This window comes from Ictidomys tridecemlineatus, chromosome 15 (assembly GCF_052094955.1).
Source record: "Ictidomys tridecemlineatus isolate mIctTri1 chromosome 15, mIctTri1.hap1, whole genome shotgun sequence".
NCBI lineage: Eukaryota > Metazoa > Chordata > Mammalia > Rodentia > Sciuridae > Ictidomys > Ictidomys tridecemlineatus.
The window spans coordinates 44,614,259-45,190,713 of record NC_135491.1 but is presented as its reverse complement, the minus strand read 5'-3'; the positions used below and the strand labels follow the sequence as shown (position 1 = coordinate 45,190,713).

The window sequence follows — 576,455 nt, the reverse complement described above, 5'->3', positions numbered from 1 at the left end:
TGTCCTCAGTGAGAGGCAGGGAATTTTGTCTCCTTTATCCACTGCTATAGCCCGGGTGCATAGAATAGTCTGGTGTAGAAAAGATATTCAAATATGTATTGAGTGAGTGAAACCAACAAGATTATAACTGTTCAGCATCCAGTGGGTGCTAGGTGCATGGGAGAAGCAAAATCAGTGTTGATCCCTGACCCACCACTCACAGCTCACGTCACAGTCAGCCAATAGAAGGCAAAGTGTTTTACAAAGAGTCATACAGATCACACACATCATAAAAAGCAAATTGCTGCCATTTTCTGATTACTCACTGAATACCAGACTCTGTGCTAAGTACTTTCATGTAGTTTTTTTTGTGTGTGTGGCACTGAGCATTGAACCCAGGGCCTTGTGCATGCGAGGCAAGAACTCTACCAACTGAGCTATATATATATCCCCAACCTCATGCATGATCTTATTCTAATCTTCATAATTCTACAGAGTAATTCATATGATTCCTACTTAACAATGAGAAGATTGAGGTTAAGTCCCCTGCCCAAGGCCACATAGCCAGGGCAGAGACAGAGCCCCATTCCAACTCAGTTCTGCCTCACCCCAAAACTCATTGCCTGACTTAACGGCCAACCTGCTGCTAAGATTTCCTAGAAAAATGAATTTGGGGAACAGGTCCACAATCCCTGATCCTTTTTCTAAGACTGTCTCAAAATAAACATATTTGCCTTTGGTCCAAGGTTAAATTCTGGGCTCTCCAAGAAACATTTAGATAGAACTTTTCTTCCCATTTTTGGTAGTAAAATTCTAAAAGCTTCACTCCCACAAAGCACACTTATGAAGATATGTCCTGACACAAGTGGGTGTTTTCCAGTCTTCCAGGAAGTGGCCTTAAAATGGGTGAGTCCCTCTTTCCTGCCACTCCTCACCCAGGGCTCTGCACAAATGATTCTACATTCTTCCTTCTTTGAATCTATTCCTCCACTTCCTGGGGCCCTCCTTTCTGCCCCATGACATCACCGGCCAGCTCTTCCCATTCATTACTCCTGAATTACTCTTTTTAAAGGTGCTGAGGCAGCCAATCTGCACTGAGAAACTGAGATCCACGTGCCTTCCCTTTCCCTGAATCTTGGGCGGAGCAATGCTGCCTTCAGCGCTCAGTGCTGGTGCATCTTTGCCAAGGCCTGAGCTGTCAGTTTGCAGAGACCAAGCATCTATGTATATGTGTATGTTGAGGACAAGGAATCGATTAATCAATAAGCACTCACAAAGCCCTGGATCTCAGTGATTGGCTAAAGCCTAGAGACCCTTGACAACTTTAGGGTCAGAAAGCACCTTGAAATAATAATTACAACAACAAAATAACAATAATCTGCCCTCAGAACTATTTTTCATCCTTCCCTTGAAAGTCAGGATGGCCCCCTTGAAAGATGACTTCCTGCTGGGCTCTGCCAATGGGAGGCATTACTGGGAGGCTGGAGGACAGGACAAAGGAAAAGCCAGGTGTGCTTCTCCTCCTCCAGGAGTGTCTTGGCAGTGGCTGCAGCCCCAGTTCCTGCCATGATCCTTTTCAGCCAGGTGACCCCAAACTCTGGGCTCCAGTCATGACTGTACTTTTCCCTGTCTTCTTCCTACTAAGGGGTAGATGACTTCATGCCATCTAATCTCTGAGTAGCATCACTGTCCTGTTTGGCTTCTCAACCCCTCCATTGCCTCTAAATGAAATTCTTTCTGGTTTAAATACTCATAGTCATTTTCATCTTCCTGATTGGACCATGATAGATAGAGAAAACTTACCCAGTACCTACTGTGTGCCGACACTATTCTAAGTTCACTGTGTAAATTCACTTCTTTAATTCTGCCAACAAAGAAATGATATTTTATAGATGATAAAACTGAGATAGAGTTTGATATAGCTTAGTAGGTCCTAAATTTGGATGCATATCAAAAATTGCCCCATGCTATAGCTTGGATCAGGAATGTCCTCCAAAGGTCTGTGTGTTATGGAGGCTTTGTCCCTAGCTTGGCATTTCTGGGAGGTGGTGGAACCTTTAAGAGGTGGAGCCTAGTGGGAGGTCTTCAGGTCATTGGGGGTGTGTTTTGGAAAGGGATTGTGGGACCCCAGCCCCTTCCTTCTTTCTTTTGCTTTCTGGTCATGAGAGGGGTGGAATATATTTGGCTGCATGTTTCCTGCCATTAGAAACAGGGTCAACCTCCCATGGACTGAAGTCCTCCAAAAATATGAGCCAAAATAAAACTTTCCTCTGTATAAGTTTCCTATCTCAGGTTATTTTTTACAGTAATGGAAAGCTAACTAATGCACCCAGGAAACTTATTAAAAATTAGAAGTGACAGATGACATCCAGCTCTGCTGAATTAAGCTCTCCAGTCTATGGGGCCTGGGAGTGTAGAGATTTAATAAGCTCCTCAGGTAATTTTGACCCAGCCAACCCAGCACCCTTAAATGAACTGACATTCGGGAAACCCTTACTTGATTTTGGTGATGAGATTGAGGTTCAGATTAGGAGTGTGACCAACCCATAGCGATTTAGCAAGCTCAGTGGCAGATTTAAAAAATCAATGGATAGCCAGGCATGGTGGCACATGCCTATAATCCCTGCTGCTCAAGAGGCTGAGACAAGAGGATTGTGAGTTCAAAGCCAATCTCAGCAAAGGCGCTAAGCAACTCACTGAGACCCTGTCTCTAAATAAAATACAAAATAGGGCTGGGGATGTAGCTCAGTGGTTGAGTGACCTTGAGTTCAAACCCTGGCACACCCCCTGCAAAAAAAAAAAAAAAAAAAGATCAAAGGACAGAACTTTCTACCCAGACTTGCTTTCATGTTGAAGGTCAAATGGCTAATTCTGATGTGTTGACTTGTTCTTTTTTTTTTAAGAAAGAGTGAGGGAGGAGGAGAGAGAGAATTTTTTAATATTTATTTTTTAGTATTTGGCAGACACAACATCCTTGTCTATATGTGGTGCTGAGGATCAAACCTGGGCCGCACGCATGCCAGGCGAGCATGCTACCCCTTGAGCCACATCCCCAGCCCTGTTGACTTGTTCTTCCTGAGAGCCATCTGAAGCCACTTCTTATTAGATAACTTTTTTTTTTTTAAAGAATATAAACAGACATGTGTTCAGTATTGCTGAATGGGTTAATCAGTGTTTGGGAAAAGGAAAAAGGAAGAATTTAACCAACTAATCAACTTAATCTCTTCTTTTCCAATCTTTCTGAATAACCTCATAGAGCTCTCGCATTCTGTCCTCCCCTTACTGACTCAGTAAAACTGGTCAGGCCAAGAATCTATACTTTTTTCTAACAGGGCTCCAAAATGATCTGACAATTTGAGAAAACGTAACCAAAATCTAAAAATCCCAGGATTCAATTGGACTTCAGTAATAATGTCGACTCTGTTAGGTTGGCATTTCTGTTTACTGTATCCCCCACATCACCGTAGCACCTGGCACACAATAGGCACTTAATAGGCCTAGACAGTACAGTGTTAGAGTGCTTTCCTAGCAGATGCAAGGTCAATCCACAGCTGGGTTCAATCCACAGCACCTCAAAAAAAATTTTTTTAATTTGAATAAAATAATAGTTCTCTCTTTTTTTTTTTGCATTTTGAAAATACTTGCTAAACAATTATTCACTGATCCTCACAGGCTAGATATCAGAGTCCTCATTTTACACAAAATGAAACTGAGTTCAACAAGATCAGGTGACTCACCATGTCACATAGCTAATGAGAATTGCCACAAACTCCCTCCAAGAAATTCCCCTCACCCAGCGGATAGAATGAATGTAATAAGGAGGATCATGGGCAGAAGAATGCAGATCTGAACACACACACACACACACACACACAAAAAAAAAAAAAAACTACGAGAATGAACACCAGAAAAAAATAAATCAAGGGTGAGGATAAGAAATTCTAGTATTTATCAATGGAGGAGGAGATTGGAGGCTCAAAAAGATTCTAGTGAATACACAAATCCCTCTAGCTCTTGGGCTCCTAACGTTAGGTAATAATTCAGGCAGCTCCTACTTGCCTGCTAATAATAGCTCCTTGTTCCATATCGTTCAGTGCCAAGGGCTTTGTGCATGCTACTCACTTAATTTTACCATCTTTCTCTTGGATCACTGCCATAACTTTCCTTAGTGTTGTTCCCCTCCAATTGGTTTTCCCCATCAGTGGCAGACTGATCTTTTATAATTGCCAAATCTGATCTCTCTGTGTCTCTGATTAAAATCTCCCAATGCACACAGCACAGGGGTACACATCTGTAATCAGTTACTGAGGAGGCTGAGTCAGGAGGAGAATGAGTTTGAGGCCAGCCTTAACATCAAAAAAAAAAAAAAAAAAAAAAAAAAAGAAAAGAAAAGAAAAAGAAAAAAAAAAAAAGAAAAGAAAATTCCTAAATGCTTCCTTACTGTGCTGTATCCAGCACGGTTTATAAGATTCTTTCTAGTCTAGATCCCACCTACTGCTCCATGATATTCAGTATACATTTACTGACAGCCTACTATATGTGTTATTTTCAGCACTGGAGACACAATGATAGACCAAAGAGACAAGGTCCTTGCTTTCATGGGGTTTGTGACAATAAACAAGTAGAGAAATAACAAGTGAGATAATTACAGACTATTGGAAGTGCTAAGAAAAACAAGTAAAGAAATGAGATAGTCATTGGGAAGCCCATTTTTGATAGAATGAGTCAGGGCAGATGCTCTAAGGAGGCCACGCTGAAGCTAAGACATGAAGATTGAGAAGAAGCCAGTCAGGGAAAAAGCTAGGAAAATAAGTAATTCAGGCAGAGGGAACAGCATGTGCAAAGGTCCTAAGGCAAGAAACTTCTAGAAACCAGAAACAGAGAAGTCAGATTCTATGGGACTCTAGAGCCATAATACATGGTCTGACATTTATTCTAGCATAAGAGGGAGCTACTGAAGAATTTTAAATGAAGGAATAACAGATGACCTGACTTATATTGTTTAACCATCTCCCTGGCTGGTATGGGAAAACATTGAGCGGAGGCAGGAGAAATGGGAGTAAGGGAGGAGAGAGGAAGTTGGTGCCGTGTCTAGGCAAGAGGTAATGGACTTGGGTTGGCCCTGGTGGTTACAGAGGAGATGCAGAAAAATGATCAGATTCTAGAGCTGTGGGTGAAATTGACAACTGGAATATTCTGTTTAGGACTCAAAATAGAGCAAATCTCGAGCTGAGCACAGTGGTGCATGCCTGTAATCCCAGCAGCTTGGAGGCTGAGACAGGAGGATTGTGAGTTCAAAGCCAGCCTCAGCAATGGTGAGGCACTAAGCAACTCAGTGAGACCCTGTTTCTAAATAAAATACAGAATAGGGCTGAGGGTGTGACTCAGTGTTCAAGAGCCCCTGAGTTTAATCCCTAGTACTACCCCCACCCCCGCCAAATAAAAGAGCAAATCTTTCAAGAATTACATAAATGGTGCATTCAATGATAAAGTTGGAAGCAATCCCTTCACATGCTATTGTAGAAAAATATTTATTTTTATGAAAAGATATATTCAGTGTGTTGTTGAATACAAAGAGAAACATATTAATGGTTGGCTACAATAATGGCTGGCTGGACAAAAATGTGATAAAGCAAATATATCAAAATGTCAACAAGAGAATCTAGGTGGTGGTGTATGGATGCTCACAGTACAATTCTTTCATGTGTTTAAAATTTTTTTAATACTACCAATTTTAAGAAGTGGGGAAAAGGGTTGGGGTTGTGGCTCAGTGGTAGAGTGCTCACCTAGCATGCATGAGGCCCTGGGTTTGAGCCTCAGCACCACATAAAAATAAAATAAAAATATTGTGTCCACCTAAGACTAAAAAATAAATTTAGAAAAAAAAGAAAATTAATAGGGCTGGGAGTGTAACACAGTGGTAGTGCGCTTGCCTAGTATGTGCAGGACCCTAGGTTTGATCCCCAGCACCCTCCACCCACACAGACATACACAATTATAATAAATGTTTGGACTTTTAACTTTTTTTTTTTTTTTTTTGGTACCAGGGATTGAACCCAGGGGTACTTAACCACTGAGCCACATCCTCAGCCATTTTAATATTTTATTTTAAGACAGGGTCTCACTGAGTTGCTAAGTGCCTTGTTAATCTGCTGAGGCTGGCTTTGAACTCTCAATCCTCCTGCCTTAGCCTCACAAATTGCTGGGATTACAGGCGTGCACCACCGCTCCCAGCTGACTTTTAACATTTTTAAGTTAAAAGTTATAAATAAAAATGATCCCATTTGTATTTTTAAAAAGAAGCATGCAGGAAAATATAGTGAAGAATAGACTTTTTCAAAGCCAGGCATGGTGGTGCATGCACACCTGTAATCCCAGCAACTTGATCACAAATTCAAGGCAAACCTGGGCAGGTTAGTGAGATACTTTCTCAAAATGAAAAAGGATTGGGGATGTAGCTCAGTGGTCTACTACTTCCCTAGTAAGCTTGGGGTTCTGCATGCAGTCCCCACCCTACCTCCCTGAAAGAAATAATAGATTGTTTCAAAAGAAAATCTGATAATTAAAACCCTTTAATGGTTTTCCATTAGCCCAAATAAAAATTCCTTAACAAGTTTTCTAAGGACTGCCTCATGGGGCTTGTCTAGCTTCTCATCTGTCTCCTCTGCTGTGTGTGGTGCTCAGTCTCTCCATATCCCCAAACTGTCATGATCTCTTCTGTCACAGGGCTTTTGCACATGCTGTTTCCTCTCCCTGTGGTTCTTCTCTTCTTCTTTTTCCACTTAATTTCTCGTTTAATCGTAGCTCAATTTCCACTTCCTGGGAAAAAACCTGTCCTGACTTCTCTAACTAGATCAGGATCCAATGTTTTATCCTCTTATAGGACCAAATATACCAGTCCTCGTCACTATTTAAATTAGCATTTCTTTGTATGCTTATTTGGTTAATTTCTAGCTCCCGCTTAGTCTGGGAACCATGTGAAGGCAGAATCTTAATATTTAGCCCATTATTAGAACCCCAGCATTCAAGTTAGCAAACAGTAGGTGCTCAATAAGTACTCACTGAAAGAACAAGAAGAGAGTAGACACAAACACCACACTTCTAAGTGGTGAAATTATGAGGGATTTTGTTCTCTTTATTTTTGGAATACCTATGTTCTTTTTTGTATTAGTTTTCAAAAACAAAGCAAAACAAAAACATGTCATTTGTGAGTTAAAAAGCCAGTCTTATCTGAGCTCTAGTTTTCCAGATTGTTGAATCCAGAACCTATCAATCAAACCAGAAAGAATAGCAGGCAAGGTGGCACATGCCTGTAATCCCGGTGGCTTTGGAGGCTAAGACAGGAGGATGGCAAGTTCAAGGCCAGCTTCAGCAACTTAGTGAGACCCAAAGCAACTTTGTGAGACCCTGTCTCAAAATAAACAATAGAAAGGGTTGTAGATGTGGCTCAGTCGTTAAGCATCCCTGGGTCCAATCCCTCACATTAAATCAAACAAACTAAAAATGAGAAAGAACAAACAGAAAAAATGCAGGTAATTCTTTTGAGGTGCTACCTCTTCTCAGTACTCACAGCCCCCACTCCTCTCTCATCTGCATTTATAGGTGCCTTCCTTTCACACTCTGTACACAATAGGTAACGACACCAAAGCTGATTTGTCTGTCTTCCTCAGTGAAATTAGTGACAGCAAGACAAAAGCATCACTCACAAAAGTCTTTAAAAATTTAAACAGCTTGATAAAGCCTTCCACTCCACACCTGCCACGGAAGGAAATCGCCTCTGGTGTCTCTGCTGCTCCCACCCAACACCTGCACACCTCTCCTGTCGCCCTCTGCTGCTAGGTGGGGGGGCCTCAGGGCCCCACCCACTACCTGGGGCATTGCAGCCTGGGGAAGCCCCTTATATTCCTGTGAGGGAAACTCAGGATCCTCAAGCATTTGGAGGATCAAAGCCTGAGATCTAAGGCACTGGCAGGAACACAGTCGCCTGTAGGCATGGGTGGGCCCGGACCTACAGGCTGGGGATCACGCAGCTCTAAGCCCAGCTCTGAGCCAGGTGCATGCATCCACCTGGCTGGGCCTGCCTGCTGAAGGACAGGTGTGGGGGCCAGCCCAAGGTCACATCCCCAAGCTGATCCCGCAGGAAAGGAAGGAGTTGGCACCACTGTAATTAAATGAAGGCAGGAATTTGGAGAGGGGGAATGAATTCACCAATGTTCGAACTGTAGCCTGTTTGCTCCCAGTCTTCTTCCTAGGTATAACTTTTTAAGATATTTTGCAACTAGAGTCCTTTCTGTAAAATAATAAAAAAGGACATTGTGAATAAAGTAAGAGGCTTCCTCAATTTCTGCTGAGAAATCCATTCTCATCTTTGCCTTCAGGGTCTACATCCTTCCTGCACTCTCAAAGTACTTTTACGGAAATATTACAGTTATACAATTTGCTTTTCTCCACACAATAAGATATTTTTGAGAGGTATCCTAGTTGATATATGTGACATTTACTCCTGTGTTCCCTGTAGGGAACTCCAACACATACGTGAGCCATTTGTTGATGTTCATATAACATAAATAGCCAACATGTAATGACATTCCTCTCTACCAGAGGACACCCTAAGTTCTCTTGATATACTATTAATTTGTTGATTTGTGTGTGTGTGTGTGTGTGTGTGTGTGTGTGTGTGTGTGCGCTAAGGATTGAATCCAGGGCCCTTGTGTATGCTTGCATGCTACCACTGAGTTACCTCCCCCCCATACACATACCATGTCAAATTCCTTGGATTCTTATAAGGACATGGGAGAACATAACATTAAAGTTAGATAAACCAGACCTGTTGGCACAACCCTATAATCCCAGCTACTTGGGTGGTTGAGGCAGGAGGACTGTAAATTGGAGGCCAAGTTTACCACTTTAGAGAGACCCTATCTCAAAAAATAAAAAGGGGTGGGGATGTGGCTCAGGGATAGAGCACCCCGGAGCTCAGTTCCCAGTACTGGAAAAATAAAAGGTCAATAAATTCCTCTTTATCACACAATTATTAAGTGGCACAGAGGGAGAGGGCTGTAAGGCCCAATTGTGGGGCCAAAGTCCAGGTTCTTACCTACTCTACCATCCAACCAACACTTGGGCTGTTTTCCATTTGTTAATGCGATCGTAGTGTCAGTGCTGTGTCAATTAGCTATTGCTGAATAACAAAACACCCCTAAAACTTAGTGGCTTAAAAGTATGGTTTATTTATCAAGACTCTATGTACTGACAAGGTGCTTCTTCTAGTCTTACATGAATTTAGTGGCTGCAGTCAGCTGGCAGCTTGGCTGGGTGGCCTGCAATAGCCTCACTGATGTGTCTGGAGTCTCAGCTGGGAGGTCTGGGCCTCTCTCTCCAGCTGGACTTCTTTTTTAAAAATATTTTTAGTTTTAGGTGGACACAATATCTTTATTTTTAATTTTTATGGGATGCTAAGGACCGAATCCAGTGCCTCATGCATGCTAGGCGAGCACTCTACCACTGAGCCACAACCCCAGCCCCCAGTTGGACTTCTTTACAGAATGAAAGAAGTGTTCCAAGAGAGTGTGAGCAGATGCTGCAAAGTCTGAGGCCTAGGCTTAAATCTAGGCAGTAAACACTTGTGTTAAATTCCATGGGTTAAAGCAAGTCACAAGACCAGCTCAGATGCAAAGGGTGGGAAACAGACTCTGCCTCTTGATGTGTGTGTGAGTGGGGGAGTAAAATGAGCTTATGGCCATCTCTTTTTTATTAGCAAGTATTTATTATCTTCTGCGTATGCAGAAAATACTCTAATAGATCATATCTAATAAGTTATTCCGGATCAAATAAATTAAACAGGATGTGGGCTTCTTGAGTTTGTCTGAATTTTATAGATCTTGTACTAATACCAAGAGGCTGATTTCACATTCTAAGTTCCCTCTAGTCAAGAGAAAAAGTAGAACCTACACAGACCAACAATTAGTCTCAGGAAAAGAAATGCACAAGAGTCCTCTCACTTGGTGAACCTGGTTGGTGGGCCACTTGCAGTGAAGATGTTCCCCTTCTTTCCAGCTAGTCCTTTATCTGCTGCTCCTTGCAGGGGAGAAAGCTTCTCACCTACACAGATAGAAGGTGCTCTTCAACTCCAACCTTGTGTTCTGCTTAGAAATACCTGGGAACTGAGGATTAGCACCGACAGAGAAGTGATCTTCAGTCTCACTCTATTAAGATGTAGATCTACAACCGCAGTCCGTGAGCCAAAACGATTTAGATGGATGAGTGGGAATCAAACATAACATGCATCCAAGTTAATCTGACACTAATTTAATGGTATGTATAACTGTCACTATGTCACCTATGGTCATTTTTATCCTATTGAAGTGCTGTCCTGGATCATGGGAGGTCTATGTGTCTTAGAGTATGTATCAAGAAGTAGAGAGGGTTGGGGCTAGGGCTCAGTGGCAGAGTGCTTGTCTAGCACGTTTGAGGCACTGGGTTCAATCCTTAGCAGCACATACAAAAAATAGACAAATAAAAAATAAAGGCATTGCTGTTCATCTACTATCTATCTATCTAGCCACACACACACACATATATATATGCATACATATGAAGACTGATACTTATGTTTTCTTCTAGGAGTTTTATAGTCATAGCTTTTAGCTCTTTGACTCATTTTAAATTCACATTTGCATATGGTAAGAGATGAGTCCAGCTTCCTTCTTTTGCATGAGAATATCCAGTTGTTCAAGCACCATTTGTTGAAAAGACTATTCTTTCCCCATTGGATGGTGTTGATACCCTGGTGGACATTCAATTGCTTGCCATTATCATCCTTGTCTCTTTCCTGGTTGGGGAATAGTTTCTTGCTTTACCATTAAGTGTGCTTTTGATATGGGTTAAAATATATGTAATACGTTAAATATGCAATAATGTGAACAGGAACAGGAATTTCCCTTCAATTCTGCTCATTAATGTTTAATCTCAAATGAGCACTAAATTTTGTCAGTTCCTACTCTTTCCTACAGGTATTGAGGTGATTCTGTTTTTCTCCTTAACCAGGCAACGAAATGTGGGACATGAATGGATTTCCTGCTGTGGAAATGCTCTTGCATTCCTGGGAAAACCAATTGCAATTATTTTCTACCGTGAGTTCCATTTCTAGCTCTGTCTTGGTTCATGCCTTGGAGGGGCAATGTCATTTCCTGTCTTGGCTCCTTGTCAAAAACCCCAGTTTCTTAGTTGGAAATGTTCTAGAAGCCTCCGGAAGCTTGGATTTACTCATTAATGATGTGGTGGGAGGGGTCAAGAGGCTGCTGGGGAGAGCCTGGTGCTTTGTTGGTATTTGCTACAGAGGGACAAGTTGAAAGCCAAGTTGGGGGGCGTGCAAATAGCAATCTTCTAAAGTTACCTAATTTTTTTCTTCAGCAACATAATTCAAATTCTTTGCCCTTGTCTGTAAATTTGATTCTGTCTCTTATACATTTTGCCTGTGAAAAGTGTAACAGTTATCATCTTATTACACCTCCCGTGTGCCAGACTTGGAGTTCAGTGCTTTGTGTGCCTTATTATCAATGATGTTGGCTACCATTGATCCATTCCCAGTTCTGGGCTCTGGTTCAAATGTTCTACATAGAGTATCTCATTTATTCCCTTCATCACCCCAAGGGGTAGGTATTATTATCTCTGTTCTACATGTGAGGAAACTATAGCAGAGAGAGGTGAACTTGCCAAGTGGTCATAAGGCAGAGCTGAGGTTCAAAGCCAGGTTTGTCCCACTGCAGAGCCTGAGCTCATAACCACTGCTTTCCGTGCTCTGGGTAAGTAGCTCTGTCTGCCCAAGCGTGGCATTTATAAAATGGCCTATAAACTCCTATGATCACTATTAAGTACTGGCAGCAGCGTGTGACCAGTGCATGATTGAGCATTGCCAAACGCGATTAGTTGAAGTAATTTGTGGTTTGACTGGTCTCAGTGTCAGTTGTGACACATGCTCACAAATTGTGGTATGTGTTTTTTTTGGGTTTTTTTTCTAGTTTTTTTTTTTAAAAATAACAGCCTTATTTAAGATGTAATCCATCTGCCACACAACTCCCTAATTTTAAATATGCAATGAAATGATTTTTGTATATTCACAGACTTGTGCAGCCATCACTATAACCAATTTCAGAACACTTTCATCACCCCCTAAAAGAAGCCCCATACTCATAAACCCTCCTTGTTTTCTTCCAAACTCCCCAGAGCAATGCAACCAATTTGTTTTCTGTTTCTGTAGATTTGTCTATTCCTGATATTTATATAAATGGAATAAAACAATAGGTTTCTTGCACTATGAATGATGTCTTCTGGGTATATCCATGATTTAGCACACACTTCACTTTTTTAACATCAAGTAATATTTCATCGTATGGACATACCATATTCTGTTTATCTATCATCAATTGATAGATTTTCAGGTTTGCTTCTGCATTTATTACAAATAATGCTTTCAGGGTTTTTTTTTTTTTTTGGTTGTTGTTTATTTATTTTTTAGTTGTTGATGGACCTTTATTTTATCCATTTATCTATATGTGATGCCGAGAAACTAACACAGTGCCTCACGCATGCAAGGCAAGCACTTGACCATTGAGCCACAACCCCAGCCCTGCTTTCAGGTTTTGCATAAATATTCACATACAAGTTTTTGTGTGGACATACGGTTTCAATCCTCACAATTTGGTTTTTACACAAAACATTAGCATTATTTGTTCATCCCTCTCCCTTTATACTGGCTTCCTAGGCAAGCACTCTACCACTGAGACAGTCTCACTCACTAAATTGCCCAACCTGGCCTCCAACTTTTGATCTTCCTGTCTCAGCCTCCCAAGGAGCTGGAATTACAGGTGTGTCCCAGCAGGTATGGAAAACAGGATTTATTCTAAAATAATCTTGGCCTAAATCGTATTTAACCTTCCATAGCTGAAAAGACTCAAGAGCCTCCCCTTTAAGAAACAACTGGGGGAAAAAAAAAAAAAAACATGCTCATGAAGGCAGCAGTGGGTTCACTCACCAACTGCAACTATGTGAACGAGGGGGAAATGGATTGCCCAGCAAGGACCACCCACTCTGCCTTCAAGGAATGTTTATTGCATCCTGGATTGAGTCAGACCTTAGCAGAGCTGAGGTCCAGTTCCCTTTAAGGTGGAACCTCCTCTGGCCCTCGTAGGTCCTCCTAGTGACTCCAGAGTTGGCCCTCATCAGTCCCCAAAGCGGACTTCCCAGCTCAGTGATGGTCAATCAGTTCAGCGGCTTAGGCCACAAACCTGGAGGTGACACTCTCTTTTCTTTCTCTCGTATTCCAATCCAATAAGTCCTGTTGGCTCCATCTTTGAGTTGAATCTAGGATCTGACCCCTGGTCCAAGCCTCTGTCATCTTCTCCTGCATTAGACAACAGTCTCTTTGCTGGTCTCCCCGCCTTGTCCCCATCATCTGTTCTCCCATCAATAGCCAAAGCACATCACGGCTCTGCCCCGACCCTCCTATGTCTTCCAATCTCAGCATCAGAACCGAGTCCTCTCATGTGAGCTCTGAGCCGCTCAGTCTCAGGTCTCACCTCCTACTTCTGCCTCACTTCCACCTTTTCAGCCCTTTGAGACTGCTCCCATCCAGGGTCTGGCCCTACTGGCCACTCTCCTCCCCCAGATAGCCACAGGGCTCCCTGCCTGGGTCCTTTAACCTTGGCTTAAAGGGCACGCTCCCCTAGAGGCCCTCCCTGACCCCCAGTGGAGAGCTGCACTCCTCGCCCGTCACACACCACGTCCCCGCGCTCTCCCCCAGTCCTGTTTTTCACCTTGGCACTTCTCACCTTCTCAAGTAGTAAAAAATTTACTTTTTATTATGTTTATTGTTCTGCTCTCCTCCCACTCCCACCCACACCTCCTGTCAACACAGGGAAGGGCACAAATTTTCCTGTGGTTTGTTCCAGAGTCTGACCACAGTCCCTGGCAGACAGTAGGGAGGTTCAGTAGCTATTTGTGGAATGAATCTATGGTCAGGTGCCTCCCCCTCCAACCAGCCCATCCCAAGCCTTCCCCCTCCTCTAGACATGAAGGAGTTGGGATTGCTCCTAGCCCCCCACCCTCACCCTAACTAATGTGCCACCTGGAGGTGGGGCCTCTGAAACCTCCCAAATTCCACATGAGAAGTCTCATATTTGTGTCCATCTGCCTGCCCTCTGGGCATGCCCAGTTGTGTTGGGGGGTGGACAATGTTACCCCCACAGCCTCCTTTGAGGTAGAGGCCCTGAGGTTCTTCCTGCCTTAGGTTTCTGTGGATCAAAATTTGTGTTCAGGGCTGAGTTTGTAGCTCAGTGATGCAGCACTTGTCCAGCATGTGTGAGGACTTTTGTTTGATTTCTCAGAACCACATAAATAAATAAAATAACGGTATTGTGTCTATATACAATTAATTTTTTTAATTTTAAAAAGCTTGTGTTCATTTGTTCACTGGCAGATCCAGGTTTCATGGGATTGAACAATATACAGTTTGGGGAAGACAAAAAACATGAACTCACAAGTGTCAAGTTAGACATCTAAGTCTCTAGAACTACAAACTAAAAATTTTTAAAAATTGACAAATCCATAAACATCACAAAATGCAGAAAATATTACTTTTATTAGTTAATGGTTTTGACATTTTAACACTTTTTAAATGCATTTTTGACTATAAACTCTTCAGTCATCTCTTCATATGGCAATGATTTTAAAATATTCTCTATAAAACTAGAGAAAAATAATTTGTCTCTTTTCCAGAATAGTTGAAAAAGTGTTATCATTAACAGTTTTTAAAAGTTTCTCATTATTAATGAGTAAATTTCCCATTAAATTTTTTTATATTTGTAGATGGACATAATACCTTTATTTTGTTTATTTATTTTTATGTGGTGCTGAGAATCGAACCCAGTGCCCACACATGTAAGACAAGCGCTCTACCACTGAACCACAACACCAGCCCCAAATTTTCCATTTTTTAGGTATATTAAAAACAAAAAAAATATATTAAAAATAGGAAAATGTTTAGATCATCAAATTCAGGAAAATTTCCACATTTTTTTTTTCATATATACCAAATTCATTTCAGGACATTTCATATTTTCTTGTGCAGAGATAATCAACAACACTTGTTAGGCATATTGTAAGTTCTTTCTTTTTTTTTATATTGAGGATTGAACCCAGGGACACTTTACCACTGACCTACATCCCCAGCCCTATTTATTTATTTATTTATTTGTTTATTTTAAAATTTTGAGACGGGTTCTTGCTAAGTTGCTGAGGCTGGTCTAAAACTTGGAATCCTGCCTCAGCCTCCAGATTCACTGGGATTACAGGCATGTGCCACCATACCCAGCTCAAAAAATACTTCTCAAAAGAGCCATTTCATTTACTTGTGATCTTTGGTCAGCATTTAGATTGAAGTCAGCTAGATGATTCTCCTGTTGGTTCACCTTGGATCTCTCATGAAGCCGTCTTGTGGCAGGACTAGGATTGGATGCCCTGCACTGCCCTCATTCACAAGTCTGGTGGTTGGTGCAGGCTCTATTTCCTGGGCCCCTCTCTCCATGGGGTCTCCAGAAGGGTGGCTTGGGCTGCTGCTTCTTTTTTGCAGTGCTGGGGTTGAGCCCAGGGCCTCCTGCATGCTAGGCAAGCACTCTACCACCGAGCCACACCCCCAGCTCTAGGCTTCTGCATATAGCAACAGAGGAGCTTCAAAAGGGCAAGGGCAGAGCCAGGTGTGGTGGTGCAATTTGTAATCCCAGCAGTTTGGGAGGCTGAGACAGGAGGATCAGGAGTTGGAAACCAGCCTCAGCAAAAGTGAGGCGCTAAGCAACTCAGTGTAACCTTGTCTCTAAATAAAATACAAAATAGGGTTGGGGATGTGGCTCAGTGGTTGGAGCTCCCTTGAGTTCAATTCCCAGTTATCGACCCATCCCCACCTCTGCTGCCAAAAAAGGGTAAGGGTGGAAACTGAAAGGTCTCTTGGGATTTTGGTATGTGTTGGTAAGTTTGTGTGTCTGCATAACTGTATTAAAGGATGCTCAGATAGCTGGAAACATTATTTCTGGGTGTCGCTAAGGGTGTTTCTGGGAGATATTAACATTTGCAAAGAAAATCATCCTCTCCAATATGTGTGGGCATCATCTAATCTACTGAGGAACCCAAATTAAAAAAAAAAAAAAAGTGTGGAGGGCGAGAATTCTTCTCTTCCTGAGCTGGGACAGGTATTTTCTTCTGTTCTTGGCATTGAAGCTCCTGGTTCTGGGGCCTTCATCTTCAGGGACTTGGGACTCATACCGGTGTCCACCCAGTTACCCACCTCTCACCCCTGTCCAGTTCTCAGGCCTTTAGTGTTAAACCGAACCGTATCATTGACTTTTCTAGTTCTGCGGCTTGCAGACAGCATATCGAAGGGCTTCTGAGACTCCATAAACCTGTGAGATGGCTTCCATAATAAATCTCTTCATATTTATCCTATAGGTCCTGTTTCTCTCGAGAACTCTGGCTAATACAAGACTTGAAACTCCCATGTAAATTCTGCCACATAAAAGCATATCACAAGACCAGCCCAGATTCCAGAGATATGGAAATATACTCAATCATGATGGGAAGAGCACCAGTGTCACACTGCAAAAAGGTATTTATACAGGGATTGGAAGAATTTTTTAGGCAATCTTTTCAAATGAGCCGGGTGCAGTAGCACATGCCTGTAATCCCAGCAGCTCTAGAGGCTGAGACAGGAGGATTGTGAGTTCAAAGCCAGCCTCAGCAATTTAACGAGGCCCTAAGCAACACAGTGAGACCCTGTCTCTAAATAAAATACAAAATAGGGCTGGAGATGTGGCTCTGTGGTTGAATGCCCCTGACTTCAATCCCAGGTACCATGAAAAACAATTTTTCGCAAATTATCTCCAGAAGAGGGTCCCAAAACTAGAGGTGATGGTAGATGCCTATAATCTCAGTAATTTGGTAGGCTGTGCCAGGAGCAAATTCAAGGCCAGCCTCAGCAATTTAATGAGACCCTATCTTAAAATAAAAAATAAAACGGATTGAGGATGCAGTTCAGAGGAGTGGTACAATCTTCATTACCACACAAAAAAATTTTATGCCAGATACAGTGGCACATGCCTATAATCACAGTCACTTAGAGCTGAGGTGGGAAAATCACAGGTTTTGAAGCCAGTCTCAACAATTTAGTGAGACTGTAAGCAACCAAGTGAGACCTTGTCTCAAAAAAAAAAAAAAAAAAAAGGGCTGGAGGTGTGGCTCAGTGGTTAAGCACCCCAGAGTTCAATCCCTGGTGCGTCCCCTCCAAAAAAAAATCATCATGTGTCAGGAGAGGCACAGAGGTTTATTTAGGAAAGCAAGGAATACACTCTCAAGGGAGAATGCAGGAAGCTATCTCTATCTCGTCTCTCTGCAGAGTGAGAGATGTGTTTTCAGGTTTTGCTTTTAAAGAAAACTTGCTGAGGGGTGGGTATGGGAAGGTATATAAGAATGACATCAGCCCGGTGACCTCAAGAGGGGTTCTGGTAGTCTGGTCATTCTCAGGATCTTCAGGCTGTCACGGTCTCCATTATCTGATCAATAGATAATGCTGGAAAGTTCCCCCAAATTATAGGTTTCCTAAAATGTCATATCTTTCTTTACTTAATCTATTTATTAACTGCCCAAGGTAGGTGGACAGATTTCCCAGAAATCTGGGAATGACAGGCCTGGGAGAGAAATTGGCTTGGAGAGGGACAGGCCTAGAAAAGCAAGTGGAACTTTTATATTTCCTATTGTTCCTTTATGTCTCTATCTGTTTTCTATTCCTTCTACCCTACTTCAAGAGGAAGGCTCTGTCCACGAAGCTTCTAGTGGGAGAAAATGAATGATAAACCGTGATGGGTCCGATGGTGTCGAGCGCTATGGAGAGTTCGGCAGCAGGGTACAGAGACAAGGGATGAACGGAGCTGGGATGTGGCAGGGCTGGGGCATGGTGCTTTCAATGATCAGAGGAGGTCCATCTCATAAAGTGACATCTGAACAGACATCTGGAGAGGTCACATAGGTGTCTAGGTCACATAGATGTCATAGGGGAAGAGTACTTTATACAAAGGGAAGGACATAGGAGGGCACCCTGTGTGGTTCAAGGAAAGAAAAAGGCTGTGGAGGCTGAAACAGCTGGACAAAGGGAAAGAAGCAAAAGGCAAGATTAGAGACAAATCATGCAGGGTCTTACAAGACCTAATAATGTAGGTCATTATTAGAACCCTAACCTCTACTTGGAGTGAAGTGTCGAGTTCCTGCAGCATTTTGACCAGAAGAATGATTCGATTTGACTTAAACTTTGAAAGGATCATTTGCCTGCTGGGTGGAGAGGTAGAGGAGAAGAGCAAGGAGGGAAACAGAGAGCCAGGGAGGAGACTCCTGCAATACTCCAGGCAAGAGAAGATGGTGGCTTGGACCAGGCCGACAGCAGTGGAGGTGGTAAGTATGGATATCTGAATTTGTTTTGCTCATTTGTTTGCAATATGAGGATTGGGGATTGAACTCATGGCCTGGCACATGCTAGGCAGGTGCTCTACCACTGAGCTGCATCCCCAGACTCTTTATTTTATTTTGAGACAGGGTCACAATAAATTGCCAAGCCTGGCCTCAAGTTAGTGATCCTCTAACCTCATCCTCCCCAATGGCTGGGATTACAGGTGTGCACCGCCACTCCCCGCTGGGTATGATTTAAAGGTAATGATATATCATTTGCTGACACACTAGATATAAATATAAGAAGAAGAGTCAAGGATGAGTCCAGGATTTTTGGCCTAAGCAATTGGAAGAATGGAGATAACATTTATCAATTTATGGGAGGAGTTTGGCATGGGTGCATGCCAGTAATCCCAGCAACTCCAGAGGCTAAGGCAGGAAAATTGCAAATTGGAAGGCAGCCTCCGAAACTTAGAAAGACCCTACCTCAAAAAAAAAAAAAAAGAAGGACTGGAGATGTAACTCAGTGATGAAGTGCTATTGGGTTCAATCCCAAGTATTGGAGATGGGGGTTTGGGGGAGGAGCAGGTAATCGAGAAGGTCACTGGGTCACACTTTTCACTTCTCTATTGCAGGAAAATACTGCAAATATACTGGCTGGAAATGATTTATTATTTCTCTCAGTTATGCAGTTAGTAATATGGTGATCTGGGGATTTTCTGCTGACCTCTGGTGGGATAGATTGTGCCACAGAGGTTATCTGATAGCTCCACTGGGCTGGAGGCCCACATTGCTGGCAGCTGCTGGGTCCCCTATCTCCTCCTCTACATGGGCTATCAGCCTTAATGATCTGGCCTGGGATTCTTCCTGGTGGTGGTATCAAGGTTCCAAAAGTGGGAGAAGGAAATTCATGAAGTCTTTAAAGTCCCAGGCTCTGGAATTTACACTCTACTATCTTCTATTGGTCAAAGCAAGACGCAAGGCCAGTCCAGACTCAAATGGGGTAGGGGACTGTTTTAATCATCTTCTTCTTCTTCTTTTTTTTTTTTTTTTTTTTTTGCCACTGTGACCAAAAAGACTTGACAAGAACTTTAGAGGAGAAAAATTTATCTGGCAGTCATGGTTTCAGTGGTCTTGTTCGGTAGACTGCTGACTCCACTGCTCTGGGCCCAAGGTGGGCAGAACATCGTGGAAAAGTGTGGTGGAGGAAAGCAGCTCAGAAATGGCAACCAGGAAGCAGAGAGAGCTCTGCTCACTAGGGACAAAATATATACCCCAAAGGCACGCCCCCAGCGACCCAACCACTCCAGTCTTACCCTATCTGACTACAGTCACCACCCTGTTAATCCATTCAAGTGAATCAACACACTGATTGGGTTAAGGCTCTCGTAACCCAATCATTTCACCTCTAAACTTTCTTGCATTGTCTCCCATGTGAGCTTTTGGGGAACACCTCACATCTAAACTGTAATAGGAACTGAAGCTCACATTGTAAAGGAGTATAGACAAGAGGACCCGTGATTCATTGGGACTAACCAGAAATTGGCTCCTGGGCATGTTGGGGTTGAGTTGTCTTTTATCTACCCATGGGGATATGTTGAGGTAGGTAGTTGGAACAAGGTCTAGGCTAGAGATTAAAATTGGGGGATAATCCCATAGTAATTAAATCTATAAAACTGCATAAAATAACCAAGGGAGATAAAGAAAATGATTAAGAATTGATCCCTTACGCATTTAAACTTTAAGAGATTGGGAGGGCAAAGAGACACAAAATAAACTAAGGAGGAGTGGCCTGTGAGGAAGGGACACAGAGGAGAGAGTGTCATCCTGGAATTAAGTGAAGAAAGTCTCATAAGGAACAAGACGTGATCAACTGAGTCAATAGGTGATGGGTTGAACAAGACTAGACTGAAGAACAAACACTGGATTTCCTAAAGTGGAAAGCACTGGTGAGCTTTTTTTTTTTTTTTTTTTTTTAGAGAGAGAGAGAGAGAGAGAGAGAATTTTTTTAATATTTATTTTTTAATTTTTGGCAGACACAACATCTTTGTATGTGGTGTTGAGGATCGAACCCAGGCCGCATGCATGCCAGGCGAGCGCGCTACCACTTGAGCCACATCCCCAGCCCAGCACTGGTGAGCTTTATGAGACATTTTGGTGAACTGTTGGGATAAAATCTGGATTGGAGTCAGTGTGAGAATAAATGAGAAAAGAGGAATAAATGAGTTCAGCCAAGACGTTTAGGAGTTTTTTCTGCAAAGGAGAGCAGAGATGAAGTAACAGCAAGAGGGAAACATGAGGTCAAGAGAGAATTTACCCTGCAATATCTTACTTTGAAAATTTAAAAAACATATCCAAAAATTGCAAGAATTTTACAGTAAACATATATAGACCTATACAGAATCTATGATTCTGCCAGGCATGGTGACACATGCCTGTAATCCCAGCAGCTCAGGAGGCTGAGACAGAAGGATCTTGAATTCAAAGTCAGGCTCAGCAATTTAATCAGGCCCTAAGCAACTCTGTGAGACCCTGAATCTAAATAAAATACAAAAGAGGGCTAGGGATGTGGCTCTGTGGTTGAGTGCCCCTGAGTTCAAACCCCAGTACCAAAAAAATAAATAAATTAAAAAATCTATGTTTCCTATTTTACTTGACTTTGTTGTTGTTGAACCTAGAGGCATTTAACCACTGAGCCACATCCCCAGCCCTTTTACATATTTTATTTAGTTGCTTAGGTGTTGAGAGCCACAGCCAAAGGGGCCCCAGCAAACTTCTAGCTGCCAGCAAACTTCCAGCTGCCGGCTGATGATTGGCTCACAGTGGCCCCAGCAACATCTAGCTGATTGGCTCCTCCACGGAGCTGCTCATTGGGGGACTTCTTTGGCTCTGCCCATGCAACCCAGCCAATCGGCCTCAAGAGCAGGAGGATTGTGGGAGGTTGAGAGGCTGGTGTGGGGGTGAGAGGCTTGTGGAAGCCAGTGGTGGCAGTTGGGCTCTGAGGGTTTTTTCCCTGAGGAGCTGTTTTGTTTGGCGTTTGTAGTTCTAAAAATAAAGTTAGTTTCTTTTGACTAGTGGCTCCTGAATTGTGCCCAGCCAGACTGCGGCACTTAGGGTCTCATTAAGTTTAGTTAAGTTGCTTAGGGTCTCACTAAGTTGCTGAGGCTGGCTTTCGAACTTGCAATCCTCCTGCCTCAGCCTCTCTAGTCACTGGGATTAAAGGCAGGAGCCACTGCCCCCAGTTTATACGTGACTTTTTACATTTATGCCCATCTGTCCATCCCAACATAGTTTTTTTCAAAATTTTCTGATTTTTCATATCAGGGATTGAATTTGGGTAGCTTAACCACTGAGCCACATCTCTATCCCTTTTTATATTTTATTTTTTGGTTTTTTAACATTTTTTTAACATTGATAAATTACAGGACTCTGAAGTTGGTGGAAAGAAATGCATGCCTGGAGGAGACTGATAATGCAGGAGAAAGCAGGAAGGGATTATTGAAGTAATGGACTGAGTGGAAAGGAGAGGCTGGGATCTAGTGCTATGTGAGGGGTTGGTCTTAACAAAGAAGCAGTCCTAGGAAGCGAGGTGGGGTGTGGGGATGATGCGAGGAGGTAGGTGCAGGCGGATGTGGGAGCTTGTCGAAGTTCTCCTCTGATGAAATCATCAGTTGAGAGTGAGCACAGGGGAGGATGAGTGTACATCGGAAGAGTCAGAAGAAGGGGTGAAATAATCTTCTGGGAGAGTGAATGGCCTAAGAAAGGCAGTGAGATTGCCAAGCTACCCTGGGGGTCCGCCTGATGTGACTGGGCAGGCATTTAAAACCAAACAATGTGGTTGTGCATTTCCCCCAGGCCTGTTCAGCGCAGGAGTGCTGGTGCAGAGTAGCAGAGTTGGATTTGAAGATGTTTTGGTCTGGGTGAGTGTAGCAGAGGGGCCAGGAAGCTGAGCATGCATATAGAGGAGTGACCGTAATGATCTTTAATGATGTAACATAGAATTTAAGGCACCCAAAAGAGGGAAGTGAGGGAATAAGTGTAAGAGACAAGGAAGGGTGATAGGATCCATGGGCTGCTGGTCTCAAGGGAGTCAAAGAATTGCTGGGAGTATGGAGATTCCTTAGAAACTTGGAATGGAACCACCATTTCACCCAGCTGTCCCACTCCTCAGTTTATACCCAAAGAACTTAAAAACAGCAGACTACAGTGACACAGCCACGTCATTTATAGCAGCACAATTCACATTAGCTAATTGTGGAACCAACCTAGATGTCCTTTAATAGATGAATGGATAAAGAAAATGTGGTATATATATATATATATATATATATATATATATATATATATATATATACACAGTGGAATATTAATCAGCATTGAAATCATGGCATATGCAGGTAAATGGATGGAGCTGGAGAATATTAGGCTAAGTGAAGTAAGCCAATCCCCCAAACCAAAGGCCGAATATTTTCTCTGATAAGTGGATGCTGATTCATATTGGGGGTTGGAGGGAGCATGGGAGGAATGGAGGAACTTTGAACAGGGCAAAGGGGAGGGTGGGGAAGGGAGGAGTCATGAGGGTAGGAAAGATGGTGGAATGAGATGGACATGATTACTCTAGGTAAATGTATGAAGACACAAATGGTGAGACTCTACTTTGTGTACAGCCAGAGAAGTGAAAAATTGTGCTCCATTTGTGTACCATCATCTGAAATACATTCTGCTGTCATGTATAACAAATTAGAACAAATTAATTAATTGATTAATTTAAAAAAGAAGAATTGCTGGGGTTGGAGTGGGTTGGATGTAGAGGTGGTGACTGTGGATTTTACCAACAATCTGAACTTTGACAATCCAATATGTGAAAAAGAGCACCTTACTGATTTAATTGGTATTTATTTTATTATGAAAGGACCAGCAGCTTGTCTCATAGGCCATCAAAATGTACATCTCTGAGAATAAAATACAGTATGAGTGCTGTCCTCTGGAGTTGTACAGCACGGTGCTCCTGTAAAATGGGCAAATGCCAGTCACTAGTTCCATCTGTGAATTCTTTATGACCCATGTCCTCCTATGGCCTGCCTTCCTCCCCCTCTCTTTCTCTCTCTCTTCCCATGATACCGAAAATATACATGGGAACTTAGAACATAGCATCTTTGGCACCATAGTTTCCCAAACCTAGACATTACCTAGTGAACAACAACTATCTTTCCTTTGGGCCATTTTCCCCCAGGGGATGGTCCTAGTGAGGGCTACATAGGGGCAGACTCTAAATGAACTGTCACAGCATGTCAAGTTTGGGAGCTCTAGAATTTTGAAATTAAATTGCATTCAAAGCACTTTCCCCATGCCAGTTTGCACAAAATCCTTGTTTGCCTCTTGCCTGCTGCAGGTTTAATTATGGATCCTCCTGGATGGAGGGATGAAGACGCAGTGTGCTGAGTGAGCTGGGTGGTCAGCCCTGCCTGCTGGGCTTGTGCTCTTGTGGTTTATAATGTCTTCTCGGGTGAATAATAATATCCTGTTCATGCCAGGCCTTTTGGTCTTTGTTGATGACCTATGGGGACTGGAAGCCTGAGATCTTAAATTCAAGAACATACCTTTTAAGCCTGGTCAATCAATCAGGCCACACAGTCACAGCCACAGAAAGCACAAGCTGCTGATGCAGAGAGACCCAAGCACTCAGAGCAGCACGCCACCTGCCAGGAAGCATAGGGTCGACTTTTGGGGATGGGGTACATTCTGCACCTGATCTCATGTGATGGGTTGCAGTTAAAAGGCAGGGGTACTAAAAATGCTGCATAAAATATTGGTGCCTAAGGGTCTGTGCATAAGGCGTATATGAAACAAATTAATTTTGTGTTTTGACTTGGGTCCTATCCCCAAGATACCTCATTATGTGTATCTAAATATTCCAAAATCCGAAAGAATACAAAATATTTCTGGCCCCAGGCATTTATCATAATGGATACTCACCCTGTACCTACTTTATAAAGTTGTTATGGGGATTTAATAAAAATGCTCAGCAAATATAGCAAGCATCAAATAGACTTACTTTATATTTTTTTGCCATTCCAGGGATCTAACCCAGGACCTCATCAGCTAGGCAAGCTGTCTACCACTGAGCCACACCCCTAGTCCTAAATAGAGATTGACCAATGTTCTTTCCTCCTATCAGAGGGGACTTGCCAACAACCTTTCATCTAGTCTCTTCTATAAAGGGCAGTGTCATTAACTATTGCTATAAAATTAGCCATCCCTCAAGACCAGTGGCTGAAGACAATTACTCTTTGAGTCTTTGGGTCTGCAGATCCGAGCACGGCTGGCTAAGCTTGCTTTGGCTCCTGTATCAACAGTCAAGCAGGCAGGTCGAGGATGGCCACACTCAGGCCAGGCTAATCAGCCCTAGATGTGGCACGCCGTCACTTCTGCTGCATTCTATTGGCTAAAGTGGGTACAGCCAAGATTAAAGGGCTGGGGAGACAGACTCCTCCTTTTAGGTAGGGGGAGATCATATTGTGAAAGGTAAGGAGATAGGGAGGGTGAGGGTGGCCAGTTTTGATATCAAATGACCCTAGAGCCTGGGTGCCTGGGTGTGGGGAGTTCAGAGTATACCTGTCAGTTGAGGAAGCAGGATTGTCTCCCAGCACTGAGGCCAGATCCAGGTGGATTCAAATCACAGCTCCACCACTTACCTGGGAGGCCCTCCGGAGACTTACTCTACCTCCCCGGCTTCGGTTTCCTCACGGGGTCACGGTGAGGACCAAGAAGGTATTATATAGAAGGAGCTGAGCACAAGCAGCCAAGCCTGGCACACGCTGAGGGAGTAGTCAACAAATAGAGATTAGATCATTCTTAAATCTCGTGGCACATCCTAGGCTATACCCAACACTGCCTCAGCTTCCCAAGGTTGAAGAGAAGGGAGACAAGCCAGGAGGAGCTGATTTCAGACGCCGAACCGTGAAATGGCCATGACAGAGTAAGAGCTTAATTATAGTTATTTGGGGATAGAAGTGAGGAATGTGATCTGGTGAGCAGAGGGGAGGGGTTTGGGGGAGGGAAGGAGGGAGGAAGAGAAAAGAGACAGAGGGAGGGGAAAGCAGAGCCCTGGAGACATCTCCCTGAATCCCCCCACAAAGTGCTACTGACAGTTTTATTTCATGTTTTGGTTGTTTTGTTTTTTTTTTTTTTGTGTCCATATACAAGAATATTCTGTGTTCACTTCATGGAGTTTGAAAAACAGAGTGTTTTCCCCACAATCTTACCAACCAGATATGCTACTGGCTGATATTTACATGAGTCTCAGTGTGTGCCAACATTGTCACAAGTGTTTATCACTGCTGTCCCTTGGGAAGACCCTAAAAGCAGGCATTGCTAGTCTCATTCATTGCACAGGAGAGATAGGAAACAGGCACAGAGGACATAAGTAACTGTCCAATACGTCATATCCTGTCAATAGCAGATTCTACATTCACATCCAAACTACTTAGTGCCAGAGGTCAACACCAATGGGTCACAGTGCCACCTGGGGACAGGTGATGCTTGGTATATTTCCTTCCATATAAAAGTGTACCACTGGCTGGGGATGTGGCTCAAGCAGTAGCGCGCTCGCCTGGCATGCATGCGGCCCAGATTCGATCCTCAGCACCACATAAAAACAAAGATGTTGTGTCCGTCGAGAACTGAAAAATAAATAATAAAAAAAATATTCTCTCTCTCTCTCTCTCTCTTTCTCTCTCTTTAAAAAAAATAAAAAATAAAAGTGTACCACTATAAGGGTGTGATAGCACATGCCTGTAATCCTAGTGGCTTGGGAGGCTGAGGCAGGAGGATCATGAGTTCAAAGCCAGCCTCAGCAAAAGCAAGGTGCTAAGCAACCTTAATTCTGTCCTTAAATAAAATACAAAATAGGGCTGGGGATGTGGCTCAGTGGTTGAGGGCCCCTGAGTTCAATCCCTGGTACAAAAAAAAAAAAAAAGGTAGAAAAGAAAAGAAAAAGAAAGTGTACCACTGTTGTATTACCTTTTTTTGGTGGTGGTAGTGGTGAGGTGCTGGGGATTAAACCCAGAGCTTCGTACAAGTGCTTTTCCACTGAGCTATGCCCTGGCCCTTTTTTTTGTTTTGTTTTGTTTTGTGTTTTGGTACTGGAGATTGAACCCAGGGGTGCTCTCCCATGAACTACAATCCCAGCTCTTTTTACTTTTTATTTTATTTATAAAAATTTGGGGGGGCTGGGGTTGTGGCTCAGCGGTAGAGCACTCACCTCGCATGTGCAAGACCCTGGGTTCGATCCTCAGCACCACATAAAAATAAATAAATGAAATAAAGGAATTGTGTCCAACTACAACTAAAATATAAACATTTAAAAAAAGAGCAATTACAAAAACCATAAATAATAAAAAAATTTAAAAAGTTTCATCTTCAATTAAAAAATACTTTTTAGTTATACATGACACAATATCTTTATTTTGTTTATTCATTTTTATGTGATGCTGAGGATCCAACCTAGTGCCTCACACATGCGAGGCAAGCTCTCTGCCACTGAGCCACAACCCCAGCCCCTTTTTACTTTTTATTTTGAGACAGGGTCTCTGTTTTGTTCAGCTTTGCATTGCTGTGACCAAAATACCTCACAAGAACAATTTAAAGGAGGAAAAGTTCATTTCCACTCATAGTTTCAGAGATAGGCCAACTCTGAAACTCTGGGCCTGACGTGAGGCAGAACATCATGGCAGAGGGTGTGGCAACCAGGAAGCAGAGAAAGCTCCACTCACCAGGGACAAAATATAAACCATAAAGGCATGCTCCCAGTGACCTACTTCCTCCAGTCACACCTTACCTGCCTACAGTTACAATCCAGTTAATCTGTATCAGTGAATTAATCCACTAATTTAAGTAATAGTTATCATAATCTCATAATTTCAGCTGTGAACATTCTTGCATTGTCTCATACATGAGCTTTTGGGGGACATCTCATAACTAAACCATAACAGTCTCATTAAGTTGCTGAGGCTGGCCTTGAATTTGTAATACTCCTGCCTCAGCCTCCCAAACTGGGAGGGATTACAGGTGACTGCTACCACATCTGGCTTCCCTTATTACTTTTCAAAAGGCTATTTGGAAAATTAGTACTTATCTTTCTCCAATTTTAGTTTAGTACTACTTCTAAAAAAGTAGAGGTTTGTGTGTCTGTCTTCCCCTCTTCGCTTTGGGCAATTTGTAATTTTGATATAATTTTAAACTGATAGAAAAGTTCCAAGGATAATACAAGAAATTCCCAGCGAGAGGGAGAAATGACTAGAAATTTTTTATCCACAAGAATCAGTTCAATTCACTATTTGCTTTATAAGTTTTTTCTTTGCATATAAATATTTAAATATTTGTATACTATATATAAATGATTTTCTGACCTTTTTGAGATTGTATTGGACACATCATGCCCTTTAAACCCTAAACATATCAGTGTTTATTTCCTGAAGAACAAAGACATTTCCATACCTGACCACAATATGACCACAATACAATTAGCAAACTCAGGACATTTAACATTGTAATAGTATTTCTAATCTATAATCCATATTTCAATCAATCAGCTGTGCTTACATATTTTTCCCAGTCCAGGATCTAATCCAGGATTCTGCATGGCTCTTAGTCATCACAATTCTTTAGCCTTCTTTAAACTGGAAGAGTTTCTCAGTCTTTCTTGATCTTGACATTGCTTATGATATAGACCAGCTATTTGTAATTGTCCTTCGATGCATGTTTCCTCCATTCTTTCTTCTCTCTGCAAATGTATACATACATATTTTATAAATTAAGATCATAGTAGCAATATATTTTTAAACTATTCATTGAACTCTAACACAAACACAGAAAAGTGAGCAGATCATAAATGATCAGATCAGCAATATTGAACCCATGTGTTACTAGGACCCAGAATAAGGGACAACACAGTCTGCCCCAATAAGCCTCCCTGTGCTACCTGCCAGTCATAAACCCCCCACCCATGGGTAACCATTATCTTGACCTTTAAAACAGATATTAGTTTTGCCTAATTTTGTGCTCTATAAATGGATTAATAACACAAGCAATACTATTTTTGAACCTGGCTTTTTCACCTGAAATGTTGTGAATACTTTTTTTGTGTCATTGGAGAATCCTTTCTAGCATAATATTTAATGGCTTCAGAATAATTTGTTCAAAAGGCACACCATAATTTATTTATCTGGGCTGTGCCCTGAGGTTGGGCATGTAGCTTTCTTTCAATTTTTTCTTATATTATCAACCACACTGCAGTAGACACACTTCAAAGCAAGCACTGCCAAGTGACCAAAGCAAGGTCTCAAAGCTGCTCTGCCGGGATCTGAGTCCTGGATCTCACAATTTCTAGTCAGTGACCTAATGCAAACCCCATAGAGGAGCCGTGACTTCCTTGCCTTGGTGATAATAGCACTCATGTCATCTGTTGTTGTTAGGGTCTAATTGTGTTAATAAAATATAGAGTTTAAAATAACACTTGGCACAAAGAAAATGCTCAATAAATATTAACTCCTGTTATTTGTCACTGAGAACATTTTCTATAAGTAAAAAAAAATATATGTTAAAGTGATCCTAAAGGTGATCCTTTTGTTATTGTTGGAGTTGTTGTTAGTTATTTCCTTGCTCTTTGTTTTGTTTTGTTTGGGGTATGGCATTTGTTGATAAAGTCACTGATGAGGATTTACGAACATGAGAAAGCCCTAGATTGGAGGGATAAAAATCAGAGCCGCCACTTTAACTTGGTCCAGAAGCTTCTGTGTGATCTTTGAAAAGCCTCCTGAGGTCTCTGAGCCCTGATTTCTTCATACTGTGATAACTACTGGATACTGTACAGTACAAGATCTATGACACTGGCTTTGGGGGTCACATAAAACTAGGTCTCAATTCTGACCCTGCTGCTCCCCTTCCTAAGACTTGGGCAAATTATTTAAGCTCTCTGAGGCAAAGCAGAGACAAGCAATCCCACTCAGAAGGTTGCTGTGATGGCATGAAGGAGATGGCGCCAGGAACCCCCTGCAGAGGCCCACTGCAGGGATACTCATGATGCTGTTATTGATGTTATCAATCCTTGCTCTGAATCAAAGTATGAAGAAATGACAAACTCTCAAGGGCTGTGTGTAATTACTGAAGCTAAGAGTATGGGCCTCTAAATAGGGGATCTTCTGCAAAGGGAGGCCAGTCAGCATGAAACAGCAAACAATAAGAGGCCTTAGGGGGAAGGACATAAAAAAGAGGCCAAATGACTTCAAGTTGGAGCAGCCCTGCTTCTCAAATTCGCCTGATTACAGTACTCACCTGGAGAGTTTTTAAAAATATCTGCTCCCCGGGGTGACTGGAAGGGTCAGATGTGGAAATAATATCATCATGTACTGAGCATCTAGGTGGCAAGCCACAAGCTCAGCATACTGCCACAATATTTATTTAATTGTCACGGCAATCCTATGAGACAGGGATTATTGTACCAATTCTACAGATGATTAAACTGAAGCTCAAAGAGTTTAATGATTTGCCCACGGTCATACATAGCAAGAGCTCTAGGTGTCTCTGATGTCAAAAGTCTTAAGCTTGATCCTAAACTCACCGACCAGAACATTCAGCTCGGTCATTATGAATATGATCATCCATCATGCATATGATATCATTGTACTCAGCAATTGAAACTTCAGAATTTTTTCTTCTTTTTTGTTGGTGCTGGGGATCAAACAAAGGGCTTCATGCATGTTAGGCAAGCACTCTGCTACCTAGCTACACCCCTAGTCCCAAAGCACTTTTAAAAAAAGAGCTTTAGAGGCTGAGGCAGGAGAATCACAAGTTCAAGGCCAACTTCCCAACTTAAGGAGACCCTGTCTCAAAATAAAGAAATATAAAAGAGTTGGAGAGTAGCTCAGCAGTAGACTGCCCCTGGGTTCAATGCTCAATACTGCAATAAAAAATAAAATAACAACACCTTTAATGAGGTATGATTTACACATCATAAACTTTACCTACTTAAGCATGCAATTCAATGTTTTGGTGGTACTGGGAATTGAACCTAGGGCTTTGTGCATGGTAGGCAAGCACTCTACCAACTGAGTTATGTCCTCAGTTCTTCAATGGTTTCTTTTTGCTTTTTGATACCAGGGATTGAACTCAGGGATGCTTCACAATTGAGCCACATCCCCAGCCCGTTTTTATTTTTTATTTTGAGACAGGGGTCTCACCAAGTTGCTTAGGGCCTTGCTAAGTTACTGAGGTTCAACCTATTATCTGTCTCCAACGATTTGTTTAATCTAGACATTTCGTGTAAACAGATTCCTACAATATGTGGCCTTTTCTGTCTGGCTTCTTTCACTTAGTGTAATGTTTACAAGATTCATCCACATTGTCCATGTATCGGTACTTCATTCCTTTTTATAGTCAAACACTATTCCACTGAACATCTACATGCATTTTACTCTTCCATTCACTGGCTGTTGTTTATATTGTTGTGAACATTCGTGTACAAGTTTTTGTGAGGATGTTTTCATTGCTCTTGGGTATGTGCCCAGGAGTGAAATTGCAGGATCATATGGCATCTCTGCGTTTAACCATTTGGGGGAAATGTCAGGCTGTGTTTCTAAAAGCTGCTGAGCCATTTTACATCCCCCAAAGCTACATATGAGGGTTCCTTTGAGAGTCTTTTTGTAAAAACTCACAGCAATAATCCTCACAACAACCCAGAAACAGACATCATTATTTATCCTTCCAGACAAGCACAAATGAGGGCAGAGGGAGGACGTGACTTCTCAGAGGATACCAGCTTCCAGGGCTGGGGCTCCAACCCTGAGACTGCCCTCTTTCCTGCAGAAAGCTAGAATTTGTAGCTAAAATAGTAGGGTTTAGGTCTTTAGGAGGTGATGGGGCAATGGGTGGGGAGGAGAAATCTGCTGATCAGAGTCTTGACGTGGAGATGGAATCTTCTAGTTTTAGGGGTGAGAGATCAAAGCCATTTCTGTTTTTGTATTATTGGGTGACAGCCGAAGCCAGGTTTTTACTAATTAATGATGACCAGAGTGCTCTGACAAGATGGAGTGCTCGGCAAACGCCAGCCATGAATTATTCACAGCCAGGCCTTCTCGAAACTGGATGGGAGGAAGCTGCCCAGGAAGAGAGGAAAGCTATGCCCTCGTTCCCTTCTCCCCCAGTCTGCAGGAACCTGAGCAGACTCCACAGGACTCAGTTTCTCAGTCCAGAAAATGGGGCCAGGTGTGAGTTCTCATTCCTATAGACCACTAGGCAAGGACATGGCCAACAGGGGCTGGTGACCTGGCTCCGATTACCATCTGCCCTGTAGTCAGCACATACCCAAGCTGCCCCTACCAGCCCAACAATAATAACAAATCACTAAATTAACACCAACACATAGTGACCAGAGAGCAGAATTTTAGGCATTGCAGGCATATAGTTAACAATGCTCAGTGTTGTCACTATAATACAAAAGAATCCATACACAATATATAAAGGAATGAAAGTAGCTGCCACAGAACTCTGTGTAGACTGAATTTGAATTCTATGTAATTTTTATGTGTTACAATACATTATTCTTCTACTTTTTTTTCTAGCCACTTAAAAATGCAGAAACCATTTTTAGCTCCTGGAATGTATAAAAACAGATATTGCCTCAAAATGTTAAACATAATTACTATCTGACCCAGCAACTCCATTCCTAAGTATATACCTAAAAGAAATGAAAATACGCGTCTAAGCAAAAATTGGTACATGAAAGTTTATAACAGCACTCTTCAGGATAGCCAAAAAGTAGAAGAAAAACACAAATGTTCATTAACTGATGAATGGACAAACCAAATGGTGTATATCCATACAATGGACTATTATTCAACTATAAAAAGGAATAAAATTTTTATATATGCTACAAAGTGAATGAGCCTTGAAAACCTTACACTAATGAAAGAAGCCAGTCAAGAGGCAATATATAGTAAGCTTTCATTTGTGAAGAATGTCCAGAATAAGAAAGTCTGTAGAGACATGAAGTAGATGAGGGGCTGAAGGGGCTGAGGAGTTGGGGGGGGGGATCACTAAGGAATAGGTTTCTTTGGAATGTGAAAATGTCCTGAAATTGCTTGTGGTGACAGTCGTCCAACTCTGAGAGTATACTAACACCTGCTGAGTTGCACACTTCAGGTGGATGAATCGTGTGCTATGAGAACAATACTATTAAAACAGTACTATTAAAAAGTAACCATAGGGGCTGGAGTTGTGGCTCAGTGGTAGAGTGCTTGCCTAGCACATGTGAAGCACTGGGTTCGATTCTTAGCACCACATAAAAATAAATAAACAAAATAATGGTCCATTGACAACTAAAAAATATTTTTAAAAAAAGTAACAATAGCAGGCGTGCTGTGGTTTACTGATCCCCTCAGTCATCTGTGTGCCTTTGGGCACCTCTGTCCTCGGTTTCTTCACCTGAGAAATGGTCACAACAGTACTGGCTCATGAAGTTGTGTGAGAACTGAGTGGCTTTAAATCACTAAAAAATAGTGTATAAGAGTTAGGCACCCAAAAGATATCCAAGCTGGCCGTAATGGTGCATGCCTGTAATCCCAGCAGCTTGAGAGGCTGAGGCAGGTGGATTGCAAATTTGAGGTCAGTCTCAGCAATGTAGAGAGGTCCTGTCTCAAAAAAAAAAAGGTCTGTGGCTCACTGGGTTCAATCCCTGATAATAAAAAAAGAAAAAAAAAAACCGTCAAAAACAATATCCAGATTCATTAGTTACTAAGGAAACGCAAACAGGAAGACATCCATTCACAAGATTGACAAAAATTAGGAAGTTGGGTAACACCAAGTGTTGGTAGGGTGTGAGGAAAGAGGAGCTCCCATGCCACATTGGGGAGGGCAGTGCCATACCATGAGACCTAGCAATCTCCACTCCGGGGCACATATGCCAGGAACCTTCCCACACAGCCAACAGTGTTCACTGAAGCTATTGTCTATGGTAGCGGAGGGCGGCAGATAACTGGATGCCCCTCACAGGAGAATAGCTATGCAAATACGGCAAAAGCACTTTATGGAATGATTATGTAGCTGCTCACAACAATGAGATATGTCAGCGGTCAACTAACTAAAGCCTGTGGGCTAAATTTGACCCACCCCCTGTCTTTTCACAACTTGGCTCGTGATCTGAGGATGATTTTTACATTTTTAAATGGTCAGGGGTGGGGAATCCTAAAATTATTTTGTGACACATGAAAATTATATGAAATTCAAATTTCAACGCCCACAAAATTTTATTGGAACACTAACATGTTCCTTCCCTTTATTGTCTGCGGCTGCTTTTATGCTCTGTTGTTGCAACAGAGACCATGTGGCCTGCAAAGTCTAAAATATGTACTATCCGGCTCTTTACAGTAGACCTCTGCTGATTCCTGAATTACACAAACATGCAGAGACTGGGATAGGTCTACAAGCTGTACAGCTGAATGAAAAAATAAATGTGTCTATTATTTGTTGCCCTGTAACACATTATCCCCAAATACAATGACTTAAAATAAAAACAAACATTTCTCATCTAGTTTCTATGAGTCAGGAAATCGGGAGTGGCTTGACTGGATGGTTCTAGCCTGGCATCTATCCTGAGGTTGTAGTTAAAATGTCTCAGGCTGGAGAATTCACCTACGTGGCTGCCAAGTGCTTGCTGGTGGTGGGAGGCCTCACTTTCTCTTAGACCTCTCCAGAGGGCTGCCAGAGTGTCCTTGTGATAGGGCAGCTGTTTTTCCCCTAATGTGGCTGATCTAAGAGAGAACAAGGAGATTGCGATGTCTTTTACTACCTAGACCTGGAAAAATCACATTCTACTATCCCTGCAATAGCCCACTGGTTGATTAGGATCAGCTGTGTTCACTATGGAAGGCTGTCTTAGCCTGCTTGGGCTGCCATAACAAAATCTCATAGACAGGGTGTTTTGGAGACTCACTGTTTTGGAGACTGGGAAGTTCAAAATCAGTGAGGTAGGTTTCATTCTCAGGCCTCTTGGCCTGTAGGAGGCCACCATCTCACTGTGTGCTCGCACAGCCTCTCCCTGGTGCATGCATGGGGAAGTGAGTCCTTGAATCTCTTCCTTTAAAGGCACTAATTGCATCATTGGATCCTATCCCCATGACCTCTTCTAAACCTAATCACTTCCCAAAGGCTGCGCTTCCAAACACCATCACACTGGGGATTAGGGCTCTGAATTTTGTGGGACATAAATATTCAACCCATCACAGAAGAGACTACTCAAATATTTGACTACCAGGAGATCTACCCAGGTTGTGGGGGGCATCTGGGAGACTGGCTACCGCAGTAAGAGACAGAATCTGATCTATAGCAAGATGCCTCTTAATTAAAAAAGTAAAATCAGCTGGGTGCAGTGCACATGCCTGTAATCTCAGTGGTTTGGGAGACTAAGGCAGGAGGATTACAAATTCAAAGCCAGCCTCAGCAACCTAGTGAGGCCTTAAGCAACTCAGCAAGACCCTGACTCTAAAAAAAATAAATAAATAAAGGGCTGGGGATGTGGCTCAGTGGTTTAGTGCCTCTTAGTTCAATCCCTGGTACCAAAAAAAAAGACTCACATTTATACATTTATACAAAACAATATGATACTTCATGCACTGGGGTTGTGGCTCAGCAATAAAGCACCCGCCTAGCATGTTCGAGGCGTTAGGTTCGATTCTCAGCACCGAATAAAAGTAAATAAAAATAAAGGTATTGTGTACAACTACAACTAAAAAAATTTTTTTTAAACCCAATAATTCCCATTTGACAAAACTGCATACAAACTAGGTCTTCATTAAAAAGAGTGGAGGAGGAGGGAAATGGGAAGGAGAGATAAGGATAAAAAGAAAAGAATGAATGAGTGAACATATGAAGCCAGGGAGGAGCCTGGCACAAACTAATTATAAGAGTGGACTGTGAACACGGTGAGGTGGCACATGCCTGTCATTCCAGCTACTTAGAGGCCGAGGCAGGAGATCACAATTTCCAGGCCAGCTTGGGCAATAGAGAGACCCTGTCTCAAAATAAAAAAATAAAAAGGGGTGGGGATGGAGCTCAGTGTAGAGTGTAGAATATCCCTGGGTTCAATCCCCAGTATTATAAAAAGTAACAACCAAAAAACAAAGGCTGTGAACTACACCCAAGTTATTTCCAGTCCCCAACATACACACACACACACACACACACACACACACAGAGAAGCACGCGCGCGCGCACACAGATCTTTTTGTCCAAGATCACAAAAAAGCCCAGTCTCCCTAGCTGAGCTGGCTTTCTCTGTCTGGCATATTCTCATTAAATTCATGGTTGACCTGCAGAATCAGGTCCAGAGGAGGTTTTTGCCTGTGGGAAGGGGCGTGGGGACCAGCAGAACCAGTCTGGGAAGAAAATGGTCAGTTATTACCCAAACAGTGCTGGTGGGTTGCCCACCCTCCTGCCAGCCTTCTTCCCTCTCTGGAGACAAAGGGCTCTTAGAATGCAGAGCCCTGCAAATGCCCCCAGGTCTAGCCTGCTGATGGTGAGAGAGTCAAAACTCTCATTTCTTTAAAAACACATCATATTACTTTAGGCCTGGTGACTTGTTGATCTTTTAATTCTCATAAGCTCTTCCGGGTAAGGATTGTTATTTCAATACATCCAGAGAAGTGAGTTGAATTGTTTGTAACTGTGTTGTCTCCCTGTGCAGCCATTCATTCATTTAGCTAATACTCCTTGGACACTTACTGTGCGCTAGTACAGTAGTGGGGATATAGCTGTGAACAGAACTGTTAAAAGCCCTTGTCTTCAAAAGGGATAGGAGGAGTGGGAATAGACACCAGGAGAAGTGAAAACAGATATCAGATGGTGAACATCGGAAAGTCACTGTGTTTATCAGTGGGGGTCAGGGAAGACTTGCATTTGAACTGAGACCTGAAGGTTGTGGTGGCAGCCCAGTGGAGAGGAAGGAGCAGGTGAAAAAGATAGGCTTGGCATGTTTAAGATTAGGGAATGAGGTGGAACCCGGATCCGGTAGGTCTTTGTATCTATTTATGAAAGGAGTTTGGAATTTATTCTATCAGATGGAAGTGGCTCTATCATTATCAGCTATATGATCTCAAGTACATTATTTCACTCCTCTGAGTCTTGTAAAGTGGGGTTAATAATAATAATTCATTCATAATAATAATTCATTCACTGATAGGCACCTTCTGAAATGGCCCCAATAATCATGTGCTCTGTTATTCACATTCTAGAAATGTGGGCTGGACTTGGTGACTCCCTCCTCACTAACATGAGATCACAAAGGTGATAGTGTATTCATTTCCTATTGCTACTGTAACAAATTACCACAATCTTAGTGGTTTAAGGCAACACAAATGTAATATTTTGCTGTTCTGGGGACCAGACATCTAAATGGGTCCTACTGAGCAGAAATTAAGGTGCCAGCAGGGTTGTGTTCCTTCAGGAGGCTCCTGGGGAAAATCTTGGCTGTTCAGGCTTCCAGTGGCTGCCTGCATTCCTTGTCACGTGGTCTCTTCCTCCGACTTCAAAGTGCGTCACTCCAACCTCCATTCCCATCTCTACAGCTTCCTTTTATCTGCTGGCTCTCTGACTGTCCTGGGCTGACTCTCTGACACTCACCCAGCTAAGCAACCTCCAGATTATCTGACTGTCCTGGGCTCTTCCTTTTCCCCACTTATAAGAATGCTTGTGATTACTGGGCCACCTGGGCAATTCATGACACTGTTCCCATCTCAAAGTCCTGAGTCACACCTGCAAGTACTTTTGTGTAGAGTAGCATATTCACAGGTTCTGGGGAGTAGGACATGGACATCTTGGGGGTCATTATTCTGTAACAACATACACATCATTTTTGTGATTAGGTAATAAAAGGACTGAGGCTTATGTCTTGGGTGTTCTCTCTTTTTCCTCTCACATATCACTTCAGGGAAAACCAGCTGTCGTGACAGGAGGCAGCTTTGTGGGGAATCCCTTGTGACAGCCAACAGCCAGTGAGGAGCTGAGGTCTGTCAACAAAATGTGAGTGAACTTGGAAGTGGGTTTTGCAGCTCCAGAGAGCCTAGAGACAGCTACAGCTCTGGTCAACAGTTGGATCACAGCCTCATGGAGTAAACGGCCTGAATCACCCAGCTAAGCAACCTCCAGATCCATGAGCCCCAAGAAAGAGAGTAAATGTTTGTAGTAATTTGTAATGCAATAATAGATGATAAATGCATTCATTCAATAAATATGTATTAAGTGCCAATATAATGTGTCATGTTTTCTTTGACATGTTAGACATGCAGCAGTGGATAAAAGCAGAGAAAAATCCCTGTTCTCACAGAGTTTACATAATCACCAGAAAGAGACAAACAGTAAACACAATGACACGTTACAAGGTGACAATTTCTATGGGAGAAAAGTTGAGCAAGGGAAGAAGAGTAGTCAATGAGGGTTTTGCTGAAAAGTGGATGCTTGAGCAGACATAAAAATGAGGGAAGAAACTTTCCATGCATTTTAAGGGAAAGAATATTCCAGGAGGCAAGTTCAAGAATGATAAGAATGTCGTTTTTATTTGTGATCCAGCGTCTGATCAATAACCTGTGGTAAGAATATGCCCAGTTTTTTTTTTTTTTTAAAGCATCAGGGAGGCCAATGTGATCATGAATTTGTTGGAAAAACTGGACTAACTTTCCCACATCCTGAACAGAAGTGATTGCTTCTTGGGATGTGAAATTAAATTTTTTTTTCATGAATAGGGCGAGACAGGAGGGCAGGAAACTGTCACAGATAACCCTGTGATCAAATATAATGTCACAAATATGGAACAAACCTATACAATAGGCCTCCTGATATTATGAACTAAGAAACAGACAACATGTCCTATAATATTTTTCTCAAAAGTGTCTTCCTGAATATATTCATGAAGAATAAGAGAGTAGTCAGGTGGTACATGCCTGTAATCCCAGCTGCTCGGGAAGCTGAAGCAGGAGATTCACAAATTCAATGCCAGCCTGGACAACTTAGCGAGATATTATCAAAAGAAAAAAGAAAAAGGGCTGGGCATGTAGCTCAGTGGTAAAGTGTCCCTGGGTTCAATCCCTGGTACCAAGAAATAAGACAAAACAAATTCAGATTATGGAATCCTCTACTAGACAACTTGCCTTCAAAAATGCTATAAAAATGTGATGTGATTATTGATCAGATGCTGGATCACAAATAAAACAAAACCACAACTATACAGGATGTAATTGGGACAACTGGGGAAATGTGGATATGTCACTGTGAGATAGTAGCGTTATATCAATGTTGAGTTTCTTAGGTGCCATAATAGCATTATGACTGCATAAGAGAAGTGTCAGGGTGTAACGCTCAAATGGTTTAGCCAAAGTAATGCAAATAAAACGAGTGTGTAAATATTCTGGTAAAACACATTGGCAACAGGTGAATCCAGATGAAAAAGTACAAAGGTGCCTGTTGATTGTACAAGTTTAAAACGTCAAATTTTTTTCAAAATAAAAAGTTGTGAGAAAGAACAAATGCTTTGCCTGTGGCGCTGCTGGACGGCTCCACATTGGGGGCGCCACGGATTTGAAAGGCTCCTTATTTATTTATTATTTTTAACTTTTTGTTCATACATATTTCGTGCGGGGGGGTCTCTTTATTTCTGCCTCTGACCCCCATCCTCGCTATTGCCAAGTGCCCCAAATCGCTTCCTCTCTGGTGCAAGATCCATGCATGGAGGCCGCTGAGAGCAGGTGAAAAGGAAGGAGGTGACATTCCAGAATTCCAGAATGAAAGGCGGGAAGGGAGAAAAGAAAGAAAAAAGGAGAGGAAGCCCAACAAGCTCGCCTAAGCGGGAGGATCCGGAGCTCCGGAGTTGCGGGCGCTCTCTGCGGCGCGCCACCGCCCCCTCGTGGCCACGGGACACGCACGCGGCGCCGCAGCCGGCAGGTGGATCTGGCTCTGCAACCCGAGCTCTTGACTGACGGTGTCCAGAAGAGCTCCCAGTAGGCCAGGGCACCTCGCGATCATGCCCTGCTCACTTTAGATACACATATTTTTTTTTAATTTTTAATATTCTTTGTTGGTACGTGGTGCTGAGGATCGAACCTGGGAGGCACGCATGCCAGACGAGCGCGCTACCGCCTGAGCCACATTCCCAGCCCAAGATACACATATTTTTAAAAGTACCTACTATAAGCCGCGCACCGTGCCGAGTACTTTATAGATATTAACTCAATCCTTACAACAGGTCACTTAGAGAGCAAGGAGTATTGAGAGCAAGGACTTGGAAAACATTGAGGAACCTTGAAATTGTTCATTTATTTTGTTTGTAAATGTTTACTGAGCACTTAGGAGGTGCTGGACCCTGAACCCAGGCATGCGACCCAGTGTGTGAGGGCCTGAGGATGCAGCGAGAGGGAAAAATGACAGGACACGATGTTCAATTGAAAAACAAAAGAAAGGGGGAAAGATAACCTGCAAAGAGCAGACCTAGTGTATTCACAAAACTATGTTCCTGAAAATTAGATATTTTACAAGAAGAACGGATTGGCTTAAGATCAGTCAAAAATAAAAAGCAAACACAAAAAATGAACACTTCTGGGGGAGGGGAGGAGACGCAGCTTAGTGAATTTTCACTGCACTGCATTTTCATTGCAAACCCTTAGCAGATGTATAACACAGTGGTAAGTGAAAGAAAAATGACCACAACACTCAGAGCAACCAAGAGATCTTTATTACAGCAGTGCAACAGAGGAGAAAAGAGAGAAAGAGAAGAGAAGAGAAGAGAAGAGAGAGAGAGAGAGAGAGAGAGAGAGAGAGAGAGAGAGAGAGAGAGAGAGAGAGAGAGAGCAAGAGAGAGGGGCCCGGCAGGAGGGAATTTTTATAGCCCAAATCTAATGAGGTCTCTGGGTCTGCAAGCTGCCTTGTTGGCACAAGGGGGGTTACGTGTTCGGCCTTGAGCAGGGGGTTGAGTGTTCAGCCTTGAGCACGGGCTAGGGCATTTGGGCTTCAAGCAAATAGTTGATAAAGAACCAGACAAAGAGTTTGAGTGGCCAGGTCATCCTGCAGCTAACTTTGTTTGGCATGCCCTGCAGACAGTTTACTCAGCCTGTCCTGCACCTAACAGTAAGTCCTGATTTAAGGCTTGGCTGAATATATATATTTTGAAGAAAAATGAGGGCTGCTATTCTCTTGAGAAACTTGAAAAGGAATAACTTTATAGACATGTAGTAAAATTCCTACACCTAAGAAAATAAATCTCATAATTGTATCTGACTTTTAAGGAAATGCCATTTAACTGCCACCTACAACCAACTCTGCTGCTCCAAGCCTCTAGGTTTGTGTGGTGGTGGTGGGGCTTCCCAGGTTGTGGCAGCACAGGGTGCTCAGTTCCCTTCACCCTGCTAGGTTCCAGCTACTGTTCTCTGGCCAGGCCATTCCTTCCCTTTTATCCCTTGGTCCTCTGCAGCTGCATCTGGTTTCTTTGGAAGGCCTCATACTCAGGCCTTCTAGACCAGTGTCAGAGACTCAATCCTTCCTTACCTGGGAGAATCGCCAGGGAGAAGCACCTGCCCAGGAGGCCCCATCTAGAGACAACTGTGAGCACGCTTGTGCTGTGCTAAGGTGACTGCACTTATCCCCAGCTCTGGGCACTCAGTACCAGCACCAGTGGGGCTCCATCCTACCTTCCTCTCCCTACCACCCCAACACATATTTTTATTTCTTTTCAGCTTACATAGTTGTGCTAACTTTCTGTTACTGTGACAAAATACTTGAGATAGTCATCTTAGAGGGAAGAGAAGTTATTTTGGCTCATTGTTTCAGCATGGTTGCTGAGTCCTTGGCTAGCACACTATATTATGGAAGGAGTATGGCAAAGGAGGCCTGTTCACTTCATTGAAACTAGGAAGCAAAGAGAAAGGGACTAGGGTCCCAGTGCTCCCTTCAAAGGCATACTACAGTGATCTGACTTCCTTCCAGTGGGTTCTACATCCTAAATGTTGTGCCACGGGCTAAGACTGAGGCTTTAATATATGGGCCTTTGAGGGACATTTAAAATACAGACTATAGCATTAGTCAAATAAAATACATGCACACAAAAAATTTTAAAAAAAACAACACTAGGTTTTATCATTTCTATATTATCCTTGATAGTACTTTCATCTATATTCTCTATGAAATATTGTCTAGACATGTTTGAAGAAAGGATATAGATAGAAAAATTGGTTGAGAGTTTGAGCAAATAAGTTGCCCAGACTGGCCTGGAACTTGCAATCCTCCTGCCTCAGCCTTCTGAATAGCTGTGATTATGAGTGCTCGCCACAGTGCCCAGCTAAGTAGTTGGATTTTTGACAACCAGCAGGATCAGTATCATGTGGGAACTTTTTTTTTATATATTTATTTTTTAGTTGGACACAATATCTTTATTTTATTTTTATGTGGTGCTGAGAATCAAACCCAGGGCCTCACGCATGCTAGGCGAGCACGCTACCACTTGAGCCACATCCCCAGCCCCATGTGGGAACTTTTTAAAACTACAAAAGCTCAGGACCCATTCCAAATCTGATGAATCAGAAGACAGCAGGATGAGGCCTAGTGATCTGCATTTTAACCAATTCTCCAAGTGATTCCGATGCATGCTTTAATTTGGGAACCACAGTGCTAGACAACGACCAAATGTCTGACGAATTCAGGGATATTTAAAAAATAAATTTATGTTTCTCTAACCATAACATTGAGTTGTGTCTGAGAAATGACAGAAAGAATTTTTTATTTTTAAATTATTTTATTTCATTTTTTTAGCACACTGCTAGGGATCTAACTCAGGCGTAGGGTTTGGTAGGTGAGGGCTCTCCCACTGAGCTATAGCCCCAGCCCAAGGATTCTGTTTTAATGAGTGAGGTGAATGCCTGATATGAGGATGGAATTTTCCACCCAACATCTCTCCTTATCAAGTCAGAGAAAAAAAGATGATAGGTAGTGTTCAGATGGGTTGGGCAATGTTGGGGTTGGTCTCTTGATCTTCTCAAAGGGGTTTGTGGGTGAAATTAAAAAATGAATAGAGAGAGGGAAAGGACCAAAAATGTCCCTCTTAACAGCTGATTTGGCCTGGCTGGGGGTATGAAGGGGTAAGCATGGAGGAAATGGTTCCTGTAATTTGTACAGGACCCCCCTAAACGTACTACCCTCTGAGTTCCCAGGAGGGATTCCCTGGGGCAGTTTTTTACACTTCTACTCATCACCTCTGTGCCTTCTCCTCCTATCACTATCCCTTCCCATTCTTCTCTGGGTTCCCTATCCTCCATCTTTTTTCCCACACCTCTGGCAATTTATTTCCTATCCCTCTTTTTCTGTACTCCTGGGTCTCCAACTTTTGATGGTAAAACTTGTGACACAAAGGCCTATACCTGGTTCCCTACTGACCCCTGAGGACCTCAACGGTGGAGTATGGTGCTAGGAATCACTTCCCCAAGACAAAATAAAACAAAAACCCCAGTGCCATGGCCTGAGGAGGAAGGGGCTGTGGCTTATTAGACTATCTTGTCCCACACAAAGGCCCAGGGCTGCACGATCTTCTTGGCAGGCTCATCATTGTTGTCCTGTTGAGTTGCTGGGTCCTTGAGTCAGTGAGGTCAGCCCCGCTAGAATCAGGTCCCCAGGCTCCCCTCCCCTTCCTAAGGTTGTTGTTGCTCACTCTCATTCTTGCTGCTGATTATTTTGTGACTCTTCTGAACTTATTCTGCAAAGTTTGTTTTCTTTGTCATATGGCCAATAAAATATCTGCTCAGTTAGCTACTCTGGTGGTCAGACAATGATTAGACAGAGTTCCTTAAATGCCTAGAACCACTGTGTCTTATATTTTTTTGCCAAAGGGCAAGGGACTCTTCTGTATGTTGTGGGCACATCTTAAACACTCAACCAGACAATTTACAACTCGCTTTAGCTTCACTCCTGCTTGCCTAGATCTCCAAGCTCAGTCAGAAGTGAGAGCTGGGGCCTTTCTGAGTCTTCCCTGAGCATTTACACAGGCTTAGGGATACCACACAGCCCTACATATGCACAAGTATAGCCTTCTTTTTTTTTTAAAAAAATATATTTTTCAGTTGTTGATGGACTTTATTTTATTTATTTTCATGTGGTGCTGAGAATTGAACCCAGTACCTCATACATGCTAGGCCCATATATAGCCTTCTTGATGCCCAGGAATATGGTGGAGCTTTGCAAAGTTCCCCATGGCCATCTCATTCCCAGCTTTTCTTGTTAAACTTTTTGGTTAGCCTTTGTTTGTAATGACTGTTTCCTACTGTCTCAGGTAGCCACAACATTAAGCCACTGACATGATAATTTTCAACAGACACCCTGGGGTTGGGGGAGGATATTTGCACAAGCAAGCTCCAAGTCAGGTCAAAGAAAGGCAGGTTTTGTGAGTGAAGCCTTGCCAGAAACCACCATGCAGTTTAAATAATGACAATTTTCTGGGAATAGTGTTTTGAAGACACTCCAACCTTGTTCTCCCCATTCTAGTATTTGTCAGGCTGTTGGTTTTCAAGGGCACCAAGGATCTGGGGAGATGGAAATGGTAATAGGGCATGTTAAATGGTCACAAAATTACTGTTTCTACTGCAAAGCAGCTATTTTACTTAAATAAACGCTCCCTAGACTGCTACAAGACTTTTAATTTCTAGAGTTCTGAAAAAGCTGATTCTGACAGTTTTTGCCAGTGTTGTCATTGCTTTTGTGCTGCAGAGAACATCTGGAGATTGTTATTCTTGCTGACCTCACTCAGGTTTCCCTTTGTCTTCTGGTTCCTAGGTTGAAGTCACAGTGTCCTTGTTGATAGACCAGCATGTTTATCAGAAATGTTCCCAGGCTGAGCAGGGGAATGTGTTCAGAACTTTAATTTTTGTTTCCCCAGCCCTTAAGAGTACTGAAAGCTCTTCTTGCCTTTGCTTTTTATCTGTTGACCTCTTGTCAACTCTTTCAACTAATGGCCAGAACCATCAACTTACCTGCTCTAGAACAGGAAGTACTCAGAATGTCAGGCAGACCTTAGTGAGTTTCCCTTTCCCTCTGACATCTTGGCTTCTTAATTCCTAACTACTCTGGCAACCTCCAGTGCACTCATACATGTATTTTGTAGTTTATCCAGCTCTTCTTGGAAGTAGTGCTTAGTGCTTAGTAAAGCTACTCTTTCACATCCAGAAGTGAAAGTATCATTGTCTTGGATTTTAACTCTAAATATGTTGAGAGACTTATAAATAACATTGTTGCTTTGTACAGTTAACATTTACATTTATCCATATTTTACTATTTCAGTTTTGTTTTTTCTTGTGTCTTTGACCATTCATCTGGGATCATTTGCCTATAAGAAATAAAGCCTTGTGGAGTTTCCTTTCATTAGGTTCTGCTCATGGTGAAATTCCTGTTTTCAGTTATATTAAAAGGACTCATTGTGTTCCCAACCCTGATTTTTGCAATGCATGAAATTCAAGATTTGCAGATACTTTCAAGTACAATTATTTCATCTTCATTCACATGTCTTCCATGATTGCTGCAGGGAAGTTAGCTGTTTTTACATTTGTTTTGATATGGGGATTGAATCCAGGGGCACTTTTTAAAAATATATTTTATTAGTTGTTGATGGACCTTTATTTACTTATATGTGGTGCTGAGAATTGAACCTAGTGCCTCACACGTGCTAGGCAAGCGCTGTGCCACTGAACCACAACCCCAGCGCCCCCACCCCCAGGGGCACTTTAACCTGAGCTATATACCTGGTCCTTTCATTCCATTTCATTTTATTTATTTATTTTTCTTTAAAGAGAGAGGAGAGAGAGAGAGAGAGAGAGAGAGAGAGAGAGAGAGAGAGAGAGAGAGAGAGAGAGAGAGAGAGAGAGAATTTTTAATATTTATTTTTAGTTCTCAGCGGACACAACATCTTTTGTTGGTATGTGGTGCTGAAGATCGAACCGGGCCCCACGCATGCCAGGCGAGCGCGCTACCGCTTGAGCCACATCCCCAGCCCCTTTATTTTATTTTCTGAGATAGATCTTCATTAAGTTGCTGAGGCTGGCCTCAAATCTGCGATTGTCCTGTCTCAACCTCCCTAGGTGAGCTGTTATTTCTTTAAAAAGTTAATTGATCTTTTATATTCATTTATATATATTTTTTGTACTGGGGATTAAACTCAGGGGCACTCACCACTGAGCCACATCCCAGCCCTATTTTGTATTTTATTTAGAGACAGAGTCACACTGAGTTGCTTAGCACCTTTGCTGAGGCTGGCTTTGAACTCGTGATCCTCCTGCCTCAGCCTCCCTAGCCATTGGGATTACAGATGTGCAGAACCACACCGGCTTATGTGTTTTAAGATTTTATTTGCCTTTGATTTTCTTCTTTCTCTTTCTTTCTCCCTCCGCCCTTTCACAGGATCTCGTTAACTTACTGAGGCTGGCTTCGAACTTGCTGTGATCCTTCTGCCTCAGCTTTACATTTAAGATGGTATTACCGTGGTGCACCACCACGCCTGGGGGTGTCTGTTCTTTATGACGCTGTTAAGATTTCCACAGGGAAAGCCACGCTGACCTAGAGTTCATCCGTTTACCTAGACAACTCCACGGGGCTCAATTTATTCGGCCATATTAAGGCATCGCGCAAAGAGCGTGGGGGAGCTGGATAGGGGCCCGACCTAGCGCGTCCCGGAGATGGGACACAGGTGGCTTGCAGCAGCCACAGAAGGGTGACCTGGCTCAAGACAGAACAGGTGGAAGGTCACCGGGCTACACTGGAGCTGGCTCTCCACCGCGGAGCTGGACAACCTCCCACCCGCCGGCAGACCACCGCTGAGCGCGACCCGGACTGCGTGAGACCCGGAAGCGGAAGCGCGCCCGGGCCAACGCTTTCCGCTCAATGCGAGCCAGGTGTGGGCTGCTCCCCTGGGACGCGTCCGCGGCGCACCTGGTGGAAGAGGACTTCTCACCACAGCTCGTGAAAGCTTCCTTTGGACCCCTCTTTAAAGGGTACAGCGGGTTTTCCTGTAGTTAATCTTAAATAGGTGTCGAAAACTTTCTAACCTGTGTGTCATCGTTAAATGGACTTCTCATGCTACGCTGTTAAAATCCCAGTTTAGAACCCTTAACCTGTGCAAAAACAATTTCGTGCTTGCTTCCGGTTATTAAAACAGCCCGAAACCCGAGCGATGGCTCACGTCTGTAATCACGTCTGTAATGAGGCTAGAGGATGGCAAGTTCAAGGCCAGACTTAGTGAGACCTTGTGTCAAAATGTAGGGGGCTGGGGATGTGGCTCAAGCGGTAGCGCGCTCGCCTGGCATGCGTGCGACCCGGGTTCGATCCTCAGCACCACATACCAACAAAGATGTTGTGTCCGCCGAGAACTAAAAAATAAATATTTAAAAAAAAAAAAATGTAGCTCAGTGGAAGAGTGTCCCTGGATTTAATTCCCAGCACGGAGGAAACATACAAACCCTCAGTCCAGCCATTTTAAAACGCCATTGTCTCTTTAGTCTTAGATCCCTACATGCTGGCCTGTGTCCACTCTCCACCCTGCACTCCTCCCAGACAGTGTGCTGGGCAAGGGAAATCTAAGAGGAAAGGCAGGGCAGAACCTTGTACCTCTATTTGGCTATGATACTCCTGTTCTGCCTGAGGCCCCTGGCTTGCCCTGACGCCACTCCTGCCTCATGTGTTCATTCACAGCAAGATGGCCTTTGTCGCCAAAAAATTCTTGCCTCTAATCCCTCTCCAGGTGAGTTATACCCTATTTTGACTAAGCAGTCACTGGGACCTAACCCTATTGCTGCTGCCTGCTTGCCCTCCTTCCTCCTTTTGGGGAGTTCCAGGCACAGGGTGACTACCATGTTTTGGCGTTTCAAGAACAGTTTGAGATTTCCCTCTGGTTTGTTCCCCCTGGTTAGGAGTGCAGCACAGGTGTGAGAATTATAGGATCTTGGTTCCGACAGTCAATTATATGGCCAATCCAGAAACCACTGAAATTCTATCTTGTGATCTCTGACAGCAAAGAATGCTGATGGAATGGATCTATCCGTTCTTCTCAGGTACAATTCAAATGTGGTCCCTCAGAGGACTTTACACTCTGCTGCCAGCAGTAACCCCCTCCCTTCTGAAATCTCCACATGCTTTTGGGCACCAGTCTGTTTATTCTCTTGCAACCTGTCCCCCATATACACTGCAGGGGATCCAAGTAAAGCTCTCAGAACTCCAGATGGCATTCCTGAAATGGGCCCGAGGTTTTGCTGGGGATGGAGATACTCCCAATATCTACAGTCATTCTGGGTGCTCTAGTTTCTCAGCCCCAAGAGAGAGGGGACGGATCCTCATTTCAGGAGCAGGAGGCCCTCTCCTCTGGATCAAACCCTTGTTATATGGTTCCATATATAAAGGGGCCCAGAATCAAGAGGTTGTGAGAATCTTAACATATTTCATCAAGTCCTGTGGGATAGTGTTCCCAGTCCCTGTGGGACCCTTTAGAATACAGGGGAACTGTTACAGAACAAGTTCCACCCCTGGAGCCAAAGAGACTGGGGATTCTGTGACCACGAGTTCTTGCAATCAAACCTGAAGCATTTTAAGCTAGTCATACATAGTACCAGGCATGAGTTTATTAGAAGGGATAGGAAAAGGGGACACTGTCAAGGAAGAAAGGAAGAGAGTGAGTCTTATCAGAGAGGTGTGCCTCTCCTACCCTCCAGTTTTAATGGAGGTCCCTGGGAAGTTTCCAGAGAGTCCCACCCAGATCCATCTTTTGATTTTTTTTTTTAAACTAGGGATTGAACCCAGGTGCACTTAACTACTGAGCAACATCCCCAGCCTTCTTTAATTTTTAAAAATTGCTTTGGTCATACATGGACACAATTAGAACAAATAAAAGGAAAAAACTGCAATTAGCTGAATTTTAATGTCCAGGTTCAAAATAAATAATTGTTATAGGACTTTGGTGAGAATTTTTCTCTTAGCTTGGAGTTGCTAATAAAGCCCATGTTTTAGTTAACTTTTTCATTGCTGTGATCAAAACATGCAACAAGAATAACTTGAAGGAGAAGTTTATATGGGTCTCACAGTTTCAGAGGTTTCAGTCCATAGAAGGCTGACTCCATTGCAGTGGGCCCAGGATGAGGCAGCACATGGTGTTTGAAAGACTCAACAGAGGAAAGCTGCTCCCTTCATGGCAGCAAAAAGAGAGAGGGGTGGGGGAAGGACATGACAGTAGAATGCATTTTGACACATCACATATGAGTGGACTATTACTTATTCTTCTGGTTGTACTGATTTAGAATCACACCAGTTGTGTAGTCATATATGTACATAGGGTAATAATGTCCAATTCATTCTCCTATCCTTCCCGTATACTCCCTAGCCTCACTTTACTCCCCTCTGCCTAATCCAAAGTACCTCTATTTTTCCCCTCCCCTTATTGTGAAATAGCATCTGCATATCAGTGAAAACATTTGGACTTTGGTAGTCAAGGAAGGGCTCTTTGCTGATAAAATACTTGAGCAAAGGGCTGGGGATGTGGCTCAAGCTGTAGCACGCTCACCTGGCATGCATGGGGCGCTTGGTTCGATCCTCAACACCACATAAAAATAAAAGATGTTGTGTCCACCGAAAACTAAAAAATAAATATTAAAAAATTCTCTGTCTCTAAAAAAAAAAATACTTAAGCAAAGATCTAAAGGGGAGGAGAAAGAGCCAATGTGAAAGTTCTGAAGTAGAAGTTGGCTGGGCCTGTGTAGGTTAGTTTAGGGAGCTAGTGGGCCTGGGGCAGTGCTACCAAGAAGGGAGTGATGAGAAGACAGAGACAGATGACATCAGGCAGCAGGTAGTGTTGAGTGAGGCTTTCATTTAGATTTATTGAGTGAAATGGGGAGCTATTAGAGGTCTCTGAGCAGATCTTTTTACAATATGGTTCTGGCTGCTAAACTGTGAACACAAAGAGGTAGGGATGAAATCACAAACAAATTTGAGGGCTGTTGCAAAAATCTGGGCCAGAGATGTTGATGATTACTTGGACTATGGTGGTATCAGTAGAGAAAGAGAAATGGCCATTTTTTAAAATCCAGAAAATTAGCAGTCAGGCATTACTATTGCTTGGCTGTGGGGTGTGAACAAAAATCAATCAACAGTGGTTACCTGGTTTAGGGCCTGAGGAACTCGAGAGATGGGAGTTGCCTTTTCTCATTTGGAAAGACTGAGTGAAGAACATACTTATAGAGGAGAAGGGGGAGATTGAGTTTATCTTTAGACATATCAAATTTGAGGCATGTCAGGGCTGGGGATGTGGCTCAAGCGGTAGCACGCTTGCCTGGCATGTTTGTGGCCCAGGTTCGATCCTCAGCACCACATACAAAGATGTTGTGTCTGCCGAGAACTAAAAAATAAATATTAAGATTCTCTCTCAGGCTGGGGATGTGGCTCAAGCAGTAGCGCGCTCGCCTGCCATTCGTGCGGCCCGGGTTCGATCCTCAGCACCACATACCAACAATGATGTTGTGTCCGCCGAGAACTAAAAAATAAATATTTTTTTTTTAAAAAAGATTCTCTCTCTGTCCTCTCTCTCTTTAAAATAAATAAATAAATATTAAAAATTCTCTCTCAAAAAAACTATATTTAAAAAAATTTGAGGCAGGTTAAGACATTTAAGTGGAAATACAAAGTAAGCAGTTGGTTATTGTGAATATAGAATCATAGGATGGAGACATAAAATTTGAAGTTGTCATAAAGTAGATTTTTATGCTATGAGACAGGCTCAGAGTCCCAAGGTGGTGACTGTAGAAAAAGAAAACAGATCCAAAGACTAAGCCCTAAAGGAATTCCCACATCTAGAGCAAGGAAAGATAACTTGTGAGAGGTAATTGCCAATAAATTATAAGGAAATCTAGGTAAGTATCACCTGGAAGCCAAGTGAAAACATATATCAAAAATGAGGCAAATTATGTTGAAAAGTCAAGCAGACCAAAAAAATACTACCACATTTTGCCATGTGGGGGTCACTGTGACCTTTAACAAGAGGAGAAACAAAGAACTGATGGTAGTGGATGCAAGAAAGATTGGAAGAATTGGAAACAATGAGCATTCCACATCTCTATTGAGGAAAACTGCTATTAAGTGAAGGAAGAAATGGAGTAGTGGGTAAGTGGAAGGAGATGGAGAGTATACCATGTATATCTGAGGAAAAAAATACACATTATTATGCTGATGGACAACACTTAGTAGAAAAGAAGCTTTTAAGATGCAGGAAAAAGAGCAGTTGTAGGAATTATGTTGTCATTTAAGGATGGGTCTAATACACTAGAAGAAGAGTTGGTCTCAATAAAAGAATGAAGTCCACTAGAGGATAAGGAAGGAAGAACACAAGGACAAGATGCACATACAAGTTCTCTTTTTTCACATTTTTTTAGAGCATTATATTACACATAGTATGTGTGTTTATTTGGACAAAATCATACATGTATGGAATTTGATTTATTCCATCTCAGTCCCCATCCCCTCCACTTTTCCTTCACTTCTTCCTTTTACTCATTTTTATTTTTCATTTATTTATTTTTGATCAGTTCTTGCCAAACTCAGAAAATCAAGGAGTTCTCTTTTGATTGCTTTTTTTCCTCAGTTAACTAGGAAAAGGGTCATCAGCTGAGGGAGGAGTGGGGCTAAGTGTTAAGAGGTTTGAGTAAAGAGAAGGTATAAAATGGCACATGAGGGCTGGGGAAATAGCTCAGTTGGTTGAATGTTACCTTGCATACACAAAGCCCTGGGTTCAATTCCCACCTCCCCCACCCCACAAAATGGCACCTGAGAGGGGGATGATGATTAGACTAGGGAAACAAATGCTGGAGATTGGCAGACAAGAAATTTAAGTGGGACTAACATCATGGTTTTGTTTTTCTCCATTTGGCTGCATGGGTACAAGAGTGGAATAGGCAGAACTAGATTTTTAACTTTTTGCCAGATGTTTTGGTTCCTTCATTTAAATACTGTCTTGAATAATAAGGATATACCACACATGAATCTATTGATATGGTTCCAAATGTAAGTGCCCACATTTTTACTGTTTCAAACATTGCTGCTGTGAATACCCTTATGAATGTTTCTTTGTGCTAACAGGAGAATTTCTAGCATAGGTATGTACCTACAAGTGGAATTCTTGGGTCATGAAGTATGCCTAGCTTCAATCTTAATAGATATTCCCAAATTACTCCCCAAAATGATTAGACCAGATTACCTTCCCTCTCAACAAAGATTAATAAGAGTTCTCAATTTTCCCCTGCTAGATTCCTAAATTTTTGCCAGCCTAACTGCTATGAAATAGTGTCACATTTTTACCTTTCAACCTTCTGATTTCAAGGTTGGGCATCTTTTTATTTATGAGCAAATCTGCTTTGTCTTTCCCTACTCAAGTGCTCACTTTACAAGACTATATTAAGTACCAACTATATGACTGGCGTTGTGATAAGCAGAACAAAAAGAGCCTCCCTATTGGGACTCACAATCTAGTATGAGAAAAAAACCAAGTAATTACAAACATAAATTGTGGTAACATAAAGGACATTTACAGTAAGCTATGAAAATTTAATGAAGGGAGATTAATTTAGTTGATGTAGGATGTAGTTAGCAAAAACTTTCCTGAAGTGACATTTGCATTTTTACAGAGAGTAATTAACCAATTTTCTAAAAGCCCATTGTTACTGTAAAGAACTGAGCATCACTATCTGATAAATTCAAAAGTATTTTTTTACCTTTTGTAAGGTGTGTTAGATACTCTGGCAGATATAGTGCTTGCCTTGGGCCCTTCCACAAACACACAGGAGTGGAGATTGGTTTTCTCCTGGCTCTCTTGCAATTTTGAGACTATTCATCCTGCACTGAATACTGTTGCATGCAGCTTATTCTTGTCTGAATCGAATAACAACTGGCATACTACTCTGTGCATGCTGACTCTGTAATACCATTCTGTAGATTTTATTTGATCTCATTGTGGATATTGTAAGAAAAAAAATAGGGTGCTTTAAAACATAAAAATGTTCCATGTCATTATTTTAAAAACCAATACCAAAGTCAACCCAAATAAGGGACTTAAAAAGATCAAGACACTGCATCAACATGAAAGACATTTATGAAAAACTTTTTAAAAGCATAATACAAGATTTTATCTATCATATAGGCAAATGTAAATAACTGATATATTAAGAATGTAGTTAGGACATTTAATTTATTGAATAGTCAAGAAAAATATTCCAGAGTCCTTTGCCACTTTGTCTTTGCTCAGCTTCCAACCTAACCTGTCATCATATTCCTTCATCCATTCATCCCCAAATGAATTACATGTACTTCCTGAATGTAACATGGTTCTGGAGACATCAGAGTTTGGGGATAAGAGCTATACTGGTGGAGTCAGAAAATCCTGGATTTATAGTCTGAATCTGTCTTGGGCAGTACAACTGTAGGTAAGTTATTTATTTAACAAGGCTATAATACATGTATTCAGGTTATTTAATGCAAGCAACAGAAACACAAAAAATTAGGAAAAAAGGAAGAACTGTTGGACTGATAGTGGGGAGCTCATGGAATTCCAGAGAGCTTCAGGAATTGAACTAGGTCCAAGGGACCTCAGGGAATAGAAACAAGAATACTTGGATGTCAGCTTCATCTTCTGCTACTACAGGAGACCTCCCATCACTAATAACAAAAATCAGACTCTAGGAAGCTCTAGGCCTTCACCTTTACAGCCTAGATATTCAAAAACAGTTTCCTTGAGCCAGGCATAGTGACACATGCCTGCCTCAGGAGGCTGAGGCAAGAGGATTCCAAGTTTGAGGCCAGCTTCAGCAATTCAGTAGGGCCCTCAGCAACTTAGCAAAACCCTGACTCAAAAAATAAAAAGGGGAGGGAATGTAGATCAGTAGTAAAGCACCCCTGGGTTCAATTCCCAGCACACCCCCCACCACCACTAAAAGAAAAAAAAAAGTTGCCTTGAAAGCTTAACTTTGAAAAAATTCTAGCAAAGGATTCTGATTGATTTGCCCCTAAAAATCAGGACTAAATACCCTCATGCATATTTATCCCCGATTTAGGTCACATGCCTGACCCTAGAAATATCACTGAGCTCTGGGGACACACTGACTTGTGTTCCTGTGGTCATTGAGGAGGGATTGTTACAAGAGAAGAAAAGAAAACACTGGGCAAAGACAAGGGCTGCCACAGCATCTCTAACCAGGAGTTGTGAGGATGAAATGAAATGATGGAAGTGAAGCACTAAGCACAATGTCTTTCACACACTAAACATAAATAAATGATAGCTACTATTAACTTACCTGGCTGTGAAGAGTTTAGCAGTTAATCCCTTCTTCTTGATGTGGCATCCTTTATCTTAGCCATGTTCTGAAAATTGAAAAAGACAAACTGACTCCCATTCAACTCAGAAGGCAATTTATTGAAAGAATACAATCATGTTACAGGATGCATTTCACATAGCCCTAAAAGGCTGGATATTCATAAGTGTACTGTGCATGACTGCTTGTATTCGGAAAGCCCTCTGCTCAATTAGTCACTCATCTGTCCTTGGCTTTCTCCCTAGGGAGTCAACGAAGATGTGCTGAGAATCAATGGAGAATCAACTTTAGATTTAGACTTGTTCCACACATAAACTAGTGGTCTCCCTCTGGGTCTTCTGGAACTGAGTTTTTATAAACTTCAGTAACAGTGAAGCAGCACTCAATTGGTTACATTTCATGGGATTCCCTCCAAGCAGTCCAATATAGGGTCCCCTTATCCCTCAGCACAAGTTTCTGACAGGCATCCTAACTACATGGTCAGAGAGGACCTGACTGAATTACCCATCATCAAACTATGTGTCATCACAAGCATGGCTTTGACATTGTGTGTGCTAAGCAACAAGTGTCACAGAAAAAGGTTTCTTTGAAGGGCTAACATCTAGAAAAGGCAGATTCACTATGGTGACACACTCATTGGGCTTCACATACCACATTTCAACACTCATGCTTATTTGTCCCTGAAAAAAAAATGATGAAGACTGTTTAAGAGCTACCTCATTGAGGATTAGAGAAGGGTGTTGACTCCTGTCGTCTGGCACACAAAGAATAAAGTATGAAGCGTTCACCATCATCACCACTCATTTCACCCCTCCCTGAGAATCATAATCAGGGCTGGGAAACTTGCTTGTCTTGCAGGGGAATGACTCTTGCGTGAAGGGATCAATGTCCACAGTTGCTTTCAAATTTGTCTGCACTACTGATGTTAACCAATGAAGGTTCTGGAAATTCTTTTCAGATAACTTATGGGAGGCACTTGGGGCCATTAAGGGTCAGAGTGGGAGATTAATATTTAGCTCAAGCTTTTCAGATGGAGAAACACCATGCAGCTAAAACAAGCCGATTTTTTTTTTTTTTTTGGTAATGGCAAAATATTCTTTTGCACACACAATGAGCCAAAGCATGCTGTTTCTCTGAGTCAAAAGACAGAATTTATGGCAACGGGTAACTGGTTAACTGAACTTCTGCAGTGTAAAATTAATTTGGAAAAAAAATCTGCAAGTTTGGTGTTGTTTTCCTATTGATCTGCTACAGGAAACTCGGGGCAGGATTTTTTTCATGGGAGTGCAATGAAAAGTACAATAAAAGGACTTGCTAGTTCCATAAAACTGGCATGTTAGCTGAAAGTATAATATAACCAGGAAAAGGAAAAGTTACCCATAATTCAACTATCTAGTTTCTGTTAACATTTTGGCTTGTAAGCTTGCAATGTTTGTAAGTTTGAGACAAATTTGCATACTTTGCTGTCTCTTTTGATTTTAGAAATTTCAAAGTGCCCAACCAACCCATGGGTATCTATTTTAAAATTTATTTTAAAGCCTTCTGAATTCCAGAATACCCTTTCATAGTAGCAATGCTATGGAGCCAAAGACTCAGGAAACCTCCATTCTCCAGTCAGCTTTCTCATTATAGGATGTACCATCCTATAATGCACAAACCACCTCAAATCTTTGGCTTTCAGTCCTCTTCATCTGTACAATGAAGTGGTTGGGCTAATTACCTAATTCTTTAATTGGTAAATTCTTGGAGGTGGAACTGGTTTCCACAGAGAATTTCATGTAAAAATTGCAGTTGAGAGCAACTATCAAGCAATGTTTAAAATAAGTTTTTGTCATTAGTGTAGCAGTTTTTGTGGGTGTTTGTTTTTTTAAAGGCTGTAAACAGTGGAAGTTACATGTCAAGCTGTCAAAGTTGGTGATCTGAATACTCATATTAAAAGCTTTATAAAGTCCAATGTGTAGGAATATAATTTCCAAATGGCTATATATGTTGTTTGTAATTTTTACAAACACCTCTAATCACATATGAGAATGTAGCTTTTAATTTATTGTATAAAATTCTGTCTAGTGCTAAATTTTCTCCACACACAACACACACACACACACACACACACACACACACACAATTACATTCTTGAACTTTCTCTCCAATAAAAATCCTTGAATACTGAATTGGAACAGTATTTTAGCTAAAGCTTTCTATATATTCCTAAGTGTAGGGTTCCTACAGTTTATTTCGTGTATGAATTCTCTGGTGCTTTGTAAGAGCAGAGCTTCGACTGAAGTTTTTCCCACATTCCTTACAAGCATATGGTTTTTCTCCAGTATGAATTCTCTGATGATCATGCAGATTGGTTTTCTTTCGGAAGGCCCGCCCACATTCATTACATTCATATGGTTTCTCTCCAGTATGAGTTCTCTCATGCTGAATAAGAGATGAACTCTGACTGAAGGCTTTTCCACAGTCAATACATTCATAGGGTTTCTCTCCAGTGTGGGTTCTCTCATGTTGGGTAAGTGATGAGCGTCGACTGAAGGCTTCTCCACATTCATTACATTCATAAGGCTTCTCTCCAGTATGAATTCTGTGATGCTCTATGAAACTTGTACTTCTTTTAAAAGCTTTCCCACACACATTACACTGATAAGGTTTCTCTCCAGGATGGGAAACAGATTGTTGACTAAAGGCCTGCTCACAATCATAGGGATTCTCAGCAGTATGGATCCTCTGATGGTCAGTAAAGTCTGTAATGTGACTGAAGTCTTCTCCACAGTCATTACAATGGTAGGATTTCACTTCAGCCAGTAGATTTTCATCTTGAGTAAGAGATAAGTTGTGCTTGAAATCTACATTATAGTTATTGCTTTGGTAAGGTTTGCCTCTCTTATGAATCCTCATATGCTTATAAAGGGATGGGCTCTGACCAAAAGCCCTCCCACATATACTACATTCAAAAGGTTTCTCTCCAGTATGAGTCCTCTCATGCTGGACAAGGGAAGAACATCGACTAAAGGCTTTCCCACATTCCTTACACTGGAAAGGTTTCTCCCCACTATGAGTGACCTCATGTTGAGTGAGGGATGTACCATGCCTAAAGGACCTCCCACAGAGATTACAGCGATAAGGCTTTTCTCCAGTGTGAATTCTCTGGTGTTGAACAAGGGAGGAACTGCGCTGGAAGGCCTTCCCACAGAGACTACACTGATAGGGTTTCTCTCCAGTATGAGCATTCTCATGTTGACCTAGGGATGAACTATGCCTGAAGGCCTTTCCACACACATTGCACTCAAAGGGTTTTTCCCCAGTGTGAATTCTATGATGCTCAATAAGCTGTGTCTTCCAGAGGAAAGTTTTCCCACAGTCAGTGCATTCATGGTGTTTCTTTCCAGGATAAATTCCCTGACCTGTACCATTGGGGAAATTATCTTCTCCTTTATGAGTTTTCTCATGTTTAGTAAGTGATGATCTGTGAATAAAGGCTTTTCTACATTTATTACATTTATAGGGTTTCTTTTTTGCAAGGACACTGTTCTGATTAAGCAACTCTCCATTATGTCCCAGATTGCTTCCAAGTGTTTCACATTCACTAGGCCTTATGCTTGAAGGACTGTTCAGTTGTGGAACCGGGTCTGTGTTCAATCTAGAGTCTTCACCAGATTTATTTTGTGCAAAACTTCCCTCTGGTGGGATTTTCTTCTGGGTAGATGCTTCTGGCCCTGGATGTCTCCTCCAGTTTTCCTGATGCCCCTCTAACTGGCTACTAATATCCCAGGGGTCTTCTATTGTGGCATGTGAGAAATCATCTGTGCTGTGGAATACTTCAGATATACCCTGCTGCAGATTTGATGATTTGGCTTCAGGCCTGGTCTTCCAGTCTGAAAGAAATGCAAAGTGGAAAAGTTCCCCTAATTCTTCCTGTTAAAACTAACCACTGTATTAGAAATGAGGAAATGAATGAGATAAATTATACATGATTGTGTTTTGAAAACAGTCTTATACTCTGAGAAGACCCAAAATGAGGAAGGGAAGAGTTAGGAGAGGTGATAGTGAAGACTATAGATGTAGAATGTGTGGTAAGACTGTAGTGAATTAGGAAAGCCCATATAGGTGGGCTTGTTAATGAACAAAGGAAAAAGTGAGTATGAGTGTAGGCATAGATATAAATGTAATAGGATCATATTCCATCTTGTAGGATCCTGTATGCTTTATATGTTTCCTGTCCATTTTACAAACAACCACAAAATCCACCTTCCTACTACATTCATTTCATAGTTCTTTTCAAGTCACCTCTGAAGATCTGGGTCTCCAAGTAGTGCAGAGAAAAATATTCAGTTAATGAATATCTGACACACTTGAAGATCAAGAATTATAATCTACAAACTGAGAAAAAGTAGAATTTCAAGAGGCAATTTTTTTTTTTTTGGTACCAGAGAATGGGCCCAGGGGCCTTAACCACTGAGCAATATCCCCAGCCCTTTTTTATATTTTATTTAGAGACAGGGCCTCCCTGAGTTTATTAGGACCTTGCTAAGTTGCTGAGGCTGGCTTAAAACTCACAAAACTCCTGCCTCAGCTTCTTGAGCTGCTGGGATTACAGGCATGCACCACTGCACAGCAGCAAATCATCTTTGTCCTTACCACTGGGACTATAGTTTTAGTGAAGAGCTCTGATTCTATATTAATCACCTCTCTTGACCAAAAAGGATTTTTTTTTTGGTTGGCTATATAAATGAATCTCTAATTCTGTTTTTACTTCAGAATATCAATAACAGAGAATTAATTAATTTCTAGGTTCTAAAGAAAGCAAGCTTTTAAAACTAAGGAAAAGAAGCTTTCTGCCCTTACAAATGGAAATTTGGTGAATACATCTGTCAAAACCATGTGGATGGTACATAAAAGAGGTAAACATTTCATTGTTTGTAACATTTTCTTAAAAAAAAACTCTAGTTAATGATATGCATGCTGAAGTATATAGTGATGAATTGTACTCATGCCTGTAACTTCCTTGGAAGTGCATCAAAAAGTGGACTGATAGATGAACAGATATGTGAAAAAGATTTCGTTGTCCTTTAGAATAAAAAATTGCAAAGGACAACGAATGTGATAATTCTGGTAGTAGGTATATTGTGTTCACTGTACTTTTTTTTTCAATTTTTCAATATATTTTACACTTTTCATAATGAAATGTTGAGAAGGGAAAAAACAACAACTAAGAGCTGCTAAACCTCAAATTCCTTACCCTTCAAGAATCAATTCTAAATTCTTAAGGCCTGAGAATGCTTTGTATTTTTTTAGAATCCTTATCAGTGGGGCATTCAAGAAAGTTTATTGAAATTAAGGAAAGAGAAAGTTTTCTCCTTAGCCAGATTCTATAATAGTCAATCAAACAGACAGTATATACAGAAATATAAATAAATCTGAGTTTGTATAGTGGAGAGGACAGAACTTATATTTGTGACCAGGGAAGAAATAAATACATTAATGTATATCAGGTTTTATTTGAATCTGAACTCAAAGAATAGATGGCTTTGGGGAGGTAGAACATACTCCCTAATGAGGGAAAGCATATACTATTTATAAGGGGAATTGCTACTTTGCCCATTATTCATTTCAAACTAAGGGGAGTTTGTTTTAGTAGGAACAGAAAGGTAATTCTAGAAGATATTATAGGGAACTTTTAAATTAAGAGAACTTTGGGAACCTTTGGTATATATACACAATGGAACATTACTCAGCATTAAAAGAGAATTAAATCATGGCATTTGCAGGTAAATGGATGGAGTTGGAGAATATAATGCTAAGTGAAGTAACCCAATCCCCCAAAACAAAAGGCTGAATGTTTTCTTCAATATGAGGATGCCGAATCATAATGGTGATGGGGGGGGGGATCATGGGAGGAATGGAGAAACTTTAGATAGGGCATGGGGGTAGGAAAGACGATGTGATGGAGACAGACATATATGAGAACGTGTGAGGACTCAAATGGTGTGAAAATACTTTGTTTACAATCAGTGTCTTGAAAAATTGTGCTCTATATGTGTATAAGAGATGAATTACATTCTGCCATCATGTATAACAAATTAGAATAAAAAATAATTTAATAAAAAATTAAAGGAACTTCTGTTTCCTCATAATGAGTACAGTAAATAAAAGGAAAGTTTTGTCAGAGGTGAAAGATTTATGAAGATAATATATGAAAAATCAATATGGTCGATGAACTGATGAACAGTTAAACAAAATGTGGCATATTCATACAATGAAATAACTCAGCATAAAAAGAAATGAAGTATTTATATGGGCTGCAGCATGCATCAACCTTGAAAACATTGTACCAAGTTAAAGAAGCCAGTCATATATTATATAAATCTATTTATACAAAATGTCCAGCATATACAGAAAGCAGATCAATGGCTTCCAGGTGCTGGGAGGAGTGGAGAGTGGGCTGTGAGTTGCTAATGGGTTTCTGGAGTGATGAATTTTTTGAGGGTGATGAGCACATTCTAACTTTTTGCATAATATAGTGTACACAGTAGTGGTATTTACACAGCTTTCTGAAACACACACACACAAAAAAAAAACACTGACTTATATGCTTTGAAAAGGTGACTTTTACAGTATGGGAATTATATCTTGATAAAGCCATTGTTTTAACAATTCAGCATGGATTATAAAAAGAAAAGACAGTGAGAAATTCTACCTGTGAATTATAGTATACTATCTTAGCCCAAGGCATAATTTAGGATGCCACCAGTGGAAGTTAAGAGACAGGAAAATCGAAGATGCTTCACAAAAGAGGAAAATAACCTGGGTTGAAAGAAAAAAAAAACCAAAAACTGATTATTGTGTCTGGCCTAAGGGCTCAGAAAACCCAGTGGTTTCTAAGAGGCAAAGGCAGAAATGAATAATGGGCAAAGTAGCAAAATGTGCTGACCGGAGATGAAAGACAAAAGATAATATGAGCTCCATGAGACTTCCAACTGAAGGTCCTGTGAGAAGGAGAAAAATGACCAGGGTACAAGTAAGGAGGAGTTATGGGTCCACAGCATAGAATAAAGAGCTGCAACTACCACAAAGGCAGGCAACTTTTTAGAAAGGTCACAGAGAAAGAAAGCAGAGAAGGCTGAAGATTCCTAAGTGGCTTCACTTGGGGCAAAAACAAAAGACCCTGTTACATTATGGATGTTATGTGTCCTCCAAAGGCCCATGTATTAAAGGCTTGGTCCCCAGGGTAGAGCTATTAGGAGGTGATAGAATCTTTATGAGATGGGACCCAATGGGAATTCTTTAGGTCACTGGGTAAAGGCCCTTGAAGAGGATCATGGGATCTTTTTTCTCTTTTGCTTCCTGGCTGATGAAGTGAGAGATTCCACTTGGCCAAACATTCCTGTCATGATGTGATGCCTTGCCACAAACCCAAAGCAACAGGGCTAATTGATCATGAATGGAACCTCTAAACCTGTGAGCCAAAATAAACCTTTTCTCTTAAGTCAGTCACCCCAGGCATTTCATTACAGTAACAGAAAGCTGACTACCACAGACTTAAAACCCAGAACCCCACCCCACATACAAGCCAGGAGATTGGGAAAGGACGTACTAGAGGGATATAGAGGGAGGCAATGAATCCAACCAGCATACATACAGGATGGAAGCAAGATAGTGTTGCTCCTAAAACAGGTGTTTCAGGAATGTGGCCAGTGAAAGGTGTCTAGAAGCAGGTTATAAAGAAAAAAATCAAGGCTGAAGTATTTCCTACAAGTCCACAGCATCCAACAGTGAAAGCAACAAGACAAAATAAGGAGGAGATATGGAAGTTCAATTCATGTCTGAAAGAGTAAGAAAAAGGATTACTACATAATGAAGGTAGTCTGAGAATACTCAAGGAAAATATAATCTAGCAGGCATATTCAGGATAGGCAGAGATAGTATTTCTGAGCTAGGGTAAAAGGCTACTTTAAGAAAAAGGGGTACCATTTTCTCTTAAGATCTACTTTCAGGAGAGGTATCATTGGAGAAGCAGACATGCATAGATGTCACTCAGAAGATGGCTTCAGCTTCCTCTGCAGGTCTAAGAGGTTCCTAAGCTTGCTGATGGTGCCCCCTCCCTAAGCTTGTGCTTAGGGAGGGGGCACGTAGAATTCTCACTCATTTACCTGAACAGAAAGGCCTTTGGATTTCTCCCTCTGATATCCATGGCTCTTCTCCTTGCTCCAATTTGAAGATCACTTCTGGCTTGGAAACTTGATACCCTGCTCATGGGTAAATACACAAGATTTGGGTGTTTGTGCAAGGACAAAGAACCTTCCTATAATCAGTACTAGTCCTTGATCCTCAGGAACTCTGAAGGGAAAAAAAGGTGCAACTTAAGGAGTCATGCAATCAAAGTGCCTATTTCATTTCTGCAAATAAAGACTTTTCACCTAAAGAGAAGGCTCAAAATCTTAGAAAGGTGAGTCCTAAAGACATGAATAAGCTCTAATCCCTGGACACCCTGCTCATAGTTACCTAGACTATGAGCACCACACCCTTAGCAACTGAGAAAGGAAAGACCCGCCAAAGGAGGGACACCAAGGGAAGTGATTCTTACCAAGAGAAACCAGGTGGCTGTAGTTCTCCAGCATCACATCCCTATATAAGTTCCTCTGAGCAGGGTCCACATGATGCCATTCTTCACGGGTGAAGTCCACAGCCACATCTTTGAATGTCACTGATTCCTACAAGATCACATTCCTGCTCAACTAGGGATCAACCCTACAAATGTTCCCATGGCAATACTGGGAACATATGGTGGGATTTATTAGAAGCAGTAATCATGTGTTTGCAATGTTGGGTTATATATGCTAGTCAATTATATAACTCTACAAAGAATCTAGTATATCTGTCAAGAAAGTCATGAGGGGCAATTTGTCTTGTAACCCTATATCCCTACTTAGCTATCTTCCTGTTTTCCTTCCAAACTAAGGCTGTTTATAGAATCACTGATTCCTTGTGGCCCAATTATTTCTGCTGTTACAAAAATTCAAATATAGTGGCAAGTGAAAAATGACAGCCCTCTTTCACCCCCACAACTAATCCATCCCATTTTGCTTTCCAGAAGCAATGACTCTTAACAGTTTGGTGTATACATTTATAAGTCTCTTGTCCATATTTTACACATACATAAGTTATGTTTTATGACTTTCATGTTATTCTACAACCTGCCTTTTACATTTGACTATGTATCTTGAAGATCTTTTCATACTAGTGTATATAATTTCACCTTATTACTTTGAACCATTTCAGCACTCTGTAGTATAGCTGTTTCATTGTCTAAAATCACAATACATTTATTATATTTATTTATTTTTATGTGGTGCTGGGGATCAAACCCAGTGACTCATGCATGCTAGGCAAGTGTTCTATCACTGAGTCACAACCCCTGGCCCTTCACTGCCTAAAATCAATAGTATCCACTATATTAAAAATAAAATATAAGCTCTGCTATCATGCACTAGGCTGTAGTTATCCTGATCTTGCTGTCCTTAACTACATCAAGCTTATTTGTTGAGTGTAAAATACATAAAAGATTTCAAAGATTTAGTACCAAAAAAGTAAAATACCTCCTTAGTAATTTTAAAATATTAATAACAGAAATTATAATATTCTGGATATATTGGGTTAAATAATACGTATTACTAAAATTAATTTTATCTGCTATTTTTCACATTTTGAAAACTAGTAAATTAAAATAACTAACAGATATAGCTCCTATTTCTTTAGGACAATGTTGTTCTAGATTATTCTAGATCTCTGCTTTAATTCACCCTTTTCCAGACTACTGATTCATCTTTCTCAGACTTTGCCCTTCTGCCATAACACCTCATATTTTCTACCACATGAACTCTGCCCTAATAATATATTCTCTTTTGTACATCCTATTCTGATCACAGTGTACTTTCTTCCCTCAGCTATATGGCAAAAATTCCCAGACATCATTCTAGAACAAGTTCAATTTTCCCTTCCTGTGTGGAGCTTTTCCAGAACTTCCAACCTCCATGTCTTCCTCCAGCCTTTAGTCCACTTCTCCACTTCAGAATTACCGCCATCTACTCAAATTTTTCTCCCTCAAGAATTTCTCAGACTTCATTTCAGAATCACCACCACAAGCATTTTGAGAGTGAATAGAATTACCTGGGAAACTTTTATCTAAATTGCCCGAGGCCTTGACAAGCATTTTTGAAAGTTCCTTAGGTGGCTGGGTAATGTGGTGCATGCCTGTAATCCCAGTGTCTTGGTAGGCTGAGGCAGGAGGATAGCAAGTTCAAGGCCAGTCTGAGCAATTTAGCAAGGCTCAGCAAATCAGTGAGACCCTGTCTAAAAATAAAAAAAATATAAAGGGCTGGAAATGCAGCTCAGTGATAAAGTGCCCCTGGGTTAAACTGCCAATACCAAAAAAAAAAAAAAAAAAAAAAAAAAAAAAAGCTATCAGAATGTTTCTACAAATTAAGGTTAAGTTAAGCATGACTCTAAAATCTGGCAGAGATCTCTTTCTCTGAGAGCTATTTCACTAAAGAATACAGATGAAAAATTTTCCAATGGTATTTTGAAAGAATTATCTACTATAATCAAATGGGATTATCCGGTATTATTTATAATAGTAAAAAAAAATGGAGAAACAATTTAAATGTCTTAAAAGAAATGTCTAGGGCTGGGGTTGTGGCTCAGTGGCAGAACACTGGGTTCTATCTTCAGCACCACATTAAAAAATAAATAACAAAATAAAGATACTGTGTCCATGTATAACTAAAAAATATTGTGTTCATGTATAACTAAAAATATTTTTTAAAAAAAGAAATGGCTATGTAAGTTTTAGTACATTCATGCAAAACAATATAATACTGCTATTACCACTGATAGAAAAAGATAAATCCTCATAAAAATGATATAAATTTTTATTTTATTCTTTTTCGGTAGCAGGAATTGAACCCAGGGGCACTCACTACACCACATTCCCAGCCTTCCTCCACACCATTTTTTTTTTTTTTTGGTACTACGGATTGAACTCAGGGGCACTCAACCACTGAGTCACATCCCCAGCCCTTTTTTGTATTTTATTTAGAGACAGGGTCTCACTGAGTTGCTCAGTGCCTCACCATGCTGAGACTGGCTTTGAACTCCCGATCATCCTGCCTCAGCATCCCCTCCGGCTGGGATTACAGGCATGTACCACCATGCCTGGCTCCCCACACACCTTTTTTTTTTTTTTTTTGAGACAGGCTCTCATTAAATTGCATAGAGCCTCACTAAGTTGCTGAGAATTTATAATCCTCCTGTCTCAGCTTCCCTAGCTTCTAGAAATACAGGCATGAGCCACTGCGTCTGGCTGGAATAAAAATTTAAATGTAATAATTGAAATGTTTAAAAGAAAAAACATGAATAGAGAGAAAAGAAGGAAATTCATCAAATCACTAATACAGAGGCACTAAAGAAGAGGGATCACAAATGCCTCTTTTTCTATTAAGACACCATTGTATTGAAATTAATATCCAGAATATACAGAGAACACCTAACACTCAACAAAAAAAACCAAACAATCCAACTGAAAAAAAAAATGAGCAAAGGAGAGCTGCAATCCCAGCTATTTGAGAGGCTGAAGTAGAAGAATCACATTTGAAGCCAGCCTGGGCAACTTTATGGAGATGCTGACTCAAAAAGGACTGATGATGTAGCTCACAACTAAAGCACTTGCTCACCATGTGCCAAGTCCTGGGTTCAATCCCCAGCACTACACACACACACACACACACACACACACACATACACACACACAGGAAAAAAGCTTGAATAAGCATTTTTTCCAAAGAAGGTATGCAAATGGCCAATGAGTATATGAAAAGATGCTCACCTTCATTAATCATTAGAAAGTTGCAAATCAAAACTACAATGCAGAAAGTATAAAACTGCCACTTGGGGGTTAGTTGTTCTGAATGTTCACTCATTATACCCACCTACCTCAAGATTACTCTGAAGTAAGCAATAGAAAGGAGGAGTCAGATGGCCCTGCCCTTCAAGGGCTCAAAGCCTGAAACTGATGGGGGAAACACACCAGTATATTATGTAAGAACAGTAACATCATAGGCATGCATAGCTAGTTCTTCTAGGAATGCACAGAGGGAAGAGAAGGTGTATTTGACCTAAGGCTTAAAGACCAGCTCCACTTCTTAGCTCAGAAGGAAGCTGGGAAAGGAATAGAAGGAGCTCTAACATTCTTGACCAGAAATCATCCTAGCCTGATTAAGAAGTGGCTTGGCTTCCCCTGATGGCCCTGAAGCATCTTGTCTTGAATTTGGGTGACATAGACCACGTTTTCCTGGGTCTGGTCAACTAGATGATCTAACCACAGAGCTGTTAGAATCTTGAGTCAGCAGAGACCAGTCTTTGATCCCTCCCCATTAAGTTAGAACTCTCAATAATTTCTTACTGTTTTGGTGAATGGAAAACACCTTTTTATTTTCCCTAACTGAAAATGTAGTACATATATAAAGAAGGAGAACACAGATGCAGAGTGTTTACACTGATAAAGCTACTCACAATCCTAGAGGCTACTAATTAATTCTAAGAGCATCCCACTGCTTCCTTCTCTGCTCCCATTCCCTCCTACTTCAGGTGGAGACATTCTGGCTATATGTCAACTACACCTACCAAAACACAGAGCTCCAACTTTCAAACTTTCTCCTATGACTCATCAGTCATGGCAATATTTAAAGTTATACTAGCTCCCTGCCTAAAATCAGTTCCAGCTATACTGGTCTCCTAGCTGCTCCTTGAATAAACCAGACACATCCTGCATTAGGCTGTTCCCTCTAACCACTGCACTCTTCCCCCAAATGTCTGCATCCTTAATTCCCTCACCTCCTTTAAATCTGCTCAGTTGTCCTTTCAGGAAGGATAAGGTTTACCTTAGCCTTGCTATTTAAAATTGTATCCCTAGGGCTGGGGATATGGCTCAAGCGGTAGCGCGCTCGCCTGGCATGCGTGCGGCCTGGGTTCGATCCTCAGCACCACATACAAAAAAAGATGTTGTGTCCGCTGAAAACTAAAAAATAAATATTAAAAATTCTCTCTCTCTCTCTCTCTCTCTCTCTCTCTCTCTCTCTACCCCTCTCGCTCTTTCTTTAAAAAATAAAATAAATTTGTATCCCTACTGGGCATGATAGTGCTTGCCTGTAATCCTACCACTTGGGAGGTGGAGGCAGGAAGATCACAAGTTCAAGGCCAGCCTTAGCAATTTAGCAAGACCCTCAGCACCTCTGCAAGAGCCTGTGTCAAAATAAGAAATAAAAGGGCTGGAGATATAGCTCAGTGGTAAACCACACAAGTTCAATCCCCAGTACCCACCCACCCCAAAATCTGTATCCCTATCATAAGTCCCCTACCTTCCCTCTTATCTTTCTCTTTTTTCTATGAAACTATTCTAGAATACTATAAAATGTACTTAGTTACTGAATTCTTCCAACTCTCTTCTCTTTCTAGAATATGAGGTCCATAAGAACAAAGTCCTTTATAATTGTGTTCACTGAAGTATCCCAACTGCCTAGACAAGTGCCCAGACATATAAGAGGGGCTCAATGACTTATCTGTTGAATGAACAAATAAATGAGTGAATGGGTTATAAGAGCAAAATAAAAAAAGTACAAGTGTCTACTTGCTGCCTGCAGCCCACATCTGTTGTCACAGGTCTTACCTCTCAACTCCCCTAACACACAAAGTCAGTCAGCTCTACTCTTACCCCCCTTATTTTCACCTGCTTAGACTCCATTTCTATTCATTGGTGGCATCTCCACTGATTCCTTTCCACAGGCAGAATTTCTTATCTCCTCCCTGAATTCACAGCAGTCTCTGGACCTCTGCAACAACAGAGGACTCCACCTCTCTGTGCTATTCTTCTGTGTGAGACTCTACCCCCACTCATCTTTGCATTCCCCTGAGGATCATGCTCAAAGAAGGAAAACCACTGATAAAGGAAAGTTCTGCCTAAAAAGCCCCACTTAGGGCCAGTGTTCTGTTCTTTCCTGTCCCTCATCTCCAGTCATCACCTGCAGACTGAGTTTAGATAACTCAAGAGACCATCAAAAATTGCAGGAAAATGTCACTAGTCAGAGTGCTTGGGAAGTATAGCTCTAAAAGTAAAGTTAAAGAGGGCTTAAAATTCACTGCTTAGAACACATAGCCACTGTCACCATTAAAAAGCCCTCCTACAATATTGATAATTTGTCACTTGTAGGTTGAGTAGTGTCTGAAAATAAGAAAGAGAATCTGTAATTGGAAGATAATTTGCTATTCCTAAAATATATCATTTATATTAACAATGCTTAATAGACACCCATTCCAATTTAACAACCACTTGTTTTCTTAAAGATGAAAATGCTCTTTGGCAGGAATAACTGTTACTATGAAATTAGTTCTTCCTTAATTGTTGTTACTCTCTTTTAAATTAGTAGTTGGCTTATTTATTTCATGACAATCTATTATTTCATGGTGTATTTGATTAAGACTGTCATATTAAAAGCCTTGAGTGTAGTCTCTATCCTTAATGTTCCAACTTCCCTTCTTAGTACATGCAATAAACATTTAGGTTTCTAAAAAAAAGGGGAAAAAAAAGCAATGCTCCTTCAGAAAGAGCCATCCCCCAGATGAAATATTAAGCCATCCTAATTCTCAGCCTACAGAGGAAACACTGAAAAGGTGATAACAATGATTACTCAAACTAAATAACTATTTCTAGTACTGACACCTGTTTTACTCCATAAGGCTCAAAAAACAAAATTATAACAAGCAGTAAAAGAACACAAGTGTATTTAAGCATACTTTGTGTGCTTAATTTACAGTAAGCTTTTCTAACTTTTTTCTTTTTTTGTAAATGGACATTAGTAGTTGGTACTTTTGTCTGGATTGATCTTGATTGTATCATACACCAATAATAATTTTCAATTTTTCCTTAATTCTAAAGAGTGTGGACTAAAAGATCCAGATAAAATCTGGATATATTTTTCACCAATATACTCTATGTAAATTAATGGATACTCTTGAGTTGTGATGTTTCTAGAAAATGCACTCTCTGTCACAAGAACAAATGGGTTCACAAATCAGCCTCATATTAATTAAAGCAAAGGCTTTGACATCTGGAGATGCGTGTGTGCACTATCAGACCTTTGTTAAAGCAGAAAAGGCCACAAAAAATCTCGGGGCTGGTTAATTCTGGTGGTTTTTGTTTTCTTTTGTTGTTTTTGGTCTTGCCCAAGAAAGCCCCATCACCAACCTCTTCCTAGGCATATTTTGATCAGGTTTCTTTGGCCCCTGATGGGCTTCTGGATCAGAAGGGGTTCTTCTCTTTTCACTCACTGTCACTTCCTCTTCTACAATTTCCTATCTTGTCACCCCACCCTCTCCATTCCTCATTGACAGAGTTCAAAGAACTAGCACAGTACTCGGGACTTCCCAACACAATTAACCTTAACTCCTCTCACAGGATTGCACCACCGTGGTCTCCTCTAACCCACAGTGCCGCCAGACTTTTGGGAATCCCTCCCCACGGGCTCTGGACATCCTGGGACTTTGCGTGCCTGGGGCTCGGAGCCGCAATCGAGCCAGGAATCGGAGTCTCTAGAACAATGACTGTTCCAAAAGCGCCCCAGAGCACCGCTGGATGGGATGCCCCGGGAGGTTCGGAACCAGCGGCTCACCTGGGGCGCGGCCATCGGAGGCCTGGGGGCCATTTCTGCCTCTGCGGGGCGGGCTCCCGGACAGCGGCTGCGGAGAGAGGACAGCGCGCACTCACCAGGCTGCAACCAGGGTCCCCACCCTGCCCGCCCCGCCTCCGCCCGCGCTCCCAGCCACTTCTGCCCGGAGGGTGGGGAGGAGGGCGGATCCCGTCAGGGCCAGCCGCCCCTCCTCCCCCAAACTGGGGCTTGGCGGCTTCTCGGACAACCCCCTCCAGCCACGCCCAGTCACACCCGCAGGATGGTGGGCGAGGCCCAATTGACACCCCTCAAACCCGTGAGAAGTGTTGCGCCGACCCGCGCACTCCGAATCAGCGCCTCCAGGGGGCTCAGGACTTGTGACCTCAGGCCTACCCAGGGCCTCAGATCGGCCCTCGACCACCGCCGCAGGCTCTGTTCTCTCCAGGTCTTTTCTGCAGAAGGGTTAGCTGCCCAAAGCAGCCTCCACCGCAACTGGGCTGGACAATGGCCGCAGCGGCGGGGTAGAGCCAGAAGTGCGCCTGCGCACACGGAGCCTCGCTCCCACACCCCCAGAGCCGTGGCAGGCACGTGAACTACACTTCCCAGAGGGCCTCGCGCGCGGGCCCCTCAGAGGCCGCCCCTAAGACTCCGCGCCCCCTGGTGGGGACCGCAGTGAGGGCGAGCGGGCCGGGCAGTGTGGCTTGAATGTTGGTGTGTCTGAACCTATCTAGTGGCGGGATACAACTCTGGCGCCTGCGGTTGAGGCAGACAATAAAAACGAAAAACACAAGATAGTTTCGGGAGAAAGTGAGGCCAAATTAGAGCCTGGGGAACGTTGATGCCATCTTCACCCATGGGTCACTACCAAAGTTTGGACATCCTGACCCCCCAGACTACATCTATAACTAAGATACTATTTAATGATATTAAAGGAGAGGAAAAGGAAATTTCAGATAAATCCACGACCTCCTGATCGATGGCATAAGCAAACTGCTACTACCGTGTTACTTCATTATTTGATCTCCTATTACTCAGGATTTTCTGCTTGGGATAAGCCTTAAATAGTGTAAAATTTTAACACAAAGATAGGTAGACTTTTAGATGCAGCCAATGGGTTTATATAATTACTTCATATATCATAAAAGTCAGTCTCAATTTCCTAGACCTAAACTTGAATTCTTTGGAGCATCACATACAAAGTAGAAAATGATTATACCTACGTGTTCCTGATGTTATATTACTTTATCGAGAGTATGTGCATTAAAAAATTATGCTTTCTTCCATTACTCCCTGAATATATGCTCTGGAATTGCAGTATAATGTTATGAATTAGTAATTCAGAAATATGAATTAGAATGGTCTGGGGTGACCTAAATCAATAATTTAGTAACTTGGATTTAAGGAGGCAATTACAGAGAAAAAAGAATACCAGTCCGAAGGGACCCCGGGTGCAAAAGTCCTCAGGTGGAAAAAAGTTTGATTTGTTTTAGAAACAGTTGCCTAAAGCAGCTGTAACAAAGTGAGGGATGGGAGAGTGGGTGGAGAAGTTAGGAAAGCAGGTAGGCTGGGGCTCCATCAAGTTTTGGGGGTCATGATAAAAAAAGAGTGTGGATTTAACCTTGAGTGATGGGAACCACTGGATTAGCAAAACAGTGGAGTTGCTTATTACTGTGAGGGGATAAGAAGACCTTTTCCTATTGTCTCAGAATTGGTAACCAGGACCCAGTGTGGAAGATTAAGTTCTTTGTATTCTAAAGAGATACATTTGGGGCATCTTTCTAAAGAGATACATTTGGGGCTAGATGCATCAAGTCTTACATAGGAGACAGAGTGCTGATTTGCCTTGTGGCTATTAACCATTGCCCCCAATGCCACCCTTCTTTCCCCACTATTGAAGAAGATTAGGATGGGAAAGAAAAGGAAGAATTCCTCCAAACAGCAAGTCCTCCTCCTAGTATGGAATGTGGTGTTCCATTCCCAACCACAAGATGAACTTGAGAAAGAGAAGCACTCAAATACTGACACTTACCCAGGAGAGGAGGTTTTTATAAATTACAAGGGAAAGGGAATTAGAGAGCAATGCTGAGTGTAAGGCAGGCAGCCTGAATTTCCATTGATTGGGTAGTAAGTGGATGCTAGAAAAAAAATTGGACTTGGGCCCACAGGGCTTTGAGTAGTTCAGCCCACAAACTGTAGGAGCCTGTGGAATTAACTGGGTATGAGAAAGAACTGGGAAGATTGGAAGAGATTGAAGTGCAGCCAGAATCCACAGCCAGAATTCCCAAGACAGGTGGTATCCAAGGGTTTCCTTAGGAACAAATGTACTTCCATTTCTATCAGTGTGGCTCAGCAACTCAGTAAATGGGATTCACTGTTGACCTTCTTTCTCTGGGACCCATTGTTACCCAGAGATTCACTATTTACTTTTCTCTTCCAGGATTCATTGGCAATGGGAAAGGGTGAAAGTCTAGCATCCAGCATTTTAGAATCTGCCTCCTCCCTTCAGGACCCATTGTTGTTGGGTCCATTTACCCATCGTTGCTGGGCCTTCCCAACATGGTTGCTTTTGGTGGAGATCCTGGGAATGAACCCAGGAAGGGATGAACCCGGGAAAGAATGAAAGTTTGCTTTTTTCCTCCCAGAGCCCATTGCTACTGGGAGAGGATTTACTAGGAGAGGATTAATGATTGCCTTCCTCCTCCTTCTTCCTCCAGGTCCGACAGTTTGTTGGGGTTGTCATTTCCCTGTCCTGGGGGTTATCACTGTCGAAATCTTTCATCTATCAATACTTCACTCCTTTTATTGCTGAATAGTATTTGATCGTATGAATATACCACATTCGTTCATCAGTTGGTGGGCATTTGGGATGTTTACACTTTTGTTTTTTTAACGTATTCATAATTGCAATGCTATTGTGAATATTTGTGTACACATTTTGTGGAGGCATATGTTTTCATTGCTCTTGGGAGGTACCAAGAAGTGGAATTGCTCAATATTTGGCAATTCTATGTTTAGCATTTTAAAGAACTGCAAATCTGTTTTCCAACGCGTGGCTGCACCATTTTACATTTTCACCAGCAGGGTATGAAACTTCCACTTTCTTCACATCCCCACCCACATTTGTTACTGTCTTTTTTATTATAAATTTTCTAATGTGCGTATGTTAAATTTTACATTATGTGGATTTCACCTCAAGGGGAAAACAAAGCATAAACAAACAACCCCCCCAAAAATGCAAATATTTTTCACAATGAAAGGCAATGAACAACAATAGCAAGCAAACACACACAATGCAGAAGATGTTCAGTAAAGCCTCGCTGATTCCTAAAATAATTTTCACTAGAAGTAAATACACATTTTAGAGAATGGCCAAAATCTGCTCTGAACAATTTAGAAGGTAACATCATTTCAGACCCATTTTTTCAACCTCTTGGCAGATACCTCTTGGATGCCCTTCTCAGGCATTCCTTCCCAAATCTGTTCCACCTCTTTTGTGCTTTATTTTGAAACTCGGAAACTCTATTATGCACCCACACATTGCAAGTATAATTACATCTATATATGCATCAGCACCCAGAGCAGCATCATGCCCACTGCCTCCAGCACTGGGCTTCTTACTCCATAAATTCTCTAACTCAGGCTGTCTGGTCTCATTGGATCCTGCAGTGGGCAGGATAATGCTCCCCCACTCCCACAGTCTATGTCCAAATTCCCAGAACCTGTGAATATGTTTCCTAACATGGCAAAAGGGACTTTTCAGATGCAATTAAATTTATAATCTTGAAATGGAAAAAGTATTCTGGATTATCCAGATGGATCAATCTAATCACATAGATCCTTAAAGTTGGAGAACTTCTTTTTTGGCTGTGGTCAGAGGGAGATGTGACTATGGAAAAATGATCAAAGAGATATAATGTTGTTGACTTTGAGGATGGAGGAAGAAGGTGGGAGGCCAAGAAGTTGAAAAAAGAAACAGACTTCCTTGTAGTACCTCCAGAAATATAGCCCTATCAATATTAAGGCTTAGGGGTGGGAGGAGAAGGGAGGGGGCATGGGGTTAGAAATGATGGTGGAATGTGATGGACATCATTATCCAAAGTACATATATGAAGACACAAATGGTGTGAACATACTTTAAATACAGCTAGAGGTATGAAAAACTGTGTTCTATATGTGTAATATGAATTGTAATGCATTTTTCTGTCATTTTTTAAAAAAATATTAGGGCTTGACATCAGCCCAACATCTTATGACTCTGGGTTTATCATGACAATTTATGAATTTTTGCTTAAATTATGGTCATTATGACCCAAAATATGATATAGAATCAATGCAATCTGAGCTTAATTTTTTGAAGGGGTACTAGGAATTGAACCCAGGGGTGCTTTACTACTGAGCTACATCCTCAACTACCCCTTTTCTGAGGTCCTGGGAATTGAACTCAAGGTCTCATACTTGCTAAGCAAGCACTCTACCACTGAGCTACATCCCCAGCCCACACCCAGTCCTCTTTACTCTTTGAGACAGGATCTCACTAAGCTGCCAAGACTGGCCTCAAACTTGTGAGCCTCCTTTCTTAGCCTCTCTTATCACTGGAATTACATGTGCTACCATGCCTTATGCAATCTGAATTTAAGGACTGTATTTGGGTATTTAAAGACATCAATTGATACTAGTAATAAGTAAGTTGTGATGTGTTCAAACACCAAATATAATGAAAGGAAGGCAGAAAATGAATGAACTAGAGCTCCATTCTAAGCATGATGAATCTCAAAAACATAGTATTGAATGAAGGAAATGCAAGAAGTTAAAATAGAATGATTTTGTGTACATGAAGTTAAAAAAAACAGGCAACATTTACATATTAAGTTATGAGATGCATACTCTTTAGAAAATTTAATAAAGAAAACCAAGGAAATGTTTATCATAAAAGGCAAACCAGGTTTCCTCTGGGGAGAGGGAAAAGAGTCTAAACAAGAAGCAGCTCATGGGGAATTCAGGGGTTTGGGCAACGTTCCATTTCTTCACTTACTGTGGGCTGCAGGGAGGGTAAAAAGATGCATAACCTCAGTTTTGCAGCCAGTTGCATGAGGAGGATAATTGTGCCACTTACTGAGATGGGAAAAACTAAGGGAGAACAGGTTTATTTGGGGTAAGGCATATGTGGAATTAAGAGCTGTGTTTTGGCCATGTTGGATTCTAAGTGGATAAATTCCACTGGGGGTTCAAATTGACCGTTTCAATATATAAGCCTGGAGTTCAGAGAAGATGAAAATTTGGGAATTGACAGAATACAGATGACAAAGCTAAGGGACTGGATGAGGGGAAGAAAAATTGGCTCGCGGGGTGGGGGGGGGATTCCATAATCCAAACCCTAGAGCACTCCATAGTCTAGAAGCTGAGATGCAGTGGCCAGGAAGGTAAGAGGGCATTGGGAGTATGGAGCACTGGAAGTCAATTAAAGACAGTGGAAAGGGTCCATGTTGTTTGCAGACTCCATAATCCAAAACCATCCTCAACCAAACCTGGGGCACCCAATGTCTTTCAAGTACTGTCTTCTCTTCATCTTTTCTGACCCTGATCCTATCTAACTTTATGTTTGCGCTGAGCTTCAGGGCTAATTGCTACACCAAGGACACAGATTCCCTGATGGTTTGTGGCTGCTAAATGCTACTTTTACCTTTCTCTTCTTAGGAAGTAGAGGTAGGGACTGTACTAACATGGGGCACTCTAGGATCTACCTTATGGGGCCACATCCTTCCATCAGTTGGCTCTCAGTTACATCCTGGTACAGAACAACATGACCCTGTGCAGAGTCCTCTCTCCAGACTCTGCCTCATTCTTACTGGGCTGGAAGATGCAGGGCAAAGCCACTGCCTCTTTCTGGACTCCAAGGACCAAAGCTCTCTCCCTGGGCACTGGCAGGACCACAGCCCTCATTTAAGGCCACCTCTGGGAGCCAGAGCACTTCCCCAGGGGCGTTAACATAAAGTCAGGGTTCAGAAAGAACCTGGAACCTGAGGGTGACCTGAGGGATTGGAGCTGAGTGTGCACAAGCTTTTAGCACTCAGTAGCAACAAAAGAGTAAAATGATGTGAAAGATTCTTTTTATTCGTTTTTTAAAAAATATAAAATCGAAAAAACCCCCACAAAACCTTCAAATTGACCGTTTCAAAGAATATTTTTAAAACCCGAGGTCTTAGTGGGAGATGGACCAACGGGAAGTTTTAGAGGCTGAGGTCCCTCATTCTTAGTGCTCTGGTGGTTGGCTTGGCTTTCTGCACCGATGAACACACATATGGTCGCACATCCTTAGGGGGATTCACAGGCTTCTCCTCCCAGTTCCGAAATGGCACCCTAAACCACAACTACACGCTCCCCAAGCCGCCACCCCTCGCCCTGGAAGCCAGACCATCACACTCAGCCCCCGGCACCAGAAGTGGGGGTGTGAGTCGGGGGTGTGGTTCACAGATGGCTGTTCTGGCGCTAGGCCCCTGCGGGATCTGGGCCCTGAACAAGAGCCAAGCTTGAGGAAAGAGAGGACAGCCCGCCGTGAGTCCTGTTCCAGGCAGGCCCTCCGCTCCGCTGGCTGTCCAGGCTCTGATGGGCAGGAGAGGGCGGTTGGGGGAAGCGCGGCCCTGCGGCTGGCGGGTAGGGGTAGAAACCAGCCAGAAGTCGTTTGGACGGTTTTCTCAAGCGCAGGGCTCTGCATGCGCCCCCAGCCCAGCGCCTGGTTTCCTCCCGGGGGATCAACCTTACCAGCCCAACTCCACGGGGCGGGTGTGGGCGGGGCGCTAAATGAGCTCGCAGCCAATCAAAAGCCACACACTTAGCTGCGCCGTCTCTATGACAACGGCTTCGGGCGTCCTGCCGAATGCTGTGATCCACACAGCGAATGCCAGAGCCAGGCCAATCTTTTTACGTACATTTTTTTCATCCGAATTTAACAATCTATGAAACGATCCTCTTCCCCGAACAGTTCAGGCTAGACGGGCTGGGGAACCGCCAGGGTCGTGGGCGGAGACCTCCAGGTCCCCATAGTGGTGCTCTGAAAAGCTTCTTCACCACCCCCCACCCCAGCCCTGGTGGACAGGAGGCCACACTTCTCCTGGGGTAAGAAGGACATAAGAGTCAGTGGAACCTGTCCAATTCCTTCCTTATCGCGCGCGCGCGCTCTCTCTCAGATATATATATATATATATCTCGATGGACCTTTCTTTTGTTTATTAATTTATTTATATGTGGTGCTGAGAATCGAACCCAGTGCCTCACACATGCCAGGCAAGGGCTCTACCACTGGGCCACAACCAAAGCGCCATCCATCCCTCCCATTCCCGCCCCCCCCCCTCTATCTTTAACACCCACGAAAATTGGACCTTCAATTCCAAGTTTTGCCTGCAATGTGCAGTGGGCCCTGCCTTCTGGCTGAGGCCTCCTCCATAACATAAGAACATCCAAGTTACAGTCACTTAAAACGTTCATAAAAACGTCCCATCATGAAAACCCATGAGAGGAGATGCAATGGCGAACGTAACCCGCTCAAATCTGATCCTGTTAACACCAGAGAAAATGCATTTCCTGGAGCTACAGGGAACCCGGGTCCAGAAAGGCACCAGTAGGCCGTTGACTGGGAGCCGCATAGCTTTGGCTCTCCTTCGCCTGCTCTGAAGCCGAACTGCGAGTCCACCCCACGTGGACCCCGGGGAGCTAGTCTCAGCCCTTCCATACTCTACCTCTAGCATCTATTTTGACCAACCTCTCCAGAGCGGCGGTCTCCAGACCGCTGGGCTCGAGTGTCCCCTGCTGGCCACTGAGATTCATTACCACTCTAAAATCTTTCGCATAACAACAATGAGAATTTGGCAGTTTCTGTCCGCCAGGGATAGACCTGGCATTTTGTGTACATCATCTCAACCGAATTTAACAACCTATGAGAGGTTCTCATCCCCATTTTATAGTGAGGAAACGGGTTCAGAGGATTTAAGAATCATGCCAAGGTCACTCAACTATCAATTGTCAGATCTAGGATCCAAGTGGCTTCTCTCTGCTGTATTATGCGCTCTTTCCTGTCACAGATGAGTCCCTAATGGCCCCTCCTTGAGAGCCGTTCTGGGCTGCCTCTGACCCTGTAGGCTCAGCACAGTTCTTCATGGCTCTCATGACCTCTGTGGACCACCTACCAGTCTTCACTTAAGAGCCTAGCTGGCCCTGAGACCAATCTGATGACTGTGACACCGGGTGTGGGGGCCACCATGATGAAATCTTAAATTATACTAGTGAATTATTCATCCATTCCAAATAGATTCCAGGATCAGGTTTCATTAATTAACATATATATTTACCTATTTTATATGTTATAATGGCCATCTTTTTTCCCCTGCCTCTGCTCAACATCCCATTCCTCATTTGTATAACAGCAATCTCTCCTTTGGAGGAAGGTATTTTCCCTTCTTCTGTGAAGTTCTGGTGAAATGACAATCATAGCCTCCCATGTGACTCAAAGTAGGCCAATTAGATTTTTTTTTCTGGAATGTTTTATATAAATAATAGGAAAGAAAGGCATTTTCTCCTGGGTTGTAACAGATTTGTGAGAATTGAGGGCAACACATAAACAGGAGCCCAGCCTCCAGGCCCTTTTATAGTGATACCTTCCCTGCCTCCTTCTCTGATCCATGACAACCATTGATCTATTTATCTGTACATTTTTGTCATTTTTCAAATGTTAAATAAATGAAATCATACAATATGTGAACTTTGGAGATTGAAGTTTTTTTTCCACTCAAAACAATGCCCTTGAAATCATCCAAGTCATTGTGTGTCTCAATAGTTGATTCCTTTTTTATTGATGAGTACTATTCTATTTCATCGAATGCAATTGTGTTGTTTGAAAACAGTACCACAGTTTGTCATTAGTTTAGCCTAATGAAAGCCCCTTAGTTGGATATATGAATGGGGTAGATACTGGGGAAAAACTGAACATTCAGACTCCCAGACCCACTGAGTAGCAAGCTTCTGACCTTGTCACAGACCTCCAAAATTGCATTGGAGAAAGTTTGCTCTTTGTCAGTTTCCTGACCACTATAACCCTGCCATCCACCCTTGAATTCAACTGTATTTCTCCAAAAGCTCCTAAAGTCCCAGAAAATATTTTTCAGTTCAACAAAATTTATATCTAATTAGCTTAAGCTTTCTGGATCCCTGCTGCCCCAGATAGCCTCACAACAAAACTTTTCTCATGTTTTTCTGCCCTGGGCCAAGCTGAAGGGCTCTGAACACCCTTGCTCCATCCCAGCTGTAGTAACTCAGGTCCAGCCAAGTGGGTCACCTCAGGGTCAGTGCAGTCCCTGCAGATAACAAGGGCCAGAGATCAGAAGCTCACTTTGGGTTCTAACTGAGCCACTTGTCTCTCCCAGGGAGACCTTCCTGAGTCAGTCACTTACTTGCCCCTTGGTTTATCAGATCTCTTTGTATGTCAGTTGATAGGATGGGCCTCAGGAGCACCCTATTATTCCATCTTTGTCTTGACCCTGTGGCCTGGTCTGCTTTATCTCAGGTTCTCCAAGTGGGTTTGGAGTCATGAACAATATTTATCCAAGGAAGGCTTTCTCTATATACCTCTGGAACCCCCAAGACACGTATTTTCAATGACCCTGAATGTGGTTGGTTGTGTGTGGAAATTGATCCCACCGGGCCCTCTAACATGCAAATGACATCTCAGTTGCAGCCAAGCAAAGGACTCTGGTTGGGGACAAAAAAGAAAAGCAGAGAAAGAATGAGAGACTAGAAATTCAACAAGATTATTTTCATGTTATAATTATTAACTGGGATTTTGTTTATTTTTTATTTTTGAGACAGGGTCTAAGTATGTTGCCCAGGTTAGTCTTTTTTAAAAATATTTATTTTTTTAGTTATAGTTGGATACAATACCTTTTTTTAAATTGACTTATTTTTAAGTGGTGCTGAGGATTGAACCCTGGGCCTTGCACATATGAGGCAAGTGCTCTACCGCTGAGCCACAGTCCCAACCCCAGGTTAGTCTTGCTTGAACTTGTGGGCTCAAGTGATTCTTCCACCTTAGTCTCCAAAGTATGTGCCACTGCCTGCTTAATGTATCCGAGTTTTAAAATAAACTTTCAAATGAATGAATTTGTGAGTATTCTAATTTAGGTAGTTTTTGGTTGTGGATAATGTTATCCTATATTACAACCAGATCTATGAACCCAAGGGACCCAGGAGAACTTGTCCTGAGGCTGAGGCTGCCAGGACCCCAGTACAGAAACAAGCAGGCTCCAATTCCAAAAGGATTTTACCCACTAGTGTGCCCTGTAAATGTGGGCTGTGTTTATGAAATGAAGGCTTTCCTTTATTATAGAGAGTAATGAATTTTGAGAGCAGTTAGGCCCACACCTTCGTTTTATAGAGGAAATAAGAGCACAGATAGGTAAAGTCACTAGTTGGGGGAGGAAGAAGGATATGGTACAGGAAGAGAGATTAAGGTTAACAGCAAAGGAGCTTCTTATATTATAGCATCATGTTATAAACTCTTATTAAGTGAAAGCTGACACTTAAATCAATTTAAATTCAAAAACAGGGGCTGGGGTTGTAGCTCAGTAGTAGAGTGCTTGCCTCGCATGTGTAAGGCACTGGGTACAATTCTCAGCACCACATATAAAAAAATAAAGTTCCATCGACAATTAAAAATTTTTTTAAAAAATCTAAAAGCTGTCTTTAGAAACAAAACATATTGCTAGACTGGGTTTAGATTTTTTTTTTTTACAAATACATAACAATTCTTTATCACAGAAACATAAAACAAATAAGCATTCATATACACATTATATATTATGGTTGAGCATTCCTTCAAAATGAGCTTTGATCATTTACAAGGCTTATTTCCTTTCTTTTCTTGCTGCTGTATGGTTTCAACGCGTGTCTTTCCCTTTCTGAGTTTCCATTTCATCTGCATAATGAAGGAGTTGATTTAGCTGATTCAAAATCTCATTTTATTTTTCTTCCACAACTGCTGGGCCTCGCTCAGTTGGTGAAGGTGTGACCTCTAAGGAGGTGAGGAAACACGAAGGAGAAGGTCATTTGGGTCCTTTGCCTCTGCCTGGGTCTTGTTCTGGAACTTGCCTGTAACTGACAGCCACAGTCCTTTCAGCGAGCCTGGGGCCTTCTCCTCACCTTTGCGCCTTTGTCCAGCTCTAAGGCAGCATCAGTTCCGCTGTTTCCATGGCGACCCTCCAGCTGATGTAGCCTAGGTTTCCCTCTAGCGGACATCCGAGGAACCCGCCGCTCTGTCCTTTCCCCTGGAGTGTTACACTCACAGCTCTATGCAAAGAGGTGGCTGACCTACCGGGTCTCTGTTCCATTTGCCACTGCCCTGAGCCTTAGCTTCGGGCTCTCCCGTCTCACCTCTCAGCTATTCTGGTTTCTCTACCCCGGTCTAGGTTTCTCTGGCTTTGTCACCCAGGCCCAGTAACCCTAAGTATCCACCCCTTCCATCCAGGGTCCTGGAGACTTAAGAAGGGCTGTCACCCAAGTCACTTCCAGAGTCCCTCTATAAAGCACAAAAATCCGATGTCTTATGGAATAAAACACCCTTCCTAGCAACCCCTGATCCAGATCTTAGCTTCCAGAGCCACTTCTCTGGATGGACCTTATTCATCCTCGGGGTGGTATTCCCTAAGATACCATAGGACACAGTGGCCAAAATCCAGGGGTCTATTTGTGTGTGGGCGGGGGATCATCATTAGAGCTGGGTGTCATAGTGTCTTGGGGAGTCGCTCCAGAAAGCACTCTAAGTCCAAATTTCGAATCAAAAGAGAGCTTTATTTACCTGGACTGTCACCCACCACAGAGACTCAAGCTCTGTGGGAGGACAGCAGCTTCCTGGTCCATCCAAAGAGAATATAAGAAATATAAGAACAAAAACCACCACTCAGTGACTTGCTTATTGTCATGTAAGCTAGCCAATTATAGAAATTAAAACATTAATAAGTGGGACCTGTGGGCTCTAGGCAAGACTGGAATTTTCCAGTCAGCAAGCAAGCAATAAACAGAAGCTAAAAAAGCCTTAGCTTTGCAGTTCAGTTGACCACAGTCCTGGGTTCAAGCAGGTGCTAGACAGTCCCATCCTGAATTTGGGCAGGGGTCAGGGGGGTGAGAATCTACTTCAAAGTCATGTAGACCCAGAAGGGCACTCAAACCCAGGATGTAGCTCTCCACGACCACCACTGCATCCTGAGTAGGGCACAATTTGTGGGGTACAAAGTACAGAAAAACATTTTTTATAAGAAAACAGTTTTCATTTCAGTTTCTCAGAAACAGCTCTTGTAACAGTTTTTTATAGGAGGCAGCAAAATGGAGTCTTCGGCCTCTCTATGACAGTTTTGGCTTTATAATTGTCTTATCTCCCTTATCAAATTCTTATATCTATAATCTATATTTTTTACTAATCTATAAATTATATACACTCTTATTGATTGTATTTATCAATTCACATCACAACAATAGCTGCAGTTGGGAGATGGGCAGGTATGCAGACCAGCCAATCTAATATATCGCTGTAGGTAGACTGGGACCACCACACAGAGGGAGGGGGACCCACTAGCCTGAGTCAGGAAGCAAATCTTTCTGGAAGAAGTGGTGCCAGACTTGAGGCTTGAAAGATAAATAGGCCTTTGGGCTGATGATGGGTATTAGATGGAGTCTCTTTAGGGTCTGCCTTCTTGGGGGTGTTTTTCCTCAACAGAGCTCCACCAATCTGCTCTTTGCCTCCTCTCTTCTTTCCCTGGCCTATCTTCCCCAGCCCCCATGATTATAACAAGCATCCCCTTGTTACTGGTGTTTCCTTCTATCTTGTCACTTAGAGTCCCTTCTCTCTGGACTGCTCTTGACTTACTTGTCTAACTGTTGAAATTTTCATCCTTCAAGACCTTGTTCCTTTCTGGTGCCTTCCCAGAACTACATTTTTAATGGTGTGTCCATTCTATAAACCATCAAGTGTTAGGCCTGGTGTAGCCCTACATTATAACTTTTTGCTCCCTTGTCTGTCTCCCCAGCCAGCCAGGATCTCTTGCAGTCTGGCTAAGGATAATCTGTGTCTTTTCTTAATCTTTGGGCTTTTAACATTCATTTCTTGAATGGATGGATGAATGGATAGACACATGGATATAGGCACAGATGCTCCCTGCAAAACAACAAAAAAGAAACACTCCAGTTAACAGGGACGGTACTCTCTGACTTCTAGATCTGTCTCCTGACACTGTCCCAAAGGTATTTGGTCATATGTTATTAAATTAAAGTGAACAAGAATTTGCTTGGAATAACCACAGACTCCCCTGTTCTCCTGAGCCTGCAATGACCAGATTACATCTCCTCCAGGCACAGAAGTTTGACATTTTGTTGCAAAGTCATTTTCTTCTCATTTCCTTATGTTGCTAAAATATTCTACTTCTCTTCACTTCCCCTTTGTGTCCCCATTACTCACGTTTAGTTAAATTTATCTGCTGCCATTTAATCATCAGAGAGAGGCTTGCCAGTGTGGACTTTCCTAGGGCACTGATTTCCCTGCTCATACCATCTGTCTCCTCCTGGGCCATTCTGAGAACAGAACCCAGACTTCTCCCCAAGAGGACAGGAATTCTGGGCTACCTTTGGACCCCAGGTTTCTCCCCCAGGCAGCTCTGATTGATTTCCTTTACATTCCCATCACCTCACTCTCTCCAGCCCCCTCACCCTCTGCTTTCAGAAGCAGTTTTCATTTTGCCTTCAGACCTGGCACTTCTGGGACCCTTTTAAGTCTCACTGACAAAAGGACCTCATAATTCTTCTGTCATGAGGTTTGATTGTCGGGAGCTGCCCTGGATGTAGGAGCCTTTAAGTCCTGATGCACGAGGCTCTGAACAATTATTGCATTCAGTCTGACCAGGTAGCGCCAAGTCGCAGTAACTTGGGCATTACCCCAGCTCAGATAACAGGGCGTGGCTCCAGCAGTAGGCGTCAGCTGCTGGGGCTGAGTTACACTCACCTGTTCCTTTGTAATCCTACCCCTTTGCTCTTTGGGGGATAGAATGTTACATGGAAACTCTCCTTGTGTGTCCCCTATGTAAGAATAAAGAATTCCAGTGGCTCTCTCTCTTTCCACGAACCCTTAAGGTCAGAGGGCCATCTTGGAGTTTGAAAAGGTACTTCTGTGTGTGTGCGTGCTTTCTTTGTCATTTTCTTAAGTTATTGGAATAGTCAGATTTTGTGTACCCAACATTAGATCGCACATGGAGAACTTTATTCTTCCTGGAGGCTATTGGAAAAGACCAGAAAAGCATAATTTTCCATGAGCAGTCTCTCATTAGCTATGTCATGTGGAGACTTGGGACTGACTTAGGGACTATTTGGGACAGGGGGAGTCAAGGTCCAGCAGTCACAGTTTATCTCTGCCTGGGCCCCAGGAGGACCAAAAGCCTGGCGTGGCTGTATTTACTGGGCATGTGCAGCGCATTGGGCTCTGTGGGCATATTTGAAGAGTTGGCTGTGTATCCCCCCCCCCCCCCCCGTGAAGGTGAGGACAGCTTGCCTCCCACCTCAAGCTTAGGGAAAGAGGATTTTGTGGGACCACTTGGGAAGGTCAACCTATGTTGACCTATGTCCTTTGGGGCTTCAGGAACACAGTGCACCAGGGTGACTCGGGCCAGAGGATCTCAATGGCAGGGGACAGGGGATTCTGTGGTACAGCAAGGAGGGTAGCAACTTTGGTATCTGCCTCCATGCCAAGATCATGAGGGCAAAGGATGAGTTTGTCTCAGGTGGACAAGAGGTGGCCATGGACATGAGATTGCCAGCATGGAGTCACCTCAGAACCTAATCAAGAAACTTCCTGCAGAGCAAAAAGTGCTAGAGATTGCTGCCTGCAGGGGGTGGGGAGGGTGAAGAGGGATCTTAAGGGGGGGATTGGTTTAAATTGCATCAAGAAACAAGGGGGAAAGTAGCTCTGTGGGGTGAGTTTAAAGGACAAAGAGAGACAAAGATAAATTGCTTTATGGCTATATTTTATGAGTCATATTTATGGAGTTACGCATACATGATCTCCTTTAATTTTTTCTTTAATGCAATGCACTCTATTCTTGTGTCAACTCAAAACATATTCATCTTTCTAGCAGAAGATCATATCTTTGGCCTACACTCATCTAGATTTTCTATGATCTCCAATTGCATGTAGGTCAGAGGATTTATTATTCTTATTTCCCCAAGTAGTTTATGTTCTCGAATACTTACCTCATTCAATTTTCACAACAACCCTGGGAGGGAAGGGCTGATGTTCTCCCTATGACACATGTAAAGATTAGAAATTAAGAAAGAGACCCAAGGGTACATAGGGGTAAGTGGCAAAGTCAAGGTTACGGGAAAAGTCAGGCCTGGAGTAGAATGGGGGATAGGCAGTGAGGGTGCCAGTGAGGTTGATGGACTTAGCAGTTCTCCCCCAGATCTCCATCACCATTCCTCATTATCTCCCTTTGTCCTTGATATTTCTCATTTTTTTCCTCTTCTTTCTTTTTTCTTTTTGATACCATGGATTGAACTCAGGGGTGCTTAACCACTGAGCCACAACCCCAACTCTTTTCATTTTTATTTTGAGACAGGGTCTCACTAAGTTGCTGAGGGCCTCGCTAAGTTGCTTTGAATTTTTGATCCTCCTGCCTCAGCCTCCCAAGTGCTGTGATTACAGGTGTGTGCCACCACTCCCGGCTTTAATTTTCTTAATGCCACTTACTTATGGGTACTCCAAGAATACAAGGTGGCTCCAAGAAGCCCACAGGCCCTGGTTTGTGCCCCTAGCCTCCTTCTTGTTATTTTGCTTCCTTGTGCTATGATATTAAGATATGGGACCAGGTGGGGCCTTTAAGAGATGATTAGGGCTCTGTCTTATCAATGGACTAATCCATTCATGGATTAGTAGGATTGATGAGTTAATAAGTTATTTCAGGAGTGGGCCCACTGTAAAAGTTAGTTTGGCTCTGACCTTTGTATGTGTCAGGTGGACAAGAGATGGTCACTGACAAGACAGCCAGCATGGAGTCATCTTAGAACCTAATCTACAAACCTTTGCTATGTGATGCCCTATGCTGCCTTGGGACTCTGCAGAGTCCCCACAAGCAAGGCCTTCACCAGATGTAGTCCCTCAACCTTGGACAGCCAAGCCTCCAGAACCATGAGTTGAATAAACCTTTATTCTTTACAAATACACAGTCTCAGGTATTCTGTTATACCAACAGAAAACAAACTTAGTCTGCTTAGTCTGAAGCAGATGGAGAAAAATGGGGAGTCTGGCCTAAAAGTCTGACCCTGGGACAGATACATGGCTGCTCTTTGCTGTAGGGAGAGAATGAACTCTCAGGGATTTTTGTCAACTCAGCCATATCTATCGGATAGTTAGGGGAGACAACTGGTAGGAATCAGATGCAGCCGATGGTGAACTGGTACTGAAGCAGGGATCTTGCATTTTATCTTTTACTATAACTCTGGAGTCGGGCATGGTGGCACCCACCTGTAACCCCAGAAATTCAGGAGGCTGAAGCAGGAGGATTTCTAGTTCCAGGCCAACTTCAGCAACTCGGTGAGACCCTGACTCCAAATAAACATAAAAAGGGCTGGAGATATAGCTCAGGGGTAGAGCACTCCTGGGTTCAAAACTAATTTGTTTGTAGTTATTTGTTTAATAACAAATAACTCTGGCAGAGGCCACATGGGGTGGTGTCCAGTGGGTGTTATTTTGAACCAGAAGCTTGGTTTTCATTGTTTCCAGTAAAGGAGTTTCAGCAGGTAAAAGATTGGAGACAGAGGGTGAACTGCCATAAGGCAGTGTGTGTCTGGCATCTAATTTGATTTGACTTGTTTTCCTGTCCATGAGAAGGCAGAACCAGGAATAAAAAGCATGGAGCCAGAGGTGACAGCTCCCTGCCTGGTACCCTGGCTCTCTCCACCCCCAGGGTTCACTCTCAGCCACAGAGAGATGGGAGGGGAGCATATCCAAGAACTCACAGCAGGCACACACAGCATAGGAGATATGTTTTGATTATATTTGCAAAACCTCAGTTAAGCCTCCACCCCAAACTTACCAGAACAGGCATTTATTAAGTCTGAGTTGGACTGGGCCAGCTCTCCTGGTCGGCTAAAATTGGCCTCAAAAATAAAGTAATTTGTGGTTGTCAGATCCTAAATTAAATGATTCAAATACTACTGCGGCTGATTAAAGGACTTTATTCAATTTCCTCTTGACCACACGCTCTTCTGTGAGGGCAGGAGAGATACTGTTTCTGGAAGAAATGCCATATTCAGAGATCGTTGATCTAATCTAATGGATGGTGTTTATTAAATATGGTTCCCCTTTTTTTCCTTAATGAAAGGTGAGACTAAGGAGGGAGGAGGAAATGACTTATTCTTTGTTTAACTGTGACTGACCCTCTCCTGCCAGGCTTCTGAGTGGGCACCTCCACCAGGCACAAGGCTTGGTGCCTGAGAAAGATTTAAGAATCCTAAAAGACCTTTAGGCAACAATAACAAAGGCCAACAAATAAAACTCAGGCATGAGTCAACAGTGGGGGAAAAAAGAAACTAGGAGGTGCCTGAATCACCTACTGAAGGGTCGGCTTTATGCCAACCATGTTAGTGCCCTCCCTTCTTGGCTGCAGGGCACCAGGACCCAAGGCAACCAGGTCAGAGATAGATGATGTCTCTGGCAAAACTGAGATGAGCTGGCTTGGAAGCAGGAATGAAGGACTCCAGCCATAGGCTGATAGCAGCTGGTGTAGGAAACAGCAAGGTCAGGAGATATTCCCATCAACAGTGTGTTGGGGACAAGAAAGCAGAAACCAAGAAGAGACAGGAGCAGGGAGAAAGATACTCAGAGGAGAGGGGCGGGGCTGGGGTGGGGAGGGGTTGTTGATTGGGAGAGAGAGATCTTGTGACTTTGGAAGAGCAATGGAGTGACCCAATGGCCCCAGACTGCCCTCATTCTCAGTTTCCTCCTGTTCCAGGTCCTGCCCAGTTTGGGCTGATCTTGAAAAGGAGGTTGCCCTTGCTTCAAGTGACCTAAGCAGGACTCAAAGGAGTCAAGCTGGACCGAGAATTCACAGGAACCTGTTGGCTCTAAGCAACAGAGTATTTCACCACCATCACAAACATAAGCCATTTTTAGAGTGATCTATCTAGTCTCAAAAGGGTGTATTGAGGCCTAAGCAGAGGAATGACCTTTCGCCATAGCAAGAAGAAAGCAGGTAGCAGGGAAGAATCAGGTTTACCTCTCTGGGGTGTCTTCCTTCTGACCTTGTCCTGCTTCTGCCTCTGGGGGAAAGGAGGCCATGCAGATTCCAGCCAGGGCCTGGCCCATCTGCCCCAGGCCAGCAGATGGGGGACTCACAGAAGGGAAGCTTGCTTCAAAGTCAGGTACCTTCAGCAAGCTCCAGACCTGGAAAGGGAACAAATGCAAGGACACCTGGGGTCCTGCTTGGCCCATGAGCAGAATGTACTCAACCTGGATTCCCAGGTGTGTTGAATGGATTATTTTAATTTAATTCCCCCCCCTCTCTTTTCATATGATAAGAATTAGTCCCATATAGTAAGTAAGGCCAAACCTAGGAGACTAGCTGCTAGGTGAGATACTGGCTCTGCTACTTCCTGTGTGCCCTGGAGAAAGTCACTTAGCCTCTCTGTTTCTCCCTTTATTTATCTGTAGGATGGAACAATATGCCCCTCCCTAGTAGCATTGTTTTGAGATTTAAAGGAGCTGATGCATCTGGTCCTTGCCCATTTTTTAAGGGTATTTTTCTTAAAGCGAGCGCCTTCCTGGGTCTATGCTGTGCGTCTGCAACCCGCACAGCCTCCAGGGGGCGCCCGGGGCCCGCGCTGCCCGGACCAGACTGCCTGAACCTGGCGGCAAGCCTCTGGGATAAGGGATCTGCAGGTCCGCCTGGTCCACCTGGGTTTGTTGCCTTGCTCCCAGATCCTCTCCTTGTACCCTACCGAAGAACAGTGAGCGGGAGAGGAGTCTGGCGCGGGTGGCAGACGCGTCGTGTGGGGAGTACGATGGGTCCCTGCTTGGTTCCACCTTTGAGACAAGCTTCCAAACCAATGTTGGATCGTTTGTCCCTGGAAACTTTCACCTCCGGCTACACTCACCCCAAACCTGCTCTCCTGAGGGTCTAGGAGGACGCGCCAAGCCAGTGCCATCCACTGTGGGAAAGAAAGTTCTGATTCTGTGCATTAATTAATCTTCACCCGAGTTTCACTGTGACATTAGCAACGGGAGGTCAAGGTTTGGGGCGGGGGTCTCGGACTGCGGGCCAGGATTCTCACTGGGCTAGCCAGTTGGACAGGGACAGCAGCTCCTGCCAGGCCGTGGCCTTAGATGGCAATGCTATTGGGGGAAGGACAGATGGGGTTCAAGGATCCTAGAGGGAGGCAGAGGGTTGGCCACAGGATCGCAGCTGAAAATTAGGGAACAGCAGCAACAACAACAAATCCTCGGGGTTGTGGCCAGAGGCCTCTGTGGGAGAACCGGGTGTGAAACACAGCTTCCAAGCAGATGGAAGGATAGGCTGAGAGTGTGCCTACCGCAGATGGGATCTGTTTTCCAAAGCTGGAGTAAGGCAAAAGGGGGGAGTGCGTGAGGAAGATATGTTATGACAGATTGGGGTGACCAAGGATGGGAGACTGGACAGGCCTCAGAGCATCACATGGGCCACCAGGCAGAGCCAGGACGGCAGAACCCAGCGTCTGGCCTCTGCTTAGTTGGAAGGTCCTGTTTTCTATTAAGAATCCCCTGCACCACGACAGGTGCTTAGAGCCAGTCATGACTCGCAGTGCATGCCAAGGAACCCCACACGTGAGAACGCTTCCTTCCGGAAGCTTTGAGTGCTGTAAAAACTCACTGCTTGCCATATCGACCCCATTAGAGGGAACATTTTATCACAATGGAATCATGAGTAGGTTGCTTGGTGGTAATTGCTTTCCTAACCCGTAGAGAAAATGCATCACAAACCTACCACAATGAACTAAAGTGGTCACATTCCTCCTTTTTGATTTAAAGCTATTTAAGAAATATTAGCAACGGACTTTGGCTTTCAGGTTGTTGTTGTTTCCTCAACTGAAACTTTTTTTTTTTTCTTTTGAATCCCATGAAGAATTCTAAGTGCACCAGGAGGGAAGAATGAAAAGATGTTTGTGTTTCCAGCTCTGCAGCCAACCATTGCTCAAATAATACCCTCAATGCGTAACCTGGGAGCTTAATATCCTCAAATATTTATAATTATGCAGAAATAGCCCTAAGAAATGTTCAGATTACTCTCAGCTGGATAATTATCTGCATCCAATGTTCACAACCTCAAAGCTGCTTCTCAGAGTTCGGAGCGTCCCTCTGCCACTGAGAGCACGCAGGGCACGCTGGATCTGTGGGCAGCCCCCTAAGGGGGTAAAAAGATGGGATGTAGAGTTCCCAGCTCTCTGTGTGGCTCATTACAGCCCCCTCCCCTGCTACATGTAAGTTCGCTTCCTTTCCCCAGAGCATAAATGGTCCAGGCATGAAAAGACAGTAGCACCCAGCCCCACTGGTCATGGGTAGGAAGAGTGGGCATGCCATACAAACTCACACACACACACACACACACACACACACACACACACACACACGAGAGGGACTCTCAACCATTGCCAATAAGTCCTTTAGTTAATGCAGGGATGAAGTCCCACATTAAAGATTTCCTCCAGGCGTATCCTGTGGAGTCCCAGAAGCTCCCAGAAAAGGATGCCATCCATGGTCAGATAAATAGGAAAAGCACTGCACCCTGTACCCCTGTGCGCCTCTGGGAGGCACCATCTCTGCTAATACATTCTCCCTTCCCACCGTCCCTCCTGCTGCTTTCTCTGCTCCACACGTATTTCCAGAAGAATATCATCAAGAAAATGATTTTTCCTGCATAATTACCCGCCTCCACCCCACCCACCTACACATATCTTTCCTGCTTCAAAGTGGCAGCTGCTCTGATTTCTTTAAGTGGACGGCACTCTGCACTCCCCAGGCAGGTGGAGTTAAATTAAGGGGACCCCCAGACAAGGCTGGGAGTGAGGACCCTGGGCACCACCCCTCTCCTCACCAGACCTGCTGTCCTCTGTCTGCCTTGAGGACATTCACTTGGAGTCCCCTCCCAGGGATTCAGGATTGGAAGTTCAAGGCTGTTGGTGCCTGGGTGGGCCATCAGACTGCTGCCTTGTCCTCCTTCCCCTGGACCCAGGCTGCCTCAATCCTGATCCTATAATTTGAAAAGCTCCTCTTTACTGAGTTCATACTGCACACTCTCTGCTGCAGCTCACAGAACACCCAACTCGAACAAGCACAAACAACAGAGAGTGGGTTGGTTCATATCATTGAAGAGTCCAGTGGGGGCTGAAGGTCCAGCCAAGGTTCAGGTAAGGCACTGTGTCCACTGCTCTGGAAGTTCCTCTCCTGCCTGCCCCTGGCTGTGGTCTTCTTCAGCCTGGTCATCTCAACACCGCAAAAGTGCTCCAAGCCCTGGTCAAACTCTGATCATCCAGAAGACTCAGAAGGTCTTTTTCTAGGTGGCTTCTTTAGATGATCTAGAAAACCCCTTTCCAGGGGTTCATCAAAAGTCCCTTCTGTTAATAGGGATGAGAGGGGGGAGGGAAAGGGAGAGAGAAGGGAAATTGCATGGAAAGGGATGGTGATCCTCAGGGTTATACAAAATTACATACAAGAGGAAGTGAGGGGTAAGGAAAGAATAATACAAGTGGAAGAAGTGTTTTACAGTAGAGGGGGTTGAGAGAGAAGAGGGGAGGGGAGGGGAGGGGAGGGGGGATAGTAGAGAATAGGATAGAGAGCAGAATTCATCAGACACCAGAATGGCAATATGTAAATCAATGGAAATGTAATTGATGTAACTGATGTGATTCAGCAATCTGTATACGGGGTAAAAATGGGAGTTCATAACCCTTTTGAATCAAACTGTGAAATATATCAAATTAGATGTAATGTTTTGAACGACCAACAATAAAAAATAAATAAATTAATTAATTAATTAAAAAAAAAAAAAGTCCCTTCTGGTCTGATTGACCCTGATTGAATCTGGTCCACTCCTTAGCTAATCACTGAGGCCAGATGGATGAGACCTGCTGATGGGCATTGATGTGTCAAGGTCCATCTTCACAGCTGGGAAGGAGTGGAAAGTCCCTGCCTGGCATGGAGGATGGGTGCATCCCCTAATAAAATGCAGAAGACCACAATGAGGGAAGTGGGAATGGCCCATGTGCCCCAGTATGAGTGGAAGGATGGAGTCAAAGGGAGGGAAGCAGGAGAGCCAGTTTGGATGCAGGTGGCTGTGGGTCTCTGCATGAGTCAACAGACCGCGACAGCCTTGGAATCAATGAAGCTGGCTAGACGATAGGGTCCAGGGACTAGAGTGACACATGCTGTCTCCCACAGGCCTCACTTTCTGGGGTCACCAGCGGGGGAGGGAGAGCTTTCACAAGTAGAACCGAGGATGCCTGTGACCTAAGTGTTTCATTGCACAGGCTGCGGCGGATCAATTCAATGAAATTCTGGAAGCATTAATGGGACATCTACTGATGCCAGGCCCCTGAATGGGCATTGCAGAGCCCACAGCAAGTGGACCAGGTCCAGCTAGTCCCTGTCCTTTAGAGGCACACCTGGTGGATTCAAGTCACAACAAATCTAGGATGAAAGCAATAGAACCCTGTCCTAGCAGCCCCTCGCCACCCTCTCAGCGACCAGAGTGAGCCCTTAGGTGCCCCCCAGAGTTGAGAGGTGCACTAAACACTTTTCTTTCATAAACAAATACTTTGTGACAAATCAATCTAAACCTGCATGTTTCCACCTTAGATGTTAAAGCTTGAAGAGAAGAATCCCTCCCACGTCTTCCTTAAGAAGAAGTTGGACACAATGTTCTCCCCTGAAAACACCTTTTAGTAAGAGGAATACACTTTTTTCTTCACTAAAAAAAAATCCTGTTGCTCTAAATTTTTGAAAACTGGCATAATATCTAGTTTTCATGTTTCTGTGCCTGATTCCAGAGGCATGAACTTCTGCCAGCATCAGGCTGGAGTCAGCACTCTGTCCAAGTGAACTGTCCAGAAATATCTGAGACTTTCTCAGGGCCTTGCCTATGTGCCACATACATCTACCAACTTTGGCCAAGAGGCTGTCTCTGCTGCGGTGACCCTGAGATCAGCCAAGTTCTGGTGGCTCCCCTAACCACCCGGCTTCCAGAAGGGATTCTCTCTTCTTGGAGCCAAGAGATCACTCCTAACAAAGCTCTTTGACAGATGTCAGGGCTTCTAAAAGTCACCGTCTAAGAAACGGCTTTCCCTTAGGTACTGCCTGGGCTCCGCTGTGAGTACTCCCACCAGGCTCTTCCAACCAACAGCAGATTCCTGATGGGGCCTCTGTTATGATTCCCAGCTCCTTCCTGTCTCAATATGAGCACTTTGACTCCCAACCTGTAACATCTCCATTAAGGGCAACCAACGGTTCTGCTATGCCTGGTTCTGAGGATCAGTGTGAAAACCCAGGCAGTTGATAACCCTTTCTCCACGTGTTAGAAAGGGTTATCAACTCGAACATCCCCAGAAAGAAAAAAGTCTCTCTCTCTCCCAGTGTATGGGCTATCCTAATCTTTCACCCCAAGGTTAACTAGTTCTGGAACACTTAAATATTGAGGGTAACTGTCTCTCAGGGTAATCTGAGATAATATCTGACATCACAAATAGAGGGGCTATGTCCCCAACCTCCTCCCTGGGCATGCTTCACGAGACCTAGGTAAAGCAGTCCTCTTTGTTAATGGAACCTGCTGCAGGCAACTATGCAGGGGCCAGTGAAGAGCCTGGGAGTGACAGATCATCACTGAGCATCTTGTGCATATCTTGCCACGCTTGGCCTGGCCAACTCTGCCTGGCCAGGTACTAGGCCCCTAAATACATCTCACAGGCTCTGAGGCACATGGGCAAGGGGATTTGGATGGCAGGATTCATGTCCTCAAGAACTTACAGACCCCAAATCTTTGGGAAGGTCCTAGTTATTTCCTACTGATGCCTAGCTTGAATGGAAATCTGAATGTTTGGGTGGGTCCTATAAAAAAGGACTAAAACCTAGATTCACCTGTTCCACCAGGAGAAGTGGCTCTTTGTATTTGCAGCAATTCCAGGGAAAGTTTTCCTGGGAATGACCTCCATTTCTCCCTGGCATGTTCATTACCAGAGCTGAATTGTCATCTCATAAAGATACAAGGACATTGCCGGGCATGGCCTGTAATCCCAGTGATTCAGGAAGCTGAGGCAGGAGGGTTGCGAATTTGAGACCAGCCTTAAAAAACTTTGTGAGGACCTAAGAACTTAGCAAGACCCTGTTTCAAAATAAAAAAACATAAGAAATGCAAGGGTGGAGCACTGGGGATGTGGCTCAGTGGTTAAGTGCCCCTGAGTTCAATCTCCTGTACAAAAAAAAAAAAAAAAGATAAAAAAAGATAAGAGGACATCAATTATCTTGTGACCACCCTCTTACCCCCAATTTAAGATTTCCTATGTGCCAAATAAGTCCCAGCTGTGGATATTAGATGCCAGCAAGGTACAAATGAAGTTTCCAACTCTCCTGGGAACCCAGGCTCTGTTACTGGAACAATCGTGCCCAGCAGGAGAGTGGACAGGTGGTGCCATCTACCTTCAACTCTGCCTGGCCAGGTACTAGGTCCCTGAATACATCTCATAGGCTCTAGTGGGAAGAATCCCCAGCAACTTTCAAGTTCATTTCTTTTGTTTAGTGAGTGAACAAGCAGAGGCCTGGAGGGGCTGAAGGATTTCCCAGGAAGCTGTGAAAGCAGATGGGGACACAGTGTGATCTCCAGGCATCGTTGCTCTCAGACAGAACTGGGGAAAAGACCCATAGTATTAGCCAACAGTGATGGACCATGTATGGACCACCTGCACTGGGTGACATTAAATGCAGGTGACTGTGTCATTTACTAGGTGACAAACTATCTTAGTTTGTCCTGGACTGAGGAATTTCCTCAGATACAGAATTTGCAGTGAAAAAAAAGGCAGGGGTAGGGGAGGGGGAGCAGGAGCAAGTGATTTCCCTATATTAAACTCTTTCAAAATCTTATGTAAGAGACACTGTTTCTGCTCCTCAACCCGCCACCTGGAATTGAACCCAGGGATTCTCTACCTCTGAGCTACATCCCCAGCCCTTTTTATTTTTTATTTTGAGGCAGGATCTTGGCTAAGTTGCCCAGGCTGGCCTTGAACTTGCAGATCCTCCTGCCTCAGCCTCCCAAGTCACTGGGATTACAGGGGTGAGCCACCACAGCCATCTTTGCTTCCATTTTTAAGATTGGAAAACTGAGGTTTTAAAGATATTCCACGACTTGTTTAAGGTCTCAGAACCAGTAAACCATAGCAGCAGCAGTGGGACTCAGGGAATTGAACTCTAGAGCCTGCCAGATTATCCACCAAGTTCTATCAGGAACCTTTCCTAAAAGACAGGGGATCTTGCAAGTTTGACTTGTGGGGATTGTATTTATTTGGGAAAGCCTCCCAATGCCTGGGAGGAGGGTCTGGAGCACTCATCAGATTTTCAAAAGGGACCATGACCCCATACAGGGTGATAAGATCTGAGGGTGGCATACCAAAGGTCCCCACGTGGGTTTTACTTCTCTTTTTCTCTGAAGATAGAAAGTGCTCAGCTGTGAGATCAAGACTGGGCATGACCCCAGGAAAACCCATGGAGGAGGGGGCTGTGCAGAGCTGGTGCAGACCCTTCAGAGTTGTGAAATCACCTTCCTGGAAGTGTTTGCAAAGGGTGGATCCCCGGTTCAGCTGCCATGACTCCAGCTTGACCTTGGTGAAGCTCTTGGAATGTGACCCCTTGAGGACCCTGACTTGGGGAGGCAGAAAGCAGCTCCAAGCTTTATCAGCTCAGTGAGGCCACTTCCTCCTCTGTTGGCTTTGGTCAGCAACTAGCAGAGGGCTTTGGGATTCCACTGGGAAGGACTTCCCTAAAATCTACCATATAAGCCAACATCCCCGGATGCTTACAATCTGAAGCTCTGTGCTAAGTGCTTCCTGTGGAAGGATCTGATCATTTCTCATGACAGCCCTAGGAGGTAGATACTGTTAGCAAACACATTTGGCAGGATAAACTGAGGCTTCCAGATACCAATGGACTGGTCAAAGTTCTCAGCTGATAAGAAGGGACCCTGGGATTTGAGTGCAGGCAGTCTGATGCCAGTCACCCCTCTAACACTTGGCTGCATGCCATTGCAGTCTCTGTGGCCTGGTTGGCTCCTCCCAAATGGCACTCTGAATGTTCCTCCTCCCACTGATGCTTACCCTGTCTGGGGTGTCCCTCTGGGGACACCGCACCATCAGCGTGGTGGCAGAGATCATCATCCCTGCATTAAGGACAGAGAGTGAGAAGAAAAAGAAAGAATGAGGCCTCCTCACTCCCCATCTTGGTGCATCCGCACCTCAGAAGACAAGATTAGGGGGCCTGTAGCTACTCAGCCCTCTAGGAAAGCAGGGAGCTTCATCTGCAGGAAGAGAAGGAAATCTTGGCTTGGTCTATGGATTCAGTTTGACATGACTGCAGCCATCTTGAGTTGTAACCATTATGATTACCCCAGAGTAATCTTAGTGGTTTTTTTTCTGCATAGTTTTCCAGCAAACTATAAATAGACAAAACATTGGAAAGATATGTGGAGCTTTACAACTGGACCCCGGCTCCAGGAATATTCCTGACCTTGATAGTAGCTTAAGTTTGACAAGGTACATTCCAGCTAGAATGAGGCCACTTTTGTCCTAATCCATGTATCCATATATCCATCCCTCTTTCTGATCCAAACTGTAAGAGCTTGTCTTGCTGCTTCTCAGGACTATGCTGTAAGTAAGTCTCTGTCAGTAAGCAATCCCCACACCATAAATTGCATTCTGTACAATTCTGGATCTATTTGCTTCTTTCTTCAGTCTTTGGGTACCTTAGGACTCGTCCCCATATACTAGGACTGAGTTGTTCTGGAACACCTGGAAAGGAAGGGTTCTCAGCCCACCTAGGCACACCTTGGTCCTTCCAACCCACTTTGGCTAATGGGGTCACCATGCTGCACAACATCCAAACAAGTATCCTATAGTGACTGACTATTCTCCAGTCCTGAATGTGCCCTTGAGCTCCAGATCAGCACATTTACATGCATAGCTGTATAGTTTGCTCATTGCACAAGGGCGAATAGCCAAGGGAACTACCAGGGATGAGGTCTGGCTATGCTGTGGGCCCTGATGGGAAGCTACATTCACCAAAATGAAGGGACCTTTTCTCATTTGCACAGTCTGGGCCAGTGGAAGCCTTGAGTTTATATCTAAGCCTCCAGGACAGCTCCACCTGGCTTCTGACAAGCATCTCAATGTTTGCATGACCAAGACTGAACCCTAGATTTATTACCCCACAACCCAATTCCCCTTCTCACTGATTGACACCTCTGTTCACCCAGCTACTGCAGCCAAAATACCAGACACATTTCATTGCTCCTCACCTCCAATCCAGCATCAAGTCTGTCAACCTGGTCAGCTTCTTTGTCCTCCAAGACCCCATCTAAAGAAAAACAACCAATGTCTTTTGCCTGGGCTGAAGCAGTAGCCATCTATCATCTATCACTCTCTTCCTTTGAACCTTCCAGGGGTTCCCCATGTTCTTAGAAGGAGAATGTCTGTATTAGGAAGTTTTCTGTTACTATGTCAAAATACCTGAAATGAAAAACTTGTTAGGGAGAAAGGTTACTTTGGTTCATACTTTCAGAAGTTTATGTCCATGATTGCATGGCCCTGTTACCTTTGGGCCTGTGGCAGCATAGCACCTCATAGCAGGAGCACACGGTTAAAGAAACTGCTCACCTCTTGGCAAGCAGGAAGCAAAAGGGAGAAAAAGGGAATGGTTGGGGTCTCATACCCTCTTCAAGGGCACACCTCCAATAATCTAAATTCTTTCCACTAGGTCTCACCTCTTTTTTTTTTTTTTTTTTTTTTTGGTAAGGGGGATTGAGCCCCAGGGTGCTTTATCACTGAGCTACAACCACAGTCTTTTTTGAGACAGAGTTTGACCAAATTGCTAAGGTTATTATTAAGTTGCTGAGATTGGCCTTGAGTTTGTAATCTTCCTGTCTCAGCCTCCCAAGTATCTTGGATTAGAAGTTCACCACCCCATCCAGGTAGGCCACACCTCTGAAAGGTTCCCCCTCCCAATTGCAGCACGGGCTGCAGATCAAGCCTTCAATGCATGGGTCTTTGGGGGGCATTCAAGATCCAAACTATAACAATGTCCAAACTTCTCAAATTACAGATGCTTGCAGAGTGTGGGCTGTGTCTTTGCTCCCCGCCCTCAGCAGTAGAAAGCCAGACTGGAGTCATCATGAAGACATTTTTGCCCAAGAGCATCTCCTTTCTGGTAAGGTGACAGTGACAGAAAGAGGCTGAGATGGCTTGCAAGCAGTTGCTAGGGAGGTGAAGCCCATGCTACAGAAGTGCATTGGAAGGTTCCCACTGGGTAGCCGGACAAGGGACATCTTCAAGGAGCCCATGAAACTGCCCAGCTGAGAAAGATCCAGAAATTGTACATCTACCATGGAGAAATCCAGATGTCAGACTCCAGCTCCAGTACTCAGCCCCTTCCTTCCCTGCCCACCTCTCTGCCGGCCCTCATTTATCCCTGAAGAGGTGATCACTAGCTGGCAAATGGGGGATGAGCTGGATCAGGCAGAAAGAGGCCACCACCACCTTCTGTCCCCATGTCATCTTCTGGTGTTGAGGTAGGAAGAGGATAAAAATAGGAGAGATGTTTTATTATGCTAATTGTGGCTGGCAAATCTGGAGCCTGCCTGAGAGTTTTTCCAATAGATGGAAGTGGGAGTTAGAGGGAGAGGGGATTTGCAGAGACCAAGCCCAGCTGTTCCATACCTGGGGCCCAGGAAAGTATGGAGGTAGAAAGCTGGAAGCCATGTCTAAGGGACAAGTCGTATTCCTCTTAATGGAATATGCTTGGAAAGGTTAGGGAGTGATGATGAGCATCTGGCAGGAACAGGTCAGATTGGCTTTTCAGGCCAGGTCCAAGAATCTGGACCTTTCCCTGAGGGCAGTGGAGAGCCACAGATAGTTGTAGGCAGGAAGGGGGAGCCATGATCCAATTCCTGAGCTATGGAGTTTGTTATAGGGATGTGGTTCAGTGGTAGCATGCTTGTCTAGCATACATGAGGCCTTGGGTTTAATCCCAGCACCACAAAAAATAAATAAATAAAGCTCATTATAGTTCTAAGTGTGGAGAATGGACTGGAGAGTCCAGGTCAGAGGTCTGGAGAGGGCTGAACAGGGCAGAGGTGGTGGAGTTGACAGTGAGGGGGTGGACTGGCGTGAAATTAAGGAAGTGAAACCAGAGGGTGCCGCTATATTGGTCCCAAGGCCCCTTGGCCCCAATGAGTCACTGAGGCCTATGGGAGGAGCTGAGCACCTACTGTGCACTGGGACCCTTGCTGGGTCCCTGCAATCATTCCCCCATGATCCTCAAATGACCTTTTGGGTAGGAATCATCATCTTTATCTGGCCAGTGATTATGCTGGCTCAGAGAAGCCCAGTTACTTGTCCAAGGTAAGCCATCTGGGCTGCAAAGCTGCCAGGACTAGAATCCAAGTTTGTCCTTGGGTAACGGCACTGGGCTGCACAGTCCCTGGTGTGCAGACGGACACATCTGTCCTGGGCAGTGTTTCCTGTGCAGGGCACTGGACGTGGCTCCATGGGTGACAGGTACAGCCACAGCAGGAGCATTGAAAGGAAAATCCAAAGTAACAGAGGGCAGCTGAGGGTCCTACCCAGTATGGCAGGGCACCAGACGGGATGTAATGACAAGAACCTGAGGGTAAGCGTGGTGGGGGAAGCTGGGAACATGGCTGAGCCCCCTCCTGAGCAGAGGAAAGTGGACAGAGAAGTAGGTCCTCCAATCCCACATGTGCCCCTGCAGGCAGGCTGACCGCCTAACCAGGCAGAGCCACAGAGCGGGCGGCCTGCCTTGACCTCACTGCCATTCTCCAGTGCAGAGACTCTTCTTTCCCCGCCCTTTAAGGTGGGGGTCATGGGTAATCCCCATTCATCTTCTACCCAAAGAGGGACAGAGCAAGGCCAGGGCAGGGCAGGGCCACAAGGGGCTGCGAAGTACCAGGCAGGTTCTGTTTCACCCTCAGCTCATTGAACCCTCTCAACTTGGTACATGTTACTGCCACTGTCCCCATTTTACACATTAAGCAGAGGAGCGGGGCCAAGCTGGGCTTTGATCGAGGTGGTCTGGCCCCTGTGCTGTCACTGGGCTATACCACCTTCTGCTCCATCCCAGTCCCCACTCCACGGCCCATCTGCACCCCCTTTCTACTTTTTCCATTTCAAAATATGCTTCCACTCCCTGCCTGAGGACCTGGTACTGACCAGAGCTGGGTGGCCTTGATCTAGCCATGTCTTCCAGGCAGTGTAACCCCTAGCATCTGCTTTGCCCTGCTTACCTAGACTGAGGGGAGTCAAGCCAGATCTTTGGGGTGGAGAATGGCACCCCTGCAGGCAGGCTGACCGACAGAGGTCAGCAGAAGGCCAAGAGCCAGGCCCACCAGGGTCCCACCCACCACAGCCTCGTCACGTGCACAAACCACAGGCTGCAGGAACACGGAGCCTGTATTTTACCCAGTTTAAAATAAGTTTGGCCTTGATCTGCAGTGAGACACGCCAGGCCACCTTCTTAAAATGGACTCGTGTACAAGAAGGTCCTTGGATGCAACTTGGTGACCCACTGTGTCCACATTAACCCCTGCTCGTCCATAGGAGAGCCTGTTGCAGATATGGCTGCTTTGCTCCTCTTGTCCTGGACACTGTGGGCCCTGCCTCCCAGGCCAGCGGTCCCTGTGGAATAGAAAGTGGGGGTGGGCGGAAGTTCCCAGGGCCCTAAGAGATGAGAGACATGGGTCCTGGGCACTAGGGCAGGCCAGAACTGGGCCTTAGACTCTCCTACTCTTGTTTTAAGCTGTCCTTTGTCCTTCCCAAGGGGACTGTGCATCCTGGCCCACCAGGATGCTGAGCCCATCAGTGATTTCCATCAGGGCTGGTGAAGCCTGGGGAGGTAAGACCTGCCCCTGGCGCCCAGAGAGCTAATGGCAAAGACAGGATTCAAGCTCCAAGCTGTCCCTGTGCTGCGGTGCTTGCCCCACGAGCACCCTGTAACCACACCCATTTCTTGTTCTGATGTCCCAGGACACCCCAGGCATGCCCTCGAGGTGGCCATCCCCCTGGTAATTTTCCCTGACCACAAACACCCATGATTTTCCTTTTCACTTGTTTTTCCAGTGATCCACATGAAGAGAACATAAAGAAAACACAAGACTTCCCAAATTAGAGAAGAGCCCTATGGCAGAGAAGTGTGACTATAAATAGAAGCTGGCCTCCCCCGGGCTGCCCAGGATGGTCTGCTTAGGGAGAGGCCGCACCCCTCACTAGGTGGCCACATAGCCTTGCCTCAGGCAGTTGGGTGGGAGGTAGGGCTTTTGGTCACTTGCTGAGCATGTCACATAAACTTTTGGGGACAGAGTTTCAGCATCCACCTATTGCAGACAGCATTTCCTCTGCTGGAGTAGGGGGTCAGGGATAGGCTGTGGACAGGCGTCACCTGGGCATCAGCAAGACGCCTGGCCACCCTCATGGGACACATTCTTAGACACGGAGGCTGGATGTTGGAGGAGATTCCAGAGCAGTACAAGTGTCCACTGACCTTCCTCAGGTTATACTGCATGCCAGGCCCACACAAGCACTTTCCACACGCGAACTCATTTGATCCTCACATCAACATTGGGAAGTGTTATGATCGCCCTTATTCTACAACTGATATACAGAGAGGTTAAGCAACCTGCCCAGGTAAGAAGGGTTGAACCCAGGAACCTGTGCCTCACGCCTGTGGGTCCAATCACAGCACTATACTGCTCCCCTGCAAGGACTAGAGAAAGACCTCTGTCAGCCCTAAGGGAGATCTCTGGCAGGTGGCAATCAAGTTCTTGTCTGTCTCATCTAGCTTGACAGGACCTGGATAAGGAAAGAGATAACAATTAGCTGGCTATGTTTGAGGTTGACAGGAGTGAGGGAGGGAGGGACTGCTGGGTGGAGAGTGAAGTTCATGATCCTCAAAGCTGCCTGTCAGGAGTGACAAGTTACATCCATTTGGATGCTATATACCTAAGAGAATTGGGGAAACCTGGGATTAGGATCCAATGTGAAGAAGACTGTGCTGTGTCTTATCAGCAAAGCATGCACCTGGTACTCATTGAAGGGACTGGATAGAAAAGATCACATACAAGAAGCTGACTGCTGCAGTGGGATTTCTGTTGCTATAACAAAATGCCTGAGGCTGAATGATTTCTAAATAAAAAAGATTTATTTTGACTCACAGTTCCAGAGTCCAAGAGCATGGTCCTGCATCTGCTCAGCTCTTGTGACAGCCTCACAGAGGAAGATAAATACCTGTGTGGGAGAGTGAAGGGAGGTGCCAGTCTCCCTTTGTAGCTCACTCTCCTGAAGAGTAATCCATTCCCATCATAACTAATCCAGACTCTTGAGAAAGACATTAATCCATTCATGAGGACAGTGTCCACATCACCTTGCAACACTGTTACATCAGAGACCAAATTTCATCATGAGTTTTGGTGGGAAAAAACTATGTTCATAACCATAGTGGTGGCCCAGGGTCACAGGCTCCCCAATGCCTGGTGACACTGGGGACAATGGGTCTCCTGGACTGAGTACACCTAGGGTCATAGGCCCTCAAATTCATGGGCCTCCAGAGTCCCTAAATTGAAGCATCACCATTCCAGAGCTAAGGGTTCCGAGAGCTGCAGATCCTGCCTCGGGCTTGCACTCCCTGGCCGCAGAATTATAACAGGGGTTATAAATGGTTTGTGGCCATAGCATCAGAGGGCAGCAAGTCTCTGTTAGGGTTGGAGGGCTCCTCATGGTATCCAGATGTCTCAGAATAAGTAGGGGCCCCTGAGGCCAGTGTAAGGTGCTCACTTTTGAATGGATGGCCCAAAGGATGATGTAGTCTGAAGTGCCACCCCTGGGAGAGCAGTGTCAGAATGAGGGAGAGAGGCCACACCCTCAGCCTTGGGAGAACCCAGCATTCCTCTGGGGGAGGGTGCTAGCCTCCAGTAGGAAGGAGCCAACAGGCAGGAAGGGCCAGGGCTCAAAGGAGCTGGCTCCACACCCCCAGCATACACTGGGCAGGGACAGAGCTGGTCCCCCATGCACGGGCCCACAGAATCTGGCTGGGCTTAACTCAAGGAGGCACATCTAACACGAAAGGGATCAGCCACCATCACTTGCAGTCCTTCTTTAAGCTAGGAGGGACTGTCACCCAAATTGCTGTAGCAGGTCTGCCTGATTATGCTCCTCAGTAAACTAAAGTACAGGGCTCCTGTTGCCAACAACCAGGGGCCTGGCTGTAACTGGCACTCATGATGACTACCCTGGGGCTCGACTGGTCTAGACCACTTAGACCCTGGGAATGGCCTGCAGAGCAGGACAGGGGAGCAGAGAGGCAGCTCCTGCCTGGCCTGGCCTCTCTGGTCCTACCCCTACAGGGAGCTGAGCAGGCTGGCTTGTTTCTCCTGTGTGACAGGCTGGTGCTAACGAGACCAGTGCTGTGCACATTTACAGAACCTGGGATTTCACAATCATCTAGGGCCTGGCAGGTATTAATTAAGGCTCAAACCCCTGGAGCCTGGAGCCGATTCTCATTAACCTCATTCTGCAACGGCTCTGACTCTGCTTTCCTCCAGAGCCCTCAAGATGCAGCAGTGGCTCCAGCCTGGGCTCCCCGCTGGCAGAATCTTCTCCTCAGGTCTTGGGGTGGCAGGAGTCAGGGAGGCTTTGGGGCTTCTGATCACTCATGTCAGAGTCTGGTTGGATCAGACTGACCACAGGCTCCTATTCCAGTGGCTATCACAGGAAGGACTTCCCCCTATAGCTTTTTATCTTTTTTAAAAATGGCTTTATCAAGGTACAAGTCACATGCCATACATTTCACCTATTGAAAGTGTTCAGCTCAATGGCTTTTAGTGTAGTCACAGAGCCATGCATCCATCACCACAATCAATTTCAGAACATTTTCATTACCCCAGAAAGAAACCCTATCCCCCTTGGCCATGTTCCTGGCATCCTCCCCAGCCCTAGGCGGCCATTAATCTACTTTCTGTCTCTATAGATTTGTGTATCCTGGGTAGTTTTTATTTATTTTTCTTGTAGAAAAACATACAGAACACAAAACTTACCATTTTAACCATTCAGTGGCCTTATATTATTCACCTTGTGCAGCTATCACCACCATCCATCCCCAGAACTTTGTCATGGTCCCCAGCTGAAACTCTGTCCCCATGAAACACTATCTCTCATCCCCCATCCTCAGTCTCTGGTAACCCCCATCCTATTTTCTGTCCAAGAGTGGAATTATCCAATATTTGTCCTTTTGTTTCTGACTTATTTCACTGAACATAGTGTTCTCAAGGTTCAGATTGGTTTGCTTTTAAATTTTTGAAATATTTTGACCCAAAGTACAGAAAACAATGTGAAACATTTTAGATTTAACAACTGTCAGGTTTGCTATATATATACACATATTTATTTATATTTTTGGTGTATCCTCCCAGAGCCAATCCAGCTGAAGTTATGCATTTTTCTTGTTTATGTTTTTAAATTTTTTTAATATTCATAATAAGTTTTTATATATTACAACACCATAGCAGACACATAAGTTTGTATCCCTAACAACATAGAGTACTATTTTGTGTTTTTAAAACATACTTACCTGGAAAAAAAAAAAACCCACATACTTACATGGTATCAGATATGTCCATCCTGTCACTTGTTCTTGTATTTTTGAATTGGGTTCATGTTGACACATGCAGCTGTGGTGTGTTCGTTTTCCCCGTGCTTGTGTACCCTACCCTGGGTTTATCCTGGGACTTCACACTTTTGAATTTTCTCACCAGGGAAGCCAAGGCCACTCTTGTCTGATCTGGGCAGAAACAGACGCTCTCCCAAGCAGAGGAAGGGCCACGTAGCAAGAAAAACTAATACATAGTCCAGAGGCTGTGAACAGAACCGTGAGCATCATGGTCTGGCCACCAGACATGTACCCTGCCATCTGGTGTGGGGACAGCACCTTACAGAGGGAGCAAACCCCTCCCAGTTCATTTGTCTTGCTGCTCCTCCTTGGCCACCCTCTCTGGATGGTGGACTCCCCAAGGAGGCTGACAAAGGCTGAAATTCATCCCTCCACGGAGATGAACCTACAGGGAACCTTCAAGTTCATCCTTAGGCCCCCAGGATTGAGTGCTGGCCACTGCTCCAGCTGACTCTGGGAAGTGCACAGCCTGAAGGTGTAGGGAAGGGAAAAGAGACATGGTGCCTCTGGCCAGCACTCTGCAAAAGCTTGCTGCTGAGCAAAGGACCGGGTGAATGGATGAGAAGAAAACACTCTGAGCCCTTGGTGCAGTGCCTGGCACACAGTCAGTTCTCAGAAAGAGCAGCTGTGTTTTTAAGCCTTTGTTGAAGTTTTATGTATGTACTGTAGAGACCACCTTGTGTGGCATATAGTTCTGTGAATTTTGATAAACAAATATAGTTATGTAATCTCTGGCATAACCAAGATAGAAAATGTTCCCATCTTTCCAGAAACTTCCCTCAAACTCCTTTGGAGTCAGTCTCCTCACTACCACCACCCATCAGCCCCACGGATATGTTTTCTGTACCTATTGTTTTTCTTCTTTCAAAATGTAAATGGGAATCACAAGTGTGGAGCCTTTTGAATCTGGCTGCTTTAACTTAGCTCAACATATTTGAAATCCACCCCTGTGGTTGCTCATGTATCTAGACCATTCCTTCTTCTTGCCAAGTAGTGTTCCTCTGTGAGCACGTACCAGTTTTATCATCCATTCACCAGCTGAAGGACTTTTGTGTCATTTCAAGTTAGGGCTATTATGAATAAAACTGCTCTTATAAGCAGTTACATGCAATTTGTTTTTGTACAATGCATTTTTTTTTGTACAAACCTAAATTTTCATTTCTCTTGGGGAAATATCTAGGAATGAGATTGTTGGGAGATTCCTAACTGTAAGAAGATGCTGAAATGTTTCCCAAGGTGACTGTGCCATTTTGCATTTCTTCCAGTTGTGTCTGAGAGTTCCTGTTGCCTCACATCCTAATCAACACTTGTATTATCTATTTCTTTTAACCTTTCTAATAGGAGGATGGTGGATCTCCTTGTGGTTTTCATTTGCATTTCCCCTGTGGCTAGCAATGCTGAATTTCAGTGTCTTTTCAATATGCAATTCCTTGGCATGTGGTGCATGGCTGGCCTGGTCTCCAGGTCCAGACACAGGTCTCCTGGGGTGCTAGGAGCATGCAGGCCCCCCAGAGGCCTCCAAGGGCTCAGGCTTATTCCAGGAGCCCCATTTTCCTCAAAATGAATGGTGTCTGCTATCCACAGGGATGGAAATAAAGGATAGGGTGGAGTTACCCATTCCAAATGCCTATATCAAAGGTCCCACAGTTGCACCTCAGGAACTGCCCTCTGTTGGGAAAGAGGTGCTGCCTTTTTAATGTATGCGGCTCCCCAAATGGGAGATATCTGCCTCTGTACCTAAAATGGCCTCTCCAGTGACTCCCCATCAGATTCTGTGAAACTGGCTTCTGCTGTCAAGAGTCCCAAGGAAAGCTGCATACAGTCGGACCTCAGCTTTCATGCCACCATCCATAGAGACCCTAGACCCACATCTTTGGCCCTTTCCACTTTTTAGTCTCTACCATTCACCACAACCTTAACTAGCACCTCAATGAAGTCCTGGCCTGATCCAGGTTTGACTCTGGAATTGCTCCATGACCTTCAAGAAGGCCAGGGTCAGTGGCTCATTTAACCTGCTCATTTTCCCACACCCTTCTGTGTGGCAGGGTGGGGGGACCTAGGGGACTGGGGGCCCATCTCACTGGTGACCTGCTCCTTCTGTTGCTTATTTGGCAAGTAGCCAGAGGCATCTCTACTCTATATAAGACCCAGACTAGGCATGAAGGACATAAATCCCGGAGGAACTTCATGGGGGTGACTTGTGTCTTCGGGTGGGATGCCACCCTGATGGGCATCCCACATCTACAGCTCTAGAGGGCCAGCAAGCCTGGGGGAGCATTTTCTGGATAAATACAGCACCAAGATCACAGCCTCCCTCCCTGGGGCACACCCTCCCTGGTTCTTCCGCATTCCTCTCCTCTATCCTGAGATAGGGTGGCCACCACCCTAAGGGGACCCCCTGGCAGAGCTCCAGGAGATTTAAGAGTCATCCCTCTGGCTCCGCCTTGGTCATTAGCAGAAGTCATATCCTAGGTCCAGGGATGTTCAGCCTTGATCACCTGGCCTCTGCCCAGACACCTCCTTGCTAGGCCTCCCTCCAGTCTTTACTATCAAAGCCCCAGGGGAGTGCCCTGACAGAATGACAGCTGCATGCTCTGTGCCAGGATCTGCCTGGCTCCTCATAAGCCTTATCTCCTGCACTGGCTCAGAGTCCAGGCCTCACCCCATCCCCATCCCCCGGCCTTGAACTCTTTACCTCCACTGCCTGGGCCGGGACCCTGGCACCTGAGCAGCTCCCCGCAACCCTGTAGCTGATAGCCTGACACTCACAGGCTCTCTCCTCAGCAATTCAGTGGTCAGACAGGGGGCCCTGCTGGTGGTGCCATAGAGAACAGGCCAAGGCAGTGACAGTGACCAGGCCAGTGGACCTTGGGAATCTCTGAGAAGTGTACCCCGAAGGCCAAACATGGAGGTCCTTGGGAGCTCCCAGAGCCCAGGTGGACAAGCTTGGTCATTTCTGGCCAGGGCCTTGGTGGTTCGTCTTCTCTCTTCAGGTCTAAGTTTCATGTTATAACACACAATGAGTCAGGGGACACTTCAGGTGTCCTCCCAGCTCTGAACACCGACACTGAAACCCCAAGTAGTTCCAAAGATTCCTGAGCCGCTCACGAGTCAAGTCAGTGACCAAATGATCACATTGTTCACGACCAAACCAAATTCTCATCGAGATCTGGTCTAGACCTCAGGTCAGGGGCTTTGACTCTAGATCTCAGGTTGAGATTCACTCTCTGTAAACACTTGGCGTCGGTGGGCTGACAAGTGGCCACCTGAGCCAGAGAAGCAGGAGAGAACATCCATCTTTTCAACTCTGATGCAGAAGGTCTACACTGGGGTCTCTACTCTCACAGGGTCCGGACTGGAGAGGAGGGGTCCAGTCACAGATTGGCAGGCTCCTGGGCTCATGGTCCAGTCAGGGAGGTCAAATGACTCCCTCTCATGGTCACTTAGTCCAAGAGACACGGTGCTTTGAACCCAGGCCTCTGGGCCTTTCCCTGTGCGTCCCAATGTTCTTCTCTCCCCACCAGCAAACCCAGCAGCCGTGCTGGTCCTCCCATTTCTGCCCCTGCCCACCACCCCCCACGTTATTTTGAAGGCAAATTTTGGGAACCGTGAATATCATTCTGAGGTCATCTGCGGGTGAGCCTTCAGGGAGTGAATCTAAACGACAGAAACATGCCTGGCCAGGGCTCTACTCCTTGTGTGCAACCAGAAAAAAGTCACATGATGCAAAGGCCCAGTGATCCCAGCTGCGACCCAGTTCCTCTTCATCATGGAGCAGGCTGAGGCCTTTAACCTCCCCTCCCCCCCTACCCTTGAGGATGGGGTCTCCAAAGGAAACAGAGGCCTCTCATTGCTAGAAGTTCAAAACTATGAGTCCTTCACTGCCCAATGAATTTGGGGCAAAAAGGAATTGAAGTCCCCTTGTTTCACAAATGACTGAGCTTCTGGGGGCCAATCCAGGCTGAGGGCTGTCAGACATGAGTCAGCAGCTTACTGCTGGACCCAGGAGGGCACCTGTGGTCCTTCCCCTCCCCTTGGTGAAGCATAGCTGCTCAGGCAGCAAGTGATGGACAGGTGGGGAGTGAGGCACGTACTTTGGCTCAACTGTCATCTCCAGTAGATCATTTCAGGCTCTGCTTCTGAGACCAAACAGCCATCCCTATATCCCTCCAACCGTGCCCCACCCATTTACCATTTATGCAATCAGTGTTTGGTGGGAACCAGCCACAGCTGTGTGTTACTAGAGCCAGGAGTGGAAAGTGCTGGCAACCCTGGGCTGGTGCTGGCCCCTCTCCCCACTCACTCTGCAGTGTTCCTTCTGAGCTCCCCGCCCCCCACTGCTCTGCTCAGATCCTCCTTCACCTCTTCCTCATGACCTCCCTGCCCAGCTGTCGGTGCACACTCTAATCCATCATGGCTCCAGCCCAAGGCCGGTCTAATCACACCCTGTGAGGAAGCTGTCAGTGTCCCTCCTGTTGAGTACTGCCTAAGTCCTTCGGCAGGGCCTGGAGGGCTGCACCATTAGATCCCAACCTGCCTGAGTCATCTCTGGTTCTGCTGAGGCACTGATGAAGGTGAATGAATGAATGAACGAATGAGCAAATGAATGAACAGCATATCCCAAACGGTGGTGGGGCTCGTACCCTACAGAGTGTATCAGCTCCTAACATCAGGGATTCTGAACTACAAATAGCAGCAGCCAGAAAAGCAAGGCCCAGGAGTGATTGTAGAAACACAGACATTGACATTGTCCCCTGGTCTTGGATACTGTTCCATGGCTCCTTCCTGCAGGGAATGGTCCTAGATGAGTATCCTTCCACTTGGGAACATCCTCACAGCTCTGGACTCCTTGGTCCTGTGATTAAGGCCCCCTCAGGTCGATTCTGAAGCTCCCCCTGCAATTTGTAACCAGTCAAGAAAGAGCAGGTGGGAACCTCATATGCAGCTAACAGAAGGCGAAATGGAACAACTACTTTGGAAAACAGTTCAGCAGTTTCTTAAGATAAATATATATGTATCATATGACCCAGGCACTCCACTTCTACATATTTACCCAAGAGAAATAAAAGCTTATATTCACAGATATCTGGGCATGAACATTCATAGCAATCATATTTGTAACAGCCCCAAACCGGAAACAACCCAACATTCACCACAGGTGACAAGATAAACAAGTTGCTATATAGTCCACATAATGGAATAGTATTTAGCAATGAAAATAAATTAACTATTAATATACACTAGAGCACGGATGAATCTCAAAATAATTCTGCTGAATGAAAGAATAACAAACAAAATCAGCACATACTGGATGATCCCATTTATTTAATGCAAATGAAAATGCAAACTCATCTATAATGACAGAGAAGCAGATGGGTGGTTGCTAGAGAAAGTAGGGAGAAGGAGAGATCAGAAAGGGACAGAAGGAAACTTTTTTAAAATCTATTTTTAGTTGCCAATGTCCTTTATTTTATTTATTTATATGTGATGCTGGGAATCGAACCCAATGCCTCACACATGCCAGGCAAGTGTGCTACCACTGAGTCCCAGTCCTAGCCCCAGCCCCAGGAGGAAACTTGGTGGGGATGGATGTGTTCACTGTGTTGTTGGTGGTGGTTTCAAGGGTATACACATCAAAAATTCATCAGATTGTACATGTTAAGCGTGACTAATATATATTGTAGTATATGTATTTTATGTAACTTACTAAAGGTATTTTGAAGAGGAAGAAAGCCTGGCATGGTGGTGCATGCCTGTCAGTAATCCTAGCACTCAGGAGGCTGAGGCAGGAGGACTCAACTTCAGGAGACAAGCCTTAGCAAATCAGGGTCGCCCTAAGGACTTAGCAAGACCTCGGCTCAAAATAAAAACAAAAAAAAAGAGCTGGAGATGTGGCTCAGTGGTTAAGTGACCTTGGATTCAATTCCAGGTTTAAAAAGAAGAAGAGAAAGAGGAGGAGAGGGCAGAGAAGGAGGAGGAGGAAGGGTCTCCTTGCACGGCCTTCAGAATACAGGTGCTGCTTGACGGTCTTCAGGGTTTTTAAGCCACCTGGCCCCCCTCTCTGGCTTGTTCTCTCCTGGTAATCCATACGTTAGTTGTGGCTCCCTGAATGTGCCCCAATAGCTGGGCTCCATCCATCCAGAGAACTCCTCTCCTCTTCGGGGCCCTGCTCAGTTGTTCCCTCTCCAGGGAAGCCTTCGTGACCCTGGCAGGTCCCTGTCCTTGGTTTCTTATTCTCTCCTCCACAGTCCTGGTGTGCAATTGGCTGTTTGTCTGTCCCAGTAGACTGTGGGCTCCTCAAGGCCAGGGACAGCCTGTGTTCACCCTTGCCTTGAGCGAGCCAGGCCTATGGGCATCCACAAGACTACACAGTGGATTCCATGTCCAAGAACGTGGGATGGGTCCTCATGGGCTGGGGAAGAAGAGATTCCGAGGAATGGGAGGTAAGCATGGGAAGCTCTAGGAGGGCAGTAGGCCCAGCCTCCAGGGAGAGACAAGCTGCTTTCCTGAGAAGAGAGAGGACTGATCACTGGTGAGGGTTCAGCCACTGCTGAGGGGGATGGGGGCTGTATGGGGTGGGCCCCCTTCCTCCCCATATAGGGGAACACACAGGGGAACTCTATCCTTGGCAGGGGAGAAGGGCTGGGTGTGGCTCCTTCCAGAGAGGGGCGAGGCCCTGCCCCAGGGCCCGTCAGAAGGTTCTGAGATTGATTGGGTCATCTGCATTCCTCAGGTCTGGCAAAAACAGCACCAGAGACGGCAGCTAGCAGTTTGGAGGGCTGGAATGGGAGGCAGGCTCTGCAGAGAGTCCCCAACATGCAGAGAGAAACACCAAGAAGGGGCCATTTGAGCTCCTGATGCCTTTAGTGACTGCCTGGTGGATCCTGGCCTCCTTCTCCCCAGGGTTTAGGGGTCTGAGCAGGTCTCTGGCCTAAGCACTGTTCAGGAGTAATCCTTTCCCACCCAGCCCATGCCTCGCCTTCCCATTAAGCTCCAGCCTTAGGCAGGCTGGTCTTCTGTCAGGAGCCAGGCCCTGCAGGGGTTAAGAACCCCCACTGTGCCTAGATCAGCCAGGAAACAGTGAAGAAGCCATATATGAGGGAACTAATCTGAGGATCAAAATGCATAGAAATCATGCTCCACAACTTCTATGTTGGTGCCTAGAGAAAGTCAGGTGTACCAGGGCCCAAGGTCCCTACACCATAGCTACACATTTCGAGGAGAAGCAGCCATAACCAGAGGCACTGCGGGGAGCAGGGGCAAGGCAGAAACCCTGTCCCACAGTGGTCTGACTCTTTCCTAACACCACAGGCAGGTGATCACTTATGCAAATCTCCTTGCAAATCCAGACGTGGGGCTTGCTCACCTTGTTCTCCCTTGAGCAGAATCAGCCAGTAAGCTGGGTTGTTCTTGAATCCCACCGGAGCTGGTTGAGTAACTGGTTCCCCCTGAAAAGGTTCCTTCAAGGCCAGACTCCCTTAGAAGGTACTCCTTTTGCACCTTGCCTGGGAAAGGGCCCTCTCAGGTCATGTTCTTTAAAATCTCTCAAGGTTTTGCCCCAGAGTGAAGTTGTAGAAAGTCATTCTTGAGTCCACAGACTTTGGCTCAAGAAAGTCACTAAGACTCAGCCTGTCCGCACCTTCCTTGCTGAAGTTCAGAACTTTCTTCCGTCCCACAGGTATACTTAGGGTACCTGCTGCTTGGGCTCTGTCATAGCTGCCCACCAGACACTTGATGACTGCCACACCCACAGGGCCAGGCTCAGCCAGGGACCCTGGGGACATGGGAAGTGAGGGTATCAGGTCTGCTCTCAAGGGACCCAGAACCTTTAGGATGCCTGAGAGACACAGTTCAGAGTGCTCTTGTGAACTTATGGAAGAATGTTCTAGAACAAGTATACTAGAGGAAGGCAGGAATAGAGCCAGTTTTATCTCCTTGTCATTCACATCTAACTCTCAGGTTTTGAAGAGCTGGTCTTTCTGTTGAGAGCATCAAGGGTCAGGGAAGGCTTTGTTGGGAGGGACCACCTGCGTAATCAACAGCGGTCTGCCTGGCACAGAGAGGGAGGAAGGGCAGGTCAGGCCAAAGAAACAACTGAGCAAATCTCAGCAAACATTTTGTGATGTAAGATAAGAAGTGCTTCCAATGAAGGCCAAGTTTTGCTCTGGGAGCTCAAAGAATTCCAGAGAAATTCCAGATTTTAGAACATGATGCCGTAATGTTTGCCTCTTAAATCCCAAAATGTGTGCCTGAGCCTAATGCTCGCCTAATTCTCCTCCCTTGGCCTCTGCAGGGAATTTCTTTAAGATGGCTCATGCTAAAAGCCCTTCACAGTGTTTTCCTGTGAAGACTCCCCACAGGATAATTAGAATGCAGGGCAATGCCCTCAGGGTGGAGACTTTCTCTAAGGGCTTTCACCTCAGCAGCCCAGAAACTCGGGCTCTTTAATTGATACATCTGGTACACATTTGTATTTATTTCCTCCTTTGTAAGGGCAAGCACCTTCTCCTTTCTTTAACCTGGATGACCTTGTTTAAAAAGCTACTTTAGGGGGGCTGCAGCTATAGCTCAGTAGCAGAGCACTTGCCTACTCTGTGTGGGGCACTGGGTTTGATCCTCAGCACCACATAAAAATAAATAAGTAAAGTAAAGGTATTGTGCCCATCTACAACTAGATAAATAAATAAATAAAAAGCTGCTTTAACCATGAGGTAAAACAGTAGAAGTGCTATGTTCAATTAGAAAGTGGCTTCGCTCTGTACTGATTTAGCATTCTTCCAGCCCCGGGCTGCTCAACAGCTCATGCAATGGTTGCCCACCTGATCCCTGTACCCCATCCACACAAATGAAATCTGGAAGGGTCTGTCTGGGCTGGGACCCTACCAAGCACACTGAGTGGACCCGTCTAACCTGTCCAATCAGATCTCACCTTCCAGGGAACTAGTGTAAAAGCCATGGGGACAAAAACAAGTGAGATTAGGCTCAGGCAAGGACAGGAGGCTCTATAATTAACACCAATGGGGCTGAGAGGATAGGAGACAGCTGTGTCATCTGACCCTGAGTTTGGGGACCTCTCACTGGGAAGAGAACAGCATCCCCAAGAGAGCAGTATTTATGAGGGTGGAAATTCATTAGAACCCTCTGGTGTCAGGGGACTGTAATAGAGGAGGATGGGGAAGGGCTCAGAATTGACTGGGAAAATTCTGCACTGCTCAAGGGGCTCCCTCCTTCTGTCCAGCTCTTCACATTTCAAAGGGACACTCGGTCCCTTGGCCTAGGAAGCATCTGCGTCAAACCACCCTCAGGGGCCCGATGGGCTCTACTTGGGATGCTGTTGAACTCATGGGTCCAGAATCCCCCAGGGCCATGCTCCTATCACTAGACCCATAGGTAGGAGCCTCCTCTGCTCTGGCCCAGCTTGGTTGGGTTACCAGACTTCCATTTCTGGGGTCAAAATTTTAGCTGGTACCTCAGCTGTTGAAGGACATGAACTCTGGTCATTGGCCCCCATTCCCCAAATGTTGCCATAAATTGGATCTTGGGCCTCAGATGAAGGGGCACCTGATTTGTCCCAAGTACCCGGCTCCACCAGGTCACAAGAGGGAAGAGAACTAATGTGCTGAGCACTGTGTTACTTCCTTTACCTTTATTTTCTCATTTAATCCTCTCAACCACCCTATAAGGTAAGTATGAGGCTGAGGAGCAGAAAGGTAAAGTAACTTATTCAAGGTGAGATCTGCCAAGTTCTGTTTTAGGGAATATAGTTGCTGGATGAAACATTAAAAAAAAAAACTCTCTTCTTAAAAGTATTGAAGAACTGGCAAGAAAGAAAGGAAAAATGTCAAAATCCAAGGGGAGGGGCTGAATTGTGGCTCAGCGGCAGAGCGCTTGCCTAGCATGTGTGAGGCACTGGGTTCGATTCTAAGCACCACATATAAATAAATAAAGTCCATTGACAACTAAAAAATATTTTAAATAATCCAAGGAGGGGCAAGCACCTAGGTAAGTAAGGAACACTGGAATCATTTGGGTCCAGTGAATGTTTGATGATACAGGTAAATAAGAAATTTAGTTTTAATGATCATGTGGAACTATATAAATAAATGTCAAAACTCAGGGTCTGTCCTAGATGGGGAATCTATCAGGAGACCCTCCAAGATTGAGTGGGCACCTTAAAGGCCTCCTCACCATGAGAACGAAAAAATTGGGTGGAAGAGACTTCACTGAGAATTCATAACCACAAACCAGACTCTGCACAGATCAGTAGCCCGGCTTCACATCATTTGGGTGGTTGGGAAACTTCTAGTCCTGAATGTAAAGTATTCTTGAATCACTAATATCCCCAGGCACTGGCAGAAAGATAACATATATTTCCTCTGGGGGGAGGCTTCTTCATCTGATCCTTAACAAATGACCACCAATAAGTTTTCAAATTTAGGCATGAGCAGTACACATGCCTAAAAGAACCAAGCACGGAAGAAACAGTGCACATGCACCCTCAGGGACAGAAGATGGCAGATAACCAAACTGCAACAACCTCAGGTTGCAGTGTTTTGGAGCACTGAATGTAGAAACAACCACTTACTATGTGTAGTGAAATAAAAGACAGGTTTGAAAATATTTGCAGAGAATAGGAAACTACAAAGAATGACCTAGCAGATTTGAGAAAAGATGCAAACAGAACTCCAGAAATAAAAAAATACCAGAACTGAAATTTTTAAACGTGGTAAAAGATTAGATTTAGTGTAAGAGAATTTGTGAGCTGACAGATGAATTTTTTTTTTAAAAAAAAGCAATGGAAAACTGCCCAGAGAGACAGAAAGTCAGAAAATATGGCAGAAAAATTAAGAGACATGCAAAGAGCAGACTCTGACTAGTAGGTGTTCTAGAAGGAAAGGAAAGGGAACGGAGAGAGGCAGCACAAGAAGAGATATTGGCTAAAAATCTTCCAGAGTCTATAAGGGAGGCTATTCATGGTGTAAAGAATGTCAAGGAATTTTAAGCATTATTTAAAAAGAAAGAAATACATGCTTAAACATACATGATAAAGTGCGGAATACACAGAGAGAGAGAGAGAGACAGACAGACAGAAATACAGACAGACAGAACCAGAGGCAAAAGTCAGTGTACCTTAGACTAACAACTGATTTGTCAACCTCACAACAGGAGGGGGATGCCCTGACTACCCAGAATTCTTTATCCAGTGACGGTATCTTCTGTGAGTGAATTCCATACACATTTTCAGAGCAACAAACAGTAAGAGAACAGAGAACCAGGGAACTCTCGTTGCAGGATATTCTAAATGACACACGTTAGGCAGAAGAAAAGTGATTCCAGAGAGAAGACCTGAGATTCGGGAACACAGGAAGAGCTGAGAGAGTGGTAAGTATCCGAGAAAGGCTGTACATACACTGACTGTATCATAGTAATTCTAAGGTCTTGTGGATTACAAAACAAGATAGAATTAAAGTACATAAATAACATAAGCATAAAAGACAGGAGAGGGTCAACAGAGCTTAAATGTTTTAAGGTTTTATATTATCAAAGAGAAAGATAAAGTGATTAACTTTTTTTGGTTTTGGTTTGGTTTTGGTACCAGGGATTAAACCCAGAGGCACTTCACCACTGAGCCACATCCCCAGTCCTTTTTATTTTTATTTTGAGACAGGGTCCCACAAAGTTGCTTGCTAAGTTCCTGAGGCTGGCTTTGAGCTTGTGATCCTCCTGCCTCAGCCTCCCAAGCCACTGGCATTTCAGGTATGTGCCACCGTGCCCAGCAATTAAGTTAAATTTTAACCTTGATAAATAGTCGTTTCTGGGGTAAATGTTAAAGGGAAAAAGAAAAAGAAAAGGTGCATAAGTGCCAGTTAGTGGAGGGGGGAAGCACAATAATAAAAAATTAATATAAAAGAAAAAGATCACAGAAATAGCACAAATTAGGATAGATTCAGAATCACACTGTGTGTGAGAGATGGAACCTGGCCTAGTTTCCTGCTCCATATGGCATTAGAAAATTGTCCCCTAGTCCTGCCCACCTAGCTGTCTCCTGACACAGCCCCCAGCATTACCTGTCTACCGCTCCCCTCTGAGCATCACCCTCTTCCCCTGGCCCCCTCAAAGCTGGGCTCCCTGAGGCTCAGCATGTGGCAGAACTTGTTCTTGGGATCGGTTGAGATCAGTGTGTGGCCTTCTTAGGGGTCCCTACTCTGCCACTGTCACTTCCCCTGACTCAAGGCTTGCTGGCCTTGAGAAAGCAGAGTTGAGTGCTTTCCTCTTTATCCCAGTTCAGCCAGTGCCCAAGCCCAGAATCACCCTGGGCCTCTGTGACAGCCTCCACTAATTCTTCCTGATGCTACCCAACCCTGCCAGTTCATCCTCTGAGGTGCCAAGGCAGCTGCTACTTGGCTCAGACCCTGCCCATCACTTCAGGAAGTCTGCAGAGTCAGAATGGCTAACATGAGCAATAAGCATCAGCTGAGTGCTTACTGGGTACAGGCACGGGCAGTGAGCATCACAAGCAATATGTCCATTCCCTCCTCCCAGCTGCCCCGTGAGTTGTTTTTTTCATAGCAGTTTCACAATGAGGAAACTGAGGCTTTGAGAAATGAACTAACTTGCCCACATTTCCCCAGCTGTGAAGCAGCAAATCCAGGTCTATTCATCTGACTCAGAGGTCATGTCCATAAAGCATTAAGCTGTCTTTCAAAGATGTTTATAAATTGGTCCCAACTTTCTGGTGCAGCCTCATATTCCCTGATTTACTCACACCCAGGCCGTTCTGGCTGCTGCTCACTGTCGCCTGAGCACATCCTATTGTGGGTCCTAACTCCCTGCCTTTGCACACCCATTCCTCTTCCAGACCCTCACTTTTCCAATCCCTACCCTTCCTGAAGCCTCATTCTAAATGTCCCCTCCCCAGGAAAGATCTCTTTCCCATTTAGTGACTGTCGGAGATTTGCATCTTGCTGGAGCATGTTCATATGCCTGGTGGGCAGCAAGTTTCCTGAGACTCGAGACCGTGCCTGGCCTGTTCTTCAGCCTGGTAGAAGTGCCCTGTATGGTACGAGGTGTGTAGGTTTCAGAATTCTTAAATCTTGTTCAAGCAGATGGGCAGAAGCTTCCAGAGCAGATCCTTCCTGAGCAGGACAGCTTGGAGGATAGGGTGCGTTCCCCCAGAGCTTGGCACGTGGGGCATGTGAGCATGTGCTGTGTCATTTTACCAGTCGTGGGCCCTCCCTGTGTGGGAAGCAGTGGAGAAGTTCCCATAGGCAGAGGTGCTTTGGGGTGGTGCAAGGACTGGCTCTGAGCCCACAGCCTCTCTTCCCTTACGTCTCTGGCCTTCAGAGTTGAGTGCCAACTCTAATCTGTCCCAAGTCTTTAGCCCCAAACCTGTGTGCCACCATTGCTGGTTTCCTTCCTAGAACTCAGAGGAAAACTATAAACCGCAGCTGGAAAAACCTCCCACTTTCCTGCCAAAACTTGAACTTGGGAAAATCAGCTGGAAGCAATCCATGAGGATTTGGGCTGCGTCGATGATGTCTAGGCTGAGGAGACATGATGGAATGAGGAAGGGTCAGAGCCGGCTGTGCCTGGGAGGAACCTTCAGTCTAGGAGGGGGATAAGACACACAGGAAAGCTATGTGGAGGAAAATGGGATGAGGCCTAATTACCAGTTTCAGGCCTCAGGGAAATAGGTTCTGCAAGACTGAGACTTGAAGACAGGCTTGGCACGGATGAGGGTAGCTAGCCTAGGGAGCTGGGGCAGGAAGTGGACATGTCCGGCCGATACAAGATGGAACCCAAGCTGGTTCTTGTTCCCCCAGGAGGAGGGACACTGGTACATGTAAAGCTGAGGGACAGGGATGGAGCGGAAGGCATAAAGTGTATGTATGTCCCTGAGTGACCAGCCTGGCTGGGTGGACAGAGGCCCGAGGAAAGGGCCAAGGAAAAGACTGAAAAACTTGGTGTTGATGGGGACAGAGAGGCATTGTGGAGGGCCTGCTGCACGCAGGACTGGGGGAAGGTCAGGACAGCCCTGGCCTCCCCTCCTTCCTGCCACAGCCTCCATGCTGTGAACTGCCACCTGATCCCTTCAGGAGCACTTCCTTTCTAGGCCCAACAAAGGGAAGAAAGAGAAGGAAGGAAAGAAAGAAAGAAAGAGAATCCATTTGAACAGGAGAGACCAGCCTCCTCCCGATCTGGCTTTTTGATTTATACCCAAGACTTTAAATAGACTCTTGAAAATCCCTTGTCCATTAAAGCTGCTTTTCTTTGAAACCATGAAAGAATGTGGAGTTGAGACTTGTCTTGGGAGCAGGAAAATTCTACATGCAACTTGTAGCATTTTCAGGATGAAAACTGCTGGCCAGGGAGTAGGAGGTCTGAGCCAGGTCCTTTTGAGATGGTAACAGCCAGGGACCAGGTAGTGTGGATCTGGGGTTAAGGAAGCAGGCACTCTGTGATAAGCCAGTTGTCTGACCTGAAGCAGATCACCAAGTCTCATGAAACCACTTTTCTCACTCCCAAATGAAGATGACAATAACTGCCCTCCCTCTGGGAGGCTGATTCCTTTCCTTGAGCATGGGTTTCCTATGCAAGGTCAATGGGCTAGTGGATATCTGGCTGGCTTTCTCTCACATTGGGGATTTCCAGACCAGTCACTTCAGTAGCCAAAAGAAGGGCAATTGTCACCAGAAATAAACAGCCATCAAGAGTAGAATGGCCTCCGAGAAATGCTGTCTGGTCTTTGCACCATGATCAATGCTAGATGGTGCTCCAAGGCATCTGGGAAGGGGTGAGGAGGGGTCTTTGTCTCCATCAAGTTGCTTTGAGCTTATGAGCTCAAAGAGACTGATGAGCTTAGGAGATGCCAGAGACTGGAACAGGTGGTGGCTTTATGAAGAGTTGAGAATAGAGTTGTAGTGTGGGGAGAAGACCAAATATCCACCCAGAGCACCAGGAATCTTCAGAGAAAGTGGCTGAACTAGACCCTTCCCTCACACGGTATACAAAATTAACTCAAAATGGATCATGGAACTAAATGTAAGAACTGAAACCATAAAATGGCTAGAGAAAAACATAGAAGAAATTCTTTATGGCCTTGGATTTGGCAAAGATTTCCTAAATAGTACACAAAAGTACAGACTAAAATGATAGGCATTAATACATCAATTGATTTGAAAATCTTCAAGATTTAAAACTTTTATGTTCATTTACAAAACTGAAAATGTAAGTTAGAGCCTGGAGGAAAGTCTTTGCAAATTATATAGGCAAAGATGCTTCTATTTCAAGTATTTTATATATATAAAAATAAATATGTGTGTGTGTATGTGTGTGTGTATGTATAATTTATATTTTATATAATGATATGCTCAAAATATAAGCTTTTTGCTGGATATGTAGTTTGCAAATATAGATAGGTGCGCAACTCAACCATAGAAGACAAATAGTCCAACTTATTGCAAGAAAAATATTTAAAGAGACACTTCAACCAAGGATGATATGGAACAATAAACAACTGCAACTCTCATAAACAGCTGGTAGAAGCCAGGCTCAGTGGCTCATGCCTGTGATCCCAGCAACTCAGGAAGCTGAGTCAGGAGAATCTCAAGTTCAATACTAGCCTCAGTGACTTAGTGTGACCGGGTCACACCACATAAAAGGTGAAAAATTAAAAGGGCTGGGGATGTAGCTCAGTGGTAGAGTATCCCTGGGTTCAATCCCTGGCACAAGGAAATAAGCAAACATCTGGTGGGGAATAAAAATGATTCAGCCACCTTGGAAAACAGTTTGGCAATCTCCTTAAAAGTTAAACATACGCCTGCCATATAAGTCAGCCATTTTATTCCTAGGTACTTACCAAAGAAATAAACATATTCACACCAACACTTGTACATGAATATTCTTAGCAGTTCTATTTGCAATAGTCCCTAAACTAGAAACAACCCAAATATCTATTTTTTATTTATTCTTTTTAGTTATACATGACGGTAGAATTTATTTGGACATATCATACATACATGGAGTATAACCTCTCATTCTTGTGGTTGTACATGATGTGGAGTTACAGTGGTCATGTGTTCATATATGAACATAAAAAAGTTATGTCTGACTCATTCTTTTGTATTTCCTATTCCCATCCCCCCTCCTTTCCCTCCAGTTCCTTTTGTCTAATTCAATGAACTTCTATTCTTCCCTCTCCACTTTATTGTGTGTTAGCATTCACATATTAGCGAGAACAATTGGCCTTTGGTTTTGAGATATTGGCTTATTTCACATGGCATGATAGTCTCTGGTTTCATCCATTTACTGGCAAATGCCATAATTTTATTCTTCTTTATGTGTGTGTGTATCACATCTTGTTTATCCATTCATCTATTGAAGAGCACCTAGGTTGGTTCCATAGCTTGGCTATTATGAATTGAGCTGTTATAAACATTGGTGTGGCTGCGTCACTTTGGTATGCTGATGTTAAGTCTTTGAGTATATACTAAGGAGGGAGATAACTGGGTCAAATGGTATTTCCATTCCAAGTTTTCTGAGGAAGCAACCTAAATATCTATTAACAAATGAATAGATAAACAAATTGTGGCATTTGTAGGTAAAGGGATGGAGTTGAGAATATCATGCTAAATATTACTTAGCAAATAAAAAAGAATAGAATGTTTACACAAACATTGGCCTGAATGACCCTTAAAATAATGTGAAATGAAAAAAGACAGACCAAAAATAGTGCACAAACCATGTAATTCCATGTACATACAATTCTAGAACATGTAAGCTATTCACTAATCCCAGCCAACAGTTGGCTGGGAGCAGAGCAGGTGGGGCAGGAGGGATGCAGGAGGATGAAGTTATGGTTATTGTCTTGACTGTGGTGATGGTTTTACAGGGGTAGACATAGGTCAAAACATCAGATTGTAGACTTTAAATAAATGCAATTTATTGTACATCAGTTATGCCTAAATAAAGCTTTTCAAATGAAGAAGTGGAAGTGAGGAAAATAGTCTTGTCCCTTGGTGAAGATCAGCCAATGCTCAGCTCTCCTGGTTGGGGGTGTGTATAGGATCTGACAGCTCAATCTCAGTCTCCCCCATCATGTGACTCAGATGCACCTCTCCGACGTATTCCAGGTTCCTGGGAGGCAAGGGCCGTGCTTTCTGCATCATCTATTCTGTTGAGGATCGTGACAATGATGAAGCAGCTTCTACAAGGAGCAGTGGAAGGACTAGTTTATCACTCAGCCCAGTTGTGATCACATCAGAATCAGGGAGTGCACCCAACCATGGGGCAATATCTCCACTGTCATTCCTTCCTTGTTTGTGGAATGTGTGGTGACTCACGATGGGAAGACTCCCAATATGCTGGGGAACTGGACAAGGCAGGGTACTGTGACATCTTGGAGGCAGGAAGTCCATGCAGGAAGCCTCTCTATGTCTGATGAAGTCAGACTCTAACCTTTATCACACTGACCTGATTAAAGTCTCCATAGTCCTGTGGTCAGACTGTCATTCTGGCTAAGGCATCCAGAGGTTGATCTCATTGCTAAGCCAAACCTGGAGCTCAGGCCAGAAGTTGTGGAGGTAATTTCTGTTGCTCAAGCACCATGAGGACCTTTCATGGTGATGGTTCCCACAGATTTATGTAAACTGAAGTGTGAACAAGGCCAACACTGCTGCTCCTGGATGATCTGCCCTCATCCCCTGTGTATTATTCTTGATAGCATTAGACTTAGATAGGAAAGCTTAACTCAAAAATTCAGCTGCAACAATGGAATATTACTCAGCTTTAAATAATAATGAAATTGTGGCATTTGTAGGTAAATGGATGGAGTTGGAGAATATCATGCTAAGCGAAGTAAACCAATCCCCCAAAATCAAAGGCCAGGGCTGGAATTGTGGCTCAGTGGTAGAGAGCCTGCCTGACATGTGTGAGGCACTGGGTTTGATTCTCAGCACCACATATAAATAAATAAATAAAATAAAGGTCTATCAACAACTAAAAAAAATATTTCAAAAAAATCGAAGGCCAAAAGTTTTCTCTGATAAATGGATACTGATCCATAATTGGGGGCGGGTGGGCCAAGGGAAGAATGGAGGAACTTTGGATTGGGCAGATGGGAGTAAGTGTAGGGGAGGGAGTATGGGGGGAAATGATGGTGGGATGAGACAGACATTATTACCCTGTGTATGTGTATGATTGCACGAATGGTGTGACCCTGCGTTGTGTACAACCAGAGAAATGAAGTTATGTTCCATTTGTGTACAATGAATCAAAATGCATTCTGCTGTCGTGTATAGCTAATTAGAGCAAATAAAAAAATTCATCTGCAAAATGAACATAGCTGTTGGGTTTATTACTTATATGACAAAGGAAGTCACCTGATAGACAAGTGTCCTCAATATTCCTTGAAGTCACACTCTCTTGTAGACATCCACAAAATAATCGGGTTTGCAGAAATCACCTGTAAGTGAATTTTAGATTGTTCTCAAGAAGCAAGAAGACTCTTCCAGTGACAGCCACCCTCTTCTCTGGAACTTACTTGAGTCCATTTTCTCAGCAAGCTCACCCTGACTTTGAGAAGGGTTACACTGCAGTATGGGGCTGGAGGGTGTTCATGACAGACTCTCTGCTTTTCCTTTCTAGGTCAGTATTGAACCCTGCTGACCTTTGTGGACACCACAGACCTTGTTCTGCTGTCCAGATTGGTCTGGTGTCTCTGAAGACCCAGAGTTTGGGAGCATATCCCACCCACATTCCTAGGTATTTCTGACTGAACTGAGTCCCCATGTGGTGGGAAAGTCTCTTTCTAGATATTTCACCAAGAAGGTACCAGGTGCCAAGTCATCGCTTGGCTGGGTTACCAGGGAAATTCTCTTAATGAATTTTTAATTGAAACCAGGTGCCCAGAATGACCACCTTGCAGCTCAACTGAGTGACCACTCCCCAAATGAAGAACCTGCACAAGGTGTGGCATGTTGTCATGACAATTGTTTCCCCAATTCGATGCACTTGTGGTTTAGCAGAACATGATTAGCAGAATGGTCTTCCCAGGAGAGCTCTCTTGGCCACTGGGATATAAACAAGGATAGGAACAAGAAGGACACAAAAGGAACCTGGGGAGTCAGATGGAGAAGAATGCAGGGTTCTGATATCTCAGATCTATCCTTGGTGCCCTGAGACACACCTGGCATTGAATGGGATCCTGGCACTCCACACAAGGGTGCATCGGATCAGTATGGGGTGAAGAGGGATCAAGGCCCTGACACTGAGACCATCCACCTCCTTAAGGGGAGCCAAGGCCCCTGTTGAGCTGTTTATTGGGCACCTATTACATGCTGATAATGAGGCTAGAATGATAAACAAGATGGTCGAGGTTCTACTCTCATGGTCCTCAGGATTTTATCTCTGCAGCTTTAGTCCTGAGAGGCCATGAAGAAAGAATAGGGATGGCCAGGTTGATGGCAAAAAATCCTAGGAAGAACTTGAAAATTACATCCCTGAGGGCAGAGCAGAGCAGAGCAGGGTTAGATGTAGTGCCGAGGGAACTGAGACGGTGACCATAACCAAATAGGGACTTGAGTGTGTGAGTCCCAGCCAGGTTCAGAGAATGGCCAAAGCTGGCTAAGCTCCAAGAGGGTTTTTAACAAAGTCACGGGTCACACTGGGGCCTCTACTAGAGTCTGGAGGACCTGCTTTTGGGTCTTAGCAGGGCAGCTCCTACCCCAGCCTGGGGACAGATAATACATCTGAGACAGACCTGGCAACCTGTGCTTGGCACTCCTGGGGGCAAAGTCTGGGCATGTGGGGAAATAGCTAGCAGGACACAGAAAGCAGACAGGTTCAGCAGGGGGCTGGGTGGGAGAAGGAGAGGAGCATAAAGGTGTGGTAGTGCTCAGGGTGCACGGTCATCACAGTCCAAAGGATGGGCCCTGAGGCTGCTCCTCCCCCATGTGCCCATCTGAAATGCTTGAGAGCCACATCTTCTCAGTTGTCCAGCTGGCCTTCAGTTTCTGCTTGTCATTCACCACTTCCTTTCATGTCACTCTCCCAAACTTTGGCCTTCTTGATGGTGTCCCCCATATACAGGATGTAGGTAAGCACACCAGGGTTGGACTTCGTTGGCTGGACTCCTGCGGAACCCCATGACCACCTGCCCAAGTGTCAGGTTTGCAGGTCGTCAACTGCAAGACTTTTCCTGACCCCACTTGAGCTAACAGGAAGGAGTGTGTGGCTCTAGGGAAGAGAATAAGGTGCAGGGACCCAACGGTGAGAAAGCAAGGGCCACTCAGGTGCTGGATGGGGAGGGACCACTGAGAATGTATGAGCTGGAGGCAGGTTCTACTCCAAACTCAAGACAAGGTTGTGGGGAAGACAAGGCTGAGGCTGGGAAACCCCTTGGGGACCCCAGAAACTGAGCTGAAAGGCATTGAGAGCTGCTGAGCTGGGCCTGAGTCCAGGCATCCGGGAGACTACAAGGGAACTCAGATTTGGCCGTCTCTCACCTGGCCTCACAGTGTTTTTGTCTCAAAGTGGTTGCTGGCCCCGAAAGTTCAGGGAAAAACAAGTCAGACAGATGGATGAGAGTGGCCTTCAAGGGGAAGAGCCACAGTGATAAAGACAACTAGAGTCAGGGGACTGTGTTGGTGCTCTGAGGAGTGTACATCTTGCAACCCGCACTGGATCCTCCCTAGGCACGGCACTCCTTGGGTATGGCACTGCAGGAAGTTTTCTTAGCTTCTGCAGCAGATAAAGATGGAGTTAGTAAGCCTTGCTCTAAGGAACTTTCGGTTAACTGTTTCCACTTCTCTGTCCTGCAGCATCCATAGCAAAGTTGGCGTGAGACATGAGGCTTCTTCTATTCAAGATCTCAAACTTCAAAGAGTTAATTCAGTTTTGGAAACATAATCAACTCCCAAGAAGAATGTGGCTCCAAGGCTCCTAATAAATGAGGATGATGCTGAGATGCCAACACCCACCAGTCCCCTGAATGTCATCTCTAGCCATCTGCGACTGCATGGCACGTGCTGATTGGTGCAAAGGTGGCGAGAAGCCCAGTGCTGGAGCTGGACTCCACCGTAATTCGCTGTGGGATCCTGGGTAGATCACTTCTCCCTAGCCTCAGGGTCTGTCAGCAAAACCCTCGCTGCTCACGTCAAACTGTGTGGGGAAGCTTTGCCTGCTTGTGCTTTCGGGACCATTCATCTTCCCTATCAGAAAAACTGAACTTCCCCTAAAGTTCTGGGGCTGGCAGAAGGCTCTCCACACAGCTGCTGATTCTCTCCACACAGCCTTGAGTGATTAAGGACGGCTGAAAGGAGAACAGAGAAAGGAGAACCAGTTAGAAGCACACTGTGCTCAGAGAACACTTAGCTTCCTCCCCCACCAAGGGCTCAGCACCACAAATTCCCTGCTGTTCCTCTCCAGAGGGGCAGCATGGTAAGAGGGACCTGTGGCTTTCCACTCTGTGGCCTTGGCCAAGTGCCCACCCTTCTCTGAACCTCAGTTTCCCTATCTGTCAAGTGGCACGGTTACAAGATTAAAATAAGAATGTGTGTTAGACAAGAATCGCACAACATGCGCCCCAGCAATGTAACTTCCCCTCCTGGCTTGCCTCCTGCCACCCTACCTCCAAGCAGACTCAGCCACTGCTGTGTTGGTTTCCTGTAAGACAAAGTAGGAATGTGACTCTCTGGGCTATTGGGTGAAATGGTTAATGACTTGACTGTAAAAACACAGAGCTGCCCTTTGAATAAACAGAAATGTGGGTGTTCCAGGTTGTTTCTTTTACAATCTTTTTTTTTTTTCCTAGCAAATTCCGCTACTACTAATTGTGCAGAACCCAGTACAGTATTCAAAATACTTGGAACCAGAAACATTTCAGATTTCAATTTCTTTCTTTCTTTTTATTTTTTAAATTTTTATTTATTTATTTATTTTTGTATTTTGGAATGAGATAACTTGGGAATGTGATCCAAGTTTAAACAAGGAATTCAATTATGTTTCACATATATCTTATACCATAGCCTGAAGGTAATTCATAACGTTTTTAATAATTTCATGCAGGAAACAAAGTTTCATGGTGTGGAATTTTCCATTTGTGCTGGCACTGGAAAAGTTTTAAATTTCAGAGCATTTTGGATTTTTGGATTTTTGGATTGGGGGTGCTCCACCTATATTTTGGTGAGTTTCAGTGGAGAGGAATAGAACATAAAACAAAAGAAAAGAGTTGGGTTAGCTCCAATAAATATAAAAAAAGAAAAAAAAAAGAAAAACAAAACAAGGCTGAAACTAAATTTATTCTTAGAGAGGGCTTTTTTTGGCAAGTATTTATTTTAAAACAGCAAGAACTTTTACACACAAACAAACGAGATCTCTTCTACAAAGTCTTTAGCTACTTAACCTCAGGAAATTCTATAATTTTTTTTCAAATTTTCTATCCTGACTCAAATCCAATTTCAGTTCACTTTAAGAAGAGTTTGCCTTGGGCTGAGGTTGTAGCTCAGTGGTAGAGCGCTTGCCTTGCCCTCGTGGGGCCCTGGGTTTTATCCTTAGCACCACATAAAAATAAATAAATAAAAATAAAGATATTGTGTCCATCTACTATATATATATATATTTTTTTTAAAGAAAAATTTGCCCTCACTCCTATTGAGCAGAATACAAAATTAATTTTCCTATTATCAATAATAATCAATGAGAAAACAGCTTTACAGTGTTTAAAACAAAATTGTTCAAAAGCATTTCAAAAGTAGCTTCTACACTGACTATTGGTGGCAGAATAATTTTGTTAGTCAAAATCTCCTGACTTGTTTTTTTCAGTACCTAGGAGATCTTTACTACTGAGCTACATCCCTGATCCTTTTTACTGTTGTTGTTTTTGAGATAGGGTCTGGCTAAGTTGCTGAGGTGGCCTGGGACTTGTATTTATCCTACCTGAGCCCCCCAAAGTAGGCATTCACCCCACGTTTGGGTGAAATTACCTGACCTTAGTGATTATCATGTTGTATTTCACTAGATTTGACACAGAGCCACCCATTGGATTAGCCAGTTTGACTTGCTTACTCTTTAGTAGCAGTTTCTGTACTTTTCCATTGAATAATTTTATTATTATCACTAATATTTCTTATGCCGGGGGATAGAGCCCAGTGCCTCATGCCTGCTAGGCAAGGTGCTCTACCACTGAGCTACAGCCCTAGCCCTCCACAAAATAGTTTTAAACGTTATTTTTGTACCTGAAGCCTTAGTGTCGTACTGTAATTGTAGGGAACAGAAATACTGATATAACACTTAACAAAAAATGAAGAGGAACAGGAGAAGAATTAGGTTAAGTGGTTAAGGCCATTGAAGGACAAAAGGACAAGTAGGAACTCCAAATAGACACACACTTAACAGTTTAGGGATCTTTCTGCAGAAACCAATGCACCTGCGCCACTAAGACTCAACACATTGACTCGTGGTCCTCTGGCAAACCCAGGATAGGGAAGGCAAGGGACCCTCGGCATCAGTTTTGAGGGGTGTAATAGGCAGAGCCAGCATCTGGTGAAGCTGCAGGGCCCTGAGTTGGAAAACTCAGAACACTGTGCAGTAGTCATCTTGAAACCTTTAATGACTTTATCTTTGAGTTGGTGTATAAGGTGAAATCTGATGGGGCAACAGAGAATGTTCAGGGACTTGGAGCCTCCATTCACTAGTCCTGCCTCCTCCTGCCATCTCTGCACCTCCCTCTTCTGCCCACAGCTACCACCCAGTGACTGTACCCACCCCAGCAGGGTTGGGCATGTGAGCCACGTGATGGGGCAGGCCTCACACAGAGGGTCTGCACTCAAGCTATGCATAACCCTGTGCCTGAGGAAGCGTAAAATTAAAAACCAAATTTAAGAACCCATTACAGGTGGAGAAAGAGACTGGAAAACAGGTCTTTTTTTTTTTTTTCTGCTTTGGGAACTATGGACCCCATGCTTTTACTGGCATTGGGTCTCCCGAATTATATAGCTCGCCCTGGTAGGAGGTACACCTCAGGGAGAGAGTTCCAGTCCTGGAAAGGTTGGAAAGAGCCACATTGTGGAGCATGGGAACATTTCCCAGCAGGGCTCCAGCAGGAAGACTTATAGCACCGAGCTCAGGCAAGGCTGGAACCAGGCACTGGAGTCTGCATGGTTTCCAATATCTATGTGGGGTATTCGGGCAGCAAGAAGTGACCTGGGAGCAAAGTAAACAAAATGGGAGGCTGGATGGAAGCAGGTGAGACTTGTGCCTTTTCCTTTTGTTTATGGTATTGTAGACTATGATGCTCACTAGTTGGAACACACACTGGTATAACTTTTGGAAAGCAAACTTGGTATTAACTAGTAAACAAGATAGACACAGACTTAGAGAAATTCCTGCATGAGTGCACAGGAGGCAGGCATGAGAGTGGTGTAGCAGCACTGTGGGACATATTCCTAAACTGGGAACAATCTTCATGTTCATCAGAAAGAGAACAGACACGGTAATGTATCCATGCAAAGGGATACCATAGAGCACTGTAGACAAATGAATCAGATAGGTGGAGACATGGAAGACTCTGGAATATAACATGGAACAATCCCGTGAACATAGCCTCTACAAGCCTCAGTTTTAGGCCTTTCAAGTTGAATGAATCTTGGAACAGGGAAGAGGCTGGCTTCATATAGGAAAACGTGAGACCTATGAGACCCACTTGCATTCAGTTTACACAGGCCCAATGCCTGAATTTCCACTGTTAGAAATAAATTCCTCTGCCAGGCATGGTGGCACGTGCCTATAATCCCAGAGGCTCTGAAGCCTGAAGCAGAAGGATCAAAGATCAAATCCAGCTTCAGCAACTTAGCAAGGCCCTAAGCAATTTGGCAAGACCCTGTCTCAAAAATAAAAAATAAAAAGTGTTGGGGATGTGCTCAGTGGTTGAGTGTCCCTGGCTTCATCCCTGGTACCAAAGAAAGAAAGAAAGAAAGAATTATATTGCTTTGGGTCAACACTTTGATTTTCTCTTGAAAATCAAAGAGACCCAGTGGTTTCTGACTGCAAAGCTCCATTGGACAGTCACTGGCCACAGTCCAAACATTTTACATAAATGCTTTTCGGAGAGAGTTGATGGGCAGGAAGGCTAAGCAGCACAGTCAAAGAAAAACTCAGGGGCATACCAATACTTAAGTATTGATCAGATAATTTAAGGTCCTGATGCTGAAAAGCCCCAGGAGACAAGAAAAGCCAATGAAATCACAACAGTTTTAAGGAGGCATTATAGAAATTGGTCAAATACTGGGACGTAGGTTCATTCAAGTGAAGATTTAAAAGGTGTCATTTAATAATTTGACACTTAGGAACTTAGGAAGTCATTGGTTGGAGTGGGGGTGTAGTTCAGTGGTGAAGTGCATGGCTCTGGGTCTAATCCTCAGCGCAAAGGAGAAAGAAGGAGGAGGAGGAGGAAGGGAAGAAGGAGAAGACAGTGTAGTTGGAGATCTTCCAGAGGCAGTCAGTTTGGGTAGGATCCAGCCTTGGTGGAAAATAAAAGAAGATGAGGAAAAGGAAGCAAAATGTGGTTTCTTTACTAGAAGTTTGTCAAGGACAATGTGGGAGTTTCAAGAGGAGACAAGAAAAAGATAAGATTTTCCAGAATGGGAAAGAATTATGCATATAGGGTGAAGGAAAGGAAGAGGACACAAGGGATGGATTGGTGGATCAGAGAATCAGAGGAGGAGGAGTGATTTATTGAACTGGATCTTGGAAGAGGCAAGTGAGAGTGAGCAGGAGAGTCCAGGAGGAGGGTTAGTCTTGGAAATGCCTTGTGGATCCTGCTAGAGGCAAAGGAGAGAATGGCTTCAGCTGATTTGATTCACTCTGGGGAGTAGGGGGAGGGGGGGGAAATTAAGGTTACTGGAGACAGAGACAGTTAAGATCATTGGACACAGGTAGGCTGGACAATTTGGGGAGAGCTGGACAAGCAGGAAACAGCCAACATAGGGAATAGAATCAGAGTCCAGTCAGGTGTGAATAAAAGGTCTGGCAAAGATTCTGGCTGCTTTGGAAACCTTCTCTCTGCAGTGGCGCTAATTCTCTTTTGTCCCAGTAGAGACTGACAGCCCCAAAGCCCCATGGACAAGTGTGGAAGGAGGGATTATTCCAAGTTGGGGTAGGCAGAGAAGGGTATAGGGTGTAGATCTGGTTGGACTGCAGCTCTGAGAACAGCAGGGGTTAGCAGGTAAAAGAGACTTTTTCAGTTTTATTTTTAAAGATCATAATCTATGGGAACTTAAAAGATAGTAAATAGAAAAGCCATTTGAATGGCTGGAGTTGATGCTTTCAACATTGAAGTAGAAACCCCACCTTGCTCTGAGTCAGAGTCAAGTGCTTCTGTGAGCACAGGACCTTGCAGTTCTCGGCCTTGGGTCTGCCCCACAAAGGTAACAAGGGTGTGAGATTCTTGTCTTTAGTTCCCACCCCACTGCACAAAGGTGACTGGTGCTGCCAGAGCTTAGGAAGAAAAGCTTAAAAGTTTCTACAATGGGCTGTTTTGGTCAAGTTAATAACTTATTGGAAAGTTGACTGGATTGGAAACCATTATTTCCAGTCACTTCCTTTTTTACTAGGAATCGTGCTGCTGAATACTGCAGCAGTTTTATAATTACCTTAAAAAATCTCCGAGCAATTTTTTTTTTTTTTAGAATTTAGGGACGAGATCTGCTCGTGTGTGTGTATTATATAATTTTAAGTCATTTTCAGCTAATAATTCCTGCTTTGCACAATTTAGACTCAAAAAAAGTTCGGAATTACTTAAATATCAAATGATAGGATTTGTTCATAGTTCTCCTTTTTTATATTAGGAGAGTAAAGTGTGTTCATGGCAGAAGAATTTAAAGGCAGATAAGCAAAAGGAGAACCCAAGAATGTGTATATTCCATCCCAAAGCTGGCCTCTGTTGGTTAACACCCAGGAACATACCTTCAGCTCCTTCTCTAAGTCTGTATACAGTGAGCTCACACTATATTTACTTCCTGCAATCTCTTATAATTGCCTTGCAGAATCCAGCTCTTCAGGGCTCAGGTCCCATGCCCCCTCAACACACACCTCCTTGCTCTGTGCCCCAGAGAAGGGGTGTGGGAAGCAAGAGTTGAAGACGCTGTGTGGCTAACCTGAGGAGGAGGGGATGGGCTTTATGGGCTCCCTCTGGAAGATCAAGTGTCCCCTTTTGGGACTGCAATGCCCTCATTGAATTATCATGTCAACCACCACTCCCAGACATCTGGGAATCATCTTGAGCCTTGTAATTTGTGTTTTAGGAGAGTTCCACAAAGCCATGGTGGGGGTTCCTTACCCAAGGACCCTCAACTCATGGTTGCGTGAAACCAGGGAAATTTGAACTTGAGCCACAAACAGAACTAAGAACAAAGATTGAAAGATCAAAGAAGCTAAATATGCCAACCACTATCCCAAGTGGTTTTTATGCGGCAATAACACGGAAAGGGTGTCTCTTCCTCAGGGACATCCCAGCATGCCTCAGCAGTAACAGTGTGGGTGGCCAATTGCCCTGAAATGTGTGGGGCAAGAGCAGGGCAAAGCTCAGTGAAGACCATCGGAGTCAGGTGCTGCTCAGTTCCCAAAGCTGACCCATGAGTGGGGAGTGTGAGGTGCCCAGGGTGGGCATAGTTGTGGCATTGCAAACAGATATCCCATAGGCTTATCCCAAGTCTAGTGTATCTGAGGGCCCTGCAACCTGGAGAATGCAGTTTTGGTACAAAAAAAACAAAACAAAACAAACAAGTCACATGTCCCTTATACAATGAGCAGGAAGGGTCCAGTTTGGCTTGGAAGGAACTGCATTACTCCTCATGACCCACATTCTTAGCTGCAAGAAAGGACTGTTGGAAAGTCTCCAGGAGTCAATTGGAGTGTGAGGTCAAGACAAAGGCCATGGCTAGAGGGGGCATGCAGACTTCAGGCTGCAGAACCACATACTGCACCTTCATCAAGGGCCTAGGGGACAGGACAGTTCTAATTGTTGAGGACAAATATCTTAAGAAGTTTTTATGAGTTGTGGATCCTCCGAGCGAATCTATCCACAAATGGGCAAAAAAGATGAGTCTGGATAGGCAGGAATGAGGACTGAGCAGCCTCTACCTCTAACCACCTCTTATTCTGGGGGACTAAGAAACCCATGGCACAAAAGATCCAGGGACAATGGGGCCCAATGAGCACCAGGAAGAGGCAGAGGGTGGCAGCAGGAGGAGGAGAGGCTCTAGCTTCACCAGACTTTGCATGGGGTAGGCTCTTTTATAGTGGAGCAAGGAGTTACTGCACCTTCCTAACACCTTTCAAAGCTTTGGTTCTATGGGTGGAGCTGGGCTCTGTACCCGTGTTTTTCTGGTTCAAGCTAGTGGAGGTCTGCATGTCCTAGGAGCTCCAGATGCACAGCTGGGGTAGAGCTGTGCTGACTCCATCATCCAGGCAGGGCTGGAGGCCAAGGTTCCAAGGGCCATGCTGCTTTCCTGCCTTGCAACGCTGAGGACAAGAAGAATGTCTCAGTCCTCATCCCAGCTCCAAATAGGACAGAGACTCCTGCCTTGGGCCCTGGACTGTGCAGACAGCCTCATGCCTGAGGTAGAGATGGGGCTCCCCCTTCTCTCTCCCACTCTTATCCACCATAGTTCATTCTTTTCCCCCTGTTTGGCCCACTCAGGAATGAGGGGGTGTGTTTGATCGAGACTCCCAGAGGTGCTGCCTTCCTCTGCCCACAGGCAGGTCCTGTGATCCCTCCAGCCTTCAATGGAGGAAGATGGAGGTAGAAAGATTTTGTTGTTGTTGTTGTTGTTGTTTGTTTTTTCATGCCTCCAGGAGGCCACATTTCTCATGCAGTATCCAAGAAAATTCTGGGTAAACTGTCCTCAGGGGCCACATGGTATATGGAGAGAGAAGGGCAGTAGACACCAGCGATGTTGTCCTTTTTTTTTTTTTTTTTCCTACTCCAGACTTTGAGAATTCTACCTACTTTCTCTGACTTTTTAATTTCTTGCTTATAAAATAAATAAATATATAATTCCTTGCAGAATTATGAGGATTAAACTGAGGCCCTATAGGTAAAACACCTGGCACTGTAATGCCAGATTCGTGGGACCCCAATAGACCTCCAGGAGCCAAATCCGATGCAATCACACAAGTGTCTTTTTTTTTTTTTTTAAGAGAGTGAGAGAGGAGAGAGAGAGAGAGAATTTTTAATATTTATTTTTTAGTTCTCGGCGGACACAACATCTTTGTTGGTATGTGGTGCTGAGGATCGAACCCGGGCCGCTCGCATGCCAGGCGAGCGCGCTACCGCTTGAGCCACATCCCCAGCCCCACACAAGAGTCTTTATTGCAAGCTGGAGCCTGGACTCACAACCGTTCCGGACGCAGCTGTCCCAGGGAGTGAGTCCCCGTCCTTTGTTCAGTGACATTTTATAGATTTGGGGGGATACTCTGCGTCACAACATCACACCGCAAATCATTCTATACCGTGGGAAAATCAAACAACAACTCTTAACATTGATTAGCACATTCACTGGCGGGAACAAGTTGGGTAGGGGTAAGTGGTTAGTACAAGAGGGGAAATTCCTTTGAACTGATTGGTTTAGGCCATAAGGGGTGTACATGCTAAACTACATGGTTTCCCAACATGTTATCAACCACTATAAACTACTGGGGGGGTCATCTGGCATCCCAGTTATTTTCCTTGTCTCATGCTGATTGGTGGTTGCTAGGGGGTTGCTATGGGTCCTCTCCTAGCCTAACTGAGTCAGGGACACCTGGCACCACAGATCTCTCCTGTTATTTGCAGACTAACAACTCAGCAGGGTGGGTATGTGCTTAGGAGTGCTCTGTGGGTTTTTCCCTGGACAAGGGTCATGCCCCCTTCCTTAGGACAGGCCTTGAGGTAGAAGCTGGTTTCTCAAAAATGGAGTCACATCAGTTTCTCAGCACCTTACCTGGATTATAGGTAGTGTCTAATGAAAATTAATTTCTTTACCTCCCAGTCCAGTGAATCCAGTGTACTAGTGCTTTGGTCCCTTGCCATGGGACCAAAGCAAGAGTATCCTGAAAGTGTGGGTGAGTATATTTATCTAACTAATGTTTCCACAAAGTGCCTATGTGCTGAGCACCCTAGAACACCAATTTCACTTAAAGCTTTTTTTCGGGGGGGGGGAATCTTTGATATTAAAACAGATATTATGGAGAAGAAGGAAAACCTTATATTAACTTTAAAGAAAAACAGGAGCCATTTGGTCCATGTCCCCCAATTTCTCAGGGATCCCATACAAGGCAGCTTGAAGATAACGACATCCAAGTGCATGGTCTCTGGTTCATTGCACACAGATCCCACCTTTTCCTGCTGTGAATCTTGACCAAAAGTAACATGGTGCCACCCTCAGAAATCAAGGGGGAGAAAAGTGGCCTACAGGACAAAGTAGAAGACACAATGCTCCTAGTGTTCACCATGCTCACTGTCCCCAGAGCTTGGCTTGACTCCTGATTTGTGAGTCATCTTGGGGCAGAATCTTCCAAGATTACCTCGTCTTTAATTCTCAGGAAAAGGCACTCCCATTTCTAGGAAAATTTCATGAAATTTGCTTTGTGTCAAATCTGGGATATTCAGCCAGGTCAGAGCTGTTTTCCTCATTCACACCCATTCAGGCCTCCTGCCACTGCTAAGGTCACCCTCTGAAGTCAGATTCTGAGCTATGAACTGAAGGTGATCCCATCTCTACTACCTGTGCACTGCTGGGCTCAAACCTGTGGCCCCCTCTTAGTTCACATAGACCTGGCCTGAGAATTGGATATTCCATATTTACTTTCTCATCAGAAAAATATACCAAGGATGTGCACAAATCAATCACCAGATTACCTACTTCAATATTTTATATAAACAGAAAAATGTTAGCAGTGACTGTCTGGGTGGTGGGAATATAAGCAATTTTTATTTTTATGATTTTGCTTACCTATATTTTCTCAATAAAACAACAAATTAAACATATTATTTGCATAGAAGTGATAAAAAAAATGTAAGGAGTAAATACCTCTCCCTTCACTATTTCCTAATAATTTTGCATCCTAAATTTAAGCTTAAAATTTAAAGCAGAAAGTCACAGAATGATTTTCCATAGGACAGACTATTAGAAATAGAACCGCCTCTGCAGATGGCCCCTTATCAGGCTCAACCAAATCATGCTGAGTGTTACATGATCAAGTGGAATTGCTTTTGAGACAGGGTTATTTATTTTATGTATTGTTATGGTCATATTCTTATTCATTCTTATATTGGCTACATCACGATCTTTGACCACAATAAAAAATTAGAACTGGTGAGGTAAGGGAAAATGAAATTTAAAGCCAGAGACTTGGGAGGTCACATTCTTCCCCAGAAAATTTGGTAACCTGTGGAAATAGCACCAGATTCAGAACTGTGCCATTAATTCAATAAGATTGAAATACTTACAATGTTCCAGATACCATTCTAGGTGCTGGGGATATAGCAGTGAAGAAAATTAGCAAAAATTCCTTCCCTCAGGAAGGCTGATACATTCTAGTCAGGAGAGAGAAAATTCCCATGTAACAATATAATCATCAGCTTAGTCTTAATGACTGTGTTCATGCCATTTTTCTTAGGGAAGGAGAAATTTCTACCAAACCCCTTCTAAAGTTGGTTGACAGGTCTACGATTTCTTGCCATGCTCTTGCCAAGAGTAGGACAGAGAGGACACCAGTCCCTTTGGAGTCAAAGTACCTAGAGTACTGGAGAGCTACCTTCCATGATTCTTCTAAGGACTTTGCTGATACAAAATGGTTCAGGTGGGCTGGAGATGTGGCTCAAGCGGTAATGTGCTCGCCTGGCATGTGCGGGGGCGCTGGGTTCGATCCTCAGCACCACATAAAATAAAGATGTTATGTCCACCGAAAACTGAAAAATAAATGTTAAAAAATATTTTTTAAAAATGGTTCAGATATTTCCAGAAGAAGAAGCTGAAATGTCCCCAGACAGGAATGAAGTTCAGAACTGAACCAGAAGACTGTGAGACCAGGAGCTGCCACACTGGACTGACTACAGGGAGCAGCAGAAACAGGGACTGACTTAGGGTGAAGATCATTTTGTTCTATGTGAGGGAAAACATTTCAACAGCTAGAGCTGCCCACAGTGGAAGGGTTATAGGAAGGGCAGTTTTCTAAGCTCCCTGGATGGAGGACCAGCATATGACCTTAGGCTACTCCTAAGCTTTTCTGGGCCCTAGTTTCCTTGTGTGTAAAACGGAAATTATAATGGTACTGAGTTCATACAGCCATGGTGTAGATTAAGTAAAGAGAATCATAGATAGTGCTAAGGCACCGCTTGACTCAGAGACACTGAAAGTCTGTCTAGCTCAGCTGAGGCTTCAGAACTTATAGTTTATATTATTTTTATAATGAGTCTTATTTTAGTGTGCAACAAAACAATATTATATATAAACATATTTGTCAAGAAAATTAAAATTTGCAGTTACAATCTCTTTTTTTCCCCCAGAGGTTACTGGGAAGTGACCCTGGGGATGCTTTGCCAGTTCACTATATCCCCAACCCTTTTTTCGTTTTTATTTTGAAACAGGGTCTCACTAAGTTACTGAGGCTGTCCTCTAACTTGTGATCCTCCTGCCTCAGCCTACAAAGTCTCTGGGATTACAGGCATGTGCTAAAGCACCCTGCTGTAGTTGCAATCTTAACTTCACACACACATACATACACACACACACACACACACACACACACACACACACACACAAAGTAGTTAAATCCCCCCCCCAAAAAAAACAAAGGCAGAATGTTCTTTCTGATATGTGGATGCTGACTCATAATAGGTGGTTGGGAGGTGGGGAATGAAGGTTCACCAAAATGGACAGGAGGGAATGAGGGGAAAGGAAGGTACATGTGAATGGGAAAGACAGTAGAATTAATCAGACATAACTTTGCTATGTTCATATATGAATACATGACTAGTGTAACTCCACATCATATACAACCACAAGAATGGGAAGTTATACTCCATGTATGTATGATATGTCAAAATATACTCTACTGTCATGTATAACTAAAAAGAATGAGAAAAAATTTTTTAAAGAGTGGCTACAACAAGGACAAAACCTATAGTTCCTTATAAGAATCCCTCTGGATGATGCTACATGGTTCTGACATGACTGTGGTCTTACCCCAGTATGTAACCCCAGCTGAATTTGGATACATCAAGATCTTTGGCCTCTGAAGGAGCACCAAGGTACTAGGCAAGGTAAGAGTGAGGCCAGTACCAGTGCTCCATGTTCACTGGATCAGGATATGCCATAAGACAGGAGTACTCACCATCTTGCCATCACCCACAAATACATCCCAGCAGGGTTGATTTGGGGTGATCTGGGTTTCAAGATAGGAAGACCTCAGAAAGGCTATGCTCACACTCATAGGCTTCCAGGGTCCATTACTCTCCCAGCCAGAGCAGTAAAGCCAGTCCTGCTTGGGTTAATGGATCCAAACGGCAGCCTGCAGGCAAGACTCTGGAGGTACAACTAAACTAGACAGGAGAGGTGAGTGAGCCTGAGGGCAGCACAGGATGGATTCCAGAGTTGGGAGGTATATCCAGGTAGGTTTCCTCTTCCACCCCAGTGAGAACACCTAGGGACAGCTGCAAATCACCAGGCAACTTGATTTATAATAAAACTCAGCACCACGTCCTCACCCTGACTGTTGGTAATGGTCCAAGGGTAGGAGAGGGCAAGCAGCCAATCTGCTTACGTGTGCCCAGCAGGCCCTCTGGGCCCTGCCATTCCCACACTAAGCTGGTGGGACTCTGCTCACACTGCCTTAGAGCCAGTGGTCAACTTTAACTGTCAGTTAGACTTTGCAAAATGCCCAAATCCCAACTCAGTGCTGGTCTAAGATATCATTACAATCACTGAAACTGGCATACTGTCCCCACCATCTATACCACAGATGGGGGCCATGCTGGATGCTACCCGTGAAACTGCTGTCACTGGCAATCCAGATTGTACTCATCCAGTCCCAAAGCAGGTCCCTCTCTTTTGTGGTCATTTGCTTCCAATTCAAAATCATTGAAGAGGGTGGGGGATGTTTTCTGCCTGGAGAAGCCTGAGTCTTAGGCTGGCACCCACACCCTATTACAAAGTAAGGTGGCCTCATCTCGTTATACATAGAATTCCTCAAACACAGGAAGACGAGTTAGATGCGAGACAGCCAAAAAGAGTGACCAATATTTCCCCTGTATCTCATTCCATCATCACACCAACACCTGTTGTCAGAATGACTCATCATCCCCCTTAGGGTCAGGAGAAATAGGATCAGAGCAACTTCTCTAAGAGGTTAAAATGATGGAAGAAAAGCAAAGTCTTGCTTTCAGGTTTAAAAAGATCAACTGCAGAAGTGTCTGTGGGGTGTATAAAGAAGAGCTTAGGGCTGAGGTTGTAGTTCAATGGTAAAGCATTTACCTATCATGTGGGTTTGATTCTCAGCCCCATAAACAAACAAACAAACAAACAAACAAATAAATAAATAAATAAATAAATGTCCATCAACAACTAAAAAAAAAAAGAGCTTAGATTCTCAGTTGCCTGTAAGCTGCATGTTAACCAGTAGAAGAGGTTTCTGACTTGATCACTATAGTGAGAATGGGTAGGACAGTGTCCTGGCCTCTGAGCCTGCTAGCCTGCTAGACTTCTCCAGGGGTTGAATATTCTAGTTTGGCTACATGTGTGCCAAGATGAGTAATTAATATGGGGAGATTCTATAATATCTGGAGTGGGACCTACTGCTTCAGAGGGCAGAGCAGGGGCCATATGAAATTCACAGGGGGCAAATATCAAACCTGCAGAGCTCTGCAAAAATTGTACATTCTGTCCCATGAGTGGTGAGGTCCCCACTGGCATGGGCATGCAAACAGAGGCTGGAAAATCATATGTTAGAAATATTCATTGAAAATGCAGTCTCTTCCAACTCTAAAATGCTTATGTTAAGCCTTCACTATGTGCTAAACACGGAGCACAATCTACAAGGTAAGACAGTGGTCCTCAACGAACCACCTGAGGACCTACTGCACTAACTAATGATACCAAAAATACAAATAAAAATGTGCACTATTACTGAGACATCAGTTAAATTCAAAGATAATGGAGGGACCATTTTATCCTCTTCATAACTAAATGTAATAATATCCAATGTTGGGGAGGCTGGGATAAAGCTAGAACATTCATGCTGCTGATTAGATAAAAGAGGTACCACCCTTTCTGAAAGTAAAGTGGCAGATGGTATCAAATCAAAACCATCTTTAATCTTCTAATTTAATAACCATAAGTATATCTGCTTGGGTAATTGCTACAAAATTGAAGATATTCATTACATAAGTATTAATTAGACAAGAAGTCTTGAATAAGGGAGAGGTTGAGAATAGTATGGCAAACAACGGAATATTAGGCCATCATTACAAATGGTATTTACCAAGAGTCTCTGTTCCCTAAAGGTAAGTCTTATATCTATTCACCATTGTAGCCTCAGAATTATCCAGAAAACAAGAACATCTATCTTATCAAGTACTTGTTGAATGAATGACTGAATGAGGAAACTGATCAAATGAATACAAACAAGGAAAAAATGCTTATTGCATGTTACATAAAAAACAGAACAATTAAATCTAAGCTATAATTTTCAGAATATGAAAGGTTGTTTTACATGTGTCCTAGATGTGAACAGTAATGTGGAAATTAGGGTCACATATTGGAATGATGTTCTGTTATTCTTATTCATTCAACATGTTTATCTGAATACCTATTATGTACCAGGTACTGTTCTACATGCTGAGTATAGCAGTAAACAAAATTAAGACCCTACCCTAATGAAGAGCTTATTCTAGTGGGTCACTGGAGGAGTGAAAGTTAGGGACAGACGTTAAAAAAATCAGAATGCATATGTTATTTGTTGACAAGTGTTAATGAAAAAAATCAAGCAGAAAATGGAAACAGAGAGCACCAGGAGAGGAAAGGGTATCATTTTATGAGGGATGGCCATGATATATCTAGGGAAAGCAATACAGTGGGGAGAACAGCCAGTTTAAAGGTCGTGAGGCCAGAGGACACTTGGTGCAATCAAAGAACAACATGGTCAATGTCCTGGAGCACAGGAGGCCTAGAATATAAGCAGAGAGGCAAAGGGAGTCAGAACATATGGCCCTCAGTCATCATTAGGACTTATTTATTCTCAAGGACACAGAGAAGTAACTAAAGAAATTTGAGCAGAAGTATGAGAAGATCTGACATAGGTTTAAAAGAATCATTTTATATTTTATAAAAGTTTACCATGATATTTTAAACTATGAACATGTCATCATAACATTCACAAATTGATTCACAAAATATTTCCTTAGTACCCCTTTCAAGGTGCTGGAAGAGAAGGCCTATTTCAAGATTACAAAGACATATCAACCATAAAAAAAATCTTAAAATAACCGAAATTTTAAAAGACAGAGATTGCTCAATTGGTTAACTGGTTTTGTCCTTTTTTCTTTAGACATTGTAGAGATCATTTTTTTTCAATTTAAACTACATGTCTGTTTCATATTCTATATGAAGTCCCATAATTACAAACTGAGCTGCTGTTTGGGAAACCTAAAGTTGGCTGTACATTTGACTTGTCTTAAACATTCCGCATACAGCACGTCTGTGGCACCACTTACAATCTAGCAGTACTGATAGGAGACCCTTGTGGGAAGTCTGAATGTGCTGGCAAGATTATTTGAAAAACTAATAAAATCCTCATAATCCCTTTCAAGGATGCAGAGAGTAAAATGGCTGCATTTCAAATTCATGGCATTTCAAAGGCATGAATTAAGCTCTAAGCTCTACATTTGGAAAAAAAATCAACACAAGTTCTCTAATTTATGTTCTAAACTGAGAAAACAAATTGTTGCTAAGAAATGAAATTTGCAAAAAAAAATATTCAAATTTGTTTCTTAAACACATTTTTCTATTGATACGCACATACTTAAAACTACAAACTATACCAAAATATAAATTATAGGAATCACTACAATTGAACTTGGTTGATACAACTTCACCATGAAATCTGGAGTTGCTTTTTGGTTTGGTTAATTTTATTCTTAGACATTCTACCTTTTAGATGTGTGTAAAACTGAGCATGTGTAGATGATGTTGACACAATAGTTCTGTGAAAGTGTCTGAGAAAGCTTACTGCTTCTCTTCCTCCTTACCCCCTCAAACCTCAGGCTAGAGGGCTTCCTCTTAGTGTCCCAATATCTTGGTTTCTGTGACACTCATGTCAGAGGGCTCTATAGCCCAACCATTGTCCTTACCATCATCTAAATTTCCATTCATTGGAAATGGAGATCCCAGGGTTCTTCTCTAAGTCAAAGCAGCCATCTTTGTGGGAGCCTTGCCAGTAACCCATTTAACAAACTTACCTTTCAATCCCTAAACCTATTTGGTCTACTCCAGCCACCCTTTCCCTGTCCCTGCCCAGAGCTTCTCCTCCTCTGACCAGCAATGCTTGCCTTCTCTGGTCTTCCCTGCCACTCAACGCATCAGTCCCTTTACTCCACCAAGAAACTCACTGCCTCCATCTGTCCACTCCATCCTGGTTTCACCTTCATCTTGGTGGACCACTACCTCTATTTCTCTGATTATCAGCATCTCCAAATCCCTTATTTCCTTGTCTCCTTTGTCCAGCAAACCCAGCCTTGAATCATCCTCACCAATAGCCTTCTCTTTACCTATCTCAGGGCTGATGAGATGGACAAAGCTCACATCCACACAGAATGATGCGCTACAAGCCCATGGTCCCCAACCTCTGCAGGCCCTCACCACTTCCCTGAAGCCTCTGTGAGTCACTATTAGCTTTCCCCTTCTCTTTTCTGCAGTAACCATCTTGAATCTTTTCTTCTTTATCAAAATTTCCCATCCTATTCGATCTCCTCCCATTGAGCACATAATTCTTGCTTTCAGTATCAGAGGAGAATGGTCATAAGGTATGAACTTCAATTTCCTGACTCCTCCTTCCCTCATTTCCTTCCATCTTAGAGGAAAAATGAGTTCTCCTCCTGCCTGAGGCTCACTCTAAATCCTACCACCTTCACCCTCTCATAGACTTCACTCCCTCCTTCAATCCCTCCTTGTTTATCCTTCACTGTCACTCTTCTGACTTCTCCCCATCAACCTTTAATGACTTAATCTCTCCCAACCCAAACAAATGTGTTCCTTTTTGTTTTTTTTACCTGTCCTTCTCTTCAAAATTAATCCACTTCCAAGGGTTGTCCTCAAGTCCTCTCGTTCACTCAGATTTCCACCTCTGCTAGACCATTGAACCTCATCTCTCCAAGGCCACCAGTGACCTTTTTTGTTGCTTCATTTAGTTTGTTTGTTTCAAATCTTGGCTTATCTGACCTTGCTGCACCATGTCACCCTACTTCCTCTCTTTGGCCTCATTGGTACCCTATTCTCTTCCTGTTTCTCTGATGTTCTTTCCACCTGTCTTTCTGGGCTCCTCTTCCTCCACTTATTCATTAAATGTTGATATTTCCCCAGGAATTGGGGTCTTCTCTTCAACCATCTCTACTAAAGGAGTTAACTCATATCTATAATTATGATCCATAGGCTGATATTCGTTAATTTATGTCTCTACCTCCAGATCAGGTCTCATAAGTTCGAAACCAACTGCTGGGACATCTCACCTCGTATACCATATGCAATTCAAATTCACCTCTTCCACTTTCTGCCTAAACTTCTCCTTCACTATTTCACATCTCAGGGGAAGAGCACCACCCTCCATCCATCTAGTTACCCAAGGCAGAAACCTGGGTCTCAGCTATGGCCACTCTCCTCCCTACTCTCAGCTCATCACTCACAAAGTCCCCTGAGTATTCACCTTAGGATAGCTCAGATCTACTTTTCCACACCCTGCTGGATGACTGCCACAGCTTTCCAGTCTACATCCCAGTCTTTTCTTCTCTGGCCATTCTCCACACAGTCCTAGACCTTTAGAAATGCACCTGACCTTTAAAATGTTCAAATTAAGTTTATGTCATCATCTTAGTATACTAAACTCTTTAGGACACAGCACTGATAAATTGTTCCAAACCCTCAGTATCTGAGATTCAGTATCAATTGCTGAGACCCTTTTACCCCTCTAAGAAGGTATAAAACTGGTACAATGTTCCCTTGGAATCCTCTGCAATGTTAGCTTTAAGCATCTAGAATTTTATTCCTTTACAGTTCTGTGGTCTAAAACTACCCCTAAAAATGACAAAACAGACACACGGAGCATTTTCTCATAGTCAGTCACCTTATTTCATCTAATTCTCCACAACTCTGAGGTACACATTATTTCCATTTCTCAAAAATGAAAATGTAGACATACAGGATTAAAGATTAAATAACTTGACCAAAGTCACACAAGTATTAAGAGAGGGAATAGGGAGTCCAACCCAGATTACCTAGGAGATCATCTTCTACAGTCCATTCATAGTCAAATTAATATCAACTCATCCAAGATGGAAAATGTGGAAACAGACAGACATTAGTCTTAATATTTACGAAGTACTTCACATAGGGTGTCTCATTTATCCCTTACAACATTTTCAAATAAGCAAACTGCAGATCCAAGAAGGTCGTTTGTGCAAGGTCACACAGCTAGTAAATGCATTTGAATTTCCTCACCTCTACCCTTATTAGCTTCTCCCTAACCCCAATTAACTGCATTTACAATGGAAGAAACAGATCCAAGCCAGGGTCACATATCTAATCAGAGGTAAAATCAGTATTAGAACCCAGGCCTCCTGACTCTTTTTGATTGAGAAGATGCTATTTTAGTCCCTGTGTTCAGGGAGAATCAAGAGACCTTGATCTTTTCCAACTTGTAACAATTTCCTGAAAACTTGCACTACTTTTTTTTTTTTTTAGAATATTGAGGATTGAACCCAAGTACTCATGCCTGCTAGGCAAGTGCTCTACCACTGAGCTACACCTCAACCCTAGCAGTACTTCTGAATCTCCAGAGGGCTTAGGCTCTGGCTCCAGGTGGGCTTCTTCCGTAGCATTTTGCAGATTCTCTGCCAATGTCCACCTTGTGGCATTGTCTTCCCACTATCCACTTTTCTAACAGCCTCTGCTCGTATTGCATTCACAAAATTGGACACCAAGCTTCAGCACACACCCCATTTCCCCTGCTCCTTGCAGTGTTCTCATTTTCAGTAATGAGGTCCCATCTGTTCACCCAGCTCCAATTGCCTTCCTTGATGGTTTAGCTAGGATCAAAGCCCTCTTCCATGCCTCTTAGAAGCCCTATCAGTTCTTCCCTAAATGCCATCCATTTTACTCATTTCCCCATTCAGCCTTCCCTTCCTGGCTGTCACCAATTCAAGGATAACAAGATTGTTTTCTCTTAGGCTCTGCATCTTTGGTTTGAATTATTTTCAGGGTAAAAGTTTCCCTGGTTACTTCCTTTTTGGCCATGAATTAATTATACTCATATATTAAGGCATTCTTCCCAGAAGGCCTCAGTTGATATACACCCAAAACTTCTGGAGGGATGACAAATGAAGCATGTGCAGACTAAATTGGACTATCTAGCCAACATCAGAACCGTTAGTGGGGATTCAGGAAAGATGATACCTAGCAAGGTGGGATATCTTACTGGTGCCCTATGATGCTGAGCAGAAGGTTGAAAGAAGGGCAGAGATCTCAGGCTGTGTCTACTTCATAACTCCCAGGGGCAGAAGATTTCCCACAGAGCCAGATGTGATGGCACATGCCTGTAATTCCAGCTACTTGGGAGACTTAGACAGAAGGATCACAAGTTTGAGTACAGCCCAGTCAACTTAGTTAGACTGTCTCAAATAAAATTTTAAACAGGATTGGGATGTAGCTCAGTGGTAGTAGCCTAGGAGAAGGAGAAGATCTTCCCCAGAAGGGGAGTGGGAGGTAGGGCACTTAGGCACAGAAAGGAGTAGGGCCAACAGCTAGAAATAGAGGAACATGAAGAACTGATGACATTTAGGGAAGAACTGACAGGAATAACAGGCATGGATCTATAATCCCTAGCATCATAGGATTAGAAGGGCCCCAGAGCATTCAGAAAAAATCCAAACTCACTATATGGGTGACATAAATATTTCTTCAAGGTGTGGCATCCTTTATGTTGAACATCTCCAGCAATGGGAAATGCACAACCTTAGGAAATCAAGATTTTGGAGGTGTATGTGAGTGAAGTTCAGTTAAATTTCTACTCATTTTCAACTCAACAAGTATCCATGTATAGATTTAATTTGAATACCTACTAAGTGCCAGATGCTATAGGCACTGGACTGTAAAAAATGAATAATAGAGAAATGGCTCTGTGGAATCTCACAATCTAATGAGGAAGATGGGTATTGTAAACATGCAAACAGAATAGGGGAAATAGAGGGTGCTGCTCAAACACAGGGTGGGGCACCTAATGCACAGTCCAACTGGCAGTATCTAGGCTGGGGCCTGAAGGGTGTTGAGGAGTTAGCTGAGGACATGGTGGAGGGGCCCAAGGGAGCGACAGAAAATGGGTGTTTAAGGCTTCCCAGTTTCCAAAGAAGTCGGTATTGCAAGAAGGTGGAGTCCAGATCTTGAAGGACTTTTCCAGTCACTCTGGGGAATGTGATCTTAATTCAGGAGACATTGGGAGGCCTGTGAAGAGTTTTAAGCCAAAGTAGCGCCCTCTGTCAGGTTGCAGTGGAGGAGATGCTGCGATATCCCGGGATGGGAAGGAGACAAGATGAGAGGCCTTGGTGGGCCGGCAATGGATGTGAACAAAAGTAAAGCGCTCCTTTATGACAGAATAGGGAAAGTTTAGAGAACGATGGAAATGACTCCTCCTTCCTTCGCCGTTGCTGTCAGGGACCAAAGCGGTTCGTCCTCGATTTGCCCCGGGACCGCTAAGTGTGGGCGATGAACATCTCCTCGCCCCTCTTCCCAGATAGGAAAACTGAGGTCCAGGGTCCTAAGGTAAGAATTTTTTTTTAAGATAATAAAACAGCCTAAAAAGCTGTCCGAGGTCACACACGATTTTTTGAGGGTCGCGGGGCCGACCCCATTTCTTCGCCAGGCATCCCCCCACTGGCCATTTTTGCTATGGAAACAGTCCTCCCGCCCTCCTCCGCGTCACGGTTTCTTCGATGCAGTCTGGGAAATGCAGTCCATCTCCGTTTGCCTGCCCGCGGTATAAGCCCATTCCGCGTCATTAGGGTACTACAAGTTCCAGAAGGCCATGCGAAAACTCCGGCGGTCTCTGGGGAATGTGGTCTTGACCAAGGGACCCAGGCACCTACGGGCGGGGCCAGAGGAACCGGGGGACAGTGACCCCCCCAATGGGCAGCCTCCTAGGCGGGGCCTTTGCCGCCATTGGCTACGGCGACGCGGGGAAGGCGGGGTCAGAGGAATGAGGCGCGGAGCTGTTCGCCGCTCCAGGTGCTGAGTCCGAGGGAGGCTCCGGACGCCAGAGCCGCGGTCTCTGCCACCGCAGCTGCCGCAGCCGCCGCGAGATCCGCGGCCGGGAAACCGGAGCGGTGAGGAGCCGGTGGGCTCCGGGTACGCTTCCGCGCGCTAATCGCTCTCCTGCCTGCTGCCCGAGGTTTGTGCTGCAAGATGCGCTTTTGTTTTATTGGAGGGGTGATGCACTGATGCGTGAGGGGGGCCTTGGGAGTTGATGGGATGTGTAGCGCCGCTCTTAAGATCCTCCGTCCCGGATAGCAGCTGACTGACCCCGTGGCAGGGCGCCTAAGGTCGCAGCAGCTTGGGTTAGTTTTTGTTTCATGGTGGAGGGGTTTCTTAAGTGTGAGGAGCGAGGGCTTGGGGACCCTCCCCCCATCTCTCCTGGGAGAGCGTGGAAGGCTTGGAGTCTCCCTCCCTCTGTGCCTGAAGTCGAGGCTGCTTGGATTATTGAGGCTGGGTGGGAGTGCTCTGGGATGAGAGGTTCAGAGGCAGGGGGATCCTTCCCCACAGCAACCCAGCAGCTCGAGGTTACAAAGGGGTTGGTTGTGATGAATGAGACCGCGGGACTCCTCCCCTCAGTTCAGACCCTCCTGGGGTGCAAGCTGTAAGGGAGACCCTTCCCACGCCCTCCCCCTACAGCCTAGGGTTTTGTGAAGAGGGAGATTGAGGATGTGGATAGACCAAAGACTCTTCCCCCCTACCATTTCTACTCTCCTAGGGTTTTTTTCTTTTGATGGGGGAGGCAGGGAGGTTGTTGAGATGTGAGGGGGGAAATGCCCAGAGACCCCTCCCCACCTTTGCTCCAAGTAGCCCTTAAAGGAGAGCATTGACAGATGCTCTGGGTCTTGCGTGCCCAGCCGCTCCTAAGGTCTGACAGAGTGGCCTGGGTGTGAGAGGTGGGTAGGGAGAAGTAAGAGGATTTGAGGAACCCCTCCCTACCTGGCTCTTCCCTCCCAGGCCCTCTCCACCTGGATCCAGGTCCCGGGCTCAGTGAATCAAGACGACCCTCCCTACTCCGCCACGCCCCGGGGACCTCAGGCGGGTAGCCAACCCCAGATGGGCATGTGTGGGGCAGGACGGGGCGGGTCCCCTCTCAGGCAACCTGGAGCTTCAGGCGGATGTCCCCCGCGCCGGAGGATTCTCTAGAGCTGCTCCATTCCGCGTGGGGCGCGCCCCAGATCCGGCGGAGGGTATCTGCTTCCCGGGCGCCCAGCGGCCACTCCTGAGTGCCTGGCTTTCGCGCACTGCCCAGGCATCCATGGGAGGACAAAGCCGCCGTGGCCGCACTGGCAGGCGTGCACGGCTGGTTGGGCGAGGGGCGCGGCTGAGTGCGGGGAGGGGGAGGGCTCGGGCGCGGCGCGGGTTGCTTCCGCGGAAACGTGCCAGGAGCCAGGAGAGAGACAAAGCGCGCTCGTTCTTCGGGAACCCGCGCGAGCAGGGATGGAAAATCCCGAGGGAGGAGGCGGCTGCTCCGGGACAAGGCACTTGCCTTACACGCTTCCCTTTCCCACCCCTGCGACCCCCTGCCGGCCGGGTCCCCAGGATACTGTATGCACAAGGCCAGGACTTGTGAGCACGAGGACAGGGACATGTAGGGGCTCCACCTTGCAGAGAGACATGGGGTGCAGGGGACACGAGTGGGTCAGAGTCTGACTGTCTCCACCATAGCCATATTAGGCCAAATCTGGTTCTGGGGGAGAGAGAGAAGGAGGGGGAATTAGTTTGCATTGGTGATAATGTGGGTCAGAGCTGTGTTCATGTGTTTGTCATGGTGAGACTGAACCTGGCAGAGAAGAAAGAGAGGAGAGAGGAATAGAGAGGGGTGGAGGGTGAGGTGGGGGAGAGAGAAGAGCCACTTACTGTTAGGCTTGGATGTCAAAGTGCAGGTTTAGTCAACCTCTGAACTCTCAAGTAATGACCTGGTGTCTGAGGGTATGCCTTCAGGGTGGAGGCAGCTTCAGGCTTCCTTGGAACTATCTTGCAAACCTGGGTATGGTCCAGTAAGTGGGACTTCACAAGAATGTGAAATTTTCTCTAGCCTTTTTAGAGCCCCAGGGCTGACCCTTACATCCTCACCAGTACCCTGCCGTTCCCATCCCTCAGAGATTTTATCCTGCTATGATGGGCTGCCCTGAGGACCAGAGTTCTGCTCCACTACTCCCCAGGGCTGCCAAGTAAAGTTTTGTTTTGTTTTTGCAGGGGGTTGCTCATCAACAGAGTCCCTTATGAGGTGGGTGCAAGATGTGTGGCAAGGCAAATTTTTTCACTTTGGCCTTCATGTCTGGAAGGAATACAGGGCTAGGGTTGCTGGTCAGTTATGGGTGAAGTGTCAGAAGTGCCAGGTACATTGACAGAGAGGACACCAGGGCTTCCATTACAGAGATTCCATTACAAGGTAATACCCTTAGAAGATAACACAACCTTCCCATTCCTGCCCATCCCTAGCAATTGACTCCAATTTCATGGTACTTTTATGGCAAAAATGTTTTGTGTCTTTGAGAAGTTTTCTTCCCATAGAATGAAAAGCTAGACTGTGACCACTGGAAGAGCAGGTACTCAGCAGGGGAATACGAGCCTGTGGGGTCTAGTCCCCACAAATGTCCACTGCTAGTATCCACAGCGACCTCTGCTGGGAGAAAGTCAAACCAAGGAAAATTTGACAACCAATTCTCTGCCTTATGTAGAATCACAGAATAGGGGTGGGCATTGTTAAGTCAAACCACGAACCTTTCTACTTGGGGGCTCCCTGTCTACCTTTGGAGTCCTGAGTTGATGTTCTTGTCTGCAGTTCCTTCAAGAGAGTTCAAGCAGTGGAACTGCTGATGTCTTCACTCCTTTGGAAATGTTTAAAGAGGACCTGAAGGCCTTTGTGTTTCTGTTCAGTTGAGGATCGGCATCAAATTCATTCATGAAGACAATGCATGGAAAACATTTATCAAGTTCAGGAAGATTTAGACATCTTCCTGGTCTCTCTTATATCTTTACTGTTCCCTTCCTATCTTTTCCTGTTTCTCTTTTATCCTCTTCTCTTCCTCATTAAGTTATTCAATAACATATTTTTCAAAGACAAGTATTCTTTTCTTCAATATGATATGGCCTAGAATATGCAGACATTTGGAAGCTATTACTAAATGCAGAAAGCTTGCAAACACTGCCTTTTCCAGAGATAATGATAGGAGTGGGGGGTGGTGGATAAAACATGCTTAATCCTAAATGCCCACCTGGTGACAAGTGTCTCTTCTCCTAGAGTCATTCTGAAGGGATTTCATGCTGTCACAAAATCGTTAGAGCTCCTCAAAGAAAAGGATGTATTTAAATACCTGGCATTGTTCTTACTTTGGCATCCATGTGATTTGCATTGAACTACGTGACTCAGTATCATAAAGTAAAAATAGGACTTAATTTCTTCCTCGCCTGTTTGGAAGGTGACTGCATATAGTGTGTTGTGTTCTGCATTGGAGAATGAAAAGCTAAATTACCTCATAAATTGAACCACCTGCTTATCCTGATTAGAGAATGGTGCTTAACATCACCTACAGGCAGTAACATTATTTTATGTTTCTTTTAATTCATCCCTGAATCTTTGTCTTGTAAAACATTTCCTCATGCTCATACATTATTACTTTCATTTGAGGTTAATCAAGAATGTTTAATCCTTGTACTGAAGCCAAACAAATTAAATATCAGCAGATACAGGAAGATGTGGGTGGTGTTTCTGTTCTTTTTGGGCTCAAAAAATTCTTGAAGTTCACAGGAAAGGAAAAAAGGACTCTATAGTTCAGTAAATCTTATGGTGGAATTATGGCTTTCTGAGAAGAGGCCCCATAGAAATTTCCAGGAGGGCTGGTCATGTTGAAGAATCTGAACATGCATGCCAGTGTCCGCATGCATCTAAATGTCAGCATGCATGCTGGGAGTGAGACTGCAGCCCCTGGGATTCCTAAATTATGGCATTAAAGCCTCCTTTCTGGGGAAGTTCCCCAGGTTTTTCCTGCTCCCGCTCCTCTCCCACAGGCAGATCACAGAATTGCTAAGAAGTGGAGCTGTCCAAGGTTCTGGAGCACTGGCCTCAGTCAGCCCAGCGGGAAGAAGGGATTATAGGGCATGGAACTGAAGCAAGAGCTGGGGCAATGGCCTTTGGGAGGATTTCCCTATAGTTGATCACAGAACTGAATAGGAGGAAACAGCTGTAGAGGCTTTTACCGCATCACTTTGAATTAACCCATCGGCAATCTCTATTTAAAGAATTACAAGCTAATAATAAGAGGAAACATTTTCTGAGTCAGGCTCTTCACATGCAAGAATGTATTTAATCCTCACAGTTCTATGAGGTAGGTGGTGGTGTTATTCCCACTTTCAAGATGAGGAAACAAAACTTTTGGAGAAAAAGGGCCCACCCAAGGTCACACAGAAGGGCAGAGTTTAGGTTCCATCCCGAATCTCTTAAACTCTGGAATCCCTTCCTTACCACATTTACTCCCTGCTGCTATTAAGGAAGAAAAATTGAAATATTGGACTGTCTTATATAAGGTTCTAACCAAATTTTAGAGAAATGGAATTAGAAACCAACTAGGATTCAGACATAAATCACAGAGTCCTTTCAAGTTCAGCAAGGATATTGCCATTCTTTACGTCTTATCCTCATAAAAAGGTTTGTTACCTGAACGTTGTTACCAAAGAAGAGAAAAAGGACAATGTTATGACCCTCATGACCAGTAACACAGCATTTTCTTTCTAGAGTGGAAAAATTTCACAGTAAGCCAAACCCAGATGGCAACAAAATGGTTTTGGTCTTCCTTCCTTCCTTCCTTTTTCCTTTCTGTCTTTATTTTTTCCTTTTTAAGAAAGTAAGGAGGGAAAAAAAAAGAAAGTAAGGAGAAAAAAATTCCATGAGGAGGCTGTTATTTTTGTCAAAGAGTGCATGTAGAACCAAAGAAATAGGTCTTATCTTTATTTTATAGCATCCTGTTCCAAAGCTAAGGACACCTGGATTTTGTTAGAAGACTCCTTCCACCTATTTCCAATCTCAGATTTTCACAGCAAAGCTTCTGACACCCAAATGAAGTTTTCACTTCTGTGGGCCCAGCAAAACTCACGGAAAGATCACATTCCTGTCGTCATGTTATCACAGCCAATGTTCTACCTTCATACATGGCTGCAAGACTCCTGAAGGTGGGCAGGTTGGGGCTTGGTGAACTTCATGCCATGTGTCCTCTGGTCCTCCTAGGATGGCAATTCCAACTGCTCCAGTCTTGCCACATACACAAGGATTTGTGCTTGAGAATTCCCCATTTAGTAACTATAGGTTTGGGTATCCAATGGGGGTAAGAGGAATAAAATAGTGTTCTTTCTCTTCTCCCTGGACTTTGGTCTGTACAATACTCAGATAGGCAGCCTGGCCTCTTAAGAAAATGCCTCACATCAAACTGGGTCTTCACTTCATTTTGAGTGATTTCCTTTTCCTTCCAGGCTGGGACTTTGCAGAGCTCTGACGCAAGGCTCAAAGACAGCTATTGCATTTCCCTAGGGCACTTGGAGGCCAAGGACCCAGCTCCCCATCTGGGTCTGCTCTGACTCATATGACCAGAGACAGATTTGATTGTTTTCTTATTTAGAGTCATTAATTAACTCTCCTCAGCATCAGAACAGCATGTAATAAGAGGGAGGCCATTTGTGAGGGTCTCTAGGCAGCCATGCCTAGGGCTGAGCACCTCTTCTTTGCTAACAGGAGCAGAAAAAATTTTTAATCCTGGATATAACCCTTCATAAAACTTAGATTATCAATACTTCATCCAATATAAGTAAGGAAGCAGAAATGCATGCAGTTGCTAAGGCTGCTGTAGTTATTCTGACAATAACTGGGAAGATCAGGGGTCCCTTATAAGAGGACTGGAATTACATTAATTCAACAGTTATCCCTGTGCCTTAGATGTGCCAGGCACAGAGGTGGGCTCAGAAAATATAATCCCAACTTGGCATAGGCCCTATCATATAGAAATATTGAGCAGATCGAGAAGGGAAAAGATGCAGACCCTTGGAAACTATACTCTGCTATAAGCAGAGTTTTTAAAAAAGAATCTTAAGAATCATAAACCGTGCTGGGGATATGGCTCAAGAGGTAGCGCACTTGCCTGGCATGCGTGCGGCCAGGGTTCAATCCTCAGCATCACATACAAACAAAGATGTTGTGTCTGCCGAAAACTAAAAAATAAATATTATTTAAAAAAAGAATCATAAACCATCATCTCTTATATTGTAATGAAGGAGGCTGAAGGAATTGAGTTGCTCTCCCACAACCCTAGTTAGTTGCAAAGATGGCTCTTAAAACCAAAGTTTTATAATATCTAACGTATGTTCTTTCTACCATTCTAAACTGCTGGTCTGTTCATCAAATTATCCAAAGGGCACATTTCCATTAACATAGCCTTTTTTTAATCCAATTCTAATGCAACAGCCAGATTTAAAGTTGAAAGAGAAACAAATGATAAAATAGGAAAAGTAGAAAGCCCATCTTTATCCGTTGTCTAATATGGTAGCTGCTAGTTGACTATTGAGCACTTGAAATGTGACCAGGATGAATAATAATATTTTGTATATATTGAGTTAAATAAAATTCATTTTTAAAATTAATTCCACATGTTTTTTTTAACTTCTTTAATGTGGTTTCAAGTTTATATGAGGTTTGGGTGCAGCTCAGTAGTAGAGTACTTGCCTAGCATAGCTATTGGTTCAATCCCCAACACCACCACACACACACACACACACACACACACACATACATACATATACATAGAGTCATATACACATATGAATATAATTGTATATGTGGCTTGCTTTTATAGCCACATCTCATACTTCTACTGGACAGTGCTATCCTAAATTTTTCCATTTTGGAGGAAATTTTGCTTAAAAAAAACTGATGCATTTAGCAAAGTTGATTCTATAATCCATTGGTCTGAGATTGAATCCTGGCTCTACCATTTGGGCTGTGTGACCTTAAACTTTCATTTCCTCATCTATAAAATGAGGATGATAACAGCCTACCTAGGTCCTAGGCTATGAGTTAAATTACTTAGAACAGTAACTGACCCACAGTTAACATTTACATAATATTAACTATTGTTAATAAAATAAGTTTATAGAATCTTAAAAGACAGGGCAATTGGAAGGAGAACAAGCAGGCAATTTTCAAATAAATTAAACAAAAAATTTACTGCTAGTTAAAACATGATTGAAAACACTTGCTAAGTGTAAGTCATGAGTTATTGTGATGTGGCCTCTATTTTCTGGCAGATATTGATGCTGAGGAAAACTTTCAAGCCATTCAATAAGCATACAATGAATAAACAAATTAGCTAACTGCATTATGCATAGGTCTTGCCTTCTGCTAATGGGTTGAGGAAGAGGATGATTAGAGGGTATTTGTACTAGATGACTCAAGAGCTTAAGTCTCTTGGACTCCAGGGTTCCTCAGAGGAATGATACAGTTATCCTCTGGGGACAGGAGTCAGACATACCGAAGGTCAAGCTGTTCTGCCATTCCCATTAGCTTTGGTCAAAACACTGGTTCTCAGTTTCCTCTTCTATATATGATGGAAATCACACCAGCTCTCTTAAAAACTGCAGTAAGGAGGAAACTAGATAATGCAAACAAAATACCTGATACATAGTAGGCATTCAACAAATGGTAGCTATTACTAAGTGGCACTTTGGGTGCTCCTAATAAAGAACTCTCTGTTCTATAGTAGAGAATTTTCTGTTCAGAATCTCCAGAGCCTTTTCTATAATTCTGCTGCTTTATTCCCCATCCGCACTTGATCCCTGAGGGGCTGAAAGGCGTTTCACCCAACTAAGAGTGTCTACAGCAAAATGTAGGGTTTCTGCAGCTTTGAGCACACATTACACATTTTTTTTAATGTTCTTCTCTATCCAGTTTACACGTGTGGGGTTCTTTTTCTGGAATGATGAGGCAAACAGCAAAATGGGTACTATTCTCCATCTCATTTCTCCTGAAGTTCTGACACTGACCTTGGTGTTTAGAGCATTTTACATACAGCTTTATTTTTTAAACAAAGGACAAACATGGAGAGTGGAGCTCTAGAATCATGTTCTTTTGCCTCCCAGGGCAGCCATGAGTCCATTCACTGCTCATTGTTTCTCTCCTTCCAAAACTTTGACTTTGGGACCAAAGAAATACAAGTTAAACTCAGTGAAGATTTATGCTAACAGAGCATGTTAAATTACAGAGAAAATACTCAGTTCCATAGGAAGTGTGAGAAGTGCTTTAGCAGGACACCAATACATCAGATTTCTTGAATCAACATATGATGGGTGGGAGGTGGAGAGGACCCTGGAGGTGGGCTCACTCCAGTTCTGTTGAGAGGCCCTGGTTTCCAGGGACCAAGTGCCAGTGCTAAGTTTTGGGGAGATAGTCCAGTCTTGACATGCATACTTTCCTAATCTTTTTTGTTCACTCAACAAATGCTGAAGAATATGTGCAGAATGGGCCAAAGAGCAAAAGCTGGATTAACCAAAGGAAGCTTGGTTTAAAGTGGGTTGGCCATGGCAGTAGGAAAGCTATGGAGCCTAGTCAGTCCTGAATCTGAATCTCATTTTTACCACCAAATACGTGGCTTCAGGGAAGTACTTTAAGCTTTCTGAGCCTCTTGGGGCAACAAAACTAACTTCTCTGGGTTGTCAATGTATAAGCAAATGTTTGGGATAATACCATTTATTGAGTAGTTACAGTGGGTCAAGCATTGTGCTTGGCACTTTATATGTATAAAAAATAACCATTATTATCCCTGTTTTATAGCCAAGGAAAGTAATGGCTTTGAGAAACTTGCTCAAGGTCCCAGTAACACTGGGACCCCACCAGAATCTGACTGCAGAGATTACTTTTAGCTACTGTCATCACTGCCTCTGTGGTTGAAGGTCAGCAAGAACCCAGGAACTATTTGAAGGAGAAAGAGATAATTGTGGTTAGTTGCTGAGGCTGGCTTTAAACTCGTGAGCCTCTTGCCTCAGCCTCCTCAGGATTACAGGTGTAAGCCACCGCACCTGGCCCTCTGCTTAGTCTTTGGGGTGGATACAATATGGAAAAGCTCTCAGGGGTGAACAGAGTGGGAAGAGAAGGTAGGGAAAAGCCATGAGGAAATGAGCAGGGGCAGGAGTGCCGATGGTGTGTTCTGGAGGCAATGAAATGGAGAGGAGTTTCCGCAGGAAATAGATGTTTGGAAAGCCTTGAATGTCAGACTAACAAGTGTTAGAGAACCAAACATGTTCATTGGCAAAGAAAGGGATGTGAAACCTGAAATCACCAGTGTGGGGCATCTCACTGCAGGTGGGCATTTTATTGCAGTGTCGAGCATGCTCACTAAGCTGGAGCTTGTGCAGGGCATGGCCAGAGGGTGCCACAGTCCAGCATCCCTACCAGGGCTCTTCACTTTTCAAAGAATTTGCATGGCATTTTCTTTCATTTGGTCTTCACAAAGCTGCAGGCAGGAGAAGGATGGGCAGCCTGCTGCAAGGACTGCTGCCTGTGTCAAGTGGCAGGTTGCAGAGGCTGCCAGGAAGCACAGATGCCAAGAACAGCTGCGGTGCCCAAATCCAAGCACAAAGCTTAGAAGAGGCCTTCTCTGCAAGGGAGAAGGCAAAAGATTTGCTTCCTGGCCTCTGGCCCTTTCCCTGTGCTCTAGAAGACAGGTAGTTTTGTCATGGGTTTGTGATACCCCAGTGACACCCCCAAGTGGCTGCCACCCAGAGTGGCTGCTGTGAGAACTTGAGTCCAGGTTATTACAAATCCCATGCCCTTTCTAGATGCACCACCCCCGAGTCAGTGGCCCCTCCCATGCAGAGAGCTTGTTTTACAAAATATTTTTCTGGTCTTGCCATCTTAAATTCATTCTGTTTATTTCTCAATAGGCAGCAGGGGCTGGAAACCAAACCCCATCCTCCATAAGCTGGTTTGAAGGAAAATCTATCTTTTCTAAAGACTGCAGTCACAATCTGCACCAGATTTCTCTCCATGGCTACGCTTCTAATAACAATGGAAAACAAAGGCAGGAAGGGAAAAGGGTGAGATCGGCAGTTCTTCCAAGAGGCACCTGCAGTTCTGTGGAGGATGCGAGGCAGTGGGGAGGTAACTTTCACAGCTATAAGAGAGTCCCTTGATGAGTAAAAGAGGAGTTTTGATGTGCAAGATGATAGAAGATGAAAGAGATCATGGTGCCTCATTGTGTTCTCTTTGAAAAGTCATGCTAGGATTCCAGGCACCCTCCACAGTTCTAGAATAAATACAGGGTGGGCAAGGAAACAAAGATTTTGCCAAGTTATCCAGGGCTAAGTTCCTATGTCTAGAAACATGTCACTAATAAGAAATGGCAAACCCTGGGTACTAGAATGATAAAGGCTCATTCGACCTTTGACCCTAGTAACAATTAACATGTGTCTACACAGGCTAAATGTGACAGGGCCAAATAGTCACTTCTGAAGAACAAAACCAAGCTGGGAAATCAGAAAAATAATTAAAGGCCAGATGTTTTCAATGGCTGAGTGTCAGAAAATAGGGCTGTGTGGTAATTTCAGAGTGACTTCATCAGCCAGGCCCCCTTTGCCTGACTGTTCTGACCCCAATGTTCTGACATGCCAATTCTTAAAGGTTCCTGTACAGGAAACAGCCTCCAGGGATCAGCCTCCAGCACAGGGCCTGGTACACAGTAGGTGCTCGGCAAGTGTTCATATCTGTGGACAAACCTGGCTCCTAGTCTGTGATATGCCCTATGCCATGCATTTGAGACATGGAAGTGAAGAGATAAATCCCTGTCCTCATGGAGTTAATTCTAAAACAGAACGAGGAGTACAATATAGGAAATGTGCAAATGAACACAGCCATCTCATGATGATGCCTTCTAAGTGCTTCCTTATACCTCTGGAATAATATAGCTCAACAGGTGAGACAAATTGGAAACTTTAAAATACTACATATCTTATCTCACATCAGATCTGAGCAGACACAGCTGTGGAGCCTGGGGTAGCAGCTTAAAGGCAAAGGAGGCAAGAGATGGGCTCTTGAGACACTTTGCCTGCAATTAGAACATGCTGCCACCAGGGGCACCATGAAGAGTGTGACCTAAACAGCCAGGCTTCCTCCCAAAGTATGGTATGCTGAAAAGAATACAGTGTTTCCATTCTTAACCTTTAGAAGGACAAAATTTTAAATTGACTTTTAAAAATTTACTTATTTGGGGCTGGGGTTGTGGCTGAGTGGTAGAGTGCTTGCCTAGTATGTGTGAGACACTGGATTTGATTCTCAGCACCACATATAAATAAGTAAATAAAATAAAGGTTCATCAACAACTAATAAAAATATTTTTTAAAAATTTACTTATTTTTATTTATTTTAATTGACTTAAATATTTACATATTTATGGAGTACAGTATGATCATTTAATACATGTTTATAATTTGTAATGATCAAATCAGAGTAACCAGCATTTCCATCATAAAAGAACTATAGTACATAGTTGCCTATATATAGTGAGTGGAGAGTTGTGAATTCATCAACATTCATTTAACAAAATCCATTGTGTACCTACCGTGTACAAAGCACAGAATTGCGTTTCTGCCTGCAGATACTCAGCCCTGAAAGGAGGACAGACAGAGACAGATAATTACTGTGCAAGAAGATAAGTAGTCTAATGGAGGGATGGGCAGAGAGCATTGGGAGCACAGAGGAGTGACTAATTCTGCTGATGGGAATTCAACACACACACACACACACACACACACACACTTATGTGTATTGGGTCCAGGTGTTAACACCTACTTTAGAGAGTTATATCAACATACATATAAACTGTATGTGTATAGGGGAAACACATTGGCACTTGCTGCAAGAAATTTGGATTGTTCTGTTGAGTGGGCATATCGCCTACATCTCTGGACCTGTTTCCTAATCTAGTCCTCCGAGGGCTTGGCAGTGGTCATCTTGATCATGTGGGCTGGAGCAGCACAGAAGTTAGAATGATGACTTTGATCTCCAGGGACAAGACCTGGCTTTGTCCAAGCCCTAAGGCTTCCTTGGCACCTGCTTGTCTAGACCCTGGTGATGCTACCTCTTAATTCTGGCTGAAATATTTCAAAGGATCCCAGCCAAGGTTCTGGTCCCAGAGGAATTTGTGAGGTATCAGCCTCTGGTGTCTGGTGGAAATGGCTAGCTCTCCTGAAGTGAAATTTGGCTTCACTGCCCGCCAGAAGCCAGGCTGGCCCTACCATAGCACTAACTACTGCATGTACTATCCTACCCACTTCTCACCAGAAAGTCTTCTGATCTCTTACTTGTCTCTGAGGCCACTCTTAGGAAAACCCTGGAGGATTGCTATGGCAAGAAAGTCCCATCCCTGTTTCCCAGACCCCTAGAAGACAAGGGCCTTCACTCTGGAGCAGGCTATCCCCCATAGCCAGCCCACACCCCGCCTTTGTCAGCCCCAACACCCTCACCCCATCTGTGGGCACCGAAGTGCCACCTCTGTGTTAGGGGAATCAGAGGAACAACCATCTTATTTAAAAATACATATACATATATGTGTACATATCTATCCATATGCACACATACACCAGAGTGTTTAAACAAACCATTTAAAGCTGCTAATTGCACTGTAAAGAGTTTTAATATACAATATATTAGAGCCGTACCCTTAGTAGACAAAAGAAGGTACTGAAAAAAGCCCTCACTGAAAGCCCATTTACAAGTCTTTAAAAGGATCTTTTAAGATACCTGGAAATTGCACACCTGAGATGATATACCTTGAACCACCTGTCTGGACCGGAGCCCTCTCAGGCTCCCTACATCTTCACTGTGGTCCTTCAGCCCTTGGACCCTGTCTCTGCAAAGGGCTCATCTCTGCCAGCTAGGAGCAGATATGCTCAAGCTACCTTTCATAATGAAGGACCAGCAGAGACGTTTCCATACATAGGTGGTGATGAGGACACCTCCTGCCTTGACAAACACATTCACCCTCTGGTTAGGGCCTAGATGGTCCCTTCACTCTCAGGAAGCACTGAGGCAGCCCCCAGGAGTGACCTACCACTCTCCTGCTCCAGGCACACAGGATTCCCTTCCGGGAATTAGCAAACAAAGAAAAATCAACAGAAGGCCTTTAAACCATTCTGCCAGGATGTTGAGGATGTCGCCTCCACCAAAGGAGATGAGAAGGGCGGGCTGAGATAAGCAGAACTGCTTAGAAACCGAACACAGAGACAAATTAAAACATTCATTGGAGGCAAGAGAAAGCAGATCAGTGGAGTGAGAAACAAGATGTCTCCCTTCCAGATCACTGCAGAAGAGAAAAGAAGAAATCATCAGAGATGGCTCAAAAGTCAGAAAAGAAAGGAGATGCAGAAAACATAAAACATGATGGCAGGAGGCCACCCAGAATAGTTATGACAATAAGTGTAAGCATTTAACATTCCCTTGATAGAAGACAAAAAGATTCCCAGATTGAATTAATACAAGAGACTTACCTAAAATAAAACGGCTCCAGGCTAGGCAAAGCTTTACCAGGTAACCACAATCAAAAGCAAAAGTGTGAGTGGCTATATCAGACAAAGCACAATTTAAGGCAATAAGCAGCGTTGAACAGGATAAAAAGGGTAATTTTATATTCATAGGAGCAATTGTGAAGGCATAACTGTTCTGAACATTTGTACACTCAGTACTTTAGCATCAAAATACATGAGGCAAAATCTGTTACAAGAAATACAAGAAGCTAGCCAAATGACAGTTGTGGGCATACATTTACATACTACTCTCAGAACCTGACATCAAGTAGCCAAAACATATAAAAATAGAAAGAAGTCATTTAATAAAGATTGAATTAAAAAATGGGTACTGAGCGTGGTTTCCATCTGAATGATGTTTGCCATGTTTTAAAAGACTGCCCTAGATGATGCCTGTGATACAAATGTTAAATTTAGTACAAATTTATATATACATTATAATTATAATTGCAATTTTTAAAACCCTAAACCACTGAAAGAAAATATACCAGATTTTCACATCTGGTGTGTTTAGAAAGGTTGAAATTTAGATATTTAAAATTTTTTGTTTCCACGTTTTCTTCCAATGTTCTTCAGTGATCATATAATATTCTGACTAAAAATAAACTTTAAAAAAGGATAGAATAAGATTCATCCTCATAGAACAGGGTTTTCTAATTTCCAAAAATTTGAGACAATATATTCATGGGGAATGGATAAAATATAACAAACAAGGGCAGCAGAAAGGAATCCCTGAGGGTCCCAGACAGTGCACAGCCTGGCTGGCCCTCTTGGTGCCTCCTCAGTTACTCCCTGCATGAAACCCTCTGTTTCTTTGCTCCAGGGTACTGCATTCTCTCCACTCGGCTTCCCAGCCTCCACTGGGCCTTTTCCATCCACACATCCTCCACTGGTAGCTCAAATGTGATTGTTCCAAGATAAGACATATTGGGATCCCCCATTTTCCCTCTCTACCTGTGCCCCTGATGATCTCATCCATTCTTCTACAGGGACAGAGCTCCTCTCTATATGTGAAGGACTCCCAAATTCATCTCTAGCCCCAAACTCATCGTAGAACTTCAGGGGTATACCTCGGCTTGTAGACTGGACATCACCCCATGGAGTGTGGGACAGGAATGGTGGGCATGCCTGCGCTCATAGCCCTCGGAGTACCTGAGAGTGCTGCATAGAGTTGAGTGTGAGGCAGGGATGCCCCCAGGGGTGGTAATGAGAGCACTTAGGCATCCCCAGTCAGATGCAGAAGAAGGTTCCCACGAATGAATCAGAATAAATCATCGCCCACTCTATGCCATCCAAAAATAAAACCAATGTCTCTTTCTGACTTATGGGAATATGAACTAAGGTTATTGCAGTAATCAAGAAAAGCAACAAAGGCAAATTTTCAGAGCTGGGACCAAAATCTCCTGCCACTTGGAATGTTCACCCTGAACTCAAGTTTTCTTCTGCCCAACGCACACATCCAGCTGCAAATTCAAGGGACAGACTCCACCCTGCTTCTGAGATGTGCGGGTCAGTGGTTTCTGGGCTGGCCTCCTGACTTCTCAGGGCAGAACAGAAAGACTGTAAATACCCTAAAGTTTTTAATTTACCAGTAAAATGAGGATGAGATAGGTTTTTAGCCCACTGATGTGGTATGTTAATTTAAAGGCTTTTATAACACAAAGTACAGTCTCTTTTGAAAAGAGCAAAAATAAACTTAAAGTACTAATTCGAAACATATATTCTTATCAATTTCAGCTCTAAGTACATATTCTCATTGGAAAGTAAATTACTTTGAGAGCTTTCTAAAATTATTACATATAATTTCTCTTACTTTCCAAGGTCTGGGTTGCTATCCAGTTACCATTTTATTTTAAGAGTCAAATGTGCATGAGACCATTCGTTGCAAAAGGTTTCATGAAATCCTATGCAGGTATCTAGCTTCGGAAAAGAGATGTTGCTAAGTAACCTTTAGCAAGTCACTTAACTTTTCTAATTCACAACCTCCTCTTAAAATGAAAACATTACCTCCATAAAAGACTGTTGAAACAAAAATCGTGTTTCTTAAGTAAAGTGCCTGGTACAGTGACTGTCTTGCAGCAGGAGCTCTGTAAACAGCAGTTATTCTTCTCACATCAGACAGTGGTTTTCAATCTCCCTATTCCTGTTCCATGCAGGAGCATGATTGAGAATACAGGTGGGAAAAATCTCCAGGTTTTTTGTATAATTCACAGCAAGACAGCTCCAACTTCACATCCCTTCCCCTCTCACTCAAGAAACATCAGAAGGCAATGATTTTTTTTTAAACTGTGATTGATGTGATTATAGGAACAGTTCCTGGCATCTTTGCTTATTCATTTTTAAAGTAACTTAGCCACAAACTTTATTATTTTATCATCAGTAACAAATAAATGGGAATGAACTAATGTCTAAAAAATAAGTCCCAATTACCTGAGAACTTATTTTCATAAAACCAGGCCTATTATAAACTTCCCTGGGAGTCAGCAACCCTGACAGCTCCTCCTTGCCTCAGTCAGACTCTCAAGCAATTGGGTACCTAGGGCCACATTCTCTTACTCCCTCAAACCCCATCCTCTCACTGGTTTGATGTCTTGCCTTTAGCTGACAGTTAATAAATGTTTCATGAATAAATGCATCTGCTTTCTGCCCCCACTTTAGTACCTCCCTGCACCGGGACTGGCAAATGTGCGTTATGAGCCAAAATCAGGTCAGATGACCTGGCTTCCAGCAATAATGTGCACAGAAGGCAAATGATTAAATAATGCATGTCTATCCACTTGACACGACATTCTGCAGCCACTGGAAATGATGCTCTCGAAGACTCAAAGGCCACATGGAGATGCATCTAACATTAATTGAATAAACAGACCATAAGGACAGTGTACTGGTCCTGCCATTACACATATGGGCCCAGATTGAAGGGGAAGACCATACAGAATTGTTGCTATGAGAGGAGCATGATTCTGCATGATGTGCTTCCAAATTGTCTTCTATATTGTTTTTATAGTGAACAGTAAGGCCATGGGGGCAAAAAGCCCCTGTGATTGGAAATTAGCCCAGGGCTTCTCGTAGGCACGTGGCCAAACAGTGTGCTGAAATCAGAATGAAAGCTGAGGAGCTGGACTGGGGAAGGATGGGTAAGCCAGAGTCCATTCAGGAATGAAATGTGGACTTGACCCAAAATAGCTGTCATGCTCAGCCTCAGAGTCTGAATTAATCCTCCTCTTAGTTTATTGACGTCTATGAAATTGATTCTCACCACAGAATCACAATCCATGGCCCTGGCATTGCAGTCGATAAAAAGCATGACTGGGGAGGCAGCAGAAAACATCTGCACCAAATACTCACAGAGGGGCACCGTGGCACGCTTTGCTAAGACCTGTTGTTACTGGAAAATATTCCTATGCATTACTGGAGAGAAAGAGAGACTGAGATTGAGTGGGGAGCAGCAGGGAGAGGTAGGTAGATATCTAGGTCCCTTTTCTGTTGCTATAACTAAATAGCACAGGCTGAGTAATTAATGAAAAATAAAGGTTTATTTGGCTCATGGTTCTGAAGGCTGGGAAGTTCAAGATCCCATGGCCACATCTGGTAAGGTCCTTCTTGCTGGTGGGACTTTCTGCCGAGTCCCATGGCAGCTCAGGACATTTCATGACAAGACAGATCATCTAGCTTAGCTGTCTCCTCCTCTTCTTATATAAAGTCACAGTCCTATTGAATTAGGGCCCCATCATTATGACCTCTTAACCTTAATTATACCTCCCAAAGGTCCTACCTCCAAACACCATGGACAGATTAATTTTCTACCCTCTTAATACTTCCCAATGGGGATCAAATTTCCATATGAGTTTTGATGGAGACATTCAACCATTAGCAGAGTATATATGTTGGTGGCAGGGGCTGGAGGGAAGAGACGGCAGCTCCTGCTGCTGTCAGGTCAAAGCTAACCTTGGGTACCACCTCCTCTACACTCATGCTGGAAGCCTGGCCTCAACTTTATGTCTCTTCTCACTTCGGACCTGGATTTACTCCTCTGTCCTAAGACAGTTTCCTGCCTTGGTCCTAAATTCCTTCAATTAGAAAAGAATAGGGAAGGGTAGAGCCCAAAGATTTTGCAGAGATTCATTGCTGACAAGGATAAGGAAGGCCAGTGCCATCCATGGGCCATGCAGCCATGTTCCTTCCAAGCTGGGCTATACCTGATCATGCCACACCTCAGGCCAGCAAGGAAAGACTATGGTGCCCATCACTTGTACCCCAAGCACTTGCCAAGAGCAAAAACAACAGTTCTCCTGTAATCAGTGCAGGAACATCAAGGCCCAGTGCCCCTGAACCTACCCAGATTCTTGTTAGTAAATGCAACCCAGCACAAAAGTTTCCAAGGCAGTTAGAGTTCACCAGTCACTGGGCACAGAGGTGCACTAAGTTTTTCAGAACAATCTTGCTCAAGCACAGAGTGCTAAGCAGCCCTCATGCAGCTCTGACTGGTATCAGCTCTGGTAGCCCCAATTACCCTGAACTTTGCAGGGTCTAGCAGGTGGTTTGCCTGGACTGGAACCCACTGAATCCAGCAAGAACACTGACAGCCTTGGCTGAAGCTGAAGCCCTGACCACCAGCAGTGCAGTTCTGGGATTTCCATGCTCCCCATTGCAGGGTACCTGGTGGGCAAGGAATAACTCTAGATCCATAATCCTTCAGTGCAGTAGACCCTCACCTGTCTATGGCAAGTGGTGTGCAGCCATCAGAGAGCTATCATCTCCCCACAGGCAGCCAACTTTGGTTACATCACTGAGATGTTCCCCTGGTTTGCCCAGGCTACCCTCTCTGGCCATAGTCTTTGACAGGTGGAATTGTCTTTGGGGGGTTTTGTGATGTTGTTGTTGTTGTTGTTTTGTACTAGGATTAAACTCAAGCACTTTACTACAGAGCTATATGCCCTGTCCCTTTTCACTTTTCATATTGAGTTAAGGTCTCACTAAGTTACTTAGGGCCTTGCTAAATTGCTGAGACTGGCCTCAAACTTAAGTTTCTCCTGCCTCAGCCTCCTGAGTCGTTGGGATTACAGGCATGTACCACCAAGTCTACTGACTGATGGAATTTTTGATGTGACTATAGTTGCCAGACTCAAGAACCAGATGAGTCATATCCCCTTCACACACCACTGTGGTGTGACCATTGTTATCCAGGTCTGCCTGTCTCCTCTAGGCCAGAAACCAAGTGACCCTCTCCAGCCCCTAGTCCAGACCAAAGTACAGATGAAGGGTTATATGATGTGGGGACCTCAGGCATTGCCCTTGAAAACCTCCCAAACTTACCCTTTCTTTTCCTTCCATAATCAGACACAGAAAAGAAGCAATTAGATGTCCACTTCCCAGCTTGACTTCCTGGGAAGCCCTTTTCTCCTTGTGACCAGTTCTGTTATCCACCTCTTGGCCTCCAGATAGATTCAAAGAAGTCTAAAGACAAAAAGATAACCCCTTTGCCCCTTTCCTTTGAAAGACCAAGGCAAGAAATTCCCTCTGGAGCAAGCCATCCAAGCCCCTTCTATTGCTGCACCTGCTCCCCACAAACCTTCAGGGTGGGTGAGAACAAGAGGAGGGGGGGATGCATTCAATTTGCAAACCAGAGGCCAAGTAACTATTTGAGGCAGCCTGCATGGCTCCTCTGTTCTATGTGTTGCTTCCAACATATCTGGACAGGCTTCATCCTAGTCTTTCTGATCATAAACAGTTTATTGCACTCTGCTTCCTAATATCTTTGTTTCCACAGCCGAATCTTCTCGGGTGATGCTCACAGAAGCAAAAGGGCCTTCAAGTTGGAAAATCTTGGGCCATTAGCCGCTATAAGTGGAGTCAAGTGAGTTTGTCTCCACGGTGATGTTTATTTCCCTGCTCCCAGGATGAGACATGAGACGTAGGCTGCTCAGATGCTCCAAAGCAAACAAAGAAATGGATGTGGTAAAAGGTGGATACAAGCTTACAGGAAGTTGAAGGCTCCTTCCAGAAGGACCCGAAGGTGCTTCCCTTTGGGGCAGAAGAGATTAACATGTTTTTGAGCCCTTCCCTCTCTGAAGGCTTTGCCTTTCCTTTGCATTTCTGGGTCTTCAGCCTAGGGAACAAAGGACTGGATCCTCAGGTGAACCCATCTTGTACCTGCCCCCGCTTTCCAAGCCCCTCCTCTCACTTCTGTCCTGCCCACTCCCTCCCTCCTTCCTTTCTGATTTAATGTCTCAGCTCCCACATTTGGAGGTGACTGCTCACAGTGCATCAGCACCCCCCAATCATTTTCAATTCCCCATCCTACTCCTGTGACCCAAATGAAAGAAAGATGTTACATAGCCCTGGACCCAGATCAGCCTGTTGATCTCTGCCCATAGCGCTGGGGCTATGCTGTCCAGTATGGTACCACTAGCAACATGCAGATATTTGACTGTAATTAAAAATTCAGTTTCTTAGCCACATTTGAAATATCTAATAATCATATGTGGCTAGTGGCTACCATATTGGACAGTGAAGTTACAGAATATCATTAGAGAAAGTTCTATTGGACATGCTATATCCCAAGTAGTAATCCCAACTACTCAGAGGTTGAGACAGGAGGATCATAAATCCAAGGCTAGACTGGGCAACTTAGCAAGACCCTATCTCAAAATTTAAAAATTAAAAGGGTTTGGGATATAATTCAGTAATAGAGGACCCTTGGGTTCAATCCCAAGTGCTGAAAAAAAATAAATTATTTAAAAATATTCTTTTACTTAATGCATTCATTATCCCCAATGCCAATCTATCCTTTTCTGCCATCCACACTGGGAATCAGACAGACCTGAACTTAAATCTCTGATTTAAAATTTGGTTGCCAAGCAAACCTGGAATGGCTGAGCCTCCTCATCTGTAAAATGGGAAGAATCATATCAACAGAGGTGGGTTGGATGGGAGGATTAAACAAGGAAATATAAAGTGAGAAGTAATCCCTAACTGGAATTATTATTGTTCTTATTATTGATAAACTATCAAACCTCCCAGGGCCGAGGCTGAGTGTTTATGAGTGATTCAAATGTGTGTACATGGCTGGGGCTGGAAAATGAGAACAGTGACAAAAAACAGCAACTAGGAATGTTGATCTGTCTCCTGGCCTCTTGGGGATATTTCTATTTTTGGGTGCTATTTCCTCACCATATTGATTTTAAATCAATTGTCAAGAGCTTTTCATTGTTTCACAGTCTTTTGAAGCATCTCTCTTTCTGTCTCTCTCTCAAATAGTCCTTAGTTACCACTGGCGACTTCCATCAAAGAGCCAAGCAGTAGGGGTGAGTGGCTAGCCCAGCGGGAGTCAGCTTCAGCCTGCCGTGGGAGATCCACGGAAGCTTCTTGGCATGGTCAGGAACTGGTTGTCATTGCAACCTGGGTCAGCCAGCTCACCACTCTGCGTGCTCTTCTTGTCCAATCCCCATAATGACATAATGAATGGTTTGTCAAAGATCAAATGAGGTTATCAAATCAATACTCATTCCCCTGGGGGTGCCCTCCTGCCTGACATCATGTGACCTGGTTCTGTATCAAACCTTAGTTTATGTTCAGCAAAGTGTTGACCACATGCCTGATCATGTAAAGATCCTATTTAGAAAAATATAAATAAAATAACAAAAAAAGAGAATTGTTACTCAGAACTATGCTATGCACTTAGCAAAAACAGAATAGGATTATTAACACTGCAACAGATAAGATGGTATAAATTAGAGCTTCTATTATATTTTCACCCTTGTTTGATCTGAAGTCTGAAGTTTATTTTCTTTGGGGAAAATATGGCCCATGGTTGGCACCAGAGATCCGTGTTCCTTTCTGGCCAAACCCACTCACTCAGCACTCCCTTAGCACCCTTCACATGACAAGCTGTATGGTGGGCGCCCAGCGTACATAATCAACCTTGGAAACACACATGTGGTGACTTATGTACCACAGAATGCTGGAAAACCGAGGTGCTGCCCCTTCTGGGCAGTGTACCTCTCTCTCTCTTTCAGTGGCACTGCTTATTCTCCATATCCCTTCCTCTTGTCTTCTCGTCATCCAATGGAGTTGCTTCCAGAAGCTCCCACATCCCAGGAGCCAAGAATTCCCTTCAGTAGATGAAGAATCTGGGTCACTTCCCCCACTCCTGTGCTAAACACAGCCACTGATGCTTCATGTGGAACCTTAGAACCAGGAGGCTGGAGGAGAACCACTTGGCAGGCAGGGCTCTGCCCACACCACCCCACCCTCAGCAGCCTTTCAAATAGGGGAGTCTTCCCTCACCAGTTCCAGCCTTGGCTGCAGGGCACTTCAGAGAGTTCAATTCATATTTCTCATGTGCTGAGAATTAATAACCAAGGGTCTGAAGCTAGAGGTTCTGAGTCTGGCCCTCATAAGCATGCTGTCTGAGAAGCGGTGGTAGGAGCCATGAACACTTTCCCACAAACACCATCCCATCAGCTGAGGCCCAGGCCTTTCCTCCACACCGTCTTGGGAGGCAGCTTCTACACCTTTTATTAGAGACCATTTCCTTAAGAACGTGCTTCTTGTTTACTATAGTAGAGTCACCAGGGCAACAGATTTTGGAACATCACAGTCTCTATTGAGCATTCTGGCAGCTGGGCAGAGCTAAAACATTCTATATGGGTTTTTCCTTGTTGTCCCTCAACCATGTTATGATGTGGCTTCTGTGATAATCTCTGTTTTGTGGATGAATGAGTTGGGGTTCATAAATGAAGTTACTTTACCTGGTCACAGCAGAGTCAAGCTCAGCTTGACTTTTTGGCTTGACTGTTAACCATAATGCCATATGCCTCCAGCACATAGAACCAAAGCTCTTCAGACTGTTCCCAGGAATCACACAGGTCTCTGGAGATGCTAATTCCAGAACCATTATGGAGGGGCAATTGAAGCAGGCAGAAGGGAAGGCTTCATGCCCTAGCGGGAGGGTTCAGGATTCAAAGCCCCAAGAGAACATCTTTAGGATGATTGCAATCTGTTGTGTATGTACAGGGTGTAAGGGCATGGCAGTACTCTTGGAATCAGGAGAGAACTAGGAGAGACTGACTTCCCAACAGTCAATGGCCAGGACCAGGAGGGCTAGTCAGCCCTGGCCTTCAATCTGCCATGCTTCTGAATGTGCTGACCCATCATCCCCCACAGCCAGACCCTGGAGGACTCGGAATGAGAGCCCTGCTGCTGTTCTCCTTGATGAAGCAGAAAGAAAGAAGGGACCTTAATAGAGAAAAGACCAAGTCCCAGAAAATGAAAAACCAGATCCTCTGGCATGTGCAAGGAGGGACAGGAAGCTACCCATACATAGTCCTTGGTGTTGTGACTCACAGCAAGTCACATTGGGCTATGTCCACTTCAGTGTGGACTGCCCACCAGCTAGGGAGGCCTTTAGTCTTTTCCTCTCCCCTGGGAACAGCATCCCAGCTTCTCCTTGTTGTTTATCTCATCCACTGCGGGCTCCAGAGCCATCATGTCAGCCTCCATGAATAGCTTCACCTGTGCCAGTCTTTCCTCCATGCTCAGAGCACAGTGCCAAGCTTAGGAAACACCTGTTAGTGGGCAAGCCATGGGGCAGCCCAAAGACCCCTGTCTAAACCTAAAGCAGAGTTCTAGTGAGCAGGAGACAGGAAGAAAGGCTCAACCCAGTTTGCTGGTAACTCCTTACAGAATCCCAAGAAAAGTCTTCAGCCTCCTTGAACCAGGACATAGAATAGGGATGAATTGGCTCTGATACTAACTTGAACTTCACATCTCTGAACCCCTGTTCCCTTAGCTGTAAATTGAGGCAATACCAGTACCTGCTCAGAGGTTGTGAAGATCAATGAGTTAATAACTTTGAAAATGACTGCACAGCCTCTCTGAGGACTAAGTGAATGTTAATGATTCTAACTAAAATCCTATAAACCAGGACTGGGCCATAAAAATGCACAATGGTTAAGAAAATTAGTTCTAGCCAGGTGTAGCAGCTATTACCTGTTATTCCAGTGGCTGGGGAGGCTGAGACAGGAGGATTGTCAGTTCAAAGCCAGAGTCAGCAACTTAGCAAGACCCTATCTAAAAAAAAAAAAAAAAAAAAAAAAACTTTTTAAAACATCTGGGGCTGGGGCTCCATTGCTAAGCACCCCTGGGTTCAATCTCCAGTTCAAAAAAATAAAAATAAAAAAATAAAAATTAATCCTTTCTAGGAATACTCTGACTTTTTAAGCTGAAAGGGACCTCAGAGATTTCACTTCAACCCTCTCTCTAATGCGGGGACTGCCCAGCCAGTGCTGCCCAGCCAGTCTCTCTGACAGCCCCCTCAGCCCCCTCAGCCTCCTCCTGTGTAGCAGATGTACTCTCAGAAGGCAGAAATGCCCCACTCTTCCCTGGAGGTTAAAATAAGGAGACTACATAGGAAGCAATTTGCAGCTATCTCAAATCCATGGTCAAGGGGAAAAATTCCCTCCCTTTCCTCCCCAAATCCTCAGTAGCATCAAACTCCAACAGACCCCTGAGTAGGATAAGGACTTCCTTGCCACCAGTTCTCTCCTGACCAGGGACCTCAATCAGCAGCAGCAACAAATGTCATTTCTCTCCTCTGAGCCCTCTCGTGGCCTCGGCTTCCACACACTTTCCATCCCCTTGTCTTTCCCAATCCCCTGATCCAGCCCATGACGGCTCAAACAAGGACCAGACACAACATCTTTGACTTCCCCAGTTCTGGGCAAGGGGAGATGATTCTGATTCTGTGAGAGCCTCTGCAAAATCAGAATAAACCCCTTCTCTCACCCAAAATAAATTCCACACCTATTGAGGATTTCTGCCACAGTTTAATGATACTGAGGAATTTGTTATCTTAGCATTTTTGGAGGTCGGAAATCTAAAATCAGTTTCATTGACCTAAAATCAAAGTGTCAGTAAGCTTGGTGTTCCTTCTGGAATTTCTAAGGGAGAATCCATTTCTTAGCCTTTTTCTAATTTCTAGAAGCTTCTTTTTTTTTTTTTTTGAGAGAGTGAGAGAGAGAGAGGGAGACAGAGAGAGAAAGAGAATTTTAACACTTATTTATTTTTTCTTAGTTCTCGGCGGACACAACATCTTCGTTTGTATGTGGTGCTGAGGATCGAACCCGGGCCACACGCATGCTAGGCGAGCGCGCTACCGCTTGAGCCACATCCCCAGCCCTCTAGAAGCTTCTTGTATTTCTTGGCTCATGGCTGCTTCTTCCATCTTCAAAGTACATTGCTTCAGCTTTGGCTTCTCTCATCTCCCCTTATCCATCTTTGGCGTTCTTGATTCCTCTTGTAAGAACATTTATGATTACTCTGGACCCACCTAGAAAATCCAGTCTCATCTGATGATCCTTAACTTAATCATATCTGCAATGTTCCTTTTGCCGCATAAAGTAACATATTCATAGGTTCTGGGGGTTGGGGTGTGGACATCTTTTGGGGGCCAATATTTAGCCTAACATAGAGGCAGGCCCTTCCCCCCACAACTGTAGTTTCATCAATCAAGTGTGGAAGAAAACAAATGCCCGCCCCCTCAGACTCTGTGCCGGTCAATTCAGTAGTGCCCTGGAATGTCAGTGGCCCAGGAATGGAGACTGAGGTATGAGTGTCAGGCTCTAGTCCCTGACCAAGCCAGAAAGGATGTGCCCAGGAGGTGATGGAGTTGAGGAAGTAGGGTTTGGACTTGGTTGTTTACTAGCCATGGCTTCCCAGGAGAGCAGGGAGAGTACTGGTGCACAAACATTACGAAGTTGGTCATGAGTTTACTAAGCCCAGTGCCTGACACAGGGAGCAGAAATGCCTAGCAGAGTGGGCCAGGAGGTAGTGAGCTCTGTTCAGGGCTCCTCCCTCTCCCTCATCCTACCTCCATGTAGTCACTGAGTCCTGTCAGTCTCCCTCCTAAACATTACTCAAACCCTCCCTGCACTCCCCTCCATTGCCACAGCTGAACTAGAAGCACCTCTCTCCTCCCCGGCTCATTGCCATGCCTCTTCCTGGCCCCATTGCCTCTGGTCTCCCCATCCCTCACCCCACACTCATACCATCCTGTACTGTCATGCCAAAGCACACCTGTGATCAAATCTGTCCCTTTTGTGGCTACCCCCATCTTTGGGTGGAGGCCCAAGCTCTTTACCTGACTTATTAGTCTCTGCCCACCTCCCTATAAGCTCCAGGCAGTCAGAGCTACAGCAAGTAGGTGGCAGATGGGCAAGGGCAGAGCTGGTGATGTGGGGTGATGTGGATGAAGGAAGGATGGGGGTGAGATATAGATGTGTTGCAGGGGTGGACCTGACTCCAGAGGTCCCTGTGGGCAGATGCTGGTGGGCACAGGTCAGAAGCTACATCTGCCTCCAGTTAGGCACAGGTAGGGTTCAGGCACTAGGCTGTTGGCATTGTCCTGACTCAAATGTGAAATGGCTCTGAGCTTTGGTTATAAGTCTAGAAGGGCAAGAGACGAGTCTTTCCTCTGAAAAGTGATTTTGGCCAAATTCTTTCAGGGATGGGGAAAACCTACCAAGACTGGCTGGGCTGAAGGATGTGACTTGATAAGGGAGTGATTATATGAAGATATATAAAGTGGGCTCAGGGTCCCCGCTAGCTGAGTCACTGCCATGAAGCTTAATTAATGTTTGCAAAGCATTCTAAGGCCTTGGCTGAGAGGCCTCATGTGAGGACCGAATATCCTTATTAATCACTGTGACAGCACCAAGTGGGGTGGCCCACAGGGCAGTTGCTTCTATGTACATAACAATGGATGGTTAAATTGTGATTTTGAAGAGTGGTTCTGATCAGCTGGCTCAAAAACAGCTTAGCTGAAGAAGACAGAGCCACCTAGGAGCCACTTAACCCACTTGGCCCTATTGCCCCATGCATTAAAGAGAGGCGGTAGAATCTCCCTCCCTGCTGCGCAGGGACAATGGAAGCACTGTCCGGTACTGGAGAAGAATCCCTTTAATCCTGGGTCACCTAGGTGTTTGGTCTTACTAAGGCATGCTAATGCTCTGCATCAGGCTGGGGGTCTTTGGGCCAAGTCCCTCTACCTCTCTTAGCTGTAGTTTCCTCGTCTGCAAAGTGGAATAATAGTAATTATGCCTTTTCCCTTATAGGATTGTGACAGAGTGATACATGTACAGGAAAAGGTGTTGGTGCCTACAGTCATGATATCCATATTAAGAACAGTAATAACAATAATGATATCAGTAGTAGAAATAACAACAATAGTAATGATATCAGTAATAAGAATAGCAATAGCAGGACAGGACACTAACCCATGCCAGGTACTCTGCATGGTAGCTACTTTGATCTCTTGTTTGACAGATGAGGGTTCCTGGGAACAAAGTTCCCAATTTCCCACAGTTAGTGAGAGGTGGGGCTCCAAATGCTACATGGGCCCAGACAGTCTACTCCGAAGTCTTCCTCCCCCACCACCCACCCCTGCCCCACTCTCCAATGCTACCTTTATCATTATTGTCATTATACTCATTTGAAGAATCAGGCTTCATTATGATTGTTATCTCATTATCATCATTACATGGAGAAAATGGAAGCTGGGCCCTGGGGCATCTGTGTTCTGTTGGGTGGGGGAGGGACCATGGCTATCTTTGATCCTCCATAGAAAAGAAGAAAGTTATTGTTTTCAAGATGGAAGTGAAATATGTAGGTTTTCTCACTCATCAAAACTCTAGATGTGGGCTGGGGATGTGGCTCAAGTGGTAGCACTCTCGCCTGGCATGCGTGCGGCCCGGGTTCAATCCTCAGCACCACATACAAAGATGTTGTGTCCGCTGAAAACTAAAAAATAAATATTAAAAAAATTAAAAAAAAAACTCTAGATGTGCAAGGAAATGTGTAACAGATTTTTAGGAAAAAACTGTCAATAGATGCTGAAAGAGACTGAAAGTATGGCCTCACTCTGCCCTCTCCTTCAGGCTATGGATTGAGGAGGACATTGGACCCACATCTGCCTGTGGGTGATGGAGCAGAAGATCCCTCGACCAGTATATATGGTCCTCTTGCTCTGGCTGATCCCCCAAAGGAAGGTTTAATATGCTTAGTCTGTGCTCTAGAACTTTGGCCAGTCTGTGGCAGGATCCCAGCTCAAGGGCCATCAACCTTGAGCCTCTTCCTGTTTCATAATGACCCATAGCAGCTCTGGAGAGCTTCCTCCAGACCCACCTCAGACCTCTTCTAAACTATTCCCAGAGAGGTGGGACCCAGCATCCCTCATCTTTTCAAAACTAAATGGCCGAAGCCAGGCATAGTGATGCACACCTGTAATCCCACAGGCTCCAGAGGCTGAGGCAGGAGGATTCACATGTTCAAAGCTAGCCCCAGCAACTTTGGGAGGCCTTAAGCAACTTAGCAAGACCCTGTCTCAAAAAAAAAAAAAATCAGGCTGGGTATATAGCTCAGCAGCTAAGAACCCCTGGGCTCCATCCCTGGTATGAAAAATATATATATACTAAAAGACCAAGCCAGCAAGCCAGATACTTGCTCTGTCCTTTAGCTATACCCCATTTCTTTGCTCTTCTCACTCCTCCTGAGGCCACTTCTACAGGCAGATCATGCTGGGGCCTGTTCTGGATCCATTTTTTACCTTATGCCACCCTCCCTCCATCCTTCCTTAATACTCCTTCTTCCTACCCTTAACCCCCCCCGCCCCATCAACATCCTGTCCTCATACTGTCCCTCTTTCCTCCCCAAAAGGATGCACCCAGCAGGATCATTCTAGACCCAGAATAGGGATGGTGTCCTTGCTCTCTGGACTCTTTGTCGTCCTTAAAAACAAGGAAATCCAGTTTCAGATCTATCTATGGACAATCTCAAGACCATGGTTCACACCCCTCTGACATGTATGAGAGGGCAGAGCAAGGGGCAGAATGACCTTTCCAAGCCACCTCCTTTTGAAATGGGCTTCTCTGCTCTGCTATGGGTTCTGAACTGGTTTTCAAGGTAACATGTGACATACAGGCTGCTGGTGTAGACCACAGAATGCACTGGATCCTCCTAAGCTGCCTGCAGGGGAACATGATGCTAACATGGCTGTTGTTCTTTGCCTTCCCTACTTACATTTCAGGGAACATGTCCCTATCAGGAAAGTGAGTCTCTCACCCATAGAAAGATCTCAGCTCTAAAAAATTTCATGCAATTCTTTTTATAACAGAGGGTTATATTTAAAGTATTCAAAGGCATAGATTTGCATCATCTTAAGTGAAATAACTCATCACCCATCTCTCATCCACAGCCCTTTTCTCATCTTATGAAGGCTCAGTTTACATAAAGAGTTTATGTCTCCTCCAGCCAAGTAAGTGCTCATTTCTCTCATTGGTATTTGATTGCATATCCACCTGCCTAGATCAACTCTCAGCAAAAATTCCCAGTGCCCTTTCTGTTGCCCCATAAGCCTGTGGCAGGCTATAGACCCCTGCGTGGGCATCTTTCTGTCACAATACAGGGAAACTCAGCAGGTCACAAAGTTATCTTGACTGATAGCCAAAACACAACAGGAAGGAAGAAGGGACAAATCCGATCACATGGTAAGGCAGTTTCTTGAGAGAAACATGATTTTATAGACAATTGTTATGAATGTCTGCCATATTTTGAGCATTTAGTACTTAAGGGGCACTAAGCATATGCTTATTATATTTATCTTCAAAGTAATCCTGTGGTGCATGCATCAGGCCCACTCCTTGGCTGAATAAACTATGGCTTAGAGAAGTTATGTCTTGGCAAATGTCCAGAGCTGGTTATGGGTGGACAGGCCTGCGTGACACCACACCTCCACAGCTGCATGTGTGTTTACTCATTCATACCCAACCTCATTCCACACAGGGGTTGAGAAGCTCAGAGCAACTGTGTGATAAAGTGAAAAAAAGCCAGAAACCACAGCAAGGAAGGCAGCTCAGCAAACTCAGAAGGTGCCAGGGTCTTTGTCCAGCACCATACAGTCCTCCAAGGCCTAGGCTCCAAGCTTCTGAGCAGCAAAAGCAAAGAAAGACTGATCTCTTCCCCAGTTGTTGGTGTTTGTAGCATAAAACAAATCGAAACCAAAACAAACCAAAGCCTAAAACCGTAGTTTTTCCTAAGTCCAAAAACAAACAAATGCCTCCCAGGCAGCCTCTTAGGGAAGCTTGAATGTAACAAAAGAGTAGACTAGAACAATTGAGTTGGTCCCACCTGGTCAGAGGAGCTGGAAACACCTGAGCAGCCCCAGCACAGCTTTGCCAGATTGGCTCTGGAAGGGGAAAGGGTGGGTCAGCCCAGCCTTGGTCAGCTGAGCCCTGGCGGCTGGCCACAGACTAGGATTCTTGAGTGTGTGCAGGTTTGTTGGTGAATGCAAGGAAGGGAAAAAGGAGGGGTTGGGGAAAGGAAGAAAGAGACCCAGCTCAGAGCCAAGACAGCCCCTCAGAGTTTCCCTAAGTGGAAGTCAAGCGACCTGGCCTCACTATTCTCTCCCCATTTGCCAGGCATTGGCCACAGACCAACCACAGGAGGGGGCTTAACCTGAGTGAACATAGCTGTGAAATATTCCAAAGAGCCTTTGGGTACAGCATGCATGACTGAGCGCCCAGCACCTTCCAGCCACACAGCTCAGAGGGAACTGGCGTCCTGCAATGACAGGCCTCCCACTTGGGCTTGGACAAAGCCCTAGGACCAGTCAAGTTGCCCCTAGAATATACGGCACATTGCCTGTGCTCGGTACACCGCAGACAGAGCCCGAAGCCCCAGTACTATTCCTTTTAGTATGATCAAGCCTGAAAACTGTTGAACACCAACCTGAGGCACACCTACCTACATACACAACTTCAGAAATAAAAGCCCCATAAACCGCCTGGCTTTTGCAGTATTATCACTTCCTGGTGAGTCTGCCAAGATAAACTGTTTGCTAAGCATACAAGGCCGAGGCAGAATTAGGGGACGAATTGGGTGGTGCTATTAATAGGAAACCTGCCAAGGTGAGGAGCAGATGATAATGGCCTTAGACTTGGACTTTGTAAAGTTTGCTTGTGTCGACTGGATGAGAGGCTCAGGAAGGATTAGGGACAACCCCTCCTTGGGGCAGCTGCAATGGCCTGAGGAGGGAAGCAAGGTGGGTGCAATGTGGGCCTGGGTCAGCTCAGAGTCTGAGGCCCCAGGGATGGGGAGATGAGAGGGACTGGCTGAGGACAAGGGAGAATTCAGGGGGCCTAGGAGGCACAGAGCAGGAAAAAGGGTCTGGTTCTGAGCTATGCCCTGTGACAATGTTTGTTCCTTGCAAAGAGCTCTCCCTGACCTGTCCAGCAGGAAGTGGCTGGCACATGCATGGTCACCAGGCACAGTGGCCACAGCAGCTTGTTACTTTCCTTAATAGAGTCTGGTCCGAGTCCCCCAGGAGGCAGAATCCATAGCTCCATTCAGATTCCTTGTGGTTTTGCCAGGTCTCACCTCGCTGCCTTGCAGGGAAGATGTTATCAGTTTGTATCTGATGCAATGAACTCTTTAAACAGCTACCCTAATGGATAATCAATCATTTCAGAGATTTAATACTAAATCAGGCTGTTGGACACATTTGGGGGCTAGAGTCATTTGTATCTAAGCCAAAAACTGCCCTTTCTCTTTTACGTTGTGAAGCTGAGCATGTTACATTAAATATTTAATGGTCTAGACAGGCCTCAGTGACCACCCCACCCCACAGTGTTGAAGAAAACAAGTTTGAAGGTAAGCGATCCAAAACTCTACAAATTATATGTGAAGTTACATATCTTTTCATTTGAAGAGCATAAGGGATAGTAAGATAAATCTCATGTTGATAAAATAAGCATCCACTATATTTTTTGATTAAAATAATACAAACACAGCAGTCATGATTACCCTTTCCAGGTTACTGAGGTCCCGACAGGGAGAAAATTTAAGACATAGGATAAAGTTCCCGACAGATCTTCTGGAAACTCCCTGGAAGCCCTCTCTGAACCTTCTGTCCAAGAAAACAGACCATCTGCAAAGTTGCAGAATTGGCTCAAACCTCTGCTAGGGCCTTGAACTGATCAGGCAGGATCACATTTGACCCACTGCAGGTTAACTCAGTGACCAGTCAACCTCAAAGACCTCCCTGCTGCCTGACCTCTCAGGCTCCTGTCTCAGGACCTCTATTTCTTGCTCTCCTAACAACCTGGCTGCCCACTCCTTGGGCTGTCGACAGGGTTCATTGTCAGGAATTTCAGGAGCTTCTTCCTGGCCCTCTTTAGGTCTCTGCACTCTTCCTGTGGGATTTCATCCACCCTCTAGATTTCAGTTACTGGCCACTTTTTCTTTTCTTTTCTTTTCTCTTTTGTACTGAGAATTGAACCCAGGGGCACTCAACCACTGAGCCACAATCCCAACTCCTTTTATATTTTATTTTGAGACAGGGTCTTGCTAAGTTGTTTAGGACCTCACTAAGTCGCTGAGGCTGGCCTCAAACTTGTACTCCTCCTGCCTCAGCTTCCTGACTCTGGATTACAGGCGTGTGCCACTGCGCCTAGCTGCTGGCCACTTTTCAATCTCTGGCTTGACCCTCTCCCTAACTCTGTATGTTAGGAGGTCCCCTGCTCTCATGGCCTGGCCCCACCTGAATGTCTCTCAGGTACCTTAACAGCTATCTGCCCACCTCTGACACCCAAACGCACACCACCTTCCACCTCAGAGTGAGGCCGCCCCATCCACCCAACTACTCAGACCAGAGGCCTGAGACCTCCCGGTAGGCCTGTCCTCTCTGGCCTTCAAAATCACACCAGTAATTAGTCCATCACTCCTCCAAATGTGTTATCTACATGCTGCCACTCCATCCCTGGGTGACCAAAGCAACTTTCTACCTGGACCTGCTGACTCTGAGCCTTCCTCTTGATACCCATGTGACCTTTACAGATCACAAATCAGACACGTCACTTGATTTGATGTCTGCAGGATCTGCTACCAGCTTCCCTCATATTATGCCACATACCTCCCCTGGTGGCCAGGCCCAAAGCCAGTGCTTTACTCTACAGGTCTTTATACATGCCATTCCTTCTGTTCCTACCTGTGCACAAATTAGAAAACAAAGTCCAGCTCCCCTCTGTGGGGCTTGAAGGACCCCCAGGCCAAGAGATTCCCCTGCCAGAAAACCAGGCTGCCAGACCCAGCATCAGGTCTGACTTGATCTCCCAAACCCCCTCCTCTACCCACCAGTGGGTGGCTCATGTTGGAGAGACCAGGCTGGCCCACACCACAGGTGTCTGCACACACCTGAGCATGTGCGAAGCCTGGATTTGCTGAAGTAGAGGGGACAGCCACTCCTTATCTTCCCAAAGACACTCTGAAAGATTTTATCCAAGTTCTTAAGCATTTTCAAAATACTCTCTTGTCCTCCCATCACTCGCTCAGCTTCACAAAAGCAGTTAAATTACCAAGTGCCCTTTTAAAATGTCCTTGTGATGGGGATCTCACAGTGACTTGTTTATCTCCCAGCAGCAAGGACTTCACAGGTCACCCAAGTCCATGCACAGCAGAGCCCTATCAGAGTCTGGGAATGTAGTCAGGTGGTCAAGGTGCGGAAGCGGGCCAGAGCAGGGACTCCAGGGTGGAGCTGCTAGTGCCCTCCTGGCAGGCCACGCCAGACTTCATCTGTCTACCTCTGAGGTGGAAAGTCAAGGGTGGGAAGGTGGGGAAAGTTCAGAGTCCACCTGCCTGGACCTTGCCAGGTGGCACACTAGGCCCTTCAGAAGAGCTCTGAGATGGGGAGTGTGCCCAATTTTCAAATGAGGAAAAGGCGGCTCAGGAGGTGAGGATACTGAGGATTCTCGCTCAGAGTTTTACACTTGGTGTGTCGCAGCTGGTGAGGATTCTGAGCCAGGGCTCCAGTCTGTACAGATGGTGCTCTACCCATTAAAAGTCACTTGCTTTGGGTCCTTGAACCCAAAAACAAGAATTTAACACACATAGGGGTAAGTACAGAGGGGATTATTATGAGCTATTTCCAAAGGAGGATTAAAGCCTTTTTCGGATCCATCCTAATGCACGGCCATGTTCTGCGACCAGCCTGGAGTTTTCTGAGTCCACTTATCTTTTTATAGTTTGACCTTTACACAGGAAAAACCTCAATGATTTTCCACTGTTTTGAATAAACTGAAATGAATGTGTTTTTCTGAGTGATTAAAGAATGAAAAACAGCCTGTTACCATCAAGTCCCCCCAGGAGTCATTTCCCCTGGAGGATGCTGGGACAAAACTGCTTTCCAGGTCAGCCCACGCCTTCCTCATGATAGGGAATCTTGCAGGACTAGTCCCTGCACCCCTCAGAATGTCCAAAGCTGTGGAGGCCAGGGAAGGAACAGCGGGCCCCACAGTTAGCTGATGGGACAGTGACCACCATCCCCACTACTCCAGAGAGCATCACACAAACTCAGGCCCTGTGGATCCAGCAAGGTCTTGTTTACCTGTTATAAAAAAGCAGGTATTCTGCCAGGTAGAGTGCCACTTATACGTGTAAATCAGCTGCTCAGGAAGCTGAGGTTGGAGGGTCACTTGGGGCCAGCCTGGGCAAATGGTAGGATCCTGCCTCAAAATAAGCAAATAATAAAAAGAGCAGGTATTTCTCACAGGCACCAGGGACTAGCGGAAGTCGAGGGTGAAATGAGAAAAGCATTAGCAATGTAAGCTGATGCTGGGCACGGTGGCGCATGCCTGTGATCCCAGCAACTTGGGAGACTGAGGCAGGAGAATCACCAGTTCAAAGCCAGCCTCAGCAATTTAGCAAGGCCCTAAGCAACTTAGCGAGAGCCTGTCTCTAGATAAAATATAAAAAAGGACTGGGGATGTGGTTCAATGGTTAAGCACCCCTGCGTTCAATTTCTGGACCAAAAAAAAAAAAGCAATATAAGCTGAGATACCCTCCTTCAATTCTCTGCAAATCTGTCTCCTTTCCTGTGAACTGTAAAGGTGATGGTTCTTGTAGGATTGTTAGAAGGTTAATAAGTTTAAGATGGTATGTATGTAATAGGTGCTCAATAGATGTGCATCCATCTCCTCTTCAAAAGCCGAACTTTTAAAAGCATGACTTCTTGACATAAAACTCAGAGCTTACATGGTTCTGCCTTCTAAAGCAGCAGAGATGGGATATTATTTTACAGTGTCTGGATGACTCAGGGATCCTCCTTACAAAAATATGGGAATCATGGAATGTCAGTTTGAGTGGGAGCTGGGAGCCTGGCCAGGCCAATTCCTTACTCGGATGATTTTGCATATTTGAGACTGACAGAGCCCCTTACCTTGTGGTTTTTATCTTGGTTTTGATTTAAAAAAAAAATCAAACAATGACTCTGAGTTAAATAAAGCAGGCAGGCGGTGAGTGAGGCCTCTCCTTTCAAAGCGAGCGTCTTGGCTAGAGTCGGGGGTGCTGTGGCAGCCATCTTGACTCTTCAGAGCTGCCTTCTGCTTTCTCCTAGACTCAGATATTTTGGGAGGTGGATGTGGCTGGAGAAATCCTGACCTTTTCTATGTTTGGTGTTAGGTGGTTGGGTCACTTATGGGTCTCAGGGATTGTCATGCTGGCCTGTGAGCTTCCTCGCAGGAACTGGCCATGTATGTTGGCCCTGGTCATTGGGCCAGGGTATGCTCAGGGCTCCTAATGGGCTGCTAGGGGTGTACCTCAACAGTTCTCTCCAGCCACTCATTCCCTATTGTCTGCACATCATGCCCTCCCCTCCTAGTCTTTTCCCAGGAAGTGTCCCAGGCTCATCTGACTGGGCACAGCTCGGCCCGGCAACGGCCTCTGTCTCTCTGGCCTCATACACTGCACATTCCTCCTCCTCCTTCAATCTCTAGATGGTTCTAGATTCAGGCCCTCCGCTTTGGCACCATCTCTGGCTAGTTTTTCTTCTCAGAAAATGCCTTTGGCCACTCAGACTTCCTAATGCACCGACCCTCTTGCCTCTGTGGCTGTCCTGGTCCAGTCCCACATTTCTGGCTGCCTGCTGCCTTTTCAAACTCTTCAGATCACAGAGTGCATCTGCTTCCCCCATGTTCTTCTTTCTAGTCCTCTCAGCCACCCTGTCTCAAAACACCCCATCCCAGCCTCTCCCCTCTGGCTCGAGGGATGGCCGATTCTTGATGGTCCAAACTTCTGAATTCCTCGTGTGTATCATTTCTGGGGCCTCCTCCTAGCTCTCAGCACTTTGTGGTGGCCCTACCCATTGTCCTGGGATCCCCAGAGTATCATACCACTTTCCCTCAGTGCCACCAGGGCAAGACAGGAAGGGCATCAGGAGTTCCATTTGAAAGAATAAAACACCAAGGTAAAGCATGGGGCTTGCTTTATCCACCTGGCTTGCTGATCTAGGCCTCCCTTTGACTCTTTCATCATTATCCTCAATCACCTTCCCCTGCCTGGCCTCCAGTCCTGTGGGCAGACCAGCTGGTCCAGCTCAAGCCCAGTTCTCCCCCAGCCCCCTTTCCCTTCCAACCCTTACTCCTCCCTGTTACCCATGCCTGCAGGAATCCCACGCTTAAAGCCTGCTGGGAGATAGGCCAGCATTGTCACTGACGGTCCTCCCCACTGCTTCACCAAAGCCTGGCCACCACCCACCAGGGTCCCAACCCAGCCACCTAAGCAGAGCCCAGAACACATCAGAAGGGCCACCATAGGTCACAATCATACCCACTGACCCAACACTTCATACCCACTGATCCAACACTTCATACCCACCTGGCTCTACTGAGCAGGTCCACTGAGGTGCTCGCCATGGTAAAAAGGCTGGTAGATTTTATTGTGGTCATCAAGAGCTTTTAAAATGCCCCCACTCACTTGTAAATGATGTTTGTTATTTTGTGGATATTTTTCCTGATCTTAGTTCGTGAGCTCTTATCATCCAACACTAACTGAGGTGTGACCAGGACTAGGCAGATACCCACTTCCTGGAGTTCTCAACCTAGGAGAGACAGAGCCATGGTCGAGTTCTTCAGGTGCAAAATGTCACAGCCATTGCCTGGGAAGACCAGAGAAATAGAGCACAGCCGGTGCCTGAGGGCAGGCTAGACACAGACAACTGCCTAGGTCTAGGTCAGGCGGTGACTAGCTCCCACAGCAATAATCCATTCCTTCAGCCATAAACCCATGAGCAGCGGCCATCCAGCTTCACCCAGATCCTGGTGGGCATGTCTCTCCTCATTGCCCAGGCTTTTCCTCTTGTCAAAAATTCCAAAATTGATCTTTTCTAAATATTTTTAAAATCTCCCCCATTTCCCCTATAGCTGCCCTACCTCTCTTTATGAATTCGCAAATAATTAAATAACAATGAATTGGCATACTTTGTCCATCTTAGTAGTTGGAGTTATGTAATTGGTTATGTTTCCCCTTTTACCTTGGATTCCAGGAAAGCTCAAAGATAAATTTGGAGCGTGGTCATGGACATGAGATTGTCCATTGAGGTTAGAAAACTTATATTCTCTTTTCTGAATGGGTTCCAATTTCCCATTTCTATTTTAATAATTTCACTGTCATACCTATTGTTATAAGCTTCCACTAAGCCTTTATTGATAAAAGGAGGAGAGTCAGTGAAGTCGCTTTCAAAAAAGAAATACTCTCAGACTTTCAAGAGAGGTTATTGATTATTTAAATTATCCCTTTCCAAAGAAAATAGCTTTAATTTATGCTCATGAGCAGGGTTGTCTGCCCTCCATGATGCTTCCTCAGACATGAATTTTGTAAATTGATGGGGACAGTTCTTATTGCATGTGTTTGGTTTTCCCTAAATACCCTTAGCTACCTACATGTAAATCAATGCATCTTGCCAAGCTACACTTATGGTTAAGCAATAATTATAATGTGCCTGGACAGAGACCTCAAATGTTCATTTCAAGAGATGCGAATCCCTTTTAATATTCTCCTGGTCATACTTCTGCCCCATTTCTGGACCCCACCCGGCCCCCATCTTACTGAGTAGTAATCTGAAGACCACATTCCTGAGCGAGCAGCCTGGAATTTTAGAAGATTCCCCCGGGCAAGCATTAAGTGCTCGGCCTCCACCACCGGGCACCCCCCTGCCCCGATGTGATGCTAAGAGCGACTCTTATTCCATCCAGCTGATTGTGTTCAGCAAATGTTTGTAAATGTCGGTGGCTGTGTCTCCGCTACGCTACGGTGAGCTTCCACCCCCCTGAAACTGTGTTTTCTGAATCTTTTGTGTCTCCTAATGGGGCCTGGAACATTTTGCACATGATAAGGAACTCAAATAAAATGAACAATAAACGTCCCCAACCAGCTAGGGCTTTTTACGAGGCTCTGAATGAAAACCCTGAACCGCATCCACGTCTGATAAAGGCGAACATCTGGAGATGCCAATGGCAGATGCCCAATTATGCTGAGCCTGATGAATGGCCGGGGAGTTATTTGGAGCTCAGCGGCATCACTCAGCTTTGTCGCCTGCTACTGCAGACAACAGGTTTCCCCTTCTCAGGGCACAGCCCTGGCCTAGAGAGGGCTAGGAATGATTGCGCATCCCCCCACCAGCTCCATCCATCCCAACTGGCCACCACCAAGGGCCCGCCCCATGGATGAGGACCTGGATTGAGTTTATTTTCTCATTCACTTTTCCATTTCACAGAAATCTACTTTCTCCAAGAAAGTGTTAATTATACCATAGACACCATCAAATGGTGTCTAGAGATTACTAAATGTTCAGGAGGTTGACATGTATATTGTCTCAAGTAGTTCCATGATTTATTATCTAATTTAGATAAATGGCAAATAGTGATATCATAATAGCCCCCTTTTATTCTGGTTTATGCCTCGTTGTCTCTGGGTGTAGAATAAGAAATGAATCATCCAACAGGCCCCAGGAGAAGACAGGCAGACTGGGGGAGAGCATCTGCTCTTAGCATCAGGCCCCGGGGGTTCAAATCCCAGCGTGCTGCTGACGGAGGACAAAAGCAGTGAATGCTAAGGGCTCCTACCACAGGGGCAGGGTTGAGGATTAAGTGAGCTAAACCGCTTGGCCCTCTGTCCAGCAGGAAGAAGGGGCTCCACTGGTGTTAGTTGTCACTAAGTCTTGGGTCGAGGACACGCACTGACTCTGAATGTTCACTCCTGGGGAAGCCCAGCTGAGTTAGGGACATGCGGCCACATCAGCCTCCAACCTGTCCCCAGTGAGGAGGGTCATGAAGCAAGGGTTCCCTGTGCATGGGCAGCACCTGTGATGTGCCATCCTGGGCTAAGCTGGCATTCCCACAGCCTCTGCCATGACAGCTCACATTGCTGAAGAGGAGAAGGGCTTTCAGGCTACAAATTTTACCCCAAGAAGTCACCATTCTCACCTGGGTACAGGCAGGCTCATGATGGCCAGCCAGCCAAAATTGTCCTGTGCATCTCTCTTAATGAAACCCGGCAAGGAAGCCACCAGAGTTCCGTGAACAGGGTAATCCAGGCCAGCAGATCATGACTGCAGCCATGAGACCCAAGGCTGTGAGCCCTTACCCTCACCAAAACACCTTTCTGGGTGAAGAAACTCTGCTGTCTCCACCCAGGAGTAGGTCTCCACCCGCAATCCCCCAAACCTATAGGTCCCAGAGGGCAAATTCCACCAGTGACAAATCCCAAAGTTAAAAATCCAACCAGCAGAAGAGGAAAATCCCATTCTCTGAGAGTTACCAAATAACTGGGTAATAGCCAATTTCTACCCCAGCAGGATCCTCGGGCCGGCAAGTCTGGACACATGTGACTGGGTTGCCAAGAACAAGGTCCCCACATGGCATTAAAAGTCACTGGAGTAGGTCTTTCAGGCACCAGTACCTTTTTATTTTTATTCTGGATCAAAGCTTCTTTCCCACGGCAGCATTTTAGACTATGGCTGTACCCCCAGGTACCGTACTGGGCTGGGCTGCAAAGGTGACAGCCTCTGGGACTAGTGCCTCCAGGTGTGTGTGGGGGGGGGGGGGCAGGGGCACAGAAGGACCTTGACATGTCCTTTCCCTCCTGCTTATCAAAGTTACTTTCCAGAACCTCCCTGTGTCCCAGCCCCTGCCGACCCACCCTCACAGTTTCTACTGAAGCCAGAAACATGGCTGTAGTCCTGTCCAGCACCCCAGCCATGCTGCAGCCTGGCATTCCCTGCCAGATAAAGTGCATGGGCACTGTGAGCTCCTCTCCTCCAGGGCCTTGGCCCTGTGGCTCCTGTGTTTGTGGTCACCCCTTAGTCACAGGCCCTGAGGACAGTGGGGATCTGCTCCCCTCTGGTTCAGGGAGACCCATCCGAGTCTTCTTTGGGGCCTGGACTGGGAAGTGAACTGGGTAAAACCATGTACAAGCAGCCAAACCTCAGCAAATCCATTCTAATTCACTTCATTTAAAACTTTTGTTTTCCATGAAGGATTAGGCAAGGAAAGAATTTAATCACAGTAAATCCACTTCCAAAATAGTTACAGATCCCATGATCAGGAGTAATGATTAGAAGAAAAAACTAAAAAAGCCCTGGATGTGGAGGTCTCATGTTGGGTACTTAATTGATCAAACCAGGCTTCCTGACACCAAGAAGCAGCCTGCTTGCTGGGCTGGGCCACCGTCTTCAGTACCCCCAGGCTGAGTGAAGACAGGGAGAGCAGACAGGTTGCTGCTCTTTACACAGAGGTCAGTTCTGACCTCCAGTGGATTCGCACTGGTCTCTGCTCTGAGCCAGGCACTGTTCTGGGTGCCATGCATCAACAGTGAAGGAAACAGACGGAACCCCTATCTCCATGATGTTCCAATGGAAGAAGAAAGACAATAGAGAGATGCATAATGTACTAAGTGGGTTTGGGGAATAAAAAAATGGATCAGGGATGGATATAGAGAGCAACAGAGAGGGAATTATTTGTATAGGGTGTTCAGGAAAGGGTATTCCAAGGAGGAGACTTTTGATCAGGGACCTGAATAAAGGAGTGAGCCACATGGACAACTGAGAACAGAGCATTACAGTAGGAGCAAAGGCACTGGGGTCTGGGAGCATGGTGCTTTGTGTGCTGTGCCCTGACGCAGCCTCTACAAATCCACTTTATAGACTCCAGAGCTCTGATGACTAGCTCATCATCATTACAGGAACAAAATCTCTCCAGCAAGCCAGCAGAGCCCAGCCCACAAGCCCTTCTCGCCCTTCTCAGCATCTTCCCAGAAGCCTCCTAGCTCAGCACACACTGGTTTCCCAGGGGAATGTCACTCCAGTTGGGAGTGACATTCCCAACTCTGATGCCAGCATCCAGTCAGGAAAGGCTCTGACCAGCCGACGCCACAACCCTTAGTCAAAATACCCGCCTGGGGATACAACCAGTCACCACCACTCAGACCACCAGAGGACACCCTGCTCCTTCCACCACTGGCGCGAAGGTGTCCCCTGCTCCAGTGAGGCCTGTTCCACAGGACTCCTCCAGCTGGTGCCAGCATGAAAAGCCTGGCTGCATCATGACTCTGGCCTAGAACGTGTCCTCCCGCTATTACCCAGGTACATGTCACAGAGCCCATCTCAGGCCGGTGATGCTTCTGGGACTATATATCTCACACCATCCCCATTATTGGGGAAGGCAGAACCACTACAGCATGCTGAACCAGGAACTCATTCTAGAAAGTAGACTTATCAGTTATAAGAGGAGCTGGAGGAACAAGAAGCCAAAGGGTGGGCTTGGTGGACAGCCCTGGGGAGTGCAGGAGAGCTTGCTGGGAGGCCTGGAGGGCAGTATGTCCCTGGAGGGAGGCTGGGTGGAGTCTGGGGAAGCTGTTGCCTCTCTGTGGCTCCCACCTCTGTGAGTCTGCAGGGAAGTGTCTGGTGTAGGCCTGGCTCACTGCCGGTCAGCCAGACTGGCAGTCAGGAAGGAGAGCTGTACATAAAGCCAGGAGAGTGAGGACAGACTGGAAACTCTCAGCAGCTCTGGTACGCTGGCTTTGCTGGAATTCCAAAGGTTCTTAGGAAACTGTTTATACAATCCTGAAGACCTTCTAGAACTCCTGGCTTGGCAGCCTGTCTCACAGCCGTGCCATCTCCCTGCCCTGGCCAGCACACTGCCTTAACACCTCGCCTGCGGTATGAGGACTGTGGTTCCTGGCATCTCCTACTGGGTGGGGATCCCAGACAATGGCCTTTCAGGCAAGGGCTAAATTCAGGGGCAGATAGATGAAGCTGGCCTTTGGAAGAGTGGAGCCCGGAGTCCTGGAGGCTGCTTGACCATTCTGCACAGGTGTACCCTCATATCCTCTCAACCTGCCCGCCCCCCAGCTTCCCTGTCCCCAGGGCGTGTCCCTAGCCCCCTCCCTGTAGCATCTCACTTACCCCAAGGCCTCCGATGCCTCCTACACCCTGATCACTTCCAACTCCACTTCAGTCCCAATCACCCAAACTCGGGCCTTGTGTAACCCCTCTCTGCTGAGCATTCCACCCCGTGTTCATCACAGACCCACCTCAGGTATTGGCTAGGAAAACCCCCAGTGGCGACTGACTGCTGGGAACATCCAGTCCGTGAGTGACGAGTCAGCTACATGCTGAAATGCCTCTGCTCATCATCAGGAGTAACCCCTCACCCCCAGCCACCATGTCACCTAGGTGAACCACGCTGTAAAAGATACCCAGGCTTTGGAGCGTGACAAATCATAGTCCCAGTCCCAATTCTGACACCCATTGGCCCAGGTGGTTCTCAAGGCTCTGAGCTTCTGTGTCACTGTCTGTGAAATGACCAGGAGTTTTGCAAGGGTTACCACTCCTGATGTTCTGCACCCAGCACTGCCAATAACATAGAGCAAGAATGTAGCAGTTAGGGAGAGAGCAGAGGCCAGGGACAGAGAGCCGGGGTCAGGCCTCTCCAACCCAACTCTGCTCTGCAAACCACACCTCTCCCAGAACCTCCTCCCCCTTCACCCTCAACACCACATCCCAGTAGTTTTCGTAGATCCAAAGACTCCACTCCTCCTCCTCTTGTCTTCTTTCTGGTACAGCAGCCACCTGGTGATGGCAGCCCAGGACTGAACTGAGCTTTCAAGGTCTCAGCTCTGAGTCCCAGCACCTCACAGAGTGGTACCTGTTGGAACTCTGAAGACAGGGACCGGGAGACACAAAAGTTCAGTTCAGAGCAACCACAATTACCCAGTAATCTCGTTGTTATTTGGCCTCTGTGACCCCCCCAGTCATCAGGTAGAAGATAAATCCCCTCCACTCAAAGCTGGCCAGAAGTTCGCCAAGTACATGTACCCAGTTAACAACCCTCAGGCACAGAAGGGGCTGGGATGATCAGCCCACACACTGCTGATCTCCTAGGTTTGGTTTTGACCCAAGCAGTGTTCCAGATATCTAGGCATCTTTCTCAGGTTTTGGGGGGCTTGGCCATGGCAGAATAAGGTTTCAGGTGTACATTTGGACAGTCAGCAAGTGCATATGGTCTATCTGCAAATGTGCATATGCCCCCATCTGGGTCTGGGACATTTGAGTCTGTGTTCCTGTATCATGTGTTACTGAAAAAGTTCGTCTCTTCCACCTAACTTTCAGAAGGCTGTCAGAGAGTGCAAGTTGAGTCTTCTTGTCTGAGTCTAAAGCTGCCATCACTGTTGTCTGACCCACAGATTAGCTTCAGTACCTTGATAAATGTGACTTAGAGTCACCATATTGAATTAAGAGCTGATTATATCTGATTTACCCCATAACCAGGTTAATTCCATTTCCTGGGATAAAACAGAAGGGTCTGATGTTCACCAAACTAATCCATAATTATCTTTAAACATTATAATCCAAATGAATCATGCTGACAAGGTCCTCCCAACTAAGGGGGATAACCCAACAGAGTTGCACAAGACTTGACAAGAAGCACCATGGCTGCTGTCATCTCCTCAGAGTAGGGCTGGGGATCTAGCTCAGTTGGTAGGGTGCTTGCTTTGCATGCACAAGGCCCTGGGTTCAATCCCCAGCAACACACACACACCTCCTCAGAGCCTTCCATCCTTACCAGAACCATGTTTTCTCCCTTGACGCATGTATTTGAGGTGGCTCCTTCTAGAGGACATTTGCCAAAAGCAGGAAGTAGAGCCAAAAGGCTCTGTGGCAGGGTGGATTGAAAAGAACACTAGTGTTGGAGTTAAGATCTCAGCTCCTCCAAAGTCATCCTGGGCTGCAGGCTTGACCACTCTGGACTTCAGATCCCTCATCTGTGTGAGGGTAACTCTATCGGGAGCTGCCCTGCTGTGTTATAGAGTGGGGAGGGGAGGTGTGGTGACACTCACACTGGCAACTGAGGAGTAGGAGGCTAAGGGGAGCAGGATCTGGGGTCTATCCATATGGTACTGAGGCTCTTCATGGGTAACCAGTCGCTCCTCTCTGGGTGTGGTTACTAGAAGACAATACTTGGCCATTGGGCAGATCTGCCAATTGATGAGGAGAGGACAACCTGGCAGTCCAGGTAGGATGTAGCTGATTGGCCTCTGAGTCATCCACAGAAAATGGTCAGTTGGGGATGCTGACCACCTTTAGTTGCATCTCCTCTTGTGTGTCTAGGGGGATCTGAAGGTCCTTCTATGCAGGTGGGTGTCCACCAGATGGGATGGATGGCACTGTTTCCTGGAACATGGGCCTAGAAGGGCCCCTCCAGTCCCTATTCCTTCCATCCCAAGTAGCAGTCGATATTGGGGGTGGGGCAGCCATGTTATTCTGTTTAGATACAAGGGTTATGGGGACAGGGCCTGGTTCATAAATGAAACAAAGAGGTGACCAGATGTGCCTGAGGCATCAGGCAGGGGTGTAGTGGGAGTTAGATGGCAGCTCTTCCTGTCCCCACCTCTGTCCACTACCTGGAACCTAGAGCAGAAGCCTGGTAGTAGAAGAGGCCAGAAGTCTCCATCTGGGGAAAGTGTCCTGGCCAGGCCTGATTTTGCATCCTGAAATGACCTCCTCCTCCCCCTCCCCCAGAGGGACAGTTCTTTGGCTTCAGCATTTAAATTGGAGTCCGAGAACCCAGAGGCACAGGAGAAGCTCCCTGAGGAGGCCTGAGAGATTTGCTCTTTGTTCAGAGCCAACAGCTACAGGCCCTATATTTTCAAACATTTGAATCAACAGAGGGACTGTTTATCAATATTTAAAAAAAGAAATGTAATTAGAGGCTGGCGAACCCCCAGAGCTCCTGGCCACAGATGTCAAAGGCTTCCTTGATCTAGAGGGGGACAGAATGAAGAGCAACCACAGACACCCTTGGCCACGGTGTGCACTGCCACAAATCCCACTTGACAGGCACTCGCCACTGAGGCGCATAAAAGATTCTGTGGCTAATGGGATGGCAATTCATGTACGGCCACATATTTTTCATTCCTAGGTGGTTTTTCTTTCTAAACTTGGAAATATGGAGATTCTATTTTAAGGACATTAATTAGTGTTCAATTTTAATGTAACTACTGTGAACAAAGACCCAACTTTGAACCGAAGAAAGGAAACAAAAGCCATTTGCCTGAGAACATTTGTCTGATGCATTTATTTCTGGTCAAGAGAAGTGAATAGCCAGTTTTTGGGTGGTTTCTGGAGAAGGAGGCAAGGGCTGGCCACATGTGCCTTGGAGACGCCAGCTCAGGCCACCTCGGGCCAGGATCCCTTGTCAGGGCTCAAAGAGGTAGTGTCGTGAGGGTAAAAATAGAGCCAGGGATTCAGCCACAGCCTTGACACATGGCTTTCTCATCCCAGGGACTGCCGTGCAGGGCCCTCCTTTTCTAGCTATTCTAAGTGAAAAAGAAAAAAAGTTAGATTATCTGAGAACTAAATAAAAACAGTGCTAAATTTTAGCCACCTTCCTGCGATCTTCCCCCTTCCCTGGCACTCTTTTTGGCTCTTCTTTCCTCACCAAGCCAAAAATGGATGAGCCCCTAGGTTCTGTCCTTGACCCCCTTTTCCCTCCCCGTGCCTGCCGTGGGAACAGGCATCCTTCAGCAGGGGCCTGCATGGCCACAGCCCTGGCATGTTTCAGCACCCCTGCCCCAGGCCAGTCCCCTCACCCATGAGGGCCCAGCGTCCCAGCACCAGCTTGAACACTTCCCTTGGGAGGGGCACATTTGGGGCATATTCTTCCCTGTGGTCATTGCCCCCATAGCTTTGCCTGTCTACAGGTGACGAGGACTGCTTGACCTGGGATGCAGGTCCCAGGCCTTCCAGAGCCCACCTCTGCGTGGGGCTGGGCACAATGGGCACTCATTGCAGGAGGCCCTGATGCTAAACTGGGGAGATCAGGAAGGCTTCTCCGGGAAGGAGACTTGCGGCTGACAAGTGCTGTGTGGAGGAGCTGACCAGACGAGGCAGGGCGTTCCAGACTAAGGAAAGGCTCTTCTGGGGGAGCAGGGATCATGGAGGATGTGGAAGGACTCAGAGGTGCCAGCAGGTAAGGACAGGGTGGTAAAGAGTAGAACAGGAGAGGAGAGGGGACTCAGGGCATGTGTCTTCTGGGAGCAAAGAACAGGCTCTAGCTGGGAGGCCATTCAGGCTTACAGAGTGGATGTAAGGACAGGCTGAGGGACCTGGTGAGAGACCCAGGGCTTGGCCAGGGTGTCCCTTCCCACCCCTTCATCCATAGCAATGGCACTACCAGGTTCTTGAAGGGTTTATACCTTCTGACACCAACTCTGTGTGTGTGTGTGTGTTTGTGTGTGCGTGCGCATGCGCGCACCTGCATACACACACACACACACACACACACACACACCAGCTCTTTGATCAGATAGATGGTTCAAGACAGCAGCCGATGAATTCGTTCACACTCATAGGTTAAGGACAAACGATGGCATTCACCTCAAATCCCTCTGGGACAGATCAGGGTGGTAGGAAGGAGGGGAGGCTGGTGGCTAACAAGCCTTCCACCCCTGTGGAGTTCCTCCCTCGCCTGCAACAGCTTCTTACACATGAGGCAGCCGATAGGCTCAGGATCCTAACCAGGAAGGAGCTGTGGATAAGTTTACCCAGAGTCCAGGCCAAATCATTCTATCACTGCAGATTCTAGACAAACCACTTAAGCCCCACACTCCACCCTGAGCCTCAGTTTTCTTCTCTGAGAATGGAGACAATACTATCCAACCTTCCAGGCTTTAAACAAGAAAATGTGTGTGCTATGCTTTTAGCACATGCATGGCACAGAGTGGGTACCCCCAAATTATTGCTGCTGCTGCTGATCTCAGCAAGCTGTAGGTGCCGAAAGTACTCACATGTGAGTTCACAGGAGTCTTTTAACTTTCAAGGCTCCATTTTTGCATATCTTCCTTTATGACAAGGTAATCTAATTGATGCACTAGTTCAAACCGTTAGAAGCAGTTTCTCACGGCTCCTGCTGTGCCCGTGGTGTGTACAAAGGGAATTGAGCCTTTTGGTGATTGACATGCCAGCTCAGATAGAAGCCATTTTTATTAACTCAACCACAGTTTCCCAAGTGCTCCTGGGGGCCTGGGCCCTGTGCTTGGTGCTCAGGGCTCTGGGCTGCCAGTACAAAGCCTGAGGGTAGGCCACTGAGAAGGGGGTTGACAGCTTTAGAACCGAGCTTTGGAGGATAGGTGCCATGTGGACCTCCCAGGGAAGGTGCTGCAGACACAGGGGACAATATGTGCAAAGGCATGGAGGTGTGAAGAGCATGGTATGTTCTAGCAAAATCAAAAGCTAGAGGCCGGAGCCACAGAACAAATCAGTGGGAGGGAAGTAGGAAGGGAGTCACAGAAAGGAGTCTGGAGAGGGCAAGGCCTGATCACTAAGGCCTCAAGCCAGGCCTTGAGGTGGAGGGCATTAGCCTGCAGGTGGAGGGAGACAGGAGCCACTGAACAACCAAAGAACTCAAAACTGATCGTGGTGGGTGTCATGAATGAAGAAACCAAGTGTGATGGCAGGGGCCAAACACAGGCATGAGGGTCACACACCACTCAAGCACGAAGTAAGGGAGCTGGGGAGGTGATGCCTAGGGGAGAGTGGGCAGAGGGACTAGGAGTAATCGGGCCTTGACTCTAAATAGGACAGATTGAGGGTGAGGGAGCGGCCAAGGTCAGGGTCAATGCTGAGGAAGTTAGGCAGCCAGCCCATGCCAGACACCAAACCCAGGAATGGTGTGGGACAAGACTCCACTCCCTGCCTTCCCTTAGCAGCTTCCAATTTCTCATTTCTCTTCTATAACCGCCGCAATAGGAAACCAAATACTTTTTAAAAAATTTTTTTTGTTTGCGATACCGGGGAATAAACCCAGGGACTTATGTATGCTAACTCTACCCCTGAGTTACATCTTCAACCCCAGGAAGCCATATGCTTTTTAATTGTTTAATATATTTCCTTGTTCTTAATGTAAAATATGAGTAAGTGGGATGTTTTCTATTTCCTCCTCAAATAGAGAAAACAAAGTTACCTAGACATGGTTTCTTGCGCACAAATCTCTAGGGTATTAAGAAGGATGAAGACAGTTTGGGCACCAGGATGAGGTTTGGAGATGTCCATTGGTGCCCAGCTGCCCCCTCAGCTCCCCTCCTTGAGGGAGCCCAGGCTGGGGCAGCAGGGGACCGAGCTCACCTGCCTGACCTGCTCATCACTCAAGGGCTCAGCCCGGACTGACATGACAGCTCTTTACCTGTGGGACTGAGATCTTCCCTCAGAGCTGGAGGACGCGTTGTAAACCCCGAGACAATGACATTTTGATAAGTTTTTTTTTTTTTTTAATGATTTAACTTTGCAAGACAAACAGCTAATAAAATAGATTCTTTTTTGGTAACCACCCATACAGCAATCAATCTGTCACTCGAGAAACTGGCTCCCAAGAAGTGTGAAATGAGGCCACTCTGGAGTTCTGTGGGAACAGAGAGCCCCAAGAAGCCCTCCTCCCAACCACATCACACTTGCCCCTGAAACAGGGAGGAGCTCTGATTCAGAGCTCAGGAAACACACAGATTAGTTGCTCAATCAATATGAACTTTGGGAGGACCGGGCTGGGGGAGAATGTTGCACTGTTTACGTGCAGTCAGCCCTCGCCATCACCTGTATGTCTCACCTCTGTTCCTATCAATTCCACCCCCATGGGAAAAAGAAATAAGCACTTCCCACTGAGAGTGCTGGAGAGCAAGTCATGCCCCTGTACGCCATTTAAGCAGACCGTAAAACAATGAGTCATTTCAACACCAACAAAAATCAATAGGACAAGCCTCAGTCATAAGACATCCCCTCTGTGGCCACCTGTGGCCACCATCAGAATAAAGAGGCCCTCACTTCGATCTCTTGGTATCTCCAGCTCTGCCTGGCTGCCTCTGTTTTTTTTTTTTTTTCCTATCTTTATTTTCCCTTAGCAATAACTCTCTCACTGCTTATGAAAAAAAGGTCCATATTGTACATAGAATATAGTTTAATTATTTTTTGGAACATGATAGTGTCAATGAATTAATCAGAAACTGCCCTAAAGAAGCTGAATTATTTTGCACCAAACTTAGAAATTTGAAAGCAGGTAACCATAATTACTAATGAGCAGCAGTATCTGCATACAGTAGGCACTCTACAAACATCTTTAATTTGGCTTTTAAATGATATAATCTGAAAAGTTTAAGGAACAATTAGGACGAACTGGATAATAACTAACTACCTTGAAAAATGACAAAAAAAAAATTACTAACAGGAATAGATCCAAACCAAAAGTGGGTATAATTTCCTGGTGCAAATCATAAAAGAATCGGGAAACACCTAGAGGGAGTAATTGGCATAACTGAAATAACAGAACACAGGAATCAGTGATATTAAAGATAAAATAAGACATCAGAAGGGCTGGGGATGTGGCTCTAGCGGTAGCGCGCTCAACTGACATGCGTGCGGCCCAGGTTCGATCCTCAGCACCACATACAAACAAAGATGTTGTTTCCACCGAGAACTAAAAAATAAATATTAAAAAATTCTCTCTCTCTCTCTCTCTCTCTCTCTCTCTCTCTCTCTCTCTCTCTCTCCCTCTCTCTCTCTCTCTCTCTCTCCCTCTCTCTCTTTAAAAAAAATAAAAGACATCAGAGAGCAAATAACTGATTTGGAAAAATGGGAAATGGAGTCACAGCCCTAAAATAAGCATAGGAGAGAGAGGTGAATGGGAAGAGGCATACCACAAGGGACATATTGGGAAAAGAAATAATAGAAGACAAGTTTCTAAAGATGGAAAAACACCTCAGCCTAGAACTAAAGAGCACACATGAGAGTCAGGTGTGGTGGCACATACCTGTCATCCCAGCGGCTCAGGAGGCTGAGACTGGAGGATCGAGAGTTCAAAGCCAGCCTCACCAAATGTGAGGCACTAAGCAACTCAGTGAGACCCTATCTTTAAATAAAATGCAAAATAGGGCTGGGGATGTGGTTCAGTGGTCGAGTGTCTCTGAGTTCAATACCCAATACCAAACAAACAAAAAGAGCACACATGAGGCCTTTGAAGTTCAACTTTGAGAAAATTCAGAAATGAACATGTGCTGGTTAAAAATTTGAGTTGTAAATCATCCAACAGGTTGAAGTGAAGGGAGAAAATTTCTTCTGAAATTGTATAAGAATAAGAGAGCTGACGTCACAAATACTGACCACAAAATAAGCCTCAGGGGGGAAAAAATGTGCAGTTCTAACTGCGTAAGTGGAGTCCCACCTCAGTTGTGCTCCTAAACAAGACATGGTCGGTACAAGCAGGAAAAACAGAGTGATATACAAATTGGAAGCTAATTGTACACAATTATACTTTTTAAAAGCAAAGGAGAATGTCTGACTTTTTACAAAACTATAAAGACAAAAGCTGTCTTATATAACTAGAAATTAGAATTAGAATGGACCCGTTGAAGAAGAAAGAATGAAATGATCTGACAAAATGTTGTCACTCCCAAAACATTTTAATAATCTACATTTTAATAATCATCTGCATTTAATAATTCATCTACATTTTAATAATCCCCAAATTGTGCTCCAGCCCAGACCTCAGCTCTGAGTTCCTCCCACTGTCACCTGGACATATGCATGCAAATGTCAATGAACACCCACCCTAACCCTGGCCAGAGAGCACCTCCATCATCCACATAGTTGTTGGAACTGGGAGATCTCTGAATTCATTCCTAGTGTTCTTTCATACTATTCAACTACTCCTTGGTCCCACCCATTGGTATTAGTCTGCTCTAGCTGCCATAACAAAGTAACAGATTTGGTAGCTTAAATGACTTAAAATTTATTTTCTCACAGTCCTGGAGGCTAGAAATTTGAGATCAAGATTCTGGATGATTCTGTACCTGGTGAGGGCTGTCTTTGTGGTAGACACGGGCTTTCTCAATAAGTCCTCATGTGGCCTTTCTTGGGTACATATAAGAATTCTCTGATTTTCTTTCTTAGGGACACTAATCTTATCAGATCAGGGCCCTACCCTTATGACCTTTTTAATTACTTCCTTAGAAGCCCTATCTCCAAATACAGTCACACTAAAAAAGGGGGAATGTACACACACACACACACACACACACACAGAGAGAGAGAGAGAGAGAGAGAGAGAGAGAGAGAGAGAGAGCGCTATGCTGGGGTTTAGGGCTTCAACATAGGAATTTAGTGGGGAGGAGCACAAATATTCAATTCATAACACCATTTTACCTTCTTAGATATCCATGAGATATGTGACCCCTTATTTCTTATTTTCACTACTTTTTTTTGGGGGGGGTACCAGGGTTTAAATACAGGGGCACTTACCTACTAAGCCATATCCCCAGCCCATTTTATTTTTTATTTTGAGACAGGGTCTCACTAAGTTGCTTATGGCCTCACTAAATTGCTGAGGCTGGCTTTTGAACTTGTGATCCTTCTGCCTCAGCCTCCCAAATTGCTGAGATTACAGATCTCTGCCACCATGCTTGGGGATTATTTTCACTATTTGGCCCTGCTGTCTCCCTGTTTCAGCTACTATCCTGGCCTTCCTCCTGCTCACCCATGCTCCCTATAGAATTATCCTTCCAAAATGGACAACTATCACTGAACATCTACTAAGGGTTTTCACCAACACCATCTCTTTTTGTTCTCTCAAGAGCCCTGCAAGGTTGCAAAACCCCAAGGAAGGATCGGAGAGGATAAAGCAAGGCCCAGTATTACTCAGAACTGGATTTGAACCCAGATTGGGCTTTGAAGTACATGCTCTTTCTTGTGCATCTTTTTCCCATTTCTAATCCTTGATTTCATTGTAGTCCAAACACCTGAAATGGTGCCAAGCTCATCAATGATTGGCAGATGACCAGGGTTTACTTGTAACCATAACATCGGCTTCTCCTTTATCAGTACTTATGGCAAAGTTGATTTCCCTCTGATTCCAATTCTAGAGATCCTGGTCCTCTGTTTGGCTGCCTTTTGGGGAGGAAATGAGGAGTTAACATTTTGTTAATCAAACTAAACATGCATACTTTTCCTGTTAAAAGACAGATTCTTGCATATAACTCGAATTATTTATTAGATTTACATGCACGTTTTTTTTCCCTACCAAAGAATGATTCCAGGGATGCTTATCCACTGATTCACATCCCTAGCACTGCACCCCTCCTTTTTTATTTTATTTTGAGATAGGGTCTCACCAACTTGCTGAAGCTGGCCTTGAACTTGCAATCCTCCTGCCTAAGCCTCCCAAATCACTCGGATTACAGGCATGTGTCACCACACCTGGATTTACATGTACTTCTAAGGGTAGAAATTTTATAAGCATGAACCAACAGTTAACCACTGCTTTGTCTTAATTCCCCACTGGCTGATGTTCTAACCTGGGATGGCTGAGATGCAGGTACTATCCAACTCCACTGGAAGATCAAGTTAAACCAACCAAGTGAGGCACTCACCTTCCCACAACCTTCCTTGGAGAACTTTGAGGTTTAAGGCGGCAGCTCCTCTCACCGGTCATCCCCAGCAGTTACTCTGCACACTCCCCACTATAGGTCTCAACCAAAAGCACAGGCTGCATGAGCGCACCTGTCCAGCCGGGCCTCTCTTTTGCCTTGGTTTTGGGGGCTTAGGGATGATTTCTCCTCCAAGGCCAGAAGCTGCTCCCCACTCTCACCCCAAGCTTCAACTGTAGCATGAGGCTGAAAAGTCTCAGCTCTGCATGAAGTCTCATCCTGACACTCCTCTGAAGGCCTGGTTACCAAACCTCTCTGTTTAAATCTCAAAGATACTTTGCTCCAGTATCACCAGGTGAATAATTAAATCAGCTTTAATGTTTGTAAAGGTTCCAGGTCCCTTTACAAACATTATTTCTGAACCTATGAAAGTCAATGTTATCCTCATTTCAAGGAAGTAGAAACTGGGACTTGGAGAGGTACCTGAGGCCCCTGCTGATTCTGGATTCTGGGGAGAAAGCAAGTCCGTTAACTCCATAGCGAGTTCTTTTACCCAGAAAAGGTAGAGGCATCCAGGAACCTAAGCACTGTGTACACAGGGATGTGGTCTCATTTGGAGCTGCACATACATCAGGAGTCACCCCAGGTGTTGGCCTGTGGTCTAGGGGCCTGTGGGTTTGGGGCCTCTGGGTGGATAGACAGGCAGGCAGGCACATGCTTCGCAGACACTGCTCTGCTGTGCTGGGTAAATGGCCCACTTTCCATGCCCTCCCCAGGGCCCGCCCTCCCCTGCTCCCACTGCCTATTTAAGCCAAAGGCCCCAACTCAGCCCAGGCATAGCCAGCTTCCGGACACAGGAGAGCAGCACTGCAGGCTGGGCTCACCAAGGGATGAAAGGTCCTTCTGTTTCACCTTTTCCTACCGGTGCGTTCTGAATGATGCTGAGCAGGGTTGTGGCAGAGTTGATTCTCTTCGGCTGGGAGTATACTGAGATGTGTAGCTGGCAGAGGAAAGCTCTGATTGGATTTTTCCCATTTCTAATCCTTGACTTGATGTGATCTTATTTTAAAAGAGGGAGAAAGGCTGTAGTTTGTTGAAAGGACGGAGACAGCAAATTTCAAAACAAGGTCTGGCTCAGAATATCAATGATCTGACATAGTTTTCTTTTTCTTTCTTTTCTTTCTTTCTGCCTTTTCTTCCCCCTCCCCCAGGAAAGGAAAGGGCCTATAACGTCAAGGTTGTGGAGATTCCATTTCCCTTCAGGAACCCCTCCCTAAGTAGTCAGTTCCTGTCATTTAATACAGGAAAATTTTCAGGAGAATTTGGCAGAAGGGTGGGAGTTGTGTAGCTAGTTGGGGACAGTTAGAAAATTGTCAGAGGCTCAAGATTCTGCCTGACAAATTTCTTATTGAGAGATGAGGAGTGAGCCTCTCCACACTTGGAAAGAGGGTAGTGGAGGCAGACCGCCCCCGGGGGCTCAGAGGGGACTGCCTCCTTTATATCCACTCCAAAGACTTGCTGCCCTGTAATCTAGAGTCAGATCAGCCCAGCAAGAGAGTGAGGGACAGAAATGCATGCGGGTCATCTGTCTACAGAGGCTGAGGAGCCAGGCATCTCAGGGGCAGGAAATGGGGCCGCCTGTGGAAGTCAAGACAGCGAAACACCGAGTGACTCTAGGCAGACTGGACTCTCTGGGCTATGGGGTGGGCGAGGAGTGACTGTCTTGTATTTAACTCAGAGAGCAAAAGCCAGATATCCACATGGAAATTAGGGCCCCTGGGGAAATTCAGGTCACTTTGAGTAGCTATGGAACTATAGACTCTGGCTGCCTTCTTCCCATTCTGATCTGGGAACACCAAATCTCAATTTCAGTTGATGCTTGGTGGCCATGGTCATCCAAGATTCTGTATTAGTCCCCACTGTTCCACGGGAGGGGATACTGGAGACTCAGAGGTTTAGCCACTTGCCCAGGACCTTCAGCTACTATTCTGGAACCAGGTCTCACTGAAACGCAAACCTTTTCTTTGAGGATTCCTAATCAGAAGGGAGCCAACTATGTGGTGAAGGAGACACTCCTGCCACTGCTTCTGCAATATCTTTGATTAGGAAACACAGAATGGATTGGGATACAGATTTTGGATTCTTTTAAAACACCTCATTTGGGTGACTTACAAAATAATTTTGCATGAAGGACCCAGTATGATCTGGAAGGGCCCTGAGAAGTGCGGTAGCCTTTCTGGGATGAGTGGGCGGTAAGAGGGCTTTGGGCAGAGCAGTGGAACTGGCTTGAGAAGTGGAGGGCACAAGGAGAGAGGCACCGGTAGCGCTAGGACAGAGCTGAATAGAGCTGAACTTGAAACTGAGCCCAGAGGCCGGACCCGAGCCAAAGATTTGACCAGCGAGTCGGGGGCGGGGTCTGGAGTTGGAAGGCGGGACTACAGGGCCCAGGCAGCCCCTGAGGCTAGGGAGCGGGGTCGCAAAACCGCACTGGCCGGAGATGGGGGGCGGGACCAGCACCTGAAGCCGAAGGCGGAGCTGAGGGCGGGGGCGGGGCCTGCAGGGACTGGGGCCCACGTGTCGAGGGCAAGGTCCGTGCGGCGTAATGCCAGGATCCCGGTGTTGGGTCAGCGGAAGGGATTCGGGGACCTTGTGGCATCGTGTCCAAAGGCCTCTGCTCACACGAGTGCCCTTCCAACCGTCACCTCCGAAGACCCCGCTGAGTTCACAAAGTGTCCCTGCTGAAACTTCCCTCAGCTGGCCTGTCTGTCCTTCCCCTTATCTGGTTCTTGCTCCAGACGCCAGCTCCTCCCCCAACCCACCCCCGTCCCGGTGGCCACCGTCCTTCCCCGGCCTGGGTTCAGTCCCCCCCCGCCCTCCGCCCGCCCCGGTATCTTTGAGAGGCAGAGATTGATTACACAAAGCTCCTGGGGAGCGCTCTGATTGTTCCGGCTTCACCTATCAGATCAAAACCCAGAGTCTGCCTCTTCCCCACGCCCCCCTCCACCTGCCCTCTGCTGGTCCACGTGGAGGGCCCTTCCATCCTGACAGCCCCCTACTCCCCGCCTATCACAAAAACCTCCGCCCCAACCCCCTCCGGCTGCACTTGGTCTGCAGGGACAGCCGGCCCACACCCTCACCCTGGCGACAGTGAGGGTGTGGCTGAGCCTCCAGCGCAGGTGGAGCTCCACGGTCTTTGTACCTGGCTCACCTGTTCGGGGCTGCTCGGTGGCTGTTGGTTGAGTTCCGGAGATTGTTCCGGTCACCTCTCTGAACTGTTCATCTCCTTTCAGGTCCTGACTGCCAAGACGTCCTCTCTTCAGAAGGAAAGACGACAACGTCCAAGTGGCCCCTCCTCAGGTAAGACTGAGGGCTTCTGGAACCTCCCAGGGCCGGCCAGGTCAATCTAGGCCTCCCCTCATGATCTCCTTGTTAATGTTTTGATATAAAGAGGTGCTATGTGAAATCGTTTAAGAAAAGATGTGCAGCTTGGTCAAAATTTTGAAATCCACAGCTCTGTAGCCATGTGGGTCAAGCCTGCCCACCTGTGAAGTGTGGTGTCTGCAAGAAGGGGGTGTGTCTGCACTCCCACATCTGCAAAGACAATGCCAATTCCCTCAGTTCCTAAGATTAGGACTGAGTGAAGAGATTTGGATTATGTATCCTGGAAGTTGTAACCAGACATCATTGCCCGATAAACTATCAGAAAGAGATAACAGAAATTTTTGATGCTAGAGTTGGGAAGAGTATTGTGAAATAGCTATTCTTAAACAATCAGTAATATAGCACAACCTTGGTAGAAAGCAGTTTGGCAATATGTATCAGAAGTTTTAAAGTTTACTAATTCTCTTGAATCCTTCCCCCCCCAAAAAAATTCAAAACTACTGGGCATTCTCCAGAAACAAGAGTAGATACTTCCCACCGGCGATGGTACACACATATAATCCCAGCAACTCAGAAGGCTGAGGCAGGGTGATTGCAAGTTCAAGGTCAGCCTCTCAATTTAGACCCTGTCTCAAAATTAAAAATAAATGGGGATTTAGTTCAGTGGCAAAACACCTCTGGTTTCAATCTCACAGAAAGAGTGGAGGATAGGTTAGGAGACTATGTTACCTTTTCCCAAAACTTGTCCTGGAAATGGGGGAGGGATGCTGGAAGGTGCTCATTTATATATTTTGAATGTGTTTACATATCATTTATGTCTAGTCTTGGTGGGAAAGGTAGAGAAACAGGGGAAATTGGAGACAGATGATCTGGTTGTATCTCTTAGGAATTTATGTCTCTGAGAATCAGGTTTTTATGTGTATAGTGGTGCCAACCATATCCATCTGGGGTGGCTTTGCAGTGTCAATACACCCCAGTGTGAAGAGCACATTCTTTGAAGTGTGTGTTGTATATCTATTCAGATGGCTCCTAGAGGTGGATCCATCATTTCTGCCTTTCTAATGTTTGTTTCCAATCTATCACGTCTTTACCAAGGACTAGTCCTTACTCTGTCCTACCTGAGCAGGGAAAAAGAAAGGAAGGGAGGGAGAAAATGAGTGTGAGGTCCCGAGTGGCTGCAGGTAGCCTCAGATGAGCGGGCTTGCTGAAGCCATTCTGGCTGCGAAGTCAACAGGGCACAGGTCTACCACTTGTCAGTCAGGTGGCAGGGTTCCTCTTACCTGAATATTGAGGGCCTGTGGGAGGTAGTTATTCCTTGTCTGGCCTCAGAGTTAGAAAAACAGACCTCTCACTTTCTGGCAGAAATGGAGGTTGGGGTAGGTGGATGAGCACCTCCTTCCACCCCCAGGATGCCATGTAGTCAGGTCCCTGGTCCCGCAGAGACAAGCCACAGGGAAACACGCAAGTCCCTGCTCCTTTTGCTTGGAGGGATAGATTGTCAACAGGACTTGAGCCTCCTGTCTCTGTCCTATTTCTAGCTTGATAGATCTGAAGGTGTCAGATGTAGGTAACAGAGGCTGGCCACCTTTCTGATGTACATACTGCAAACTTGTGCAATGGCCTTCACAGAAACAACTAGTGCCCAAGACAGAAATGGTCTGTTTGCGGCAGGCCAAAGGGGCTACAGTTTTCCCCCGGGCCCTTGGTGAGGGCTAGCTGGCGTTTGATGAAGACATCATTGCTGTGGCCCCTAAACCCTGTGAGCTGTCCACATAGGCCATCCTGAAGTTAAACAAACCTACTGTGAATGAGTGAGTTTGGTCCTCCTCTCAGGCCCCTGTTCCACAGCTATTCCTCCCCTGTGCCTCCTCGCCTGCAGGCAGGGATCTGGTGGTCACTCTTGTCGTTGAGGGTGTGGTTCTGGCAGGTAGGACTTCCTGAGTCTTGCCTGGTGCCCACTCTGCTCCCTCTCTGTCCTTCCACATGACCTGCCTCTCCTTTGCTTGCCTTACCCAACACCCATCGCCTTCCTGTGACCATACCCTCTGGAGGATACTTGCACCCTCAATATACACACCAAGAAGGCAGAGTTTCTGTTGCCAGAAACTCTTCAGCCCTAGCAGTAAACCCCCTGAAGTCACATCTGACTTGCTAGGAGACCCCAGCCTCCCTTTTTAACATCTGCCGCCCTAGCCCTGCCCCTCACCAGCCCTGAGTGCTCCCATCAGCCAGTGGGGCTGGTGTTGTCTGACCATGCCCCACCTCTTTTTTCCAACATAGAGCACAGGCTGTTGGCTTCATCTCAGTGTCCTCAGAGGACATCCTGCCCATCTCCTGTAGGCCCTGCTCAGCCCCTGTGACCAACTCCACACTTAGGGAAATTTTTCCAATGGGTTTGCTTCTCTATTTCTGTGGGTTTGCCTTCTATATGTCACCTAAGTAGCTGTCTCTCTTTGAGCAAAAGCAGTTTCCACTAAATTAAAAGATTAAGGTCCAATGGCCCTAATGCCTCATGGTCCCCAGACACAAAACAGGAATGAACATTTTTGTCCTCACACTGAGGAGGTGAGCCCCCTGCCTGACCTGAATTCAGGGAGGAGGAGCATCATTATTGTCATCAAAATGAAGATGGAGAAAGTGGGGTCTGGAGGGTAGATCTGGTTGTATTCCTGAAGACGGAAGGTTGTCAGTCAAAAGACTTGTTTTTGGCATCAAGTCTTGGGCTGATTATACAGCAAACCAGAAGCCTCCCTTCATTGGTCAGGACAGGATGAGTTATGCTGTGGTTATAAGCAAAGATCTTCCTCTTGCTTCCACTACATGAGAGTTAGCAGGGGCCTGACTCCATGTCTTCTCACCCTAGGCCTCTGCTGATGTAGCAGCCCCCATCTTAAATACAGGCTGGGCGCAGTGGTGCATGCCTGTAATCCCAGCAACTAGGGAGGCTGAGAGAGGAAAACTGCAAGTTTGAGGCCAGCCTATCTCAAAATAAAACACAAAAAGGACAGGGAATGTGTCTCAGTGGTGGAGTGCACCTAGATTCCATCCCCAGTACCAAAAACAAACAAAAAACACTGCAGGTCAACATGGCAGAGGGAGAGACCTCCAGAAGGTCTCATATCTGCTATTAAGTACTCTGTCCCTACAAGCTGTCTAGAAAGTACAATCCTACTTTGTGCTTGCTGTATCCAGCTGTCACAGGGGCCAGAAGAATCCAGGCAAAAGCCCTGGCCTAGATTAGAGGGAGAGGTGGACAAAGAGGAAAGTCTACTCAGGCTTTACCCAGGCAAAGCATGCTTATCTATCTTTTTAAGCAGTTGCTCCTGAGTGGAGATGTGCCACTGTCTGCACTAGCAGTCTGGATGCACACAGCTGCCACAAGCAGAGCCAAGTGGGAATCTTCCCTCTCAGAAGTGCAAGATTTGAGAGCCAAGAGCAGTTGGAGACAGGGTTGCCCCCTCCAGGGACAGGAATGAGTTGGAATCCAGAGCCCCAGAAGACCCCTGGTGTTGAGGGAGACTAGTTTAGTGGCAGTACTTAAAAGGAACTTGAGGGGCTCCAAACCCTCATAATCTCCTCATTGGTATTTGACAAATGACCAATTCACAGTCTTAATCAGATAAAGCTGTAAGTCCCACCTCCCTGGGCAACAGACTCCAACAGCTCTCAAATCCCTCCCAGTTTATATTCTGGATGCACTGGACAGTGGAACAAGCTAGTCAGAGCACTCCCAAGCCAGCAGCCTTTCTCTAGCCAGACCAGAGCATCCTCTGTCAGTGAAACAGGGTTCAGTTGGAACCTACCGCTCCCATTGTGCTATGTGCAGAGGGAGGCCCTGAGTACAGCTTGGGGTTAGGAGCCTCCAAAAGTGCTCAGTCTAGGGCTTCAACCCACAGTGAGGAGTGAGACCCAGCCTCAGTCCAGGAAGCCAGGCCTTCAGGCCCAGCTTCTCAGGGTTGTCGAGAGAGTTGGTGACACATTGGTGCCTGGTTTTATTTACTCATTCTCACTCATTTGCTTTTTAATCTCTGCACAAATTCTCCTCTAGGATTCAGTTTGTTAAATGTTCTTTGAATAGAAAACTTCAGGCTGAATGTGAAATGATTCCCTTCAGAAGAATTTTTGTAAATATCTTCTGTTTGGGAAAGGTTTGTTGTCTCCTCTGTGTTCTCCTTGAAATACCTCCCCGCTGCCCAGGCAGCTGATCCATTCCAGCAGGAAGCTGTGTGCTTGAAATGCATCTGAACATGGATCCTAGCATTTGCAAGGATCTGTGTTTAAGATTCTCCTCCCATAGAAAGCATGTTGTCATTCCTTCTAAAGTATGTTCTGAGCCTTGTTCATCTCATGAACCATTGACATCAGCAACTGAGTCAGGGAAGCAGGGACTTCACTGAGACAGGAGCCCCAACTGCAGGGCCTGAAAGAAGTGAGTCTCCTCTGTTCTCCATCCCTGCAGTGGAGATGGCACTGACCAGCTAGGTGCATGCTGGGAGCCAGCTGACTGGACAACCACTCTCACACAGAGGACCCTACAGAGCTCCCTTGAGGCCATTGATGTGACTTGCTAGTGGATTCTAGGATGCTCTGGCATGTGGCCATTGGTGATGTCCAGCTCAGGCACGGACCCCAGCACCCAGGCAGGATAGGACACTTGAGCTCAGAGGCCCAGGCCCAGATAGATGCTCAGCTGTTATCTGCATCGAGCCTGCTCCAGCTCTGCCCATCCGTGCCCCATGTGGAGAAGGGTGGAGATCCAAGACCTCATCTTCATCATGGAGGAAGCCTTCATCCCAGCCTCCTCTACTGTCCCGGCTCAACCTCTATGAGGACACAGGACTCGCAGGAGCCCTGTGATTTCCAGCAGACAGATCTGCAACAGAAAGGTCCAGGAGAATAAAGGAAGGTGTGGCTTGGGCTGACTTGAGCATAGATTTAGATGTCAGCTGCCCCCCAACGTTCTCCTTAGTGGTGTCCTTTGTGGTCACCAATAGATGGATCTGAGGTGGTAGAAGAGAGTAGGGCAGGCTGATCTTCAATACACACTGTGATGGAGCTCCTGTGTTCAGGGCAATGTCTGTCCCACTGCAGCAGGAGGGCCTGGCCCTGGGGTCCTGCCGTTTTAAACATCAGATTGGCTTGGGTACCCTTGCTCATGCTCCACCAACCCGGCTTGATATTTGCTTTACCATCATGCATGATCAGCCTCATCTGGGCTCTCTGAGTTCTTACATGGAAATGAAGAGGTTGGCTGGTGGAAGGAGCATCCCAGAGCTGCTCTCAGCCTGTTCCTATTCTCAGAAACCACATGATGCATTAATAGCTCCCGTGGAAAGTTTCTTTTTGAAAATTTTATGGCCCCTTTGCCTACATCTGGCTTCTGCAGAGGCCTGTAACTTGGGCTCACACAGGCAGCCCACAACAGACAGCTCTGATCAGGTCCTGCCAGGAGACAGGCCCTGACGCCTCCCACACTGTCTTGGCCTTCACCTGGGAGAGGAGAGTGCTTCTTTATTAGACTGAACAGACATATGAGAAAACTTTGAAGGCTCTAGCTATATCACAAAGATTTTGTGGTTTGGTTTGGTTGGTTTGGGTTTTTTTTTTCTTTTTGGTGTGTGTGTGTTCTGAGGGTTGAGCCCAGGACTTTGTGAATGCTAAGCCACTGAGCAACACCTCCAGCCCTCCTGAGTGCCTTTGCAGCAAGGGAATCCCCCGCGGTAGCAGTAATAGCAATCATGATAGAGACAAGACAGGTATTCCCCTGCACCGAGTGTCTGCCTCTGTTACCAGAGTTCTAGGCCAGAAGCCTGACTCTGGGGATCCAACAAATAGGGTCCAGCTGCTTGCCCCAGAAACTAAACAAAAAAGGAAATGATGAAAAGCATGAAAGGAACTTTAATCTGTGTAGCTACACTGGGAAGACAAGAAGATCCACATCCTTAGTCCTGTCTTCAAGGGACTAACAATGACTTTGAGGTTTTATGGGAAGGGGAATGAGGGCAAAGGTTGGGGTTTGCAAATCTGGGGGTTTTCCCCAGTGGCCAAGCAGGGGAATCTTGATCAGGTTTTATCTGTCCATCTTTATGTCAGGATTGGTTAGGTGGGGTCTTGTCCCCCATAAGAAAGTTGCTGTTGACGAGGGGGTGGCTTCAGTGATGATCAGACCTTGTTCCTGGAATCCAAGGTGACTCAAAGCAAAAGAGAAGGATGCAAATGGAGGCAGAGATGCCAAGTCTTTGATCCTGTTTTTAGCTACCCATACGACATTTGTAAGCAAAAGCAAAGAGTCTAAGTCTTTGTTCCACCTCCTTGCACGAGCTTGTCTCCACCTAGCCTGAGAAGTTATATCCATGCTTAACACATGAGGATATTGCCCAATATCCAGCAGGAAGACCTGACCATGCATACCTGATGCTATGAGGGACACAGGTCCTGCAGGGCCTCAGGGCTCAGGAGGGTGGCTCCATGGGCAGCCCAGAGGAGACAGGAGGTGCACAGGGGAGGGGCTGAAAAGGATTATTTTAGAATACATATGAAACAAGATCCCTTTGGTGGCAACTGACAGAAACCCAACTCAAAGTGACAAAAAAGAAAGCAAAGAAAGGGAAATTTGCTGACTCATTAATTAGAATGTCTGCAGGTTGTATGGCTTCAGGCACAGAGAGATTTGAGCTCAAATATGTCAACAGAACTTGGCTTCTCTCCTCTTAGCCCTAAGGTCTGTTTTCCTCTGAATTGGACTCACTTTCAAGGAAGGCCCCAGAGCCTCACGCTCTCAGCTTAGTACTTTCATCTCAGAGAAAACACAAGCTTCTTTCCAGAGGGTCTGGCTAGAATTCCAGGAAGATCTTAGAGGGTCCTGCTTGGCTGTGTGACTGTCCAGCTTGGGGTCAGAGGGCTGTGGTGCTGTTTGGCCGGGCCTGGCTCACTAACCCCCAACCCTCACCAAAGTGTGGCAGAGCAGTGCATCTGCCACAGTCAGAGAAGTAGAGAAAAGCAGGGAAGCATAAGCCGAGCGGTGGGGGCTTTTGATCTAGAAAAATGAATAGGCATTTACCTGGTGCACCTGAGTCTGTGGGAGTCACTGCTACAGCCCATGTATTTATGCTGGACACCAGACTATTCTATCTGGGGTTTGGCTTTCAGTGATTAGTCTGGATTTGTCCACCCCCCTCCCCATTTGGAAAGGCATCCATCTCTCTTCAGTCTTTCTGTCCTCAGAGTGACAAGCTGACTCCAAGTTTCAGCAGCTCAGAGCTCACGTTGCCATGCCAACTCCTCCACGGCAGGCATCTAGGCAGAATGGGCTGGCTCCATCTCAGTGCTGCTGGCGGATGCAGGCACATTCGGGTAATTGGATTGGAGCAGCCACTGGGCCTTTCCTGCAAAAACCTGGGGCTTGGCTCAGCCCCTCTTTAGACATGAGCCTATGGACACAAAGAGGACTCAGAGGAGATCCCTTTGCTCGAGGACTCATGGCCCTGCTGCTGGGAAGAGAGGTCCAGCAGGCAGGGGGCCAAAGGAAAGGGAGGTGAAGGAGGGACAAGTCCTAGCCTAGCCCTCAAATCAACTTTCCAGAAGTTTCCTGAACTCAGGAATACCTCAAAGGTGGCATGAGCCTCCACAGAGGGACCCCAGGGCTTGCCTTGACCAGTAGAACTGGTCTGGCTTGCTCACTTTCCCATTGCAAAAGAAATTCAAGTTTAAATTCAACTTCTACCCAGGAACCTTAGAGCTGCTATGCAGACAGGGCCTGTGTCACCAGAATGCCTCCCAGGTCTGCCTCTCAGGGATCTGAGGAGCGAGATGGCAGTCCTGGGTCCTGAGTAATCTGATATCCAATAGCAGGAGTCTTGCTCACCATGGCCTGCTCAGGCAGCTGGCTCTTTGTCCTCACACTGGTGTCTAGGGTGAGGGGTCTTGGCTTAGGTCAGGCCTCTGAAGAGCCAGCCTGCCCCTCCCCAGGTCATAGGTTAACAATCAGATGTGTCAGTGTTGACAGACTAACTGACAGGAGCAGCCACATCTTGGAGTTGCTTGCTCTCAGTGCCCTATGCCAACCCAGAAATAATGAAAAAAAATAAATAACAGGCTGTGACCTCCTGGATTTGACCCTTCTTCCTCTCCCAGATGGACTTAGGATTGTCTGGGCTCCAATATCCCTAGGAAAGTTCCCATCATACCTGGATCAACCTGTGAATCATGGAGCCTGTCCTGGCTCCACAGCCTAGTCCAGTCCTCCTTGCAGAGAGAAGGCAAATTAGTGAAGCCTTTGGCTTTGGCCCAAATAATGTAGATGGCATCTCTGAGGCCTGAAGGCATTTGGGGTCAGTGTCCTAAAGGTCCCATGAGTGGACTGGGCATGGTGGAACACTCCTGTGATCCCAGAGATTTGAAAGGCTGAGATAGGAGGATCACAAGTTCAAAGCCAGCCTCAGCAATTTAGCAAGGCCCTAGGCAACTTTAGTGAGACCCTGTCTCAAAATAAAAAATAAAAAAGGCGGGGATGTAGCTCAGTATTTAAGTGCTCCTGGTTCAATCTCCAACACCAAAAAAATAAAAGTCCCATGGTTGGGTTCAAGCTAGTTCCCAGAACAGTGCAGAGGGAGAAAACTGAGCACATGAGGACTATCCTCAGGAGGAGAGGGGTAAGGGAAGGAAGCAGGGCTGACCACAGCACCAATTGACTTCTAGTCCTCATGGTGGCCCTGAGAGGTAGGTGCTGCAGCCCCATGTCATGACCAGTGCTAGGATTTCATTCAGGTCAGCCACTCCTGAGCACTGAACAGCAAAGCCCAGGGAGAGGAGTGAATTAGTCTCCATTTCTAGAACAGAGAAGTCAACGTCCATGAGTCCTGCCCACACCCTGCTCCCAGGCCCAAGAGTAACCATGGAGCCTGCCAGCATCCCTTTGGATGTGAAGGTATTCAGGACTCCAGCTTGGCTCTGGAGACCATGGTGGTGGAGCAGGGTGTGTGGTTTCTGGTAACCCTAGAAGCCACACACCAGGATTTGCAATGGGGACGAATCCAGGGATGACTGTTGGATTTGTCAAAAGGAACCCTAAAAGAGCAATCGGGTCTGAGAGGTTGAACTGCAGAAGCTCAGCACATGTGGACTTCGAGGGGTCTCCAGCACCATTAGAGCCCATGGTGACTTCTCTGGGTGAAACTGCCAGCCCTAGGACCAGGAAGAGAGAATTGGGTCATGGAGGAAAGGAAGGAGCACCTCACCCAGAGACAGAGCCTCGGCCTGGCCCACCCACCACAGCCCAGCGCTGCAAAGCAGCAGGCAAGAGAAAGGAGACACGTGGATGCAGTTAGGACCTGCCTGTGTCCCGCACCAGCCAGGGGAAGCCGCATCCTGCCATGGCCACTCCTCTGAGGACTCGAGTTTTCTCTAAGAAGTTGCGCCTCTCGTGTTTAACTGTAGCATGCCTCTTTCGTGAGGAAAGTATAGATCAGACTAATTAATGTGTGTTGTTTGTTTACCCTCCTTTCATTTCCCCAAGACGAAATAATTAACCACAGAGCTTTAGAAGCCAGCTCATCCGTGGCAGTCCCCTCTGCCTCTCCTGCAGTAGCAGCTTCTGGGTGTAGATTCAGGGCCCTGCACAGGGCAGGGCCGGTAGGCAGCATCTAGGTGGGCTCCTCCTGTCCAGGGCACCACAGGAGGGAGGCCAGTTAGGGGGCCTTTGTGGTGCCCTCTGGGTAGCTGTGAATGGCAGCAGGGAGGGTCAGGAGATTCAAGGTGGCCATCCTCTTAAAGGATGGGCCCCCCCGGCCCACCCACACCTAAATGGGGACCATAAACATGCCCATGACCAATCCAGGAGAGGCAGGAAGATCAGGTCTGGCCACCCCCTGCCTATGCGGGCAGGGCTGGGGGAACTTGCCCAGAAGGGTGTCTGGGGTCACAGCAGGAATGAGAGGGACACAGAGCAGCTGAGAGGGAGTCTCTCCCCTCACCCCCAGTAGCCTTGTCCCAGCAAATAGCAGACCCCAGCCCCATCAGCCAGTACTGGGGACAAGCCACATGACAAGATGGAAGGTTTGAGAAATTCCCCTCAGGAACCCTTTGATGAAGTGAAGCTGCATCCACCTCTGACCATAACAGAGCTCTGGCCGCCATGTGGGACACAGGCCTGTGCTGCTTTGAGGGCAGACTCCTTCCTCCCGGATCCTTTCTACAAAAGTGTCATCAGAGCCAGGGCTCAGCCTGCCCCGCGGCCCATGCTGCTGCTTATGGGTGAAGCCTGACCCTGGTGCAGGGTGACTGAGCCCCCAGGAGGGCAGCCCTACCTACCACACCTGCCCCTTGAGCAGGGTGCACTCATCCCTCCATCAGTCATTTCTGCAACTGTTCTTTCCCTCCCTGAACATGGAGGCTACTGCCAGGGCCCAGCCACAGACATGGGTCCTGATGGAGCTCACAGCACAGAAAAAAATCCCATGTAGTAAATAGTTCTGGCTCCTGGCAGAATGGCAGCAGTGTGGGGAGTGGTTGGGGGTTACAGGCATCCTTGGATGGGGTCAAGGAAGACCCCCCTGAGGAGGAGGCACATCAGCTGAGCCCAAAGAGTACAGAGGAGGACAGGAGAGGGACAGGGAGTTTCAGGCAGGAGCACAGCCCTGGTCACTCCTGTTGGTGTGCAGAAGTGGGCAGGAAGGAGGAGGGAGGCCAGTGAGGGGGCCTGTGTGGTGGACTCAGGGTGGCTGTGAAGGACCTGGGATGGCAGCAGGGAGGGTCAGGTGGGTGCAGGGGCACAGGGGGCCTCAGACAGAGATTGGAAGATTGGACTTTATTCCTCAAGACAATGGGGCCACCAAAGGGAGAGAGAGAATATGATTCGGCACACTGGGACAGGAGGATAGTGCCCAGGTGAGCCAGGAGCTCAGGTGAGGATGGTGTAGACTGGTGACTTCAAGCCAGAAATAAGGAGAGAAAGCTGGGCATGGCGGTGCATGCCTATAGTCTCAATGGCTCAGGAGGCTGATGCAGGAGGATTGCAAGTTCAAAGCCAGCCTCAGCAACTTAGGGAGGCCTGGAGCAAGTTAATGAAAGCTTGTCTCAAAATAAAAAGGGCTGGGGATGTGGCTCAGGGGTTAAGAGCCCCTGGGTTCAATCTCTGGTACAAAAGAAGAAAGAAAGAAAGAAAGAAAGAAAGAAAGAAAGAAAGAAAGAAAGAAAGAAAGAAAGAAAGAAAGAAAGAAAGAAAGAAAGAAAGAAAGAAAGAAAGAAAGGAAAGAAAGAAAGAAAGAAAGAAAGAAAGAAAGAAAGAAAGAAAGAAAGAAAGAAAGAAAGAAAGAAAGAAAGAAAGAAAGAAAGAAAGAAAGAAAGAAAGGAAAAGGAAAAACAGAAGGTGACTAGGGAGTGGGTGTACCCCTAGACTTTGGTGTGATGCCTAGGTGGCTCCAAGAGTATGGCCTGGGCCCTCCCCTAGGATCTTGGTGGCAGATGCAGGGATCACTGGTATCTGAAGAGCCTTAGGAGGTCCCATCCCACCCGCTGTTGCTCCCATAGGAACAGAACCCACAGGTTCTGCTTCTGGCTCCATGGATGCAGCAGAGACAGAGGTCCAGATCAGCCGCTCCATGTCTTCTTCCACGGTTCCCACTCTGGCCAGGGCTGCTGATTGCCTGAGCCTACCCCTCTCACAGCCATAAATTACTAGGACATTAAAGAATGAATGAGTCGTACTGGAGTTTCCCAAGCCAGATGGCAGGTGTGGGAAGATTCTGGACACCCACCAGCCCTTCTGAGCACTGAACCCCAAGCTCAGGTCCCAGATTTTACTGAGGCCCTGTGCAGAGCTGGCTCTGCACTGTGGTCTGCCTGGACTCACCCGCACTGTGAACTTCCAGCATTCCCTTCACACTGATTTTCCCTGAAGAATGCAAAACTCTTGTGAAATGTGTTCTTCAGAACCAGACAGAGCCACCAGCTTAGGTTCATCTTTAGATATCTGCACTGCACCATCAGCCCTGGGGTTGGTGGCCTTGTGGGTATGCTTGGGCCACTGACATGCCACACAGACAACCCCCTCATACCATGGGGCTGTCAGGAAAATGACTGCCTCCCCTCTGGCCAGAAGCATTGAGAATCAACCCCCACTCACTCACCTCATCTCTGGAGCACCTGCCTGTGCCAGCCTGGGGCTCTTGGGCCCTTGTCAGCCCCTTCTTTCCAGAAACTTCTGGTCTGCTGGGGAGGTGGACATGTCCCAAAGCATTTGTGACACAGAACTGCAGAGACTGAACCACTCTTGAAGGGAATAGGAGCCCCCAGCGGCGGTACCTAAGTCACCTGGGCAAGATGACTTAGGGAAGGTGATTTCTAAGCTGAGAGGGTAATTGAGGAAAAGGGCAGAGGGAGGGAGATGCAAGCTTGACCAGAGGGGCACCAGGGTCATAGAGATGGGCAGGCCTGGAGATGGCTGGGGAGATGTCCCTCCAGCCGTTGTGTGGGGGTTATAGGCTGATGAAGCCAGAGAAGTGTGACACAGTCCTGGATCCATGCAGGGATTCCAGAAGGGACAGATGGGACATGGGAACTGAGATAGAGTGGAGTCCAGATGATATTCAGGTCCCTGACATTGGTGACCAAGGATTCAGGAGGAGGAGAGGGTGAACTGTGGACTCAGACCCACCAGAGTACTGGGGCAGAAGCTGGGTGGGGACAGTGGGCACTATCACCTGGCTGATCTGGATCACGCTCACACAAGTTCCCCTCAGAAGGAACACCCTGGGCCCACAGAGGCTTCTTAATCATGCAGACTCCTGTCTTTATTGATGCAGACTCTGCACCACAAACATACCTGTCACCTCTCCTGGGTGGAGTCTTGGGCCTGCTCTGAGACCCACCGTGGCTCCTGTACGGTCTGGGACCTGGACCCAGGGTGGACATATTCAGGTGGCTGAGGCCTTTTCTGGGGTTGCATCTTGAAGAATCAGCCAGAGAACAACTAAAGCTTGGGCCAGACCCACACATCCTAGGGAGCTTCTCCAGAAGTCCCAGGGACAGCAGGGTCCCTGTAACTGGGTAACTGTCATTCTGGCAGTTGATAAGGCATAGGCTATACCAGGATCCGTGCTGGTGGGGGCTGAGGGGTTCCTTCGGGAGTCCAGAGGGAGTGGGGCCTATGGCTGGGTCCCCAGGCAGGGCCACAGCCAGAGTGGGGTTGTTTGTGGTGGGCCACTGTCCTCTCAGGCCCTGCCAGCCACATTGCCCTGTGTCCTAACCTAATTGAATTCAGTGACATGTCATGTTTGCAGCTTCTCTAACCCAGGGTCACCTCCCACCCATTTAAAAATGCCTCTGGCTTCGGAAGGACTTATGCTGCTCCTGCCAGTGTCATCCAGGCATCCTCTAGGATCTCCAGCATATCCCCTTGGCACCAACAAAACTGTGCCATCTGAAAACTGGGGCCATTTTTCAAGCAATTAGGTCATAAGATCCAGACAGTTAGGGACAGTCAGGCCCAAGCTGTTTACTCCAGGAGGACAAAACACAGGTAGACAAACTGAGTGAGTTGGGTCTCCTGACCCCCAAATGCCCCTAGGAGCCTGCTGGCTCCAGCCTGGTCCTCCCGCCAGAACAGTCCTGCTCCTTAAAGTTCAATAAAAGCCTCCTCACTTTCTGTCTCTGCAGGTTCTCCGTAGGCCCCGATGACCCAGCATGGCCCACGGAGGTGATCCATGACCTGCCGGACAGCACTCGCCATTAGCCTTCTAGAGTCGAATCTCTCAAGGAGGTGACCCCTCCTCCAGCTGCCCCCAACGTGCCCACCCCTGCCCAGGAAAGTGCCACAGCTGCCACGGACACCATGTAGTTGGGCCGGCCACAGTGCCCAGTGAGCTGCGATGGTTTTGTACACGACCCCCTTTCCCAATAGCTGTCTGTCCGCCCTGCACGCTGTGTCCTGGGCCCTCATCTTCCCATGTTACTGGCTGGTGGACCGGCTGGCGGCCTCCTTCATACCCACCACCTACGAGAAGCGCCAGCGGGCAGACGACCCGTGTTGCCTGCAGCTGCTCTGCACCGCCCTCTTCACGCCTGTCTACCTGGCCCTCCTGGTGGCCGCTCTGCCCTTCGCCTTTCTCGGGTTTCTCTTCTGGTCCCCCCTGCAGTCTGCCCGCCGGCCCTACATCTACTCACGGCTGGAAGACAAGAGCCCGGCTGGCGGGGCAGCCCTGCTTGGTGAATGGAAGGGCACGGGGGCTGGCAAAAGCTTCTGCTTCGCCACCGCCAACCTCTGCCTCCTCCCCGACTCGCTGGCCAGGCTCAACAACCTTTTCAACACCCAAGCGCGGGCCAAAGAGATCGGGCAGAGAATCCGCAATGGGGCGGCCCGGCCCCAGATCAAAATCTACATTGATTCCCCCACCAACACCTCCATCAGTGCGGCCAGCTTCAGCAGCCTTGTGTCACCACAGGGCGGCGATGGCGGGGCCCGGGCTGTTCCTGGGAGCATTAAAAGGACAGCCTCTGTGGAATACAAGGGCGATGGCGGGCGTCACCCGGGTGACGAGGCTGCCAATGGCCCAGCCCCTGGGGACCCAGCTGATGGCAACCTGGAGGACGCCTGCATTGTGCGCATTGGTGGCGAGGAGGGGGGCCGGCCACCTGAAGGCGATGACCCTGCCACTGGGAGCCAAGCCAGGAATGGGGCTGGTGGAGGCCCAAGGGGCCAGACGCCCAACCACAATCAGCGGGATGGGGATTCGGGGAGCCTGGGCAGCCCCTCGGCCTCCAGGGAGTCCCTGGTGAAGGCTCGGGCTGGGCCGGATGGCGGTGGCGCCGGGGAGCCTGGTGCCAACAGCAAGCTCCTGTACAAGGCCTCGGTGGTGAAGAAAGCCGCCCGCAGGAGGCGGCACCCCGACGAGGCCTTTGACCATGAGGTCTCGGCCTTCTTCCCCGCCAACCTGGACTTCCTGTGCCTGCAGGAGGTGTTTGACAAGCGGGCAGCCGCCAAGTTGAAAGAGCAGCTGCATGGCTACTTTGAGTACATCCTATATGACGTGGGGGTCTACGGCTGCCGCGGCTGCTGCAGCTTCAAGTGTCTCAACAGCGGCCTCCTCTTTGCCAGCCGCTACCCAGTCATGGACGTGGCCTATCACTGTTACCCCAACGGGCGCAGCTTCGATGCCCTGGCCTCTAAGGGAGCTCTGTTTCTCAAGGTAGGAGGCCTTGGCCAACCTGAGGGCCACATGCCAGCCATGCCCGAGCCACGTGGGGAGGTGGGCTGCAGCTGGGCATCCTCCCTCCATCTCTTCTGGGGGATGAATGGGAGGCAGACGAGATCTTTCATAGGACTGAACCTTGTCACCAGTGCAGTGACAAGAGAAATACAAACATAGGGACAAAATCCAGGCAAAACTCTCTGGGTGATCTGAATCAATTCATCAGATCTCTGAGCCACCATTTCCCTGTCTGTATAATGGGGGCAGCCTGGGAGTGAGCCATCGAGATGAGGCCTGGGAGGGATTCAGAGCCGCTCTGTAGATCATGTGATGACGGCCATGGTGATGATGGCAGCGATGGGGGAGGAAGAGGAGAAAACAGGCCCCAGCTCCATTCACAAGAGGCGGAGACCAGTGCAAATGAAGGGTACAGCTCACCAAGACCACCAGCCTCACTGGCTTGAATAGCCCTCCCTCCTGGTTGTCAGCAGCTGCCAGGCCAGGCTCTCTGCCCACCAGCCCATGGCTTTGCTTCCATAGTCACTAATTAAAGTGAATCATAATTATTTCTGCTAATTTGGATGCAGTCGGAGTTTTCAGACCATGGTAATTTGGTCATTAAACATTATCTTCCACTGAGCCTGAGATGCAAAGAATTTTGACTTTTTGTTCTTTATCCAAAAGTCACTCTTGATGCTTCCAGAGTTTTCTGAAGCATCACTTGGCCAGCTGATGTAGAACAGGGCTTTTTGCCCCCAACAGAGGCAGCAGCTGCTGTGGGTGTTGGTTCTCTCCTTTAAGGTGAGAAATCGACGCTCAGCAGGAAGGAGCACGGCTCAGAGGCCCAGAGCAGGTGGGGTCCCCTTACTTCTTAGTTCCCATCTCAATACCATCGCACTCAGCCTGTCCAGGAAAATGCTGGTGTGTGAACTGTCCCCTGCAGGAGTGAGGGCGGATGTCTCCACAGAGTCTGATGGGGCCAGGCGGGCACCTTAGAGCCCTGGCTCCCCTCCAGGTGCTCCATGTCTCTTGTGCGGCTCCACCAGGACAGAGTCGGGGCTCTGGCTCTTCATTCACAGTCAAAGATGCTGAAAACTCCTCTGGCAAGTAGATCCAGCTTTCCCATCCTGGCATATGGTTCGTTGGTGTTCTGTTCTGTGGGTATATTTTTGTCTCAGAAACTAGAGTGACTTTCTGGGGAAGAAGGGTATATATTGTCAGACTCGGGGTAAGAGGGTGTGCCCTCACACTCTGCCCTATTACTGACGGTTCTGAGGCCAGAGACACTTCTCCACCACCATCCACTTCTGCGCAGGCCAACCCACATGTCCCCTCACTTCCCTCCTTGTCTGGTACCCAGACCACTGTTCCCACCAAGGTCAACAATGGTCTCCTTGGGAGAGCCCCTCCTTTGTGGCTCTGTGCTGAATGTTCTTTTTGTCTCTCTCTACCTCCTGGCTCTCAAACTGGTCTACAAATATGTTTAATTTGGTCCATGTCATTAAAGCTTTTTTTTTAAATTGACAAATATTTAAAAATCAAGATATTTTACATAAAACCCAGGTGGCAGCTTCTCTTGACACCACGGCAGATCTGGCAGCATGAGCCTGCCACATTTTGCACAGCTACTGACAGCCCAGGTTGTGGGCCGGGACAACCACAGCCAAACCTGTACCTTCCCTAGGGAATGCGACTCCATGGCTTCCATTTCTGCCCTTGCTGATGACCCTCAGCTTTGTCTCAGCCCAGATGTTCCTCTGGAGACCCAGCCCTGCATCTGACTGCCTCCAGGACACATCCCATTCATCCCTGAACCCAACTCAGCATCTGCCCCGAGCTGCCCTCTCCTAGTTCCACTATCCAAAAGCCATTTGGGCCACTCCTTGGGCCCACCCTGTCTGTTCCAGGCTCTTCGTTTTACTTTCCAACATCCCTGGCACCACCCTATGTCTCCAACCCTACCACCTTGGCCCGGGCTCCATTCCTGTGTTGGCCCAGTGTGGCTGTAGCTGTCTGGCCTAGTTCCTGGAGCTGGGCCCCCTCCTCCCCCTTGCCAGAGCTGACTCCCCTTGCCATGTTCCACTGCCTCGGGAAGGTCCACCTTTTCGCTGGGTTTCTCCTCGAAGCCTGGGCTCTGTCCACTCCCCCAGGGGCCTCTACGCCTGGCACAAGCAGGCTCTTCCCTTCATGTGCTCTTCAGCTCTATGCCCAGCTGTATTGTGGCCTTGAGGGCTCAGACATTGTCCTAGAGAGTGGAGCTTGTGCCTGGCACATGCAAGGGCTAGGAAAAAGGGGTAGGGACACAGGAAGGGTGCTGACCACGTTCCCTTCCTCTGTCACTTCCCTCCTCCAGGCCTGCACACACAGTTTACTCTGGAACTTCAGATCTTTTAGGAAAATGCAGCTTCCTGTGAAGGAAGGGACGGGAATTCCTCTTGTCTCAGTATGACAGAGCCCAATTCTGGGCACCTTTTCTGTTGACAGTCTTTGCCCACCAGGACTAAAAGGCACAGACTCTCGGTGTGATTGTTTGTTTTTGCAAGAGAAACACAAGACTCTGTGGCTCCTGAGGACACGAGCCAGGAATCAATAAGTCCCAGCAAATAATAAAGTGGGTCCTGGCAAGATCACACTCCGGTTAAGAGGAAGAGGCAGGGTGTATGACAGGCGGTTGTGGCCCTGCTGTTGCGCTGGTGTCTTCCCTCTGGGCAGGTTCAGGGCAACAGGACAGAGTCAGATGCCTTTCTGCCCATATGTCCTGTCCCTACATAGGACTCAGCACAGGGCAAGTGTCACTAAGTGCTGAGCAAGGGAGAGGCTGGCACATTAAGACAAACAATAGGTGGCTGGAAAGAAGCGGGCAGAGGTACCAGAGGCTCAGAAAGCAGTGAAGAGCAGTGTGTGGGCCACCACCCACCTTCCCATCTGAGCCTCCTGACCCATGGCTTAATTTCTCTGGGCCTCAGTGTGTCCATCTATAAGAAGAGCAGACATTCAGTGTCAACCTTGCAGCTGGGGTGAGAAGTGCTAAGTGCTCACGGAGTGTTCCCCGAGGAATGTGGGGGTGACAGTGCCATCCTGTGCCCTGTTGGAGCACTGTGGTTTAACAACACACTGTGCTTTTGCAAGAGGAGGCATCAAGGACACGTGACTTCACAGAGTCATTCTCGGGGCAGGGGATGCTGTGGGGTTTGGATCTGGTGTATGGGCAAGAAGTGAAGGGCAAGCACGTAAGTTTAGAAACAGCCACGTTTTACGCAGCTGTCGAGCCCATTTTCAAATAGCCAGACACTCATCCTATGGGTGCCAGAGAAGGGAAGATGGGCAGCAGGCTGGGAGATGGGTGAGGAGCTGGAGAAAGGTAGGGCGGTTTGCTGATGAGAAAGTCTAGATGGGGGAGAAGATACCAACCCAGCTTCAGCGGTGAAAGGAGAGACAGATGCCAACTGGGCCCCTGGAGCAGGTGGCTGGAAAGACGAGGATCAAAAGAGGCCTCCAGGGACAGGTACCCACACCAGTCCTTGGGGAATATCTGCGCGAAGGACTCTTCCCTAGTGACCTCCATCAGGTGTAGCATGTTCAGAGAGTCTTGAAGAGCCTTCAGACTTGGGGCGGGAAGCATCTCTCTGTGGCCCTCCCATGCTGGCCCCAACCACAGGGACCCATCTTATGCTGAAGGTTACCACCTGGGGTGGGACCATTTTGAGTCATCTTTATGATGTACAGTTTTATTAAGCTAACACTTGGAGACAGCCTGCCAGGGTCATGTGTAGATTGGGCAGGGGTGGACAGAATGGCCTCCTCTGCCCCAGCCCATTTAGACTTGCTGTGTCCTTGATAAAGGAGGTGAGCAAGGAGGCCAGGACAGAGGTCCAAGTGGAGTGGAATGTGAAGGCATGAAGAGGCCACTGTGCAGGAAGGAGCAGCCCAGGATCTTGGGCCCAGAGCCCAGGAACACAGGCCAGAACTGACTCAGAGCCATGGACACACAGGCCAGAGCTCTCATCCAAGACCGAGGGACCTCAGGGAACCATGGCCTATAAAGCAGATGAAGCATCTTGCCACGCAGCCACAGGGGTAGAGAGTGAGGACTGTGGGAGGGTGGCAGGGTCTCTAGCCCCTCAGAGTGGAGGGTGGGGCAGGCTTTGAGGCTGGGTCTGCCTGGAGGGGTGTCTGGCCTGAGGTTCAGAGGGAAGAAGCACAAAGATGGGATCAGGTCTGGCATGTGGCTGAGGGAGGGAGGCAGAGCCACCACATGTATGTAGTGGACAGGAACTGAGGGTCATGTCGGTGGGTGCTCAGGAGATGGCAGGGACTGGGGAGAAACCTGTCTGTGTATTCTGTATTTGCCCCTATAAAGCCTTACATAGATCCTCATGGGCACCCGACACCACGGGTGGATGTTTTCTTTATGCATCTTTCTCCCACACCTGGCCTTAAGCTCCTAGAAGCAGGACATGTCATGTCCTTACCCAGACCCCAGAGTACCAGGAGCCTGGCACAAAACAGGGCTCCAGAGGGTTTGACCTAGAGGGTTCCTTTGTACCCTAAGCAATGATAACTGGTGGGTGTGCACTGACACCTTGCCCCCCCACCTCCCTCCCCTGGCCCCCAGGTGCAGGTGGGAAGCACACCTCAGGACCAAAGAATCGTCGGGTACATCGCCTGCACACACCTGCATGCCCCACCAGGTAGGTTGCAGGCCATGGTTTTCTGGGGGTGGGATCGGTGCCTGGGGCCTAGCTGGGGCCCCCCGCAAAAGCTTCATCATCCGATGTCTGTCTGACCTGCAGAGGACAGTGCCATCCGGTGTGAGCAGCTGGATCTGCTTCAGGACTGGCTGGCTGATTTCCGAAAATCTACCTCCTCGTCCAGCGCAGCCAACCCCGAGGAGCTGGTGGCGTTTGACGTCATCTGCGGAGATTTGAACTTTGACAACTGTTCCTCTGGTGAGGTCCCCTCCGCAGTTGGGTCTGCTGCTCTGGGCAGTGCAGGGTGTGGGCTTCAGTCACAGCTAGAAAGACTTGAGTTAGGCAGCTCAGAGAACTTCCTGCTCCTCCTGAGAGCGTGGGCAGGAAATTTAGCAAGACTATGATGTCTCTGCCCCCAAGAAATCCTAGAACAGGAAACTCACGCTCTACCTCGAAAGCTCAGAGGCTGCTGGCAGGAGAAAAAGCAATGCCCTAAAAACAAACCTGTGACAAGGGAGGCTCAAGGCCTCTGAAACTCGGACTCAGGGAGAGTTAGTGAATAATATGAGAGCATACATTCAGCACTTACTTTGAACCAGGTGGGATTCTAATTTCTATTTCTCACCTCTCCCCTCACCCGCATCACTCCCTCTCTTTTTCTCTGTTGGATGGAGCCCAGGGGCACTATACCACTGAGCTACATCCCCAGTCCTTTTTATTTTTTATTTTGAAACAGGATCTCTCTAAATTGCTTAGGATCTCACTAAGTTTCTTAGTAAGTTGCCGAAGCTGGCCTTGAACTTAGGATCCTTGAACTTAGGATCCTCCTGCTTCAGCCTCCTGAGTCACTGGGATTACAGGCATGAGCCACCAGGCTCAGCTCTAACTGCCATTTCATTTAAGGTTCTTAACAACCCTAAGAGGAAGGTGCTTTATTTCTCCACCTGGTGTAGAAAAGGAAGTTGGGACTCAGAGAAGTTAAATAATTAGCTCAAGGTCACATAGCCAGTAAGTGGTTGAGCTGGAATTTGAATAGTGGGCATCATGCATTAAACTTTTAAACTAAAAGATTCCAAGTTCATCAACTGTGAAATTCTAAATAATTGATTTAAACAAAAAATTGATCTTGCCAGCCATGGTAGCACATGCCTATAATCCCAGCAACCTGGGATCCTGAGGTAGGATGGAAAGTTCAAGGCCAGCCTCAGCAACTTAGCAAGACCTTCAGCAACTTAGAACTATCTCAAAATAAAAAAATTTTAAAAACAGGCTGTGGTTCAGTGGTAGAGTGCTCCTGGATTCAATCCCCAGTACAACCAAAAAAAAATATGTAGATATATATTTTTTTAATTTTATAAGGACCAACAAGAGATTTGAGCAGCTCTAAGCCTCCCTCGGCCTGGAACCCTTACTGACTGTCACCCCTGTACCAGCCACAGCTCCCAAAGCAAATTGAGGATGGGTGTAATTACATGCGGTCTGAGCTCCAGCCTCATCCTCAGCGAGGCAGGAAACCCAAAGGTCTCACTGAGAGCACAGGGTGGTGCCCTCAGTTGGGGACAGCAGATGGTAGCTGTTTAAATCTCTTTTGGCCAAGGAGCCAGCTCCTGACGACAGTGGGAGCTCCAGGTTGAGCAGGGAGAGTGGGGTCCCACCATAAAACACGTAATCGCCAGCTTGCTGAAAGGAACCATCTTCCACGGGTGCTTTGTGGGGCAGTGGGGCTGTCATCCCCAGTACAGCAGCTCCTGCCCCAGCACCCAGTCCCTGTGGTCCCCTGTCTTAGTCACATGCTTGTAGCCAACTCCAAACTGGAGTGCTCCTGAGATCTTCCTGAGTCACAGTGGAGACCCAGCACACAAAAGAAGAGGCTTTCAAGCTGGGTGCAGTGGCACATGCCTGTAAGGAGGCTGAGACAGGAGGATCATGAGTTCAAAGCCAGCCTCAGCAACTTAGCAAGGTCCTAAAAACTCAGTGAGACCCTGTCTCTAAATAAAGTATATGACTTTTTAGGTGACAAACACCACAATGGATCAGGTCTCTAAAACCAAATTATGTACTACCTTAACAATTCTGGGGACATTGGTGGAGCTGCTCTGTGTATCTGGCCTTTCACTGAGCCAGAACTGGGTGGCAGCAGACCAGGGTGCAGATGTTGCCTACCTGGAGGCGGTCTTGCCTGTTATAGCTCTATTTGACGCTTTTCTTTTGCCTTAGACCTAATGGTTTAGAGGTTGCTAGTTTCATTGCCTGGCATCTAGGTTTTCTTGGGAAGTGATACCCAAAGTGTAACCCAAAGGCCACAACACTGTGACTATTTGACTGTCCTAAAGTGGTATACACGCTCTTCAACTTAGGATAGTTTGTACCTGGATAAACCCATTGTAAGTTGAAAATAATGTAAATAAAATGCATTTAATACACCTAACCTACTGAAAAAAAATAAAGTATAAAAAAATGGTTGGGGATGTGGTTCAGTGCCCCCCTGAGTTCAATCCCCACTACCAAAAAGCTCACGCCTGCAATCCCAGCAAGGCAGAAGGATAACAAGTTCAGCAACTTAGTGAGAACTTGTCTCAAAATAAAAAATAAAAAGGGCTCTGTAGATGTAGCTCAGTGGTGTCTCTGAGTTCAATCCCTAACAACAACAGGCCTTCTTGGAGGAGTGAATCCCACCTAGCCAGACCCCACTCAGGGTCTTCCCTCCCAGGTGTCGCTGAAAGGCCTTTCTGACTCTATGAGTTGGCAGGACAAATGGGAACCCCAGGCAAGTCCCTCCCTTTCTGAACCTGTGGAGTCCACTCCTCCCTCAGGGCCAGGCACTCAATCTGTGAAGAGGCCAGGAGTCCCGGCAGGGGCAGCATTAGCCAGCCCCCCACAAGAGTTGGCAGTAGGATCTGGGAAGGTCTTGAGGTCACTGTCTCCTGGAGCCCAAGAGGGACAATGACCTCTGACCTCAGATAGGGAACTTGAAGTCTAAGGTGAGTGTTATGGGGTGGGGGATGGGGTAGTTCTCAAGGACACAGAAAACCAGTGACAAAAGGTGGCCTAAAGGTGACCTAAAGGACAGCGACCTGGCAACATCTGGTAGGAATCAGTGACAGGAACCAAGAAGAGCAGGCCCCCCAGAACAGCTGATAACCCCACAGCATTTCCTCCCTGTTCCTCTCCACACAGATGACAAGCTGGAGCAGCAGCACTCCCTGTTTACACGCTACAAGGACCCATGCCGCCTGGGGCCTGGGGAGGAGAAGCCGTGGGCCATTGGTGAGTGGGGCTTGGGGTCAGAGCTGGCTGGGTGCTGGGGTCCCAGGTTTCCTAAGGAATGATCACTAGGACCCCGCCACAAGGCCCCCCTGCTGGGGACAGGCCCCCGTCTTGGTGCACCCTGTTTACCGCAACCCACAGAGGCCAGCCCATTAGGCCTGACTGAACCCTGCCTGCACTGACCAGTGACTACACTTGACATTGTCTCCAGGTACCTTGCTGGACACAAATGGCCTCTACGATGAGGATGTGTGCACCCCTGACAATCTGCAAAAGTAAGTATCCACGCTGCTGCTGGTGGGACCCCATCCCGACCACCTCCCAGGTCTATGAGACCCTGAGGTCCCGACCTAGGTGGTAGGGAGATGAGGCTGGCAGGAGCCTGGAGAGCCGCCTTGGCTCAGGCCAGTGAGGGGTTTCCTTCTGTGAGAATCTGCCCCTACTGTTGACAGCCTCAGGGTCTCAGCTAGAAGCTGGAAGCCTATTGCTGCCCTCAGGCCCTGACACTCCAGGACTAGCCTTGTTGAGAAGCTCAGAGCTGGGTGAAGACTCTGGGGTCTCTAGGGGATGTTTCCTAAACCGGCAGCCAGAGTCTGGCCTCCTGTTTTAAGGACTCATTCTGCCCCAGGCCCAGCCTGCCGTGGGGCCCTGCTGGTATGGGAAAAGGAACCAGCACTTTCCAGGGCCTGGCCATAGGCCCACCCCTATAGCAGAGCAGCTAGGTAAGGTGTCTGAAGAAGGGAACTAGCAGTTTGTAGCATGAATTAGGCAAATGAAAACATGAGCAGAGAACACAAGTCAGTTACCCTCCAAGTAGACACAGTCACATCCCAGCCAAGCTTCGTTTTTGAACCCAGTGAAGCTTCCATAAAGGAGACGTCGGAGAGGCCAACAGCAGAACTGATTTATAATTCACAGCCCGAGCCTGCACAGAGCCATGGCGGTGGCTCCTAGCAGCTAATTTGAGCCAATTAATTAGATTATAGACTAAATTTGAAACATCATCCTATGCTGAGAAAATTATCTTTTTATGAGATGATGATTAAAAAATGACTATCAGTAACTCTCAGATCATTGATGCTGGAATTAATTATCAAAGGCAAAGGACAGTAATGGATTGTATCTCTGAGACGAAACAATGTTCTGAATGTCATTAGCGTATTTATCTTAAGGCTGATAAAAACCTGGTAGAAACCCATTAGCTGGCCCAACATTTCCAGGCACCCTTTCAGTGTGTCCAGGCATTAACCATCTGGCAGCCTGAGCAGTGTCTCCTACTCCGGCCCCTGGCCTGAGCCTGCCTTCTGCAACAGGAAGTCCCAGAGTGATACTAAGTGATACTAAGTGATACTAAGCCACCTGTTCAGGCTCCAGGGGAAAGGCTGCAAGGAAGGAGCCAGGCACCCTGCTCTCTAGGGCAAAGATGCCAGGAAGGGATCAGAAGACCCAGAACCAAGTGGGTCCCACCCCACTTGCCTGTCCTCCCTTAAGCACGCAGTGAGCTTCCCCAAGCATCTCGGATTCACGGCAACCATTCTTGCTTCACAGAGGAGGAAATTGAGGCTCATGGGTCTGGGGACATAATCTGGATAGCACTGTTGCTTAGAGACAGATCCATATAAGTTGAGTCTTCTGATGGGGCCTGGTACTCTCCTGTCTCCCTCAGCTTCCTGCCACCTGAAATAGTCATGGGGTGGGAGGAACAGAGGCTTCCAGGAAAGACAGGTCCCTGAAGCTTGTGGCAAAGACCACGTTCCCCAAAAGGGTCTGTATTGACTTGGAGCAGAAGACCCTTCTGGAGAGCAAGTAGGGGCCCAACCTGACTACAGCCAGGAGAGTACCGAGATCAACATCAGAGTTCAGATGGGACAGCAAGACTGGCCAGCTCGAGATGGGCACAGGACAGCCTGTGACAGATCCCAGAGGGCCCCACTCAGCCAGAAACTCAACAGGCTCTGTCTTGGCTTCCCTGCAGCCTGTGTCTTTTGTGGAGCGACAGAGAAGACAGAACTTGAGCCAGAAGTTTGGTCTGACCTACTCCTCTCTCACTTTAGAAAGAGAACACCGGGCCTGCAAGTTCCTGATGGTGTCTGCAGGGGAGGAGGAGGTGTGGGAACCTCACCTTGATTCCTGTCCATCAACAGGGTCCTGGAGAGCGAGGAAGGCCGCAGGGAGTACCTGGCTTTTCCCACTAGCAAGAGTCCCGGGTCTGGTCAGAAGGGGCGGAAGGACCTGCTAAAGGGCAATGGACGTCGCATCGACTACATGCTGCATGCCGAGGAGGGGCTGTGCCCCGACTGGAAGGCCGTGAGTTGGGGACAGGCCCCGCAGCCCTCAACAGCACTGAGGCTCTCTTCGGACCCCACCCCCAGTCCATGCTCTTTTAAAATGAGAGCTGTGATTCCCTCAGACCGTTAGGCCCCATTTGCACAACCCCAGCCTGGAGGCCACATTCAGGGACCCTGAGGTTGCCATCTTCTGCCCCCAGGCCCCTCATTTTCAGGATGTCCTTTGGGACTAATCAGAATGCTTCCTCTCTTCCTCCCCCCAACTCAGGAAGTGGAAGAATTCAGTTTTATCACTCAACTGTCTGGCCTGACGGACCACCTTCCGGTGGCCATGCGGCTGATGGTGTCTGCAGGGGAGGAGGAGGCGTAGACCAGCTAACTTGCCGGCATCTGGAGCAGCAGGGCCTCTGTCAGCCCTTTGAGCCGTAGCCCATCCCTGGGCCATGTCCCCTCCATTGAGTGCCCAGTGCTGGGGGGAGGAGGGTAGGGGACAGGGAAGGAGCCCCTGTCAGTCCCTGGGGAGCCTGGAAGCAGCGCTGCTCTGTGCCTCTGGGCCCCTCCAAGGACAGAGGACTTAGGCCAGCCCAGGAGCCCCTGGCTGCCTAACCAGTGCCATTCTTTCCAAACATGATTTTCTACAGATCTACAGCACAACCTAGTTTGTGAGCCGAGGGTTAGTAGGAGGACTGGGTTATGTACTCTCTGTATCTCTTCTCAAGCTTCGTCCAGGGTTCATTACTTTTGTCTGCTGCCCATGTTGTCTCGCATGCCTGCACCCTCGCATGCACGCTGCCCGCATGCCACATGCCACACTGTAGCCACCCAGACCCCCTGCTCAGGCCTCACCCAAGGCCAAACTCCAAACACAATCAGAACCAGCCAAAGAAGCACTTCCTGGGCACGGCCACCAGCCTTCCACCACCAGCCGACTGTGCTGCGGGACGTGAGGGCTGTGTCCTTACTAGCCAGCCCAGGGCTTTTCCCAGGGTCTTGCATTCAAGGGCGATTACATTTTAAAAAGAAAACATAAAGAGTTAAAACAAAATCACCCTTCACTTTAAAGGGTCTGCACGTTGCTAGGTAGAACTTTGCTCTTCCCAATACAGGGTCCCTTCCCCAGCCCAGACACACCAGGGTCCAGCTGGCTCCGGCCAACAGGTGCCTCCTCCAGGAGTCTCCAATCTGTGTTATGGAGCCATAAGTAGAAATCCAAGAGGGCATCACTTTTTTTTTTTTTTTTTTTTAACAGAAAGGGGACTCAACAGCATACAGGGGTGGGGGCCTGCTTTTGAAAATGACAAGATTTGTAGCTTCTTCTCTTCTATCAAAGCCAACATGTCCTCTTCTTTCTTCTGCAGCCCCTTGCTTCCCTCCAGACACCTCTCTGGTTCGGGACCAATCCTTCCCTGGGGACTTTCCCTATCCACATGCGGCTGAGCTCAGGAAAAGCCTGCCTGCCCCCCAGGGGGGTTGCATCTCTGACCTCCCAGGCCCAGGCCCATCCACTACAGTGCCCCCAGCCAATGTCATGGCTCTGGGGCACCCTGGATCGAGGGGCAGGAGGCCAAGGTGTGGAGAGCAACCTGTTCCTCACTGGTGTGCAGGCTAGGGTGGTCAGGCCACTGCTGGCTTGGGGAAGGGAGTTGTACTGGCTGGCATCCAGGCATACACAAGCCACTCTGCCATTGTGCAACCAGGGTCAACCCCAGGCTTGGTACAGCAGAGCTGGCCAGCAGCCCACTGTCCCCTATCTGCCTTGGGCCTGGGGAGGAGGCCTGCAGCTGCTCAGGCCCCACAGAAGCACTGCCTCTTGCCACCTGCCTTTAGACAGCAGGGGCCATTCCCCAGTCACACAGGAAGGCTTCTGTTTCAAGGTGCCAGGCTCCAACCTGAGGGACTGTTTTTGAAAATTCCCACTGGTCTTGAAGTTCCCTGATCTTGTAGCCAGCTTTGCCTGGCAAGGCTGGAGGCAGCACCAGGACCCTGCTGTCTGGACTTCCTGGTGCTGGTGCACTGAAGCTGTGCCTTGTCACCCTCTGAGCAGCAAGAGAGGCCTAGAAGGGGCAAACAGCCAGCCAGATGCCAGGCCCTCTGCTGGGGAGGAAGATTCCTGCAGAGCCTGGGCAGCTTGGCGCTGGGACATCCATCCACAGTGACACTCGATCTGGTTGACCACCTGGTCTGGGAAGAACTTCCCCTACCCAGGCCTCCTGTCCCATCCCTGCAAGCCCAGAGCCAGGAAGCAACTGCTCATGCAAGGGCAGTCCTGCCTGGGCTCTCTGCCCTGCCCCTACCCTGCAAGGGCCTGGCCTCCCAGGGCCTTGCTGAGGTTTTATGGAGTAGAAAGTCCTCCACTCTTGGGAGCAACCAAATACACATGCAAGGTTTGCCTGGGCAGGGCCAACCCCAGGACCTAAGCTGCGTGCACACAGGGAGAGCAGCCCAGCCAAGGCTAGGCCCCTAAACCAGACTCTAGCAGTTTATGTCCCTGAGGGTGAGGGCAGTGTGGAGTCAGGGCCACATGCTTTTCTCCCTCCCAACTCCCAGGGCGGCCTTAGGCAAGTCACACAGCCCTGTGCCTCAGTCATTTTCTGTCATCCCAAGGTGGCCTCTGTCTGCTTAGGTCCTGACATCCAGAGGAGGGACATCCTGCCTCCCTGATCCCCTCACACCTCCCTCAGTGCTGAAGCTCAGACCACCTGCCAGCCATTTCATGGCAGAGTGCCTGTGGCTCTCAGGGCTTGTGACAGCCAGGCTTTTCCACTTTGATTTTTTTAAAAAAGAAACAAAACATTGCCAAGATCTTAGATTCTGTGGCATCTAAGGCCTGGGAGGAGGTGGTCACAGGGATCACCCAGATCTCAAGGGAAGCTATGAGGCAGGTGGGAACAGCTTAGGAAGGAAATGTTCATTTTCATTTGTCCAAAAACCACCTTGAGTTTTAGGTATGAATATTAACCTTGATGCTTTTTAACTATTGTATTAACTTGCTGAGATTTAGAAATACTGTTTTAAAAAGAAGAAAAAAAACTTTTTTAATTTCTGTATTTTTTTCTGTATTGTATCCTCATGGGACATTAGGGGTTTTATATGGTAAGACACCTAAGGTTTTGGTAAAAACATTATCAACTATATATCCAGACGATTCTTCCCTAGAAGAAAAACAATCTTTACACCTGATAAAATATTTTGAAAAGAGAGGTGGTTTTTTTCCTTTATGGTGCTGAAAGGAAGGATGGAGAATGAGGAGAAAATAAAACTGTGAGGCTCAAGGCTGGTGTTCTGTACTTATTTGAGTGACAAGCCGAAGCAGACCCTGCAGGCTCCAGACCTGGGGATTGGGCAGCCTGGGGCAAGGAGAGATGACTATGGGGACACAACTCAAGTCTGCTTCCAAATGCCAGGTCCCCAGGTCATCTGGGTTCTCTTGGATGTCTCCCACTTTCTTTGAGAACTAAAGGTCAAGAGCGAAAGGGCATGCGGAGTGTGTGGGGAAAGCCTCTGCAGGCACTGCTGGCTGTCCCTGCTGAAGCAGAGCTGGGGTGATCTGTACCACACACACTCCATCTGCTCCACTTTTGAGGGGGTGGCAGAAGCATTCCAATAGATACAAAGGGGCACATGGGAAAGGGCTGCACTTCCTGGCTCTCCTTCCTGATGGCTGATTTCCCAGGGCTGCCCTTCAGGAACTGCTCTGAGACAGTCTCTTCTCTGATATGGGTCTTGGGGATTGGCAGGCCATCTGCCGATATGTACTGAAGCCAGATGCCCAGGTACCTATGGATATAACTTTATGCAACTACCCAGTGCAGAAAGGGCCAGAACCCAGTCCTCTCAACCTTGATTCCACTAGGATCTTCAAGCCCCAGGAGCCCAGCCACAGCTCAGCTCAGCATCTCCACTCCCTTGAAGGCTCTCCTAGTGAAGCCAGATGGGCAGGGACCTGGAAACCCCAGAAAGCAGATAGGCTAGGCAGGCTGCTCTAGGAGCAGTGCCTGGCTAAGAGGGCCCTGTGCCTCTATGCCATTGTAGGCAGGGCAGGAGACATCACTGCGCCAGAACCTTCTGAGTGCTCAGGACCACAAACAGGGTAGCTTCTCTGGCCTTTCCATGGCTTCAAATACTGGCCCATACTGCTTGTCATGCCTGGAGCTGGAAGCCAGCAGCGCAAAGCTGCAAAAACAGACAATGTCCCCTCTGTGCCAAGGACAAGCAGGTCCCTTGAAGTAGACAAGCACCTTCAACCTCCCTTCCACGCAAAAGCCACAACCCATTCAGAGCCCACAGCCTTAAGACCACTTTATTTCAACGAGTAGGGGTCAATCTGGTATGTCTGTAAGTTTGAACTCCATGGTGATATCTCCGGTGTTGGGGTGAAACTCCACAGTATAGGTGACTGCCCGAGGGCTGCCCAGCAGCGGCACTCTAGGATCCAGTGTGGGGCTGAGAAAGTACACGGCCTGCTTGCAGTGGGGGTTCCAGCAACAGTTCCCCTGTAGGAAGAGCATCAAGAGATGGAGAAGGTCCCTGGCACCAGAACCACCTTCCTGGTCAGCCTCCAGCCCAGAAGCTTGCAGTGGGGGAAAAAAACAAAACTGCTTAGGGGGCCAGATGACCACTGAGTAGCTATCTGGCTTTAAGAACACAGAACAGGAATACCCAGAGCACAAGGGGGGGTCGGCACACTCTGAGTTTGGTGCATACGGCACTACCTTGTCGTCGACAGGCTCCAGAAGGCCAGTGCTAACAGTGCTGTCTGGTGTCAGGTGGTATTCCATCCATAGGACAATCCCATGACTTCTCCCAGGCCTGTAGTGATGGGTCAAACAGAGAGTCACATAGAAATTGGGGAGTACAAGCCAGGCTCCCCTCTGCTTTCCTGAAATGCCTGGTCTTTACCATTCCCATCCCATCCAGTTCGGAGCTCCTAACTCTCCACACCCCACCTAAATAAAGGCCACACATAAAAAGCATAGCAAGAGCAGCCGCAGCTCAGATTCCCCTTCATTCCTTGCACCTAGCCAAGCACTCAGAATCACAGCAGGGCAGAGCTGTGTGCTGCAGGTCAGCCCCTACAGGCAGAGGACCAGTGGTATAGAGCCAGGCTCCTCCCAGGTACACTGGAAGACAGCCAGGCATCAGTCCTGCCTGCCTGTGCTGTCACCTGGTGCACAGAGCCCTGGGAGCTCTGGCCTCAGGGCTTCCGCAAGTATTAGGAGGCACTCTTCTACATGAAGGAAGCTGGAGCTGGGTAGGGTCTCTCAGGCTCACAGAAAGCAGCTCTCACCAATCCTAACCTGCTTTAATCCCAGGAGAGTTCAGGAAAATAGTCCAGTGGGTAACCATAGCAACCAAGCTCTCATTTCTCTGTAGTTGATCCCACAGGGGAGCTCAGATAGGGGTATGAGGAAGGCCCACTTGGAGTCCTCCTCCCTGAGGCTGTGGGACCCACCATACATGCAAGAAGGGCAAGGATGAGATGAGGACATGCCACAGGCCAGAAGTGTCTCCCAGGCAAGCTGTACTTTGCTATATGGGCAGTAACTGCTAGAGGGAAAGCAGCCCCTACTTCCTCCACCCCAATACCCTCCCAAAGTCTCCACTCACCTCCTCAGCTCCATGGAGCCCTCAGCACACACAGGCTGCTGGGGAACCGGCTGCCGAAAATCAAAGGTCAGGAGCCTCTGGGGTTCTGAGAGGCTGCGGCAAGGGTATTCCCACAGCGGGTGGGGCTCTGCCTCTTTGCTCTCTCGGAAATCCAGGGCAGACTGAGAGAAGGAAATGGGGAAGGGCAGGTAGAGCCGAGCTTAGAGCCAGAGGGACTCTCCAGGATTCATGCCAGGGGCCCTCTCAACTCTATAGCCCAGTCCCTGAGGAAAACTGCAGCCACATGGAGCAGCATGTTCTCACAGAACATCACCAGGCACCTGGTCAGTTGGCTTCTCGCTCTCCCTTCCCTGCCCACTCACTGGCTGGCTCACTTCACTTCTCTAAGCCTCAGTTTCTACCCTTTTACCTGTGAGGACAATGCCTACTCTTGAGCTATTCTGTGGACCAAATGTCTATGTTGGTGAAACATCTGGTGCTTAGACACTTACCTGTTCACTGATACTGACCACTAAAACTGTGAGATCACTGACAGGAGGCTCAGAGGCTGGGATGGGGAGAAATGAACATGTAAGCAAGCAGGCCCAGTGCCTGAGAAAGCATTGGCATCTGGGTGGGAGTGGTGCTGGGGTGGACAGAAGTGGGACAGGGAAACTGTCTGGAGGAGATAACTCAAATAGGAGCATGGTCAGGAGAGGGGATGGCTGAACAAGAACCAAGCAGGGAAAGGAGGCAGGAGCAGCCCCAGGTTACTTTGGAGGGCTTGGGGACAGGCCTTTCCCAGAGAGGGAACATGGCCAGCTTCAGGATCTACATGGGCTCCAGGTAGAGGAAGCTGTAGCCCAAAGGGGCCCTGACAGAATCTACAGCAGTATGGCGAAAAAAATGGATTGGAGGCTCCCTAGGAATCAAACAAACAACTGCAAGTTGGGAAGGAAGATGTCCCTGAAGAGATGCCAGGTCTTAGGTAGGAGCACTGGAAGGCGCTGGGCTGAGGGCAGAAGGGCAGATGCACTGGGGCTGGGGCAGTACAAGTCTAATGGAGATGTCTGCCACTCTCAGCTATCTGGTCTGCATGCAAGAGAGAGACACAGACACTAGGCTGGAGTTGCAGCTCAGTGGTAGAGCACTTGCTTAGCATAGGTGAGGCACTGGGTTTGATCCTTAGCCCCACATAAAAAACAAATAAATAAAAAATAAAGGTTAAATTCCAATCAGAGAAGGTGGGGAGGGAGGCAGATACTGACCAGACACCAGAGTGGCAGAGCCTTATCAGCTACAAAGGGGACAGGGGACAGCACAGGTAGGCAGAATCAGGAGCAGGGACCAAAGCAAGACACAGAATATGTGACACTTCAGATGACAGGCAGGGTGGTGGGTGCTTAGGAAGGAATCTCAGGAGTAACCAGAGACAGCAGAGGGATCCAGAGATTATGCATGCAGTTTCTTGGCACAAAGGAGATTTATTAAAAATGAAATTTCTAGAAGCATGGATAATCAGTAGACTTCTAGGGAAGGGAAGGTGAGATATAAATGGAAAATACCCACAGGATTTATTTGCTTAAAATATGTTTATACAGCAATCCATGTTCACATACAAAAATGTTAACTGAAAGATAAGCACAAGGGGGGAAGGTCTCCACTCTCTGATTGCACAGCTAACACAGCAGTGCCCACTATTTCACCTTCTTCTCTCTGTACGTAAATGTGAATTTTTTAATCATAAAAATAGGACCATGACATCCTTGTGTGGATGTGTAAACATGTCACAACTCTTCAGATCAAACTTCACAGAGACACATACCAGTGTGGTTGTCATGACAGACCCTGGTGGTCACCCACCACTGTTGGACATTCAGGGTGTTGCCAACATCTACTATACACTGCACTGGGAAAGTACAAAAGTACAATATACACACCACAGGGCTACACTTCACAACACTGCAGGATGGACCTCCTTGCACACGCTCCCCATGCTCAAGCGCTCTCCCCTAGAAAGTAACCCCCAAATGAAAATGCCACAAGTTACCCAACTGCCTTGCAGGAAGGCTGCCCCAACAGAAACAAGCTGTTGACATTAGTAGGAACAGTTTCAATGGTGTGGTGATGTACATATAGACCCTGGCCCAAGATTTTGAATCAGAGGTTGTAGCACAGGGCCAAGAACAGGCAGCACATGTGACTTCTGCCCGAAAGAGAAAAGCTCTCTGCACACTCCTCTGCCACCCAAGCCAGGACTGGGGCCATGTGGAAAGGATGAGTTGGACAGTGCCATACTTACCTTAATCATGTCATCCATGATGTGCACATCAAAGCCTTCACAGTCACCACAGGGGCTCCGGATCCGCCACAGGTCCTGTGAGCAAAGTATAGACCTGTCTATAGCTAACCAGAGCCACAGAGAAATGTGATGACAAGTACAGAAGGGTCAAGAGGCCAGCAAAAACAGAGGCAAATCTTACTGTTCCTGCTGCATACTTGGGACAGATTTCCCAAGCCTGAAGGGACAAAGAGACCAAAGAGCCAGGGCAGTTTCAGTTAAGACTTGACTGGGAATCTGTAAACTTCTATGATACTACATTCTTTCCTCTATGGAACAACCAGTCAGAGCTACCGGGCTACAGTTTGGCACTTCCTGTCCAGACCATCCTGGCATTTTTTTTTTTTTTAACTCTCCAAGTAAAGCATTTCTCCAAGGCTCAGTGTCGTAAGCAAAACACAAGAATGATGGCAAGGAAAAGGTCCACTCTGATATTCCATCTCTGTCCTCTGCTTCCTGGTACATATAACCTAGGGATATGCATCCTTCTCTATAGCTCTTCTTTGGCCATGAGAACCAGAATTCACCTGAAAATTTTATCAGGTAAAAAATACAGAAGAAATGTCCAGAAATTAAGTGATGGACCACAAAGCTACCAACAGACAGAGCTATTCTTATAAAAGAAATATCAAATGCTATTCATTCTACTATTCAGGTTAAAAGCATTTCAAAATCCTTTTAATAAAAAATGCCTTTCCCAAAATGACTGTGACTGTGGTTCTGCTTTGATGAGAAAATTAAAATGAAGCTTTTCAATTTCTTCTTGCATAAAGAAGCTGACTCCCCATCTCAGAATGCTTTAACAACCGAGCCTCCGCTCTTAATGAGAGCAGAGCAAGCAGCACAGCTTGTCTTCTGAAACACTTAATTTATATTTTTTAATTATTCTGATAAGCCACAATTGTGAAATGACAACACACAGCCATTTCCATTTCATATGTCAAATTACTGCTTTCTAAAATGGCAAGCTTCTCCTATTCAGCCCTGTGGTGCACTGATACGAAAAGAAAAGCCCAAGTCATCAAGGCCTAAGTTGTTCCATCTGCACCCAAGGTCTCTGCAAAAAATCAGATTCGCCACCCTTCTCCTGCTTTTGTTTTTTTGCAAAGCTCTCTGGGTTGCCTACCCTGAACTCCACGACCATAGCGTGCAGTGAGGCAGCCTGGGGCATCACCACAGCACCAGGCTTTAGGTGCTGGTCCACAGCGGTCCGGACATACCAGAAGTACAGGTTGTGCCACGGCAGCAGGCTGGTGGTGAAGAAGGGCTCACCCAGAAGTAGGGAGACCTGGGAAACAGAGCAGAAGCAGGTCCCTGGTATCAAAAGTGCAGACAAGTAAAGGGCAGGTCACCAGTTTCACAGAAACTTAGAAGTAATGGGCTGTTCATTCATTCACTCAGTCAATGAATAGCTACACCAGGTCTGTTACCTGCCCTGAAGACACAAATGAGAAAGATATGAGTCCTGCTCTCAGGAGCCCAGAGTAGAGAGTGATGGAGACAAGGTGGATACTGTCTGCATCTGACAAAAGCAAGGAAGGGGTAGGTGCATACAGGGGCTTCAGAGGTAACAGCACCAGAAAGAGCTTCCAGAATGGCATCCTGCCAATCCTCACTCAAAGCTGTACCACAGTTGATCAGTGCTGCTTGAACTCTGCTGCCCCCACTAGGTTCAAGTATCACATGAGATCCACAGCACGAGGCCTGGCAGGAGCAGATGTTCAGTAAACATTTGCTGAGTAAACAAACAAATGCATGACCAGGAATCAGAAAATCAAGGAAGGGGAGAGAGATTCCAGGCAAAGGGAGAGGCAGAGGCCAAGCAAGACCCCAAGTGGTAACAAGGCCTTCAAGGAGCTCCTCAGGACAAGATAGATGGCAGGATGGTAAGGGGGGGCCCGAGACATGGACAGAAGACAGATCACCCAGAGGCAATTGATGACCAGTTAAGGGGGCCCAGAACTTGTCCTAGAGGCATGAGGGATCACCAAAAGTTTTAACCAGGAATTTGAAATAAGGACTGTATTTTAAAAGATCCTCTGAGGAGCATAAAGTATTGTGGGGAGAGGTCTATAGGTGGAGCTGAGGACAGGAGGTGACTTGGGTGGGTGTTGCAATATCCAGGTCAGGAGGCAGGTGTGCAGAAAGGGAGAAGCAGCATGTGCAGAGGCCAATGAGACTCTCCAGGTTGGGGGCCCTCTGAACAGGCATCAGGTTACACTCAGCAGCAAACACTGATACCAGAACAGGGTTGGCCCTGGGTACCTGACTGCCTCTTTCCTCTGCACCCAACAGCAGGAAAAAAGGCATAAATGCCTGCTCTCATCACTTTGATTCAGTAAGGACATCCAATCTGGCTAGTGTGTCACACAAATGGTTTACATATTTAATTATCTTCTAAACCCTCATCTACAGGGGAAGAAAGGGCAATTTGTATCTGAATGTTCATAGCAGCACTAGTCACAACAGCCAAAAAGTACAAACAGCATTAATGTCTATTAACTGATAAATGGATAAATAAAATGTGGTATATTCATATAATAGTAGCTTACTCAGCAACAAAAAGATGAGATTCATATTTAGATACAACATGGATGATCTTTTTTATTTTATTTTATTTTTGTGTGCCTGAGAATGTTGTTATAGATGGACAGAATGCCTTTGTTTATTTTTATGTGGTACTAAAGCTTGAACCCAGTCCCTCACACGTTATGCAAGTGCTCTGCCACTGAGCTACAGCCCCTGCCAGAACATGGATGATCTTTTATACTGTATGATTCCATTTACATAAAATGTATAAGTGGCACATTCACAGGGAAAGTAGTTGCCTAGTGCTGGGAAGATTGGGGGCAAATGAGGAACGACCAATAATGGGAACAGAGTCTTTTAGGGTACAAAAATATTTTAAAGTTGATGTGGTGATAGTTCCACAACCTTAAGAATATACTGAAATCAATGAATTGCACACTGTGAACTAACTATATAGCAAGTGAATTATATCTCAATAAAACTATTATTTTTAAAAAGGCATGATGATCACTTTTTAGCCTTTCAGCTAAGATCAAGTGTAGTATCTATTCTTATAGGACAATACATTAAATGGATTTTTGGAGCAGGGAGATGGAATAGGATCTTGCTCTGTCTACACCACACATCAACCTGGTATTGCAGCACCTCCACAAACAGTGCATCCCCTTCAGGGATATTAAAAAATATGAAACAAGAAATAAAAAGGCATGATAGTAAAATGGGCAAAAAACATGAACAGACATTTCACCAAATATATAAACAGCTAATAAACACATGAAAAGATAAATTAAAATTGCACTGTCACTGCACACCCATTAAAATGATTATACTAAAAAAGAAATAATACCAAGTATTGGTGAAGACACTAAGGGGAACACATGGTGTAGCCACTTTAGACAACAGCTTTATCAGTTTCTTAAAAAAATTGAACATAATTTTTAGCTAGGTGTGGTGGCGTACACCTGTAATCCCAACAGGATCCAGAGGATCTGGGGAGAAATGTTCTAAAACGGGATTGGGTGACAGCTGTATAAACTCTCCACATTTACTAAAAACCATTAAATTGTATACTTCAAAATGGGTTAGTTTTATAGTATGTCAATTACATCTCAATAAAGCTGTTATCAAAAAGAAAGATTAGCAGAAAAGACAAAGGATGATAGGTTATGCTTTGGATGAATTCAGCTTACGGGATATTCAAGGAAAGCTTGTGGGTTGGCAGTCAAAACATAAGAGATTTGAATCCAAAAAAGATAAAGAGCCTACCTACAGTGAAGACTGACTTTCAGGATTACTGGGTTCACATATGGGAAAGGAAGTCAATACCTGGAGAAGAGATGCAGCAGAGGGGGCAAGAAGGGATAAAGGGACAGACTGAGTATGGAAAAGAGCATGAAGTGAGGATCAAAGTGAAGAGAGTAACTATGAAGGAGACTAAGAATGAGCAGCCAGAAGGTAAGAGCAAAGAAAAACTGGGACAAGTGGTCTCTTAAAAGTAAAGAGGAGGTCCACCAGGTAACATGGGCCCAAGGGCCACAGCCTAAAGACAGACCATATTTAGTAACCCTGAGACTGCTGGTGGTAGCAGCTCCAGGAGCTAGAAGAACTACAGTGGGAGGACAGGAGCAAGAAGAAGGGAAGAAGAGAGTGCTATCAAAGAAAGAGAGAGGGAACACTCTGCTCCTTTAACCCCTGCAGGCTGCACTGTCCTCACCTGAGGAGTGCAGTTGTGTACTTGTGGGGCCTCTGTACAAATACCCACCATGCCCTTCACAGTGGCCAGGTCTCAGCTGGTAAGCTACATGGGGGACACCATGAGGCCTACAGGACAGGGTAGAGCTGAGCTACCTCAGTGTTGTGCTATCCAACCTTACAGGGCCCCAGTGTGACCGCAGTTCCTGTTCCTCACCTTCTTACCCTCCAAGTCTGCAGTCGTTAGTAACTCAGGTCGTTTCTCAATGATATTAATTTTATTTTCCAAGTGGTTAGCCTTGAAGATCTTAGAAAGAAAACAAATATAATTAGAAAGAAAACAAATATAAATACTATTTTGGTCCAGGAAAAGAAAAAAGAAAACGACGACAACAATAACAAAAAAACTCAGTCTGGGGTGTAGCTCAGTGGTAGAGCACTTGCCTGGTGTGAGGCCCTGGGTTCAATCCCCAACATGGCAAAAATTAAAAACAAAAAAACACTTCTTCAAGTTGTCTTCTCTGCTTTGAGTTTTCTGGCCAAATGTCTCTGGAGGACAACTCTTTTATCTATTTTGTGAGGCCCTCTCAAGAGGCCTCCTACAGACCAAGAATGAAGTTATGAGCAAATTCTGTGCTAGAAACAGACATTTTTCTTACAGGCACATGGCAGGATCCAGCAACAGGCTTGCAGTTCTGGTGGAGGCAGGTTATCCTTTGGAAAGGAAATCAATCACTGCCAGGGAGAGAAATGGCATCTCTAGTCAAGGTGAAGGCAGTTACTGAGCACAAATCACTCAGTTGTAGAGCTGAAGGGATTTTAGTTTTCTTAGTTTTATGTGAAGTGAGGAAAAAAGCCTAAACTTCTTCATCCACAAACCCCAAAGCAGAGTCCAAATGTTTGCTTCTACTTTGATGCTAATCTCAGAAAATGTTCAGGCCAGCTCTCTGGCCACACACAAAAAAAGGCTCTCAATGCAGCAACTACTTTTCTCTCATCTCTTTGGTACCAATGTTGCTGTAAAGACCCATCCAATACTCAGGAAAGAAAACCCCAAAGGTCCCCTTGTTAATTCAGTAACAACAATCATAACTTACTTTTTTCATCAGTTTATGGGAAGCTGCTGAACTCTCAATTGTAAATACCTAGAGAGAACAGCTATGAGTTACCAGAGATGCACTAGCAGAGGAGGAAATCCAGGATGAAAAAATGACAAAACTATTCCAGGGAAGAAGACCTCACTCAAATAACTCTGTATTGACCACCTACCTGGGACAGCACCTACTTTGGGCACTGACCCTGGCAAGCTGGCCAACTCAGAACTCTGAGCAGCATTTTCATGGCAGTTGTTACAGCCTGACTTGCAGGAAAATCCCTCAGCTCCTAAACCAACCACACTCTACACACCTGCACTTGCAAAGAGCTTTGATTACAGAATTGTGTACATGAATCACACAATGCCCTAACTCAATGAACTTTTAATAATGAAAAACAGCAAAACAAAAAAGAAAAGTAAATAAAAATAAATGAAATTAAAAAGGAGAAAGAGGAAAGATTCAACCTTAGGAAGCCAAGAGAAAGACACATGTCCAGTACCTGCTCTGCCCCGAGGAAATAGGCCAGCATGGAGAGCAGACTGCCATCACTGACACACAGGCAAACGCTGTCTGGGGTCAGCACCTGCAGGAAAAGAACACTGAGAACAAAGTTTTCTTAGTTTTTTAGGAGATTCCTACTGGCAACATAAGAGAAAGGCTTCCCTTTTCCCAATCCCATGTACAAGGTCTGATAATAAAAATTGATTTCATTGAATTTTCCCCACTGCTAAGTTGGATCCTCTTGGGTCCCCATGCTGTCATGTCTGTCTCCAGGGTCTATGCAATAACCAGCCCCCACCTTTGCTTACATCTCCCCATTTGTGCCCACTGCCTGGAAAGATGCTCCTCAACCCACCTAGCAGACCTGACTGAGGGCCTGTCCCACTTGCAGGAAGTCACCTCCAGTCTTCAATGATAACTTTCTTCTCAATCTGACCCATGTATTCTCAAGTGACTCCCCAAAGGCAGAGGTACCTCTATAGATCAGATTCCTTGCTGAGGAATTCAGGACAGCTTGGATCCTTTCTTTCACTGAAAAAGGCATGCATGTGTACCCATGCACATGGATTTCTGTATATAACTTCAAGGGGTCCAAGAGGTCCCCTTTAAACTCCATCTGGGGTCCCCAGTCTAAGTGCCCTCTATAGGCAGCAGCAACATAGGTTTTCAGTACAGGAAGTTCCATGGTCAAATTCACATTTTAGAAGATTTTAGAAAGTAGCAACAGATGAAAAGATAGGTGGCTAATGTCACTGGGTTCACCCACACTGATGGCTGGTGGCCACAAAAGCAAAGGTGTTCAGCAGGAAAGATATAGGCTGGGGATAACTTGTTGTTGTTCTCAGAGGAACTCTCACAGGAACAGACAGCAAGTCCTTTGGAAGTCCAGAGTAAGTTCTCTGGCTTTCTAGTACCCACCCCAGATGGAGCCAGCAGAAGCCACTTACAGATGAGGGAACACAGAAAACAAGATTAGTAAATCATAAGCAGAATGCTGGAGTCTATGGGACCCAAAGGGTCAGACACTCACAGTCCTCAATGCCTGGGCATACTGATCAGTTCTATCCTGATCATTGATCTCTCCAAATCGAGGTCGATTCCAGAGCAGGTGAGCTTGGCAGTCACAGACAGGGCGCAATTGGTGGACTCTCCCATTTTCTTCAGGGCTAAACGAGAAAATGAACAGAGACAGGTGATGAACATAACCTGCTAGATGCCAGAGAGCGAGTAGGCACGGCATAGGAACCTGCCCAGAGGAATTTGACCTGGGCCCTAAGGGTCTCTCTATAGGGTATGAGTCTGAACAATGGCTCTTGAGTAGGCACTGGAGGTTACAGGGCCCTCTGATTGCAGACTTTTTATATAAAATAGGATTAAATGGAGTCTAGCAAACCATGAAAGACTCTTCTGAGTATACCCAAATGGTCTCTGACACAGCCACAAACCTTTGTTCTTATTCTGTTTAGAAACAAAGCTGCACACTCACATCTCTATAGGGTATCTTCATGAGGAATTTATATCAATATGCAGTCTACAAGCCCAGTCCTCTACCTCCACAACCTGTAGGCCTACCTGGTCTTCTGAAGGCTGTACCATACACAGTAGTCATCATGGTGGGCTACCAGGCAGTGGGTTGTGCCCTGTACAATAGGTTCCTCTTGTGGCAGGAAGTACACACACTGCATCCAATGATCCCGCCACTGAAATGAGGAACAGAGCCAGCTGTCACCAAGCTGCAACAAAAGCAGCTTCTAATCCAGAGGCTAAAAGCCAGGCCAAATATCAGTTTGCAGGGAGACATGGTACAGACTATAGCTGGCTACTGTGGCCAAAGAGATAAAGAAAAAAATTCTCAAATCAGAGAATCCAGTGGCACAAAAGCTTGTTGCAACCCTGCTGGTTTTAGGAAGATACAATGCGGCCATGGGTAGTAGTCTCCAGAGTGGCTCAGGAGAAAAGAAAAGTACAGATTTCAGTCCCTACCCACAGAGTAGTGTCAGTGTTCTCTTTAATCTGCTGGGCTATGTCATATTTTATTTGAGGGAAAAATTTCCTGACTCCCAAACAAGGTTTTACCTATTGGTATGTAACAGACCCTGCCCTGAAAAGTCCCATGGCATTTCTATTCTACAGGGTTTAACATACTCACAATTTCCTTTGTCTTCTAAGTGACTTCAAAACCCAAAAAAGGTCAAATGTATTACATAAAACCTAACTGGATCCTGGATTGGGAAAAAACAAAAACTACTGAAGACATTTGGTGACAAGGAAAATTTATTTTGAATCATATATATTAGAAGTTATCAAGGAATTACTATTAGTTTTCTTTTCTGGGTGGTACTGGGGTTTGAACTCACGGGCTCTCAACCACTGAGCCATATCCCCAGCCCTATTTTGTATTTTATTTAGAGGCAGGTCTCACTGAGCTGCTTAGTGCTTCCCTTTTGTTGAGGCTGGCTTTGAACTCGTTATCCTACTGTTTCAGCCGCCCAAGCTGCTGGGATTATAGGTGTGCATCATTGTTCCTGGCTACTATTAGTTTTCTTAAGAGCAATAATGGTATTTTGCTTCTGTTGAAGATTTTATTCTTAGGAGATGCATGTTGAGGTATTTAACAGTAAAATGTTAGATTCTGCAACTTACTCGTGCTAAGCAGGTGCTCTGCTACTGCCTGAGACTTTTTAATTTTAAAACAGGTTTTTACTGAGTTGCCTCGGTCTCCTGAGTCACTGGGATTACAGATGTGTCAATGTACATGGCTATAACACAGATAGGTTAAGCATCAACAAATATCCACATTTGGAAAGAGATCAAAAAAGGTAATTATTTTGGGACCACAAGTGGACTTTTATTTTATAAAATCAGATTTATAATCTCTTTTCAAAAACGAATGCAATAGTGTTGTTTAAAAAAACAAAACAAACAAACAAACAAAAAGAATTCCCTAAAAACTGGATGCTTGGCTCCACCATGATGATGCCTGTCCATTCTGTCATTCTTAGGAACTAGGAAAAATTTCATGCTGTGAGACTCCTAGGACATGGCTTAATCATCAGCAAATGAAGCCTGAGGCTTGTCCCACTTCTCAGGGACATATCCCACCCCATCTAGACTTGAATTTAACAAATTTAACAAACTTAACAAAAATTTAACAAATTTAACAAAATCTAAGATCTCTGTTGAACATAAAGGCTGGAAAATGAAAATCCAACCAGGTATGTTCTGGAAAAACTACAATAACAACAAGGAGAAAAAAATAAAACAAGTTCTTAAACCTGTCATTCATTCCTTATGACAGGAGAAGCATTCCTTACCTCTTGTGGCTCTTAGGGTGCTCCCTATCACCTGTCCTTCCTACATTCTCCACACAGGGAGTCCCCCAGATCCTAATGCTAAAAAGCTGGTAGCAAAACCTCTGTTCCAAAGTACAACAGGCTAAATGGGATTAAAGCAGTCTCATGAATTCATGAGGGAAATTCATTAGCAGCTTTCAAATTCCAGACAATTGAAAAGTTACCACTCTTAAGAGAAAGGACACAAGATTCATAGTCTGAAGAACTAAGGACTAGAATCACATCACTGCTTCCTGGACACAAGGAACTAAGCCTGTTCCTGAACTTTCAGAGTCTATGTATTGCTGTGGTTACTTAGCATGTCTTATATGTAGATTAAAAGAGAAAATACACAATAACAATCCTAAGGATATGCAAATAAAGTTTTAACATTCTAAGATTGAATTCTGACCAGCCCAGCCTACACAGATGTGCGCATGTGTGGGCACTTAGCCAACAGAGGACTAAGGCTACTGAGGAAAGTTGGAACAAAAGTCAGTAGTAGAGGCTGGGGATGTGGCTCAAGTGGTAGTACGCTTGCCTGGCATGCGTGTGGCCCAGGTTCGATCCTCAGCACCACATACAAACAAAGATGTTGTGTCCGCCAAAACCTAAAAAAATAAATATTAAAATTCTCTCTCTCTCCCCCCCCCACCTTTAAAAAAAAAAAAAAGTCAGTAGTAACACCAAAAAGATGGTGCCTGAGATGCTCAAAGGTAGAGAGAAGGTTTTATATCTTGGCCCTAAAACACCTTTCACTGTTTATTTTCTGTTGAGTGTGTGGGCAGGGTAGACATTTCATGCACATGAGACAATTCAAATGATACAAGGATATATGATAAAAAAATGTTTCTTTTCCTCACCTAACCTCCAGGAGCCACCACTCAGGAACAACAACTGTTACCAATTTCTGTGAATTCTTCCAAAGATATCCTTATGTTCACCACATGTACACTCATATCCAATGCTGGCATACCATAAATCATTCTACTTTTTTTTTTTTTTTTGCAGTACTAGGGATTAAATTTAGGGGCACTCTACCACTGAGCTACTGCCTAGCCCTTTATAAAAATTTTTATTTTGAGAAAGGGTCTCACTAAGTTGCCCAGGCTGGCCTTGAACTTGGAATCCTCCTAAATTGCTGGGATTACAGATATGCACCAACATGCCTGGCTCAACATTTTTATTTTTGTTTCACTCAAAAATACATCCTGGGGGCTGGGGATGTGGCTCAAGCGGTAGCGCGCTCGCCTGGCATGCGTGCGGCCTGGGTTCGATCCTCAGCACCACATACCAACAAAGATGTTGTGTCCGCCGAGAACTAAAAAATAAATATTAAAAAAATTCTCTCTCTCTCTCTCTTTAAAAAAAAAAAAAAAAAAACATCCTGGATGCTGACTCATAATGGCAATGGGGTAGAGGGGGCATGGGAGGAATGGAGGATCTGAAGATATGGCAAAGGGGAGGAAGGGGAAAGGAGAAGGTAGAGGATAGGAATGATGGTGGAATGAGTTAGATATCATTTCCCTAAGTACATGTATGAAGACACGAATGGTGTGAAAATACTTTGCGTATAATTTTAGTGACTTGAAAATTTGTGCTCTATATGTGTAATATGAAATGAACTGCATTCTGCCATCATGTATAACAAATCAGAATTAAAAAAACAAAATAAAAAATGCGGATGAGATTAGTCAAGAATTCCCTGAGACCTCTTCTTTTAAGCTTTCAATGGAATTACTTAAAGCACTTGAAAAAATAAAGACTATTGTTTGATTTAAAAAAAAAAAAACCATCCTGGAGGTTGTTCCACATCAGTGCCTAGAGAGCTACCCCATTCACTGAAAGGATATAGGATAATGACCCAAGGAGTTCTTACAGGCAGTCTTTATGTTGTTCTTTTTCTACTAAGTTAGGGCTTTGGTGAGCATTCGGCATGTACATTTTTCTGCAAATATGCAAATCTACCAGAGCCCAAATATCTACAAGTGGCATCACTTTTCACCAGGACTAAGCCACACTGTGCTCAATGGGTGTTCTGATGGTTCACTTTCCTGCTTTTTCCCTAAGCTTCATCATCAAGTGTGCCACCAAATTTATCCACTAATAGGTAAACATGGCATCTCACAGTACTTTATTTAGTTTTTATTTTCATTGCTGTTTAAAGCTGTAGTTTCTTACTATGAGTGAGGGGAAACAACTTATCACATGTTGATAAGTAATCTGTCTCCTTTTTGTAGTTCACATTCTTCACCCACTTTCCATTGAGCTATAGAAGATGGGAGTTTAAAGACACAGAAAGTGAGTCTGCGGTTCTCTATTACATTCTGAGCCCTTGCCTCCTGGAATTATTTGGGGTAGAGGGAAAGTATCCCAAGAAAATAGTTTTGCGGGGCTGGGGATGTTGCTCAAGCGGTAGCGCGCTCGCCTGGCGTGCGTGCGGCCCGGGTTCGATCCTCAGCACCACATACAAATAAAGATGTTGTGTCCGCGGAGAACTAAGAAAAAATAAATAAATATTAAAATTCTCTCTCTCTCTCTCTGTCCCCCTCTCTTTAAAAAAAAAAAGAAAATAGTTTTGCCAGGATGAAGGACAGCAGCAAAGCTAACTAAGACTTCTGTGCTGCAAACCATGACTATTGGTGATGATCATGAACTCATCCCAAGACGTCTATCTTACCATAGCTAGTCTGTGCTTTAATTTTTTATTCATTTATTTTTTGAAGCATTAGGGCTAGAATCCAGGGCCACAAGTCAAGCTAGGCACCCACTCTACCAGAACTCCATCCTCAGTCCCCTGTGCTTCTTTTCTATTTTTTTTCTGTGCTTTTTTTTTTAAAGAAAAAACTCTTAACGCTGACCATTCCTTCTGTCTCTAAATTCTTACCATCTAAGGCTCAATGGGTTACTTTCCCATGAACAAAAGTATACAAGTTTCCTGAGTTACATGCAAATGTGTTCAGCTAGTGCCTCTTACCTGGAGCCCCTTTGGGTCTGAATGAGCCCAAAAGGGGGCCATTGTGCACTTGATCTTCCCTTCAGGGTCCATTTCAATGTCCCACCAGGAGAGAACCACTTGAGCTTGGCCAGATGCCAGAGGTTCAAACTGCCTGCTATAGAAGGCTGCTGAACTACTGACTTGTTTGCTGAAGTCCACACTGTGAAAGGATATTCAGGAATTGAAACATAATTTAATCTCAACACTGCATTGTTAAGCTTCTATGGTGAACTCATCAAAAAGGATACTTGGTTGCAGCTAGGTTTTCTTCCCAAGCAAAAATAACTTCCAAAGACCCAAATTTCATCAGCTGTCTCAAAGCCCTGTTCACTCAGGGAGGCTCCTTGGTACCTGAACATAGGCAGCACATCGCTGAGGACAGTGAAGTCAGTAGGTGACACCTGGTTCAGCTGTATGTCATAGACAGAAGGTGCACCAGGGCATCTCTCCAGTTCTGAGGGAGGAATGATGACCTGCTCTCCAAGACTGGTCTGAACACGGACAGGAAACAGCTTGTTCCAGGACCACATCCTTCTGGACTCTACCAGCTGCGCATACACAGTTGCTCTGTGGGGCACAGCTTCACAATTTTCCTAAGTTTATGTAAATATAAAACAAAAGAACAACAATAAATCAGGCATCTGACCCACAGTAATTTTGATCACTATTGTTCATTAGGCTAATTCAGTAATATCTAATCCCTTCCCACTATCAGGATAGTGCATTGTTTTTAGTCTTATGCCCTCAGGGGGGAAAAAAAAAAAAGAAACTACATTTCAAAAAGAATACAAATTACACCTAAAATGATTTAAATCAGTTAAGTTCCTTGCTATCTGGTACTATTAAATACTTCAAAAATAAACCTTAATTGTCACCATGTTGATGAACTCCTATGACTTACTTGGAAGACAGAATTTAAGTCTTACTGCCAAGCAGTGATTCTAGCCCAGGACTCAAAAGCATCCTTTCAGCACACTCTTCCCCAGGCACCAGGACCAGAACCTCCTTACTTCAAAGTCTAATGGACAACCATCCACCCTCAACTGACCTGACCTGCTGGATGTAGCTCTAGCCTTCTCTCTAGCTGTTCTACTTCAACCATCCAACTACACATAAGGCACTAGAGATCAGGCAATGAAGAGGATACTCATTTGTAATTACATAGAATCTCTCTCTCTTTTTTCCTTCCAGTACTGGGGATTGAACCCAGGGGCACTCTAGCACTATGCTGGGATCCCCAATTCTCCCTTTTTAAATTTGTCTTTATTTATTTAGCAGTGCTGGAGATTGAGTTCAACTCAGGGACTCATGCAGGTCAGGCAAATGCTCTACCTTTGAGCCACATCCCTGGCCCCAACCCTTTTTAATTTTTACTTTGAGACAAGATCTCCCCAAATTGCCCAGTGGGGCCTCAAACTTATGACCCTCCTGCTTCAATCTCCCAAGTCATTGGGATTATAGGTGTGCAACACTGGCCCAGCTACACAGGGTCTCTCTGCCTCAGCACTACTATGCCTCCCAAGAATTAACAGGTGCCTCAGGGTGTATGAAGAGCTACTAAGAACTGTGTTAAACAAGATGCAGTAGTGCGCACTGTGTGCACAGTGGCTAAAATCAAAACAACACTCCCAAGGAAGGCCCTGACCCCACTACCTGTACAAGATGCCTATGTGCATGCTCATAGGAGGGTAGTGCTCCCTCTCCAATCAGTTCTGTGTCAAACAGCTCTGTGACCAGGATATTGGCTCGGCATGGCATGTCACCATCTGAAAAACAAAAGGGAATGGTGTCAGAGAACCCAATGGTTCAGTACATACACACACACACACAAAAATATATATATGGAAAAATGGCAACCTCACAAATCCAGGTTCAAGGAAAATGGGTGCTTTCTGCATTGTTCTTTCAACTTTTCTGTATGTTTAAGAATGGGGGAGAGTCTTGAAAAAAATAATAATAATATAAATAAAAACCCAAAAAGAAAATCTGATAAAAATACAATTAGAGAAGGCTGGAGCTATAGCTGAAGAGGTAGAGCACTTGCCCAATATATTTGAGACCCTGATTTTGATCCCTCAAACCACAAACAAAAAGACGGGGAAAAAAGCGGGGGTGGGGAAAGTTCCAAATTGTCCAAACTGAAAATAAATCAGTCAACTATGTGGAATTTTTTCTATCTTACTAGCAAAATTATTTGGAAAGAAAAAACTGAATACAAGTACTTCAAATACTTCTAGACTGTTGAAAAAGGGCAAGAAAACCAAAGCAAGAGAGGTTGTCTGATGACTTATTCACTGGGAGTCTGACTACAACCACCAAAATTGTAATTCATGATTTAGAATCCCCAGATTCCTTCCATTAAATCCTCTTAATTAAGTTGGTTTCTTGCCACCCAACAATCTCCTAAATAACTGCTGTTTTAGAACAGGGTGTTTTTTGTTGTTGTTAACTCTTGTTTTCTAAACCTCTATAATGAAATGCTACTTCTACAAAATTATAAATTTTAATGAGCCAAGAGACAAAATAGACTTTAGAAGGGGCCATTGATCATGGAGAAATAACTGTAAACACTTAAAATGACTCATGAATTACAATTTGACAAAGCCCACTCATCTTCCCTACACAGAGGACAAGTCACACAGATGATGCTAGAAAAGAGAAACATAAAATGGTTCAGCAGGTTGTAGTAGAGAAAGCTTATGCCTGAAGTCCTGCAGGCCTGGACTGGATCTTGCTTTCTAGTCCTGAATCCTCAATTCTGACCATCAGTTGCCTCATTCATAAAACAAAGAGAATGAGCTCTGATTCACACGGTATTGGTTAGCACATCAAAGATAAAAAAATCATCCCCTTCCTCTGAAGTACACTTGTTTGCTTAATGGCAGTATTTAGTAAAAGAGGTAAAGAAAAAACTTATTTTTCCTGGCACAAAGACCATTCACTCAAGTGGCCTTGCCCATCTTTTTGTGATGCCAAAATCCAACTGGAATACACTATCCCAAACTGACCCCACCCTACTGCCACATATCTGCTCCTCTTTGATGTGTTTCTGCCCAATCACATTGCCCAAAAAATGGCATAATTTACCAGCTCCCAAAGAGCAGGAACCCTGCCTTACCCATTCACTACTGTATCCTGGTGCCTAGGACAACACAGCATCCACTAATAGTCAACTAGTGAACACTAGCTGAATTCTTTATTCCTCTCTGTCAGGCTAGGGATATAGCTCAGTGGGTAGAGTGCTTGCCTTGCATACACAAGGCCCTAGGTTTAATACACACACACACACACACACACACACACACACAAAACTTTGTCATTCCACAGCCAATCAATCACCAAGCTCTTCCAAAATAATTTTTAAGCCAATTATAAAACTTAAAATGATGTATCGTCCCAATTTGCTTCATTAAAATAAATACAAAACTTTATGACCTGGTAAATTTTAATAAATATTTCTTGAGAACCTGGTATTTAGTGTGAGGGGGAGGTACAGAGAGGCGTAAAGTGGGGCAGTTACTCCAGTCACTTCCTAAATCTTTGCCAAGTGAACAGAATGGATGGGTAAGCAACTGCTACTACCCATGATTGCTACGTAATCCATCTCTGGGGAACAAACCACAAACTTATATGCCATTTGTAAAAAGGGCACAAACAGAACCTTGGAGAACACATATTTGAGAACAGAAAGAACATAACAAAAAAGAACCAAGACTAAGAAATGTCCCTGGGACCCAGGAAGAGAGATTTTGAAAGGAATGAATGGGAGAAACACCTATCCTGCAATGATTAGAGAAGGGAAACAGGAAGATACCAAACTTGTCAAAGATGAAGCAACTTGTTGAGATGGGGTTAAATACAAATCCCATGGGTTAAATCCCTGGTACCAAAAAAAAGTCCATTTACAAGAAGTTACATACCAAGCAAGGTTAACAATCTACTCACTAAACAAATTATCTCTGAATCCCTTAATGTGCCAGGCCATGTGCAGATAGGGAATGGAATTATTAGTAAGATCTACCTGGACCATGACCGAATATGCAGCTGTGAAGGGATACAGAAATTAAGTGGACAACTACTTAATTATTTAGCTATTGCAGTAATAAGTGCCCAAAGGAAAAGTATGAAGAAAGCACACAAGGGACCTGGCCTAATCCAGAGTATGTGTGAACAAAGCCTGGACAAGGGCATGGAGCAGAGTCACAGGAACAGCATTCCATGCAAGGCCTCCTTTATAGGCTAGTCTCCATGCTGTCAAGACAAATTTTCAAAAGTGAAAGACCTCCCACTTTGGGCCACTATGGAGTATGAGGAATCAGACTTATTTGTCCACCATCATCAACCAAAAAACTGGGCAAGTGTTTTAGACAGTGAAAAAGAGGCAACACAATTTGTTCCCCAAGAGAGAAACAAATCAGTGAATGTTCCTACTGCCTGGCTTTTGGCACTTTCCAGATATTAGTCCAAGGTCCAAGAAGTAAAGCAGAGTACAGTAGTCCTGCTGAGCTACACATACATAAACTAGAGTTCAAGAAAGTAGAGGCAGCTAGAACTGACCAGGGGAGGGAGCCAGAGAAAAAGTTACACAGAACAAGGGCTTGTGAACCACAGAGTTCTCCTTAAATCTTAAACACAGGGTAAGATTCTGCAAAGCCAGGCAAAGCTGAACAATTTCCATAACCCTCAGAGGACTAGGAACACTCAAGTTTTGATCACCCCAGACTACAGAATCCTTGAAGAGGCCCTACTCATACCATAACAGTCTGGTCAAAGTAGTGGTTCTTTTTTTTTTTTTTTTTTTTTTTTAAGAGAGAGAGAGAATTTTAATATTTATTTTTTAGTTTTCGGCGGACACAACATCTTTGTTTGTATGTGGTGCTGAGGATTGAACCCGGGCTGCACGCATTCCAGGCGAGCGCGCTACCGCTTGAGCCACATCCACAGCCCAGCAGTGGTTCTTGACAGGTAGAACTTTTGCCCTGCCTTAGATACTGGGACATTTATAAATGTCTGAAACATTTTTAGTTGGCCCAAATGATGGGTATGAGGGGAGTGTTCCGGGCATCTACTGGGTAGAGTCAAATGACCCAACTCATGCCAACTTTTTTTTTTTTTTTTTTAAGGAGAGAGTGAGAGGGGAGAGAGAGAGAGAGAGAGAAATTTTAATATTTATTTCTTAGTTCTCGGCGGACACAACATCTTTGTTGGTATGTGGTGCTGGGGATCGAACCCGGGCCGCACGCATGCCAGACGAGCGCGCTACCGCTTGAGCCACATCCCCAGCCCTCATGCCAACATTTTTAAAGAAGACAATGGCTAGGCACGGTGATGTACACTGTCTCAGTGGTAAAGTACCTCTGGGCTCAAACCCCAGTACCAAAAAAAAAAAAAAAAAAAAAAAAATTACTAAATATATGAAGAAGGAAAAAATGTGACCCAGAGCCAGAATAAAAATGAATCAATTATATTTTTTTCTTAGAAAAGAAAGAGACGGCAGAAATAAAACAATGTTAAAACTACAACGATAAACTAAAAAAGCAGAAACAAAAGAATACACACTGACAACACTGCTAAAATTCCATTTCCTTGAAATTCTAGAAAGGATAGACCTATCCTAAAGAAAGTGCATCAATGGGTGTAATAGAGCGAAGGCTATTTGGGAACTAAGGATAGGGTCATGAGGAATCTTTTGGGCATGGTGTCAATATCCTATTATCTTGATTGGTGATGGTTACAAATGTGTTTCTATTTGACAAAACTCACTAAACAATACTCTTAAAATAAGTTCATTCTTTTATGTGAATCATACCCTGATAATGTTGATTAAAATTTGGATAATGGGAGTCTAATACTCCCATGCCTTAGGCTTATAATAAATTTTGTGTGTTCTTTTCCCGTATGTTTGTTATGTTTTAAAATAAAAGACAAAATTGTTCTTTTATATATTTCAGATTCTTCATATAAGAACAATAGTTTCAGTTATCATCATTATTATTGTTACTTTTAGTTGCAGTGCTGGCAACTAAACCCAAAGTCTTGTGCATGCTAGGCAAGTGCTCTACCACTGAACTACATCCTCAGCCCTTTTTTTTTGGGGGGGGGGGGAGTACCAGGGGTGGAACCTAGGGGCATTTAACCACTGAGCCATATCCCCATCCCTTTTTATTTTACATTTTGAGACAGGGTCTAAGTTGCTTAGGGCCTCATTAAGTTGCTGAGGCTGGCTTTGAACTTAAAATCCTCCTGCCTCAGCCCGTCAAGTTGCTGGGATTACAGGCATATGCCATTGCGCCTGGCCCAATATTCTTTTAAATGAAGAAACATACTGACTTTAGATAGATGCTTCACTCCTAAAATATTGCATTTTTAAAAAAATTAGTGATACCCATAACATACCACAGAAAATTTTTATTTGTGTGTGCAAATGTTTCAATTGTGCTCTCTAATCGCGGCATGTGAAATTTTAGAAGTCCGAATCAAATTCCTAGACTATTAAAAATACACTGGATACCTCAAGAGCATGTGCCACACAGGAAAATGTCACATGCTACATGCTGAGACATAATATCAGAACTATAAGCTTCTTCCTGCTATCTTAGTTTCACTTCTGTCTGACCAAACTTTAGAGAGTTGGCCATATATGAATTCCAATTTGCTTAAAACAAAAGCAGTTTTCAGGGCTTGAGATATAGCTCAGTGGTAGAACATGTGTGAGGCCCTGAGTTCAATCCCCAGTACTGAAGAAAAAAAAAAAAAGAAGGAAAGAAAGGAAAAAGAAGCTTTTGTTTGTATGACTGCTATTACACTTGATTAGCTCTGGTGTTTTCATAGCTGATTTGTTTTAACTAGAAGACTGATAAACATCAAAAGAAGCAAAGTGCATAAAGTCAGAACCACTACACAGAGGACCTGGATTTATTCCAGGTAGTTGGAAAAAATGTTTTCCTCTCTCATACAAGAACAAATAAAACTTTCAACACAGGCGATGTAGATCTCACCTGGCCCTACAGTCACCTCAGTGGAATGCTTGTTGATAACCTTAATTTTATCACTGAAGCCATTTTTCTTCACAATTTTCACAGCAGCATCAGCCATAGGCTTGAAAACCTGGAAATCAGAGCCAAAACCCAAGGAAAAGTGAGCAATAAATACATCCTATCGTCCAGGGTTAGCAAGATATTCTGGCCGTCCAGGGTTAGCAAGATATTCTGGTCTTAAGATTTCTAACTTAAAGATTTCATTCTTTCCAAATCCTTAAATGCTTTATTCTACAAATATATGTCATGCAAGTAAACATAAAAGGATAAGATTCAGAATTAACATGCATTTAGGAGCTTCCACTGCATACCCTGCAAATCGGGAATAGAGAGGATCCTGCACTACTTACAAAGGGCGATAGGTGTCACTGCCATGCTATAGAGATGAAAGGACTTTGCCTCAAAAACCTGGTAAGTGTGCCACACTTTCCAGAGGAAACTGAGGCTGTTATTATGTTAGATTAAGTGTGGACAAATTACAGTCATGCTCAGAACTGTCCCAGATGCCTACTGCTGGCAGAATACATCCTACATTTCCTTACAGTACTCAAAGTCATCTAAATGCAGGCCACCTAACCTTCACAGCCATCCCCCAGCTCCCATACAATTCTTCCCCTGAACAATGCTTAGTTAGCCACACAGATCTCCCCACTGTCCACAGGCCAGCCTAAGGCTTCCCTATCCTGACCCCCTCCTGCCAAATCAAACCCATCTTCACAAGGCAGCACAAATCCTTCCCTCTCCAGAAGTCTTCCCTGAACTCAGCAAGTCTCCCTAAACATAAACCTCTCCAACTCTTAATTTCCAACCTGCCTAGTCTAGAGTCACAGCTTCAACCACTTTAGTACATAAAACATACTAAGCCATATGTGGCCATACACAGAGTGGAAATACAACAAATGAAAAAAAATCTCTGGGCACAATGACAAGATTTTCATTCTTTCCAAATCCTTTTCTGTATTTTCACATTTTCAACCACGAACACATATTTTTTACTATAATCAAGGGGGAAATTCTATATTTGGGGGAGAGGGAGTTTACTAGAGTTAAACCCACGGTGTTTTACAACTGAACTTTATTCCCAGACCTTTTGTGTGTGTGTGTGTGTGTGTGTGTGTGTGTGTGTGATGCTGGGGCCCAGACCTTTTTTGTATTTTATTTTGAGGAAGAATCTCACTAAATTGCTGAGGCTGGCCTCAAATTTGCATTCCTTCTGTCTCAGCTTCCCAAGTCCCTGGGATTATAGGTGTGTACCACTGCACCTGGCTAGAAATTATATATTCTTTTGTAAAGAATATATACATTGCGGGGGTGGAGGGAGTGTTGGGGTTGTGGCTCAGAGGTAGAGCGCTTGCCTAGCATACGTGAGGCACTGGGTTCAATCCTCAGCACCACATACAAATGAAGATATTGTATCTACCTATAACTAAAAAATAAATATTTAAAAAATATATATATATATATGTTGGGAGAAAAAAAGAATATATACGTTGGAGCAGGGCGTGGTGGCAGTCTATTAATGTACCAGGTCCTGCCATAGGACTGGCATCTCTCAGACTCAACACATCCAATATAAATGGATTAACTTGAGCTGGGAATGTGGCTCAAGCAGTAGCGTGTTCACCTGGCATGCGCGGGGCGCTGGGTTTGATCCTCAGCACCACATTAAAAAAAAAAAAAAAAAAAAAAAAAAAAGATGCTGTGTCCACCAGAAATTAAAACATAAATATCAAAAAAATTCTTTAAAAATTAATAAATAGATAGATAAATGTATTACTTTCCCACCAATTAAGCATATTCCTCTGGGTTCCTCTAACCAGTCAATGGTACCTCTGCCTCCTACATACCTGCACCAGGAAAACAACACACAAATTTGTGCATATACACAAGCACACACACTCCCTCCCATCAAAGCTACCACTATGAAGTGAATTACATAATTAGGAACAGAGCCCTTGGTTTCAGGTCTAGCTTTCCTGCTTATTAATTGCAGGACTTAAGTCCTTAACCTCTCTTAGTCTTAGTTTCTTCATTTGCAAATTAAAGATAATAAAATCTACTTTGGGATTTTTGTGGTAGGGTGCTTGATTAGCATGTGCAAGGCGCTGGGTTCAATCCCCACCCCCCCAACCCCCCCCCCCCACACACAAAGCCCAAAACAATAAAATCTACTTTAAAGCTATCAAGTCAACCATCCTAAAAAATTGATTTTTTTTGTATCTGCTCAAATACCCTTGTGAGTCCCTTAAAGTACAGAAAAGGTTTTTTTTAAAATATATATATATATATTTATTTATTTGCTTTTAATTACAGGTGGACACAATACCTTTATTTTATTTTTAGGTGGTGTTGAGGATTGAACCCAGTGCTTCACGCATGCTAGACGAGCACTTAACCTCTGAGCCACAACCCCAGCCTGAGCCACGACCCCAGCCCCCAGAAGAGGTTTTTACTCCTTTCTATGAAATTCCATGACAAGTGCATAGTTTCTCACACATGCACATATAACTCTCAGGACTTGATCTCATGGAGACCTCAAGTCCATTTTCCTTATCTCAGGATAAATACACCTAACTCAAGAGGCTGAGGATGTAGTTCCTTGGTACAGTGCTTGCCTAACTTGTGCAAGACCCTGGGTTCAATTCTCAGCACTACCAGGCCAAGTATGGTGGTGTATACCTGTAACTCCAGCAGCTCAGGAGGCTGAGGCAGGAGGACTGTGAGATTAAAGCCAGTCTCAGCAACTTAGGAAGGCCCAAAGCCACTTAGCAAGATCCTGATCTAAATAAAATGTTAAAAAAAAAAAAAAAAAAAAAAAAGGCTGGGGATGTGGCTTAGTGATTAAGAGCCCCTGAGTTTAATTCCTGATACCGAAAAAACAATTTTCTTTAATAACTCAAAATTTTATTTAAAACTCTTTACTGTGGCATGTAGGTCCTAGACAAACTGGTTGCACTCTACCTTCCTGATCTATCATGTCCTTTACCAAGACACTGAATAACACAGTTCTCCAAACAATATTTCCTTAGCCTAAAATAGCCACCTTTCTATAACATGAGTATCAGAGGTCACAGTGTAGGGATGACAGGGCAGGGAGCTGGAAAAACCCTGGATAGAACATGCTGGACTGTTAACCACCAGACTTTACATGAAATAGCAAAAAAAAAAAAAAAAAAACAAAAAAACCTATTTTAAGTCACTATTATTTTTGATCTTTATTATTTCCATCTCAATAACTGAATCCAATTTTGTAGAGAAAAATATTTAAGTTTACACCCCCTGTACACCCCAAATTTTAACAATGGTTAACTGTGGGTTAATAAACTACTTGTATTTATCAAATTTCCTACATTATTTACATTTCAGAAAATTATGTTTAATGTTCTAAGAAATAGCTGATTGGTAAACATATGATAGATTGCTCCATAGGAATATTTAACTTTGCTGCATATTCCAATTTCCCAACACCAGCCCACAACCCAGAAAAATTAAATCAAAACCTGTTGTGGGGGTGGGAGCTGGGGTTGTGGCTCCGTGGTACAGCACATGCCTAGCATGTATGAGGCACTGGGTTTGAATCTCAGAACTGCATATAAATAAATGAATAAAATAAAGGTCCATCAATATCTAAAAAAAATTTTTTTTAAAAAAACCTGTTGGTATGGGGGAAGACTGGCAAAAGGTTTGTCTTGAGAAGGGAGTCTCACTATGTTGCCCAGGCTGGTCTCAAAATACTGGGTTAAAGTGATCCTCCCACCTCAGCCTCCCAAGTATCTGGGACAACAGATGCATGCCACCACATATACATGTCATCAGTATCTTTGAAGTGCCTCAGTAAATCTGATGTGCAGCCAAAGACTGAGAGCCACTGTTTTCAGAGCAGAAAATGAGGTCATGGAATCACATTTGACTCATCTCTAAGTGCTAAGAACCTGGCTCTGCACAAGGAATGGAACACGCCCTCTATAAATGTTTATGAACAGACAGAGAAAGTGCAAAGGCATAAGGCACTTTCTATTTAAGACACACGCTCAAAACAGTGTAACTCACCTCAATAGCATAGCAGAAGTCAGCACCTGCTGTGACAGCCATCATTGACAAGAGTCCTGTGCCAGTACCAATGTCGAGAACTATAGCTTTCTGTCCTCTGTTCTTTACCCTGCTCACAGCAGCCCGGATACCCTGGTAATATTTTATATTCTATGAGAGAAATAAAAGAGCTGTTACTTCACACCAATTATTATAAATAAGTAAAAAGGTGCTTTGCAGAGTTGGAGAGTCATGGTTTGCAGCAACAATGTTAATCAGGACCCACTGACCTTTGCAGCCCCTGGAGGAACAACAGTGGCCAGCTGAGTTGGGTGGGCCTTCTAAGACTTCAAAAGCAGTGCATCAGCTTCCAGCTCATTATTAAGTGATTACATTCCTTCCTCATTCACTCTTCTATACTCTGCTTAGTGATGCTGGGACAAGAGCTTTTATTTTTCTCCCCTAGGTGTTAGATATAGCCAATGGGGAAATAAGAGGGTGACGAGATGGTAGGAGCAGGGAGAATCTTGCTCCTTCCTACAGGGATGCTGCTCTGGTCAGGGTCCTCTCATGAGAAGCAGTTGGTTTCAGACCCAATTTCTCCCAGAACCTCCATAATAAGCCTCCTCAGAACCCTCTCAGAGAAGCAGCAGCCCTCAAGTTGTGATCCCTTTCAGAGGTGAGAGCATCAGACCCCCAAGCCTGTACAGCCAGCTTCTGCAAACCTTAAATTTCTCCTTTTTCTCAGCCCTAGGTGAGGCAAGGGCTCTCTGCAAGCATTACCGAAGCAAGCTTTTTGTGTCCTTGCTGCCTTTTTTGGGAACCCAGGGGTGCTTAACCACAGAGTCACATTCCCCAGCAATTTTTTAAATTTCTGAGACAGGATCTCACTATGTTACTTTAGAGTCTCACTAAGTTGCTGAGACTGGCCTTGTACTTGCTACCCTCCTTTCTCTTTATATGCCTCTTATATCTCTTATTTCTTTGCTACCCTCCTGCTTCAGCCTCTCGAGTTGCTGGGATTACAGACATGCATCACCCCATCAAGCTCTTTAGTTATATACATAAATTTATATGCATATGTATGTACACTTATGTATGTATCATACACACACACACACACACACACACACACACACACACACACACACATGAAATTCAGGGGTGCTTTACCACTGAGACATATCCTTCAGCCACTTCCATTTTTTTTAGACAAGTTGCATAGGGTCTCACTAAGTTGCTAGGGCTAACTTTGAATTTACAATCCTCTTGCCTCAGCCTTCTGAGCTGTTGGATTACAGGTGTGTGCCACTCTGCCCAGCTACTTTAGCTACATTCTTATGGACTTTTTTCCCTGGCTTTACTAGAGATCAAACCAAGGGCCTCACAGGCACCAGGCAAGTGCTATAGTACAGAACTACATTCCTTTTAGTATCTTTTAAGTTATATTCTTGTATTGAGATCTCTGAATTGATTGTACTATGGTCAAAGAGTGTTGCCCTGTGGATACCAGTCTTGTACTAGTTACTTACTGCTGCATAAAAACTTATCCCCAAATCTAATGGTCTCTTAATATTCCTTATTAACTTTATCAATTTAAAAAGACATACAGCTATTTTTTTCCATCATTTTTTGTTATTTTCAACAGAAAGATAGGGTACCTATTCAGCCAAACCAATACAGATGTAAAATATGATGTCTCTACTTAACTGAGCCATCAAGATAGAAGGAAGTTATGTCCTCCCAGGTGCAGTGGTACATGCCTGTAATCTCAATGGCTCAGGAGGCTGAGGCAGGAGGATCACAAATTCAAAGCCAAACTCAGCGACTTAGTGAGACTCTGTCTCAAAATAAAAAAATAAAAATTTTTTAAAAAGTTGGGATGGAATGCCTTTTGGCCAAATCTCCTGGAAGCCACAGCAAAAAGGACCCTCTCTGCAGGGCAGACTATGTAATCCCACCGTTCAGCTTTGAAAAAGAAGGAAATCTTATCATCTGTGACAACATGAATGACAGGGGGCATGGGGCCAGGGTTTGAGGGTGGGCGTTAAGTTGAAAGCCAGGCAGAGAAAGACAAATACTCATGATCTGACTTATATGTCAAATATAAAGAAGTTGGAACTTAGAATCAAAGAATGGTATAGTTAAAGGGTATATAGTTTCAGTTATACAGGTTGAGTAAGTTCTAGAAATCTATTATACAACATGGTGACTACAATTAATACTAATGAATGGTACACTTGGAAACTACTAACAGAGTAGATTTTAAATATTCTTACCACCAAAAGAAGCATGTAGGTAAAGATATATTAAAATCTTGATATGAACATACCTTGATATGAACATTTATACACACACACACACACACACACACACACACACACACATCAAAACGCCATATAGTACAACACAAATATATCCAACTTTTATCTTTTTTTTTTTAATTTATTTTTAGTTTTTGGTGGACACAACATCTTTATTTTTATGTGGTGCTGAGGATTGAACCCAGTGCCCCGCGCATGCCATGCTACCGCTTGAGCCACATCCCCAGGCCCCCAACTTTTATCTTAATAAAGTTAAAGAGTGCAAAAAAAAAAAAAAAAAGAAAGAAAGAAAAAAAAACAGAGCCAGGGGTAGGATCCAGCCTTCTGACTAATTGCCTGACCATTACACAATACTGCCTCTTAGTATTATTATCACATCATGATTCCTAGGGGAGTTTTGTTTCTTTTGTGGTACTGGGGACTAAACCCAGGGCCTTGTGTGTACTGAGCAGGCACTCCCCAACTGAACTATATATACTCCCAGCTCCTTTTTACATTTTGAGCCAGTCTCACCAAGTTGAACTTGTGATCCACTTGCCACAGCCTCTCAAGCAGCTGGGATTTTAGGCATGCATCACTGCATCCATCTCCAGAAGTTTTTAACATTCTCATATTCCAAGATTTCATACACCATATCAAAATAATGATTTCCCTTTACACTTACTCTGTCTTTGTCATGTAGCATATCTGCATAGGATGACCTAAAAGACAAAAAAAGACAGGTCAGAAACCTTTGCTCATAATGACACACATCAATGCATGAAGAGCATTCACAAATATAAATGCATTCCTCAATCAGATGAAACAAACAAATCATCCATTTTAAGTTATTATAATAGAATTAAAAGCTGTGATTCTCTGGTACTGCAGAAAAAAAATCTCAGAAACAGATGTTCCTTCTTAGACCCCAAAATGCTATGGTAATTAGCCCTGTCCTAATAATCTCATAGCCACTAGCATCCTGATCATGTTATACGTTATACAATTTCCTCCTTTGGAAGAATTCTAAATTCAATATCCCTAATCCTTGACCTAAGCTTGCATACATGTGCACCTTGGCAGGTGATGCTAGAAGGAGGAAGTGGGAAAGGAAAATCACACATTTGCTATGTAAGTGAAGGTCATCATCCATCATGTCTAGCATCTTCACTTCTCTTTATTTATTTTTTATTTTTTTTGTGGGGGTGGTGGTAACCAGGGATTGAACTCACAGGCACTCAGCCACATCCCCAGCCCTATTTTGTATTTTATTTAGAGACAGGGTCTTAGTTGCTTAGCACCTTGTTGTTGCTGAGGCTGGCTTTGAATTTGCAATTCTCCTGTCTCAGCCTCCCAAGCTGACAAATTAAAAAAAAAAAAAAAAAAAAAAAGGTACATCAACAACTAAAAAAGAAAAAAAAGTTCAACAACTACAAAGTATTAAAGGGAGGAGAATCATTTATCCATATCTTCTGCCATAGAAATTTATAAATCTATGGTCTGCAATTAGTTCTGCACTTCATTTTCTCCCATAGTACTACATGGTGTGGTTTCCAGTCTTTTGCTATGCTAACAAAGAATAAATTCAACCTAGTTGAGAGTAAAGAAAATTATATTGGGGCTGGGGATGTGGCTCAAGCGGTAGCGCGCTCGCCTGGCATGCGTGCGACCCGGGTTCGATCCCCAGCACCACATACCAACAAAGATGTTGTGTCCGCCGAGAACTAAAAAATAAATATTAAAAATTCTCTCTCTCTCTCTCCTCTCTCCCTCTCTCTTAAAAAAAAAAAAAAAAAAGAAAATTATATTTACTTGGCGTTAATTAGAATTGCAACCTAGGAAAACACAGATTCAAACAATCTTGAAAATGGGTTCCCTGCCCACTTTTTAAGGCATATTCACTCATCATCTTTCTTGCCTCATCAGCTACTCACTTCCCCACCACTCCACTGACATCACTTTCCCTCACCACCACCAGCTCACAGCTGTCACTAACATTAAATATCAATCATCAAGGACTTCTCAGCATCCTTGTTGGGCATGTCATCTTTCCTAAAACTCTCTCCCTCTTTACACTCTGGCCAATCCCTCCTGCTTCTGCTTCTGCCTCTTGAGCTACTGCAGGATTTCTTCTTCAGCCTTTCATGTTCCACATCCTCTCAGAGACTATAACCTCTCCCTGTTTTAACTCCACTAATTTCAGAAGATCCTCTGTCTCCAGACCCACATGTCTATCTACCTACCCACTGGCATATCCATCTATATGTCCAAACCCAAACACATCATCTCCACCACCTTCCCTTCTTCAACACTGCCCATTCCTCCTGTATCCCCTCTACCTTAGGGGATAGCTAAAGTAGCTCCATCCCCTAGTCACTTCTATCAGAAATCTTGGTGCTTCTTCAACTTTCTCTCTCCTTCCATCACTGCTTCCAAACTCAAAACTCTGAGTTACCAAACTCAAGCTCCCTCAAAGGTGCCTCTTCCTCTCTCCATCTCTATTGCCTAAGCTTTGGGACTGCAATATTCACCCAAATGAATTCCTCTTTCCATCCCATTCCCCATACTGCTCTCAGCAAGTGTTCCAAAATACAACCTGATCTTCTTTCTCCCACTTAACATTTTAATTACTCAGGAAATAATGTCCAAAGTTTTAGAAGTAAGGTAACAGTGTTGAGCTCTTATTCTGCAGCAGACACATATTTCATGCAATCTCAAGCAGCCCTAAGATAAAGGTATTATATGGTGACATGAATATTATTTAACAAGGCATGTGGTATTATACTACAGGTTGGTGAAGTAAAATAGCATGGCCAAGTTAAGAAGTGGTGAAGCCCATACTTAAGCCCATGTTCCTCTTCCTGTGTTTTATTCCAACTCTTTACAATGTGATTTCCACTGACCTTTCAGCACCTTCTCTCACCACCTACTTTGATGATACTGGGAATTAAATTCAGAGATACTCTACCAGTGAACTACAACCCAGGCTTTTTATTTTTTTTAAGACATGGTCTTGCCAAGTTGCCCAGTATAGTCTTGAACTTGCTATCTTTCTGGATTAGCCTCCTGAGTAGCTGGGATTTCAGATATGTACCACCATGCCTGGCTATGCTATAATCTTTTATACCTGTCTCTTCCATAAAACTGCATTCCTTAAGGATGGAAAACCAATTTTCTCCATCTTGGTTTCCACAGTCCTAGCACAGTGTTGGCAAGTTGAAATCGCTTAATGATTGCTCAGTAACTACAACCACATACTTTCAAACATTCCTTCAAAGGGGGAAAAAAAAGCATTTTTCTTTTTCTTTTTTACTCAAGAGAATCTGCCTATGTAAGTGGGTCACCATTTCAGTGATACAAAAATTTCATCAACTCCACTAGTACTGAATCTTGGGTCTTCTTTACAATACTAGGTAGATATTCTGAGACTGGTAAGGCAGCTACAAATGTCTGGCACTCCAATGGGTGTTAGAGTCTGTAAACAAGTCAAGATGGCGCCTGGCATTTTGCCAGAGGGAGTGGTTTAAGAAGTAACGTCAGTGAGGCATTAAGTGTGGAGATTCCTTATTGGTTGACTGCTGTATCTAGTTTATGTTAAATAAGATAAGCTATGTATTCAGTAATGTATATATACCCCTCCTGTCCTACAATAAACGGCTCCCACTCCTCCTGTATCAATCTATACAAGTTGTTCGTTACCCACCGGTTATTTTGCGACAGCCGGACTGTGGCAAATGGGCATGACTGTACCTAACTCTACAGATACCTTCCTGGTTAAACAGACCTGCTCATGAATAACACCAGCTATGATCATTAAGCACTGAGTGACAGTCTACTGGAGCCATCCCAGCATGGATTACAGGCATCTGCTTTGAGATGAGTACACAATCCAGCTGTAGTCCCAACTATGAACCTGCCCTTGTTACCTGGCAATTTCCTGGTGGTAGTCATAGTGTTCATCCTCTTCCAGCCACTCAACAGATCCTGTAGTGGGATTGGCTCGCCCACAGAAGACCTTCATGGTGCCACAAGCTCCCCAGTGTCTGGATAGAAAAGCAGCCTTGCCAGTTTGCTTCTTAAGAACAGATCTGATGGTCAGAAATCTATTCAATCATGGTACCCCAAAATGAGGCGAGAACAATAAAACAAAAGGTGAGGAAAAAGAATTAAGAAATTGACAAAAATATCAAAGTCACTGAAGTATTTGTTAATCACTATTTTCATCTTTCCATCAAGATTTAACTGATCTTGCCAAGCAGGAAGGTGCACACCTGTAATTCCAGCAATTGGGGAGACTAAAGCAGGAAGATTGCAAGTTCAAAGTCAGCTCAGCAATTCAACAAGGCCCCAAGAACTCAGCAAAACCCTGTTTTATTTTAAAAAAAAGGATTGGGAATTAGAAAACATTTGCAGGGGTTCATGTGGGAAACAATCCCAATACCCTTATCCTGTGGTCCATGTACAACCACTTCTGAAGTCATTTAAAATTCAAGATCGAGGGCTGGGGATGTGGCTCAAGCGGTAGCGCGCTCACCTGGTGTGCAGTGCGGCCCGGGTTCGATCCTCAGCACCACATACCAACAAAGATGTTGTGTCTGCCGAGAACTAAAAAAAAATAAATATTAAAAATTCTCTCTCTCTCTCTCTCTCTCTCTCTCCCCCCCTCACTCTCTCTTTAAAAAAAAAAATAAATAAATAAATAAATAAATAAATAAAATTCAAGATCGACCGGGTTCGATCCTCAGCACCACATACCAACAAAGAAGTTGTGTCCGCCGAGAACTAAAAAATAAATATTAAAAATTCTCTCTCTCTCTCTCTCCTTAAATAAATAAATAAATAAAATTCAAGATCGTAGTATAGAACTTTGTTCAATGGAATTCCTTTTCTGCCTGTGATATTGCTGTGGATAAAACCAGGAGTACAATATCCTTTCAGAACTGTAGTCACTGGCTTTATAATTCTGTATAATTAATTCCTTGCAGTGTTGGGGATTGAACCAAGGACATCACATGGTAGGCAAGTGCTCCACCACTGAGCTACACCCCTAGTCTCAAATAAATGTTGTTAGATGGGAACCATGCCCTGTGTTAACAGTTTTATGAATGACTGAACTTCTGGGTAAACACTTCCATGGATAAATCCCTCATATATTAGTATGACTTGTCCTCTTTCAGAAGGAGCACTCACTTCAGATTCAGAAGACATTCTCTGACCCTTTCCACATCCTCCAGAAGCTATGAACTCACATTTAGAGGGAATGAATGGAAATCATCAAGCCAAACCCTAATTGTATTACTAGTCAGATTTCAGTTACTCATTCAAAACTTCTCTATAGCAGGCACTGTGTTAGGGACTGGGATAAATAGGACCACCATAATAAGACAGAGGAGGTCCTTGACCCCTTAGAGAATAGACTCTATGTGAGTGCAAGAAAGAAAGTGTACGGGGCACATTAAAAAAGAATAGTTACAGAAGGACTCTGAAGAAGACAACATTCAAGTTGCGAGCCTGCACCGCAAGCCAGGCTAAAAGTTAGGAACATAGTTTTTATATGCCAGGAATGCTTACCCCAACTTTTCCAAGGGCCATAAACTAAAGTAGAAAGAACAAGATGCATAAAGAAAATGTGATAAAAGCCTGAATGAATGAAGCACTTACACACAAGAAATAATAGGAGATTAAAAGTGAGCTAATACAAAATTCACGTGGCCTTTCGGTTTCCGAAAGGATTGTATTCTAAGTGCAACAGGAGTCACCCAAGGGTTTTAAGCAGACGCATGTCTACATCAGGTGCCCACTTTTGCAAGGCCGCTCCTGGTTACGGCGTTGGGTATATGAAATGGTGTTCAACGACACTGACTAGAAAAGGCGAGTCATCAGAGCTTTTGAATCAAGAAACAGTGGCCCAGTTCGTGGTGCGAGGCACCAAATAAGAGTGCTGTCTGTAACACAGGCCTCGTCCTGTGCTCAGCCACTGGCCCACCGAAGGCATTGGTATCCGGACTGAAAAGCCAGGGTTGGCCTGGAAACACACTCTCCGGCCGGCCAGGGCGCTCCGAGCAGCCACATGCGTACTCAGGAAAGGTCCGGAACAGGGGCACACCGCGGCATCCGAGTACGCCCACGCCAGACACCTCCACCCAAGCATGAGGCAGAGGACACTACGCTAGTTGTCGCCGGGACTCCAACTACGACCCCACCTTCCCAGCACGCCCAGCTTCTCACCCGGCGCAGGAATCACTCGGCTTACTACCGCCGCCGCCGCTACCGCCATCTTGCCGTGGTCAGCGTGCGGGGCGGGGCCTTCGGGCGTCCACGGGGCGGGACCTGGAGCACAACTGGAGGGTTCGCCCGACGCATTCTTCGCCTTCCCATAGTGCTTCGCGACAGCCGGTATGGAGGCCGGCAGGACCGCAGTGCTGCGGGTGAAGCGGAAGCGCACCGCGGAGCCAGCCGAGGCTCTTGTGCTTGCTTGTAAGCGCCTTCGGAGCGGCGATGTCGATGTCCAGTCGGCTACTCAGAAGACACCGGAGGGTCTGGAGAGAGCGGCGGAGAATAATGTCTTCCAGTTGGTGGCCACCGTGCACTCTCAGGTATTGGGCCGTGATGGAATTTGTGTGGAGGGGATCTTGGGTCGCGGCCAGGATGGAACCGGATCTCCAACCCCCTTGCTGACGCTACCCTATCTTCCCCTGCTGCTCTCCAGGAGGAGCCAGTCCAGCAGCTCGTGCGGGCTGCCTTGCGCCCTTCACGGGGCAGCCAGCAGCGTATCCGCCGCGATCTCCGCGCCTCAGCTCGCGATGTGCGGAAAGAAGGCCGCTACCGGGTGGTCTCCAGCCGCCGATCCTCAGGGAACTCCGGCAGCCTGGAGTCCGAGTACGCGCCAGGAACCCCAAAAGCTGCTGGGGACGCAGACTTTCAGCTATTGGACCTGGTACATGAGGAGGAAGACCCAGAGGCTGACACCACGGCCTCCTTCAAAGTGAGTATGCACCGGGAAGTGGGTGCTGGACGTCTTTGGTGGTAATACCAGAGTCTGCGCAGAGGGCAGCACTTAGTTAAGTGGCCGCACATAGCTTAACCTTAGGAACAGATTTTACCGATTTGATTTTTGACTCTACAGGTATTTACTCAGTGCCTATGTGCCAGGTATTGTTCGTAAATTGTATGCATATAACAGTGAGGACAGAGAAGAAAACATTCAAAGCAGAGGAGAAAAAACGATAGTGAGTAAATTGTCAGAAGGGGACAAAGGCGAGAAAGCGTGGTGCCAATTTTGTGAAAAAAGCCTTTCAAGTAAAGACTTGAAAGTGAATGGCAAGGCTAGGCGCGGTGGCACACCCCTATAATCCCAGCAGCTCAGGAGGCAGAGGCCGATCTTAGGAAGATCCTGTCTCTAAATATAATATTTAAAAAGGGCTGAGGACGTGGATCAGTAGTTAAGAGCCCCTAGGTTCAATCCATAATACTAAAAATTTGAAAAAAAAAAAAAAAGGAAGGAAGGAAGGAAAGTTATGATGATGGGCATTGGTTGGGGGGCGAGGGCTTTCAAGGCAGAGGACCTGCAAGGGCAAAGGCCCTAAAGCTGAATTTGTGTGGTGTTCAGTGGACCGACAGGTTGGGACCTGTGTGTTAGAGCCAAATCTTTCCCCATAAAGAGCTTTGCTCAAGAGCCTGCACAAAAACTTGCATCTGTAGTTTCATTGACTTTGATGGGAGAATCCTCTGAACCTGTAAATGACAACCTCAGTCTCCCTGTGTGCTTTAACCATGGGACACTCTCCACTTTCTCGTGTGGTATCTGGTTTGAGCTATGCAGCTTCCTGTGATGAATCTGTTGAGGGGCATTCCACAGCACATCCCCCTAGTTTCCATATCTACTTGTGCTACAGGACCCTGGATAAGACATCTTATAGGCACTGGACCACATCTTACCTGGACTAGACCTATATTCTGGGACATTTCATTCAAGCTATTCTTTTGAGCAGAAAAGATAAGTGAATCAATTTGTGATTTAAAAAGAGGTCAGTACCTGCCATGGTAGTGCACATCTATAATCCCAGTGACTCAGGAGAGGAGGCAGAGATGAGAGGATTGCAAGGGACAGGCCAGCCTCACCAATTTTGCAAAATCCCATCTCAAAATAAAAATAAGGGCTGGGAATGTAGCTCAGTGGTAAAGTGCCCTAGGTTCAATCCCTAATACCATTTAAAAAAAAAAAAAATGATGTCAATGGGGCAAGCCAAAAAATGAGCAATGGTAGTGGTCCCCAGAAGTTGCCTGTAGGCCTCTAAAGATGGCCTCACAAAATGCCAGCCCATTTTATGGTCAGCAATAGAGGTGCTGTTTGGATATGTGGATCCCTTATGGGAAAATATCATGCCAAAGGAACTCAGAGAAGATCTAGATCTATAGAAGCAGGTTTGACTCAGAGCTTGGTAACAAGCTGGCCAATTTATCTAACTCCCTTTGCCTCTTTTTAGGCCAGTGTTTAAGTTGTAAATGGACACAAATCTTTATTTTAATATTAATTTATTTTTATGTGGTGCTGAGGATTGAACCCATGTGTGCCTTGACCATGGGACACTCTCCACTTTCTCATGTAGTATCTGGTTTGAGCTATGCAGCTTCCTCACATATGTGAGGCAAGTGCTCTGCCACTGAGCTACAACCCCAGCCCCCATATGTTTTTTTGTGTCAGCCAAGATCAAAAGAGCAGGAGGAATTCTTAATAGGTTTTTATTCAAAAAGGACTACCCGTTAGTTTTACAGACATTCTGGATTTCTTTAATTTTGTAGCTAATTAAGAGGAGATTAGTAGTCTATGAGAATCTTTTTTTTTTTTTAATATTGTTTAGTTGTAGATGGACACAGTATCTTTATTTATTTGTTTTCATGTGGTGCTGATGATCAAACACAGGACCTTACATGTGCAAGGCAGGCAGTTTACCACTGAGCTACAGCCCCAGCCCTAGAATAAGAATCTTAAATATTAACAGAACTGTAACAGGCCTTCTTTCACACAACTCTTTGGTTCCTCATGGAAAACGTTTTGAGTCATGCCTGTATTATGTTTTCACAGACATCTGACCCAGATGTGATCCTCTGCAATTCTGTAGAGATGATCCGCGAGCGGTTGACTGTATCTGAGGATGGACCAGGAGTCGGGCACCAAGAGGAACAAAAGCACGATGACTATGTATATGACATTTACTACTTGGAGATGGCCACTCCAGGGTGGATTGAGAATATCCTCTCTGTGCAGCCCTACAGCCAGGAATGGGACCTGGTAAGGAGGTCGATGAAGGGAGGAGGGCATGTGGCTACCTGAACTTTTTCTTTGGTTAGGGTGCTTTGCCTCTCCGGGCTTCACTTCTCATCATTTCTCTTGTTCTTACTTAAAAGGAAAAACTTATTCTACATTGGTTTTGTTATTGTAATACTGGGGATTGAACCCAGGACCTGGCACACACTAAGCAAGCTCTCAACCACTGTGGTACATCCCCAACTTTTTAATTTGGTACAGGGTCTATTTAAGTTGATTATGCTGGCCTTGAACTGGGATACACCTGCATCAGCCTCCAGAGTAGCTTGGATTACAGGCATATGCCCCTGTGCCCATCAGGAAATAAATTTTTCACATGGCAGTAAAAATTTACTCTAAATGTCTTTTATAAACCTGAGCTTAGTGTAGGAAATTTTAGGAAATACCCCCAAATTTTCTTTCTCTATCATTGAACAGTATTTCCAAGGGGACTGCTGTGGGTTGATATTTTTTAGAAGCAGTGATAATTTTTGCTCATAATCTTTTACAAGGTTTACAAAATTATCTTTATTGTTTATGGCTACCTGTTTATAGCTATCCACTTCAGAGGGTAAATATGTATAAGGGCTTAAATAAAATCAAAGTAAAAACAGATTTTTTTTTTCTTCTTTCTTTTTTTTTTTTTTTTGGTAGTGGGAATTGAATCCAAGGAGACTTCACTACTGAGCAACATCCCTAGTCCCTTTTCTTTTTCTTTTGAGACAGGATCTCACTAAGTTACCCAGGATGGCCTTGAACTTGTAATCCTCTTGCCTCTACCTCCCAAGTTACCAGGATTGGTGTGCACCACTACATCTGGCAAAATCAGACATTCTTAACATGAATGAGAACAAAAGCATTTATTTATTTATTTGGGGTGCTGAGGAATTAACCCAGGGGCACTTAACCACTAAGCCACATTCCAGCCCTTTTTAAATTTTTATTAATTTATTTAGGCACTGAGGATTGAACCCAGGTATGCTGGGCAAGGACTCTACCGCTGAGCCACACCCTTTTTTTATTTTTTTATTTTGAGACAGGGTCTCTCTAAGTTGCTGAGACTGGCTTCAACTTGTGATCCTCTTGCCTCAGCCTCATGAGTAGCTGGGATTACCGGTGTGCATAAAAGTTTTTATTTTAATTGTATTAAAAGAGGAGAAAACTTTGGATGATGAAAGCTAACATCCTAACACCATATTCTTAAATTTTAATATGATTAATGAGAAAGATGTAGTTGGCACCTGATATACTCAAATTGTAAAAGTTAAGTACCTTCTCTTGCACCTGCACTGTACCCATAGTTTTGCTGTCAGGCCTCTACCATGGACCACTACATAGTTCCTACTCCTGCCTTTGTGCACCTCCTCATATTGTGTTTTAATTCTGACCTTTGGCATCACCCACAATCCATAAAATTCCTCTCCCATCTGGTGGCCCTCCAAGAGTTTGAAGATTGAAGTCATTACCTGCTCAGAGCTGTGGCCTGCTCAGAGCTGTGGCTCCTCTGCATTCCATTGTGGTGGAGCTGAATCATCTCCTCTTAGCCTGAGATTATTATCATAGTCCCTTGTATAGCAGTTAAACTAACTCCTAATAGCTTCCTCCAAAGAGCATACCCTAAAGATCATTTGACTTAGACTTATGTTTGTGTTGAGATGTGCAGGTAAATGATGATCAACAACCAGATGATATTTATGAAGACGAAGATGATGAGAACAGTGAGAATAATTGGCGCAACGAGTACCCAGAGGAGGAGAGCAGTGATGGTGATGATTCCAGAGGTAGGTGAAAGATTGAATAGGGAGGGACTGATAAGATCCAAGTCTGAGGTGAAGGCAATTGACAGGTACATCTCAACTGATTTTGGCTTGGCACAAATCAGGAGCCACTTGTCAAAAAGAAACTAACTTTATTTTTAGAACTACAAACGCCAAACAAAACAGCTCCAGGGAAAAACCCTCAGAGCCCAACTGCCACCACCGGCTTCCACAAGCCTCTCTCCCCCACACCAGCCTTTTCCTCCCACAATCCTCCTCCTCTTGAGGCCGATTGGCTGGGTTGCGTGGGCAGAGCCAAAGAAGTCACCCAATGAGCAGCTCCGTGGAGGAGCCAATCAGCTAGATGTTGCTGGGGCAGCTGTGAGCCAATCATCAGCTGGCAGTCTGAAGGGCAGGGAAACAGCCCAATGAACATCACCACAGAGGAGCCAATCAGCTAGATGTTGCTGGGGCAGTCTGAAGCTTGCTGGCAGCTGGAAGTTTGCTGGGGCCCCTTTGGCTGTGGCTCTCAACATCTCCCCCTCTCTGTTTAAACAACAAGCATGTGGCTTATGGACCGTGCCTGCCTTAGGTTGTCCAATACATATGGTCCTTACCCGTCTTCGGATGAGCTGACCTCAGGGCGTCAGCCTCCTGTCTTAGGTTGGTACCATTGTAATTGGATCTTACCCGTCATTGACTACCGGTCCAGTACAGCCACACCTGTGGAGAGGTCTCAGCGGGGGGGGGGGGGGGGGGTGAGGTTCTTTGCCTCACCTCTGTTGACCCCCAAATTTTAGCTGAATGATCATGACAAGCAGAAGGGAGGAAGATATACCAAGTCAATTGACGGTTCTGTAAGCAGTTCAGTGTAAGTTCTGTAAGCAGTTCAGTGATGGCTATTGCAGAAACTGTAGATTAGTTTTATCTTTGTCTTCACCGGCACAGGGATGAAGATAGGAATTCTGGCAATAATGACTAAAGAAAAAATTAGGTAACATTCCAGAAGACACTAAAAGAAAACAATTTTCTTAACAATTTATATTATCTTCATCGGCACTGGGATGAAGATAGAAATTCTGGCAATAATGGCTAAAGAAAAAATTAGGTAACATTCCAGAAGGCACTAAAAGAAAACAATTTTCTTAAAAGAAAACAATTTTCTTAACAATTTATATTATCTTCATCGGCACTGGGATGAAGATAGAAATTCTGGCAATAATGGCTAAAGAAAAAATTAGGTAACATTCCAGAAGACACTAAAAGAAAACAATTTTCTTAACAATTTACATTATAGTGAAGAGAATTACTAAATATAATGAAAACTAAAGGTGAGAGTAAACAAACAGATCTGTTAACCTCCTTTTTTGTTTACATATTAAAACAATTCTTAACAGTTATTTACCCAATTTAAATTAAACCATTTAAATCACGTGAATAAAAAAAAAAAAATATTTGGATCCATCTTTTCATGAGCGCTCATCATATATGATATATAGAAATATGTACATTGGACATACGTACATTCAAACATATAACACAAAACACAAGTGTGCACACATAATATAATACATACAACACATAACACAATAGTAAAGGCCTTATAACTTTTTACAGGTAAAATCTCTATTGCAATGTTTAAAAACTCTATAGTCAAAAAAAAAAAAAATAGAACTGATCAGCAAAACATTAACCTAGGTCTGTATGAGCTCAAAAAAATAAAATAGAACTTCATGATATGGGAAAGGGCAATAATAAAATAGATATTGAAAAAAGCATCCTGGTTCTGTCGCAGATGTAAGGATAGCCAAATTGGAGTTTTGGATATCAGCTATTATGGATTTGAGCTAAATCATCTTCTTTTTGGTCTGTAGAAATCGCTTTAGTTAATCTCTCTGGAATCCAAATCGGCTGCTGTTCTCTCTGTGGAAACACAAAAACAGACCCCCGACTCCAGACAATCACTGGGTCAGGATTTTAGTTAATCTCTCCGGAATCCAAATCAGCTGCTGTTCTCCCTGTGGAAACACACAAACAGGCCCCCGACTCCAGACAATCACTGGGTCAGAACCTTGGTTAATCTCTCTGAAATCCAAATCGGCTGCTGTTCTGGGTCAGAACCTTGGTTAATCTCTCTGGAATCCAAATCGGCTGCTGTTCTTCCTGTGGAAACACACAAACAGACCCCCGATTCCAGACAATTACTGGGTCAGGACCTTTCCATTGTCCTGTTAGAATATCTTTCCAAAGTACCTTGGGCTTATGTACATTTTTTGGACACATATGCCTTTCTGCAGCACTAAGTCCTGATGAATCCAAATTTAAAAAGTTTAGAGTAAAAAGCGTTATTTTAAGTTTATCTTTGGGGAATATATACCCCTTCCCAATTCCATCTTTTTGCTTTAATAAGTACATTTTAATAGTTTGATGAGCTCTTTCAACTATGCCTTGACCCTGTGGATTGTATGGGATTCCTGTTATATGAGTAATGCCAAATGATGAGCAAAATTGTTTAAAAGAAGTAGACGTATAACCAGGGGCATTATCTGTTTTTAACTGTTTTGGAATGCCCACAGTGGCAAAATTTTGTAAGCAATGAGCTATAACATCTTTAGTTTTTTCGCCGGCATGAAGGGAGCCCATCAAAAATCCAGAAGAAGTATCAACTGTAACATGCAAATATTTTAATTTTCCAAATTCTGGCAAGTGTGTGACGTCCATCTGCCAAATATGGTTAGGCATCAATCCTCTAGGATTGACTCCAAGATTAACTTGTGGTAAAAAGGTCACACAATTTTGACATTGTTTTATTATTTGTCTAGCTTGTTCCTTAGTTATTTTAAAACGCTTTTGTAAAGTATTAGCATTGACATGGAATCTTTCATGAAAATTTATAGCTTCTTCTAGTATAGAGAAAATATGTATGTCACGTGTAGTTTTATCTGCTAAATCATTGCCCAAACTAAGGGCTCCAGGCAATCCTGTATGTGCCCTGATATGTCCTATAAAGAATGGATCTTTTCTGTCCCAGATTAAACTTTGTATAGTGGAAAACAAAGAGAAAACAGTAGAAGAAGGGGAAATTCTACCAGCATCTTCAAGGGATACTATAGCATTAACTATATACTGGCTATCAGAAAATAAATTAAATACAGAATCTTTAAACATCACAAAAGTTTGTAATACTGCATTAAGCTCTACCTTTTGAGCTGATTGTTTGGGTACTAAAAATGTAAAAGTTTGATCAGGTGTAACTATTGCTGCTGTACCATTATTTGACCCATCAGTGAATATATTTGGAGCATTCATGATAGGTGTTTTTCTTGTCATTTTTGGAAAAATTACAGGATGCAATGACCAAAAAGACAATAAAGGATTAGATGGTAAGTGGTTATCAAATGAAACATTAGATTTGCACATTATTATTGCCCAAGTATTTAACTCATTAGCTAATTCATCAATTTGATTCATAGTATATGGAGTAATAATTTTATGGGGAGAAATTCCAAACACTGCCTTTGCTGTTTTTATTCCTTTGAGTATTAATTGTCCTACAGCCTCAGGATACCTAGTAAGAATAGTGTTAGGAGAATAAGATAAATGTATCCATAATAATGGACCTTCTTGCCAAAATACTCCTGTAGGAATATATTTTGTTGGTAGTACAATAAATAATAAAGGCAAACTTATATCAATTCTATCCAAATGCATATTTTCCATATATGTTTCAATGATTTTTAATGCCTTTCTTGCTTCAGGCGTTAACATTCGGGGTGAATTTGGATCTGATGGACCTTTTAGGATATCAAATAAAGGTCCCAATTCTCCTGTTGGAATACCTAGATAAGGCCTTATCCAATTTATGTCTCCTAATAACTTTTGAAAGTCATTAAGTGATTTGAGTTGATCTACTCGTATTTGAATTTTTGGTGGACGGACCATGGTTGAGGATAATAGAACTCCTAAATAATTAATTGGAAAATTTAATTGCACTTTATCTATTGCTATCTCTAGATTATAATTTTTTAATAAGTTTGTAAGTGTGGCATAACATTCTAGCAATGTGTTTTTAGCTTTGTGTGCCAATAACACATCATCCATATAGTGAAATATTTGTAGTTCAGGATTTTGATTTCTAAGTGGCTGGATTACTTTGTTAACATAAATTTGACACATAGTTGGGCTGTTAGCCATCCCTTGAGGGAGTACTTTCCATTCATATCTCTGATCAGGACCTTCATGATTTAGTGCAGGGATAGTAAATGCAAAACGTGGACTATCCTCAGGATGAATTGGAATTGAAAAAAAAAACAATCTTTAATATCTATAACTAAAACATACCAGGTTTTTGGCAAAGCAGACAATTGAGGAATCCCCGATTGAGCAGGTCCCATAATGACCATTTCATTGTTAATGGCTCTTAAATCTTGCAGTAATCTCCATTTACCAGATTTCTTTTTGATGACAAAAATGGGAGTATTATGGGGAGATACAGAAGGTTGTATATGTCCTTCCGCTAATTGTTGTTTGACCAGATCATGGGCTACTTGTGTCTTTTCTTTAGTCAAGGGCCACTGAGGAACCCATACTGGTCTTTCTGATTTCCATGTAATTTTTATTGTCTCAGTGGCCCTTTGTGAAAATCCAACCCATGTCTGTCTGTTCCTTGATCTATTTGTATTGGTGCTGCTATACATTGTTCTTGTCTTTCTAATCTTTTTCCTTTCCTAAAACCTTGTCTAGCCATAATAGTGGGTGCATTTTGATTGATATTATTTGTTAATGTCAAACCTAATTGATCTAAGACATCTCGTCCCCATAAATTTACGGGAAGATGATCCAATACATATGGCTGTATAGTTCCTTCACATCCTTCAGGATCCTTCCAATCTAATAGCATTGCACTTCTATCGGGATTAGTCGCCACTCCTAGGCCTCGAAGCGATTGAGTGGCTTGTTGTAATGGCCAATGTTTTGGCCATTCTTGACGAGAGATGATGCTAAGATCTGCACCTGTATCCAGTAGCCCATTAAATTCATGTCCTTGAATATTTAGTTTTAGCATGGGGCGAGAATCTAAATTTAAAGAAAGCATAGCCCAATCTACACCTGTGGAGCCTAATCCCTTGGAACCTCTTTCTACAACATGACTGGAAAATTTATCATGTAGGCTTGGTATTATTAGTAACTGTGCTATTCTATCTCCTGGTGAAATTACTGATATACCCTTTGGAGAACTGGCTATAATTTTTATTTCACCTTCATAATTGGAATCAATTACCCCAGGACTTATCAAAAGTCCTTTTAGAGTAGAAGAGCTGCGTCCCAATAATAAGCCTACTGTTCCTTTGGGAAGAGGTCCTTTTACCCCTGTGGGAATGATTTGAACTCCCATCTCTGGAGTTAGTACTGATTTGGTGGAGGCGCAGATGTCCAACCCTGCGCTCCCTCTGGTTTGTCTGATGAGGGATCTGATGTGCTGGGCACTACCCTGATGGGGTTGCTGGGGTTGCTGGGTTCCTCCAGTGCTCCGTATATTTGTGGTTTGGGGCCCCGGAGCATTGGGGCCCCCTGTCCATTTTTTGGCAACGGAGCCCGATGCCTTTGTCCACGATATTGTGGATAAACACCTTGTCCTTGTTCGTTTTTTGATAATGGAGTACCCTCTATGGTGGTTTGAGGACGGTATTCATTAGCCCAATATAATGGAGTACCCTCTATGGTGGTTTGAGAACGGCATTCATTAGCCCAATGTCTCCCTCTACGGCATCGTGGGCAAATACCCGGTATTCTACTTGTTTGATACCTAGTTTTGTTAAACCCTCCTCCTATGGGGCAATTCCTTTTAAAATGTCCTGTTTGTTGACAATTGTAGCATGTTCTTGGCCTGGCATCTAAAGCCTGTTTTACTGCAGCTGCCACAATTTGCCCTTGTTCATTAATGTCTCTGGCATCTAAAACCTGTTTTACTGCAGCTGCCACAATTTGCCCTTGTTCATTAATGTCTCTGGCATCTAAAGCCTGTTTTACTGCAGCTGCCACAATTTGCCCTTGTTCATTAATGTCTCTGGCATCTAAAGCTTGTTTTACTGCAGCTGCCACAATTTGCCCTTGTTCATTAATGTCTCTACATAATTTAATATATGTGTTTAAATCTTCATGTTTCCATGGTCTAATGATATCTCTACACCAACGATTCGCTTGGTCATAAGCCAGTTGTTTTATAAATGGCATTGCTTGTTCTGTATTCCCAAAAACTCTGGTAGCTGTTTGAATAAGCCTATCTACAAATTCAGCGTAAGGTTCATTAGCTCCTTGTATTATCTTAGATAATTGACCTTGTAAACCTCCAGGTTCTTGTAAAGACTTCCATGCCCTAACTGCATCTACAGCAATTTGTAAATATACACCAGGATCATATGCAAGTTGTTGCTGCCGATCCTCATAAGGTCCCTTTCCTAACAACATATCTAGATTTCTCTGAGGATAACCAGCTGCTGCATTTCGACTAGCCGTCTCCTTGCAAAATTCCTCATTGGCAACCTTCCATAACAGGTATTGTCCTCCATTTAGCACAGCTTTACACAAACTAGCCCAATCTGCTGGCGTCATGCTTAAGTTGGTAATGGATTCGACCAAGCTTACAGTGAAGGGTGCTTGAGTACCATAGGTTGCTACAGCCTCTTTTAGCTCCTTCACTGATTTGAAATTTAAACCCTGGTAAGTTCGCTGCCCTCCTACCTCAAATACAGGGCATACTTGAGATCCTGTCTCAGGATCCAAACTATCAACTGCGGGGGTTGGGAGTCTCTTAGCATATGGAGGTGGTGCTGTTGATTGGACACTTATGCCCTCTGGTGATAGAGTGCTATTAGTAGCAGTCTCCTGTAGAGGTGGCGCTGTTGGTTGAACACTTACGCCCTCTGGTGATAGAATGCTATTAGTAGCAGTCTCCTGTAGAGGCGGTGCTGTTGGTTGGACACTTACGCTCTCTAACAAAAGGGTCTTATTAGCAGTCACCTGTTTTAACTTTTCCCCTGATAGATTTTTCTGCTCTAAACTTCCTTCCTCTGTCTCACTATCTCGAAAGACCTTCTCTTTTACTTGAATCTTTTCCTCTTTCTGACTAGCTCGAGCTTTTACTTGAATCTTTTCCTCTGTCTGACTAACTTGAGAGACTTCCTCTTCTACTTGAATCAATATGTCTTCTTCTTCCTCTACCTCTGTCTGAACTGAAGGCTTTGGACTAAGCAAACTAGATACCAACGTCCACAATGACAATGTGCCAACTGGCAGAGTCCCTGGGTTGTTCTTTTCTATTCTTTTTAAATCTTCACCATGATGGTTCCATTGTGATATATCTAACAACCCCTCCTTAAAAAGCCATGGGCTATATTCTTGTATTACATCAACGTATGCCCTGACTGCTCTTGGTTTTACTGGGAAGCTTCCTTCCTCTAACAATTTACTTAACACTCTTTCGGTTTGTTTTTTACTAATTGCTGATCCCGTATTTCTACTATAATACAACCCAACAAGATGACGCCAAACAAAACCGAGACAGAATCCAATAAAAAGGGAACCACACAAAATCATTATAACAGCCTTTCTATCCTCCTGACATATGCATCCGTCCTTTCTCCCTATCTGTTCCTCAAACGCAAATAGTTTTTCCCCAGATGTGAGTGGTTTTTCTTCCCTCTCACTCATCTCCAGGGACAGGCAAGTTAAAACAAAAATGAAGCAAAACAAAAGAGGAATCTTAGAATGGCTCCCCATCCTCTCGCCCTGCCCTCAGGGGCGAGCAGTTTACTTACCCTCAGTTGCTCCCCGTGCGAGCCACCAAATGCCGAAGTCTGGCTTGGCACAAATCAGGAGCCACTTGTCAAAAAGAAACTAACTTTATTTTTAGAACTACAAACGCCAAACAAAACAGCTCCAGGGAAAAACCCTCAGAGCCCAACTGCCACCACCGGCTTCCACAAGCCTCTCTCCCCCACACCAGCCTTTTCCTCCCACAATCCTCCTCCTCTTGAGGCCGATTGGCTGGGTTGCGTGGGCAGAGCCAAAGAAGTCACCCAATGAGCAGCTCCGTGGAGGAGCCAATCAGCTAGATGTTGCTGGGGCAGCTGTGAGCCAATCATCAGCTGGCAGTCTGAAGGGCAGGGAAACAGCCCAATGAACATCACCACAGAGGAGCCAATCAGCTAGATGTTGCTGGGGCAGTCTGAAGCTTGCTGGCAGCTGGAAGTTTGCTGGGGCCCCTTTGGCTGTGGCTCTCAACAGGAGGAGAGCAGTGATGGTGATGATTCCAGAGGTAGGTGAAAGATTGAATAGGGAGGGACTGATAAGATCCAAGTCTGAGGTGAAGGCAATTGACAGGTACATCTCAACTGATTTCCTTCTCTGCCATTGAACTGTATTTCCAGGAGGACTGCTGGGAGCATAATGTCAGTCAGGCCTGGGTTCAGATCCTTAGTTCTGTCATTGCCTTCTTATGACTCTTATGCAAGTTACTCCAGTGAGCCTCATTTCTCCTTCAAAAAATGAGACAATACTGCACCAACTTCAGTGGTTGGGATTTAGTAAAACATCTAGCCCGATGCCCCTCTCCCTGCTCCTATCTAGGAATAATGAAGAAAGAGGGTTGCCAGTAGGGATAGGCCCAGGATTTTCACAAGTCTGTCAAATAATTTCAAAAAATTTCTACATTTCCAATTCTTTAGAGAATGATATAACATAGATGTACTATTTAGGGGAAGAAGGAGGAAGGATATCCTGGCAACTCAGTTTCTTTGGTGATTACATTCTTCCGAGTACAGCCAATAAAAATAATTTTTTGATGTCTCATAATAAAGAAAGAATTTTACCAAAGGGGAAAGTAAGTGACAAAATACTCCCATTATTAGGGACTTGGTTAGATGTTGGGAATGAATACTTTAAAAATGTTCTACATTCTAGATATTATTTACTGAAAATGTATTTTATAATGGGGAAGGGAAGGAGTTCTTGCCATACCCTATAAAATCATAATAGAGTAAGAATCCATTCCTGGTGTCTCCATCTAGACTCTGATGAATATAACAGCCTCAGTGAGGAGGAAAGAGGCAGCAGCAGGCGACTGGTATGGAGCAAGTACCCTCTGGATGTACAGAAGGAGTTTGGCTATGACAACCTCCACGACCTGGATTCAGATTGATGGTCTTGTGATATCCAGGAGGTTCTACCACAGGCCTTTGAGGGCTCTGTGACTGGTATCAACTGGCCTAGCAACATGCTCTTAGGATTCCTAGGTGAACATGTGGAAGGAAAAAGCAGACCCAATAGTACCACCCCAGCAGTGAAAACTTAAGGGAGTACATCTTTTCTACTCACAGTAGGCTTCTTGACCTCTATCAAAAGAGACCCTACCATCTAGGGGGGAAAAAAAAAATGGAAGTTCCTTTCACTTCCTGGCCCAGGCATTTTTCCTAATATTCCAGTTCTCTCATGCTTAAGCCAGAAGGGAAGGAGAGACACCTGTTTCATTAGCAGTAATATTCTGCTTCTCCCCACCCCACCCCAGGCTGCCTACCTGCAGTAAAAGCCTGCTCTCTTCGATAGAGGGGATCTAGAAGGGCTACAGTGGGTCCCTTGCAGGGCACAACCCAGTTATAACAACTATTAGGGCAGAACGTGGAATCTGAGCTGGGAGGTTTTAGTCAATAGGTCTTTGTCCTCCCTGCTTCAGACTTCAATAATGGTTGTAAAGATTGCTGTTGTTCTTTGGTAATGGGGCCAAGGCACAATGCATATGAATGATACTATTAAATAAAGATTAACTTTTAATATGGAAGCAAGCAATTTTTCAAAAACTTTTCCCCCTTTTTTTGCAGTTCTGGGAACTGAACCCAGGAGTACTCTACCACTAAGCAACACCTCCAGCCCTTTTTATTTTTTTGAGACAGGGTCTCACTAGCCTCAAACTTATCATCCTCCTTCCTTTAGCCTAGTAAGTAGCTGGGATTACAGATAAGCACTAACACATCCAACTCTTCAAAACCATTTAAATCTGAATATCTTAGGTGTTTTTCCATTGACTTTCCCCCACAAAAAAAATGGGGGGTTAATGAGGTAGAAGTTACAGAATTAACCTTAGACATAAAGGTCTCACAACAAGGGAGGATGAAGTAAGCATAATCTGAACTTGGCTTTCTATCGAGAAGTGTTTCTTACCAAAACAGTAATTGTCCTTCAGTATCTGTGGGTGACTGATTCAAAAACCTCCTGTGGATACCAAAATCCACAGATGCTCAAGTCCCTTGTATAAAATGACATAATATTTGCATATAACCTACACACATCCTTCAAATACTTTGTCATCTCCAGATTATTTATAAAATCTAATGCAGGCAAGCACTGTGGCACACCCCTGTAATCCCAACAGCTCACAAGGCTCAGGCAGGAGGACCACAAGTTCAAAGCCAGCCTCAGCAACCTAGCAAGGCCCTAAGTGGCTCAGTGGTTGAGTGCCCCTGGGTTCAAACCCCAGTACCAAAACAACCAAAAAAAAGAGTGCAATATACATAGCTGATATACTGTATTTGGGGAATAATGACAAAAACTATGTTTAGTATAGGTAGTTTTTTTTTTCTACCAAAAAATATTTTTAAGCTACAGTTGAATCCATGAGTGCAAAATTTATAACTATATATGAACAGAACAAATTTTGGTGCCCAAACTTTAAATCTCTTGTAAGCAATTTCTATCCCTACTCTTCAAAATCCCAGCTACCTTAACTGTTTGGCATTGATTCTGGTCAAATAGAGTGATAAATGTTCTATATCTATATTCTCTAATAGTAGCCACTAGCCATATGTGGCCATTGAGCATTTGCAATCTGATTAGTGCAACTGAGAAACTGATTTTTTTTTCTTTTTTTCTACTGAACCCAGGGCCTTACGCACATTAGGCAAGTGCTGTGCCACTGAGCCCTTTTTAATTTTTTTTAAATTTCGAGAAAGGGTCTCGCTAAGAGCTGGCCTCAGATTTGGACTCCTCTTGCCTGTTTGCTGAATAGCTGAGATTACCATACCTGGCCATGAATTTTTTTACTTTGTTTTAACTAGCTACATTAGCACAGGTCTAGGGAAACACACAAAACTTTCCATTTGAGGTAGCCATCTTACCCTGTTTCTCTATCACATAGGAAAGTGAAATATACAGGGAAGTCTTCTTCTCATCTCTTTCAAGATTTTATAGGTTTCTCTACTTTTCCCTTCCTACTTCTACCCATTCTTTTTACTTTATGTCCATTTTATAAGCACTTACCTACATTTGTTCCTATCTACATGGAATTGTTAAATCTGCTAGAATTATTAGGCTTTGTACTCGGGCTATTACTGCAGCTAATTAAACCTAAAAGCAGGCTTAATACTAGTCATCTTAGTCTCCTTCTGTAGACATAGAAATGAAGGATTAAAAACCACTTTGCCGTTTTAATGTACTCACTGCTGTTTATGTGTTCATTAAGTTTCCTCAACATCAAAGGGCTGACAGCTTCACAAACTACCTACTGAAAAGGGTACAAACTGTACCATTGCAAAAGGGATTAGCACACCAGGAGAAGGATTTAGTAAGATTTAACGAAGACCTGGTGGGAACTAATTCCACTATGAAACTTGAATCTATAGGGTGTCTGGCTACCCTCCCACAGAAGGGTTTCTAAGAGAAGTTTGTATCCAACACCAAGGAAGAATGTTGTCATCCTTCAGTAAAGAGAGGAGGATGACATGGCTCACTAAGCAAGCTCTTAGCACCTGAAGTGTGGTGTCCCTTCTTCTGAGAAGCCACTGGGGGGCGGCACATTCCTGGGGGGAAGCTGGTTATTGGGTGGAAAACACTAAAGCCAGAGTCAGGGATCCTCAGATAAGCACAATGCTTAAAGGATTAGCTCCAGAGGAGCCCTGGGATGGTGCCAGCTAAGCTCAGACAGAAATCATATTTATATAGTTTAGGCAAGTCAGCCTTTGCACAAGACTCCTTGTCATCAGATAGGAATTTGGTATATAAATCCCCAACCCATGACAGTAGGAATGTCCCCCCATATTCTCACAGATGCATGCCCTGAACCAAAGGCAACTTCTCATGCTCCCCTAAAACTTTATTAAGCAAGTATATGTCCAAGGTAATTACCTTGTCTGCAACTGGGATCAGTTTGGTGAAGAATGATCAGAAGGAAAGATTGCCCCACAGTTCTTGTCTTCACTGTCGACCAATTCCAAAATCTAAGGACAACATGTCCATGGGATGTGCCAGATCAACAAGTTCTTCTGGGTCTAAGATGACAGTATCTGGGGGCATCCCAGAACAGTTGTATAATCCAATGCAGCCATGAAGGAAGATCCCATTAGGCCAAACCTGCTGCTCTGGACTGACCTGGTGGCCCAGCTTAAGCACCAAAGTTAGTTGCTTTCCATTCTTGAAAGTTAGCTGAGGTGCCAGATTGAGGTTGAAGCAGCTTTTCCCCTAGAATCTTCACTGATCTCCACAGGAAAAAAAATAGAAGTCCCACAAGTACCAAGTGCTTCCTGATACTGCAGGCCTGCAAGGCCTCAGGGGCAAGGGAAGGTAGGCAGGAAAGGAGTGCACTATCCCTGTGACCCACCCTGAGGCAGCTTGGAGTGTAAACAAAGCCTGGTGCCAATAACAGAACCCAGGATGCAGCCTGGTGTGAGGTTTTCAGAAAAAGAAAATGACTCTTTCAGCACCAGAGTGGGCTTGCTTGGGTCTGCACAGCAGTCCCTCACACTGGCCCTTTCAGAAAGGAACAAGTTATTTGATGACTTGGGTCCATAAGATGTTCCCCCAAATTACTGATAGTGGATAGAATTCAGGTGACCCTCCTGAATTCCAGAACATTTCAGCCCTCTTAAACTTCATACCAGAAACCCAGAGATTAACTGTATCAACTAGAACAATGACCTAAGGTTTCAATAAAATAAAGATTATCCTCAAAAATACTAGTATTACCAGATTTCTGACTCATAAATTTGTTCATATCTACTTGTCAGACCTGAGCCAGTTGCTAGTAACACAAGACCTATCTATAAACTAAAGTATATGTCCATGATTTTAAAAATCCTTAAAGTTCACTTTTGCAGGTAAGACTCAACTGAAGATTGTGTGAAAGTGAACATAAAATCTATTATTAGAATCTGATTTACCACCACATTGAGACATCTCAGGGCAGAGAGACTCAGTTTGGGGTATTTTGAATTTTTAAACACAGACTATTATTTCCTATACATGGATGAACATTCTTTTGCTAGAATTGGTGTTCCAGGTTAAATATCAATTAGTAAAGGAATACTGGAATTTGAATTTGGTGGTAGCAGTGGCAGTGTCCAGTTAGCCACAGAGCTACTCCCCGTTAGCTGGAACAGGGAGGTCTTCCCCAGCCCTTGTTTTGGGACTGCAGCCTCTGCCAAAGCATCATGGTTCCAGCTAGGAAGGTACAGGTAGGCAGGTGGCCAAAATCAACTCAATTCAGAGCCAGAAGCTTGCCTCTTTTCTTAAGGATTTTGACCATAAGTGCAAATGTGTTCCAGGGAAATTCAGTCAGACAGGCAGGACCTCCTTCAAAAGAAGGCTAATCTGTATACAGCAAAATCCTGTGGCTCCCCAAGCACATGGACACAAATGAGAAGTCAACCTTGACAATATGGAACTTCAGTGGCCACTGTTGAGACCATGAACAGCCTTCCTCCTGTCAAGCTTATTGTTTGAGTGTGAAGTTCCATTACACAGAATGGTATTTCTCTTGTGGAATTCAGGAAAGGGGAGACACATTCCCACATCAGTTAAATAAAGCTTGCTGTTTGTGCCTCCCCCCAAACAAACAAGGAATATAACCCTCTCCCCAGGGAAGAATTCTGAGCCAGAGGAAGAAATAGTAGCATTTTGAGCCTCTAACATCAGGAGGTTGCACCTGGTCAGAGGAAAGCTCCCATAAAGTATCCTCACTTTAGAGACTTTTGGTTCAAACTTCACATGCTGTGAACCACAATCAGAGCCATCAATCTAGCACTTCCTCTCCTCTGCAGCAACTTACCCAGTATGTCAGGGGTGCACCTACTCACCCTGGAAAACTAAACAACCATTCCCCTGTTCCCCAACCCCCCCCCCTCTACCCTGAGGTCCCCACCTTCAGGTACCCCAACCCTGAGTCTCCTCCCATAGCTTACCAATGAGTGAGCACTGGCCCTGAGTCCCCTTACAGAATGTGGCTCAATAGGCTCCTTTAATTCAGGAGGGCTAGGCCCACATAGTCTTGTTATCTGGACTTTGGTGGTTATGGCCACAGGTGGCCAGCTTTCCAGGCCTCAGGGAATGTCACCTCTAGCCTCTAGTCAGTTTTCCTCTCAACCTTTTTCTCTTCAGTTACATCTAGCTCAGTCAGGACGCAAAAGCAAAGTTGCTGGGTGATTCTGGTGATGGTAGCTAAATGAAAACAAAGAATCATAGGTTTTAGCAAACACATTTAGCTGCAGCCCCAACCTGAACAAACTGGAGGCTAAAAGCACATTTGTGGCTCCTTTCCCACCTGTCCCTTGGGTACCCTGGGCCAGGCTTCACCCCTCCCCACTATCCAGCCTCCTTGTCCTCATTCCATACCCAGCCAGTCTGAGGCATGACCACTTGTTTTCCTTGTACTGTCAAGAGATAATGCTTTAACCCCCAAATAGGACTCTAAAATCAGAACTAAAGAGATCATGTCAAGATCAAAAGAAAAGTCTTGTGAGCAGCCAGGTCTCATCCTCCAAAAAAATCACCAGAGTGGCAAGGGGAGTAGTTAGCCCCTGTGGGAACCTGTGCACATGTGTATATAGCCAATAAGTGATGAGACAAAGAAACTCACCCAGAACATTCCGAAGAAAGAGAGGCCTCCGGGATTCTGGAAGGTAAACACCCACGAAGTAGACAGGGACCCCGGAGAGGGCAATCCCAATGCCAATGAGAGAATTGATGGTGTCACTGAAGAGAGGCACAATCACCAGAAACAAGGAGCATATGCAGAACACGATGGGAAAAAATAGGCTCAGCTGAAATGGAGGGGGGTGAGATATTAAATGAGATAAGGGAATAGGGCATGGGTAAAAAGGCATACTAGGGAGAGGGCCCCCACTTCCTTGTCTGCACAGAACTGCTGACCTTGAGTGGCCGGGGCCGATCGGGCTCCTTCCAGCGAAGGTAGAGCTGTCCAACAACAGACAGACCCACAAAGAACCAGTAGCTGAAGCTGAAGTAATTGATGAGCAGGAAAACATCCTCCACGGTGAGGTAGATGAGTGTCATGGTACACTGGGGAAAGCAGCAAGGGAGAGGAGGGGAATATTATCACCAAAAGTCCACCCCAGGAGAGTCCACCTTCCAGCAATCATCAGATCTGATGTAGCTTCACCAGATTATCTCTAGTTTTCAGTGACCTCTTGGTATTATATACACCTGTTCTTCACATTAATCTTCAAGGCAGTGCCTCACCTTCTTCTGTTAGGCCCTTCCTACAATCAGTGCCTCCTTTCTTGTTGCAAGCACTTCAATAGCAAGGCAAGTTCTCTCGTCTTCTGATGGCAGAAAGGGATACTCTCAATGCACCAATCTCAACATGAATCACACTCTTCCCTAGGAAGATGCTTAAACTTGGATTGTTTGGCTTCAGAAATGCAGATTAGCACCAGGTGTGGTGGCACAGGCTTGTAAATCATAGCTACTAGGGAGACTGAGGCAGAAGTATCTCAAGTTTCAGGCCTGTCTGTGCTATCTAGCTATCTATTTTTACGGTACTGGGATTGAACCCAGGGGCTTTTAAAGATTTGTATTTTGAGGGCTGGGGATGTGGCTCAAGTGGTAACGCGCTTGCCTAGCATGCATGCGGCCCAGGTTCAATCCTCAGCACCACATACAAACAAAGATATTGTGTCCAACGAAAACTAAAAAAATAAATATTAAAAAAAAAATTCTCTCTCTTTCTCTCTTTTTATAAAAAAAAAAAAAAAAGATTTGTATTTTGAGACAGGATCTCACTAAATTGCTGAAGCTGGTCTCAAATTTATGATCCTCCTGCCTCAGCCTCCTGAGTAGCTGGGATTTCAGGCATGCACCAGTACACCCAGCTCCACCTGGGCAATTTAACAAGACCCTGTCTCAAAAATAAAATTTAAAAGAAAAGGGCTTAGAGATAGAATGCTCCTGGATTCAATCCCCAGTATGAAAAAAGCAGATTAGCAAAATGGATCCATACCTCCAAGAGAGGTGGGGTGAGGGGTGGGTATGACAGAACTTGCCCTCTAGAACAAAGAATCCTGGAGGAGGACAAACCCGCATAAATACAGTTATCTCATACTAGACAAAGGAGCCAAAAACATACATTGGAGAAAAGACTCTTCAACAGATGGTGCTGAGAAAACTAGAAATCCATATGTAGCAAAATAAAACTTAAACCCATGTCTCTCACCATGCACAAAATTCAACTCAAAGTGGATCAAGGACCTAGGAATTAGACCAAAGACCCTGTGCCTAATAGAAGAAAAAGTAGGCCAAAATCTTCATCATGTCAGATTAGGCCCTGACTTCCTTAATAAGACTACTAAAGCACAAGAAATAATCTCAAGAATCAATAAATGGGATGGATTCAAACTAAAAAGCTTCTTCTCAGCAAAAGAAACAATCGATGAGGTGAAGAAAGAGCCTACATTCTGGAAGCTAATTTTTGCCACCTGCATGTCTATAAATAGAGCACTAATCCCCAGGATATATAAATAACTCAAAAAAAAAAAAAAAACAAACCAAAATGGGCTAAGGAGCTGTGCTATCTTTTCCAGAAGAATATATACAATCAATACAAATATATGACAAAATGTTCTACGTCTCTAGTAATTAGAGAAATGCAAATCAAAACTAAGATTTCATCTCACGCCAGTCAGAATGGTATCAAGAATACCAACAATAAGTGTTGGCAAGGATGTGGGGGAAAGGCACACTCATACATTGCTGGTGGAACTGCAAATTGGTGTGCCACTCTGGAAAGCAATATGGAGATTCCTTAGAAAACTTGGAATGGAACCACCATTTGACCCAGCTATCCCACTCCTCAGTCTCTACCCAATGGACTTAAAATCAGCACACTATAATAAGGCAGCCACATCGATGTTTATCGCAGCTCAATTCACAATAGCTAAACTGTGGAGCCAACCTAGATGCCCTTCAATAGATGAATGGATAAAGAAACTGGTATATATAAACAATGGAATATTACTCAGCATTAAAAGAGAATAAAATCATGACATTTGCAGGTAAATGGATGGAGTTGGAGAATATCATGCTAAGAGAAACAAACCAACCCCAAAAACCAAAGGCCTAATGTTCTCTCTGATGGTAAGTGGATGATGATCCATAATGGGGGGGGAACAGGGAAAAATGGAGGAACTTTGATTGGGCAAAGGGGAGGGACAAGAGGAGAGAGTATAGGGGTAGTAAAGATGATGGAATGTGATGGGCATTATTACCCTAGGTACATGTATGACTGCACATATGGTGCGAGGCTACATCACGTATAATCAGAGAAATCAAAAGTTGTGCTGCAGTTGTGTACAATGAATCAAAATGCATTCAGTTGTCATATATACCTATTTAAAATAAATAAATAAATTTTATTTAAAAAAAAAGAATCCTGGGGGACAAAAGTCAGGGACTACAGTCCTGAGACAGTTTGGATTTGCTTAAATTCAATATGAAGAATTCTCCCTACCTAAAATTACCCCAAATTATCAACAAAAGATTTAAAAATTTTAAAAGTCCATTCTAAAGAGATAAGGGAGGACCTTGTATTAAGGGATGTAACTCAGTAGTAGGATGTGCTAGCATGCAAAAGGCTTTGGGTTTCATCCCCACAATGCAAAATATATGATGAACTGCTTTTCAAATTTCAGAGTAAGCCTTTCTCTGGGTCCCTGTTTGTTTGGATATGAGGTGCTCCCCGAAAAGCTCTTGTGTTAATGCAGGAATGTTCAGAGGTAAAGTGATTGAATTCTAAGAGCTGTAACCTAATCTGTCCATCGTAGTATGAATGGGCTGGGTGGTAACTGTAGGCAGGTGGGGTGTGGCTGGAGGAGGTGGTCACTTGGCTAGGTGTTCTGGAAGGGTGCATTTTCCCTGCAGTCTCTTCACTCTCTTTCTCTGAGCTTCCTTGCTGCCATGAAGGAAGCTCTTCTGCTGGACTCTTCCCCTATGACGTGCTGCCTCACCTTAGGCCCAAATTAATGAAATTGGCCATCTGTGGACTGAGATCTCTGAAACTGTGAGCCCCAAATAAAATTTTCCTCCTTTAAGTTGTTCTTTTTGGGTATTTTGGTTTCAAGGGGGGAAAAAAACAAGGGACTAAAACACTCTTCCATATAAAACACCTTAGTTAGAATTAGGAGCCCTGCACAGACATGCCCAAGCCCATACTGCCCCCAACAAAGCTTACATTGAACAACAAAGCTGGGATGGGTGTAAAACGCTCAATGTGAATCATAGACAGAAGATCTGGGAGGTGGCCCTCACGTGAGCCCACGAAGAACAACCTGGAGGGATAAGAAATGTGAAAACATGTTTCTTTTAGTGAGCCATACTCCTCACTTGGACAAAAAAAGGCCTAGAGCCCCAGAAAAAGGGGACAGTCTCCCAGGCTCTATGCATGCCCAACTCATTAGTCATAATACCTACAGATGCCTCCACCCTCAGCCCTAAGCCCCTCGCTAATACCCTGGAACCACCCCCCAATCATTATCCACTGACCACCCCCGGCCATCAGCAATAGAATTTGCTATCCCCCACAGATATCCACCGCTTCTCTCAACCAGATATCTCACCAGCATCCCACAGATGCCACACCCTGCCATTGCTTCCTAGCAGAACAATCCATTTCCCAGGGGTACCCCCACTCTGCCATATTACAAATTCATAGCCAACCCAATGGCTTTTAAAGAAGAGCTGCCAGATTTCTATTTGTGCTCAGAGTATATCTTCCCCAAGTACCTGATATATGATAGGCCAAGGTGAGTATAGGGATCAAAGAGAGAACCCAGGCCTCCTCTCTATACCTAATGAGCTTTACCAACTGAAAAACAGACCAGCATGAAAATGAAGTGGTACCCAGGGTAGCCAGCAGCATCAGAGTGCATAGCACTCATTCACTAGGCTTGAGGGTTGGCTGAGGGAGCAAAAAGCTTTGCAAAGATGACCACATCTGGACTAGAAGAATAGAGTTTGCCAGGAGTGGGTAGGTGGGGAACCAACATGTCCGAAGGTAAAAGAGCTTGGAGGCATGAAAGAGCACTGCTTCTTTGAATGCTGATGCTACAATTCAAAGACCCAGGATGAAGTATACAAGGAGGGAGTGCCTGGAATTACCTGTATAAAAGGCCCAGCTGGGAGCCAGCTGTGACTTTGAAATAAAGACCTGTTAGGACTTACTGCCCTCTGGTGACCCCTGGTGGCATCATGGTGGCCACACTAAAGCAGAAAGATGCTAGGGTATGAAAGAAAGGCCAGACAAGGTCATCCATCACAATTGTTCCATAAGATCAGAGCCCTAAAGGTGGGTACCCAGGTTGAAGAATGAATAAGACAGATAGCATAACCTCAAGCATTGTAATGTGACTGTATGTGTATGTATGTTTATGTGCAAGTTTGAGCTTGGGGAAACAGGGTGGCACCAAGGGAAAAATCAAGATACCAAGTAGCCAAGTAAGAAAAAACATGGGGCACAACTGGAGAGAAATCATATGTGGGGTTCACAGTAAGTCTGAGATACTTGGGGGCCATCTCACAGAGCCCTAGGGTCAATGACATCACCTGGAAAGACATTATAGGGCAAGATATTAGAATTTGTTCATGAGGCTAATAATTTGTACTAGATAGAGGAGAAATATGACAAAGGGCATGCTGGAAGAGGAGAGGAGGCAAAGATGTACGAAGCCTCAAATAGCTGACAAAGCAAAGAAGACAGAGCAAAAAAGATAACACAGGCAGCAACTTTGACATCACTCTCCAAGTGTCCTCCACCCCCTTACTGCCAATGCCACAAGATGCCTGAGAGAGGTTGAGAAACCACCCACTATCTGGGACAACTGGCAGAGCCCAGTGAGATGTCTTGGAGCATCAGTAAGCATGAGGCTATGGGGAGTACCATGATGGGTGGGGCACCTTGTGAAGAGCCACACCAGGCTAAGTTGAGGGAGAATGACACTATATTTTCCGGGGGGGGGGGGGGAATTGAACTTGGGGCACTCAGTCAATGAACCACATCCCCAGTACTATTTTTTATTTTATTTAGAGACAGGGTCTCACTGAGTTGCTTAGCCCTCACCGTTGCTGAGCCTGGCTTGGAATTCACAATCCTCCTGCCTTAGCCTTCTGAGCTGCTGGGATTACTGGTGTGCACCACCATGCTGGATACACTATATTCTTTACTAAGGCCTTGAACACTCTATTACTCTGGTTGCCCCAAAGATGCCACAAATACATATATTGGTGTGTAAAAACTAGTAAAAAGAATGAATGGGACAAAGCTTTTACTGATTCATCCTTCTGTGTGTTCATGTGGCAAATTTATATTAAATGCTACACTCCCGGCCCTGGGGACAAAACCATTTATAGGATAAATGGATGAATAATTAGAAAAGAAGCCTTCTTCTCAGTTATCAGATGTCACAGAAGCCATGCAAATAGTTTCAGAAAGAGAAAGTGGTCAGCATCACTTGCTTCAGAGGTCCAGTAGAATGAGGACTGAAGACAGGCTAAAAGGAAGGAATTCTTAATAAGAATATTTGTCAAGGGCTAGGGTTGTGGCTCAGTAGTAGAGTGCTCACCTAGTATGTGTGGGGCACTGGGTTCGATCCTCAGCACCACATAAAAAAATAAATAAAATAAAGATATTGTGTTCATCTACAACTAAAACAGAAATTCTTAAAAAAAAAAAAAAGAATATCTGTCAAGTAACAGAAGCCAAACTATAAGTGGAAAATGAAATGTTGACTACTGTTCTCAAGTACATACCAGGGATAAGGGTGGAGTATGTATTTAATATATGTAGGGATCTAGTTCAATCCCAAGCATACACCCACACACAGTGTTTCATGTAAGGGGAACAGGAGAGATGGAAAAAGCTGTGACTTCTCTAAGTAGAAATAAGAGAAAGTCATGGAGAGCTGGCTCCAAGTGAACATCCACCAAAGAGAGGAGATAAGTGATGAAGCAAATGCTTAAAAAAAGGGGAAGTGCTAACCCCTGAGGCCAGCTAATGGAAGGAGACATAATTCTTTATCTGCATCAATAGGAAGACAGTTCTGTGCACTGAGAGAAGAGCAGGAGCCTACTTAACAGCCTCAGTGTTCTCTGTGAAGTGAGGGGCAGAGTCATCCTGTTCACAGCACTATTACCTGGTGTATACCAAATGCTCAGTTATTAATTTATTGAAAGTACAAATCCTGGGACTTTAGTATAACCTACAAGGAGCCTAAAACTTGATACCTGCCACGGTCACTACTATAAGCTATTTCCTTCCTCCCCTATACCCTTACCATCCATCCTAACGTCAGACAGAAACATGAGGTACCAGTATACAAATGTTTGCACAAAAACAAACACACGCTCCCACACAGAGAGTTTCTGCCTATAAGAGGGACAGAAAAACGACAAGCTCTTATACCTACAGCTCCAGAAAATTAAATGTTGTAGAGTATTATTGGTAAAGTGAGATACATACCTTGATGAAGCAAAGATAGATGCATTGAGGCCCCCAAAGCAGGACAGGGCAACAGCAATAGGGATGGTCCAGCTGAACATGTCAAATGTCTGGTCAGCAAATGTCTGGTGGCAGAGCACAGAAGGGGCACTCAACACAGGACAGGGTTTCAAATCCTGTGCATTGACAATCTCAGGACAAAAGTAGTCACTGCTGAACAGCCCACCATCTGGCCTAGACCCATCCCACCATCTTTCAGAGCTGGAGTAGCTGCAGAGGAGAGAGACTAGGCCATTTAAAGGGGCTGAGGATCATGAGATGAGAAGAAAATGAGGTTTCCAAGAGACTCACCACAGCCACTGCATCACTGTTAAGGACATCCGAAATGTTCAGCACTGTGTAATAGGCCACGTTGGTCAGGATGTAGATAAACGTCACAATTGGCATAGAAATCCCAATGGCCAAGGGCAAATTTCTGTCAGGACAAGTGAGATAGAACCTAGAACCCTACCTAGAACCCACCTCTCCTAGAGATCAAAGTTCATCAAGTCTCTACGGAAATTTTCCTAAGTGTTTGAGGCAGTCTTTCCCCATGTGGTCTAGAGTGGGTATACATCCAGTGCCCCTGGGCTCTTTCTATTGAGAAATAGAGAGAGAAAATCCTTGCCACTGAAGGTCCAATGAGTCCCACAGGATTCATAATCCTTCAGTATTTATCATCTCAGGACAAATCCAAGGAGCGATTTGGTCCTATGGAGACCAGAAGCCAGACTAGGGAACCAGCTGGCCAGAAGCAGCTCAGGTTTCACAGACTGCAGTCTCAGCAGCAGAGTGTAAGGTCTTGACACCTCAGACCCAGCTGGGTCTGCTGCTGCCCACTGAAGACCTCTCCTCTAGGAAGGTCCCTGGGGACCCTCCAGTGCAAACATGAGGGTGAGAACCAAGGGCTTTCCCACCATCACTCACTCCCATCCTAACCTCCAACCCCTCCTAACTGGAGAAGGGTAATAGAGAGAAGAGGGAATGAGAGGCAGAGGGAAGACTGTGGGAAGAGGGCAATGTACCCATTATCAGCAGGAGTTCCAGCTAAGCTGGGGAGTTGAGAGTGTGATCTCGCTTTTACCTTTCTGGGTTTTTGATTTCTTCTGTTACAAAATTAAGGGTGTCCCAACCTGAGTAAGAGAAGAGGGCAGAGTAGAGGGCAAGAGAGAGGTTTCCCATGTCCCAGGAGGAACCCTGAAAGGCATCCTGAAAGTGCTCAGAGCGTCCTGTGGGGACAAAAGCAGGTGGGAATTCAGAAAGAAGAAAAAAGTTCAAGGAGAATAGGGAAAGGGGGATGGAAGGAATATGGAGAAGAGGAAAAATGGGGAAGATAATAAGAAAGAAGAAAGGAAAATGAAAAAAAGCAAAAAAGGGGAGGGAAAAAAAAGGAGGGATAAGAAAAGACAGGGAAAATATAGGACAAGGGAAAGAAAAAAAAAAATATCATTTAGCACCAAAAGAACAACAACCACCAGTTCCCTGTACTCTACCACCCAACCCACATCCTCAGAAAAGCTCATATTCCTTCCGTAAAACTAGACAATCTCAGAAAAACAAAGGCATTTCCTCAGATGTGCCAATATTTTTTCTAAAACCCTAAGGAATTTCCATTTCTACAAATGACTCACAGCAGGCCACAACTCTTCTTCTATTTTTTATAACACCACAAGGCTTTCACATAAAGAGGTCATTTTCCACTACTCATTAGAACTTCCTGTGAGGATCTTGGCCCACATCACTGCACATTTGGTCATGTGGGTTTATCAGTCTTGCAGAAAGGATCTGCCACTCCACTTGCAGTGGGTGTGGTTGCACGGGGCAGGAAATCACAGGCTATACAGGAAATGAGATTTTCTTGTCTCTCAGGGAGCCAACCCAGGCACCTGTCATTCTCTTTAGAAACCTCTGGAGACTACAAATCTGAAATCCCAGGGGGCAACACCCTGCCACACAGATCAGAGACCTTCTGGACACACTGAGGTTTTTTAATAGAACTCAGACTTCTAAGGAAGCTTGTAATAACCTGCTGCAGAAAGCCTAGATGCAGTTTACAATATGAAAGAAAGGGCTAGGTGTGCAGCAAGAGCAGTGAAAATAGATATCCATCCTCCAGGGATGTCAGTCATTGCACACAGTGGTTCCCTGAAGCACAGATTTTAGGAGGAGAATTACTCAACAATCACTGACACCAAGATGTTCTTGAGACTCCAAGGACACCCAGATGGCTGGCTGCACTTAGCATGAGTGCACAAAGGTCCTGGACTGATCACACAGGATACTTATTAAAAGCACAGCTTTTTAGACTTAAAACCAGCCAAAGCCAGGTGTAGTGTCACATGCCTGTTATTCCAGTAACCTGGGAGGCTAAGGCAGGAGGATTGCAAGCAAGGTTAGCCTCAGCCACATAGTGAGACCCTCTCTCAAAATAAAAACTAAAAAGAACTGGGGCTGTAGCTCAGTGGTAAAGCACCCCTCCCCACCCTTGTTTCAAACTCCAATACCAAAACAAAACAAAAAACAACCAATCAAAGTATGATTCAATAGGTCTGATATGAGGGTCTCAGATCCCCAAGGGGTGTAAAACAGACACATTTAGGGATGGATGATCTAGAAAATGAGATCGTTAAGTGAGGGAGAAATCCTTGGCTAAAGACCTCTCAGGACTTCTCTAAGGCCCCAGGAGATCTTAGGAGGCCTGTTATCCTCACTGCCAATCTGCTCTGATATAGAAATGAAAAGCTTTTAAAAGCCTATGTAAGGAAAGACAGTGTCAGTTTCCTAATATTCTAGTATTTTCTTAAGAGCTGACTTTGGGACAGAATGCTAAATGCAAATTCAGATGAAAAGTAAAGGCTACAAAATAACCACTCATTTCTACACCCACACACACCCTGACACTCCCTTCCAGGAAGGTCAAATTTTCCTATCCACTGCCTGGCAGTCACAGACCCAAACCCAGGAGCCCACTCTGTCTTCCCCCTGGTTACCTTTGTGACCCAATTATGACCGAAGTTTCAAAACTTTCTAGGCCCTCAACTGGCTTCTTACAATGGTCCCAGTCTCCACAAAATGAAAGCAGCCCTGAGGGAGGGCCTGACATATCTAGCCTGGCCTACAAGGGCAAGAAGAGATTCAAGGCCATCTCTTGAACTCATGGAAACACTAACATGTACACAGAAAGAACTGAGTAGTAAAGCTAGTAAAGTCCCCATATCTTCCTCAGGGAACCAGAGGAGCTCCTGGACATCCACCCTTCTTCCCACCTCAGGCCCCTCTTACCCTGGCACAGTTTAACAATGCCCATGACAATGATGGCAATGAGGGCTAGGACCTTGGCGTAAGTGAACGTGTCCTGTACTCGTGTGCCCCACTTGACATAGGCACAGTTCACAAATGTCAGCAGACCTAGGAGGAAAACCATAAAGTCACTGCCAGGCTTAAGCTGATGGCATATAGGCCCACCCTCTTTACAGAGAGCATCACTTCTGCCCTTCTTGCCTAAATTAGAGGGAACAATGGACGATGAGAACCAAAACAGGCAAATAGACAGAAAACTTGAACCTGCCCCACCTGACAGCACCTATGAATGTCCCAATACTGTGGATATTCAGAGATAAAAAAGGTAGCCAGGCACATGGTGCATACCAGTAATCACAGCTACTCAGGAGGCTCACATAGGAGGATCACAACTTTGAAGCCAGCCTCAGCATCTTATTGAGACTCTGTCTCAAAATAAAACAAAAAGGGCTGGGTCTAATTCAGTCCCCATTCCCTCTAAAAACCATCCCCCCAAATACCAGCTATCCCCTCCCTGTCTACTCTCTCCCCTGAACCCTATGGCATTCCCACTTCATAGCTAGAGTCTGATGCTAGGTTCCTATGGACATCTGTCTTAAAACAGGTCTTTTAGGTGTTTATGTGCTTCCCCAAGATCACAAATTTTCAGATGGCAACAAAAGCAAAGCATGTTTTTAAGCTCACTGCTAAGCAAAGGAGAACTAAGGAACCTTTGCTGGAATCAAAGTAGTGATGGCTTTCACTTGACAGCCAATTCACTGGGATAAGGCAATTGTCAGAAAGGTATCAAAAGGAGAAGAACACCCAGGGCCAGCTGTGGAAGTAAACACAGGAGGCAGAAGAGTCTCTATGGTGCTTTAAGAGCTTCACTCAATACACTGGCAAATTACACAGGTGTTCACTAGTCAATCATGGGGGGGACTGGAGGCACCAATGGACACAAAGAAAAAACCCAAAGGAGTGTGTGCTGCTGGAAAGTCTTCCCAGGGACCTACCTGATTATCAAAATTGTATGTATGGACTAAGCCTAATCAGCTAACATACATAGTTAATAGCCACCAGTAATCCACAGACCTCTGTAGATTACCCCTGTGATATAATACAGTAAGCATATTTTTAGGTACTTACCCAGTCCCTTCTTGAGAATTGCTTCCCCTCTTCATCATAGCTAACTAAGCCAGACATTGGACCCATGCTGGCTTTTTAGATTGTCTCCCCCAGGAATATGGAATTTGAATACCAAGAGACCAAATCTAATAGTAGCAGGGTACTCTAACATGAGTTGGGAACCACAACAAGTCAAACACACAAGCCCTTGGTAACAGAGGACCAGAAACCACAAGTAAGCAGAGGAAGGAAGCAGGACTACAAAAACAAACAGAAGTGAGAGAATAAGAAATACACAGAACTGGACATAAGGTGCACACCTGTAATCCCAGCAACTAGGGAAGCTGAGGAGGGAGGATTGCAAGTTTGTGGCCAGCCTCAGCAATGTAGCAAGACCCTAAGCAACTTAGCAAGACCTTATCTCAGAATTAAAAAAAGGGCTGGGGATGTAGCTCAGTGGTAAAGCACCCTTGGGTTCAATCCCTAGTACAAAAAAAAAAAAAAAAAAAAGAAAGAAATACACAAAGTAAACAGCAGAGATAGATATAAGGGAAAGACAATGAAATAGAGACACAGGGAAGGAAACAAAAAGAAAAACAACAAAAAAAAAAGATAACATGGGTAAAAAAGGATCCACATTGGAAAAGAAACTGACAATATCCTGGAAGTGCTCACTGAGCTTGTATGTAGAACCAAAATGGGGAAGGGACTGATAACAATCTTCATTCCACAATGCCAGGCATAGCACCTTCTCCTTCCCTCAGTCCTGTTGCTAATTTCCTGCAGGGCTAGTCCTCTCTACACACAAGTAAATAGAGCACACTGTGGAAATTCAATGACTGTGAGCTAAACTAATGAATGAAGTCCATTCCCCAAGGAAGTCCCTGCAGGGTCAGTTCCAAAAGACCTGCTGCAAGGATATAAAAGCACCTGGTCAGTAACACTACCTCCTGAGAAGAAAACTAAAGATCTGGAGAGGGAGGGGGCCTTTTTCTACACCATTTTATACTTTGACACATTCACTATGCACATATACTTCTTTCTCAATGAACATAGTTAAAATGCCACAATGTACAGCCAGAGAACAGGGCCAGGGGTAGGATCAAAAGTCAGATATCCAGGGCACAAAATGTAAAAAAAAAACCATCCACTTTCAGGGAACCATGTGCAGGAACCTGAGAGTGAGTGTATCCTTACTTCCTGGCTCCAGGCTCCTAGCTTGCCTCATTCTACTCTCAGCCCTGCCAGAGAACATTCTACCAAGCAGAAGCCAAGTCCCTTGACTGCTTTCCTGATTCTAATTAAGAAACACAATTTCACCATCTAAATCACACCCCTTGATGCCTCCCAGAACTCCAAGCCCATGGGGCTGGGGTTGAGGCTCAGTTGTAGAGTGCTTGCCTAGCAAGTGTGAGGCACTGGGTTCAATTCTCAGCACCACATATAAATAAATTAAATAATAAAGGTCTATTGACAACTAAAAAAGTATGTTAAAAAAGTAAAATAAAATAAAGAACTCTCATCTAGCTAGCTCACTAGACTGTATCAGAGCTCAAAGACAAGGTTGAGCTTTGTGGCCAGGTGCTCAGATTCCACTGCCTCCACTTGAACTTCTAAGCTTTCTCTCTCTGTGGCATTTCCTTGTTGGATAAGCTGACACCAATAAGCAGGGACCCATATGAGGCTCTCCCAGAGAAATCAGTACTTAAAGAGATCCAGACCCAACCATGACACAGAAACAAATTCCCAAAGTCTTTCTGTGGTAGAGATTGCTAGTCATCTTCTCCAAACTCCTTAACAGAAACTTGAGCTAGTCTTGGCCACTCCAAAACAGACATTCCTAGTTTCCCCTGCAACTACTTAAGGCTAGGAAACTAGATTTTCTCCCAGATATGTGAGCAGATAAGACCTCTAAAGGGAAGAGTATACCTTTGTCCTTCTGGTCACCTACAATGCCCAACATGACCTGTGGAGCTTGAGTAGTCATGCTGGACCACAGTTAGACGTCACAGGCTGAGGATGGCAGAGCATTAAGATAGAAGAAAGAAACCTGGCTCTCTGAAGCATTTTAAAAGTTGTCTTACCAACCCAACCTGCCTATTTTTTTTTTTAATTTTTAATATTTATTTTTTTAGTTATTGGCGGACACAACATCTTTGTTTGTATGTGGTGCTGAGGATCAAACCTGGGCTGCACGCATGCCAGGCGAGCACGCTACCACTTGAGCCACATCCCCAGCCCCAACCTGCCTATTTTTAATAGGTGAGAGAAATAAACTTCAACATTGGAGTCATGCTTCTTTGGGTTTTCTGTTGTATGAAACCCAAACTAATCCTAAGTAACACATGCTCCTCCTGACAGAGCTGTACCTCTAACACTCTCCCTGACAGCAAGTGGCTGGGTGGCCTGAAGCTGTAGTCCCAGCTATGCTGAGAGTCACAGTTTCCTTTTGGAGGGGAGAGGAGGGAAACCTTCCAAGTCTTCTCACAAACAGGCTGGGTGTTACCAAGGGCATCCAAGGACAAAGGAGTACAGTCCTACAAGGCAATGACAAAGGTGGTGGGAAAAAAGAGGGGGGCAAATTTTTATTTTTTTTGTGCTGATGAGGATTGAACCCATGGCCTTGTGCATAAGAGGCAAGCACTCTACCAACTGAGCTATATCCCCAGCCCAAGGGGGCCAATTTTAAGTCTTTTCGGAGTGAAATGCTCTACAACAGTCCATTTCCTTCCAAATGGAAATCCAGAATCAGTAGCTACCTCCTAGAATGTATAGGAATATGTAATTTGTGTGCCTTTTAAGGAGTATTCCTAAAGCAGGGCCCAATGGCATGCCCCTACAGTCCCAGCTACTCAGGAAGCTGAGGCAGGAGGGTTACTTAAGCTTGGATCAAGGCCAGCCTGATCAACACAGCAAGACCAATCATAAAAATAAATAAATAAATAAGCCAGGTGCAGTGGCATATGCCTGTAATCCTAGCAACTCAGGAGACTGAGACAGGAGGGTCACAAGTTTGAGGTTAGCCTTGGCAACTTAGCAAGAACCTCAGCAATTTGGCAAGCCTCTGCCTTAAAATGAAAAATAAAAAGGATGGGGATGTAGCTCAGTGGTAAAGTGGTTCAGGTTTGATCCCCAGTTCTGCAAAGAAAACAAAAAAAAAGAAACAGCAAAGAAAAAAATTAGATCCTAATTTCTGAAAATAGCAGAACTGCCAACCCTGATAACGCACAACTGTGATACCAGCAATTCAGGAAGCTGAGACTGGAGGATCACAAACTTGAGGCTTGAGACCTTTCTCAAAAAAAGGACTGGGAATATAGCTCATATCAATCCCTTTTTATTTTGAGAGAAGGGTAAGGTTCAATCCCAGTAACAACAGATAGGCAGATAACTGAATAGATAGATAGATAGATAAATAAAACTATGGGGGGGTACATATAGCTTAGTATTAGAATGTGGGGGGGGGGCAAGGGTTCAATTCCTAACACCAAAAAAAAAAAAGAAAGAAAGAAAGAAAAGAATCCTTGTCTTTAATTATACAAATATATCTAGTCTTATTATCCGAACACTTGAACTACATATAGGGTTAGAGTCTTTGAGCAAGATCAAGACTCCTTAGCCTTGTGTCACTTAGAAATATGAAAGATGGCTGGGTGCAGTGATACAAGCCTGTAATCCCAGCAATTGGGGAGGCTGAGGAAAGAGGATTGCAATTTGATTGCTAAATGGCCAACCTCAGCCATTTAGTGAGGCCCTAAACACCTCAAAATAAAAAATAAGAAGGGCTGGGGATGTAACTCTGATAAAGTGCTCCCCAGTATGAGAGAGAGAGAGAGAGAGAGACCCATCTATCCATAGTAACTACTGATCAAAATAGGGGGAGAATATCCCCCCCCACACCTTTTTTGGTACTGGGAATTGAACCCAGGGGCACTTTACCACTGAGATGCATATCAAGCCCTTTTTATCTTGAGAGAAGTTCTCACTATGTTGCTTAAGGCCTTGCTAAATTGCTGAGGCTGGTCTCATATTTGTACTCCTCCCAAGTCACCCAGCAAGAATATTCCTTTTATTCAAAAGTTTGATCAGGCCTAAGTCCAAGGCAGCAAGAAACAACAGAAAGATATTCAAGACTCATTAGGTGTTTCTTCACTCTAGTCTCATCTATATCAGTCTTCTTTCCCTACTTCTCCTCCTCCTCATTGTCAGCCTTACCAAATAAACTCAGGGGAAACAGAGTCTTAGCTGTGAGGCTCTGGGCTGTGATGTCACTGTCATTACTGAACTGGTTCCATCTTGATTCCTTCAAGGCAAGCATTCTCCAGTGATATATATGAGTCCACATAACAGGCAGGATCCATAAGTCAAATCCCACAAAATAAATGGACTAAGAACACCTAAGCCAGAAGTGTTACTCTTCTGCTGTCAAATCAAATATTCTTACAATACTGGGTATCCATGTTACCAAATGTACTGGTCCTACCCAAAAAGAAGACCCTATGTTCCTCAAGAACCATCTTTTCCCCGCTATGGTCCCATAAGTAAGCTTACCAAGTATAGTCTACAGTCTAAGGCTCCACCCACCATAGAAAATTCCAAGATTCCTGAATACATTTGAACAAAGTATACCTTTAGGACACAGTTTCTTAACTATAGAACTATGGACATTTTGGACCAGGTAAGTCTTTACTGTGCAGGTTTGTCTTGTATATGGCAGATGTTCAGCATCATCTCTGGCCCCAACCTTCTAGATGCCAGCAGCACCAATACCCACTAATCATGTCAACCAAAACACCTCCAGACATTGCCAAACATCTCATGGAAGACAAACTCACTTCAGGTCGAAAACCACTACTCTAAGATAATAAGTAACTAAGACAGCCCAACATCTCAAAAAAGCTGCTTAAATCCCCTGTTAGTGTAACCTAGGAATATGGTGGGGTGCAGCTATATAGAGAGCCAGAGTCTAAAGCAGCAATGGCTTCAGGCACAAAAAAAAGTGATAAAATAAGGAAAAGAAAGAAAGTCTGGGTATAAAAGGAGAGGAAGCAGGACTGTAGTAGACTATAAAGTATATACTCCATTTAAAGGAAAGGACAGATACTCAAAATCTAGCTGATTGAATCAGGCAGGAATTTTAAGTTTAGTGTTGCCAGATTTTTTCAGAGAAAGAACAAGTACTGATTTTTCAAATGTTGGCAACTATTTCAATATTATTTAAAACACTGTGCAGGCCTAACAAATCCATCTATGGTCCAAGTCTGGAGACTTGCTAGGCCCTCTAGTCTTAAGAATGGAACTTTAATTATCTAGCCTGGCATGGCTATAACTTCTTTGTGCATTCTTCTAAACAACAAGCTAGCCCCTCTTATGTCTCTATTTCAAGACTAACTTCATTCTCCTATCCTACCCAAGCCTCACCCTGGATTCAATGGATCTTTGGTTTCCTCCCCACTAATAATGACCTAGTCAGTTTCTTCCAATTTATGTCTCTTGAGATCAGGCTGTTCCCACTGCCATTCCTACCCAAATCGACTCCCTCCCATACCTCAGCTCTATTTAAAGCCTAATCCTATGACCTAAAAGTTCCAAGAAGGGAAATAAGTTGAACCCTAAAATCAAGTCAGGTAGGACTATGGAGCATAGTTTTATGACTTGGCTGATTTCTGATAAGTTCCTGCCCTCAGGCCTGGATTCTAGAAAAGCCTTGGCTTCTGGGATAAGGGGCTTGCAGCAATTCCAATCTTGAGAAATCTGGGTAAAAGTACATGTTGAATGAAAGAGACCAGGAAATACCAATACTTTGCATATCTAAAAAGTAAGGCTACTCCTCCAATCCCAAGATCAGTGCCTAGTATGAGGATAGGCTTCTTAAGTAAAAAAACATGGGGAATATAATAAAGGGAAGAAAATAAAATTTAACAAACAAAAATTAAGATAAAAATCTTCTGGGTATCAAAAATTATATATAACATGCCCTTTGACTTGATTGTTCTTTGAATTTACTCTAAAACTATCACCCACCAATGCACAGGCAATTTCAGATGCCCAATCAATTGAGGAACTCATACAACACTCAAAAAAGAATCCTGCAACAGTTTATTTCCTTAGACACAATGATTTCCCTTGTTTAATTTAATCCTAAGAAAATATTCAGGAACTCTAAAATGATTTATGTACAAAGACATAGTTATTTACAGCATTATTTACAATAATATAGAGCTCTACTATATGTCAGGAAGAGAAAAGCATTTACAGAGGTATTTGTCTTTTATTCTTCACAACAATCTTTTCAGCTAGACACTATTAATAATCTCATTTTCTGGGCTGGGGATGTGGCTCAAGCGGTAGCGCGCTCGCCTGGCATGCGTGCGGCCCGGGTTTGATCCTCAGGACCACATACAAACAAAGATGTGTCTGCCGAGAACTGAAAAATAAATATTAAAAAAAATTCTCTCTCTCTCTCTCCCTCTCCTCTTTCTTTAAATAATAATAATAATAATAATAATAATCTCATTTTCCAAATGAGAAAACTGAGGCAGCAGATAATTAATTCCCTAAATCAATGGTAAAGCTAGAAATCAAACCCAATCCAGCATTGGACCCTCTGAGTTTAATCATTATACTACACCGCCTGGAAATCACACCTATGTCCCCAAATCATGTTTTCTAAGAATATTTGATAAAAGAGATTAGATGCTAAAATTTAAAAACCAGTATAAGAACCGCTAAAGTTCAGGAAATAATGCCAAGAGTTAATAAATGGGACAGAATCAAATTAAAAATCTTTTCTGCTTAACAAAAGAAACAGGACTATGAAGAAGGAACCTATAGAATTGGAGAAAATCTATGTTACCTACTCTTCAGACAGTATTAATGTCTAGAACATATAAAGAACTCAAAAAACTTTACACCAAAAAAAGTCAAATAATCCAATTAATATGGACAAATGAATTAAACAGAGTATTCAAAAGAAGAAATACAAATGGCCATCAAATACATGAAAAAATGTTCAGGATCATTAGCAATTAGGGAAATGCAAATCAAAACTACAATGAGATTTCATCTCACTCCAACTAGAATGGCAGTCACCAAGAATACAAATAATAAATGCTGGAGAGGATGTGGAGAAAAAAGAACACCTTTACACTATTGGTGGGACTACAAGTTAGTACAACCACTATGGAAATCAATGTGGAGGTTCCTCAAAAGACTAGGCATGGAACCACCATCTGACCAAGTTATACCACTTCTCAGTATTTATCCGAAAGAATTATAGTCAATATAATACAGCAGTACAAGCATAGCATACCCATGTTTATAACAGCACAATACCATAGCCAAACTGAAGACAGATTTAAAGTTAGGTAGTCAGTGTAGTTAGGTAAACCGGGTCTAATACCGAGTGAAATCTAAAATGGAGGCCATGCTGAGAATGACTCAGGGAAAACACAGGACAACTCATGGAATGTTAATGAAGTCCTGAAGAGGCCCTAGGCCAAAGTCCATCCCAAAGAAGTGTTAATGAAGTCCTTCCTGCTCAGACCACTCCTTTGGTCCACCTGTGTCCCACCCCTCGGGCCTTCTCACCTACATTCCATCACCAAAACTATAAAAAGGGGAGACAACCTCTACGGATTCCACCTCTTGGGAGAAGTCTGTTCTGCTGTCCTTTAATAAACTTCTAATTTCTACTCTGACCTTGCCTCAGCGTGCTTCTTTGGTGTTATTCTTCAACATCAGGGAAGCAAGGACTCCTCACCGGTCAACAGCGGTAACAAAACTATGGTACCAGCCTAGGTGTCCATTGGTGGATGAATGGATAAAGAAAATGTGGCCACATACCCAATGGACTTTTATTCAGCTAAAAAGAAAAATGATACGTCATTTGAGAAAAGTGGATAACTAGAGACCATCCCATTAAGCAAAATAAGTCAAACTCAGGTGGTATGCCTTCTCTCATATGAGGAAGCTAGAGAGAAAAAAGGAAAACAAAGGTGGGGGTGGATCTTCTAAAAATCAAAGTGAGGGCTATAGCTGTGGCTCATCAGTAGAGCTACAGCACTCATCTAGCAGTAGCACATGCAAGGTGCTGGTTCAATCCTTAGCACCACATAAAAATAAATAAATAAAATAAAGGTATTGTATCCAACTACAATTTAAAAACATATATATTTTTTAAAAAATCAAGGTTTGGGTTGTGGCTCAGGTAGAGTGCTCACCTAGCACAGTAAGGCACTGGGATTCAATTCTCAGCACCACAGGAAAATAAATAAATAAAAATAAAGGCATTGTGTCCACCTATAACTAAAAAAAATATTTAAAAAAAAACAAAATCAGTAGAGGAAAGGGACTAAGGGGTGGGAAGTAGGACAGGGAAATGCTGGGGAGTGATATTGGCCCAATTATATTGTTATATGGTGTGCATGTATGAATATGTAACAATAAATCCCCTCAATATGTACAACTATAATGTACTAATAAAAAAGTATGTGGGGGGAAAAACAGTATATAAGACATAAAAGTATGATTTTTTATTTTGATTTTTTAAGTTATTTTTTGGGGATTGAACCAGAGGTGCTTTATCACCGAGCCACATCCCCAATCTTTTTATTTTTTGGGGTTTTTTTATTTTTATTTTTTTGGTACGGGGAAATGAACTCAGGGATACTCAACCACCGAGCCACACCCCAGCCCTATTTTGTATTTTATTTAGAGATAGAGTCTCACTGAGTTGCTTAATGCCTCACCACTGCTGAGGCTGGCCTTGATTCTTCTGTCTCAGCCTCCCCAGCCCCTGGGATTTAAGGCATGCGCCACCATGCCCAGCCTTTTTATTTTTTAATTTTGAGACAGGGTCTCACTAAGTTGTTTAGGGTCTCAATTTATGATTCTGCTGCCTCAGTGTCCTGAGTAGCTGGGATTATAGGTGTGTACCACCATGCTCAGCAGGATCATTTTAAAAATGATAAATTTTATGTAAGATGGGGCTGGGGTTGTGGCTCAGTGGTTGAGCACTTGCCCAGCATGTGTGAGGCACTGGTTTCGATTCTCAGCACCACATATAAATAAATGAATAAAATAAAGGTCCATCAACGTCTAAAAAATTAAAAAAATATATATAGAGAAAAAATATATGGAAGGTATTAGAGAAAAAATATATGGAAGGTATTTCACTCATAATAACAATAGATTTCTGGGAGTAAAATCATGAATGATTTTAATTTTTTTATACTATTCTTTATCTGTCTATAAAGTCCATTTATTATCTTTTAATTAAAAAAAAAAACACTACTTTAAAAAATGTTGCTTTTGGGCTGAGGTTGTAACTCAGGGGTAAAGCGTTTGCCTTGCATGCATGAGGCACTGGATTTGATACTCAGCACCACATATAAATAAATAAAATAAAGATATTTACATCTACATCTAAAAAAATATTTTTTTAAATTAATTAATTTATTTTTTAGGTGTAGATGGACACAACACAATGCCCTTTTATTTTTATGTGGTGCTGAGGATCGAACCCGGGTCCTGCCCATGTTAGGCGAGCGCTCCACCGCTGAGCCACCATCCCAGCCCTAAAAAAATATATTTTTAAAAAATGTTGTTTTGGGGGCTGGGGCTGGGGCTTAGCAGTAGAGCACTCGCTTAGCACGCACGCACGCACGCACGCACGAGGCACTGGGTTTGATCCTCAGCACCACATAAAAACAAATAAATAATCTAAACATTAAAAAAAACTTATGAATCAACAAAGAAACCATAATTTTAAAAAAATTTTTTAATGTTGTTTTTATGAAATAAAGGGAAAATTATATACTAAGCTTAAAAACCAGAATATAGCCAGGTGCAGTGGCATGCATACACCACTAATTCCAGTGAAATTCCATGACTCACAGGAGGGTTGAGGCCAGCTTGGGCAACTCAGCAAGAACCTCTCTCAAAAAAAAAAAAAAAAAAATTGCAGGCTTGGGGAGTAGGGAGAGCTGTAGTTCAGGGGTAAAATGCAATTAATTAATTTATAAACCAGAATATAAATTCATACACAGAGTCTGATCCCAAGTCTATAAAAAGATGAAGACAATATTAAATTATTAAAAGTACTCATCTCTTAGTGAGAGATGAGAGATTATAGGTAATTTGAGGATAATTTAATTCTCTCCTTAATGACCATGTTTAGAATCATACACTTACTCCCTTTTTTTATAGATGAGTCATGCCAGAATCTTCAGGACCAAAGTCTATTAAACACATAGGTGAATACTAATCATCCTTTCTCCTCCAGGAGTATGTTTTCTCCTCACTGTCTCAAGAGGTATGGAGGGAATTCCCTCTATTGTTTGCTTTAACAAAGTCCTTAAAGTCAGGAGGCATGGTGTACTATACAATCCATATTGCTAGTTCCAAGGTACTCTCAGTCTATTTTTAATATTGTAGACAAACTATATATAGCCAAAGCTTTTATAAACAGAGATAAGGAAAGAACAGGGTATAATTAAGAACGTTTGGCAGCACAGTGCTATGGAACACAGAGAATTCTGGGCTAACTCAAGCTCTAGCTCTGCAAGGTTGCATAACCATCTTCTCTCCTTTCAAGGGCTTCACACAGAATCCCTCTTTACATAAGAATCCCTCTCACATAAGAGAGAAAAGAAAATGCAAAAAATAAAAAAGGATGCATGGGGATCTCATCCTTAATGTAGGGTAGAAGCTACTTTTTTCTCATGAGCTGCAGGCAAAGCTTATTTACAAAGTCAGTATACAGAAAAATGAAACACCAATAAGAAAAAGCCATTTTGGTGTGGTACTTGCTGCTTGGAATGGACCTCAAAGAGTGGCAGTAGCAGGAAGAAGGGGGTCCTATGGGCTTAGGAATAAGGCCTTGGGACCCTGCAGTCTATAGAAGCCTATTTCCTCACTGATGCCTTTAAACTAGTTTAAGATGAAAAGCTGAGAAGTAAAATAACACTTTTTTCTTTTTGAGCAGCACAATATAGGACTCAACACTGACTTTTTAATTGTTTTCTGTGTTAAGTTTCAACTAGTTGATGTTGAAACCTATCTCTTGAAACTGACCAAAAAAAAAAAAAAAAAGAGCACCAGACAAGATAAATATAAGACATGTAATAACCTGTCACAGAGAGTAGACGAAAGACCTCAGGAACAGCCAAGAAGAATGTGAGGCTCTAATATCTCTCAGGATCAATCGACTCTGATGAAATTACTCCTTCCAAAGGTAAGGTATCTCCCTTTTCCCCAAAAGGCAAACCGCTTTTTTTCCCCACATCTTTCCCTGCATTACTAGGGATTGAACCCAAGGGCACTCTAACACTGAGCTATATCCCAGCCTTTTTTATTTTTTATTTTGAGACAGGGTCTCACTAAATTACCCTGGCCTTGAACTTGTGACCCCCCTGCCTCAGCCTCCTGGAATTACAGTTTTACACCACTATACCCAGCAAATTATGCTATTTAAATATAAGGCACCCATACCATTATTACAGCACCCCCACACACACACCCATGCCCCCACATATCCTCTCACATTCAGCCCCCATACTTACATATGCAAGCAGCAGCAAGAAGACGGCAGGCCAGGTACGGGGGATCACAGGTGGGGAAGGAGGGCTGGATGATGTAGTTGGCGAAGGTGATGGCGATGATGGCCTGACTGGTGGGCTCAATGATTAGCAGTGAGGCCCATAGGCGAATGAAGGCAATAAAGCCCCCAAAGGCCTCTAGAATATAAGCATAGCTGGCCCCTGACTTGGTGATAGTGGTCCCCAGTTCTGCATAGCAAAGGGCGCCCACAACAGAGAAGAGCCCACCAATGGCCCACACGACCAGTGACAACCCATAGGAGGCAGTGTATACCAGCACCCCCTTGGGTGAGACGAAGATCCCTGAGCCAATCATGTTGCCCACCACCAGGCTGACCCCATTCAGCAGAGAGATCTCCTTCTTCAGCTGCATGGCTTCTGAGGGAACTTGAGGTGGCAAGCTGACATCTTCTTCCACCCTGGGCTGGCTGGCCTCAGGGATGAGATGGTAGCTGGGTACGGGGTTCACAATCTCTCTGGCTTCCATGACAAATGGTTCCCGCACAACTGTGTTTACACTAGCCTGGTAAAGAAAACAAGTATGTCAAATCTTTGGCAGGAGTTGGTGAGGTTCTGGTTTAGACCTGCGAGTCAGGCAAATTTCCCTGCCCACTTCCTGCTTAGGGACAGACAGTATGCTACACACAAAATACAATATATTTCTCAGTTCCCACAATAGGACACAGGAAAATGGAGATAGGCAGACTTCTAATGCTTCTGAGAAAGATACCCATGAGAAAGAATACAGGCATGATTTGATGGTGGTTTCTAACAAGAGACCTGTGGGTAGGAACTGGGTTTGTCCACTGGATTCATTCTCCCTGAGTGTTGGTTTTGCTCTTTTCTTACCAGCTTAAAACACACAAACCTACCATGCAGAGAAGACCAAAGATCCTGCAGCATGTACATAGCCTTCTCAAGCCTGAAAGGCCTCTCATTGTATACACCAAGTATACAAGCTGCCTACCAAGCTGCCTACCCAGCTCTCATATAAAGGACAAGAATAATTATCACAGTGTCCAGCCTCACACAGAGAGATCTATAGCTACTCTCAGGATAGCAAAGAACATGAGCAGTACAGAGAAGGATTAAAAAGATCCTTAGACAAGAGTATATCACTTTTGCAGGGACTGGATCAAGAAGAGAACATGTGTGGAAATACATACCCGTGTTCACTCACCTTAATCCCCACATTGCTGCTTGCCCATTCAATACCTTTCTTTTTCCAAAGTACCCAAAAGAAAGTGATTATACAACAAGACAAAAATGGAGGAAGGATCTCCAAGGAGCACCATAAACTGGGGTTAAACATTTGTCTACTTGCTTTCCTCAATACACCCCTCACTTTTACCTGGGGCTGAAATTCTAAGATTTTTCCAGAACATTATCCTGGAGTCTTGACATCCAACAAAAGCTATAGGCTTCTCTTAGTGACAGATTTGGCATTGGAAAGCATCCCATAGAGAGATGGTACATACAGTACCACTTTTGGATTAGAGTTGGGCTAATCCAGAAACCTTAGGGAAGTTGGATTCACATTATACTACCTACAAAGGACCCAGAATCTGTCAGAGAAAGACAACTACCTTCCTTATCCTGTGCTTGGTGTAGACTTCGTCCTCCCTAAATTTCTGTGTGGGCCATGCTTCAAATCCCCTGAAATTACCTCACTTTTTAGGAAAAGGAATCCGGTGGGCTATTTGATTCCCATCCAGGAGTCAGTCTATAGAGGTCAAAGGGATAACTTCCAGGGATAAGAAGGCAATCAGCACATCATTTTTCCAGAAGCCTCCACACCACTCAACAAAGATGTATATGACATATCCTGGCTTCACTAAGCTCAGAGCAAGGGAATCACAGTCACTCAAGAGTGAGGAAAGGCACAATAGCACACACCTGTAATCCCAGCTACTCAGGAGGCTAAAGCAGGAGGATCACAAGGCCAGCCTCAGCAACTTGGTGAGAATCTGTCTGGGGGGCAGGGGGGGGAAGGGGAGCGTGTACACACACACACACACACACACACACACCTGTCGGGGAAAATTTTGATCTCCACAGATCCCACCCGATGTTCCTGCCTTACCTGTCCCAATTCTGTTACAGAGTCTGGACATGAGCCTGAGTGAAAAAGTTTCTCTGGGGCACCAGAAGCCTTCCCCCGTCCCAGAGATGAGCCAGCCTATCTCTGCTTAGATAGGACAGGGCTTTCAGGCAGCACCACTTTTATTTTTCACCTCTGACACCAAGCCATGCAGGTTTCCCTATGCAGGCATGTGGGAACAGATTTGTTTTCACATGTCTGTCAGGTGAGTCCAGGCATTCATGGGAACAAATCCAATAAACAGCTGAGAACCCATATTCTCATGTGAGAGTCAGGTGCCCAGAGACCTAGGTTACCTTTTCTACCGTATTCAGCACAGAAATGAAGAGCAAAGATGCCTGGTGCCAGTGACTGTTTCAACTTCTTCTATTCCATCAGATCCCAGTTGGAGGTAGGAAGCTCAGGCTACCAGATCTTCCTTTTGTACTTGTACAGTATGACAATGGTGCATCTGATGTGACTATTTTACTTTTTTATTCAGCAAGGGACTGTACCCAGGGATGTTCTACCACCCAGCCCCTTCTGTTCTTTATTTTGAGATAGGGTCTCACTGAGTTGTGCAGGCTGACCTCAAACTTCTGATCCTCCTACTTCAGCCTCCTGAGTACCTAGGATTATAGACAAGTACCACTGTACCCAGCTCTGACGTGCTCTGACATGCCAGTGAAACTATCCAGTAGTTTATTTAAAAGTGAGAGTACAGTCACAGCTCCACAAGCTGTTTCCTAGCATCTCAGTCCCAGCAACTGAATAAGGGACAAGATTTCTGCTAGAATTTAAAAAGAACTCCTCCTTCAGCCAAGAAGAGTTACCCTCACAGACAACTGAGAGTAGTTGAGGTTTCTTTCTCTTCTTTCAATAACAAAATGTGACTGACTCTAAGCACATGTCCTTGGACAAAAGTAATTAAAGTTCCTTCTCTTTGTAAACACCCAAGAGCAGACTTGTGATGTAACTCCAGCAAGCTCCCCAAGAACAGATGGCTAAATCCCAGGATGGCTTGGCCACACAACTCCAAGGCCATCCCTCCCCTGCCTTCTCTGTCTAGATCTCACTTCACATGCCTCCACAAAAATCTAAGCACATGGGATATAGGTGGGATGTAGATGAGTTATAGAGAGCTTGCCTAGCATGTATGAGGTCCTGGGTTCTAGCCCCAGTACTGTAAAAAATAAAATAAGTGCCTATAATATGAAAAAGATCGTTAGGGACCATGCCCTCAACACAAAATCAGGCAGTATGGTAGTATGGAAGTGAGAAGGTCCTGTAGTCAGAGACCACAGCTTACCAGATGTATCTCACCCTTCTCTTTTCCAGCTCTTCTTCCCTAACAGCCTCACTGACCTTTTGTAAGCATCAAGTTAGGCAATATGAAATTCTTCAGCATGAAGCTTTCTTAGCCGAGTTAATATTGCTGAAAGATAACTTCTAGAAGCAAGGAAAAGAGGGAAGAAGTGACATAAGGTTATTTCACTGGAAGAAAAAAAATCTAGCATAAAATAGGAAGTTCTTGACTATTAACTTCCTCTTAGAAACAAAGTATTATTCCCACTTCAGTGACAAGAAAAATCCAGATAATCTATAAAACCATAATTTCCTTGAAACCATAAGAAAGCTGAGGTTACAGGGCAACTAACTAGAGTAAAACTGAAGGAAAGACAACCACTTCCAACAAGAGAGAAATATAAGCTCCATTTAGTGGGAAAATGATGGGACCACCATATAAGTGGGCAAGAATAATTCAAGAACTTTTTCAATGAGTTACTAAAGGTCAAATATGGGTTATCAAGAGCCACCCATTCAGAGGTTTTTCTCTTCAGGCCCCAGTATGTGCTCACATGAAATATTGGGCAGGACTTCAACAGATGAATGGATAAAGAAACTGGAATATATACACAATGGAATATTACTCAGACTTAAAGAAGAATGAAATTATGGCATTTTCCAGTAAATGGGTGGAACTGGAGAATATTATGCTAAGTGAAATAAGCCAATCCCAAAGAACCAAAGGCTGAATGTTTTCTCTGATATGTGCATGCTAATTCACAATGGGTTGGGGGAAAATAGAGGTTTTTTTAATATTTATTTTTTAGTTGTAGTTGGACACAATACCTTTATTTTATTTATTTATTTTTATGTGGTGCTGAGTATAGAATCCAGAACCTCGCATGTGCTAGTGAGCGCTCTACTGCTGCCACAACCCCAGCCCAAAGAGATATTTTGGACTAGACAGAAATAGTGAGAGAAGAGAGGGGAGATGGCATGAGGGTAGCAATGATAGTAAAATGAATCGGACTTTATTACTCTATGTGCATATATGATTACTTGTCCTGTGTAACTCTACATCGTGTACAATCAGATGAATGAGAAGTTATGTATGATATGTCAAAATGCATTCTACTGTTATGTATAACTAATTAGAACAAGTATAAAAATATATTTTAAAAAAAAGAAAGAAAGAAATACTGGGCTGGGGATATAGCTCAGTTGGTAAAGTGCTTGCCTCGCATGCACAAGGCCATAGGTTCAATCCCCAGCACCACCAGAAAAAGAAACACTGGGCAGAGTGTCTCTCTCTCTCTCTCTCTCTCTCTCTCTCTCTCTCTCTCTCTCTCTCTCTCTCTCTCTCTCTCTCTCTCTCTCTCAGTAGTACTGGCCTGGAAAAGGAACAATATAAAGCCAATTTGACCCCACAGAGAAAGGACAGCAAACTCTGTCACTCCCAAGGTAACTGGGGCAGGGTACCAAGAGAACCCTCTATGACTGGGAGAGGAGCAGGAAATTCTGACCAAGACCATTATAAGTGACCTACTTCTTGGGGGGGAGGGCAGGATCGCCCAGAAAGATCTATCCCCAAGATTCAAGGAAATACCCCCTGAGACTGAGGCTGAACCAAGAAAACAGAAAACTTCCCACCACCAGGTTAGAAAACATCCAGGAACAAGAAACAGTCAGGTATAACTCAGAGTGTGGTAGAGATGGGTCCTGAGAAAAGCTAAGGCAGGAGTCAAGCAAAACACTGAGAAAAACCTGCCCTTTGAGCCCTGAATGCAAGGAAATTCCAGAGGAATTTGAAGATAAAGTTACCTAAGGTAACCATAGCAACAACAAATCCCAAACAGCTCTTCTCCTAATTGACTCAAACTTCCACACCAACAACCTAGCAAAAGAAGAGGTAATACCCATTTCCCAGAATAATTCTCACCCCCAACTCCCTCCACTACTAGGGATTGAACCCAGGGGCACTTTGCTACTGAGCCACATCCCAGTCCCTCCCCACCACACACCAGGAACTCATCAGGGGCACTCAACCAACCACTAAGCCATATCCCTAGCCTAATTTTGTATGTTATTTAGAGACAGGGTCTCACTGAATTGCTTAGTGTCCATTGCTGAGGCTGGCTTTGAATTTGCTATTCTCCTGCCTCAGCCTCACGAGCTGCAGAGATTTTGGGTGCACGCACCAGCGCGTCTGGCCCCAGTCCTTTTTCTTTTTCTTTTTTTTTTTAATATTTTCTTTTTTTTTTAATATTTATTTTTTAGTTTTTAGGTGGACACAATATCTTTATTTTACTTTTATGTGGTGCTGGGGATCGAACCCAGTGCCTTGCGCATGCCAGGCAAGCATGCTACCTACCATTTGGGCCACATCCCCAGCCCTTTATTTTACTTTTTATTTTGAGAGAGGGTCTTGCTAAGTTGCAGAGACAAGCCTTGAATTTGTAATCCTCCTGCTTCAGCCTCCCCAGTGGCTAGATTGCAGATGTGTGCCACTGAACCCAGACAGAATAAATATTATATACCTCAGCTTCTACTATTTTACACACCATGCCTGGAAATCAATAACAAATTACAAATAACCCAAAAAAGCAAGAAAAACAACTCACTATAAAGAAGCAAAGTAATCAATAGGACCAGACCTAGAAATGACCCAGAAATGACCCAGATATTGGACATATCAAACTAACAATTTAAAATAATTACAGTGTGCAGCCTGGGTTCGATCCTCAGCATCACATACAAATAAAGATGTTGTGTCTGCTGAAAACTAAAAAATAAATATTAAAAATGGGCTGGGGATGTGGCTCAAGTGGTAGCACACTTGCCTGGCATGTGTGCCGCCCGGGTTCGATCCTCAGCACCACATACAAAGATGTTGTGTTCGCCGAAAACTAAAAAAATAAATATTAAAATTCTCTCTCTCTCTCTCTCTTTAAAAAATAAATAAATAAAAAATAAAATAAAATAGAATAATTACAGTGGAATTGGGGGTATAGCTCAGTAGTAGAGTATGTGCCTAGCAGGTATAAGGCCTAGATTTGATCCTCAGAATCTCCAAAAAATAAAAATTAAATAATTATGATTAATACATTGAAGTCTCTAGTTAAAGTTAGGGAGCAAGTGGGAACAAATATGGAATTTTATTTTGTTACAAGTGATTGAGCCCAGAAGCACTTAACCACTAATCCACATCAGCAGCCCTTTTTATATTTTATTTAAACATGGGGTCTCTCTGAATTGCTTAGTGTGTCAATAAATTGCTAAGGCTGGCTTGGAACTCGTGTTCATACTGACTTAGCCTCCCGAGCTGCTGGGATTACAGGCATGCACCGTGACGCCCAGCTAAATATAGAATTTTAGTAGAAAAACAAAAACATGAGTCAAAATGGGAGAAAGTAAAACATACCAGAGCATCTAAGAGCTATGGGACAATATACAATAGTTAAGGTAAATATTAAAAAGAAAACATTGTTGATTATTTTCAGTTGCTTAGAATATAACTGATGCCTACAGCAAAAAACAGTAGCAATGTGTAACATACTTAAAAGTAAAATGTCTGACAACAATAACACAAAAAATAAGTGGGAAGAATTGGGAGCATACTGTTTCTTTCATGTGAAGCAATTCAATAATATTTCAAGGTAGACTGAGCCAAGTGCAGTGGCATGCGCTTGTAATCCAAGCTAATGGGGAGGCTGAGACAAGAGGATCACAGTTTCAAGGCTAGCCTCAGCAATTTAGTGAGGTCCTAGGCAACTTAGCAAGACCTTGTCTCAAAATCAAAAATAAATAAATAAATAAGAGGCTAGGAATGTGGCTCAGTGGTAGAATGCCTCTGGAATTAATCCCCAGCACCACACACACACACACACACACACACACACACACATACACACACACACACACCACACTCACTCACTCACACAAAAGAAGGAAGAAGAAAGAAAGAAAAAATAAAACAGGTTTCATTAAATTATTCAATGTACCTGATAAGGTCCAATCTTGAAATAACAGTGTTAAGCCCAGATAAAATGCATTTAGGTATGTTGGCACATGCCTGTAATTCCAGTCACTTGGGAGGCTGAGGCAGAAGGACTGCAAGTTCAAAGCCAGCCTCAGCAATTTAGCAATAGCCTGTCTCAAAATAAAAAATAAAAAAACGGGGATATGACTCAATGGTATAGCACACCTGAGTTCAATCTAAAAAAAAAAAAAAAAAAAAAGACATGCAGGAGTCCCTGGGTTGGATCCCCAGTGCTGAAAAAAGGGGAAGACAAAACAGTTTTTCTAACAGATTTCATCCCATTTTAAAGAATTCTGCAGCTAATTCAGTAATTTACCAGACCACTAAAATTTCCTGATGAAAACAACCATGAAACTATCATGTGCAATTTCTGAAGAAAAAACAGACATCAAAGTTTTGATTACAAAGAAAGTTTTTATTATAACTTCCAATCAAAAGACAAAAATCATATGGCCCTTATGTTTGCCTTTGTACTTAGAATATCAGAAAACTCAGGATCAAATTTAGCTCCCAATCATAGTAGATAAGATGCCTGTATTTCAACAGTGTTTGCTACCTAGTCTTTCCCATGGCTTTAGTTTGCTCTATTTCTCTTTTTTTATTTTATTTTTTTAGTTGTAGATAGACACAATACCTTTATTTTGTTTATTTTTATATGGTGCTAAGGATCGAACCAGTGACAGCCCCAGTTTTCTCTATTTCTTTTTTAACAACCTCATTAAAAGTATCTTTAATTATAAACCACCATAATTACTTTTTAGAAAGATATAAATATGTAACTTACTTGTATAATAAATTAGTGTTACATAACATGTAATATTAAAGAGTTGTTGGTGATGTATAAACCATTCTCTTTATTAGTAATACATTCATATTTTATGCAAATAACTAAAACTTTTATAAATCATAAAGATCAAAGAAAGTCAATATAGAACAGAGCAACATTATTTACCTGTCACAAAAATCACACTTTTATAAACTGATTCATCAGGTAAACTACTGAGAAGAAAATGAAGTCTCTACAGCAAGTGCAAATTCCATTTATCTGTTGTGGCCAGTCTATCTCTGCAACAAAGAATATGAGGCAATTTATCAAAAAATGAACCTAGGGGCTGGGGCTGTAGCTCAGTGGCAGAGCACTTGCCTAGCATGTGTGAGGCACTGAGTTCAAGCCTTAGCACCGCATAAAAATAAATAAATAAAATAAATGCATGCTACTCATCTATAACTAACAACGACAAAAAAATTTTTAAATGAACCTAGTAAACAAGAGAATACTTCCCTTTGTAAAATCTAGATTTCACATACCAAGCCAGGCATGGTGGCACATGCCAATAATCCTAATAGTTTAGGAGGCTGAGGCAGAAGGATTGCAAGTTCAAAGCAGCCTCAGCAAGTTAGCAAGGCCCTAAGCAACTTAGTGAGATCTTGTCTCAAAAAACGGGAAAAAAAAGGGCTTCAGATGGGCTGGGTTTGTGGGAGAGCACTTGCCTAGCATGTGTGAAGCACTGGGTTCAATTCTCAGCACCAAGTATCAATAAATAAAATAAAGCTTAAAAAGAAAAAGGGCTGTGGATGTGGTTCAATGGTTAAATACCCCTGTGTCCAATCCCCCCTCCAAAAAAAAAAAAAAAATAGACTTTACATGCCAGTTAGAGGCAGCCCTCCTTTTCTGAGTTCCATCATACCCACAGCAGGGATGTAACTGAAGCAATCAGCCCAAACTTCAAAAAAGGAGCCTGGTTATCTGAAATCATGCATGTCTAGGCAGCTGCTGCTCCAGAGTCCCAGGTCCCATGAAAACTGTTCGCATAACTTTTGTAGAAACATCTCCATATCCTAAAGACTGCAGCAGGAAACACAGAGGTCAGGAAATTTCCTCTCTCAAGAAGTTCCATTTGATCCTCAACATGGCAAAAAAAAATTTTAAATACAGGGAAGATGAATCACATATCTGGTATTACACTTTTGGTGTTCAATAAAAATATGCTCACAGCCAGATAAAGGGAGGAGGTAGAAATGAACAAGATAAGGGGAAAAAAAATCAGGCTTGCGGTTTTCCACATATTTGCCAGGTAAAGAAAATCAAATATAACAACACAAATAACAACCCTGAGACCAAAGTCAGGAAGCAAAAGCCATCAGTGTACAACCACAATGGGACCTGAAAAATGTAGGCAGCATGGGCAGTTTCCTGAAGAGCCCCACCAGGTAAAAAGAGGCAAAATGACTCCAGGAAGCAGTCAGCCTGCTCTCCTAGATCTTAAATCGGGGAATAAGGCACCAGATGGCTTAGCATATTCTGCTACCTTGCTGCTACATTAGCTAGCCAAGTGGGCCATTTTTTTCTCCATCAAGGGCAGAGACTGAGTTCTTTTTAATTTGTGTCACCACGTACATAGACCAGTGCCCATGAGAGGTTCTCCAAGACATCTGTTAAATTAGATGTTGACTCCTATTTATACTGACCATTACACAACATGATGACCAGGCTGTTGGCTTAGCGCTCAGTGGAGAATTTTCAAAATGTTTCACAAATATCTCCTGACAGTTATGACACGAGCTGGTCAAATGAGATGACAGGATATAGAGACACTCAGAGGAACCATTAATAACGGGAGCATCCTGTTCCCGAGCTCCGATATCACAGCGCTCCAAGCCCTGACCCCCAGGCAAGGGTTGAGGCAACCCCAGAAGCGTGGTTCCCGCCTCCGCACACTTCCGTCCTTGCACCCTCGGACCTTTACTCGCTCACCGTGTCTCACAGCACAGGTTGTTTCTCACAATCGGCGTCTCTCTCTCTCTCTCGGAACAACTTATTCCTAGTCTCTCACCCTCACGATCTCTCCCTCACACACCCACGAAGGCTCTCTCACACCCGTGGTTTTTCTCACTTAAAAGACCCTACCTCAGGGTCTCGCACACTCACAAAGCCAACACCAGACCCTAGGGGTCTCTCTCTCTCTCTCTCTCTCTCTCTCTCTCTCTCACACACACACACACACACACACACACAGAGTCTTTCTCACACACTCAGTCGTACACTCAGGGTCTCCCGAACTCCTGGCGTCACCCTCAAGCTGCAGGTCCCTCTTACACTCACAGCGTCACCCTCACGCGGCTGCGGCCCGCCCCGCGCAGTTTCCGGCCGGCATCCGGCACGCGGCGGCGGCGGCGGCAGCAAGGAGGGTTCAACCCCGCGGGAGGCGGTCCTTGCCCCTCCCCGCCCTACGCCCCGCGTCCTCGCGTCCCCGCGCTTCAGCTCCCCGGCCCGCAGCCCGGCCCGTTACCTCTCGGTGGCCAGGCGCCGCCAGGATGCTCGGTCGCCCAGCCGCACGGCCTCACGGGCCGCTCAGGCCCCGCCCCCGCTCCCGCACGTCACCCGCCACCGGATCGCGACAGCGCGCGCTACGTCGGGACAGGGCTCTTTGCCGCAGCCTCTGGCGGCGTCGCTTCGGGCCCCAGACAATGCCGCGGCATCCACGATCCTGGGCCCGGCCACTACGTGCAGATTCCTGGGCTGCCCCCAGCCTACCGCGTCGAGACTGGTGTGGACCTTGAGTTGGGCCCAGCCACCCTTGTCTTGGATGGTCACTTCCAGACCCTGCACGCACTCATAGGAAGCCTGGGGGCGGGGGGCCTCCACATGGATGCTACACAATTCAGAGCTGTAGAGGGCCCTCATACCTTGTTCCCATCTGGTCCTTAGCTGGGGGACCCCACATCCAAAGAGACTCAAACAGTTCACTTAAAGAGCTCCCGACAGGCACACACCCAGGACTTATCCTTGCACACTTTGCTCAGACTCAAATCACTGAGGCCCTGGCAGACACAGTCACTGCCGCCTCCCTTAGCAAAATCTGCCCCCCCCCACCATGGCTCTGTCCTCTTTCTGCCCGACCCTGGTGGTGCCCCTCTTTGAGGAGTTGCATCCTTCTGTCCTCTCCCTCTCCCTCCTGACCTCATGGGCTCCTGGACCCTCCCCCTTGGTTTCCTGTCTACCTCAGGCAGTGAATCTACTGGGTCATTCATTCATTTCTCCCAGTTGTATGTTGACAACTGCACATCCTCTAGCTCCAGACTACACTCAGATGCTTGCTCCCCTCCACCTAGTGGTCCAGCAGCACCTGATCTCTTCATCCTCTCTGTCCCCAAGGCTACAAGCATTGCTTTTCTCCTGGGCTACAATAGCTTCCCAATCCCTATCCTGCTCTAACCCATCTCTGCAGGATAAGAAATGATCCTAAAATACAGATTGTAATAACTTTGAGCCTCCCCTAAAAACTTTTCCATTTCCTCTGAACAGCCGCAGGTGGGAGGCTGAGACAGCAGGAGCACAAATTCAAAGCCAGCCTCAGCAACATCAAGGTATTAAGCAACTGATTGAGGTCCTGTCTCTAAATAAAATACAAAATAGGGGTGGGGATGTGACTCTGTGGTTGAGTACCTGTGAGTTCAATCCCCAGTACCGCCCCCTCCCCCCAAAAAAACCTTTTCCATTCCCTGTCCTACCCACCCATAGGCCTGGGATGACAGTCTGAGGAGCCTTGATAATGCTAACTTCTTTTGTCCTCTGCTTAGAACAACTTCCATAAGTATAAAGGACTATATATACATATTTGGGTTAGTACATCTGACCCTTTACCTCCAGGAAGAGCTCCTCCAGCCTCTCTGGCCAGGCAGAGGGACAGTTCTGGACACTTTTGAAACTTGGTAGCAGCCAGTCCACTTGTCCTTGCAACAATTGCATACGTAAACCTGCTGGCTTCCAAACCTCTGGCTTTGCTGTGTCTCAAGCAACCCATCAACTGAAAGCCCACGGCACCAGGGACTCAATCAGATATTCTCCAACACTATCAGTGCTTTACAGCACCACCCTGCAGGATATATTTATTTAGCCCAGGAAACAGACTGAGGAGGGCCACGAGGCTGCCCAGGCTACCTAACGGGAACTTGTAGAGCTGGGATTTGTCATCCTTTTACAGAGGGCAGTTCTGCAGCTGGTCTCTGTATTCCCAGGTATCTTCATCCCCTCTCTGGGTCACCCCTTTTATCCAAGTCCTACTAACACGGTACTATAGTTAGTCCTGAGAGGGCGTGAGCGCCTTCTAGTGGCCAACACTGTATCAAAGTCTGGAGTGTAGGCTGAGGGGTTCTGTGAGAGACAGGAACTGGGGCTCCTATCAACTTTATTGGCCCCAGGCTTTCCACTATCAGGTTCAGTCTGGGACCCCATCCCTATGTATGTGCCCTCTCTACCATTTGTTTGGTCCCATCTCTCTTCGCCTATACCAGTCTCAGCCTAGCCTCTCTGCTTCCCTCAGTCTCTGTCCCAAAGTTAAGGTCCAGTACCTGATAACCTGCCTCTCTAGTTGTCCACACACTTCCATAACCTCCCTCTTCTCATGCTCAGAGTAGTCCAGGACACTTTACAGCATTCAGAATATTTTTATTGCCAGTATCTAGATACAGCCTGCTCAGAGCCCCATACAGGGATCACCACCCAGGAATAAAGGAAGAGACAGATGCTGGACATGTGTACAACATGGAAAATCTAGAATTGTGAAATCTGGTGGTACAACAATGCAGACCAGCCTGAAGGTGGCTTTGGACCTTGATCTCAGCCTATAGCCACATGCCCATTTGGCACCCACTGCCATTAGGCAGGTCCAGATTCTCCATCCCAGCTATCACAGGAGACCATATAGCATCCCTGGGGCAGACAGAAAACCCCTAGATGGGCCCTAGGCTCCTGGCTCTCAAGAATCTGGGCTAGACCCTGGAAACTAAATACCATTCAGCTTCCTGGGAGGAGGTGCTGGGCAGTGGGTCAGAAACCCACTACCTCTCAGCCCTGTGCCAGCCCAGCTAGGTTCTAAGAGACCCTAGCAGGATGGTAATGTGGTGGTAGGGTTTGCAAGAGGGCACCTCAGGGCAGCTCTGAGCAGCCATGGTTGCTTCCTTCAGTTCCCTAAAAGGTCATGGCACTGGGCACAGCTCTCCTTGAACCACAGTCCCAGAGCCAAGGGAGCCAGCTTCAATACTAGGACTGACAAAGCACAACCAAGGGGATCAGGGCTTCTGGGACATAGCCCCCAAAACTGAGGGAGCATCTGCTGCCTGATCCAGAGTAGGCTGCTCCTGGAGGTGAGAGGTAGGAGTGGAGTATATGCCCCTGGATCTGGGAACCATGGAAAACAAAACAAATTGCCCCTGCCTGCAGGGGGTACCAGGCTACCCCATGAAGTCTACCTCATGGCCTGAAGTCAGGCCACTGTGTCTACCAGTGAGGCCACAGGGAAGCCAGCAGCTCCAGCCACCCATGGCCAACAGCAGGCCTACTTGAGGCCAGCATGTGAAAAGGGTCACCCTGGGACCTGTGGGGGCAGGGACCATCGCTAAGTAACATCTCTCACAGGAAGTCCAAGGGCCAGTGGGCAAGTTTGGGAAGGCCATAGGGGTAGAAGGAATGTATGACCCCCAAGTTGGAGATTGGGGCCAGGTACCAACCAATCCACCCCACAGAGCCCATTTCTGAGGTCACAACAAATCCAACAGCAGCAGCATTCTTTCTATAAAGTGTCCCTTGAGTCCATGCTTATTTTCTCCTTCTTCACTACCATAGAGGAAGGATAAGAAACAGTACTTTCTCAAGGCAGATAATCCAAAGCCCAAGACCCAGGAGCTTGATGACAGTCCCAGAGACTGGGGGAAACCCCATGGCCGAGCCATTCAGCAGCCCTGCCTGGCACAGAAATCAGGGCCCAAGGAGCACACGTTTCAGATAGGCCAGGGTAGTGGCATTGGCCAGCATCTCAATGTGCTCACTGCCTGGTAGCTCCTGCAATGACACTTGGTGCTCCTGGAGGTTGTGCCAGGCCTGGCACTGCAGGACACTCTCCAAGTTCACAGTGCCATCGCCATCACCAAAGCAGATTTTAGGGTCGCGATCAGGGAAGTTCTCATAGTAGAAGGAGTCTGGTGTGGGGACACCAGTGCCATAAAGGCAGTGCAGCTGCACACCAGGTGGCACCATGGTTTCAACCAGCCCCTCTGTGTCCTGCCGCATGAGCCAGCCATCTTCAAAACCAATGTCCTGGAAGAACCGTTGATAATCTCGCAGTGTGTAGTTGGTTGTAGGTGTGTGTACAAACACCTTCTCAGGTGACCAGGTATAATTGTAGGGCAGTAGCCAGCTGGTGGAGACTGCAGACCGCTGCTGCTCCCGGATCTTCAGAGGCCCAATGACAGGGATGCGGTTGTTGTCTCCTGCAGGGAGAGGACTTCAATCAGTTCTGTGCTGATGAACACAAATAGGATGGGCAGCAGGTTCAGGACCATGTCCTCTGTTGGATCCCAGGCAATAGACACAACACAATGCCTTTATTTTTATGTGGTGCTGAGGATCAAACCCGGGTCTTGCGCGTGCTAGGCCAGTGCTCTACCACTGAGCCACAATCCTAACCTTTAAACTTTTGATTCTCCTGCCTCAGCCTCCCAAGTAGCTAAGATATTATTTCCCTTTATTTTTGCTACATTTATTTAGGAAGCGAATCCAAGCTTTGTGGGTTTTTTGTTTTGTTTGTTTTTGTTGTTGTTTGTTTTGTTTCTTTTGCATTTCCTCACAAGGGATTTAGGCAATACACCATCTCCCCTTCTTCCTAGTGATTTATTATATTTCCTCACCTGTAACTGGTACCCTCCTCCAAACATGTTATCACCACACCTGTGGGCACTGGCTTTGTCTAAGGTGAAGCAATAGGTCCTCTCTATCACATTGAACTATATACATGTTGTTTTCTTCCTAAGCTCAGAACAGAATTCAGCCAGCCTGATCTCATCCCACCTACCTGCCTGTGTACTGATCTGGTGGCCATGATTATTGAAGACAGGGCAGGAGGGGAAGCTACAGACAGAGTCAGACCTTCACCTACTGGAATGTAACACCACAAACACACCCATCAGCCAGTGAGACCTCTAGGGGTGATCTGAACTTGGAGACAGGGGCCACAATATCTGAAAACAGAAACCATATGACCTTAGCTCTGCCTGCTGTGGACTTCTATAAGATTCTGAGGAAAGGGATGCCCCTAGGGGTTCACCTTCCTACATCTCACCCCCTACTCCTGGACTGCCAGTGCTGACGACAATTTTCTAGCATCTGAGGAAAAGGAAGAAACTCTGAAATGGGCTGGGGCCTGATCTCCATCATGGCACCCAGTCCTGAATGTCTGAGTCATGACCTCATTATCCAGACAACTCAGGTCGCTGAGACAGGCGCTGGGCCTGACCCAATCATAATGAATAGTTGACCAGGCAGTCAGACAGTGCTAATGACTGGAGGAAGCCTGGCATGGTCCTGGCTCAGTCCCCAAAGTGAAGGTCCTCAGGGCTCCCACACAGTCCTGGCAAAGGGAGAGAAACTTCTTCCTAAAGCAAGAACTAGAAGTTCTGACAGTCATAAAAAGGTAAGTGGATTACGGAGGAACCAACAAGGTGGTGACTTTCCCAACTGCCAAGACAAGCAGGCACAGCCAGATCTGCACCTGCTTCCTCCCTGCATTACCCACAGAGGCTCCCCCCTGCCCACAGATGGAGGTACAACTCATAAACAGGAAATGGTGGTCCAGTCTTCCTCCTCAGGAACACAGGTGAAGATGAAGAAGTGAGGATGCAGGCGAGGGAGAATGAGAAGACATTTGAGACAAAAAAAGTTCAGCAGCCAGACCTAGCAATGTGTGTGCACGTATATGTTTGTGGTGTATATGTACATGCAAGTGGCTGTGAGGCCAGCAGTTGTGCCTCTCCAAATACAAGGTGTGAGAAACACAGATTATAAGGGCTATCAATTAAAGATGTGAAATTAGTAGTAGTATTAGATCCTCTTTTAGAAAAAAAAAAAAAAAAGATATTTGAAAAGGAATGTTGCTCTGGAGAAAGAAATTCACTGAACCAAGGAAGTGACATGAAGGGTGTTGGCCTAGCAGGAAGGAGAGAAAGGAGGCATTCCTGGGACTAGCCACCCACACTGGGCCAGGTAGGTCTTACCTGAGGCCAGGACGCGCAGGGTCTTGGCCACGCCCCCCCAGGGAGCTCCCAGTGACACAAAAGCACGGATATACTTGTCCTTCCAGGCCTGTGGTTGCCGCTGCAGAAAGTAGAGTGTGTACATGTTGCCCATACTGTGGGCAACCAGTACCACAGGGCCCCCATACAGCTGGTACATCTCCTCGATCATCTCTCGGAGGGCCAGGAAGTAGGGCCCGTTTTCATCTGCAGGCCAGAGCCAAGCAGGGGTCAGGCAGGAAGGGTCCTGGGGCTTGCACCACTGACCATTCTTCAGGCCAGACCCAGGACTAGAGGGTGGGGAGAGTGCTAAAACCCAAATGGAAGCAGTCTGGTTCCCCGCCAGCTTCTATAAAGGGAGGACAAAGGGGCCCCTTTTCCCGTCAGTCTTATCTATCAACCCTCCCCAGGGTTCAGAGGCCCAGAGGTCCTGGGATAAGGGATGGGGAAGAATAGGACAAGATTGACCAGGGGTATTGGTATGACCACAGGGGCCCAGAGATAGGGGAGAGCCCAGGGCTGAGAGCTCAAGACCTATGGCAGCTATGATTGCCTTCTGCCCACCTCCCAGAACCTTAAGGAAGGAATGAGGGTGACTTCTTACTTGGGGCTCGGCGCCAGTCATAGGGGGCCCCTCGGACATCTTCACCCTGTGTGTAGCCCCAGCCTACAAGGCTCTCCACCATGGTGTGGAAATAGGAACCTATAGACAAAAATATGCAAGATTAGAGAAGGTACAGCTAGCACCAGACACCCACACCACTACTGACACAAAAACTGTGATGTCTCCCAAATGGATCTCTGGAGGAGGAGTATAGAGCTCTGTGCCCACACTGATCAGAGATAGCTCACAGGTTACCCCTTCAAACCAGTGGGGTTCCTCCAACTTGAAGAGTCCAGCAAAGGCTCTAGCCCCAGCCCCAGGAGCTACATACCCACACTGCTTTTGCTGGGGTCCAGGAACTCCAATGAGAAGGTCTTCCCAAAACCAGGGACACGCACGTCCACACCATCAGGAAACTGGGTGGCCCGGGATGTTCTGTTGTAAATCAGCCTGTTGGGAGAGAATAGTGATCTGGTGATCCAGAGATAACATTAAGCTTGGTGTGTCCCAATACTGCCCTGTGGGGCAGAAGATATGGCTCAATGGCAGAGCTAAATCTCCAACTACCATAAGAAAGCCTGGCTTGCTTAGCACACACAAGGCCCTGTGTTTTTTTTTTTTTTTTTTAGTTCTCGGCGGACACAACATCTTTGTTGGTATGTGGTGCTGAGGATCGAACCCGGGCCGCACGCATGCTAGGCGAGCGCGCTACCGCTTGAGCCACATTCCCAGCCCAGGGCCCTGTGTTTGAACCTTAGCACCAAAAAACAAAATGAGGAAACTGATACGGGGACCTGAGTCATACTCCCTTCTCATCCCCAGGGTTTAGTTAGATGTAAAAAAAAAAGAGACCAAAAAGTAACAAAGCATGTTTATAAAGCATGGATCAGAATAACCACATCCAGGGGGCTGAGGTTGTGGCAGGGGGGATAGAGTGCTTGTCTAGCATGCATAAGACACTAGATTCGAACCTCAGCACCACATTAAAAAAAAAAATGAAATAAAGATATTGTGTCCTCCTACAACTAAAAAATAAATATTAAAAAAAATAACCACATCCAAACAAGAATCCCTCACTGAGGCTTACACCAAAGACTGACCACAGGACTCATGTCAAAGCAAAATTCCCTTCCCTCTAATGTCATTCACCCTAGAATGAGGTCCTGGACCAGCCAGAAGGAAGTGCCAGTCCTAGCTCTGATGTGAACTTCACACCTGACTCCAGAAGGCAGCCCATCTTGCAAGCTCCCATCACTCCCTCCCTGTAGATCTAGCTCTTGCCACCCAACAATGCATCACAGGGCAAAAGAGATGGTGAGTATAGCACATAACGGAATCAGACAGGGACCCCACCTCAGGGCCTTATGACTGTAGCTGCTAGGAGGGTGGGAGTATAAGAAGGTAGACAAAAACCCAGAGGAATGTCATGGCCAGATAAAGAGACAGAAGAAAAGCCTTGTACAGACTCATGTGGGTATAGCTGGGTCCCTCTTGCTTTAGGCATTAGACCCAGTAGCCAGCCTCATCCCAATCATACCATCAACAGAAGACAAGAATGAACTATGTTCAAATGACTTGCTTAGTATCCCAAGGATATAGATGGATGGAGATATACAGATGGGTAGATATAGATATTGCATATATCTATATTTCACCTGCCAGTGACTATAACACACAGGATTTGGCCAACAATCTCCTAAAACCATGACATATATGCCAGTCGCTTGATATCCCTAACACCCCTTTTGTTAATTTTCTATTGATATAGATAAATAGATAATTTCTATAGCTATAGTACAATATAGAACCAGACACGAGGGACCCCCCCCCCACTTCAGGACTGAATACATGGCTGCTCTACCCTCTGCTTCAGGTAGGGAGCTGGGATGGCTTAGAGGAATGATGGGAACGTGGGGTTGGGGGCAAGATAGAAGAAAACTCTTGTGCCAGGCTAGGACTCCTACTGTGGCCTTGATGCCCAAGAAAATGTGAAGTTATCACCCACCCCCTTAAAGATCAGCCACAGAGGCTTTCTGGAACTTACCACAGGCTGTATTCTTATACCGACTGTATACAAAGTGGAAGAAGAGTAAACCTGTCCTCTATATACCTCAGCCCAGGCCTTGTACCTGGCCTATATTATAAATGGGGGGATGTTGGGGGACAGGGATCACAAAAAGCTGACAAGATCCCCAGCACTGACCCAAATAATAGGTCCTAGGGGCCCATTCTCCTCATTCTATAGATTATCCCAAAGCCATCCAACAAAGTGCAGAAAATTGTTCTAGAAAATCAAAGCAGGGGCTGGGGTTGTAGCTCAGTGGTAAAGCATTTGCCTAGCATGTGTGAGGCACTGGGTTTGATTCTCAGCAATATATATAAATAAATAATAAAATAAAGGTCCATCAACAACTAAAAAAAAAAATTAAAGAAACAAGAAAATCAGCCAGGAGTGGTGAACACGCCTATAATCCCAGTGGTTCAGCAGGCTGAGACAGGAGGATCATGAGTTCAAAGCCAGCCTCAGCAAAAGCAAGGTGCTAAGCAACTTGGTGAGACCCTGTATCTAAATAAAATACAAAAAAGGGCTGGGGATGTGGCTCAGTAGTTGAGTGCCCCTGAGTTCAATCCCTGGCATCCAAAGGCGAAAAAAAAAAATAAAAAAGAAACCAAAGCAGTTTTGTTTAAAAATCTAAACAGGTCAGAGGCTCAACAAAGGCAGACAAGCCCCTCTCAGTAACCGCCCACACCTCCAGTTGGCAGTACCTAAGGCCATGTCTTCAGTACAAAAATAGAAATGAAGATCAACAGCCCAGAAATAACCCTGATCACACACAAATCAGACACTGAGGAAAAAATAGTGAACAAAGCAGGCAACATAAACAGGGAAAACAGGATACCTGGAGAAGTAGCCAGTAGGTATCTGGGGAAAACTTTAAATTCGTGAAAGTTTATTGAGCATGAGTGTTCTTGCTTCTACTGCTATAAAGACAGTTATAATCCCTGCCCTCAGGGAAGTCAGTGTGGGAGGGAACATTAACCTGGAGTCACACAATTTCTGAGTTTGAATTCTGATTTTGCCACTTATTAGCTGAGGGAGTAGTCAATTTTGTAACTTTTTTGAGTTTCCAGATTTCCTTAGTCCAGAACTAAGAAAATCTTAGTCTTGTTTTAAGGTGTTGAGGATGGAACCCAGGACCTTGTACAGGTCAGGGAAACACTAGCCAAACCTCCAGTCCCTGGAAAGTAAGTTTAAAAACAGCACTCGTTGCTTAGTGTGGTGGTACTCACCTGCAAACCAGTGACTTGAGAGGCTGAGGCAGGAGAATCAATGCCCAGTACCAAAACATTCTGAGAAATGGGTCATTTGGCAATTTCATTGTGTGATCTGTTATGATTATATATGAGTTATCCCTAGAAAGCTCACATATGAGGCAATGCAACAAATTTCAGAGGTGAACTGATTAGGTCATAAGCATATTAAATTTTTTAGTTGTAGATGGACACATATCTTTATTTCTTTATGTAATGCTGAGAATTGAACCTAGTGTCTCATACGTGCTAGGCAAGTGCTCTATCACTGAGCTAGAATCCCAGCCCCCAGGTATATATTTTGTCCCTTCTGAGTAGAGCACTTTTCTCTCTCTCTCTTTTTTTATATTTATTTTTTTTTTAGTTTTCGGCGGACACAACATCTTTGTTTGTGTGTGGTGCTGAGGATCGAATCTGGGCCACACGCATGCCAGGTGAGCTCCTACCACTTGAGCCACATCCCCAGCCCTAGAGCACTCTATCTCTCTGCTTCCTGGTGCCATACTCCCCGCTACTTTCTTCCACCACACACTTCCACCTCAGGCCAAGAGCAATGGAGTCAGCTATCTATGAGCTGAGACCTCTGAAACTGTGAGCGCCAAAATAAACTTTTCCTCCTCTAATTGTTCTTTCCAGGTCTTTTGGTTACAGCAACAAAAAAGCTAACTAAAGCAACATCATAGAGTGTATCAACATGGCATAGTATTTGGCAGTAATCCCCCCTTTCTTTTAATAAGTATGAGTACACTCTAAAATAACAAAATATTGTGTAAGTAAATACATAGATCAGTAATATAGTGGTTTACTATTATTTTTTTTCATATTTTTAAATTTTTAGTTGTAGGTGGAAACAATACATTTATTTTTTTTCACGTGGTGCTGAGGATTAAACCCAGTGCTTTACGCATGCTAGACAAGCGCTCTTCCTGAGCCACAACCCCAGCTCCTGGTTTACTATTATTATCAAGTATTATGCGACTCTGGAAGCTGAGGCAGGAGGACCACAAGTTCAAGCCAGCCTCAGCAAAAACAAGGTGAGACTCTGTCTCTAAATGAGATACAAAATAGGGCTGGGACTCAGTGGTCCAGTGCCCCTGAGTTCAATCCCCAGTACCCCCGCCTCCCCCCAAAGTATTATGTACTAGGTTATTTACACCAGCACCACCATAAAAGATGCATAATACATTTCATTATTAGGTTAAATGGTTACATCACTAAGTGATAGTATTTTTTTAGCTCCATTATAATCTTATGAAACCACCATTACATATGCAGTCTGGGATTGAATGTGGCATAAGACTGTATACAAAATGTACAGTGCCTATATTTAATTTTGGGGAATCATCCTTTTAACATAGTTTGGCACTTGATGGTTAAAGGAAGCATTCATGCGGCCTGGGGAAGGATTGGCAGGAGAGACTTCATAAAGGAACTACGGTCAGGTTTTCAAGGGTAAATGGGAGAGAATTTATCAGATGAAAGTGTACAAGTAAATTCCATGTGGAAAAAACAGCATGTACAAAGACATGGAGACACAGCACATCCTAGGAAGAACAAGCAGCTACAGAGGCAGTTGTGACCAAGACCCAGACAAAGGGAACAGTAGAGCCATAGATAGGGGCTGGACGAGGCATAGAAACTCTATGTGTAAGGTCTGAAGGGTAAGGGCTAAACTGGAGAGAGGAAGGACAAGAGCAACAGAAAGAGGAAGAGAGTTCTTCTTAGCAGAGTGCAGAGGTGGCTGACTGACCAGATCAGAACAGATTGAGGGCCTGGGGAGGGAGAGGTCACTGACCTCAAGGTCTCTTGAGATAGAGATGAGAAGGAAATGGACTCTGAAGGCCTTCCTGGGCCCCACGGGTGAGTGGTACCTGTCCGTGTGCCCCAGCCCCCACCTGATATTGTCAATCCAGCAGTCAATGATGACAGGCAGCAGCAGTTCGAGGTTCAGCCAGAGAGTGAAGTAGCTGTCGGTCCTCTTGGAACAAAGGTAGTGCACTACGGAAGGCTTGTCCAGCTTTGCTTCCAATTGGTTACCCAAATCACCAGGCACTGTGGGGGTACAAAGGACATCTGTGAACTCTGGCAAGCTGGAGACCCCCAAGAACCTTCAAGTCTACAGCAGGACTGCCTCCTCTCTGCAGAGCCATGGACATAATGACAGACCTCTGCAGTTCCACTCTGCAGGAAAGTCAGAAAGCAGGGACCTTGACATAGAAGCCAGGGTATCATCTTCATGCAGATCAGCTATTACTGTTGTAGGGCACATACAGTAGCACAAAACAAAGCCTATGGGTACATACTCTGTGGAGGACGTGGGAGAGGCCTGACATGTTTGTGGGGAAGCCCCTAACATTCTCCCAAACTCCAGAAAAAATAAATCTTCACTGGAACTTCCTCCTAGGCCATTCAGATTATTGGAAGGGGCTTTAGGGCAAAGTCACTTCCCCCTGCTAAGCTTCAGTTTCCTTATCTGACAAATAAGATCTTAACCTGAACCATCCCCCACAAGCACATACCGAGTTTCTTTTCTTTTTTTTCTAGTTTCTATAGTTAATGGATCCAAATAAGAGCTCTGACTAGAAAGAGCTTGGAGACTCCTCTGATTTTTCTCAAATCCCTAAAATTTGGGCTGGGATTGTGGCTCAGTGGTACAGTGCTCACCTAGCATGCATGAGGCACTGGGTTCAATCCTCAGCACAACGTAACTGTAAAATAAAAATATTGTGTCCATCTAAAACTAATTTTTTTAAAAAAAATTTTGGCCAAGACTACATCCCTGTCATTAGATAGAAATCCTTAAGGCCTAAACTTCTATTTAAGTCATCCCAGGCTACAAAACACACACACACACACACACACACACACAGACGGCCTTGTTCTCCCTGAGAGAGAAGTGGGAAACAGGATAGCACAGGGGCAACTGAACTGAATCCAGACAAGGCAGTCTAAGGTAGGGTTGTCAGAGGGAAGCCATCAACAGAAACAGTTGAGCCCTGGACCCTTTATGACACCTAAGCCTATCACCATTGCTTTACTGCCCAGTGTTCAATGCCCTTTATAGTCTATTTGCTCCTATTGACCTTTTCAGGCCACACCTGCCCCCACATGCCATGCTCTCAACACTTCCCAAACACAGCTCCATTTAGGCCTTGACCACTGATGAACAGCCAGCATTCAGTGCCCCAGACATTCACTGCTTACTGACTGAACCCAGCCCAGCACAGGGTGTGTCTTCCCTGTGCACCATTCCAGTGTTTTCAGGGTAGAAGATAGTTCCTTTAATGATGTGGGTGCTAAAGGCAAGGAGTCTCCAGTATGAAGAAAATATGCCTGTGGACTAGGCAGGTTACTGCCTCCAACAAAGGGGGAAATGGCTGAAAGAGGAAGTCACCAGATCTGCTTTTCCCAGATACCCTTTGCCCTGGTCAGACTATTAGGCCTCTAAAAATAGCAATGGCCACTTCCTAAGACCCCCAGGGCCTAGAACTAGGATAAGAGTAGTACAAGGGGTTATCTTTATCCCCACCTAACAGATAAGGAAACAGAAAGGTGGGAATGGCTTGCCTAAAAAGTTTCTTCCCACTTCTCTGGCTTCTGCTATCTCTTCCACCAATTCGGCATCCACCCCTAGAGGATTCATCCTCAAGGTCAACTCCACCACTGCCTGCCAAGGGGTCTGAGTTAACACTATCACCCCAATTCCCTGAGAAAATGGGCAGGTGAATATTCTATCTGCTCAGGCTCCTTTGCTGATTTAAGCAAGGACTGGACAAATTAGAGTACAGTTAGTACCAATTCAGGCAAAAAGTCTGTGTGCTAACCACATACTTCCCAATGCCACACCCCTCATGCTCAGAACTCCCTAGCCCACACATGGCTTCTTGTGACCCCCAGGATAAAGTCCCTATGACCCAACAGGTCATGAGCCCTACCCAGTTCACTTCCCCATCACACAATCCAGCCAGCCAGGCCAGAGTTTGCCTATCTCCTGATTTGTAGTTCCTTCTTCCTGGAAGGAATCTCCCTGTTTGATCTCCATCATACTCCAGGAAGCCTTCTCTAACACCTACTCATCCAGGTTGGCTTGCCCAGCAGACTCCATCTCTGAGGGTCACTGTTAGTCCCACTCTGGAAAGTTGGGGAGAAAGGGTCAAGACAGCACGAATTCCAAGGTATATCTGGGCCCAGAATACCCCTGGGGAATTGGACTCAGGGAGACTCGATCACTGAGCCACATCCCCAGCCCTTATATGTATTTTATTTAGAGACAAGGTCTCACTGAGTTGCTTAGCACCTCGATTTTCCTGAAGCTGGCTTTGAACTTGCAATCCTCCTGCCTCAGCCTCCCAAGCTGCTGTGATTACAAGCTTGCTCCACCACACCTGAATGAGCATTTCTTGACCTGGAACTTCTACTGGGGCCTCCTGAAACCATGCTGCCTATCAACTCTACTCTTCCATGGTCTGCATCATTCCCACTAAAATATCCCCAGTAGAAAAGCATGGGTGGGGGGCTGGGGATGTGGCTCAAGTGGTAGCGCGCTCGCCTGGCATGCGTGCGGCCCGGGTTCCATCCTCAGTACCACATACAAAGATGTTATGTCCACCGAAAACTAAAAAAAATGAATTAAAAGAAAAGAAAAGCGTGGGTGGGCAAACGAGGGGTGGCTGCAGCAGACTCAGTATGTAAGGTATGCCTCAGTGTGCCTCTCCTCCCTGGAGTCCTGGGCAGGCCACTGACACACTATCTCTAAATGGGAAATATGGACTGAAGGAGACACCTAAGGCTCTCCAGTGAGAGGTTTAATCCTGGCCCACCAACACAAGGAAACACTGGTTTCTGTGTAGTTGCCAGGCCTCAAACCAAGGAGGGAGTGATCAAGGAAGTCACCCAGTCCCAACAGCCTGGTCTAACTGTACATGCATGAAGGGGTGAATGTACATGCATGTTCCCTGACACCTGTCCATGACTATTGTCCCAACCCTTTCCCCTGTCTTCAGTAATCCTGTTTCCCTGAGGCCTTCCTCCCTTAGGCTCATTGCCATCCATTTGATAAGTTGAGGGTGAGGGAAAATGAGCTTGGTGACCAGCTAGAATAGCAATCTTTTCCCCAAATACCTTGCTTCCAGTAGTGCCCTTTGAAACATGGAACGTACCAGACTGCTTGAGGGGTTAAAAGTAACAGCTAGTTCAGACCAAGGCCAATGAGAGGCCAACTCTGAGGCAACCCTGCCCACCCCCACCAGCTCCAGGAGTGGAGCCCAACGGCCTCTTTCCAGCTACAAAATAGGGATAGGGCGAAGCAAAACTTGGCACTGCTGTGGGACTGCTGATAGAGTGCACAACCGGGTGGTATCACTCCCACTCACTCCCATTTTTTTTTTTTTTTAACCAGGGGCAGATGGTAAGAGGCTGACCACACCCTTGCCCAGAATGGCGGGTGGTGGACTGGCAGACCCAGGTGACAAGACGGATACCAAGACGATCCCCCATTTCACTATTAGATGCAGACCGGAGAGAGGCCCCGTTTCTCCCAGTCCAGTTGGACCGACCCACCACCAGACGCACGCCTCACCCAGCACCACTGGGGGGTGACGTTGGGCCTGGAGCGCCGGGTCCGAGAGCAGCAGCAGCAGCAGCAGCAGTTCAAACAGGAGGCCACTCGGGAGCAGGGCCTTGCGGCAGGGACAGAGGCGTAGGTCCATGGCGTGCGGCGGCGGACTGCAGGTCCGAGGTGCGGGTTCAGTGTTCCGAGCTCGTGCCTAGGCCGGGGCGGTGGCTAAGAGCTTAACCCCGCCGCCCGCGGCACCTCCTGCAAACAGCCTGCCAATAGCGACTCTCCATCAGACGCGTCCCTCCCTCCCTAGCTCGCGGCCCCGCCCTTGTCCACCCAGGGGTTGGCTCTCTCCACCGCGCTGCGTGCCGAGAGCATCGATCAGCCCCTCTAGGCGCCGCTGGGCTCCCGGCTCTCAATCTTCCTGGCCGACCCAACTCACCCGGTGCGTACCCATCGGAGGTCCACGCTGGGCAGCCCCCATTCCAGATCCTGGAGCCTCCCAAACCTCGAGGATAGGAAACCCACCTGGCCGCTAAAGGGATACCGGGTCCCGAGCTCATAGTGGCTTAACTACCCCTGGCAAAGCAAGAAGAGGGGAAGTGAGTCAAGGGGCAGTTCTTGGGCCTTAGGTTACCAGCAGTTAACCTGGACCTTTGCCCAACCCCCACACCAGCTCTTCCCAACTTGCCCTGAGGGTAAGTTTAGTCACCGGGCTCAAAGACCCGCTACCTATGTCCTGACCTTGTGGTTATGGATACTAGTCAGGTTGTGGCTCAGCGTAAGCGTTTTGGGAAGTGGAGCCTGGGGTACCCAACCAGATGAGGCAGTTCCGATGGGAATGGGCTTGAGCCTGGACCCTGAAGAGTGGAAGGGGCATTAGGAGCTTGTGTTGCCTCCTACTCCACTCCAAGCAAACCTGGGGATCCAGAGAGGACACAGACTCCCTACGCCAAGAATCTAGGACAAACAATGTGGATGAAAACTGGACAGCAGCTTGGATATCAACACCCATGCCTCATTCTGGGATAAAGAGACCAGTATGTTTGGGGAATGGAAGTCATGATCTTCCACACATCCCTTCCTTGGGGCCAGCTACACCCTGTTCATCCCTGTCTGGTCCTAGGACCTCTGTCTAACCACTTCCCTCTTCTTGGTAAGCAGCTGACCCTGTGTTAAAGCTGATCTCTATCTTGGCCTGCCCCTGGGTTCATATGCTGAAACTGAAACTTAGTCCTTAGGGTAACCTCCTCTCCTGATGTCCAAATATTCCCTACCTCAAGCCCTGCCTCCCCTTCCTTCACCTCTGGCACCAACAGAAGATCACTGAAGACTGCTCTTGAAGGCCTACTCTGGGAGACCATAGAGACCCTTCTGCCAGGATTAGGGAAAGTCAGAAGCCCAGAGCCAAGAATTACATGATAGAGAGAAGGGATCAAAGGACCTGGGTAGACTTGGACTCTGGCCACACTAAACTTCCTAACAGGCCAGCAGCCTCAGGTGACCCTGGGCCCCTGGAAAGGTTGCCCTGTCCTCAGGAGTTCACTGATAGCCCACTCCCACAAGCAATTCAGATATTAGGAACCGTGACTATTGGATGAGGGATGGCAATGCCTGGTCAGCAATGACCCTTGCTGGCACTGTGGAGAAGGGTCAAAAGGTGAGGGTCCCCACTTTTACTCAGTGAGCCTGCCATCTACCCATTCCCCCTGTCTACAGACCTAGGGTCATCCTGGACTCTGGATGCCACCCTGCTTCTCATCCCACAAACTGGATGATCACTAAGTCTTGCCAACTCTACCCATCCCAATGCTAAACTGCCTTCATCCCCACAGTAGCCTCCTCACTGGTGTCCCAATTTATGCCCTTATTCCTGTGGGCTGCTTTCTACATGCCAGACTGACATCATTAAACATTAAATCATTGCAAAGGCACAGTGACAAATGCCTGTAATCCTGGCTACTCAGAAGGCTGGGACAGGAGGATGCAAAATTCAAAGCCACCTGGCTGAAGTTGTGGCTCAGTGGTAGAGCACTCGCCTTGCATGTGTGAAGCCCTGGGTTCAAGCCTAAGCACCACACACAAATAAATAAATAAAGGCATCATGTCTGTCTACAACTAAAACAATATTTAAAAAAAAAATTCAAAGCCACCCTTAGTAACTTAAGGAGGCCCTAAGCAACTTAGTGAGACTTGTCTCAAAATTTTACAAAGCGGGGGCTGGGGTAGTAGCTCAGCAGTAGAGCGCTTGCCTTGCACGTATGAGGCACTGGGTTTGATTCTCAGCACCACATAAAAATAAATAAAATAAAATAAAGATTATGGGCTGGGGTTGTGGCTCAGCGTTAGAGCACTTACCTAGCACATGCAAGGCTCTGGGTTCAATCCTCAGCACCACATTAAAATAAAGGTATTGTGTCCAACTACAACAAATAAATAAATATGATTGTGTCCATCTACAACTAAAAAAATATTTTTACAAAATTTTAAAAAGGGTTGGGGTGGGGGCTGGGGCTGTAGCTCAGTGGCAGAGCACTTGCCTAGCACATGTGAGGCACTGGGTTCAATCCTCAGCACCATATAAAAATAAACAAATAAAATAAAAGCATGCTGCCCATCTACAACTACAAAAAAAATTTAAAAAAGGGCTGAGAATGAAACTCAGTGGTAAAATGCCTCTAGGTTCAATCTCCAGTACTCCCCCCGCCCAAAAAAAAAAAAAAATTATGTCAAGTCCCTTCACTCTCCTCCTAAGCCCACCCACAGAACTCCCACGGTATGCTTTTCACTCACAGTGAATGAGGTCTGGCTGTTTCCACAACTTGCACTTTCCCTTTTCTCCAGTTGGCTTGTTTTTAGCCTTAATGGCTTTATTGCTGCCTAGAACAGGACAACCTCTGCCTAGAACAGGATATAAAATCCTGTTCCTCAGGATTTCTGCACTTGCTAGAGTGAGACTACCCTGCATTCCCCAGTTTGGGGGAGTCTACATTCAGGCCTCAGCTCATAAATGACCACTGGAATTGAAGCATCCCTCGCTCGCCTGGCTCCTATTATACTACAATGGCTGCAAGAGCAAGCTCTTCACCTTTTTTTTTTTTTTTTTGGTTTGTTTGTTTTTTTAGTCGTCAATGGTTCTTTATTTAGTTGTATGCGGTGCTGAGAATCAGATCCTGTGCCTTACATACACCAGGCAAGTGCTCTACCACTGAGCCACGACTCCCTCACCTGTCTTTTTTCTATCATATCCTTGGTTACTAGTTACTACCTGGCACAGTTTCTGGTACACAGCAGATGATTAATACATGTTGAAGGAATGTATTCATCCTTCTCCACAACATCCTTCTTCCATGACAGGACCCTGGTGCTTGTCAGACCTGGAGGTGGAGATAAAGGACTGAATGGTCAGCAGTGCTGGATGCGAATTCTGGAAAAGATTGGGAAAGAAGGAGGGTGTGTTTGAAGAGGGGAATACATTGAGTAAAGACCAGTAGTGGGAATAAACTCAGAGACTGAAGAGCCAGGCCAATTGTAATCTGTGAGAATACAGCCTCTGCTGCTACTGTTACTGGACCTTGCATTTCCTCTCACTATCCCATGTTCCATTCGAGGGGAGCATGGAACCATAGACCAGGTGGGTGCTGAGCTTGGGTCAACCAAACCCCAACCAAGGCCTCTAAACTGATTTGGTGATCACAGCTGAGCCCATTGGAGGCCAAGTGATTCTCCCTCAGCAGACCCCTATTCCTTCCTGCCAGAGCCTCCCTGAAGTAGAGGCCAAACTGATCAAATCAGTAATTCAACACAGAATCCTGGAGACAAGAGGCCCAGACCAGATCATCTAACTTGGTCTAGGCATCAAGGAAGGTTGTCCAGAGTAAGAATCATTAGAGATGGGTCTTGAAAGATAAGTAATTTCCCAGATCAATAAAGGGATATGTAGGTAGGTGACTGCTTCAGCAGCCCATGGATCCAAAGAATCACAATGTGTCTGGGGTACAGACTAGGGCAGAGTGAAATAAAGATTGAGGACCCTGAAAAACAAGCTTTAAGACTTGGCCAATGTGCAAGGATCCAGGAACTACTAGAAGATTCTAAGCCAGACAGAAGCGGCCTAGAAAGCGGAGTCCAGGGCATCTGCATTTTAACCTCATTCCTACAGGAGCACGTTCCTGCCCTCTGATCTTCACCATTGGGTTTTGACTACAGGGTCAGCGCGCCCTCTGGTGGGAACTCAGACGCAATTCTGCAAAGATGCTGGGATGGGAACCGCGGAGGAGCCCAGAGCTCTAGCTACTCTGTTGGCCTTGGAGATCAGAACCCTTAGCAGTGGGGTTAGCTGGGAGCCATTGGTTCACTGAGGGCCACGACAGGTATGAGCCAACTCCTTGCGGTGGTCTCCAGCGTCGAATCTTGTTCACAGAGGGACCTTTTCTGGTTAAGAAGGGAAAGTCCTGAGAGGATGCTTTTTCACTACTTAAGAGAACGCTGTCACTCTCTCCTTGCAAGAGCCTCACCCTGTATCTGCCCAGGCCTTCATTAACCCGCGATTGGCGCTCCCGCTGCCTTTAGGACTCCCGGCTAAGAGATTTCCAAGGGCAGCTTAGGAAAGACCTCTGGCCTTAGTTGAGCTGGGCCGTTGGGGCCTTTCTTAGCCCTCTGTCAGTACCCATTTCCCATTCATCCATTCATTCATGATTCATGAATCCTAGAAGCAGAAAGCAAGGAACAGTTTGGGGTAGGAGAATATTTCAAATTGTAGAATGGACCCCAGCTATGAAGGGAGCTACCTTAGGGGCAGAAATGAGGAGGAAAAGCAGGAGTGGTCTGGGAAGGAGGGTAAAGACATATAGAATGTCCTACTGCAAAGGCCTTGTGGTCCTAGAAGTTTACCATTGCTGGAATATTCCAAGACAAAAGAAACAATCTCCAGGACAATTCATTCAGTCAGTGCCGGCCTCAGATGTATGTGAGGAAAAAGCCTGTGTCCTCGAGGATAGGATGTTGGGTAGGGTGGTGGGGAGACAATAAATGATTAATAAATCATATTACAAGTTGGTTATGTGAGGGGGAAACACAAATTGCTTAATAAAAAGGGGGTGATCTAGGAGGAAGCACATGCAGATAAGGGAGCTCAGCAAAACAAGGACCCCATGTTATTTGGACGAATTTGGTTTTTCAAGAAGAGTCCAAGTGTCACGAATAGTCTTGGGGTGTAAACAGCTGGGTGGGCGGGTGGGGGTTTGGAGGAGCCTCCCTGTACTGCCAACTTGGGACTTGGGGTTCGCTACCCGCGGAGACCCTGGTAGTGAACATGAGCGCCTCTCTAGTGGGAATGGGTTCAGGATCACCAAGGATGCCACAACGAACTGGTCACCTCGACAGGGAGACTTTCGGAGGAGTTGGGCACGTAATTTAGAGGTTAAACGAATGGGGCTGAAGGCAACCCCATCCAGGCAACAGTGACAAGCGGCTCTGGGAAAGCCCTGCAGGGACGCCGGGACTGTTCAGTAGGAACCGGTGCCAGATAGGAGGCGGGGAAGGCCAGATGCAAACGCCAAGGTAGTTTTGGAGACGGATCCGGAAAGGTAGGGTTGCACAGGTAAAGGGGAGGTGGCTGGAAGGGCACAGCCCAGAGGGCGGGACTCCTGACAAAGGCGTGCTCCAGAATGGGGGAAAGGAGGGGCCTATCTCGCAGTTCCGTCCAGCCCCACAAATAAATATTTGAAATTCCAAACTTGGGGGTGGGGCCTGAGAAGCTACATTCTCCCCTCTCTCAGTGCACGATTCTCTATAAGTTTTTTCCCGGGGTAGGGACACGCGGGCAGTCGCTTGGATGGGGGGTCTGGAGAAGGGTTGCTATGCACCACTGCAATCCTTGGGGAACGTTCTAGTTGTCCCAGGTCCACCTACCACTCCGTCCCGGTAGCTGGGTTCCGGCGCGAGTCACATCCGGCCCAGAAGCCTCAGTCTCTTCATTTGCCAAGTGGGGACAAGTTGTAGTGTGGCATGGCCTGGAAGGCATCCCCGCCAACCTCGTCTCCCCTCTCTTCTTGGGCTGCGTCCCTTGCCTGGGCATGAGCTGGGGATGTGCCTGGGTCTTGCGCTCTCTTTTTCACTGTCCCAGACGCAGGGACCCACTTTTCTGACAGCACGAGGAGCGGCTCCAGCTTTGGACGCGGGTTGGGTTTGGCAATTTCACTTCTCTGCTCCTTCCAGGCTGGAGCCCTACGCGCCGGAATACAAATTTCTCAGTCACCTAACGGGAGGAAAGTACAGGGCGGTCTGAAAACGCGCCGTCAAGTTTCACCGAGCCGCGAGGGGGCGAAAGGGACTATTTAGAATAGGATTGTTGGCCCCCAATGGATAAGGGATGGAGTCAGAGGTTCGCTTGCGCACGTACACATCACCGCTAGCTCCTACCGCCAGCACACTCATATCTCCAAGCAATCAGACAGTCGCCCAACGAAGATGAAAACAGGCAGGCGCCCCTATGAGGTAGCACTGAAGCCCCAGGTCTGGACCATTCGGCTCAGCCTCGTCTAAGGTGCAGCTCTCGGGGTCTGGGGGGAAAGGGATTCCTCATACCCCAGTGTTAAGGCCGGCCCTCGCACCTATGTGGACAGATCCTTTGCTGTGATCTGGGTTGACAGCCCATAGCTCTAAGGACTCCTGATCTCTGCCGCCCTCGCCATCTCCATTCTCTAGTGATCTCTCCCGGAAGCCTCCAAGAGATACGTGGTTATTCTCACCGCCCCCTCTGACCCTTGGTGATTTCTTCCATAAACCCCGGCCAGCCGTCGTGACCCCCACAGCCCCTGGACTGTTGGTGACTTCCACAAGTCCGGCGTGACCGTCATGGACCGGAAGAGGCCTCAGGTCTTGCACGTTCTTTTGCGAAGGTCTTAAGGTCCGGGCGAAAAGGAGAAAAACTGGGTTCACCACAGTTGGGCAGACCGGACCGGGAAGTAGAAGTCCGGATCCTGAGCGCGTCCCCTTGTAGGGAGTATGAGTTCCTGCGTTCTGGGCTGAGTTCTGGCCCTCCCCCAAGACTTCAGGGGCCGCCCCGGGTCACGTGGTCCGCCAGGCCGGCAGGTAACACAGGGGGAGGGCGGAGGCCGGTAGCCGCCCCGCCCTGCGGGGCGCCGCGGGCGGATCTCGGCGCGCCCACCGAGCCAGAGGTGCCGCAGGTGCCGCCCCCAACACAAGGTGTCCCGCCCAAGCTCAACCGCGTCGGCCTTCCGACGGTGCGTGCGTGCGCCTCGTTGGTCCGCGTGTGTGTGGCCGGGCGCCCCCTTGCTTTGCGGCCATGACTCCGCCGCCGCCGCCACCGCCGCCGCCGCCGCCGCCACCCCCGCCCCTGTCGCCTGGCCCAGACCCCGCAGTAGACTCCGCAGAAGACCCCAGTTCCGGATCTGGATCACTGGTCGTGCTGTTTGGGGCCACTGCGGGTGCACTGGGGCCGGACTTGGGCTCTGATGAGACCGACTTAATCCTTATAGTATGGCAAGTGGTGGAGCCGCGGAGCCGTCAGGTAGGGTGGAAAGGAGGTGGCGAGGGGCGCCAGGAAACTTCAGGGCCCACGGAGCGCGACGGGTGATTGGACTACCCCGCCTGTCGCAGGTTGGGACGCTGCACAAGTCTTTAATTCGAGCCGAGGCAACTGCACTGAGTCCACAGTGCCGCGAGGCGAGCGGGCTGAGCGCGGACAGCCTGGCGCGGGCCGAGTCACTGGACAAGGTGCTGCAGCAGGTGAGCGCTGGAGCCGGCAAGGATGACTATACACCCGGGCCGTGGGGATGTGCGAGAGATCGTCAGGAGGCAAGGCCTGGTGCGCCGCGACCAATTGGCCCGGTGGTAGGAGAGGATATTGTTCTTTGAAACTTTGAGCTACTCCCACGTGTACGTGTGTATGTGTTGCTGGCCATTCCCGGTGGCCTGGCCTTGCTTTTCAACCTTTTCGGGCATCCACTCCTGTTTTAGGGCGGGGGCAGGGGATGGCGGCTGCCATCGACCAGCAGGGGAGGAGGCTGAGACGTCTCTAAACCTGCCGGGTCAGGTCTTCCAGAGCAGCAGCTAGAATCGAAAGAGTCGAGGGGCCCTGATTTGGCCACAGGTCGCCCGGCTCTACGGCTCTCGTCCTCTGCCCGCCCCCCGGGTGGCTGCTGGAGCGGGGGCGTAGGGGCGGTGTCTGCCTCTGGGGCAGACGCCGCCAGGTGTAAGGTGCTCGTCCAGGCCTGTCCTGGTCGGCTGGCCAGGCGTGGGCGCTGTCCTTACCCTGTCTGGGGGCAGCCTGCCTGCTGAGTGCCTCCTGAGCCTGGCTAAAGAGGGAGGTGTTGCTGTTCTCTTTACTGCTATGCCATCCTGTGACTGACTCTTGAGTATAGAGTGTAAGTACCTTTACACGCACACTCTTTCATCTTTTTGATGAGGAAGCACAAAGATTCTGAGTCTGTTCCAAAAAAATTCCTGGCCTATCCCTCACCTGAGGGAGGTGCCAGGGAAAAGCTGGGTTCTTTGCTCTGCTAGCCTCAGGTTGTAAGGTGTCACAGAATTGGCAGGGGCAGGGATGGGGGTGGGATGGGGGTTTGTGAATTGGTGATTAGTGCTTATACCAGTTCTCTAGCAGGGATGGAGCCTGGGGGAGGGGCTGGGCAGCCTCCTGAGTGCACCTCCTCTGTGAGCAAACACTTGGTGCCAGCTGGTCAATAGGGTGTGGGTCAAAGCTCACGCTGCCCCTGGTGTTCAAGTGTGGAGCTCTGTCCTTGGAGTTTCTCTGTTCCTCTGGTTGGTTAGATCTGGAGGCGGGGCTGCCATTGACCATGAGCTTTCTGGCCTTCAGGCAGGCCTGGGCCTTCCCCCACCTGCCTGAGGGTGGTGCCTATTCAGAGACAGGTTTAACCTGCTTTGCTCCTCCCCTTCCCACTGCTTGTTCCAATCTACCAAGTGTTTGCTCTGGCCCCTCTCCAGACTTCTGGAGTGTGTGTGATGGGGGCTTGGGTTATGTGACTGCCCTTATTTGGCCTGGAGGAGGTGACAGTGGACTGGGACAGGGACAGGGTTTTGGAGAGGGGGCTGGGACACAGAGACAGGCCTCGCAGGTGTGGCCTCCTCCTCCCTGGGCAGGGTAGGGCTGAACATCTGGCTGAACCAGCTTTGCAACCTGTGCCTTCCCTCCTCCTAGCCCTAATTCCTGCCTACTGAGCTGTGTCTGTGTATGTGTCTTAACTGAATCTCTCCTCACTCCCTTTCCCCAGTTCTTACAGCTGGTGAACAGGGATGTGGCTCTCCTGGGTGGGGGCCCTTATGTGCTCTGCACTGATGGGCAGCAGCTGTTGCGACAGGTTCTGCACCCTGAGGCCTCAAGGAAGGTATGCCACTTAAGGCACAATATATGGTAGGGTTCCCAAGACCCTTGTTGTCATGGGGGTGGGCAACACAACTGTTTCCTCATTCATCCCCTCTCCCATGTGCCCCCAGAACTTGGTGCTCCCCGACACTTTCTTCTCCTTCTACGACCTCCGCAGAGAGTTCCACTTGCAGCACCCAACTGCCTGCTCTGCCAGGGACCTCACAGTGGCCACCATGGCACAGGGTATCTGTGACCCAACAGGGTTAAGGTGGAGGGACATCTACAGGCTTTTTTATGTTTCTGAGCATGTGCATGCTGCTGGTGGGTACTGTGAACATAGGCAAGTCTGCATTATCTGGAGTCCTTGAGGGTACCTATTTCTTTGTCTATGTTGGTAGACATTTGGGATATGGGCACATCTACCTGCATCTGGGCTGGGGACACATGAACTGGGTCAAACCAATGTGTTTTGAGATTTTGCATGTATCTGGAGGGCACTTGGGCCTAGGTGTGAACATGATTAGTGTTGAGTGCCCCATGGCCTCTTGTGCTGGAATTTCTTTATTGTCACTTCCCTATCCATAGATTTGGGACTAGAGACAGATGCCACAGAGGACGACTTTGGGGTCTGGGAAGTAAAGACAATGGTGGCCATCATCCTCCACCTGCTTGAAAGGCCCAGTGGTAAGGTTCCCTCATCCTGTTACTTGCTGTCAAGGTTGGTAAATGCCTATTCCTCAAAGTCCTCTTGCTCACTTGTGACCTCCTCTGAGAGAATACAAGCCCCATTGTCAGTTCCTCAGCCAGCCCCCTCAACTGTCCTCTTTTTATAGAGCTTTGTGGGGAGACCCCCTCCACCATACTCTGCTGACCCCCATGTCATCTCTTCTCAGGTCAATTGTTTTCAAAGCCCCAGGTGGTAAAGCAGAAGTATGAGACGGGACCTTGGTGAGTATGGGAGTAGGGGTGGAGTGACAACAACTGGACACCCCTGACTTTGTGCCTTGCCCCCATAGCAGCAAGGCTGATGTGGTAGACAGTGAGACTGTGGTACGTGCCCGTGGATTGCCCTGGCAGTCATCAGACCAGGATGTGGCTCGATTCTTCAAAGGGCTCAACATTGCCAGGTAGGTGTGGCAGGATGGGAGGGCCCAGAGGGCAGGCCTACCCAGGAGGCACTAACAGTGCTGGCTCCACAGGGGTGGTGTAGCACTCTGCCTCAACGCCCAGGGCCGCAGAAATGGTGAGGCCCTCATCCGTTTTGTGGACAGCGAGCAGCGGGACCTAGCACTGCAGAGACACAAGCACCACATGGGCATCCGTTATATTGAGGTGGGGCTTTGGGCTGGGAGTGAAGCAGGGTAAAGCTGAATCAGGCTGGAGACCCATGGGCTGTTCCCTTTGTATCCACAGGTATATAAAGCAACAGGGGAGGAGTTTGTGAAGATTGCAGGGGGTAAGTGTACCCTCCCCAGGGCCTAGCTCCCCTGCTTCTTGACCTTATCCCACGTACCACCACCTCTTACCTCTCTGCTCCCCTGAATGGTTGGATGTTTGGAAGTACAAGAATGAAGATAGGCGACAAACAAGCTGACTCCTCTGCCCCCACACAGGAACATCATTAGAGGTGGCTCGTTTCCTTTCACGGGAAGACCAAGTGATTCTGAGGCTTCGAGGACTGCCCTTCTCAGCTGGGCCAACAGATGTACTAGGTTTCCTGGGGCCAGAGTGCCCAGTGACTGGGGGAGCTGATGGATTGCTCTTTGTACGCCATCCTGATGGGAGACCAACTGGTGATGCTTTTGCCCTCTTCGCCTGTGAGGAGCTGGCACAGGCTGCACTGCGCAGGCACAAGGGCATGCTTGGTAAGCGATATATTGAACTCTTCAGGAGCACTGCAGCTGAAGTGCAGCAGGTGAGTACTCAGGGGTCCTCACCCCACAATGTGCTCCTTCCCGGGAATGCACCTTTACTCCTCTGTGCCCCTGCCCTACTTGGTTGATAAGCCTGTTGTCTTCCTACTAGGTTCTGAACCGCTATGCATCTAGCCCACTCCTTCCCACATTGACTGCTCCACTGCTACCCATCCCATTCCCACTGGCAGCTGGGCCTGGGAGGGATTGTGTACGCCTTCGAGGCCTACCCTACACGGCCACCATTGAAGATATTCTGAACTTTCTGGGGGAGGCAGCAGCTGACATTCGGCCCCATGGTGTACACATGGTACTCAACCAGCAGGTGAGACTGCTGCTGGGAGGGGGGACACTTGTGTTTATAGGTAGGAAGAGTTTTAGGGGTAAGGCACTCTTGCACAAGACAGACTGCTTATAAGATGGTGTGTACAGGGCCGGCCATCTGGTGATGCCTTCATTCAGATGATGTCAGCAGAGCGGGCCCTAGCTGCTGCTCAGCGTTGCCACAAGAAGGTGATGAAGGAACGCTATGTAGAGGTGGTCCCCTGCTCCACAGAGGAGATGAGCCGTGTCCTGATGGGTGGCACCTTGGGCCGCAGTGGCATGTCCCCTCCACCCTGCAAACTGCCCTGTGAGTGTTCCCTGGGGCTGGAGAAAGAGGCATGTGGGGACCAGGCTGTTCTACATCCCAATTTCTATAGTTGTCCCACCCAGAGCAGTACTGGACTCCATGCAGATGTATTCTCTACTTGCCTCTAGGCCTCTCACCACCCACCTACGCCACCTTCCAGACGACCCCAACCCTTATTCCCACGGAGACAGCAGCTCTGTATCCCTCTTCAGCATTGCTCCCAGCTGCTAGGGTGCCTGCTGCCCCTACCCCTGTTGCCTACTACCCAGGGCCAGCCACTCAACTCTACATGAACTACACAGCCTACTATCCCAGGTATGCTGCTGCCAGAATCCCACAGACCATCTACTTGTCCTGGTTTGGGGAAGGATTGTGATCCCTTTCTGGCCCAGATAACCCAAGGTCTGTTGAAGACTGGACTTTATTCTGAGATGACAAAGGAGTAAAAGGTATGGGCTGGCTGATGCCATCTGTAAAATAGATGGGAGATGATACTGTAGAGCCAATGGTTTTATTTTTGTATTACCAGGGATTGAACCCAGGGGTGCTTTACCATTGGGCTACATGCCCCAGCCCTTTTTATTTTGAGACATCTTGCTAAATTGCAATCTCCCTGCCTCAGTCTCCCAAATTGCTGGGATTACAGGCATGTGACACCTAAAGCCCCTGAAGAAGGAAGAACTGAACTAAGTACAAAGCACAAACACCTGTCTATCCCACCCTAGCCCTCCAGTCTCTCCAACCACTGTGGGCTACCTCGCCACACCCCCTGCTGCCCTGGCTTCTACTTCCACCTCAGTATTGTCCCAGCCAGGAGCCCTGGTGCGCATGCAGGGTATCCCATACACAACTGGTATGAAGGATCTGCTCAGTGTCTTCCAGGCCTACCAGGTGAGGTTGTATGGCTTGAGGAATTTGGGGCCTGGCTGAGTCTGGAGGTCCCTACCCTAAACCTGTGTTCTTTCTTCAGCTAGCCCCTGATGACTACGCCACTCTGATGCCTGTTGGTGATCCACCTCGCCCTGTATTACAACCCAAGGAGTGGGTGTGCTTGTAGATGAGAAAGCCAGGAAATAAGCTGATATCTACTCTCAGCTAACATGCCTCTCCTGTGCCAAGAGCACTCTCAATCCACTGGCTTCTTTCTGGCTTGTCAAAGCTCTCAGAAGGCACACAGAGAAGACCAAGTCCAGTTCCACCCTTACTTCTCTGCCTGTTCACCCCAAAGATGATGGCTATCTTGCAACCAGGGCTTGGGGTATGGAGACCTGGAGGGATGATGAGCATCTTGAATGGCACCTGGAGATCGGAGAGCATTTGGTCTATTCTGCCTTGGACTATGTCCTCAGATATCATGGGGCTCATAGGCACACTGCAGGCTTGCTTTTCTTTTTAAAATGTAAACCCTGGTTCCCTCAATGTGTGACTCCTGGGAGAATCAAAGGGTCCATCCATCTGAGCCTTTAAATAGAGGTCCCAGTGCTCTACAATCCCTGTTATTCCTGTGGCAGGTAGAGAGGTGCAGAGAAATAGCTCCTGTCCTCAGGACACTTAAACCTCAGAGACAACATTGTGCCAGGGGTGTCTCCACACAAGGTTAATAGCCAGCTGGGCACAAATATCAGATGGCAAAACCACAAACTCTTATGTGCTGCAGCATCCCTTGAAAACACTAGGGGGCAGAGGGCCCCCACACAAAAACTCAGGCTTAAATTTTAAAGGGGACTCTGAACTTTCCCATACCCAGCAAACACCATGGAATGTCCTTTGCACCCATTAAAGGGTGCAGAACTGAAGCCTCAAAAGAAATTTAGAATTATCTTTGTAAAAATCAGCGAAAGTTGCTAACCAAGTGGACTTTCTAAAAGTCACAGTGCCCTTAATTTTGGCCTCAGTGAAGAGTTCCAACCAGCCTCAAGCGGAGAAAAACTCAAGACAGATTTTCAAAGAGACTTTTGATCTGTCACCATTTATTATTTTAGCACTACAACTAAGGAGAAGCCTGAAATGTTGGCTTTTCTTCCCTTTGTATTTGTGTTAAGGAGCACTGCACTCCTATAAAACGTTTTAAAATATAAACTGTACAAGAAAACACGATCTCAAGTGCTGTAAACATAACTGAGAACAAGTTTCTTTACTGAACATCCATTTTATGAAATACAGGGTTCCAATCTGAGCCCATCTGGGCCTTAAAGATGACCAAGATCTTTTCTGAATGTCACACACAGGGCTTCACTGCCAGGCCAAATAAAGGTCTGGTGACAGTAGCTGGCCCTGGTGGAGTTGGACCTGGGGCGGCAGCAGCACCACATGTGAACCTAAAGACACTTGTTCTTTTTAAAGCTGTTTTCAGCCATGTTTCTCTGTGCATCTCTAGTAAGCAGAAGGCTGCTTGTTTCATTCTTCAATCCAAGATCTAGCACAAGTTTAAGAGGGAAGGGGAACATACTATCACATGTCCAGTTGCTTAGTGCTGCCATTAGAAGTTAGTTTGCATAGTCCAATGGATGTGTGCTTTAACACCACTATGTTGCACAAAAATTTGTCTTTATCTACAGCGCCAAAAAATATTGTTGACTCTTACATGACAGCTCTTACAAAGCTAATATAAAACTGCTTACATAGTATACAAAGCTCTATTTTAAAATTTAACTTTTATTTTAAATAGGAAAGCATTTCTAATGCTACAGGCATCAAGGTATTTAAAAGGCATCAAAAATTTGGTGCATAGCAATTCTGGATCATAGAGGCTTTTCTTCTTGAGTGCAGCAAAGCAACCCGCAAAAGGGTCTTGCAAGGACCCCACATGAGGCAGCTACCCTGGGGCAAGAGGGTACAGCAAGTCTGGCCATGTCTCTGAAATTTCACCTGAGCGGCCAACCCCCTTTCCCTCCAAAGGAAGTGAAGAGCTTCCAACCACAGGCCCTAAAGCAAATCTCACTATACCCATGCTGACACAAAATTTACTTTCAAATAAAATTTGAAAACACCCAGCTCCCAGAGAGGCTACAGTGATTTGCTAAAGGATTAGATGCTGTTTCTCTAACTAGTTTTAAGGGAGAAACCCATGATGTTTAAACAACAACAAAAGACCATACTTTCTCATTTTAGGTCAGTAGCTCCTACCCTGCAGGTGGCAGGCAACAAGCCAGCCCCTTGCTCAGGTCTGACTTAGCCTCAGAAGAGTCCTGGCATCTATGACCTACAATCCACTGGAATAACAACATCAATAATAACTTCAATCTGCCCAGTACACTGTCTTACATGTAGGCACTCAAAAAATTTGCTTCCTGAATAAATGAAAGTACATTATTTAATTTAAAAACATAATGAAAATTTCAAGGGCTCTGAAATAGGCCCAGAAACAATTAGTGAATCCCACTGGAGGGAGGGATATGAAGTGGGGTTTAAAAAAAGTACCCACCTTGGGTACCTCCTTTGGTAGACAGCAGGCTGGAGTTTGTGCTAGCCCCTGCTTTGGATGCCAGTCTCACCAGCAACAGCACCAGGGCGTCTTTGGTTTGGAGGGTCAGTTCTATGATGCCATCTCATTTTTTGGATGTACCTCAAAGCCTTTTAGAAAAAAAGGCTGGGTTTTAGGTTTTAGGTCACCCACACAGGACAGGTTAGGCTAAAGTCATTTTAGGCTGTAAACAGAACGGAGGACAAACCTATGCTAGTGAGAATCTTAAAGCCTTTCCATATAGAGTCCTGCATTTTCTTTGTTCATCCTGATGCATAGGTCAGTTATGCTCAGCTCCTGACATAGCTTGCCTAGGCTCTAGAAAAGAAAACTGCAAAGCCGTCTGAACCATCAGGAGGAGACTTGCTTCAATGGTGACAAGAACAAACTAAAAGCAGAAGCTCCCACTTGGAAAAGGTTTTGGGGCCAGGAAACACAAATGGGAAGAGCACTTTTACTGACTGCTAGTTTTTAGAATGTCAGGAACTGAAAATTACCTAGCTAATACTTCACCTTTCAGAGTCACCTGTAAGTAGCCATCTTACCCATGGTCCTGAGGGGAAAAAGCAGTTTCAACATGGAGTCAGCATGGAGAGACTGCAGGAAGATTACCTATAAAGTTACAAAAAGGCTATGCTCTGGAATGTCTTTATATTCCAACACTTCAATGATGGAATGGTCTCATTTTTCTAATAGTTTACTTTTATAAAGAGTATGAGCTACATTTGGCTTTATTTCCTATGAATCTATGAAAGGCTTCAGGACACATGCCAAATTTCTGAGGCATTGGTATGGGCTTAGGATAATTTTTGTTGTTGTTGCTATTTGCCTCTGGAAGGTTTTATCAAAAGTTCCTATTTTAAAAATATCATCAAAACTAAGGGGCCCTTCAAATGACCAGGAAAACAGTACAAATTACCAATCCTAGTTACACAACAAGATCACCTGCAAAAGCAGCATCTCTGAAATGGAGAGCCTGCTGCATTCACACTCAAAGCACCCATCATATAAAAAGTATCCTATTTAAATATAAAAAATGCAAAGCTCTCTTCCCCACAGTTCAAATATAACCTATACTGCTCCTGTTCTTTTACAAAATCTATCCAAGGCCTGAGGTGGAGGAATGCTGCTTTTCCCCACAGTGGTGAATCCAACTCCTGGCACCAGTCCTGAAGGCCAAAAAGTTGGAAACCCAAGGTCCAAGAGAGCAACGTGCTGAGAAGTTGGTGGATACCAGGCTGCAGTGAGAACTGTTAGAGCCCATCAGATCTTCCTAAATCCAGGGACTCAGGATCGAGGATGGGAGTGACTCTGCTCGCCTCTGAGCCTTGGGAAACAGAAATCTGGGACATGTCTCTCCCAATTATCTCGTTTACTGAAAAAGAAGAAAAGAAAAAGTGATGAGTGACCTCCAAGTGACGCCACAGGCTTTACACTAAGTTCTCCCTCAACTATTTCATTTCTAAGGCTTTCAGTAAAGGTTAAAGGAAATGCTTGAAAGCCTGCTCCTGAACTGAGTGAATGAAAGACCAAAAAATAATTTCCCAAGTGGCTTTAGATTCCTTTCTCTCCCTCTCAGTTCTGTTTGGACTGGGAAAGGGAATGGCTAAGAAAATCTTTTTATCAAATCTCCAAAGTCTCGTGCTCTACAGGAAAGGCTATGTTATAAAAAAATATTAGTGTTCACCTTAATCTAACCTTTTTCTAACTTGAATTCCTTTGGGAAAAGTTTTCCTTTTCTGATTCCCACAGTTCCAATCTATGAAGTGAATGAAAACGAATGATTTGGCCAAAGTAAAACCACAAAGATGTGGGGGTTATTTTTGTTATCCTATCTAATACAAATACCTTTTATTATGTGGGACATCCGTACTTGTTTGTGGTCCTTTCTGATTGTAGGCTTTTGTTTTCTTTTTATGGTACTGGGGGATTGAACCCAGGGGCACTTAACAACTGAGCCATATCCTCAATCAACCCTTTTTAAATTTTGAGACAAGGTCTTACTAAGTTACTTAGAGCCTCACTAAGTTGCTGTGGTTGGCTTTGACCTTGCAATCCTCCTGTCTCAGCCTTTCAAGCCACTGGAATTATAGGCATGGGCCATTGCCATGCAGACTCTTGTTTTCCATCAGTTTTTTTGATGTGCCAAGTACCTCAGGGAGCACAGTGCTCCATGAGGCCCGATGCAAAGAATTTACATCTTAACCAATAAAAAAGGGAAAGAAAATCCCAAATCCCCTAAACAAGCCAGGTATATGGTGGTACATGCCTATAATCTCAGCAACCGGTGAGGCCAAGACAGGAGGATCTCAAGTTTAAGACCAGCCTCAACAATTTAGCAAAACCCTCAGAAAATTAGAGAGACCTTATCTCAAAATAAAAAATGACAAAGGACTTGGTATATACTCAGTGATAAAGTATTCCTGGGTTCAATGCCTAGTTCTAAAATAAAAAAAAAAAAAACTAAATCTCCTAATAAATTTTAGTTCTCTGTCTTATTTCATGCTATTCAACTAAAAATTCTATACTAATTCCATTCCTAGGCATATACTCAAGAGAACTAAAATTAGATATCTACATAATCTTCACAGCAACCCTTTAAGTGAACTACTATTCCCCTTTATTGATGAATTAAATAAGGCTATAACAGTTCACATAATTTGTCTTAAGGTTACATGCTTAGTGAATAGTGTAATTTATCTTAAAAAAAAAAGAAAAAGAAAAACCTAACATGCTCTTGGAAGTCAAAAGCATAGTAAGGCAGGAAAATGATTTAAATTAAAAAAAAAATGATCTGGGCAAATATGGTTACACTAGAGAGCAAGTATGATAGTTAAGAAGAAATCCATGGGCAAAGGGCTATAATGTACTGTCAAAGCAAGCAGAAACTTAGACACAGTCATATCAGACCTCAAAATGTGGGAGAAGTTTTGCACTAAAAAATTTTATTCCACTGAAAAGCAGAAGGCTGAAAATAATAAGTCAGAGTAGATTTGTGCTCTAATAAGAAAATACCTGGGAAAGCAAATGTGGATGCTGATGAGCAGTCTAGAAATTAGGTTTGGTTTGAATTTAGCCTTTGCCACCAATTTCAGGCATGTTCTTTGACAAGTTACTTCACATATCTAAGACTCTATTTGCTTATCTATACAATGTTGGTACTGGACTAGCGAAATCTCATGTCATGGGATGAGATGATATATGCCTGTAATCAGAGCTACTTGGGAGGCTGAAGTGGGAAGAGCACAGATTCAAGGCCAGCTTGCAAAATTTAGCAAAATCCAGTCTCAAAAAAAATTTTTTTAAGTTGTAGATGGACACAATAGCTTTATTTATTTATTTATTTTATTTTATTTTATTTTTATTGTTGGTCGTTCAAAACATTACACAGTTCTTAATACATCATCTTTCACAGTTTGATTCAAGTGGGTTATGAACTCCCAACTTTACCCCGTATACAAATTGCTGTATCACATCCGTTACCCTTCCATTGATTGACATATTGCCTTTCTAGTGTCTGATGTATTCTGCTGTCTGTCCTATTCTCTACTATCCCCCCTCCCCTCCCCTCCCCTCCCCTTTTCTCATCCCTGTTTAATGTAAATCTTCTTCTCAAGCTCTTCGTCCTTGCCCTGTCCTTGTTTACTCCCCTTATATCAAAGGGGTCATTTGGTATTTGTTTTTTAACGATTGACTAGCTTCACTTAGCATAATCTGCTCTAATGCCATCCATTTCCCTCCAAATTCTATGATTTTGTCGTTCCTTAATGCAGAGTAATACTCCATTGTGTATAAATGCCACATTTTTTTTATCCATTCATCTATTGAAGGGCATCTAGGCTGATTCCATAATCTTGCTATAGTGAATTGTGCTGCTATGAACATCGTTGTAGCAGTGTCTCTGTAACATGCTCTTATTAGGTCTTTAGGGAATAGACCGAGAAGGGGAATAGCTGGGTCAAATGGTGGTTCCATTCCCAGCTTTCCAAGAAATCTCCATACTGCTTTCCAAATTGGCCACAATAGCTTTATGTATGTATGCATCTATGTATGTATATGTGTGGGTGGGGTATTGAGGATCAAACCCAGTGCCTCACACAAGGCAAGCACTTTACCACTGAGCCACAACCCCAGCCCTCAAAATAAAATTTTAAAAATGGACTAAAGATGCAGCTCAGAGAGTGCTTGCCTAGCATATACTCTCTAGGGAGGGGGAGCATCTTTCTGGGTTTTTTTTTTTTTTTTTTTTTTTTGGTACCTGGGATTGAACTCAGGGGCACTTGACCACTGAGTCACATCCCAAGCCCATTTTTGTATCTTATTTAGAGATAGGGTCTCACTGAGTTGCTTAGTACCTCACCATTGCTGAGGCTGGCTTTGAACTCACGATCCTCCTGAGCCGCTGGGATTATAGGCACACGCTTGGCTAAGTACGAGTTTTCATGTCAGCAACTTCCAAGTGATAACACTCAGATGGTATAAAGAGAAATAAAGATTTGATTGCCAGACATAGTGTTTCATACCTTATTCCAGCTACTCCAGAGTCTGAGATCAGAGTTTCACAAGTGTAAGGTCAGCCTGGGGCAACTTAGTGAAACCCTGTCTCAAAACTAAAATTTAAAAGGGTAGGGTGTGGTGGGGGTGGCTGGCTAAGAATGTTTATCCAGCATATGCAAGGCCCTGCATGAATCAACCCCAGTACCCACAAAAAAAGAGAGAAGAAAAAGAGAGAAAAGGAAAAAAAAAAAAAAAAAGGCTTAACAGATTAACACTGAATGTATATTGAAAGAATTAGGGATTAGAAGCCAAAGGGATTTAATTACAAAACAGTTACAAAATTATTCAATGATTATTCCATAGTCAAGAATTGACAATTTTTGAAAGTAACTGGTACAGATTTATAAAGGTCATAATCAGATGGTTTTAAAATAAATTTGCCAGGCTAGAATCTACTGATCATTCATTGATAGCTGTTTGCAAAGAATAACAGAATATATCTTCAGCTTACTCCCGACTTGAGAAGCTTTGTGTAAGAATATATTTTTGTCTCCAGTTTCTTCCTCAATATATTAGAAAGGATGAAAACCTCTTACATAGTACATAAAGTAGAAACATTAAGGTGGCTGAAATAGATACCTGTAGCCTCTGTTATTCCAAGCAACACAAAATTCAAAGAACAGTATTTTCAGCATGGATTCTGGGGGTTCTATGGGCTACTCTGGTGCTAAGACAGAGCACACACTGGCCCACAATCTCGGCATGACCTTTAACCTTCCCCATCATATTAAATTATCAGCAGACACAATCACTTTCTGACAAACAGGTTGTGATCTCTTGAAAGGCAAGGGTCTTACTACTGAGGAAATAACATGGATGCTAATTTAATACAATCACTCAGAAGCTATGTGGAACTAATACAGTAAAACATTGGGTAGGAAGGGGATCAGAGACTATTGTTAACAACTTTCTGGTACTGGGAATCAAACCCAGGGGCACTCTAGCTCAGTTCTTTTTAAATTTTTATTTTAAGATAGGGTCTTGCTAAGTTGCCCAGGATGCCCTCAAACTTGGGATCCTCCTGTATCAAGCCTCCCAAGTCAGTGGGATTACAGGCATCCAGCCAGAGAATGTTATTAATATTAAAACATGACATCTGATTTTAACAGTGTCTATTTTAGGTTAGTTATATAGCAGTGGCAAAAAGTCCAAAATATAAGCAAGCACCCAGCAGTTCACATACAAGTCATCTTTGGCTATCACTTATTGCCTTTTCATGATTAGTCATTTCAGAGATGTTCCAGACTACCATAAAACATATCTTTTTCAATTCTTATTTCATTGTTCAGATTTTAAAATATCCAAGCTGATTTAATATGGTACTTTACACACATTTTCACCTGAGATGGAATAAGGTGCTACTCTACACCTTCTTATCTCAGTTCTCACAGAGATGAGTGAGTGCAAGGCAGAGCTGATGAGTAAGTGCAAGGCAGAGCTGGGTGGGTGGGCGGTATAGTGATGCAGGGTAGTACAAAAGAAGCCTTGGTGCTGGGGCCAGCTGGGTGATATGAATCTCAATTCTAAAACCAGTTGGTGAGGTGGCCTCACCCAAGTCACTCAGACACTTCTCAATCTCATTTTCTCTTTTGTTTAAAAAAAAATATATTAAAAAAAAAAGTGAGCACTTCAAACCATAAGATATTTTATTTTCTGGGTCTTTTTTTTTGGGGGGGGGTAAGGTTTACTAGGGATTGAACTCGGAGGCACTCAACCACTGAGTCACATCCCCAGCCCTATTATGTATTTTATTTAGAGACAGAGTCTCACTGAGTTGCTTAGCACCTGGCTTTTGCTTTGAACTTGCGATCCTCCTGTCCCAGCCTCCCAAGCCACTGAGGGTCCATATCTAGCACTATTCATCTACTTACCAAGAATACTTAGGTAAGGATGAAAACATAATTTTTCTGAAATGGGCAAGGAATACCATTTATTTAGGTACCAGGGATTGAACCCAAGAGCACTTAATCACTGAGTCACATCCCAGCCCTTTTTTATATTCGAGACAGAAGTCTTGTTAAATTGCTCAGGGCTTCACTAAATTGCTGAGACTAGCCTTGAACTTGTGATCCTTCTGCTTCAGCCTCCCAAACTGCTGGGATTACAGGCATGTGCCACCATGCCCAGCAGGGAGTAATATTTATAATAAAAGTCTGATTAAGCTGGGTATAGTGGCACATGCTTGTAATCCCAGCAACTTGGGAGGTTGAAGTAGGAGGATCTCAAGTTTGAGACCAACCTCAGAAAATGAGCTAGATCCTGTCTCAAAATAAAAACTAAAAATGACTGTGGATGAGGGCTGGGGCTGTAGCTCAGTGGCAGAGCAGTTGCCTGGCATGTATGAGGTACTAGGTTCGATCCTCAGCACCACATAAAAATAAAAAAGCAAATAAAGGCATTCTGTCCATCTACAACTACAAAAAATTAAAATAAAAAAATGACTGTGGATGAAGCTGAATGGTAACATGCCCTAGGGTTTAATCCTCAGTACTATAAAAAATAAATAAATAAATAAATAAATACATAAATTGAAAGTCTGTTCAATGTCATGGTATTTCCATTTTCCTTTATCTGAATCTGCAGTACAATTTGGGAATATGAAAGAATGAAAACAAAAATCTTAGAGCAATAAATCAGAACTGCAACTGAGTATTTTCAGTCTTTTAACAATAAATTGAGAGCCAGGCACAGTGGCACATTCCTGTAATACCAGAGACTTGGGGGGCTGAAGCAGGAGGATCACAAGTTCAAGGCTAGTCTCAGCAACTTAATGAAACCCTTTCTCAAAATAAAAAATAAAAAGGGCTGGGCGTGTGACTCAGTGGTGAAGCATCCCTGATTCAATCCCCAGTACCAAAAACAATAAATGGAGCACAGCTTATCAATTAGTCAAGCCCTCTGCTTTCCTTACTTTTCCTCATTCTGGGAGCTCTAAATTCAGGCTCCAACCTCTGGGTTTCTGAGGTATGACTTCCTGCTGGGACTGGCCAAAACTCAGGTGTCAATTGAACCAAATAAAAATATTTCTGGCAAGAAAAAAATATATATATTTCTGGCAGGGCTGGGGTTGTAGCTCAGTGGTAGAGTACTTTGCCTAGAACGTGTAAAGGCACTGGGTTCAATCCTCAGCACCACATAAAAATAAATAAATAAAATATAAGTATTGCGTTCATCAACTGAAGAATTAAAAAAAATATATATATACCTTAAAAGAGCATGCTACAGGGATACTGCCACATCGATGTTCATAGCAGCACAATTCACAATAGCTAGACTGTGGAACCAACCCAGATGCCCTTCAATAGATGAATGGATAAAAAAAAAAACGTGGCATTTATACACCATGGAATATTACGCAGCATTTAAAAATGACAAAATCATGGAATTTGCAGGGAAATGGATGGCACTAGAGCAGATTATGCTTAGTGAAGCTAGCCAATATCCCTAAAAAACAAATACCAAATGTCTTCTTTGATATAATGAGAACAACTATGAACAGAGCAAGGAGGAAGAGCAGGAAGAAAAGATTAACATTAAACAGAGACATGAGATGGGAGGGAAAGGGAGAGAAAAGGGAAATTGCATGGAAATGAAGGGAGACCCTCATTGCTATACAAAATTACATATAAGAGGTTGTGAGGGGAATGGGAAAATAAACAAGGAGAGAAATGAATTACAGTAGATGGGGTAGAGAGAGAACATGTGAGGGAAGGGGAGGGGGGACAGTAGGGGATAGGAAAGGTAGCAGAATACAACAATTACTAATAGGGCATTATGTAAAATTGTGGATGTGTATCCGATGTGATTCTGCAATCTGCATTTGGGGTAAAATTGGGAGTTCATAACCCACTTCAATCTAATGTATGAAATATGATATGTCAAGAGCTTTGTAATGTTGTGAACAGCCAATAAAAAAAAAGTGAAAAAAAATATATATATTTCTGGCAAACAAATCTATTATGTAGAGTTGTATACATAAATTATTAGCAGTTTTGATAAACACAAAATTTTGGGGTTTTTTATTAACCTTTTTTTTTTGCTGTAGATGGACAATGCCTTTATTTATTTTTATGTGGTGTTGAGGATCAAATCCAGTGCCTCACACATGCTAGGCAAGCACTCCACCACTCAGCCCCAGCCCAAGCCCCGTTATTTCTTATAAATACTAATCTTGAGCCAGGTGTGGTAGTGCATGCCTGCAATCCCTGAAACTAAGGAGGTGAGGCCAGAGAGTCACAAGTTTGAGGCCAGCCTCAGCAACTTAGCAAATCCCTAAGCAACTTAGACCCTGTCTCAAAAAAGGGGTGGGGGGGAGGAGTGCAGGGGGAGAGGCTAAGGATGTGGCTCATTGGTTACACACCCCTGGGTTCAAATGCTGGGACCAAAATACAAAACAAAATAAATTAATGCTTGCAATTTCATTTCTCACTTCAACTTTAATGTATATACGCATGAATTTACTGATTTATGTAAACCCAAGTCCACTAAGTAGATGCCAACTTAAGAACTGATAGAAGAGTAAAGAATTTTTTATGCCTCTAATACCCTTTAAAAAGTAAGATGGGGCTGAGCATGGTAGCAAATGCCTGTAATCCCAGCAGCTCAGGAGGCCAAGATGGGAGGATCATGAGTTCAAAGCCAGCCTTAGCAATGGGCAAGATGCTCAGTGAGACCCTATCTCTAAATAAAGTAGAAAATAGGGCTGAGATGTGGCTTAGTGGTTGAGTGCCCCTAAATTCAATCCCCAGTACCTTAAAAAAAAAAAAAGTAAGGTAAGTTAAAAGTCTAAAATAAAGAGTCAACGGCCCTTAACACCAGGGCTAACAGGTTATGTAGGTCATAGCATCTGGCCCACTTTTGGCAGCCACCATCCTCAACTCCCTCTACTCCAACACCTGGGTTTGCCTGTGCTACCATAACAGAAGTAGAATCAGAGCTATCAACAATATCTGCTGTTAAAAACAAAACTTTTACCTCCAAGCAATGTTCAAATTAGCAGTCCACTGGAATGCTATTTCTACATATAACAATGAGGTGCTTGCAAAGTTAGAGCTGACAAAAACAGTATGGTATGAAATCTCACAACCCAATAAGAAAAGTCAAGGTAATCCAGGGCACTCCCACTTTGTCACATTGCTACATACACAAAACTCCAAAAGCACTTTCTAATGAGCATTTTAGTAAAGGATTTTGAGTACTATTAGACTCAATGTTATTTCCTTTGGTGGGGAAGGGTGGGAAGTGATACTGGGGACTGAACCCATGTAAGGAGGCAAGGGCTCTAACCACTGAACAACACTCCAAGACCTTTATAAAGGTTTATTTTGAGACACTATCTTATCCTAAATTGCTCATGCTGGCCATGAACTTGTATTCCTTCCATTGGCCCCAGCCTCCTGAAAAGCTGGGATTTATAGGCAAGCACTACCATGCTCAAAATATTATTTTCCCTTAAGACTACATTGAACATTCACTAGAATTTTGTCAAGTTCATTTTTTTTTTTTTGAGAGAGAGAGAGAGAGAATTTTTTAAAATTATTTATTTTTTAGTTTTCGGCGGACACAACATCTTTGTTTGTTATGTGGTGCTGAGGATCGAACCTGGGCCGCAGGCACTACAGCTCGAGCCACATCCCCAGTCCTCAAGTTCATCTTTTTAAAAAAATATTTTTTAGTTGTTGATGGATATTTATTTATTTATTTATTGTACTGAGAATTGAACCCAGTGCCTCACACATGCTAGGCAAATGCTCTATCACTGAGCTACCACCCAAGACCTCAAGTTCATCTTTTATTCCTTTTCTAAAACCCCAATATTAAAGGTGTAATTTAGTCTCTGAGTATTAATTTAAGGAGATGGTCACAACTTTGAGATCAGCCTCTTGACAAGACCCTTAGCAACTTAGCAAGACCCTGTCTCAACATAAAAAATAAAAAGGAATGGTGATGTATTTCAGTCAGTTGTAAAATGCCTGTGCACTCAATGCCCAGTGCCAAAAGAAAAATTCAGATGATATCTATGGTAGCCTGCTGTCTCAATTTATTCTTTTTTAATAACTGAGATTTAACTAGCCACAATGGCTGCTCAGCTACAGACTAGATTTCCTTGCTTTCCCCATGTAGCTAAAGTATGGCCATTGAAATTTCTCTAAGGTTGACAGGTATGGTGGCGCACACATGTAATCCCAGAGACTTGGGAAGGTGAGGCAGGAAGATCGCAAGTTCAAAGTCAGCCAGACTTAGGGAGATCCTGTCTCAAAAAAAAAAATAATAAAAAGCCTGGGAATATGGTTCATCGGTTAAACATCCACAGTTTCAATCCCTGGTACAAAACCGAAATCCAACTCCAATGTATGATAAGCAAAACACTAATGTTTACATCTTTCTCATCACTCGCTTGGCTTTCTCTTTCTCCTTCCCTCCCTTCCCCCTCACCTTGCTTCAGGTTAAGATTCAGCCCTGCAAGTGATGACTGTTTTTGACAAAACTTAGAGGAGAAAGAAACAATAACTCAAAAGGAATTCTGATCTGAGTTACCATAAGGTTTGAGAGAAACTTCTAATATGATTAAAGCATTATACTTTAGGATCTTCATTACATTAGCTTAGCTTATACTAATGAAAATAAAACTCAACACCATAATGGGAACCCAGAAAGGATATTTATGTATTTTAAGCAAGATACCAACTCAAGGTTTCTCAGACCAGGTTTTTAACTGACATGTTATTGTTACTATTATTATTCCTTTTTTCCACCCAGGGCTGAGGATAGAATTCCAGGGCCTTACTCCAGGCTTTACCAGCTAGGCAAGCATTCTGCCTCTGAGCTAAACTTCTAACCTCCTATTATTATTGTGAGATGAGATATTGCTAAGTTGCCCAGGTTACCCTCATATTGCTGGGCTCAAGCAATCTTCCTACCTCAGCCTCTTGAGTAGCTGGGACTGTAGGCCTATGCCATTGCACTCAGCTTTTTAACTAATTTGTTTTATTTTTTTTCCTGCGTTGGCAATCAAACCAGGGGTGCTCTGCCTGAGCTACATCTCCAACCTCAAATTTGCAATCCTCCTGCCTCAGCCTCCTTAGCTTCTGGGTTACAGGCATGCACCAACCACGGCCAGCTAGACTCCTTTCTTTTTAAATGTGTGTGATGTCAGATCTTTTTTTTTAAAATTATCTGTAACAAAACACTTTACAACATTAAAGCTCCAGCTGAGGAAAACAGTACACAGGTAATTGAAAGAATATTCAAATATTGGTGTGTACTTTTTTATCAGCAAAAACTGAAACATGAAAAAATAGGCTGTTCTTTTCAATTTGGTTCAATGTGAGTCTGAGAGAGTACCTGGCACCCTGCCATCCACTGCCCACCTGCCATGCTGGGAACTGAAATATGGGCTTAATGCATGCTAAGCACATGCTCTACCACTGAGCTACATCCTCAGTCCCTCAAAAATATTTTAGAATTATCAGAAGATCCCTTTATTTTCTCTAAAAAGTCCTGTCAACTGTTGACTTCCAAATCTATTACCTCAAGGGGGCACAATGCTGGGTTTCAGAGCTATAAATCCATAGAATTCATTCCGTGACATGTGCTCTAGGGTCCTTTCATGACCTGCTCCATCAATTTTCTTCATTCTCTATATCTTTTATCAGTCTCAATCTATCCATCTTCCCCTTCTTGATGTTTCTCATCATAGGTAAGTCTCTCCATCTCAAAAAAACAAGCAAGCAAACAAACACTAGACCTCCACATTTCCCCCCTATATCTAATTCTTTCTTTCAAGGCTTTAACATTTTCGTTTTCTAGTACCAGGGACTGACCTCAGGGATGCTTAACCAATGAGCCACCCCTCAGCCCTTTTTAATATTTTGTTTATACAGGGTCTTATTGAATTGCTAAGGGCTTCAATAAGTTGCTGAGGTTGGCCTTGAACTTAGGATCTGTTAGGTGCAGGACAGGCTGAGTAAGCTGTCTGCAGGGCTTGCCAAACAAAGTTAGCTGCAGGCTGACCTGGCCACTCAAACCCTCTGTCTGGTTCTTTTTTTTTTTTTTTTTTTTTAAAGAGAGAGTGAGAGAGGAGGGGGGGTGGGGGGGAGAGGGAGGGAGAGAGAGAGAGAGAGAGACAGAGACAGAGACAGAGAGAGAGAGAGAGAGAGAGAGAGAGAGAGACAGAATTTTTAATATTTATTTTTTAGTTCTCGGCGGACACAACATCTTTGTTGGTATGTGGTGCTGGGGATCGAACCCGGGCTGCAAGCATGCCAGGCGAGTGCGCTACCGCTTGAGCCACATCCCCAGCCCTCTGTCTGGTTCTTTATCACCAGTTTGCTTCAAGCCCAAATGCCCAAGCCGCTCCCCCCCTTGCTCAAGGCCGAACACGTAACCCCCCTTGTGCCAACAAGGCAGCTTGCAGACCCAGAGACCTCATTAGATTTGGGCTATAAAAACTCCTGGGGGGGGGGCTCTCTCTTGCTATCTCTCTCTCCTCTGTTGCACTGCTGTAATAAAGATCTCTTGGTTGCTCTGGGTGTTGTGGTCACTTTTCTTTCAGGATCCTTCTTGCCTCAGACTCTAGAACCTTTGGGATTACAAGTGTGGGCCACCGCATCTGGGGGCTTTAACATCTTAAAAGGATGTTTTTACACTACTATTTCTATGCTCTCACAGCAACACTTCTTTCTTACCAAGATTACTAGTGACCAATGTTTTCACACATGGGAAAAGCACTGAAACAAAAACTGAAACACTGAAAGAAATAAGGTTTAGTCTTGGTTTGGCTATGATGTGACTAGGGTGATTTATCTACTAATTTTTCTGGAAGCTTTTCTTACATGTGAGACCAGGGTAGGTCCAGCTTCTGGAAGAAGTCAGGGTTTTGGTGCTTTCTCTGATGAATAATACAGAAGATTCAAAATCCTTAAAATTTGCATGTAGACATACTAAGGCCCCTTCTAAAACTAAATTCATATTTAAATGAAATTCAAATGGCATTTAGAGAATTACAATGAATTTGTTTACAATTTCCAGCACAGACTTTAAGTGTCTTTGAGAGTACTTGAAGAACTTGGTATTTGCATGCAAATACCAAGACTAGGGCTCAATGATAGGGAGGGTTGTGTTCCTGGACAGCTATTGAGGTCCAGAGCCCTGGTAGCCTCCTCCATCACAGACTGACTCCCCAGTATGCTGGCTTCCCTCCAAGTGAAGTCCCAGATGAACTAACAGTACAAACATGGGACTCAGTATAGGCCAAGGATAAACACTTTGGATTGCCTCTGAAAAGTGGATACAACTTCCTGCTTTATTTCCATTCCATACTACCTCACATCAAAACTTAACCAGAATGAGTACTTGACCAGCAATAAACAGGCTAACACACTTGATTAACAACCAAATTTACTGAGCATCCAAACTACAGAAATCATACATACGGAGCCTCTCTCTGCTTCTTAATAAGTCTAATTAAACACTTGCCTTTCATTCAAATCCAGACTAAAATTATAAGCACAAGTATAAGAGCCTAAATATGGTTAATTTGAAAAACAGAGTCTGGGTGAAAGTATAGCTTCAAAGGTAACAAGTGGTTCTACCAAGAAGGTGCCTGTGCATACCCCCTCCTGTGTAGCACATGCAAATTGAGCCAATGCATGCAAATACAAAGACTAGGGCACAAAAACAATGACACATTTCAATCAACACTCACCCTCTAGATTCTCCAGAAAGGAGCTGGACATGAGAGCTCACTGTGGTTAGGCCATTTCTCTGCTGAACCTGATGGCTGGTGTTCCAAGTCAGACATAAACTGCTCTGTGTCAAAGAAGACAAGATCACTACTGAATGGAACAAACCAGAGGGTGAACTTAATCCACTACAGTGCCCAGCCTGTTTTCTTCTATAATCAAGAGGAATTTACTTATCAACCAAAACTACATAAAATGGCTCCCCATACTTTATTAGATAATATAAATACTGGAGTCCAAATAGTTTAAGTAATGGATGATTTCTAATTAAAAAGGTAATAATTTAGTCAGGCATTGGGGCATATGCCTGTAATCTCAGCAGCTCAGGAGGCTCAGGAGAATCCTGAATTCAAGGTCTCATCAACTTAGGAAGGCCCTATCACAAAATATAAAAAGGGCTGGGGATGTGGCTCAGTGGTTAAGTACCCCTGGGTTATATCCCCAGTACAAAAAAAAAAAAAAAAAGGCAATAATTTAAAAGAGCTAAAATATTGCTTTTAGTGATCTTGAGGTATAAATTCAGTTTTAAATATAATAGTTTTTATAAAAGTATCAGCAATTCCTCAAACCTTCTGCTTTGGCCTATGAGGAATTACTTTTGGCCATTGTTGTATAACTTCAAACAAAAGAAACAAACTTTGGAAGAGAAAAATCTCTGTAAACACTAATTAGTACCCTCATCTTAAGCAGACAAAAGAAAAACAAAGGAGTTAATCTATGTAAAACTCATCAAATAAACAAAAAAAACCCAGAAATCCTTTGCTTAGGCAACATTTTTCTGTCTCAAGTTTTTTTATTATTAAATTTGAGAAATCACATAGTTTTCAGGGTTAATTTAAAGATTCCAGTAAGTGCAAAGTATTTTAGAGACTGAAAATATATATATTTATTCCCCCTCCCCCCAAAAGTATCCTCTCTAAGTGTGCCCATTCTCTACAATGGAATCCTCCAAAACAGACTTCAAAGTGTAAGACGTGATTCCACATAAATTATATGAAGGAAATGCAGGAACAAACTAATAGTCCAAAAGACACTAGTGGCTTTGGTGAACTGGCTAACTCAGTGGTAATTTCAGACGGTACTTTACGGAAATATGCAGTCTTTCAGACATCTTTATACTTCCTTGAAGCAGCAGTGACAGATCCAAAATATATCTCACTCACCTCTCCTGATCACAAAAACTTTGTCTAAACATTTATAGAAGAATTAACACCAATTCTTCAGAAACTTCCAAGAGATTAAAGAGGAGGAAACATTTCCTAACTCATCCCAAGGCCAGTATTACCCTGATGTCAAAACCAGACAAAGACATTACAAGAGATTCTGGAGTGTAGTTCAGTAGTAGAGTATTGTGCAAGGTCCTGGATTCAATTCCCAGCATTGCAAGGGTCAAGGGAAGAAAAAAAAAATCTTTTAAAAATACAGATGCAAAATTCCTTAACAAAAACTAGTCAAACTGAATTTAGCACCACTTTAAAAGAGTTATTCATCATGACCGAATGGGTCTTACTTTCAGAATGCAAGGATAATTTGACATATGAAAATCAATGTAATACATCACATTAATAGGATGAAAGAGAAAAAAACACAAGACGATCTCAACTGATGCAGAAAAGCATCTATCAAAATTCAATTCTCTTTAAGATAAAAACAACAAACTAGGCATAAAAAAAAATTTCCTCAACATGATAAAGGCTATGTAAGAAAAACCTTCAAGCTAACATATTCAACTGTGAAAGCCTGAAAGCTTTTCCCTCAACAAAGCAAGGATGCTCACTTTTGCCACTTCTATTCAACCTATACATGTAAAACTCTAAAGGATCCCCCTCACACAAAAATGTTAATAAGTTAACAAAGTTGCAGGATAAAAAAATCAACATAATTTCAATGAATAATCCAAATAATGGAATCAATTCCATTTATGATAGCAACAAAAGAAACACAATACTAAACAATTAACCAAGGAGGCAGGAGATTTCTAAAATGAAAACTACACAGATTAAAGAAACTAAAGAATGAAAAAAAAAAGGAAAATATCCCATGTTCATGGGTTGGAAGACTAATATTGTTACGATGACAGTACCATTCAAAGTGAGGTATAAATTCAATGCAATTCCTATCAAAGTCTATGACACATAGAAAAATCCACCCTGAAATTCACAGGGAATCTCAAAAAGCCAAAATGATACTGACAAAAATGAGCAAATTTGGAGGAGTCACAATTCCTGATTTTTAAAAAAAATTTACCTGTACTGGGAACCCAGGGTGCTCTACCCCTGAACTACATCCCCAGCAGTTTCTATTTTTTTATTTTGAAACAGGATCTCACTAAATTGCCCAGGCTAGCCTCAAACTTGCTACCTGCCTGCCTAAAATCCCAGCTACTCAAGAAGCTGGGCAGGAGGATTGGAAGGCCATCCTGGGCAACGTAGGGAGACCCTGTCTCAAAAATAAAAAATGCTGGGGAATGTAGCTCAGTGATAGACTACCTGTGGGTTCATATTTTATGGAATATTCTACTAACAAAACCTTCCAGAATAGTGTTGTATCTCAATGATAGAACATATGCATAGCATGTGAGAGACACTGGGTTCAAAATTCCAGAAACCTCGCCCCTGAAAATCATCCAAGGACTCTTTCATGTTACAGGAGAGCAATATATTCTATTGAATATACAAGATTCAATATTATATAGAAAAAGTAAAGTACAGAATAATATATAATATCCCAGTAGAAATGTGGAAAAATATAATCAACTTTATAAATACATAAAATAACTCTGGAGTGATAGCCAAAAAATTGGTTGTTTAATTCCAACTGTCCATATAGAGGACAACTGAGTACCTAGCAGAGAGATTTTTCACTATGTACCATACTATTTTAGCATCTGGAATCATATAAATGTATTAGTTATTAAAAATAATGATTATATCAATAACAGATAAAAATCTTACATTTCCCATTCCAGACAGGCATAGTGGCATATGCCTAAAATACCAGTGACTTAGGAGGCAGTGGCAAGAGAATCACAAGGTCCAAGCCACCCTGGATAACACATCAAGACCCTATCTCAAAAATTAAAAAGGGCTGGGGGTGAGGCTGGGGTTTTGACTCAGTGGTAGAGGACTTACCCTGTACACATGAGGCAATGGGTTTGATCCTCAGCACAGCACCACATAAAAATAAATAAATAAAATAAAGATATTGTGTCCATCTACAATATTAAAAATAAAAAGGGCTGCGGAAGCAACTAACTGGTAAAGCACCCCTGGGTTCAATCCCTAATACCAAAACAAATAACAACAAATCAATTTCAAAAGTATTTATAGATACTTTTAAATATACAATATGGTCTTCAGGGAATCTATCTGTTCCATATTCTCATAGAAGCTAAAATGCCTGCAACTATAACCATCAATCCTATCTTATTTTCCATCAGAAATTAAAGTTTCATGCTTTTCCTCTTGCCCAGATAAAAGGGATAATTCTACATTTGAGAAATGTTTTAAGGAAAAAAAAAAGAGTCAACTATCTTCAAACAGAGAAGAGCTGGTCTGGATATGTTTATCTAAGTCTATCAAAAGCTAAGATCCCTGGCAAGAGGTGCCAAGTCTGAGAACTGCCACAAATCACAGTTTAACTGATGAGCCTAAAATTAAATTATGATTCATTTGAAATATTTTTGTCCCTATGAATAATCTATCTTCAAAGAAACTTAAAAAGAGGACATGAATTTTAAAATAGAATAAGACACTGGCTTTAACCATCTAACATATGACAGGCTTTACAAAGTTACTAGGTTGTTGTGTTTACAGAGGCAAGATTATATAAAGTCATCAATCACAGCTCTTTTAGAAATCACTTAACATTTGAGACAATTTAAATTTCAGATAGACCTGGATTCAAATGTAAGTTTCAGTATTTGTGGTGTTTTAACAATATGCTAGTACTTAAGCTCCCTGAGCCAAGTCTATGAAAATAAAGCTAATAATTCACATTTCAAGAATTATTAGGAAGAATGTGCCTCTAGCAAAGTGCCTACCACATTACTCAATAAAATGGGAGTTTTATTATCAATAAATAGTAATTATAATTGATAATTTTTGTTTTGGTTTGTTTGGTACTAGGGAGTGAATGTAGGGGCACTTAACCACTGAGCCACATCCTAACTCTTTTTTCTTTTTTTTTTTTTTAAGTTTTGTTATTAGTTGTTCAAAACATTACATAGTTCTTGACATATCATATTTCATACATTTGATTCAAGTGGGTTATGAACTCCCATTTTTACCCCGTATACAGATTGCAGAATCACATCATTTACATATCCACTTTTTTACATACTGCCATACTAGGGTCTGTTGTGTTCTGTTGCCTTTCCTATCCTCTACTATCCCCCCTCCCCTCCCCTCCCATCTTCTCTCTTTACCCCATCTACTGTAATTCATTTCTCCCCCTTGTTTTTTTTTCCCCTTTCCCCTCACTTCCTCTTATATTTAATTTTGTTTAACAATGAGGGTCTCCTTCCATTTCCATGCAATTTCCCTTCTCTCTCCCTTTCCCTCCCACCTCTCGTCCCTGTTTAATGTTAATCATCTTCTCATGCTCTTCCTCCCTGCTCTGTTCTTACTTGTTCTCCTTATATCAAAGAAGACATTTGGCATTTGTTTTTTAGGGACTGGCTAGCTTCACTTAGCATAATCTGCTCTAACGCCATCCATTTCCCTGCAAATTCCATGATTTTGTCATTTTTTAGTGCAGAGTAATACTCCATTGTGTATAAATGACACATTTTTTTTTTTTATCCATTCATCTATTGAAGGGCATCTAGGTTGGTTCCACAGTCTAGCTATTTTGAATTGTGCTGCTATGAACATCTTTTAATGTCTTTAGGGAATAGTCCGAGAAGGGGAATAGCTGGGTCAAATGGTGGCTCCATTCCCAGCTTTCCAAGGAATTTCCATACTGCTTTCCAAATTGGCCGCACCAATTTGCAGTCCCACCAGCAATGTACAAATGTACCCTTTTTCCAACATCCTCACCAGCACTTGTTGTTGTTTGACTTCATAATGGCTGCCAATCTTACTGGAGTGAGATGGTATCTTAGGGTGGTTTTGATTTGCATTTCTCTGCTAGAGATGGTGAACATTTTTTCATGTACTTGTTGATTGATTGTATGTCTTCCTCTGAGAAGTGTCTGTTCAGGTCCTTGGCCCATTTGTTGATTGGGTTATTTGTTTTCTTATTGTTTAATTTTTTGAGTTCTTTGTATACTCTGGATATTAGGGCTCTATCTTAAGTGTGAGGAGAAAAAATTTGTTCCCAGGATGTAGGCTCCCTATTTTCCTCTCTTATTGTTTCTCTTGCTGAGAAATAGTAATTATAATTGATAATTTTTGTTTTGATTTGTTTGGTACTAGGGAGTGAATCTAGGGGCACTTAACCACTGAGCCATATCCCTAACTCTTTTTTCTATTTTATTTTTTAGACAGAGGGTCTCACTGACTTGCTTAGGGCCTCGCTAAATTGCCAAGGATAGTTTTGAACAAGATCCTCCTGCCTCAGCCTCCTGGGCAGCCAGGATTACAGGCATGCATCACCAGCAATAATTTTTAAATAAATATTTTGCAGACTTGTTATATGTCTGTCCACCCCCTCCACATACAAACTAGGGATTGAACCCAAGGCGTCAAGTATGCTAAGTAAGTAGAAATTGAACCCAGGGCTTTAATATTCTAAGCAAGCCTTCAAGCATTGGGCTACATCCCCATTCTTTCTTACTTTACACTAAGCCAGAGTCTCACTACTACATTGCCCAGAATGGCCTCAGTTTTGTGATCCTCTTTGCTTAGCCTCCCAAGCAGCTGGGATTATAGGTGTGTGCCACCACACCTGGTTCATGTGCTATTTATTTAACAGTGGCCTTTCTTGGATTTTTTCCTAGCTTTCGTATAAATTTTAATATAAAGTTAATTAAAAGAAAAATTTGTTGCTCATATTGTAAAACATTTATTTTTAAAGGTGTAGAATGATTGTGTCTATAAAGATACAAAGACACGCTTGATATAAAATACCTTTTTTCTTCATTGGATCTGAAAATTAATGTTTCTTATTGTATATACCAGGATAGTAGTGTCTAAGGTCTTGAATACTCTGCATAAGCCAGAATCCAGACCTACATGACATTACTTATGGGACTTTTCAGTTTCTGGAATTATTCATCATAAATATGTCTAAGGCTGGATGGTACATTTATGTTCCTGAAAGAGGAGCCAGTGTCACACTTAAAGGAGACAGTTCAGTTATTAACTATCTTTTCCCCTCTTCTCCAGTACCCAGAAGTAGATTAACTATAATAATCTCATTCATGATACTCTCTCCCTATTAGCTGTGCATGGCATGTTTTATTAAATATAATTATTTATATAAATATGTAAACACTAGTGAAACTACTATCTAACAGGTACACCAAAATGCTGACATAATTACCTCTCTGTTCCTCCCTCACACAAGCTTCCTGCTTCCCCCATTAAGTAACCATTTAGATCATGGGTTTATCATTTCCTTGCTTTTAAAAAAAATTATCTACTTAAAAGCAGGCTTTTCTGTTTGTCACTTACACACAGAACTGAAACAGCTAAGGTCATATCTAGAGACCCCGTTTACTGTCAAATTTGCAGTTGCCCTACATGTCAGGATCAGCATGTTGCTACACAGAACCCGCAAGTGGCAGTGTCAGTTTTCACCACAGCCAGCAGGTCAGGCTATATTTAACATGCAACCTCTTCTCTGATAAAAAGCTGCAGCTGCAGCTCTGTTAGTCTGTGAACAAAGGAGGACAAATGGGATTCGAGAAAGGACTCTAATGGAAAGTTGTAACAGGATTCAGTTAGCTCAATCACAAATTAAATGGGACTACATTTAATGGTCTAAGACAGTCTAGTTTTACAATAATGTAATCTTTAAAACATAACTGTGACAATTTATGTTTTAATGTTTAAAACATAACCATAACAATTTCTACATTTATTATAAAATAAGTGGTTAAATCTTTGGTCCCAAAAGTGGGGTAAATACATCATAATGCAGAGAAGTTTATAAAAAAATTACAGTTCTAAGCATACCAATTATAGCATGAATAGAAACTCATTGATAATCTGATGCTTTAGAACACACTTTTCAAGGTCAGACAATGATATATGAAGGGAGCTAAGGAAAAAAAAATAAAGGCAAGTATCAAAATTAGTCTTGAATAATTCCTTGAATGAGTATAGACTACAGCCTTCCAAGGGGACTGACTTTTGAAAGAGAACTGCTGGGTTAAAGTCCAGCTGTTATTACCCCTAAGGTATGCTCCCTGAAGCAGGAACCATACATCTATTAAACACAAATGCTTCTGGAACTCTTTTAAGTTTGGAAAGTTGTTTTGAGGGGGTTCAAAACCACCTCAATGAAACTGAATGAGAATAACTGTAAAGTTTAGTCTTTGATACAAACAAAGGGGGATGAGTTTGAAAATAATTATAACTCACAATTTAAATTAACAGCACAATGAAGCTAAGAAAATCCCATGATCTCAAGACATAATGATAGTCTTCTAAAGAAGTAAGGTGATGATCCTAACCTATACTGAACTGACTAGAGTATGTTCCCTCTGGATATCACACTGTGAAAATAAACTTAAACATCAGTGAAGAGAAGGATTCAATTAATTCTGCATGATTCCAGAGGTATCAGAGTCCACATAAAACAAAAAGAAGAGCTAGAACTTCAGAGGCTTTCAGATGTTCCAAAGGAACCCAAAGAAATATAATATCACAAAGAACACTAAAGTGCTCCTCTGGTAAAAGAGGATGAAATAGAGAACATTTAAAACTTCATCTAATACTGAGAATTACATTAAGATGGTCCTAGCCCCTCTCATAAAACAAGCATCTATGGAGAAAATGACATTTATGTTTTTTGTTTGTTCATTTGCTTTGTGATTCTAGTGATCAAATCCAGGGTCTTTTGCATGCTATGGCAAGTGCTCCACCACTGAGCTTCACTCACCAGTATGAAAATGGCATTTTCTTTCACTTATTCTGTATGTTCTACTCTAACACCTCAACCCATAGGCTAATTATAAACATGATTGCTGAACTCCTAGAATCAGGAGACCTGGGTGTTAGTTAAATCTTTACTCTCTGCCATTAACTGAAGTATATAACACTGTGTACTTTAGGCTCTGTGTAAGACTCATTCTTGATCATCTATCAAGTGTTATTAGAATATTTCCAGATGCACTCATATCTTCTCTTCTAAATGTCACTGATTTTATAATAAAATCAGGATGCTGGCCAAATCAGTAGGCTGAGGCAGGAGGATCAAAATTTTGAAGCCTGCCCTGGCAACTTAGCAAGGGGCTGGGAACATAGCTCAGTGGTAGGGTACTAGGCTAGCATATGTAAGACCATGGTTTCAATTCCCAACACTGGAAAAAAAAAAAAAGTGTGTGTATGCACATGCACACACACAAACATAGACATATAGCAAATAATCCAAGGTGCACAGAATACATTTAGTTTTTTCTAATTAGTGCTTGACATGACTGAGTTTGTATCAAATCCTCTGACGGGTGGCAATGAGAGAATTCAATAGCCAGTCCCTGTCCTCTGTGAGGCTACAATCTGAAAATTTTCTTGATCATGTCCCCTATATAATGAATGAAGCAAAAATAAAATTGCTTTTATATAATGCCTTCAGACCCCATCTCTCCAGATGTTCTATTTTTGCAATACATCTTCATATATTCAAAAGGTGAAATCAATTTTCATAAAACCTTTTCTAGAAATTTTAATTTGTTGTGCCCTTCTTTTCATATCACTCAATCTGTAGTAAATAGGTTCTAGGCTTTGGTCTCTTTTTAGAAGGAAAAGTATCTTCGTTTGTTTTATTGAAAAAAAAAAAAGAGCTGAAATACCATTAGAAACCTGCTCAATAAATCTCATATCTTCAGTTACAACATAAATGAGTGATGAGGATAAGATCTTACCCAAGGTTTCAGGGTGAAAAGCACTATGAAAAATAAGTTTAAAACTGCCTAAAGAAAGTATAGATAACATTTAAAAAGCCTGTGTATATATGGAAAAGCCTTTATTTCAAATTTGTTTAGCATAAAAGTGGTAGTATCTTCTGTGTATATCTCCAGGCTTCATAAATAAGCAGTGACATTTACGCCAGTTGTGCAGAGACAGCACAGCAAGATGTTTAATACCAGATCCTGCAAGTGTGACATATCAGATGCAGCTGTCAACATGTGTTCATGCAGTGAAATTTTGCACACATATTCCTAAGAATGTCCCTAACTATCCAGATATTTTTTAAAAATTCAGAAACCTGCTTTAGCACCACAAAAGAGACAAAAAAAAAAAAAAAAAAAAACCAAAAACAAAACAAAACAAAAAACCCAAACAAACAACTTGAATCAAAGTCTCAGCTCTGATGCTTACTAGTGGTGTGACCTTTGGAATTTCACTATTTACCTCAGAAGTAGAGGAATAGTAAGGTCTGGGTTAGATAATGAATAGGAAATTGCTATGCTAGTTTTTGGTGTGGTTCTCTTGTCTAGGGATGTTCCAACCTTCATGCCTTGAAAACCATTCTCTATTGTACCATTCATTCCCTAGTCACAGAATCATGCTTTCCCAGACATACTTCCATTTCTAAGGTAGCTTTAACTGAATATATATACAAAGTTTCATTTTTGTGCAAATAACAAAGCCAAGAATAAGCTATAAAATTATGACCTGAAAATTCTATCTTTGGGAAACTCTGATTATTGAAATGATTAATTATCCTATAGTTCTCTAACTGAATGATTTCACAAAATCAGAAATTTGTATACCAAATACATTAATAAAAATAAAATTTAGAAGGGCAGCTTGGCGGGCATTGGGGGCGGAACCCATTAAAGACACTACTCCTAAAAAAAAAAAAAAAAGAAAAAGAAAAAGAAAAAAATTTTATTTCTGTGCCAACAGTCGGTAGTAGCAACAGCAAACCAAACATCACCATTAACTGACTCAGCAAGCTATCAATTCCACAGGGGAGCATGAAGGACACTTGTATAAGTCTCTGCAAGGACAGGAATTCTACCTGAATATATTCCTAGTATTCTCTGAATCTAGCTCCATTTCTTGCAATAGATGGTATTATTCAGCAATGTTCACTGAATTAATGCTCCTGAATTCCATTCTCTAGATACTGTGATTTTATTATATGTTCAAAGGATGCCCTAATTCAGCAATAAATACTAGTGGTATATCAATTTAAAGTATAGATTTTCCTACTGATGGTCAAAGTTATATATTAATATGTATTTCTAGTAATAGCGATTTACTTATTTATGCCAATAAGTAATTCACAGTAACTATTTCATGACTCTTGGAGAAGTTTCTGAATTTTCATTCCTTTAAGAACACACAGATGAGGACTGAGGATATAGCTCAGTGGTGGAATTGCCTGCCTAGCATGTGTGAAATCCTGGGTTCAATCTCCAGTAACTCCACCTCACCCCACATTCACACATATACATACACACACACACACACACGTGAGCACACAAACACATTAAAAAAAAAAATCCCACATAGATGGACTTACCATCATCTAAAGTGATGTCTTGTAGACCAATGGTTGAAAAGTTAGGTTCCTGATCTTCAGGTTCATGCTTAATGCTCACAGTTGTCCCATCAGGTGGAAATGATGCTGGATCGCACAAACTGTGACATATTATAGATGAAGGTGCAGAAAGACCTCCCTGACCTGTACTTTGTGCTTGAGTTGAGTGCTGTCCAGAATGTATTCTGGTGGCTGGAGATGGTGATGAGGCAGTTCCTGAGCTAGGAGATTGATAAGGCATAGACTGAAGCTGAGGGGACGGTGGCCCAGAAAGTGGTGAACTAGCCAAGGAACAAGAGGCTGCTGGGGAAGCTGTTGTAGCAGACCCTGAATGTGAAGGACCATATGTTATATGCTGCAACTGAGGGGAAGGCTGACTAATAACTTGGTCAGCCACCGGAGAAGAAACAGGTCTTTGTCCTATATTTGAACAATGGTATCCCATTGATTGCAGATGAGGCGAGGTTTGCACAGAATGAGGTGTATGTGCTAAGAGATGCCCTGTTGAGCCTGCATTTGAAGAATGAAATGGTATGGATGATAACGGTTGACAGCCAAGATTTACTAAATTAGGAAGAGCTGCATCCTGCTGATACAAAACTGGATCAAATTCTTGACTAGAGGCAGCATTAACAGGAAGACAAGTTGGTCCATTATACACAACATTAGTTTGCATAGACTGATAGGAAGACCCCACAGGAGATGTTGGTGTAACTTGAAAAGGCTGGTGCACAACTGAAGAAGGTAGCATATGCTGCTCTTTACCTGCTCCCTCCTCTCTACAATGCAACTGTGGTAGATGGGATGAGGTTACCATAGAGGCATATGCTTGCTGAATGGGACAAACCAAGCCTCTCGGTGCTGACAGTAAAAAGTCACGTGGGTTCCCTGGATCTGAGGAAGGCCTCTGGGTCTGGCCAGGATGAGGCACAGGCAAAGGTGGAACTGAAGACAAATCAATCTCTTCTCTGTGTTCTTGCTTCATCAAAACTGAAAAGAAAATGATCAGAACTATGTTATTATGCAATACATAAAATAATTATGGCAGACCTTCATTTTAAGTTATACAAATGTAATATGTATCCAAGCTGGGAATGGCAAACTCAAATACCTTCAGAGAAGGGCATTTTATGTAAAACACTGAGTGTATATATACATATACAAATGTTTGTATATGTATGGATATCTCTAAGAAGATGCACAAGAAACCATTAAGTGTTATATTCACTACTGGGAAAGTACAGAAAGACAGAAGCGGGAAGGAGATTTACTTTTTACCATATACTTTTTATGCCTTTTAATGTTTTTCACTTTGTATATACTACCTATCCAAAAATAAATGAAGAAAAAATTAAACTCTATGGGTTAATAAAGCATTGAATTTGGAATCCTTGATCTGAAACCTATCACTATATCTGAAAAGGGCTCAATATCCAGAATATATGCAGAACCCCAAAACGCAACAGAATTAGACTTAGAGATTTATTTTGTTCTTTTTTTCTCGGGGCATGCGGGGGGGGGGGGGGGGCAATCCCAGGGGTTGTTCAGTTTTAACCACTGAGCCACATCCCCAGCCCTACTCATACTTTATTTAGAGCTGTAGTGGAGAAAAAAAAAAAAAAAACAACACTGAGTTTCTTATTGCCTAGCTTTTGCTGAGGCTGTTTTGAACTAGCGATCCTCCTGCCTCAGCCTCCCAAGCCACTGGGATTACAGGCATGCACCACTGTACCTGGCTAGATCTGAATATGATCATCTAAATTGAGACATATAGGTATATGTGTTATGTGTATGTGTGTGCATGCACACACTTGCACACGCCAGCTCTTTAATCTAGGATTGCTAATTAACAAGATCAAACCTAGAAATGCCATCTGGTGAGAGCTTTCCAGAGAATGAGCCAACAGGAGAGGAAAAAAAGCAGTGTTAAAACAAAGAGAAAGCCTGAGCCTGAGACAACACTGTTTCAGCTGAACCATGCTTAAAAAGCTAGTCTTCTGGTTAACCTAATTAAATGAGCCAGTAAGTTCTCTTTAAGAGAGTCTAAATTGGATTTCTATCCCGTGCAACTGAAAGATGCTAACTTACTTCAAGACAACCTTTATGAGATTATTTCCTTACCTTATAGGATGAGTATAATGAAAAGGAGATTAAAAGGAGATTTTAAATACAGCAGTTAAGCAGCATTAAAAATATCTGAACCAGGTTTTTCTGCCTCCAAAGTCCATACCTTTTATGTAGTACACTGTATTATAAAGATTTCGATTTGCCATTCCATCAAGCAAGCAGAGGCTATGAATACCAACCATTATTATTTATCACATCAAGCAGTATATTCATGATTTAGGATGAATCTTCCTGATGAAAAGATCTCTCATAGTAGGAATTAATGAATTTATTTTGTTTAATGAGCATATAAAATCAGCTTCCAAATTAACTACCAGTAGACCGATTTTAATATTTCCCTTAACAAGTACTGTTTATCTAGTTTTCTAAAAATTACCCGCTTCAAGTCTCCTATTGAAGAGACATGAAAAGCTACTTAGTGACACTCTGTTTTAAATAATAAAAAGGGCTGAGGGCGTAGCTCAGTGATACTAAACCCCTGGATATGATCAACAGTACCACCAAAATAATAATGATATATTTTTTTTTAAAAGAGAGAGTGAGAGAGGAGAGTTAGAGAGGAGAGAGAGAGAGAATTTTTAATATTTATTTTTTAGTTCTTGGTGGACACAACATCTTTGTTGGTATGTGGTGCTGAGGATCGAACCCGGGCCGCACGGATGCCAGGCGAGCGCGCTACCGCTTGAGCCACATCCCCAGCCAATAATGATATTTTTAAAAAATAAAAATAATTATTATTTTCATTGCTCTTTTCGGGTTATAATTCCAGCTAACATAATTAAAATTTTCACAATCATCACAAAATAAAAGAACTTCATTTAATGTCAGAAGAGGACAAGAGACCTAAATCAAGATCAAACCTCATGTGACTATCTATAAAACTCCTGCCCAATACAAGTCTCTTCACACAATCATGGTCTCAATCTGAGAATTGAAAAGTTTGTTTCTTTTCAAAGTCATTTAGTTAGTTCAGGAATTTGATGTTCAATTTAGAGTCTTTTGTTTAGGCTAAAAATTGGTTACTTGATAGTACATTCTCACAGAAAAAGAGAGAAATGAATGCTTATTTAGAGGAGTATTTGAATTCTGCATTTTATGCTGACATCCTAACAAGAACATAATGGGCTCATGATCAACCTGCAGTAAGCTCTAAATCTGGCAAAGCTAACCCCATCACTAACAATGAGACAAGAACACCAAGGACAGAGAGAAATGTTATGAGCAATCTTGTTGCTTCTGAGCACCACTGTTCAGGCCTCTATCCTGTTTCTGATTCTTGCTCAGGAGTTACAAGTTCACCATATCTACTGGTTCCTGGCTTTTCTTAAGTTCTCACCTACTGACTTTTATTCTGTCCTTGGCAGAATTAGAATTGTGTCCCTAAACCAGTAGAACTTTTTGTTGTTGTTGTGGTTTCCCCCACTACAGCTCCTACTGTGGTCTCAGAAAAGTTACAATGAATCCTATAACCAGAATTATATTTCTACTTAAGGAGAGAGACTATTAAGAAAGCCTACTCTTATCCCTTAATTCTGAGGGCAGAAGTACATCCCTTGGTTACATGAATGGTTGCTTACCGTGACTACAAAGCAGACAAAGCAGGGTGCAGTGGTGCACACCTGTAATCCCATAGGCTCAGGAGGCTGAGGCAGGAAGATCACTAATTTACAGTCAACCTCAGCAACAGTGACGCACTAATCAACTTAGTAAGACCCTATCTCTAATAAATGAAATACAAAATAGAGCTGGGGATATGGCTCAGTGGTCGAGTGCCCCTGAGTTCAATCCCCAGTACGGGGTGGCATCGGGGCCAGACAAAGGGACTGAAAACTACAGTGTAACATCTATTTTTTTTTTCCCTACATGATTCAAACCTTATTCTTATTGCTTTTAACCAACATCTGTATACTTAAATTGAGAGATTTGCTCTGCTAAATTGAATGTTAGTTCTGCTCTGCCAAATCAATTATTATTCTTTTTGTCTATAAGGGGCTGACACTCCAACCTGACCAAACCATGGAAGTCCTCACCACTGGCCCATCCATGGTCATTTATTCTTGTTTGGATAAAAGATAGTTAAAGGTAATGCTGTTTTGGATTTGGAATATTTCCCAAAAGCTCAAATGTTGAAGGCCTGGTCTCCCCAATACAGCACTGTTCAGAGTGGGGGCTTTTGGGAAGTGACTGGATTATGGGATCTCACAATGATCTTGAAGGTTAATGATCTTGAAGGCATTATTAGAATCTAATCGAAAGAATGGGTCCCCAGAGGTGTGCCCTTGAGGATTATATCTTGTCCTAACCCCCTCCCCCCAATACCTTGAGCTTTTCTTTACCACACACATACACCATGATGTTATTTTACCTTGCTTCAAGGCCAAAGCAATGGAGCCAAACAGTGGGAAGCATCTGAAACCATGAGTCAAAATACAGTTTTCTTCCTTTAAGTTGTTTATGCAGATATTTTTGTCACAGCAACAAAAAACTAACACAGGAAGCTTAACAATATTTAGAATGAATTGAATTTTGGAAACAAATTATCTCTATCTTTTGTATTATATATATACTCTCATGCAGGCATTCAAGAAAAACATTAACTGGTCTAGTGGTTTTCAAACCACTGGCAGCCTAACACTTCCCTTCAAGTAGTAGATATGGCAGTGAATGCAACATTCAGATACCAGAAGCTTTACATTTTGTCTTTCATTGCAAAGAGTGCAGTTTAGTAAGCTTTTATTCTTTTTAATAATATTGGGTTTTACATAAAGCTTTATATGAGAAATGGAGCAACTTAAACAATTAAAAACCATTTGAAATTAATTTACTTACATTCAGTGAGTACTATCTGGGGTGGAGCTAATACCTGATCTCCTCACTCTACAGCATGCTTTCTCTTGCAATCAGAACCACCACAATCCAAAAGACAGGCTATCCAATCAACTGCTTAGAATACAGAATATACTTTCCCAGAGACAACGTTACACATGAGAGTTGGACTCCAATGCTACCCTGCAAGGCCCCATTTTTCCAAAACTAGAGCTCAGATCATACCTCTACTGCAAGTAACTTCTATTGGGCTCAGGGGAAGGTATGTTGCTTCAATAGCTTCCTGGAAATCAAAGTGGAATGGGGACTCCCACATAGGAAGCTTCAAAGCTGAGCAGAATTCAAATTAGCTAGTATTTATTTATCTACCTACCTACCAAGTCCTATTTGTCCCACTAGACATAAGTCCTATGCAAAAAAGGACTGACAGGTTTTTGCCACCTAGCAGGTTTTACCACCCAAATACTTACTCAATTAGTGAATGAACAAAATCTTTAGCTTTCAAAGATTTGTATTCAATCTTTCAATTATCTGAAATATTATTATTATTTTTTAATAATATTTATTTTTTAGTTTTCGGCAGACACAACATCTTTATTTGTATGTGGTGCTGAGGATCGAACCCAGCGCCGTGCGCATGCCAGGCAAGCGTGCTACCACTTGAGCCACATCCCCAGCCCTATCTGAAATATTATATTCAAGTAATATATTAACATTATCAAATAATAATGATTTTGGATTTGGGAATATAAGTAGCCCTTATAGACAATAAATGAAATATAACCAGGCCATTAAAAACATGCATGATAAATGAAAAACCATTAATAACAACTAGCACCTTCTCAAATATAACTGTTTTTCTCACTTACTATAAACTAAAAGTTTCTCCAAGAATAAGTTATGGATAATTTACCATGATTTCTTTGTTTGTTTTCTGTTGTTACTGTTCACTTTTTGATACAGTCTACTATCCATTTTATCACCACAATTTTTTAAATTATCATATGCCCTGGTGACTAGCACAGTTCCTAGTATAGAAAAGACCAATAAATATTTATTCTCCAAGTATGCAACCATCAGCATGTATTACTGCATATATTTTTGTGTCATAATAAAAAACTGGAAAGTTACAACACTTGAACTGCTACAAAAAGAGGTATCAACATCTCTTTGTTAGTGTGTGAAATCAAAAAACCTGGTATCAACATTACAGCCCCCAAAGCCCATAGTATGACACAGCTGATGTTTGTCAAATGAAAATCCAAGAGATTTTTCTTTTTCTTTTTCTGTGCATGGCAGACAAGTACTCTACCTCTGATCAACATCCCCAGCCCTGAAATTTTCCATTATGATTAAAATAAAATCATCATCTGATATGCATATTCTAACACACAATAAGGGGGGGAAGAATGGAAGTACTTTGGATTAGACAAAGGAGAATGAAGAAAGATAGGGGAATGGGAATAGGAAAAACAGTAGAATGAATTGGACATTATTTTCCTATGTTCATATATGAATAAATGACCAGTGTAACTCCACATCATTTATAACCATAAGAACGGGAAGTTACACTCCATTTATGTATAATATGTCAAAATACATTCTACTCTTAATATATAACTAAAAAGAACAAATAAAACAATTTAAAAAAATAAAAAGATGAAGGCATTATGAAATGGGCACACTGTCTTTCTGTGTGCTATGGCTATAAAGGGAATTCATGACCCAACAGCATACACATACTCACACACACTTGCCCCTCCTTCCCCAGCCTTTTTATTTTGAGACAAAGTTCCACTAAGTTATCTAGGCTGGCCTCAAGTTTGTGATTGCCCTGCCTCAGTCTCCCAAGACAAAGGTATTTAGGGTTGGTGACTTTTTTGGGGGGATGAGGTGTGTGGGGTAACCAGGGACTGAATCCAGGGGCGCTTAACCACTAAGCCACATCACCAGTCTTTTTTTTTTTTAATTTTGAGACAGAACCTCATTAAGTTGCTGAGACTGGCTTTGAGCTTGTGATCCTCCTGCCTCAGGCTCTAAAGCTGCCACACCCAGCTAGGGTTGATGATTTTTGACAACTTCTAAAAAAACTTGCTAGGATTGTGGCTCAGTGGTAGAGCGCTCAAGCACTCCCCTAGCATGGGTGAGACCAGGTTCGATCCTCAGCATCACATAAAAATAAAGGCATTGAGTTGTGTCTATCTACACTAAATAAATAAACTTCAAACTTACATTTCATCTTCTGATTTTTTTTTTAATAATAAATCACTACAAGTTAACTATCAGCACATCTCATATTTAAAGTCAAAGAAGAGCTGGGGTTGTGGCTCAGGGGTAGAGTGCTTGCCTAGCACATGTGAGGCACTGGGTTTGATCCTTAGCATGACATAAAAATAATAAATGAGTAAAATAAAGGTATTGTGTCCATCTACAACTAAAAAAAAACATTTAAAGTCAATATAAACTTTAGGTATATGTTGATATTTTTATTGATTATAATCATAGTACTTTGAATATCCATTGAGCAAATTTTTATTCAATATGAAAGAAAGCTTATAATAAACCATCACAAAAACTCCTCATACCTGGTGTATAAGTAAAACGTTGAGACTGGCTTTTTTTCCTCTTGCCATTGCAAAGATAAAAGTGCACCTGCACTGCAGCTGTAACTGCTGGGTTATGATACGGAGGAACTTCAAGGACAATGTGAGCCTAAGGAGCATGAAAAGCAAGATTGTGTTACATTCAGAACTAAAAATGTAATGCACCTGCTAAACTCAGAGTAAGTTATGAGTCTTAAATACAAGGTTCTACCATCATACAAAATTATACACATCAATCAGTCATATAAGTAATCTGGAGATTTACTACATGGATACTTCAGTTTTGACAAAGACAAACCCTTTAATCATTAAAGGAGAAACTCCTACCCCGCCATTTTTAAAAAATTCTTTTATTTTTTTAACATTTTGTTGTTTTGGTTGTAGTTGGACACAATACCTTTATTTTATTTTTTTTTGTGGTGCTGAGGATTGAACCCAGCGCCCTGCAGGTGCCAGGCAAGTGCTCTACCACTGAGCCACAACCCCAGGTCGCTATTTATTTATTTGAGATGAGGACTTGTCATGCTGCCCAGGCTATCTCAAATTCGTGAGCTCAGGTGATTCTCCTGCCTCTGCCTCCCACATAGGTGGAACCACAAACATTTACCACCATAACAGGCTGAGAAACTGCTTTTTAATCATCCAACTTCTAGTAGAACAATGCATCACATATTATGCAGTGACATACCTTATTCTATCAAATATTAAAGGTTATTTTATATACACAAAGATTGAATTTATATACACAAAGACTGAATTTCTTACCCCTTGACATTTTTCCCTTATTATTTTCCCTTCTACCTCCCACTGAGGTCGTCCATCTGTTGAAAGAAACAATTTCAGTTAAAAGCAATTTAAGTCAGAAAGTATACTAACAAAATTTTATGTATGTAGTATCACAAATTTATGGCAAAAGGAATCTTTTCCTTACTGACTTCCAATGTGAAAAGAAAGCATAATTGTGGGAAAAAAATGGGGAGAAAGAATTCATTCTATCCATCAAGTGAATGAAAATCCTCAGAGTGAACTCACAAAATAGTGGCAAACTTTTGCTCATATACCTCAAATGATGGAAAGGAAATTCATTCCCTCACCAGATAACCCACTCCATCTTTGGAAAATAATGGCTGTTCTGTCACAGATAGTGGGAAAAGATGTGGTACACTTCCCTAACTCACTTCAATATTTAGAATATATAAATGAAAAACTAACCCAGCAGAAAAAAATGGGCAATGACAAGAACAGGTATTGCACAAAAAGTCAACATGAATTGTCAACAAAATTCTTAATAGACATCAGGAAATTTCATACCAAAGTTCAGAATACCATTTTACTACATTAAAAAAAATTTAATTCACCAGGTAATAAGGACCAGAACATTCATAACAACACTGAAAGCTACTGTTGGCAGTGCTAAAATATGAACACAGTTCAAATACCCACTAAGAAAAGGGATAATAAACTTTAATATATTCAACAGTAAAAACTATATATTAGTGAATGTGAAAAAATTCTAGTTACATGGATGGATGTAGATCAATCTTATTGTTGACCTCTGAAATAACCAATTCCCAGAAAAATATATGTACTATTATAGAATCCCAAAATAGGGAAATAAAATAAAACTGTAGAGAAAAAAGCAATCATCAATTCAGGCAAAGGATCCACTTCAGACAGCCTGGCAAGAACCCTCCTATAGCAATTTATATATTATGTATAAATATATATTTGGTAGCAGGGATTGAACACAGGGGTGCTTAACTACTGAGCCACATCCCCAGCCCTTCTTTATATTTTATTAGAGACAGGGTCTTCCTGAGTTGCTTAGGGCCTCACTAAGTTGCTGCGTCTGGCTTCGAATTCACGATCCTCCTGCCTCAGCCTCCCAAGTCACTAGAATTACAGGCATTCACCATTGAGCCCAGCTGCAAGTTGTATGTCTTAAATGGGGCGATAGGTATAAACTATTTGTTTATATTATTTTTAAGAGTGGCAATTTGTAGTTATTGTTAAAGATGAGGGAAGACCAAATGATGGAAAAGTGTCTTAAATATTCTTAAGGGCTAAAAATAAACTCCCCAATAAACATAGGGTTCTTCTACTTTTTCAAAAGTTGATATAACCCAATCTATAAATATAATTCACATCTTATAAATTTCTTTTTTCTCTTTCTTTCTGTGTGCATATGCGTGTATGAGTGCTTGTGTGTGTGTGTAAGAGGGGGGGGGAGAGAGAGAGAAACTGGGGAGGGAGGGAGAGAGAGAAAAAAAGGAGAGATAATGGGGATGGAACCCAGAGGTACACCACTGAATTAAATTCTCAGCCCCTTTTATTCTTTGAGACTGGATTTTGATAAATTGCACAAGCTGACCTTGAACTTGGCAAGGCTGCTCATGAAATGGCATTCCTCCTGCCTCAGTCTCCCAAGTCACTGAGATTACAGGTGTGTGCCAGCCCTCCAGGCTAATTTCATCCTTTCAAACTATACAAGTCAGCCAGGTGCAGTGGGGCTGGCCTGTAATCCCAGTGGCTCAGGAGGATGGTGAGTTTAAAGCCAGCCTCAGCAAAATCGAGGTAATAAGCAACTCAATGAGACCCTGTCTCTAATTTCAGATTTTTTTTTTTTTTTACCCTCCAAAGAAACCCTGCAGATATCAGTTGTCACTCAAATTGACAACCCTCTCCAACTATGAGCAACCATTAACTTAGTTTTGGTGTCCATAGATTATTTATTGTGGAAATTTTGTATAAATGAAACTATACAGTATATGGTCTTTTGTGTGAGCTTCTTTCAAGTACCATATCACGACTTCAAGGTTCATCTATTCCGAATCACATGTTAATTTTTATTAATTCATTAATTTTTATCATTGAATGGATATGCCACATTCTGATTATGCATTTGCCAACTGTTGAGTATTTGAGGTGTTGTCTGGGTTGTTTCTAATTTTGGGTTATTATGAATAATGTTGCTAAAAACATCTGTAACTTAATTTTTGTTTTGTTTTCAATTCTTTGAATGAGTACCTAAGAGCAGAAATGTCAAGGAAAAGACATGCTTAAAGAGAATTCCACGTTTATATGGAAATTGAATAAATGTTTGGTTTATAATAAAATCTAGTATATAAATGATGCCTGTAGAGTCAGAGAAATTATTTTGTGATTAATGTTAATTAAATATCTAAATTTATTTCATCCTTTTGCCCCTTATAGTCAATCAATTTATATTATTTACCTTGTCCTTTTTCAAGAAAAATTATTTTAGATTCTGGAAGAAAATTAGATCCAGTCACAATCATTTCATGGCCTCCATTTACAGAACAACTGTTGATACTGTATTTCTCAATGTGAGGAAGTTCTTGAGCAGATCGCTGGGCTGTTTTGTTTTTTTTTTTTAACAGTTGAGGAAAAAAACCAAAATATTAGTCTAAAGATTTCACATAAATGAGACAAGCTCAAGCTACAAAATAAAATTAAAAGTAAATTTAGGGATTAATTCATTAGGCTTTCACAGTGAAAGAACATGGCTGGTTTAAAAAACAAGGAAGGATATATTAAAATGTTATATCTTTAAATTATTTTCTTAGACTACTTAATATCTTTAACTTCACGTTTATTCCCATTTATCTCATCTTTTCTTTTCCAATTAAATTTTTAATATATTTCTTCCATACAATCATGTGTTAAAATTTACAAATCTAATTATCCCAAAAGCATATTAGTACAAAAATGTATAACTGTATTACATACAACTAACAGAAGACAAATCTAAAAAACTTACTAAAGGACAACACCAAATAATTCTTTTATCAAGAGAATACTTAGATGATCATTGCAACATCAGGTGTACATGTATTTTGTATAGTTTTCTAAATAACCAATTAATTGAAACACATGAAATACACATTTAAATAATGAATTTTTAGAAGTGTATACATGTTACTTTAGTGACAGTACTTTTTTTTTTTTTTTTACCTTTACAGGTACATGAAACATAATCTAATTTTTCTCAGTCATTATTTAAATATACTTTTTTTTTCCTTACCGTAGATTCAACTAATTGGGTGCTTAACCACTAAGCCACACCCCCAGCCCTTTTTATTTTTTGAGACAAAGTTCATTAAGTTGCTTAGGAACTCACTAAGTCGCTGAGGTTGGCTTTAAACTTGCAATCCTCCTGCTTCAACCTCCCAAATCACTGGGATTGCAGGCATGTGCCACCACACACACTTTCAGTTTATACTTTTAATGTACACATTACATTAAAAGCAAAATAGAAAATAAACTATTTTCAATAACATCTTAAAACATCACAATCTCACTTACAGCATTCAACAGGTATAGAAGCTATCTGCAGAGAAAGGACTTTTCCATTGGGCTGTGGGATGTGTACACGAAACACAAGTCGTACTCTAGTATTCTTTCTGCCAATATCAGTTTCTCCTTTTCGAAGCTCTATATCTGAATTTCGAAGTTTCAAAATACCTGCACAGTCAATACTAGGGAGAAAAATACAAAAATTTTATTTGCTTACTGATAACAAGTGTTTCTAAACAACTAAATTACACAGATGTGTATTATCAATTTGTCAGGGCAGAAATATCTATGCAGAATCACGTCAAAAAACAAAGATATGTATGACTGTCTCAAAATTCTAACAAATCATAAAAAACCCCACAAACCCATAGAAATATTCATTTACAACAATGAAAATAAGTATTAAATTCTGTTTAAAATTATAACTGTCCTTATTTTATACCACAGTATAATTTTGCCACATCTGTACTTATCCAATTTTAAAAACAGAAAGGAGTTATGAGAAGGTAAGGCAATGAACACTGGCATGCTATGTTGAAGTACCTTGTAGGATGGCTCTGTGATTTACAGTTTAGTCTTATATGTACAAGAGATTTAATCATGAAATAACCAAGTTTGTGGATAACTAGGTAAAACTGGGGGAGTATTTACTAATCTTCCTACCTTTATTGCCTTTAGAGAACAGTAAATCCATTTAATACATACCTAAGACTCACTTATACATAAATTATTTTGAACAATGGTCTTATCTATCACTTAGAATTTTATATTTCCCACTGTCTAAAACTACAATGATTGAATATAATATAGTTACATTCAATAAGTTGCTTGGATACTAGCTTACCCCAGTTAGTAGCTTACCTAGTATTAAGTTACTAGGCAAAACAGGATCATCTGGCATTAGCTTCTTTGTTATCTATTCCCCATGGAAAAAGCTTCTTAGGTTTGGGTAACTTCCTAGTTGCCCCTCAATCCTTTTTCTTAATACTGGCAAATGAACCCACTACCACTGGCTACATCCCCAGTACTTTTTATTTTTTATTTTGAGACAGGGTCTAATTACATTGCCCAGGCTAGCCTTCAACTTGCCCTAGCTTCCTGCCTCAGCCTCCTAAGTAGCTGGGATTACAGATGTGTATCATCACATCTGGCTTTACTCAATGCTTTCTATAATTTGCACAATATTCTCATAAGCCTCTGATCCTATATAATTCCTGCTCCCTGATCTATCAGTGGAGAATAGACAGAATAGCCAGAGATGCTTCAGGTGTGCATGTGCAGGATGGGGCGAGAGAGCTATTTGCTTGTTATTAGTCAAAGTGGTGTTCCTGCAGCTTTGTCTCTACTCTGATTTTTTCACACTATTTGGGATTTGAACCTTTCCCAATTTCCTAAGACTATTTCACAGAAACTCATGTACTTTTTTTTTCCCCTTTAACTGATTGGTTTGTATGTTATTTATAGAAAGGATACAAGGCATTTTATAATATAAATAAGGCCAAGAAAAGAAAAACAAAAAATTTTGAAGTATAAGGAACAGGAAATAAATACACCCCAAACTGTAATAAATTACCACAATTATGATAACTGAGCTTAACCATGAACTCTCTGGAAAGCAAAGCAAAAATTAAAACGATAAAGTTTTTATAGGTTTTCTGTTGCCTGTAAAGCAAAACCTACCATGCCATCAAGAAACATCAACTTTTTTAAGTTGAAAGAAGTTTGTGTTGTATATAACAGTGACCAACCTAAGAAAATGTTTAATAGTAATTCTTCAGATTAGAAAGAAGTATTCAAATTGGGCATGGTGATGCACACAGGTAGTATCAGCACTGTAGGCTGAGGCAGAGGGATCATCTGAGACCATAAGTTCAAGACTAGCCTGGGCAATACAATAAGACCCTATCTCAAAAAAATTTAAATGAGTATTCATGACTCTTTTTTATACTGTCCCTCAAGTAAAATGAGCAAGCCTAATAAGCTTCTAGTGATTTTCACTTAAACTTGATTCAAATATAGTACTCTGACAATCCACTGAAATGAATGAAAACAATGCCTGCACACTGACCCCTACCAGAGCAATTTTTTGAGCTCTTAAGAAAAAGACAGTTCAAAGCTAAGTTTTAAATTTCCCTCAGCAGACAGCAAACTGTATACTAATGTGTTTCTGATGCTATATGGAAAAGTAAGATCCTGGAGCAAAAAGATGCTTACTTGAATTCTCAATCAAAGGTTAGCCACATCATTTGGAGAGGGGTAAAGAGTAATGAGTCAAATGGGATACCTGGGGTAAAGTCAAATGTTTTTCTTACAGACACTTAACAATTACAATTATATTGCAATTATTTATTTATTGTTCATTCTGTTACACTGAGTAATTAATGAAAGTCAATATATTTTTATTTTTATTACCTAAGATGATGCCTGGCTAGTGGCTCATGATCCACTAACATATGCTAAATTGAATTTTCTTTTTGGAAATATGCCACCACTAGTAGCAAATGTGCTAACAATTATTTATATAATATTATTCAGTTAATTTGGAACAATGACTATATTTTTAGATAAGAAAGTAATATATAGACATATTATAACTTGTGTATAACTATGTTGTATATACGTGTGTGCATATATATGAAAAGTAGTAGGGACTGAACCAAGGGGTACTTTACCACTGAGCTACATCCCTACTTCTTTTTAGTTTTTTAATTTGAAACAGGGTTTTGCTAAATTACTGAGGCTGGCCTCAAACTTGCCCTGTTGTCCTCCTACCACAGGCTCCCACTAGGATTATTGGTGTGCACTACCATATCCAGCTATATATATATATATGTCCTTTTGAAAGCTGTTTCAGGAAAAGAAAGAAGTGCCCATTTGGGAGTATGTTTCAAGATACCTGGCTGACATATTATTTTCAGGAAGAAGTGGAATTTCTAGAACTTTTGTACTGGCAATTATTATCTCTTGGCTTGCAGTAGCAACTGTCTTTCCAGTGATTCGATGCACCTGGTAAAATGCATGAGGTCGTAAGTATCGATCATCTGCTGTTCCAATAAACATCTGTAGATTTATCGGCTTTTCACTATAGCCCAGGAGCTAATTAGGAAGAACAAACAGAGAAAAAAGCACAATTCATTATAGAAACCATTTTACAACAAGCTCACAAAAGTAAGTCTAAACTCAGGTCTGCATGCTCTATAATGCTATAAATCTATAAATCCTTTTATTTGTATCATATTCTATCGATACACAAAATGCCATTTCAAAAAAGACAATAATAAAAAAGTATTAATCACAAAATAATTTCTCTGACTCTATAGGCATCATTTATATACTAGATTTTATTATAAACAGTCCTCCAAAGACATGTGGGTTTTTTTTTTTCCTGATAAACATCTGAATCATCAAAAATTTTTAAAATCCTTCTGATTCCACTGTGAACAACACAAACAAAAGCTGATTCTTGGGGCTGGGATTATGGCTCCGTGGCAGTGCACTTGCCTGGCAAGTGTGAGGCACTGGATTCGATTCTCAGCTCCACATATAAACAAACAAACAAATAAATAAGTAAATGTCTATCAACAATAAAAAAAAAATAAAGGTTTTAAAAAAAACTGATTCTTTATTTTTGACAACATTAACCATTTAGACTAGACCTAATGATTTGGGTGTGTGGGAAGGTCCTCTGACAGACTATTAAAATCAGAGGCACTTTGCTTTAGTTAAGATTCTGAAAAACTGTTACCAACTTAGAAATTCAACTGACTTAACAAGATGCGCTATTTGACTTTCTTTTTTTTTTTAAGATTAATTAATTAATTTTTTAATTAGGTATATATGACAGCTAACCTAATTCTCTATCTCTTTGCTCCAATTTCTTCTGGCTACAGACCATGGCTCTCAAATAAAATAAGGACAAAAAGCATAAGTACTAGACTATCATAATTAAGTTTTTATTTTCACTTAATAAAGAGTAACAAAACATATTTGAAGAACAAATGTGTTTGCTTTTAATAAAGAAAATAAAAACCTCTCCCTCAAACACACACCCCAGAAATGGATTGCTTGTGACATTTCAAGAAGTGAGTACAAATTCAAGGAAGCAATAGGCCAATTATAATGGTAAAATACCAAATGAGTAAAAAAGGAGTCAAGAAATCAAACTAAAATTTAAAACACAAATGCAGATCTAATAAGTAAATTAGAAATGTCGAGCAACTATCAGGTCACTAACGTGGAGGGAAGTTTAAAAAATAAATCTCAATAAATTAGAAATGACATTGAAGCACCCAGAGAACCGACACAGATGTTAAGGGTAAACAGACAAGTCAATGTCTGAATAATAATTGTAGTCATTGAAGAAAATGATGAAATAGGAAATATATAAGCATATGTTATACAGAAAAAAATTTTTGAATGAAGGAAGAAGGAATCTCAAATAGAAAGGGAGCATCATAGGCACTAAGACAGACTGATAAAGAATATCATCAGGGCTGGGATGTAGCTCAGGGGCAAAGCGTTTGCCTTACATTTGCAAAGCCCTGGGTTCAACCCACAATTTTTAAAAAAAGACAAAAATATCATCAATATCTGGAATACTCTTGATTAAGTCCATTATTTTAAGTATAATGAAATAATTCTTTAAGCAACAAGTTAGAAAAAATCAGTTATTCACAAGAAGGATGAATATGAAAAACTATGAAACCAGAGATTGTTAATCTTCCTTTGAGTAGGAAAACCATTTTTAATCAAAGGATTACCGTAAAAATAAATTGCAAGGACATCCAAAAGACTTCTGTCCATTTATGCATTTGTAAAAAATTATTTCCTAACAAGAAATGTCAAAGATACAAGACACTGCTTGGCACAGTGGTGTACACTTGTTATCCCAGTGACTAGTAACTTGGGAGGCTGAGACAGGAGAATCCCAAGTTTGAGGACAAATTCAGCAACTTAGCAAGATCCTCAGCAACTCTGTGAGACCCTGTTTCAAAAAATAAAAAGGGCTGGGGATGTAGCTCAGTGGTACAGTGTCCCTGGATTCCAATCTCAGTACTGGAAAAAAAAAAAAAAAAAAGATGCAGAATCCACATCCTTAATCAAATTTAACTGACTTGAAATAAACTCTGATTTAACACCAAAATATGATTCTAAAAGCAAATGACAGAATTTCATTTTTTCTTTCTTCTGTCCCCTCCCTCCCTCCTTCCTTCCTTTTCTTTTTGTTTTTCAAGATAGGTCTTGCTGATGTTGCTTAGACTAACCCAAAACTTCTGGGCTCAAGAGATTCTACTTGATCCTCATTTCCAAAGTAGCTAAGAGTATAGGCAGGCACCACTGCATCCAGCCCAAATGACAAAGTCTCATGTTCTATTTTCCTGATAGTTTTTGTTACAAATCATTTAAAACCTGCCTAAAATGCAAATCTCTTTTTGCATTTTAAAACATCCTTAAATAACAATGATGATAAATCATAAAGTAAAGCTGCTATAATACATGATAGTTCATAAACTGTAATGGTTGAAAATTGCTCCAGTAAAATTAGTTTCTCCACTAAATACTGTCTACATAATTCTAAGAGTAAAATGGATGACATAATATTATTACATACAGCCATTCTGATGTTTGAGTATATAGACTACATACACACATTCTCAATCATGAAAGAAACCAAGGAATGCAGAATCCAAAGCCCTTCTTAAACAACTAAACTTAACAATGAAGAACTGGTAACAGGCATCAAATTCAAGCCCCTTTAGGGCTAAGGCTAAAAAAAATGGGTGGGAAGGTAGACACCCCTTCCCTTCATTCCTCCCTCCCATGGTCACTTTCCTTTACTGATCTCCCTTGATTTCCCCCCACCCCAATTTTCTTTTCCTTTTTCGTCCCTAAATTTCACATGTGAGAGAAAACATATGATCTTTGACCTTCTGAGTTTGGCTTTCAATATCTTGATAATTATAATTAATTTTTCTTTTTTTTTTTCCTTGCAATACTGCAGATTGAAACCCAGGTATACTCAACCACTGAGCTATATTCCTTGGCCCTTTTTATTTTTTATTTTGAGACAGTCTTGCTAAGTTGCCAACGTTGATCTCAAACTTGCAGTCCTCCAGCCACAGCCTCATGAGTCACTGGAGTTATAAACATGCACTATTATGCTTGGTTAAATTTGTTTTTTGACCTTAGATCTTTGAAGAACTCTTAAATAGAAGAGTTAAAAGAGTTAATAAACTCTTAATAAAAGAACAGCATATAAGAATCCACAGTTCTGCCCATGTGTTAAAGACTTGATTGTCAGTCTGTGGCATTATTAGGACTGACCTGATTATCAGTCTGTGGAACCTTTAACAGGTAGGGCCTAGTGGGAAGAAGTTAGGTCACTGGGGATATGACCCCAGTGAAAGGGATGTTAGGAACCGCCCCTTTCTTTCTCTTTACTTCCCAATCTCCAGATGGTTACGGGCTTCCTTACTACACACACTTGCCACAGGCCTAGCAGCAACAGTACCAATCAACCATAGCCTGAAACCTAAAACTATGAGCCAAAGTAAAACTTTCCTCTTCATAAGTTGATTATCTCACAAATTTTACACAGTTGATCATCTTATGTATTTTGTTTCAGTGATAAAAAGTTGACTAAAGCACTATCTTTAATGCACTGCAATCTTTTCCCCAGAGTTTCTCCAGCTGGAAAAGTCAGTCAAGAAGAATATCTTTTAGACTATTCAAAGAAAACTCAATACAGAAATGTAGCCAGAGCTACAAGTACAGAAAACAGAGGTTTTCCAGATTTGAGTTTTCTCCCTATCAGCTCTGTAACACCTAAATGAATAACTCATCTAACCATTAATAGGTATGTGGTATGTGCAACAGAAGCCCCAAAACTCTCATACCTTCACAACAGGATGTCCCCCAGTAGATGCTTTTACTGCCCCTCGGCTACCTTCTGTTTCATAATGGGCTCGATGATGAGTTTTAGGTTGCACTTCTATTTTCAGTTCACACTGTCCAAAGTGGGATGGTAAAGGCCAGTCTAGTGGAGGTAATGAAGATGTGCTATAAACAAAACACACAAAGATGCATTTCAGCTTGCTTACTGCCAAGCAGTGATTCAAATCACTTTTTTTGCCAGCACTAACATGTCCTCCTATGATCTTTGAAACAAAGGACTCCAAAATAAACTTTACATAGTTAAGTTATAACACTGGTTATGGTAGGTACTTATTAAATAATTCTTTAATTTTTTAATTCTACAGGCTAAAATCTATTTATCTAACTTTTTGTTTTGCTGGATTTTTAAAAATTTGTAGTTGTGGACACAATATCTTTATTTTATTTATTTATTTTTTATTCGGTGCTGAGGATTGAACCCAGGGCCCCATATGTGCTAGGCAAGTGATCCAATTACCCACAACCCCAGCTCCCTGGACTTTTTTTTTTGAAAAGGACGAACTCTAAACCTACAACTGTTTCTCAACCATGTATACAATCAAAAAAACCAATAAGGGCTGGGGATGTGGCTCAAGCGGTAGCGCGCTCGCCTGGCATGCGTGCGGCCCAGGGTTCGATCCTCAGCACCACATACAAACAAAGATGTTGTGTCCGCCGATAACTAAAAAATAAATATTAAAAAAAAAAAAAAAAAAAAACCAATAATTTGATTTCTTAAAACGAAGATGTGCATCTTTGTATGTTTACCAGTATCTCTTTAAGAACAGAAATCTCTATTTTGTCTCAGAATACATATAGGTATAAATCAGTGGAAGTCCATCTATTACGTATGTTGATTACCCCACTTCCTATTACTCTTTTGCTGATCTCTTTGAAAAATTGCTTATATTCAGCAACAGATTGCAATTTAAGGTATAATTTTAATTTTGGTATATAGGTAGCTAAAAAAAATGAGGCACCAGTAACATCTTAAAAGGAATTGTTTTTTACTTGATCAATAAGATAATTAAAACTAACTTAGATGCTTTAAGTTTCATTTAGATATATTAACACTGAAAATATAGAATTCTAAAATATATGTCTTCAAGTCAAAGGTTAATGGATCCAAAGCTACAATACTATGTATTAAAAAGTAATATTGGGGGGCTGGGTTTGTGGCTCAGAGGTAGAGTACTCAGGGGTAGAGTGCTCGCCTAGCACGTGCAAAGCCCTGGGTTCAATTCTCAGCACCACATAAAAATATAAAAAATAATAAAATAAAATAAAAAATAAAAATAATAAAAAATAGTAATTAAAGATATTGTGTCCATCTTAAAAAAAACTTTTTTAAAAAAGTAACATCATCTTAATGGTTGATGAAATGGGACTTTTTAAAAAAAAATTTTATTTTTGTTGTTGTAGTTGGACACAATACCTATTTTTTTATCGATTTATTTTTATGTGGTACAGAGGATCAAACCCAGGGATTCACATATGCTAGGTGAGCACTCTACCACTGAGCCACACCCCAGCCCCTGAAATGGAACTTTTAAGGTAACTCTTAACATCTAAAATATCTCAATTATTTCATTGTTTCTCCTTCACTGTCCTCAGCCTACCTTTCCACTGTGAAGGTATTCATATTTATTTATTTATTTATTTATTAAGAGAGAGTGAGAGAGGGAGAAGGGGGGAGAGAGAGAGAATTTTTTTAATATTTATTTTTTAGTTATTGGTGGACACAACATCTTTGTTTGTATGTGGTGCTGAGGATCAAACCCGAACCACACGCATGCCAGGTGATCACGCTACCGCTTGAGCCACATCCCAGCCCGGTATTTATATTTATTAGTCTGAAAAAACAACTCAATTTTACCAACTCTAATTTCTATACTTGTTCTGCAGGCTTGAGAAAACCCACACAGAAAGATTAAGATAAATTTCAGAAGCAGACCAATAGGTTCAAAGACAGCATCAATACCACAATTCCAAATTATATTTTTCTAAAGTTAAGAATTCTTGGGGCTGGGGATGTGGCTCAAGCGGTAGCACACTCGCCTGGCATGTGTGTGGCCCGGGTTCCATCCTCAGCACCACATACAAACAAAGATGTTGTGTCCGCCAATAACTAAAAATTAAATATTAAAAAAAAATTCTCTCTCTCTCTCTCTCTCTCTCTCTCTTTTAAGAATTCTACAGATGATAATTCATACCAATGGAAAAGCATAAAAATAAATCCCTTAAATGGATACAGCTTTATGTGGGTATTTAATATATTTTATAACCAATTATACATCAGATTAATTCTTGAAATAGTATTGTGACAACTGACAAGTTGTTTGGAAAGTATTCGTTATACTATTCTTCATTCCTTACAACAAAATATATTTCAGCTGGATCCAAGATTCAAACATATCTGATATAAATATCATGCATGTTTTATATATATATATATATATATATATATATACACACACACACACACACACACAAAACTATTAGAAACACATGAAAGCTAGGTTTTTAATTTTAATTATTTTAGAGTAGGATAAGACTTTCAAATGTAACACAAAGTCAAAAAGAAAAAAATACATATGAATACAAAAATTTTTAAATTTCTCGAAAAAACAATAAAATCATAAATTTATAAAGCTGAGAGTCAAAAGGTAAATTTTTATTAAGGCCAGGTATAGTGGACTTGGAAGCTACTTGGGAGGTTGAGGCAAGAGGATAATGGCATATTCAAGGTTAGCCTGGGCAACACCATGTAGTAAGATCCTAGTCAGTCAGTCAATAAAAAACATTATGGGGAGAAAATGCTTGCCACAAATTTGACAAGGGACTTTAAGCTCTTAAAAATATAGTTAAGGGGCTGAGATTGTGGCTCAGCGGTAGAGCGCTTGCCTAGCATGGGCGGGACCCAGGTTTAATCCTCGTACCACATAAAAATAAAGGCATTGTGTTGTGTCCATCTATACCTAAAAAATATATAAATAAATATTTTTTTAAAAAATATATATATAGTTAAGTTTATTCCCAATTAGGTTTTATTTTTTTATTTTATTTTTTTCAGATAAAGTATGACTTTAATGCTGAATATTATAGGACAAATATACCTCATATCTTTGCTCCCATGTTAGAATTCTATGATTACAGGATTTTAGTAATTATATGAATGCTCTTAGAATTCTCTTATGTTACTGCTATATATAATTTTTTGGCAATTCTTTTTTTAATTAGTTTTATTTTTAATGTAATTCACACCATAACCCACCTTTTACAAGATTTTCTAGATAAGAAAATTCCTTCTAGGAAATCCTTATGTGTAATTTCTTATTATCTACAATTCATCATCTATATACTTTTGTAGAAGGGGCACTAAGACTTGAACCCAGGGCCTTGCACACAGTAGGCAAGTATTCTATCACTGAGCTATATATCCCCAATCCTTTTTAAAGTTTTATTTTGAGATAGGTTCTCCATAAATTGCCCAAACTGGCCTTCAGCTTGGGATCCTGCTGTCTCAGCCTCCTGAGGTAGCTGGGATTACAAATGTGTGGCACTATGCATAACACCTATATACCTCCAAAATTATAACTTTATCCTATCTGCTTTGAAGACTTCAAAGAAAATAAAAATAGATTTACAAATAGTTGTTTTTAAGTAGAAATTTTAAAAAATAATAATAAAAAGGGAGCTGGGAGTGATAGCGCATGCCTATAATCCTAGAGACTAGGGCGGCTAAGGCAGGATGATTCCAAATTTGAGGCCAGCCTCAGCAACTTAACAAGGCCCTAAGTAACTTAGTGAGACCCTATCTCAAAAGAAAAATAAAAAGGGCTGGTAAAGTACCCCTGGGTTAAATACCCAGTACCAAAAAGTTAAATAGATAGATAGATAGATGGATGATAGGAAAGAAGGAAAATAAGAAAGGGAGGGAAGGAGTAAAAATGTTTAAACCATTTCCACCAATGATCCAAACTATGAAAAGTCAGCAGCAGCCATTTCCATCAACTCACCGAAATATAGGTGTGTGGCCAGGCTTTGGTTTGTTCCAGGTAAAGGGTGAAGGAACTGAAAGAAATTGGTCACCAGATGAATCTTTCTTTAAAGAATACTGAGATCCAAGGCCATCATCTACTGAAGTCTCCCGGGATGGTGATAAATTTCCTTGATCATCTGAACAGAGCTCTAATTTTCCTGGTAGTATGGCAGCTTGATCTTCAGAAGTCTTCCTTGTTTTCAGAGGGATATCAGTCTCTACACAGTACTGAAATGGAAAAAGTGCAGGGCCAAGGCCTGATCCACCATGGGTAGAAGCATTGAGCCAGGTATCTTCTGTTATACTTCCCCTAGGGGAGTGTCCAGGAGAAGGAACAGGTGAGTGATGGGGTGATAGGGATCCAGCATAACAAACTTCGGCACTGGAGTGCCGCCGTTTCCCACAGGGTGAAGTGGGCCTTGATGAGGGTCCTGAGGCTGGCCTGGGGCTCAACCAATTCTCATCAGTGATACTAGATCTAGGAGAGTGGCAAGGAGATTGCCTGGGTGACAAGGAGTGTCCAAGTCCATACTGTTGTTGCCAGGACTCTTCTCCAGGGCAGCCTCCTGGAGAACCACCTGGAGATGTCAGAGGGGATCCAAGAGTAAATCGGGCAGCAGCTTCATTCAACTCCGAGTCCACATCATCATAAATGTGTGAAAGAGATTCACAAGAAGATGCATCTGAGAACCAGCTCCTAGAAGAGATGCTGCTGGCAGGACTAGGACTAAGGGAAGACTCCCGGTAGGATGGCTCAAGAGGAAGATAGAGATGATCTCTAGAAGGCCTCTCCAAATATTCCCTTTCTGGGTCATTTATCTGTAGATCATCTTCATGTGCATCTGTTTCTTGATGACAGTTAGGAGAGATGGAAGTAATTTGAATACTTGGGCACTCAAAGGGTTTGGGACCACCTAATGGGCTGTATTTAGATTCAGGAACGTCACTAGTTCCTTCATAGTTTTTGTGACCTTGGAGCTGAAATGATGGTGACAAAACAGAAGAGTGAGACGGTAATCCATGTTGTGGTAAGCAAAGTGGTGAATTTAAAGTAGATGGAGGTGGATCTACATTAAAGATGTAAATGGATGCACAATCATCTGGCTCAAGATCTATGAGGGAAAGCCAAAAAAAAAAAAAAAAAAGTCAACAAAACAAGAAATTAGAAGATTCAGGTGTATAACTTACTAGATGAAAACAATAATAATAATCTTTAGAGAAAAAAGGGGGAGGTAAATTAAATGTCACTAGCTCCACTAAAGAGTTGATATTTTTTAAATGCATCTAGTTATTTCTGCAGATATATTATTACATCTTTACATATAATTGCATAATTTTTATTATCACATCCCTAAAAATGATAATCTTACAATATAATCTGAAGATAAACACTTATTAAAAAAAATCACATCTGTGATCCTAAAAAACAGAATTACAGGATGATACAATCATATAATTTGAGCTTCATTTGGGATTTGCAGGTTAAAATGGTGTAAAGGATACAGTAGTCTTTGAAAAGTGCTTTTTGTTGTTGTTTTTTGGGGTGGTGGTGGGGTTTTGTTTGTAGTGCTGGGGATGGAGCCCAGGACCTTGTGTGCAGCAGGAAAGCACTCTACTACAGTGCTACATCACCAGTCCTTTGTTTGGTGGTGGTGGTGATGGGAGGGTTGTACTAGAGTTTGAACCTTAGGGCCTTGCACATGCTAAGCTCATGCTATATCACACTGAGCAACATCTCTGGCCTACACACAAGGGCTCTTTGTTGTTGTTGTTTGGGAGATACTAGGATTGAACCCAAGGCTTAATTAATAACTGGGCCACTTCCCCAGCACTTTTTTTTTTTTTAAACACAAGGTCTCACTAAGTTGCTGAAGCTGGCCTCGAATTTGAAATTCTCCTACCTCAGCCTCCCCAGCTGCCAGGACACAGGTGTGTGCCACATCCAGCTTACATACTAGATTTATTAAAACAAAGGATTATAGACTCAAAATTCAAAAGACCTAGAATACCTCTGCCATTAACCTGAGCTCTGAGTCACATCATTTCATCTAAGCCTCAGTTTCTTTGTAGTAAAATTTTTAAAGTTTTTTTTTAACATTTTTTTTTAGTTGTAATTGGACATAATACTTTTATTTTTATGTGGTGCTGAGGATCAAACCCAGGGCCTTGCACATGCTAGGTGAGCGCTCTACCGCTGAGCCACAACTCCAGTCCCTAAGATTTTTTTTTCATAAAATGTTTATTATAAACACTGATAACTCCTTCCTCTGCAGTCAAATCATCAAGAATTCATATATTTGCTCACAGCAGACCAGGTTACAAGCCATATGATACCAATGGACACTTTACTTCAGTAGAAAATAATTCAGTGTGGGGTTGGGGATGTGGCTCAGCGGCACAGCACTTGTCTAACATGCGCAAGGCCCTCGGTTCAATCCTTAACACCACATAAAAAATAAATAAGCAAAATAAAGGTATTGTGTCTAACCAAAAAATAAATATTAAAAAATAATTCAGTGGGGCTTTTAAATTAATGATTTATCAGTAATTTTCATAAGGACAGAAGTTTAAAACTCGCCCCTTGCTGGTATATTTAATGCAAAATGGGTCCTGTCAGATAACCTACTGAGAGTGTTTGCAACAATATGGGTGGTTTGCAACTTCACTTTTAGGAAGAAGTGATCATTATTATCCATGTTCACAAAGGCAGAAGTTTTAATAAACCCTAGTACAAGGTGCTTGTTAACATCTTCCTCTAAGGAGATCATCAATGGGGAACCAAAAGAAAACTGTTCACAAATACACCAAAGAGAAGTACAAATGCCTCTGCTCACAAGTCAAGACGATTATGTTGTCTCATTACATTATTATACCTGGAAAAAATATACTTCTTTAAACTTCTGATGTTGCTATCAATAGTAGGGTCCTTTAATAATCATTGTAAATGATAGATTCTGGAACTTTGGGGGGATGGGCAGGAGAATGTAATGGGGACTAAATCCAGAGTCCCTCTACCACTGAGCCACTTCCCCAGCCCTATTTTAACTTTGAGACAGTCTAAGTTGCCAAGGTTTGCCTGGAACTTGTGATCCTCCTGCCTCAGCCTCCTGAGTTACTAGGATCACAGGAGTTCATGGCTATACCCAGTCACTGATCAAATTTGGACAAGTTACTTCACCTGGTTGAATCTCAATGTTCTGGACTATCAAACCTGTCAGTAGCTGAGTATGGTATCATCTAAAACATATAGGATCATTTTAAGATAGGCAATTTAATATAATGACTAATATTTGGCAAGAACACAATACATCTTGCTAAGTTTGAGTTAGTGTACCCCAAAGGTCCATGTGTTAAAGGAATGGTCACCTGCCTGTGGTGCTACTGGGAGATAGTGGAAACTTTAAGAGATGGGGCTTAGGAGGAAATCTGGTCACTGGCAGCATGCTTTTAAGGGGATACTAGAACTCTATTACTGTTCTCTTAGTTTCTCAGCTGTCATGAGTTGAGAAGCTTCCTCTGCCATACACTCCTGACACGAAGTGCTGCCTCACCATGGGCCCAATGCAACTGAGCCTTTAACCAGGGATCCCAACTTCCAAACCTGTGAGCCAAAATAAACCTTTCCTCCCTTTAAGTTGATTTATATTAGGTTATCTATTACAGTGAAAGAACTAACACATCAATTACCTTTTCTTTCCCTTTTTTAAATTTAAGATGGGTATATACATATATATTTTAAAATATGGAACAACTTACAAATTTGCACAGAGGGCATGCTAATCATCTTCATATTATTTCAATTTTATCATATGTACTATGGAAGCACTGTGCACGCATGCACATTCTCTCTATATATACACACACACATACACACCTATACACACACACACACATAATATTTTAATTCTGAAATATTTCTATATCAACCACAACAGTTTTTGAAGTACACTATTCTTTCTCACCTCTCTACTTAAACAGAAGTAGAAAGTAAGTGTTCCAAAAAAGAAAACCCATATGTGATTGGGAAAAAAAGCTGAAGAAAAAAAGCTGTTAAAAATTAAAAACAACACAAAACAAAAAACACCGGGGCTTGAGATGTAGCTCAGTGATAGAGCACTTGCAGAGCATACATGAGGACCTGATCCCCAGCACCTCCACCCCCAAAATCCCCGCCAAAACACACACACACACACACACACACACACACACACACACACACACACACCAAAAAAAAAAAAATTGAAGGGCTTTAGTGAAAATGTAGAGTGACTGCTAATGGATATTGGGTTTCTTTTTAGGAAAATGACTGATTTAGAACACAATCAATATTCTAAAATTGGCTCTGACTGTAGTGATGGCTGCACAATTCTGTGAATATACTAAAAATCGCTTAGTGTTACATTTAAAAGGATTTAATTCCCAGCACTGCAGAAAAGCAAAACAAAACTCCGAATTTGTTACTGCAACACAGACTATTAGAATGACAGAATAATACAAGGTCTAGAAACAGATAAAGTACACAGAATAAATCTCATAAGCTTATAAAGACAGAATAATCTCATGAAACTGGGACAAAGGACAAGCTTTTTTTGGGGGGGGGGACTGAGGACTGAATCCAGGGCACACTTCACCACCAAGCTACATCCCCAGCACTTGTTGAGACAGGTTCTGCTAAATTGCTAAGGGTCTAGACTTGCTAAGTTGCGGAGGTTAGCCTCGAACTTGCAACCCTTCTGCCTCATTTTTCCTAAATTTCTGGAATTACAGGTGTGCACCACTGTACCCAGCTTTTTCTATGGTATTCTTACCAAAAATAAAAATAAAAAAATAAACTTACCGGGCACAATATCACACACCTGTAATCTAGCAGCTCGGGAAGCTGAAGCAGGAGGATCTCGAGTTCAAAGCAAACCTCAGCAACTTAGCGAGGCCCTAAGCAACTCAGTGGGACCCTGTCTTTAAATAAAATACAAAAAGGGCTGGGGATGTGACTCAGTGATTGAGTGCCCCTGAGTTCAATCACTAGTACAAAACAACAACAACAACAAAAACCCACAACCTCAATCTAATAATGAGGAAACATTATAAACAAACCAAAACTTAGAGATTCTACAAATAACTCATCAAAGTATGAAGACCATGAAAGACAAAGAAAGAAGGAGAAAAAAAAGTCACAGAAGAGACAACAACTAAATGCAATGTGGGATCTTAAGATTAGATGCTGTAACAGAAAAAGGACATTCATAGGGAAACACTTCAAAATGAAATGGCTTTGGGGGTTTTTCTGTTCGGGTTATTTTCAGTACTGGGCATTAAAACAGAGGTACAATACCACCAAGCTACAATCCCAGTCTTATTTTGAGACAAGGTCTTACTAAATTGCCCAGGTTGACCTTGAATTTGTAATCCTCCAACCTCAGTCTCCCCCAGATTTACAGGAATGCATCTCTCATCCAGCCCAGAGGTTTTTTTTTTTAAAAAAAAAAGAAAGAAAGAAAAACAATCAAAGAGGCTGCTAAAGAATGTACCATAAGCTACAATGGAATATTATCAAGATAGATATTAAGGAATATCTTTCACCACAAGAAATAATGTGGTGAAGAAAAAACTAAACTTGTGGATAAAAAGAACGGTGTATAAACCAAACATGTCACGTGGATAACAAGAAAGACGAAACACTGAGTGAAGAAGCAGAACAGGGATTGGAGGGGAAGAATAAGACAAAAGAATATGGTTCAGGAAATAATACAGAATTATAACATAATAAATTTATGTTAAGTTATCACATGTGTGGCTGTTCATCACAGCAGCAGTTCACAAATGAAAACCTGATAGAAATGTACATTTCTGATCCTACCACAGACCTACAGAATCACAAATTTGGGGTGTAGGGCTCGGCAATCTGATGTGACCGTTCTCCAGGAAACCGAGACACAGTAAATTCTGAAAAACACTGTCATGTAGAATGAGGGGAAAATAAAAGATATACGATAATGGGTATAGTATTCTAATACATACATAAAAACAAATGAAGTAGATGAAATTGTGCATTTAGATATGCATAGAAGATACATGCACATGAAAGAGGGATGGGGGTGTGGCTCAAGCAGTAGAGGACTGCCTAAGCAGTAGAGGACTGCCTAGCAAGGTGTGAGGTTCCATACCAGAAATGACCACCCCCACCTCCCCCAACCCCCCCCCCCAAAAAACCCCACAACTTTCCCCAAAAGGACACACAAGACTGTTAACACTGGCTGCATGCTGGTAGGTAAACTGGATGTTAGAAGATAGGTTAGAAGATGGGTGTTTTCACAATACGTATTTTCATACCTTTTGAATCACATGAATGCACTATTTAATAAATTAATAAAAATGATATAGGCTTAACTCTGAATATCTCCATGAATGGAACCTGGCAGAGTAATAAGATTCATGCTTTACTTCACACACATCTGTATTACATACCTCTTGATACAGGAGTTTCTTTTTTGTTTTTTTTTTTAAAGAAAACACATTTCTAAACCAAAACAAATTATAGTATCCCAAAATACAAAATGTTTGTTCAACTGAAGTATTAACAAACTTGCACCTACCAGGTCAGCAATTCCAAGTAAAAATTCTATAGAAATGCTATATTATTATGTAAGGCTATATGCACTTAAGTTAATCTAAAATAGAAAAAAACTAGGGACAATTTAATCTTCACTAACATAATAAACTTTGTATACAATTCTATACAGGAGCTATAAAAATAATATATCTATATAAGCAAATATGGAAGTATATTCAGGGAACATTACTGAGTGAAAAATAAATTATATTTAGTGGGGAACAGAAGGAAAGGAAAATACAGTTAATGGAGTGGTTACTGGTGAGGTTTTTATTTTTTCTGATAAAGCAAGTGATAAGATTAGCTTTATTTAAAGGAAATGAGCTACACAGCAATATGACAGGAAAATGAGAATAAAAGAAAATATACACATATAGTTCAGGTGAAAAATTTTAAGAACATTAACTGATAGTGGAAAATTAATGGGATAGATTCAAGACAAGTTTCTAACATGGAAATTCAGGCAGAAGAAATCCAGAATGACTTAATTTTATGCCAGCTCTAGAACAACAAATAATGACCAAAGGGATCCTCTACCTGACTTAAACCTGATAGTTCAGTCTGACAATGGTTTGAACCATAAACTTGTCTGTCATGAATCAAGTTCACTTGGTAATTCCTTCTGTATTGAGATTACTGCAGTTCAATGTGATGAATCTTGTAATATTCTTATAAGGGTTTTATTGAAATATAATTTATATACCACAAATGTACCCTTTTAAAGGGTGCCGTATGGTGGTTTTTAATATACTCATAAAGTTGTAAAACCATCACCATTATCTAACTCTGTGTGTGTGTTTGTGTGTGTGTGTGTGTTGCTGGTGATGGAATCCAAGGCCTTGTGCATGCTAGGTAATCACTTTACCACTAAATTATGTCCCCAGCCCTAATTCCATATTTTTCTTGCCTCCGCAAAGAAACTCCAAACCTATAGAGGTAGGAGAGAAGAAATCAAAATAGGTAGAAAGGATACAAAAGGCAAAGACGAGGAAATATAATCTTAAGGTTCTATATACCTTTCCTGGTGTATCATTCCCCGAGCCAGTTTCTCTCCTATGCCTATCACTCCCAAATTTCTAGAAAATCTCTAAGTCTTAAAGTTACCATAAATTCACTCACTTATGTAAATTACCTTGGGCACACTAATTAGCCCACCAAAAAAATAAATTAAATGAAGAAAGATATGATATTTAAAAAAAACCTATAACTTAGGGTACTTCACTACCAATCAGGTAGTGAAGACCACCTTCAGCCTAAAGATACTAAGAACTACCAGGCTGACAGCCTTATACCCTTACTTTCTGACACCCTTATAACCTTACTCTCCCCATATCCAGCCTTCATCAGGTTTTCTTTAAGAGTCAGGAACCCTGAAAACACATCTCTTTCTAGATTGAGGAATATCTTTCACCACAAGAAAGAATGTGGTAAAGAAAAATGTGCATTACTTACTTTACAAAATTAATCTATCCCTCTTAACTGATGTATGCTCAATTTTTTTTCTGTGACATATGTGAAGGACCCCACTTATCCTGAGATAAGTGCCCCCCTTTCCTTGGGACCCTCTTCTCGTGATATCACTTTTCCAGTGACACCATTAGCAGTTACTCTGCATTCTTCCTCCCCTTAACTCCCAGAAAATATTACTCTACTTTGTCGATATGAAAACTTAAATCATGCACATCTTCTGAATCATTACTAAGTATAATGATTTAATGTAATTATGATTTAACTGTAATGGAGTAACCACTTAAGATTTGGAAGTAGTAGGATTCAGTGGTGTGCACCTGTAATTCCAGGGACTGGGGAGGCTGAGGCAGAAGGATTGCAAGTTAGAGGCCAGCCTCAGCAACTTAGCAGGCCCTGTCTCAAAACAAAAAGGGCTAAAGTTGTAGCTCAGAAGTACAGTGCCCCTGAGTTATACACAGTATTGCATGTGTGCACATACGCACACTCATGCTCTCCAAATATAAAACTTCAAGGCAACAACTTCTCTATCCACCACGGTGTAACAGAAAACATATGGGTCTTTGTCCCAGATTCCTGGCACAGAGCTTCCTTGGAATTTCCCGAGAGATAGGAACATCTTTTGTTATCAATAACAAGCCCCTTTTAACCATACCTGAGTTTATGATAATGAGGTGACTCTCTGGGTACCTAGATAGATTAAGGATGGGGGCTGGTCTTCAGAATGACGACGGCATGATTAGAGCATTAGAACTTTGGCTCCCACCATACCCACAAAACAAAGGGAGAATGGCTGGAAACTGAATCCAGTCACCAGTGGCAGATGATTTAATCAACTGAGTTATCTAATAAGATCTCTAATAAAACCTTTGCAACAATGTGTTTTGAAGAGCTTCCAGTTGGTAAATTCACTGAAATGCTGGGAAGGTGATATGCCCAGAGAGGGCAAGGAAGCACACATACCCGTTCCCATGTCTTGCCCTACATATCTGTTCTATTAGGCTGTTCCTGAGTAGTATCCTTTATAATAATCAAATAAGTTAGTTGTCTACTTGAGTTCTTTGAGTTCTTCTTGTGAATTACTGAACTTTAAGAGGGGGTTGATGAAACCTGCAAATGTGTAGCCAGTCAACATCTGAAGTGGGGGAAATCTTAGGAAATTGAATCCTTAACTTGTGGGGTATAAATCCAAGACTATGCCAAAATTTGAATTCAACTGAACTGAGTTTTTAACAGGAACTTAGGCTGTCTTTGCTAAATGTGGATAAAACTTGGCATCTCTACTCTTTCCAGCATCCTGCTTTAGATTTCCCTGGAATGGTGCCTACAAGTCTTCAGTGGTTGTCCTACACCTTCCAGTAACAACAGGAAGCAGGTACATCACCTAATGTGAGACTGCCCCTAACCCAAGCAGTAGCAATCATCTATCTCATGGAAATTCACTTGCCCCTTCCAGAATCATAGATCTGATAAATAAACATCCTGAACAAGTGGAAATTGTCCACTTGGGGATAAGAACATCTCCAGAGTCACCTTACAGAACCAGAACTGAAAAAATAATCAACGAGACCACAGTCTGAACAAGAATATTAAATATACATACCATTCACCCTCTGCCCCAACTTTTACTGTATTAATTAAAAAATTATTTTCTTACTTTCCACCATTACCTTTTCAGTTTTATTTTGGGCAGAACCTGGTCTGTTAGGACCCCCAGAGTCAGGCCTCTGGACTAGGACTCCAATAATATATTAAGAGAATCAGTGAATTGAAGATCCGCTTACACAATACCATCCATCTGCCTTCACTCTTCTCCAGTACCTACCAATGATATATTTTCTTCAAATACAATGAGTCAATCTTTGAAAATAAATTTAAACAACCTTGTTAAGTTCTTTATTATGGAAGAATTGTATCATACAACTCAGAAAAAAAATCTAAGGGAAAATCTTCAAGACATTGGATATGACAATTATTTCTGGATATGATGTCAAAATCACTAGCAACTAAAGTAAAAATAGATGAATTGAACATATCAAAATTGAAAATATCTGTGCATCAAAGGACACTAACACAAAAATTCCCTATGGAGTGGAAGAAAATATTTGCAAATCTTATGTCTCATGAGGGGTAAACATCCAGAATTTATAAAGAACTCCTAAAATGGACAAAAAAAAATTACTAAACAGACATTTTCCCAAAGATATACAAATGGACAAAAAGCACATGAGGGGTTGGGACTGTGGCTCACCGGTAGAGCGCTTGCTTTGCATGTGTGAGACACTGGGTTCAATCCTCAGCACCACATAAAAATAAATAAACAAAATAAAGGTATTTTTTAAAAAGCACATGAAAAGAGATGCTCATTACTAATTACCAGGGACATGACAATCAAACCACAATGAAATACCAACTCACACCAATAAGGATGGATACTATTAAAAAAAAAAAAAAACAGAAAATAGCAAGTTTTGGAGAAAATGTGGAGAAATGGAAAAACTGGAACACTTATGTACAGTTGGTGGGAATGTAAAATGATGTAGGTGCTATGGAAAACAGTTAAGCATCTCCATAAATAATTAAAAACAGGATTACCACATGATATAGTCCTAAAATAATTTAAAGCAGCAGTTGGGTGTAGTAGTGCACACCTGTAATCCCAGTGATTTAGGAGGCTAAGGCAGGAAGATCACAAGTTTGAAGCCAGTCTCAGCAACTTAGCAAGATTCTGTCTCAAAAGAAAAACTAAAAGAGGGCTGGGAATGTAGCTCAATGGTAGAGCACCTCTAGGTTCAACCGCTAGTACTGAGGACAAAAAGGAAAAAAAAAAAGACTGAAAACAGAGAATCAAAGAGAGATTTGTACATAACTATTTTCATAGTAACATTACTAACTAATCCAAGCATCCATTATCAGATGAATAAACAAAATGCAGTGTACATAAATATTGTCTTTAAAAGAACACATGCAGGGGTGGGGTTGTGGCTCAGTGGTACAGCACTTGTCTGGCATGTGTGAGGCACTGGGTTCGATCCTCAGCACCACATATAAATAAATAAATAAATAAATAAATAAAGATATTGTATACATATACAACCAAAAAAAATTTTTTTTAAATATCAAAAAAAGGACACATACAACACCATGGATAAAATTGAAAATGTTTTACTAAAATAAGCCAGTGACAGAAAGAAAAATACTGTGTGATTCCAGTTATATGAGGTACCTAGTCAAATTCAGTCTTCCTGTTCCAAAATTTTCTTCACTTTGAGTTATATCCTGCCAATGTAGGTTCAATGTAAACAGCTTTTGCTTTTCTTCCCCAAAGTTTCATTTTAAAATGTCCAACAGACATTTTTCCAACTACTATCTAGCCTTGCTGCGAAAAGTTAAAGAAACTTGTCCCAGGACCTTGTTTTTCAAGCTACTATCCGTAATGGCTCAAAAATCTTTTTATTTCAGAGATCCCTGGGTCTCAGAAGTTTTGATTTATCAGACATTTCCAGAAGTGGTTATCTCATCAGTTCAACAATGTCTATAAGAAATCAGTTCCTGGAGGTATAGCTCCATGTCAGAGTGCTTACCAAGCATGTGTAATACCTTGGGTTTGATACCCAGCAGTGGGAAGGATAAAAGAAAGGAAGGATGAAAAGAAGGACAGCTTGGTGTGGTGGCACATGCCTGTAATCCCAGCGGTTCAGGAGGCTGAGACAGGTTCAAAGCAGCCAGCCTCAGCAATGGAGAGGTGCTTAGCAACTCAGTGAGACCCTGTCTTTAAATAAAATACAAAACAGGGCTGGGGATGTGGCTCAGTGGTTGAGTACCCCTCAGTTCAATCCCAAGGAAGGAAGGAAGGAAGGAAGGAAGGAAGGAAGGAAGGAAGGAAGGAAGGAAGGAAGGAAGGAAAGGAAGGTAGGTTGGTTCTTGCTACATTTCATTTTGACATTTTGAGGGTACTAACTTTGTGCTGTTCACTTTTTAATCCTACTGAAAACACAATAGTAAATAAAACAAAGTCCTTATCCTCATGGATCTTACATTCTAATAATAAATGTTAGATGGTGATACTGCTATAAGGAAAATTAAAACAAAGAAGACTGTGAGGAAGCAAGATTATTACTTTAGAAAGGGAGATCTGGAAAGACTTCTCTAATATTTGAGGAGGTACCAAAAAAGTATGAATTTAACACAGCTATATAGAAATTTGGGAGAATACTGTAGCCAAGGATAATTGCAAATAAAAAGGAATGAAGACGGAAGTGTTCTCAGAGTGGATGAGAAATTCTAGTGGGACTAGAATTGAGTAAGAAAGGGAAAATAAGAGTGGATGTATGCAATTAGAGGAAAGCTAGTCAAGGACCTTGTAAGATGAGAAACCACTAAAGGGGACTAGACAGAAAAGTGCCATAATCTGATATACATATCTAATAAGACATGTGAGAGGCTACTTGTAATAACAGGTAACAAATAATGGAGCACAGGACCTGTGTGGCAGTTGGTTGTAAAAGTGTAAATAACAATAGGAGTCAGATTTTGGATGAAGATAGTGCTGACAGAATTCCTTGCCTAGATATGAGAAGAATCAAGGATGAGACCAAGGCTTGAGGCATGTACTATATTATAAGAACAGCACTTCTTCTTTTTCTTTTTTTGGTTCTAATTGGTTATACATGACAGCAGAATGCATTTCGGTTCATTGTACACAAATGGAGCACAGCGTTTCATTTCTCTGATAGTATACAATGTAGAGTTGCATCATAGTTATACACGTACCTAGGGTAATGATGTCCTTTTCATTCCACCATCTTTCCTATCCCCATGTCCTTGCCCTTCCCTCCCTCCCCTTTGCCTAATCAAAGTTCCTCTATTCTTCCCACCCCCCCCCCAATATGGATCAACCTCCACTTATCACGGAGAATATTTGGCTTTTGGTAAGAGCAGCACTTTTTTTTTTAAGTTATAGATGGGCACAAAATCTTTATTTTTATTTATTTTTATGTGGTGCTCAGGATCAAACCCAAGGCCTCACACGTGCAAGGCAAACGCTCTACCACTGAGCCACAACCCCAGCCCAAGAACAGCGCTTCTAATCACATAAATGAAAAGGAAAAGAGAGATTCGAGAGATATGAAACAAAAAACTTCTACTATGCATATATTGAACTGAGATTCCAATAAGTATTTCAATGGAAATATCAAGTAGATACTTGTACATAAAGGCACAGGCTGACCATGAAAATTTAGAAGTCATAAATGTATAGCTATTTAAATCCACAGACCAGAATATCACCACAGAGTTGAGACAGAGAAGAAAGCAGGCAACTGTGAGGCATAGAGAACTTCAAGGTTTAGGGATTAGGGAGGGGAAAAAAAAAGAATGAATTGGGAAAAGAAGCCAGGTATGCTGGCAAGTGCATGTTATCCCAGCAACTTGGAAGGCTAGAGGAGGATGATTGCCAATTCAAAGCCAGTATGGGCAACTTAGTGAGACCCTGTTTCACGATAAAAAATTTAAAAAGGGCTGGGGCTGTAGCTCAGTGGTAGAGAACTCCTAGGTTCAATTCCCAGTACTTTGAACAAAGAACAAATGGGGGGTGGGGGGAGACATCAGTAAAATTAAGAAGAATGTGGCACCTAAAAGTCAGGTGAAGACCTACTAATAATGTGGTTGTTATTTTTAGGAACTATTCTCCATGGTTAGCATAGAAAGACATGCTTACAAGATAAGTATGGTCCTTGTCCTCATGAAATACGTAGTCTCAAGAGAGGCTGACAAAAACATAAATTAAAAATTTCAAGTACTACTAAGTGATAAAAAAGACTAAAAAGGAACTTATTTTAGACAGGCTACAGCAATTGCTTTTTTGACAAGATAACATGTAAAATAAAACCTCAAAGATATTTAGGAACCAGCAAGCAAAGAAAGGGAGGCAAGGGTAGAGAAGGTGATAATTCTGACCTAGAGGAACAACATAAGAAAACAGAATCTAAGTCTGATAAAATCTTTGTTTTTTTGAGGAAGTTAAAGGCCCAATGTGGCTAGAGCTAACCAATGAAGAGAGCTGGAAGAAGCAAGAACTATAACTATAGTAAGGAGTGTGAATTTTATTCAAAATATACTGGAAACCACGGTAAGAGTTTTTAAAAGAATAACATTTCCTATTATATCGGAGAATAACTTCAACTTTTGTATATCCAATACCTAGCAAATCCCTAACATTTATTTCACCTATAATAATTTGTTAATGTTGTTGAATTATTTCCCTTATAGAATCCATGTTACTCCCTAAATTATGTTCTGTAAACCCTCAACTAGAAATTTCTGAACCATGATTTTCTTGGTAATGGTATCAGACTTGTTGAATTAGGATAAATCAAGAACCACTTAGCTGATAATGTCACCTATCCAAAAAGTAGTTACACACACAAAGGTAAAACAAATCTCTGATGTTTAATTCAAAGGAATTTGAATTTTCCTTGGCCTCTTGTTCAAGCACTCTAACTCAGTTTCGGAACTCATAATACTATATGCTCAGATTAGAAGCAGGAAATCAGAAGAGAAGGTGGCTGGAAAAGAAATGGGGAAAAAAAAACATAAAACAAAAACCAGGCAGTTCAAATGGCATAGTACCTTAAAAGCATCCAGAACAATCTGTTCTATAAGAATTTCATCTATGAGTGTGCCTTTTTTTCCACATCCTCGACAAAACATATTGTTGTCTTCATAATAGCTGTCATTCTTACTGGAGTGAGATGATAGAGTAGTTTTGATTTGCATTTCTCTAATTGCAAAAGAGGATGAACTTTTTTTTCATATATTTGTTAACTGATTGTATATCCTCTTCTGAGAAGTGTCTGTTCAGGTCTTTGGCCCATTTATTGATTGGGTTGTTGTTGTTGTTGTTATTTGGTGCTTAGCTTTTTGAGTTCTTTATATACCTGAGAGATTAGTGCTTCATCTGATGCCTAAAAATTTGCTCCAAAGATATAGGCTCTCTATTCACCTCACAGATTGTTTCTTTTGCTAAGAAGAAACTTTTTTGTTCGAGTCCATCCTATTTATTGATTCTTGGTTTTAATTCTTATGCTATAGGAGTCTTATTAAGGAAGCTAGGACCTAATCCCACATGATGAAGATTAGGGCCTACTTTTTCTTCTATTAGAAGCAGAGTCTCTGATTTAATTCCTAGGTCCTTGATCCACTTTGAGTTTAGTGCATGGTGAGAGATAGGGGTTTAATTTCATTTTGCTGCATATGGATTTCCAGTTTTCCCAGCACCATTCATTGAAGAGGCTATCTTTTCTCCAATGCATGTTTTTGGTGCCTTTGTCTAATATAAGATAATTGCAATTTTGTAGGTTAGTCTCTGTGTCCTCTATTCTGTACCATTGGTCTACTTCATACATTGCTGGTGGGACTGCAAATTGGTGCATCCAATATGGAAAGCAGTATGGAGATTCCTTGGAAAACTGGGAATGGAACCACCATTTGACCTAGTTATCCCTCTCCTGAGTCTATACCAAAGGACTTAAAAACAGCATACTACAGGGACACAGCCACATCAATGTTTATAGCAGCACAATTCACAATAGCTAAACTGTGGAACCAACTTAGATGTCCTCAGTAGATGAATGGATTTTTAAAAATGTGGCATATATATATAATGGAATATTATTCAGCAATAAAAGAGAATAAAATCACAACATTTGCAGGTAAATGGATGGCGTTGGAGAAACTAATTCTAAGTGAAGTTAGCCAATCTAAAAAGACCAAATGCCGAATGTTTTCTCTGATATAAGGAGGCTGATTCATAGTGGGGTTGGGAGGGGGACCATGGGAAGATTAGACGAACTATAGATAGGGCAAAGAGGAGGGAAGAAGGAAGGGGGCGAGAGGTGTAAAAAAGATGGTGAATGAGATGGACATTATTACCATAATTACGAGTATGAAGACATAAATTGTGTGAATATACTTTGTATACAACCAGAGATATGAAAAATTGTGCTCTCCCTCTCTCTCTATATATATATAAGAATTGTAATGCATTCCGCTGTCATGTATTTAAAAAACAAATAAAAAGAATTCCATCTAATCATATTGATTATTTGCAAAGTACATTTTCCTTTAAAATGTCAATTATAAACTGGGCCTAATTGGTGCATGCCTCTCATTTCCGAGCTCCTTGGGAGGCTAAGGCAGAATAATTATCAAGCTTAAGGCCAGCCTAGGTTACAAACCCTGTATGAAAAGAGAAAAGAAAAATTTTTTAAAGGACTAAGGCTATAGCTCAGTGGTAGAGAGCTCACCTAGCCTGCATTGGTCCTGGACTCAATCCCCAGAACAGATTAAAAAAAAAAAGTAAATTATAAATTTAGTCCTTGCTCATTATTTCATTAGTATTATAGTTAATCTAGGATTGACTGGAGCAGTTGAATTTTATTTTGGGGATCCCAGTCTCAAAATAAGGGTTGTTGCAACAAGCAACAAAAGGAACATTACTAAATCAAATGGACATGGTAAAGTTTAAAATGTTTGTGCACAAAGGAAGTTAGCCAATCTCAAAAAGCCACTGTAAAGTGGTATAGATACTGTGGGAAACAGTTTGATAGTGCCTCAAAAGGTTAATGAACAATTGCCATATGAGCAAGCAAGTCCACCTGCAGTTACACATATCAGAGAAAATGAAAAGTGAAGCACATGGTCTACAAAGAAAAAAAATCTGCAAATCACTTTTCTGATTAAAAAAAGTACTCAGAATATATAAAGAACTCTAATAACAAAAAGACAAACTACTCAAGTAAAAAATGGGCAAAGAATATGAATAAACATTTCCCCACAGAAGATATAAAAATGGCCAGCTAACACATGAAAAGCTGTTCAAAATCACTGCCCATTAAGGAAATGCAAATCAAAACCACAATAATACTTTTTTTTTTTTTTATACCAGGGATTGAACCCAGGGACTCTTAACCCTTGAGCCACATCCCCAGTCCTATTTTGTATTTTATTTAGAAACAGAGTCTCACTGAGTTGTTTATTGTGTGGCTTTTGCTGAGGCTAGCTTTGAACTCACAATCCTCTTGCCTCAGCCTCCTATAAGGATGTCTTTGAAACCATGGCCACCACCCCCCGCAACACTCATACTAGGGATCTAACCCAGGGCCTTGTGTGTGCTAGGCAATCATTCTATCACTACCTATATCCCCACCCTTTTGTTATTATTATTTTATTGAGCAGGGTCTAAGTTGCACAGGCTGGCCTCAAACTGCTGGGATTTCAGGCATGCCCCATGCTGCTCAGCTTTAAATTTTTTTTTTTTTTTTAACCAGAAAATTTAAGTGTTGGTGAGGATGTGAGAACCCTAGTACATTACTGGTGGCAATGTAAAGTGGTATAGATATTGTGGGAAACAGTTGATAGTGCCTCAAAAGGTTAATGAATAATTGCCATATGAGCAAGTCCACCCGCAGTTACACATATCAGAGAAAATGAAAATATGTCCATATAGAAACTTGTACACAAATGTTTATAGCAGTATTACTCATATTAGCCAGAATATGGAAACCTAAATAGTCCTCTATAGATGAATGAATAAGAAAACTGTGATAAATTCAGTAAAATACAAAAAGAAACTAAGTACTAATAGATGCTACAACTTGAATGAACCTTGAAAACATTATGTTAAGTGAAAGAAGTCAGACACAAAAGGCCACATACTATATGACACTGCCTTTTAAAAAAAATTTTGTTGTTGTTGTAGTAGATGGACAGAATGCCTTTATTTTATTTATTTTATGTGGTGCTAAGGATCAAACCCAGTGCCTCACACATGCTCAGCTCTGCCACTGCTGAGCTACAGCCACAGCCCATATGATGCCTTCTTATCTGATATATCCAGAATAGGCAAATCCAAAGACACAGAAAGCAGAATAGAGGTCACCAACGGATATGGGGGAAAAATGAGGAGAGACTTTTTAATGAGTCTGGGGTATTCTACTGGGGGTAATAAAAAGTTCTGAATCTAGAGAGAGCTGATGATTACCAGGCACAGTGATGCAAGAACTTGGGAAGCTGAGGCAGTAGGATCACAAGTTCAAAACCAGTCTCAGCAATTTAGCTAAGATCCTATTTCAAAACAAAAATAAAAAGGATTGGGGACAGCTGGGTGCAGCAGCACTCACCTGTAATCCTAGCAACTCAGGAGGCTGAGGCAGGAGGGTTGAAGTTTGAAACAAGTCTTGGCAATTTGCTGAGGTCCTAAGCAATTTAGCAAGATCCTGTCTCAGATAGATAGATAGATAGATAGATAGGGGCTGAGGATGTGGCTCAGTGGTTAAGTGCCACTGGATTCAATCCCCAGTACTTGGGGAAACTGCAGGTGGGGGAGCTGGTGGTTGTACCACATTGTAAATGCACTGAATATCACTTAATTGTGTTTTTAAATGATGATTATTATTTTGAATTCCACCTCATTAGAAAGAATGCAAAGAACTTTCAGTGAAGAAAGAGGACTGAAAATATTAATTTACCCATGTCCTTTTCAAACTCCACTAACTGATAAGAAAATAATTATAAAATAGATGTAAACTCCCAAGAACAAAAAGAACAGGAGGTGAAACCACAGCAACAAAATTTTTAGATGCTGGAATGTAGGACTCTTCTTGGTAACTGATTTAGAACTTGAAAAATCTAAAATATAAGCCAACAGTGAGGAAAGCCAAGGAAAAAACTGATTTATAACAAAGAACCCCAAACACTCAGAAAATGTACTAACAGATATTCTGGAAGAGGATGTGAAACCAAAGCTAAAAACAAGACTGGTATAAAGTTTATTTAAAGAGTAGCTAAATCTATTCCTGAACACCTCCCACCCTATACTACTGAATGACTTCCTTGAGGCAAAAGATGAATTTTTGTGAAGAGGTAAAAACAGATGACTGAAAGCCTGAGCAACCATACTAAATACAGAGTGATGAAATACAAGTCCTTAAAACTTGTATACTGAAAACTTAAGTGCTTTTCTACTCCTTAGACTCAGAATAATGGGCTTATTTATACTCTACAGGTAATGGACTGGAAGATTTCTCCTTTTGGGAAGCTAATTAGCCTAAGAGTAAAGAACTACAGATATTAACATGAGTGGTAAACTAGTAAAAACCACTACAACAAGGCCTATGGTTAGTAAATGACACTGGTGATAAATTACCAATAAAATTTTGGTGGTTCATTTTTTAATAATAAGCAGATAGTGACAATCACACCAGAATTTGAGAAAATCTTCTATTTTAAATCTCAACATTAGCCAGGTGTGGTGGCGCATGCCTATAATCTCACCAGCAGCTGTGGAAGCTGAGGCAGGAGGATCTTGAATTCAAAGCCAGCCTCAGCAATTTAGCAAGGCACTAAGCAACTCATGGAGACCCTGTCTCTAAATAAAACACAAAAAAAGGGTTAAGTGCCCCTTCGTTCAATTCCCAGTAACTAAATCAATCAATCAATCAGCAACATTAAGACAGATAAAAGGAAAAGAAATGCAGATGGAAAAGCGTTTGTGATAAGATAGAAACAACAAAACCTACCCTCAATACCCTCACAAAAAAGATAATATTGCAACCCTGAAATTAGATTATGTGCTTATTTTAAAAGATTAAATAAGAGCCCCTAAAATTGTTTATTATACAAATAATATAAATATATACTATTTTATTTGAGCCTTATAAATGGAAGATTTCAGGAAAAATTGAAACATGAAATTGAAGATACCTCCCAAAAAGGAAAGCCAAGAATGAAACAGAAAATAGGATAAAAATATTGAAAGACGGAAGGAGAACCTCATTTTTATACATATATGATGTTGTGATAAGAAAAAGAAAAAAAAAGTATGTCACATTAGATTGGATAGAGAGAAAGGATGGGAGAGGAGGGGAGAAGTAGGGAGGATAGGAAGGGCAGAATAGACAATATGATTGATGATTGTATATTCCATGTATGTATTATATGTCAAAATACATTCTGCTGTCATGTATGACTAAAAAAAATAAATTAAATCGTATAAGAAAAAATAATTAATTAAAATTTTAAAAGTTAAAAAAAATAGGATAAAAATATTGAAATCTATTCCTGAAAACTGGGAGTTACAGAAGAGAATCGAAAATGAAAAAAAAGTATCATTGAGTATCTAGCATAATGGATGAGAACAGATCCATACTGATACACATCATCCTGCAATTTTAGAACACAACGGACAAAGAGAAGAACCTAAAAGATTGGGAGGAAGGAACGAGTTATGAACTAAGCATCAAGAAGTAGGCATGAGAGCCGGGCACAGTGGCACATGCCAGTAATCCCAGTAGCTTGGGAGGCTGAGGCAGGAGAATCACATGTTCAAAACCAGCCTCAGCAATGGCGAGGTGCTAAGCAACTCAGTGAGACTCCGTCTCTAACTACAATTAAGAAACAGCATTTTGTAAGATAATGAGGGTTAACAAGCTTTCAATTGGCTAAACCTAAAACTCTTCATAAAGAAAGAAAAATAAGAATATTACAAAAAAACGGAAAATTAAGTTGAAAATGAGAACAGATTAGCAGAATCAACAGTCTTAAAATGCAATAAAGAAGTAAGAAAAGGTGAACTAATTTATACCCAAAATTCATTAAGCAAAGGAAATTTGTTTCACTCAAGGACATTCTGAAGGGTGGGGATATATTCCACAGGAAGAGCTCTTGCCTAGCATGCATGAAGCTCCCCTGGGTTAGATCAGTAGCCATGAAAAGAGAAGCAGGAGGAGGGGGAAATGAGAAAGAAATGGGAAAGAACAACATATTGAGAAACTGTGACAAGAGTAAATGTAGACTTTCACAAAAATACTCATTTCTATTATATCCTGCCAAAAGGGAAAGAAAATACTTCCTGTTTTAAAAACCAATGGAAAATATCCATTAAAAAATTAAAAAATAGGGCTGGGATTGTAGCTTAGTGGTAGAGCGCTTGCCTCACACAGGTGAGGCCCTGGGTTCAATCCTTAGCACCACATAAAATAATAAATAAATAATATTAAAAATTAAAAAAAAAATGGATTCCACTGACTTTACATTCTATCATTGCTAAAAAAATAATAATTTAAAGGAAGCCTCATGAAAAATAGAAAAAGAAATCAGGAGAATAATTCAACAACAACTTATTTACACAATTAGGCTTGATTATATGGACAAAGACAACAGCATAGAAATGGTGCTACACCTTAACATCCATGTATTAGAAAAAATAAACTCCCACCTACAATCCCAGCAGCTTGGGAGGTTGAGGCAAGAGAATCATAAATTTGAAGCCAGCCAAAGCAACTTAGTAAGGCCCTAAACAAAGTAGTGAGACCCTATAAAAAATAAAAAAATATATATGTATCTCTAAAGTGTCTACATTTACCCCTTTTACTTCTTCCTTTTATTGAAAATAAGTGACCTGGAGCTAGGGTTGTGGCTCAGCAGTTGAGTGCTTGCCTCGCACTAGATCTAATCCTCAATACCACATAAAAATAAACAAACAAAAATAAAGGTATTTGTTTATTTACAACTAAAAAATGAAATTTTTAAATGAAAGAAAATAAGTGACCTGTCTCCAAAATAAATTTAATTTCTCCCTCTATGCTCTAAATTCTATCCCTTAATTTGATCAATTCTCTTTCCATATCTTCAATCTTCCCCTTCTTTCCAGTGGCTACTTCCTTCAATCTATTACTTCCTTTAAAAAGATTCCCCCAGATGAGTTGTTTTTAGTTTCTTCTCTCTCCTTCCTCTAAAAGAGTGGTTCTCAAAGGGGAATATTTGGGAACATCTGGAGGCATCAGTTGTCACAGAGGGGCATTCCTGGCATATTGTCAGCGGGGGCCAGAGATGCTCCTAAACATCCTACAGATGCTCCTAAACATCCTACAATGAACAGGTCAATCCTCCCCCACAACAGACTTATCTAGCTCAAAATGTCAATAGTGTCAAGGTTGAGAGAACTTGCTCTCAAAAGTAAATTCCTAGAAAGAGTGGTATACTGTCTTGTCTCCCTTTCTCATTTTCCAATGTTATCTGGCTTCAGATCACATCTTTTCAGAGAAACCAATCTTAATAATAGCCATTATTACCCGAATCACTAAACCTAATGTAAACTTTTTCAGCCATCAATTGTACAAATTTCACTGAGGCACTAAGGCACTAGAGATAATTTTTTTTGGGGGGGGGTAAGGTACCAGGTATTGAACCCAGAGGTGCATAACAACTGAGCAACATCTCCAGTCTTTTTTTTTTTTTTTAACATTTTTTAACACATTACCTTAATTTTATTTATTATTTTCATGTGGTGCTGAGGATCAATCCCAGTGCCTTGCACATGCTAGTCAGGAGCTCTACCACTGGGCAAAAAACCCAGCCCCTCAGTCCTTTCTGAGACAGGATCTCACTAAGTTGCTGAGGACCTCATTAAGTTGCTTAGAGCTCGTGATCCTCCTGCCTCAGCCTCCTGAGCTGCTGGAATTTCAGGCATGAGCCACCACACATTCTACCTTATTTATTTATTTTAGTGCTGGGGATTGAGCCCCAAAGTGCTCTACCACTGTGCTACATCTCCAGCCCCCCCCCCTTTTAAAGGGAGGTCTTGCTCATTTCCTCCAACCTCAGCCTCCCAAGTAGGAGAGTTACAAGCTACTACCTTTCCTTCTTAAAATAAGTTCAAGGCTGGCCTCAGAAATGAGCAAGACTTCCCTTTAAAAGGGGGGGGGGGCTGGAGATGTAGCACAGTGGTAGAGCACTTTGGGGCTCAATTATAATTTAGATATCCATTCTCCCAAAACTATCTACAGATTCAACATAATCCCAATCAAAATTCCAGTAGGTCACCAGGCATGGTGGAACATGCCTATAATCCCAGCTACTCAGGAGTCTGAGGTAGAACAACTTCAAGGCCAGCCTCAGCAATTTAACAAGACCCTGTCTCAAAATAAAAAGGGCTGGGAATGTATCTCAGTGTAGAGAGGGGGATGGTGGGAATTGAAAAAGAACAAAATTGGATGAGTTACATTAGCTGATTTCTATGGTTACTATAAAGATATAGTGATCATTTTTTAAATTGTTTTTAAATTTATTTTTTAGTTTTCGGCAGACACAACATCTTTGTTGGTATGTGGTGCTGAGGATCGAACCTGGGCCCCAGGCATGCCAGGCGAGTGCGCTACCGCTTGAGCCACATCCCCAGCCCCAAGATATAGTAATCATGATAGTACAGTATCAGTAAAGGACAGAAATACAGCTCAATGGAACAGAACAAACAATCCAAAATTAAACTCACACATATATATAGTCACCTAATTTTTGACAAATGGTAAAATTAATGCAGTGGAGAAAGAATAGTATTTCAACAAATGGAGTTTGAAAGAATAAAATATCTATGTGTAAAAAGAATAAACCTAGAACCATTTCTTACATCATACACAAAAATTAACCCCCAAAATTGATCATAGTCCCAAATGTGTATGAATCTCCAAAAGAAAATCTGTGAGTTTGAATTAGGCAAAGATTTCTTAGATATATCACCAAAAGTACAACCCATAAAAGAACAAATTGATGCCACCTGCCTGTAATCCCAGCAGCTTGGGGGCTGAGGCAGGAGGATCACGAGTTCAAAGAAAGCCTCACCAACAGCGGAGACTAAGCAACTCAGTGAGACCCTGTCTCTAAATGAAATACAAAATAGGGCTGTGGATGTGACTCAGTGGTCGAGTACCCGAGTTCAATTCCCAGCACCCTTCCCCCCCAAGAAAGAACAAATTGATAAATCAAAGTCATCAAAATTTAAAACTTCTACAAGAGATATTGTTAAGAGAATGAAAACACAAGCCATAGATTGAGAGAAACTTTTTGCAAAGCATATATCTGATAAAGGACTTGTTTCTTTAAAATTTTTTTTCAACTCATAAAACAACAATAAGAAAACAACAATTTTTTAATAAGATGGAATTTTTTAAAAAATTTTTTTATATGGTGCTGAGAATTGAACCCATTGCCTCACACTTGCTAGGCAAGCGCTCTACCACTGAGCCACAACCCCAGCCCAATCAACTCAATTTTACCAGGGACAAAGACCTGAACAGACACAAGACCAAAATGACATACAGATGGCAAAAATAAAAAAAGGCAGCCGGGCATGGTGGCACATGCCTATAATCCCAGTGGCTTGGGAGACTGAGGCACTAACCAACTCAGTGAGACTCTGTCTCCAAATAAAATACAAAATAGGGCTGGGGCTGTGGCTCAATAGTCCAGTGCCCCTGAGTTCAATTCCCAGGACCAAAAAAAAAAAAAAAAAAGATGCTCAACAATATTAGTCATTAAAAAATAAATGAAAGACACAATGAAAGATCACTATATACCCATCAGAGTAACTAAAAAAAGTGATAATACCAGATGTTGCCTAAGATCCAGAGGAACTGGGTAACTCATACACAACTAGTGGGAATGTGAAAGTGTGGCAGCTGCTTATAGAATTAAACTTACATTTTGAAGGTCAGAAGGCAACTGTACTTTTGGCCATTTATAGCTCAAAAATGAAAACTTGTGTTCATACAAAAAAAAATGTACAAATATTCATAGCAATTTTGTTCATAATAGCCAATAATTGGAAATAACCCAAATATCCTTCAATGGGTAAAACATTAAACAAACTGTAGTATATCCATATCATAAAATGCTACTCAGTAATACAAAAGAACAAACTATTAATATGCTCAACAACTTGGTAGGATTGCCAGGAGTGAGTAAAAAAAAGCCCAACTCTGTTGACACAATTTGTATCACATGTTCTTGAAATAAAATTATGGAAGTGGGAACAGCTTAGTGATTTTGCTAAGAAATTCAGGTAAGGGTGGGGAGGGGAGGAGTGGGTGTGGCTATAGAGGTCAATGAGATGGAACCTTATAATAATGTAGCAGATATGTATCTTTTTTTAATATTTATTTTTTAGGCACAGGTGGACAAAATACCTTTATTTTATTTTTATGTGGTACTGAGGATCAAACCCAGTGCCATGCATGCTAGGTTAGCCCTCTACCTCTGAGCCATAACCCTAGCCTGCAGTTCTGTATCTTGATTGTGGTAATGATTATACGAATCCAAACATGTAACAAAACTGCACAGAACTACACACACACACACACACACACACACACACACACACACACACACGGTGCATATATAATGTATATCTCAGTAAACTGACTGCACTAATGTCAATGTCCTGGTCTTGTATACTACAGTTAAGCAAAATGCTAACAATGGGAGAAACAGTACCCAGTACCCAGAACAGCCCCCGATCTTTATTGCAACTTTCTGTGGATCTATAATTATTTCAAAATTTAAAGCATTTTTTAATTTTAGTTTCATACTACTGGGCCTCATACACTGGCCTCATACACGCTAGGCAAGTGTTCTGCTACTGAGCCACACCCCAACCCCCCAAAAGCTTTTTTTAAATGGGCAAAAGACCTGAACTGATACTTCACCAAAGAAGATATGAGATGGCAAATAAGCATATTAAAAAGATGTTCAAGAAGCCTTAGTCATCAGGAACATAAAAGCTAAAACCAAAAGAGATACTACTACACACCTGTCAGAATGACTAAACTAAAAAAGCCTTATCAAATGTTGGTCAGGATGTAAAAATATGTAATTCTGCTGCTAGTGAAAATGTAAAATGATATAACTACTTTAGATAACACTTGGCTTGTTCTTTAAAAACTAAATGTAAAACTAACAAATAATCCAAACACTCCATTCCTAATATGTGTCAATACAAAGACTTATAGATGAACATTCATAACAGTTTTACTTGTAATAGCCAAAACCTGGAAACAGACCAGTAGTCCAAACAAATTATGGTATTCACACATAATAGAAACTACTTTGCAATAAAAACAAATTACCTATTTATACCCTCAATAACGTGTATAAATCTCAAAATAATTATAAATGAAGAAGTCAGACCCACAAAAAAATAACATACTATTATCCCATTTATATAACATCTATAACGAATGGTTATCTGAGAAAGGGGAAGAAGAGTTTTACAAAGGAAGAAGAGGAATCTTCTGAATAAGTTAGTTCACTGTCTTGAACGTGGTTAGTTTCATGGGTTTTTACATGCATCAAAACCTATAACTAGGGAGGGGATGTGGCTCAGTGGTAGAGCAAAGTTCTTGGTTCAATTGCCAGCACCATACATACACAAAAACACACACGTACATATATAATTGTGCAAATATTTGTAGCTTATATCAAACACCATAAACCTGTTTTAATAATAAATAGCTAAAATAGCTAAATCCCTCTTCTACCTCGGCTTTCATTCAGTACAGTATTCTCTCTTGGTTTTGTTTGTTTGTTTGTTTTGGTTTTTTTTTTTAGGGGGGTGGGTACTAGGGATTGAAACCAGGAGCATTTTACATCTGAGCTACATCATCCCCAGTCTTTATTTTTTAGCCTCACTAAACTGCCAAGCCTAGCCTCAAACTTGTGATCCTCCTGCCTCAGCCTCCTGAGTTGCTGAAATCACAGGGATGTACCACTGCACCAACTTTGGTTATCTATCTTAACTCTCTGATACTTCCTCAGGGTTTTCTCTGGCCATCAAATACTTGTTGAAAGTTTTCAAGACGCTAATACTTACAACCTTCTTTTCCCATTCTAATCTACAACCTCCTGCAGTGACTTCACTCATGCCCATAGCTTCAACTATCATCTATATCTTCTGGGCAAAATTCTCTTTTGAATTCTAAACTTTTATTTCCAGTGCTTAACAAATCTAGATATACCTCAAACCAGACATATACATCTATACACTCTTCTCGCATTCAATATCTTTATTTTCTTTACATTTGTTTCACAAATAATTACCAGATTGTAAATTCCATGGAGGGTAAGGACCATATCTGTCTCAGTCACCTCTATTTTGACAGAATTTTCATGCTGCTTAGCATATTTTATTAAATAAATTCTACGTCCCCCCCCAACTTCAAGTCTGATTCTCCTACCACAATTGACCCAAGATAGTAAAACAGAAATCATCCAATTATTCTTCCTCTCCTTACACAATTGATATCAGATCCTTCTGGTTTGTTTTTAAATATTTTTTTATTTATAGATTATGTGGTGCTGAGGATCAAACCCAGTGCCTCACATGAGGGATGAAAGTACTCTACCACTGAGCTACAATCCCAGCTCCAGATCCTACTGGTTTATTTTCTCTAAATCTCTCTCAGTTCTATTTCCACCTTGGCATCTCTACTACTCTACCCTTTTCTTCAGATACATTTGTTCCCACCTCCATTCCTGCTTTCCTCAATCCATTCCCTACAGTGCAGCAGTGATCTGAGCTATAAACGATACTTCCGTCCAGTTTGGAATTCTTCAATAGCTCCCTAATGCTTCAAACTAAAATCCAAACTCTTCAATATAGCATTATAGGTTTTCCTTCTCCAGCCACATCTGGACACTCCAGAATCCTGATCTTCCACTTTTCCAAATGCTCTTTAACCACATTCTTTAACCTGTGTCTCTGGGCATGCTAATCAATCAACCTGAAATGCAGGTACTTTTTTCTTTCTGGTGAACTCACCTTTATGGATTTGGCTCAAAAGCACCCTCTTGAGGGCGGGAGGGGGGGGGTTGTGGTTCTGTGGCAGAGTGCTTGCCCAGCATTATATGAGGTACTGGATTCTATCCTTAACACCATACAACAAATAAAAGCATTCTGTTCATCCACAACTATAAAAAATAATTAAAAATAAAAACCTTCTCTGACCTCTCAACTCAGGGATAAGTTCTTTATCATTATATTTTCAGAGGACCTTCTTTATACTTGTTACATTTATACTGCTGTATTTATTTATGTTCCCTTCAATAGACTAAATCATATTCAATTTGTTTTTCCAACATTGGGCACATCATATTGACACAATAAAATTTATTAAAGATTGAATGGTTTAGTACATCCACCTAATGGAAGGAAACTTTAAGGTCCCTTTCAGCTTAGTTACTACAAGACATCATAGAGTGCTCCTGTCCAGTTATGACTGTACCCAATGCATAGTCTTCTATTTTTTTCCGTTTAACAAAAGCTAGTTCCTTTCAAACTGGCCATAGAGTGATATAAAACTACTTTAATAGACATTTTCAAAACACTTTACTAGCTGGGCATGGTGGTGCATGCCTGTAATTCCAGTTACTGGAGAGGATAAAGCAGGAAGATCAAAAGTTTGATGCTGGGCTAGACAACTTAGTATGACCTTATCTCAAAATAAAATTTAAAGAAAAAGGTGAAGATGTAGCTCAGTGATAGGGCACTTACCTAGCATGTGTCAGTCTCTTGGTTCAATCCCAGTACCACTAATAATAAACACAGTAACAATCAAATATGTAGATTAGTAAAATTAAAAGAGTCAATGATGTAGCTCAGAGGTAGAGTGCTTGCCTAGCATGTATGAAGCCCTGGGTTCAATCCCCAATCCAACCAAAACAAAAACGAAAAACAAACATTTTACTATATTTTGATCAGAACTGGTTTTGTGAGGTAACCCGTTAAGATTCTGTACATCTGTATCACCATCAGATTGCACTCAGATCACAAAGAATATGAATTTAGTACCCCCTACATCTCTGGCCCACCAGACACCAAGTTCACTGGACACAGAAACATACCAATAAAGGATCAGTTATACTTCCCTCTCTTTTTCTGCACCTCTATCATCTCAAAGCCCATCTCAAGAACAGTGACAAAGCAGGAAAAAAAGCAACAGCTAGAAAAAGTAACTGCATAGTAAAAGTCACATATACATTTTAAAGTTCCTCAAATTCAGCATACTGTAGTTAATAAGTGTAGAAGGTTCTTGTGGTAACCATCTCACAGCATCCATTTCCCCCTTCTTTCTCCTTAACAGTTTTTCATCCATGTACCCATTCCTCTTCTATGAAGCAGGTGCTCCAAGGGAAGCCAATCACATCAATCAGTCCAAGGGATAGTCCTGGTTGGCTAAGAATAATTCCTTCCGTCTTTATTAGTGACTAATTTAGGAAAGGGAATATAACCCAATTTTGGCCAATGAAATATAAGGTTAAGTTTGCTGAGACCTTCTAGAAAAGTTCTTTCACATTCTTAAAAAGAAAATTGCCATATGAGGCCAGCATCTGTGTCTCTTTCCCTCCCTCTCACCACCAATGTCAATCCCAAATATAATTATTTTGCATATGTTTAAACTAGAAAATGAAAAGTATTTTACTATTTCTTTCAAATAGAGATCAGATAATAAAAAGTCGACTAAAGTTCTAAAACAGTGATCATCCAACATTTACTAGGGAATCATTTGGACAAAAAGGCCTTTCTTGTCTTGGGACAGAAGAGTTCTGGTGAAGGCAGACAATGGGATATGTATTTAACAGAGAAAGTTTATAGGCAAAGTTCAAAAGATAATACTAATCTTGGGCGATAAGAATAAAAGGCAGGTAACCCAGTACGGTGATGCATGCACTAAATTCCAACTATTCCCAGCTACCTGGGAGGCTGAGGTCAGAGCATCAAGAGTTCAAGGCCAGCCTCCACATTTCTGTAAGACCCTGTCTCAAAACAAAAATAAACAGTAAAATAAAGATCTGGGGATGTAGCTTAGTGTTATAGCACATGATTAGCATGTGGGAAGATGCAGGTTCAATTCCCAGTATAGTGAAAAAAAAAATGGCAGATGAAAAATTGATCAAAATATGAAGGAAAAAATGTGCATCAATGTTAGTGGCTATAAAGGGCAGTACAGTTTTACATGCATTCGAAATTCAAAGTAAATAAATGGAACTCATTTTTTAACATGTGAAAGCAAAATGTAACCTTAAAAAAAACTAATGATCTATATTTCTCAGTGCAGCATTTTCAAAATTCTAAAACTTTTCCCTCTTTAGGTTTCGTGTAACTTTGATGATAAATCTAAAAATGCTTTAAACTTTAGGGCTGGAAGTGTAGCTGAGTGGCAGAGTGCAGGGAAGGGAGGGGGTGAACAGGGGAGGGAGGCAGGGAAACTGGTGGAGGTGTTAGTATGCCTGTAAGAGTCAGGCATAGTGGCACATGCCTGGAATCCCATTGACTCAAGAGGCTGAGGCAGGAGGATCACAAGTTCAAGATCAGCATCAGTAATAGTGAGACTCTCAGCACCTTAGCAATACCCTCTCTCAAAAATAAAAAGGGCTGGGGATGTATGTAGTTCAGTGGTAAACTGCCCTTGGGTTCAGTCCAACTACCAAAAAACCCCTGCAAAATCACAAAGCAGACTTCATCAGGATATCTGGGGGGGGGGTGCCAAAAAGAAACACCAAATCCTCCTTATTAGTAAACTGCCCTACAGCCTAAAATAGCCTGGGAGTGTACCCAAGTCCTGGAAGTACATGCTTAGTTTGTACAAGGTCCTGGGTTCAATACCCAGCACCCAAAAAACAAACCCTAAAACAGTAACATCTCTTTACTTGTAGATACACAGGGGAAAACAAAGAGAAAAAGCCCATAAGAGATAAATTTGGGCCTAACACATATAATGGTACAGTACCATTTGATGGTCCTGGTCTGCTATACCACTGCTACCATTTGAAAATTTTATAAGCAGCATCCCTTCAAGTAGCTATTTCAAGACAAAAGCAGAAAATCTCCTCATAGAAACACATGTAACTTATAAGTCTGAGCTAAGATATGTTTGATCCCATGTGCTCACCATAAGTCTTGCTTTCCTCAAGGGGGAAAAAACTGAATTATTTCTATATTTATACTCTTTCTGCAAAGTCCAGAGGCAAGAAGCAGGCCTAGCAGAGTCCAAGACTTCAGTTAAAAAAGAGCAAGGCTAAGGGCTGGGATTGTGGCTCAGAGGTGGAGTGCTCTCCTAGCATGTGCGGGGCCCTGGATTCGATCCTCAGCACCACATAAAACTAATTGAATGGAATGAAGGTATTGTATCCAACTACAACTAAAAAAATAAATATTAAAAAAAAAGCAAGGCTAGGGCTGGGGATGTGGCTCAAATGGTAACGTGCTCGCCTGGCATGCATGCGGCCCGTGTTCGATCCTCAGCACCACATACAAACAAAGATGTTGTGTCCACCGAAAACTAAAAAAGAATAAATATTAAAAAAAAAAAAGCAAGGCTCAAATTCCAACTATTCCACTTTCTAAATGAGCAAATCAATATCTATTTGTTTCTTCATGTATAAAAAAAATAATGCCGACCTCTCCAGGTTATCATGAGTCTTCAAGATAATATATACAAAAATACTTTGCACATAACAGGTACCCAATAATACTGGATTAAATATTCATCTAACAACATATGCAAAAAAACAGTTTAAAAAGTGATCAAAATGATAGGCTGTGTAAAAACAACTCTAGGATTTCAATCACAAATTAAACAATTTATTGAAAAAAAGCAAAGATCTGAAAGTTAGAGGTCCTAGGTCTTTGTTTTGATATTAACTAGTTAAATTATCCAATTTGGTAAGTCAATGCGAACCTCAGCTTGTTCCCCACAAAATGAAAGGACTGAAATATAGATGGATACTATTTTGTAGTTTTTAGCAATGTCACACAAATAACAATAGAAATAAACCTAGATCTTGTTCAGTATGACATCAAAATACCTCTAAATGATCTCCTTGAAAGACTATAAAACATAAAATATTGATATCCCAAGCAGTTCAAATGAGTATAGAATTCTGAGCCTGGAAAGAGATTAAAATAAAATTAAAGGTGATAAGTTTGATGTTAATTTAGGTGAACACAATGACCGTGACCTTTGAGGACAGTTACAGACAAAAAGGAGCAGAAACTGAAGATAACATTAGCTGTGACTTTCAAACTGAATTTGGTCCAAGCAAGGAGGCACATGCTGATAACCCCAGCAATTCAGGAGGCAGAGGCAGGAGGATTACAAACTTGAGGTCCGCATGGCAACCCCCTTTTTTAAATTAAAAAAATATAAAGAGGTGGAGACCCAATTAGTAGAACAGCGCACTAGGTTCAAACCCCAGAAACTCCTCCACCAAAAAACAAAACAAAACAACAACAACAACAACAAAAACCTCCTGAATTTAGGTAAATAAAATAGAAAGAGAAACTACACAAATCCAACTGAAAGGTGACCAAGACTCTGACTTTGGCCATAGAACAAAGAGAACAAGGGAGATACTAGTCACTTTTGAGAAGTGGCAAATTTTACTAATCAACTAACATATAAAAAGAGATAGCAATAAATTAAACAATTTTTAAAAACCCAGGGCTGGAGGTGCTGCTCACAAGGCCCTGGGTTCCTTCCAGCTTCAATCCCAGTACTATAGAATAAATGAATGCATTACATATTATATATGTACATATATATGTATACATACATATATGCGTGTATATATTTTATATGTGTGTTGAACTTAGCACCCCTAAGTTTCAACCCCCACTACCACACAGTAAGTATTTCTTTTTTTTCTTTTTCAAATTCTGTTTTTATTTTTTTCTTTTTCAATTTATTGGTGCATTATAATTGTTCATAATAATGAGATTTACTGTTACACATTCATACGTGAACACCATGTAACAATATAATTTGGCTAATATCACTCTTTAGCACTTCTCCCATTCTACCCATCTCCCACCCCTTGGTTCCTCCCTTTCCTCTACTGATCTTCCTTTGATTTCAATAAGATCCATTTCACCTTTCTTTTCCTTTTTTCCTCTCTAGCTTCCTCATGAGAAAACAAAGGATCCTTAACGTTCTGTTTGATTTATTTTGCTTAACATAAAGTTTCTAGTTCCATACATTTTCCTCTAACTGCCATAATTTCATTTTCCTTTATAGCTGAATAAAACTCCATTATGTATATACCACATTTTCTTTATCCATTCACCCTTTGATAAACACCAAGGCTGGTTCCATAGTTGGCTCTTGCAAGCTGCACTACTATAAACATGGGTATCTATGTATCACGATAGTATGACAACTTTAATTTTTTTTAATATTTATTTTTTAGTTGAAGTTGGAAACAATACCTTTATTTATTTATTTATTTTTATGTGGTGCTGAGGATCAAACCCAGGGCCTTGCACTTTCTAGCAAGTGCTCTATCACAACCCCAGCCCCCAACGAATTTAATTCCTAAGGACAAATTCCAAGGAGTGGTATAGCTAGGTCATATGGAGGTTCCATACCTAGTCTTTTGAGGAACCTCCACACTGACTTCACAGTGGTTGTACTAAATTACAGTTTCACCTAAGAGCGTTCCTTTTTCTCCAATCCTCTCCAGCATTTATTATTTGTATTCCTGATGACTGCTTCTGACTGGTGTGAGATAAAACCTCAGTATAGTTTTGATTTGCATTTCTCTAATTGCTAATGATCCTGAAAATTTTTTCATGTATTTGTTGGCCACTTGTATTTCTTTTTTTGACAAGAGTCTGCTGAATTAATTTGCACATATTAATTGGGTTATTTGATTTCCTGGTATAAAGTTTTTGAGTACTTTATATATTCTAGATATCAATCCTCCATCTGAAGAATTGCTAGCAAAGATTTTCTCCCATTTGGTAGCTTCTCTTCACATTCCTAATTGTTTCCTTTGCTATGCAGAAGATTTTTAACTTGATGTCAACCATTTACTATTAGCATTATTTCCTGAGTTTTAGAGGTCCTACGGAAAAAGCTGTTGCCTCTGCCGATATACTGGAGTATCGATCTTACATTTTCTTCTAGGAGTTGTGTAGTTCAAAAGAAGTATTTCTTTCTTGGCTCATGGTCAAAAAGGATTCAAAACTTTGTATTACAAAAGTATTCAGCCACTCACCGTGGCGCATGCCTGTACCTGTAATCCCTGCAGCTTGGAAGGTTGAGACAGGAGGATTCTGAGTTCAAAGCCAGCCTCAGCAACAGCAAGGTGCTAAATAACTCAAGTGAGACCCTGTCTGTAATTAAAATACAAAAAAGAGCTGGGGATGTGGCTCAGTGGTTGAGTGCCCCTGAGTTCAATCCCCACCCTGAAAAATAAAGTTTTCATAAATAACTAAAATATAAATAAAATAATGCCATATAAAAAATGGTGGAATGAGACAGACATCATTACCCTAGGTACATGTATGACTGCACAAATGGTACGACTCCACATCATGTACAACCAGAGAACTGAAAAGTTGTGCTCCATTTGTGTACAATGAAATGAAATGCATTCTGCTGTTATGTAAAACTAAGTAGAATTAAAAAAAAAAAAAACAATGCATACACCTGTCATCTAGCTTGAACACTTGTCCTTTTTTTCTTGAATGTTATTTTTACTGACAACCTTACTGAAAGGAAGTGACAACTATAAAGAAGTGCTGAAAGCAGAGAAAATATCAAGTTCTCTTAAACCTCTTACAGTGAAATGAAAAATTTAAAGCAACATTTAGGTAAAACTTTCTATATTTTCCCCCAAAGACTTTCCTTATATAAAGGACAGGGTTAGGGCTAGAGCTGGAGCTCAGTGGTAGAGCACTTGCCTTGCATTCGTGGGACCCTGGGCTCAATCCCCAGCACCACATAAAAATAAACAAAGATATTGTGTCCATCTACAACTAAAAAAATATTTTAAAAATCAACTTAAAAAAAATAAAGGACAGGATTAAAATTTGTATTTTTTAGTGTTTAGTATGATCTTACAAATGGTTTGCGGTTTGTTGTTTGTTTTGTTTTGCAGTACTGGGTACTGAACCCCAGCCATTTTTAAATTTTATTTTGAAACATGGTCAATAAAGTTGCCCAGGGGCTGGGTATATAGCTCAGTTGATAGAGTCCACCATGCGGCCAGTGCAATGGTTTCATTAATGAGGTTCTTGGCATAAAAGTTATTAGGGAACAAGAGATTCAGGGGAGAATTCCATCCAATGAAGGTTGAGGGGGGACTGCACTCCAAGGTCAGGGTCAGTGATTGGGCCCCCGGGGTCAGTGATCAGGCATACCCCCACACGGACGGGTTCTCTCAACAGGAAAGGGCAGGGAAAGTTCCTACACAGCCAGAACGCCTCAGACCCTTAAGGGGAGCCGCCCAATCACGTGTCAGAATGGCTTCCCACAATAGAGTGCTTGCCTTGCGAGCACAAGGCCCTGGGTTCAATCCCCAGCACCAAAAAACAAACAAATAAGTAAATAACATTGCCCAGGTTGGCTTGGAACTCCTGCAATCCTTCTGTGCTGGCCTCCTGAGTAGCTTGGAATTACAGGCGTGTGATATTGCACCAGGCACAAATGGCAAAATTTGATATAAATTTCAGATCTTATTTGCTCTGTAATGTTTGCAAATCTAAAGAATTTATATCTATTATCTTTGTAAATAAATCTCTTATCAATTTTATAGATTAAAAATGTAGTCTTTAAGAGGAACCTCTCTAGCTTCATTTCATCTTTAATTCAAAAGTGCAAGTGAACTGACAACACTTAATAAACATCAGATTGATGGATACAAGCAATATGCTCAAACATTTAAATGTTTTAAGGTAATCTCTTAAATTACTAAACAACAAGTAAACTTTTCTGATCACACACAGTTAACTAGAAAATAATTTAAAAAAAAAAAATACCTACTCAAAAGCATATCACAGGGACTGAGAAATGTAGCTCAGAGCCTAGCATGTATGAGGCCCTGGGTTTGATCCCTAGTACTGCAAAAAATAAATTAATAAGTCATGTCACAAGATCAGCTGACTTTGTATTTATGTACACCACTAACTTCACCATCCCACTGCTAATACACAAAATCAAAGGAAGAAATGAATTTTGTAAATCAGGCATACCACTAATTTTTCTCAATTTGTTAAATAAGTTTTATTTAGCCATGCACAGTGGCATATGCCTGCAATCCCAGCTACTCAGAAGGATGAGGCTAATTTACAAGTTCAAGGCCAGCCTGGACAACTTAAGAAGACCCTGTTCTCAAACTAAAAAATAAAAAAATAAAAAGGACTAAGGATATATCTCCATGGTAAAGTGCCCCTGGTTCAATTCCCAGTACTGCAAAAAAATAAAGTTTTAAAAATTACACGCAACAGCAAATTCTATTAACTTCGCAGTATTATTTTTAAAAGTAAACAGTTTTTTATCCTAACCTAGCACTTCAAAGAGCTTGAAGAGGGCTGGGGATGTGGCTCAAGCGGTAGCGCGCTCGCCTGGCATGCATGCGGCCCGGGTTCGATCCTCAGCACCACATACAAACAAAGATGCTGTGTCCTCTGATAACTAAAAAAATAAATAAATATCGAAATATGATATATCAAGAACTATGTAATGTTTTGAACAACCAACAATAAAAATTTTAAAAATGGGCTGGGGATGTGGCTCAAGTGGTAGCGCGTTTGCCTGGCATGCGTGCGGCCCGGGTTCGATTCTCAGCACCACATATAAAGATGCTGTATCCGCCAAATACTGAAAAATAAATATTAAAAAAAAAAAGTTCTCTCTCCCTCTTTAAAAAAAAAAATTTTTTAAAAAAAACTAGAAAGAGAAGAAAACAAATGTTGAACTAGAATCTTGTTAGAAATGGGGAATTTCTGAGTAAATACAGACATTGCAAAATGACTAAAACAAGGAAACTATAAACTGACCCATTAGCATAGAAAACCTGGACTAATGCTAAGAGATCGCCCACTGACAAAGACCTCAGGATCATCAGGGATTAGAGATGAGTGTTACTTAACATTTGCCAAATTATGATATTATTTTTTAAAAATATATATATTTTAGCTGTTGATAAACCTTTATTTTATTTATATGTTTATTGCACTGCTGAGAATTGAACCCAGTGCCTCACACATGCTAGGCAAGCACTTCACCAATGAGTCACTACCTCAGCGGATTTTATTTCAATGTCTGTAATCAACCAAGTAGCTTGAAGCCTGAGGCAGAAGAATCAGGAGTTCAAAGCCAGCCTCATCAAATGTGCAAGATCTTGTTTCAAAACTTTAAAAACAAATAAATAAATAAGTAAAAAGCACTGTATCAGGAGCTCAGTGGATAAGCATTTCTGAGTTCCATCACTGGCACAAAAATAAATAAGTAAATGTTTAAAAAGAGAAAAAAAAGAGCTTGAAGAGCTTCTGAGTGCAATTTTAAATGTAAACTTAAAAATACAAAGAGCAGAGACTATTATAATTTTCCTTATTTTAATTGATGTATAATGATAAGTAATAGTGAGATTTGTTATTACATATTCATGGCACATGACACATAATGATTATAAGTGTATCCCCATATACCCAGTGTCTAGCTTCAATTATTTCTAAATAACATTTTTTCTGAATGTGACATTTACCAAGCTTTACTGTAAGATTTTTTAAAGCAATACAACTCAGCAAGGCCCTAAGCAACTTAGTAAGACCCTGTTTAAAAATAAAAAATAAAAAGGGCTAGGAATGTGACTCAGTGGTTAAGTGGCCCTTCGTTCAATTCCTGGTACCAAAAAAAAAAAAAAATAAAGAATTAATCTGAATTAACCCAATTTCAGAGCTCACATAATCCTCTTTTTTTTTTTTTTTTTAAGTTTTAGGTGGACTTGATATCTTTATTTTAATGTGGTGCTGAGGACTGAACCCAGTGTCTCACGCTTGCTAGGCAAGCACTCTACCACTGAGCCACAAACCCCGCCCCAATTCTTATTTATTTTTAATTAAAATAAACAGTAAAAGCTGATGAAAATGTAACCCAAAATTAATACAAATTTTGAGACATTAAAATATATATTTTAGATGTTAAAACTCTCATCTGTTGCTGAAACATAAAACATAATGAAAATTGTACAATTTGTAGGAAAATGGACTCTTCAAGCTACTTCTCCAGTATACTAGGATTCTAGGACAGTCCAAACAAATTTCAGCTGTTGATAAGCAATACTACTTAAATCTTACAGCTCCAACTGTTCCCTTTCCAAAAGTTTGTCAAATTCAGACAAACAGGTGAAAGTCATCCAAAATAAATATAGAAAATTACCTGAAATGTTGAAATATATGCAGACCATTCCTGTGTTTGATTTAAAATTATGGCTGTTAAAAAAAAAAAAAAAGTTTGTTCTGGCTTGTGATTCTCCTAAACCTCCCAGAACAAATTCACTCCTCTTAAATTCCACTGCTATTTGAACCTCATATGGCATGCCTGGGCAAATTTGATGACTTGGATTTAGTTTTAGAAGGCAGGCTTACCGCCAAATCTGCTGTATCTACTCCCCTGAACCATCAGGACAGCTTTAGCAGCACCTCCCTTATTTATGTTACTGCTCGAGCAGTCAACCTACCGCTTACTATCAAATGAGGCTCAAACTACTCAAGTTTCCTATCTCTTGAGAGTAATATGACTGCCTTCACTATACTATGGCTTCCTCCACTCCACCCCTATTGAAAATAAAACATTACCATTTCGGAACAATCTACTTCTCAACTAGCAATAAAGAGAGGCAAATCAGTAATATATGTCACTATCCTCTCTTAAAAGGTTTTCATTTTACGTATCAGTATTTATGACTCCCTGAATAAAAAAGGAATACATTTTCTCACCAAAAATGTCCTTATGATCACACTTCACCAAAAAGTTACACATAGAGTGAACCTCAAAGGCAGAATTTTGGACTGAGGTTGTGGCTCAGTGGTAGGGTGTTCGCGTAGCATTCATGAAGCACTGGGTTCAATCCTCAGCATCACATAAAAATAAAATTAAGGTATTGCATCCACCTAAAACTAAAAAATAAATATTTTTTAAAAAAGCAGAGTTTGACTCTGCCTTCTATAAAAATACATACAATTTTAGGGGAAATTTATGATTGCCACTGAAAGGCAAGTCATAAGAAGAAGGTGATTCTACAATTTACCCCAAATTAATAACTTTAAAAGCTCATTAATGCTTAAGATACAGGCCTTATTGGATACCCACAATTTCTTGGCCATGTACATAATACACAGGTTTAACTTTTACATTATCTAATAAAGCTATAGTATAACGTCTATTAATACTTCAGAATACATACCAAAATATTCCTTCTGTATTAGCAAATGGGAAAACTAAACAAAGTGCAGGAATACCAAAGCATACATGGTCAATTTTGTTTTTTAATATTTTATTTTTTAGTATTTGGCGGACACAACATCTTTGTTTGTATGTGGTGCTGAGGATCCAACCAGGGCCGCATGCCAGGCGAGCGCGCTACCGCTTGAGCCACCCCAGCCCATGGTCAATGTTTTTTTCTTTTTTTTTAATATTTATTTTTATTGGTTGTTCAAAACATTACAAAGCTCTTGACATACCATATTTCATACATTTGATTCAAGTGGGTTATGAACTCCCATTTTTACCCCGTATACAGATTGCAGAATCACATCAGTTACACATCCATGTTTTTACATGTAATTCATTTCTCTCCCTTGATTTTTTTTCCCTTTCCCCTCACATCCTCTTATATGTAATTTTGTATAACAATGAGGTTCTCCTTCCATTTCCATGCAATTCCCCTTCTCTCTCCCTTTCCCTCCCACCTCTCGTCCCTGTTTAATGTTAATCTTTTTCTCATGCTCTTCCTCCCTGCTCTGTTTTTAGTTGCTCTCCTTATATCAAAGAAGATATTTGGCATTTGTTTTTTAGGGACTGGCTAGCTTCACTTAGCATAATCTGCTCTAATGCCATCCATTTCCCTGCAAATTCCATGATTTTGTCATTTTTTAGTGCAGAGTAATACTCCATTGTGTATAAATGTCACATTTTTTAATCCATTCATCTATTGAAGGGCATCTAAGTTGGTTCCACGGTCTAGCTATTCTGAATTGTGCTGCTATGAACATCGATGTAGCAGTATCCCTATAGTACGCTCTTTTAAGGTCTTCAGGGAATAGTCCGAGAAGGGCAATAGCTGGGTCAAATGGTGATGGTCAATGTTTTTAAACACAACAATGACACTGAATTTTCTTCCCCTGGGTTCTTCCTCATACTCACTAAAACTCATTTATTCACTAATCTCCACCATGAAACTCTGCTAATAACCACAGAAACATCCTCCAATCCCAATCAAGGAAGCATTTCAATGAAATATTTAATTATTTTTCCAAGTGAAATGGTGAAATATTTATCACTGACTCTACTTCATATTCTCACTGCATTCAAGTCTACAGAAAAAGGTGGCCTATGGTACAAAAATATGGATTAGCAGCAATCAAATCAGCCTTTACAGTAACTAATGAGATGTACAAATATACCATTAAATTTCTACAGGAAACCACACAAACAACTTCCCTTTTTTAATCCTAATTTAAATATCCAATTATACTTACAATGGTTAGCAAATCAACCACCTTTCACTCCCTACAGCAGCAGGAACAATTCAAAAAAGGGGAAAAACAATTAAAAGCAAAAGACTTGGGTGGGCATGGTGGCACAAATCTATAATCCCAGCAGCCCAGGAGGTTGAGACTGGTCAGCCTCAGCAACTGTGGGGCACTAAGCAACTCAGTGAGACTTTGTCTCTAAATAAAATACAAAACAGGACTGGGGATGTGGCTCAGTGGCTGAGTACCCTTGAGTTCCATCCCTGGTCCCCCCTAATAAAGGGAAATGACCTGGCCGGAGTTGTAGAATGCTTGCTTAATGTGTGAGGCAGTGAGCTGGATTCTCAGCAACGCACATGAATAAATCAAGGTCCATTGACAACTAAAATAAATAAATAAAAAGCAAATGACCTTCAGTACTTACACTTACTTGGTAAAATATGAGAAAAGAAGTAACATTTAAAGAATAAAGACTAGAATTAAGAGAATTTTAAAAAACAGATAAAATGTCTAAAACCAAATTTGACAACTAGCAGGGGTGGGGGGAACCAGCCTATTTTGTTACAAAAAAAGTTAACTACCATTAAAGAGCATCAAAATAAAACCCTTGAGTAAAAAATAAAACTGAAAAATGAGAAAATAATCTAAGAGGCAATAAATTATAATGAACACATAGAGCAGATCTCCAAGCACAAGACAAAAACACTAAATCATAGTCTTAAACAATCACCCAAACTGGGCATGGTGGCGCATGCCTGTAATCCCAGTGGCTTTAGAGGCTGAGGCAGGATTACTGGTTCAAAGCCAGCCTCAGCAAAAGTGAGGCACTAAGCAACTCAGAGAGACCCTAACTATAAATAAAATACAAAATAGGGCTGGGATTGACTCAGTGGTTGAGTACCCCTGAGTACCAAATAAATAAATAGATAGATCATCCGAGAAAAGTTCCTCAATTTCACATGTGAAAAAACTTGTCACAAGTTTTTTTTTTTTAAATAATACCTGGCAAAATTAAATCTTATAATAAAGTTTCTTACAAAAATATGTATTATATCTAAGATATTGCTTCTTTTAGGAAACTGCAGTAGGTTAAGATACTACACAGTGTAGCATACATTCCTCCCAGTGACTCCCGTTGAAGATTAGAAAATCAATATTTCACAATGAAACTCTGAATTTGCAAAATAAAGTTTATTATAACATCAAAATTAGATATATTTAGTACACCAAAATAGGGTATCAGAAGCTGGTCTTTACAATGGCAAATAATGAAATTAATATTAAACAGGTACCTACTTTAAAGTCCCTATTTACTATTAAGGGGTAGGTATCATCAATTTGAAGCTGGGTACAAGAAGAAAGTCTAATAAAATAGTTTTCCCGTTTTAACTGGGAAAATCAGAGGAAGCACTGGGAGCTAAAACAAAAATAAAAAACTAAAGACTCTAGAGTCTTAAATTTTCTTCAATGGGAAAAAAATCTCAAAACACCTCAATAAGCAAAACATTAAAAAAAATCATATATATATATATATATATATATATATATATATATATTCAATGCTATCAAGTACGCCACAAATCATCTACTGTGTAGAAGCTTTAGCAAGCTTGCTTAGCACACACATTAAATTCAGCCCTTAGATTGGCTTTACTCTCTATCTCCTCCTCCCACCAAACATTTTTCAAAAATATTTTCCCTGTATGAAAATTTAGATGTGCCCCCCCCAAAAAAGAAAGAGAAATTTTAAAAAATTTAGATGTGCTAAGTACCCTCAAACCTTTTGAGAGATGCATACCCACTGCAGGCCCAAATTATCATGATTTGCTACCTTATGAAATTAAACCAACAAAAGCCAAAGAACTGAAAAAACATCATTAACTTCATCTACTGGGAAAAAAATGACTGACTCAAAATTTTACATGGGGGGTGTGGGGGTGTGGCTCAGTGGTAGAGCGCTTACCTAGCACCTGTGAGGCACTGGGTTCTATCCTCAGCACCACATAAAAATAAATAAATAAAATAAAGGTATTGTGTCTATATACAACTTAATATAATTTTTTTAATTTTCAACATGGTATTTATTTATTAATTAAAAAAATATCAGGTGCCTACTGCATCAAAGCAGTGTGCTAGCCACAACGAAGAACAATATAATTATTAACAACATACAAACACTAACCCTCCTCTCAAGGAGCTTCCATTCCAGAGAGGAAAAGAATCCAAAACCAAGTAAATACATTTAAACAACCAAGTACTGATCAATTCTCCAATTTTATTCTCATGGCCTACCTCACTGCATATTCTACCTTCCCAAAAGCATTCAATTAATCTACTTAATTCCTTTAAAGTACAAACTGTACTCATAATTACACTTATCAGTGCTGTTCAGCAGCACTATTCACAATAACCAAAAGATGGAACAACCCAAATGTCTATCACTGGATGAAGAGATAAATATATTGTGATGAGTTATATGTTCACAATGGAATACTACCTTAGCTCTAGAAAGGAATGCAGTATGCATACATGATAGACAGTGAACAAACTATGAAAACATCTTAATTGAAAGAAATCAGAGACAAAAGGTTATATATCATATTATTTCATTTATATGAAATACACAGAATGAATCAATCCCTGGAAACATACTGTACTCATAATTACACTTATCAGATTGTTGGTAGCCAAAGGCTGGGAGGGGAAGAAGAATGAGGTTTAATGGGTACAAGTTTTCTTTTGGGGTAATGAAGATGATCTGGAATTAGAAGTGGTAAGGCACAATACTATGAGTGAACTAAATGACAGTAAATTGTTGATTTGAAAATAGTTTACTTATTCACATGTACTTCACCTTAATTTTTAAAAACTTTACCAGTTAGAAAAGCGGACTTTTTTTTGTCATAAATAAAACTACTCATTTTACCTTTAGTAATTATAAAAGACTCATTTTAATATCAAACGTTTATTTCTGCAGGGGGCAACTGGCATTCACCTGTAATACCAGCTACTCAGAAGGCTCAGGTAGGAGGATCATACAATTAAGGCCAGCCTCAGCAATTTAGGAAGACTGTGCCTCAAAATAAACAAGGGCTGGGGATGTGGCTCAGTGGTCAAGTGTCCCTGGGTTCAATCCCTGGTACCAAAAAAATAAGTAAAAAATAAAAAGCCGGGCATGGTAGTGCACATTTGTAATTCCAGAAACTTGGGAAGACTTGGGCCGGAGAATTGCAAGCTCAAGACCAGCCTCAGCAACTTAGCAAAGAATCTGTCTCAAATAAAATTTTAAAAGGGTTTAAGATAAAGCCCAGTTAAATTCCCACTACCCTTAAAGAAAAAAAAAAAAAGGCTACCCCCCCCCAAAATAAAAAATGTTTAACTCAAGTTGGCAGAGCACCCTGGGCTCAATCCCCAGTATCACAAAGAAAAAAGGTGTTTTGTTTTTTTTTTCTTCTTCTGATGTACATACAATTCCTACTTAGATGACAACACCCTTTTAAAATTCATGTTTGGTTAACACCTTTATTAATTATATATTTAGTGTACAATTGACCCTAGCAAAATCTGTGCCTAGGAAAGTTGGTATCAATTGTTTATCTTCTTTATAACGTACTCTAACACGTTGTTTTTATTTTATTTAGTCCCAATAATCTGAGTACAATTTAATGCCATCCTCTCCACAAATTCCACTTTTCCTGTTTCTTCCTCTGTTACAAAATACATCATGAGTCAATATGCCTAGTTATTTGGACTATGTGTTTCCTCCAACTATTGCCCCAACTCCTGAGAAGCCAGTCCTTTTTGCATCAAAGTAACACCACATTTAACATAATAGATGCTCAAATGTTGGTGGAACTGAAAAAAGCCAGCATGCCTGCCTGTACCGAGAGACTGAGGCTGGTGAGTTCAAAGCCAACCTCAGCAAAAGCAAGGCACTAAGCAACTCAGTGAGACCCTCTCTAAATAAAATACAAAATAGGGCTGGGGATATCGGTGGTCGAGTGGCCCTGAGTTCAATCCCCGGTACAAAAAGAAAGAAAGAAAATGGAAAAGAAATGCAGCCAATAAATAACTATTACAAATTATTTATTACTTTGAAAAAGACACCTAAACATAAAGAATAAAAAGATCTGATAAAACAAGTATTGAAGCGCCCAGAGAATTCTTATGCCCAGAGAATTCTTATGCCTCACGTTTCGGTAAATTTCCAATTCAACTCTAGAGAACCATTTGTTAAACATCAATTTTAAAATGAAGTAATTCACCTAAATACCCAGAAAGAATAAACAGAGATTACCCTACCATCCACTTTTTTGGGTTCTCCTGCATATGTAACTGAACTTAATGAACCACAGTATTCCAAACCAGGTCATAGGAGAATCCCAAGTTCCCAGTCGTCCTGTTTCAATTTCCTGATTGGTCTGACCTGCAAGAATTACAGTGTCCAGCTTTCCCAATTTACGATCTCCTTTAAAATGTTCTAAGGAGACAGCTTTCTCTTAAAACAAGACTTTCAGAACTTTCTAGGATAATTATGAAAAAGATATCCTACTTTAAAACAAAACAAAACTTACACTTTCCTGTAGCAAGAAAACAGTTTTCAGATAAATTCCGTTATAATTACACTCCGAATTAGGTATAGGCCATAAACTTGCACAACTGAAAGTTATCCCGAAAGCATTACTCCCTAGCAACGTAGATTTTTTAAAACAGTACACGAATTTTAAAAGAATCCTACCCCTCAAATACGCCTCTTTAAAAAAAAAAAGAAGAATTTTTAAAACAACCTAGCACAGATGAAATACCAAGTGCGCCTCACATAACACTGGGATAACATTTTCTCTGCACCACGCTGGCAAAGGAGCGACAACCAGACGCCACTTGGGCTGCGGCCCCGACCCTCGGCCTCCAAACCCCGGGTATGCACCGGCCACTGGCGTCCCGGAGTCAAGTTCCTCCCTAGTTTGCTTCACAGGGAAGCGAGCAGCCACGGTACAGCAACTCACACACCTCCTCAGCTCTTTAAATTTGTCTTTACCCAGTACGCTCACTCACACCAGGTTAACAGTGCCCGAACAATCGGAGAACCAGGCAAAAGCGAGCTCGCACTAGCCTGGAGAGGCACGTTCCTCAGTCCCGCCCGGCCCGGCACCCACCTGCAGGCCGCGAGCCTGGGGGCGGCGGCGGCGGCGCCCCGTCCTCGCCAAAGACGAGTTTGAAGTCGAGCTCGTCGTGGGTGCCACAGTTTGCAGTAGTCATCGGCGTGGCCCGGAATGCCGCGGCTCCTCCTCAGGCGGCGGCGGCGGCGGCGGCGGCAGCGGGCTCCTCAGCGCCGCTTCATGCCGGGCCGCGCCGGCCAGGAGGTCGTGGCTCTTCGGCAAACTTTCCGGGCGTGGCCCGCCACGCTGAGCGTTTCGTTTCGAAGTAGAAAGCTGGCCGTGCGTCGAGCAGCAGCAGGAGCTGCAAAAACGCCGCCAGTTGCGGTGTCTAAGTCGCCACCGCCGCCTTGGCCAAAGTTCCCCGCCCCCCAAGAGTCGCCGCCACCACCGCCGCTGCTGGCGCGCGCCCGCGCCGTACCGCGCACCCGGCCCCGCCCCCTGCCGCGCGCCCATCCGACCCGGCCACTCGTAGGCCGGCAGCGCTGCGGGCCCCGCCCCTCGCCAACCATCGTGTGACTTCCCTGTCTGCGAGAAGGAAGTCACGTGAATATGGACACGAAGGCCTTGTTGCCTCCCGGGAGTTGTAGTTACGCCTCTGTTCCCTCTGGAACTCCTAAACCAAGCCCGTGTTAGAGCCCATAGTCCTCTTCAGTTGGATTAGGGAAACCACCACAGGCCAATTGGAGAAGATGCCTTTCCTCATTAGGCAGAGTTCACGTCGAGGAAGGAGCACCAGTAAGGTTATGGGTTTGATGATGGGCGGCCGTTTAGAGTTACTCCTGATTTAAAGAATGTATGGTGGCCCGCCTGGGCGGCACGCGCCTTTAATCCCCACACCTCGGAAGGCTGAGGCTGTGTGATCTCGAGGTCAGCGTGAGCAAAAATAAAAGCCGCTGAGCGCGGTGGCGCACGCCTTATCCCAGCAATTAAAGTGGCAGAGGCTGAGGCAGGAATATCGCAAAAGCCAGCCTCAGCAACTTAAGCAGGACCTTGTCTCAAAATAGAAAATAAAAAGGGCTGGAGACGCAACAGACCCTCTACGGTGGATTGGGGGCCCGCGTCTTGATGGTTGCACCTTTGTCTGCCCCACTAGCCTGCCTTGCTTGGAAGCAGTGTGACTTCCATCGAAAAGACAGAGGGGCAGAGTTTATCTTCCTATCAAAGTTGAGCAGGCAGAGCAGGGAACTCCTTGTGAGCTCCGGCCACTCAGTTTTGACCTCTACATCCCCATACACAGCCATGACTGCAGGAGGGATCTTGTCCCGTCCATCCCCAGAGGCCTGCCTTCTCCTAGGACGGCCCAAGACATTGCCTCTTGGGTCTGGGGACTCTGAGCTTGGGCTTGTTTACTTGAGGGATCCACTGAGGCTCCTGAGTAGACAGAGAGTCAGGAGAGGCACTAATGATGGTCTCCCCGGGCTCCTTGCCCCTGGCAAAGGCCCACAGGGCATAGTATTCTCCTGAAGAGCGTTACTGGAGGAACCCACGGTGTTGCCTCAAGAGGCTTGGGTGCAGATGGGAGGCCTGAAAAGTGCCACCTCACAGGGCCTACAGCATACCCACACCACCCACAAAAAACCCTGGGAGAGGAGGCAAGGTGGAGCTCTTTGTAGAGATCTCAGTGACTCCTGAGCTACCAGGGAGCCCTAGGGGGAACCTAACTAGGTCAGGAGAACTAGGAATGTCCTGAGCATGTGAGACATTCATCTTGGACCAGTTCATTCCTGCCCAGTGCTGTATGCCTTTACCTACTCTGGATCTGGGGATGCAGAGATAAATTAAGTCTCCCTTCAGGGGTCAGGGGAAGGGTAACAGCAAATCTCTAATTACTGTGCAAAGAGATTAGAGCTGTGCCAGCAGTTCTGAAAAGGTTCAAAATTCCCTGGCTGCAGGACCTTCATAGGGGAGGTAAGAACAGGAGATACAAGCAAGAGGTAAGAAAGGTTATTCCAGGCAAAGAACAGACTTCCAAAGACTTGGAGTCCAGAAAGTACCTGCAATAAGCAGTAGACAAAGGGGAAGCTGGATGTGTGGGCAGAGAACTATAGGCCACAGCAAGATGCCTGGATTTATATCCTGAGGACAGTAGAGAGCTATGGAAGGGTTTAGAGCAAGGGTATTATATGATCAGAATTCTGGATGGAACGCTGAAATGGGGAGCTGGATGAGGTTAAAGGCAGGAGATGACAAATTGACCAACTAGGGGGAAAAATGGCTTTAGGTAGAAAGTTCTTCCCAACAAGCAGTCCTGCCTTCAGAGGATCTCCAACCTGGAGCCCTAATGCCATTCCAGCTCTGTAGCCCTCTGCCTCAAGTTAACAGCCCACCTATTAGTACCTCATGCAATATGATCCTGGTATAGTGTAAGGTGCCAAAAGCTTAGTCAGCTCACCTCCCCACCGCACAAAACTTAAAGCAACTTCAGGATGACTCCCCTTCCCCACCATTGTACACATACCTCCCAGGTTGTCATCTGCGTTTAGAAATTAGACCTTTATCCCAGGTCTTCTTTCCCTCCAGACACAATTTCACCTGAACCAGGAGCTCAGCCAATCAGACCAAAGGGCAGGCAAGAGAGAGATCCAGGGCCTGCCAGCTCCTTCACCCCTATACTCCAATTGGACCTCAGACAAAATGTAGATGGCTTGAAAAATTTGCCCATTTATTAAATGCTCAGCAATGCAAGGACAGCATCTGGAGAACACTTAGAATGGGTCATGTTGTGGGGCAGACTTCTGGTCTGTAATAAACTGAGAATTTAACAAGGAGTGATGAGGTCTAGGGCAGGAGTGGCCACCAACTGCAGGGAGCAATTGGTTTTGTTTAAAAAAAAAAAAAGTAACAATGGCCAGGATGCTGCAGGTTATGAAGGGACCTATAAACACACACCCAAAAATGCATACTGTTTCCACCCTCTTTCCCAGCAAGGGCCAAGATCTCCCCTCATTATCTCTTTATAAGACAAGTTCCAAAGGCCCTGCAGGTCATCTGATCCACTCCTTACCTAAGAGCACTATGAAATGAAAGCCCAGGAGCCAGGGAAGTAGAATGCAGGAACACCCTTCTCCCTCATGTGTGAATCCCAGCCAGGCCTGAATATCAAATAAAGATATTTCTTTTACCAGCTGCCACAGGCCTGGTCCTGAGGTCCCACTGTTGAAGGTTCTGTGTCCTCAAAGCCATAGGAAGGTATAGTTTAGCCCAACCCAGCCCCTTATTTCACTCCAGGGGAAAACAGGAGGCTTGGCGGAAACTCAATTTAAACAAGTTCCTCCTCTACATGCCATGAATCTCTCATCTGAAGTCTTGGTTTAGTCTTGCTCCCCAACCTTCAGGCCAACACTGGCCATAAAGGACATAAGGACTGCCCTTGTGCAGCTCCCAAATCAGGGTGGAAAGGATAAGACCAGCCAACTACACCCTCAGAAAGTTAGCTGCTGGAGTCAGCACAGGGTGCTGAGAATGCTGAGAAGATAGGTCAGCACTTTGTCCTCACTAGGCAGAGGGGTTTGGTCTCAGTCCAGAGGGCAGTTGCAAGATATCCAGGGAGGCCCTAAGGTAAGGAACTGTAGATCTAAGAGATTTCCCCTTCACCTTTGCACAAATCCAGTCTTCTTTACCATTGGATACCATTGAAAATCCTGCCACCTTCTCCAATCTTACTCACCTCTCCCTCTTGTGCTCATATCAAAACCTTTAGTCGGCTGGGGTTGTGGCTCAATGGTAGAGCACTTGCCTAGTATGTGTGGGGCACTGGGTTAGAATCTCACCACCACATATAAACAAATAAGTGAATAAAGGTCCATCAATAACTAATAAATATTAGGAAAAAAACACAACCTTTTGTCCCTAAAATATGATGAGTTAAGGGAAAGGCCTCAAAAGTGGGTAAATGGATATATAAGTGTTATAGCTACTAGCCCAGAAAGGGGTCTGGGGGTTTTAAGTGGCCTAATTTAAGGTAGGCATGGTCACTAATGGTGGGTAAAGTCTTTAGGCTTATCTAAGGCTTTCAGTCCCAGGCTTTGGGCAGGTTACCACTGAGGTGCAATAAAGTGAGACCATTTGAGGACCAACATATTCAACCAGGACCTTTTTTTTTTTTTAATTTTTTTTAGTTGTTGATAGATCTTTATTTATTTATATGTGGTGCCAAGAATCGAACCCAGTGCCTCACACGTGTCAGGCAAGTGCGTTACCATTGAGCCCCAGCACCCCAGTCCCTCAACTAGGACCTATGCCAAACGTCCTCAGTCACCAGACATAAAGTAACCAGCCCCTCCCTACCTGACTCTAGTGAATGAGCCTCTCCCCTATGCCCTCAGAGGCTCCAAACTCCAGCCTCTATCTTAATAGAACTCTATCCCTGCCTGTCCTTCCCCATGGCCCAGCAATGAACCTAACCCTGACAGGGAAGGAGACATCCCCAGGAAAACCACACTGACAGGAGAAAAGATCAATGCCTCCCCAGTGACAGAGGGGGCGCTCCACTGGGGCTATTCTGTCTGCACAGTTCCAAGGCTCTGGGAGGCAGCTGGGATTGAGTATTCTTATCTCAACACAAAAAAGCAAGTGTGGATGACAGGGAAGAGCAGCACTGGCACTAGGACAAAGCCTCACCCACCAAACCCTTGACTCAGAGACCCATGGAGACAAGGGCTACTGGCTAGAAAGGGGGCCAGACCCTAGGTTAGGTTGCCACAGAGCCATTCAGTTGATCCAAGGGAGATGTAGGGAAGATAGCCTTGGCCCAGAGGGGAATCCTCCCCTCATAGTGCCTAGAAAAGGGGAGGACACACAGCATGTTTACAGCAGAGGAAATGGGGGCGGAGCTGGGCAGAGACCTTTGGTCAGAATGCCCCTCCCAGTAAGTGGGGGAGGCCCCAAGAGATGAGGAGGTAGTGGCTGATTGTTTGCTTCTCACTGCCAAGAGGAAATAAAGTGAATCTGCCACTTCCTTCCGCCCCAAGTTGGTTGGGGCGGGGGAAGAGTGGGTGTGACCTGTGAATGCAATAGCCAAACTGCTGTCACCCACAGCTTCCAGTGCCCACTATACAAAGCAAGTATTTCACCAGGTCTGAGCTCTAATCACCTTTCAGGCTTAAAGACTGAAGAATCAGATCAACACTCCCCACCCCACTGGGCTGGTCACTTAATGGGGCAGCAGACACCCTAGTCCTTTTCCAAATTCTATTGAATTTACCTTTTTTTTTTTTTTTTTTTTTTTTTTTTTTAGTAAGAATTTACTTTTTCTTTCTAAGGAAAGTCAAGTAAAGCCTAACACCTCATGTTTCCTATGTTAGAATGGTTCTCTTGGACCTTTTTAGGTCAACCGAAGTCTGGTGGGCCTGAAAGTTGATAGCCCATCCCCCAGCTCCATCATACCCATAAGGATGTGCAGGGGACATGCTTTGGAAGCTAATCATGCTAGGACACAAGTCTATGTGTGAAGATGCCCAGGGCTGAAGCAGTCAGCCATGGGTAACAGGGGAAGGTGTCTTTATTGCACTGTACCAATGTCAAATTAGAGATAAACCACCTGAAAAGCTCCTGTTTTCAAAGACAATACTCAAATCACTAGGAACTTGGCCCTGCCAGTCAGAAGAAATGTGATACACACCTGGGCACTCCTTGGCCTGTGTTCCAGACTGATGACCTAGTCCTGGACCTCCTACACTCTTGCCAGGCAGGGCCAGCAAACTGACCAAGTAGCATTTGGTTCATGCTCCAGTATCAAGGCCACCTCAGTGCCACGCCCATGGAGAGGGTTACCGTGGCAGGGACAGTAGTCACCAACCTTCCAGGGTTCTCTTTTCACCACTTCCCAATGTCACAAAGGGCTTCTTGCATAGCTCCCTAGGCAGGGCTGGCTCCTGAGTTCTGGGGCCTTCAGAGTCTTGGTCAAGAGCCTCCCGCTTGCGTTTGTACAATGAAAGGCTCTCCTCACCAAGCCGACCCTCAGGGAGGCCCTGGCTCCGCAGACAGACGATGGCTGCAGTCTGTTCCGCCAATTTCTTGGACTTGTCCCTGGGCAGATGAGTAATAGGGAAATAAGACAGGTGGGCAGGTTGCAGGATGAAAGGCCAGGAATTCTTACTCTTATACACCCTTAGCAGAGATTCTGATAAAACTGAATAAAGTGTCATCATGCAGGGACATCAGTGCTCAGGCACACCATCCACCCAACCCTCCCAGACCAATGCTGGATTCAGGACCTCCCACCCCAAGCCTCATACCCTCTGATAAGAAAACTCACCACAAGGTGGACTGGTACTTTTGCTCTGCAACGGTGACAACAGAGCAAAACATGCGATCTAGGGGTCGTTGAACCTGGTACAGAGGACAAAGGAAAAAGGGCTGATTGCCCTCAAGGCCCACCTGCCCCATAGCATCAAAGGCAGGTAAAGGGAAGTACCTAACTTAATGCAACTGAAGGCTGTCTATTCATATGCTCCTCCCATGTAAAAGGAGGTGCATCTTCTAAGGAAAAAAAGCCACCTATACAGATTAACAAAAAATTTCTGTCATGAACCCAAATAAAGGGCCATCAAGTCCTTAACTGCCCTCGAATATGGGACCTCCTCCTACTGAGGAGTTTACCAGATGGCAAAGGGTTGAAAGAGGACGTGGGTGGGGACAGAGAAGATACATCTGGAAGACCAGGTGATATGGATGAGTGGATGAGACCTGAAGCAGCAAGGCATATGGGATGTCACATGCTCCATGCTGAGGGTCTTGGGTTAGATCCTACAGGCACTGGGGAGCTGATAACTTGAGCAAGGGAGACAGAGGTTAGATTTGTGTTGCAAAAGTCACTCTGGCAGAAGGGGACACAAGGCACAGAAGGTACAACCCTGTCTGGAAGAGGCAGAGCAGCTAAACAAGGAATGACCAAAAGAAATGAAGCAAGGTTTTAATCTCAAGGTTTCCACACCACAGGCCCCATGTCTAGGCCCCAGTTCTGTGCCCCACTGGCTAAGGTCCAATCCAAAGATATACATGCCAAGTTGGACAATAGTCCAAGGTCAGAGGGGAAGGGCTATCAGCAACTGACCCAGCCACAAGCAACTTCTGCATGCCTAGAGGGCAAAGCTAGACACTAGCCAAATAGTCTAGAATTCAGGGTATGAACTGTGGGTGTACTAGGCGATGGCACCACTGGAGGGAGCACCATGGCTGGTTGCAGGGCAGACATAGCTAGGAACTCACCGTCTCATACACAGGCTGTGCCAACTTCTCTCTCCGGCACCACTCCAGCAGGCACATCTTGGGGGTGATCTGGGGTGCATAGGCTCTCCTATGGAAAGTTGAAGAAGCATTCAGGAACCACTCACCATCTCCACTCCCCCTCTTACCAATGGTACCACTCAGCTGACAGGGGCTGCAGGAACTGAGACCCCAGGCTACTGCCTTAAGGATCCTATGCCTACTCCTCTGGGCTCCCCTTCCTTTCCTGCCAGTGGTTGGTAACTAGGTTCTACCTAAAGCGAAGATGGGCTTCAGCATTCTAGGGAAACTGAAGGTGGAGAGAATCCTAAAACTCGATCTTGAAAAACAGTCTTTAAGGGCTGGGGTTGTGGCTCAGCGGCAGAGTGCTTGCCTCGAACATGTAAGACCCTGGGTTTGATCCTCAGCACCACATAAAAATAAATAAACAAAATAAAGATATAGTGTCCGTGTAACTAAAAAATATTTTTAAAATAGTCTTTAATAACCAAGAAGGAAGGCCCAATTTGCTTCACAACACAAGATTTCTGAGAGTAGACAAAGGTGAGGAACTTAGCTCAGGATTCTAACTCAGTGCCCACTCTGACTCCATCTGCCAAGTGTCAAAATAATCTGTTGCTGCCATGGACACAATGAACTCTGATGTCAGTCTGTCTGAGACAGAGTGACAATGTAGGAGGGACATGTTTCAACTTCCCACTGGGAGCTCCCTCTGGCGTGTGACTGCCCAACAGTCGTCCTCTCACCCCCACCACACAGTCTTGCCAGAGAAGACTGGATTCTGGTCTGGGTCCGGGGACTGAAGAAAGGCTCAGATCAGATGGCAGAAGACAAGGATGAGGGCACCATTCAAAGCTGAGTCACAAGCCTGGAGTGGTGTAATCCCAGTGTCTGTAATCCCAGTAGTGGCTTAGGAAGCTGAGTCAGGAGGATCCTCAAGTTTTAGGTCAGCCTGTATAACTTAGTGAGACCCCTGACTCAATATAAAAAAATAAAAAGGAATAGGGATATAGTTTAGTGGTAAAGCACCCCAGGTTCAATCGCCAGAACAGGGGTGAGGGGGAAGGAAGTGGGAGAGCTGAGTCATAATATGAAGCTACTTCTGCCTAAAGAGGGAACCACAGAGCTGGTGAGGACAGTGGATGTGGGCAGGGATCCAGAGTCAAATGAAGGTGAAGCTCCTATAGCTGTTGGGGAATTCCATGTAGGCAGCTAGCTCCTCAAGGCCAGGGGGAAAGAAGCATAGACTTTTAGGAATAGAAAACAAGTTCCCCTGCCATAAGGGGTGAGAGGGATTGGTCTGGGAAAAAGTAGAGTTTGGTTGCTCTTGAGACAACACGCATATCCTCAAACAGTCCTGCCTGGGCTTTCAGGGACTGTCTTAGCTGAAAATGCCTTCTTTGGGAACAAGTATCCAAACCAAACAAGTATCCAGGGGCTGGGGTTGTGGCTCAGCGGTAGAGTGCTCACCTTGCATGTGTGAGGCCCTGGGTTCAATCCTCAGCACCACATAAAAGTAAACAAATAAAATAAAGGTATTGTGTCCAAAAAAAAAAAAAAAAAAGTATCCAAGGAGATTTGTAGTACCTAAGCATTTGGGGATACTAAAGACTGAACCCAGGGCACTCTACCACTAAACTACATCCCCAGCCCTTTTTATTTTTTGAGATAGGGTCTCAGAAGTTGCCCAGGTTGGTCTCAAACTTGTGATCCTCCTGCCTCAGCCTCCCTAGTAGCTGAGATTACAGGCATGTGCCACTGTGCCCAGCACATACAGCAACCATGAGCATGTTGGCCTAGTCATACTCTGAAGGTACTGGCCCTGGCCCATGCTAAGGCTAAGCTGGAAACCTACCTATCAAACTTGACAGCCATTTTAATGACACCAGAGGTATCTTCAACTGGTTCTCCCACCTTCTCTGCAGTCTTGGCCAAGAGCTCAGCCCTCCGGGCATCCATCTTCTGAGTAGTCTCCTCATAGAAGGCACCAAGGCCAAAGGCATCACTATAAGAGGAAGTAGAACAGAGCAGGCACCTTAGTAGAGCAGCATTCAGGGTACTTTAGGAACCCAGGGCCCCACGACTGAGAATCAACTGCACCAAATGCCATGAGGGCCTGGCCAGAACAAAAGCCTCCTGCCCAGCCCATTATTAACCTAGACAGGAAGCTAGAATGAATGTCCCTGAGCAGGGAAGCTGGGCTGGGTGGAAAAGGTCCTAAGGTCACCCCCACTACTTACAGTCTCTCCCCCATGATGACCAGACAAGTGGGTATTCCCAGCAGCTGTGATAGAGTTTCCCTATACTGATTAAGCACCTGGGATTTATGCAGCTTCTTTATGTCAGCCCATGGCAGGAAGAGATGGAGGCCTGACCACTGAGTGGTTCCCAACTTCCCATCTGGCCTCAAAGAGCTGCCATGGACCTAACTGGAACTGAGGTAGCCAGGATTAGGCTAAGCTATGAAGTACCTCCAGTGTCAACCACCTGAGTTGTAGCTACACCAGATCTGGAGGACCAAACAGTGGCCTCTCAAACTGCAATGTAATGGGTGTGGGAACAGGCCCAGGCCAGAGGCTCCATTCAATAGCCCTACCTCTCCTGACTATAGCCTGGCATATTATGGGATTGTTAATGGAAAAGCCCCTTCCTCCTCAGAATTCCTAAGCCTATCTTTTGCATTCCTCTAATATACTAGTGCCCTACTTCACAAAACCCTATTGTTGAGATGAGTCTAGGATTAGAACATTCCAAAGCTTTGAAAGTATCCCACTCTATGAGGCAAAACTGTACCATCACCTCACTCCTACAGATCACCGTCCAGAAGTTAGGTAGCCTGACACCCTGTGGCCATCATAAGGCTCAAGGTCAAGCCTGGGAAACATCTGCAAAGACAGATGGATAGTTCATTGCCCTTCTTACCAAATTTCCTGAGAAGACTGGGCAGCATGGAGCAACCTTCCCTGGGGTGACTCCAACTGTTCCCGCAGCATCTGGCACAAGCAGTACTTGGTATTGGTGTAGTGGTTGTCATACTGCACCGCCTGAGAAGAAAACTGGTGTGAGCCCATCTGCTACCAGCAGGTGCCAAGGCCTGAGCTAGGCTTCGGTGGCAAGAAAAAAGGCTCCAAGGGGCATCAGAGATATGCTTACAGCCAAGGCAGTGTGACCCCATAAAAGCCATCTACTCCTCCAGCTGGTGGTACAAAGTTTAAGAGTCACAGTCAAGGCCCACAATCAGAAATACATTTTCTTGCCTGAGGTCTAGAAGTGCAGGAATCCCTGTCCTGCTTTGGCCACCAAGGACTATGATGGAAAACCTACTACAGGGAAGGGGAACACCAAGGACAGGGGTAAGAGTCTTCTTAGAGCCTGGTGTACCTTCTCTTCCGACATCTTGATTAAGTTCTCTCCAACTTCCCCTACAAGGGTAGGGTACAGCTCCATTTACCAGCATATTTGATATACTATATGTCACTTCATATCTTTATACAAAGTGCAGCTATTATTCCACTCCACAGCCTTGGAAGTGAGTCTCAGGAAGGAAAGATGACTGCCCAAGGGTACCATCGACACCCACATGGTCAAGGATAGGGTAGGAGAGCAATAGTAGATAAAAACTTCAGATTCTCCTCCTAGCCCTTGCTCTCTAAAATTATATACTTTAGAATCTCTGCCTGAGTCTTTATCATCAGTGCCTAGGAAGGTGCTACGATATACTCATGACAAAATGGGAAATAAGTGGGTAAGCCCCAGCCAGCAGCAGAGCCATGATTCAGCTTATTTGGACCTGAAGACATCTGGCTGGACCAGAAGCCAGCCCTGCTGACACTTAAGTCCACTCTCTTTCTCTGACAACACACCCTCTTGAAAGCTGCCAAGGGACAGTGAAGCAGGAGTAATAACATCACCTTTCACCCAGTGAGCAGACTCAGCACTGCTAAACATGTCTTCTCTGCTATACATCTGCCAGCTGGCCAGAAGAGATGGAAAGCTGACCTGGGACGAGGCAAAGTCCCTTGCCTCTAGCTGACCCAGACCACTGGAGAACTGGTTGTAACCAAACTGCCCAACAGTACATCCAGAACCTAGGGGATGAGGGCTGTAGCATTGAAGAGAGGAGGCTCTAGGACAGTGGCTTCCCAGCTCTGGACAAAGGCTCAAGTCCTCCTACCATCCCCAGCTTGCTCGGCCATGGGAACCCCACATGCATGGCCATAACTTAAAGAGGACATAAGTAGCTCCATGCAAGTAAGCCCTAGGATTAAAGAAGGTGGAAGCCTGCTCTGAGCAAGAGCTACATTCTCCACCCAGGTCCAATTCACTGAAGAGTTTGAGGACCACTCAGTCTCTGCCTATAGATGTGTAGAAGAGTCCCACAGTTGTGGAAAACAGGACAGGTGTGAACTAATTAAAATAAAAAAAAAATTCCTTTGCAGGGAAATGCCCCTAGTGCTACCATTGTGCTCCCAATGGAAAGAAACTGCTTTAGAAAATTCTGTTCATTAAGTAGAGCATTAAAGTTAGATTATTCCCTAACTCATAGCAAAGCATCTTAGAAATTAGCAATAGAAAAGTTTTAGAAGTGATTTTGACAGATAAGTCAAATAACGTGAGAAATCTCTATAGAGATAATCTGTCTCCAGCAATGACTACTACAATGGCTCTTCCTGGCTTTGGCTGCACCTGTTCCAACACAGAGCCATGACTGTCTTCAGTGACACAAAAACCTCTTTGTCCATGTGCATGGGCAGGTGGACATGTGGAGCGTGAGGGAGAAAGAAGACAATATCGTGTGTGGGGTCTCAGCAGCATCCTGGATCCAGAAGGTCCTTGCTATGACCTCTATACCTCTGAAAGCTTTAGAAGATGATGATGGGGCACACATCCTAGCATCTTCTCTTCATTTGGCAGCTGATGAGACTCAGTGCCACACTCCAAGAGCTAAAAAGGAAAGGAGCAGAACAACAGGGGCTGCTGGCCGCTGGAGGCCCCCATAAAGTGCTCTCTGAAGGATTGTGGCAGACAGAAATGGGGGTTTTGAAAAAGTGCAGACACGTACATATCTTATGTACTTCTGCATGACCTCCTCCAGGGGCCGCAGACCCTCTTTGAGGAAGATGGATGGGTTCCACATGGCCGCTCGGGCTACCATCACTGAAGAGGCAGCTGTGGCTTGTCGAAATTCCTCTATGTCCAAATGCTGCTGGATGTGTTCATGAGATCCTCCACTGAAAAGCAACAGGAGGGTTAGGTGTGTCTTCATTATGGAACCTACCAGTATTTTCAGAAAAAGGCAACTTCCTGATCTGCCACTCATTAACAGTGGGGTTTTGGCCAAGTCACTTCAGTTATTAGAGCTTCAGCAAAATGGAGATTATAATCTCACTAAGTAAGATAACACATGTAAAGTAATCCAAACCATGCCTGGTATTTATTAGGTATCCCAGACCTTTTACTTTCCTCCTCTTCCCTCATCCAATACAGTAGCAAATGCCAGCCTACATCTGAAGACATGAAATTAAAACACCAAAACTGAGTAGCCACCCATATGTCTTCTAAGTACTGGGTCAAAACCCTGGAAAGGAGGATACACTGGTGATCATGAGGGTCTGGAAGAAGGCCAATTAGGTCATAATTCCCCTTCCTCTGCCCTGATGCTCCAGGATCCTCTCAGAAGGTGCTCTGTCCTCATCTGTTTCATCAGGAAACTGGTAGTCTCTGTCCAGATCTAGTCAAATGAGGCGAGAACCCTCAGATGACAGTAGAAATGACAGGCTCAAGGGTTCTCTAAGCCACCCCCAAAATTTACTACCTGGGGGACACAGTGCCCAGCTGCACCCCAACCCTTAGTTCTTCCCTCCCACCTATCAGGTATGCCTTTTTTCAGGGCTTCCCTGTATGCAACCTCCCAGACTCCTTTAGGTGCAGGGCTGAACTGAACACAAGCCAGTTCCCCAGTACCAAGTGGGTGTGGCCTCTGGGCTGCTCGTCAGTACCTCACACCTGCTGGTCCATATTCCTGGTACTATAACTACCCAGAGTGCTTCTCTGGGTTTCTGTGACCTACATTACTTTCCCTGAGCCAAAGCCCTATGAACATAATCCCCTGCACCATTGCACCATGCACGAGTCACCCTGGGTATGACATTACTTTGCCATCAGTCTGTTTCAGCAGCTACCTTATCACTCTCCCCAAGCTCAGGCATCAGAGGGCCCTGAGCTGCCCTGCACCCTACATTAGCCGCTCACCAGAGCACAAGTGGCCTGACTTAATTGTTAGTCACTTTTCTGCCTCATTTACCACTCTGCATCTTGCTCCACTTTTTCCCCCCCTTTTCCTTTATGGTCATTTTTTTTTTTTTAAGAGAGGAGTGAGAGAGGAGAGAGAGAGAGAGAGAATTTTTTTAATATTTATTTTTTAGTTTCCGGCGGACACAACATCTTTGTTGGTATGTGGTGCTGAGGATCAAACCCGGGCCGCACGCATGCCAGACAAGCGCGCTACCGCCTGAGCCACATTCCCAGCCCTTATGGTCATTTTTTAATGTTCTCATTCCTTTTCTTAAATGCCTGCTCAAGTCCATTCTGAATGAGTTGGGGCGTAAAAAAGTAAACGAGGAAGACGAGAGGCTTACTTGGCTATGACAGGAATGGAGAGGGTTTCAGCAATGGCTTTGATGACTTCACAGCTGACAGGGTGCTGAGGTCGCTCCTCCCGCTTCCTTAGAGACAAAAAAGACAGAGAGAGAGAGAGAGATGGGGCTGAAGGCTGAGTGCTCACCCATGTTTATCTTAGCTAAGACCTACTGTCCTCCCTACTGAACCTCAGGAAGATTAGGTAGCCATGTGGTCATCAAGGACAGGTTGCAGGAATGGCCTCCCTAATCTCTAGGGAAGAACTCTGTGGTGAGGAGTAGGAGCAGCCGAGGTCCATGCTGAGAAGGCAAGTCCAAATCTCAGAGGCCAGCAGGCAAGGCATGACTGCAGGAGGCCAATGTAAATGGCTTGGCAACCAAGGTCATGCTGCTTTCCCTGACTTCCCCTTGCCTCCACCAGAGATGAGAGACAGTGCTATAAGAATGCTGCCCCGACTGTCCCAGTCTTATTCTAAGGGACTGGGAACAGCTGCTACTGCTCAGACTGATCACTCCCACACAGCTGCCTGTGCTGAAGCCAAGTTCCACAGCTGATCCTGGGGAAAAGCACCTGACACCGTAGGCCCCGTGCCCAGGGCAGCTAGGGCAAGCCACAGAGCTTGGCTGTCATGATAAACCACAGGGGAAGCAGGACATGACCCAAGGCCCCTCCTTCCAAAGTTGACTGAAAGCAGTTCTTGTGCATGAGTGAGCAAGTCTTAGGGACTCTGAAGCAACGCCTGACCCATGCTTAGAGATAAGCAGGCGAGGTGGTTGACAGGTCTTTTCTGAGTGTGTCCCCTCTGCTACATTCCTGAATTCCTCAGAAGGTCCTGCCAACTCAGCTTCCACCTCTGTCTCCCTTTATCCCCAGCTAGTTTTAGCCCATCCTCAACAGCTCTAGTGGTCAGAAAGTCTTTCCTAAAACTAACCCAAATCTGTCTTCCTACTGCTTCTGGTAAAAGCCTCTTTGGTGGATTGCAAGTTCAAGGCCAGTCTCAGCAATTCAGTGAGACCTTGTCTCAAAACAAATTAAAAAAACAAAAAAGAACTAGGGATGGAGCTCAGTGGTAAAGCACCCCGGGTTCAATCCCAGCACCAAAAAAAAAAAAAAAAATCTTCCTTTATTAAGAGAATAATGCCAGGTTATGGCCAGGCTATGTGCCAAGGGTTTTATTTACAATCTCATAAACAGTTCATGACAGAATTATAAAAAAGAAATTATTTTCATTTCCATATTAGGACTGTGGCACTCAGAGAAGTGATTCCCCAAAAGATACACAACTAATAAGCTGCAGACATAGGATTTGGCACCAAGCAATTTTAGCCCAAAGCCTACTGCCCAAGAAAGGAGAGCATGTAAATACATGTGTGGCTCTCACCTCCCCATATGCCTTCAATCTGAGTAGCTCTGCTTTTTGTGGTATATGATGGACCTCTGGATGCCCTCTGAAAAGGCTGTCAAAATGACAACCAGCAACTTGGATTCTTCCATAAGAGTCCTGAGCCCAAAAGGTACATTTCTTAGAGACAAGAAGTCACCAGCCAAAGTCTGTTGTCTGGGGTTCCTTATGAAAGGACATCCTGGGCACAGGGAGCAGATTTGACTGGGAAACCAAGAGCAGCCTTCAGAAACACCTTGGCTCTCTTAAAGGAACACATTAGCTACAAAGCAGCTATGTCTTCAAAAGAACAGCCATCTTGCCAGGAGTGGTGGCATACTGTGGAATGGAAGTGGAAGGCTGAGGCAGAAGGATCACAAGTTCAAGGTAAGCCTCTGCAACTCAGCAAGACCCTAAGCAACTATAAGACCCAGTTTCAAAATAAAAAATAAAAAGGGCTAGTGAAGTGGTCCAGTGATGGAGCACCCCTGGGTTCAATCTCTAGTACCACAATAAATGAATAAATGAATGAATAGCCATCTGTCTGTGGTCATTCAAGGGAGAAGCCATTGCTTTATTAAGTCAAAAGAAAACCTTCAGAGTGAGAGTTCTAATTCCACCACTTTCTGTCTGCATGATACAGGTTTGAGCAAATCACTCCATCTCTTCAATATCAATGTGGATGGGGAGTTTCTCTTTCTCTGTGTCTCTCAAGCTCAGAGAAGGGCCTAGCACCAATAGGTGCTCAATAAAAGAAACACAGACAAATGTAAGCCCATTCAAGGAGTCTGAGTGCCCTCTGAACTCACAGGTTGTCAAAGAGTTGGGCAGAGGCAGGCAAAATACGTAAGTGAGAGACTATAAAAATGGCTGAGGAATCTCTCAGCCAGTCAGTCTCTAAAAAGGCAATCACTCACCTCCCATGAACTGTGATGGCAGCAATGCCAGTCCTTTCTATTCGTTTCACAAGGCTCAACGTATCTTCTAGCTGAGGAAGATCACAAGAGTGGTTACTGGGGCCCCAGTGTTATAGCTGCTGGCTCCTAAATTGGGCTCAACTCTACTCCCTCCACCAAACCTAATTCATCCCTCATGAATCATTCACAATCCCCAAATCCAACATCACCTGAAAGAACAGACCTTGAGATAATAGAATACAATACTTACTGAAGGCAGAATACGGATCTTGCAGGTCACAGGTCTTCGAGTCCCTTTAACAAGGGTGCTGAGGATCTGCAAAGAGGAGCACACAGGAGCACCTACCTCTTCTAGAACAAACTTCCACACCGCTTTGTATACTGCTACAGATCTATGCATTTCAGGGGCACAGAGAGTTCATGTATGCACAATGTATATATCAATCTGTTACACACATACACATGGAATACTCCATGAGGCAAGGAATGTGCCTCTGTTCTATGCTTCAGCCCCAACACCAGTGATCCCTGCCTGGCACAAAATGGTATATATGTACTTGTTAAATACACTGAATGAACTAGGGAGTGAATGGATCTGCGTGCATTCCTGTGTGGAATGCAGTAATCCTTTGCCAGGTTCAAGCATCAGAATTATCTGAAAAGCTTAAAAAACACAAATTCTTATATTCTATCCTGTTATTTCTATAGGGGCAGGGCTTAGGAATATGTGTTTCTAACCACACACTTTATTTTCAATATGATTTTGAGGCACAGCCCTGGATAAGAACAGGCTGGCAACTTCTCCTCTGGATGAAGGGAAGGAAATGTTCCCTGAGTGCGTCCTGAGCCCTGTAGAGTGAGGAAGCAGGAAGGCCTTTAAAGGCCTGGGCCCTTGCATTCCTCTTTGGAGATGTCAGATATACAGGAATAAAACTGGCAAAAAAAAAAAAAAAAAAAAGGACAACATTTTCAACAAGCTAAAAAGTGTTTATTGCATAATAATTGAAAAGGATTTCAAAAAAACATCAAGAAGCCATACAGGAAAGTGTCAGTGAGGCAGCAAGACCTGACCTCACAAGAATCAGAGATCGAGAGAGATGCAAATGACACTGCATGGCTGTGACATTGCTATCTTCTTCCCAAATAAAAAATTTCAACCCAGGCAAGTTGGAAACAGGGTGATCTCAAGGACTTTCCCAGAACTGAACCTCTGTTCAGCAGAAGAGATACCTAGGTGACTGCTGCCAGTCTTCTAGACTGGCGGGGCAGCAGAAAGCAGAGAACGAACAGAGGAGGACTTTTTCTCAGGGACAGGCTAAGGTAGCCACTCTGGAAGATAACAGACCAAGAGACTGGGCTGACCAGTGGATGGCTCATGAGCAAGACAGGGCCTGCTGGACCAGGCAAAATTGACAGGCAGGCAGGAACAGTCCACAGGTGCTGCCTCAGGAGACTGGGCCTGAGGTCCTAAGGACACCGTGGCAGGTCTTAAAAGGGCACTGCCAGGTCCATCATGACACAATAAAAATTCTTACTCTCCTTCTATCTCTGGCTCAAGGCAACACCTATCGACAGTTCCCTTGCAAGCACTCACTTGGAATCCTCTGATATTCGGTAATTTAAGAAGCACCAGCTGGTCTGATCCAATGCTCTGTCTTACAGGACTTCCTTTTAGTGTATTTTAACCAAGTAGAATAGAATTTCTGTTCATTTCATGTTAAGGACAAGGAAGGAGATTAGGTAACCAAAAGCCCTAACCACTTGCAAGGGCAGCACTGAGGGGAAACAGCAACTGGAGGCAGTCCTCCAGCCAGGCTCTAGCATGAAACTCTTCTGGACACAACTCTCCATGTCCACATCACACCACATGTCCCGGTGAAGATCTCTGGGGATAAAGGACAAGAGGCAAGCCTATATCTGAGTGGAGAAGCAGAACATCAATCCAAGGCTTGCCTCACCAGATCAACTGGCCTCCTGGGAAAAAGCAGCCCTATCTCCCCAGGTTGTTGAGGAGGAAGCAGGTGGGAAGATTGGAAGCCACAGACTTGGGTATCAGTGAGACCAGAGTTCAAGTTCTGGGCCTGCTCACTGGTAGCTATGACTCAAGAAACTTCACTCACACAAATGATACTGTGGACAGCCAGAAGATGCACAGAAAACTTGGATGGGGGTGAGACCATATATCACTAAGAGCTACAGTCTAAAACTGAGGGTCTAAATCCAAGGAAAGTATACTAGCATTACCTAGTGGAACCTTTTTTCAATAGACTGATATCCCCCATCCCTATCTACTCCAAGGTTAGAGAATTCAACAGATAGCATCTTTTTTTTTTCAATTGAGATAAAATTTATATACGATAAAATCTGCCACCTTGGGCCCAGTATGTTGGCACACGCCTGTAATCCCAGCAATTTGGGAGTCTGAGCAGGAGGATCACAAGTTCAAGGCCAGCCTGGGGAACTTAATGAGACTCTGTCTCAAAATAAAAAATAAAAAGGGCTAGGTATATAGCTCAGTGACAGAGTACTCCCAAGTACAATACCTAGTACCACCCCCCCCAAAAAAAATTTGCCCTTTTTAAGTGTATAGTTCAGTGGTATTAGTTCAGTGGTATTACTAAGTATTTTCAAAGTTTTTCCAGACTTCACACAAACATCTTTATTTTGAGAAAATTTCAGCAGGTGGTCCTGAGATGCTCCCACAATGAAATCAGGGTCCTAAAACACCAAGCCTGGAACACAAAGCTCACCCACTCACCCAAACTGCTAGTACAATCTGGGCTTAAATTGAATCCAGCGCCCCATGCAAAAATCACATTGGATTTTGTAGGAGAAGTCTGCAACCCTGCAACTTCCCCTCCATGAGGCAAACCCCATTTAGCCAACCTATATGATTCCCTCACCCAAGAAGAAACAGAATGAACTAAGCATCTGGAATGCATCTCTACTGCTTCATGAATAAATGTACCTCATTCAAAGAGGAACATCAGAAAGGATAGAGCCAGCAGCATTGGTCAGAGAAACCAGGTCAGACGATAAGAAAATGCCCATGTGCTGAGGACCCCTCTCTTAACTGCTTTGACATCATGGCTATCCATTTCCACTCCATCTTGCACATGGGTGTCTCACTGGAAGTTCCAAACTCCGCTGCATATTGAACTGTGGTTAGACATTTAAAAATGAAGCCAGGCACCTTTAATGGAAGATGTCATTGAGAAGGGGCACAGACGCTGCATTAGGAATCACAAGACTATGACTCCAAAGTTGGCTCTGCCTGCCTCTTATTTGTAATATGATTTTGAAGAAAATCATTTTTCTCTCTGTGTGCTTTATTTTTCTGTTTTTGTTTTGTTTTGTTTGGAGGGGGTTGTTGCTGTTGTTTTTGTTTCTTATTGGTACTAGGGATTGAACCTAAGGGCCCTTACCACTAAACCATATCCCAAGACCCCCTTTTTTTTTAAATTTTTAAGACAGAGTCTCAATAGGTTGCTTATAACCTCACTAAGTTGCTGCGGCTGGTTTCAAACTTGTGATTCTCCTGCCTCAGCCTCCCAAGCTGCTGGGAGTGTGCCACCACTCATGACTAGTTGATTACTTTTGATCAAAATGAGATTGTAATTGTGCATGGTAGTGCATGCCAACAGTCCCATTTATTTGGAAGACTGAGGCAGAAGATCTCTTAAGCCCATGAGTTGAGAACAGCCTGGGCAACACAGTAAGATTGCTTTAACAACAACAACAATAAAAAAGCAGCAGCAGCTAATGAATGCCTGCCCTGTGTACCTCAAGGGGTTTCAGGGACAAATAAAATAACATTGGAATATGCTTTGAAAGGAAACTACCCTAGAAATGATAAGGATACATTATATGCATGTTAGAGGAACATCATATGTGGCTGTATGTGGGAAAAATCAGAAGGAATCCAGCCAGCACATACTGTGGTCCTCTTATATCCCAGAGACAGCTGGACAGAAAGAATATACACGGTTGAACAGCAACAGCCAGAACAAACCAGGGCAGCTCTTACTGGTAGTATCTGAGTCCCAAGTAACTCTAATCTGCAGGAAGCACCATGAGGCTCAAATCCTGGACAAGGAAGTAGGGATGGTGAATGAAAAGCAAAACAAAGGAGCTACGATCAGCAACAAGCTGACAGCTGATGAGCTGGGAAAGGAAAGGAAGGGAAAAGGTACATATGGTATGATATGGCAGAATATCACCCCCACAACCCCTAGCAGCCCACAGCACTAGATAGCAAATACCAACCTGACCCAGGGGACTCATTAAGCCTTTCTGCAAAATCACCACAGGAAGGGAAATAAAGAAAGACTAACTTCAGCTTGCTTCATGGGACCCTGACCTGGCTTGCTCTCAAAGAACTGATGGAGACTCCAGTGGTATGGAGGAGAACCCTCCTGCTACTCTCATCCAGGCCCCTCAGAGAGGACAATCTACCTACCCCCCAAACACACACACACACACACACACACACACACACACACACACACACACAGAGCCTACCCTCACCAAAGGTGGTCTAGCCTCTGCTCTCATGAGCATTTTAGAAAGGAGAGAGACAACACAGAGGAGTCTCTAGCCCAGTCTTCAGGCTCTCTGGCTCTTAGTTGACAAGGCCCAAGTTCCAGGCTTTTATACAACTCAAGGATGCTGTACGCTGGCTCAAGGGTTTCCAAACCTGGCTGCATGTCAAAACCATTGGGAAGCTTTTTATTTAGGTGGGGGATGAGGGTACCAGGTATTGAACTCAGAGGCATTTGACCACTGAGCCACATCCCCAGCCCAATTTTGTATTTTATTTAGAGACAGGGTCTCACTGAGTTGCTTAGGGCCTTGCTAAAATTGCTAGGGCCAACTTTTGAACTTTTGTTCCAGTGTCATAATAAACTAAACCTACCATCTTCCAGCAGTTTGGGTGAGTGGGTGAGCTTTGTGTTCCAGGCTTGGTGTTTTAGGACCCTGATTTCATCGTGGGAGCATCTCAGGACCACCTGCTGAAATTTTCTCAAAATAAAGATGTTTGTGTGAAGTCTGGAAAAACTTTGCACACTTGTAATCCCGAGCCACTGGGATTACAGGTGTGCATCAGTGCGTCTAGCACTGGGAAGCTTTCTAAAAAATTTCCAGGCCGCAAATGGATAGACTAAGGGAACTTCAGTAAATCTGGAATGGGGAGAGAGGCATTCTAGGCAACTCTAGTTCATAGCCATGTTTTGAAGACGCTGCTTTCATTCATGCAGAACTTACCTTCTCAATCTTGTCAGGATCTGACAGCAAAGCAGCTCCCATTCCTCCCTAAAGAGAACAAGAAGAAAGGTCTGTTTTAAGTTGGAGGATACTCCTTGGCTCCTGCCCGCCCCCCCCCCCCCCCCGCCTCCTATGGTAACATGGTATGCAAACCTTGTAACCAAGGTCCATTGACAACTGGCATTTTCCTAAACAAGTAGGAAGACAGCAAGATTCATGCCCATAATCACAAGGTCAGGAATCTGATGAATTCTAAAGTCACCACAATGATGCCCTTGGCAAAACCCATGGATCTCTAGAAGTAGGCTCTACAGAATTTCTGGCTGGATTATGCCAATAATCCCAGTGGCTTGGGAGGCTGAGGCAGGAGGTCCACAAGTTCAAGATCAGTCTTACCACATAACCAGGCCCTAAGCAATTTATGGAGACCCTGTCTCAAAATAAAAAATAAAATAATATAAAAGGAATAGAGATGTGGTTTGATGTTTAAGTACACCTGGATTTTTTTTTAAAGAAAAAAAATTCTTTTTCAGGTCTCAGTGTCATAATAAACTAAACCTGCCATCTTCCAAGACCTTAAAAGACAATGGATCCTCCTTAAGTGATGAGATTTAAATACTCCTTCCTCACATACCCAATACTTGCTTTAGTACCAACACTAAAGTCTTGCAGGGACACAAACATTGTCCAGGCCCTTCTCCTCAGCCAGCAACAGTGTCCCAGTCTTGAGGATCCAGATACATGCCAAACAAACAAAAATACCAGAAAACAGAAACTGCATATATGAAACACTTAAAACTCAACCCTAACAATGTTTGTCTCATTATAATAGGATTATTACCAACAATTTTCTTGCCCTTTTCTTTTTTCCCTCTGCAGTACTGAGAATTGAATCTAGGCTTGCCCTACCACTGAACTCAGCCTCCCAAAGAGCTGTGATTATTGGCATAAGCCACCATACCTAGCTCTTGTTACAATTTTCTATATTTCCCATGTTCTAGACATTACAATAAATTACTTTAGTAATCAGTATCTCATGGGAGGGTAAAAGAGAATGAAATCTTTGAAAATCTGAATGAAGGGGAAAGCAAATCCAATAAATACAGTATACATATTGCATACTAATGAATGCTCAAATAATGTGCTCAGAGATTTAAGTTCAGATGTTACAGTTTAATTTCACATCAAGGATGACAGATTCAATCAGAGGGAAATTAAATCACCACAGAATTCCAGGTGCATTAATGCATACCTATACTGCCAGCAGCTTAGAAGAGTAAGCAAGGAAGATCACAAGCTCAAAGTGGGCTTCAGCGACTTGGTGAGACTCTTGTCTCAAAATTAAAAACAAAAAGGGCTGGGAATGTGATTAAACATCCTGTGGTTCAATCCCTGGCACACACACACAAAAAAAGAGTCACCTCAGATTTGGCTAGGCTTGCATTTTGAGAATTGGCAGGGTGGAGGAGCCAATAGCTCTGCATTTGAGGGCCACAGATACAAGACTTAGACATCTCAAGGAAGCCCGGGAACTCACCCAGCTCCATCTGTCTTTCACCCCTCATACACAAAATCCAGCCGATCCTTATGGAATCACAGAATCTAAAATTCAAGTTCACTGGCCCTTCCACAGCAATTTTTCACAATAGAATTCCCTTCCTTCCTTCCTTTCTTTTTTTCTTTTTTTGAATAGATAACACACTAAACATATGAGAGATTCAAAACATAAAAAAGTAAAGATTCCCCCTCCTTAAGGAACAAGAGACTTTTCCACCTATACTTTTTTTTTTTTTTTTTGTACTGGGGGTCCTTTACCAAATCTCCCATCCATTTTTTAAGTTAAAAAATAACACAAAACATGATTTTACTTATTTATTTTAATGAGAAGCTAAGGATCAAACTTAGTAATTCATATGTTAGGCAAGTGCTCTACCACTGAGCTGCAACCCCAGACCGTCCCCATCCTTTGTGAGACAGGGACTCCCTAAGCTGCTGAGGTTGGCCCCAAACATGAGATCTGAAGGCATGGGCCAGTTGCTAATTTAAGGCGGAATCCTGGACTCTCTCACCACCATCACCAGTTCCAAGCTCCACTGCATTAAGCTTCATGTCAGACAAACATTTATGAGGCTGAAGAGAACAAATAAGGTGACAGGTTGGTGCAGATCCTCAAGCAGCATGACAAAGCAGACAAGACTGGATCCTCAGGAACAGTCCTGGTGTTCTACAACGGTTCCAGCACTGTGAACTGGCTGGGATAATATTGTGGATGACCACAAGATCAAACACTTAAGGTTTCAGGGGCAAATGCCAGCTTCAATGAGGGCAGGTATCTTCCAGTGCTTCAGGAAGGGATCCCAAGACATTCTGCCCTACACAGATGTAGCCTCTCAGAGACTAGACAGCACCCATGTAGAGCTCTTGTCAATGATGATTTTCCCCTTCACAGAGCAAGGAGGGTGAGCCGTGCCAGGTGAGGTGCCAGGTGCAGTCATCAGCTGTATGACCCATCCGTGAGCTGTGAGGCTGGTTCAGAAGATTGAACTAGCAGCTGTACAAAGAAGGCGGCTTCCAGGAGGAGCATCCTCAGTGAGAGCACACTGGCTTCAGCAAGCCTGATTTTGGCTAACTAAAATGGGATTCTGGATTAGGGATCTTTCCTGGTGTCCTGGGAGGTTGAACAACTTGTCAGCTAGGGTGCTCTTAATGCCTCTCAGGGCCTGGGGGCTGCTTGTTGTTTTGAAAGATGAGCTACTGGCCAATATTGGAGTAATTGAGCATTGGACCATAGTAGCATAGTCTTTCACATAAAATGTGAAGAATAAAATGCATTTTTGATTTTCTGTCATTTCATGATTTCTAGCAATAAATGATGTTTTCACGGGCTGCCTTAACTATAATTATCATGGGGCAGAATTCAATGTACTTAATAATTCACGTTCCAAATTGCCTCGTATAGAACAAAGAATCAGCTGAGTTTATTTTCTTTTTCTTGAATGACTACACATGGTTTATTTTCCTTTTTTGAAGAACAGGGACTGAAATGATAATGTAATTTTGTAATGTCCTTTTGTCATGAAGATGTTTCAAATTTTACATTAAAATGGGCCTGTCATTCCTGCTTTATAAATTCACTGGAGGCTCTCATTTTCCTTGGAGCACCTTTAACATCTTTCTCATTGTCCACCAGCTTGAAATGTAACAAGTTTGCCAAATTAGCTATAAATCTGGAGCCCCAACATGAACAACATGAAACCCTACTGTTAAGCAGACTTCTACACTACCTGTGTGACTTTGGCCCTTAACATGTGCTTGAGACCTAACTTCTAAGAAGGAGAGGGTGCAAAGAATTTGTTTTTCATTTTTTTTTTATGGAGCCCAAGATCAAACCCATGACCTCACACATGCTAGGCAAACACTTCAAGGCTCTACAATTCCAAGGCACTGTGACACACGCCTGTAATCCCAGCACCTCAAGGCCTGTAATCCCAGCACCTCGGGAGGCTGAGGCATGAGGAGCTCAAGTTCAAAGCAAGCTTCAGCAAAAGCGAAGTGCTAAACAATTTAGTGAGACCCTATCTCTAAATTAAATACAAAATAGGGCTAGGGATGTGGTTCAGTGGTTGAGTGCCCCTCGATTTAATCCTTAGTACCAAAAGAAAAATAATAATAATAATCTCTACCATTGAAGCACACCTCCAACTCATTAAAGGATTAAACTATGGGGAAGAATGAAGTCCCAAGGTGCCTGTCTCTACCACTGGGCAACAGCCCCAACCCTTCTTTTCTATTTCATTTGCAGACAGGGTCTCACTGAAGTGCTTATGGACTAAGTTGCTGAGACAGGCTTTGAATTAAAAAAATCTCCGGCCTCAGCTTTTCAAGTGAAAGGAATTATAGGTGTACACCACCATGCAAGCCCAAATCTTAATTTACATTCAGGCTCATTCCAAGGAGCATTCCCCCAACAAATAATCTACTCAAGTCTCTGCCTCTCCAACACTTAAATACTTAGCATCAGGGCTATGCAACCTACTTGTCTCTGTATTTAATCATGACTGACCAGTTTAATAATTTGGGTTCTCATGCCACCTGTGGTCATGGGCTGTTCTCAACTCCCATTTTGCTACACAGACAGACTAGTTGACTACGAAAGGTCAGAAGGGAGGGTCGAAGCAGAGTTTGCTTCTTTCACCCTGTTTTCCATAAAATAGGAAGGATCTGAAGCCTGCCACTCAAGACACACATTCCTTTTGTGATCTCACTGGGTAGTGATGACATCACAAGCCTCAGTTTCCATGGCAGCTTAAAGCTAAGAAACTTCTTTACCAGTTCTCTACAAGACACCGAAGTGTCTAGTTGCTTCAGAGAATATGTCTGACCGAATATTTTATATTCAATCTAACTTGTCTGCTGTCCCCTGGGAGAGCAGAGCAGCAGGTAGGCCTAAGCCAGGCATCTGTAATGGAGCTCCTGGTAAATATACAACCTCACTTGACTGCCACATCTTCCTTTGGGGTTTCCCCATCACACCTCAGACCTTCCCTACCCATGAGTAAGACCAATGGTCTGGTGCTCCCTCAAGGACCCACAGTGTTTCTGCTCACTGCTGAGGGCAAGTGTTCAGAAAGGTTCTAATCTTTAGCCTTCCCCTGTAGCTTCCCCCAATGCTTCCTTCAGAGCACAGCTATAGTCTGGTACACACCTATAGTCCCAGCTGCTTGGGTGGCTAAATGGAAAGAGTACCTGAGCCTACGAGTTGGGCTCAAGCATCTGGGCGGAAACATAATGAAGCCTGGGCAACATGGTGAGAGCACTCATCACCAAAACAGGAAGGAGGCTTCATTCTCAGATCCTTTCTTAATAAGAGTCTTATAGAAGCCCAGTGTGCTTTTGTTATCCAGGGATAATTGGAGCATTTGAGGAAGGGCTATCAGTCTCTCATGAACCTCACCTTCAGACCCAGGCACCTATAGCATACTGTCATGGATACACTCACATGGATCCCCTTCACATCCCAGTCTGAAATGCTGAGAAAAAGGGTGTTCTCATGCCGTTGGGAAGAACAGAAGGGCCTGGGGGAGAGGTGAAGTGATACAGAGACTGGAGTTCTGAGGAAACGATGTCTCAAGAAATGGATGTGCAAAGGCTATTGAGCCTAAACTTGGTATCGAGAATTTGGATCTCGTTCTCTTAATCCCTCTGCCCCAGTATATAGCCATCAAAAAGTGGTAGAGTCGGGCACAGTGGTATAGAACGATAATCCCAGCTATTCAGGAGGCTGAGGCAGGAGAATTGCTTGAGCTCAATTCGAGTCTAATCTGGGGAAACATAGCAAAACATAACCCCCCCCCAAAAAAAAGCAGCTGGGCACAGTGGTGCATACGTGTAATCCCAGTGGCTCGGGAGGCTGAGAGGGGACGATTGTGAGTTCAAAGCCAGCCTCAGCAAAAGTGAGGCATTAAGCAACTCAGCGAGACCCTGCCTCTAAATAAAATACAAAATACGACTGGGGATGTGGCTCTGTGGTTGAGTGCCACTGAGTTCAATCTCTGGTAGCCAACCCCCATCCCACAGAAAAAAAAAATTACAAAAATCTATAAAAATTATTCTAGAATTCAGTGTGGCTAAAACAGACTGTAACAATGGGTCCCACAGGGAGCTGCTAAGGTGGGAAGGGTTCTAATCCAATTTATATTAGACCAGATTTTCCAAACCTTGAAAATTATTTCCATTAAAAACTCAGAAATGACAGACCTTAAGATATTTTTCTCAGTTGTAGAAGGGAGAGACTGAGGGAGGGTTATTTGGGATAATTTTGAGGTTTGACTATTATCCTCATGCTTCCATTGGCTCCACAGAACTCAATTACTTTGATAGCAAGCATCCCTTGAGGAGACAGGCAAAGCAACCATAGAGGTTAACAGGCAAAGGCTATGTTTGGGATGCTATGCAGAGAAGAGGGCTTTATTCAGAAACAGGAAAGATTAGGAGAGGGAGGTACTAGCAGCTGAGTACACAAAACACAAGTAACAGAAGTGTCTCAGAAGTTCTGTTTTCTTTCCAGCAGCAGTGCCTTCCACATCTCCTCCTACACCTGCCTACTACCATGTACTCTACAGAGGATGTGGAGAAACCCAGGTGGGCTGGCATGGAGAGACATACTGCCTGGTTGGTGGCTACCGGCTCTACGGAGATGTTCCCTTGGCCACTCCACCAAAGGCCAAACCAGAAAAGGCAGCAGAGAAGCCAGCCCAGAAGCCAGCCCAGAAGCCAGCCCAGAAGGCAGCCCAGAAGCCAACTCAGAAGCCAACCCAGAGAGCCAGAGAGGCTCCCAAGAAACGCCGAGCTCCAACAGAGGCAGAAAAGTCTCTGGGTTGTCCCAGCCCCAAAATTTGTACCAAGAGACCAATGTCAAAGAAGCTGGCTAGCTGAGCCTCTCTGTAGAGAGGTCTTGTATTTACCTATAACACTTAATGCATCGTTTTAAAAATTTTTACTCATATTTTTTTAAAGAAATAAAAAATTTTATTGTTGCTGTTGTTAATTATACAGTTATTCAAATATACAAAAATTTGAAAGAATCCCTGCTGGTGGTTGCAAATGATTTGCAATGGCATTGCAACTAGGGACTTGTTCAGTTTGACATGGGAAACTAATGCAGCTTGAACTTGAGTTTTCAGAGCTCGGCAGAGACAGTGACTGTATTTAAAAGCTATCATTTGTATTCTTCCTTCGCACTGGTATCGAGTAAATTCTTTTTAAGTGCACGCTTCCCATTCTCAGGACATTATCAACAACAATTTTCTTGTCCCTTTCTTTTGTCCATCTGCACTACTGGAAATTCATTCCAGGGTTGCTCTACCTTTTATCTATATACCCAGCACTTTTCTTTTTTTTATTTGGAGACAAGGTCTCAGAACTTGCTCAGGCTGCCCTCAAACTTGTGATCCTCCTGTCTCAGCCTCCCAAGGAGCTGGGATTATTGGCATGTGCCATGATACCTTGCTCTCTTTACAAATTTCTTATTTTTTATTTAATTTTGTTAATTGTCAATGGGTCTTTATTTAATTTATTTTTAAGCAGTGCTGAGAATCAAACCCTGTACCCCACACATTCCAGCAAGCACTCCACCACTGAGCCACAAACAGAGCCCTCTTGATAGAATTTTCTACATTTCCTATGTTCTAGCCAATACAATGAATTACTTTAATAATTAGCATCTCGGGAAAGTAAAAGAGGAGGGAATCTTTAAAAATCTGAGGGGCTGGAGCTGTAGCTCAGTGGTAGTGTGCTCGCCTTGCATGTGGAAGGCACTGGGTTCGATCCTCAGCACCATGTAAAAATAAATACAATGAAGGTATTGTGTCCATCTACAACTAAAAATATTTTAAAAATCTAAATAAAGAGGAGAAAAATACAATAAATACAGTATATACACTACATAACTATTGAATATTCACAGGATGTGCTCAGAAAGTTTAAGTTCAGTTGTTACAGTTTTATTTTATTTTTTTTTATATTTATTTTTTAGTTCTCGGCGGACACAACATCTTTGTTGGTATGTGGTGCTGAGGATCGAACCCGGGCCGCACGCATGCCAGGTGAGCGTGCTACCGCTTGAGCCACATCCCCAGCCCTACAGTTTTAATTTCATGCTTAAGGATGACAGATTCAAAGAGTACATTAAATCATCACAGACTGCCAGGTACAGTGGTGCATACCAATACTCCCATCAGCTTGGGAGAGCAAGCAAGGAGAATCACAAGTTCAAAGCCGGCCTCAGCATCTTGGTGAGTCTGTCTCAAAATTAAAAATAAAAAAGGCTGGGGATATGGCTCAGTAGTTAAATGACCCTGAGTTCAATCCCTGGTACCCGCCCCCCCCAAAAAAATCACCACAAACTGGACATATTGGGCCTGCATTTTGAGAATTGGCAGGGAGGAAGAGCCCTTAGCTCTGCATTTCAGATAGAAACTTTAGAGGCAGGAGGATACAAACTTTAGAGGCCTCAAGGAAGCCTGGGCACTCACCCAGCTGCATCTGTCCTTCACCACACACACACACACACACACACACACACACACACACACACACACACACAATGAAGCCCTTAAAGAATTACAGGATCTAAAATTCAAGCTCACTGCCCCTTTCACAGCAATTTTCCACAATGGAATTTCCTTCCTTTCTTTCTAATTTTTCCTTTTTTTTGAATAGATAACACATTCAAAATGCAAGAGGTTCAAAAGTTAAGAAAGTAACAAAGTAACAATTTTCCCTACTTAAGGGATAAGAGACTTTTTATTTGACAATCTCAATTTTCTTTGAGACAGGGAGCTGATTGCTGAGATTGCCCTCAAACTTGAGATCCTCCTGTGTACCTTCTAGAGTCACTGGCATTATAGGCATGTACCACTGTATCCTGTTCAATCTACACTTTTATACTTTTTAAAGCAGGAGGACAGAGAAGACAGTAGCTGGCATGTGCTACTGGTTGGTATCTGTTCTGGCTAGTGCCAGTTGCTCATTATTTTAAGTAGCACCCTAGAGTATAAATGTACTGCCTATGTAACACTGAATAAAACTCAAGTTTCCTTCCCCAGAAGTAGCCAAAGTCCCTGGTTTATTGTTTGTCTTTTCAATTATATTCTATAAATAAAAAGGCAACATATATAAATACTCATTTCCCATTTTCCTTCAGTATACAGTAGTACGCTATTTGAATTTCTTCTCATTGTTCTTCTCACGACATCAGGAGATCATTCCAAATCATTTCAACTCTGCTCCTTATAGAACTGAGTAGCACACAGTCATGAGAAAAAACAGCAATAAGTTTTCAACTGCTCATAGATAATTTTAAATTTCTGTTAATTCTTTGAAGGTAATATCCACAAAGCCCTCTGGTTTATTAAGCAGGCAGGCAGGCATTCTGAAGCCTCTTTACCTAAAGCATTGGTGTCAGGCTGGGTGACTTCTCAGAGCATAGTGGCTGACTCTGAACACTAGGCCAGGGGAACATCTACTATGTCTACACTGTCGACCTTCTGCTCTGATGCCTTACACTCAGCAACCTCAACCTGCTTTTATTATCTATTCCAAACCTGTCCTTTTTCAACATCTGATCACAGCTAAAGAAAAAGAAGCCTGCTTCCTGGCTACCAGTCAATCCTTCCTGAACTACAACCACTTTATCCCACCACCACACACCCAACAATTTGCCAGCCAATACCCATATCCAAACCTCTGGCCTTTTGCCATTCTAATCCACCAGACACATGGCTTCTCTGCTCCAAAAAAAAGGGGGGGGCGGGCAAAGATACCAAAGTCCAAGTCCAACTGATCTGATCCCAACTAAAGTTTGCGATCCTATGTTCCTTTGCTCCCTCTTCATCTCCCATTCCCCAGTCCTCTGATGAAAATGAGCCATTCACAGTTCTGTCTTCACCACCTAGGGGCCTCCATGCTCCTGCACATGCCACTCTTCTCATCTGTCCTATAACTCTTCCTCAAGGACCACATTTCCTCATCAGAAACAAGTTTAAGGGTGCCTTTCCATTCTGTTCTCAGGCTTAACATAGCCTTCTGGTCTGATCTCTTCTGATATGACACAGCATCTTGACAAAGCCCAGGTCCTATTATTTTTCTTGGCTTTTTTTTCTCCTTAAACAGTACCTGAGGTTGACCCTGGGCCTTGTACATGCTAGGGAAATGCTGTACCACTGAGCTGCATCCCCAGTTCTTTTTATTGTTTTTTTTTTTTTAATTTTTTTTTAATATTTATTTTTTAGTTCTCGGCGGACACAACATCTTTGTATGTGGTGCTGAGGATCGAACCCGGGCCACACACATGCCAGGCAAGCTCGCTACCGCTTGAGCCACATCCCCAGCCCCTTTGTATTGTTTTATTTTGAGACAAGGTCTGCCTAAGTTGCCTGGGATGGCTTCACATTTGCAATCCTCCTGCCTCAGCCTTCCAAATAACTGGGATTACAGGCATGGACCACCATGCCTAGCCCTGCCAGTTGTGCCCATTGATCCACTAACAGACTTTCAAGCATTTTCTTCACCCAGCTCAGGATCTAGTCCAGAACTGGGTACTGTACCTAGCCATCATGTCTTGTTAGCTTCCTTTAATCTCCATAGGATACTTCTGAGAAATATACAGAAATCAATTTACCTTGGTAGAATATTCTTTTGGACAGCCCATGTTGACGTCAATACCAGCTACATCATTTTCTCTGGAAAAACATGAAAAGCAAAAAGGAAATAAACATTAAAGGGCTGGGGTTGTAGCTCAGAAGTAGAGTGCTCAACTAGCATACATGAGGCACTGGGTTCGATCCTCAGCAACATATAAGAAAATGAAATAAAGATATTGTGTGTTCACCTACAAGTAAAAAGTAAATATTAAAAAAAAACATTCAAACTGTGGGAAGAAAGTAGAGTAAAAAGCATGGATGAGTATGTGCTCATAAACCTGTCATTGTGAGTCTGGATTCAAGAAACAGACTCAATGACAGACTTCATCTGAGCAGAGTTCCAGAGGAAAGACATAATGTATCTACACATTGAAAAGAGCTAGGTATTGAGGTCTTTGCTACAATGGAGTTGTGTCAGATAACTCAAATACCAAGTTACATTCATGCTAAACTTAATTCCAAGGCAGCATTTCTCACTGGGTTAATGAAAGCTATTTGCTAAGGCAAAGATGTGACATAAGCACAAGAGCCCTTTGCCAGAGCAACTCCTCTGGTAGAAGTTACAGGACTGCCTTCAGTTGCTGGGTGACACGGGTAGCTTACTGCAAACAATTATCAGATGCAGAAAGAACTCTGACCTCATTCTCTGATTTTAACAGACTGTGATCAAAAGCAATTACTGCCCGAGTCTCTTCTTGCTACCACTATCATCAATATCAGAAGGGAACATTTACTAAGCACTCCCAATGTGTGACATTTTCCAAATAACATGCCTTATTTCACTTGCCCTACACTATGCCAGAGGATGTTACTACTACTGGTATCCTTTCACATAGAAAGGAACAAAGTAATCAGCAAGGTTAAGTAACTTCCTAAGGTCACACAGTTAGCCAGTAGCAAACCATTAACTCTAAAACCCACTCTTAAACCGTGAATATTCTGCTGCCTTTATTAACTCCGGAAGCAATAAGTCTCACCTACACGGAGAGTTAAAACCTCAGGACTCACAATCAGAAGTATCCCCAAAAAAGAGAATCCCATAAATAAACATTAAAATTGTACCTCCACATGGGGGTCTCTGTGGTCTGGGAACAGTGGGTACATTTGAATCCCAGGACAGCCTTCAGATGTCATAAACAGGGAAGGAAATCACTCTCAATTGAAAATAGTAACATGCCAGGAGACAGAAGTGTGGGTCACTTTCAAAGTCACCAGTGACAGTAAGACCTCTTAACTCCAATAAAGACAAAGGGAGCTCAAGAGGGAGGAACTTACACAAGCTTGGCCACAGCAAGTGCTCGCTCTGCATCTGAGGTTCCCTAGGAACACAAAAGGCTTCATCAACCAATGCCCTGAAAAAGGCAAATGTACGTGACAAACACACCCATCTCCCCCACCACACACATACACACTCTTTCCCACTCTCTATTTCTCTCTTACAAACACACACACACAAACAACACACATTGTCATGCCAACAAGCAGTTTGGGCCAGTTTTCTCCCAAAAAGCCAGCCCAATATATTAGCTCACTGGTTTAAAAAAAAAAGATGGACTTGGAAGGCCTAAACAATGCTGTTGTTACTTTCCAACATACAAAAACATGAAAAAAATCTTATAGAAAATATTCAGATACCACAACTTAGATTCCATAATTATATCTACTTGATCACATACCCACTCACTGTCATCAACTTTATAAAAACTTAAATATCTTTTGGGAGCTATTTCTAAAAGAGCTCCAAGAAATGTCCAGTGCAAGAGAAGAGAGCTATAGTTTAACTACCCAGTCACCGAGACGCACACCTATAATCACAGTGGCTGGGGAGGTTGAGGCAGGAATATTGCAAGTTTGAAGCCAGCCTCAGCAATTCAGTAAAGTTTTAAGCAACCTGGTGAAATCCTGTCTCAAAATAAAAAATAAAAAGGGCTGGGGATGTGGCTCAGGGGTTGAGTACCCTTGAGCTCAATCCCTGCTATCAAAAAAACAAATACAAACAAAAAATTCAAAAGTTTACTGTTAAAGAAATCTAATTCCTTTGATAGGAAATAAATTCAGACTATAAAAAATAAGCAGTATGATATGAATACTCAATGTTACAGATTAGAAAAATAAATATAGAGACACTTAATTAAGTAAATTAAATCTGAGACTTGCAGGTATGTAACAGACTGTGTCAGCTTGATTTCCATAATCTGTCTCCAATACTGTAAGTACTCAGGAATGACCCTTTGAAAAATGGTCAAGTCTTCAGGAAGTCCCTGCTATGCAAAGTAGCTCAGGCACTCAATAGTGGCCAGCACAGGACCCAAGCAATGAAACAGGAGACAGGAATACTCAGGAGGACACTTGACATTAGGGTCTCATACCATCTGGAAGACCACCCTGCTCTGTTCTCTTTCACAGGTGCGGAAGATGACTCGATCATCAGGGGCGACAAAATCCACTGTTTTGAGCACCTCTGCAAGAAAACATAAACACATGGGATACAAGTTCAGACTAGCCTAAGCCCTGGCAGTGAACACAGCCAAGTATAACCTTGAAAAGAAAAAAGGGATCAGATGATTCCTACAAAATAAGTATGCACTGGGAGGCATCTAAGGTGCTGATATGGTCCATCTCATGACACAGGTAATGGTTGGTTCACTTTATAATTATTTGTTAAATTGCATATTTAGGTTTTATGCACTTTTTCTTCATGATTACAAGCACTTTACAATTTTTTGAAATACTGGAAAAAATGTACACACATTTAATTTGTGTTTCAATACTAGAACTGTCCTGGAAGATGGCACTTTGAGGGTCTGCAAGTGATCATTTCTTAATTACTTAGAGTAATTAAGTGGAGGAGTACTCTATTTCAGCCAGTCTTCACTATTATTTGCAGTTGCATATTTTCAAATTCATCTATTTAGTAAAATTAATTTATAACCCTAAATCAATACATGTGGTGTTTCCAGTCATTCAGGGACAGACACTAAGTGACAACAAATTGGAATCACCTGATGTACATATACATCTCCAGCTGAGTTCAAACACGGTGCCACTTGTTTTCTTGTTTTAGCTCTTATACTGTAAAAATGAGCCCTTTTTATGTTATATTTAGCCCTTCATTTTGTGTATTTTTGTGCTTTTTTTTAGTGATCTCACTGTTTAAAATGACTCCAAGCATAGTGCTGAAGTTCTGTCTATTATCTTAAGCAAAAGAAGGCTGTGGTGAACCTAAAGGTCAAAACACTTGTATTCGATAAGCCTTGGTTATGACAATATAGTGCTATTGGCTCTTGAGTTCAAGGTTAATGAATCAATGATCGATCCATGAGAGCATATGCTTAACATGCACAAGGCTCTGGGTTTGAACCCTAGTTCCTAAATAAATAAACAGCATGTCTTTGAACAGAAACAAATGAAATAAACTAAGTTTAAGTGATGATCAGATGATGAAAATATGACCAGAGGCTAGCAAAAACCTAATTCTGTATTTCCCCTAGGGTCACTTGGTTCAATAGTCATGAATAGATTTTAAGTGTTTCTCAGCAATTTAACCGAACATTAACAAAAATCAACTACATCTCATATATCCTCCTTCTTTTTTTTTTCTTAGTTGTTCATTGACCTTTATTTTATTTATATGTGTGTGGTGCTGAGAACCAAACCCAGTACCTCACACATACCAGACAAATGCACTACTGCTAAGCCACAGCAGAAGCTCAACAAAAGCTTCTATCATCACTGACTTTCAAAGATGACTAATATAATAAAAAGATATAATGTGGCAGATGGGTGAATATACCTATCTTGAAGGCTGTTTTGAGAACTAAAATCTTTAAAGCATGTAAAGCATTTCCATAAATGGAATCTGGAATTATCATCCCAGCATTGAACAGTTTAGAAGGTTAAAAAGACATGTTGGGAGAGGTAATCGAAGTAATCTCTCACAGAGAAAGCTTAACACTGGCAGGAAGAAAGGTGAGAGAACCACAAAAACTAGAGTGTGCTTATAATGAAGTTTACTGATAAAAGCAAAATACTGAAAGCCCAGTAAAGGCACTAGAGAAACCAATTTTAATGTATCTGATAGGCAAAAATGTAAAAAAGTGGCTAAACAGTACATGCCACACAATCCCAAGGGAAGGGGGCACAGATAAAAAGTGGGCACATTTTTAAATATTACACATTTTTCATAATATACGTGTAGGAAAACCCACATTATTCCTCTTTATGCTTAATTCTTTTGTTGTTGTTGTGGTACATGGGAATGACCCCAGAATCTCATGAATGCTGGGGAAGTTCCTATCACTGAGCTACATGCAAAACCTATAATTAACCTTTCTTTTTGGTACTGGAGATTCAAACTAGGGGCAATTTTCCAATGAGCTACATCCCTAAGCCTCTTTATTTTTAATTTTGAGACAGGTCTTGCTAAGTTGCTGAGGGTAGCCTCCTGCCTCAGCCTCCTGAGTCACTGGGATTACAGAGGTGTGCCACTGTACCCACCTTGATTAACTCTTTAAGTATGAGATTATGGAGGATTTTCATTTTCTAGGTTTTATGGATTCATAACATTGATTTTTTTCATAACATACAAAAATAAATAAAAGAGAATTTGACGAAATTGAGTCATGACTTTTTGTGAAATATCAAGATTTGATATATACATGTGTATATGTACATATGTATGTATCAGAAACCTCAAAGATTACCACAACTCTAATCAAAGCAGAATCAGCCTCATCAATAAACTAGAAGAAAACCCATAGTTCACCACCAGCACTTCCATTTTCACAGGGCTTAAGGTGTACAAACTACTTACTGTTTCCTTATCTTATTTTGTCTTCACTTTAACTGTACAATTTAAATAAACTAAGGCTCATAATTACATTTGAATGATAAGAAATTATGGTGGAAAGAAGTCCTATGACTTGCCCAAGTCACAGGCCAGGCCAAGCACTGAAGCCATTGTGACTTCAAGGATCCTAGGATCCCTTCTGTATACGAAACATGGTCATTTCTATGTCACCAAGGCATTCTTAGCCTGCTTCACATCAGGCTTCAGGTGGAAAGCAATGACTGCTCTCAAGGGAGCACATGATCCACACAATGACATTATGCAGCCCAGCAGGAACCCAGGTAGGGACAGTGGTAGTATCACCTAAGCCAAATGAGCACACACACAATTCTGGGCCAGGGCTGGACTCACCATTGACAACTCTCTTGCACTGAAGCATCTTGAGGTCAATCAGCTCCTGTAGAGAAATTGGAGACAATGGTCAGTCCTGGACATGTAGACCCTGGACATAAGAGAAGGCCCTGGACTCAGGAAAACTACCTTCATTTCACATCTCATGGGTATTGCATGGACGGTCACACTAGTACTAACAATAAATCGTGATTTGGGGGACATGTAATGTGGTCCTCTCCACCCAAGCATGGAAAACAGGGCCCTGAGTAAGCTATCCTCAATCAGGTTATCAGGTTATCTTAACAGGAACCTTGGAGATGTTTGAGGAAGTATGAGCCACTCAGAGAGCAGATAACTACCTAGAACATGGATACTGAGACATTCTCCTCATTTATTAGTCTCAGCTCAAGCCCACTCTCCTCAAACAACCTCTCACCTGGATACCTAGGCAGAAGGTGACAAGTGAAGAGCTTTGAAGAAAGGCCTAATGAATGATAAAACTGGGACCAGGGCAAAGAAGCATAGAGACAAAAATTTGAGATGAACACAGGAATGAAAAGTCTATCCAGTGAGCTCCCAACTCAGGAAACATTCAAGCAGACACAGAAAGAAAAGAAATAAGGGGATCTTCAAATTTAGTATCATAAGCATGGAGGGAGTTGGGCACCATGGCACATACCTGTAATCTCAGCCTCAGATACTTACTAAGACCTCAGTAACTTAAAAAAAAACCCTGTCTCAAAATTTAAAAAATTAAAATTAAAATTAAAAGAACTGGGGATAGGGGTCAGTGGTAAAGCATCCCTTGGTTCAATCCCCACTACCATAAAAAAAAAAAAAAATAGAAAGAGGGCTCGAGGGCTGGGGATGTGGCTCAAGCGGTAGCACGCTTGCTTGGCATGCGTGCGGCCCGGGTTCGATCCTCAGCACCACATACAAACAAAGATGTTGTGTCCGCCGAAAACTAAAAAAAAATAAATATTAAAAATTCTCTCTCTTTAAAAAAAAAAAAAGAAAGAAAGAAAGAAAGAAAGAAAGAAAGAGGGCTGGGATTGTGGCTCAGCGGTAGAGCGCTTCCCTAGCACGAGTGCAACCTGGGTCCAATTCTCAGCACCACATAAAAATAAATAAATAAATAAAGGCATTGTGTTGTGTCCATCTACAAAAAAGATTCATTCTCTCTCTGTCTCTTTAAAAAAAATAGAAAGAAAAATTAATATGACATTTCCAGATAAACAAATGAAATATACCTCATATGATCATTAGGATGGCTATTATTTTAAAAAGAAAATCATAAGCATAAATTTGTCAGGGGCAAATCCTCTGAAAGGGAAATGAGGAAAACTATGCCATTATAATAGCTTCAAAAAAACATACTTGCAAATTAAACTAATAAAAGAGGTGAAAGACCTCTACAAAGAAAACTACAGAATGCTAAAGAAAGAAATTGAGGTAGACCTTAGAGGATGGAAATATCTCCCTTGTTCTTGGATAGAAAGAATTAATATGTCAAAATGGCCATACAACTAAAAGCATTATACAGATTTAATGCAATTCCAATCAAAATCCCAATGACATTCCTCATAGAAATAGAAAAAGCAGTCATGAAATTTACCTGGAAAAATAAGAGACCCAGAATAGTCAAAGCAATTCTTAGCAAGAAGAATGAAGCAGGTGGCATCACTATACCAGATCTTAAATTATATTACAGAGCAACAATAACAAAAACAGCATGGTGCTAGCACCAAAATAGACTGGTAGATCAATGGTACAGAATAGAGGACACAGATACTAACCCACATAATTACAGTTATCTTATTTTTTATTAAAAAATATTTATTTTTAGTCATAATTGGACCCAAAGGTATTGTACCTTTATTTTTTTAAATTTATCTTTATGTGGTGCTGAGGATCGAACCAAGGGCCTTACATGTGCTAAGCTAGCGCTCTACCACTGCACCACAACTCCAGCCCCATTTACAGTTATCTTATATTAGACAAAGGCTCCAAAAACATACATTGGAGAAAAGATAGCCTCTTTAACAATGGTGCTGGGAAAACTGGAACTCCATATGTAACAAAATGAAATTAAATCCCTATTTCTCACCATGCACAAAACTCAAAGTGGATCAAGGACCTAGGAATTAAACCAGAGACCCTGCGTGTAACAAAAGAAAAGTAGGCCTAGATCTCAATCATATTGGATTAGGACATTATTTCCATAAGAGCACTCCTATAGCGCAAGAAGTATAAACAAGAATTAATAAATGGGATGGGGCTGGGGCTGGGGCTGGGGCTCAGCGGTAAAGCGCTTGCCTCACAGATGTGAGACCCTGGGTTCGAACCTCAGCACCACATAAAAATAAGTAAGTGAAATAAAGGTCTTTAAAAACAAAATTTAAAAAAAAAGAATTAATAAATGGGATGGATTGGAACTAAAAAGTTTCTTCTCAACAAAAGAAAAAATCAGTGAAGTGAAGAGAGAGCCTACAGCTTGGGAGCAAATTTTTACCACTTGCACATCAGAGCACTAATCTCTAGGGTATATAAAGAACTGAAAAAGCTAAACACCAAAATAACAAATAACCCAATCAATAATTGGGCCAAGGCCCTGAACAGACACTTCTCAGAAGAGGATATACAATCAATCAACAAATATATAAAAAGATGTTCAACACTCTAGTGATTAGAGAAATGCAAATCAAAACTACTCTAAGATTTCATCTTACTCCAGTCAGAATGGCAGCTATTAAGAATACAAACAATAATAAGTGTTGGTAAGGATGTGGGGAAAAAGGCACACTCATACACTGCTGGTGGGACTGCAAAATGGTGCAGCCAATATGGAAAACAGTATGGAGATTCCTTAGAAAACTTGGAATGGAACCACCATTTGACCCAGCTATCCCTCTCCTCAGTCTATACCCAGAGGACTTAAAAACAGCATACTACAGAGACATAGCTGTTAGACCAGGACGCAAGAAAAGACCACTGACTCCAATTAAAATCAAATTAAAGCAAGCTTATTATTTTGACCAGCTGGGCTGCCTCTCCCACCCAAAACCACAGGAACAAGACAGCAGCCGCAGCTTTCCTGCAGTTCAGCTTTATAGCCCAGAAAGTTAAACAAAGGGGGGTTACAGATAACAGAACTCTGAGGAGCATAACACAAATGGTAGTTTACATTTTTTGCTGGCCCCAACATCAGAATTTATGAGGATCATTAGAGCCTCAGAGAGGGTCGTTATCTGGCCAGGGAAGGCCAATATTTATGAGGTGTCACTAAAGTTTCAGAGAGGGCTGCTATCTGGTCAGAGAGCCAGGCATGGGTGAGTTCAAGGCATGGGCAGGCATTCCAAGAGGTTCAGAATTTGCAGTAATTTATACTAAAGCCGAAATTATCTTTTCATGGCTTTGTGGCGAGATGGCTCCCAATTTTGAGAGAAAATCAGGTTGGATCTATCAACAGCCACATCAATGTTTATTGCAGCACATAATAGCTACACTGTAGAACCTCAGTAGATGAATGGATAAAGAAAACGTGGTATATATACAAAATGGAATATTACTCAGCAATAAAAGAGAATAAAATCATGACATTTGCAGGTAAATGGATGGAGTTAGAGAATATAATGCAAAGTGATGTTAGCCAATCCCAAAAAACCAATGTCGAATGTTTTTTCTGATATAAAGAGGCTTATTCATAGTGGGGTTGGGAGGGGGACCATGGGAATATTAGAGGAACTCTAGATAGGGCAAAGAGGATGGAAGAAGGAAGGGGGAAAGAGGTGTAAAAAAGATGGTGAATGAGATGGACATCATTACCATGAGTACAAGTATAAAGACACAAATTGTGTGAATATACTTTCTATAACCAGAGATATTAAAAACTGTACTCCATATGTGTAATAGGAATTGTAATACATTCTGCTGTCATATATGACAAATTAGAATAAAAAAATTTGAAGGGGTTCTGTGTTTGGGATTGGTGTCCCTCATGACTTCATGGTTGTGACATGCTTGGTGCCTGGGAAAGTTCCTGTGCAAAGGCATAGGATGCCTGGTTGCTAAGGTAATGCCCTCCATGCTAGAGTCTTATCAGCTTCCACCTTAATCTTAGGCACATAACTCCTGGGAATAAAGGAACTTGTTTGCTTGGTAACTACGTTTCACCAAGGTCAGGCACTCCTGGAGCTGTCAGCCTAACAGTAACTTCAGACAATGGACCTCCTTGAGAACTGCACAAAGCTCTGAACATTACATACTGTAACTATTAAATGTAACTTCAGAATAAGCAACCTTACTGATACTCTAAACAATAATGTGGTTATTGGTACTAATGACCTAATGTTACCTAATGTTACCCCAAAGGACTTAAAATCAGCATAACTAGAGGCTGGGGTTGTGTCTCAGTGATACAGTGCTTGCCCAGCATGTGTGAGAAACTGGGTTCGATTCTCAGCACCATGTATAAATAAATGAATAAATTAAATGTCCCTCAACATCTAAAATAATGTTTAAAAACAATCAGCATACTAGAGTGATGCAGACACATCAATGTTTAGAGCAGCTCAATTCACAATAGCTAAACTATGAAACCAACCTGGGTGTCCTTCAACAAACAGGCACTTCAGAAATGAAGAAATATAAGACTATACTTTCAGGGATCATTTCTATATTATGTTACTAGAAATGAAGAAATATGAATGGTCAAAAAATATGTGAAAAAAATGTTCAACATATCTAGCAAAATTAAGAAATACACATTACTACACTGAGATTCCATCTCACTCCAGTGAGAATGGCAATTATAAACAATACAAGTAACAATAAATGTGGGCAAGGATGTGGGGAGCAAGTAGAAACTTGGAATGGAACTACCAACTGATGCAGTTATCCCACTCTTTGGTCTATACTCAAGGGATGTAAAATCAGTATACTACAGTGACACAGCCACATCAATGTTTGGAGCAACTCAATTCACAATAGATAAGCTATGGAACCAACCTAGGTGACTTTCAACAAATGAAAAAAAAAAAGAAAATGTGGTATATATACACAATGGAATATTACTCAATCATGAAGAATAATGAAATTATGGCATTTGTTGGTAAATGGATGGAACTGGAAAAAATCCTGCTGAGTGAAATATGCTAATCCCAAAACACCAAAGGCTGAATGTTCTAACATATGGATGCTAACCAAGAACAACAGAGGGTAGGAAGGGGAAGAATATAATTCTACTGGATTAGACAAAGGAAAACAAAGGGAAGGCAGTAGGAAGGGGAATGGGAAGGACAGTTGAATTAATAAGACATAACCTTCCTAGTCTCCTAGTCTTGTTTTGAATATAAGACCAGGGTAACTCCACATCATGTACAACAACAAGAATAGGATCCTAATTAGAATAAGTTAACTCCATGTATGTATATTATGCCAAAATACATTCTCTTATAATGTATAACAAAAAAGAACAAATTTAACAACAAGAATAAAAAAAAAAAGAATCCTGTGTCCTAAGATGAGGATATATAGTTCAGTCCCAGAGTACCTGCCTAGCATATACAAGGTCCTGGGTTCCACTCTCAGCACTGCCAAAAAAAATAAAAAATAAAAAATCCTTTCCCCTCCAAAAGAAAAATAAAAAAAAAAAGAAAGAAACTGACTCCACTCCACCACTGGCCATCACCCCTGGTACCCCCTCACTTCTAACTCCTTCCTTCCTCTAATTCCTCAAACATGCAACTCATCTATAAATATCTCACTTCCCCTACTTCCTTTCCTTCAAGCCACCTGCCTATACTTGTTCCACGCTTATGTAGCTGAAGTTGTAGCCAGCAGTCCTATTTCTGCCTCCTTGTTTGCTGTTCATCTTTAAGCCCTTAACTCCTCACCAGGCCCCAGTGACCTCATTCTCACATATACCAATTCAATCTCTCTGTACCATCTGACATTGTTCACAGACCTGACTTCTGCCTTCCCTAACAGTACTTTTTAAATATTTTTAGTTGTACATAGACACAATATCTTTATTTTATTTATTTATTTTTATGTGTGCTTAGGATCAAACCTCACTCTACCACTGAGACATAACCCCAGTCCATAGACTCTCCTTAATTTGCCTATTTTCTCATATTTTTACTTCTCATGTTGACTCTTATTCTCAAACACCCCACACAGAATATAGGGTATTTTCCCCAACTCCACTTATAGACCTTCCCTAATCTCTACACAGTGGGATCCTCTCCAATTGAACATTTTATCTTAGAGTAACTGTGGGTTCACATGCAGCTGTAAGGAATTCAGAGAGATCTTAGACCTAAGTACCCTTCACCAGTTTCCCCAATGGCAACATCTTAACAATAACACAAAATCACAATCAGGACACTGACCCTGACACAGGTAAGAAACAGAACGATCTCATCACTACAAGGATTCCTCTTATTGCCTTTTAGAGCCACAGTCATGCCACTGCCTATACTCAGGGCTGGGATTGTGGCTCAGGGCTGGGATTGTGGCTCAGTGGCAGAGTGCTTGCCTCACACATGTGAGGCACTGGGTTCAATCCTCAGCACCACATAAAAATAAATAAACAAAATAAAGATATTAAAAAAAAGAAAGCTCTCCAGATTAATTCTGATACATACTCAATTGAGAACCACTGCTCACATTCCTTCATCATGCAACATTAGCTACTCCTTTAATTCTATTTTTCCTGATAGATTTTTTAAAATATTTTTTAGTTGTTGATGGACATTTCCTTAATTTGCTTATATATTTGTGGTGATAGAAATTGAGGCAAGCACTCTACTGCTGAGTTGCAACTCTAGCCCCTTGACAGATCTTTTTAAACCTGGGTCTAAAGCCTACTTTTCTCCAGAGCAGTCAGCAAGTATATCTACTGGCCTACCAGCTATCACCACCAGAAAATCCTATGGCAACCAAAAACCAACCTCATCCAGCTTCCTTAGCCTGATTCTGGTCCTTTTCCTCTTCTTCCTAACCTCCGAGTCCATTTACTGATGTACTGAATGTATGTTAGCTCCTACAGGGGCCACGGCACTTCCCCAACTTGATGCTCATCTACTCATCTCAGTAACCAAACTCCTCTGTGCTGCCCAGGATGCTGGCCCTCAGTAGGGCCCACAGAACTCATCAGTGCCTGCCTGTTGCTCCCCTCCCACCTTCAACAAACACCTGTGTGGGGAATTCCCATTCTGCCTCCCCCACTCCTGACCACTCCCACATCCAAATGAGGAGGCTGCACTTGAGGGAAAGCCCTCCCAGAAAACCAGGAGCACTTACCTCACAGTAAACAATGTCAGCTCCATAATCCAGGGCCAGCAGCCGCATTGGGAGAGTGCCGACCCGAACCATAGGGGCTAAGATGAGTTTGTTGTGGTAGCACAGAGAGACACTATTCACAATCATTCCTCCTCTGTTTCACCTGAAGAACAGGAAAATAAGGAAAATAAACAGGTCAGAAATTCAAGTGGAAACAGTCCCTTCTCTTAGCAAGGACAGATTTTCCTTTTTCCTTCCAACCCACAGTCATTTGTGTTCCTTTTGTCTGATCTTACAAAATATGCATGTTCTGTCATTCATCGAACCACTATTCATTAAGTACTTAATCTCTGCCCAGCACTGTCCTAGTCTCTTGGAATACATTAGAACACAAAACAGACAAAAATTCCTGCTCAGCAGAGCTTTCATGCTACTGGAGGAACACAGGCAAAAGTCATTAAGCAGCAGATTGAAAAACTGGTAGGGACCTGTAAGAGAAAAGAGCAGGAGATGAACTGCAAACTTTGCCTTTCTTAAAATGCAGCAATCTTATTTTTACTTTTTTAGTTTGTTTCTTTATTTTCTTTTAACACAGGGTCTCATTCATTATATGGCCCATGCTGGTCTCCAACTCCTGACTCAAAGAGATTCTTCTGCCTTAACCCCCCAATTACCAAGGACTGCAAACGTGTGCTACCAGTCCTGGTGGGCTGCAATTTTATTTATTTATTCCTTTATTTATTTATTTATGTATCTTTACTTTTAGGTGGATACATTAGTTTGTTTTTGTGGTGCCTAGGATCGAACCCAGTGCCTCATATATGCTAGATGAGCACTCTACCACTGAGCCACCACCCCAGCCCCTTATTTATTTATTTTTGTGCTCAGGGTTGAACCCATAACACTTAACCACTGAGCAACACCCTTAGCCCCTTTTTGTTATTTGAGTCAGCAACCGTTATCTGTTCTGGCTTGGTGCAAGAGCACATTGAAATGGAGGAAAATTGTCAGGTCAGACTTCCAATGAGCTCTACGTTTTTAGAAAGAATCATAAAAGTAGCATAGAAGCTGTGCTGGAGGCATACACCTATCATCCCAGCTACTTGGGAGGGTGAAATAGAAAGATTGCAAGTGCAAGGCCAGCCTAGGCAACCTAGTAAGACACTGTTAAAGGGATGAGGATAAAGGCATTATGAGAGCTTGCCTAGCATCTTTTGAGGTTCTTGGTTCAAGGCTTTCCCACCAAAACAATATTAATATTCAATACAAATTTCCTTTTTTCTTTCTTTCTTTCTTTTTTTTTTTTTTTTTGTGTGTGTGTCCTGCTGGAGACTGAACCCAGTGCCTCACTCCTACCATGCAAGAGCTCTACCAACTGAGATATTCCACTACTGCCAGATACATTTTTCTCCTGCATATTTCCAATCCACACTTGATTGAATCTACAGATTCGCAATCTGAGGGTAGGAAGGATCTACAATCAAGAGAGAACTTTTCAGGAAGTATGATTAGTGTAACTCTTTTACAACTTGAATACCTGTATTTCAGTCAAATATTCTTACTGACCAGGCCTATGTGAGATAAGCCACATAACAAAGCTGAGGACTTCTGGATCTTTTCTACTACTACTATCTGAGAAATTACCATACTTGAGATAGAAAGTGAGTTGGCTGCGAGAGTGGTGTATTCAGGATGGGAAACTTGGAAAGGTGACAAGGAAGCAGAGAGAGAAATTTGACTTTAAAAATAAAGTTTTTTAATGTGAAGAAGAGATGAGATGTCGGCACTAAAAAGAAAGCCTTATCAACTTACCTCCCACTTCAGAGAAAAAAATAAGCTTAAGGACACCACCTTGTACTGCGAGTTCTGAGCCAGAGTGGAGCGGGAATTGAGCTTAGATTTATAATTCCACACCCTTCTCTCAGTCCCCAGGCCTACCATTCATTCAGACGCTGGGAAAACACGTATTACCAGTCTTTCCGCATGTCTGGAAACGTCACCGCATCCCTCACCCAAAGAATTTACAAGGGGAGCCTGGCACTAAACAAGCCATCAACAGGGGCAATGAGGACGACAAACGAGAACCACAAAGAATGGGCACCCGATCTCCAGAAGACACCAGCCCACCAGGTCCATAGGACCAGGGCCCCACTGACGCTGGACATTGCAGGCCCATGCTCCCGCCTCCACCGTGCTCCCCACCCAAAGGCGGTCTAGATCTGGATATCGCCATCCGGGTGCTGATCTACAGACCTAGCAGTCACTGAAACTTAGGGAATCCTCCCCACTTCCTGACGCGTCTCCAGCTCCGCACCTTACTGAGCCGAGCCAGCCGCCGTACGCTAGGAAGCGGCGCATGCGTGACGTCACTGACGTGCGCCTCTCCAACAACAAGGGCAACAGGACTGTCGCGCGCCCGACGTTGCTGTGGTTGGTCGTAGCTCAGTTGCTGCAGGCGTCCTCGAGGATCCCCTCCCAGTGGTGCTCATTCCGCGAGCTCTACCGAGGCGGCAGGAAAAGCGACAGAGCGTCCGTGGATTGCTCAGCGGCCTGAGTTAAACCAGCCTCAAGCTGGACAGTTGAGAGTGCTCGCCTCGCGTGACTGGGAGCATGGAGCGCACACAACTGGAGGCGCCAGCGCTGCGGGGCCTGCCGTCCGACGGCAGCTTCGCGGACCTGGGTCTGGAGCCCGGGTTGCTGCGCGCACTGCACGATGCTGCTCGCGAAGTCTTTCGGCCCACCACCGTGCAGTCACGCACCAGACCCCAACTGCTTCACAGCCACCACCTCCTTTGCGCCGCAGAAACGGGCAGTGGCAAGACTCTGAGCTATTTACTTCCTCTGTTGCAAAGGTTTTTTGATCGTCCAGCTCTGGAAACCCACCGCATATCTGCCCCTCGGGGTCTGGTCCTTTTGCCTTCCCGAAAATTAGCAGAACAGGTGCAGGCTGTGGCCCAATCGCTAGGCCGCTCCTTGGGCCTGCGGATACAAGAACTAGGAGGAGGTCATGGCATGCGTAGAATCAGGCTGCAACTGTCCAAACAACCTTCAGCACATATATGTTAGTTGCCATTCCAAGGGCTCTATGGAAGGCCCTGAAGAGTCAACTGATCACCCTGGAGCAACTCTTCTTTATGCTGTTGGATGAGGCAGAAACATCTTGGTGAACTACATCTTGGAAAAGAGTTATATAGCCCAAGGCCCAGCTTTCTTACAAGACCCTTTCAACCCCAAAGCTCAATTAGTGCTGACAGGTGCTCTGTGTTCCATCCCCAAGGCTAGACACAGATTTCACAAGGTTGTTTTTTTTTCTTTTTTTAAACAATGAGATAATATCTTTTTGCACAATGAGCTTGCAGACTCTACTCATACCTTGTGTGTGCAATCCTAGCATTTACAAGAAAGAGTAAGTTTCAAACCACGATGCCTTCTGCAGACATCCTGCCTGCTGAAATTCTTTGTAAAAATCTTTCTGACCAGAGGAGAAGCTTAATCATGGCAAGGGTCTTCAGTGTGGGGGTCTCTGGCCTCCTTCACTGGAAATCGGGTAGGAATATATTCTGGATGACCACAAAATCAAAGGCTTCAGGGGCAAATGCCAGCCTCAGTGAGAATAGGTAACTTATAATGCCTCTAAAAGTGCTCCCAAGACATACTGCTTTGCATAAACAGCCTCCTGGGGCCTAGACAGCACCCATGTGGAATTGGTTGTTAATTATGATTTTCCCCTCACCCTGCAAGATTACATCCACAGAGCAGGGATTGGGAGCAAGGTGTTGGGCACAATCATCAGCTTTTTGACCTATCCCTGGGATGTGAGCCCATTTGAGAAGGTTGAACTTGCAGCTCATCCAAGGAGAAGCCTTCCAGGACTAGCATCCTCAGTGAGTGAGCTTTTACCTCAGCAAGCTTGTTTTTTGGCCAACTAAAGTGGAATTCTGGATAAGGAATCTTTTCTAGTGTCCTTGGTGGGTGAACACACTTATCATTTACACTGCCCTTAATGCCTCTCACGGCCTGGTGAGCTGCTTGTGGCTTTGAAAGATAAGTTATTGGCCACCTTTGGAACAGAAGCATGGCTCCATAGTAGCATATCCTTTCACGTAATACATGAAGAATAATTTTTTTTTTCATTTTAGACTTAATTCACATCAAAGGAATACACACAGAGATGTCTGTCAAACAGAACAATAGTTAGAAAGCTGAAATTCCTAAAAATAGGGTCAGATGCTGGCACTGCACACCTAGTAAGCCCCAGATTGCTGATCCACATGTGCCTCTGTGTCTTTTTTCTTATGCATCATCCTCAGGCAGCTCAAAGCTTTCACAGACCAGAACCCAGCTGTTTTCTGTCTAGAAAGAGTTTTAAGGCCATAAGTTGAAAGATACTAAACATAATCTCTGCCAAGAATAACACTGGGATGTCAGCAACTGTACTGGCCCCACAGTATTTCCCTTCTCTCTGAAGAAGGTAAAAAGAAAATTCTAAGAAATGCTGGAGCATTCTCATATATGTGGGAACTTTCCAACCTGGCTACATTTTCCTCTCAAGCACATTTTATTTTCTAGAAAGGAGTCAGCAATAGGTGGTCCCTGATCTTAATGAAAATAATCCCAGAGCAAAACAAGAATTCAGGAATTCAAATTTGATCCATTCTTCTGCTTTTGTTCTTCATGCCTGGTTTCACTTCCTTATAAACACTTTGGGGAACATTTCACTTTTATCCAGAGTTCCCCAAGAGTCTCAGAAAGCATATATTTGGGTCAATCTTAAAATGGGTTTTATTTTGTGTCATGGCATGCTTTCAAACCATAAATGATGGTTTATCGGCTGCCTTAACAATTATCACTGGGGCAGAACTTCATTGTATTTGATAATTCACACTCCAAATTGCCACATGTAGGTCAAAGACTCAGATGATTTTATTTTCTTTCATTGCAGTACTGTGGATGGCAAGCTCTCCACCACTGAGCTATATCCCAGGCCTATTGTTTCTTTTTTCTTTCTCAGAAACCATAGAACTTAAGAAATTTTTGGAAGGATGAGACAGGAGAATCGCAAGTTCAAAGCCAGCCTTAGCAATAGTGAGGTCCTAAACAACTCAGTGAGATCCTGTCTCTAAATAAAATACAAAACAGGGCTAGGCCTGTGGCGCATGGACAAATGCCCCTGGGTTCAATCTCCAGTACAGGGGGGAGGGGATTTTTTTTTCCAGTTGTAGAAGGGAGAGACTGAGTGAGGGCTTTTTGTGATAATATTAAGCTTAGACTGTTCTCTCTAGGAATGGGGAAGAGAGATCTGGTTCTGCTGCTTCCACTGGCTTCACAGAACTCAAGTACTTTGACAGCAAGCATCCCTTGAAGAGACAGGGAAAGGCTATGTTTGGGAAGCCAAGCAGATAAGAGGGCTTCATTCAGAAACAGGAAGCAACAGGAGAGCAAGGTCCTGGTGGCAGAATATATAAAGCAGAAATGACTGATCAGTTCTGATTTTCTTTCTAGCAGCAGTGCCTCCCACATCTCCTCCTACACCTGTGTACTACCATGTCCTCTACCAAGGATGTGGAGAAACTTAGGTGGGCTGGCATGGGGAGACATACTGCCTGGTTGGTGGGTACTGGCTCTATAGAGATGCTCCCTTGGCCACTCCACCAAAAGCCAAAGCAGAGAAGCCAATGCAGCGAGCCAGGGGGACTCCCAAGAAACGCCGAGCTCCAGCAGAGACGGAAAAGACCCTGGTTGCTCTCGCCCCAAAGTTAGTGGCTTAAAGCAGAGTGGCAAGAGACCATTGCCACAGAAGCTTGCTGGATGGGCATCTGTAGAGAGCACAAATATTGACTACACAGGACAACTAATACAGCTTCTTCTGTTTTTTAAATTATAATTCCTATATATTTTACAGAAAAAAATTTATTGTTTTGTTAATTATAAAGTTATTAAAATGTACAAAAAATAGAACTGAAGATGGTTTCAAATTATTTTCAATGGTGTCACGGCTAGGACCTTGGTTTAGCTTGTCATAAGGACTACTGCAGCTTGTACTGGTGTCTTCAGAGCTTGGCAGCGACTGGATCTGTATTAAAAAGCCATCCTTTAACTCTTCACTGGCTATCAGTGACTTTTTTGTAAACAGTTTTCCCATTCTAAGGGGCTTTTCTTCATCCATTCACTCATGGTTGCCAGTTGGCTAAATAACATATGATGCTTAAAATACTCACAAAAGAGGGAAATACAGTGGAAATGCCTCCCAGATCCCACATGGGCACCAACCCTGCACACAACAGAGCACGCTGGAGCCCTGCAGGCTTAGCACCCAGCATCTAGAATTCCTTTTGTCACAATACAGTTGTTCAAATCGTTTTTTCCTATAATGATTAACTGTATCAATATGTGATTATATATTTAATAAATAATTTTTTAAATTAGGTAGTCTTCACTAAATATGTTCAGCTAATCCATCTTCTGAAGTCTCCATTGCCCCTACTTGAGACAGAACTTCAGTCAATCTGCATGAGCCTTTCTCAGCCAGGGGTTCCCTTCCATATAAACTGCCACAGGCAAGAAAATGGGATCTGAAAGGAGAGGCTCCTTTGAACAAATCAGGGCTAAAGCTGGCCTTGAAGAAGACCTGGCATTCCTTTGCGCAATGCTGTGCAGTGCCTCCTTGTGCAGAACAGAGAACACTGCACTCTTCAAGGAGAGGAGGAGTCAAGTGCAGAAAGAGGGGCCAACTGGTGACCTATCCATCAAATAGGTCCAGCCCTGACTCACTGCCAGAAACATCAGCACAAACCATCAGGTAGGCTTCCTGAAACTGGAAGCACTGTTTACCCAGGGAGCCCCCTGCCTGTGCTCTCAGCCAGGCACAATAGCTACCTGGAACAGGAAGGGTTGGGGAAAGTCAGTAGCGCCACCCTGAGCCCCTCATGCTCCTTTATTCCCAGTCCTTTATGGCCACAAGACACCCTATACTCCTCAATAAATTTTTCTGTACCAATGTTTGACTTGAAATTCAGCTTATTCAAGGTCAAGCTTCAAACCCCCTCGTTCCCTTGAAGTACATTCCTACATGGAAGACTTGGTCTTCTAAGGCCTTCTGTCTTCAGAAGGGACTTTCAGGTACAGTTTTTAACAATAACGTCTGCAATGATGCCTAACTGAATGATGCCTGGATCAGCACCCAGATCAGTTCATCAAGAAATGAGAGCCCTCAAGCGGTAGTGCGCTCGTCTGGCATGCGTGCGGCCCGGGTTCGATCCTCAGCACCACATACAAACAAAGATGTTGTGTCCGCCAATAACTAAAAAAATAAATAAATATTAAAAAAAAAAAAAGAAATGAGACCCTTGAGCTGAGGGTGTAGCTCCGTGGTAAAGCACACGCACTGTAGCATGCACGAGGTTAATAGGGTTCCATTCCCAGAGCCAAAACAAAAAAATATGCTAAGTGCGTCCATATGTATGTGGTATATGTGAGTGTGTGAGAAGATGGGCAAGAATGAAAAGATGCTGGTCCATCTACAGTCTACCCATCCAGCTATTCATTTATTCAACAAGTGTTTTTGAGAACCTGTTACATTTCAGATAGCAAGCTGCTAGCTAGCTACTTCCAATATATTAACAAATAAATTTCTCTCATTAAGGCACCACCAACAAAGGATGAGATAAGGATACAATACAATTTCAGGGGCAGCAGTTGTAGCTCAGTCACAAGGTGCTTGCCTAGTGTGGGCCAACTCCTGTGTTTCATTCCCCAGCACTAAACAAAATTTTAAAAAATTCAAGTAATTAAAATTGCCATACAGGGCTGGGGATATAGAGTGCTTGCCTCACATGCACAAGCCCCTGGATTCAATCCCCAGCACTGCACAGACACACAAAAAAGTGCTATATAGGAAAATAAAAGCATAGAGTGATAAGGAATAGTTATACAAAACAGAGAAGGCTTATTTGAAAAAGAGGGCATTTCAGCAGAGATGGGATCAAGAGAGTCATGTGAGGAGCTAAAGAGAGAATTCCTGGACCAAAAGGTACACAAAAAGACCCCGAGTTAGAAATGAGACTGAGCTACTCAAGGAGCAGAAAGGTTACTGTGGCCAGGAAGGAAAGCCCCAGAAGAAGGAAAGTTGTGGTTGGAGAAGCAGGTATAAGGAAGACCCCAGTGGGCCACATCGGCAATACTGAGGAGTATAGATCTTGTTTTAGATGTGAAGCGGGAGGTTATAGGATAGATTTGAACAGGGTAGTGAAGAAATCTGATGAAGATGCCTAAAACATCACTCCGGCTGTGTGAGCCTTAGCAGTAAGGCGCTGGCTGTTACCAGTGGAATGTCTATCTCAGCAGTTAAGGGGACAGTTGGTGCTGGGGAATGGGGGTTGGGGGCAGTCAACAGAGAAGGAACAGCACAAGGTTTGGCCTGTGTCACATCAGCAGCCCATAATTCACAGTGTGGCCTGAGCAACAACAGAGCAAGACCTTGTCTCCAAATAAAATCTTCTAACAAATACTAGTTTATAGGAAAAACAAGGAGTAGAGGAACATGTTCAATGACACCATGGAATGCAATCATCAAACTCAAAACCAGAGAAAACTCTAAGGACAAGGACATGATTTTTTTCAACAAATAAATTGCAAGGAAGAAAAAAGAGGGAAGAGGAACCTACAGATGGAGCCATAACAGACATGAAGAAGAGCTATTAAAATTCAAATACATCTATTAAAAAATGGGACAAGCAGGGAGATTTCAACATGATAATTTATGATAATAAATTTATGATAATTATCAGAGTGGTTGCACCAATTTGCAGTGCCACCAACAATGTATGAGTGTATCTTTTCCCCACATCCTCATTTGCACACTTGCGGGACTGGTGATGGAGAAACATGTGCCAACATAAAGTGGTGGTGGTCATAGAGTGCTCAAGTTAATTTACCACATCAGCTTCAGGCAACCACTGCAGACTGCTGTGAGGAGGAACAGGACGAAAACAAGGATGAGGAAGAAGATCAGAGGAGGAAGAAGAGTTCCCAGCAAAACCTTAAGCAGGGTGTGGAGAGGAATCCCCATGTTTCTATTTGTACAGAAGGAAGGTCACAAGAAAGGATTTGGATTTGGCAGATTTCTGCAAGATCTGTCCCCATCCAAGCAATTAATGATCACATACAGTTTCGGGGGGCCATCTGAATCCCAGGACCCCTCCTTGAGGATCTTGCTGGAAGCAGCTCCTGTACCCTGGAACACACACTGCCTGCTGATGCTGGTATCTCAAGTACAAGCACAGCATGTAAACCAAACTCAGGACATAGGCTCCACGTCTCTGTGATGCACACATCTGATCTCCAGAAGCAGCCCAGTTAGAAACTTCAAGCTTCTCATATACAACAAATAAGTTTGCCGTGGGGTCCTTATATGCAGATCCTCAATATTGTCTGAAACCAGGCAGAGCTATGTGGTACAGAGGGGACAAGAGTCATCTCCCTCAAAGAGCAGCCTAGGACTGTTAGACTAGAGGCTGGCGAGGGTGCAGGATAGATAGATGGAGAATGAAGAGAGGCTGAAGAAAAGGTTGGGTGGGAGCAGGAAATGAAGATGTATTCCTGGTTACTGCATTTCTCCTAGCAAAATAATCATTGAGTGCCTTGTGAGAAAGAAAAATGTGCTATCACTTCAGGAAAAGTGTCCTAGGCTTTTTTTAAAAATATTTTATTTTAATTGTAGTTGGACACAATACCTTTATTTTATTTTTATGTGGTGCTGAGGATCTAACCCAGGGCCTCACCTGTGCTAGACAAGCAATCTACTTCTGAGCCACAACTCCAGCCCTGGCCTAGGCTTTATGATTTGAGTAGTAGCCAAGCTGTCTTCCGGTTTAGAAAACTATTGTTTCTTGGGAATTTCACTGTCAGTAACTATGGGACCAGAAAAGAGGAATACCAAGGAAGAGGCAGCGGGAGTGTGAGACTCCAGGACCAGGATCTGGGGGTCCTTGGATATACTGATGACCATCATCTGGGCAAAACTGAATACCAAGTAAGTCCCCATTTCCACCCATCCCTGCAGCTGAGCACCTGAGCATGTTAAGTGGAACCTATAACTCAGCCTAAATTTGATGTTCCAGAATACTGTTTTTATTTTACTTCTCCCTCTCCCTCTCTTCCTCCCTCCCTCGGCCTCCTTCGCCCCCACCACTTCATCATTCCCTCTCCCCCCACCCCCCTCTCTCTCTCTAATTGGGACTGAACACAGGGGCACTCTACCATGAAGTTACACCAACAACCCTTTATTTTTATTTATTTGTTTGTTTATTTATTTGTACCAGGGATTTAACCCAGGGGCATTTTACCACTGATCCACTTCCCCAGGCCTTTTTGAGACTCAGTCTCACTAAATTACCTAGGGCCTTGCTCATTTGTTGAGGTTGGCCTAGAACCTGAAATCCTCCTATATATGCCCCCCTCTCCACCCCTACTCAGTGGGATTAAGGGGGTGCTGCCACCACACCTGGCCTTCACAGCATGTTCTTGCAATACACTGAAAATCAGCAGGGGTGGTTAGCTCTGCTACCACATGAATTTGAAGAAAACTGTTTCTACCACTGCCTTGTCCACAGGACTTGGTTTATTTTAAAACAGCATAGGGGACCAATTAGAGGTAGAACTTGCATACTTATCACTTCCTAGTGACAAAATTTCCTATCCTGGGCCTGCCTCAGTAGCCCCAGAAGTTGGCAATAGGCAGACAGTATGGCTTGTGTCAAGGCCCTGTGGTGGGAGGCTGTATGACTGACACAGCCACAGTTTAGAAGCAAAGGGTTTGCTGAGGTTGGAAGGGTTGGTGGCAGCTAACTCCCCAGAACTTGAAAGCAAAACAAAAAATTTGGGATATTCTAAGAGCAATTGGAACTGCAAAAGAATTTTAGGCAGGAGGATGACCCTTTCTTGTCTGCTTGCTTATTTGTTGGTTATTGAGGCTGGGGATGGAACCCAGGGCTAAGTAGATGCCTTACTACTAAGCTATACTCCCATGGCTTAAATTAGACTTTAAAAAACAAAGATAGGTAGAAAGTAAAGTGGCTCATGTCTGTAATCAGCAGCTTGGGAGGCTAAAGCAGGAGGATCACAAGTTCAAGGCCAGCCTCGACAACTTACCCAGGCCCTGAGAAACTTCGTGAGACCCTGTCTCAAAATAAAAAATAAAATTAAAAGGACTGTGGATGTGGTTTGATGTTTAAGCACCCCTCAGTTCAATCCCTGGTACAAAAAAAAAATTTTTTTCAGACCTTCCCACTCCCTACTCAGGTCTCAGTGTCATAAGAAACTTAACACCACTATCTTCCATCCCTTTAAAAACAATGGATCCTCCCTAAATGATGAGGTTAAATACTCCTTCTTCCTCTCATACCAATACTTCGGTACCCACAACAGTAAAGACACTCAGGGACACAAACCTTGTCCAGGAGATTCTCCTCTGCCACCAACAATGTCCCAGTCTTGAGGATCCAGATACAAGCCAAACTTGAACGAAACACCAACTCAGAGCTACTTAAAACTCAATCCTAACAATACTGGTTGTTTCATGACAATGAGATTATTACCAACAATTCCCCTGCCCTTTTCTTTTTTCCCTCTGCTGTACTGAGAATTGAATCCAGGGTTGCCCTACCATTGAGCTCAGCCTCCTGAGGAGCTGTGATTATGGAACCATGCCATCATACGTAGCTTTTTACAGTTTCCATATATCCCATGTACTAGACAATGCAATGAATAACTTTAATAATCAGTGTCTCAGGGAGAGTAGTAGAGGAGGGAATCTTCAAAAATCTGAATGAAGGGGAGAAAAACAAATCCAATAAATACAGTATACACACTGCAAACTAATAAATGCTCACAGGATGTGCTCAGAAGATTCAAGTTCAGTTGTTAGTTAATTTTATTGTTTAAGGATGACGGATTCAATCAGAGAGAACAGTAATTCACCACAGACTCCCAGGGGCAGTGGTGCACGCCTATACTCCCAATAGCTTAGGAGGGCAAGCCAGGAGGATCACAAGTTCAAAGAGAGCCTCAGCCTAAAAATTAAAAATAAAAAGGGCCAAGGATATGGCTCATTGGTTAAACAACCCTGGATTCAATCCCTGGTTTCAAACAAACAAATACCCTGCACAGACATAACCAATCGGGACCTACACAGCACCCATGTGGAACTTTTTGTCAATTATGATTTTTTCCCTCACCCTGTAAGATCCACAGAGCAGAGATTGGGATCAAGGTGCCAGGCACAGTCATCAACTCCAGAGAATATGTCTGACCGGATATTCTAAATATATTCCCTGGGACGTGAGCCCAGTTGAGAAGGTTGAACTTACAGCTCATCCAAGGAGAAGCCTTCCAGGGCTAGCATCCTCAGTGAGAGAGCCTTTGCCTCAGCAAGCTTGATTTTGGCTAACTCAAATGGGATCTGGATTAGGGATAATTTCTGGTGTCCTGGTTGGGTGAACACATTTGTCACTTAGACTGCCTTTAATTCTTCTCAGGGCTTGGTGAGCTGCTTGTGGCTTTGAAAGATGAGCTACTGGCAATCAGTGGAGCTGTGGAGCATTGAACCAATGGAGCATTGGACCATAGTAGCATATTCTTTCACATAAAATGTGAAGAATAAAATGCATTTTGTTTTTTGTAATGTCATGACTTCTAGCAATAAATGATGTTTTTATGTTTTATGGGCTGCCTCGTCACACTCCAAATTGCAACATGTAGGACAAAGACTCAGTTTATTTTCTTTCATTGCAGTGCTGTGGACAGAAAGCTCTCTATCCATGAGCTACTTCCCCAGGTCTTTTTTTTTTTCTTTCTTTCTTTCTTTTTTTTTTTTTTTGCAGGACCAATATTTGAACTCAGGGGCACTCTACCTCTAGGTGCTTCCCAGGCCTCTTCCCTGTTTTTATTACTTATTATGAGATAAGGGATTGAACCCAGATGTGCTTTACCACTGACCTACATCCTCAGCCCTTTTTATTTTTATTTTGAAACAGAGTCTCACTAAATTGCTGAGACTGGCCTAAAAACTTGTGGTCTGCCTGCCTAAGCCTCCTGAGTTGCTGGAATTATAGGCTTGCATGACCGACCACACATAGCTTTTTTTTTTTTTTTTGAATGGGATTGAAATGATAATGTGGTAATTTTGTAATGTCATTTTGTCATGAACACATTTCAAATTTTATGTTAAAATCGGCTTTTCATGGGCTGGGGATAGAGCTCAACTGGTAGAGTGCTTGCCTCATATGCACAAGGCCCAGCACCACACCACAAAAAAAAAAAAAAATGGGCCTGTCATTCCCACTTTATAAAGTCATTGGAGATCCTCATTTTGCCCTGAAGCACCTTTAACAGTCTTCTCATTGTCCATTACCTTGAAATGTGACATGATCGTCCTATCAGCTATAAATCTGAAGCCCCAAATAAATAACTGAAACTCTACTGTTGAGCACAACACCTCTACACTACTTGTGGAACCTTGGTAGGCCCCTTAACATCTGTTTGAGACCTCCCTTATAAACAGTGATGGTGCAAAAATTTTATTTCATTTTTTTTCTAGTGCATAGGATCACACCTCTGGCCTCACATACTAGCCAAACACTCTATCAAGACTCTACCATTGAAGCACACCTCCAACCCATCAAAGGACTAATCTTTGGGGCAGAATAAGGTGAAGACGAGCCTGCCTTTGCTTTTAATCCAAATTGGAATGCTTTTCCACATATACAGCTTTTAGGTTTTTGTTTTTGTTGTTGTTTGGGTTTTTTTTTTTTTTTTTTTTGGTACAGGGGATTGAACTCAGGGGCATTCAGTTATTAACACCCCCAGCCCTTTTTCTATATTTCATTAGATGCAGGGTGTCACTGAGTTGCTCAGAGCCTCACTAAGTTGCTGAGGATGGCTTTGAATTAAAAATCTGCCTCAGCCTCGCAAGCCACTGGAATTACAGGCCACTTGTGGGTTACCAACCCAGCCTAAATCTTAACTTATGTTCAGACCACTTCCAAGGAGCATTCCCTCAACAAATAATCCACTCAAGTCTCTGCCTCTCCAACACTTAAATGCTTAGCATCAGGGCCATGAAACCTAGCTGTCTCTGTGTTTAATCATGACTGATCAGTTTCAGAATTTGGGTTCTCGAGCCACCTGTAGTCACAGGCTGTCCTCAACTCCCAGCTGTGCTACACAAATAGTGGCTAGTTGACTAGGAAATGAGGGGAGAGGCCAGAAGGGAGCGCTGAGGCAGAGTTTGCTTCTTTCACTCTGCTTACCATAAAATAGAAGGATCTGAAGCCTGCTACTCAAGTCACACATTCCTTTCTGTGACCTCATTGGGTAGTGATGACATCACAAGCCTAAGTTTCCATGGCAGGATGATGCTAGAAAACTTCTCTACTAGTTCTCTACAGGACACCAGAGTGTCTGGTTGCTCCAGAGAATATGTCTGACCGGATATTCTATATTCAGTCTAACTTGTCTGCTGTCCCCTGGGAGAGCAGTATAGCAGGTAGGCCCAGGCCATCTGTAATGGAGCCCCTGGTAAATATACAACCTCACTTGACTGCCACATCTTCCTTTAGGGTTTCCCCATCACACCTCAGAACTTCTCTAGCCATGAGTAAGACCAATGGTCTGGCGCTCCCTCAAGGACCCACAGTGTTACTGTGCTCACTGCTGAGAATAAGTGTTCAAAAAGGTGCTAATCTTTATCAATCTAGCCTTCCCCTTTAGCCTCCCCCAGTGCTTCCTTCAGAGTGCAGCACACTGGTACACACCTATAGGCCCAACTGCTTGGGTGGCTGAGTGGGAAGATCACCTGAGTCCAGAAATTAGGCTCAAGCATCTGAGTGAGGAATATAGTAAAACCTGAGCAACACAGTGATCTCCATCACCAAAACAGAAAGGACGCTTCTATCTCAGATCATTTCATAATAAGAGTCTTACAAGAGCCTAGTGTGTATTTATTATCAAGTGATAAATGGAGCACTCTAAGAAATAGCTATTGGCCTCTCAAAAACCTCACCTACAAACTCAGGCACCTTTACCATACTGTCATGGACACACTCACGTGAACCCCCGCACACATATCCCAGTCTGAACTGCCAAGGAAAAGGGTGGTGTCATGCAGTTGGGAAGAACAGAAGGGCCAGTCTCATGTTACCAAGTCTGGAGGTCTGACGAAATGATGTCTCAGGAAGTGTTTGTGAGAAGGCTATTGGACCTAAACTTGGTACCCAGAATTTGGATCTAAATCTCTTAATCCCTCTGCCCCAGTATATGGCCTTCAGAAAGTGGTAGAGTTGGGCAGGTACCCAAATATAGTCCCAGCTATTCAGGAGGCTAAGGCAGGAGGATCACTTGAGCTCAAGAGTTCCAGTCCAGTCTGGGGAAACATAGCAAAAAAAATCTTGAAAAAGAATTGCATTAGAAAAATATATAAAAACTGGGCTAGAATTCAGTGTGGTTGAAACAGGCTTTACGAATGGGCCCCATTGGGAACTGCCAAGGTGGAAGGAGTTCTAAACCGATGTATATTAGACCATTTTTTCCAAACCTTGAAAATTATTTCCATTAAAGCCTCAGAAAAGAAAATTTTCTCAGTTATAGAAGGGAGACACTGAGGGACAGCTTTTTGGGATATTTTGAGGTTTGACTGTTTTCCTGCTGCTTCCATTGGCTCCACAGAACTCAAGTACTTTGACAGCATCCCTTGAGGAGACAGGCAAAGCATCCATAGAGGTCACGGGCAAAGGCTGTGTTTGAATGCCAAGCAGAGAAGAGGGCTTCAGTCAGAAACAGGAAGCAACAGGAGAGCGAGGTCCTGGGGGCAGACTGTACAAAGCAGAAGCAATTAATCAGTTCTGGTTTTCTTTCCAGCAGCACTGCCTCCCATGTCTCCTTCTACACCTGCGTACCACCATGTCCTCTACCAAGGATGTGGAGAAACGCAGGTGGGCTGGCATGGGGAGACATACTGCCTGGTTGGTGGCTACCGACTCTATGGAGATGTTCCCTTGACCACTCCACCAAAGGCCAAAGCAGAAAAGCCAGCAGAGAAGCCAGCCCAGAAGCCAAACCAGAGAGGCAGAGGGGCTCCCAAGAAACGCCGAGCTCCAGCAGAGGCAGAAAAGACCCTGGGCTGCCCCAGGCCCAAAATTCCTGCCAAGAAAGCATTGCCACAGAAGCTGGCTGGCTAAGCCACTCTGTAGAGAGGACATTTATTTAACTAGGACCCCTAAGGCATGCTTCTTTTTAAATTTTACCCATTTTTTAAAAAAAATAAAAAATTTATTCTTGCTGTTGTGTTAATTATAAAGTTATTCAAATATACAAAAATTTGAGAGAAGCCCTGGAAATTGTTGTAAATGATTTTCAATGCAGCTAGGGCCTTAGTTTAGCTTGACATAGGAGCTACTGCAGCATATGCTGGTGTCTTCAGAGTTTGGCAGAGACTGCATGTGTATTTAAAACGCATTCTTTATACTCCTTTTCACTGTCACTCTGACTTCTTTGTAAATGTAGTCTTCTCATTCTAACGACATTATCAAAAACAATTTTCTGCCCTCGTGTCCCTCTGCAGCACTAGAAATTGATTCTAGTACTAGAAATTGCTCTATTGTTGACCTACATACACAACCCTCTCTATTTTTCATTTGAAGACAGGGTCTCAGAAGTTGCTCGGGCTGACTTTGAACTTGTGATCCTACTACCTCAGCCTCCCAAGAAACTGGGATTATTGGCATATGCATCTCTCTTCACAATTTTATTATTGCTCTATTTACAATTTTATTGTTGTGTTTATTTTTTTAGTTTTTTTTATAGACCTTTATTTCATTTTATTTTTATGCAGTGCTGAGAACCCAGTGCCCTACACATACCAGGCAAGTGCTCCACACCTGAGCTATAACCCTAGCCTTCTCTTTACAATTTTCCATATTTCCCATGTTCTACAGAATGCAATGAGTTACTTTAATAATCAGTGTCGTGGGGGAGAGTAGTAGAGGAGGGAATCTTTAAAAATCTGAATAAAGGGGAGAAAAACAAATCCAATAAATTCAGTATACCCACTACATACTAATGATGCTCACAGGATGTGCTCAGAAGGTTTTAATTTCATGTGTAAGGATGACAGATTCAATCAGAACATTAAATCACTACAGACTTCCAGGGTTGGTCGTGCTTGCCTATACTCCCAGCAGCTTGGGAGGGGAAGCCAGGAAGATCACAAGTTCAAAGCCGGCCTCTGCAACTTGGTGAGATTCTGTCTCAGAATAAAAAATAAAAAGGGCTGAAAAATGTGGCTCAGGGTTCAATTCCGGGGTTCAATCCCTGCTAATAATAAAAAAAAATCACTACATACTGGCCATGTTGGGCCTACATTTTGAGAATTGGTAGGATGAAGGAGCCACTAGCTCTACATTTGAGATACAAAACTTAGAGGGCTCAGGATACAAACCTTACAGGCCATAGATGCAAACCTTAGAGGCCTTAAGGAAACCCAGGTACTCACCCAGTTCCATCTGTCCTTCACACACACACAATCCAGCCCCTCCTTATGGAATCACAGGGTCTAAAATTCAAACTCATTGCCCTCTCCACAGCAATTTTCCACAATGAAATTTCTTCTTTTTTTTAATACATCATATATTCAAAATAAAAGAGGATCAAAAGATAAAAGAGTAAAGATTCCTTCTGATTAAGGAATGGAAGACTTTCAATCTCTATTTTTTTTTTTCCTTTTTTGGGTTCTAGGGTGCTTTACCACACCCCTCATCTCTTTTTTCTTTTTTTAAATATTTATTTTTTTAGTTGTAGTTGGACACAATACTTTTATTTCACATATTTTATTTATTTTTTAGTTGTAGTTGGACATAATACCTTTTATTTATTTTCATGTGGTGCTGAGGATCAAATCCAGGATCCTACACATGCAAGGCGAGCTCTCTACCGCTGAGCCACAACCCCAGGCCCCTCCCCTTTTTTATTAAATATTTCGTTTTTAGTTGTAGTTGGACACAATATTTATTTATTTTTACGAGGTGCTGAGGATTGAACCAAAGGCCTCGCCATGTGCTAGGTGAACACTCTACTGCTGAGCCACAACTCCAGCCCCCTCAGTTCTTTTTGTGACAGGGTCTCCCTAAGTTGCTGAGGTTGGCCTCAAAATTGAGATCTTCCTGCTTAGCTTCTGGAGTCACAGGAATGACAGGCGTGTACCTCTATGTCCAGCTCAGTCTATACTTTTTATTTGGCATCGCTTTTTGAACCAGAAGGACAGAGCAGATAGGTAGCAGTCATGTGCCATTACAGCATACTGGTTGAAATCTATTCTGACTGGCTAGTGTCAGTTACTAATTATTTTAAATAGCTCCCCAAGATTGTAAATTTACTACCTACATAGTACCAAATAAAACTCAACTTTCCGTTCCCAGTGGAAACCAATGTCTCTAGTTTCTTCTTTATCTTTCCAAGTAATTCTGTAATAAAAAAGTCAAAATACATAATATTCATTCCGATTTTCCTAAAGTATACAATAGTATGCTGTGTGACATTCTGCTCATTGCTCTTTTCACTACATCAAGGAGATCATTCTAAATCATTTCAACTCTGCTCCTTACATAACTCAGGAACACACAGACATAATGAGAGAAAACAGAGTGATAAGTTTTCAACTCCTAACAGGCACTTTCAACTTTCTGAAATTCTCTGAAGCTACTGTCCACAGGGCCCTCGAGTATCTTAAGCAGGTAAGGCAGATATTCTGAAGCCTCCTGACACCTAAAGCATTGGTGTCAGGCTGGGTGACTCCTCAGAGCATGGTGGCTGACTCTGGACAGTGGGCCATCACTACTATGTCTACACTGTCGACCTTCTGCTCACCCTGAAACAAGGTTCCAGTGACATCACTGTAGGAGTCCCTCTGATGCCTTACACTCAGCAATCACAACCTGCTTTTATTATCTGCTCCAAACCTGTCCTTTCTTCAGTTCCTGACCACAGATAAAGAACAAGAATCCTGCTTCCTGGCTGCCAGTCTTTCTTCCCTAAACCCCAACCTCTTATCCCACTATCCCACACCTAAACTAACAATTTGCTAGCCAAGTCCAAGTATCCCAACTGCTACCTTTTGCAATTCTAATCCTCCAGTAACTTCTCTGCTCATAAAAAAAAAAAGGCCAAAGATACCCGAAGTCCAAGTCCAGCTGATCTGATCCCAACTAAAGTTTGTGATCCTATGCTCTTTTGCTTCCTCTTCATCTCCCATTCCCCAGTCCTCTGATGAAAATGAGCCATTCACAGTTCTGTCTTCACTACCTAGGGGCCTCCATGCTCCTGCACATGGAAATCTTTTCATACTGTCTATATCTCTTCCTCAAGGACCACATTTCCTCATCAGAAACAAGTTTAAGGGCTCCCTTCTACTCTGTTCTCAGGCTTACCATAGCCTTCTGATCTGATCTCTTTTTTTTTTTTTTTTAAAGATAGAGTGAGAGAGAGGAGAGAGAGAGAGAATTTTTAATATTTATTTTTTTTTTAGTTCTCGGTGGACACAACATCTTTGTTGGTATGTGTTACTGAGGATTGAACCCGGGCCGCACGCATGCCAGGCGAGCGCGCTACCGCTTGAGCCACATCCCCAGCCCCCTGATCTGATCTCTTATGATGCGACATTTATACTACATCCTGTATAATCTTTTTTTTTTAAAAGAGAGAGACAGAGACAGAGAGACAGAGAGAGAATTTTTTTTTAATATTTATTTTTTAGTTTTCGGCGGACTCAACATCTCTGTTTGAATTTGGTGCTGAGGATTGAACCGGGGCCACATGCATGCCAGGCGAGCGCACTATTGCTTGAGCCACATCCCCAGCCCCTCTATAATCTTATATGTATGTCTCAGTATTATTCATGACAAGACAAAGCCCTGTTCATATTGTTTTTTCTTTGCTTTTTTTTTTCTTTAAACAGTACCTGAGGTTGACCCCGGGGCCTTGTACATGCTAGGCAAGTGCTCTACCACTGAGCTGCATCCCCAGTTCTTTTATTGTTTTATTTTGAGACAGGTCCTCCTAAGTTGCCTGGGATGGCTTCATATTTGCAATCCTCCTGCCTCAGCCTCCCAAATAACTGGGATTATAGGCATGGATCACCATGCCTGGCCCTGTTCCAGTTGTGCCCATTGATCCACTGACAGATTTTCAAGCATTTTTCCCCATCCAGCTCAGGATCTATTCCAGAACTGGGTACTGTACCTAGCCATCATGTCTTGTTAGCTTCCTTTAATCTCCATAGGATACTTCTGAGAAATATAAAGAAATCAATTTACCTTGGTGGAATATTCTTTTGGACAGCCCACGTTGATGTCAATACCACCTACATTATTTTATCTGGAAAAACATGAAAGAAAAAAGGCAATGATCATTCAAACTGAAAGAAGATGGTAGACTCAAAAGCATGCGTGGGTCAGTGCTCATGAACCTCTCACTGTGTCTCTGAGCATGAAACACACCACCCTCCATGACAGACCTCATCTGAGCAGAGTTCCAGAGGAAAAACAAAGTGTCTACACATCTGAAAAGAGCTAGGTATTGAGGACTCTGCTACACCTGAGTTGCATCAGATAGCTCAAATACTAAGTAACATTCATACTCAATTCAATTCCAGGTCACCATTTCTCACTGGGGTAATGAAAGCCATTTGTCAAGGCAGAGAAGTGACACAAGCACAAGAGCCCTTTGCCAGAGTAACAATTCTGGCAGAAGTTACAACGGACTGCCTTCATTTGCTGGGTGACATGGGTAGCTTACTCCAAACAATTCTCAGATGCTGAAAGGACCCTACCTTATTCTCTGGTTTGTACAGTTAATAGTCTGTGATCAACAACAATTACTACCTGAGTCTCTTCTTGCTATCACTCTCATCAATAACAAAAGCTAACATTTACTAAGTACTTCCAATGTGTGACAAGCTCCATATAACATGCCTTATTTCATTTGTCCTGCCCTGTAGCAGAAGTTTGTATCATTTCACAGAGAAAGGAACTAAGTTATTAGCAAGGTTAAGTAACTTCTTAAGGTCACACAGTCAGTAGCAAACCCAGAATTCCAACTCAGGTCCACCTAAACTCTAAAACCCACTCTTGAAGAAGGTACTCTGCTGCCTTTGTTAACTCAAGAAGTGACAGGCCTTACCTACACTGAGAGTTAAAGCTTCAAGACTCACAGTCAGAAGTATTCCCAGAAAGGGAATCCCATGAATAAACATTAAAATTGGGCCTCCACATGAGGATCTCTGCAGTCTGGGAACAGTGGGTACATTTGAATCCCAGGACAGTTTTGAGATGTCATAAACAGGAAAGGAAATCACCCTCAGCTAAAAATAGCAATGTGCCAGGAGACATAAGCGTGGTCACCTTCAAAGTCACCAGTGACATTAGAATCTCTTAACTCACAGGAGAGACAAAGGAAGCTCAAGAGGGAGAAACTTACATAAGCCTGGCCACAGCAAGGGCTCACTATGCATCTGAGGTTCCCTAGAAACACAAAAGGCTTCATTAACCAATGCCCTGATAAAGGCAGAAGTGCATGACAAACACATCCAACCCCTTCCCCCACACACAACATGTTCATGCCAATAAGCAGAATGAGTCAGTTTTCTCCCAAAAAGCCAGCCTAAAAAATTAGCCACTGGTAAAAAAAAATGATGGACTTGGAAAACCTAAACAATGTCATTAATGCAGTTACTTTCCAACATACAAAAACATGAAGATAATCTTTTTTTTAGTATTTATTTTTTAGTTGTAGTTGGACACAATACCTTTATTTATTTTTGTTTATGTGGTGCTAAGAATGAAACGTGCTAGGCGAGCCCTCTACTGCTGAGCCACAACCCCAGCCCTATGAAAATACAGAGAACATTCAGATACTCACAACTTGGGAGTCTATAATTATATATACTTGATCACATGTCTACCCATTGCATTTAGCTTTTTAAAACCTAAATATCTTCAGGAGCTATTTCTAAAAAAGCACCAAGAAATGTCCAGAGCAAGACAAGAGAGCTATATAGTTCTTACAATTCTAACTACCTAGGTGCAGTGGTTTACACCTGTAATCCCAGGGGCTCAGAAGTCTGAGGAAGAAAGATCACAACTTTGAAACCAGCCTCAGCAATTTAACGAAGCTCAAAGCAACTTAGTAAGACCCTGTCTCAAAAGGGGTTTAATGTCTTGAGTTCAATTCCTGCTACCAAAAAACCCCCAAATTTAATTGCTCTTGAAGAAATCTAATCCATTTGATAGGAAATAAATACAGATGACACAAAATCAAACACCATGAATCAATAATCAATGAAAAATAAATATAGAAGTCATGCTGCCAAAACAAAAGATTCCTATTTTTTTTTTTTTTTCAGTTTTTGGCGAACACAACATCTTTGTTTGTATGTGGTGCTGAGGATCGAACCCCGGCCACACGCATGCTAGGCGAGCACACTACCGCTTGAGCCACATCCCCAGTCCCACAAAAGATTCCTATAATTAAATAAATTAAATCTGAGACTTGCAGACATGTAACAAACTGTGACAGCTTGATTTCCATAATCTGTCTCCAATACTGTAAGCATTTAGGAATGACCCTTTGAAAAATGGTCAAGTCTTCAGGAAGTCCCTGCTGTGCAAAGTAGCTCAGGCACTCAATAGTGGCCAGCACAGGACCCAAGTAATGAAATCCAGGAGACAGGAAGACTCAGGAGGACACTTGATATTAGGATCTCATAAACATCTGGAAGACCACCCTGCTCTGTTCTCTTTCACCGGTGCGGAAAATGACTCAGTCATCAGGGGCCACAAAATCCACTGTTCTAAGCACCTCTGCAAGAAAACAAACACATGGGATGCAAGTTCAGACTAGCCTAAGCCCTGGCAGTGAACACGGCCAAGTATAACCTTGAAACGAAAAAAGGGATCATAGATGATTCCTACAAAACAAGTATGCACTGGGAGGCATCTAAGGTGCTGATGATGGTCCATCTCACGACACAGGTAATGGGTGATTACTTTATAATTATTTGTTAAACTGCATGTTTGGGTTTTATGCACTTTTTCTGCATGATTACTAGCACTTTACAATTTTTTGAAATACTGGAAAGAAGGTACATACATTGAACTTTGTGTTTCAATACTGGTCCAAACTTTCCTGGAAGGTTATCCTTTGAGGTGCAGCAAGTGATCATTTCATTTGAAAAGAAATTTTTAATTTGTTCTAATTAGTTACACATGACAAGCAAATGATCATTTCTTAATTACTTAGAGTGAGTCAGAAAACTGGAGTGGATCAGTCAATCTTCACTATTATTTACAGTTACATATTTTTAAATGTATCTATTCAGTAAAATTGATTTATAACCCTAAATCAATACATGTGGTGTTTCTAGTCATTCAGGGACAGATGCTAAGACAACAAATTGGAGTCACCTGTCATACACATCTCCAGCTGAGTTCAAACACGGTGTCACTTGTCTTCTTGTTTTGGCTCTGATACTGTAAAAATATGCCCTTTTATGGCATATTTTGCCCTTCATTTTTTGTATTTTTGTGTTTTTTGTTAGTGATCTCACTGTTTAAAATGGGTCCAAGCATAGTGCTGAAGTTCTGTCCAGTACTCTTAAGCATGAGAATCTTGTGTTAGATAAGCCTGGGTTAGGCATGACAATACAGTGCTATTGGCTCTAGAGTTCAAGATTAAGGAATCAATAGTATATTGGGTGGAGCTGCCAGTTTGGCTCTGTGGTAGACTACATGCTTAGCATGTACAAGGCCTGGGTTTGATCCCTAGCTTCTACTAAACAAATAGTCTCTGAATAGAAACCCACATAAAATGAGTTTAAGGGCTGGGGAGGTGGCTCAAGCGGTAGCGCGCTCGCCTGGCATGCGTGCGGCCTGGGTTCCATCCTCAGCACCACATACAAACAAAGATGTTGTGTCTGCCGAAAACTAAGAAATAAATATTAAAAAATAAATAAATAAAAATAAAATGAGTTTAAGTGGTGATCAGTTGATGAAAATGTGTCCAGAGGCTAGCAAATTTCTAATCTTGTATATCCCCAAGGGTCACTTGGTTCAGTAGTGATTTTAGTGTTCTCAGCAACTTACTTGAACATTAACAAAAATCAACTATATCTCATCTCTCCTTATTAATGAAGCTCTACAATAGCTATTGTGGGCCAGGCTATATGGGCAATGACTAAACAGACTCCATTTTACTCTGAGACTCCATGTCACGTTGAAAAATGCTTCTTCCTGGGAAAGCCCTGCCTCTGTCCCCATCAACTGTTGCTTAGCATAGCATGCTTGGCAACACAAAATGGCAATTCATATACAATGTAAAATCGTTCTTTCTTTGGTTCCCATTTTTCTCGGACAATATACCCTGTCAGAGATTGATTGTCTAGACCTTAGTAACCATTCTTTAACTTGTAGTCACCTAAGGTCATTTTGATCCATTCCCCCACTTCTGCTTCTGATTTTAAATCTAATGACGTTTGTTTATGGTTTTGAATCATAGCAACAGCCACTTATAATTAATATGGTTTTGAACTCTAAAAGGTGAACTCAAACCCCAAGAAAGGTACAAAGGGTATAGACTCGCAGCCCACCCCTTAGCCCACCAGCTGCTGATATGGACCACCTGGTGGTGAATAAAGATGGTTCTGGGACTAGGGTTGTGGCTCAGCGGTAGAGCACTCGCCTAGCACGTGTGAGGCCCTGGGTTCGATCCTCAGCACCACATAAAAATAAATAAACAAAATAAAGATACTGTGCTCAACTACAAGTAAAAAAAAATTTAAAAAAAGATGGTTCCACCTCCTGCTTTAAGATTAACTCAGTGATTTACTGCAATCTCGCCATAACACTACCACATTAACTTTCAAAAATGACTACTATAATACAAAGAGACAATGAGGTAAATGAGAAAATAAGCCTATCTTGAAGGCTGTTTTGAGAACTAAGACCTTTAAAGCACGTAAAGCATTTCTATAAAGGGAATATGTAATTATCATCCGAGCACTGGACAGATTAGATGCCTAAAAAGACATGTTGGGAGAAGTAATCGGTGTCTAGCTCAACCCTGGCAGAAAGAACTGAGAGAACCACGAAAACTTGGATGTAACTATAATGAAGTTTACTGATAACAGCAAAATACTGACATGCCAGTAAAGGCACTAGAGAAACCAATTCTAATGTATCTGACTTGCAAAAATGTCCTAGTAGAAAAGTAAATGGCAAAACAATATGTATGACAGGATTCCATGGGAGGGAGGTATAGATATAAACAGGTCACATATTTATATATTATACATTATTCATAAGATATGTGAAAAAATCCATATTATTCCCCATTATGCTTAGTTTTAGGGGACAGTACTGGGGATTTTACCCAGGAGAAATTTACCATGGAGCTACATCCCAGCCCTTTTTATTTTGAGAGAAGGTCTTGCTGAGTTGCTGAGGCTGGCCTCAAGCTTGCAATCGTCCTGCCTCATAATCCTAAATTGCTGGAATTACAGGGATACGCCACTGCATCCAGCTTAATTTTTTTTAAAAAAATTTATTTAAATATTTATATATGAAAACTATCTTTATTCTTATATGGTGCTGAGGATTGAACCCAGTGCCTCACACATGCTAGGCAAGTGCTCTACCACTGAGGCACAACCCCAGCCCCTGATTAACTTTTTTAAGTGTGAGATTATGAAGGATTTTCATTTTCTAGGTTATACAGATCTGTAATATGTTAGCTAGGCTGCCCTTAATGCCTCTCAGGGCCTGTTGAACTGCTTGTAGCTTTGAAAGATGAGCTATTGGCTATCATTGGAGCAGTGGAACAGTGAGACCATAGTCGCATAGTCTTTCACATAACACAGGAAGAATAAAATAATGTTTTTCTCTTAAGACTTTTAATTCATATCAAAGAAATATACACAGACAAATATCCATCAAACAGAACATCCCCAGCCCTATTTTGTATTTTATTTAGAGATAGGGTCTCAATGAGTTGCACTCCGCCTCATTTTTCCGGAGGCTGGCTATGAATTTATAATTCTCCTGCTTCAGCCTCTGGAGCTGCTGAGATTACAGGCATGTCCCTAGCACCATGCACACCTTTTAATTTTTTATTTTGAAAAAGTCTCACTAAATCGTTGAGGCTGACCTCAAACTTGTGGTCCTCCTGCTTAAGCCTCCTGAGTTGCTGGGATTACGGGGCTACATGACCACATGGGTTGTTTGCCTTTTTTAAAGAAAGGAGACTGAAATGATAATACGGTAATTTTGCCATAATCACATATCAAATTTTATGTTAAAATAGATCTATCATTCCTACTTTGTAACAAAGTCACTGGAGACGTCTCCTGTTGCCTTGGAGCACCTATAACAACCATCGCTGTGTCCATCACACTGAAATGTGACAAGTTTGTCCTATCGGCTATAAATCTGGAACCTCAACATGAACAACCCTATTGTTGAGCAGAACACCTCTGTATTACCTGTGTGACCTTGTGTAGGCCCCTTAGCCTCTTTTTTGAGATCTCACTTGTAAGAAGGTCATGGTGCATTTCTCTGGGTGTGTGTTCAGAAAGATGTGTGTATTGCTCAGGATCAAAGGAACGGCCGGCCACACATCTCCAATGCATCAAAGGATAAATCTTTGGAGCAGAATGAGATTAAAAGGACCCGGTCTTTGCTTTTTTTCCCAATGTGAATGTTTTTCCACATGTCCAAATTTTCTTTCTTTTTTTTTTTTTTCTGATACTGGGGATTGATCTCAGAGGCATCAACCAAGTGTGGCATAACCCCAGCACTTTCTTCCTATTTTATTTAGAGGCAGGGTCTCAGTGAGTTGCTCAGGGACTTGCTAAATTGATGAGGCTGGCTTTGAACTCAAAAATTTCCTGCCTCAGCCTCCCAAGCCATTGGAATTACAGGAATGGGTTACTGCGCCCAACCCAAATCTTATGTTCAGGCTCACATCCAAGGAGCATTCCCTGACCCCCTAATGTACTCAAATCTCTGCCTCTCCAACAGGAAAATACTTAGTATCAGGGTCATGCAACCTAGCTGTCTATGTTAATCATGACTGTCAGGCCAGTTTCAGAATCTGGGTTTCGCTTGCCCCTCTGTGGTCTGGGCTGTGCTCCACAGAGAGTGGCTATCTGACTATGGGGGGAGAAGCTAGAGGGGGTGTGCAAGCAGAGATCTCTCCTTTCTCCCGGCTTTCCATAACATACCAAGAATCGTCACCTACCCCTCAAGTCACACATTCCTTCTGTGACCTGAGTAGTGATGACATCACAGCCTCAGTCTCCATGGCAGGTTAACACTAGGAATCTTCTCTACCAGTTCTCTACAAGACACCAAAGTGTCTGGTTGATGGAGAAAGAATGTCTGACCAGATATTCTATATTCAGTCTAACTTGTCCTCTATCTCCTGGGAGAGCAGTACAGCAGGTAGGCCTAGGCCAGGTATCTGTAATGGAGCCCTTAGTAAACACACAATCTCACTGGACTGCCACACATTACTTTTGGGTTTCCCCATCACACCTCAGAACTTCCCTACCCATGAGTAAGACCAAAGGTCTGGTGCTCCTACAAGGACCCACAGTGTTTCTGCTCACTGCTGAGGGCAAGTGTTCAGAAAGGTGCTAATCTTTATCAATCTAGCCTTCCCCTTTAGCCTCCCCCAGTGCTTCCTTCAGAGCACAGCACACTGGTACACACCTATAGTCCCAGCTGCTTGGGTGGCTGAGAGGTGAAAAACCCAGGAGCTGGGCTCAAGGATGTTGGTAGAGAACATAGTGAATGAAATCTGGGAAACAGGGTAAGAGCACTCATCACCATAACGAAAGGGGGCTTCTTTATCAGATCCTTTTTAATAAGAATCCTACAGGAGCCTAATATGCTTTTGTTTTCAAGTGATAAGAGACAGCTATTGGCCTCTCATGGAATCTCACCTTCACACCTAGACACCTTTATCATACTGTCATAGATACACTCACATGGACCCCCTCACACACATCCCAGTCTGAACTGCTGAGGAAAAGGGTGGTGTCATGCAGTTGGGAAGAACAGAAGGGCCAGTCTCAGTGTTACCAAATCTGGAGGTCTGAGGAAATAATGTCTCAGGAAGTGGATGTGAGAAGGCTACTGGACCTAAACTTGGTACCCAGAATTTGGATCTCAATCTCTTAATCCCTCTGTCTGAGTATATGACCTTCAGAAAATGGTAGACTTGGGCACAGGTGACAATTATAGTCCAGCTACTCAGGAGGCTTAAGGATCACTTAAGCTTAAGAGTTTCAGGCCTATCTGAGGAAACACAGCAAAACACCATCTTAACAAAACAAAAAAGGTATTAGAAAAATCTATAAAAACTGAGGTAAAAAACAAGCTGTATGATGGGGCCCCAAAAGGAACTGCCAAGGTGGGAGGGGTTCTAAACCAATTTATATTAGACCATTTTTTCCAAACCTTGAAAATAATTTTCATTAAGCCTCGAAATGACAGACTTTAAGAATTTTTTTTAATCAGTTGTAGAAGGGAGAAACCGAGAGGGTGCTGCTTGTGGTAATTTTGAGGTTTCACTGTTCTCTCTCGGATTAGAGAAGAGAAACCCTGTTCTCCTGCAGCTTCCGTTGGCTCCACAGAACTCAAGTACTTTGACAGCATCCCTTGAGGAGACAGGCAAAGCATCCATAGAGGTCACAGGCAAAGGCTGTGTTTGAATGCCAAGCAGAGAAGAGGGCTTCAGTCAGAAACAGGAAGCAACAGAGAGCGAGGTCCTGGGGGCAGAGTGTATAAAGCAGAAGGAATTAATCAGTTCTGGTTTTCTTTCCAGCAGCAGTGCCTCCCATGTCTCCTTCTACACTTGCATACTACCATGTCCTCTACCAAGGATGTGGAGAAACCCAGGTGGGCTGGCATGGGGAGACATACTGCCTGGTTGGTGGCTACCAGCTCTATGGAGATGCTCCCTTGGCCACTCCACCAAAGGCCAAAGCAGAGAGGCCAGCAGAGAAGCCAAAGCAGAGAGGCCAGCAGAGAAGCCAAAGAGAAGCCAAAGCAGAGAGCCAAAGGGGCTCCAAAAAAACACTGTGCTCCAGCAGAGGTGGAAAAGGCTCTGGGTTTCCCTAGCCCCCAAATTCATGGCTTCAAGCACACTGGCAAGACCCCATTCCCACAGAGGCTTGCAGGCTGAGCCTCTCTATAGAGGACAAATATTTCAATTTCCAGGTCAGCTAATGAAACTTCTTTTTTATTTTTAAGCTAAAATTCCTGTTTTTTAGAGAAATAAAAATTTTATCGTTGCTGTGTGTTACATATAAAGTTATTCCAATACACAAAAATTTAAGATATGGACTGCAGAAGATTTGAAATGAATTTCAGTGGTGTCACAGCTAGGGCCGTGGTTTAGCTTGTCATGAGGAACTACAGCAGCTTAAGCTGGTGTCTTCACAGCTTGGCAGAGACTTAGCAGTATTTAAAAGCCATCCTTTATACTCCTTCTTTTCAATGGCTATCACGCTGACTTCTTTGAAAACAGTCTTCTCATTCTAAAGGGCTTTTCTTCATCCATTAGCTCATGACTGCTAGTTGGTTGACGCCATATGATGCTTTACATTTAATCCTTGAAAGGAGGGAAATACCAGGTGGAATGCCTCCAGGACGTCACACACAAGCCTTGAAGACCCTGCATGTAGCAGAGCACACTGGAGCCTGGCAGGCCTCACTCCAGCATCTATAATACCTTTTGTCATGGTATGGGTATTCAAATCTATTTTCCCTTATAAAGGTTAACTATATCAATATGAATAATCCAAATTAGGTAGCTTTTACTACATATGTTCAGCTAATGCATCTTCTGAAGTGATCTCCACTGCCCCTACTAGAGACAGTACCTCAGTCAATCTGCATGAGCCTTTCACAGCCAGGGGTCCCCTTCCATGTCAACTGGCCACAGGCAAGAAACCTCAGAACATGGGTTTTGAAAGGAGAGGCTCCTTTGAACATGCCAGGGCTGAAGCTAACCTTGAAGAAGACCTGCCATTTCTCTGCTCAATCCTCTGAAGTCTCTCCTTGGTCAGAAGAGAGAACACTCGACACTCTCCAAGGGGAGGAGGAGTCAAGTGTAGAGGGTTGGGGGGCATAGTGGCCCACTGGTGCCCTATCTACCAAATAGGTCCAGCTCTGACTTATTGCCAGAAACATCAGCACAAACCATCAGGTAGGCTTCCTGAAACTAGTGCCTGTGCTCTCAGCGAGCACAGTAGCTACCTGGAACAGGAAGGGTTGGGGAAAGGCAGTAGCGCCACTCTGAGCCTCACATGCTCCTTTATCCCAACCCATTATGGCCACAAGACACCCCCTACTCCTCAATAATTTTTTCTGTAATAGTGTTTGACTTGAAATTCAGGTTGTTCAAGGTCAAGCTTCAAACCATAATATCCCCTTTAAGTATGTTCCTACATGGAGGACTTGGTTTTCTAAGGTCTTCTGTCTTCACAAGGGACTCTCGGGTACGGTTTCCAACTGGTAACATCTGCAATGATGCCTAGGTGAACTGGATCAGAAACCAGGTCAGTTCATCAAGAAATGAGAGCCTTGGGCTGAGGATGTAGCTCTGTGGTAGAGCACGAGCTGTAGCATGCATGAGGCTAATGGGGTTCCATTCCCAGAGCCAAAAAAAAAAAACCAAAAAACTGATGAGTGCTTCTGTGTGTAGGTGGTGTATGTGAGTGAGGGAGGGGCAGGAATGAGAAGATACAGGTCCATCTTTTACATCCACCCATCTGGCTATTCCATCATTCAACAAGTGTTTATTGAGAACCTGTTATATCGCAGGCACTGTGCTAGCTGCTTGGAACATATTACTGAGTGAGGTGGTCCAAGTCTCTTTCATCGAGACCCCCCATCAACAAAGAATGAGAGACAATTTCAGAGACTTGGTTGTAGCTCAGTGATAGAGTGCTTTCCTAGTGTGGGCACAGTCCTGCATTTCATCCCCAACACTAAAAAAAAAAAAAATTAATTAAAATTACAATAAAGGAAAATGAAAGCATAGAGTGATGAGGAATACTACATTATACAAAAAAGTCACAGAAAGACCCTTTAAAGTAAGGGCATTTCATCAAGGAAGGAAGCAAGAGACTGATATGAGGACTGAAGAGAGAACATTCCTAGATCAAAGAGCACAGGAAAAGATCCTGAGGTAGAAATGAGACTGAACTACCTAAAAAGCAGGAGAAAGGCTAATGTGACCAGGAAGGCTAATATTCTCCAAATATAGTTGGAGAAGTACGTGAGAGTGAGACCCCAGTGGGCCACATCAGCAATATGAGGAGTATGGATCTTGTTTTAGATGTCAAGGGGGAAGGGGGAAGTCATAGGATAGATTTGAACAGGGTAGTGAAGAAATCTGATGAAGATGCCAAAAAGATCACTCCGGCTGTGTGAGCCTTGGCAGTAAGGTGCTGGCTGTTACCAGTGGAATGCCTATCTCAGCAGTTAAGGAGACAGTTGGTGCTGGGGAATGGGGGTTGGGAGCAGTCAGAGAAGGAACAGTACAAGGTTTGGCCAGTGTCATATCAGCGGCCCATAATTCACAGGGTGGCCTGAGCAACAAAGCAAGACTGTCTCCAAACAAATTAATAAAATTTCTAACAAATACTAGTTCATAAGAAAAACAAAGAGTAGAGGAACATGTTCAATGACACCATGGGATGCAATCAGCAAACTCAAAAAACAGAAAAAGTCCTAAGGACAAGAACATGATGTTTTTTCAACAAATAAATTGCAAGGAAGATAAAAGAAGGAAGAGAAACCTAAAGATTGAGCTGAAAGGTTAATAAAAAAAAGTACTTGTCACTCCGTTTCTCTATATGCTTAACAAAACACTGTTGAAATCTTAAGAACTGTTTGCTAATCTTGTTCCCAGAATGTGCTGTCCCCAACTATGGACTGTCTGCTAATCTTGTTCCCAGAGCCATAACATACATGTAAAATAGTTATTATGATTCAAATACAATTTATTATTTAAAAATTGGACAAGCAAGGAAATTTCAACATGATAATTTATAATAACAGAAGTGTTATTAACATTTTTAGAGTCATAATGGTATGGCAGTGGGGGATTTTTGTTGTTGTTGCTAATATTTTGTTGTTCCTTTGTTCTGGTACTGGGCATAGAACGCAGGAGCTTGTGCATGCTACAGACACACTCTACCACTTCTACTACTGAGTTACACTCCAAGCCCTTCTCTCTACTTTTTCTTTTTTTTTTAATCTATGTTTGACTTTTTCTCTTAAAAAAAAAAAAAAGATAGTTTCTCAAGTACAGTTTAATGTTCAGTCAGACTTGCAATCAGTGTGGGCTCAGATGGTGGCTTTGCAGTATCAGCCAGCTTGTGGCAGCCACGGATGGGAAGGAGGGGTGCAGTGTGCCAAAGAACCAAGTGCTCTTACAGAAGAAGCTGACAACCTCACACATGAGCTGACCACACTGAACAAAGACATGTAACGTCTGAACTTGGAGGTTAAATGTCAAATCGTACGTGCTGTGTAGATGTTTCTTTGGTCAGAACTGGCTCCCACAATTGGTGCCCCTGCAAGCCACCTTTCTGCTTGTTATGCGAGAACATGTGATGACTGGAGAGTTGTCCAGCCGCTTCCCTGAATGCCGCAGCAAATGGCCAGCACCAGTGGCTGAGCAGCAGAGGATGTCTGAAAAAACAGACGGATATACGGAAACAGAGGCCTTTCCTGGTGAAAGGAGCGGAAGTAGAGGGATTCAAGGAAACCATCTGTCCTGGCCACGAGGGACCACTTGTTCCTCTGCCTGCCCAGCAGCTCACTTTTCCCACCAACATAATGAGGCTGGTAAAACTCTACCTCACTGAGTGTACTGGAACATGCCAGTAGTTCCAGCCACCTGGGAGGCTGAGGCCAATGAATTGCCCTCAACAACTTAGCAAGACCCTGTCTTGAAATAAAAAATTAAAAAGGAGGTTGGGGATGCAGCTCACAGGTAAAGCATCCCTGGGTACAACTGCCTGTACAAAAAAACAAGAAGGAAAGAAAAAAATTAAACTCCTCTGTAGGCTATTGTGAGGGTCACATGAGCTAAAACATCAAACAGGTAACACAGCTATGGACACACAGTCACATAAGCTGCTCTCATCATCACCATTATCATGTGTCCTTGTTCCATAAAGTAAGAGGAGACAGCAGTCTCCTAAGTGCCAAGTGCAACAAAATAGTTGGCACCCTTGCTGGGAACTGGTGGTGCAGGGACAGGTGCCAGCACAGAGTGGTGGTGGTCACAGAGTGCTCAGTTCATCTGCCAGATCAGCAGCAGGCAAGTAAGACTGCTGTGAGGAGGAGGAGGAGGAGGAGGAGGAGGAGGAGGAGGGGGAGGAGGAGGAGGAGGGGGAGGAGGAGGAGATGATGATGGAGGAAAGCAACGAGAAGAAAGAAGACCATGAGGAGAATGGAGAGTTCCTAGCAAAACTTTAAGCAGGGTGTGGAGAGGATTCCCCATGTTCCTGTTTGTAGAGAAGTCAGATTACAGGAGAGGGTTTGGATTTGGTGAACCTCTGGCAATACCTGTCCCCATCCAGGGAACTGATGATCATATATGGTTCAGGAGGCCATCTGAATCCCAGGACACACCCCCCCAGGATCTTGCTGGAAGCCAGCTCCTGCACCCTGGAACACACACTGCCTGCTGAAGGTGAAAGCTCAAGGACTCAAGACAGCATCTAGACCAATCTTAGGACATAGGCTCCCAGTGTGTGTGCTAAAGTCATCTGGTCTCCAGAAGCAGCCCCGTCAGACACTTCAAGCCTCTCAGGCAAAACATGTGACCTTGGCTTGGAGACCTTCTAATGCACACACATCCTCAATATGATCTGAAACCAGGCAGAGCCCATCGGTAATGGGATTCAGTGAAAAAGTAGGGACCTGAATCAATATTTATCTCTCTTAAAAAACAGCCTAAGAATGTTGGACAGAGAGGCTGGGAAGAGTAAAGGATAGAAAGATGGAGGTTGAAGAAAAGATGGAGGTTAAGGAAAAGGTTGGGTGGGAGCACAAAATGAAGATGTGTTCATGGTTATTGCATTTTTCCTAGCAAGATAAACATTGAGTGCCTTGTGAGAAAGAAAAATGTGCTACCACTTTAGGAACGGTGGCCTAGGCTCTATGACTGAAGGATGTGTGTCGGAAATGGCCAGGCTGTCTTCTGGTTCAGAAAACTGTTGTTTCTTAGGAATTTCACTATCAGTAATTATGGGAACAGATCAAGAAGAATACCAAAAAAGAGGCAGAGGCAGTGTGAGACTCCAGGACTAGGATATGGGGGTCCTCGGATATAGATGACCATCAACTGAGCAACACTAAATATCAAGTAAGCCCCCATTTCCACCCATCCCTGCAGCTGAGCACCTGAGCACATGAAGTGGTACCTATAACTCAGCCTGATGTTGACTTCCCTGAATATTCTTCTCTCTCTCTCTCTCTCTCTCTCTCTCTCTCTCTCTCTCTCTCTCTCTCTCTCTCCTGGAACTGAACATAGGGGCACTCAACTATGAAGTTACACCAAAAACCTTTTTTTATTTTTATTTATTTGTTTGTTTATTTGTACCAGGGATTTAACCCAGGGGCAATTTACCACTGATCCACATCCACAGCCCTTTTTATTTGTTATTTTTGAGACTCAGAATCACCAAATTACATAGGGCCTTGCTCATTTGTTGAGGCTGACCTAGAACCTGCAATCCTCCTGCATATGCCCCCCTCTCTACCCCTACTCAGTGGGATTAAGGGGGTGTTGCCACCACACCTGGCCTTCACAGCATGTTCTTGCAATATACTAGAAATCAGCAGGGGTGGTTATCTCTGAATAAATTTGAAAAAGAAAACTTTTTCTACCACTGCCTTGTCCACAGCATAGGGGACCAATTAAAGGTAGAACTTGCATACTTATCACTTCCTAGTGACAAAATTTTCTATCCTGGGCCTGCCTCAATAGCACCAGCAGTTGGCAACAGGCTGACAGTATGGCACGTGTCAAGGCCCTGTGGTGGGAAGCTGTATGACTGACACAGCCACAGTTTAAAAGCAAAGGGTTTGTGCTATTTGCTGAGTTTGGAAGGGTTGGTAGCAGCTAACTCCCCAGAACTTGAAAGCAAAACAAAAAATTTGGGATATTCTAAGAGCAATTGGAACTGCAAAAGTATTTTAGGCAGGAGGATGACCCTTTTTTGTCTGCTTGCTTGGTTATTGAGGCTGGGGATGAAAACCAGGGCTAAGCAGATGCCCTACTACTGAGCTATACTCCCATGGCTTAAATTAGATTTTAAAAAACAGGGATAGGTAGTGAATAAAGTGGCCCATGCCTTTAATACAGCAGCTTGGGAGGTTGAAGCAGGAGGATCACAAGTTCAAGGCCAGCCTCACCTACTTACCCAGGCCCTGAGAAACTTCGTGAGACCCTGTCTCAAAATAAAAAATAAAATTAAAAGGACTGTGGATGTGGTTTGATGTTTAAGCACCCCTCAGTTCAATCCTTGGTACCCCCCAAAAAATTCTTTTTCAGACCTTCCCACTCCCTACTCAGGTTTCAGTGTCATAAGAAACTTAACACCACTATCTTCCATCCCTTTAAAAACAATGGATCCTCCATAAATGATATTAAATACTCCTTCTTCCTCTCATACCAATACTTCGGTACCCACATCAGCAAAGATACTCAGAGACACAAACCTTGTCCAGGAGATTCTCCTCTGCCACCAACAATGTCCCAGTCTTGAGGATCCAGATACATACCAAACTTGAACAAAACACCAGCAAACAGAAACCACCAACTCAGAGCCACTTAAAACCCAATCCTAACAATACTGGTTGTTTCATGACAATGAGATTATTACCAACAATTCCCCTGCCCTTTTCTTTTTTCCCTCTGCTGTACTGAGAATTGAATCCAGGGTTGCCCTACCATTGAGCTCAGCCTCCTGAGGAGCTGTGATTATGGGCCCATGCCATCATACTTAGCTTTTTACAGTTTCCATATATCCCATGTACTAGACAATGCAATGAATTACTTTAATAATCAGTGTCTCAGGAAGAGTAGTAGAGGAGGGAATCTTCAAAAATATGAATGAAATAGAGAAAAACAAATCCAATAAATATAGTATACACACTGCATACTAATGAATGCTCACAGAGTGTGCTCAGAAGATTCAAGTTCAGTTGTTAGTTTATTTTCATGTTTAAGGATGACAGATTCAATCAGAACATTAAATCACCACAGATTGCCAGGTGCATGCCTATACTACCATTAGGTCAGGACAGTGAGCCAGTTCAAAGCCAGCCTCAGCAACTTGGTGAGACTCTGTCTCAAAACAAAAAATAAAAAGGACTGGGATTGTGGCTCAGTGGTTAAATGACCCTGAACTAAATCCCTGTCACCAAACAAACAAACAAACACCAGAGACTTGGCCAGGCTTGCATTTTGAGAATTGGTAGGGTGAAGGACTACCAGCTCTGCATTTGTGATACAAACTTTAGAGACCTCAGCTTACAAACCTTAGAGGCCTCAAGGAAGCCTGGGCATTTACCCAGCTCCATCAGTCCTTACACACACAATCCAGCCCTTTCTTATGGAATCGCAGATCTAAAATTCAAGCTCACTGCCCTTTCCACAGCAATTTAACACAATAGAATTTCCTTCCTTCCTTTCTTTCTAACTTTTTCTGTTTTGGACTAGATAATACATTCAAAATGGTAAGAGGTTCAAAACATAAAAGAGTAAAGATTGGGGCTGGGGTTAGGCCTCAGTGGTAGAGTGCTTGTCTAGCATGTGTGAGGCACTGATCAATTCTCAACACCACATTAAAAATAAATAAATAAAATAAAGGTATTGTGTCCATCTACAACTAAAAACTTAAAGAAAAAGTCACAAATAACCTATTTAAAAAAAAAAAAAAGAATAGGGGCTGGAATTGTGGCTCAGCAGTAGAGCACTTGCCTAGCACAAGGGAGGCCCTGGGTTTGATTTTCATACCACATAAAAATAAATAAACAAAATAAAGATATTGGGTCTAACTACAACTAGAAAATAAATATATTAAAAAATAAATAAATAAAGGTATTGTGCTTAACTACAACTAAAAAATAAATAATAAAAAAAAAGTAAGGCTGGGATTGTGGTTCAGTGGTAGAGCGCTTGCCTAATACGGGTGGGACCCGGGTTCGATTCTCAGCACCACATAAAAATAAAGCCATTGTGTTGTGTTCATCTACTCCTAAAAAATAAAGAAAGAATCTCTCCTTTAAAAAAAAAAAAAGTAAAGATTGCCTCTGCTTAAAGGTTGGGAGACTTTTAATTAAATATCTACTTTTTTTTGTACTGGGGAATCCTTTACCAAATCTCCCACCTTTTTTTAATATAATTTTTTTTAGTTGTAGAATTTATTTTTATCTGGTACTGAGGATCAAACCCAATAACACACATATACTAGGCACTTGCTCTTCCACTGAGCAATAACCCCAGACCTCTCCCATCCTTTTTGAGACAGGGTCTCCCTAAGCTGCTAAGATTGGACCCCAATTTAAGATCTTGAAGGTGTGGGCCAGTCACTAAGTTAAGGTAGGATCCCAGACTCTCTCACCACCATCACCAGTTCTAAGCTCCACTGCATCATTGCCTCATGGCAGTTAAACAGTTATGAGGCTGAAGAGAACAGACAAGGTGACAGAGTTGGTACAGATCCTCAAGCAGCATGACAAAGCAGATAAGTCTGGATCCTCAGGAACAGCCCTGGTTTTCTGTAACAGTTCCAGCATTCTGAACTAGCTGGGATAATATTTTGATATAAGAAGGGTGATTCATAGTGGGATAGGGAGAGGGAACATGGAGGAATAAACGAATTCTAGATAGGGCAGAGGGGTGAGAGGGGAAGGGAGGGGGCATGGGGTAATTAATGATGGTTGAATGTGATGATCATTATTATCCAAAGTACATGTATGAAGACACTAGTTGATGTTAATATACTATGTATACAACCAGAGATATGAAAAGTAGTGCTCTATGTAATAAGAATTATAATGCATTCCACTGTTATATATAAATAAAAAAAAATATTCTGGATGACCACAAGATCAAACACCTAAAGCTTCAGGGGCAAATGCCAGCCTCAACGAGGGCAGGTATCTTCCAGTGCTTCCAGAAGGGCTCCCAAGACATACTATTCTGTACAGACATAGATTCTTGTGGCCTAGGCAGCACACATGTGAACCTGGTGGTCAATTATGATTTTCCCCTCACCCTGCAAGATTACATCCACAGAGCAGGGAGAGTGGGCCATGTTGGGAGTGAGATGCCAGGCTCAGTCATCAGCTTTGTGACCCATCTGTGGCATGTGAGGCTGGTTCAGAAAATTGAACTAGCAGCAGCTGGACAAAGAGGCATCCTCAGTGAGAGAGCACTGGCCTCTGCAAGCCTGATTTTGGCTAACTAATGGGATTCTGGATTAGGGATCTTTCCTGGTGTCCTGGATGGATAAAAACACTTGTCAGCTAGGCTGTCCTTAATGACTCCCAGGGCCTTGGGGCTGCTTATTGCTTTGCAAAATGAGCTATTGGCCAGCATCGGAGAAATGGAGCATTGGATCATAGTAGCATAGTCTCTCACATAAAATGTGAATAATAAAATGCATTTTGATTTTCTGTCATGATTTCTAGCAATAAATGATATTTTATTGGCTGGTTTAACTATAATTATCATTGGGACAAACTTCATTGTATTTGATGATTCACAGTCCAAAGTGCCACATGTAGGACAAAGAATCAGTTGAGTTTGTTTTCTTTCTTTGCAGTGCTGTGGATGGCAAGCTTTCTACCCCTAAGCTACATCTTCACAGCCCTATTGCTTGCTTTTTTCTTTTTTTTTTTGCAATACCAAGGTGTGAACTCAGGCGAACTCTACCTCTGGGCTACATCCCAGCCTTCTTCCCTTTTTTCTTACTTATTTGTGGTAATAAAGATTGAACCCAGGAGTGCTATACCACTGGACTACCTCTTCAGTCCTTTTTATTTTTATTTTGAAATAGGTCTCACTGAATTGCTGAGATTGGCCTCAAACTTCTATTCCTCTTGCCTAAGCCTCCAGAGTTGCTGGGATTATAGGCTTATATGACCACACATGGTTTGTTGGCCTTTTTTGAAGGACACTAAAATGATAATGTAGTAATTTTGTAATGTCATTTTGTCATGAACATGTTTCAAATTTGATGTTAAAATGGGCCTGTCATCCCTACTTTATAAAGTTATTGAAGATGCTCATTTTGCCTTGGAGCACATTTAACAGCCTTTCCATTGTCCACCACGTTGAAATGTGCCACGATCGGCCTCTCAGCTATAATTCTGGAGTCATAACATGAATAACCTGAAACCCTACTTTTGAGAACAACACCTCTACACTACCTGTGGGGCCTTTGGTAGGTTCCTTAACATCTGTTTGAGACCTCCCTTATAAAACTTAAGGGTGCAAAGAATTTTATTTTTATTTTGTTTCTGATGCCCAGATCAAACCCATGGCCTCAAACATGCTAGGCAAACACTCTACCTAGACTCTACCATTGAGTACACACCCCCAACCTCTTAAAACATTAATCTTTGGAGCATAATGAGGTGAAAAGGAACCTGCCTTTGTTTTTTTCCCAATTGAAATGTTTTTCCACATGTGCATATTTTTGGGGGGCGGGGTACTGGACTTTGAACTCAGGGGCCCTCCACTACTTATCAAAACCCAAAGTTCTTTTTTTCTATTTTATTTAGTGGCAGGGTCTCATTGAGTTCTTCGGGCCTCACTAAGTTACTGAAGATGGCTTTGACCTCGAAAATGTACTGTCTTAGACTCATGAGCCACTGGAATTACAGACATGGGTCACCACACACACAGCCCAAATTTTAAATTACCTTCAGGCCCACTTCCAAGAATCACTCCTTAACCCCCTAATACACTCAAATCTCTGCCTCTCCAATAGATAAATGCATTAGGGCCATGAAACCTAGCTGTCATTATGTTTAATAGTGACTATCAGGCCAGTTTCAGAATTTGGTTTTCTCTTGCCCTGCTGTGGTCATGGGCTATACCCAACCCCCAGCTGTGCTACACAGAAGAGTGGCTATTCCACTAGGATATGGGTAGACAGGCAAAAGGGAGGTTAGAGTTCTCTCCTTTTACCGTGCTTTCCATAAAATACCAAGGATCTGAAGCCTACCCCTCAGGTGAAACATGACTTCACTGAGTAATGATGACATCACAAGCCTCAGTTTCCATGGCAAGTTAACGCTAGGAATCTTCTCTACTAGTTCTCTACAAGACACCAGAGTGTCTGGTTGCTTCAGAGAATATGTCTGACCGGATATTCTACTAGTTCTCTACAAGACACCAGAGTGTCTGGTTGCTTCAGAGAATATGTCTGACCGGATATTCTATATTCGGTCTAACTTGTCCTCTATCTCCTGGGAGAGCAGTACAGCAGGTAGGCCTAGGCCAGGTATCTGTAATGGAGCCCTTAGTAAACACACAATCTCACTGGACTGCCACACATTACTTTTGGGTTTCCCCATCACACCTCAGAACTTCCCTACCCATGAGTAAGACCAAAGGTCTGGTGCTCCTACAGTGTTTCTGCTCACTGCTGAGGGCAAGTGTTCAGAAAGGTGCTAATCTTTATCAATCTAGCCTTCCCCTTTAGCCTCCCCCAATGCTTCCTTCAGAGCACAGCTATAGTCTGGTACACACTGGTACACACCTATAGTCCCAGCTGCTTAGGTGGCTGAGTGGAAAGATCACCTGAGCCCAGGTATTGGGCTCCAGCATCTGGGCGGGAAACAATGAAACCTAGGCAACAGAGTGAGAGCACTTATCACCAAAACAGAAAGGAGACTTCATTCTCAGATCCTTTCTTAATAAGAGTCTTACAGAAGCCCAGTGTGCTTTTGTTATCCAGGGAAAATTGGAGCACAGACCCGGCACCTTTACCATACTGTCATGGACACACACACATGGATCCCCTCCACACACATCCCAGTCTGAAATGCTGAGAAAAAGGGTGTTCTCATGCAGTTGGGAAGAACAGAGGGCCAGGGGAAGAGGTGAAGTGTTACCGAGACTGGAGGTCTGAGGAAATAATGTCTCAGGAAGTGGATGTGAGAAGGCTATTGACCCTAAGTTTTGGTACTCAGAATTTGCATCTCAATCTCATAATCCCTCTTCCCTAGTATATGGCCTTGAGAAAGTGGTGGAGTGGTGCCCAACTATTGTTTCAGTTACTCAGGAGGCTGAAGCAGGAGGATCACATTAGCTCAAGAGTTCAGGGCCAGTCTGAGGAAACACCATCTCAAAACACCATGTGAAAAAAAAAAAAAAAAAGAAAAAAAGGCATCAGAAAAATCTATAAAAACTAGCCTAGAATTCAGTGTGTCAAAACAATGTGTCCAGGAGGAGCTGCCAAGTAGGAAGAGTTCTAAACAAATTTATATTATAATATTTTTCAAACCTTGAAAATTATTTTCATTAAAGCCTCAGAAAAGACAGATCTTAAGAAATTTCTCTCAGTTGTAGAAGGGAGAGACTGAGGGAGGGCTGTTTGAGATACTTTTGAGGTTTGACTGTTCTGTTGCTTCCACTGGCTCCACAGAACTCAAGTACTTTGACAGGCACAGCATCCATAGAGGTCACGGGCAAAGGCTGTATTTAGGATGCCAAGCAGAGAAGACGGCTTCAGTCAGAAACAGGAAGCAACAGGAGAGCGAGGTCCTGGGGGCAGAGTGTATAAAGAAGAAGCAATTAATCAGTTCTGGTTTTCTTTCCAGCAGCAGTGCCTCCCATGTCTCCTCCTACACCTGCGTACCACCATGTCCTCTACCAAGGATGCGGAGAAACACAGGTGGGCTGGCATGGGTGGCTACCAGCCCTATGGAGATGCTGCCTTGTACACTCCACCAAAAGCCGAAGAAGAGAAGCCAGCAGAGAAGCCAGCCCAGAAACCAAACTAGAGAGGCAGAGGGGCTCCCAAGAAACGACGAGCTCCAGCAGAAGCAGAAAAGACCCTGGGCTGCCCTAGGCCCAAATTTCGTGCCCAGAAACCACTGTCACAGAAGCTGGCTGGCTGAGCTGCTCATTTATTTACCTAGGACATCTAAGGAATCATCTTTGTTTTTAATTCTAATTCCTGTATTTTTTTAAAGAAATAAAAAATTGGGGACTGAAGTTGTGGCTCAGTGGTAGAGCACTTGCCTAGCTTGCACAAGGCACTGGGTTCGATCCTCAGCACCACATAAATGTAAAATAAGATATTGTGTCTACCGAAAACTTAAGAATAAATATTTTTAAAAAATTTTACTGTTGCTGTTGTGTTAATCATAAAGTTATTCAAATACACAAAAATTTGAGAGAGAAGCTCTGCAGATGGTTGCAAATGATTTACAATGTTGTCACAGAGAGGGCCTTGGTCTAACTTGCCATGAGGAACTACTGCAGCTTATGCTGGTATCTTCAGAGTTTGGCAGAGATTGCATCTGTATTTAAAAGCCATCCTTGGGCTGGGGCTGTAGCTCAGTGGTAGAGCACTTGACTAGCAGGGATAAGGCATTGCGTTTGATCCTCAGCACCATATAAAAAAGGAAAATTATTTAAAAAGTATATAAAAAAGCCATCTTTATACTCCTTCTCACTGGCTATCACTCTTCTTTGTAAAGATACTCTTCCCAAGATTTCTAAGGACATTATCAAAACCATTTTCCTTCCATTTTCTTTTGTCCATCTGGAGTATACTAGAAATTAATAATAGGCTGCTCTACCTTTGACCAAGATACCCAGCACTTTCTATTTTTTATTTGGAGACAGGATCTCAGAAATTGCTCAGGCTGGCCTCAGACTTCCAAGTGGAAGGCCTCAGCCTTCCATGGAGCTGGAATTATTAGCATGTGCCATCATACCTCACTCTCTTTACAATTTTCTTATTATTCAATTTCTTTAGTTGTCAATGGATCTTTATTTCACTTATTTGTTTTTATGCAGTGCTGAGAATCGAACCCAGTGCCCCACACACGTAAACACTCCAACACTGAGCCACAACCCAGCTCACTCTTTACAATTTTCTACATTTCCTGTCATCTAGACAATGCAAAGAATTACTTTAATAATCACTGTGTTGGGATAGAGTAGTAGAGAAGAGAATCTTTAAAAATCTGAAGGAGAGGGCTGGGGATGTGGCTCAAGCGGTAGCGCGCTCACCTGGCATGTGTGCGGCCCGGGTTCGATCCTCAGCACCACATACCAACAAAGATGTTGTGTCCGCCAAGAACTAAAAAATAAAAAAATAAAAATAAATTTTAAAAAATCTGAAGGAGAAAAACAAATCCAATAAATATATTATACACAACACATACTAATGAGTGCTCACAGGATGTGCTCAGAAGGTTTAATTTCAGTTGTTACACTTTAATTTCATATGTAAGGATGACAGATTCAATCGGAGAGAACATTAACTCACCACAGATTTCCAGGCACAGTGCTGCATACCTAAACTCCAGTAGCTCAGGAGGGAAAGCCAGGAGGAACACATGTTCAAAGATGGCCTCAGTGACTTGGTGAGATTCTGTCTCAAAATAAAAAATAGAAAGGTCTGAGGTAGATCTCATGGTTAAATGTCCCTTAGTTCAATCCCTGGTACTAGGGAAAAAAACACTATTTTTGAGAATTGGGAGAGTGGAGGAGCCACTACCTCTGCATAGGAGATACAAAGGTTAGAGAGCACAGGATACAAACTTTAGAGGCCTCAAGGAAGCCTGGGCACTCACCAAGCTCTATTTGTCCTTCACTTCACTCACAATCCAGCCCTTCCTTATGGGATCACAGGGTCAAAATTTCAAGCTCACTCCCCTGCCACAGCAATTTTCCACAATGGAATTTCCTTCTTTTCTTTCTTTTTCCTTTTTTTTTAAATAGACAATACATTCAAAATAAAAGAGGTTCAAAATATATTTTTAAAAATTTTTACTGTTTGTTCCAATTAGAGAAGAGACTTTTTTAATATTTATTTTTTAGTTGTAGTTGGGCACAATATCTTTATTTTTATTTATTTATTTTTATGTGGTACTGAGGATCGAACCCAGGGCTTCACACAGGCTAAGTGATTGCTCTACCTCTGAGCCACCAGCCCGAGACTTTCAATCTCCACTTTTTTTTTTTTAGTACTGGGGTCCTTTAATATACCCTCAGTTCTTTTGGAGACAGGGTCTACCCAAGTTGCTGAGGTGGGCCTCAAACTTGAGATCCTCCTGCTGTAGCTTCTGGAGTCACTGGAATTATAGGTGTGTACCACTAGGTCCACCTAAATCTATACTTTTTAAAAATATTTTTTTAGTTGAAGTTGGACACAATACCTTTTATTTATTTATTTATTTAAATGTTTATTTTTTTAGTTGTAGTTTGACACAATACCTTTATTTTATTTATTTATTTTTAATTTTTTATATTTATTTTTTAGTTGTAGTTGGACACAACACCTTTATTTCACTTGTTTATTTTTTCATGTGGTGCTGAGGATCGAACCCAGCGTCTCGAACGTCGTGTGAGGCCGAGGCAAGCGTTCTACGCTGAGCCACAACCCCAACCCCTATTTTATTTATTTTTATGTGGTGCTAAGGATCAAACTAGGGCCTTGTCTGTGTTAGGTAAGCGCTCTACCACTGAGCCACAACCCCAGCCCCTATTTATTTTATGTAGTGCTGAGGACTGAAACCAGAGCCTCACACATGCTAGGCGAGCACTCTACCACTGACCAAAACCCCAGCCCTAAATTTACACTTTTTATGCAGCTTCCTTTTTGAACCATGAGAAAAAAGCAGATAGTTAGCCAGCATGTGCCACTACAGCATACTGCTTGGTATCTGTTCTGACTGGCTAGTACCAGTTACTAATTATTTTAAGTAGCACCTCTGGAGTGTAAATTTACTACCCGCATAAGATGAAATAAAACTCAACTTTCCTTCCCCAGACCAAGCCAATGTCCTTATATTCTTCTTTGACTTTCCAAATATACTGTGTAAGTAGGGCCCTCTGGTTTTTTTAAGCAGGCAGGAAGACATTCTGAAGCCTCCTTACCTAAAGCATTGGTGTCAGGATGGGTGACTCCTCAGAGCATAGTAGCTGACTTTGGACAGTGGGCCAGGAGGACATCTACTAAGTCTACACTGTCGACCTTCTGCTCACCCTACAACAAGGTTCCCAGTGACATCACTGCAGGAGTCCCTCTGATGCCTTACACTCAGGAACCTCAACCTGCTTTTAATATCTGTTCCAAATCTGTCCTTTCATCAGCTCCTGATCACAGATAAAGAACAAGAATCCCAGGGGGCTGGGGTTGTGGCTCAGCAGTAGAGCACTGGCCTCGTATGTGCGAGACCCTGGGTTCGATCCTCAGCACCACGTAAAATTTAATAAGTGAAATAAAGGTATTGTGTGCAATTACAACTAAAAAATAAACATTAAAAAAAAAGAATCCTGTTTCTTGGCTGCCAGTCTACCCTCCCTGAACTCCAACCACTTATCCCACTATCCCACACCCAACAATTTGCTAGCCAAGTCCAAGTAACCAGACCTCTAGTCTTTTGCCATGTATCCTCCAGATACATGGCTTCCCTATCAAAAAAAAAAAAAAAGGCCAAAGATACCCGAAGTCCAAGTCCAGCTGATCTGATCCCAACTAAAGTTTGTGATCCTATGCTCTTTTGCTTCCTCTTCATTTCCCATTCCCCAGTCCTCTAATGAAAATGAGCCATTCACAGTTCTGTCTTCACTACCTAGGGGCCTCCATGCTCCTGCACATGGAAATCTTTTCATACTGTCTATATCTCTTCCTCAAAGACCACATTTCCTCATTAGAAACAAGTTTAAGGGTGCCCTTCCACTCTGTTCTCAGGCTTACCATAGCCTTCTGATCTGATCTCTTATGATACGACATTTATACTGCATCCTCTATAATCTTAAATGTATGTATGTCTCAGTATTATTTATGACAAGACAAAGCCCTGTTCATATTATTTTTTTCTTTGCTTTTTTTTTTCTTTAAACAGTACCTGAGGTTGACCCTGGGGCCTTGTACATGCTAGGCAAATACTTTACCACTGAGCTGCATCCCCAGTTCTTTTATTGTTTTATTTTGGGACAGGGTCCTCCTAAGTTGCCTGGAATGGCTTCATATTTGCAATCCTCCTGCCTCAGCCTCCAAATAACTGGGATTACAGGCATGGACCATCATGCCTGGCCCTGTTCCAGTTTTGCCCATTGATCCACTGACAGACTTTCAAGCATTTTCCCCATCCAGCTCAGGATCTATTCCAGAACTGGGTACTGTACCTAGCCATCATGTCTTGTTAGCTTCCTTTAATCTCCATAGGATACTTCTGAGAAATATAAAGAAATCAATTTACCTTGGTGGAATATTCTTTTGGACAGCCCACGTTGATGTCAATACCACCTACATTATTTTTTTTTAATTTTTTTTTGAGGAGAGAGAGAGAGAGAGAATTTTTAATATTTATTTTTTAGTTCTCGGTGGACACAACATCTTTGTTGGTATGTGGTGCTGTGGATCGAACCCGGGCCGCATGCGTGCCAGGCGAGCGCGCTAACTGCTTGAGCCACATCCCCAGCCCCCACCTACATTATTTTATCTGGAAAAACATGAAAAGAAAAAAGGCAATGATCATTCAAACTGAAAGAAGATGGTAGACTCAAAAGCATGCATGGGTCAGTGCTCATGAACCTCTCACTGTGTCTCTGAGTCCATGAAACACACCACCCTCAATGACAGACTTCATCTGCACAGAGTTCCAGAGGAAAGACAAAATGTCTACACACTTTGTAAAAAAGCACCACGATCCCTTTAAAAAAAAAAAAAAAAAAAGCACTCAAGATTTCTAAAAAAAGCACCTAGAAATGTCCAGAACAAGAGAAAAGAGTGATAGAGCCCTTACAACTCTAACATAAAGTTTAACTACCTGGGTGCAGTGGTGTATACCTGTAATAACCCCAGGGGCTCAGGAGGCTGAGAAAGAAAGATCACAACTTTGAAGCCAGCCTCAACAACTTAGTGAAGCTCAAAGAAACTTAGTCTTTTTTTTTTTTTTTTTGAGACCCTGTCTCAAAATACAAAATAAAAAGGGCTGGGGATGTGCCTCAGGGATTGAGTACACTTGAGTTCAATCCCTACTACCAAAAAACAAACACAAAAACAAATAAAAATGGGGATGTGCCTCAGGGATTGAGTACACTTGAGTTCAATCCCTGCTACCAAAAAACAAACACAAAAACAAATAAAAAATTAAGTAGTTTAACTACTATTAAGGAATCTAATTCCTTTGGTAAGAATTAAATATAGTCTACACAAAAGCAAACACTATAACATGAATAATCAATGCTATGGATGAGAAAAACAAATATAGAAGTCATGCCAAACATAAAATCCCTTTAATTAAGTAAATTAAATCTGAGACTGGAGACATATAACAGACTGTGTCAGCTTGATTTCCATAATCTGTCTCCGATATTGTAAGCACTCAGGAATGACCCTTTGAAAAATGGTCAAGTCTTCAGGAAGTCCCTGCTGTGCAAAGTAGCTCAGGCACTCAATAGTGATTAGCACAGGACCCAAGTAATGAAATCCAGGAGACAGGAAGACTCAGGAGGACACTTGACATTAGGGTCTCCTACCATCTGGAAGACCACTCTGCTCTGTTCTCTTTCACAGGTGCGGAAGATGACTCGATCATCAGGGGCCACAAAATCCACTGTTCTGAGCACCTCTGCAAGAAAACACAAAACATGGGATGCAAGTTCAGACTTGCCTAAGCCCTGGCAGTGAACACAGTCAAGTATAACCTTGAGATAAAAATAAATCATAGATGTTTCCTACAAAATAAGTATGCACTGAGAGGCATTTAAGGTGCTGATGATGGTCCATCTCACAATCCAGGTAATGAATGATTCACTTTATAATTATTTAAACTGCATGTTTGGATTTTATGCACTTTTTCTGCGTGATTACTAGTACTTTATGATTTTTTGAAATACTGGAAAAAAGGTACATACACTGAACTTTGTGTTTCAATATTGGTCCAAACTGTACCAAAAGATGGCCCTTTGAGGTACATACAGCGAGTGATGATTTCATTTTAAAAGAAATTTTTAATTTGTTCTAATTAGTTACACATGACATTCAAGTAATAATTTCTTAATTACTTAGAGTGTGTCAGGAAACTGGAGTGGAGGAATACCCTGTTTCAGTCAATCTTCACTATTATCTGAAGTTGCACATTTTTAAATGCATCTATTCAGTAAAATTGATTTATAACCCTAAATCAATACATGTGTTTTCAGTCACTCAGAGATCTATGCTAAATGACAACAAATTTGAGTCACCTGACATACACATCTCTTGTTGAGGTCAAAAAAGGTGCCACTCATCCCCTTGTTTGAGCTCTCATATTGTAAAATCATGTCCTTTTTATGGCATATTTAGTCCTTCTTTTTTTGTATTTTTGTGCTTTCTGTTAGAGATCTCACTGTTTAAAATGGCTCTGCTTGGAGCCACAGTGCTGAAGTTCTATCTAGTGCTCTTAAGCACAAGAAGGCTGTGATGAACCTAAAGGACAAAACATTTCTGTTCGATAAGCATTGGGTAGGCATGACAATATAGTGTCATTGGCTCTTGAGTTCAAATTAACGAATTAATGGTATATTGGCTAGAGTTGCCGGTATAGCGACACAGTCAATCTCATGCTTAGTATACACAAGGCACTGGGTTTGATCCCTAGTGCCTAAATAAATAAATAACATGTCTTTGAACAGAAACACATGTAAAATAAGTTTAGGTGCTGATCAGATAATGAAAATATGACAACAGGCTAGCAAAAACCTAATCCTGTATTTCCCCTAGGGTCATTTGGTTCAGTGGTCATGAATTGATTTTAGTATTTTCAGCAACTTAATAGAACATTAACAACTTAATAGAACATTACTTGCCTGTCATGTCATTACTTTCCTTCTTAATGAAGCTACTACCATGATTAACTTTTGAAGATGACTACTCTAATAAAAAGATAATACTTGGGGCTGGGGATGTGGCTCAAGCGGTAGCATGCTCGCCTGGCATGCGTGTGGCCCGGGTTCGATCCTCAGCAAACAAAGATGTTGTATCTGCCGAAAACTGAAAAATAAATATTAAAAATTCTCTCTCTCTCTCTCTCTCTCTCTCTCTCTCTCTCTCTCTTTAAAAAAAAGGATAATACATGGCAGATGGGTGAATATGTGTATCTTGAAGGCTGTTTAGAGAACTAAGATCTCTAAAGTATGTAAAGCATTTCCTTAAATGGAATCTGTAATTACATTCTGGCATCAAACAGATTAGAAGGCTAAAAAGACTAGGGTGAACACAATGACATGCTGGGAGAGGTAAATGAACTGATCCCTCCCAGAGACAGCTCAACACTGGCACAAGAAGTGTAAGAGAACTACAAAAACTTGGGTGTGCTTATGACGACGTTTATCAATAACAGCAAAATACTGAAACCCCAATAAAGGCACTAGAGAAAGCAGTTCTAATGTATGCAACATGCAAAATTGTCCAAATAGAAAAGTAAGTGCCAAAGCAGTATGTGTGACAGGATCCCATGGAAAGGGGCCATAGATATAAACAAGTAATATTTTTGTATATTACAGTATTCAAAGCATACATGTAGGAAAACCCACATTATTCCCCTTTATGCTTAATTCTTTTGTTGTTGTTGTGGTACATGGGAATGACCCCAGAATATCATGAATGCTAGGGAAGTTCCTACCACTGAGCTACATGCAAAACCCTATAATTAACCTTTCTTTTTGGTACTGGAGATTCAAACTAGGGGTAATTTTCCAATGAGCTACATCCCTATGCCTCTTTATTTTTAATTTTGAGACAGGTCTTGCTAAGTTGCTGAGGGTAGCCTCCTGCCTTAGCCTCCTGAGTCACTGGGATTACAGAGGTGTGCCACTGTACCCACCTTGATTAACTCTTTAAGTATGAGATTATGGAGGATTTTCATTTTCTAGGTTTTATGGATTCATAATATTGAATTTTTCATAATATATAAAAATGTAAATAAAAGAGAATTTGACAAAATTGAGTCATGACTTTTTTTGAAATATCAAGATTTTATATATATATATATATGTGTGTGTGTGTGTGTGTGTATATGTACATACGTATATATTAGAAACCTCAAAGATTACCACAACTCTAATCAAAGCAGAATCAGCCTCATCAATAAACTAGAAGAAAAACCTCAGTTCACCTCAAGCAGTTCCATTTGCACAGGGCTTAAGGTGTACAAACTACTTACTGTTCCTTATCCTATTTCGTCTTCACTTTAACTGTACAATTTAAGTAAACTAAGGCTCATAATTTTCATTTGACTGATAAGAAATTGTGATAGAAAGAAGTCACATAACTTGCTCAAGTCACAGCCAGGCCAAGTACTGAAGCCATCCCGACTCCAAGGATCCTAGGGTCCCTTCCCTATATGAAACATGGTCATTTCTTTTTAATATGTTTTTAGTTTTGATGGACACAAAATCTTTATTTATTTATTTTTACGTGGTGCTGAGGATCAAACCCAGTGCCTCACATGTGCAAGGCAAGTGCTCTACCACTGAGCCACAACCCCAGCCCCAAGACATGGTCATTTCTATGTCACCAAGACATTCTTAGCCCGCTTAATTTCAGGCTTTAGGTAGAGAGCAATGACTGCTCTGAAGGGAGCACATGATCCACACAATTACATTATGCAGCCAGGCAGGAACCTGGGCAGGGGCAGTAGTAGTATCCCTTGAGCCTAATGGGCATACACTTGATCCTCCTGGGGCCAGGGCTGGACTCACCCTGTCTCAAAATAAAAAAATAAAAAGTACTAGGGGGCTCGGGTTGTGGCTCAGTGGTAGAGTGCTTGCCTAGCATGCACGAGGCACTGGGTTCAATCCTCAGCACCACATAATGTAAAATAAAGATATTGTGTCCACCTAAAACTTAAGAATAAATATATTTAAAAAAAAAAAAAGTACTAGGGATATAGCAAAGTGGTAGAGCATCCCTTAGTTCAATCCCCACTACCACACACACAAAAAAAATAGAAAAATTAATATTGACATTTCCAGATAAACAATGATATCATTAGGATGGCTACTATTTTAAAAAGAAAATCATAATGTGTTTTTGAGGATGTGGAGAAACTGGAATCCTTGTGCATTGTTGATGGGAATGTTACGAAAGGGTGCAGTCATATGGAAAATGATAAAGACATTCCTCCAAATATTAGAAAAATAACTACCATGCAATAATCCCACAATTGCACTCCTGGGTACATATTTAAAAGAACTGAAAGCAGAGTCTCCAAGAATGCTTGTACAAGCTTGTTCATGGCTGTCCTATTCACAAATCACAAGAGGCAGAAGCAACCCAAATGTCCACCGATGAGAAAATGGATAAACAAATGTGGCAGACACATATAATGAAATATTATTCAGCCATAAAAGAAGAAAATCCTGTCACAGGCTATAACATGAATGATCTTTTAGGACATTATGCTAATTAAAATAAACCCATCAATGTTGGGCCTGGTGGCATATACCTGTAATCACTGCCAACATAGGAGCCTGATGCAGGAGGATCACAGATTCGAGGCCAGCCTCAGCAACTTTAATGAAACCCTAAGCAACTTAGTGAGACTTTGTCTCAAAATTAAAAAAAAAAAAAATTAAGGGGTTAGAATATAGCTTAGTGGTGAAGCACTCCTGGATTCAATCTCCAGTATTTACAAATTAAAACAAAATAAGCCCATCAAAAACTTACAGAACATTCATCCAATTAGTTTACTTTCTAAACATAAAGGTGCTGACCAGCAGCTAGGAAGAGGAGAAAAGGAAGGTGCTGTTTAATGGGTATAGAGTTTCAATTTTGCAAATGAAAAAGTTCTGGTGATTTATTTCACAACAATGTGAATATACTAAAACTACTGTTCACTTAAAAATGGTTAAAATTTATACATTTTATGTGTTTTTCCTCAATAAGAAAAAAAATTTTTTTAAATCTTCAGTGCTAGGATTGAATCCAAGGCCTCATACACATGCTAGTATCTAGTTGCCCTTCCACTGAGCAATACTCCCAGCACAGAAAAATACTTTTTTTTTTTTTTTTTTTTTGCAATGTTGGGGATTAACTCAGGGCCTTTCAAATGATAACAAGCACTCTACCACAAGGGAAGAAAGTTTTTTTTTTTTTTTTAATCACCCTGGTACCTGTTAAAAACATACTGTCTTCTCTCTTGATCCCACTTATTAAAAGGTTTAACACTAACTTCTGTCTTCTCAGTTCCTGCAACTGGAGTCCCATGTTATTATAAAAAGGAATAGAAATGCAACCTCTGGGGAATTCCTGGAAAATTTACAGTGCAGACCCTAGGGAAGAACGACTACTGCTCTTTCAACTAAGACTCATCTTCCAGGTGCTCAGGACTCTATGGGTTAAGGAAGTGCCTGCATGCTGCTCTACCCCTAGGTTCTATACCAGGTAGGTGGACTAGTTAGTTAGCTAATCCCACAGTTGAGTCTCTATCTGGTTCTCCCAGAAAGAACATACAAGCAGCACATAGTTGGCCTGCAGAGCAACTCTTGGAACCACCAGGAGGCACCAGGCACCACATTATGCCATGACCAGGTCTCAAGGCCCAGTTCCCAGCCAAATACCTAAGGCAAGTAGGAGCCTAATTGCCTATCATCTTCTCTCCGTAGGAGTTAGGACTCTGTGGAAGAACTAGGTTATTATTATTTTTTTTGTTTTGGTGTTGGTGGTGGTATTGTTTTTTGATACCAGAGATTGAACCCACAGGCCCTTTACCACTGAGCCACATCTCCCACCCTTTTTTTAATATTTTAGTTAGAGACAGGGTATCACTGAGTTGCTTAGGGGCTTGCTAAATTTCTGAGGCTGGCCTTGCACTCACAATCCTCCAATCTCAGCCTCCTGAGCTGCTGGGATTATAGGCGTGCACCATAGCGCCTGGCAGGATTAGATCTTCTCTATTCAAGAGACCCCTTGTTGGTTCAGAGGCTATTCCAAGTCTCTCACAGTGAAGTACATAAAACAAAATTAATGTGTTTAAATTAGATTTCCTCAGCTCCGAACTTGAATAGGACCCTGAAAATAAGAACTGGTCACATTGATTAGGAAAACTTTGCCCAATTAGAAGGGCCACATATTAAAGTCATCACATAAATCCTGAGCTCTTAACCTCTAAAGGGCTTGAAAACAACCCTAAGAATTCTAAAGAATTAGCCACGGAGGATCTGGATCCTCACAACAGAGTTCTGATTTCAGTGGCAGCTCTGCTTCTATTGCCCAGCTTCCCTTTCATGACCCACCACTGGCACAAACTGAAGGTCCAGGGCTGTCAATGAAGCATAGCTGCCTATGGGCACTGCTGTGTGAGAGACATTGACCCTTCCTCCTTGTATTATACTGTCCTTCATTCTCAGAGAAATCAAGTCCATTTTCTGGGGCTCATGAAAACTAAAGCCCAAGGTAGATGAATAATGTAGGCACTATTGCCTTTTTCTCAATTTTAACTACCTCTAGAACTTTGCCCCAGAACATGCTTAGGCCTTTGTCATCCTGAACTAAGAAATCTCCCTTTCTGCCTCCCACCTAAAACCTCTGGAGAACATGTACTCCATTCCTCCAACCCTCCCTCTCACTTCACCTAGAAACCTCAGCCCCTGACCTGCTGCAAGTACCAGCATCCCAATCCCCACTAGGCAACTCAGATCTCCTTCCTATAAAGCTGCAAGTTAGCACTACATAGCATGCATAGCTGCCAGGCAAACATTTAGGTTTTTAGACTCCATGTGAACAAAAACACAACTTCTTACATTAGTCAAGTCCCTACAAACCAAACTCTTCTCTTTTTTTAAAATTTTTAGTTGTATGGACACAATACCTTTATTTTATTTTTTTATGTGGTGTTAAGGATTGAACCCAGTGCCCCATACATGAGAGGCAAGCATTCTACCACTGAGCCACAAGCCCAGGCCCTCAAACCCTTCTTGCCACCCTCATTTCAACAAAAGACTGCCTTGCTACAAGTTTCATCATACAAACCCTTGGCTTCCCTCCTGTTTCATCACTTTTCCCCTCGCCTCCTTGGCCCATCTCAGACAAGGGCAGGACCCACCACCTCATCAACAATCCTTTGGGGAACTAGGGTTGTGGCTCAGTGGTAGAGTGCCACCTAGCATGCATGAGGCACTGGGTTCAATCCTCAGCACCACATAAATGTAAGATAAAGATATTGTGTCCACCTAAAACTTAAGAATAAATATTTTTTAAAAAAGAATCCTGTGGGCTGGGGATATAGCTCAGTTGATGGAGTGCTTGCCTTGCATGTACTGGGTTAAATCCCCAGCACCACAAAAAAAAAAAAAAAAAAAAAAGAATCCCATGCCCTAAAATCAGACATGAAGACCAATGGAATCAATGGAATAGAAAAAAAGGCACCAAAATCATACCTTGGAGAAAAGATAGGTTCTTCAACAAATGGTGCTAAGAAAACTGGAAATCCAAATGTAGTAGAATGAAATTGAACTCCTATCTCTCACAGTGCACAAAAATCAACTCAAAGTGGATCAAGTACCTAGGAATTAGACCAGAGACCCTGCACCTACTAGAAGAAAAACTAGACCCAACCCCAAAAAATGTTAGCTAAGGAAATGACTTCCTCAACAAGACCCCTGAAGAACAATCAAGAATCAACAGAGGGCTGGGGATGTGGCTCAAGTGGTAGCGCGCTCACCTGGCATGCGTGCAGCCCGGGTTCGATCCTCAGTACCACATACAAAGAAAGATGTTGTGTCCGCCGAAAACTAAAAAATAAATATTAAAAGATTCTCTCTCTCTCTCTCTCTCTCTCTCTCTCTTTCTTTCTCTCTCTCTCTCTCTCTCTCTCTCTTTCTCTCAGGAAAAAAGAATCAACAGAAAGGATGGTATCAAACTAAAAAGTTTCTTCACTATAAAGCAAACAATCAAGAACATGAACAGAGAACCTTCAGAAAGGGTAAAAATCTTTATCACTTGTACCACAGATAGAGCTAAGAACTCAAAAAACATAACCCCACAAAAACAAATAACCCAATCAATACATGGGCAAAGGAACTGAATAGGCACTTCAGAAAAGAAGAAAAACAAATTGTCAAATATATGGAAATATATTCAACATCTCTAGCAAAATTGAGAAATGCAAATTAAAACTACAGAGAGATTCCATCTCATCCAGTCAGAATGGCAATTATAAAGAGTACAAGTAACAATAAATGAAGGCAAGAATGTGGGGAGAAAGGTACTCACATATATTGTTGGTGGGACTGCAAATTGGTACAACCACCAAAAAAGCAGTATGGAGACTCCTTAGAAATCTTGGAATGGAACCACCAATTGACCCAGTCATCCCACTCCTCAGTCTATACCTAAAGGACTTAAAATCAGCATATTAGGGGCTGCAGCATACTAGGGGCTGGGGTTGTGGCTCTGTGATAGAGCATTTGCTAGCATGTGTGAGGCACTTGGTAATAAAATAAATGGAGATAAATAAATAAACATCTTTAAAAATCAGCACACTGCAGTGACACAGCCACATCAATGTTTAAGCAGCTCAAGTCACAAATAGCTAAGCTATTGAACCCACCTGGGTGTCCTTCAACAAATAAAAAGAAAAAGAAAATGTGGTATATACACATAATGGAATATTACTCAATCATAAAGAATAATGAAATTATGGCATTTGCTGGTAAATGGATAGTACAGGAGAATATCATGCTAAGTGAAATAAGCCAATCCCAAAACACCAAAAGCCAAATGTTTTCTCACATATGTGGATGCTAACCAGCAACAGTGGAAGGCGGGGGGTTAGGGGAGAAATATAAATCCATTGGATTAGACAAAGGGAAACAAAGGGAAGGCAGGGTGGGGTGGGGGAGGAGGGAGAATTAATCAGACATAACTTTCCTAGCCTTATTGAATATAAGGCCACAATAACTATGGGGCTGGAGATGTGGATCAAGCGGTAGCGCGCTCACCTGGCATGCGTGCGGCCCGGGTTCGATCCTCAGCACCACATATAAAACAAAGACGTTGTATCCGCTGATAACTAAAAAATAAATATTAAAACTCTCAAAAAAAAATAACTCCACATCATATGCAACCACAAGAATAGGATCCTAATTAGCATAAGTTATACTCCATGTATGTATATTATACAAAAATACATTCTCCTGTCATCCAAAACAAAAAAGAACAAATTTAACAAAAACAAAAAAATTTCTGTGTCCTAGGCTGAGGATATAGTTCAGTCCCAGAGTGCCTGCCTAGCTATGCAAAGTCCTGGGTTTCACCCTCAGCACTGCCAAAAAAAAATCCTGTCCCTGGTTGGGGATGTGGCTCAAGTGGTAGCACGCTTACCTGGCATGTGTGAGGCACTGGGTTCGATCCTCAGCACCACATAGAAATAAAGATATTGTGTCCACCTAAAAAAAAAAAAAAAAGAACTAAAAAAATAAATATTAAAAAAAAATCCTGGGCTGGGGATGTGGCTCAAGCAGTAGCGCGCTCGCCTGGCATGCGTGCGGCCCGGGTTCCCTCAGCACCACATACCAACAAAGATGTTGTGTCCGCTGAGAACTAAAAAATAAATATTAAAAATTCTCTCTCTCTCTCTCTCCTCTCTCACTCTCTCTTTAAAAAAAATAAATTAATTAAAAAAAATTTTTTTAAAAATCCTGTCCCTGACCTGGGGCTGTACCTCAGTGGTAGAGTGTTTGCCTTGCTCGTGTGAGGCACTGGGTTCAATTCTCAGCATCACATAAAAATAAATAAACAAATAAAGATATTATTAAAAAATCCTGTCCCCTCCAAAAGAAATTAAAAAAAAAATCGACTCCACTCCACCACTGGCCTTACCCATCACCTTTGGTACCCACTTCACTTCTAACTCCTTCCTTCTTCTTATTCCTCAAACATGCAACTCTTCTATAAATATCTCTCCTCACGGGCTGGGAATGTGGCTCAGGCGGTAACGCACTCGCCTGGCATGCGTGCGGCCCGGGTTCCATCCCCAGCACCACATACCAACAAAGATGTGTGTCCGCCGAGAACTAAGAAATAAATTTTAAAAAAAATTTCTAAGAAATATCTCACTTCACCCTACTTCCTCCACCTCAAGCCACCTGCCTATACTTTTTCTACGCTTAACCTCTTAAATCCCTGAAGTGGTAGCCGGCAGTCCTTTTTCTGATTCCTTGTTTACTATTCATCCTTAAGTCTCTAACTCCTAACCTGTCCCCAGTCACCTCATTCTCACATATACCACTACCAGTCTTCTTGCAATTGGATCTCTCTGTACCATCTGACATTGTTTACAGACCTGAGTTTGGCCTTCTCTGACAGTAAGCTCTTTTTAATTTGCCTATTTTCTCACCTTTTTACTTCTCACATTGATTCCTGTTCCCAAACACTCCTACTCAGGACTAGGGTGTTTCCCCAAGTCCACTCACAGACCTTCCCTAATCTCTACACATTTTATGTTAGAGTAACTGTGGATTCACATGCAGCTGTATGGACGTGAGAGAGATCCTAGACCCAAGTACCCTTTACCCAGTTTCCCCAATGGCAACATCTTAACGATAACACAAAATCACAATCAGAACACTGACCCTGACACAGCATGATCCCATCACTACAAGGATTCTTCCCATTGCATTTTTTTTTTAAAGAGAGAGTGAGAGAGGGGAGAGAGAGAGAGAGAGAGAGAGAGAGAGAGAGAGAGAGAGAGAGAGAGAGAGAGTTTTTTTAATATTTATTTTTCAGTTCTCGGCGGACACAACATCTTTGTTGATATTGGTATGTGGTGCTGAGGATCGAACCCGGGTCGCACGCATGCCAGGCGAGCGCGCTACCGCTTGAGCCACATCTCCAGCCCCCCATTGCATTTTTTTTAATATATATTTTTTGTAGTCATAGTTGGACACACTATCTTTATTTTTATTTATTTATTTTTATGTGGTGCTGAGGATCGAACCCAGCACCTTGCACATGCTAGGCGAGCACCCTACCACTGAGCCACAACCTCAGCCCCCCCATTGCCTTTTATAGCCACAGTCATCCTACCCCCATTCCCAATGGCTGTTAAAGATGAAAGGATCTCAGATGAGGGTATAGCTCAGCAGTGGAGCACTGGCATGCACAGAACTTCGGGTGCCATCTCCAGCACAGCAAAAAAAAAAAAAAAAAAAAAATCAGAAGTACCTGGATAGTCTCTTAAACTTTTCACTCATTAGGAAAACATATGAAGATTAAGAAAAGCTCTCCAGGGGCTGAGGCTGTGGCTCAGTGGTAGAGTGCTCAACTAGCATGTGTGAGGCGCTGGGTTCGATCCTCAGCACCTCATAAAACTAAATAAATAAAATAAAGATATTGCATCCAACTAATCTACAACTAAAAAAAAAATACTACAACTAAAAAAAATATATTAAAAAGAAAAAAAAAAAAAGAAAAGAAAAGCTCTCCAGGGCTGGAGATGTTGCTCAACAGTTGGTCAGTTGGTAAAGGGATTGTGTTCAATCCCTAGCAAAAAAAGAAAAAAAAAAAAGAAAAAAAGCAGCTAGCTCTCCAGATTAATTCTGATACATACTCAATTGAGAGCCACTGCTCACATTCCTTCATCATCCAACATTACCTACTCCTTTAATTCTATTTTTCCTGACAGATGTTTTTGAACCTGGGTCTGAAGCCCTACTTTTCTCCAGAGCGGTCTGCAAGTGTATCTAATGGTCCACCAGCTATCACCACCAGAAAATCCTATGGCTACCAAAAACCAACCTCATCCAGCTTCCTTAGCCTGATTCTGGTCCTTTTCCTCTTCTTCCTAACCTCCGAGTCCATTTACTGATGTACTGAATGTATGTTAGCTCCTACAGGGGCCACGGCACTTCCCCAACTTGATGCTCATCTACTCATCTCAGTAACCAAACTCCTCTGTGCTGCCCAGGATGCTGGCCCTCAGTAGGGCCCACAGAACTCATCAGTGCCTGCCTGTTGCTCCCCTCCCACCTTCAACAAATACCTGTGTGGGGAATTCCCATTCTGCCTCCCCCACTCCTGACCACTCCCACATCCAAATGAGGAGGCTGCACATTTGGGAAAGCCCTCCCAGAAAACCAGGAGCACTTACCTCACAGTAAACAATGTCAGCTCCATAATCCAGGGCCAGCAGCCGCATTGGGAGAGTGCCGACCCGAACCATAGGGGCTAAGATGAGTTTGTTGTGGTAGCACAGAGAGACACTATTCACAATCATTCCTCCTCTGTTTCATCTGAAGAACAGGAAAATAAGGAAAATAAACAGGTCAGAAATTCAAGTGGAAACAGTCCCTTCTCTTAGCAAGGACAGATTTTCCTTTTTCCTTCCAACCCACAGTCATTTGTGTTCCTTTTGTCTGATCTTACAAAATATGCATGTTCAGTCATTCATGGAACCACTATTCATTAAGTGCTTAATCTCTGCCAGGTACTCTCCTAGTCTCTTGGAATACATTAGAACACAAAACAGACAAAAATTCCTGCTCAGTGAGCTTTCATGCTACTGGAGGAGCACAGGCAAAAGTCACTAAGCATAACAAGTAAGCAAATAATTACAAGACAGATTTGGAAACTGGCTGAGCCCTGGAAGAGAAAGGAGCAGGGATTGGACTACAAACATTGCTTTTCTGAAAGTGCAGCAATCTTATTTTTAGTTTTTTAGCTTTTTTCTTTGTTTTTGTTTTGACACAAGGTCTCATTATATGACCCAGACTGGTCTCCAACTCCTGACTCAAGTGATTCTCCTGCCTTAGCCTCCCAAGTACTAGGGACTGCAAGCACTTGCCACCAGTCTTGGCTGGGTTGCAGTTTTATTTATTTATTTATTTATATGCTGAGGATTGTACCAGAAATACTTAATCACTGAGCTACACCCTCAGCCCCTTTCTATTTTTCATTTTGAGCCAAAGTCTCACTAAGTTGTTTAGGGCATTATGAATTCACTGAGGCTGACTTTAAATTTTCCATACTCCTGCCTCAGCCTCCCAACCTGGTAGGATTGGGTTGCTATTTATTTATTTATTATTTATTTATTTTAGATGTTGATGGACCTTTATTTTACTCATTTATTTATATGTGGTGCTAAAGATCGAACCCAGTGACTCACACATGCTAGGCAAGTGCTCTACAACTGAGCCACAACTCCAGCCCCTGGGTTGCTCTTTTAAATAGAGAAATCAACACAAGTTCAATGAAAAGACATTTTTTTTTCCTGGGTGATGGGGGATGTTGGGGTTTGAAATCTGGGTCTCACATATGCAAAGTCCATACTCTACCACTGAGTTACTGACCCGAGCCCCAGAAGACAAGATTTAAACAAAGATTTGAGTTTGCTAAGTTGGTCTCTAATAGAAGAATGCAGAGCAGAGGCAACAGTCAGTGCTTCTCCTAAGGCAGGACCTTGTGTTGGAGGAATGGCAAGGAGGACACATGATTGGATCACAGGAAAGAGAAGAGATAGTAACAGAAATCAGATATGTGAAATAACAGCAGTAAGAAGATAAGAGTGTGTACCTGAGCCAGTAAAGGGTTGTAAGAGGAGGAGTGGCATGAGCTGACTGCTGTGTTAACAGCAAACTGTAGGGGACAAGGATTATCATAGAAAGACCAGTAGAAGGCAATTCAGTAATCAATGTGAGAGATAATGGAAGTTCAAACCAAGGAGCTGCAGTAAAGGTGCTAAGAAGAGGTCACATTCTAGGAATACTCTGAAGAGCCAACAGGAACAAAAACAAAATCAAAATCCTGTATTTAAGCAGTAACTACTGTTGATATTTTACTCTAATAATTAAGATCTCCTTGGGGCTGGGATTGTGGCTCAGCGGCAGAGTGCTCACCTAGCACACGTGGGACCCGGGTTCGATCCTTAGCACCCCATTAAAAAACATTGTGTTGTGTCCATCTACACCTAAAAAAATAAATATTAAAAAAAGATCTCCTTGAAAAAGTCCAAAACTTACTAAGTATGCTCTGCTCAGTTACTGATACTGTTCAGACTTGCTTTGTACTCCTAGGCCTACTCTGCCTCACTACGCCAACAAAAGACACCAATGACCTGAAAGTATCTACTAGATATTTATCTGATCACTTATTTTTCAATTATAGCAAGAGACATAGTGGAGCCCTACATCTTCCTTCTTCTCCCCCTCCTGGGCTTCCCTGACCCAGCACTCCTGAATCCCTCAACCTCTGTCCCCAACTGAAAACTCTTCTACACATATGAGGGTTTCTACTTAGTCTTAGTCCCTCTTCCATTCTTATTCCAATCATTAGCCCAGGTAAACTTATTTACTCACATGGCTTAAAATATCAGCTAACTGCTGGTGATCTGCAAATGTGCCCCTCCTCTGCCTGAACTAGGAGAATAGATCAGTGGTACAGGGCTTGCCTAGCATTTAGCATGAACAAGGCCTTGGGTTTCATCCTCAGCACAAAATAAATAAATAAGTTTTATCCCAAACCAATAATTAGTTTATTAGGCAAAAAGATAAACTACAAAAGAACAGGAATTTTGTTCACAGTTCACTCTTTCAACAGTACCTGCCTCATGTGTAGTCTCAAAAATATTTCTTTCTTTCTTTGTTTATTTTTTTCTTTTTTTTGGGGGGGTACTAGGAATTGAAACTTGAACCCAGGGGCACTTAAGCACTGCCCCACATCCCAGCCCTTCTTATGTTTTACTTTGAAACAGGGTCTCCCTGAGTTGCTCAGGGCCTTGGTAAGTTGCTGAAGCTGGCTTTGAACTTGTGATCCTTCTGCCTCAGTCTTCAGAGCTGCCAGGATTACATGAGCCATCATGCCTAGCAGAAAATATTTCTAAAATCAATACATAAATGAATGACTAAATCATTATTACCTGAGATCCATGAAACATACTAAGCTCCTGCTCCTGGGAATTCACTTTTTTTTTTTAATAAGCAAATCTTTCCTATTTCCGAAGTAACTATTTAAGCCATGTGTTTCAATAACAATTAGAGGTTATGCAATATCTGCTGTGAACATCAGGAAAAGAGAGAGACTTTAGGCAGTGTCTGATGATAGGACAAGAAATTAGGGACAATGGGCTGAGACAGACCCTTAAAACCTCTAACCCCTATAAGATTTTGAGGTAATTATATTATAAAGGCTCTAGCATAATGAGAAAGCAGATGCATACCTAATCAGTTAACCCTGCCCTGAATAATTGAACACAATTTTAATGCATATATATACATATGTATTGTTCTTTTCTGATAATTATTTGTTCTGGTTTGGTGCAAGGGCACATGACACAGGAGGAAACTTGTCAGGTCTGACATCCAAGGAGCTATTCAGATAAGAGCTCTATGTTTTTAGAAAGAATCATAAAAGTAGCATAGAAGGTAAATTGGAGGCAAACACCTATCATCCTAGCTCCTTGGGAGACTGATAGAGGACTTCAAGTTCAAGGCCAGATGGCAATTTAGTTAGATACTGTCTCAACCTGAATTTTCTTTTTTTTAAAGAAAGAGAGAATTTATTTATTTATTTCTAGTTTTCGACGGACACAACATCTTTATTTGTATGTGGTGCTGAGGATTGAACCAGGGCCGCACGCATGCCAGGCGAACGCGCTACCGCTTGAGCCACATCCCCAGCCCTCAACCTGAAATTTAAAAAGAGCTGAGGACGTAGCTTAGTGGTAGTACAGCACTTGCCTAGCATGTGTGAGTTTCTCAGTTCAAGGCTTCTCCACCAAAAGAAAAATTATTTTAATATTCAATACAGACAAATTTTTTTTCTTTTCTTTTTCATGTGTATATGTGTGTGTGCTCGTCTGTGTCTGTGTGTACTGCCAGAGACTGAATCCAAGGACTCCTGCTATGCAAGAGTGCTACCAACTGAGATATCCCACTAGTCTCAGTCACATTTATCTCCAGCATATTTTCAATCCACACTTGTTTGAATCTACAGATATGCAACCTGAAGATAGGAAGGGCCAACACCTAGTGGTGAAACTAAACCACATATTCCACGTTAAGAACCTCCCATGTGGGCTGGGTTTGTGGCTCAGGGGTAGAGCCCTTGCCTGGCACGGGGAGACCCTGGGTTCGATCCTCAGAACCACATACAAAAATAAACAAGTGAAATAAAGGTGTTGTGTCCAACTACAACTAAAAAATAAATATTTGGGGGAAAAAAAAAAAAAGAACCTTCCATGTAATCAATTCACAAACATTTACCTTACCCCCCACCCGAGAACGTCAGACTACAAAGATCTGGCCCCCATTTTCAAAACTTTTCAGGAAGTATGACTAGTGTAACTCTCTTTTACAACTCAAATATCTGATTTTAATTCAAATATTCTGACTGACCAGGCCTATGAAGCTGATGACTTCTGGATCTTTAATGCTATCTGAGGAGTTACCAATGAGGACGACAAACAAGATCTCAAGGGATGGGCACCCAATCTCCAGAAGACACCAGCACACCTGGCTGCTAGAGTGGTGCGTTCAGGATGGGAAGCTGGGAATGGTGACAAGGAAGCAGAGAGTGAAATTTGGCTTTAAAAATAATTTTTTTTTAATGTAAAGAAGAGATGTCACCACTTGAAAGCTTTATCACCTTACCTCCCACTTCAGAGTAAAAATGAGTTGAAGGACACAACCTTCTACTGCGGGTTCTAAGCCAGAATGGAACCAGAATTGAGCCTAGATTTATAATTCCACACCCTCATGTCAGTCCCCAGGCCTACCATTCATTCAGACGCTGGGAATACACGTATTACCAGTATTTCCGCAGGGTCCATATCTGTGGAAACTTCGTGGCATCTCTCACCTTCAGAATTTACAATGGGAGCCTGGCACTGAACAAACCATCAACAGGGGCAATGAGGACGACAAACAAGATCTCAAGGGATGGGCACCCGATCTCCAGAAGACACCAGCACACCTGGTCCATAGGACCAGGGCCCCACTGACGCCAGGTATTGCTAGCCTATGCTCCAGCCTCCACTGCGCTCCCCACCCAAAGGCGGTCAAGGTCTGGATGTCGCCATCGCGGGGCTGATCTACAGACCTAGCAGTCACTGAAACGTAGGGATCTTCCCCACTTTCTGACGCGTCTTCAGCTCCGCACCTTACTGAGCCGAGCCAGCCACCGTAGGCGAGGAAGCGACGCATACGTGACGTCACTGACGTGCGCCTCTCCAACAACAAGGGCAACATGGCTATCGCGCGCCCGACGTTGGTGTTGTCTCTCGCCGCTCGGTTGCTGCAGGCGCCCCGCCGGGATCTATCGGCCCGCGGTCCGGATGAACCTCTGACAGTGGTGCGCATTCCGCGGGCTTTACAGCGGCGGCAGGAACAGCGACAGAGCGGGCGTCGGACTGCCCAGCGGCCGCTGTTAGTAAGACCGGGACCACTACTCGTCTCGGCGCGGCGGCCTGAGTTAAACCAGCCAGCGCGCCTCACACTGGGCCGTTGGGAATGCGCGGCGCTCGCCTCGCGTGGCTGGAGGCATCGGCGCGCGCTTCGGGACTATTTCTCCATCGAGCGCGCACAACTGGAAGCGCCAGCGCTGCGGGGCCTGCCGTCCGACGGCAGCTTCGCGGACCTGGGTCTGGAGCCTGGGGTGCTGCGCGCACTGCACGACGCTGCTCCCGAAGTCGTTCGGCCCACCACCGTGCAGTCACGCACCATACCCCCACTGCTTCACGGCCACCACCTCCTTTGCGCCGCAGAAACGGGCAGTGGCAAGACTCTGAGCTATCTACTTCCGCTGTTGCAAAGGCTTGTTGATCGTCCAGCTCTGGAAACCCACCGCATACCTGCTCCTCGAGGTCTGGTCCTTGTGCCTTCCCGAGAATTAGCAGAACAGGTGCAGGCTGTGGCCCAATCGCTAGGCCGCTCCTTGGGCCTGCGGGTACAAGAACTAGGAGGAGGTCATGGCATGAGTAGAATCAGGCTGCAGCTGTCCAAACAACCTTCAGCACATGTGCTAGTTGCCACTCCGGGGGCTCTATGGAAGGCCCTGAAGAGTCAACTGATCACCCTGGAGCAACTCTCCTTCATGGTGTTGGATGAAGCAGACACACTGCTGGATGAAAGTTTCCAGGACCTGGTGGACTACATCTTGGAAAAGAGCCATATAGCCCAAGGCCCAGCTGATTTACAAGACCCTTTCAATCCCAAAGCTCAATTAGTGCTCGTGGGAGCCACATTTCCTGAAGGTGTGAGCCAGTTGCTGAGTAAAGTTGGGAGCCCATCCTCTCTCACCACCATCACCAGTTCCAAGCTCCACTGCATTATGCCTCATGTCAGACAAACATTTATGAGGCTGAAGGGAACAGACAAGGTGACAGAGTTGGTACAAATCCTCAAGCAGCGTGACAAAACAGATAAGACTGGATGCTCAGGAACAGTCCTGGTGTTCTGTAACAGTTCTAGCACTGTGAACTGGCTGGGATATATTCTGGATGACCATAAGATCAAACACCTAAGGCTTCAGGGGCAAATGCCAGCCTCAATGAGGGCAGGTATCTTCCAGTGCTTCCAGAAGGGCTCCCAAGACATACTGCTTTGCACAGACATTGCTTCTCGTGGCCTAGACAGCACCCATGTGGAACTGGTTGTCAATTATGATTTTCCCCTCACCCTGCAAGATTACATCCACAGAGCAGGAAGGGTAGGCCGTGTTGGGAGCGAGGTGCCAGGCTCAGTCATCAGCTTTGTGACCCATCCATGGGATGTGAGCCTGGTTCAGAAGATTGAACTGGCAGCTCGTAGAAGGAGAACCCTTCCAGGACTGGCATCCTCAGTGAGAGAGCCTTTGCCTCAGCAAGCTTGATTTTGGCTAACTAAAATGGGATTCTGGATTAGGGATCTTTCCTGGTGTCCTGGGTGGATGAACACACTTGTCACTTAGGCTGACCTTAATGCCCCTCAGGCCTGGTGAGCTGTTTGCAGCTTTGAAAGATAAGCTACGGGCCAGCAATGGAGCAATGGACCATAGTAACATAGTCTTTCATATAAAATATGAAGAATAAAATGCATTTTAGTTTTTGTGATGTCATGATTTCTAGCAATAAATGATGCTTTTATGGGCCACCTTAACAAAAATTATTTTGGGGGCAGACTTCATTGTGTTCTGATAATTCATATGCCTAACTGCCACATGTAGGACAAAGAACCTGTTGAGTTTATTTTCTTTCTTTGCAATGCTTTGGAAAGCAACCTTTCTACCACTGAGCTACATCCCCAGCCTTATTGTTTCTTTTTTTTTTTTTCCCCAGTACTTGGTTTCACCCCAGGGCCACTCTACCTTTGGGCTATATCCCAGCTGTCCTCCCTTTTTTTAATGCTTATTTGTGGCATTTGAGATTGAACCCAGGGGTGCTTTACCACTGAGCTACATCCTCGGTGTCTTGCTACTTGCTGAGAATAGCTTAAAAATTATTGGCCTCCTGAGTCCTGGGACTACAGACTTGCATGACCACACATGGTTTCTTTGCCTTTTTTTGAAGAAAGGAGTATGAAAGAATAATGTGGTAATTTTGTATTATGTCATTTTGTCTTAAACATGTTTCAAATTTTATGCTAAAATAGGCCTGTCATTCCTATTTTAAAAAGTCACCGTAGAAACTTTTTTTGCCTTGGATCACCTTTAATACCCTTCCCAGTGTCCATCTTGTTGAAATGTAACAGGTTTGTCTTACCAGTTATAAATGTGGACCTCCAACATGAAACTCTACTATTTAGTAAAACACCACTGCGGACTTGGGTTAGGTCCTTAGGCTCCTTTTCAGACCGCATTTGTGAAAAGGTGAGGGTGCAAAGAATTTTTTTCTTTTTTTATGGTGCCTGGAATCAAACCCAGGGATTCATGTATGTTAGGTGAACACATCATTGAGCCACATCTTCAATCCATCAAAGGATTTATCTTTGGGGAAGAATGAGGTCAAGAAGGGCTTCTTTGTTTTATTCCCAATTGGAATGTTTTTCCACTTGTATAACATTAAATTCAGGCCTACTTCCAAGAAGCATTCTCTGACCCCCTAATCCATTCAAATCTCTGCTTCTCCCAACAGGTAAATACAACATGCAACCTAGCTCTCTGTTTAATCATAACTGACCAGAATTTGTGTTTCTCAGAATCTTGCTCCCTGTGGTCATGGGCTGTGCTCCACAGACAGTGGCTATTTGATTAGGATATGGGGGAAGGCCAAAAGGGAGGGTCCAGACAGAGCTCTCTTCTTTTTGCCCTGCTTTCCATAAAATACCAAGGATCTGAAGCTTAAAGACACACATTCCTTCCATGGCCTTCCTGAGTAGTGATGACATCACAGCCTCAGTTTCCATGGCAGGGTAACAATAGAAAACTTCCCTACAAGTTCTCTACAGGACACCAGAGTATCTGGTTGCTCCAGAGAATGTGTCTGACCGGATATTCTATATTCAGTCTAACTTGTCTGCTGTCCCCTGGGAGAGCAGAGCAGCAGGTAGGCCTAGGCCAGGCACCTGTAATGGAGCCCCTGGTAAATATACAACCTCACTTGACTGCCACATCTTCCTTTAGGGTTTTCCCATCACACCTCAGAACTTCACTACCCATGAGTAAGACCAATGGTCTGGTGCTTCCTCAAGGACCCACAGTGTTTTTGCTGATTGCTGAGGGCAAGTGTTCAGATAGGTGCTAATCAATCTAGCCTTCCATTTAGCCTCCCCACCCCCATGCTTCCTTCAGAGCACAGCACACTGGTACACACCTATAGTCCCAGCTGCTTGGGGGGCTGAGTGGGAAGATCACCTGAGCCCAGGAGTTGGACTCAAGTATCTGGGAGGGGGACATAGTAAAACCTGGGTAACATGGTGAGACACAGATCAACAAAAGGCTTTCTCCAGACCTTCCTTTATAAGAGTTTTACAGAAACCTAGTGTGCTTTTGTTATCAAATGCTAACTGGAGCAATTGAAGCAAGAGCTATCAGCCTCTCATGAACCTCATCTTCAGACCCAGGCACCTTTACCATACTGTCAGGGATACACCCACAATGGCCCCCTCACACATCCCAGTTTTTTGTTTGTTTGTTTGTTTGTTTGTTTTTTTAGAGAGAGGAGAGAGAGAGAATTTTTTTAATATATATATATATTTTTTTTTTAGTTCTCGGCGGACACAACATCTTTGTTGGTATGTGGTGCTGAGGATCGAACCCGGGCCGCACACATGCCAGGCGAGCACGCTACGGCTTGAGCCACATCCCCAGCCCCACACACATCCCAGTTTTATCTGCTGTGGAAAAGAGTAGTGTCATGCAACTGGGAAGAACATAAGGGCTTTGGGGAGAGGTGAAGTGTTACTGAGACTGGAGGTCTGAGGAAATGATGTCTCAGGAAGTAGATGTGAGAAGGCTATTTGGGCCGAAACTTGGTACCCAGAATTTGGATCTCAATCTTTTGATCCTCTGCCCCAGGATATAGCCTGTAGAAAGTTATAGAGTTGGGCACTGTGCTGTATAGCTATAGTCTCAGCTACTCAGGAGGCTGAGGCAGGAGGATTGCTTGAGCTCAAGACCAGGGCAGTTTAAATAGCAAAACATCTCAAAAGAAAAAAAAATGCATTGGAAAAATCTATAAAAACTGGGCTAGATTTCAATATTATTGAAACATACTGTATAAATGGGTCTCAACAGGAAATGTCAAGGTTGGGAGTCTAAACCTATGTATTTATTCATTTTAAGTATTTTTATAGATATAGATGACCACAGTACCTTTATTTTTATTTATTTATTTTTGAGTGGTACTGAGGATCAAACCCAGTGCCTCACGCATGCTAGGCAAGCACTCTACCATTGAGCTACAATGCCAGCCCCTAAACCAATTTATATTAGACCATTTTTTCCAAACCTTGAAAATTATTTCTATTAAAGCTTCAGAAAAGATTTTAAGAATTTTTTTTTTCAGTTATAGAAGGGAGAGACTGAGGGACAGCTTTTTGGGATATTTTGAGGTTTGACTGTTTTCCTGCTGCTTCCATTGGCTCCACAGAACTCAAGTACTTTGACAGCATCCCTTGAGGAGACAGGCAAAGCATCCATAGAGGTCACGGGCAAAGGCTGTGTTTGAATGCCAAGCAGAGAAGAGGGCTTCAGTCAGAAACAGGAAGCAACAGGAGAGCGAGGTCCTGGGGGCAGAGTGTATAAAGCAGAAGGAATTAATCAGTTCTGGTTTTCTTTCCAGCAGCAGTGCCTCCCATGTCTCCTTCTACACTTGCATACCACCATGTCCTCTACCAAGGATGTGGAGAAACGCAGGTGGGCTGGCATGGGAGACATACTGCCTGGTTGGTGGCTACCGACTCTATGGAGATGCTCCCTTGGCCACTCCACCAAAGGCCAAAGCAGAAAAGCCAGCAGAGAAGCCAGCCCAGAAGCCAAACCAGAGAGGCAGAGGGGCTCCCAAGAAATGCCATGCTCCATCAGAGACAGAAAAGACCTTGGGCTGTCCCAGGCCCAAAATTCGTGCCAAGAAACCACTGTCACAGAAGCTGGCTGGCTGAGCTTTCCTGTAGAGAGGACATTTATTTACCTAGGACATCTAAGGCATCATCTTTTTTTAAATTCTAATTCCTGTATTTCTTTTTTTTTAATTTTTAAAAATTATTTATTTTTTAGTTATAGTTGGACACAACACCTTTATTTTAATGTGGTGCTAAGGATCAAATCCAGGGCCTCGCACATGCTAGGTGAGCGCTTTACCACTGAGCCAAACCCTAGCCCTAATTCCTATATTTCTTAAAGAAATAAAAAAAATTATTGTTGCTGTTGTGTTAAATATAAAGTTATTCATATATACATAAATTTGAGGAGAAGCCCTGGAGATGATTGCAAATGATTTTCAATGGTGCTGCAGCTAGGGCCTTGGTTTAGCTTATCATAAGGAATTACTGCAGCTTATGCTGGTATCTTCAGTGATTGGCAGAGAGTAGATCTGTATTTAAAAGCCATCCTTTATACTCCTTCTTCTCATAGGCTTTCACTCTGACTTATTTGTAACCATATTCTTCCCAGTCTAAGGGACTTTTCTTCATCCATTCTCTCATGGCTGCCAGTTGGTTAATACTATGTGATGCTTAATCTTTAATCCTCAAAAAGGAGGGAAATAGCAGGTAGAATACCTCCTGGCCCCTGTATGCATGTCTTGAGGACTCTGGACAGAACAGAGCATGCTGCAGCTTGGCAGGCCTAAAGCCAGTATCTAGAATTCCTTTTGTCACAATATTGTTATTCAAATCTATTTTTCTCTTATAAAGATTAACTATATCAATATGAAATTGTATGAGTAATACAAATTAGGTAGTCTTCACTTCGGCTAATGCATCTTCTGAAGTGATCTCCACTGCCCTCACTAGAGACAGTACCTCAGTCAATCTGCATGAGCCTTTATCAACCAGGGATCCCCTTCCATGTCAACTGGCCACAGGCAAGAAACCTCAGAAAAGGGGGTTTGAAGGGATAGGCTCCTTTGAACAAGGCTGAAGCTGGCCTTGAAGAAGACCTGTCATTCCTCTGCTCAATCCTCTGAAGTCTCTCCTTGGGCAGAAGAACACTCAACACTCTCCAAGGGGAAGAGGAGTCAAGTGTAGAGAGAGAGAAGGACATAGTGGCCCACTGGTGCCCTATCCACCAAATAGGTCCAGCCCTGACTGATTGCCAGAAACATCAGCACAAACCATCAGGTAGGCTTCCTGAAACTAGAAGCAGTATTTACCCAGGGAGCCTCCTGCCTGTGCTCTCAGTGGGCACAGTAGCTACCTGGAACAGGAAGGGTTGGGGAAAGGCAGTAGCGCCACCCTGAGCCTCACATGCTCCTTTATTCCCAACCCATTATGGCCACAAGACACTCCCCTACTCCTCAATAATTTTTTTTTGTAACAGTGTTTGACTTGAAATTCAGCTTGTTCAACGTCAAGCTTCAAACCATAATATCCCCTTTAAGTACATTCCTACATGGAGGACTTGGTCTTTTAAGGCCTTCTGCCTTCACAAGGGACTCTCAGGTACAGTTTCCAACTGGTAACATCTGCAATGATGCCTAGGTGAACTGGATCAGGAACCAGGTCAGTTCATCAAGAAATGAGAGCCTTGGGCTGAGGATGTAGCTCTGTGGTAGAGCACGAGCTGTAGCATGCATGAGGCTAATGGGGTTCCATTCCCAGAGCCAAATAAAAACCCTGATGAGTGCTTCTGTGTGTATGTGGTGTATGTGAGTGTGAGAGGGGCAGGAATGAGAAGATGCAGGTCCATCTACATCCACTCATCTGGCTGTTCCATCATTCAACAAGTGTTTATTGAGAACCTGTTACATCGCAGGCACTGTGCTAGCTGCTTGGAACATATTAGTGAGATGATCCAAGTTCCTCTCATCAAGACCCCCACCAACAAAGGATGAGACAAGGATACAATATGATTTCAGAGACTTGGGTTGTAGCTCAGTGATAGAGTGCTTGCCTAGTGTGGGCAGAGTCCTGCATTTCATCCCCAACATTAAACAATTTTTTAAAAATTACTATAAAGGAAAACGAAAGCATAGAGTGATGAATACTACATTATACAAAAAAGTCACAGAAGGACCCTTCAAAGTCAGGGCATTTCATCAGGGAGGGAAGCAATAGACTGATATGAGGACTGAAGAGAGACCATTCCTAGACCAAAGAGCACAGGAAAAGACCCTGAGGTAGAAATGAGACTGAGCTACTTAAGAAGCAGGAGAAAGGCTAATGTGACCAGCAAGGAAAGATGTAGTTGGAGAAGTACATGAGAGTGAGACCCCAGTGGGCCACATCAGCAATATGAGGAGTATAGATTTTGTTTTAGATGTGAAGGGGGAAGGGGGAAGTCATAGGATAGATTTGAACAGGGTAGTGAAGAAATCTGATGCAGATGCCAAAAAGATCACTCTGGCTGTGTGAGCCTTGGCAGTAAGGTGCTGGCTGTTACCAGTGGAATGTCTGTCTCAGCAGTTAAGGAGACAGTTGGTGCTGCTCAACTGTTGGGGGCAGTCAACAGAGAAGGAACAGCACAAGGTTTGGACTGTGTCCCAGGCCTGCCCACATCAGCAGCCCATCATTTGGAGGCCAGCCAGTCCCTGTCTCTAAATAATATAATCTCCTCATAACTACCAGTTTGCAGGAAAAATAAGGAATAGAGGAACATGTTCAATGACACCATGGGATGCAATCAGCAAACTCAAAACCTGAAAAAAAACTCTAAGGACAATAACATGATGATTTTTCTTTTTTTTTAAAACACAATTTCTTTTTTAATATCTTTATTTCACTTATTTATTTATTTTTTAAGAGAGTGAGAGAGAGAGAGAGGATTTTTAATGTTTTATTGTTTAGTTCTCGGCGGACACAACATCTTTGTTGGTATGTGGTGCTGAGGATCGAACCCCGGCCGCACGCATGCCAGGCGAGCGCGCTACCGCTTGAGCCACATCTCCAGCCCCTTATTATTATTATTATTATTATTTTTGGAACCAGGGATTGAACTCAAATGTCCTTAACTACCAAGCCACATCCCCAGTCTTTTCTTGTATTTTATTTAGAGTCAGGATCTCACTGAGTTGTTTAGGGCCTCGCTAGTTGCTGAGGCTGAGTTTGAATTCATGATCCTCCTGCCTCAGTCTCCCAAGTCGCTGGGATTCACACCCAACCCAGCTATTTTTATTTTTATATTTTGCAGTATCAGGCATTGAACCCAGAACCATGTGCATGCTAGACATGCACTCAACCTCTTCTACTACACTCCATGCCCTTCTCCCTACTTTGTTTATATCTTGGCATTTTCTCTAAAATAAAAAGTTAAACAAGTAAAAGTTTCTAAGTGCAGCTTGATATTCAGTCAGACTTAGAATCAGTGAGCGCTCAGATGATCGCTTTGCAGGGTCAGCCAGCTTGTGGCAGCCACAGAAGGGAAGGAGGGTCAGCCTTCTGGGGTTGGGTGTGCCAGCAGACAACATGCTGTTACAGAAGCAGCTGACAACCTCACACATGAGCTGACCACACTGAACAAAGAGATGGCAAGTCTGAACCTGAGACTAAATGTCAAATCGTACAGGCTGTGTAGATGTTTAATTGGTCAAAAATGGCTCCCAGAACTGTGTAGATGTTTCTTTGTTCAGAACTGGCCCCCAGAACTGCGCCCCTACAAGCCACCTTTCTGCTTGTTTATGCCAGCACATATGATGACTGGAGACTTGTCCAGCCACCTCACCAACTGCCCCAGCAAACGGCCAACACCATGGCTGAGCAGCAGAGGATGTCTGAACAAACCGATGGATGTAAGGAAACTGAGGCCTTTCCTGGTGAAAGGAGCAGAAGTGGAGGGATTCAAGGAAACCATCTAGTCCTTGCCATGAGGGACCACTTGTTCCTCTGCCTGCCCAGCAGCTCACTTTTCCCACCTAGACAGTGAGGCTGGTAAAACTCTCCTTGTTGTACTGGCACATACCAATAGTCCCAGCCACTCAGTAGGTTGAGGCAGATGAATTGCCAGTTCCAGGTCACCCTCCACCTGCCAAGACCCTGTCTCAAAATAAAAATTAAAAAGTGTGTGTCAGGGGTTGTGGTAGAGTGCTTGCCTAGCATGTGTGAGGTACTGATGGCGATCCTCAGTACCACATCTAAAAAAAAAAAATACTATAAAGGTATTGTATCCATCTACAAAAAAAATTTTTTTAATTTTTAATTTTTGGGGATGCAACTAACATATAAACCATCCCTGTGTATAATCCCCTCTACAAAAGAAGAAGAAGAAAAGGAGGAGGAGGAGGAGGAGGAGGAGGAGGAGGAGAAGGAGGAGGAGGAGGAGGAGGAGGAGGAGGAGAAGGAAAGAGAAACTACCCTGTAGGTTGTTGTGAGTAAAATATCAAACTGGTAACACAGCTTGGGCACACAGTCACATCAGCTGCTCTCATCATCACCATTATCATGTGCCCTTGCTCCATGAATGAAGAGGATGCAGCAGCCTCCCAAGGGCCAAGTGCAACAAATTCTTTGGCACCCTTGCTGGGGACTGGTGGTACAGGGAGAGGAGCCAGCACAGAGTTGTGGTGGTCAGAAAGTGCTCAGTTCATCTGCCAGATCAGCAGCAGGCAAGTGCAGACTGCTGTGAGGAGGAAGAGGAGGAGGAGAGAAGGAAAGCAACCATGAGGAGAATGGAGAGTTTCCAGCAAAAAAAAATTTTTAAGCAGGGTGTGGAGAGGATTCCCCATATCCCTGTTTCTAGAGAAGGCAGGTCACTAGAGAGTGTTTGGATTTGGTGAACCTCTGCAAGATCTGTCTCCATCCAGGGAACGGATATACAGTTCAGGGGGCCATCTGAATCCCAGGACATATACAGTTCACGGGAGGGGGGGTGGCATCTGAATCCCAGGACACCTCCCAGAATCTTGCTGGAAGCAGCTCCTGCACCATGGAACACACACTGCCTGCTGATGGTGAATAGCATGTAGACCAATCTTAGGACATAGGCTCCAAGTCTGTGTGCTACACTCATCTGGTCTCCAGAAGCAGCCCAGTCAGACACTTCAAGCCTATTAGGCACCACATGTGCTTTTGACCTGGGGACCTTGTATGCATCCTCAATATTGGCTGAAACAGGTGGTGCCCATCTGTAGCAGGAGCTATGTGGTACATAAGGGACTTGAACTGTTGGACAGAGAGGCTAGTGAGGGTACAGGATAGAAAGATGGGGGTTGGGGAGAAGGTTAGAGAGAAGGTTGGGTGAAAGCAGGAAATGAAGATAGGTTTGTGGGTTTTGCACTTCTCCTAGCAAGATAAACACTGAATGCCTTTTTGAGGAAGAAAGATGTGCTATCACTACAGGAAGGGTGGCCCCAGCTTTGTGATTGGAGGATGTGTGTCCCCAATGGCCAAGCTGTCTTCAGTTTGGAAGACTGTTGTTTCTTGGAAATTTCACTGTCAGTTATTATGGGAGCAGATCAAGAGGAATACCAAGGAAGAGGCAGGGGCAGCAGGCGACTCCAGGACCAAGACATGGGGGTCCTCAGGTGTTGATGACCATCATCTGGGGAACACTGGATAGCAAGTAAGCCCCCATTTCCACCCACCCCTGCACCTGAGCGTGTTAAGTGGCCTGTAAACCTATAACTCAGCCTGAGTTTAACTTCTCAGAATATTCCTTTTTTTTTCTTTTACTTTCTTCCTTTCTTCTTTCTTTGCTTTTCTTTTTTTTTTTTTCAAACTGGTGACTGAGCCCTGGAGCACTCAACCACTGAGTCACATCCCCAGCCCTATTTTGTATTTTATTTAGATATAGGGTCTCACTGAGTTGCTTAGCACCTTGCATTTGCTGAGGCTGGCTTTGATCCTCCTGCCTCAGCCTCCTAAGCCACTGGGATTACAGGCGTGCATCACCACGCTTGGCTTTATACCCAGTTCTTGAGGTTAATACTACTGACAGGAACAGAATATATTCAATAGGTATTGAGTTCAGCTTGACCCTATGGAGTTGTGTTAGTTAGCTCTTTGTTGCTGTGACAATATACTGGAGAAAATTATTTAAAAACAAGAAAATATTTATTTTGGTTCATGGTTTCAGAGATTTCATTTCATAGTCACTTGGCCCTATCACATTGGTCCTGTGGGAAGCAGATCTTCATGGTAGAAGCAAAGGCAGAAGAGTATGTGCTCAGGAAGCAGAGAAAGAGAGAAATGCTATTTTCATGTATTTATTTATTTATTTGTTAGTACCAGGGATTTAACCCAGGGGTACTGTCCCACTGAGCCATATCTACAACCCCTTTTTTTTAAAAAAATTATTTTTTGTTTAGACACAATACCTTTATTTTGCTTATTTAATTGTTTTTATGTGGTGTTGAGAATTGAACCCAGGGCCTTGCACATGCTAGGCGAGCACTCTACCACTGAGCCACAACCCCAGTACCCCCCCAATCCTTTTTATTTGTTATTTTTGAGACTTGGTCTTGCTAAATTGATTAGGGTCTCACTAAGTTGTCAAGGCTGACCTAGAACCTGCAATGCTCCTGCCTGAGACTCCCTTTCTGCCCCTATTCAGTGGGATTACAGGTGTGCTGCCATCACATCCGAACTTTCCATCATATTCTTGCAATATACTGGAAATCAGCATAGTGGTTAGATCTGCTACAACAAGAAGTTGAAGAAGAAACCTCTTTCTACCACTGACTTGTCTGCCTTTCTCTTGTTTCAATATAGCATAGGTGAGCAATTGGAGAAGTTGCTCACTTATCCCTTCATAGTGGCAAAATTTTCTATCCTGGGCCTGCCTCAATAGCCCCAGCAGTTGGAAGCTTAGAGTATGGCATGTTCCAAGGCCCTTTGGTGGAAGGCAGTATAACTGACACAGAGTTTAGAATGCAAAGGGTTTGTGCTGTTTGCTGAATTTGGAGAGGCTGGAGGGAAGTGATTCCTCAGGACTTGAAAGCCAAAGGAAATATTTTGGTATAGTCTAAGAGCAATGGGAATCTGCAAAAGAATTTTAGGCACGGTGCTAGGGATGTGGCTCAAGCGGTAGCGCGCTCACCTGGCATGCGTGCGGCCCGGGTTCAATCCTCAGCACCACATACCAATGAAGATGTTGTGTCCGCCGAGATCTAAAATATAAATATTAAAAAAAAAGAATTTTAGGCAGGAGGATGACCCTTTTTTATTTGCTTGCTTGTTTGTTATTGGTGCTGGGATGCAACTCAGGGGTTAAGCATGTGCTCTACTACTGAGCTATACTCCCATCTCTTAAATTAGATTTTTAAAAGAGGGATAGGTAGTAAGGTGCAGTAGCACATACCTATAATCCAGCAGCTTGGGAGGTTGAGAGAGGAGGATTGTAAGTTCAAAGCCAGTCTCACCAACCTAGTGAGATTCTGTCTCTGAAGAAAAAAGAAAGAAAGAAAGAAAGAAAGAAAGAGAAAAAGAAAAGAAAGAAAGAAGGCAAGAAGGAAAGAAAGAAAGAAAGAAAATATATAATATAAATATGTATGTATATGGGCTTTGGATATGTGGCTCAGTGGTAAAGCACCCCTGGTTTTAATCCCTGATACGAAGAAGAAGAAAAATGAGAAGAAGAAGGAGAAGGAGAACGAGAAAAGAAAGAAAGAAATGGTATGGTTTTTCTGTGGGAAATGGAATTGAGGCAAGGAGACCACGAGGAAAAGAGCAATAAAGATGGCCTCAACTGGGGGAAAAGGAGAAGGTACAGAGAAGGGGCACTTGGGAGATATTTCAATGTTGAGGCAGTAGGATGTGTTTGAGCATGGGGATTGAACCCAGGGGTACTCTACCACTGAGCTACACCCAAGCCCTTTATATTTTTAATTTAAGATGAAATATTGCTAAGTTGCAAAGGCTGACCTTGAATTTACCATTCTCCTGCCTTAACCTCCTCAGTAGCTAGGACTACAGGCATGCACCACCATGCCCCTGAGCCAGCAGGATTAGGAAATGCTATGATTGGTTAAAGGGGAGATAGTGAGGAGGCAACAGAGATTAACACTTAGGGTCAGCTCTGGAGTCAGGCCCTGCACAACTGATTGGCATTCCTCCTAGACAGGAGGCACTGGGAAACATCAAGTGCATAGTACCTAAAACACCTCCACCTTGGAAACACTTCCTCCTGGTAGCTTGGAACCTCCACCCCTTAGGAGAAGTTTACTCGTTTCCTTTTTAGAGGGCCTTCTTGCATCAGTCCTCATGAACTGATAACCTGAGAATGTTTCAAAAAATGGAGCAACTCCAGAGACTGTCAGTATTTAGAGCAGAATCTTGAGAGTCTGAGGACAAGGAACAGGAGAAGGTCTTTGGGTATGGAGTTTGGACCAAGCTCTCAAGTGATGGGATTTCAACAAGAATGCACACCGCTTTGACATGTGTGTCTGTGCACATGTATATAGCTGGAAGCTTCCTGGAGGAAGCAGCCTGGGTGAGGAACCAGGGTAGAAATAGGGTGGGGCTCTCCAGGAAACAAAGAGAACTAAGCAGAACCATTAAAACCTCAAGATAAAACTGGGGTAGACACAGATCACATGTGCCAGGCTTTCCCTTAGGACTCATGCTTTCAAGCTGACAGGAGAGTTACAGGAGAGTTTGGAATCAACAAAGGACAGGAGAGTTTGAAGTAAACATGTTTGGATGAAGAAAGGTGCCTAAGCTAGAAAAATGTGTGAAATAGATAAGGATATAAGGTAAACATGTTTTGAGGTATTTTAGCACAAAACAAGTGTGATAGTTTAAGATAAGCAAGATGTAAGCAAGATGTGATGCAATAGAGACAATCTGTTAAGATAGGATAAGAAATAGAAATTATGAAATAAACATGTTTTTGGTTTGAAGTGTTGTAAACAACTATAGTATTTAAAGGCCAGGAAGGCTGAGCTCTTTGGCCAGTTCAGACCCGCTATGTTGGTGGGTCAACATCGAGCGAACTGAGTCCCGCCAGCCTCTGTTCCTGTGCCTCGTGTGATGTGGTGACCCTGGCGTGAATAAACCGAGCATTCGAAAAGGCATCTCGTGTGCGGTGGCTTCTTTCTTCAAGACACGGATCGTCGGCCGGGAGAGGTTACCTGGGGCAGGGACGATCTTGACTTCAGGACCACCCGGGAGCGATCGAGGGACCTCGCCGCAGTCTCTTACTCGTGTCACAACCTGACTGCCTCATTCAGGTAGGAGGGATCCTGGCCAGCAGGTCAGCCAGCAGCTCTTGAAGGAAGGTGCTGGAGTGGGAGCTCTGCTGCCTTGGAAATTACTTCATTTCCTTCCATCCAAACAGCTGAGTCTCAGGCCCACCCTAGATGCTTGCTTAGTCCTCATCCCAAATGTACCTCCCTATGAGTCCTGGGCAGGTACAAAAATCTCCTTAGGAGGAAGCCCTTTCCTGAAGCTGCATGAGGATAATAGGGAGGGATGTTCCTGATAGTTCTCAGTTGCTGGCTACAGTCCCCAGGGGATGGACCTGGGGTTATGATTGGTAGGGAAGAGAGATCCAGAGACTACTTATCTCCTTCCCTACACACCACCTACCTGACCCAGCACTGGAAATCCAGAGCCCAAAGTACCGTGGTCACAGAGACACATCCAGCATTCCAGGTGTCCTAGGAAGGGTGCAGGCGGTAGCTGATGCGCTGTGGACACTAAAGATCTCTATGGGGACGCTCTCTGGGAGAACTACCCCAGTCTCTGCTTAGAGAGTAAGCCTAGAGGCAATAGGGGTGCTGTCAAACCTTCTGGGTCAACCCTTGGGAGGAGTGCAGTGTCAGGTAGCAGTGAGGGACTTAGGAAGACTTCGATGGGAGGCAAGTAGGTGAACAGGTCCTCCTAGCCCGCGGGGGCGCCCTTTGCCGGGGGTGGGGGTGAGGGGAGGGAGGTGGCAGGGCGGGAAGGCAGTGGAGGCCCCTGGCGGTTGTGCTGCCACTTGGTGATATTCCGTGTCGCCATCTCGGAGTCTCTTGACTCAAATTCCACTCCTCGCGGGGCCACGACGCTGGTTGGCCTGAATCAAGAGTCGAGACCCAATCGTCGCCTTTTCCCTCTCTCAGGCTCTTGAGATGGTCACCTCTGCTTTGCGCAACATGCAGCCTGAGGGCCTCGAGGGTCCCCACGTGCTCTGCCCGTGGCCTCTGCTGCGTTCGTTTTTTCTGCCCCTGCTGCTGCTGCTGCTGCCACCAAACCCTGTAACCAGCACTGAGATCACTCCCGGTACCACCGACACCCCGACCACTCTAGACGCCCCCAACTCTGGGACCACGCCAGTCACCTCCAGCACCCCAGGCCTGCGAGAGCGCGCGCTGGCCCTAATGCGGGACTTCCCGCTGGTGGACGGGTAAGAAAGTGCCGCATGGGGGCGAGTGGGGCAGAGCGCACCCCTAGGCCAGGAAAGGTTCCGAGCATGCAAGGTTAGCGAGGAGGCCCCCTCACACCTAATGTGGATGCCCACTCTCCAACTTTTCTGGGTGCCCTGCTCTCCTCTACCATTCCCCCTCTGGTGAGAAACCCCCATCCCAGGCCTCAAGAGACCTCAATATAGTCTGGTAGGGTGAAGGACACCCCCTCCTCCAGATCCCTGCCTTGCCTGGAAGCCTAAAGGGCCCACCCATCTGTCCCTGACCTGACCTTGCCTTGATGTCCCTCCAGCCACAACGATCTGCCCCTGATCCTGAGGCAGTTTCACAAGAATGGACTAAAGGATGTCAACCTGCACAATTTCAGTGAAGGCCAGACCAGCCTGGACAGGCTTAGAGATGGCCTCGTGGGTGCTCAGGTATCACAGGGACACTCAGGCTACCACAGCATGGCTTTTGGGACTTTGGGGAGGAGAGGCAGCTCCAGAGATCCCAAGTTTGTCATGTGGGTACTCAGTTACTATAGCAGCTCAAGAAGTGCCATGATGCATGTTGGGTGGAGGGTTGTATATCTGTCATCCCAGCTACTGAGGAGGCTGAGGCAAGAGGATCACAAGTTCAAGGTCAGCATAAGCAACTTAGAGAGACCTGGTCTCAAAATAAAAAGTAAAAAGGACTGAGAATGTAGCTCAATGCTAAAGATCCCCTGGGTTTAATCTTCAATACCAGGAAAAAAAAAAGTGTTAAGATGTGGAATCAGGGTCTGCAGGGGCTACGGTGAGCCAGTTTGATTGGTATGAAGGTACCACAGAAGGACAGAAGGAACAGTGCATTCTGTGTGGCCTCTGGGCCCACCAGGTGTTGTGTTAGCCATGGAGGCCCAAGGAGCTCCAAAGTAGCCTTTCCCCAAACCAACCCCTGACCCTCCCCGCAGTTCTGGTCAGCGTATGTTCCATGCCAGACCCAAGACCAGGATGCTGTGCGTCTCACATTGGAGCAGATTGACCTCATTCATCGCATGTGTGCTTCCTATTCTGAGTTGGAGCTTGTGACCTCTGTGAAAGGTAGGTGAAGTAATAGGTGATGTTAGGGATTTGATTGAGCTACTTTAACTCCTAAAAGTAATCACCTGATCTCTCTCCCCCCAGCTCTGAACAGCACCAAGAAATTGGCCTGCCTCATTGGTGTGGAGGGTGGACACTCACTGGACAACAGCCTCTCCATCTTGCGTACTTTCTATGTGCTGGGAGTACGCTACCTGACGCTCACCCACACCTGCAACACACCCTGGTAAGCACAGTACAGACGGTAGAGGACTGTCTTCCCCAGGTCACACCAAGAGCCCAGAGCAAACTTTACCCCTAGGAGCTGGCATTGACCCTGGAATGGGGAGGGAAACTGGTATCGTGGGGTTCACAGAGCAAGACTAGACCCCAGCAGGGCTCTCCCTCTGCCAGATACAACCCATCCTGGGTCCTTGGTTTTTCTTCAGGGAGTTGCAAGGTACAGAGTTTAGTAGAGGCTCTAGGTTCTTGTGACTGAAACATGGCCACCAGTCAGACTATCTCTTGGTAATCCTGCAGGGCAGAGAGCTCGTCTAAGGATATCCACTTCTTCTACAGCAATGTCAGTGGTCTAACCAGCTTTGGTGAGGTAAGGACCCCAGTTCATACTCCACCCCACACAAATGTACATGCCCCATCTTTCCCTACAGACAAATGCAGGCATGCATGCACCCTTGACACTTGCCTTCCTACCTGTACCTGCAGAAGGTGATAGCAGAAATGAATCGCTTGGGCATGATGGTAGACTTGTCTCATGTCTCTGACGCTGTGGCCCGGAAGGTTCTGGAATTGTCACGGGCACCTGTTATATTCTCCCACTCTGCTGCCAGGAATGTGTGCAAGAGTGATCGGAATGTTCCTGATGATATTCTGCAGCTTCTGGTGAGAAACTACCCCGGCCGGCCCTGGAATTTAAAACAAGAGGTTTGAACCAGGAGCCCTTGATCCCTCAGATTCCTCAGACCCTGGGCTGAACCACAGACCCATAGTCCATAGCCCTTGAACTCTTGAACAGGGTGGGGGACTTTTAGATCATAAATATTCCTTGACCCCTTAACCTCAGAGCCAAGACATGCCCACCCAAACCATGGCTAAGATTCTCCTATTCACAAAAACCAGAGAGGTGAAGTCTCCTCTGGTTTCTGAAGCCAGAGCTGGACATCCTCCTCATAGGGGCTAGAGGGTGGGCAGGCATGCTCTTGTGCCAGGGATCAAGCTGAATGTCCATCTGACCATCCTTGCAGAAGAAGAATGGTGGCATTGTGATGGTGACCTTTTCTATAGGCGTGCTACAGTGCAACCTGTTAGCCAACGTGTCCACTGTAGCAGGTGAGTTTGCCCCCAACACTTCTAGGCTCTCTCTTTTTTGTGGGTGCTGGGGATAGAACCCCAGTGTACTTTATCATTGAGTTACATCCCAGTCCTTTTTTGTTTTTGAGACAGGATCTCACTAAATTGCTAAGGCTGACCTTAAACTTGCATGCCTCTGCTTCAGCGTGCAGAGTTGCTGGGATTACAGGCATGTGACATCACACCTTGTACTCTCCAGGTTCTCTAAACAGCTCTGATTTGGACCTGAGGCTCTGAGGGTACCTTGGCATGGCCCCAGTGGTTTGGCTAAAATTCCCCAATGTCTACCTTGGTGCTTTGAAGAACCACAGCCAGAGTCCATGCTGATATGCTGATGGATAAAAGGGAGGTGGTCAGACATAGACCTAGGTGCCCACCATCTGCACATCTGAGGGATACCAAAACACCCTGTTCCTGCCTCTGCCTCTGCTTAGGTCTTCGGGATCTTTGTCAAGTGTTCTCTTTGTCCCTTTCTTATACTCCATACCCCTGGAAAGGTGCACCTAATAGGTTCTCAAGGAGACTAGAGGCAGGGTGAATCTAAATGAGAAATGGCCTAAATGGCTTCACTCAAAACCTGAAGTCCAATCTAGAGCCAGCTGGGATCAGTTGATAAAATCTCAGGGCCTTCAGGAACCTGTATGCTACAAGTTAAAAACTACAAGAAGAGGATTAGCAGAGTCTAGCTCTATGGGCACCCCTGCCCTGGAAGCTTCACACTGCAGACTCTCTATCTCCCCAGATCACTTTGACCACATCAAGGCAGTCATTGGATCCAAATTCATTGGGATTGGTGGAGACTATGATGGTGCCAGCCAGTGAGTACTTTCCAGTGGCTTTTCTGTGGGACCTTTACAGTCACTATGCCTACCATATCATGTTCCTCATGGCCTCTAGGCCTTGCCCACCTCACATCTACCCACTCTTCATTCCCAGGGTCTGCTTCCTGGACCCCACTGACTGTTTTCAGCCCATTGACCCTATTCTAAAGTGTCATATTTGGCTAAACTCCCAGGCAGCTCATCTATTCAGCACATGCACCCACCCCCACCTCTACAAATCCACTCCCTCTGAGTGGACTATCATCAAGGTCTCGCATGGGCTGGCCATCTTCTCTGCCCAGTTCTGGTTCTGGGAAGTTTTTCTTCTTTTTAAATGGAAGGGACACATGCACATCTTTTTTTTTTTTTAATTTTTATTTATTTATTTTTTAGTTGTAGATGGACATAATACTTTTATTTTATTTATTTATTTTTATGTGGTGCTGAGGCTAGAACCCAGTGCCTCACACATGCTAGGCAAGCACTTTACCATTGAGCTACAACCCCAGCCCCAATCATACAAATCTTAATCATACAGTTCAGTGGGATTTGGCAAATACTCAAATGTTCCTCTAAGGGATGAAGAGTGGGGCAAATCTCTGTTGCCAACTCCTCACTGCCCATATCTAATCAGAGCTGGGGTGCAGTGACCTAGGACACATAGGGCTAGGATTCTGAGGCCTTTCTGCTGGTGGCCACACAGATTCCCTCAGGGGCTGGAGGATGTGTCCACATATCCACTGCTGATAGAGGAGTTGCTGAATCGGGGCTGGAGTGACGAAGAGCTTCAAGGTGTCCTTCGAGGAAATCTGCTACGGGTCTTTGGAGAAGTAGAACAGGTATGCTGAGCTGGGTAAGGAGTGGTCCAGGGTTCTGAAAATGTATTAGGGGGGTCTGGGGGAGTTGCTAACCACCAACTTCCATATCTAGGTACGGGAGGAAAGCAAGTGGCAAAGCCCCCTGGAGGACAGTATCCCAGATGAGCAGGTGGGCAGCCCATGCCGATCCATCCTCTCAAGACTGCGTCAGAAACAATATCTGGCTCCAGACCAGAAACCAACCAAGATCCCCACACGTCAAACACCCAGATTATCACGCAAGTGGTCACTCTCAAAATCTTCCTCCTTCAAGGTCCCAGGTCTCACAGTTGTTGCCGTCTTCCCAGTCCTCATTCTATGGCTCTAGTGACCCAGTCAGTCCTGCCAGATTTTACTCTGGCAGCTTGGATACCCCAGAGCACCCCCACTTTGGGAAGACACAAACATTTCCTGGAAATAAATATTTTGGACATGGAATCGCATGTGAATGTCCTCTGTGGTAGAGTCTAGTGGCATAGGCTCCCTGGGCTGATGATCATTAGGGGACCCTGCCTTTCAGTCACCAGTTGCTCAAGGAATGCCTGTTGGTAGTAGCCTGAGCTGACTGAGGGGGTTGAGCTCAGTACTAGATAGTGGGCAGATCTTGCTCAGGAGGGTGGACCCTATTCCAGGTTTCCTCTGAGTAGCTCATCTCTATCGACATGTGAATCCACTGACCACCCCTAGAGGATCTCTTAGGAAATTCTGCTTCAGATTCTCAAGAAGGGAACCGGCCTGGATCATGAATGATATTTGTTCCTCTTTGTACAGAGCTCCCAGTCCTCACAGACTTCCTTTCCAAAACGCATTAGCATCTACCCCCTGATTACCCCCCAGGCCCTTAATGATAATAGCAACTGTAATAATAAGAGCTAATACTAACAACTAATAGTGAATAATGTATGACGATAATAGAGAGTAATAAAAATAGTTACCATTGCTAGTAGCCTATGTAGACCTCATGACTGAGCAATTTTGCTCCAGATATATATTCAGCAGGAAAGAATGGATACATTTCCCCAAAAGGCATATGAATTTATATTTTTAGTAGCAGCATTCATTCAAACTGCATTTCAGAATGAAACTGTGAGGACCTGAACAGACACTTCACAGAATTAGACATACAATTGATCAAATATATGAAAAATGTTCAACATGTCTAGCAATTAGAGAAATGCAAATCAAAACTACACTGAGATTTCCTCTCACTCCAGTCAGAATGACAATTATTAAGAATACAAACTAGGGGCTGGGGTTGTGGCTCAGCGGTAGAGCACTCGCCCCGAATGTGCGAGGCCCTAGGTTCGATCCTCAGCACCACATAAAAATAAATAAAATAAAGGTATTGTGTCCAACTACAACTAAAAATAAAAAAGAATACAAACTATAGGGCTGGGTTGTAGCTTAGTGGTAGAGTTCTTGCCTAGTATGTGTGAGGGACTGGGTTTGATTTTCAACACCACATAAAGTAAATAAAAGTAAAGGTTCATCAACAACTAAAAAAAGTATTTAAAAAAAGAATACAAGCAACAATAAATGGTGGCAAGGAAGTAGGGAAAAGGGTATACTCATATACTGCAAACTAGTGTAACCACTAAGGAAAGCAATATGGAGATTCCTCAGAAAACTTGGAATGGAATCACCATTTGACTCAGTTATTCCATTCCTCAGTCTATACCTAAAGGACTTAAAATCAGCATACCACAGTGATGCAGCCACATCAATGTTTAGAGCAGCCCAAATCACAATAGCTAAACTATGGAACCAACCTAGGTGCCCTTCAACAGATGAATGGATATAGAAAATGTGGCGTATGTACACAGTGTAATATTACTTAGCCTTAAAGAAAAATGAAATTATTGCATTTGCTGGTAAATGGATAGTGCTGGAGAACATCATGCTAAGAAAAATAAGTCGATCCCAAAGAACCAAAGGCTAGATGTTTTCTCTGATATGCGGATGCTAATTCACAATAAGGAGGGGATAGGGAAGAATAGAGGTATTTTAGATTAGACAGAGGGGAGTGGAGGGAAGGGAGCCATTATGGGAGTAAGAAGAATAGCTGAATGAATCAGACATTATTATCCTATGTGCATGTATGATTACACAATTGGTGTAATTCTACATCATATTCAATCAGAAGAATGAGAAATTATACTCCATTTATGTATGATGTGTCAAAGTGTATTCTACTAGGGTTGGGCGTGGACGCAGACGCCTATAATCCCAGCAGTTTGGGAGGCTGACAGGAGGATTGTAAGTTCAAAGCCAGCCTTAGCAACAGCGAGACACTAAGCAACTCAGTTAGACCCTGTCTCTAAATAAAATGTAAAAAGGTTGAGGATGTGCCTCAGTGGATAAGCACCCCTGGATTCAATCCCCAGTACCAAAAAAAAAAAAAAAGTAGTTGTTTTGTTGGGCATGGCAGGGTACACCTGTAATCCCAGTGATGCTGAAGATGCTGGAGGCTGAGGCAAGAGGATCCAAGTTTGAGATCAGTCTCAGCAATTTAGTGAGACACTGTCTCAAAATAAAAAATAAAAAAGGGCTGAGGATATACCTCAGTGATAGGGGGCTCCTGGGTTCAATCCCCAGTACCACAAAAAGAAAAAAGTATTTTAAAAAAATCACATTAACTTGAGAAGGAAAAATAAAAGTGCCTGGGAATATAGCTCAG

General features: G+C 43.5%; 13 protein-coding genes, 2 long non-coding RNA genes, 1 other non-coding gene and 3 pseudogenes across 66 annotated transcripts; 10 read left to right on the top strand and 9 right to left on the bottom strand.

Annotated features, from left to right (window-relative positions):
* Positions 1-23,338: 23,338 nt before the first annotated feature.
* On the bottom strand, positions 23,339-70,124 carry Zfp90 (ZFP90 zinc finger protein). 8 transcript variants are annotated; one of them, XR_005731205.2, is made up of 7 exons: positions 69,917-70,058; positions 69,584-69,650; positions 62,449-62,575; positions 62,015-62,110; positions 53,847-53,913; positions 28,066-28,246; positions 23,339-25,280 (listed from the first exon to the last, which is right to left on the bottom strand). XR_005731205.2 is itself a non-coding variant. In XM_040279071.2 (5 exons), exons 2-5 carry the CDS (start codon positions 69,614-69,616, stop codon positions 50,001-50,003), a joined length of 297 nt encoding a protein of 98 aa, XP_040135005.1. In that variant the 5' UTR covers positions 69,617-69,650; positions 69,917-70,058; the 3' UTR covers positions 49,364-50,000. The 8 variants fall into 8 exon arrangements, 7 of the variants coding, with proteins under 7 accessions (XP_040135005.1, XP_021577361.1, XP_021577362.1 ...); XM_040279071.2 differs by lacking the exons at positions 23,339-25,280; positions 28,066-28,246; positions 53,847-53,913 and adding an exon at positions 49,364-50,041; XM_021721686.3 differs by lacking the exons at positions 23,339-25,280; positions 28,066-28,246; positions 53,847-53,913 and adding an exon at positions 53,945-57,739 and having other exon boundaries at positions 69,963-70,124.
* A 76,986-nt stretch (positions 70,125-147,110) lies between these two features.
* Positions 147,111-231,597, top strand: Smpd3 (sphingomyelin phosphodiesterase 3). 4 transcript variants are annotated; one of them, XM_005318353.5, is made up of 9 exons: positions 147,111-147,302; positions 202,804-202,870; positions 216,548-218,076; positions 222,695-222,770; positions 222,873-223,028; positions 225,948-226,037; positions 226,249-226,312; positions 228,182-228,344; positions 228,594-231,597. In XM_005318353.5, exons 3-9 carry the CDS (start codon positions 216,760-216,762, stop codon positions 228,693-228,695), a joined length of 1,968 nt encoding a protein of 655 aa, XP_005318410.2. In that variant the 5' UTR covers positions 147,111-147,302; positions 202,804-202,870; positions 216,548-216,759; the 3' UTR covers positions 228,696-231,597. The 4 variants fall into 4 exon arrangements, with proteins under 4 accessions (XP_005318410.2, XP_077888702.1, XP_077888700.1 ...); XM_078032576.1 differs by lacking the exon at positions 147,111-147,302 and adding an exon at positions 175,977-176,036; XM_078032574.1 differs by lacking the exon at positions 147,111-147,302 and adding an exon at positions 200,343-200,437.
* LOC144370892 (uncharacterized) lies at positions 196,030-200,827 on the bottom strand. 2 transcript variants are annotated; one of them, XR_013430963.1, is made up of 2 exons: positions 200,398-200,827; positions 196,030-199,034 (listed from the first exon to the last, which is right to left on the bottom strand). It is a non-coding gene; the product is annotated as an uncharacterized LOC144370892 (long non-coding RNA). The 2 variants fall into 2 exon arrangements; XR_013430962.1 differs by lacking the exon at positions 200,398-200,827 and adding an exon at positions 199,517-200,227.
* A 1,001-nt stretch (positions 231,598-232,598) lies between the features above and the next one.
* Positions 232,599-268,203, bottom strand: Prmt7 (protein arginine methyltransferase 7). Of its 8 annotated transcripts, XM_040280069.2 has the most exons (19): positions 267,999-268,094; positions 266,042-266,136; positions 265,697-265,873; positions 262,456-262,492; positions 259,489-259,638; positions 255,400-255,508; positions 250,055-250,167; positions 248,753-248,994; positions 248,381-248,561; positions 243,644-243,771; positions 243,102-243,237; positions 242,070-242,153; positions 241,571-241,618; positions 240,691-240,780; positions 237,379-237,540; positions 236,214-236,288; positions 233,933-234,093; positions 233,038-233,134; positions 232,599-232,818 (listed from the first exon to the last, which is right to left on the bottom strand). In XM_040280069.2, exons 3-19 carry the CDS (start codon positions 265,789-265,791, stop codon positions 232,645-232,647), a joined length of 2,082 nt encoding a protein of 693 aa, XP_040136003.2. In that variant the 5' UTR covers positions 265,792-265,873; positions 266,042-266,136; positions 267,999-268,094; the 3' UTR covers positions 232,599-232,644. The 8 variants fall into 8 exon arrangements, with proteins under 8 accessions (XP_040136003.2, XP_005318407.2, XP_040136005.2 ...); XM_005318350.5 differs by lacking the exon at positions 266,042-266,136 and having other exon boundaries at positions 267,999-268,147; XM_040280071.2 differs by lacking the exon at positions 266,042-266,136 and having other exon boundaries at positions 265,697-265,858; positions 267,999-268,133.
* LOC120888198 (U2 spliceosomal RNA) lies at positions 239,288-239,448 on the top strand (annotated as a pseudogene).
* Slc7a6os (solute carrier family 7 member 6 opposite strand) lies at positions 268,169-306,749 on the top strand. 6 transcript variants are annotated; one of them, XR_013430961.1, is made up of 7 exons: positions 268,169-268,366; positions 268,480-268,755; positions 270,856-271,062; positions 272,741-272,858; positions 290,168-290,249; positions 290,804-290,887; positions 291,033-291,202. XR_013430961.1 is itself a non-coding variant. In XM_078032578.1 (6 exons), exons 1-5 carry the CDS (start codon positions 268,169-268,171, stop codon positions 290,233-290,235), a joined length of 867 nt encoding a protein of 288 aa, XP_077888704.1. In that variant the 3' UTR covers positions 290,236-290,249; positions 301,185-306,749. The 6 variants fall into 6 exon arrangements, 4 of the variants coding, with proteins under 4 accessions (XP_077888704.1, XP_040136017.1, XP_040136016.1 ...); XR_013430960.1 differs by having other exon boundaries at positions 290,168-290,887; XM_078032578.1 differs by lacking the exons at positions 290,804-290,887; positions 291,033-291,202 and adding an exon at positions 301,185-306,749.
* On the bottom strand, positions 284,956-321,485 carry Slc7a6 (solute carrier family 7 member 6). 6 transcript variants are annotated; one of them, XM_040280078.2, is made up of 12 exons: positions 321,346-321,405; positions 319,008-319,120; positions 318,018-318,165; positions 310,614-311,172; positions 297,925-298,050; positions 295,727-295,871; positions 294,955-295,078; positions 294,625-294,728; positions 291,343-291,439; positions 288,027-288,176; positions 287,734-287,917; positions 284,956-287,315 (listed from the first exon to the last, which is right to left on the bottom strand). In XM_040280078.2, exons 4-12 carry the CDS (start codon positions 311,134-311,136, stop codon positions 287,221-287,223), a joined length of 1,548 nt encoding a protein of 515 aa, XP_040136012.1. In that variant the 5' UTR covers positions 311,137-311,172; positions 318,018-318,165; positions 319,008-319,120; positions 321,346-321,405; the 3' UTR covers positions 284,956-287,220. The 6 variants fall into 6 exon arrangements, with proteins under 6 accessions (XP_040136012.1, XP_040136009.1, XP_021577357.1 ...); XM_040280075.2 differs by lacking the exon at positions 318,018-318,165; XM_021721682.3 differs by lacking the exons at positions 318,018-318,165; positions 319,008-319,120 and having other exon boundaries at positions 321,346-321,485.
* Positions 321,486-323,483: 1,998 nt separating this feature from the next.
* Positions 323,484-343,627, bottom strand: Pla2g15 (phospholipase A2 group XV). Of its 8 annotated transcripts, none has more exons than XM_078032569.1 (9): positions 343,209-343,627; positions 342,508-342,853; positions 339,863-339,971; positions 336,616-337,173; positions 332,933-333,089; positions 328,057-328,175; positions 327,726-327,824; positions 327,104-327,328; positions 323,484-325,324 (listed from the first exon to the last, which is right to left on the bottom strand). In XM_078032569.1, exons 4-9 carry the CDS (start codon positions 336,743-336,745, stop codon positions 324,813-324,815), a joined length of 1,242 nt encoding a protein of 413 aa, XP_077888695.1. In that variant the 5' UTR covers positions 336,746-337,173; positions 339,863-339,971; positions 342,508-342,853; positions 343,209-343,627; the 3' UTR covers positions 323,484-324,812. The 8 variants fall into 8 exon arrangements, with proteins under 8 accessions (XP_077888695.1, XP_077888696.1, XP_077888692.1 ...); XM_078032570.1 differs by having other exon boundaries at positions 336,616-336,863; XM_078032566.1 differs by lacking the exons at positions 336,616-337,173; positions 339,863-339,971.
* LOC120888196 (small nucleolar RNA SNORA51) lies at positions 329,753-329,884 on the top strand. Its single transcript, XR_005731696.1, has one exon. It is a non-coding gene; the product is annotated as a small nucleolar RNA SNORA51 (small nucleolar RNA).
* A 76-nt stretch (positions 343,628-343,703) lies between the features above and the next one.
* On the top strand, positions 343,704-350,608 carry Esrp2 (epithelial splicing regulatory protein 2). 6 transcript variants are annotated; one of them, XM_078032564.1, is made up of 15 exons: positions 343,707-344,128; positions 344,218-344,346; positions 345,852-345,965; positions 346,075-346,189; positions 346,532-346,630; positions 346,840-346,894; positions 346,966-347,073; positions 347,146-347,278; positions 347,360-347,402; positions 347,560-347,861; positions 347,972-348,184; positions 348,292-348,490; positions 348,619-348,805; positions 349,216-349,381; positions 349,461-350,608. In XM_078032564.1, exons 1-15 carry the CDS (start codon positions 343,904-343,906, stop codon positions 349,545-349,547), a joined length of 2,175 nt encoding a protein of 724 aa, XP_077888690.1. In that variant the 5' UTR covers positions 343,707-343,903; the 3' UTR covers positions 349,548-350,608. The 6 variants fall into 6 exon arrangements, with proteins under 6 accessions (XP_077888691.1, XP_077888690.1, XP_013221469.4 ...); XM_013366015.4 differs by having other exon boundaries at positions 346,963-347,073; XM_078032562.1 differs by having other exon boundaries at positions 344,218-344,451.
* On the bottom strand, positions 350,441-445,742 carry Nfatc3 (nuclear factor of activated T cells 3). 4 transcript variants are annotated; one of them, XM_005318346.4, is made up of 11 exons: positions 445,362-445,741; positions 399,738-400,872; positions 395,682-395,844; positions 391,682-391,881; positions 388,795-388,967; positions 387,704-387,844; positions 385,234-385,289; positions 384,451-384,577; positions 376,895-377,902; positions 366,217-366,320; positions 350,441-353,328 (listed from the first exon to the last, which is right to left on the bottom strand). In XM_005318346.4, exons 1-10 carry the CDS (start codon positions 445,462-445,464, stop codon positions 366,220-366,222), a joined length of 3,207 nt encoding a protein of 1,068 aa, XP_005318403.1. In that variant the 5' UTR covers positions 445,465-445,741; the 3' UTR covers positions 350,441-353,328; positions 366,217-366,219. The 4 variants fall into 4 exon arrangements, with proteins under 4 accessions (XP_005318403.1, XP_077888686.1, XP_005318402.1 ...); XM_078032560.1 differs by lacking the exon at positions 366,217-366,320 and adding an exon at positions 437,891-437,943 and having other exon boundaries at positions 445,362-445,485; XM_005318345.4 differs by lacking the exon at positions 366,217-366,320.
* Positions 403,497-403,586, bottom strand: LOC120888182 (U6 spliceosomal RNA; annotated as a pseudogene).
* Positions 445,743-450,805: 5,063 nt separating the features above from the next.
* Positions 450,806-491,897, bottom strand: LOC101964711 (tRNA-dihydrouridine(20) synthase [NAD(P)+]-like). 3 transcript variants are annotated; one of them, XM_021721679.3, is made up of 16 exons: positions 491,776-491,897; positions 489,483-489,624; positions 482,196-482,241; positions 479,365-479,456; positions 478,271-478,314; positions 476,974-477,034; positions 466,794-466,841; positions 461,779-461,844; positions 461,529-461,599; positions 459,230-459,316; positions 457,654-457,822; positions 455,514-455,635; positions 454,447-454,596; positions 452,574-452,661; positions 451,621-451,694; positions 450,806-451,391 (listed from the first exon to the last, which is right to left on the bottom strand). In XM_021721679.3, exons 2-16 carry the CDS (start codon positions 489,606-489,608, stop codon positions 451,154-451,156), a joined length of 1,482 nt encoding a protein of 493 aa, XP_021577354.1. In that variant the 5' UTR covers positions 489,609-489,624; positions 491,776-491,897; the 3' UTR covers positions 450,806-451,153. The 3 variants fall into 3 exon arrangements, with proteins under 3 accessions (XP_021577354.1, XP_013221576.1, XP_077888679.1); XM_013366122.4 differs by having other exon boundaries at positions 491,715-491,837; XM_078032553.1 differs by lacking the exons at positions 476,974-477,034; positions 478,271-478,314; positions 479,365-479,456; ... (1 more) ...; positions 489,483-489,624; positions 491,776-491,897 and adding an exon at positions 474,518-474,544.
* Positions 491,898-492,703: 806 nt separating this feature from the next.
* Positions 492,704-495,563, top strand: LOC101963770 (uncharacterized). The gene is made up of 2 exons (XR_013430958.1): positions 492,704-493,345; positions 494,744-495,563. It is a non-coding gene; the product is annotated as an uncharacterized LOC101963770 (long non-coding RNA).
* A 9,824-nt stretch (positions 495,564-505,387) lies between these two features.
* Positions 505,388-505,693, top strand: LOC144370978 (DPEP2 neighbor protein pseudogene; annotated as a pseudogene).
* A 4,123-nt stretch (positions 505,694-509,816) lies between these two features.
* Positions 509,817-554,025, bottom strand: LOC144370891 (uncharacterized). 6 transcript variants are annotated; one of them, XM_078032559.1, is made up of 10 exons: positions 553,873-554,025; positions 548,930-549,071; positions 545,781-545,851; positions 545,053-545,179; positions 544,502-544,571; positions 537,336-537,427; positions 533,113-533,217; positions 532,854-532,923; positions 510,984-511,027; positions 509,817-509,882 (listed from the first exon to the last, which is right to left on the bottom strand). In XM_078032559.1, exons 5-10 carry the CDS (start codon positions 544,506-544,508, stop codon positions 509,874-509,876), a joined length of 327 nt encoding a protein of 108 aa, XP_077888685.1. In that variant the 5' UTR covers positions 544,509-544,571; positions 545,053-545,179; positions 545,781-545,851; positions 548,930-549,071; positions 553,873-554,025; the 3' UTR covers positions 509,817-509,873. The 6 variants fall into 6 exon arrangements, with proteins under 6 accessions (XP_077888685.1, XP_077888681.1, XP_077888682.1 ...); XM_078032555.1 differs by lacking the exons at positions 544,502-544,571; positions 545,053-545,179 and adding an exon at positions 546,163-546,227 and having other exon boundaries at positions 553,550-554,025; XM_078032556.1 differs by lacking the exons at positions 544,502-544,571; positions 545,053-545,179 and adding an exon at positions 546,163-546,227 and having other exon boundaries at positions 553,633-554,025.
* Positions 553,979-555,862, top strand: Ddx28 (DEAD-box helicase 28). The gene has a single exon (XM_005318342.5). It carries the CDS (start codon positions 554,020-554,022, stop codon positions 555,640-555,642), a length of 1,623 nt encoding a protein of 540 aa, XP_005318399.1. The 5' UTR covers positions 553,979-554,019; the 3' UTR covers positions 555,643-555,862.
* A 672-nt stretch (positions 555,863-556,534) lies between these two features.
* On the top strand, positions 556,535-559,494 carry Dpep2nb (DPEP2 neighbor). The gene is given in 4 exon segments (XM_021721065.3): positions 556,535-556,552; positions 557,170-557,293; positions 559,031-559,117; positions 559,120-559,494. Coding segments are annotated over 4 exon segments (459 nt in total). The 3' UTR covers positions 559,350-559,494.
* An 8,704-nt stretch (positions 559,495-568,198) lies between these two features.
* LOC101963479 (dipeptidase 2) lies at positions 568,199-574,216 on the top strand. Its single transcript, XM_005318500.5, has 11 exons — positions 568,199-568,510; positions 569,384-569,667; positions 569,979-570,105; positions 570,621-570,750; positions 570,835-570,976; positions 571,270-571,339; positions 571,456-571,632; positions 571,995-572,079; positions 572,843-572,918; positions 573,625-573,760; positions 573,852-574,216. The coding sequence occupies exons 2-11, from the start codon at positions 569,393-569,395 to the stop codon at positions 574,104-574,106; spliced, it is 1,473 nt and encodes a 490-aa protein (XP_005318557.3). The 5' UTR covers positions 568,199-568,510; positions 569,384-569,392; the 3' UTR covers positions 574,107-574,216.
* The last annotated feature ends 2,239 nt before the right edge of the window (positions 574,217-576,455 follow it).

Excerpts from the sequence above, each read along its gene's own strand:
- Esrp2 (XM_078032561.1), top strand. The coding sequence starts at position 343,904 with ATGACTCCGCCGCCGCCGCCACCGCCGCCGCCGCCGCCGCCACCCCCG. Across the intron at positions 344,452-345,851 it reads CGCGACCAATTGGCCCGGTG|TTCTTACAGCTGGTGAACAG; the intron begins GTAGGAGAGGAT and ends CCCTTTCCCCAG. Across the intron at positions 348,185-348,291 it reads ACATGGTACTCAACCAGCAG|GGCCGGCCATCTGGTGATGC; the intron begins GTGAGACTGCTG and ends TGGTGTGTACAG.
- LOC144370891 (XM_078032555.1), bottom strand. The coding sequence starts at position 549,055 with ATGATTGTGAATAGTGTCTCTCTGTGCTACCACAACAAACTCATCTTA. Across the intron at positions 537,428-545,780 it reads CCGGGCCGCACGCATGCCAG|AGGTGCTCAGAACAGTGGAT; the intron begins GTGAGCGCGCTA and ends GTTTTCTTGCAG. Across the intron at positions 533,218-537,335 it reads GCAGAGTGGTCTTCCAGATG|AATCTCACCAAGTCACTGAG; the intron begins GTAGGAGACCCT and ends ATTTTGAGACAG.
- Zfp90 (XM_021721686.3), bottom strand. The coding sequence starts at position 69,616 with ATGGCCCCCAGGCCTCCGATGGCCGCGCCCCAG. Across the intron at positions 62,576-69,583 it reads CTCCGATGGCCGCGCCCCAG|GAATCAGTGACATTCAAAGA; the intron begins GTGAGCCGCTGG and ends GTGATCTTGTAG. Across the intron at positions 57,740-62,014 it reads CCAAAGGCCTTTCTGTTCAG|ACTGGAAGACCAGGCCTGAA; the intron begins GTAAATGAGTGA and ends CATTTCTTTCAG.
- LOC101963479 (XM_005318500.5), top strand. The coding sequence starts at position 569,393 with ATGGTCACCTCTGCTTTGCGCAACATGCAGCCTGAGGGCCTCGAGGGT. Across the intron at positions 569,668-569,978 it reads GACTTCCCGCTGGTGGACGG|CCACAACGATCTGCCCCTGA; the intron begins GTAAGAAAGTGC and ends ATGTCCCTCCAG. Across the intron at positions 572,919-573,624 it reads GACTATGATGGTGCCAGCCA|ATTCCCTCAGGGGCTGGAGG; the intron begins GTGAGTACTTTC and ends GTGGCCACACAG.
- Nfatc3 (XM_040279315.2), bottom strand. The coding sequence starts at position 445,464 with ATGACTACTGCAAACTGTGGCACCCACGACGAGCTCGACTTCAAACTC. Across the intron at positions 377,903-384,450 it reads ACGTTTTACTTATACACCAG|TTTTGATGAAGCAAGAACAC; the intron begins GTATGAGGAGTT and ends TTTTCTTTTCAG. Across the intron at positions 375,513-376,894 it reads AGACATCACTTTAGATGATG|GATCTGGTATTAAACATCTT; the intron begins GTAAGTCCATCT and ends TCACACTTGCAG.
- LOC101964711 (XM_021721679.3), bottom strand. The coding sequence starts at position 489,608 with ATGATTGTGAATAGTGTCTCTCTGTGCTACCACAACAAACTCATCTTA. Across the intron at positions 466,842-476,973 it reads CAAAAGAATATTCTACCAAG|GGAGGAATGGGAGCTGCTTT; the intron begins GTAAATTGATTT and ends TGTTCTCTTTAG. Across the intron at positions 451,695-452,573 it reads CACAGCCTGTGTATGAGACG|GTTCAACGACCCCTAGATCG; the intron begins GTGAGTTCCTAG and ends CCTCTGTACCAG.
- Ddx28 (XM_005318342.5), top strand. The coding sequence starts at position 554,020 with ATGGCTATCGCGCGCCCGACGTTGGTGTTGTCTCTCGCCGCTCGGTTG.
- Slc7a6 (XM_021721682.3), bottom strand. The coding sequence starts at position 311,136 with ATGGAAGCCAGAGAGATTGTGAACCCCGTACCCAGCTACCATCTCATC. Across the intron at positions 295,872-297,924 it reads CATTGTTAAACTGTGCCAGG|GACGCTCTGAGCACTTTCAG; the intron begins GTAAGAGGGGCC and ends TTGTCCCCACAG. Across the intron at positions 287,918-288,026 it reads ATCGGCCCCGGCCACTCAAG|CTGAGCCTATTTTTTCCCAT; the intron begins GTCAGCAGTTCT and ends CCTCCATTTCAG.
- Smpd3 (XM_005318353.5), top strand. The coding sequence starts at position 216,760 with ATGGTTTTGTACACGACCCCCTTTCCCAATAGCTGTCTGTCCGCCCTG. Across the intron at positions 226,038-226,248 it reads GGAGAAGCCGTGGGCCATTG|GTACCTTGCTGGACACAAAT; the intron begins GTGAGTGGGGCT and ends CATTGTCTCCAG. Across the intron at positions 226,313-228,181 it reads ACCCCTGACAATCTGCAAAA|GGTCCTGGAGAGCGAGGAAG; the intron begins GTAAGTATCCAC and ends GTCCATCAACAG.
- Prmt7 (XM_005318350.5), bottom strand. The coding sequence starts at position 265,791 with ATGAAGGTCTTCTGTGGGCGAGCCAATCCCACTACAGGATCTGTTGAG. Across the intron at positions 262,493-265,696 it reads TACCACCAGGAAATTGCCAG|GTCATCCTATGCAGATATGC; the intron begins GTAACAAGGGCA and ends TTTGTCTTTTAG. Across the intron at positions 234,094-236,213 it reads TCATGGATGACATGATTAAG|TCTGCCCTGGATTTCCGAGA; the intron begins GTAAGTATGGCA and ends TCCTTCTCTCAG.
- Slc7a6os (XM_005318349.5), top strand. The coding sequence starts at position 268,169 with ATGGAGGCCGGCAGGACCGCAGTGCTGCGGGTGAAGCGGAAGCGCACC. Across the intron at positions 268,756-270,855 it reads ACACCACGGCCTCCTTCAAA|ACATCTGACCCAGATGTGAT; the intron begins GTGAGTATGCAC and ends ATGTTTTCACAG. Across the intron at positions 271,063-272,740 it reads ACAGCCAGGAATGGGACCTG|GTAAATGATGATCAACAACC; the intron begins GTAAGGAGGTCG and ends TGAGATGTGCAG.
- Pla2g15 (XM_078032566.1), bottom strand. The coding sequence starts at position 342,673 with ATGCCCAGGCAAGGGACGCAGCCCAAGAAGAGAGGGGAGACGAGGTTG. Across the intron at positions 327,329-327,725 it reads TGACTGGCGCCGAGCCCCAA|ATGAAAACGGGCCCTACTTC; the intron begins GTAAGAAGTCAC and ends TCTGGCCTGCAG. Across the intron at positions 325,325-327,103 it reads CCTGCGCGTCCTGGCCTCAG|GAGACAACAACCGCATCCCT; the intron begins GTAAGACCTACC and ends CTCTCCCTGCAG.